This window comes from Nycticebus coucang, chromosome 1, assembly GCF_027406575.1.
Source record: "Nycticebus coucang isolate mNycCou1 chromosome 1, mNycCou1.pri, whole genome shotgun sequence".
Taxonomy (NCBI): Eukaryota; Metazoa; Chordata; class Mammalia; order Primates; family Lorisidae; genus Nycticebus; species Nycticebus coucang.
Window position 1 is genome coordinate 20,338,243 of NC_069780.1, and position 576,716 is coordinate 20,914,958.

General features: G+C 35.3%; 1 protein-coding gene, 1 non-coding gene and 1 pseudogene across 2 annotated transcripts; all 3 read left to right on the plus strand.

The window, feature by feature from the left end:
- Positions 1 to 856: 856 nt before the first annotated feature.
- LOC128597582 (serine-rich coiled-coil domain-containing protein 1-like) lies at positions 857 to 239,885 on the plus strand. Its single transcript, XM_053608094.1, has 2 exons — positions 857 to 898; positions 239,331 to 239,885. The coding sequence occupies exons 1-2, from the start codon at positions 863 to 865 to the stop codon at positions 239,814 to 239,816; spliced, it is 522 nt and encodes a 173-aa protein (XP_053464069.1). The 5' UTR covers positions 857 to 862; the 3' UTR covers positions 239,817 to 239,885.
- On the plus strand, positions 68,726 to 68,831 carry LOC128592393 (U6 spliceosomal RNA). The gene has a single exon (XR_008381857.1). It is a non-coding gene; the product is annotated as a U6 spliceosomal RNA (small nuclear RNA).
- Positions 104,859 to 105,013, plus strand: LOC128591726 (uncharacterized; annotated as a pseudogene).
- Positions 239,886 to 576,716: the final 336,831 nt, after the last annotated feature.

Below are 576,716 nucleotides of genomic sequence, written 5' to 3' on the forward strand. Positions count from 1 at the left end.
TGAGTTAATTTGTTATGTGCTATGTAAGTATAGGAACTTCACGGAGTAAATAAGTGCTCAGTAAATATTTATCATTTTTACATGTTCTTGTCTTTCATAAGTTATTATATTTAAAATTAAGTATTGATTTTCACAGAGATTTTTATTTACTCAGTGTTTTCAAACATCTACTTTGAGTGTGTTATAAAATAATTTGGGGACAAAGGTCATTGCTGGTAATAAAAATAGATATTTAAATTGTACTTTCTATTTATACAGAGTTTTGCTAACTGGGGGGATATAGCAAGCGCTCAGAATCTAAGCATTCAAACTTTGGTGTCTTATACAATTCATATTTTCATTCAACAACTTTTTCCCTTTTCAAGTTATGCTGCTTTTCAGGGATCAACTTTTGTTGATTACACAGGTAGAGAATGAAAAGAGCAACTAGTAGTTCACTGCTCAGTTTAAAATATTTTGAAAAAACGTTTGCATCAGCTAAGGAATTGGTGCAAGGGAACCTACTTTTTAAGGAGGCCACTTCATAAATATCATGTGTGTTCTACTTTTCACAGAACTTCCATTCTGTCAAGTATAAATGTTCCAATCTTTTGCTGTAATTTTTATTTTACTTTCTTGTTTTGGTTTACTTTACATGTATATATATTTTTAACTTAATTTCCTAAAATTTATTTTAACATATATTTGTCTGCCAAATTTAGTAACTCAAAGACCTTGTTTGATAAAAGAAGCTTCATAAACCACATTTATTTTGTATCTCTTCGTTATCTTTATTCATTTGTCCACCATATCTAGTGTTACTAAACTGACATCATTTGCTCAAAAAAAAAAAAAAATGTGTTTTATTTACAGGGCACAGCTTATGGAAGTGCTCCTGTACCTTCTCGCAGGCAATTATGTGAGTCTCTGAAATTCAGCTCTGTGTTGTCAACATGACTATGTGTTACTGTGCTGTAGCATGGCATGCTGATTGAGACCAAATGCCCAAGGGTCAATATGCAATGCAATCCCCAGTGTTGTATATTACCTCCAGTGTGTGTAGTAAATGGTTCCCTTTGCCTCTTCCTTATCTGTTTGTCATTATTCAGTCCATTTAAGAAAACTGCATTGCAGTGTGGCCAAGTGTGTTGAGACCGCAGTGATAGCTCAAAGTCTGGGGCAAAGAAAGAAGTGGCTCTTATTAAAGTTTATTTTCATTTAGCAACAATGATAATACTTTCTCTGTGAACTCAATCAGTAAGCTTTGTTAAATCCTAACTTCTTTTTACTTACTTGTTCAAAGACTTTGTATATCATGTACAGTTGTGCTTTTGCCACAGCTAAGGAGGCCTTTCCTAAGAACAGAAATCCAGTACAAGAAATCCTTCCAGTGAATTTAAAGCAACCTTGACTTTCTAACCACTTTAGTTTGTTTCTAAGTCATATTTAGAAAATTCAAAATAGTCTATGATTTTTTTATAGAAATCTCAGATGTACAACCTTGCTTGGCTATATATAAATATATGCACATAATCTAGCACAGGATTAGATTTGAACAAGAATAAATAAATGTATCAATCCATAAATATATGCACCCAGGCAGAGTCAGTTACCTGTATTTCAGTTCAGGAGATTGCGATTTCTGTGACAGCTTTTCTGCTGTGACATGAACTTTTTTCAATAAGAGATGTATATGTGAATTTAACATGTAGAATCTCCAAAGTGCCATCAGACTTTGAGAAAGAGCTAATTTCATTGTCCATTTCATTCATGTCTTTTCTCTTCTCCCCCCACCAGCATACATCAGCTAATCGTGGTTGTTTACCTCCATTACAGACTGCTATAGCAGTACACTCATGTGATTCTAACTGTTGCACCTAGCAGTAAATGCCAAACAGATTAATCTCAATATGATGTTAAAGGTGATTTAAAGGTAAAGTCCTATTTTCATAATGATTTTATTCAGTATTGACAGAAGAGACATAATTTGATGACATTCACCGAGAAGGACCTGGGAATCAATTAAAAAATGCAGTGCTTATAAAGCTGCCCAAACTATGAACTATCTAGTTCTATCTAGTGCACTTGACTAGTGAAAGAATTCTGAAGGTTTAGAAACTTATGAATAAAGTTGCAGTAGAAAAAACTGCTAATGTGAATGGAAGATGGGATTTGGATATATTAAATATCTGCTTAAAGTTTAAAACCTCCACAGATCTCAAATTGTCCTTTGCTATCATTTCTTTTTATTGATCTCTCTGTCATCCATATTTCTAACATATGCTAAAGGTGTGATTTCTTTTATTTAGGTATTAATGCAGCATTAATTGATACAAATTGACTATAGAAAAATATTTAATAAGATGAGAAATATTTTGTTTAAGATTTTCTTCTTTTCACAAGGGAAAATCATTTTTGTGGAATGTGTATTTATTGCTTTGAAGATAGAGTAATGTTATTATGGAGATGGAGAGCATATTGTTACTAGGAATTTTGAGGAATGTGAATTTATTGTATGTGCTATGAAATCATAAGTGGAACCATAATGATATGAAAGTATTATCCTAATTTTGAAATAATCATTTCTCACTCTCACAAAATCAGAGTTTATAATATAAAAAATACTGGATATTTGAGATTTCACATCATTAGTTTTGGTTACATGAGTTAATCTTAAAAGTCGAAGGAAAAATAAAAGGATGTATTATTTATGTCTGAGGATCTTAAATTGAAAATTATCAATCTGTGTCACCATACGATGAATGTTACCCTCTTAACATGTGGACTTGGAAATAGTAATCATAGTAAGAGTCTTGGATTTGGAAAGTTAATTATTGTATTTCTTTTTGGTCAAGTGAAAGTCTTGGAATCCATACATTAAACATAAATGGTTTCCTTAAGTATTTTTACTTGTGGTATTAATCAAAGATATAAAAAGAATAAATGGTTTATTTTTCACATGAACATCAAAATACTGATTTTGATCAACATCTACCTTTCTACTGTATTTCTAACATTAATTCCGACTACACGTCTTGCCATTGGTTCTTTATTCTAGATTTCTATGTTTCTTTTTTCTTTTTTATTTTTAACTGTCTCAGAAACTGTGACTAATATTTACTTCAAACTACAAGTAACTAACTTTTTATTATTTTTTTGTATTCACTATTAAGTTATTCCTTTTTTTGTGGCAGTAATTTTAACAATTTCAAATCATATCTGGTTAAACCATTTTCTTTAACAGTAAATCAAAACATAATCTAACAACATAGAGGGATTGCTCAGATAATGAGGTAGCTAGAAAGGCCTTGAATTTACAATGAGGGATTCAGCTTGGGAAGTCTGTGTGGCCTTGGGAAGTTCAGCGGCCCACCTAACTATCCTTTATTTTTTCTAGTACTTGGGCAAAGTTAAATTGGAAATAATATAGTTTTTGCTAATACTTTTCACTTTCAGAAAAAATCTTGAAGAACTAACATGAAGAGTAGAGAACCTTGGAAACTTATATGAATGCTAATCATAATTTTTTTAAATGTTAAAAGGATATATCGTCTATTCAAATAATAATGACCTCTTAATTTCCTATTGGTTTTTATTTTTACAATTGTAATCAACTTCATTGAGTGAAGCTCTATCATGCCTTGATATGACTAATTAAATTTGACCTGAATTAATATCTATACATTTAAACAATTTTGCAAAGACTCCATACAATTCAGTCTCAGTGATTCACAATACAAGTATTAATTTCAAATTGATTAGTTTTTACATTTTGGTGACTATAATTACTACTTTAAGAGTTCCAAATTACAGAAATATGTTTACAACACAAGTCTTCTCTTTTTTGAAAGTATATTCTAAAATGGAATAGACTAATTATAAAATTTAAACTAATTCTAACATTCTAATGAAGAGATGTGTCAGTTAGAAAGGGAATAACAGAGAAAAACTAAATGGCTGATGAAATCATCAGTAAATATATTTTCTCTAAAAAAGTACAAGCACCAAGTTTTACAATGAGTGTTATAATTTGGTTAAAATAATTAAATGTAGGTGCTTTGCTTTAATATATCATAAGATTGCTTCATTATTTCCCAATCTGTGAATGAAAGGAGCATCCCGTGTTTATAAATAGTCTATTCAAAGGTTATCGTCTAATTCAGCTGAGTCCTACCTCAGATAGTTGTATAACAAGCTAGCTGTACTGACTATGCATGATAATAATACTCCAATTCAGAGGCAGATAATAGCTATCTTTACAGCCGATATGGGATTGCAATTATATAAAGTCAGGGATACACATGGAAACAGAGCTTTGTTATTGATCATTAAATGGTTGAGAAATTATCCTAAAAATAAATGAAAATAATTTTTGCTACACATTATTGAAAGATAAAATATTTCCATAGGATTTCGTATATTTACTTCAATATATCCTTGAAAACATAAAAACGTTCCATGAAATAGCATTCATTTTTGGTAAATTCAGACTTTCTAAATAATTTGTGCCATTAATTTTCTGTAGTATATTTCCCTCTCAATTTGCTTTAACTTACCTTCCCTAATTTTCGTTCAAGATTTTTTTTAAGCTAACTAGCATTTTTAATTAAAAATTGATGACCAAAACCAAACATTTGATAATAAAGGTAGGATAGCAAAGTATCTATTTGAAGTAATATTTCTCATAGTCAGCAAAGATGATTCTAAAATGCCAGTGTCTGTAAAAAAATTTCAAACAAATATTCCCACCATGCCTTCTGATGGCGTTCATTCTCTTCTTGATTAGTTTTTTGCTGTCATTTCTTCTTTTTCTTTCTCTATTGTCCCACACAATACCTTTGCATTATTTATCATTCTATTTTAGAGGTATCTTTGATTTTACTTATTTTCTTCACTCTTTACCATGCTTAGTAACAGCATAAAAGTAAGTTGCAACAATAATTCAGGACTAATGGCTCTTTTTCTATAAATACCTTTGAAATACACCTTCAAAGAACCTGTGTGGTGAGTTTGCTTCAAACTTTCTATGAGTAAACCTTTTCCTATCAGAGTGCTTTTAGGAAACAAAGACAAGTGCATTCTGTCTACAAATTCACATGTAAGTACATGTATGTATCTGGATCATCTTTAGAAGAGATGTTTCAGTTAGAAAGTGAATAACAAAGAAAAACCAAGAGAAACTAAAATGATACAGCAGATAGTTAGAAAGAAGAAAAGATGCACACAAGGTAACCTGTGCTATAATCCAGTGGAAAGCAATTTCCAAATATTGAGATCAAAGTAATGATTTTACACGTAATTGAGCTTACAATTTGGAGCTAGTAAGAAGGAAAAGCTATGTGCAGTTCTGGCAAAAAGAAAAAAAAGGCATTTCATTTGCTATATTGACAACAAATAGGCTTCAATTTTCTTTAACAAATGGAATTTCTCTAAAAAAAAAAAAAAAAAAGATACACTGCTAGTCTATAGTCCCAGCTATAGACTGAACTCAGCCAAGAATTCTGAACATAAAGACAGGTCAACAGAAAAGACCTAAACTAAATGACCCAAACTTGACAATAGTAATTATTATTCTAGGCCATTGTGTTTATTTGGGAGATATAGGGATGTGTGGGAGAGTATTTTTTTTGGGGGGGGTAATTATTTTTATTTTGAGATACACAAAAATCAGGAAACATAAAACCTGCAGGGATAGAAACAAAAGAAGCCCTCCCAGGTATCCTGATAAGCTGCACAAGTTAAAACCTACATGGTGAATCAGAAAGGACATTGTCAACTGTGGTACTTGGAAATGGAATGGAACATAGCACAGTCTGTCCCAAAATTTCCATAGTCACACACACACACATATATATGTACATTCTGGTTTCTGTGTTGGGTGTGGAAAGCTGGAGGGATCATTGATCCCACGCTAACAGTAACAACATGAAATCTGGAGAAAATTTAAACATGTAAGCTTTCTTGAATCATCAGAGAGCTAAAGTTACACGGCAACCACATAACTTGTATGTAAGTAAAGATACGTACCTGCCAACAGAAACCAGATATGGCGGACAGAGCCAGATAATAGTAACAATTCTGCAACTATGGTTAACGAATTGATAAGGGTCAAGTGTGGTCTGGCAAGGGAATATAAATATGATGAGAATTGGTGCCAACTTCCAGGCTTTTCTCTACAGATCTCACTGGACACTGACATAAAAATATTATCAAGATTCCTATGAAGGTGTCCCCTGTGCCAGAGGCCCGAAAAAGGGATCAGCTGCTCTAGGAAAGGTGCAAAACACAAACGTGATTATTCCCTTTATTATCTGTATGGAACAAAAGCCTAAAAATTCCATGTGAAAACTCATTGCAGCTAGGAGAAGGGAAGAGAAAATGATCTTTCATTCTTGGGAAAGAGACTGTGACAGGAACACACGGTAGGCCCACAATTACAACTGGGGGAGAAGCTAAATCCCCGAGAAGCCCATATCTGTGAAAGCTGGGGACACGGTGGGCTTAGTCAGAAGGAACAGAGAATGTGAATCCTTTCCTCTCAGTCTTGTAGACTAACGAACACTAGTGTTATTGATAAGAGTGGACTATGGCTGGGAACGTTACAAGCAGGTGAACAGAAACTTTCTCTGAGACACAGCACAAGGGAGAGATCTAAAGCTGATGAAGAGGCATACACTAAAAACAAACAAACACATGAACAAAAACCTATAGCAGACCAATCTCTACTCTAAATGCAAAGTGTAGTTACAGAAAATTGAAGCCTGGAGATAACCATAGCAACAATCACCAACCCAGCTCAAGACCTGCATAGATTGACACCCCCCCCCCCCACACACACACACACTGAGTGCCTCTGAGCAGGAAAAGCAAGCTCATTTCTAGGCATGACATTTATTTGCTGATGTCTCAATGGTCCCACACAAGATTGTTGGGGCATACGTAAAAAGCAGGAAAAACAGTACCCTGCCAGTGGGGACAAGAATCACCAGAATCAGATTCAGATGGTATGTAGATGTGGAAACAATAAGGGGGACTAAAATAATCATATTAATGTCTTAGATACTGAAAACATCTGACACCATGCATGAAGGGAGTTCTGACTTCAGCAGAGAGATAAGCTGTATGAATGAACAGATGGAAAGGCTAGATCTTCAAAGCTCCATAACAGAGATGAAGAATGCCTGTGATGGTCCCAGCTATAGACTCAACTCAGCCAAAGGAAGAATTACGAACTTAAAGACCGGTCACTAGAAATGACCCAATCTAAAACACAAAAGGAAAAGAAAAAGAGGTGGGGTTGCAGCATGGGGGAAGGAAGAACACAGATTAAAGATCCGTGGAAAAATATCATCAAATGGTCTAACTGAAGTGTAATTGGAATCCTGGTGGGAGAATAGGACAGAAGAAATATTTGAGAAATAATGGCTACAAATTTACTAAAATAATGGCATGCACTAAATTACAGATCTAAGAGGTTTAAAGACCAATAAACAGATAATGAAGGTGAAGAATAACAAAAACACACTTAGGCATATTGTATGCAAACTGCTGAAATGGAAGACAGGGCGAAAGTCTGCAGGGGATTTGCAGCTGGAGGGGGCAAGAATGTGCACCATACCAAGGGGAACGGAGCTAAGAACTACAATAGACTTCTCGTCAAGTACCTTGTAAACCAACAGACCGTGATGTGACATCTTTCAAGTTTTGAAAAGAAAAATTAAACAAGCTAGCTCCACAACATTTTATAGTCACGGAATATATCTTCCAACAATGAAGGACAAATAATGACATTTTTCTCAGACAAATGAATACCTGAGTAAAACACGACAAAAAATGTTAAAGGGAGAAATGAAGATCATTTGGAACAGAATAAATTAAAATAAAAATAAAATTTATCTTAAAAATGCCATATATGGAAATAAGTATATTCATACGTGATTTTGGATTTATGTTGTGATTTAATTTGTGACTTTTAAATTATAATTAAGTTATATTTACTGCTAATATGTTCTAAGTGTTTTTGTAGTTTATGCTACCTACCTCTATAATAGCTTTTGTAGATGTCTTTTTGGGTGTGTGTGTCTACATGCGTTTATATGTTGATACAGTTTTACAATATGTATTAAAACTTAATGATATAGTAGGGCCTGGTGGCTCTCCCCTGTAATCCTAGCACTCTGGAAGGCCAAGGTGGGTGAATTGCTTGTGATCAGGTGTTCAAAACCTCCGTATCTAAAAAAAATTGCCAGGCATTGTGGCAGGAGCCTATGTAGTCCTAGCTACTTGGGAGGCTGAGGCCAGAGGATCACGTTAGCCAAAAAGCTTGAGGTTACTGTGAGCTATGACAGTACTACACTCTACCGAGAGTGACAAAGTGAGACTCTGTCCCCCTACTCCCCCATAAAAGTTAATGTTAAAGTCAGCACTGTACTTAATATGTTACAGAGGAGACTTGTACAGGAACTTGCCCTAGTTCAGGAACTTGTACTGTACTATTAAAACGTGAATGGTCTAGTATTGCTATTCCATACTTCTATACATCAACAATTATAGTGATAGTTACACTATTGGCAGGTTGTTTAATATTCACATGTTGTTACAGTCTGATTTTACACCAAATTAGTATATTCTTATTCTAATTAAAACAAATGTTTAAACTGTTTGAAATTCAATATTAATTTTACACTGTCATATGCATTAACTAAATTTTTCAATAAGCATGGGACATTTGCCTAAAAGTAGCTTAAAACAAAATGACAGCATTTAAGGGTTATAAATTGAAGTTCATCATTGATTTTGAGCGTGAGTTTAATCTGTTATAACTTTTCTAGAAGGTACAAAATGATTCAATGTCTGCAGATAAGGAAAAATATATAATAAGAAATTGCCAGGGGCTGACAATATGTATTGTAAATAGTCCCAGAGATTATCTATTCTAATCCATCCATATCACATATAAATTCTTGAGAGATTAAGTTGTTAATCTAAAGTCCAAGAGTTAGTGACAAAGTTAGGCTTTTCACTCCCGTGTCCTAATTTTTTCTTCCGAAGTTCCTTTTAATATTTCTGTCAAAGCATCATGTCTTTCCCCCTCCAATATATTTTGTAGAAAGTTTTCATTTTTCCTCCCAAACTAGTATGTTACTCTTGAAGGGTGCATCGAAGTTAGTCAGTTGAAGACATAAACAAGAGCAAGTCTGAGATAGTGGGGCAGCTCATGGAAGGCCTGGCAGTGCCCAGGGCACAGCTGTTGGGAGAGGCCGCCCTGCTCCGAGAGCCAGAGGATAGGCACTTGTGCAACTCAAGGGTTTCCTTTGCTATGTAGAAGTCTGTTTCTCAGTTATAAGCCAAGTGGAATTCATAAGTACTGCTACAATTTTTCTTGTTTTAATGTTTCATATTATTTTAAGGTCCCTACCACTCATTTTTTAGTGAAAATTCAGGGTTCTGCTTCATTTTTTTAATTTGTACAGAATTATATTCAAATAAGCATTGTTGGATCACGCAGACAACCTGAAAATAAACTATTTTAAGTCAATTCCTCATTTATTTGTGGAATGAGGCATATATTATTCATGATCTAATCTTTATGTCAATGAATTAGAGATGATTAGATATAAATATATATATCACAGTGGGTTTTTTGTTTGTTTGTTTGTTTTGCTTCTTAAAAAGCAAACAGGCCAGGGAATTCAAATCACCGGGAAAGTCTGATGTGAATGGCAGGTCCTTAAAATATAGCTGTATTAGACCTCGATGCATTGCAGTATCTCAGGAAGGAAGACACCAGCCAGAGTAAAAGGATTAGCCATTGTTAAAACAGACCCCAGGAAGAGAATAGAGAGTCAAGAGGCCAATTATTCAAGTAGCCCCCATGCTCCATCCAGAAGACCCTTGCAGCGTTAACCCCTGTGGCAGGGATGGTGTATTTTATTATAGAAATGTGCACACTGGTAACTTGGCTTAGTGGTTGAGCATTCCCTTGTCTGCATCAGTCTGTGTTCCACGTGTAATCTCTGTATCATCTGTGGTCTGTTTTTCCGTATGAATCTACAGGGAAAACAGAAGGCTGGAACCCAGAGCCCTCAAGTATTTGGTTCCCTCAACAGTGACAATTCAAATTGGAAATCAATAAATACACTTTTCACATGAAACTTGTTCAGATGAGTCTGTCCACTGCAAAAAAGTCATTCTTGGTCTGTTTTTAAACCTGAAAAGACAAATAGTAAAATTTTGAACATAAACAATGCACTGAAATAAGATTTCCTGTAAGACTCCCCACCCCCAAGAGGAATATTCTTGAATGGATCTTTTCTATACAGCACCACCCCCACAGCCTTGCTCTACTGGCATTTAAAAGAATATGAACATCTATAAATAGAGCTTTTATTTTCTTAACATTCATTTTTGGGTCTTGATAGTATTCAGAAAATCAGTAGAAAAAAGTAGATGTACAGTAATGACTTAATTGTGAGATTTATCAAACCCTACTCAAAATTTAACTTGAATGGGTTGAAGAGATTAAAGTAAATTCCAGTATCACATCAAGTCTTCATCTATGAAATGTTAATCAGTACCCCAAATTAATAAGATATCACGTTAACTTATTTGTTAACATCTGCGTTTATTCAATTTACATAGGAAATGAAAAAAAATAAATACTCATTGAACACTGACACTCTTCTATAAAATCTTGCTGATCAGAATTCATTAAATGCATGTCTTAGAGTAGTCTTATGTAGAGTAGTCTGTCTTTTTAGAATTTTGTTTTCTAGAAGAGGTTATGTAAGTTACAAACTGTTGTATACAGACAGGCTTTATTTGCTGTTAATCAGAGAGTGTGTTTCTTTACTCCCAAGTGCACAAATAGACAAAGGAAGAAAACTGTAAAAGTACAGCAAAAATAATATGGGCTTGGGCTATCAAGATTAAAAGGTTTTAAAACATATATAATATTTTTTGCAATTAATATTTTTTTAGATCACATGGTGACAAAGGAATCATTGATTTTCAAATTGTAAACTCTGAGAGGTTTTCTTTTCCCCTCCAGCCCTTCAGGATCTCAGAGTCTAGTGTCTTCCTGTCCTCTGTCTTTTTATTCTTTAATTCTGCACATCACGTGGAGCTGTGCTGGAAGGGTCAAGAATTCAGACATTTGAGGAGGGAGACGAAAGTTGCTTGACTTCTTGATATTACAAGAGATTTAATAGGCTGCATAATTTCTTAATAATGAATGCTCACTGCCTTTCATTTAATTTCTCATCATACTGGTTTCTAAATCATCAGCAATACAGGAAATGTACATGAAAATTGCCTTTTAATGGACTATAGTTTGTGTAAACTTGTAAAATTGTATTTATGCTCCTTGCTAAGAGAAGCATATTTTAGAGCTGATTGGGAACTCCTAGGGAAAACTTAATAATAAGTTATTTAATCTTCTTAACAGATCTGAAAAGGGGACTTTAGCCCCATTTCCAAATGAGAAATCTAACTCTCTTAGTGACTATAGACTTGAGTTAGTTTCCTGGGTCTGCCATAACAAACTACCACAAATGTCATGTTTAAAACAACAGAATTTCCCCTCACAGTTCTAGGGGCCGGCAGCAGGATTGGTTTCTTCTGGAGGGTTAGAGGAGAATTCTCATCATCCTATCTGCTGGCTCTGGTGGTCGCTGACAATTTTTGGTGTTTCTTGGCTTGTGGACTCTACTCCCAAGGCCTTTTCATGTGGCCCTTTTTCTTGTGTCCTTTGCCATTTTTTTCTTTTAGGTCTCTTATAAATACTTTGGATGTATGGTGCACCCTTAATTCAAGCTAATCTTGTTTAATCTCAAGATCCTTAATTTAATTACATTATGGAGATGCTATTTCCAAATGATATATGGCAGCCTCTTTAATTTCCAAAAATGAACAATGTCATTTCAGTGTAATGACTGACTGAAAATAAAATTTTTCTCTCTAATCAAATATTAACTATTTTACTAATGCTATCGCTTTGATTAGGAATGTTTTCTTTATTGGGAAAACATCCTGCTTATCACTTATAAATCAGGAAAAAATAATTCAAGTAGATATAGTGGATTTTTGTCATTATACGAATTATATAGACTTTAATATGTTTGTACAAGATAGACAAAAATATACAGAAAATTAATTTTTAAAGAAATATAGCATTAAGTTTTTATAAAATATTTATTATTAAATTGACTCCAAAAATATCATAAAAGTTTTGAATAAAAAACTTAGTAGAGACTGGGATTCTTGTTCTATGATATAAATGGTTATTTGGTGTTTGTTTATGAAGAAATGAATGTTAATATTTAATTACTGAAATCTGGGAAATTAAACATTTAAAAATATTTAAATACCAATTATATTATTTTATGAAGGTTTTGAATGGCGATTTAGAAAAAATAGAAATACAACAGCGATAAAAATGTTTTATATTCATGCTTATATAAATATTGCATAATGCATATTTTAGGTTTGTTTCTTCTTGTGGCGACTCTTTAAACATTATTATTATTATAGAGAAGTTAATAGTGGTAGAGCATCACAGCTGTCCTATCTATGCTTTGGTGTCATGCCATCAATCAGCTTCCCTGTGTTTTCACGTGCCTCTTGATAACTGGCCATTTTTAAAGCCATCTGAGTAGATTTCATATTGGATATTTTACAGAAAAGTGCAACCTAAAATCAAAAAACTTTAACCTAAGGACTCTAGAGTAACTAAATAAAGATTTATGTCTATAAGGATAACACTCTGTCAAAGTACAGTAGACCCTCTGTATGTTGGCCACCCAAGAGACTGTAACCAACTGGTCAACACAGGCAGCAGTGACTGTAAGGAGCTAGGCCGACTGCACTGCTGTGTACACATGGTGCGTGGCCTGTCCGTGGAAGTTAAGTCAACTTAAGGAGGTGCTCAACGTAGGGAGGCGGTTGGCTATGCAGGTTCTACTGAAATGTGAACGATGATGTGACTTTTTGAAATAAAATATTGAAATAACTGTTCAAAATATTTATGTGGAATCAGGTTTGAACTTAGAAAAAATTTCAATAAAGTTCCAAGATGATATAGAGACTAATGCTGAGCCACAGATTCCACATAGATTCTGGAAGAGGCGGGATAGACGTAGGAAAGGGGAATGAGGCGGACAGGAGAAGGGAGAAAGCAGAAGCAGAAAAAACATGAGTCAGTGTTCAACTTCGTTGTACTTAACTCTCAAGTCAACTGATCAGGTTTTTCCTCATTTCGGTCGAGCTCCCTTCCTTCATTTTGCTTTTCTTTTACTTCCCTCTGTCCCTCATGCCCCATACATTCTTTCTCCATATGGCACAGTGACTCTGAAGTTTAGATTTGAAGGCTAGTGTGTCTTAAATCAGAGATACTCTTCCATAAACAAATCCTAGGATTGTCCTATAGTCCCTTTCTTTGGTTGATTAAAAACCCATCAGTCTAGCCAAGTGCCTAATGGGTCATTTGCAGGATGAATAGGTAAAAGAATACAAAATTAATCACTGAATTTTTGAAAATCTTTATCTGATGGGGAAACAGAAATAGATGCTTTCTTCCTACTGTATGTTGGGTTTTATTTTTCACTAATTAGTATCTGTATTGATCAAATTTACGTCATTATCTCATTTATTCAGTTGTGAGATATTTGTCCCTGCACCTGGAAAAGTCACCTGGCCTCATGGAAGTGAGAGATAAGGAAATCAGTAATTATAGTCCCGAATATGAAGTTACAAAATAGAAACAAGTGAGCTGAGATTGCAGCCAACTGGAGGGTCAGGTCATGTGTCTGGGGCATATGAGTGTCCTTGAAATGAAAGTGATAATTGAGGTGCTTGAAGAATGGTGGAAAAGACTCTCTTATCTTTCATACATTGTTAATTATTTTTCACAATACATATTGTAAATGAGAATGTAGATTTCTCTCTCGATTGATACTTTGGATTCACTTATCAAGCAGGATTTTATGTGTAACTCAGAATATAATTGGCACTTTAAAATAAGATACTAAAATTTTGATTTTTAGTTGGTAAGTCCAAGAATGTAACAAAACAATTTTGAAGACAATATTTCAAAGTAATAGAAAAACAGGCAGTGAATTCACATGTTTATTTCTGCTTTAATAATATGGACAAGGTAAATCCAATACATGCCACACTGCTGAAATATAAACTTACTTTGTCTGGACATTAACATAATATGAGGTACATGTTTGGTCTATAAAAATTAGGTCAACTTAAGAAGGTGGTCAGTGTAGGCAGGTGGGCAACTATGGAGGCTCTTCTGTACTTTATCTTCTGTTACCAGCCACGTGGTTAGATGGTTAGCACTCTATTTATTTACTGTAATTATCTACATTCTTAATTTCTAAACAAGGAAAGTAACTAAAGATATTATTATTTCATGTTTTGATTCAAGGCATGTTACTTGTATGTTAAACTATCTTTAAATAGTTCAAAAGAAAATTAAGGTATGGAATTGATGAATTTGAATTTGGATAAAACCAACAGGGATACTAAGTAATAAGAAGTTATTTATAAACTGTGATTATGAGGCATGGAAAACAGGGATCCAGAGTAGAAACAAGTCCTGTTTTCCTAGAGGGTACTTTAGTTAGACTTCAGAGCAAGTATCAGAAACCACCTAAAACACGAAGTTACTACGTTGTTGGAAGGCCGGTGGATTAGGAAGCAGGAGTTCCGCGGCGCCTGTGGCTCAGTCGGTAAGGCGCCGGCCCCATATACCGAGGGTGGCGGGTTCAAACCTGGCCCCGGCCAAACTGCAACCAAAAAATAGTCAGGCGTTGTGGCGGGCGCCTGTAGTCCAAGCTGCTCAGGAGGCTGAGGCAAGAGAATCGCTTAAGCCCAGGAGTTGGAGGTTGCTGTGAGCTGTGTGAGGCCACGGCACTCTACCCGAGGGCCATACAGTGAGACTCTGTCTCTACAAAAAAAAAGAAAGCAGGAGTTCCCTGTTATTGTCGGTTCATGCTACCACGTGCCAGAAGTGGAGGTTAGGAAGCTGCAGGAAACCACATCCACACCGTGGCTGTCCAGAGCTCCTGGTGACCACACAGCAGAACATGAGCTTGTGTGTAGGAGCCCACACGTCGGTCACCTCCCCCTCCCGAAAGACAGGGGCCTCTGCCTTCCTGTTACCTTCCACATTGCACCTGTACACAGCTCAGCAGTGGAGCCCAAAACACCTCACCAGCTCTGGTGGCAAAGGAGCATGGAAAATGTAGTTTCCAGAATTCAGGGACCTTAGAAACGGGGCAGAACATGCAAGGGGCCAGAAGGGGGGCTGATAAAGAAGAGAAAAAAAATGTAAGAAAAGGAGAGGCTGAAACATCATAGAACAACCCTGAGTTATAGTTTTCAATAAAACATTAGTGAGGTCTTTTGTCAGCTGTGCATGGGCCGAGGCCGCGTGAAGGTGGAACACAGCCCGATACACAGAAGCAAATGAACAGGGAGATGGCAGACAGACGGCTGCTCTGACATGTCACCTACTCCCCCAACCACGCACCGTCCCAGGGAGTCTCACTGTGATCCGGGCTTAGGACCCTGACTGCAGTGCCAGAGACCCAGAGGGGAGAATCCAGCGTGTGTGTTAGGACAGTGTTTGTACAAGTCTGGTGTCTAGATGAGCACCAGCCCCGGTGCTGGACACTTAGTGAGAAGGGAGTCTCTCGGAATCTCTGCCTGAGCCCTCCACGACAAGAACATGCTGCAGGTGGGGCCCAGCAGCTATATTTTAACAAGCCCCCTGGTAATTCATACATCCTAGATTCTAAGATCTGTGGTTATAGACTTAATTTAAAATGTTTACTCCCTTAAGGGTGAGGTATGCACTAAATTTAGTCAGATGACAGTGAATTAAAGATTTTTCTTAATATACTAAATTTTGCTAAGCATGTACAAACGTCACAACTATGGGTTGTTAGGTTAGACTATGCTTTAATAAGCACAAATAGTATCCCTTGAGAAATCTTTTTTTTTTTTTTTAAGACAAAGTCTTACTTTGTCACCCTCAGTAGAGTGCTATGGTGTCACAGTTCACAGCAACCTCCAGCTCTTGGGCTTAGGCGATTCTCTTGCCTCAGCCTCCTGAGTAGCTGGGATTACAGGTGCACCACAACACCTGGCTATTTTTTTGTTGCCGTTTGGCCGGGGTGGTTTCGAACCCGCCACCCTCAGTATATGGGGCCAGCACCCTACGCACTGAGCCACAGGCACTGCCTGAGAAATCATTTTTGCTATTATTTATTAAAGGTCCAACTATGCTGTTGTGGTTGTGGTAGTACGAATAGCTGACATGCGTACTGACATGCGTACCATGTGTCAGTAACTACAGTGAGCTCCAGGCTTACCCCGACTCCGCTGATGTTCCCCTGGGGGACAGCCAGTGCTGTTCTGGCCTCCTTCTACCCATGGGAAAGTAGAGGCCGTATCAGAGCTGCCATTGAAAAGCTAACTCGTTTCACTCCAGATTCTTTCTTCTGGCACTAACCATCTGTGTGAGAAAGAAAATAGTCCTCCAGGAATATTTTCATACTCTTTGCATCTTTTTAAAAAAGTAAAAGCTGATTTTGTTCTTTTAGGTACGTACTCTAAATTGGGGAAATTCATACATTTTATAAAAATCACAAACCAATTTTGTCATGGATTTTTTTTCCTTATTTTTTTTCAAATATAGATATTAGTCCTCATAATGTTGCTGAAAAGTGTTACTAAGTTAAAACAGGCTTTAAACTCATACTGCATTAAAGGATACTTGCTTTAAATGAACCACTTGCTACATTGGTATCTAATTGCCTGCTGAAGATACAGTGAAAGGAAAGGAAAACACAAAGGGAACCAAACAACTCATTGCCAAGTTAGAAGCTCAGTGTAAAGTAATGCTTTTCCCTGGTCCAGCTTTCAGCTTCTCTTAAAGTAATGGACCATTTTGTTGCCTTGACTTTGGAAAAAAGTTTTAAGACTCAGGAAGTCAATAATCCTTTTGAAAGAGAGAACTAATGAGTCTTTCAGTATAACCAATTTCACTGATATCAGTGGGGCCTATTATAAAATGATTACAAACAATATTTATAGGACCATATATATGAACTGTAACTATTTGCAAGTTTATTTTTGTTATCTGCTATGTGAACAGTTTCCTGATAATGGAATTTCGTAAAAATGGTTTATTAAAATGTCTAGTTTGGGTATCTACTCATTATTTTAGATAAATTACAACTCTGAATAAGAATTGAAGGCACCATTTTTTAGTGCCAAGGAAATAATGTATGTTCATGGCAATGAAAATGAAGCCACTATCAGTTCTGTGAGGGAAATAATATATAAAAGAGTTAATTGCTTTCAGGGACAGAGACATCTGTGCCTCAGGTAGATACTAATTTAATGGTGTTGCTTAAAACACAGCTAATTATTCAAACCCCCCGAATAAATTACTCTAATATTTTTATAATCATGATTTCCCCTAGTCTATGTTTACAGGGGTACTACTTAAAAAATACTTTCAATTTTATTTATCACTGAGAATGGTAATATTTTCAAAGTCTTTCTGAAAGATTTTAACTAAGTACATGTGACATCTGAAAAAGAAAAAATAAAAGTTATTGAAAAAGAAAAATGAGAAAGAGTTATAAACAATGTTAAGATGGAATGGTGATTGCGATAAGAACTGTTTATCACCAAAGAGAATTTTCAAAGTTATACATCATGAATGAGATATATTTGGTAACTAGGTTAGCATTAAGTCTCTTTGATTCAAACCATGCCCAAGTCATTGTTTAGGATATATTCCAGAATTTTATTTTTATCATTGCTTGCATAGGTAGTTTTTAAAGAGTAAGGCTTTAAAGAAGTTTTAAAAAAGAATAAGTTGCAATTCTCTTCTCCCCTAAAACAAAAGCAAGATAGAATTAGATAAGGAGAAATATACTCATATGATATGATTAGCAGTACTTGGGAAAGGTGGTTTTGCATACTGTTTGTATCATGTGTACTTAATGTACACAATATACAGATGGATATTGACAAACATGCTATTAGTTGATAATTAATTTATGCAGAGTATGAACGAATGTCATAATTAACTGATTACCTGAGCACTGCATGGGTTCTATATAGATATTTTCCTTTAACATGGGTAATATATGTGTTTTGATTACAACATTGCCTACTGAAACTAATAATCTCTATTTTCTTTTAATTTATAAATATGGCACAGTTTCTTTGAAAAATTTAAATATTGAAAAGGGAATTGTTACGGGAATTACCTACCCTGTTACATATGCGAGGCATACAAAAACATGTTTAAAGCAATTTGAACCTGAGTTTACAAAAATAATAATTTCTGTTTTCCCTTATAAAACAGATGGTTTTAGTTGGAGTACTTATTTCACTGAATTTACGTATTAGAAAACATTTTTACAGGAAGAACTAAAGGACATATGAACAAAGTACTTTGTGCTTTCCTATGGAAACACTGAAACGTGTTTTCTCTATGCAGACCTGTGCCCATGACGACAGTTGTCTTAACTCCTTTAGTTTTTACTATGTATTTGGAGAAAGAATCGCTTTCACTGATGGGGAGGAATCTGTTCAGGGCAAAGCAGCTAGGCTTAGTTTGTATCATATCCACAACAGCAAAAAAGAATAAAAAGTCAGTGAAGCACCAACAAGGACGAGGTAACAGGACTCTGAACAGTGAAAATCAATGCAGGAAAAACGGACCATTTTCTTCCCATTGATTTTTCTCTTTCTCTTGTTTCTTGAACTGGGTTCAGTTACTCAATTACTCTATGATACTTTTCCCACCCTTCCTTCCTTCTTCCTTCCCTCTCTCCCTTTTTTCTTATCTTCTTTTCTTCCTTTTTATTTCATTCTTAATGGCAATGTGAAACACATTATTTCATAAAACGCAGTTTGTGCAAAGGACAGTATTATCCCTGTGACAATCACATTTGAATCACCAATTCTGACCTCTTCTCAAACTCTGGGCATATGTCGAGCTGCTACTCTGCTGCCCACATTTGAACATGGAAGCAAATGCACTTACGAGAACCCCGGTAAAACCTTCAATACTGACCTTGAACCTGTTTCCTCCCCCATCGTTCACCTCAGTAAATGACAACCAGTTTTCAAGCCAAAAAATTGGCAGAACTCTTGGATTCCTTTTTCATCTTTCAACCTAGCATTTATTTAAGCAGAAAATCCTATTAGCTCTATCTTCAAAAGACATTCTAAGTTCTTCCAGTCGTGTTTATTTCTACTGTGACCTCCTTAATCCAAGCTAATATCCTTTCTTATTTCTATAATCACTTCCTGATTGATCATCTATTTTTCACTCTTGTTTTCCTCCAAATATAATCTCCTTAGGGCGGGGGAATTATATTTTTAAAATATAAATCAGATCAGATAAGCCTTCTACATAAACTCTGTTTATTTGAAATTCTTCTATGGCTTACTTATTATGCTATAAACCCAAACTTCTTCCCATGGCTTAGAAAGCTGTGTTATTCTAGGACGGCCTTTATTACTTCTCTGACTTCAAACTACTTTCTCTTCTCTCTGCTATCCCATTCCTGCCACACCAGACTAATTTCTAAACTTCCTCATTCCTTAAAACTTTGCGTTTGGTATTCTGCCAGTTTAGGATGTTTTCCCCTCCAAATCTTTTATTTCATTTGCATAACAATTCGGATTGTGTACTTTTTTTTTCACAGCACTTATCAATATCTGAAATTTTGTTAAGTAAACTATTTAATTCCTTGTGTATTGGCCTAACTAGGATATAAACTCTATGCAAACAAAGATGTTTTCTGGTCTATTCACCATATACGCAGACGATCCTAATAATCTAATTAAAGAATGATGTCCAATCACCAAATGCACGATACAAATTAAAAATCATATCTTAGAAAATTTCAAAATAGACACAAACAAGCAGTTTTATGAAATTAAATTGAGATGGCCGGTCATTGCTGATGCCTCGGGGGTCCGTGGGTGAGTGTTAAATCAATCTTACATGAAGGAATATTGTAAAAAATCCATGTCATAGACAAGAGGAACCCATGTCGACCTGATAAGTATGGGATACTAGATAGACTATAGGTAAAAACTGAAGAGATCTAAATAAATTGTGGTTGTTAGTTAATGATAATTTTCAATATTAGTTCACTATTTGTAACAATTGTACCATATAAATATACAATGTTACTAGGGGAAACGAGGTTGAAGAGGGGATGGGAAAGGGTGTAGGGACTCTTAGGGACTCTGTATACTATCTACTCAATTTTTCTGTGAATAGTATAGCACAGTTTTAAAAAATAAAGTCTATTAATAAAAAATAAAACTATTTCTTATAAACTTGTTGAGAATAGTCTTAAAGGAAAAAAAAAAAGGCAATGTTCCCTTAAGAATATTATGGTAGCATTTATTCTTAGTTAACTTCATTATTATTAAGTCAACTTTTACTCTTTTAACTGATGCAAAAATTTACCAGTGATTTTGCCCATTGCTTGATATTTGAAATAATAATGTTTCATTGACAGTGGTTCTCTGGACATAGCTCTCTGGCTCTCTTAAATTTCAGTTAAAGTTAGCCATTTATAGCAAAGTTAGTGAACAAACTTTTTTTTTTTTTTTCCTGGACCAAGTCACCATTAGCATAATTACCCCCTATTGCTTTATTTCCCAACATCATAAAAATAAAAAAACTTATTTTTATTCAACAAATAAGTTAAGAAAATGTGAAATAAGAATATAAATAAATATTAAAGTATAAGTATGAAAATGAAAGAAGAATGTATTCTCTTACAATTTTGATTTATGTAGGAGGATTTTATAAAATGATTTTATACAAGTAATGAATATGTAATAAAATGATTTTATACTGGTTAAAGGAAGAATGATTTAAAAGATAAAATAGCTACAAAACTATCACTAATTTAAGCATTATGTTTGCTCACATTTAAAGGAAAGTGTTTGTTTTTTTTAATTTCAGGATATTAGGGGGTGTGCATGTTTTGTTTCTATACTTTATTTTTTTACAGATTGAGTCAGAGTTGTAAATCTTCCCTTCACCCAAATAGTGTGCCCTGTACTCAGTAGATGTGAAGCTGCCCATCCTCTCCTTCCTCTCCTCCATGCTGAGATTCAATGAGATTTGCTTCCTTGTGTGCACTTAAGCTTTGATAAATTAGTTCCAGCTTGGTATTTAGTAAATGTGTTTGTTTCTCGATTCATGTGATGTTTCACTTAGAGGAGTGGTTTCCAGTTCCATCCAGGTTGTCACAAAAGATACTAGATGGCCCCCTTTGTATGGCTGAGTAGTACTCCATGGTGTGCATGTACCACATTTTATTAGTCTATCTGGTACTGGTGGGCACCTGCATGTTTCCATGTTCTTGTGATTGTGAATTGTGCTGCTATAAACATTTGTGTGCAGGTGTCCTTTTGATAAAATGACCTTTTTTCCTTGGGGTATAGACCCAGCTCTGGGATAGCTGGATCCATGGTAGGTCTGCTCTCAGTTCTTTGAGTTACCTGCTTAACAGTTTCCCATAGTGCTTGTAGTTTGCAGTCCCACCAATAGTGCAGAAGACTTCCTTTCTCTCTGCATCCATGCCAGAATCTGTTGTTTTGGGACTTTTTAATCCGAGCCATTCCCATTGGAGTTAGGTGATGCCTCACTGTGGTTTTGATTTGAATTTCCCTAATGATTGGAGACATTGAGCATTTTTTTTTAAGAAGTTTGTTGACCTATTTGTATATCTTCATTCGAAAAGTTTCTATTTCTGTCTTTTGTCCATTTTGGTAAAGGGCTTGTCTGTTTGTTTCTTGGTGATTTGCTTGAGTTCTTTGTAGATTCTGGTTATCAGTCTTTTCCTGGATGTAGATAACATGTGAATATTTTCTCCCATTCTGTGGGTTGTCAATTTGCTGTTATAATTGTGTCCTCGGCTGTACAGAAGCTTTTAAATTTGATTAGATCCTGTTTATTTATTTTGATGTTGCTATGATTGCTTTCAGGGTCTTCTTTATGAATTCTTTGCCTAGGCTGATGTCTGTAAGAGTTTTTCCAACATTTTCTTCTAGAATTCTTATAAAATCCTGCCTTAGGTCTTATCGACAGTGAGTTAATTTTTGTGAGTGGTGGGAGGTGTGGATTCTGCTTTAGTCTTTTACATGCACCTATGTAGTTTTCCCAGCACCATTTGTTAAATAGGGATTCTTTTTCCCAGTGTATGTTATTATCTGTTTTGTCAAAAATAAGATGGTAATATGAATATGATTTCATCTTTGGGTTCTTGGTTCTGATCCATGGTTCTATGAAAAGAAATTTTTAATTGGATTAATATTTTGTTGATTAGGAATGTAAGGCATATGTCTTAATGAATTATCTTTGGATGCATTGAGCAACTTTAGCTTTGTCAGGCCAATTTAAATTATCAAGCATAATATGCATGTCTGTATTCTGTGTAGCATATCTTTTGATTCATCATTTCATATACCCCAGATCATCAAAAATGTCTTACCTTAGCAACCCAATATTGGTTCAAGGATTTAGTAATCTAGTTTAAATTGCAAATTTTCACACATGGCATACTTTCCTTTTTCATAATGGAGGGCAGCCAGAGTTTAATTAGATCACAGAGTTCACACCACAGGATATACTGTCTTTTAATTAGTAGCATATATTGTTTCAGATGTTTACCTAGACACACTGTGAACACTATGAATGAATCACACAGAAGCCCAGAGTGATACAGAAACATATGACTATTTATTGTTTCATTTATAAAATGCCATATGCCTTTAAATTATTGTGGGGATATAAAAAGGATATTATTTAAATTCAATGTCTTTTAGAGCTAATATTACAGCAGAATATATAATTACATAGTCAAACGCATGTTTTCCATGGGACTTATTTCTCAATTGCAGAAAGCGAAGCAGAATTCTGTCATTTCCTTCCTTCCTTCTGAGCTAGATTATTTTCCTTTGTTTCCATGAGGCATCATGGTTGACTTATTTTTAATGCTATTAAAATACCTGAAATTTCAAACATGCAGTAATAATTTGGATCTTTTCACTGTTCCTACAAAAAATTAACAGAAAATTGTGATTTAGGTAAAAATGTGCATGTAAGTATATGTGTAGACCATATTTCCCATGATCTAATAACTATTTTTAAGTTATTAGATTGTTTATAGAACCATTCAGAAGTTTGTTGTTACATATAAAGCAAAGCTGTCACATTTTAACATTCCATTCCTTTTATAAAATGAGACACAAAGTTTGGTAATTAATGCCCCTAACATTTTATGTAACCAAGTTAAAAATGACTGTAACAGGAAATGGAATAATTTGATACACAGAATATTTGTGGAAAAGTTTAAAAGCCATCATCTACAAGCATAAGATGCAGGCAGTTCTTTTGTAAAGTATGTATCTTTGCATATCTCAATTTGGACTTAATTAAAAACATGAAAATACAAATGATTTGAGGCATTATTATACAGAGATGACTATTACAATGTAATCAGTATTTTGGACGCTTTGTAAAATACTTCCTAATCTATAATTCATGGTATATGTTTTTAAATTTATTTCTGGTCTTCTGCTCATAAACTATTTGCAAGTAGACTAGATGGATTATTTTTGTTTTTGTTAGGGTGCGTGTGTGTGTGTGTGTGTGTTTATTAAAAATAAAACAGAGAAAAAGTAACCAAGACAGAAAGTTTTCATTTTACTCCCCTCCCCTTTCCTCTGCTCCCGCTCCCTTCCTTCCTCTTCCATTTCCATTCTTGGTAGAGAAGTATTTGATAACTGTGAGTCAATTCAAGTTAATGGTTCCTTCCACAATAGGTGGGAAAAGATTAGGGATTTTAAATAATCCTCATGTTTTAGTTTCAACTGCTTGGATTATATTTGAAGAGTTAAAATGCTTTATATTTTTGTTTTGTTTTCTAAAACAGAGGGGGTTTATATTATGAAGGAAAATAAAGTGAATCCATGCTACTTATTTTTTAAGCATCTGCTAAAATTAATATAGTTAATTTTTAAGGCATAAGGAAACTAAATAGCAACTAATTTTTTGGTGATTCTTCTAAGCCTCTAATTTGCCAGCTTCCCTTGTACTTGCTTATAAAATCATAAAACTTCCATTTCGAGGGGAAGCTCCCAAATCTAATTACCTAAATATGACCTGGAAACAAAACTAAAATGCTTGTCCAATTCTAAAAACTTGTGTTAATATTTTATTATATTTCAATGTTTTAGAAAACATTTAATGTTCCACTGTTCTCACAATGAAGCATATTTGCTGTTTTCCATGGAGCAGAGGTACAGTACTATTACAGCTATTAAACTGACTCTTGAGTTAATTCTCACAGGACTTTCAGTCTTTTCTTTTTCTCATTTTTCTGCTGTACTCTGAGCAAGACATCGCACTTTATTAAAGGCAAATAATGACTGAGATACCAAGGTCCTCTAAAAGAACATTCAAATAATTTATAATAGTAATTAAAAGAGAACAAAATTATTCTAGGTTGTAATAATTTAGAACTAATTATTTTCCTTTACAATGTTCTGTAAGGCATCAAAATTTTATTCTTAAATAAGCATCTCAATAATTATATTTTTTCAAATGATTGTGATATCGGAAAGTCAAGGATTTATGAAAGCATTCACTGTTTATCCATCATGTATCCGCTCTTAATAAAACATTTCTGCATTTGCTTAGGGTATTTTACCATGTAGAATAATTTCTCTGTGTAGTTATTCTTCATGAAAAAAATTCAGGAATAATTGCGTCCTTACGAAGGGAATCTGCAATCTACGCGTATAGGTAAATAATTGTAACCCTCCAGTCTTATTTCTTCTGGCTATTTCTTTCAAATGCTTTTTCACAAATGCCCTTTTGTTGCTCAATCCCTAAAAGAGTATTATTTTTTAACCCTGATGCCATAGATCAAATTAGTTTTTTTGAACCCATTACTGCTTTGTTAGTACATTGTAGACAAACTGTTAAATTCCGTTTTGCTACAGCTTGGTATGCATATACATATACTATGACTGCCGTTTCCTACATGAAACATTGTGCTGATGGGATACTGTCGGTAGCCAATCAGAACGTCTATTGTTAAATCTCTATATTTGTAGATGTTAGCTCCCTTCACTTTTAAGGTCTGGGATAATAATCCTTCCTTCCCTAATCTGAGTTCAGTAGGTGTGGGCACAGAGGTTTCACACCCCTGCACTACGAGGGGCCTGTGTGGTTTGCTGTCTTTTGAGCAGTGACCTCTCCATTTATACTCTGGTGGATGCTTCATCTCCTAGATGGAAAAAATAGGTGCGAGTGACCCTGCCTTAAAGATGTAAAGGGAGAAAGTGTCATCTGGATACTAAAAGTTTTAAGTTATTTGGAGATATTTAAAGAAAACGTTCCAGACAATAGAAGGTAAAGATCCACAAACATTTAGGAATCAGTGGAAGTCTTTGGCACTATAAAAGATCCCCTAAGCAGAGCCCTAGACAGGAGACGTACGCAAACATTTTCAAAGACAGTGTCAGCAAGCACCATTTTCTGGGCCTATAGTGACCTCAGAGGATTGTCAGAAAGTGGAAGAGTATTTGCTAAAGTATTATGTCTGATGTGGTGCACATCTGTAGAGGCTATGTTTACCTTATCTGTTCAGTACATTCTCAGTTCTGAAAAAAATATATCCTTGCTGCTGCAGAAGCAGGCACGTATTTGAAATTGTACATGAACAGGGAGTGTGATAATCACTGGCCTAGGACATTCCTGTTGCCATTAGCATGTTTTGCAAGGAATGATAATCAAACATTGAGTGGAGGGGAGTAAAGATAATTAGCCAATAGTAACGCATAACTAGGTTTATGGCATTAAAAATATAAGAAGAATATTTTAGCAGCCCAAGAATTTTTTAACATAGAATCAGACAAATAGATGTATAAAACATAATTTACCAAAATATGTTTTCTTGTGTCTAGGGATGAATTATTTAAGTTTATTATTAACAAAATGGAAATTTATTGATGTCATTTGTACGGAATCAAAGAATGACAATTTCTCGGGCTACCAGTCCAAACCCTATGGGAAGGTAAGGAAACCCAGATTTTTTAGGACACTTTATTTAGTTGTTCTCATTTTCATGCTGAGTTCTTCCCTTTTCACATATTACTGTATAACATTTTCTCCTTCTTTTTAAAAATAGCAACATATTTCTCCAATATGAAAAGTGAATATTTAAAAGTCATCCATCCTTTTTAGCTGGCTGCTCTATTCTAATTCTACAATTACCTGTCCAGACATTAGAGTGCATGTAAGTGTCTGGCTGGTTGAGTATTCTTTTTTCTTAGAGCAAAACTGGTATCTGTTAACACATCAATGTAAAATGAAACCTACAACAAAAATCTTTGAAGAGGCCGCTGATGAGTCTATCACAAACTTTATGTGTGTGTGTTTGTGTATGAGAGAGAAAGAGAGCGCACTCACGTGTATGCTCAAGTGAATGAAATCCTAGACAGATTTCATTAAAGAAAGAAAAAAAAATGCAACACATAACTGTTTGCTAGTACATTGATGTTCCCAGAAAATCTTCATCAAAATTTAATGACCCTAAAGGTGCACATCGATTTTTCTCTCTCCTCAGACAATATTTCATTTGTGGTATTGACTTGCCACAAATGAATGTTTGCTTAAGACACAGTGTTACATGTTACAGAGCAACACTACGCAAAAGGCTTGCAGCTCTTGTACTCTGCAAGGAGCAGCAGAGGGTCTCATAGCTAGCAATGGAATGTAAACCAAAGGGACCTCAGCAGGTATTTTACTCTTTCCTTTATATAAATGTATAAAAGAAATCATAAAGGAATCAAGTAATTAATTATTGAATTTATTGTATGTGAGTTAGAGCTCCTTAATTTCTTTCCAGTGTCTATCTGGGTTGGGAAGAACAGGTTATGCCTTAGTACTTTGCTAGGGCTGCCGTAACAGAGGGTTGCAAACTAGGTGGCTTAACTAAGAGAAACTTCCTGTCTCCCTGTCTGGAGGCTCAAGTTTCTAGACTAAGGTATTGGCAGGGACATTCTTCTTCTGAGGATATATTCCAAGTCTTTAGGTCTATCTCTTAGCATGTCAAAGTTCTTTGGCAGCAATTCCAGTCCTTACCTGATATTCTCCCTATGTGAGTGTCTCCCAGCTCCTGTTTCCCTGTTACAGTCTCAGAGTTGAAGTTGTGCCATTTTTAGCTCGTCTTACACTACATCTTGTCTTCTATGCTCCACTGATCTGCCCTGAGTCCTGTTAGCTGCCACATCGGCCTGCTCTTCTGCCATTTATTACCATCTCTTAACCAAGGCACTTACCTGCTCGCCTGTGCTTGCTGGATCACTCAGCAATGTGGGAGCCATCACTTTACAAATATGGCTATCTTGGTGGCCATGACCATCCTAGATTCTCTCATTTCTAGCTCTCGTCTACCTCACTTTCCCCTGAACTCCAACCTCTAATTCTGGCAAGGGAGTTATAGAGTATTACTTTTTTGTTCTCTAACAAAATGGAGTTAACTTGGCTAAGTGTACATATTCTTTTGACTCAAGAGACCCAGGTATTCTTTTTCCCTCTGGTAGCTTTCAGAAGGTGATAGTATTATCTTGAAATAAAATGATAATCCAGTGTTATCTAAAAGAAATAACTTTTGAAATACATTTGCTAAATGAAGACACTTTAACATGGATTTTTTCCCCTAACAGTAGATTATATTGGCACAATATTTTCCACAATAACACCACAACGATGTTAGTTTACTTATTTTATTCTTTCATTGAACATGGTTATTAAACTTGTGCAATTATCAAAATTCCCTGGTGGAAGCAAATGTAATCTTCAATGTACTTAAATTCAAGTTTATTTCTTTATTCAAAACAGCTGTCTGAATTTCTGGTAAATAAAAATTAAATCTATAATATCATAAACTCATCTCCAAACAGTTATACTGACTGGTCTATGTGTCTTAAAGCCAGTGTCACACTTCCATGTGGTAAATGTAGCATAAATATAGAAGACCTTATAAATAGAAATGGTTACTGTCTGATTGCAATCAGTGAAGAAGTACAGATGCTCATCCTTCTAATAAATCTGCCTTTTAGCAATAATGCAGAGAACGCGTGTATTTTCTGAAACCATGGGCTGTCACTGAAAAGTGCTGCTCACTTTCTCTTCTCATCGTCGACTGTTATAATCTGGATCAGTGTCCTGGTGTAAGGAGACTGATGCTCAAATTTGTAGGAATGAAAGTAATGAGAAAATAATTTTGATTTTTCAAACGTTAAAAAAAGCCAAGAAGTCAAATATATGAAACTTCCATGACTGAAACAAGTTTGGGTTAGGTCATAGAATGCGGTTTATAACCAATAGAGAAATGCATATTATGGAACATTTTCTTGGTGCACAGTAAGTCACCTTTAAAAATGATACCAGTAATGAATAGCTGATCATTTAGTATTAGTAAAAGGATGACTGTAGAGTTATAACATATAAGATAATACTAATTGCCACAAACAGTATTACTTTCTGTAGTAGGACTTATAGGTAAAAAAAAAAAAAAAAAAAAAAAAAAAGATATTAAGGAGAAAGGGTGGGGCAGGATGTAGTGGCTCATAACTGTAATCCTAGCATTCTGGGAGGTATAGGCAGGAGGATTCCTCAAACTTAGGAGTTCAAGACCAGCCTAAGGAAGTACAAAACCCCAACTCTACTAAAAATAGAAAAACTATAGCTGGGTGTTATTAGAGGTACCTGTAGTTCCAGCTACTTGGGAGGCTGAGGCAAGAGAATCACTTAAGCCCAAGAGTTGGAGGTTGCTGTGACCTGTGACACCATAGCACTCTACTGAGGGCGATATAGTGAGACTCTGTCTCAAAATATAAAATAAAATAAAATACTATCCAGGCATTGTGGTGGGCCCTGGTAATCCCAGCTACTCGGGAGGCCAAATCTAGCTGGGGCAACATAGTGAGACTGTCTACAAAAAAAAAGGATAAAGAGGAGATTTGAATGTAGTATTGAGAGGGATGAAAGTTGTACCTATTAATTTTGTGTATAGGTAAAGCTGAGTGAATAATTTAAATTGGAGATATATACAAAACATTTATTATAGGCTAGACACTGCAGAAACTCCTAGGACTATACTCGTGAACAAAACTCAGCCACATCTCTGCCTTCATGATATATACAAACCCCTGAGGAAAGTCAATGTCACTCAGATAATGTGAAAATGAACTCATGAGTACAAACTAAAATAAGCACTCTTAAAAAAAAAGAAAAAAAAAGACGTAAAATATACAATACAAACCAGTGGGTGTTAAACTTGGATTCCATATCCCCTACAGGAATTTTGAGAAATTATGTACCTCTTCACACATGTTTAACTTGACATCCAAATTTTTCATTATAAATTTCATACAGTTATAAAGACTGCTGGTTCCAGCATGTGGGAGATCTTGATTAATAAAAAAATATGTTATATCACTTTGAAAATCATAATTATTTGATACCCTTTTCCAACATTAAAAAATACAAGCCTGCTCTTCTTTAACATTTGAAAAATATACCTTTTCTTTTTACTCTTTGAACTGATATTTCCGTTCCATGACATTTAAAGATTTTTATCCAAGCATAGCACATTTTTATACTTATCATACTTACCTATCAGTACATATGTATAAAAATTTTTAAGCCTTTTACCACATTCCTCAGTCCTAAGTACTTTAACACATTTTTCTATGCTGACTTATCAATTCAATGAATATTTGTATGCAAAGAGTTGTAACATGATATATTATGATTAATTTGATTTTGATCTTATTACTAGTTCTGTCTGAAATTTTTGATGCAAAAACATTCCTTTCTCCTTGAAAGACATTTCACCCTGGCTTCCTTGGCCCTTCTCTCTCTGGGTGTGCATTCTTTCTGTCAGGGTTTTTCTGAATCTCTCAGTTAGCTTCTAATCTTCTCTTTAATTAGCTTCAGCTCCTTCCTAAAAGGGTGATATTCCCAAGGTTTCAAAATGCTTTATAATAACAGCATTTGATGAATGATTCTTTTCTCTGTTCATGCTCTTTTGCTATTTAATGGTGTTGCTCAATCACTCCCTTGAATCTTTTCTGGCCTTGTGACTTGGTAAGACCATTATAAAGTGGCAGATACGGCATTGCCCATGTCTAGAGTCTTGATCTTAAGAGACATGGTACCTTCCACTTTGGACTCTTGGGATTCTAACTTGAGGTCACTGGATGAGGAAGCTGCTCTGGAGGATGCAAGGCCACATGAAAGACAGAAAGCAGATGAGGGCCAAGACCCACGACTGAGACTATGTCCTACTTTCCAATTCAGCCAGTCTTCATGCAGCTACAGGGTGAGTCCAGAGGAGACAAGTGAAAGAGCACAGTCTGCACAGTTGTTGAGAAAAAAGAAATCATTGTGTTAAGCCACCAAGTTTGGAGTGGTTTTATAGCAACAGGTGATTGATGTATACCTATATTAGGAAAACCCCCAGTCTGCATCTCTTTTCCCTATTTGAAGTTATTTACTGTACATTTCCCAGATGCCCAAAAGATCATTCAATATCAACATCTTCAAAACTAGGTTCATTATGTTGTAGCTTCTCCTTTCTATTCCATAAATCAATGCCTATTTACTCTGCAATTTCTGTTTATAAATGACACACCCATATGCCCAGTTATCCCAGCAAGCAATAGAGAGGTTATCCATATTGTTTTCTCCTCCCGAACTCTGCCTTCTCATCAGACGACCCTGGGCATAGCCTCTATCTTCCTGACATCACCCTAATCACAGCTCTCTTTCCATTTCCACTATGGCTAAGTTCCTGTTTTCCTCATGTTTTCCTTAAACTTTACACTTTTCTTCTGATGGCCTTTCTTGCTGTATTTATGGAACCATTTAATTTCTCTTTTGTATTTCTAGAGCATTAACTTCTCTAAAATGCACAACAATACTTATCATCATTTTACCTAATTGATTAAATCCTCAATTAAGTTGGCCTTGATAACTCACCATTGCCTACAAAAAATGAAGTCTAGCTTCTTCATTGAGGCAAGGAAGACTCTCAGATTTATCCCAAACTCCTCTCCAGCTTCTCCACCCACTGCTTACTCTGTTGGATCCAGGCTGAGTCTCCATTGTACTAACCCAGACTTTCTCATTCTGTATCTATTCACTCAAGCTCCCTACTTTTCCTACACTGTTCCAATACTCTGTCCATTGCCGTCTGAGATTCTCAGGAGGCTAGACGTTGTTTTTAGTCTCTTCTGTGCCACATGTGTATGTCTATCGTCATATCTAGGGCTGATTTTTAATTTATGTACATTGGGTTATAGTTAAGACTCCCTATTGGGTTATAGTTAAGACTCCCTAAACCCCTATTTCCTGGGTTATAGTTAAGACTCCCTCAGAAGCAGGGATCCCTGATGACATTGATTTGATTGCAAGTAGTACAATAGTGAAAAAGAACCAATAAAGTTGATCATCAAGGCAAAACTTGATTGTTTGGGCATCGAGGCAACTGGAGTTTAATTGTGCAGAAAAACTAAAAATTGGTAGAATGCAAGCCTCAGAATAATCTCTCCCCAAGGGTGAGAAAACTGTGGTCTTTTCAGACCAACTTCAGTGATTAAATGAGTGCTACTCTTAGATGGGAATCTCTGGGAGTACGTGTGTCTGCATATGTATATGAAAGACTCTTTGAAACTATTCTCTGGCGTGTCTTGAGATGGGAGCAGAGTTATCTTTGGCCCTTGGGGAAAATGATATAGATTAAAGTCAACAACATACATTGATGTGATATAACCCCAGAAATAAAGGCCTGACATTAATAGAAAATTCTCACCCTGTAATATGTTATAAACTCTTTTAGGGCAGCGATGGTACTATATTTGCCATTATATTTCAAGTGAAAAACCCAGTTTATATTATTATATTATATTATATCATATTATATTATTATATTTCACTTGAAATATAATGGCAATTTATTGGTACCACAAACATAATTGTTGAATGTATAAGTGAAAAATTATTGCTATTACAGTGGCTTAAAAGTAGCATTCACTGAGTATTTTCTATAGCCCTGGTATTGCTCTATGTGTTTTATTGGCATTAATTCTTTGAACCGAAGTTAATCCTGAATAAATAATTTTAATTCTTTATGCTGGTAAAATTTGGAGGGGGGAAAAAAAAAACATTAGTGAGACAATCAACTTGATCAGTAATAATTTTCAAAGAGTAAGGATCAATAAACAATTCACTGAGCAATACTATGCTTAGGTGTTTTCAATTCTTTACAGTTAATTGTGTAGCATAACAGTTAAGAGAGCACCAAAAGGTCTCGGTTGAGTTGCTGGTTCCATCACTAGTAACCCAAGTGGCTAGCCCTGGGAAAATTATCTGAATCCACTGTTTTGTGAAAGAAACAGATCATAGTTTTTATGTCATAAGTTTTCAAGGGTCTTATAAATTAATAAATCCAAAGAACATGAAGCTATGCCTAGTACATTGCAAACACTCAATAAATGTGATTAAAATCAGTGTTTCTTAGAAGAGAATGAATTTTTTTTTCTAAGACTCCAAAAGCTATAGATTTGTTATATCCAATGAGAAGGAACTGTATTTGAAATTTGCTTTATCTGTAAAATTCCTCGTGTTTCTTCATTACTTATAATGGACTGAAATTGATTAAAGTAAGATCTAATCTTACTTTGTTCTATGACACCAAATCATTACGGACATCTTAAAGTTATTCTTGACTCCTCCAGTTCTCTACCATCCAATCTAATAGTAAATCCCTTGCTTCTAACCCCATTGCTACTACCTGGGAAGAAGCTGCCATCCTCTCTTCAATTAGTGAAATATTCTCCCACCCTTGTCCTCCTATCATCTGCCTTCAACAGAGTAGCCAGAGAAATCCCTTTAAAATGTAGGTCACATCATAGCACTGCTCTGCTCATAAACTTTCAAAGGCTTCTCTTCTTCCTCAGTATAAAATATTTTAAAAAGCTGAACTGGTAAGACCTGAGAGTGGAATGATGATGACCAGAGGCTGGGGCTGGGGATGCAGGTGGGTGGGGAAAAAGATGTTAGTCAAAGGATTCAAAGTTTGATTAGACTGGAGGAATAAATTCTAGGGAATCTATTACCCAGCATGTTGATTTGGTTAATAATAATGTATAGAGAATTCCAAAAGTGCTAAAAGAGTATTTTTTTTTTTTATTGTTGGGGATTCATTGAGGGTACAATAAGCCAGGTTACACTGATTGCAATTGTTAGGTAAAGTCCCTCTTGCAATCGTGTCTTGTCCCCAGAAGGTGTGGCACACACCAAGGCCCCACCTCCCTCCCTCCGTCCATCTTTCTGCTTTTCCTCCCACCCCATAACCTTGTCATTAATTGTCTTCATATCAAAATTGAATACATAGGATTCATGCTTCTCCATTCTTGTGATGCTTTACTAAGAATAATGTCTTCCACTTCTATCCAGGTTAATACGAAGGATGTAAAGTCTCCATTTTTTTTAATAGCTGAATAGTATTCCATGGTATACATATACCACAGCTTGTTAATCCATACCTGGGTTGGTGGGAATTCCTTAGGCTGTTTCCACATTTTGGTGATTGTAAATTGAGCTGCAATAAACAGTCTAGTACAAGTGTCTTTATGATAAAAGGATTTTTTTCCTTCTGGGTAGATGCCCAGTAATGGGATTGCAGGATCAAATGGGATGTCTAGCTCGAGTGCTTTGAGATTTCTCCATACTTCCTTCCAGAAGGATTGTACTAGTTTGCAGTCCCACCAGCAGTCTAAAAGTGTTCCCTTCTCTCCACATCCACGCTAGCATCTGCAGTTTTGAGATTTTGTGACCTGGGACATTCTCACTGGGGTTAGATGGTATCTCAGGGTTGTTTTGATTTGCATTTCTCTAATATATAGGGATGATGAGCATTTTTTCATATGGTTGTTAGCCATTCGTCTGTCTTCTTTAGAGAAGGTTCTATTCATGTCTCCTGCCCATTGATATATGGGATTGTTGGCTTTTTTCATGTGGATTAATTTGAGTTCTCTATAGATCCTAGTTATCAAGCTTTTGTCTGATTCAAATATGCAAATATCCTTTCCCATTGTGTAGGTTGTTTGCTTTGGTTGTTGTCTCTTTAGCTGTACAGAAGCTTTTCAGTTTAATGAAGTCCCATTTGTTTATTTTTGTTGTTGTTGCAATTACCATGGCAGTCTTCTTCATGAAGTCTTTCCCCAGGCCAATATCTTCCAGTGTTTTTCCTATGCTTTCTTTGAGGATTTTTATTGTTTCATGCCTTAAATTTAAGTCCTTTATCCATCTTGAATCGATTTTTGTGAGTGGGGAAAGGTGTGGGTCCAGTTTCAGTCTTTTACATGTAGAAATCCAGTTCTCCCAATACCATTTATTGAATAGGGAGTCTTTTCCCCTATTCAATGCCATTTCTATCAAAATACCAATATCGTACTTTCAAGATTTGGAAAAAATGATTCTGCGTCTTGTATGGAACCAGAAAAAACCCCATATAGCTAAGGCAGTTCTTAGTAATAAAAATAAAGCTGGGGGCATCAGCATACCAGATTTTAGTCTGTACTACAAAGGCATAGTGGTGAAGACAGCATGGTACTGGCACAAAAATAGACATAGACACTTGGAATCGAATAGAAAACCAAGAAATGAAACTAACACTTAATCTTCGATAAACCAAATAAAAGAGTAGATTTTAAATGTTCTCAGCATAAAGAAAGGATAAGTATGTGGTATTATGATAATTAACTTGATTTAACCATTTCACGATGTATATATAAATCACATCACATTATGCCTCATAAACGTACACAATTATTATTTATCAGGAACAAATTAAATTTACAAAAAGATTAAACCTCTGTGTCACCCAGTCGGAGTCATCTCTCTAAAATCTTTTCTTAGCATAGTCTCTCAACAATGCTGTAGCCAGACTGGCCTATCAGTCCCCCCACACACTCCTGCCGTCCTGGCCGTTGTTCTCTCCCCCCACTTCCTCATCTCTTTGATATCTTTGTTCAAATGTCACCTTCTCAATAAAGGTGACTACCCTATTTAAAATTCTAAGCCACACGCTCCCTATTCTTTTTTACCTTGTCCCACTTTTTCTCTGTCATATCTATTATTTATTTTCAACTCTTTTTTCCTACTAATAAGCACTTTGGGAGAGGAGGGCTTTCAGCTTTTCATTTTCAGTTTCACTGTAGTTTCTTAGGTTTTGCCTAGAAAAGTGCCTGAAATAGTTTCCAAGACTCAATAACATTGACATCTAAGTATATGAGAGGGTGTGTGTGTGCATATGTGTGTGCATCTGTGTGTGCGCATGTGCATGTGTGTGTGTGGGTGTGTGCGTGTGTTCTTGTGTGTGCTTGCGCGTTTGCGCATGTGCGCGCGTGTGTATGTATGTGCGTGTATGGACGTGTGTGCGTGTGTTCATGTGTGGGTGCGTGTATGTGCATGTGCACGTGTGTGCGTGTGTGTGCATGTGTGTATGTACACATGTGCGTGTGTGCATGCGTGTGTTCATGTGTGCGTGTGTGCACGTGTGTGTGCATGTGTACACACACAAGCATGCAAAATCTGAGCTCTGACTTGAGCTCATTTAACAGAAGCGAATCTTATGATGAAAAGAAACTTGGGAGAGACTTTTAAAAAAATGTTGGCCTTGTTATGGAGCCACGCTTTCAACTGCTTACTTGACAAGAAGCTTTCCCAGAGCAGCATAAGTTAATAATAAGCGTGTAAAGGAGGCTTCATTCAGACAAGTGAAAGGACTGGAGGTTTACCACAGATTATAATACATACCAGGGCGGAGTGACAGCTGCTAATGAAACCCTGTGTGAGAGCAACCAGCACACCTACATAGTCTGTTCCCTTGGATTGGGGATGAGTGCTGTAAACTTAATGAAATGGTTCTCATTCCATAGGAGGAGGGTTGGCTGGAGTTCTGAAGAGGCAGAACTTTTGTTCACAGAAAGTAAAACATATAGGCCAGGCGCAGTGGCTCATACTATAACTGTAGCACTCTGAGAAGCCCAGGTGGGTGGATCACTGGAGCTCAGTAGGTCAAGACCAGCCTGAGCATGAGCGAGACCCCGTATCTACTAAAAATAAAAAGCTAGCCAGGCATGGTGGCAGGAGGCTGTAGTCTCAGCTACTTGTGAAGCGGATGCAAGAGGATCATGTGGACCCAAGAATTTGAGGTTGCTGTGAGCTATAATGCCACATCCCTCTACTGAGGATGACAGAGTGAGACTCTGTGTCTAAATAAATGAATAAGGAATTGAAACCTACAGTTGTCCTCCGGGTGTCTTTGGAACCCATCACTGCTAGCATTCTATTCTATGTGGCCGACGCCCTGGGGAGATTTGTGCGGCCCCTATAGGACGGGTCTAGGAGGGCAGGGGCACAGCCTCAGCTGCAGTACATTTAGGAGACAAAGGACTCTGGGACTTCAATAGGGAATTGTTTCAGCCTCCATCGGGCTGAGAATTATAAGCGGTCACTAATATGTCCATTGTATATTCTACTCTCAGAATAAAAGCAAATAATTTGTGTATAAAGGTTCATCATTTTCTAATAGTTTTTTTCCATTAAAAAATTTTAGAACATCGTAATGACTTAAGTTTGCTCATTTCCCTACTGGGTCTGAACAGATAATGAGGTATTGGAAAGAACTTGCGTTTGAGTGTAATTCCTAGATTGAAATTGTGATTCCATCAGTTTTAAATTGTGATTCCACCAGTTACCAATAGTATAAAAATGGGAGAGAGATTTTTTTCATCAATTCAATGATCTCATGAGTAAAATGGGGGTAATAATAACCAAATAAGATTGTCATAAGGTGCAAAGGAGAACTTACGTGGAGACTCCAGGTCAGTAACTAGTTTTCCTTCTTAGAATTGTGTATGTAATTACTTCAGAGGAGAAATAGAAGTGAGATTGAGTATCTTCTTGTTCTCTATGCTGTAACTTTCAAAATGCTGTTTCTGACTACATGTTCAAACATATTCAATATTCAAGTTTTCTTCTATCATTTACTAAGTTCTTGAGTCCTTACTGTCTTTTAGGCTTTGCTCTAGATTTGGAATCTATAGCTGGCTTCTCAATTGTCAGAATTTGTACATTGCCTCTCAGGTATAAAAAGTTTCCGAGAGAGAGAGAGAGGAGAGAGAGAAAGAGAGAGAGAGACACACACACACACACACACACACACACACACACGAGGTGCTGCTGTGCGCTGTGTTGACCAGAGGGGATGTAGCACACGGGCAGCAGATGCTTTTCAGAAACTTCATAACTATCAGGGAGACGGCTTTGGGATTCCTCTAGTGTCTCACTGTTAATCACTTCCTAAACTTGTTTTTGCTAGAACAGAAGAATTTATCCAGATTGCCTTCTGGATACATTTTTCTAAAGTGGAAAAATAAAATCAGATGATGTCTAAGTTTACACAAAGCATGCCGCAGACACTAGACTATCATCTTGGAAGCAGAATAAGTTCAACAACAAAATAAAACCTGCTTTTTAAAATTATTCTCAAGCGTTAGCATTATTCTCAAATAAGATGTGATTGATTGTGTTCTCAGAATAAACTGCCTGTCATCTAATAGCAGAATGAACTAGGGAGTTCAAGCATTTGTAGATAAATTTGTGACAGGAAATCTGTGTTCCAGAGTCGATTACCAACCCACATGTGCTATTGTTTCCAAATGAAAGAAGGTGATATTTATTACATGTGAAGGTCTAGCTAGACCTTTAGGATTTGACAAAGTGATTTTGACATTCCCTTGTGGAACATTTTTATGGGTAAGAAATTGGTTAAAATGTATATGTCATTATAGGAGAAGATGTAAAGAAGAGATGTCTTAAAGGAACAAAAGGAAGCACAGATCTATAAAACTCAGGCCACATTTCTCCCTCTCCCGGATTCAGTTTTCTGGTCTTCCCATGTGTACATCAGGTTTCTCTAATGCTGACCGGCAGAGCACTATTTGTTTACCTGCCTGTCAGCTGCTTCCCTGATGCTCTCGTGTCCTAATCTCTACCATAAGGACCAGGACTGGAAGGGGAGAAAGTACACAAGTCCCCCTTCTGCAGTTTCAGTTACCCATCACCAACTATGGTCCAAAATATAGTGTTACATGGAAAATTACAGAAATAAACAAGTCCAAGTTTTAAATCGTGCCCTGTTCAAAGTGCCATGATGAATCCCTAGCTGCCCTGCTTTGTCAATCCCAGGACCTGAGTAATCCCTTTGTCTGAAATATCCACACTGAGCTATCTCCCGAGTCACTTCACAGCTATCTCCATTATCCAATCAACTGTCATTGGTGTCATAGCGTTTGTGATTAAATCAACCTTTTTTTTACTTAATTATGTCCCCAAACTTAAGCATAGTGATGCTGGCAATTCAGATATACCAAGAAGTCACAAAGTACCCTCTTTAAGTGAAAAGGTGAAAGTTCTTGACTTAATAAGGAAAGGGAAGTTATCCTATGCTAAGTTTGCTAAGATCTGCAGTAAGAATGAATGTTTTGTCTGTGAAGTTTGGAAAAAGGAAAAAGAAATTTGTTCTAGCATAGTCACATCTCCAACTGCCTCCTAGGTAAAAGGGGTCTATTGTATATGGCTCAGGGCCACCAATTTAATTATACATCTTTGTGCATAATTATATCAGACAAATATAAGGCAGATAAAGGTATTTTTCCTTATATGAAGACTGCCTTTTGATGTGTAACTATTTATAGGAAACACCACAGCAATTACCTTGCCTTTCTCATTATTTATGATAGCTTGTGCTTTTGGCTCTCCAGCTTGAGTAAGAAGAAAAGTACTGTCATTTACTTCAAAACAGCTTGTTAAGAAGACTGTTCTTTGTCTCTGGCTCACTAGAGTGCAGTATTTAATATTTAAATGCACTGTAAATGAACACTTTCTGTACACCAGCTGACAGGCGATGACATAAAAACGGAAGGATTTTCACATTTGCAAATGAATCACCTGATCTAGTAAAATCAAGAAACACAGTTTCCATTCTTATTTCTAGCCCATCTTTTCAGTTCAATTGGTTTTTACTGCTTAGTAAATTTGCCTTCTTGAAAGATAATAGTCAAGTTCAGTTTACACTTAAATCAAGGTCAATTTTCCACTATTAATAAGCAGGAAAATGAAAGGTGAATTATTGTGCAGTCCTGGTTTTTAGACTCTTGATAGACTAAAAGAAAAATAGACATGAATTCAGTCTGAAAATGTAATAGTCTTTGGAACTGTGATTTTTTTTGTTGTTGTTTGTTTTACTTTTTCTAATACTTCAGAATTAGCTTCAGTCCAAATCTCTTCATTTGTTATTTTATAGGTCAGCTCCAGGGAAGTTAATTAATTTGATCAGGCACCCTGAATTAGTTAGTAGGGGAGGGTGGATTTGATTCTTGTTCCATACATGTTCCTACATTAAAGAAACTTGTTCAGTATACTCCCAAATAGGAATGCGATGATAATAACAACTAAACACTTCTTCTTAGTCATTTTACTCCCATTTATTTTTTGGTGAATTATGCCATTGTTGATGTTAATCATGAATGAGAGATGGTCGACAATTTGAAATCCTTTAAGAACTTACAGCTTGAGTGGCCAAAATGTATTCTATGGCCTGCATCTAATAGAAGAAACATTTATTTAAAGGCTCAATGCCCATTCTATTTGAAAAGTGGAAATTACAAGAAAAGTGCTGATTACAGCTTGACCTAAGCAATCATGGATTTCTTAAAAAGAAGGTGTATTCATTAGCAACAGTTTTGCCTTATTACTTGTAGCTGTGCTATTTAAAATCAACCAGTAACTTATTTTCTTTATTCTTCATGAAATACCCTCCTTTTTCTTAAAATTTCATTTTTATTGGGAACTATTTTCTATTTAGCTTTCAACTGAAGCTTGATTTTTTCTTTTTTAAATTTTGTCGTTTTTTAGTTTAGATTAATATATGGGTACAATTAGGTGGCATCGTTTGCATTTGTTAGGTAAAAGTCCAAGTTGTAGTTGAGCCCTTCACCTAGGATGTGTGCCACAGACGTTGTTATGAAAGTTTTGAGATACACAAAAATACAATAATATAAAATCCAAACAAATGAAAACAAATGAAGCCCTCCATGCAACACCAAGAAACTGGGCAAGTTGAAACTTGCATGGATGAACCAGAAAGGATGGTATCAACTGTGCTTCTTCAAAGCGAAATAATGGATTATGACATAGTTTTTCTCCAAACTTTTGCAGTGACCAATATACCCTTGCATTGCACCTGGTAGGTGAGAACTTACCAACCCCCCACTTGAATTTGTGTGTTTTTTTAAATGGAATCGTGAAATCAGGTGATTCACTTGAAAGATTCTATCTTCCTGCTCAGGAAAGACAGAATCTTTGAATGAATGTCCTTCCAGGCTTTCCTCACAGTCCCTAGTGGTAAATGTGGTTATCACTTACTGAAAAAACCTTCTAGTATGTCCCTGACCTGTCTGATTCCTATTTTGTTCTCTTAGTGCATCAACTATTTCCATAGTAAAAGTTTTTATTTAGTAAGTACATTTGTGATATTGTTTGATTAACATCATTTTCCCTGATGTTAAAAAAAAATAGAATTTTTCTAAGGATGGGAAATATTGATTTTTTACTCATTATTTTATCCTTAGATTGTGGAACAAATCAGGGAGGATTCAAAATAGGCACTGAATAAATATTGGATGAATGAATGAATTATTTAAAATGCCACTGAGTACAGAATCATTTATAGGAAAAACAATGCTTTCCCAAAGTTATTTTGCCTTTAGCAAGGTTAAAAATCTATTGAACTGTATTGAGATAAGCAAAGAAAAATGTACCTTATTCTTTTTATTTTTCTAACCAATATTCCCAATGTTCTTTGAGACTCTATCCCCTTACTGATTTGCCCCTCGGTGGAGGTGAGTGTCTGACTTTAATTCTTTCTTATTTTCATTCGATTATAGTAATTTAATCAATTTATATATTTTAATCTCTATAGATTTCAGCCCTTTCCCATTTCCTACATAAGTTGATTCCCAAGTGTTTGTTACAAGTTAATATGATTTTGAAAAAATATGAAAATTTGAGAAAATTTATTAATATTGATAGAATTGGTACTTCTGAAAACAATTTCTATATAAGTTATTCTGTAAATTAGGGGTCCATATCTTGTTTTGTTTATTATTACTTTTTTGTATGATCCAACACAACAACTAGAACATAGTAGTTGCTCAGTAAAGATGTGTAACTAAGTGAATTAAAAACAAATTATATTAATTGAATAAAACAAAAATACAAACATTTACAAATTTCTGCAGAGAATTATGTTTAGCCATAGTTGAGAGTATGTTTTTCAGTGTCTATTTTAGCTTTGAATTAAAAAAAAAATAGGTCTGAAAACCTTTCTAATATTTTTAGTACATATGGGCCCAGAAAATATGTCAAATGACTAAAAGGAAAAAAGAGGTAATATAAAAGATCACAAGTCTCAGTGTATTATGTCAGAAAACAAACTTTTTGATTAACTAAACTGTAAGGATAGAGGTAGAGATGGGGATAGATGAGAGACTGGAATCCAGAACACTCTTACAGCGTATCAGAAAATAAAGATCAATAAAATAAGGTTCTGTTTTCCCTTTTAAGATTGAGAAATATCTGCAGTGGGAGTAAAGCTCAGAATTTAGATGGAGAACTTGGTTTGAGTACCAATAGTTAATAGGCAAACCTGTACAGGAGGACTATCCAGTAGGCTTGAGGAGGCATTTGGCAACTAGACTAACCCGTAGCCAAAAGGCAAAACTCCAGTGAGGCTGGATGGGGAAGGTACTTGGCAATTGTGAGGACAGGTGTTTGGTGACGATCCAGGTTGCCGTTTCAATGCCAATAAACATATGGTGTCTATTACGAACAGAAGCGCTATCTTTCGCAAACTTTAATGTGTATCCGCAGAAATGCAGAGTGATAGCACCCGTTCCTAGAATTTCTGAGTCTGCAAGTTTACATTATATCCAGGACTCTATTTTAACTAGCACCCAAGGAAATTCTGATGCCCCAAACACTTTTTTTTTTTTTTTTGTAGAGACAGAGTCTCACTGTACCGCCCTCGGTAGAGTGCCGTGGCGTCACATGGCTCACAGCAACCTCCAACTCCTGGGCTTAAGCGATTCTCTTGCCTCAGCCTCCCGAGCAGCTGGGACTACAGGCGCCCGCCACAACGCCCGGCTATTTTTTGGTTGCAGTTTGGCCGGGGCTGGGTTTGAACCCGCCACCCTCGGCATATGGGGCCGGCGCCCTACTCACTGAGCTACTGGCGCCGCCCGCAAACACTTTTTAAAACACCAAAGACATAAGGAACACTAATCTTTGTTCAAGTAAATTGAACTTCTATGGATTACCTAACATCCCTATACACATGGTGATATAAATAGAACTTGTCTGAATTAAGGAAATTTTATATCCTTCTATGTTTAGGATATATTTAGTATATATACATTAGGATATTTAACTGACTTTAAAAAACACAAACTTTTCCTTATATTTCCTTACTTTAAACATCATCCTTCATTTAAACTTCCAACACTCTAAAAAGTCTATTTTGTTTTCTGGAACTTATTATGGTTAGGTCGACATGAATTTTCATGCCATACCAAGCAAGAGATTGCTAGTGCAATGGCTTGTGGGTTTGCAGCCCCATGGGGTTGTCCTGCACGGGATTCACTTTTCCTGAGAAGGGACCCCTTGCCTCACCATCTTCCTGCCTTAGAGGTGGGAGCACTAGCTTTCTGTTTCTACTTCTCTGAGATATTCCACTAGCTGACCTGCTTCATGCACTATTTTGACTTTCGCATGCTCTGTCATTACCCTGGACATTCAGTAAATAGATTCTGAATAAATGAATAGATTTTTATATACAGCAACTACAAGATTTCACTTAGGATGATTTTAGCTTCTTAAAGATTGTCATTGAGACTAGAAACAATCATAAAATAATTTGACCAAATGCCCTCAGTTTACAATGGAATCAACCGAGGTAGAGGACATGCCTGAGGTAACTGTCTAAATCAGGACTTCTGAATTTGTCCATATGCTGCTTTATTCTGCATTTAATGTTTTTATGTCCACAATTAGATTATTTTATTCTGAATTGATTTAGTTTCTTCATAGTTTGGAGATTATCAGTCCAGGGGGTCTGTTTCATATCAGGTTACTATTTATGAGTTTGTCAATGTGACTCATTTATTATGCTCAGCAAAGGGCTCAGAAAGGAATTCACAAATATTGCCTGCACCCAATATATTTGTTCAAATGAGCAAAATGTTGGTGACTCGTTTTGAAATGTCTTATCTTGTAAATTTAATTTTTTAGAAAATTAAAAAAATTAAGTTTAAAGAAAATATTACATAGAATAATATTCTTTATTTAGGAACACAATTGTTAGCAATGTTCCTCTCTTTCTTTCACATGTTTCACAAGCATAGTAGGTGTTTCTTGTCATTCTGGTCATACAATGAGGCTATGGCACATCCAAGTCTTTACTATGGGTTCTAGGTAGGAAGAAGAAAGGGAGTTCCAAGGTTTTTTGTTTGTTTTTTTAAGAGAATGTTTATGATGTAGAAAATGAAGCCATTTGACAAGGACTATTGCCAATATATTATTGTGCAGAAAAGTGCCATGTGCCAATGTAGATGCAAGAAAGCTAAAGGGAGCAGGTATTTTTATCTGGTACTTTATAGACCTTAAAAAAATATACAGATTCTCTCCGTTAACAGGAAAGGAGAACAGGTATCAGTCTGCTAGAGTAGCTCCCACCAAGAATAACTGAATGATGATGAAGGAAGTAAAGGTCCATGTAAACATGAACTGTGGGTCAAGGTTAATAGCACTATCAATTTTCAGTTTAAACATCAAATCTGAGCAGCAAAGTTCATGTGAAATAAAAGTCTCTCTCTTCAGCCATTACTACTCCCAAGACTTTGATTGGGCTGCCCTCTGTGAGCCTAAAATGTGAACCAATCACTCTTCACTTTGGTTTCACAATCACTGTATTTGACAGCAGCACACTCCATCTTCACAACAGAGAAAAAGAGTTTGAAGAGTAAACTTAAATAGTTATAGCCTACAGGGGTATTTCCTTGGCATGAAATATGTATTAGTTTTAGTTCAAGAAGTGAAAAAGTTTATTTATTGATTAGAAGTTTGTGAGTCAAAGCTAGAAAGGAATGTCTATTTTCAAAATTTCAGATTTTCCTTTGAGTGAGTTTGGTTTTATTTTAAAATTGTTAAATTTTCTTTTCTGAGTTTTGAATTCTAGAATTCCTAGATTGAGTATATATAATAAATATGTACATCTCATATTTAATAATTACAAGGCCAAGGTTTATTCATTAGCATATAGAGAGAAAAATAGAATTCTGTGGTTACAACCAAAGAAATAGTTTCTGAACCACTTGGACTTTAGATATAGTGAAGATTTCCTGAGTTATTTGTATAGATTATTAAAAGTGAGAGTTTAGTGAAATATACTTGTGGTAGAGGACCTTTCAAATAAAATAAAACACTTTGACCACTGGGTATATAGTCATAATCCATATTAATTTTACTTTGTATTTTACTATTAAAGAGTATATACTTAAACTCTAATTTATATTTCACACAGAGAATGGTAATTAAACACCTATAAAAATGAATCAATTGAAATATAAAGGTAAAATATTTTGGACATATTGATCTCGTATCCAGCGATACAGCTAATCAATTTCAATAATTTCTTAAAAGTCATATTATCTGCAAACAATGACAATTCTAATCTTCTGATTCTCTTTATTATTTTCTCGTACTATTTATTTAATATAATTCACAACACAGTGCTAATAGAGCTATTGAGTATGATGTTTGCTGTTTTACTTAGTTTGGGGCTGGTATAACTGGGTTGCTTTAAACAGAAGAGATTTATTTCTCACAGTTGTAGAGGATGGGAAGTCCAAGATGCAGGGAGGGGCAGATTCAGTGTTTGGTGAGGACTCTCTTCCTATTTGGCAGATAGCTGCCTTCTTGCTGTGTCCTTCCTTACCTGGCAATGTCAGAGAGAGAAAGGGTATTTCTCTTAGGTTGTTTCTTATAAGAACACTAATTCCATCCCTGAAAGCACCTCCTGACCTAATTGCCTCCCAAAGGCCCCCTCTTTAAATATTTTTGTTATAAAATTTCTTTCTTTCTTTTTTTTTTTTTCTTTCACTCCTTGCTACATTTATAGCCCTGGCCTCCTTTCAATTCCTAATGTTGTTTTTATTTGGCTTCTCTCTTTTGTTCTTAATTTGTTTTTCCCAGAGGGTTGTTAATTTTATTATTTATTTTGTTTTATTGCCCTTCCTTTGTTTTTCCTTTCATTAATTTTTCTTCTTAAACATTTTATTTTCTTTCTGCTGTGCTTTTTGAGTTTATTCATGCATTTTTTCCTAACTTCCTATTTGGGTTTTTTTTTGTTGTTGTTTTTTGTACATTTGCTTGTTTGTTTGAGATACAGCCTCAAGCTATAGCCCTGGGTAGAGTGCTGTGGTGTGACAGCTCACAGCATCCTCCAACTCCTGGGCTTAAGCAATTGTTTTGCCTCAGCTTCCCAAGTAGCTGGGACTACAGGCACCCATCAGAATGCCTGGCTATTTTTTGGCTATAGTTGTCATTGTTTGGCAGGCCCAGGCTAGATTCAAACCCGCCAGCTCTGGTGTATGCGGCTGGTGCCCTAGCCACTTGAGCTACAGGTGCCACCCCCTATTGGGGGGTTTAAATTTATTAATTTTTAGCTATTTTTTCTTTTTTTCTAACTTAATTCTTTCAGTCTATTTCCCTCTAAGTCCCACTTTTACTGCATCTATAGGTTGATAAGCAGTATTTTCATTATCATCCAGAGCTAAGAATTTTATAGCTTGCGGAACTGTTATTTAGAAGTACATTTAATTTTTTTCTGTTATTTGTGGGAGATTTTTGTTTATTAATGATTAGGAGGTATTAGAAAATGTGTGAAATTCCAATTATTAATGTGGAACAGAATATTAATTTCTTGAGTCCTTTGGGTGTCATTTTCATCAAATATAAAGTAAGGAAGTTAGAATGGATGGTTTATAAGACTCTTTCATTTCTAGCATTCTGTGAATCATATACAGTCGTCCTCCTTATATGCAAAGATATGTTCCAAGGCCCTGGTGGATGCCTGATAATAATACTCAGAAAGCTGACACAGTCATGGAGTGGGTACACTGATCTTTATGGCAAGTGCAGAGTGAGGAAAGAGCCAAGTAAGACTCTTAAAGAGTCTTGTAAAGTTTATTATTCATCTCTATTTTTTTCCAATTTGCAGAAATTACTTTTATTACTCCCTTAAATCATTAAAATAACTCTGTAGCTAGGCTAAGAGAGAACTCTTTTGTCTTCTAACTTCTTTTCTGGAAGTAGAAATTTAAAACTTTTGCCCAGGCATGGTGGTAGGCCAGGCTAACCTGGCATTTCTCTGTTCTCCAAAATTGTTGGCTTTTCTAGAACTAAAAATAAAATGGTTAATCTCCATTAACCGTTTGGAGAAGTTAATCTCCAATCACTTCTCCATTGATTGGCTTAAGTGAAGGGCAGACAGACTCCTTGGTCCTGCAGCATTTCATGCTTGGTTCTTGGTGTGCTCTTGGCTGAAGAGTGACAAGATCCACCAAAGCAAGACAAGCATGAAAAAAGTTTATCGGGGCTAAGTTTATCTTGTTCAGTAGGTTTACTGAACAAGAGACATTTACCATAAATAGACAGGGTCCTCTTTGGCTCCAGGAAGGTAAAGGTCAGGGTTTTATACTGTCTGGAATGGCCTCTCCTCAGAGTTCAGACATTACCATGAAACCACTCGGATGGACAGTTACCAATGTTATAATTAGCTCTATGTCATTTTCCGAATCTTACTGTGCTTGCGATACCTGGTACCCCACTTCTCCTTCCCTCAGGTGTGCCAGTTAGTTGCTCAGGATAGGACTAAGGTGGGGCAGTAACAAGAGGGCTCTGCCCTATTCTTTCTTCTCATGTGGGGCTATTGCTCCGGGCAGCCCCAAGGCACAGCTCCCATTTTGTCCTTTTTCCCTAGAAAACCCAGAATTCTTTCTACAAAATAGTATAAGTCTGTATCTTCAATAGAAATTCTTTGCAATGTTTTTCTAACATAAAGTTGTTCTCATCTCTATCAAAATTAGGCAAAATATATTTTAATGAATTTTGAACAACCTGAAGTCAATAAAAATGAATGATAATAAGACATTAAATTCTCATTAACTTATTGAAAGCTTGCTAACTTCTAAAAATGCACTATATTGGCTTATTTGACATGGTTTCTTTGTGTTGAAATCAGTTAGAGTCCTCATTAAAAACTAATTTCAAATTATAATTAATCTTATTTTATGAACCAGTGTTATTATTTTAGAAATAATGTAATTATTTATAGCACGATTGAAAAATTCTTAACACAAAATCATGTTTTCCTTGGTAATCAAAATACAATTTTCTTCTTTTACTCTGGAAAGCATTGCTTATGTTGATAATGTTATCACTCTTATTATCAGCATTATTGAGTGCTTGCAAGCCCCATGAGGAAATGTATTGAAGCGGAAAAATTTAGGATGTAAATAATAAGTTGAAGTAAACCATTTAGGACCAGGCTAGATATAAGAATAAATGCCTACAGCAATGGAAAATCACCCTCATAGTCTAACAGGTCTGTATTTATCTAGGTTCCAGAGTTTTGAGTTCATTTTTAATTTATAATTTATAATAGATACACGTAACAGATTCCATATTCACTGAAAATAAAAAACCTAGTGACAGCGTATTTCAGTGATAAAGATGTAGTATAATGCTCTAGAAGAGATAAGCAGTAAGAGGTTAGAGGACTAGTTGATGTAACACCCATCAGGGTCAAAAGTAGCTGTAATAGGCCAACTTCAAGTTTGTGGGACGTCAGTAGCTCCTTATACTGCCAATTAAATTTGCCGTTTATATCATCTACTATCTTACTGCTGAATATCCAAGTGGAATGTGAACCTACTTTTTATGTAATAAAGCCTTGATATTTTCCCTGTAAAGTCTTAAAGTTTTATTTCTTGGGGGAGGCATTCTGCTCTATTAAAAATGGCAATATAATTAGCATTACTTCTTATTAATGCATATAAGTTGATTAAATTCAATGCCCCAAATTAAAACTTCATCTTCGAAACTACTTGAGAAAAACAAACTTAACTCTCATGAGAGAATATTTCTACTTGTTCTTGTGTTAGATTTTTATGCCTGTGAACATCTAAACATCCATTCTTGTCACAAAGGCAATCTTCACTGAACATCTGCAGAAACATTTGGAATACTATTGTTATGAGAGGAATTGTCCAAGTGTGCATGTTTTTATAACATACCATTATCGTTGGATTGATAGTCCTGAAAGAAAGAATCCTGAATACAGTATAATGCATGGTCTTAATCATCTGCCACTGTATATCAGATAAAATGACTTGTTTATCAGAGAATTTTTCAAAATTGAAATGTGGTTGTCCTCCAGAGTTGCAAATGTTATGTCACCTGAAAAATTATTCCTTTGCAATCAACTTATTTGCTGAAAAAAGCATTATAAACTCTGGCAAGGACTCTAGCTATCTGTGAAGTACATCTTTTCTTTGTTTAATGGAAATCACTCTCATGTGTATTTTTAAGGCAAGAATCATGTTGCCCATGATGTTTATTTGCTATCACTTCCTCTCTCCATCACATAGGGCTGATGTGTAATGTTGGATTTTCATTTTTAAACAAATCTGCACATCATGTTGTGCCTTCTACTCCCTGGATCACAGCTTTGAGTTCTGGAAGTAGAATAAAGTAGAACACTTCTTGTGGATGTAATATATAATCACATGCAACCTATTACATAAATAATGGTGAGACCATCTAAATCACTATGTCATATACATTGTTTATATGTAAAAATAAGCCTATAAATGTATAATTCTGTTAAAGCAGTTTATACTTTTAAAAACTGATTAAAATAATTAAAAAATTTATAGTCTTATAACCTGATTTCTAAAAATTTATTCAAACACTGACCACTATTAGTGAGGAGCTGAGCTCTGATTTTATGGAGGAGAGGGGTGTTTAAATAATGAAGTGTGAGGCAGAATTACTTTCTCTGATTGGATTAGGCTTAAACGGTTGCTTTAAAACTGGATACAATATTAGCTCCATCATATTAGCTTTTAAAACAAATTAAATGGCAATATTTGTGTTTTTCAAATACATTTTCCTTACAATAGAAGCAAAACAATTACTGGGAAATTATTAATATGTTTTGGAAAATGGACATGATGTAAGCATTTAACTACATAAGGAGCTAAAATGTTAAAAAAAAATCAGGAACTTAAAGTAGTTATGTCAAAAAAAATTCAGTGTTATCTTCCAACGTTCAAATATTTACATAAATTGAGCAGTGGTGTTTACTCATTCCATGACATTCTTGAGAACTTTAATTCTATAATAATTAATATTAAAATCATGGGTTTGCTTTGACAGCCAGTCTGTTTCACCTCCCTCTTTAATTTCATTCTAGCCAAATCTCCCTTGCGCCTACGCCTGAAACCCAGAAATTCCTTCAGCATCACACAGTCTGTCAATTTCACATGTTTCTTGGGAGTACTTGTGTCTGGATCTTATATCCATAACATTTTATCCAGATAAGTTCCTTCGTTCATTAAAATATTCAATAAATGTCTACGGTGTGTTTATCATGTGTAAATATATTGCCCAATTTGCAGAGACGGGCAGAGACCAATGAGGAAGGCATTTGCTGTTGTCCTAATAAGACAGATGAGAGAAGAAAACACACACAGGCACACACATGTGCACACCTCTGCTCACGCGCGCACACACACATGACAGAAAATCTACAAATGGTAATGGTAAAGAACACTGTCTGCTGATCAGAGAATGTATGTATCTATGAATTGGTTAGGACCAGTTTGCAATGTACTGTACTTGTACAACAGTCTCTACCTTTCTGTGGGTAAGTGTCATGTACAAGTGTGGTTGAGCAGGACAGTTTCTGTAGGTCTACCTACGTTGGCCTCTGGGTACTGAAACCATATCTGCTATGTACTTCCTGCATGTGTGACGCTTGCCTGATGGAGAAGATACTTGATACGGGCAGATAAAAGCTAGCAAAAGCTGAAATTTAGGAAGTCAATTTTTGTTAATGGTGAAAGGTACGGCTCCAGTTTCAGTCTTCTATAAGTCACTAGCCAGTTCTCCCAGCACCATTTGTTAAATAGAGAATCTTTCCCCCAATTTATATTTTTGATGGGCTTATCAAAGATCAAATGACAAGTGTCTGGGTTCATCTCTTGGTTCTTAATTCTGCTCCATACATCTACCTCTCTATTTTTGTGCCAATACCATGCTGTTTTGATCACTATAGATTAATAGTCTGGTAGCACAATTCCTCCTGATTTGTTTTTATTTCCGAGTAATGTCTTGGCTATTTGAGTTTTTTCCTGGTTTCATATAAAACAAAGTACTATTTTTTCCAGATATTTAAAGTATGATGGTTGTGCTTCGATAGGGATTGCATTAAATCTCTAGATTGCTTTGGGGGTATGGACATTTTAACAATGTTGATTCTTCCCAGCCATGAACATGGGTATGTTTTTCCATTTGTTAACATCTTCAGCTATTTCTTCTCTCAGAGTTACATAGTTCTCTTTATAAAGATCTTTCATGTCCTTTGTTAGGTAAATTCCCAAATATTTCATCTTCTTTGGCCCAAATGTAAAGGGAATATAGTCCTTGACTGTTTTTTTTGGCTTGACTATCATTGGTATATGTAAAAGCTACTGTTTTGTGAGTATTAATTTTGTATACTGAGACACTACTGTATTCCTTTAACATGTATAAGGGTTTTGTAGTTGAGTCCCTGGGGTTTTCCAGGTATAAAATCATATCATCTAGGAAGAGTGAAAGTTTGATCTCCTCTGACCCTATTTGTATACCCATGATCACCTTCTCTCGCCTGATTGCAATGGCTAAGACTGATACCAGAATTTCAGGTTCTTGGTCTCGGTGATTTGAAGAATGAATCTGCAGACCACAGATCGGTGGTAAGATAGAATTGATTTATAAAAAATAATATGAAAACACTAAAGCTCCCAGAGAGAAAACCCAAGTTGGGGAGAAAAGTTCTCTCTGTCTCTCTTTTCCGTCTCTCTCCCTCTCAAATATATATAGGTGCATGGATGAGGCCAGGAAATGAATGGAAACAGTCTCTTCCACTGGGGCAAGGTGAATGAATGTATTCATGAATGGACACAGTCCATTCACAGAATTGAGGTCTAGGAAACTTACATAAAATTGACCTAGGCATAGGAAATGGGGGTTCTGTATTCAGTCCTAAGTGCAGGGGTAAGGAGACACCAAGGCATTGGTGTCTCCAGCAGTTGTTCAGCCCCTTTGGTTATTGGAGCCTCTGGTGGGGTGGGAGGCCCCCAAGGCCCCCGCTCTTTGCCTACCCTTTAGCCCGCTGGTTTCCCTGCCAGCTGCTGCTGCACCAACACAGCCAAGGCTGAAGTGGCAGGTCCTTCAGCTCAGCTCATCAGAGCTGGCTAGGGCACCACTGCACCACCTATCCTGTATCAAGACTTCCATTACAATGTTAAAAAGCAGTAGAGACAATGGGCAACCTTGCCTGGTTCCTGATCTGAGTGGAAATGCTTTCAATTTACTCCATTCAATGTGATATTGGCTGTGGGTTTTCTGTAGATGGCCTCTATCAGTTTAAGATGGATATTATCAAAAGCTTTTTCTGCATTAATTGAGAGAATCATAGGGTCTTTTGTTTTTTTATTTTGTTTATGTGATGAATTATATTTATAGGTTTATTTATATTGAACCAACCTTAAGACCCTGGGATTAAGCCCACTTGATCATGGTGTATAATTTGTTTGATGTGTTGCTGGATTTTGTTTGCTAGGATCTTATTTAATATTTTTGCATCTATGTTCATTAGAGATATTGGTCTATAATTTTCTTTTCTTGTTGGGTCTTTTCCTGGTTTGGGGATTAAGGTGATGTTTGCTTCCTAGATTGTGTTGGGTAGTATTCCCTCTTTTTCTATATTTTTGAAAAGGTTAAGTAATGTAGGTACTAGTTCCTCTTTAAAGGTTTGGTAGAATTCTGATGTGAAGCCATCTGGTCCTGGACTCTTCTTTTTTGGGAGATTTTATATAATTGATTCTATTTCAGTATTTGATATAAGTCTGTTCAGCATTTCCAATTCTTTTTGATGAAGTCTAGGAAGTTGGCATGCTTCCAAATATTGATCAATTTCTTTCAGATCTTCAGATTTCTGAGAATAAAGTTTCTTGTAGTATTCATTAAGGATTCTTTGAATTCCTGAGGTGTCTGTTGTTATTTTGCCCCTTTCATTTCTAATTGATGTTATTAGGGACTTTAATTTTTTATTTTTGGTTAGGTTTGCCAAAGGTTTATCAATTTTCTTTAATTTAAAAAAAAACTTTTTGATTCATTGATCTTTGGAATATTCTTTTGTTTTTGATTTCATTTAATTCTGCTCTAATTTTAGTTATTTATTTTCTTCTGCTGGGTTTGAGGTTGGAATGTTCTTCCTTTTCCAATTGCTTAAGATGTCCCATTAAGTTCTTGACTTCCTCTCTTTCCATTCTCTTGAGGAAGACTTGTAATGCTATAAATTTCCCTCGTAGGACTGCCTTTGCTCTATCCCACAGTTTCTGATAATTCGTGTCTTCATTATTGTTTTGTTCCAAAAATTTGTCAATTGCCTTCTTTTTTTTTTTTTTTTTTTTTTTTTTGTAGAGACAGAGTCTCACTTTATGGCCCTCAGTAGAGTGTCGTGGCCTCACACAGCTCACAGCAACCTCCAACTCCTGGCCTTAAGCGATTCTCTTGCCTCAGCCTCCCGAGTGTCAATTACCTTCTTAATCCATCTATGGCCCAGCTATCATTCAGCATAAGGTTATTTATTTACCATGTCTTTGTGTGAGTATGCAGATACCTGTTAATGGTGAGTTCAACGTTTATTGTGTGATGATCTGAGAAAATACAAGGAATAATTTCTATACTTTGAAATTTGCTGAGGTTAGACTTGTGACCTAAGATGTGATCAATTTTGGAGGATGTTCCATTGGCTGATGAGAATATGTATTCAATTTTGTTAAGATGAAATGTTATGTATATGTCTGTTAAATTCAATGTCGCATGGTGAGGTTTCAGTCCAAAATTTTTTTGTTTAGTTTCTTATTAGAGGATCTATCCAAAACTGCCAAAGGTGTGTTAAAATCTCAACTATGATGATGCTGGAAGTTATTAAATTGCTGATGTCTGTTAGGGTCTCTCTTATAAATTGAGGAGCATTCTGGTTGGGTGCATAAATGTTAATAATTGACATCTCATCATGTTGAGTGTTTCCCTTAACAAATATGAGGTGACCATCCTTGTCTTTCCTTACTTTTGTTGGTTTAAAGACTAATGTATCTGCAAATAAAATTGCTACCCCCACTTTTTTCTGATTTCCATTTGCCTGGATTACAGATGTCCATCCCTTTACCCTGAGTCTATATTTATCTCTAAAGGTAAGATGAGATTCTTGTATGCAGCAGATATCTGGCCTGAGTTTTTGTATCCAGTCAGTCAACCAGTGCCTCTTAAGAGGAAATTTTAAGTCATTCACATTAATTGAGGGTTTCATAAGCCTGGTAGTATTTTGGCTTTCGAGTTTTTCAAAAGTCCAGTGGACATTTTAAATCTTTTCACTACTGTGGAAATTGGGTTTTGATCAAGAATTTTAGAGTGAGTTTACTTTGGTGGTAGAGCATTGTGCTGGTCATTATGGAGGATGGGTCTGAGATTATCGTGAAGAGCTGGTTTGGTTATAGCAAATGTTTTCTTTTTTTTTTTAATTTTTTTTTTTTTTTTGTAGAGACAGAGTCTTACTTTATGGCCCTCAGTAGAGTGCCATGGCCTCACACAGCTCACAGCAACCTCCAACTCCTGGGCTTAAGCGATTCTCTTGCCTCAGCCTCCCGAGTAGCTGGGACTACAGGTGCCTGCCACAATGCCCGGCTATTTTTGGTTGCAGTTTGGCCGGGGCCAGGTTTGAACCCGCCACCCTTGGTATATGGGGCCGGCGCCTTACCGACTGAGCCACAGGCACTGCCCAGTTATGGCAAATTTTTTCAATGTGGGTATGCCGTTAAAGTATTTAACATTTCTGTCATAAATGAAACTCAGTTTAGCTAGATATAGGATCCTGGGCTGAAAGTTGTTTTGTTTTAGCAGATTGAAGGTTGATGACCATCTTCTTCTGGCTTGAAAAGTTTCAGCAGAGAGCTTTGCAGTCATTCTAATATTCTTCCCCCTTGTAGGTTTTGATTTTCTTACGTCTGACTGCTCACAGGATTTTCTCCTTCATATTAACTTTGGTGTCTAGAAGATTAACAAGTTGTCTAGAAGATGCTTTATTTGGGTTGAGTCGTGCTGGGGTTCTGAAACTCTCTGATATCTGAATTTCAGTATCTCTTTCCACGCTTGGGAAGTTTTCCTCAATTATCTCTTGGAGTAGAGTATCTGTGCCTTTTGGACCATCCGTTTCTCCTTCAGGAATTCCTATAAGGTGAATGTTTGCTGTATTGGAATGGTCCCAAAATTCTTTCAGAAAATGATCCATTTTTGCTCTCCACTTCTCTTCCTCTTTGAGCATTTGTGAGCATTCGAAAGCTTTGACTTCAATGTCAGAGATCCTTTCTTCTGCCTGTCCCATTGTCTTACCGAGGGATTTTACTGCATTTCTTAGATCTTTGAGGGCTGCAAGTTCTTTCCTCAATGTGTCAAAATCTTTGGTGATTTTGTCTTTGAATTCATTGAATTCTTGAGCCAACTTTTGAATTGCTCCTTGATTTTCTAATTCCAACTGTACCTCCATTAATCTCATTTGCAATCCAAATTTGAATTCAATTTCAGATATCTCACCCATTTGTTTATGAATGGGATCTTCTTTTGTGCTCCTTTGTCATTCCTTGAGGAAGTTGGTCTACTCTGATTATTCATGTTGCCAGAGATTTTCTGCTGATTCCACACCATGATTATTTTTCACCATTTGGGTAGAGAAACTCGTAAGGTGAAATTGAATTGAGGGCTCCTGGAGTTGTAATTAACCAGCCCTTTACCAAAGAACTGGGACTGGTGTTTATGGCTTTCCCCCTAGGGCTTTATAAAGTTCCCATTCAGTACTACAACATGAAACTCTGGGGACATGCTTGGTGTGATGGGGCTAGATGGCTCTGACCTATATTCAGCTAGTCTCTGTCCAATCCTAATGAATCAGTGACTTTGGTCTGAAATCTCAGCTGTGGAGATATATAAGTAACTAAGACACCCTTCCCCCCCATAGTCATCAACTAGAAGAGAAGAATCCCACACTCCCACAACAATACAACCAGGGTGCAAGCTTGATGGGTCTTTGGGTGATCGGCCCAGGTCAAGAGTTCTAAGACAATTGTCCCAGTCAACACAAACACAGATCTGGTGGGAGAGTTCAAAAGGTCTCCAGCATCTAGGTAGCAGGGATATACTGGCAGCTGAAGTATAACTCACTCCAGTGCTCTGGGGAGTCAGAAAGGCCTACCCAGCAAAATTGTCCAGGGGAGGCTTGTGCCTCCTTCCCCATCTTACACCTCCATCACACCCAGGTACTGGTAGCCCAATGGGGTGCTGGCCTAGGTCCCTCCAGTGAGCGAATGCACCAAGTATTTGGGCCTGCCAGAGTCAGAGGGAAGTCAATGCCTCATCAACCAGGCAACCACACTCTGCTACAGCCAGCTGGGGGAGTTGTATTCTGACTACCTCAGGTGCTCCAAGTTTGGAAACTTGGCGGTGTTCCACCTGAGCTTGTTCCAAACCAGGGGATAACAAAGCAACAAATGTTTTTTGTCCTCAGAAACCATGCCTCTGCGCCAGACAGTCTGCTCCTCTGGTATCCCTGCAATGTAAGGTCTAGCTCCCTTTGGCAGTCCACAGAATTGTGGGGGTGTCTCTCCAAAATTTGACCCAAGCAGGATCGCTCTATTAATGCTGAAATATACTTTCTGGACACCAGGTGGCGCAGGAGTGTTCCCAGGCTAATACCTGTTTCTTGGCTTAAATTGTTCTTGGTGTTTGCCTGATTACCCACTTGGCGCTTAGACCCTGCTGAACTGTTGATTCCACCGGCCTCAAAAAATCTTCACAGGCAGGTTTCACAAATTCCCCCTGCAACAGTTCCCGTGAAGTGCCGGATATCCTGGGCCAGTTCTGAGAGTAGGATGACTGTCTGCAGGTAAGACTTAAATCGCTGTGCCTGGCCCACACAGAAAGGTGCCTTGGGGTGACCGCCATCTCCCAAATTTTAAAACAATGGCCTCTTCCTATCTGGGATCTTTTCCATTTGAGTGTCTTTCCGCCTCCTGTGGTGCCACACCAGACAGTACCCAACTCTGGCCATCTAATTCCGCTTGGGAGTCCACACTTCACCAATCTTTCCACACAATACATAGTTTTCCCACGAACTGGGAATTGCAAATCTCCTTGGTGAGGCTAGTTGCTGTCGCCTGCTGCAACTGCAACCACAGTCCTGGCAGTCTCCACAGCTCCAGATTACACTCCAAGTCCAGTAATCCACCAAGCACACCCCAAACTGGTGCACATTCCACAACAATATTCCACGCCAGAATGACCTGGCACACTCACTCTCACCTGTTGTTCCAGGAGAGCTGAGCTAAATGTCTTTCCCATCTGCCATCATGGTCACCTCCCATTCTTCAGATTCGTAAGGCATGTCATCAAAGTACTGTTCCTGGACATGTGACTTTGGAAGTTAATGAAACCACTCTCTAATTTCTGATTAATCAAGGGAACTGTGGGATATATTTTAGACAGTACATGAGGGCAATGTAAATACTGTCACAAATGGGTTACACAGACAAGTTTACCTGAAAATACTATAATACTATAATGCAAAGGTACAATTAAGAAGAAAGCACAAATTCTTATATTTTAAAAAATATCTTAAAGAAAGACATAAAATATAATTGCAGTTAATGAACTAAAAAACACTTAAAATGTAAATTTACACAATGTTGTTTGCATGTTAAAAATTAGGAAAAAACATTCCAGGTATTGAGTATTTTGAAAGATTTTACGTAGATGTGCAACCTACTTACATGGTTTTCCAGTATCTTTCTGGTTAAATGTTAATAGCATATTTCCAAAAGTGAAGGCTAGAAAATGGGAATCCATAAAAGTTCCTTGTGATACCCACATGGTGATATATTTTTTCCCTATAATTATACATTTTTATCTGTCCTAAACAAAACACGACCATATAAATGCCACTTAGCAGTCTCTTGAAAAGCAGGCAGTTTGCCAAAAACACTGCATTTATTTGAAGACTACTTCTCCTTTATTACTCAGTGTTTCTCATGCCTTCCCTCATCATATCACATAATGAGTTCAAAAACTATCTTTTTTATTTTTCTGATTTTGAACTCTTCTAGTGCTTCACAACTCAGGTAATATAATACATGTCTTGTAGACTGTACTTAGCAAGATCACATTGTGAAGAGGCTTAATTAAAACAATCATTTATGTTTATTCCTTTTCTGTATAGTTGCATTTTCTCAATTTATGAATAGTTCTGATTTGTTATTTTATGGATAGTGCTCTAAATTTTTAACTCTCTAAATCTTTGAAGAAAAAGTGGAGTACATATGCATGTTTAAAATGCTGGAAAAATGACTGAATCCAGGAGAAAAATTAAACATTGTTATTTTACATTTAAGTATCTATTTTCTTTTTTTCTCCAAGATTCCAAATGGATTTATTTTATTCTTATACTACCTTAGTTTGGAAATAAGTTTGAAGTAGTAATTATTGAATGTTATGTACAGGTCATGTACTACAAGCTTTATATTCCTTATAATTTGCTACTTCACAAAGTCCACATGATGAATTTTTATTTTGCTTTATAAATGAGGGACCTGGATTGGTAAAAGGGTAAGGAATTTGACAAAGTCAACAACTTATAATGCTTAGGGTTAGAAATCAAATCCAGGTACTACTCCAGAACTCATGCTTTATCTACCAGACTTTTCTTCTTATACCTTCAGGTTAAGGAGTTTATCTAAGGTTAAGGTCAGTCATTTACAAAAGGATTGCATTAACTTATTATTAAGATTATAATGTAAGTATTTTTATAGGTTTTTATGTAATGAGATACTTTGGACAGGTGACATTTCATGTGATTTTGGCCCATCAAACAGGGCCAGATTGGTTGCAGCAGCATTTATCTACTTGACTCCTATCAATAGTCTGGAATACAGAAGTCTATCTCAAAGCTAAAATAATTTGGCTACAGGAAGTTTCAAATTATTTCAAGTAAGTATATCTTTGTTTAATAAAAGTCTTGATGTACTAGAGAGGGAACATTTAAATGAAAGAAAATAATTAAGAATTTTGGGAGGCCAAGTTGGGGTATCAATTGAGGCTAGGAGTTCAAGACATAGGAGACTCCATATCTGCAAAAAAAAAAAAAACAGATATGTTTGTGCACACCTGTAGTCCCAGCTACTTGGGAGGCTAAGGCAGGAGGATTGCTTGAACCCAGTAGTTTGAGGTTGTAGTGGGCTATGACAACATCTCTAGTCTAGCCTGGGCAACAGAGTGAGACCTTGTCTCAAAAAAAAAACCTCATCAAGAATAGATTCCATTTTTTTTAAACATGGAAATTTCACCAAAAGATCTGCTCTTCTGATAGCTCCTGCAAAGAACAAAATACTTTTGCAAGGATATCATCAAAGTTAATTTTAAACAAATTAAGCAATTTACATGTTATAAAAGGATAGACTCTAAGTCTTCTTTTAGCCCTTTCCATATTGACAGACACTTTATGGATATGCAATAAAATTATATTAAATTAATGAATACATTAATTAAAAGATTCTTATGTATATATTTTATTTTTGGTTATTTATGAATCTTTGGTTTTGAATCACTCTTATTTTGTAAGTGAATAAAATCTAATCCGATATTGCTTAATCAGAGTTAATTTTTGGAGCAGACCTGACCCCAGGCAGTTTGATTTAAAAATAAACTGAACACTCAATTTTTGACATCTCTTCATAGCCTAGTGCCACTCTCTGCTTTATTTGACTTCGTCTCGAGCTTTGCATGGTTAACAATGACAGCCACAGTTGCAGCCGGTACCTCCTCTCACATTTCAATCAAAAGGTCAATACCAGTTTCTTCTTTCCCAAAATATTTCACTGAAGACTCCTGGTGTACTTTTCTTTTTGGCGGGGAAAATATAGTAGTTTCCCCTTCTCTGCAGGAGATGGATTTTGAAAGAGAGAGAGAAAGAGAGTGACAGAGAAAGCACATATAGGACCCAACTCTCTTCATACTATAGTTTTCACTATACACTCATACCTATATAAAGTTTAGTTTATAGATTAGGTGCAGTAAGAGATTAATCGTAACTAACGATAGAATTGAACAATTATGAGAATATTCTGTAGTAAATGTTATATGGTATATGCTTTCTCTGTCACTCTCTTTCTCTCTTTCTTTCAAAATATCTTAGTGTACTGCACTGTGAGTACCTGAAATAGTGTTCACAGATAAACTGCAGATAAAGAAAACTGATGCATACATCAATGAATCAATCACTGTGGCCAAGAAAATAGTCCTCAATTAGGTGTCAATGAATTCCATTAATTGCATTAAATTGAATGTGAAGAACAATGTTTTCCCCAAGAAAGAACCTCAAATGGTTTCATGAAGAGAATTAGAGGCTAGTTGACAAAAACCAGTTTTGTAGCCTTCAAGAAGAATATGTATGAGTATATTACTTTGGCTGGTGTATTTTTTTAAGTGATAAATACTTATTAGTATCTGATACATATGTATTCATATGAAAGAGAAAAATTCTATCTTAAATTATTTTTATTTATTTTTTATTTCAAATTAATATGAGGGTACAAATTTTTAGATACATTGCTCTCACTTCCAAGGTACAATTCCAGTTGTAAAAGAGCCCCCCCCCCCGGGGGCGTGGTATCCATCATGCATTGGCATTGTGTACAGTAGGTGAGATCCAGACAAATGCCCTTTGCCTTCTGCCATTCATCCCCCCGTCCCCCTGCACCCATACTAGACTGTATTTGTGTTTTATTATTCATGTGAGGAATTGTTTATATATTGGTTTGTATTAGTATTGAGTAGATTGGATATTTATTTTTCTATTCTTGAGATACTTTACTAAGAAGAATGTGTTTCAACTCCACCTAGGTAAACATAAAAGATGTAAACTCTCCATCTTTTTATCATATACCACAATTTGTGGATCCTCATGGGTTGGTGGTTGTGTGGATTGCTCCTGCAACTTGGCAATTATGAAGTGAGCAGCAATAAACATTCTGGTGCAAATGTCTCTGTGGCAAAATGATTTTTGTTCTTCCTGGTAGATACTTAGTAATGAAATTGCAGGATCAAAGGGAAGAACAAATTTTAAATCTTTGAGGATTCTCCATACTTCTTTCCATAAAGGTTGCATTAGTTTTCAATCCCACCATTCTATTCTTTCCATATCTACACCAGGGGCTGCAGTTTTGGGACTCTGTGATGTGGGCTAATATTACTAGAGTTAGGTGATATCTTAAAGTGGTTTTGATTTACATTTCTCTGATGATTAAAGATGATGAGCATTTTTTCATATGTTTGTTGACCATTCATCTGTCCTCTTCAGAGAAGTTTGTTCAAGTTTGCTCACAAAGAAATGGGGTTGTTTGCTTTTTTCTTATTGTTTAAATTGAATTCTCTGTAGAGTCTACTTATCAGACCGCAAACAAAGCAAACAGCCTTCGGAATGGGAGAAAATTTTTTCATGTTATGAATCTGAAAAAAACCCTCATAATTAAAATACTTTAATTTGGTAAATTGTGAATTTACACATGCTGTGTTCTAGGATATTTTAATAATGGATTATTAATAATTATAACTTATTTTGGTGTCCTAATTTAATGAAGGATGTGCAGTGTATATATGTGTTTCATTGTTGATTTGTATCTCTTTTTGTGATTCTAAGTTATTTTTCCATTATCTGCACAGGATTTTCTGTGTCAATTCACAGTAGATACAAAAATATGACATTGGAGGAACTTATTGAAATAGAGCCTTATCTGTATAAATTTTCTTAAGTACTTCTGCCTGGGTTTCATACTATAAAATTAATATTTTTGAAAAAGCCATTTAGCTTTTATCAGTTACTCAGGATCTATTGGCCTAGTTTCAAAAGTTGGTCTCCTGAGCATAATGGACATAATTGAAACCCATGTTAAGTCTTTCCATTTAAATGATAACATTAAACGACTGGTGGTGTAGCATGGTGAATTTGCTGCCCAGCTCTCAGAGGGCTAAGCCATGATTTCAGTTGCTGTCTTCTGCTATTTTACACTCAACCTTTAGAAAGCTTATTAAAATGATTTCAGTCCTTTGACTTTGTTTTCAGATCATTGCTTTCTGTGGTGAGTTGGGTATTTCTTTTATTTTCATAATTTTCTCTTTATAATTGAAAGATATAAAAGGGCACCACAGAGAATGGAAAACAAAAATGCACTGATTCATTTAGTGATTTTGCTCTTCTGAACTATGGATTGAATAAAACAATATGGGGTGATATGCTTGGAACTATAGAAAGCTTTGATTTTCAAAAAGTTCTAATTATTAGTTTCAGATTATAACTAACTGAAATTAATGTTAAAAGTAATTTTAATGGGTTTTTAGAGGACAAAAGGAGTGAATACAATCAAATATACACTCAAATGTTTAGGATGTGCATCTAGAAAAAAATGATGCTATAGCTGGCAAGTACATTTCCTTTACTTAGATATTATAGACTTTTACATTGTGTGTCTTAATCAAATTATTTTTAATAATTTTGTATTCTACATTAATCACCATCATTCATATCAGTAGGAAATGGCAGAGAATTATAGGAAAGGATGCAATTAAACATGATATACCCGGTAACCCTGTTTTACTACATGAAAATTAGTTTGCAGAAAATCCAAACTCTAAGAAATTTCCTAGGTTAATTTATCTAAAGATACGTAAGATGGATTTCCAGGAAAATAAAATATCATAAGTTTTATTAATATATCCATTTTTGTTATTCTCATTAATAAATTATCCAGTATTTATTGAACTATAGAAATCTAATAGACACTATCCCGAGTTCCCTATACAATGTCTTATTTGGTGCTCACTATACCTTTTCAGGGTCTGTAAGGGTGTCCCAATTTATAGATGAGTAATTAGATCATAGAGTAAGTAGCTTGCGTAAGGTCACATAAGAATCAGAATCAGGCCCACCTATAATCCTGGCACTCTGGGAGGCCAAAGCAGGTGGATCCCTTGAGCTCAAGAGTTCACAGACCAGCTTGAGTAAGAGAGAGAAAATAGAATCACATTTGCCAGGCGTTGTGGCAGAAGGCTGAAACAGGAGGAAGACCTGAAACCAGGAATTTGAGGTTGCTGTGAGCAAGGCTGACACCGTCAGGGCGCTCTAGCTCAGGCAAAACAGTGGGAACAATAAATAAATAAATAAATCAAAATAAAAACAACACCACAAAAAGGAAACAGAGTCAAATTGTAATGAACACTAAAACTTTAAAAGTGGCTCTTAAGTCTATATTGATTCACATTATATACAGAGGTCTCTAAAATCTAAATCTCTATGTAAGTAATTTCTTTTGTGAAAGAGAAACATTAAGTAAAATTTTAAACTTCATATTTTTAGGTATTGCAGATATTTATAAGGAGAAGTATTACAATTTAAAATGGAGGAAAAGACTAGCAAGATCTTAAGCTGTAAAAGAAGGAAAAATAGGCAAATGGTATTTTCATTTTAAAAATAATGATACATGGTATTAAACTTAAGCCACTGTGGGGAAATTAAATGTAAAATATATATTAAATATGAAGATTTAAAAATGTTTAATATGAAAAGATTATTACTGCAGTCAGAGAAAAATAATAACATAGAAAAATGTAGCAGACGTAACTAAAACTTATGAGGCTGACCCCGAGTCAAGTACCACCCTAATACTTCATGGGTATTGACGTTTTTAATTTTCACAGCAACATTGTAAGATATTTAATATTATCTTACTCATTTCTAGGTGAGGAAATTAAAACCCAGAGAGTTTTACTAAGTTGAAGAGGTCCTCCCGTTAGGTCAGTGGCAGAGCTGGAATTTAAACCCAAATTACCTGACTTACAGCTAGAGACACTATTACTTACACTCTATAAAGTGTGTGGAGTATGTTGAAAAGGCACCAACATGTAAGGATTGAGGTACTATGTTTTCTAAAGTGTTGAACTTGTTTAAGTTTTTATTTTTATTTTATTTTTTATTTTTTGGCAGTTTTTGGCCGGGGCTGGATTTGAACCTGCCACCTCTGGTATATGGGGCCGGCGCCCTACCCCTTTGAGCCTCAGGCGCCGCCCTAAACATGTTGAAGTTTTTCAGATTATCCCCCCCCATATAATCAAATAGATACTAAGTTTTGTTTCTTTTACTTGTGGCATATCAAGTTACCCATATTTTCACCCCTAAAGATAAAATGAAACAAAAGGTAAGTTATTTCAGGGTCTCAGTTTGCACCGGTATCTCAGGTCTATACTTCCTAACATCCAAGCAAGAAATTCCAAGGAATCTATTGTCACATGTGGAGTGTTATACAAATAACATTAGGGCGGCGCCTGTGGCTTAGTCAGTAAGGCACCGGCCCCATATACCCAGGGTGGCGGGTTCAAACCTGGCCCAGGCTGAACTGCAACCAAAAAATAGCTGGGCGTTGTGGCGGGCGCCTGTAGTCCCAGCTACTCGGGAGGCTGAGGCAAGAGAATCGCTTAAGCCCAGGAGTTGGAGGTTGCTGTGAGCTGTGTGATGCCACGGCACTCTACCGAGGGCCATAAAGTGAGACTCTGTCTCCACAAATAAAAACAAAAAAAACCCCAAATAACATTAAAAATGATTTCATACTGTCTTCCAAAATGTTTCAGTTACATTTAGGCTGGATGCCTATTACCAGGTATAGTTATGTAGACTTTCCCTGGACTAGTGGTTCTCAACCTTCCTAATGCCACGGACCTTTAAAAAAGTTTGTATGGGTCGTGACCCATAGGTTGAGAACCGCTGCCCTAGACACTTTTTTCCCTACTGAAAAATACATCTGTCTTTTCACTTGTTTTATTTTATTTACGTGCAGAGAATTACAGGATTCCTCCTTTTCCTTAGAAATATTTATGTTGTCATTTTAAACATCATGGTTAATTCACTACTTCTTTATCTAAGCAAAAAATTTAAAATTTACTATATTTTTATATGCAAGCAAGTAATGACATTCGAGTCATAGGAAGCCAGCAAAATTCAGTAAAAATACTAACTAATAACTAACTTATGAGTTAGCTAAAATTGGTGTGATATTCAATTTATACACATTTTATACATTTACATTAGTAAAATATTTACTATTGCTTACTTGCTGGTAACAACACAAATAATGAATAGATTAACACTTTTTTTCTCTTTTGCCTAACATCTAATGAAAAGTTCTTTATCCTCTATTTCAGTACCCAGAACAACCCTTGAAACATACTATGTGCTCAATATTTTTTTAAAACTTAAATTGTATTTAATTCTATGATAGAAAACTTGTCTCATGAACCTGAAATAAAATTTCCCTTTTTCTGCTTTAGCTAAATATATTCCCTTTGCTCAGAAAACTAATACAAATCAGAAAAACCTCAGAGCAAGACAGCAAAAATAAACCAGATAGACAATGATTACCATTTTCTAGTATGTGCTTTTTGGAGGTCAAACTAAATAATTGATATGCAATGATGTCCCAAGTGTGTTATCGTTAATGTGGATTAGGCCAAAGATTATTGCAGGTGCTCTAAATTTAAAGAAATTCAAATGTATAGGAGAACGTAAATTCCTGTAACAGTACCCATCATTTCTTCTGATTGATCTTTTGGTCCATTATTTCTTCTGATAAAGTTTTGGTATGGTGATGATAGGTCTTTACCACCTTAACACATTGAATTTCCTACTCTAACAAAGAGATAGACACACTAGACTAAGCTTTCTATCAGGCAGTACTATCCATCTAAGATTTAATAATATTGGTATGTTTTTAGGAGATTTCCAACTTGGGTCTTTCTCTTTGCCAGAAGCTCCGGTGCTTTTTACTCATTCTGTATTCCTTTCTGTCTAATAAATCCTGCCTTACCACTGGGAAAAAAAAAACTGGTAGGTTTTTGTGGTATTTACTTTTTATAATTATAGCGTATTCATAGAAATTGATCCAGATTTTGCATTTATGGTAGTAAAATTAAATTTCCTCTTCAAATACATGTAAATTAAAGTTTGAGTTTAAGACAGGTAAAAGTAAACAGCAGGTAGTACAATGATATGCATTTGAAGGTGATAGATGTAAGACTAAAGTTTGGGAAACTGCCACGTAGAATTAGAATAATCAGCTACAATGGTCTGAATGTTTGTGTTTCCAAAAAAAATTCATATGTTGAAACCTAATCTCTAATGTAATAATACTAAGAGGTGGGGCTTTTAGGAGGTAAACTGGTCTTGAAGTCTCCACTCTCAAAATTGGATTAGTGATCTTATAAAAGAGTCCTGAGAAAGGTTAGTTGCTCCTTCCTCCATAGAAGGACACAGACAAGATACGATCTGCAAAGAACAGAGCCCTTACTGACACCACATGTGGCAGTGTCTTGATTTAGATTTCCCAGGGTCCAGAACTGTGAGAAAGTTATTACCTATTTAAGTTACCTTGTCTTCCATTAGTTTGCTATAGCAGCCCTAATAGACTGAGAAAACAGGGCAATAATAACGACAAACAAGTATCTACACTCCGTATACTAGAAAAAATAACGCTTTCCTTCAAAAAGGATAGAAAAAGTAACGATGATGGCGTACCAAATATGTAGGCGTAGACATGGCTTGTAAGTCAGGAAGTTCTTCTAACGGAGACAGGAATGGGGAGAAGAGTCAATGAACGTGGAGAGCCCGTGGAACCGTATTCCAGGCAGGACAGTGAACGTGAAGGAAGTACTCAATGTCTAATGTGAAAATAGTGGCTGAAACTTTATGGTGGCAAGGCTGCTACTTATTGAAATTGTATGAACATATGTTTCAGAATAGTTTTCTTTGGGTTCTTTATTTTAAAGATAAATTCAAAGTATCTTGTGAGACATTGCTTCTTATTAATAATAGACAACAAAATCGAAAGCAGTCAGTATCCCAGGTCTCATAATTTGTTTGAGGAAGGTGTAAAGAGAGATCAGTATATTGATAAAGGTTGAGCGATCTTGCTTTAATAGACTGAAACACAGGCCAAAATAATTTGATTTTGCATGAGGAAATCATGGAATGCTGATTACTGGTATGTACCTATGTCAGGCAATAATCATTCACAAAAGTAGTACTCATAATAGTATTAACCGTGGTGGTGAAACTTTAGTGCTGGCAGAAATCCTTGCAGGAACACCGTCGATGTGACAGTAATGGTCAAGTATGACTTGGCTCATTTCTTTTACTTCTCCAAACATTAAGGTGGGTGCCCATTTGATGCTTGTTGTACAGATAAAGATATTAAAATTAAAATAGTTAAGTAACTCCCCTAAGGTTACAACATTAGAAAGTTCCAGGACTGAGACTCAAACTCATGCATCTCCTCAATCCATGTTTTTTCTAAGGAAAAATAACATTCATTATAATTAATCATATAACGGCACCATAGTGCTGGAGATCTGAAATTGAAAGAGTATTTAGAAATCCTGAGTTTTGCAATTGACTATGCTATGCAGTCAGTGAGTGACAAACACAATCTGTACCCTGAATCTGCAAAAATGAGCCTACTGCCATTTTGTCCTTCTGTATTTGTTCTGACAAATAGTTGAACAAATGTGTACAAAATAATGTGAAGAATGATCTGCTTAAAATTATTTAGACTAAATAGAGTTTAAGATAGCTTTGATTAAGTGTTACTCACTACTTTATGTAGTGGGGATACTAATGAAATGGTGCAGAGATAAAACTTTAAGTAGAAAAAATAGGATATACACCTTTGCAAGAAAAAAATGGGTATGTCAGACATCTATTCAGGTTTAGTAAATGAATAGACATCTGAAATTTTTATATATGAAGTCACCTTCCTAGCAAGACACCCATCTCTTCCCCTGTCTTTCCATCCATTTCTAGGAATAGGCACGATAACGCAGGCTCAGCTCATGAGAGAGTCATGACCACAATAACTGATTCAGAAACTAGCCTTCTTCTAATTCAGTTACTAGAAAGGGAGAAAAGGAAAGAAGGCAGGGAGGAAGGGAGGGTGAAAGAGAATGTTAATATTTAAGGCTTTATAAGAGGGAACCCTCCCTTGGGTCCCCTTCTGTGACTATGCAGAAGCTTGCTCGCACTCTCTCTTGTCTCTCTCTCTGAAATAAATGGGCTCTGCAACACACACACAGTAAATAAATAAAATAACATCTTATAAAAAAGGTTATATAAGAGCTGGGTATTTTAAATATGCCAGGAAGACTGATTAAAATAGTGTGGCTATGTGAATTAATTTAAGATAAAAAGTTAAGCTTGGAGTTGATGAAATGCTTTTGCTTTCATCAACAAAAGTGGCTGGTGCTTAAAGTCTTGAAGAGCAAAGGCTGGACAGATAAGACCAAATCTCACAGAGAAGGGAGTGTATGGCCTTTACTGATAGTCTAGCAATACCAGAAGGGAAACACATATCCGATATGTACATTTAATGAGCTTAAGTAGGACATTTCTTATATTGTTCTCGGTCTTTAACTTCACAGAGACATATATTAAGACATTCATTAAATTTCAAAAGTTTAAGGAAGTTTGATCTCTTTTATGATCTAAAGGTAAAATGGGGTGAATTTTTCTTTGGGAAGGAAATATCAGGAGCAAGACAAAAAGATGGATTGGAAGCATGAGAGATTAGAGAAGATAACATCAGCTAGAAATGTCTTAATTCAATTAAATTAATTGTTTTAGACAGACAAAGTCTATTGCTGAGGGGAGAGATGATTAGAATCTTAACCGACATAATAGCAATTAAAAGGAATGAGCGTGAGGGAGATCAAAACATATTGTGGAGACTGAATCGACAAGAATTGAGACATGAAAAGGTGTAGAGTGTGCTGGAGATGAAGTAGTCAACATGTTTCCATTGAATGTGAGAGACTGAAGGACTTATTAGAGGAGAAGAATAATTTTAAAATGTTAGAGGGATTTTTTATGAGAACACTAGTTTAATTATGAGATATGCATGGGATAGCAGGAGTGTTTTTTCTATGACGATCACCAGTTGTGTGCTTGCTTCGGCAGCACATGTACTAAAATTGGAACAATACAGAGAAGATTAGCATGGCCCCAGCGCAAGGATGATGCACAAATTTTGAAGCATTCCATATTTTGATAAATAAAAGCTTGAGAAGATCACTGGTTGCTCATGCATTATTTAAAAAAATATACATTTAACCCCTAATTATGAGCCAAGTACCACGCTAGACTAAGTTCCTTCATCTGCGGACCTTATAGTGTAGTCATGAGATGTAGAGAACAATGACATGAATGTATACACTGTGGAAGTTGGTTAGAAAATATGCAAAGTAAAATAAAGCAGGGGATTTAGGGCTATTTTACAATCCCGATTAGGGAAAATCTCTCTGAGCAGATATCTCAAGAAATTGAGAGCGTCGTAAGGATACCTGGGGAAAGGGAATTTCAGGCAAGGAAAGAAAACAATGAAGGCCGTGAGGTGGGAGGGACATATTTGAGAAACAGCAGGGGCCAGAAGTGGCTGCAATGAAATAATCTAGATAAGGTCAGAGAGGTTGAATGGCTTAAAAATTCTAGACTGGAGGTTCAGAAAAAGATCTTGGGAATTACAGGAGACTGTACTTATTTTCCAGAAATGACTCTTCGTTTTTCTGTAACAGTAGATATTGTAGCTGTACCTAAAACCCTCAGCATGATGATGACCTTGAGGCCAAGTATGGCCATGTGAGTGGAGGGTTGGGGTGAAAGCTCACATAAGTTATTCATGGTCTGGGTCATTTGCCTTTTACTTTTTGTTCTTTTCTCCATAATATTAGGCAAGTGCAAACAAGTGTGGCGAGTATTGTCTTAAACAATAAGACAAGGAATGCACTTTTACAAAGCAAAATGGAAAAAAGAAATGAAACAGTATGTTTGAGACCAGGTGCTTGAAGACTTACTAGTTTATATATATACGAGAGAAAAACGTGTATTACTTAAAGCCCTCATTATCTTGCGCTTTCTTACTGCAGGAATCCTGGTTGTAAGAGTTATTGGAGCCAAGGCTATCTGAGTTTGTGTGATTGCCCACAGAGAGCTTGTAGAGGGAGATAGGGTCTAGAATAGAAATTCCAGACTGGCACAAAGAGCCAAGAATACATTTTCCTCCTCCTCCTCTTTTTTTCTTTTTATAGGTAAAATCTGCCAGATTCTCCACAACTCAGCTGAAATGTAACTGTCTTTGTGAAAATGCCAGTAATAAAAACTCATCCCATTTCCCTTTGACAATCCGAATTCATTGCTTTGCCGTGTTCTTCCTCTGCTATAACTCGTATTTAATTTTGCCTTATGTTGTCTTTAGTTATGTACATACACCACTCTGTGAATACAGTGTGTACTCCTGAAAGAGCTTGCTATCCTCATCATTAAAAAAAAAAAATCCAAATTTTGTTTCAGACTTTTAATCATATCCATCGTGGATTTTTGCCTTAGATTCCCAAGAGATTTTCATTAGCTTCATATACTGTATTTTGCTGCATATAATGGGCACTTTTTTGCCCACATTTTTGAGGGGGGAAAAAAGGTGTACCTTTACATAGGTAGCATGGCTCGGGAATGGGGGAGCCTGGTGGGCCTCCTGCCTGGGCCTGCCAAGAACACAGGGGTCCAGTCCCAGAGAATCTGGTATCTGGTGGGAGCAGACCAGAGCAGCTTCTGCTGAGTACTATGAGCAAAGGAGGCTGTGCAAGGGCCGAGGGCTGAGGTCTGGCTGTGCAGAGGAGACTGGGATCACCGTGGAGGCCCTGGGGACCCCGCTGGCTGACCATGGCTGAGCAGCCTCAGAAGCCCCAGCCCCACCAGTCACTGGCATGGCCGTGTTGGCCTGATGTGGTGGCAAGGGAGGGCTCCTGGGAGAGAAGGAAGGAGCAGCCTTCCCAGAGCGGGTGGCTGTTGGAGGGCAGTGTAATCTGCAGATTTACCCCTTCACCAGATGGATCTCTCCCAGCCAACAGACAGCCACTTTGTCCAGAGGCATTTTCCTGAAAGTTTGGGCCAAAACATGAGGGTGCATTTTACACAAAATAAAATAACACACTTTTTCTTTTGTTATTTTGCACAAGATATGCTTCTACATTTCCTACAATTTTATGTGTGGGTCATTTCCTCTAAGAAGCCAAAGTTAAGTAAAATATTCTCTGCTAGACCCCTGTATTTCTAGCATAATTCTACTGAGTTCAGAGTTTATAAAATCACTGAAGATTGGACCTGTATTTTACCCCTAGCAGGGTGACTTACTCCCAATCTATTTTTTATCTAATTGAATTAGAAACAGAAGTAATCTAGATTGTTTGAAGCATACGATATAGATGTGTGTGTGTGTGTGACTGTGTGTGCAAGAGAATGACAAAACATCTGAGGCAGAGAAGTCATAAAATATGAAAATGCCAAAAATAACTAAGGAAACAAACTGGTGAAACAGCTGATTCAGTAACTACAGTGATTTGTCAAGGTACGAATCAAGCAGGAAGAGGCAGCTGCTTGGGGAAAGTGTCCTCTCTTTCCCCCCATTCCTTTCTATCCATCCTTCATTAAGTAAAACTATATAAAAATAGCACATAGCTGTGTCTGACAGATAGTTAGGGCTCAAAAAATATCCCCAATTAGAATGAGATTGTGGAGGACAATTCTTAAAATATATTTGCATCATTCATTTAGATTAAAGGAGTTCATGATCCTATTAAATAGATTCATTTAGATATATGCACATCAGTATTCCCGGATCAAACTCTTACTGCTACATTCCTTTATATGGCAGGAGCACTTTGTTTTTAGGTAAGAAACAATTCTTTTTCCCCTTTAATTTAGGGATAACTGGATTTTTTAGTTTGGCCTTTATATCAATTTAGATGAAGATCGAGTGTCACAAAGAGGTTCTAACTGTAGCCCTTAGTTTGGGCTCCTTAGTCTATCGTATTGATTATACTTTACAGTCTCCTTCATGTCTAAGTGCATTTTGGTAGAATATTGACAAAATTTAATTCCCTGGATTCCAGGATACAACATGACCTTTTTGGTAATTATATATTATTATAAGAACTTAAAAGAACTGAATAATATTACAGACAGGTTGAATACTACTCAGTTCACTGCAAAACAGTCTTTCTTTCTTTCTTTCTTCTTTTTTGTAGAGACAGAGTCTCACTTTATCGCCCTCGGTAGAGTGTCATGGCATCACACAGCTCACAGCAACCTCCAACTCCTGGGCTTAAGCGATTCTCTTGCCTCAGCCTCCCAAGCAGCTGGGACTACAGGCGCCCGCCACAATGCCTAGCTATTTTTTGGTTGCAGTTCAGCCGGGGGCCAGGTTTGAACCCGCCACCCTTGGTATATGGGGCCGGCGCCTTACCAACTGAGCCACAGGCGCAGCCCTGCAAAATAGTCTTTCAATAATTATACTTAGGTTTATGTTACTAACCTCACTTGAGATAATATACATGAGCACATTTTCTTTGATTTTGAATTCAAGGTTGGCATCAATTTATTTGAGGTATAAAACAATAAATATTTTAACTTAAGTTTATAAAACCTTTTTATGGGAAATACATACCATATTTTTAAGCTTTAATAATTTAAGTAACCCAAAACGTTGCCCCCAAAGAAGAGAGCATGAATGATTTCATCTAACATACTCGTAACTGTGTAATATTCTATGAAGAGTTCATTATCATCTTTAGTCTAGAAAGATTTTTAACAGAAGTTGCTGAGTTAATACCTTTCAATATTTTATTAGATCTTTCTTTTTCTAGTACAGAAGATCCATAATTTAGGTTATTAATCTGTGGTTACCTGTCCTATGTCAAAGGATTAATTATTTTCTATTATTCATTGCATTTCCCCAAAATTTTGAAGATATTTATCATAAAGTTGTGAACCTGGGCTAAGTTTAAAGGCACCAAATTATGAAGTTTAATTTTCTCAACTGTTACCATTAACTCTGAGTTTTTCCTCTGATGTGCATTCTTCGATCTTTTTTAAGAATAGAGATTGTACAAAGACATAGAAATGGCCATTAGTATTGCTCTTAATGTCACAAAAGTAGCCTTCTAGCTTACAAAGTTAACTCAGGATCCACAATATAGGTGACAAATGACAAATAATATCTATAGGACATACATTAGTGTACTCTACTTCCACCAGCTCATGTCCATAGTTCAGTGTTAGAGGCAAGTGTAGATAACTTTGCATTTCTGATAAACAGACTTTCAAATATATTAGTATTTTAGTTGTTTGAGAGTGGCTTTCAATGTTTTTTCCCACATATGTATTCATTCTATTACTGTAGCATATAAATAGATTGGAGATAAGCAGTAAATACTTTGAAACTTGCTCAAGTTCAAACTTTCTAATTCAGCAGACTAATAGGTAAGTTGAAAGGATTATGCTTTCTGAATATTTCACTAAAACAGTGAAGAACTAATGGGATGCCCAATATATACCTATCAAACCATTAATAAATAGGACAGGCAGGGTAAGAGGTTGGCTAGATACCAGGCTAGATATTATTGGATAGCTATCGACTGATCTTTGACAGTGTGGGTTCATTGCATGCATGTGGTTTTATTTACTATCATAAATCTCATGACAGTGTGTACCTTTCTATCAAATATACCGTGGACATTTTTAATTATCTGTTTAGAATTCAAACTTGAGGTATTAATTTTAATAACATATTGCATTGTTTATCTTTCATGGCATACTATACAAAGTAGGTGACTGTTTAAATGCAAGGAGAAAAAAAGCTTAAAGAATGTTTTGACAACCCAATGAGGTAATCCTAGTGTTTGGTTCACTAGGATATAGTAACTGGACTCATAATGCATGCATTTATTAAACAAATTGCCAAGTTAGTAATTTATAAAGAAGTGATTTCATAAGATATCTATTTTAACTGATTAAATTACTCTTCCTTATTAATTCAAGTACAGAATACTTAGAATGTACGCTGAGTGTCAGCCACTTTGGATAGGGCCATGGGCAAAGTGGAGAGCAGAACCAACTTAGGGAGTTAATACTTGCAGTGGGTAAGTCTAGGTTTTGGATATGAGTGGATTATCTAGTTTGTAAAACAATACCTAGATCATGGGAAAATCACAGCAAGTATGCAACTAGAATAAATGACTTATGTAAAATTAGGGTCAATAAATATATACATCATATATATATATAATCACTTGATATCAATAGTTACCAATTCATGGCCAATAATTTTCTTCTAAACTTCCATCTGTTCTTCCTGCCATGACTTTTGGAAAAAATCCCAATATGTTATCATTTATCTGTAAATATTTTAGTGTGCATCCTTAAACAAAAATCACAATACTATTGTCACAAAAAAAGGATTCATAATGATTTTAGTACCATCAAATGTTCAGTCAGGCTCCACATTTCTCAGATAGTCTTATTCTTTTCAGAGTAATTGTGATTCACATTCCAAATCAAACTCTTAGAAATTGTTTGATATGCCTCTTAAATCCCTTTTCATAGATTCTTCTCTGCCTGATGACTCTAATCCTTTTACATAACAGAGCTAACATATGAGTGTGTGTGCGTGTGCACATGTATGCTGCCCCACACGTTCATATCAATACTTTCAGGTCAAATTTGGAATTACAGGGCTTTAATGTAATCTTACAGAATGCGCATCCCCATCTCCTTTATCTAATTCTGGAAATTCTTGTTCTTAATAATAGTGCATCATTACTTTATCCCATGCTATAAAAAAGTAGTTTCAATAAACAATATGATAACCAACTATAGTTTATAAATCTTGTTTGCTTTTGCAGTTATTTTGAAACTTAAATAAGATATTAACTCAACAGGTTAATATACAGTAATCATAATATAAAACTCAAAATATGAAGTATACACATGAATTGGAATCTTTAGGCTGTAAGAATGAAATTCATGGAAATTTCCTGGAAAAAGTTTTTTTTTTTTTTTTTGTAAGGTACAAGCATTAGCCTGGTCTCTTTCTCTCACACTATTTCTAGCCCTTTTGTACAATCTCTGCAATTCTCTTTTCATATTTGTTCTCTGGGCTTGCTTATCGTAGTTTCTGCTCTTATAATTTTATCTATTATAGAGGACATCATGGCCAGTTTCACATGTTATTATAGCACGGATTTTCATCTTTACCTTACACTATCAGTGACTTCCCTCTCCCAGTACTTTCTGGTTTTTGTGTTTTGTTTCCTGGCTGCCTCCTATATTCAATATACTTTGATGACATGCCGACCGTCCATCTCATCCATTCATCTGTGGGGCATCACCTACTCTATAAGTAGCTGTTGTGATTATTTTATGCAGAGTTCTCCATATGGCAGACACTGTAAAGAAAGATCTGTCAAGTTTAGCACACTTTCAGGAAATGTTCAAAAACAAACATATCTTACTTTTCTGAGTGGACTTAGATGGCATTGATGCTTAGCCTCTGTTATTATATAAAATATACAGGAATAAATGCAGTATGTTCAATTTCCTTATGTGGCTATTTGGTAAAAAATAATGATAGTATTTTTCCAAGGATGGATGATTTTAAGGAAATAATTTCATAAATTGCATGAAGTATTTTTTTTTATTGCTGCTATTCCCTTCTATTTTCTCCCTAGGATGTCAGATGAGATAACTAAAACTTTTATGCCAAGCGTGTGGTTAGATCCATAACTTACATTGAGTTCTGTTCTTGTTCAAGGCAACAAATATTAAATTCAATGTTCTCAAATATTTACTCACAGTAATATGCTTCATTTGGTCTCTGCTGTAATTTTTGGCTCCTACTTAATAATAGTCATGTGCCCTTTAGCAAATACAACAGTAGGAAGACCATAATGTTCAAAACAACAGACTTGTTAAATGTGTAGTGAATTTTTTCTCTCCTATTTGCCTTTACCAGTTCAATATTGCTTCTGGAATTCCTGGCACATTTACACATTTTGTCTACCGCTTACAAGCATACACTTCAATTGTTTCTTTTCCTTCAAAAATACATAAGCTATATGTTTTATTATTAAATTTTTATCATGATTTATTAATTCATTTGAACTTAATTGACCTCTGCTGTTTCCTGAATCATATCTGACATACATTTTTACTGCTCAACCATTTATGATCAAAATGTTTTAGTTTGGTTGTGATTTTATTTACTTTCATTTGTCATATACTGAAGAGATCAGTAAGAATGACTGTAGAGTTCACAACATTTTCCCTGTACAATCAGTTCTTATTTTTTCAAAATCATGATTTCATTCTGTTGAGAGTATAAATTGTCAACATAACCTGAATATGGAATCAATTAATTCTTGAAGTTGAAAAGAAACAAGAAAAGACACTATTGATAAGGAAATTATTCCTCAATCCTGCCATGTTAGGAAAATACACAATACTTTTATGGCAGGTTGCTTAACTTGTTCCCAACACTTTTCTTGTTTTCTTTTAAGAAGTCTTTCATCATCATGTGACTGTAGGCAGAGATTTTATCCCTGGCCTTTTACTTTTAACCTGTAACCCAGTTTGGCAATGATGTTATTGGATGTGATTTGTATCACATCTCAGCAGGAGAGTTAATGGGCATTACTAGGTGCTTCCAGATCTTTTGGTTCTTTTCCTTCTGCTTTGAGTATGGAAATTATCAAATAGAATTTCTCTTTCAGACTGAGAGATGAAACAAAGCAACATGTGGATCACATGTAGATCAGAAATATATACAACTTCAGTATGTAATATCTAGAGAAATATTTGCTATTGTAAGTTATACATATTGCAATTATGTAAGTTACTGAGATTTGGGGATGGTTTATACTTGAGCAAAGCTTAGTCCCATGTGTACAGTACCTCATTTTTTTTTTTATTTGTCGGAATTTTTGAGCAATTTATTTTTTCTTATCTTTGTCCCCAGGATTATAGTTCCAGGTTTTAAGTTCCTATAAGTTCTTTATTTTCTCTATTGTCTATTTCCCATAAAGGAATTCATTAATAAATGTTTTAGGAGTTAATGAGATAATGACTACATCAAAGACTGGCTGTCAATCAGACAAACTTTTAAAATTAAGCAATATATTTTCAGATCAAATTATCTCATATTTGTCAATTAATTTGCACAACATTTGAAAGAATCATAATCCACAAAAAAAGACATTCTGAATGCATAAATTTCCAATATGCAAGGAATTAGCATGAAGTAAACCCATGCCTTACTGGATCAGTGTTGTAAGTAAACCAGAAAATGTAATTGAGAAATCTAGGAAAGCTCAAATATAACAAAATCTGCAAGTGTTATTTTTTGTTGTCTTGTAATAGAGTTAATCATTTTTATTCTCGACACTCTCTAGTTCCATGTAATTTTCAATGAACATTCTAGTGCAAATGTCCCTGTGGTAAAATGAGTTTTTTTTCTTCTGGTAAATACCTAGCAATGGGATTGGAGATCTAATTGTAGGTCTGATTTAGTTCTTTATGGAATCCCTGTACTTCTTTGCATAAAGGCAATAATACTATAAAAGGGATGAGGACAAATAGTTTAATCTTATCCTTTAAGACAAATTATACCTACTTTTGCGTTTAACTTCAAGGTTGAGTAGTCACAACAGAAACAATAAGACTTGTAAAACCTAAAATATTTGTGTTTTTCTGTGCAGAAAAAGTTTTCTAATCCTCATTAAGCTTCATTTGTTCCTATTTGAAGATGAGAGGGATAAAATTAAAATACACACAAGGTAGACATAGGAATATAGCCTGAATATTTATGAATTATTATTATAGGGAATCATTGCCATCTTGAGAGATAACTATTAGGCAACAAGCAAAGTAACTTTCACGTGTATATATCATAAAGAGTATGGATGTCTTAAATGGATCTCAGTATATTAGACTCAATTTTAAAATGCCGCTGTAAGATTGTTGCAGATGGGTGAATAAACCTGCAGTTTTTGTTAAAGAACTAGCTTTGTCTCCTAGTGGGTAATCTATTCTTGGTCTAGTTGCTACAGCTAAAGTATATTTTTTTTGTTTAAATCTCCAACTGTTACATAATGGGTGTTTGTCCTAAATATTGCTGATTAATTTAGTCTTTTGTTGTAGGAGAGGATTCCAATGTGTCACTGTAAATAAAAAATATTAAATTAGATCTTTACTAGAGGACAGGAAGCGTGAAACCTTGGTCTATGAAATCTGTATGTAATGGCTGAGGGAAGTGATGGTTGGTATAAATATATTATAGATAAATAAATTGGTATTTTGGGAAACTATCATAGTAACTGGAGAAAGAATTAGAATATTTAAAGAAACACAATGATAAATAAGTGTTTTCATTCTTTCATGGGACTAAAATGCAGTATGATATTAAGTTAGATTTTTCAAAAGGATTTCTGAAATGATATGAAATAATCAAAAATCCTCTTAAAAATAAATGCAGTCAGAATAACAGGTTGCCATTTAGAATAGATAAAATTAGATATATTACTCACACCATGCACAAGAATACACTAAAAATGGTTCAGAGAGTTAAATGTAAACAATAAAACTTTTAAATTATAGAAGAAAATAAGATTATATTCTTATATGATCTGAGAGTAGTGAAATGTTTTCTAAATTGACTCAATATTCACATGCAAAAATTGAAGATTATTAAATTCCAGTAGATGGACATAAACACTTTTTCATTACAAAGCACACCTTAACAAAAGTCGAAAGACAAATAAAAAAGGGGATAAAATATTGACAAAAAGATATAAAACACAATTATCAAAAAAAAGGATATCAAAAAGGCTTCTCAATAAGCAAAAGAGATTAAGCTTTAATAATGAGAGAAATGAAAAAGTAAAACTGCACTGAAATACTATGATACTGGAAAAATTTCAAGACACGCTCTGTTGGCAAGGCTGTGGGAACAGTCACGCTCATGCAAGGCACATGGGAATGAAAAGTCATAAAATAATCAAGAAAGGACTTTGCTGTATCTAAAGAAAACTGTATATTCATTTTTCTTTCAACCCCAGGAATCCCACATTCAGGAATCTTCCATCTGATGATACAGGTTCAATAATACAAAAATATTTACACATAAAGTTAGAATTTTAAGAATTATTTATAGTCACACTGTATTGAAAATTACTAATATATCTGGATTTCAGGAATAAGCTATGGCAAATACACACAAGAGAGCGTTATATATATGTAAAAAGAATGAGGATGATACCGAAGAACCAGGATAGAGTGACTTTACAAAGCTAATGAGAAGAACTAATGAGAATATCTAGTATGTTAGTTTTTGAGTAATAAAAAAGAGGATATAAAATATATGCATGTACCTGCTTATCTGAATAAGAAGAAATACAGAAATGGTAAGTTGATACATGTGGCTGGAATATGGAGTGGGTGGAGCTAATGACACTTCATTGAGTAACTTTTCTGAATTGTTTTGACTTTTAGATGGAGTTTTATTTCTGTGTATTTTCAAAAAAATGAAAGATAGGAAGTAAAAAAAACCTAAAATTTAAAGCAAATATAAACAAATGAACAGAATTTTATTCAAATGAAGAACATATGCAAACTGAAAGGGAAATAGAAAAATTAAAAAAAATAATTCAGATAACTTTATCACTTTATATTCAGGTACTGAGGGCACAGTGGGAAAAAATCTCACTCCTCACCATATTTTGGTAGTATCGCTGAAGGAATTCTGAGATTCCGAATGAATTTTGGGAAGAAGGAAGATACAAAAACAAAATAGAGAAAGGCAAAGAAAGACCCCCTGAGATAGCTTAGAATTAAAGTTATCAATATGAACTGATGCATGATTTCTGTTACTTACATGTATGTTTGTGTTTATGTGTGGATAAATATATATGTTTATGCATATATATTCACGTACACACACATATATGCTTCTAAGCCTCTTTAATGAACAGATGTTCAAGCTCCAACAATCATCAGTAATGAACATATTTAGTGCCCTGATCTTGTGTTATAAGTACCAGTGTAAGTTCCCAGGGCTTCTCCCAAAACAGCAGATTACGGGGCTAAGCAACATGAGTCCAAGTAAGCATAGAGAATATTTTTATGTCAGAAAATAAAGTGTTGTAAAAATGTGATTTTTTTTTTCCCAAAGGCCTCAGGAGACATTCGCAGGATGATCCCGCTGGTATAGACTGAGATAATTAAATTTTTAAATGATTAAAAATAGTATGAAAAATTATTAAACAACAAAATTCAGGAGTATTGGTATCAAAACTATTGCAGGTAGATGGATAGAGAATTTAATATATACATAAATGTGGAAGCAGACAGGTCTTTTCCTTACAGTATGATGTCAATTGATAAATTTGTCAGTGGTACTAGAGCTGGAAAATCATCACTTTGTAATCACCGTAATAACAATTAGTCAGGAGCAAGGATCATAAACTGATGCTAAGTGTGGGGTAAATTTTGATGAAAAATATGATATTAAAGTGTCTTCCTACACATTTCTAATAACTGGGGAAGACAGACAGCACCTTAACCAGATGATCATTAACGAGGGCGATGGAACTTTGTTTGCTTCTGTATATGACATTCTGAAAAGCACGCAGCTTCATTTTTGTATACATAACCTGCATTTAATCAAGAGGAAACATCTGATAAAATCAAAATGTGGTGATTTTATTAAGGAAGCAAAACAAAATGTATAAACTCCTATAGTCTTCAGAAACGTCAATATCATAAAGAAAAAAGAAAGGTTAAAGAAATATTCCAGATTTGTTTTATTTTCTTTTATTTAGAATTTATTTTTTTTCCTTTTATTTAGTCATCTACACATAGATTGTAAATACATTTATGCATATGTGGGGTACAATGTGTTGATTTTTTAAATACAATTTGGAGTGCTTATATCAAACTAATTAAGATAGCTTTTGCCTCATTTACTTGATTATTGTGTTAAGACCTTTATGTTCTATACTTATTAGACTTGACTTGTACCCTTGCAATATGCTCCTTAGGTGTTCTCCCACCATTTATCCTCCCTCTATCAAACCTCCCACTCCCCTTCCTTCCCACTCCATTTCTCTCCTTCATCTTGGGCTATCGTTGTGATCTATCTTACATAAGAAAGTGTGAGTAAATATAAATTGGTATCATTAAAGTACATTGGATACTTTTTCTTCCATTCTTGAGATACTTTACTTAGGAGAATATGTTCCAGCTCCATCCATGTAAACATAAAAGAGGTGAAGTCTCCATCTTTTTTAAGGCTGCATAGTATTCCATGGTATACATATACCACAATTTATTAATCCACCAGATTTAAAGGAGACTACAGGGATGTGCCATCCAAATGAAACACAGATGAGTGGCTAACAAGCACATGAAAAAATGCTCATAGTCCCCGATCATCAGAGAAATGCAAATCAAAATTACCCTGAGATATCACTTAACCTAGTGAAAATAGCTCATATCACAAAATCCTAAAGCTGCAGGTGCTGGCATGGATGTGAAGAGATGAAAACACTTTTGCACTGCTAGTGGGATTGCAAACTAATACAGCCTCTATGGGAAGAAGTATGAAGAATTCTTAAAGTACTAAAAGTAGACCTTCCATTTTATCCCATAATCCCATTACTAGGCATCCACCCAGAAGAAGAAAAAATCATTTTACAAAAAGGACATTTGCACTAGAATGTTTATTGCAGCTCAGTTTATCATTGCCAAGACATGGAAACAACCCAAGTGCTCACCAACACATGCATGGGTTAACAGACTGTGGTATATGTACACCATGGAATACTATTCATCCATAAAAATGGGTGGAGTCTTTACATCTTTTGTATTTACCTGGATGGAGTTGAAAAACTATCTTCTAAGTAAAGTATCACAAGAATGGAAAAGCAAGTATTCAATGCACTTAATACTGATATGAAACCAACATATAGACAACCACATGCCCACATGAAAGAAAAACACAAGTATATTCTTGAGGGTGGAAAAGGAGAAAGGAAGGTGACTGGCAAGTTTTCACCTAATATGAATAATGTTATGGTATACAGCACACCCCTGCGAGAGCATTCAGCTACAACTTGGACTTTACCTCGGAAGTGAAAAAAATGTAGCTTAAACATTTGTACCCTTGTATCAATATGAAATTTAAAAAAATAGTGAGTATATGTACACCATAGAATATTATGCAGCCTTAAAGAAAGATGGGACTTTACCCCTTTCATGTTTACATGGATGGAACTGGAACATATTCTTCTTAGCAAAGTATCTCAAGAATGGAACAAAAAGTGTCCAATGTACTCATTCCTACTATAAAACTAATTTATAGTTTTTATATGAAAGCTGTAACACAATTATAGCCCAAGAATATGGGGAAAGGGGAAAGGCAGGGGAGGGGGGAGGATAGGTGGAGGGAGGATAGTTGGTGGGACCACGCCTACGGTGCATCTTACAAGGGTACATGTGAAACTTACTAAATGTAGACTAGAAATATACAATAACTAAGAAAATGCCAGGAAGGCTATGTTAACTAGTTTGATGAAAATATGTCAAATGGTATATAAAACCAGCACATGGTGCCCCATGATCGCATTAATGTACACAGCTATGATTTAATAAAAACATAGTAAATAGAGTATACCCTTTTTTATGCCACATTTTCTACCTAAATTACTTACATTATTTATCAAAATAGCATGTAGAAGAAACTTTGTAAACATTTCTCATGAATGAGTGAGAAGATTGAGTTTAATTGGCTGTCTGAAAAAGATTAGAATTCATTTTCTTTCGCACATGTATGCCTTTTGTAGCATGTATGATTCTATTTTGATATTGGGATTTGTAATGTCTTCACTCTTAGGCTATGAGTTAAAAGAATTGTTACATATGGAGAAAATAAATAGAATAAGCTGAAGTAAATATTGGACTCCGAGTGGCTCTTCTTTTCTTTACTAATTTTCTGTTAGTAAATTTTTTCTCAAGAATATGTCTCAAGTTTCTCATCTATGAGATGGGGCTACTAAGTCTCCTCTGGCTTTCAGGATAGAGGCAGTGTAGTATCTTATAGGTTTATGAAAAGTAGGGGGAACATGGAGGTAACCAAAGGATAGAAAATAGGTAAGATGAGTAAGCGAGGTTAGAAAGTACTTTGAATGTTCAGAGGTAGAAATGATCGCATCTGGATGGGAGAACTGTTAAAGTTTATTAAAGGAGCATTTCAGTTAGGCTTAAAAGGCAGGTCGTTCTTTAAAAACCGTCCTAACATTTGCCCATTTTTCTTTAGAATATTTAGTTTCCTATTCATGAAATTCAGAAAAAATATTAGTTGCAATAGTGAAAGCAATTCTAATAAAGTTAGAATTTATTATTTTAATATAACAATTACCTCACCATATCAAAATAAAGTTTTCTTAACTAGAGGGGAACATTATTATTGATCAATCCATAACAGAAGGACATCATATTTAATATGTTAATATTCATCTTGTTATAAATATAGGTAAAGATAATCTGAGAGGTCTTCATTTACATTATTCCTTTTATTTTACTAGGTATTTCTTTTTCAAATAAAAAAAATACACTTGACCCTTGGGCAATGCAGGGCTGGGGGGCACCAACCCCTGCAGAGTTGGAATCTGTGTATAAGTTTTGACTCTCCCCAAACTTAACTACTAATAGCCCACTCTTGACCAGAACTGGAATATACCAATAATAGAAATAGACAATTAACACATATTATTTATATTATTTGTATTTGTATTTATACTATATTATTATAATAAAGTAAGCTAGAGAAAAAATGTTCTTAAAAATCATGAGGATCATGAGGAAGAGAAAATATACTCGCTGCTTATTAGGTCATAAAGGTCTTCATCCCCATCATCTTCACATTGAGGAAGCTGAACAGGGGAAGGAAGAAGGTGGGTTGAGATGGGGGTCTCAGGGATGGTAAAGTGGAAGAAAATCCATGTACCGCATATCAGTGAACTCATGAAGTTCAAAGATGTTTTGTTCTAGAATCAGTTGTGTATATATATATAAAAAAGAGATACTTATTTTCTAATAATTCAAATAGAACAAAGCTATAGAAAGTGGAAATTAAAAATTTCATTTTCCTCCTAGAAGCTCATTACTTACTCCCATGGATAACCAGACTATCCTATAATTATTGGGAACAAAAGAAATAGCAGAAGATCTGTACTTTTCCCCTCCTTTTGATGAAACACACTCAGAAGAAAAAAAAATTAACCCATATTCTTTGTAAGTATTAATGGGAGACATCCTGACAAACACAGGAAGTGTCTGTCTTAGCTAAAGAATCCCTACCTATGGTACATATCGCAGGTTGTGTAGATGTATTGGGGATTATTTATGGTAAATAAATATGAACACTATACATGATGATTCACACAAAATATTATTTAGCCTATATGATTATAAAGTACGATATACACATATTTCATTAACAAAATAGCTCTCTTACATGTAAGTGTCAAAATATGATAAGGAAGGACCAAGAAGTTCTGAACTTTGCTGTGCCTGTGTCTTGCAAGTATCTGTGTCCTTGAAACTATTAGGACAGCCTTATACTGTGTAAAATTCTGATTCTTGGGAATCTGATTCTTAATAACCAGAGTTATTCTAAATTCTGTATTATTGCAGATGCTGGCCCTTTCATGTTTTAAAATGTTTCTGTTAATTTATTTATATTTTTAAAATAAAAACAAACTCATGCCAGATATATTGCTTTTAAAACGTTTTTTTTCAATCAGCAAATTAGCTCTGTTACACATAATGTTCTAAATGTTTTACAAGTATTGATTTATTTGTTCTTCACACCACATTATGAATATATATTATTCTTCTCAATTTGTGGATTAAGAAATTGACACATAGATTGAAGTGACTTGCACAAGTTTATACAGCTAGCAAGTAGAAAACCCTTATTTCAACCTGTGAAGCCTGACTCCAAAATCTGTCCAAAATCATTCCTTCATATTACCTTAAGAGAGTAATGTAAATCTTTCTTTTATGCAACTTCATAATAGTTCATATCATTATTGTATCATGGTTTTTTTTAGCCATTCGAGCTATTAAATAAGTTCTATTCCTCAAGTAATACTCCTAGGAGACAGAAAAAATTGGGGACATTTTCCTATACCATCTTTCAAAACAAACTATTGGTGTTATGCTAAGAATTGTATTAAGCACATTTATTCATATTAAGACAATATTTATATAATTATAAATTCAATTTACAGAGCATAATCACAAAGAGTAAGATTTAAAGTATAACATTCAATTAATGATATTTATAACATCACTGTATCCACTACTCAGTTGTGGACAATTTCCAACACCCCATAGACCTCTACTGCGTCCCTTCACATAGTACCCTCTCCCCAGTGGTAGGCACTATTACGTCCTCTGTCACCACAATTGTATAAATGATGTTTGTACAATTCATCCATGTTCTAGCAAGTAAGAATGGTTTTATATTTTTCACTGATGTTCAATGTCCTGTGTTTGATATAATTCAATTGCCTTCCCATTCTGTTCTTGGTTTGTTTGGTTTGTTTCTGTTATTTTGTTATTTTGTAAAAAGGAGTAATATATTTGAAATATTTTCTTCTGTTTTAGGGACATAGTATTTCCTTCAATTTATTCACTTTAAAATTGTACTGCATGTTCCATTATGAAAATTGATTTAGGAAAAAAAATAAATGCACCAAGGAAAGTTAGCATGACCTCTGATAAGAGACCTCCTTTGTTAAAATTTTTATTGTCCTGGCAGCACCAGTGGCTCAGTGAGTAGGGCGTCGGCCCCATATACCGAGGGTGGTGGGTTTGAACCCAGCCCCAGCGAAACTGCAACAAAGAAATAGATGGGCATTGTGGCAGGCACCTGTAGTCCCAGCTACTCGGGAGGCTGAGGCAAGAGAATCGTCTAAGCCCAAGAGCTGGAGGTTTCTGTCAGCTGTGACACCACAGCACTCTACGGAAGGCAACAAAATGAAACTCTGTCTCTAAAAAAAAAAAATTACTGTCCTAATCTTGTGGGTGTTTAAATAGGTATATAAATACATTCATATACACACAAGATTAGAATCTTCAATTGTGACTGCATACTATGTTTTTTTTTTTTTTATTGTTGGGGATTCATTGAGGGTACAATAAGCCAGGTTACACTGATTGCAATTGTTAGGTAAAGTCCCTCTTGCAATCATGTCTTGCCCCCATAAAGTGTGACACACACCAAGGCCCCACCCCCCCATCCCTCTTCCTGCTTTTCCTCCCACCCCATAACCTTAATTGTCATTAATTGTCCTCATATCAAAATTGAGTACATAGGATTCATCCTTCTCCATTCTTGTGATGCTTTACTAAGAATAATGTCTTCCACTTCCATCCAGGTTAATATGAAGGATGTAAAGTCTCCATTTTTTTTAATGGCTGAATAGTATTCCATGGTATACATATACCACAGCTTGTTAATCCATTCCTGGGTTGGTGGGCCATTTTGGCAATTGTAAATTGAGCTGCAATAAACAGTCTAGTACAAGTGTCCTTATGATAAAAGGATTTTTTTCCTTCTGGGTAGATGCCCAGTAATGGGATTGCAGGATCAAATGGGAGGTCTAGCTTGAGTGCTTTGAGGTTTCTCCATACTTCCTTCCAGAAAGGTTGTACTAGTTTGCAGTCCCACCAGCAGTGTAAAAGTGTTCCCTTCTCTCCACATCCACACCAGCATCTGCAGTTTTGAGATTTTGTGATGTGGGCCATTCTCACTGGGGTTAAATGATATCTCAGGGTGGTTTCGATTTGCATTTCTCTAATATATAGAGATGATGAACATTTTTTCATGTGTTTGTTAGCCATTCGTCTGTCATCTTTAGAGAAAGTTCTATTCATGTCTCTTGCCCATTGATATAAGGGATTGTTGGCTTTTTTCATGTGGATTAATTTGAGTTCTCTATAGATCCTAGTTATCAAGCTTTTGTCTGATTCAAAATATGCAAATATCCTTTCCCATTGTGTAGGTTGTCTCTTTGCTTTGGTTATTGTCTCCTTAGCTGTACAGAAGCTTTCCAGTTTAATGAAGTCGCATTTGTTTATTTTTGTTGTTGTTGCAATTGCCATGGCAGTCTTCTTCATGAAGTCTTTCCCCAGGCCAATATCTTCCAGTGTTTTTCCTATGCTTTCTTTGAGGATTTTTATTGTTTCATGCCTTAAATTTAAGTCCTTTATCCATCTTGAATCAATTTTTGTGAATGGGGAAAGGTGTGGGTCCAGTTTCAGTCTTTTACATGTAGACATCCAGTTCTCCCAACACCATTTATTGAATAGAGAGTCTTTCCCCCAAGGTATGTTCTAGAGACAGAGTCTCACTTTATGGCTTTCGTTAGGGTGCTGTGGCATCACAGCTCACAGCAACCTCCAACTGCTGGACTTAGGCGATTCTCTTGCCTCAGCCTCCCAAGTAGCTGGGACTACAGGCGCCCGCCACAACGCCCAGCTATTTTTTTGTTGCAGTTCACCAGGGCCAGGTTTGAACCTGCTACCCTTGGTATATGGGGCCAGCATCCTACTCACTGAGCCACAGGTGCCGCCCAACTATGTTTTAATAATTATGTCATTGTTAGAGTGAACAAAAGTTTTCAAATCATTTGCGTAAATAACAAAGACCCTCATTGCTAGAACATACAGAAAGTGCATGTTTAGTTTGTGGGAAACAGACAGAGGTGTTTATACTGTCTTTGCAGTCCTACCAGCAATGAATGTGAGTTTTCTTTCTCCACATTCCTTTTTTTTTATTAAGTCATAACTATGTACATCGATACATTTATAGGTTTCTGTATACTGATTTGTTATGCAATGTGGAATGCTTACATTGAACTAAGTAACACATCCATCACAATTATACTCTTTCTTAATAGTTTTGAAATGTACCATTGCATCATGCACATTAGGTGAGGTCTCCCATGTAGCCTGTCTCCTCTCCCTTCCCTCCCTTATCAGAATTTGGCATTCCCAGTGATTTGGCCATTCTAATAGGTGTGTAGTGGTGGTAACTTGTTCTTAAATTAATTTTTTCCTGCAGAGGTGGAACATCTTTTAATATGCTTATTTTGTATAAGTGTATCTTCTTTGGTTGTGTGTTCAGGTTTTATGTTCCATTTTTTGATAGGGTTGTTTATTTTCTCATTGTTAAAAATTTTATAATAATTGTGTATTTTGGCTAACACATTTTTATCAGATGTGTGTTTTTGAATTACTTTCTTACAGTCTGTGGATTGTTTTCCCATTCTTTTGACAATATTTTGCTAGACAGAAGTTGTCAATTTTAATGAAGTCTAGATTTTCTATTAATTTTTCCATGAATTTTGCCTTTGGTGGTATAGCTAAAAATTCATCAATATTTTCAATGTCATCTAGGTTTTCTCCTATGTTATTACCTAAGACACTTATAGTTTACATTTTACACTTAGGTCTATGATTTATTTTATTTTTTCTGAAGAGTAAAAGAGCACTGTCTATATATATATATATATATTTTTTTTTTTTTGCATATGGTTATCCAGTTGTTCAAGCACCGTTTGCTGAAAAACTGTCTTTGCTCCATTATAGTGCTTCTATTTCTTGTCAAAAATCAGTAGACAATATGTATGTGAGTCTATTTCTGCCTTTCCTTTCTGCTCCACTTACATGCTTATTCATAGGCAATACCGATCATTGTCTCTAATGACTGTAGCTTTATGGCAAGTGTCAAAGTTGGGCAGTATCAGGCCTCCAACTTCGTTTTTCTCCTTCAATATTGTATAGACTATTCAGGATCATTTGCCTCCCCATATAATCTTTAGAATCAGTTTGTTGATATCCACAAAATAACTTCCCAGAATTTTTACTGGGGTTGTATTGAATCTATAGATCAAGTTGGTAACAATTCACATCTTGACAACGTTATGTCTTTCTATCCAAAAATATGGACTATCTCTTCACTTATTTGGTTCTTCATTGATATCTTAAAGCTTTATAGGTTTCCTAATGTAAATCTTGTACTTATTTCAGGTTTTTACCTATTTCATTATTTCATTTATTGGGTTCTATTGTAAATGGTCATGTGTTTTTAATTTCAAATTCAGTTTTTTAATTGCAATTGACTTTTTATTTTTATATATAGCCATTTATTCCTTTGCAATAATAGATTTAAAATGCATAAAAAAACCACAATCCAGAAGCAATTACTTTGCTACTTACAGGCTTCTATATTTTTTTTTTCAAAAAGACAGTAACCAAGATTGTTCTCACTAGAGAATTATTGGGTTATTTTGTGTCCATTTTTCTATTGTTATGATGAACAGGAATCTTTTTGCAATGGACCGCAATTGACTTTTTGTATTAACTTTTTATCTTGTACATCACTAATGACTAGTTACAGACATGTTTGTAGATTCTTTTAGATTTTATACATATAATCATGTCATCTGTGAAAAACAATCTTATATTTTCCTTATCTATACACCTTTTATTTATTTATCTTGGCCTTACTGAATTAGTAGGCCTTGTAGCCTAAGGTTGGAAAGCAGTGATAGAAGAGACAGCCTTGTCCTGCTCCTGCTGTTAGGGAGAAAACTGAGCTTCTCACCAATAAATAATACAGTGGAAGTTGTAGGATTTTTGTGAATTTTTAAAATTAACTTGAAAAAGTTTATTCCTAGTTTGCTGAGATTTTTATTATGATTAAATATTGGATGTTGTCAAATGCCTTTTTTGCATCTATATTGATATAATCGTGTAATTTTTCTTTATCCTGTTGGTGTGAAGGACTGTATTAATAGATTTTCAAGGGTCAAACAGGCTTGCATTCCCAGGATAAACTCACTTGGTCATGCATAATTCTTTCCATACATTGTTGTATTTGATTTGATAAGGGATTTTTTTTTTTTAAAGGAGTTTTGCATCCATGTTCATGAAAGATATTGGTCTATAGTTTTCCTTTATTTAATGTATTTGTCAGTTTTGATATTAGGGTAATAATGGCCTCATGGAATGTGTTAAAAGTATTTCTTCTAATTTTATCCTCTGAGAGAAAGTGCAGAAAATTGGTATAATTTCCTCTTTAAATGTTTGGTAGGATTCACCAGTGAATCCACTCTGTTTTGGAAGGTCATTAAATACCTATTTAATTAATTTAATAGATAAAGCCTTATTCAGATTTGGTTTATTTATTCCTGTCTGAGTTTTGGCAGAATGTGTTTGTTTAAGGAATTGGTCAATTTCATTTAGATTATCAAATGAAAGGAGGGTCTGAGCAGTTCATGGTATTTCTTTATTGTTATACCTTTTAATTTCCATGGGGTCCGTAGTTACATTTCCTCTTTCACTTCCGATTTTAGTAGTTATATGTCTTCCTTCTTTTATTCTTACTTAGCCTGGCTAAAGACTTAATTGATATTAATGATTGTTTTAAGAATTGGCTATCAGCTTTGCTAACTTTCACTCGATTTATTATTTTGAATCTTTTTTTCTGCTTTGAATTTTACTATTTTTTTTTTCAATTTGCTTAGGATTTGATTTGTTCTGCTCTTTCTAGTTTCTTAAGGTGGAAGCTTAGATGATTGACTTTAGGTCTTTCCTCTTTTCTAACATATGAAGACGATGATATAAATTTTTCTCTAAGCACTGATTCACTGAATCCACTCATTTTAATAAGTTGTATTTTCATTTTCATCAAGTTAAAATACTTTAAAATGTCTCTTGAGATTTCCTCTTTCACCCATGTGTTATTTAGAAGTATGTAATTTAATTTCCAGCATTTTGGGATTTTTCAGCCATCTGTCTGTTACTCATTTCTAGTTGAATTCCATTGAGACTGAATGTAAACACTGCATAACCTATACTTTTAAATCTGTGAAGGTGTATTTTATGGTCCAGAATTTGGTCTATCTTTGAAATATTCTATGTGAGATGGAGAAGAATATGTAATTTGCAGTTATTGGCTGTGATTATTTTCCTTGAATTTTTCCCAATTTAATGTTTTACTTTTTGATATTTCTAAGATTAAAATATAGACACACACACACTCACATATATATATATATGAATATTCACTCATATGTGCCTCTCAAAGCAGCATTTTACTCTATGTTTGTTGTGTCTGGAAAAGATAATGTCACATCATCAGTTTTAGTTTATCAAATAAGCCAATGTTTCAAAATAGTAAATATTATTTTGCATCTCAGGATAAGCATTTTAAAAATTGATATTAAAGATTTTTAGTGTTTCACGCAATACTACGGTCTGGGACTTGATCAAACTAAAAAGCTTCTGCACAGCTAAGAACACAGTAAGCAGAGCAAGCAGACAGCCCTCAGAATGGGAGAAGATATTTGCAGGGTATAACTCTGACAAAGGTTTAATAACCAGAATCCACAGAGAACTCAAACGCATCAGCAAGAAAAAAACAAGGGATCCCATCGCAGGCTGGGCAAGGGATTTGAAGAGAAACTTCTCTGAAGAAGACAGGCGCAAGGCCTTCAGACATATGAAAAAATGCTCATCATCTTTAATCATCAGAGAAATGCAAATCAAAACTACTTTGAGATATCATCTAACTCCAATGAGACTAGCCTATATCACAAAATCTCAAGACCAGAGATGCTGGCGTGGATGCGGAGAAAAGGGAACACTTCTGCACTGCTGGTGGGAATGCAAATTAATACATTCCTTTTGGAAAGATATATGGAGAACACTCAGAGATCTAAAAATACATCTGCCATTCAATCCTGTAATTCCTCTGCTGGGCATATACCCAGAAGACCAAAAATCACAACATAACAAAGATATTTGTACCAGAATGTTTATTGCAGCCCAATTCATAATAGCTAAGTCATGGAAAAAGCCCAAGTGTCCATCGATCCACGAATGGATTAATAAATTGTGGTATATGTATACCATGGAATACTATGCAGCCTTAAAGAAAGATGGAGACTTTACCTCTTTCATGTTTACATGGATGGAGCTGGAACATATTCTTCTTAGTAAAGTATCCCAAGAATGGAAGAAAAAATACCCAATGTACACAGCCCTACTATGAAACTAATTTGGGACTCTCACATGAAAGCTATAACCCAGCTACAACTTAACAATAGGGGGAAGTGGGAAAGAGGGGGGTGGGTAGAGGGAGGGGAATCGGTGAGATCACACCTGTGGTACATATTACAGGGGTATTTGCGAAACTTGGTAAATGTAGAATGTAAATATTTTGGCACAGTAACTGAGATAACGCCGGAAAGGCTATGTTAACCACTGTGATAAAAATGTGTCAAATGGTTTATGAAGTGAGTGTATGATGCCCCATAATCATATCATTGTATACAGTTATGATTTAATAAAAAAAATTAAAAAAAAAAAAGATTTTTAGTGTTTTAGAATTGGAAATAACAGGATATTTCTTTATTGCATTTTGCCCCTGAGATTAATAAAATGTAATAGCCAAATATTAATACTCTTATTCTTCCACAGTGTAGAGATACCAAAACAAACAGCAGTATGAAAACACACATGTGCACCGACACAGACACTATACAAATAAATGTATGTTCTCTTTTGTTTCTCTGTGATGTTTATTTTTCTATTTGAACTAGGACATAAGAAAAATAACTTCAAATTGAATTAAATCTCAGAATTAATTTCATCAAATATGAAACTATTAAGGATAATATGACCAATTCATATATTTCTATTTAAGAGTGATATTTCAAATAATAATTGTCTCCCTGTCATTGGGTTTTTCATTTAGAGTCATAGTAAGCCAACTGCATCATTGCACAGTTCGTACATAGGAAGGGATCAAGTTTTCTGATTACTTGTTCAAATTTGGAAAATTAGAAGTGATATATTTATACTTATTCATGTGTAAGGGGGTAAAAATGGTAATCTGATAATTTCTGATTTTTTCCAGAAGTGACCATAGTATAAATGGAGGTTTGCCATATTATTGCAATATATTATGAAGCAGAAATAGAATATACCAGTGAATTTCAAGTTTAAGAGCATATTAGAATCACCTTCAGGAGTTGTTTAAAGTGATAAAGAGATTGCTAGTACCCACCCATAGAGTTTATAGTAAATATGTCTGAAATATAGCTGAGGATGTATATTTTTGACAAGTTCTCAAGTGTAGCTGATGCCAGTATTTTGAGATGATCACATTTGGAAAGCAATGGAGTAATAGATAATGTGCAATTTTCTAATGAAAGGGACACAAACATCTGCCCAGAAAATCTGAATCACAAATACAGCTGATAGCCTTGCATATTCACATTAAAAGAAATTAACTACTATATCTAGGTACTTACATTATTGATATTATATAATACATGATAGAAACTTATCTATTCTAGTAGGTCTTTGCAATATCTTAAGTCTTGATTTTAAATAATTTATAAAAATTAAGTATCTCAAATAATTAGGTTCTTTTCCTGAACAAAAGGACTATTTTTTGCACAATGCATGAAATTCAAAAATGCAAGTAAAAATTAAAATCTATACTGAGTGCCTCTACTTAACTAAAACAGGTATTTTAAAATGTGTAAGTGCCCGCGATGGGATATTTAAATAGAAATCTGTATTTATTTTCACTACATTATATTTTGCAAAGAAAGCCGCCTGAATTCAGTAAACTCTTTATCTCACAATAACTTTAACACAAATGGATATTCACTGTCAATCTTAAGATGTATAAGAGAAAGTTAAATTGTGTTGGTAAAATTTAAGGGAGTGTGCTCTTGTAAACACCTGAGTGCTATTCAGCTTAATTGGGTTACAGCTCATGCTGATTGTGTTTTTCCCCTGCTGTATCTAATTTCTTTTTTCCCCCAATATTTTATTGTTTGGTTTTGGTTTTGAAGGTGTATGGAAATTAAAGAACTCTAATTTTTTAAGAGCCCTAAAGGGAAGTATGCTTTTGTGTTAGTCATTCCTGTGAACACCTGTGCACTGTTGAATTTAATTGGGTTACAGCTGGTGCTGTGAAAAAGTCAACTAAATGAGGGTTTGCAGACTGACTAGAAACTTGACATTGCATGTCATTCCTTTTTTTCCATTGGTTTTTCTCTATATACATTTGCAAGATGCTTACCTCTGAATGATTTCGAAGGCAAATTGAATTCACTTCTTATGATCTGTGATATTCCATGATGATGATTTCAGAAAAGCATACTTCTTTTGTTAAGTTCTTAAAGTCTCTCATAAGGTGAGCCTAACCTCAGAAGCCATCTGGTCTACTACTTGCCAGTAATTCAAGAACTTTTAATATAATACTGTGGTGAGATTTTAAGAGATATGATATGAGAGTTTTCAGAGGAAAAAAACAAAGCATTGACATTGAAAGAGTAGTAAGTCACTAAATATTATATATACTACCAGCAAAGTAAATGAGGATAAAATGTACAGCCTGAAAGGTAATTATTTCTAAATACCTCAATAAAGTCATTAAAGTAAGTTCTTTATACAGTTTGTTGAAAAGATCAACTTGCCAAAGTCTTTAGAAAGATTTAAGATGGCTCTGTATTTTTCCTTTGAGCCAATATCATAGACAGTTAACTATAAATTGGTTCACAAGTTAAATATTGAATATGTAATAACCATTTTAGAACTAGGAGTAGGTGGCAATAGAGTTGCAATGGAGTGTGATAGCAACAAATATTAGAACCATTAATTAGATCACATTTATAGAAAACTATATTCATTTTTATTTCAGAGAAATTTGAAAATATAACATGATTGAATGTTTTAAAAATATCTTGCATGGTAGAATAGAAAATAAAAATAAACACTATAGCTAAAATTAATGAAGTGTAAAAGGGTGGCTGAAATATTCAGTTAGTAATGTCATTTCTAACACATCAACTAAAAACCATATAGATTTACTATTGTGCTACTTTAAATATATAATGCAGAAAAAAGAAAGATTTTATTATTTCACTGCTTTTTTACCTTGCAAATAAAACTTTGATGAGTGACCTATATTTTTTCACATCCTCTGTGATGAATTAAGCAAGTGATACTATTAAGAGAGAAATAATATGTCTTTAAATTGAATAGACCTTTTAAAAATAGACATTTTAAAAGAATAAATTAAAGTGTGGTAGCAATATCTTTTCCCTAACATTCTTGATTTGTCATTAAACCAGTATTTTACCATTTTGTAAGAGAAAACTTACAAAATTATATTGGCAGTGAATATAGGTCAAATTATACAACCTGGTTTTCTTTGTTTTTTTTTTGTAGAGACAGAGTCTCACTGTACCGCCCTCGGGTAGAGTGCTGTGGCGTCACACGGCTCACAGCAACCTCTAACTCTTGGGCTTACGCGATTCTCTTGCCTCAACCTCCCGAGCAGCTGGGACTACAGGCGCCTGCCACAACGCCCGGCTATTTTTTTTTTGTTGTTGTTGCAGTTTGGCCGGGGCTGGGTTTGAACCCGCCACCCTCAGCATATGGGGCCGGTGCCCTACTCACTGAGCCACAGGTGCCACCCTACAACCTGGTTTTCTTTGAGCACTTGTCTGGTCAGCAGAGATCTAAGGAAGACTTCTTGCTCTCAGGCACTCTCAGGAAGGCTGAGCATCTGTTTTGGTCAGTTACATCAAATGCATCACCAAACCTATGTAGGCATAATGACAATGTTGTGCTGGTGGTCTCACTGTGTATTACACATCTACCCATCCCACAATAGAGAGCTCAAGGATGTGAAAAAGTTATCTGAGGAACTTTGAAATACAGTAGAATCTCTCAGTAATGGAGCTGAGCAGGCAGAATAAAACACCTCAGAAATCACAGACAAGGCTTTTGAATGATCTCAAGCATTCAAAGAAGCAGAGAACTGGAAAACAAGTATAGAACATTCCCTGAAAGAGTTGGGGTATCATTCCAAAAGATCAAACATTCCACTTACAGGAATCTCTAAAGGAGAAAAAGATGGTCCTAAAGACACAGATGCTCTACTCAAAGATATTATGGAGGAGAATTTCCCAAGCATTGTAAAAGATACAGAAATTCAGATAGTAGAGAGTTTGAGTACTCCAGCAAAACTCAATCTGAATAAAGCATCTCCTAGAAAATTGTAATTAACTTTGCCAAAGTTAATATGAAGGAGAAAATCCTGCAAGCAGCCAGGCATAAGAAAAGCATTACCTACAAAGGGAGAAATGTTAGAATGCAGATCTTTCAGCCAAAACTTTTCAAGCCAGAACAGGATGGTCATCAACTTCAATCTTCTAAAACAAAACACCTTTCAGCCCAGTATCCTATATCCAGCTAAACTGAATTTCATTTGTGTTGTAGAAATCAAATACTTTACTGAATATGCACATGTTGAGGAAATTTGCCAAAACGTAACCAGGTCTCCAGACCCATTTTTCCATAATACCAAACACAATGGCCTAGCACCAAAGTAATCTCACCCAGAATATATTAAACAGATCTTAACTTTCACAATGGTGAAGGGATTAAAAATATTCGCTGGCCCTTTGAAAAACATGATGGCCCAAACGCTACCATATCTATCAATTCTTTCAAATTCACCTCTAAAGAGGCACACGTTGGCTGACTGGATACAAAAACTCAGGCTAGGTATCTGTTGCCTACAAGAGACTCATTTACCTCCAAGGATTAAAAAAAAAGATTCAGAATGAGGGAATGGACATCTATAATATAAGTAAATGGAAATCAGAAAAAAAAGCAGGGTTGTGATTTTATTTACAGATACAATAGGATTTAAATCAACAAAGATAAAGGACAAGGATTAACACTACATATTTGTTAAGAGAAACACCCATCATGAAGCGATTTCAATAATTAACATTTATGTGCCCTACCTGAATGCTCCTCAATTTATAAAGCAAACTCTAATGGACATGAGCAATTTATATCTTCCTGCACTATATTTGTCAAGGGAAACACTCACTATGAAGATATTTCAATAACTAACATTTATGCACGCTACCTGAATGCTCCTCAATTTATAAAGCAAACACTAAGGGATATGAACAATTTGATATCTTCCTGCATTATAAGAGTTGGAAATTTTAACACCCCATTGTCAGTTCTGGATAATACTCCAAGAAGAAACTAAACAAAGTAATAATGGACTTAAACTTGGCCCTACAAGAAATGGACATCAACAGAATATTTCATCCTAATAAATCTAAATACATATTCTTCTAATCAGCCCATAGATCATCCTTCAAAATTGATCATATCTTAGAACATAAGTCTAAACTCAGAAAAGTAAAAAATATAGAAATTATTCCTTGTAACTTCTCAGACCATCACAGAATAAAAGTTGAGCTCAACAGCAACAGAAATATTCATACCCAAATAATGCCATGGAAACTAAATAACTTTAGGCAGAATGATAGCTGGGTCAAAGATGAGATTAAGAAGGAAATCATCACATTTTTGGAACAAAATAATAATGAAGACATAAATTATCAAAATCTGTAGGATATTGCAAAGGTAGTCCTTAGAGAAATTTATAGCATTAGAAGCCTTTATCAAAAAAACAGAAATAGAAAAAGTCAACAATCCAATGGATCATCTTAATTGTGGAAAAGTAACTGGAAAAGGAAGAATAATCCAACTGCAAAGCAAGCAGAAGAAAAGAAATAACCAAAATTAGAGCAGAATGAAATGAAATTGAAAACAAAAGAATCATTCAGAAATCAACGAAACAAAAAGTTGGTTCTTCAAAAAGATTAATAAAATTGATAAACCTTTGGCTAGCCTAACTAGAAACAGAAAAGTAATGTCACTAATAACATCAATCAGAAATCATAAAGGAGAAATAACAGCAGATACCACAGAGATTAAAAAAATCCTCAATGATTACTATAAAAAACTCTGTTCTCAGAAATTTGAAAATATGGAGGAAATGGACCAATACATGGAAGCAAGCCACCTTCCTAAACTCAACCAGAAAGTATTAGAAATTTTGAGTAGAACTATATCAAGCATTGAAATAGCATCAAGTATACAACCCCACCCCCACCCCACCCCATCCCCCAAAAGTCTGGGACCAGACGGCTTCACATCAAAATTCTATAAACCTTCAAAGAGGAACTAGTACCTATATTACATAATCTTTCCAAAACATAGAAAAAGAAGGAATCCTCTCCAGCACATTCTATGAAGCAAATATCACCTTAATCCCTAAGGCAGGAAAGGATCCAAAAAAGAAAGAAAGCCATAGGCCAATATCATTAATGAATATTGATGCAAAAATATTCGATAAGGTCCTAAAAACCAGAATTCAATGACAAATCAAAAAAATTATGTACCACAATCAAGTTGGTTTTATTCCAGGGTTACAAGGTTGGTTCAACATACATAAATCTAATATACCATATAAATAAAATAAAAACCAAAGACCATATGATTCTATCAATTGATGCAGAAAAAGATTTTGATAATATCCAGCATCCTTTCATGATTATAACACTTAAGAAAATAGGCTTAGATGGGGTATTTCTTAAACTGAAAGAGGCCATCTACAACAAACACACAGCCAATATCATAGTTAATGGAGGAAAAATGAAAGCATTTCCCTCAGATCTGGAAGAAGACAGGGATGCCTGTTGTCACCACTGCTATTCAACATAGTAATGGAAGTCCTAGCCATTGCAATCAGGCAAGGGAAGGTAATCAAGGGTATTCAATTCATAGATGAAATGACCGTATACCTGAAAAACCCCAGGGACTCAACTACAAAACTCTTATAAGTGATCAAGGAATACAACTATGTCTCAGGGTACAAAATCAATACTAACAAATCTGTAGCTTTTATATATACCAAAAATAGTCAAGCTGAAAATATAGTCAAGGACTCTATTCCTTTGACAGTAGTAGTACCAAAGCAGATGAAACACCTGGGAACTTATCTAAAAAAGGACATGAAAATTTTTATAATGAGAATTATGAAACCATAAGAAAAGAAATAGCTGAAGATGTTAACAAATGTGAAAACATACCATGCTCGTGGCTGGGAAGAATCAACATTGTTAAAATGTCCATACTGCTCAAAAATCTACAGATTTAATGCAATCCCCATTTAAGCACCAATGTCATACTTCAAAAAAATTGCAAAAATGGTACTTGATTTTATATGGAATCAGAAAAAAATCTTGAGTAGCCAACACAGTACTTACAAATAAAGACAAATCAGTTGGCATCACTTACCAGACTTCAGGTTATACTACAAATCTGTAGTGATGATAACAGCATGGTACTGGCACAAATTTAGAGATGTAGATATATGCAACAGAATATAGAATCTGGAGATGAATCTAGCCATCATTTGATCTTTTAGATATAAACCTAACAAAAATATACATTAGGTTAAAGATTCCCTATTTAACAAAAGGTGCAGGGAGAACTGGTTATTGACCTGTAGAAAACTGAAACTGAACCCACACCTTTCACCACTAACAAAAATTGATTCTCACTGTATAAAAGATTTAAATTTAAGACATGATACTATAAAAATACTAGAAGAGATTGTAGGGAAAATGCTTGAAGATATTGACCTGGGAAAATATTTTATGAGGAAGAACCCCCTGTCAATTGAAGCAACACCAAAAATATATTAATAGGATCTGATCAAGCTAAAAAGCTTCTGCACAGGTAAGGGCACTACAAGTAAAGCAAACAGACAGCTTTCAGAATGGGAGAAGATTTTTGCATGTTTTGATTCTGACAAAGATCTGATAACTAGAATCTACAGAGAATCAATACGAAAAGAACAAACAACCCTGTTTTTTTTGTGGGCAAGAGACTTGAACAGAAACTTCTCTGATGATGATAGGCAAATGGCCAACAAACACATGAAAAAATGCTCATCAGCTTTAATCATCTCATCAGAGAAATACAAATCAAAACCACTCTGAGATATTCCCTAACTCCTGTAAGATTAACCCACATCACAAAATCTCAAAACTGCAGATGCTGGCATGGATGTGGAGCAAAGGGAACACTTCTACACTGCTGGTGGGATTGCAAACTAATTAATATAGCCTTTTTGGAACGAAGTATGGAGAATTATCAGGGAACTAAAATGTCACCTACTGTTTGATCCTGCAATTCCATTGCTAGGTATCTACCCAGATGAACAAAAAACATTTTACAAAAAAGACATTTGCACCAGAATGTTTATTGTGGCCCAATTCATAATTGTCAAGTCATGGAAGCAGCCCAAGTTCCCATCAACCCATGAATGATCAAATTGTGATGTATATATACAATGGAATACTATGCAGCTATGAAAAGATGGGGACTTCATATCTTATATGTTTGCCTGGATGGAGCTAGAATGTATTCTTCTTAGTAAAGTATCTCGAGAATGGATAAAAAGTATCCAATGTATTCAATACTGTTATGAAACCAATAAATAATCATTTACACATCCATACAAATGATAAACCCAAATATAGTCCAGAAAGAAGAAGGAGAGATGAGAAAGAGGGGATGGGAGGGCGAGAGGAGGGATGTTATTTGGTGAGATCTCACCTAATGTGCACAATGCAAGGCTACATTTTGAAATAACTAAGAGTATATTATAAATGTCATACCACAAAAAATAAGTAAGTGAGGTGATGGTTATGTTAATCAGTTGATTTAAGTATTCCACATTGTATATCAAATCATCACATTGTAATCCATAAATGTATACAGTTATGATTTAATAAAATTAAATTTTAAAAAGTATCATTCCCAGTTTCAGGAAAAAAAAAATTGTTGAGATTTATTTTGTGTCCTAAAATGTGTGCTATCTCAGAGAATGTTTCATGTCCTTATGAAAAGTGTTTATTTCTCTGTAGTTTTGGGGTAGATTAGTCTGTAAATATCTATTAAGTGTATTTGGTCTAAAGTCATATTTAAATTCAATATTTATTTGTTGACATTTTTGTCTTGATCATTAGTGTTGTGAGTGGGGCCTAAAATTCTCCCCCTATTCTTGTTTGCTGTCTATTTATTTCTTTAGATCTAGCAATATTTGTTTTGTAAATCTGGGGTCTACCATGTGTGTGCATATATATTTAGAATATATTATTAGTAAATAGATTCTTTTTTCCCTCTTCAAGCACATTGATAATATGTTAGGTTGCTTTATATATTCCTAGACATATATAAAGCTTATTTATAAACATTGCTTATTTTTGTATTTTCTTATTTTTGTCTGATGGGATTATTTTAGAAGACTTGCCTTCAAGTTCTGAGGTCATTTCATCTTCTTGGCCTAGTCTGTTTTTAAATATTCAAATGTTTTTATATTTGCTTCAATTAACTTTTTAGCTCCAGAATTTCTTTTAGGTTTTTCTTTAACATATTTATCTCTTTGATAAATTTTCATTTATGTCCTGAATTGATTTTCTGACTTCTGTGTAGCAGTTTATATCTCATTTAGTTTCTTTAGATTAACTATTAGGAATTATTTACCTGGTTATATGAAGAATTCTTTTCAATTGGTAAATGTTGCTGAATAACTGTTGAGGTCCTTTGGTCCTTCCAATTTTTAAAAATTGCTTTCATAGGGGAGAATTTGTTTTTTTTTCTGAATATGTACATAGGTTGTTCATCGAGTAGGACATTATAGCTTTGATTTAGTTGCCTATAGTAGTGTGATCTTTGTGTGGTAACTTAGATAGTACACAATGTCACCATTATTTGTGATTTTCCTGGTACTTTAGGGAGAACTTCTTAGTTGAGGTTGTAAAGTTTTGCTGGGGACTTGAATATCAGCCAAGTCAGTCTTTGGACACCAATGGTGGGAGTAGTAGCTCAATATGTCCAATGTTAGGCCCTAGGGCAGCTTACAATGGCTGCAGTATTAGTGTATAATGGGAGACCAATTCTTTGGCTTTTGCTTGACTTGCTCTGAAACTTGTAGTTGAAGTAGAGGTCCAGTTATGCAGGTAGGTTCCCAGGTTCTTTGTTGTGTGAGGTGGCATTAGCAGTGGTCGAACCATCACTAAGACCCAAGTGGTCTGTGTTGATACTACTGGTAGCTGCAATGGATTGGGCAGGCTAATCCCCAGACCCATAGCTATCTGTACCTGGATGGTGGATATTGTTATAACGATGCTTAGGAGAGCTTGTTCTCCTCTGTCCCTTCTGGCAGTGTGGTGGCTATAGTTGTGTGACCTTGAATTCAACCTGAGGGCAAGGAAAGACCCATTTTTAAAATATGAATATGGCTTCAGCTGTTACCTTTCAGTCAAAGAGTGCAGATATCCTTTTAGGAAGGCAGCATGGAAAAGAAACCGTGGGGTATACAGTCTGCTCATGTTTCCGTCTTACAAGAGCCCAGGGTAGAGCAGTGGGAAGTGTGTACAAGAGCTTAGGATCCTTGTCCCACCTTAGCTTGGCAGCACCTGCCATTGTATCATCCTGAACTTGCACTGAGGTCAGGGTGCTGCCCAGGTTTAAACTCCCAATATGGTGCCTTGGGTCTGTTCCCAGAGAAGGTAGGCTCTTCTCCATCAGGCTGCTTTGGCAGGAGTCTGTGGAGAGTACAGTTTTGCTTGTGTTGTTTCCATAGCAGCCGGCTGCAGCATGATGGGCACCCTTCCAGACATATTACTGGAAAGCTTGATTTCTCTACCCTGTCTTGCTTGACAGGGCCTGCAGATGCATCAGCCCAAACTCCACCCAGGGGTAGGAGGAAGCCCAGTGTCAAACTCCCAAAATAGCACCTTGGAACTGTAACTAGAAAGGCCGGAGCTCCACTGAGGTAGGCAGACTGGGTGAGAAACGAGGGAAAGGCTGTCTGCTCATTTTTCAGTCTCAACAACAGCCTACAGCATGGTGGTTGGACCCTTCCTAGGGGCTGGTAGGAGCACCTGGGTTCTATCTCTTCTGAAAGGCACACAGTGGTTGAACAGTAGGAGGCTCTCAAAATGGTGCCCAGCTCAAGCTGCTCTCAGCTTGAATGCCTGTGGTGCTCCATATGGGTTCCCTTTCTGAGGCTATGTCTCTGTGTGATCTCCAAGCAGCTCCCTACGTTAGACCTGAGAAATGCATGGGACAGAAGGTATTCTTTATAGCCAATGTTGTAAAAACTTATCTTAGAGAGGGAAACCTGGGGCTTTTCTTGTTCTATTTCCATGCGTCCAGGAGTTTTTCCTGGCAATTGGATATATTTCCCTGGATCCTCTCCCTACTCACCTTTGGAGCTTCCCATGCTGTCCCTGGTGAGTCCTAGTATTCCACGCTAGACAGTCTATTTGAAATATGAGAATATGCTTACTATTTTAGTTCTTCTCTATCAAGGAGGCACATACTACCTGTCTAGTTGGCAGTCTTGATCTGAGGTGACTTTATTCGACAAGTGCAGCCATTGTGAGAGGATGAACTTATAGGACCTATTATTTCTTAGTACAGAAAGAGTATTAAGTTTAACTACTTTCCAAATGCAACCCAATGGAGTGTGCAGAGCTGCTATCCAGAGGCGTCATGAAAATAAGATGGATTTGTGAATTGAGGTGGGTCTAAGGAGTTCTATAATCAGAGTAGGGACAATTAAAAGATTTGGAAAGTCCCCCGGAAGAATTATATACAACAAGGTGGACCATTTAATTTGTCCATGTCATTGAGTTTAGCAAGTTTATCTAGGCTTTTAGGAGGGAATGTTAAAATAAAATGCTTTGTGTATCCCAGGAATCTTATTCATTTTATGTTCATGAATAGATGCTGGAGAATTTAAGGAATGATAAATAAGTAATAGGTGAATGAGAGAGAAAGAAAAATTCTGTTTTACTGGTTGTCTTTTCTACAAAAAGGAGGTAATTTAGTTTCACGGAGGTTAAATCTCAACTTTCTACTTTGGTAAAATGAAACTCCTTTTAGTACAGTTTCACAGATCTCAAGCTTTTCCAAATGTCATCTATTGAATGTAGCTAGTTATTTTTGCACAAGATAGCATAAAAATAATCAATGTTTGCTACTTTCCTGCCATGATCCTGCCTCTGCTCCCCCTTGCTCCCTATGTCAATGTAAGTTTCTAGAGTAATTCAGCCCAAGGAATTACTAGAATAGACTGAGACTTACCACTTGAAATAAACATGAATTATTTCGAAAACCCATTGTATTTTAACACATTTTCAAGGCAACTAACTGGATGTGTGAACTTTATCCAGGTGTCATTGACCTGCTTTCTATTACTCCATGTAAGTTTGTGATTATTGTATTAAGGTAACTATTATGTGACCATTTGTGGTTCTTAAAAATATTTATGAAATAAAGAAAATGTTGTTCAGATAAAGTGTCATAAATATATTTTAGCTATGGGTAAAATTCTGAAATTATCTTGGCAGGAAATTTTAAGCCTAATAACAATGTCTGAAATGTTAAACTTTATACTCTAGAACTTGATAAGCTATCAGTTGTGTATTTAAGATCTGCTCTAATAGTAACATTTTTAATGTAACTTATACTAGAATGTACCTACAATCTCAGCAAGCTGGTCAAATTAGCAGAGCATTTGGCTTAGTGATATATTATTCATCTCTAAACAATAATGATACAGAAAATTGTACTGTGTTGTCATAATTGAACTTAGCCATATGTTACATGCCCTGAGGGAAACCAGTCACGTAATATTTTTAAACTATACTTACGGATTCTGATATTTTGCTAGAAGAGAGAGATTTGTTTCAAGTGCTTTAAGGGAAATAAAAATATTAAAGAGGTTTCCTTTGTCATCTAATTATTTGATTAAATAGTTTACAAATCAAGATTTTTTAAGCTAATTTTAAGTCGAAGACTACGGTCAATGAGCAGCTGTGGAGACAAGGCAAAGCCTAATGAGATAGACTCATGTTTACAAACACACTGAGGAATGGTAAAGAACTGCTGACACTCAAAAACCGAAAACCTCACAGGAACCTCAAACTCGAAAACCCAAGTTCCTCTTCATAAATGCATTTCCTCTTAGCCCATCTGAGGGATTGTCTGCTGCGCTATTGCTTACCCTCCCTGTTAAAATCTATCTACCACCCATTATCATTTTAAATTCCTAAATATTTCATATACTTGCCCTCATTTTACATTCTAGTGATTTCTTCTTAGGCCTTTATTAAATTATGTATTTCCACATTAATCGCTTCTTGGCCTTTTGGCTAAGATCAAGTGTAATTCTACTTTAACTAATCTACTCTGTATAATACTGTGCATCAATTCTGTGCCAGTTGCATGATGAAAAGAGAGACTGTGGTCTTGGGCACTTCATTTCCCACCTGCATCCACAGCCATACCCTCTAATATATAAACAGGTATTAAAAGCAGATAATTATATCCTGGGATAATACACTTCTTACGTACTCCATGTCAAGTGGACTGGCCTCTTCGTCCTCTCTTCTCGCATATCTTATGCCTGGCTCAAATGTGACTCTCTGAGCACCTCCATTATTTCGTGTGTCTAGGCAACCAACCCCTTCTGCATGTTCTTTTTCATTTTATACTTTATGTTTCATTACAAGTTTATACAGCAGCCCTGGATTAGTTATATTAGCTATTTGTCTAGTTATTGCCTTATTCTCTGTCAAACTATGAGCTCCTTAAACACGAGTACCTTGCCTGGGTTATTTTTTGAATCCTAAGGTGCAAAGAAAATATTGTTAGGATAAGTCAACACGACCCTCCTGGGGATTAGATGGAAGGCATCATTGAGGATGTGAATTTCTCAATAGAAATTAAATGAGAAACACATTTAAATGGAAATGAAATTTTTAATAGAATTAGGAATGTTTTAGATATAAAGAAAGACAGAGTAGCAAAATGAAAGAACTGAATGTGAATGTGTGAAACAAAGGAATAATATGAAATGGTTCAAGAGCTGTTAGCAGTTTGCAGTGGTTGAGGCATAGTGTTTCGGGAAGGGGATAAGAGAGATCAGGACTGGCCGATGTACAGATACTAGAAAAGGATGTTCCTTATATGTTTTGCAAATAAACATAAACTTAATCTTGCTGATATTTTCAGAATTATACCGAGTTTACATTTCACTTATTACCTAGGTAACACTGAGTAATTTATGTACTTAAACTTTTTTAGACCTCATATCCTTCATCTGTAAAATTGTCATAATAGTAGTTATTTTGAGTGTCTATAAGCACTTATAGACAACAACTATAGCTTGTTGTCGGTAAGTGCTTAGAAAAATGTGGAGTCCATAGTAAGCATTCAATAAAGGCTGGCTAGTTTTACTATCATTATGCTTTTGTTCTTGCTTATATTAAATATTTGAGAGCCATGAGAGAGAGTGTTAAGTGAGTAAATTTTAGAAACATAACTATATCACAAAGGGAAAGGAAGGACTGGAAATAAAACTGGATGAAAAAAGACATTTTAAGAAGTTTATTTTGACAAGATGTTACTTAAATTTATGTGGTTTTAATATTATATTTAAAATAATTTGAAGTTAGAAATTAAATAGTTTAATTTAAAGCTATGAAAAGTATCCAAGGGAAATGGTAATGGTTAATTGTTTATAAGATAATTAAAAATCAAATAGATGAGACAAAACTATGGGAGATTTGGTAATGATATGAAAAGAGAGGAAGAAATTCTACCACTAAGTTTTTGTGGTTATGGTTATTAAAAGTGAATTCATTAAAGTATAGGCAACATTTATTCTTATGAAGTTAACTATTTATTAATAAGAATGCATATTGTAGGGGTTACAGAATATTTTCATTTTTAAATGCATTTAGAGGTATCTGGTAGACAAGTACACTGTATGACACCATTGCTAACAAAATTTCTGGTCCCTAAGGAGAGGAGTCTGCAACATGAGCACACGGCATCTTTCATCAAGCATATTTTACTACCCCAAACCTATGTCAACTCATCTAAGCCACCCTTGGATGCTTTGTGACAAAAGAGTTTTTATGCATTTGGACACAAGTTCCTTAGCTCATAGTGGATCAGAATTATTCTTTGACCAGTAGTTAGTCTACAAACCATTTCTTTTAGAAATGCTAGTCCAGAACACAAGACAGAATTCTAAATTTGGAATATCGTTTAAAGACTATACATCATATCATTAATAAACAAAATGCTAACAAACTATTTAACACTAAGAGAAATTGTAAAATGTGGGACTAAAGACTTTAAACCACTTAATTTTAAGGGGGTGTAGGAGGATACCAAAAGGATCGGTCATAGAATGGAGGGTGTGCAAGGAGGGTGTGGTGCAGTGATGAAAGATAGCAGAGAATTCTCAGAGGGAGGGAGTGTAGGCTCAGCGAGTGAGTAAGCATGCGTAGCAATAATTAATTTACTTTTTAAGAAAATGCTGGATTTTGATCAGTCCAGTCTAGTCTTGGCTGTTCCATATCAGATAGTTAAATACTAGCTCTCCACTTCAAGGATGGCTGTATGACTCTAGGTTGATATGGAGGTAGATTTATGTGTTTCATGTGCCAAGTTATCTTAAGGAAAGGAAAAATATTATAGGAAGTGGGAGGAGTTTTCACTCCTATTTTTTCTACCTGTCTCTACAGAGGTTCTTAATGCCTTTAACCACGGAGCTTTTGCAAAGGTTCCAAAGAGGGGTTCATGGAGGTATTGTTTCTCATTAGCTTCCTGCTCCCTAGGTTTAGGTTTTAACTGTCTTTGAACTGACTAGTTAAGACTTACTAATCAGCTTTCAAATCTTTTTTTTTTTTCATTTTTTTCTTTTGGAGACACAGTCTCTCTCTGTTGCCCTGTGTTGAATCCCATGGGGCTAGAACTCACAGCAACCTCAAACTCTTGTGCTCAAGTGATCCTCTTTGTATTTTTTTTTTTTTTTTTTTTTGTAGAGACAGAGTCTCACCTTATCGCCCTCGGTAGAGTGCCGTGGCGTCACACAGCTCACAGCAACCTCTAACTCTTGGGCTTCCGCGATTCTCTTGCCTCAGCCTCCCGAGTAGCTGGGACTACAGGCGCCAGCCACAACTTTTGATTAGAGACTGGGTCTCACTTTTGCTCATGCTGGTCTCAAACTCCTAAACTCAGACAATCCACCTGCCTTGGCCTTCCAGAATACTAGGATTAGAGATGCTATATACAGGTGTAAGCCCCTGAACCCGGCCTATATTTTAAAATTTCTTATTTGTTGTATTTATTTTCCAATTTTTTTTTTCTTTGTAGCCTTAGTTTTATTTCTGTTATCAGTCAGTATGATTTCGGGAAGTTGTAGCTAAAAACTGTATAGATACTACGTATAAACTTTTGCTAAATTACCCACTTGCCTGCAAGTCCAAAGCTGTAAAGTGTGAAGTATATAATCATGTTGAAATAACAATCCTACTTTTTTTACTGATTCTGTTTTCTTTCCTCTTTATATCTTTTTCAATTCTATAACATGTTTTCATCATTTTTCTGTTTCAATGAAGTTATAGGTAGAACTCATGTAGGGTAGTTCTAAAGTCTATAACATTTCCATGCTTCCCTCTATCTGATTCTGTTTCATATGATTTAAGCAAGATAAATTATTGTTTTGAGCAAAACACTGAAATAAGCCACTTCCTCTTTCTCACATCATGGTAGAATTCCAACTTCTGTCAGTAAGGCTCAAGTGCACAATTGCTATTACTTATTGCCTCTGCTATTTATTTCACCCTTTAAAAACTAGATTTTGACATATGAAGATGACTTTATTATCTTTTTTTCAGAGTAACTTCATCCTTCAGCTTTGTCTTAAACATTTTTCTTATCCCATAAATCATTTTATCGAACTCACCAATTTCTTAAGCTCTATATGAAAATATCGATCAGTGAAATTAAGTGGTAGAAAGAAGGGCTCAGACTCAAAGTCACATTTCTTCCAATAAACATCTTTCAAAAAGTAAAATGAGGCTCAGCTCCCATAGCTCAGTGGGTATGGCACCAGCCACATACACCGAGGCTGGCGGGTTCGAACCCGGCCTGGGCCAGCTAGACAACAATGACCAAAAATAGCCGGGCATTGTGGTGGGTGCCTGTAGTCCCAGTTACTTGGGACGCTGAGGCAAGAGAATTACTTTAGCCCAAGCGTTTGAGTTTTCTGTGAGCTGTGACACCACAGCTTTCTACTGAGGCCAATGTAGTGAGGCTTTATCTCCAAAAAAAGAAAAAAAAAAGTAAAATGAAAGTACACAATATACATTTAAGAAATGCGTGCTTTCATATCCCTTCTTTGACATGACCTAACATGTCTGCATTTTGTAGGTAAGTTATCATCTAGATAGTTACCATCTAGGCTGGATCACTTTGAGTAATTATTTGTCCTTAAAAAATCACAAGCTGGGCGGCACCCGTGGCTCAAAGGAGTAGGGCGCCGGCCCCATATGCTGGAGGTGGTGGGTTCAAAACCAGCCCTAACCAAAAACTGCAAAAAAAAAAAAAAAAAAAAAAAAAAATCAGAAGATATTCATTTATATGTTATGTTATATACGAAGCAAATGAATATACTCATTAACAGTACCTAAAAGTATTTATAATTTTACTACCATTTGAACACCATTCATAGCATCTTTGGTGTTTCCCTACTCAAAGCATAACTACAAAGCATCTGCTTTAGAGAATTTTCATAATCATCTATATAGCATCTCTAAATATTTAGAAAAAAAACAAAATATCAACTGCTTATAAAGTGTATGTTTTGAATATATTTCAACAATTCAATTACATAGTGTTTAATTTTCGCAGTGAAGGACCATATTTTTCCATCTGCTTGAGTTGATCTTTTGCCTTCTTGATGGCTAATGAGAAAATGGGGAAGTGGCACATGACAAAGTATTGAGATTGTTGCTGTTCATACCACTAAAATATCATATCGTTCAGCTGGATATAACTGTGGAATGAAAACAGTTCAAAGTCAGGTGGCACCTGTGGCTCAAGGAGTAGGGCGCCGGTCCCATATGCCGGAGGTGGTGGGTTCAAACCCAGCCCTGGCCAAAAAACCACCAAAAAAAAAAAAAAAGAAAACAGTTCGAAGTCAAGGACTGTTTACATTTACTTATAGTTATAGTTCATAGTTACAATTGTTTATTCTACATTGATAGAAACAATGGAAAAGTGAAAAACAGGAGAGAGAAGAGCTGGATGGAATGATTACTATGATTCAGATATCATACTGGCTACTTTGTGTTTTCTCTTTTAATACACACTTGCCCTGTCTGAGAGCATACCCATGTCTTTGTTTTCACTTGGATTTTAAAAACAGTAAATTTTTTAGTATGAATAACAAGAAAATAAAATAACTAATAGTAATTAAACACCTAATACAGTTTAATATTATAAATTATATATTTATGTGCTCTGAGATAGATGTACACATATTCTTATCAACACAACAATCCTTGGGAGGTAGGTGAAATTATTAACACAGGTAATAATGAGAGAATTCCAAATAAGAGAATTATAGAAACTTGTCCAAGTTAAGAGGTAGTAAGTCAAATTACTGGGCCTTTCGTACTCCAAAGGCACACACTGCTTCTACTAGGCCATATTGTTTTCTCATATTCTGGTTAATTTATCTTTAATTTGTTTCTTAAAATGAAATGTGGTATCTTTATTACTAATAACCATCTTTTAAATTGTGTCAATATTTTGCCTGTTTTTTTTTTTTTTTATTGTTGGGGATTCATTGAGGGTACAATAAGCCAGGTTACACTGATTGCAATTGTTAGGTAAAGTCCCTCTTGCAATCATGTCTTGCCCCCATAAAGTGCGAGCTTTTTGACATTGCTTACTGTGTATTCATCACCAATGGACTCATCTTTATGTAAATAAGGAATTCCATAAATATACTCTCATAAACTCGGGAGTCAATAGTAACAGTAGTAGTTATAATGTTTTATGTAAGAATGTATCATTTATACTATTTAAATACAGCTTATGGTGTATTTATAACTTTTTACTGGTACATGGCTCAGTGAGTAGGGCGCCGGCCCCATATGCCGAGGGTGGCGGGTTCAAACCCAGCCCCGGCCAAATTGCAATAACAAAAAAACAGCCGGGCGTTGTGGCAGGCGCCTGTAGTCCCAGCTGCTCGGAAGGCTGAGGCAAGAGTATCGCGTAAGCCCAAGAGTTAGAGGTTGCTGTGAGCTGTGTGATGCCACGGCACTCTACCTGAGGGTGGTATGTGAGACTCTGTCTCTACAAAAAAAAAAAAATAAATAAACAACTTTAAATTTATACTTATAATGATAAAATCTTCATCATTGTATAATTCTGTGTAAATAAAATATTCTGCTTTTATTATGTTGTTATCCATGTTTAACCGATTTTACCAAGTAGATAAAATTTGAAGCACTACACGAGAATAAGCTTCCTCGTTCTCAAATATTTTATTCATATTATCGTTATCCACAGAAATATTAATGAGAAAACAACCTTTGTTTATTTGAATATTCTCACAACATGGTGCTTTGAAGATGTCTTTTATTTTATACTCACATTTCATACCTAATGTTGCACAGCAGACATTCTGCACTGTAAGTGTTATTTATTGATGCTTAAAGCATCGATGAATTATTCAGCCCCTTTACCCTTCTTGCTTTGCTGCACACCTATTGAGTTTTTAGAGCAGTTTCATATCAATAAATTTGTTCTTGCTTTGCAGCTCCAATTTCATGCTTGGCCTTTTCTAAGTGACATACAAGAAAAATAAATAACCAGAAGGAATAAAATAAGTATACAAATTAACTCAATATCCAAATCATTAAATCTCTCCAAGGTTTTCAAAATTAAGATATGTAACAAATCTGCAGAAACAGACTACATGCAAATGTAATTTGCAAAAACAAAAAACTTGTTAACACGCAATCTATGGATTATAGGCGTGTTATATCAGAGTTGAAATGAACTCTTGACAAATCCCTAAGAGTTTGAGAACTCACTGCCACCTGGTATCTCATGTTTTCACATGCTCATGGAGAGGTGGGCTGTAAAGGAGTGAGTGGCTGTCCTAGTCCATTTGTGTTGCGATAAAGGAATACCCTAGGCTGGGAAATTTTTAAGGAAAAGGGGTCTGTTTGGCTCCCATTATTGCAGGCTGTACAAGCATCATGGCACCAGCATATCCTTCTGTTGAAGACTTCAGGATGCTTCCATTCACAGCGGAAGGTTAACAAGAGCTTGTGCATATGTAGAGATTACACAAGCAGAAAGGAGGCAAGAAAGAGCGGGAACATGCCAGGCTATTTTTAACAACCAGCTTTCCAGGGAGGGAACTCTCTTTGGAACTAACAAAGTAAGAACTGACTCATTACTGTGATAATAGCACTATGTCCTTCACGAGAGATCCACCCCCATGACCCAAACACTTCCCACCTGTAACACTGGAAAACAATTTTCTTTTTTTTTTTTTTTGTAGAGACAGAGTCTCACTTTATGGCCCTCAGTAGAGTGCCGTGGCCTCACACAGCTCACAGCAACCTCCAACTCCTGGGCTTAAGCGATTCTCTTGCCTCAGCCTCCCGAGTAGCTGGGACTACAGGCGCCCGCCACAACGCCCGGCTATTTTTTGGTTGCAGTTTGGCCGGGGCCGGGTTTGAACCCGCCACCCTCGGTATATGGGGCCGGCGCCTTACCGACTGAGCCACAGGCGCCGCCCTGGAAAACAATTTTCAACATGAGGTTTGGAGAGTCAAATGCTCAAACTATAACAATGGCTAATCTTGCCTGACTGAATGGATAATTCTGATAAAATGGCAGTGTGAAGTAAAAACCTAGGAGCCTCAATCTTTCTAGTTCTTGTGAAAAGAAAAACCACTTAGCTTTTAAAATCAACTTCAAATAATTTCTTATCTTATTTTCCAATTCTGGAAAATCTATTTTCATTAAATAGCATTTTTATCATGATATATAAAGGTATTTTACTATGAAGGAAACCATTCATGCCTTCTGACAATTATGTATTTTAAACTCTAGGAGTAAAATTTTGCTCTATTGCCAGGTGACTCCATCTGGAAATCAGTGAGAAAATATATTCTTTCCTAATGTTTTAGATTTCTTGATGATAATATTTCTCTTCTTTTAAAAATATTATGCCAAGCATAAATAAAGCTTTCCCAGGAATCCATATACCCAAGCTTTTGATTTTCACCGAGTACATATTATTGTTCATATCTCAGATATATAAAAAAAGAAAAAATTCCTTCATAAAATTCTCATAATTTAGTAAGAGTACACAGATACTTAATAAATACTATTGAATGATAAAGCACTATAAGTATCTGTATATAGTTCATTAACATTTTTTCTTAAAAAGGGAACAGTCAACATTTTCAACCACAATCTGTTTGTTTCAAAGTATGTTAGGTCACATGTTATTTTTTAACTGACATTTTTTATTTTCAAAATCTGGACTAAATCCACCTTTCTGTTACAATAGTAAGATTTCTGCGTATGAAGGTAGGCAATCTTCAGTTTTTAGGAGTTTCCTAATGTACATATCATCTAATGCAGCCTGACTACAAATTACTACCAAATTCTTAGAGCGGCATCTGAAAATACAGAGCAAAATGAGTTTTAATAAGTTCCATGGGGTATGTCTTTTCCATTATGTTATTTCAGTTAGTACTGACAATATATTCTTGAAATCAATATTAGCATCTCCATTTCACAGTGAAGAAGAATGTTCTGGTTTGTGGTTCCCCAGAAGTTGACCCTAAGATAGATTTGAGGTCAAGTACTTTATTGGGAGGTTGTTATAGGAAATGGTGGTAGGAAGTGAATGAAGGGAGGAAAGAAAGTTGTGATGAGTGAGTTATCAAGCTACTTACCACTGTAGGTAATTGGAATTATAGCCTACTGTGGAACTGTGGCAATGGTTTATGGAGATGCTTCAGATGATCGCATCTGAGGGGCTGGAGGGTTGGAAAACTTACCCACTCATTTCATTTGTCCCTGGTCCATTTCTGTTTGAGTGAAGACTGTGGATGCTCCAGCACTCCCAGCTTGCCCATCAGAGAGCTGATGGAGTTCCAGGCCAGGAGAAAATCCCTTATGGCAAAAATGCAGTAAGAATCCTTCAGCAGATTCAGCAGACAGGTGAATGGGCAGAGTACCACAGGCTTAGTTTGCATTAAGGTAAAGAAAGATGTTAATGTTTTTTAAAATTAGGGGATGACATTCGCAACAGAATATCAAACTTTACATGGGAAACAAACAAAAGGTAAATCATGTCTTTTTACTTTTTCATTCTTCTGACAAGTTTTCCAAACCATTCACCTTTTACGGGGACAGATTTTCAAATATGTTTTTGTTTATGAAAATAGTAAAATATAATTTAAAGTCTTTTTCTTGTAACAGTGCGATTTAGCCAGTTCCATTATTGTCAATTTTACCAGAATGCTACATCTTATGAAAAAAGATTAAATTGTGTATCTAGTACTGAGCCACTTGGCCATGTCACCCAGCTTGTTGCCATTTTGTGGTGATTTATTTGCCTACATCATCATATATGCAACCTTTCAAAATATTTTTATGATTTTTTCTTTTTGGCATTGAATCCTTAGGCTTGACACTTCAATGGCTCTTGTTTTAGATTTTAAATTTCTCCTCAAACTTTATTTGCCTTAAATCTAAAGCAGATATTCATATCCATATAAATATTTCCTCTCATTGTTAGTTTTTCTCTCAAGTCATTTAACAATTTTCATGGCTTTTCTCTAGGTGATTTGTAATTTCCATATGCCTCTATTTATGAATACTACCTGATATAGCATTCACCGAGAAACAAAGAAAAATATTATCTATTAGAATGGTAAGAAGATACAACTGTAAGAGTGCCAGATATATAATTTATTTTATGTTTTTGATGTTACTGCTTTCTGATTAGACATGAGTTTCAGAGGCGTAAACCACTCATGGTATACTCATATATTACACCTAGGACAGTAGTGATAACAGGTGCTATCAGATCAGAGTTGGGTAGTCACGGCTCACAGCCTCTGGGTCTTTTCCTGGCACTTTATTTTCTGTGGAGCAGAGCAGTTTCTGTCTGTGCCTCGTACTTCATTCTGGGAAAGCAGTCATCTGAACTTAGACAAATGCTATTCTTACAGCCCCTTTCTAGATTTTGTAAAAACATCCTAATACATTGGCAAAACCAAAAAAATCATATCATCTACCACAGTGAATCTGAGGAAACCTTTAGTTCCTCATCAATAAAGATTAAACCGTTTTCCTAAAGAACTCTTCCTGGGAAAAAATAAGTGGTTCATCTTTGATACAGACATCTATTTGAACAATTGTAATTACCATTTAACATGACCTCATCTTGTCTAATTTATTCATCTTAGTCTCTTACAACCTTGAGTTACATAATTTTTTTGCTGTTCTATTTATATGTACCTCCTCCATTCATTATAGGTTGTTAATGACATTTAATTTACAGTAACATTTCTACTGAAACCTACCTTTGTATTCTTTTTTTTTTTGCGTCAGAGTCTCACTATGTCACCCCGGGTAGAGTGCTGTGATGTTACAGTTCACAGCAACCTGGGATCAAACCCACCAGCTCCGTTGTATGTGACCAGTGCCTTGGCCACTGAGCCCTTTTGTATTATTTTCCTAGATTGAAATGTTTCTGTAGTTTTCCAAATTTCCTTTTTAAAACAATAAAGTTCCCTTTACATCACTATAGTTTCTCTAAAAAGACTTTCTTAATATATATATTAAGAATTATATATATTATTATATGTATAATATATATAAAGTCTCTAAAAAGACTTTCTTAATATATATATATATATATTTATTAAGTCATTTGTACCTAGATCATAAATACATTTATGCTATTATGGGATTTGATGTGTTGATTTTTTGTACAAATTAGAGTGCTTACATCCTACTAATCAACATAGCTTTTACCTCATTTACCCAATTACAACAATAAGATATTTGTGTTCTATACCTGATAGGTACAACTTGTACTTGCAATATGCTCCATAGGTGTGGTCCCACTACTAACCCTCCCTGTAGCCACCCTCCCTCTTCAAAAATGATTTCAAAAACCTTCATACTGCTTACCAATATTTATTCTTCTCATATAATACTATTTATACTTTCATTATTTTATAACAACCTGAAATATGGTATGATCAGTGAATATTACTTTTAAAGTAAAACAGTAATTATTTTTTTAAATGTTCATGTAAATATAACTGTAAGCACTTTGGTATGCATTCTCTAGATGTCTGTAGTATTAACACTAACATTTTACTAACAGTAAAATCCTTTTCTTTGAAGAATTTCCATAGCCTTATTAGAAAGGAGAAAATACAGCAAATGTCTCACTATTTTTGCTTGGTAGTAATTTTGTTCACTCATTGGAATTTGTCAATATCTCTTCTATTCCCCCAAAAGTTAACTAGTCAAAACCATAGTACAAAAATATCACTGTCATTTCTACTGAATAATTGGATTAAATTCTGGAGGAGGAATACATTTAGAGTTTCATTTCTTATATTCAAACCTAATTTTTTTCCCCACTTAAAATATTAAATATTTCCTTTCTACTATTTTTACCATGCATGTAGAAACTTGAAGGGCAATATGAGCTGACAAGGGAATACAGAACAAAATTTATGCTATGAAGAATTTTTAAAAGGCTCTTTCATGTTTGCTGCCTTGAAACACTTGAATGAACTTCATGAAAGATGTACTGGGCATGTATGCTTTTATGTTTTGCTCGCATGAATCTTTTCAAAGCTGGAGAGCCTCTATTTACAAAAGGAATTTCTCAGGTATCAAGTACCCAACCATGTCAGTGATAATAACTAGAATTCCCTTAGAAAACGTAAATATTCTCTGCCTATTTTATTATGGCAAGACTTTTTTTATGGCTGATGAAGTAAAGGGATGCCTTAGAAGGAATAAAGGCAAGAGATACCCAGTTTTATTGCTACTTTCTTCTACTTTATCTCACTTCTTCTCCTGGGCCATAATTCAATAAAATATAAATGTATTCTTTATTTTGGTATTATTAAATACAGTTTATTTCTATATCTTTCACAGGCAATAGGAACAAAACTAACAAACGTGATTTAAGATAATGTTTAATCAGTAAATAAAATCAATAGCACTTAATTCACTTGGAAAATAATGTGCATCCAGAAGTTAGAGTTTCATTGATTTATGCAGTACATGCAAAATACTATAATGTTTGGTGTGTGAGGTCACATCATCAAAAAATTTTTGAGTCAGATTCCCACTTTGTCACCCCTGGTAAAGTACTGTGGTGTCATAGCTCACAGCAACCTCAAACACTTGGGCTCAAGGGATCCCCTTGCCTCAGCCTCCCAAGTAGCTTGGACTAAAGGCACCTGCCACAACACTCGGCTATTTTTAGAGACAGCATCTTGCTCTGGCTCAGGCTGGTCTGGAACCAGTGAGCCTGGGCAATCCGCCTGCCTTGGCTTCCCAGAGTGCTTGAATGACAGGCGTAAGCCACCACGCCTGTCTTTACTTGCATTTTTAAACATACGTTTGCCTATTAAAAATATTTGTCATCTCTTTCAAAGAAGTTCTATGAAAACAAAATAAAACACATGCAAATCAACAAAGTAGTATTCACTGAGTGCTTATTTTGAACACTGTTCATGCTAGATTTAGAGGAGGAATGAATAGTTAGATATGGTTTGATTACCAGAAAGTGTGAAATACAGCCGAAGGTTCAAGCAACCTGTGAAAGAAAATACTGAATGGCAGCGTATACACACTATACCTGTAAGCACTAAGTATTGTGATGCCTTGTAAACTATGTGCTCATCAAGACAGAATTGTTTTTCTTCTTCAAATTCCTCTTTTAGGCGCTTAATTTGTTCAAAGAATTAATAAATAAGAACATAATGCATTTAAGGGTGGGCTTTAATGCAGAGAAGGGCTTCAGGAACTTAGCAGATCTGAGAAGTCGTGATTGGTGTGCAGAATACAGGTCAGTTTCTGGAATGATCTGTCCTTGCCCGTTCTATTCAAACTTTCTATATCTAGGTCAATAGGCATTTGACTGTATGGACTAATTTTGTTATGTTCCCACACAGAATTATCCACACCCTCCTCACAGTTTTACAACCACTCTAGCAATTTCCCATTTATCAGCATGTCTAGCTGTATGCACTTAAGCACTCTGTGCCTCAATGTTCTCATTAGTGACATAATAGTTTCTATCTCACAGGATTACTGTATTATGAATTTCTGTAACTAAAAGTATTTAGAGCAGTGTTTGGCACCTAGTAACTGCTGGAGAACTGCTAGGCTTTAGTACAGTCATGTTTTATTTTTGAGGAGCTGATATTATGAAAGGCTCATTCATTGCACAATATGTCTTATTTCCATAGAAGTAAATTTAACCTCTTTTCAGAGTATTGGTGATTAATTCCTAATGAGGAATTGATGTGACTAAAGAAAATATTTCAGAAGAATAAACAGAATAAATGCCAGAGAGTTGATAAATCACTTTCTAAGGTTATATTTATGTGTATGTGATTAGGATGAAACTTTCGTACTTTAGTTCTTGTTTATCAGAATAAGATTTTAATAAAATTCTTATCAGTTACATTATCTTTAAATGAATTGGACTAGAATTAGACATGTCTGACTTAAAACATACCTATTTCTATAAAACTATCCTAAATATATAACAAGTATATTTAAGTAATAGATTATGGATTTAAGAAATCAATTTGTTTCATATCACTATATTTTAAATTGAAAACACTAGAAAAAAAATTGTGAATTTAATTACCCTGGCTTAAAAGATAAAAGATAGTTGACATGTTTGGATGAACTTATTTTACCACATGCTTTTATTTCTTCCAACTTTAGAGCAAATGGAGACATAATATACTTTTAACTTGGAAAAAAATTATAGCAAATAGTTCTAAAATCAAGCCTCTTAATAATCATGCTAACCATCTTCAGTCAGATAGAAAATAAAGGCCGGGCACAGTGGCTCACAGCTGTAATCCTAGTACTCTAAAAGACAGAGGTGGGAAGATCGCTTGAGCTCAGGAGTTCGAGACCACCCTGAGCAAGAGCAAGACCCCATCTCTAATAAAAAAATAGAAAAAATTAGCCAAGCACTGTGGTGGGTACCTGTAGTGCCAGCTACTTGGGAGGCTGAGGCAGGAGGATTGCTTGAGTACAGGAGTTTAAGAGTCTGCTGTGAGTATGCAAAAAGAGAGAATTGGATATAATTTTCATTTACTTCCTACTACAAAGTTCCGGCTGAGCCACAGGTGATTCACATCTTGGAAGGGTAAAAGGTGGTTCTACACTTATTTTCAATCCAACTTGAATTTCTGTTATATTCTTTTCTAATGAAATTGGATTTAGTGATACTTAACACCTAATAAGATTTTGTTTATCTTGCTATAAAAATAGGCCAATAAAGTAGCTTTCCACAGAGATTATTATAGTCTTGGCTTTAGTACTTTAGAGCACATAAAAATCCACATCCATCCACTTACTCTAATCTATCTTTATGACTTTTTCATAAGCAATATTGCCTTCAGCTTGAGAACCCCAAATAGAACTTTATGCATGGTCTTTTTCTATAATGAAATAGAGTTAAACACAATGGTTTAGATTCCTTTGTTATTTTTTGTGGATAATTTTATTCTACAAATGCAAAAATGGGCAAGTGAACATATGTGAATCCTTTTCATATGGCTAATCCAAATGCCTTGCTTTTGGAAAATTAAACACCCTAAAATCAGTGTACTTTACTGATGATAATTACAGAGTTTGAAATAGGATGGCAATCCTTCCTAAAAGATTATGGGACTACTCAGATTGTACGACATTACTGCTAATGGTGTGCTCCAAACTTGGTTTCTTTTCAACTTGCTTTTTCCGATTTCTCATCAAGCTCTGCTAGTTGTATATGCCAAACCCCCACTTCATGCTGTGTGTTTAACTATGAATAATATTCGGTTTTTACTTTTATTTGTTTATTTGTTTGTTTGAGACAGAGTCTCACTTCGTCGCTCTTGGTAGAGTGCCCTGGCGTCACAGCTCACAGCTCACAGCTCGCCTTGGGCTTAGGCGATTCTCTTTCCTCAGCCTCCCGAGTAGTTGGGACTACAGGCGCCTGCCACAGCGCCCAGCTGTTTTTTGTTACAGTTCGGCTGGGGCTGGGTTTGAACCCGCCACCCTCGGTATATGAGGCCGGTGCCCTACTCACTGAGCCACAGGCGCCACCCCTGTTTTTACTTTTAATGAGTACAGTTTTTATTCCTTACTTCCTTTCCCTAAGTTTTTAAATTTATAAGTATTAATAGTATATACATCTGTCCTTTTGATTCATTATTATATTTAACTATTGTTTGGAATTCCATCCTATGAAGTACATTTTATTAATCATCATCCTGTTGTCCATTTATTATTTTTTAAAAACTTTTATAAATGTAAAAATTTTGCAATCAACGTCTTCTTATTTATCTCTATTTGTAGGGTCTGGGTTATCCGCTGGTTTATTAAGTTCTTTTATGCTTATAAATTATAAAAAGATGAAGGGAATGGATAATTCTAAGGAAAGTTATTACCTCACCAAGGCATGAATACATAAACCTTTATTGATCTTATTTTCAATTAAAGAATTATTGATAATATTTATGCTACTATTATTGTAAGAATTTTTCTTATGACACTATTATTACATTTTTCTATACCTTCACAGAAGAAAATGCTCATATTACTTAAATTCTACTTTATTCCCCCTTTAAAATTTTAGATTTTATTGTGGTCTGTTGGAGTCTAAATTTCAGACATTCTTCTGGTAGTTTGTAATATCTCTATCTATAACTGCTTTTTAGTCTTACTATGTTTAAAGTGGATATTGAAGAATTAAAAATTTATTATGGAAGAGTTACACTTTGAATTTACAAAAGATAATAAAAAGTATTTAATAATATTTAGCTATTAACCTCACTTGTTTTAAAAAATATATAAAAATGTCACTTGACACCAAAAAGAACATTTTAAATGTTAAATTATGTGTCACTATTTATATGATCTAGTCACCTAAATGTGCTAGTTAACTGGATCATATAGTATGACACTATAGATTAAGAAAATGAGATGAGGAAGTAAAAATTTGGTAACAGTTTTGAAAAATATATGAGAGCAAATTCCTAATTGCCAGGTCTTTGTTGATTTATGATAATAAGGCTACAGACGTTACTAACATTTATGCACCTGATAAATATACTGAAATCAATGTGTTCTATTTATGTTATGAATATAACAAGCATAAGAAAATTGTATTTCTAACTAGAAATGTATTAATTACCATTGAATTTAATTTTATTGTTTATGGTCTCAGTTATATTTATTTTTTCCTTTAGAATGCTTTGGGAAAAAAAGAATTAAGGTAGATATGTTCTATACTAGAAAATTTTTACCACTTAAAAAATTCCATAATAGCTGAAAATATAGATATATTTGAGGTAAACAAACTATACATCATATTTGTATTTTCACTTCACTATCAATTTATTTATAATATTCTGCAACACTTTAAAAAAATTTAGATAATATGTTTAAATTTCTTGTGATTTGTATATATGTTTTATGTTTGAAAATAATTGAGACTAGAAAGATATCATTTATTGCTAAAATCCTCCTGAAATGTTTTTTTTTAGTTTTATTTTATTTATTTATTTATTTATTTATTTTTTTTGGTGACCTTCACTTCATGTTGAAGTGGCTTAATAAGGTGAACAACTTGAAGACAGGACTGGAAACACTGAACGTTGACCAAGGCTTTACCACCAAAACTCATTCATTTTGGGGTGGTAAGAGAATAGACCTTGGAATCGGGGGTTTGTTTTGGTTGGTGCACTCAGTAATAGTATTTTCAGAACACAGGCATTGTTTTACAAGTTTTTATTCAATAAGCATTCAAAAGTTCAAGAAAAATAGCTATTTCAATAATATTGTTAATAATATAGCCAGACATGCAGTGGCTTGTGCCTGTAATCCTAGCTCTCTGGGAGGCCAAGGAAGGTGAGTTGTTTGAGTTCAGGAGTTCCAGACCAGCCTGAGCCAGAGCGAGACCTCAGTCTCTAAATATAATTGGGTTAAGGTGGGCACCTGTAAGCCCCAGCTTCTCAGGAGGCTGAGACGTGAGGATCGCTTGAGCCCAGGTGTTTGAGGTTGCTGTGGGCTATGAGGCCATACACTCTACCCAGGGTGACCAAGTGAGACTCTGTCTCAAAAAAAACATTATAATAATAATGCACATGATATATCAGGTGTTGCTTTTACATTTATGTTCATATGTAGATACTATGAATATTCTTTTTCTAAAGATATTATGAAACAGTTATTGTATAGAGTATGTGAATTATTTGAAATTTATTGTATTTTAGTGTATATGATATACAAATATTGACTTCAAACTATTTTTTGCCGATTCAATAACATTGAGTATTTTGCCTCAGAATACATGACCACATTTATGCACATACACGAGACTATTCATACTTTGTTAACATTTTCTTTCTTACACAGTATTTAGGGGGATGATTAAACCTCCAGTTAATGACTGAAAGAATATGAAAGTAAATATGCTCCTTATCTCTCAATTGACTTACCTTTGAAACATGATTATTTGGTAAGGAAGTATGAAATTGGATACACTACAAAATATAAAGATTCATCCAGCTACATTGAAACTCAAAGATGCCTGTGATATGCCTGTGAAACGTATGCCCTACGTATCTGTTTTCCTACTTCTCAGCTTCTCAGACGAAAGCAAACTGTTGCTGTTTTGTGCACCTCCTGCGTGAATGAGCTTTTGTTTATCAACATCTCAGGACTCTTTCTATTAATGATAGAAAACCTCTCGTTTTTAATTGGTCCCTTAATTCATTCCAACAGTCTGTTTTCAGTATGTAAACTTAATTTAAAAAATTGGCCAGCTAATACATCCCCATAGCTCGTTTTGAAAATACAAGTGTAAAAACAAGTGTAAAATGTTTTTCCTTCACCATTTATTTCCAAACATTCAGTTCTTTCTATTTTGGAAATCTGTGCTGTAGCTTTCTAAGGGTACTGTAGGAATATTATTTCTTCCTTTTTTACCTAAATAGAAGCATTCTATTCATACTGCCTACCACCTTGCCATTTTAATTAAAAATAGATGTATGAGATTTTTTCCAAATGAGTACCTTAAATAATTCTTTATTGTTAGCTCACTTATGCGTGCTTCTCCACTGTATGTAACACAATTGGGTTAAATGCCTATCCATGAACGTTTGTGAATAGTATTATAGTACAAATAATGCTGAAATGATAATACAGTCATGAAGAATTGTATACATATATGTTCATATTTCTATAGAACAAATTCCATAAACTATAACTACATATTGAATATATATATAAATTTTATTTCAATCAACAAAGTCAAATATTCCTGTATAAGATATAGCAGTTTATACTTTAGTAGGAATTTATGAGACTGTCTCATAAATCAGAACATTTATCTGTACTCTTTATCAACAAGTACATAATTTCAAAGAGTACTGATCAAACAGAGAACTTATCAAACTTTTAGCCTTTTATAAGCTGATAGGTAAAAAAGTTATGTCTATGTACATTTCTTTGCACTACCCAAATAATAAATGAAGTTGTGCTTATTTTGTAATCTTAAAAGCACCTCGCATTTGCCTTTCTTTTTTTTGAACCATCCTTTTCTTTCTTCTTTTTTCACCACTGAATGTTTTTAATTGGCTTGTCAAAGATCAAATAATGGTAAGTAGCTGGGTTAATCTCTTGGTTCTCTATTCTGTTCCATACACCTACATCTCTGTTTTTGTGCCAGTTATCATGCTGTTTTGATCACCACCGATTTATAGTATAGTCTGAGGTCCAGTAGCGTGATTCCTCCTGGTTTATTATTATTTCTGAGTAATGTCTTGGCTATCTGAGGTTTTTTTCTGATTCCATATAAAATGAAGTGTATTTTTTCAAGATCTTTAAAGTATGACAGTGGAGCTTTAATAGGGATTGCATTAAAATTGTATATTGCTTTGGGGAGTATGGACATTTTAACAATGTTTATTCTTCCCAGCCATGAGCATGGTATGTTTTTCCATTTGTTAACATTTTCAGCTATTTCTTTTCTTAGAGTTTCATAGTTCTCTTTTGAGAGATCTTTCATGTCCTTTGTTAGATAAACTCCCAAATATTTCATCTTCTTTGGCACTACTGGGATTGGAATAGAGTCCTTGACTGTTTTTTCAGCTTGACTGTTCTTGATATATATAAAGGCTACCGATTTATGAATGTTGATTTTGTAACTTGAGACGCTGCTGTATTCCTTGATCAAATCTAAGAATTTTGTGGTAGAATCTCTGGTGTTTTCCAGATATGCAATCATATCATCTGCGAAGAGCAAAAGTTTAATCTCTTCTGACCCTATATGGTACCCTTGATCGCCTTTTCTTCCCTAATCGCGATGGCTAAAACTTCCATACAATGTTAAAGAGCAGTGAAGACAATGGGCAGCCTTGCCTGGTTCCTGATCTGAGTGGAAATGATTTTAATTTAACTCTATTCAGTACGATATTGGCTGTGGGTTTGCTGTAGATGGCCTCTATTAGTTTAAGAAATGTCCCTTCTATATCAATTTTCCTTTTTTTTTTTTTTTTTTGTAGCGACAGAGTCTCACTGTACCGCCCTCGGGTAGAGTGCGGTGGCGTCACACGGCTCACAGCAACCTCTAACTCTTGGGCTTAAGCGATTCTCCTGCCTCAGCCTCCCGAGCAGCTGGGACTACAGGCGCCTGCCACAACGCCCGGCTATTTTTTTGTTGCAGTTTGGCCGGGGCTGGGTTTGAACCCGCCACCCTCGGCATATGGGGCCGGTGCCCTACTCACTGAGCCACAGGCGCCGCCCTATATCAATTTTCTTAAGTGTTCTGATCATGAAGGGATGCTGGATATTATCATAATCTTTTTCTACATCAATTGAGAGAATCATATGGTCTTTGTTTTTTAATTTGTTTATGTGCTGAATTATATTTATAGATTTACATATATTGAACCAGCCTTGAGCCCCTGGGATAAAACCAACTTGGTCATGATGTATAATTTGTTTGATGTGTTGCTGGATTCTGTTTGATAGGATCTTGTTGAATATTTTTTGCATCTATATTCATTAGTGATATTGGTCTATAATTTTCTTTTCTTGTTGGTTCTTTTCCTGGTTTGGGAATCAGGGTGATGTTTGCTTCATACAATGTGTTGGGTAGTATTCCTTCTTTTTCTATATTTTGGAACAGATTGAGTAATATAGGTACTAGTTCCTCTTTAAAGGTTTGTTAGAATTCTGACATGAAGGCATCAGGTCCCGGGCTTTTCTTTTTAGGGAGATTTTGTATGGTTGATGCTATTTCAGAACTTGATATTGGCCTGTTCGACATTTCCACTTGATTCTGACTATGTCTTGAAAGGTGACATGCTTCCAAGTATTGATCAATTTCCTTCAGATTTTCATATTTCTGAGAATAAAGTTTCTTGTAATATTCATTAAGGATTTTTTGAATTTCTGAGGAGTCTGTTGTTATTTCACTTTGTCATTTCTGATTGATATAATTAGATATTTTACTCTTTTTTTCCTGGTTAGGTTAGCCAAAGGTTTATCTATTTTATTGACGTTTTCAAAAAACCAACTTTTTGATTTATTGATTTCTTGTATAATCCTTTTGTTTTCAATTTCATTTAATTATGCTCTAATTTTGATTATTTGTTTTCTTCTACTGGGTTTGGGGTTGGAATGTTCTTCCTTTTCCAGTTGCTTGAGATGTCCCATTAAGTTGTTAACTTCCTCTCTTCCTGTTCTCTTGAAGAAGGCTTGCAGTGCTATAAATTTCCTTCTTAGGACTGCCTTTGTGGTATTCTGATAATTTGTGTCTTCATTGTTGTTCTGTTCCAAAATTTGGCATTTTCCTTCTTAATCTATGACCCAGCTATCATTCAGGATAAGGTTATTTAACTTCCAGGTTTTGTATAAGTATGCAGATTCCTGTTCAACTTTTGTTCCATGGTGGTCTGAGAAGATGCAAGGAATAATTTCTATTCCTTAAATTTACTGAGGTTAAACTTGTGACCTAAAATGTGATCAATTTTGGAGTATGTTTCGTGGGCTGATGAGAAGTATGTGTATTCAGTTTTATAGGGATGAAATGTTCTGTAGATGTCTGCTAAATCCAAATGTTGGATGGTTAAATTTAAATCTAAAATTTCTTTGCTCAGCTTCTTATTGGAGGATCTATCCAATACTGCCAAAGGAGTGTTAAAATCTCCGACTATTATGGAGCTGGAGGTAATCAAGTTGCTCATGTCTATTAGAGTTTCTCTCATAAATTGAGGCACAGTTTAGTTGGGTACATAAATATTAATAATTGAAATCTCAACATATTGAGTATTAGCCTTAACAAATATGAAGTGACCATTCCTATCCTTCCTTACTTTTGTTGGTTTAAAGCCTATTGTATCTGCAAATAGAATTGCAACACCTGCTTTTTTCTGATTTCAATTTGCCTTAAATATGGACGACCATCCTTTAACCCTGAGTCTGTATTTATCTTTTAAGGTAAGATGAGACTCTTGTATGCAGCAGATATCTGGCCTGAATTTTTGTATCAAGTCATCCAACTTGTGCTTCTTTAGAGGACAGTTTAAGCAATTCACATTAATGAAGAATATTGATAAGCCTGGTAAAATTTTGAGTATCGAGTTTTTCAAAAGTCCAGTGGACATTTTTAATCCTTTCATCACTGTGGAAGTTGGAGTTTGATCCAAAGTTTCTGAGTGAGTTTACTTTTGTGGTAGAGGATTGTGCTGGTCATTATGGAGGATAGGTCTGAGAATATTCTGAAGAGCTGATTTAGTTATCACAATTTAATTTCTCCATCATAAATGAAACTCAGTTTAGCTGGATACAGGTCCTGAGTTGAAAGTTATTTTGTTTTAGGAGATTAAAAGTCAATAACCACACTCTTCTGGCTTGAAAGATTTCGGCAGAGAGATCTGCATCATTCTAATATTCTTCCCTTTTTAGTTTATGGTTTTCTTATGTCTGACTGCTTTCTGAATTTTCTCCTTCATATTAATTCCATTAAAGTTAATTATAGTGTGCCTAGGGGATGTCTTATTCAGGTTGAGTAGTGCTGGGATTCTGAAACTGTCTGCTATGTGAATTTCAGAATCTCTTGGCATGTCTGGAAAATTCTCTTTCATAATTTCATGTAGAAGAGCCTCTGTGCCTTGTGAAGCCACTTCATCGCTTCCCAGGATTCCAGTGAGGTGAATATTAGCCTTCTTTGAATTATCCCAGAGCTATCTGAGAGAATGGTCCATTTTTGCTCTCCATTTCTCTTCCTCTTTGAGAGTTTTGGAGCATTCAACAGCTTTGTCTTCGATGTCAGAAATCCTTTATTCTACTTGTTCCACTCTGTTACTGAGGGATTCTACTGTATTTTTCAGATCTTTGAGGGCTGCAAATTCGTGCTTCAGTGTGTCAAAATCTTTGATGGTTTTGTCTTTTTTTTTTTTTTTTGTAGAGACAGAGTCTCACTTTACTGCCCTCTATAGAGTGCTGTGGCATCACATGGCTCACAGCAACCTCCAGCTCTTGGGCTTACATGATTCTCTTGCCTCAGACTCCCGAGCAGCTGGGACTACAGGTGCCCACCACAACACCTGGCTATTTTTTTGTTGCAGTTTGGCTGGGGCTGAGTTTGAACCCGCCACCCTTGACATATGGGGCAGGCACCCTACTCACTGAGCCACAGGTGCCGCCCAATGGTTTTGTCTTTAAATTTGTTGAATTCTTGAGACAACGTTTGAATTGCTCCTTGAATTTCTAATTCCAACTTTTCTTCCATTCTATTAATCTTATTTTCAATCCAAATTCTGAATTTGATTTCTGACATCTTGGCCATCTGTTTATGAATGGGATCTTCAGTTACATCTGCCATATCTTTCCTTGGGGGTGGGTGGGGTTGATCTACTCTGGTTATTCATGTTACCAGAGTTTTTCTGCTGATTCCACCCCCTGATTATTTTACACTGTTTGACTAGATGAGTGGATAAAGAAAAGTTTGGTTCAGAGCTCCAGGAGTAGTGAATAACCAGTCCTTTGCCCAAAAGCTGGGACTGGTGTCTGTACTTTTTTCCCTAGAGCTTTGCCGGGAACCCATACAGTGGTACAACCTGAGAAACTGGTGACCTGCTTGGTGTGGTGGGGCAAAGTGTATCTGTCTTGTTTTCAGCTGGTCTCTGTCTGACCCTAGTGAATCAGTTACTCTGGGTTGACATCTCCGCTATGAAGGAACACCAGCAATTAAGTCATCCCGCCCCCCACAGGCAACATTGGAAAAGGAAAATCAAACCTTCCTACAACCACACACTCAGGGTACCATTTGGATAGTCCTCAGTGATTGGCTTAGTTCAAGAGGTCCAAATGAATTGTCTCAGTCAGTACCTGTCTTAGGTGGGAGAGTCTAAAAGGTCTCTGGCAACTAGAGTGCAGGGGTCTGCTGACAACTCAAATATGACTTGCTCCAGTGCTCCCTGAGGTCAGAAGGACTCACCCAGCAAATAGATTAGTCTGGGAAGGTTGATGTCTCCTTCCCCACTTTGCACCTGTCACATCCAGTCACTGATAACCCCACAGGGCTGTGACTTAGTTGCCTCCAATGAGCAGATACTCTAGAGGTTTGCACCTGCCTGAATCATAGGGAGTTCTATGTCTCCTCAGCCAGGCCTCTGCTCTCTGCCACTATCAGGTGGGGGGTGGTGAGGTCTGACAACCTCGGTTGCTTAATGGAGGCTGAGGCTGTTACTCAGTTCCAGCCCTGCCCCTATTGATATTACTGACAGAACAGAACAACTTTGCAGAATTTGTTTCTGTCCTGGCTATCTTCCTTTGCAGAAGAGAAGCTGTTATAATTCACAGAACCTGCACCTCAGGGCCTGTCTATGCTGCTGCCCAGTCTCAGTGTTGTTTATATTCAAGTGGCACACAGTTAGCTGTCAGTTCCAGCCTGTGGCTGCCCTCCTTTGTCTGGGCTAAAGATCCCCAGAGGGCCAAGTGCATCTTAGGCTCTGTAAAGTGGTCCTCTAGGTCAGTCCTGCCCTGGGAATTTGCCGGCTCTGTATGTGCATTTTCTAGTCCCTGCGCTCTACCCAGGCCAGTACTGCCTCAGGCAAACCCTTTACTCATGACGCCTGCCTTTCCGTCTCAGATCTGTTCTGCCAGTGGCTGCCACTGGAGAAGATGCCCGGCCCTCCACTGGTTGCCAAGGGAGACAGGGGATGTGACTGGAGTATCCAGAGGTGAGCTCTATTGTTGCCAAAACGACTGCTGCTCTATGCTTCGGGGCACCACAGATCCTATGTGGTTCCCTCCTAGCTGACCATCCTTTCCTCACTCCTGTGGTACAGAATCAGCACTGACCAGCAGCAGTCTATGCTCTGTCCACACCTCTCGAGAAAATACCCAAGAATCTGGACTCCTGGGGGACAGGCTTCCAGACCTCAGAGTGAGAGTGGAAAGGGAGTGCTGGGAGGTCAGAATTGTGGGTAGAGAATATATACAGTTTTATACAGTTTTATGCCTGGCAGAGAGCTCCATAGCACCCTAGATGGGAAGCAGGTCCAGTTTTTAGAGGATCTCTCCTATGGGGTATAATGGGAGGACTTTTGAACTCTGCTTGTTTGTTAGTGGGTACTCCGAGCCGTTCTCATGGGGGAGGGGGCTCCCATCCACTTGGTGATGTATTTTGTACCTTTTGTTTGTATCCTTGGGGTCACAGCTCACCTCAGCAGGGTTGATGTGCATTCTTCAACCTTCTCTCTTGGCGTAGCTCTAATCCGCCAAGTTACTTGCTAAATTTATGTCCTTTAACTCTCCTTCTGGACGGGAGCCTCTGTGGAAAGCTGGCTTCAGTCAGCCATCTTGCCTCTGCCCCAATGTTTCTTTTCTACTCTTGAATATAATTATGGATGAGAACTTCTATAGCTTTCCATAATTGGCATGGAAATTGATGAAAGGAAATCTTTTATCTATTTTATTCATGTTTTAAGTATTATTTCTCAATAGCAAATATTTTCTTTCTATAGAATGTATTTATTTATTTTTAGAACATGAAAGTATAAGCTTCTTTTATATTAGAGAAACAGAAGAGAGTGGGGGGAAGAGATGGGCAAGTGAGAGGGGAGAGCAAAGAGGAGGGAGTGAGAGAAGTGCCAATGGATGTGGGGAACGAGGGAGAAGAGGAGCGAGAGAATGGGTTGCATCCCAAAGAAAGGAAAGAAGAATGCCAGCCCTTTATACAGAACGTAACAGAGACTGAGGTCAGTTGCCACAGAATGTTCTTATAATACAAATGACCCAAGGAGTTTCTTTACATTCTGTCATCTTAGGTCAAGTGGCATTTCAAGATTCTCTTTGCTATTCGATTCTAGTAAAAGCCATAACCCAATGATGATAACACCAGATAGTATTATGAGAGTTTATGTTCTTTATGGTTTAATTTGAAATTTATTTAGAACATTTTCCAGAACAGAGAGGTTCTTCCCACTGTGGCAATGAAGACATTCTTGTATATGTTCCGTAGTGTTCAATGAATTTACTGGCTTGCCTGCCGATGGGCAGTCCTGGGGTTTGTTGGCAGAGCTAAGCATTTTGTTGACAATACCCATCTAACACTTCATGTTATTTCACATATCACAAATATGTCTACATATCTAGGAAATCCATACTTTCTTTAAATACTCAGAAGAAAATTGCTTTCTTATTTTTTATTTTCTGAGACTTAGAAGAATTATGTGGGAAAATATTTCAGTACTATCTTATGCTACTTAATGCATTTATAAGTATTAAAATACATGAATTTATGTATGATTTATTCAATATACTTTAAAAAATACATATGATGAGCCACTGGGCAGTTTTTATGGCAATAATTTTAATTAGGTACAGAAAGGAAATATTTATACAATTTTAAACCTATTTGAGATAACTCCGCTAATTATTTTGGTGTGTTTTCATATAATAATATTCAACTGTCATTTGGAGTTCATAATTTCTCCCCCAGCATATAATAATTTGATTTTGTCCTACTTTCATTTGAATCAACCCACCACATTGTATAAAACTGTGTTTATGTTATTATAAATGCAACACAGTTTCATAAATGAGTGAGATAAGCTTATGCCAGGCCAGGAAGAGAAAGATCCCTGGGTCTGCTGTACATGAGCAGTTGTCTTTTTTTATGGTCTCTCCACATCCAGGCATGGGCCCTATAATCAGTTTGAATCACTGGAAATAGAATAATTATGATATCACTCGATTCAAATAATATTAAGACTTCCTATTGCTCCTATGACAAAGATGAAAATCATTGACATTATCTGAGATCCAGCATGTTCTGTGAAGTAGCTCCCTGGTCTTACTTTCTGTGTTCTAGAAACACTGGATTTATTTTGGTTTCTTAGAATGTCATTCTTGTTAGGTAGGACTTAATTTAATATATGTAAAGCATTTAACAGGAGCATATGGCACATAGGAAGTGCTCAATAAATATAATGTTATTTAGACTGTCTTTCTAAAAACTTATGAAGAAAGGAAATGCGAATAAATTAACATCCAAGGTAAAGTACAATTTTTCCTGAAATATTCTCCAACCATAGTTATCCTTAATAAAAGTTAATTTTTTAGAGGTCATAAGGAATATAGGAAAGTCGATGATGACTTGAAATTTGAATTGCTTGAGCTTCTGCTTTCAAACAGGAATGGAGATGTATTTGGGCAAGTACAGAACTACACCAAATATATATTGATGTCAATGCTAATCATAGATGAGCACGTGGCCACAGGTGAACCCCAATGAGAAAAGGAAGACAAAGTTGTAGAGAAATCCTTGTCAGTGACAGCAACCAGACATCTAGAAAAAAAATGCAATGTCTTGGTCATCCAGAAAAGAATTTCCAAAAATGTGTACGTGAAAATCACAAAATGTTATTAAAATAAATTGATAATTTATCATAAGTCTTTAAGGTAACGATGTACGAAAACATCTTTGATGTCTTTTGACTCCCTACTTTCCCACCTACCTTCCTGGCAGCAGACAAAGTGTGAGTGAAGGCCTGTTGACCTCTGTCAGCCTGCTCAGTCAGGTGGTTACACTGGAATTATCGCAGCCCTGGATATGATCTCCTTTCTCTGTTATCTGTGTACTATTAATATGTGATAGCGACTAAGGAAACTAGTCGCTAGTTTCCTTAGCGACTAGTTAAGGAAATGATGCCAGTAAATCATTTCCTTTACATCAGATTCAGACTTTTGGAGACAAAAGAATATATGAAAAATAAATGTCTGATTGTATTTACTGGGCCAAGAATAAAACTTATGTTTTTGGTTTATTTCTAAAGATTTTGGTATACTGGGCCATTGAGTAGTTATTAAGTATATCCCACACTCTGGAAGAGGTATGCCTGTTGAGGATGCAATTTATTAGGCCCCCCAAAATAATTTAAACTGTTATGGGATGAAAACATGTAAAAATAAATAGTATAGAGTAGAGACGATATGATAAAAATAAAAAGAAATATCGAGGGTGTATCCTATAATACATCTTGCTTAATTACAAGTTAAACAGCTGTAATAATAAAGACCCCCAGGCCTTCACAATTTCAGAATAGATGTTTAAAATAATTAATGTTATCAATCAAGAAAATATTTTGAGAAGTGTAGGTATGCATAATTTATTTCAGATGAGAATAATCATGAAATATTTAGTTATACTTTAGTAGACCCTTTAGGGGTCTATACTATCAATATATTCTATACTCCATACTCTTTAGTTATACTTTATCAATACTTTATGACTTATTTCCCCAAATACCTGATGAAACACACATGTAGAATAAAATTCTTCTAGAATTACTACCAATACATTTAATAATATCCTCACTTAATCTTAGCACATCTACTCACTGAAATTATGAACCCTGACTTTGGAAGTGTTTCTAAGGAAGAAGGGAATGGGAAAGAATTTCATGTGATATGTTGTCCCTCATTCATTTTTTTTCATTACTTGTTTTCCTTTAATGTATACATTTAAAGCACAAAAGCATTATGTATTGTGAGGTTTATGATGGGATCTGATCACTTACATTCAAATTTTTTCTCGGTTTTCACAGAGTGGCATCTGTTTGTAACAGTTGAAAATGAGAACCAGAGAACATGAGAATCTGGAGTCTGCAAAAGCTTAGTAGCCACTTAAAACAAAGAGCATTAGCTAAATTGTTTCATTAGAACAAATTCTTCAACATAAACCCATCGCTGCATATTTTCTATGAGTGTTCCAAAGTGTATAAAATGTCTAATGATGCAAGCAGCAGTAGCAGTTAAGGAAAGCAATGCAAGATTTACGGGCAAACTGAGAGCAAATCTTTTCAGTGTGGATTCATTCTCTCTCTCTCTCTCTCTCCTTAGCTAATGTGCCATTGTTCATGAAATGGCAAATGATGGAGAAATTTCTGCAGTCTGGTGTCCTTGTGTGTTCTCATCAGGAGTTCTCCATCAATCTACAAAGCCAGTTATTAAAATCCAGCTGCCTTCTTCCCCGTTTCAACCCAAGTGGTTCCCTTATGCTGAACTTTCTATCCATCCAACTCTATTCCGTATGTTGTGCTCTATCGAATATGTTCTTTGGTATAAATATCAGCATTAGAGGAAATAAAATGTAAAGCTATTTCTAAAAAATATAAGTAGAAATTATTCTGAAAAGTGTTTTTCCCTTAGACACTTCCTATTTTCTGCTTCTGAAGTCACTTCTAGAAGATGGTGACAATCTTCCCTCTGCTTCAAGACCAAATGATTTCACTGGGGCTTTTCTTGCCTTTTCCCCAGCAGTGCTCTTTCAATATTTTTATATAGAGGTAAAATATTTAAGAGATGTTTTTGAATAAAATACTTAGAGTTTTATTATATGGTGGTATTGCTATGTGTTTCACTGACATACTGCAATAGTTTTTATATTGAGAATCAAAAGAAAAGTGAGATTTTTGTTCCATTTGGTAGGAAATAGTTTTCCTTTTTTCCTCCAGTATGGTTCTCCTTGAATCCCACCAACTAGCAAAAGTACTTTCTCCCAAGCAGTCAGGCAGGACCAGCTGGAAATTATGAAGAATGAAATAAAGAATAGAGATTAGAGAACAGAGATTACCTATTTTGGATTTTATGAAAATATTAAGGTCAAATACTGATGTACTTATAATTAATTTCTCCTTTTACCTCTCTTTCTCTCTAAATCGCTTCTATCTCCCTATCTACCTGTCAGCTATCATGAGTTTCTCTCCATCACATACCTTTCAATCTAGCGATCTGCCTTTCTTTTAACACACATTACCCTAAAGTTTACAAAAGCATCTTCTATTAACAAAGGACTAACCTAAGTTGCAGAAAAGTAAAGCGCAGTGGTATCATAATAACATCATACTGTCTTTGATTGGATGCCTCTTCAAAAATAGTGTTTTTTTGCTTGTCTTGCTCCATCTTTAATATGTATAGCTTATTTATTTACCACTCTGCATTCTGGCAAAATATTTAGAATAGAATTGATTCTTTTTTTTTTTTTTTTTTTGGTTTTTGGCCAGGGGCTGGGTTTGAACCCACCACCTCTGGCATATGGGACTGGCACCCTACTCCTTGAGCCACAGGGGCCACCCTAGGATTGATTCTTAACAGTGATAATGATACCTGTCATTATTATTATTCCTTTTGAAAAGGACAGAATGTATACTGTAAATAAGAAAAATAATACATGCATAGTTCATGCACAGTTTTAGTAAAATGAAGCACTTCGTTTTGACTTCGTTATTCTTTTGTATTTTTTAATTTTTTTTTAATTCTTGGTGAGCAGAGCATTAAGGTTGTGCTTTGTGCTTTGTCTACTTGTTTTACTTTGTTTTTGAGGAGAAGGAACATGAAGGAATATGACTTTAGTTTGCTTATTTCTTTTTCTTTCTTTCTTTTTTTTTTTTTTTGCTGGAGGGTAAAGACAGGATTTTAGCAGATTAAGTCACATTAGCAGTGTTCAAAGCAAATCTTGTTGCTGAGGAAACATTGATTGTAATTAATCAAAAGCCCATCTTTTCAGACATTTTGAACTACCAAGTCTTCCAGACAGTGAGAATTAACCATTTATATGTCAGAGATTTACCTATTGTGAGAGTATGTTTTAGAAATAATGCATTGTTTTCATATTACAAAATTTATGCATATTAATTATAGAAAATTTAAAAAATTCAGACAATTATAAAAATAGATTTTTAAGTCTGTAAACCCCAGTGAATACATGGAAACTAATGAGATTCTGCTTTTCTTTTCACTTCTTTGTGTAGAAGGTGTGTATGTGCATGAGTGTGTGTTTGTGTGTAATAATAAATGTGCAACATATATGTAATGAATATATTATATAAATACATATATTAATTACATAGTCCTATATCCTTTTCACATTATGATATTATATTTTAAGTATCTTTTGTATTCTGAAAAACATTTGACAATATAATTTTACTTTATGAAGAATAGTTGCATAAAATTTTTTTATTTTGAATATATTTCTAATTGGGGTAATGATGTCTATAGCAGGTTTTCATTGTAAAATATATTTGGAAATATGTAGAGTTTCTTCCTTAACTCAGGTTTACTTTCTTATTCATTGAGTTTAATTAAAACTATACGTGGAAGTGGAGTATGGTATGAAGATGGATATGAAGTCCCTTTTCCCTAAATTGAGCATAGCTGGACAACGTTGGTTGGCCTTTAGCCCAAGTCCACAAGCTTTCAACAATGTTTGACATGGAGCACTGGGGGATGTTCTCACCTCTTCCTATCTTCCATTCATTCTCCTGATGTCAAATGTCTTAAGCTTGTTAGGAAAATCTCTGCCGATGACAAGACAGTTTACAAGTGTTAAGAAGTCCGATGACTTCATGCATAAAATACAGTGGGCTTTTTCTTATTTCACTTCTTATAGTTGATTCTCTACTTTTCCTCTGTCAGTGACTACTGTTCCTGTCTTCTGTTCCTTGCCCTGTCACCCTTTTTAGTGTTGGCTTTTTCACTTATGACGTTAGCCCTCCACACCTGCTTTCTCTCCTTTATTGCTCATCTTTACTGCTGGTTCAAATGTCTCACTCCGGTGAAGCTGCTCCGAGAACAGAACAAATCACTTTGTCTTCCATGCCCCTGCTACACTTCTACTATAGCAACGTTGCTGAAAACAATGATGGGCAGGTCTGTGCTGAAATTTTAAGTTTTTGAAAAATAAGGATAGAGAAATGAGTTTTCCATTAAGCACAAAAATATACTTCATAAATAGAACAATTGATTTTATGGCTTAACATATTTTATAAAACAACAGTCCTCTTCATGCGGGCTCTACCCTCATGACAAAATTACTTTTCAAAAGCTCCCACCTCCGAATGCCATTGCTTTGGGGGTTGTTATTATTTCAATAAAAGAATGTGTAGGGGCCACAAACTTTCAGACTACAGCATGGAGCTGGAAGACTTGTATTAAAGCCCACTGTAGACTCCTTTAACAAAGTTTAAAAGATACTTTTAGAAGTAACATACTGTTCCCAAGTAGCTTAGTTGCAAACCACAATTCATATGAAAAACACTTAAAGGATTACTCCTTCAAAAAACCATGATTCATCAACAATTTAATTAAAAATTACAAGGCACTCAAAGAGGCAAGAAACCAGAACCTGCAATAAAAAGAAAAATTAATCAATAGAAACATCAAGGAATGACACTTAGAATAGAACACACAGGCAGTGGCAGGAAGAGAGCTACTGCATTCTCTATATTCAAGGAGCTGGAGGAAGCAGGAGCGTGTGCAGTGATACGGGACATAAAAAACACACCCCAAACTGAAATTCTAAGCCTAAGCAATACAATATGAAACGGAAAACGCACTGAACAAAGTTAAGAACAGATTAGACCCTGCAGAAAAAAGATCATAGAATTTAAAAATAAAACTTATGTAGTATTTGAAATACAAAATCGAAGTTACAGTTTAGTATAAAGTATTAGCAACAAGTATTAATACTAGTAAGAAATGCACATTTCTGATTAACCTGAGTGGAGCTGGACCAATGTGATGTAAAAGAGATACTCTGAACTAGACCAGCCTGTTTTCAGTTGTGTTCAAGGCTGCTCCTCACTTTATTAATAAGGATTAACACTAGAGTGCTCTCTATCTGCTATGATGTATACGTAGTAAGCATTTGTATCTCATTATGGAGTATGGGATTCGACGATCTCGACAAATTCTAGAAAATGACTTTGATGGCAGGAGTCCCCAGAATGGTCATCCACAGTAATAGGGCAAAAGTGACACATAGATGTCCTCTCTTTTGGCAGCACAGATAAAATAAAGTTGAATTCAAATGGCTTCAAGTAGGGCAAGTCTTCATCCTGTCACAGATTCCACAATACCCAGCCTCTATAATAATTTGAATTTACAACTCCAACCTTTTGAGAATATTTAAAAAATTTTTCTGAACTGCATGAATTCCTCTTGACTGTAGAAATCAAAGGAAAAAGCAGATAAGCATTGTCATTTATACCTGTAGAGTATCAGAAATCCTAATAAAAAATTCTCTTATAGATGTTTACCAACAAAGCATACATGTCAAGCAAATCAAACTGTATATATTTGTCACTTTTTTTTGAGACTACTTCCAGAAATTATGAAGCCATAGTGATCACAGAAAAAAGGTAAATAATTGAAGACTGTCTTCCAAATGTACTGAGATTCTAGAAAAGATAAATTTAGAAAATGAAATTCATATTTCTTAAAACAACTGAATGAATTCTTTCATTTTTAAGTCACAGCAGGTTCACGATTAGACCTGGTGAAACTAATAAAGACTGGAGACCTCACTTTATTCTTGACAAGCACTGTTGAGCTTTTGGTTTCAGTTCAAGCTGAAATGTATTCCTAATAAGATTTTTTCTAGCTCATTTTCTTGCGAATGAAATCGCTGCTTTGCCTTGTCCTTAGTTGTGAAAAATAAATTCACTATCCCCAGGTAACTTATTGAATGCAGTAAAGATTGAACTGTTCACATCATCCTCAAGCTTTCTCACATTGAATGTTCTTCATACTGTGAATTTTGGCAACATTTGGATTATTCTCTTTTACTGAAGTTCCCTCACTTCCTTACGTGTTACTTCACTGGGTTTCATATTTCACAATGTATTTAGCTAATGAAAATTTGCTTAAGAGTAAAGGATTTGAATCCACTATTGGTTGTAGTTTCTACATGGGTGTCACAGTTAGAGTTGTATGTGATAATATTTCATGTTGATTATGCAAATTTTATAAATTACCCTTAGACTTCTTGGCACTTGGATTTTTTTTCTTTTTATCTGGTGAAATTAGTGCTCTGCAAATTAGAAGAGAAAGCAACAAGCCCTCAATCAACCTTATAACATTGTCTACTTGAGAAAGTCATTGCGTTCATTTTCAGGTGACTTGTTTTGCTCCATCGTATTCTGGATTCTACTTTCAACCAGGTCATTTGCATGTCAGGCTGCGGAAAGTCTTAAGACCGGTCCCTGTGAAATTGAGCAGCCCATTTAAATTTCTCTATTACAAGTGTTTAATTTTGCCAGAGCATTTCTTTTCTCCTAAATAAAATTGTACATCCACTTGCCACCTGTCCTTTGCTGAGACTTCCTGGTGTTTGAGCCTAAGCCTCTGTTGCACATAATCAATGCTATGTATGAAGTTTTCCATCTATTCTGGATAAGTTGCATCCCCTACTCAACTTTACCGACCTGCTTGGTACCATCTTCCAAAGAACCCACCAGTATCTGGCAGGTGTTACATATCTTAGCTGTGTCTACGCTGATTTAACACAGTGAAGCGAGTGCATGCAAGGCTTAGAAAAAACTGAAAAAAAAAGTCATCAGAGGAAAGCACATGTTGTTTATCATGATATGTTTTAGTCTGATGGTGGATCCACTGAAGAAACTAATAACTGAAAAAAAAAAAAAGAAACTAATAACTCATAAGATTCGACGGAAGGAGGGTAAACGGTGGGACCATTCCTATGGTTCATATTGCAAGGATACATGTCAAATCTATTAATTATAGAGTATAAATGTCTTAACACAATAATTAAGTAAATGAGGTGAAGACTATATTAACTAGTTTGATGTAAGCATTTGTAATTGTGTATGAAATCAGCACATTGTACTCCATAAAGGCATCGATGTATACATGATCTATGTGTTTATGACTTACTTAAAAGAAAAAAAGCTAATAACTCCTGTGGTGTATACAAATGGATATGCGAATAGAATTTAAGAATCACGTAGTTAATGAGACATACTCTGCGTATGGTATTGTAACTAGGCTGTTTACAGTCATCCGCAGATGTAGACAGGAATATGCATTCTGTACTGTTGCTTACCTTGATGTTTGTGGGCTCCAGAACTTTAATGTCCGTGGCTTAATATTCAGAGGTAATCACCAGAATGTGGAACTATTTTTAATAGTGTTTTTATTGGTGGCCTATGACTGCTGTAACAAATTGCCACAAAATTAGTGGCTTAAAACAATACATATCGATACGTATTTATTCTCCGATAGTCCTGGATCTGAGAAGCCCAAAATCAGTATTGCTGGCCAGAATCAAGATATCAAGATGTTTTCAGGGCTGTGCTCCCTCCAGAGGCTTTTAGGGGACAATCAGTTCCTTTACCTGTGTTCCTTCTTCTTCTTTTTTTTTTTTTTTTGAGACAGAGTCTCACTATGCTGTCCTTAGTAGAGTGCTGTGGCGTCACAACACACAGCAACCTCAAACTTTTGGGCTTAAGTGATTCTCTTGCCTCAGCCTCCCAAGTAACTGGGACTACAGGCGCCTGCCACAATGCCCAGCTATTTTTTGTTTACAGTTGTTGTTGTCGTTTGGCAGGCCCAGGCTGGGTTCAAACCCGCCAGCTCTGGTGCATGTGGCTGGTTCCCTGAGCTACAGGCACCAAGCCATCTTTATATTCCGTTTGTTTCAACAGTCATTTCTGCTTCTGTACTCAAATTCTCTGTGCCTTTCTCTTACAAGAACACTTACATTTAGAGTCCCACTGGATAATCCAGGACAATCTCCCATCTCAAGATCTTCAGATTAATCACGTCTTCAAAGTCTCTTTGGCCACAAAAGGAACATTCGCAAGTTCTAAGGGTTAGGGTCTAGGTGTATTTGGGAGCCATGATTCAGTCCACCACAATGTCTGAAGCAGCTCTTTACTTCAGGATCTTATTTAATATTTTTAAATCAAGCGATTAATAATGAATGATTAATTTTACACTGTGAAATAAAGACTAAACAGTTGAATGAGATTTAATTTAAATACATTTATACATGCATCAACTATCAACATAAAATTAAGGTGTTCTGGTGTTAATTTAAAAACCAACTCACTGAGAACCTGATGAAAACTTAGCCGTGGTAGGCATAGCAAATCCCTTCTCAGAAATCTCTTGGCATCTTGATTGTGATATATTCACAAGTCTATTTGTCACCCACCAACGACAGTTTCAATTGGAATAGTCATTTTCAAAATTCCTTTATTAAGGAATTAACTTAATTTAAGTCTTAACTTTCAGGAGAATATTTATCAGTGACTTCTACTTTTTTCAACTATTTACTTTTTAAATGTAATTGCATGATTGTGTTCCATATGTAAAAAGAAGCTAAAATGCTAAAATGTCAGGTTACTCACACACACATATACAAACTGAGCATGATATTAGCGGAGATGAAGTGGGAAGATTTTCCAAGTGCAAATACCATTGGGAGAGGTGAATGTTTGTGTGTTACCTACCAAGGGATCTAACTTCTAGAAAACTAAATTAGAAGTCCCTTGCTTCTGTCATAGTACTTGTTATTCTGGAGTCATTTGTTTGTCTCCCTGCTATGATCTGAATGTTGTTTTCTTCCTAAAGTTTGTGTGTTGGATCCTAATATCCAATGTGATAGCATTAAAAGGTGAGACCTTTAGGGAGGTGATCAAGATATGAGGGCTTGACCCTCGTGAATGGGACTGGTGCCCTTATAAGAGATACTGAAGGGAGTAAGTACCCTTAACTCTTATGCCAAGTGACGATGCAGCAACAGGTGCCATCTGGGAAGCAAAAAGCAAACCTTTATTAGATGCCAAATCTGCTGCAACCTTGATCTTGGCCTTTTCAACCTCCAGAATTGTGAGAACATTTCTATTGTTTATGAACTACCCAGTCTAAAGTATTTTGTTATAGCAGCAGGAACAAACTAAGACACACCACACCAAACTAAAGGCATAATTATGTCTTTTCTTTGGAATTCTCACTGTCAGCACTTGTCTGGAATTTGATTGCATCACAAATATTTGAAGCCATTTAAGGGTAATTGGATTGGATTGAGTATTAGCATGAATGAATTTGATCAGAGTGGAAATGCATGTAAGCAGAGGAAAGGGAAGAAAGGCTAATAAAAATAGGAATGGCCCACATTCCTGAGATTTTGTTTTTAAGTCAAGAGGGAACATTTCCTATGCAAACCTTATTAAGAATTAACAGCAGAAGAGAATTTAGAGTCAGAGAGATTAACTAGAAAAGTTATTTCTATAATTCTGATTTAAGATAATGAAAATCTAAATCATGGTTGTCTTCATTTGGGCTGCTGTAACAGAGCTCAACACTAGAATAGGTGGCTTTTAAATAGCAGAAATTTATTTCTTACACTTCCATTGGCCAGAAGTCGGAATGCCAGCCTGGTCAGGTTCTGGTGTGGGCTTTCTTGCCTGGTGCAGATTACTGGCTTCTTGTTAGGTCCTCATATGGCAGAAAGAGAACTAGCTCTCTGACCTCATGTGTAAGGGCAGTAATCTCACTGAGAGATCCATCCTCATGACCTAATTCCCTCTCAAAGGCCTTACTTCTAAATACTATCACATTGAGACTGGCGTTTCAACATGTGAATTTTGGAGGGTCAAAAACATTCAGTGCAATCATGAAATCAGCAAATTTACAGGAAAAAAAAGAAAGAAAGAGGTAGGTGGGAGAGAGACAAAATGGAAATTTTAAAAGAGAAGCTGCTAGGATAATATTATCAACTCTATCTTTTATGTCCTTGCTTAAAAGTTTGTTATGTGCTTTCTAACTGTATTTCTTATTCAGCTTGAAAGCAACATTTATAATTTTGTCCTTTGTTTTGAAGCTTTTCCGTGTCTTGAAATAGTCATTCTGAAATCTGAGTTTTGTAAATTATATTTCACCAGTTCAAGCAGTATTTCTATTATTGTATTTATTCCAAATAAAACAATTCCAAGTTAGCCCGTGTAAGTCACCATTTAGCCACACTTTCTATATTCATAAATTTTCCCTCTAATATCATTTCCTTTGTTGTTTCAGGAATATATTTAGTTTTGTTAGGAACCAGTTCCACTCAAATACTAATACTAATATTTTTTGCATCCAAGAAATGTTAGCTACTTTGCTGATCTGGATAAGTTAAAATATCCATTGCTACCACTTTCTCTTTGTGAAATGCCACCTACTAATTTAGTCCTTCCTTATCCTTCTTGTCAATCATCTGTACCATCCCTCTGCTAAACTTAGAAGGTAAACAATTTATTGATTTCAAGCAGCATTTGTTGAACACCTCCTATGTGTATAGCATTGAAAAGAATACGTAATCCATTGGTTTTAATATTTTTATTTTCTTCTGATTTTTGAAGTCTCCCAAATCCACCTTTTCCCAAAGAATGGCTTTGTCTCCTATTCCTTCTGACACACCTACATATCAACTGACTATTCCTACAGATTATTTCTCTAGCATAATTTAAAGAAATTGCATGACTGAATTGTACAAAAGTATTTAGTCAGTCCCTTAGTTTATTGTGGTTGAAATTACATGTTTAAACTTTGTACATATTTTCAAACTTGTTTATCCTAGTCTAGGAATGTCTTCACCAGCTTTTTTTGTTTTATTTCAACCCACAAGATATTTACTTTGAAAATTAATTGTTGGATTTAAGGAATATTTTTGTATTATAATTTCTATACCAGTTTACTTTTAGTTATTGATTATTTTTTTACCACCCTTTCAACCAAAGAGTGTAGTTTTTCTGTAAGCAACATTTATCATCCATTAGACACTGATATTAAAGAGTGATAATAAATTAATTGATTAAGTTATGTGGCATGTATTAAGAAAAACTAATAATAATAATAATAATCTATATGATGAGTGAATTCTGAGACTGAAGATACAATTCATTTATGAAGTCAGGGCTTTCACTATTTGCCTGTGCTTTGCTTTGCTGTTTAACTCCCTCCCTGTCCCTAAGCCTACATCTTCAGGATATCTAACTAATGGGAGGAATTGACAATTGAGTGAGAAAAATTGGTGATTTACTTCTGAAATTATTTTGTAATATTAAGAAATATCAAATTTAATTTTTGCTTGTGAGAATTTTAAACGTCTCTTCATTATTTAAAAATGTGATAGAAAAGTGACGCTTCAGAATATATACACCTTAGGAGGCTGTTGTAAAAATTAAATAAGATAAATATGTAAGGGAATAAAGTGCCAGCTTCATTGTGTACACTCTGTTAGTGGCCTATTGCTTCTCCCTCTTAAAAAGGGAACTGGATTATCTGAGAGCTCTCTGAGTGAGTGATCCGTTTTTGCTCTCCATTTCTCTTCCTCTTTGAGAGATTGGGAGCGTTCGAAGACTTTATCTGCCATTCAATCCTGTAATTCCTCTGCTGGGCATATACCCAGAAGACCAAAAATCACAACATAACAAAGATATTTGTACCAGAATGTTTATTGCAGCCCAATTCATAATAGCTAAGTCATGGAAAAAGCCCAAGTGCCCATCGATCCACGAATGGATTAATAAATTGTGGTATATGTATACCATGGAATACTATGCAGCCTTAAAGAAAGATGGAGACTTTACCTCTTTCATGTTTACATGGATGGAGCTGGAACATATTCTTCTTAGTAAAGTATCCCAAGAATGGAAGAAAAAATACCCAATGTACACAGCCCTACTATGAAACTAATTTGGGACTCTCACATGAAAGCTATAACCCAGCTACAACTTAACAATAGGGGGAAGTGGGAAAGGGGGGGGTGGGTAGAGGGAGGGGGATCGGTGGGATCACACCTGTGGTGCATATTACAGGGGTATTTGCGAAACTTGGTAAATGTAGAATGTAAATGTTTTGGCACAGTAACTGAGATAACGCCGGAAAGGCTATGTTAACCACTGTGATAAAAATGTGTCAAATGGTATATGAAGTGAGTGTATGATGCCCCATAATCATATCATTGTATACAGTTATGATTTAATAAAAAAATTAAGAAAAAAAAAAAAAAGGGAACTGGAAAGCCCAAAGTGTGAGCAATCCGGCAGGGCACTTGAACTAATGTCCCATTGGGCTGAGCATTCCAAAAATGGATTAGAATGTTTAAAGTATGATAGTGAATATCCATATGCAAGAGATGAACAATAGAACAGGAAGGAGCTGTGGCAATTGCAAACTGTCTTTTATAAATTGCACAATTTGCATCCACATGTTTCTGTTCCCTTCTCTTGCCTCTTCACACATGCATTACCTGCAAATGCTCTTTATCATTCAGTTTCCGTGTAGCCTTCTGGCTGATTATTTGAGTTTCTTCTAAAGGAGATGATACAAGATATCCCACTGCGCCTTTTGTTAGTGGAATTTCCTTGCTGGGTCCTCCGTCTCCTGAATCAAAGAATGAATTCGCAGACCAAGAGTAAGCACAAGGATATACATTATCATAAATAAAAGAAAAAGTGCAGCCTCCAGCTCAGTGGAGGGGTCCACAGTGGACTGCCGCTTTTCACTCTCTGTCTAGGGAGTATATATACCGTTTCTAATCATATATCCTTCTCTGCAGATGTGGGGGTTTGGGGAACTGGAATATATGTAAAAATATTTCTCGCAGCCATTGGCACCAAACACCTGCGGGCAGAAGTTAATGTTTAAAACTGCCATTGTGTAGGGATGTGTTCCACTCTCCTGGGGAGTATTGGCTTAGATGGAATATTGATCAAACTTGTTTATGAGCGTGCTTAAGAAAATGCCAGGAAGGCTATGTTAACCAGGGTGATGAAAATGTGTCAAACGGTCTATAAAACCAGTGTATGGTGCCCCGTGATCACATTAAGGTACACAGCTATGATTTAAAAAAAAAAAAAAGATTCTTGCCACCATCCCTCATTTGGATTAGCTGCACTTCTATGGATTTCTATGGAATTCTTTCCTTCTACAAATGCTATTTATCATCAGACAATGTAAACACATTTATTGAAAATTAGAAAAGAATTAGCATTAAGTCAAATAATTATGAAGTGTTTATTTATTGTCCCCTAAAGCACATCCCAATAATGTTCAAAAGAGAAATTCTTTATACCTATTTCTGTAGCAATGATTGAGAATATACTTCAGCACAGGTATAGCAGATCTCTAATGAGTAATAGGAATCGATCCCTCTGTCTTTCTGGGGACTGCAGCCCAGTTTTTTTGTGGAATAAACCAATGGAGAAGTAATTGCTAAGAATACATTAATTATGGGAAAATTAAGAACTCTTTTATTATCTGTTTAATAGGCTTCTACATACATTATAATCCTAGGAATCTGTATTGATGGTAACTGAAACAAAAGTACACTTCTCCAAGGGATACAACTATATTGGGGAAAGTAGACAGTACATAAGAGTGAAATGATTTTTCAAAGTAACCTAAACTTAAACTTTTATTAATTATTCAAATTGCCATCAATTCCGCAGTAAAAATACTGAATAAATGAGATTTTTATACTATGAGATTGACCTACTTTTCTTGGCATCAGTTTATATACTCCTTTATTCATAATTTTTTATTCAAATACAGTTAGTATATTTTCTATCAGATTTTGAAACTGTTTTCTGAAACCTTTTTATATTTAACATCTCTATAAAATAAAGGAAAATAAAGAGGTAATAAAATGCTTGTGACCACCGGAATACTTTATTGGATGAAAATGAAGCAATCATGTTGGCAAAGGGTGTTAATAATTTCACAAACGAGGAATTTTAAAAAAAAATTAATTATACATACATTCCCACAATGTTTAAAGTTTCTATATAAAGCTTTCAATAATCACAAAATTACTAATATTTACTAATACAACTTATTGATGTGATCCTTGAGCGAGGTACAAAATGCTATCGGTACTAGAAATACGAGGAAAACAAAAGCTTGAAGTATTCATACATCTCGAAATTTAAGAGATTAACTCTTATCTCAGTGGTAATGTTAAGGCTATTATAAACACAGGAGAACATCCATAATTGACCATTTCCTTCCATTGACCACCTCCTTCGGTTGACCTAATTGTCATAGACCAGACAGGCACCGCACACACACATCCCTACAGTAGGCCCAGTCCCTTATGTTCACCACCTCCATATGTGGATCAGTTTGGTCCAGTTCCAGTGGTCGACTTGCAGAGGTTATCCTGTATTTCCATAAAAATTAAAAGCGTATCATCAAGGATCAAAAGTCAATCTCTTATTTAAATAAGTTATTTAATGTCTGAAATTTTGCTTTACAAACCTTAAAGTTCACCATTCGAAATAGTTTATCATTTTATTAGAAAGGTCAAAAGGTAAAAGAAGTAATATAAAACTAATTTATAATTTGAAAGATTCAATAACGATTTATCTGATTAATATATTACAAATTTTAAATTTTGAAAAGGCACCCATGTCCTTGGTAAGATAAATTTTATATCATGGGAAAACTAATTATAAATCTGACATTTCAGCTGAAAAATTCCACTGGCTCACTATAAAATAAGGTAACAATAAGACATGAAGTACTTTAAAAATCACTTAAATAGAATATTGCTTTTAAAAGCGTTCTGAGTCTAGGAAAAGATGCACTACATACACTATTTTTGCCCAATAATGTTTTTAAGGGAGATCTGTGTTTCAGCTTAAGTACTGTTTTGGAATCCTGTCAACCAGTGTGTGTGTTCATTCTGTTTCTTGTCTTCAGTATTTTTCTGTTTGTTGTCCTTTACATTAACAGGAATGTGTCAGTTTATGTGAAATATTAGGACCAAGGCTAAAGCTTAGGGAACTTTTCTAGAATGACCTAGATGAAATACTCAGCCTTCTGTGTACAGATGCTTAGTCCCGCAGAATGTCCTTACAGGGGCTGGCTGAAGCATAATTCTGCTTGTTGTTAAAACACTGAATCTGTGATACTCATCAAGTGTGAACATCTAAAAGTCATACTACACAGAGAAACAAGGTTAATTTTTCATGTTTGGGAAGAAAATAAACAGTGACTTTTAGGTGCCTTTTACTGAGTGGTGCAATCTGGAAAGGAGTTTAGTGAGACTATGTTTTAAATTGAATGTTAAATTTAAAGTGAAGTCACGGGCACATGTCCTAAGGTATTGCATAGATTGTAGACATTCAGCATTTTCTTTCACATTTAAGGTTTCTAAAGATGTTTTCAGAGCTAGTGGGTATCTAAATCTCTTGTCTTGCGAATACTGTCAATCTCTCTTTTCCCTTTAAATATTTTCTCTTCAAATGCAACTAGTCTGTAACCTGACACTTTCTCTTTATATATAATAGACTGGGGATGGCAGATAGATTTTCTCTCTCATACTTATTCCAATAGAATAGTAATTGTTACCCAGGGGTCTGTGTAAAGAGATATCTTAGGTTAAATCTGATCTCACAAGAGAGAATAATTAATAAGCTCTATCTGCTATGGTTTCTTGGTATTTACCATCTGCCAGTAAATCCTTGAGTTTTACAAGGGATATTCATAACATCTTAGCAAATTTCCATATTCAAATAAGAACATATAATTCCCTCTTTCCCCCAAAAGTATGTGTGCACAGATAAATAGAGAACAAGTCGTATTGACATATGAGCACTGGTCCAATTGCTTTGCTCATTCACAGGCTAACAAACTCACTCCTGAGTATTCTAATGTATGTGATTCAAATTTGGGCCTCAGAAAAATGACAAATTACCTTCATGGGCTCTCAAGTTGCAAGTCCAATGGTTAAGTGTGTGGTTGCAAAGAGACTACTTACATAACCAGCATTCAAGTGACTTCTATAATGCCATGGGATAAAGTTATTTTCATTTTATTATTTTATCCAAGTCAACAATATTTGCTTAAGAGATAAGTCAAGGGACTAATTGGACCAAAATTAAACAGAGGAAAAATAAACTCCTTCCTCTTACCAATAATCCAGTACACTGCTGCTGGGGTACCACCTTATAAGCACAGTGACCAGTGGCGTGACATGCTAGGAGTGAGTGTAAAATATAACGCATCAGAAGAAAACTTTTTGTAGCCTCTTCATCGAATTTGAAGGATATTAACACCATGCGGAGAAATGACTATATTATGGAAGACCTATCCAATAATTTTACCACCAGTAAAATCTCCCCAATTGAGTTGTGGACTCAGAATGTGTGCAGACAGCTCAAACAGCCAGATTTACAGTTGGAGAGGAGACTTTCAGGTTTGCTGGGACCTGGCTGTTCTGGATGGATCTGGATGTACCGCACTCACAGTTGAGGTGAGGTGATTGGATAGGAGATTAAGAGCGCTGATGATGCTCCCCTGAGCCTTGGTGTGCTTGTTTTGTTGTGTGAAATAAACAGCCCTCTCACTAGAACTTGCAGCACTTGGTATTGGTAGTGATATTTTTTCCTTTCAAACGGATTGCAAGCACCTGCAGCAGTAAGAAGCTTTTGCATATAGTATCTTATCAATTTTGTGTGTGTAGTACAAAGAAATATTTTTTCATGTTGCCGTAAAAACGTCTAAAGACATTATTTAACAAAATTCCGAGTAACTAATCACTGGGTTTCATTTTAGAATTCTGGTGGCACATGTGAAAGCACTGACCTGTTTTTCATTGTTTTTTTAAAATGACATGGAGCTTTTGTTTACCCAGTGAATTTCCAATGTCTTGTACTTTATCAATCTGAGTCTTTGCCACCTGGTCTGTGTTCATGTTAGGGCCCCCTTGAAGCTTTCTTGAGACTGACTGTTAACATAGCATCTCAGCTTCCAAGGCAATCGTAAAACAATTGAAAGTGCCACTAAAATATCTTGGCTGCGATTGGTATTAACAAGAACAAAGGGAATTCAGGAATCTAAAGTGATCTTATTTGAGTCTATAGTGTCACTTTGTAAGGATTTTAGATTTTTTTTTCCACCCAAATCAGTCACTAGCCCTCTTATCCTTTTTTGTGGATGACGCAAAGTACTCAGGCCTTTGATTTACATGATATTTTGATACCAAGCTATAGTCTTTTCTGCAAATGGTTTTGATACCAAACCTAGCTTTTAGATGTAAATAAAATCTGAATTTTTTTAGCTCAGCACCCACAGATCAGTGATTAGGGCACCAGCCACATGAATTGGGGCTGGTGGGTTAGAGCAGGCCTGGGCCTGCCAAACCACAATGACAACTACAAAAAAAAAAAAAATAGCTGGGGGTTGTGGCAGGCGCTTGTTGTCCAAGCTACTTGGGAGGCTGAGGCAAGAGAATTGCTTAAGCCCAAGAGTTTGAGGTTGCTGTGAGCTGTGACACTACAGTACTCTAGTGAGGGCAACATAGACTCTATCTAAAAAAAAAAAAAATCTGAATTTTTTAAATTAAAAAAAAAAAAGGTTGCTCGTATAAGAAAAGGGAAAATTTTGTGTTTTGAGGAAAGGCTGTAATAACCGCTGCCATGTTGGCATTGTCTTTTGTGACAGATACCAAGATACTCTCCTAGATAGAGTCTGAGCAGACGGTACTGGCCCTGCTGTAGGTATTGGGGTACTGGAGTACCAGAAAGGCAGATATGGGTCTCGTGGACAAAAGCTTAAGACATTTTATTGATTTTTATTGATGGCATCTTATTTATTTATTTATTTAGTCATTCATTCATTCATTTTTTAGCATTATCACAGACTCAGGTCATACCCCATGACGAGCCTTAACAGGAGTGGGAAACTTTCACAAAAATACTAGATGGTTTCTGTGCCAGTACATACTCTTTCCTCTTTATCCATCATCGTAACAGTTTATATAACATAACGGGTTTTGTTTGCTGTATACAACATGTGGCATGAATAATAGGCCCCAATATTTTTGGCCCCCAGATGTTCAGAAAAAATTGTTTTTCATTTTAATTTGTTAATTCAAATTTTTATTTGTTTATATTTAGGTACTTGATTTTTCAATTATTAAAGAGTTTTAGCATTTATTTTTTACGATATTATGGCACACAGTACAAGACCTTTTATGTAACAGATAATTACAAAACACAAGAACAGGTACAAGGTATAAGAACTATTATATACTAGTAACAAATTTGTGACTTTAGACAGCATAGAAGGCCAAGAGCTCTTTGTCACCTTCAGTATCAGAAGTATCTTCTTCTTCAGTTTCTACTTAGTAGTGTCTTCTGAAGAGTCACCTTCCTCAGCCCAGTAAATTTCATCATCCTCAGTTCCATCTTGTTGATGCCACATCTTAAAAATAACCTTGCAACCTCTCCCTTTTTACCCCATTCCATGATGTAAAACCTGGGTGATGAATGCTTTCTTGCTTCTGCTTGTAGGTGTTAAATAATTGTCTTTGCTGCTTTGACAGGGTCAGATGGCAGAACAAATGTGAGTAGGACCTCATCTATGCTGGCCATTTGGGGCAGCTCACAGTTGGAAATCTTTTTTTTTTTTTTTTTGTAGAGACAGAGTCTCACTGTACCGCCCTCGGTAGAGTGCCGTGGCGTCACAGCTCACAGCAACCTCTACTCTTGGGCTTACGCGATTCTCTTGCCTCAGCCTCCCGAGTAGCTGGGACTACAGGCACCCAGCAGTTTGTTGCAGTTTGGCCGGGGCTGTGTTTGAACCCACCACCCTTGGCATATGGGGCCAGCGCCCTACTCACTGAGCCACAGGCGCCGCCCCACAGTTGGAAATCTTTTAAACATTGATAACCTAAAAATACGATTCCAAAACTTGATTTTCATAAGCTTCTGAAAGTTGTGGGGCAAATTTTGTTCATGTCCTCATGCTCGAGCCTTCTCTTTGCATAAACTTAAAGCACCATTTAAGTGTCCTAAGATATTATCAATGTCTTTTTACCCACTTCTTGTAAATCTTGGTCAAAACAGAGACCCTGTTCGACAATGCTCCGGATTCCAGATGGTCACCTCCTGCGCTCCCTCTGGCCACTTTAGAGTTTTCTGTGCATTGCCTTTTTCTGTCCTGGCTTCTGAAGCCTTCCTGTTGCCTCCATGATCTGATGACTGTGGCAGGAGTCCAAAGGGTCTCTGGGCCGCTCTGTTGCCATGCTCTTTAGCATATTTAATAACTATTTGCTTTAGAGCTTGCACTTCATGAAAATTGTTTCAGCATTTTCCAAGGGATTTTCTAATACTTTTGTAAAAATGTCAGCTAGATTGCTAGCTTCTGACAGAAGTTATACAAAGAGAAATGTATTGCTCTCTATTGGCTGAAAATGCTTTCATTGCAAGTTCATTGTAAGTTCAATAACAGTAATTACTGTATTCCAGGATATTATTTTGTATATAGATACTGTTATTGCTTTCTAGAGTTATACTTTTAACACATAAGCATAAATAAAGTAATTAAAAACATTTATAGGGACATGGAATTATTACAATCCATGTATAATGCACATTCTCATTTTCTCTCAAAATTTTGGGCACCGAAGTGCAAATAATATACAGCAAAGTGTGGTAATAGTCAGCTTGAACCATCAATGAATGGATAGGTAGATTACTGACAAATTATTTTTCTGAAATTGTATTTCCTTTTATGATCATCTGTGATCTATGATATGTTATCCAGAGTTAAGTTGTGGTTACTACCAACTCCAAATTCCTCATACTATTTTATAATCTTCTGTGTTCTGCCAGTGCCTGGTGTTTTATGGTATTAGGGGAAACATAATTCTTTGCTTCAATCAGCTCCGGACACAATCTGCAGAGCTTCTCTTGAGATGAGCCAAAATTAAATGTGGGGAAAGTAATTATCCATCAAAAACATTTTTAACTAGTGGAAAAAGTAACTCTAAACAACCATACACTTTGGAAAAGCCTTATTATTGAAGCTTCAGAGTAGGGCATACAAAGAAAAAATGAAACAAAACTTGGGTATTTCCTTAAAGCTCGGTAACTTGCCAACTCTTTGATATTGGATGGCTTAGTTAACATTTTAATTTTCAGTTTCCTTATTTATAAAATTGAAATCACAAAGCACACTCATTAGGCTCATTGTAAGGATAAATTAAAAGGGTTTTTAAAGAGCCCAATCCAATGCCTGCCACATAGCCAGAACTCCTAAAATCATGGCTATTATTTTTAGTATTCTCTTGAGACTCAGAAACTACGGACCTCTTAGCTCATTTGCTCACCTTTATTTCATACTCCATCTTTAGGATTACAGGCATGAGCCACCTCACCTGGCCTATGTATCAAATTTTTTTATTTGCTTTTTTCTTTATTAAATCATAATGACTTTTAACATACCATGAGCATGGTATGGTTTTTCCATTTATTAACATCTTTAGCTATTTCTTTTCTTGGAGTTTCTTAATTCTCTTTATAGAGATCTTTCATGTCCTTTGTTAGGTAAATTCCCAGATGTTTCATCTTGTTTGGCACTATTGTAAAAGGAATAGAGTCCTTGACTATATTTTCAGCTTGACTATCATTGGCATATATCAAAGCTACTGATTTGTAAGTATTGATTTTGTATCCTGAGATACTGTTGTATTCTTTGATCACTTCTAAGATTTTATAGTTGAGACCCTGGGATTTTCCAGGTATAGGATCATATCATCTGTGAAGAGTGAGAGTTTGATCTCTTCTGACCCTATTTGGATACACTTGTTCACTTTCTCTTGCCGATTGCAATGGCTAAGACTTCCATTACTATGTTGAATAGCAGTGGAGACAGTGGGCAACCTTGCCTAGTTCCTGATCTGAGTGGAAATGTAAATTTTACTCCATTTAATATGATATCAGCTGTGGGTCTGCTGTAGATGGCCTCTATCAATTTAAGAAATGACTCATCTAAGCCTACTTTCTTAAGTGTTCTGATCATGAAAGGATGCTGGATATCATCAAAAGCTTTTTCTGCATCATTTGAGAAAATCATATGGTCTTTGTTTTTTATTTATGTGGTATATTATATTTATAGATTTACATATGTTGAACCAACCTTGTAACACTAGAATAAACCAATTTGATCATGTTGTATTTTTTTTAATGTGTTGTTGAATTCTGTTTGCTAAGTTCTTATTGAATGTTTTTGCATCAATATTCATTAATGATATTGGTCTATAATTTTTTTTTCTTTTTCTTTTTCTTTTTTTTTTCGCAGTTTTTGGCTGGGGCTGGGTTTGAACCCACCACCTCTGGCATATGGGTCAGCGCCCTACTCCTTTGAGCCACAGGCACCACCCTATAATTTTTTTCTTGTTGGATCCTTTCCTGGTTTGGGATCAGGGTGATATTTGCTTCATAGAATATCTGGAGAAGTATTTCTTCTTTCTCTATATTTTAGAATATTTTCCTATAGTTGATGCTATTTCGGTGATTGATATAGTTCTATTCAAAATTTCTAATTCATTCTTGTTGAGTCTAGAAAGGTGGCGTGCTTCCAGGTATTGGTCCATTTCCTTTGTATTTTCATATTTATTTTTATTTTGGATTATATAATGGTACATATAGATTATAGGTTACATCTGTAAGGTACCCTTATAGGTTTTACAAGGGTATATTCAAGTTTTATAGGTTACATTGTTTGAATTTATTAAGTAATATCTGACTTATAGTTGAGCCCTTCACACAGGAGGTGTGTCCATATCCCTACATTTTACCTGTTAGGTGGGAGATTAGTAAGCCTCCACCCCTCTTCCCCCCACCTCTTGAATTGAATTGTGTTTTCCCTTTGTGTGGGCCTGTATTTGTTTACCTACTAATTTTAAATTAGTAGTGAGTACTATTTCTTTATTCAAACATCTGTTGATAGACACTTGGGTTTATTCTATATCTTGGCTATTGTGAATAGTAGTACAATGAACATTTGAATGCAAATATCATTTCAATATACTTATTTCCTTTCCTATGTGTGTATGTATATGTATGTATTCAGGAGTAAGATTGCTAGATTATATGGTTGTTCTATTTATAGTTTTTTGAGAAAAAATCACAATGTTTTCCACAGTTACTGTGCTAATTTATGTTCCCACAAATGGGTGCATTCCCCCTACTCTGTCAGTGGTTCTCAACCTTCCTAATGCCGCCACCCTTTAATTCAGTTCCTGTGGGTCACGCCATCCTTGCCAGTATTCATTCTTTCCTTTTTTGATGATTGACATTTTAACTTGGATAAGACCATATTTCGTTTTGATTTTGATTTGCATTTTCCTGATGATTAGTGATGCTGAACAATTTTCATATTCCTGTTGGATATTTGTATATCTTGTTAAAATGTCCACAGCTCCCAACGTGATCTACAGATTCAATGCAATCCCTATAATAATGCCAACAAAATTCTTCACAGAAATTGAAAAATAGTCCAAAAATTTGGATGGAGCCACAGAAGACATGGAGTAAGAAAGCAATACTGAACAAAAAGAACAAGGCTAGAGATATCACACCACCTGATTTCAAAATATGCAACAGTGCTGTGGTGACCAAACAGCATGATGTTGGAAAAGAATACAGACACACATACCAAGGAACAGAATAGATAACCCAGAAGTAAATTCGGGCATTTATAACTAACTCATTTTCAAAAAGTATGTCAAGAACGTACATTGGGGAAAGGATAATCTCTTCAAATAAATGGTGCTGGAAAAATTGAATATCTATATGCGAAAGAATGAAACTAGACCTCTCTCTCCTACATTCACAAAATCACATCACAATGGATTAAAGACTTAAAAATGTTAAGACCTGAAATTATGAAACTGTTAGAAAAAAACAAAACAAAACAACATTGGATAAATACTCCTGGACATTGTTCTGGGCAAAGATTTATTTATTTATTCATTCATTTATGTGCTTATTTATTTACTTGGTTATTTATTTATTTATTTGTAAAACTTCAAAATCACAGGCCACCAAAACAAAAATTGAAAAATGGAATTTTATAACATTAAAAGGTTTCTTAGGTACTATCAACATTAGGAGACAACCCATAGACTGAGAAAAAATATTTGCAAATAGTCTATCTGATTGCTAATCAAAATATGTAAGGAAGGAGTTCAAACAAATCAATAGCAAGCAAATGAATAATATGATTTAAAAATTGGCAAAATATCTGGATAGAAATTTCTCAAAAGAACGCATATCACCTACTTTTAGGACGATTCTTATCATTGTTTTCCTTCTGAAAATGGTATAGTGTGTTTGGTGGCATGAAGATTGGACCTTGGTTATAGTCCATGGATTACAAATAAACTGTGGTACATGTTCAACTGTGATACAAAGTTCACCTATGAAATGTAGTGCTTGGATTCAATGCCTTATAAAATTATTTATTGCTCCAATTATTTTGCGAATAATATTCCTTCTACTTACTTTCTGAAAAAAAGATTAAATATAAACTCTCATGGATAGCCAATATGTTTAAAAATACCATAGCCTATGATTAAATTGTTAAAAGTATTTCCATTTCCATTTCCACATGTATTTTAAGCTATGCTCATGATGCTAAATAAATGATCAAAAATTTGAAGAAAATGGAAGCAATTAAAACAGAATTTATTATAATAATGTTTAAAGTTATTGAAAACTGAAAAGTTTCTATCCTTTGTGACTTTCCAAAAATGAAAGAGAAGATGATAATATTTTTACATATCAATACATTTTTAAAAAGCACTTATACCGAGTTGGTAGTAACTTGAGTAATACGCATGCATCACCATTTTCATGCTGATAACAATAGAGATTCTTTGAAATGCAGGACTTAAGGGTGCTAATCCTTTACACACAGAGGAAAAATCAAAATCTCAGTCAAATGACTGCTTCAAAGTCCCATAGTGAAAAATTACAACTATATTTTAGTTTTCTTGACCACCAGACAATGATCTTAATTCATGAGACCTGGCAGATATTCAAATCATATTTACTAGTTTATGTTTGTAACTATTACTTACTTATGAACATTCAAGGAAATCTAGAAGGCCTACGATGCTTCCTGAAAAGTATTTCACCAGAAAACTTACTGACCCCAAGCTTTTTTCTAAACTAAAACCTGATGGGCTGACCTCAATTATTTCTACAAAGTGTAATAACTAATTATCCCTGCAGACTGTAAATTCAGAACTATTCAACTATAGTTGTTAGCTGTTAGGCAATTACATTATTTTTGTCATTATTTTCTTGTCAAGAATCAGTTTTTATTAATCCTAACTGTAATCTAGTTATGCTTATTACAGAAAACAAGTCATTTAATTCAATATTAAAAATTTATTTAAAATATAAATTTTTTGTAAAAGCCAAGATGAATACTTTGGATAGTCTTAGTAAAGATCAGTCACTGAAAGAGATGAAATTTAAAAAGTCATAACAAATCTGAAAGAGTCTGAATTCATACTGATAAGGGGGGGTAGGACGCCAGCTCCATAAGCTGGAGGTGCCGGGTTCAAACCCAGCCCTGGCCAAAAACTGCAAAAATAAAAAAAGAAATTGTTTTCAATTCTAGCTCCCCTTGGAAAATGTCAAAGTAGATAACATAACAGTGAATTTCAGGTATACAGTGTGATATATGTAAAAAGTATACTTAAATATGGTTTTTAAAATCAAAGCCAGAAATGTTATAACTATGGGCAGATATTGAAGATATTTATATGGTTGTGTTAACCATATAGGTCACATTACTTATGTTTCTATACCTAATTTATATACGCTGCAAAGTGCCTGTTTATTCGGTCAAATTCTAGAGATTTTGTTTAATATAAAATTTAGAAAAAATATAAAAAGACATATTAAAATAAATACTCTGGGCAGTGCCTGTGGCTCAAAGGAGTAGGGTACCAGCCCCATATGCCAGAGGTGGTGGGTTCAAACACAGCCCTGGCCAAAAACTGCAAAAAAAAAAAAAAATAATAATAATAATAAATAAATAAATACTCTATTTAGCTTTGCATATTTCTATTTATACTTTATAAAATAATCTGTTATGTAAACTGATTAGTTAGTATTAACTCAAACACACATTGGCAATATATACTTGTGGCATTTTATTTTATGATTAAGCAAATATGGGTAAGTTCAATATAGTAGCACATCTGCAAATAGAAGGCTCACCAGTTACTAGAGGGATAACTTATCATGTGCAAATATGATTCAAATATGATTAAAATAATACAGCAACATAGTATATATTGCAAAATGATAAAATTGACATCAGCAAAATAAAAACATTTTGTTGAATGTCTTCTAACCCTGCTTCCTCACTATAACAAACCTGAATGTCATTGGGATTGACACCGATCTGTTTTTTTTTTTACCTCTTCCTGTTTTCTACCGTGACAGAAATGTTTCATGTTTATGCACTTTGCTTCGCAAGAGCACTTCACAAATCCATGCCCAGTTCCAAGGGATTACTGAGTAGTAGAAGACTAAAGTGATATTTCTTTATCTTCTTAAATGTTGCATAAAGTCAGGAGACGTTTTGGCCATGTTATAATCTGCAGTCCAGAGCACAGCTGTTTTAAAATGCCATTCCTAAGGCTAAATGATATAATCTGACACTTCTTATTACTAAGGACACTGCTATCTAAGAATGTGTTACAAAGTGTCTTCTCAATCATTGAGTTCAAAAACAAGCATCAATCTGTAGAGCGTTGTTCTACTGTGAATACATTTTTTTGTCAGGTGATATTTTTCTCTTAGGTTTGGTGAGAGAGAGACCAAGACTGAGACTTAGCCATCATCTCTGACTTCATTTCTGATTTTACCACAAAAAAGAAATTGCATTAATTAGCAATTCACTCTTTTCCTTTTCTTTCCTTCCTCTGCTTTCCGCATGAATCCTATGTACTCAATTTTGATATGAGGACAATTAATGACAATTAAGATCATGGGGGAGGAAGGAAAAGCAAAGAGAGGGAAGGAGGGAGGGGGGTGGGGCCTTGGTATGTGCCACACCTTCTGGAGGCAAGACATGATTGCAAGAGGGTCTTTACCTAACAAATGCAATCAGCGTAACCTGGCTTATTGTACCCTCAATGAATCCCCAACAATAAAAAAAAAAAAAAGAGTCATCTCATGATCCAAATATTATTCATTGTGACATGTAGTGTTTGAATGATTTCATAGTCACAAATGATGGGGCCTGTTAGTTTGCCAGGGCTTCCCTAGCAAAGTACCCCAAATTGAGAGCCTAAACAACGCAAGTTTATGTTCTTATGGTTCTTAAGCTTAGAAGTCCAAGGCCAGGGTGTCAAGCAGGCTGGTCTCTCCTCAGGCTCCTCTCCTTGGCTGGCAGATGGCTACTAATGTGACTTTTCCTCTATGCCGCATATTTGGTGTGTGTTTTTATATCCAAATTTTCTCTTGTAGGAGAACAAATCAGATTGGTTCAGGGCCCACCTTAAAAACCTTGTTTTTATTTAATCACTTCTTTAAATGCCCTGTCTATAATTAATGTCACATTTTGAGATGGTAGAGGTTAGGGCTTCAAAATAAGAATTTTGGGGAGACACAAATCAGGGCATAAAATGATGATTATAAACTATTCCACAAAATAGAATTAGACAACACTCTGAAAATAAAACTATTTTTTAAAAATATATAAAATTGCTAAAGATTATTTAAAAATTAAAATGTTATAATTGGGGAGTTTAGTTATTGCTACAAGCAGCCACATAAGAAACCTTAAATATGTGGGAAGCTAAAGAATTTGAGGGTTCCTCTGTTTTGTTTTGTTTTTTTGAGGGTTCCTCTTAAGTGACCTGAGTTGAGTCTTAGGAGATTGTTGAGTATATATACACAGTGGCAAATCTAAATCTATAGCCTAGTAAACTGTGTAATACTCCATCTGGTTAAAAATAAAAGAATGTTTTGGCAGAGTGTACTAATGGTTTATACAGAGATTAGAGAAAAGCAGCCATGTCCAAGGCTGAGGTCAGTGTGGAGAGATTATTATATTAAACTCTCTAGTTACTAGAAAAATGCTCTATTTCTTATGGGTCTGATTTAGTTAAGTAAGCCTCCCTAAAGTTAGTTGGGTTGCAGTACCATCGTCCCCTTTTGTTACACTTTGATTCCCCTTTAATTGAGAGCCTGAAATTTATTCTGAAATTCTACTTCTACTACATCTACTTCTCCTAATTCTCCTACAGGAGAACTTTGTAAAGAATAAACACACATATTCCAGTTCTAGGGAAGACAGTGCAAAGTTATAAATGAAAAGATGGGCTTTTTTATTTGTTAACAGTATAACATGAGCTCCCACATAGTCTTGCCTCAGCAGTCAGCCAATCTTTTTGGAACCTTCCCTAAGCCCATTAATTTAATAAATACCGAATCAGAAACTCTGGGAATGGGGTCCACTTGTTTGTGTTTTAACAGACTTTTCTGAGCTGACTCTTTTGTGAAGCACGGGTTTACGAAAAGTCAAAATCAATACATACGGCTATTAGAATTAAAATAGTAGCATTGCCATTTGTATATTCTATTAGGGTTTCTTTAGTGATTGTGAAGCCTATTGATATAATTGTAGAAAATCAATCTTCTCTCACGTCTGATCTATAATTCCATGCATAATCTTGACGTTTCAGACTGATCCAACAGCCCTGTATCTAATTTCTCAGCTAAAAGTCAATGTAGACTGGATTCATTTCCTACTACATGGACAAAAAAGCTATTTCCCATTACATTTCTTTGATATGGGACAGGAAAAAAAATGAATAGGAAATGACGATAACCCAGTACCAATTCATCAACCTTGCTGTCATTTCTTAAATATCATTTTCACAAATATGGCATTACAGGGCTCTGGTAGAGGACAAAGCCATGATTTCACAAGTTCCAAAACGACACTCAAATGTCGGGGAAAATATTTTGTTCCAGAATTATGACAGATTTATGCTATGAATAAATGTTTGAAATTTGGATAATTTATGTCACCCTTCTTTTGTGGCACCAAGATAATAGAAGTGTAGTAAAGGCACTTCATTGTTTTTACACTATGACAAAAATATGCACCTGTATTGAAAAGGGAAAGAAAATGTAAGTGTATCATTGAAGAAGCAGACGCTAGTGATTGAATACCCTCCTGCCTGTTATCTCTACCTGTAGTGAACTTACTTACAGTCTTCATGCCCTACAAACGGAACACAGTCTGCAATGCAATTATTAACTCACCTTTGCAAGCTGCAAAAGGTTTGTCAAAACGTTTCTATTCAGTAACTAAAAGAAGATAGTTACATATCTGTCTAGCTCAGGCAGGAATTCGGGCCTCTTAAAACAGTGAATTAGTTTCACTTCTTTGTGTATGTTGACTGTATCTATTTTTTAATGAAAATGGTGAAGCAAGAAATCAAAATAACAATGATTAAAATTGTTTGGGGCAGTGCCTATGGCTCAAGGAGTAGGGCGCCGGTCCCATATGCCGGCGGTGGCGGGTTCAAACCCAGCCCCGGCCAAAAACCACAAAAAAAAAAAAATTGTTTGGGAATAAATATCAAGGGCCATGGCATATAAATATCCCCAAAAGACTAACAGGAATATCGTTTTGAATATGAATATAGACATATGCATAGTCACACACACATATACACATAAATATATTTTTAAAATGATGAAATTAAGGTTCTCAGTATATAGGAAAACATAATTTATGAAAAAATTGGAATTTAAAGCAAGGGTTTTTCAATTTAGAATATAAGCTCATCTTTTGAGACCACATTGTGTACATCCCAATTCATTTAACTATAATTATTGAGAATTGTATTTTCCACTGGATTGTCCTAGAAATTTTTATTATAATAATGTTTGTTGAAAGTGTGTTTACTTTGAAGAAAATAAATTTTATAATTTTTTGATATTTTATATTTTTGAACATCAATTCTATCAAAAATTATTTCTCATAAATTACTTTTAAATTGTGAGGCTTATACCCAGAATGAGAACTTGATTGAATTCTTCACCTAAGCAAACAACTTACGTGTTGTCCTGTTGATAAAAGCATAAATTTAATGCTGCTTAAAATAATGTCTTTGTAGTAGAAATGTTTTTGAAATATTATAATGACCTTTAAAATTTTGACCCTCAAAGAATGAGCTATTAAAGATATTAGTTCATATAATAATTTATTAATAGACAGTTTTAATTGCTCGAATTTTAAAAATCTATAAAGTAAAAATAAGAATACTTTTAAAGCATTAGTGGTATAGTTAGCCCTTCATATATGGGTTTTGCAACTGTGGATTCAACCACTCATGAATTAAAAAAATATTTTGAAAAGAAAATAACAATACAACAAATAAATTATCCAAATTAAAAATACAGGATAACTTAGAATGTCAAAGCCGTCTTGAAAATAAGCAACCAGATGGGAAAACTCACACTTACTTCAAAATTTTCAAAATATTACAAGGATACACATATTTGGGTTATATGAATTGCTTTTCCATTTAAATTTTAGAAACAATTCATCAATTTTACAAAAAAGATCCTGTTGATATGTGAATTAGAACAGTCTCGGAGCTATAGAAATCTATAGTTCAATCTGGCACGAACTCACATTTTAATAATACTGAATTTCCAAAATGTACATGTGGTTTATCCATTCATTTATTTAGATTTTTAATTTTCCTAAGCAACGTGTTAGGGAAACTTTGCTACACACAGGTCTGGCAGTTAAAATTATTTCTAAGTATTTTATGGGTTTGATGCTGTTATAAATGTAATTGTATTAAAATTTCATTTCCAGTTATTTACTCATAGAATAAAAAAATACAATTGTTTTCATAAAAAACAATACAGGATAACAACTATTTGCAAGCATTTACATTTTGTTAGGTATTACAAATAATCTAAAGTTGATTTAAAATATACAGGCGGATGTCCATAGGTTACATGCAAATATCATGCCATATGGGACCTGAATATATATTCTCAACTTGGATTCAGTTGCCCTGGGATGTTGAAGAATGATTGTATTTTGTGATAATAATAGATATTTTCAGGATATACTTCTGTTTTTCCCCCCATAGGAATTGATTATATTTGTTTAATATTACTGTTAAAATTTTAATCACTTTGCAGTAACTGCTAAAATACATGTAACTAAAATATAAATTGTGAAAGTCTGAGGTGCATAAATAATATATACATTCACTTGAAGAGGTTATTCACATTTTTTAAATATTTTCAAAGCATGCATCTTGTGAAGATTTCTATCTAAAATATCTAAAGAATTAGTAGTAAGGATTCTTTTACACATTGTGTATAGTTTTCTCTTTTGTCAAACATCAGGCAGCAATATGAAGATGGTTTTATATTTGGGTTTTTTATTCTGATCCATTTGTCTATATCTCTTTTTTGTGCCAGTACCATTCTGTTTTGATTACTATAGACTTGTAGTATAGCTTTGAAGTCTGGGAAAGTGATGCTTCCAAATTTGTTATTTTATTTTGTTTTTATTATTTGAGATTCATTGAGGATAGGAAGATTTAGGTTATACTGATTGCAGTTTTTAGGTAAAGTCCCTCTAGTAATTGTTTCCCACCCCCAAGAGGTGTGCCACACACTATGACCTCCCATTCTCCTCCCTCCTCCCCTTTCCCCTATCCCTCATTTGGTTGTTTGTGTATTTTTCTGGTTCTATATGAAACATAATATTATTTTTTCTACATCTGCCAAAAAATGATGTTGGAATTTAAATGGGGAAGTGCTGAATCTGTAAATCAGTTAGGGTAATAAAGCCATTTTAACAAGGTTGAATCTGCTGATCCATGAGCATGATATGTTTTTCAATTTGTTTACATCCTCTCCGATTTCCTTCCTCCATGATTTGTAGTTCTTCTTGTAGAGATCTTTCACTTCCTTAGTTAAATATATTCCTATGTATTGTATTTTCTTTTTTGCTGTTGTGAAAAGTACTGAGTCTTTGATTTGATCCTCAGCCTGACAGTTGTTCGTGTTTAGAAATGCTACTGATTTATGTACATTGATTTTTTTTTTTTTTTGGCCAGGGCTGGGTTTGAACTCTCCACCTCCCGCATATGGGACCGGCGCCCTACTCCTTGAGCCACAGGTGCCGCCCTATGTACATTGATTTTATAGCCTGAAACTTTGCTGAATTTACTTAACAATTTCAGGAGTCTCTTGGAAGAATCTTTGGAGTTTCCAAGATATAAAGTCATTTAGTTAGCAAAGAGCAATAGTTAGAGTTCTTCTTCTTCTACTTGGATACCTTTGATTTTCTTCTGTGCTTGATTGCTCTGACTAGAACCTCAAGCACTGTGTCAAAAAGAAGTGGTAACAGCAGGCAAACATTTCCAGTTCCAAGTAGAAATGCTTTCATTTTTTTCCCCATTTTTGTTTCTAATTGAACTTTTGAGGGTGTTTTCTTCTCTTATTTTTTTAATCTAGCAAGAAGTCTGTTGATTTTTTTATTAGCTTGTCAAAGCAACATGCTTTTTATTTCATTAATCTTTTGTATAATTCTTTCGTTATCTATTCATTTAGTTCTGGTCTGACCTTTTTATTTGCAGTTATAACTTTAAGAAGTTCTTGATAAAGTTGTAAGAGTTTTTCATCTTGGCCATCTTTGGAGCTAAATAATATTTTTTCCTTATTGTTAAAAATAAGAGTTTTACATTTTTTCTTGGCTATCAGACAAGATGGACCAAAATGGAAATGTTTATAATGACAATGATGAGTGATAAAAATATTACAATTATTTATAATCATTTTTGTTATTCAAATTTACTCATCAGAAAAACTCGGCTGACTGTGGTTCTTAATAAGTAGAGTAGAATATGTTGTTGCTTTAATTTACATTTCTCTAATAATTAGGGAAAATGAGCATTTTTTCATATGTTTGTTACCCATTCATCTGTATTCTTTAGAGAAGGTTATATTCATCTCTCTTGCCCACTGATATATGGGATTATTGGCTTTTTTCATGTGGATTAATTTAAGTTCTCTATAGATCCTAGTTATCAAGCTTTTGTCTCATTCAAAATAGGCAAATATCCTTTCCCATTGTGTAGGTTGTCTATTTGCTTTGGTTGTTGTCTCCTTAGCTGTACAGAAGCTTTTCAGTTTACTTATGTCCCATTTGTTTATTTTTGTTGTTATCGCAGTTGCCATGGAAGACATCTTCATAAAGTCTTTCCCAAGGCCAATATCTTCAAGTGTTTTTCCTATGTTTTCTTTGAGGATTTTTATCCTTTCATGCCTTAAATTTAGGGCTTTTATCCATCTTGACTCAATTTTTTTGAGTGGAGAAAGGTACGAGTCCAGTTTCGGTCTTTTATGTGTGGATATCCAGTTCTCCCAGCACCATTTATTGAATAGGGAGTCATTCCCCCAGTGTATGTTCATGTTTGGTTTATTGAAGATTCGGTGGCTGTAAGATGTTAGTTTCATTTCCAGGTGAAACAGCCTAAATGCCCACCAACCCAGGAATGGATTAACCACCTGTGGTATATGTATACCATGGAATACTATTCAGCCATTAATAAAGATGGAGACTTTACATCCTTTGTGTTAACATGGATGGAAATGGAACACATTGTTCTTAGTAAAGCATCACAAGATGGAGAAGCATGAATCCTATGTACTTGATTTTGATATGAGAACAATTAATGACCTAGTACATGGTGGGGTGTGAAAGGGAAAGCAAAGAGAGGGAAGGAAGGAGGAGAGTGGGAGAAGGAAGAGCAGAGAGAGGGAAGCATGGAGGATGCTTGGTGTGTGACACAACTTTTGGAGGTAAGACATAACTATAGGAGGGACTTTACCTAACAAATGCAATCAGTGTAACCTGGTTTCTTATACTCTCAATGAATCCCCAACACTAATAAAAAATTATTTTTTAAAGAATATGTTGTTAATAATAGTTTTTATTTGCAGTGTAGTTATATCTAATGATAGCAGATTCTGTTAGTAAAAATAAAGTGATATTTCTTAGCCTTGTAAATAATGTTCTTTGACAATTCTTTTAACATATTTCTAATGTGTGCTATTATTTACCTAGCATCTTGCATTCCTCCTTCTAGGCCTGCTCTTGGCTTATCTTCTAGAGAAAGTGGGATAACTTTTATTTTAGTAATATATTATAATGGCTGAATTTTTATAACACCTTGTCAATACCTCCCCAATTCTACTGTCCATAGCAATTTAAATCCCATGTAACTGGCAACACAGAATAGGCAGAAACATAATCTCTAAGTTGCTACTGCCATAGATCTATGAAAAGCTTAATAGAAAGCTGCTCATTTTTTTCTCAAATAGTCTTACGAAGAGCAAACTTACAAAAAAAAAAGTATACTATTTTGGAACTCTGAATAAATTAACATGGCTCTCTATTTCCAGGGGGTGTTCAGGAAAGCCTAATTATCCATGAAGGTCCCACCTCTCAATATTAGCACATTGGGGGGGAAACTAAAATAATTAAGTAAAAATTATCCAAATATATAAAATGTATGTGTTTTCTGTATATTGTTGAGGCATATAAATAATTAAGACTAAGAAACTGGTGAAAATCATTATTCTAAAAGAATCATCTCTGCTTTGGTCCACATATTACTTCAGTGGTGTTTGTGGTTCTAATTGCCTTATTTTATACCCCATACATTCCTTGCCCTACACACTTAAAGCCTGAAGATTTATTTTACCTTGTCAGAACCATATGACCCATAAAACTTATTATACAGTTTATTTCTTGCTCAAAATTTCGACTAAAGGAAAACCAGGCTCGTTATTTACTGTCCCACCATAATTTTGCTTGCTATCATGTTCTCTGCAATTTTTTTTGCCACTGAATCCTTAACATCTGCTATCCATCTTGTTTCTGTGTTTTTTAGGCTCATACAGTTTTTCTTTCTCTGATCTGAGTTCTGTTGTGATATTCTTCTCTGTGTTATACTCTGTATCTGTATTATTTGTCACAATATTGAAAAGCAATAAATTGCATTCTCTTTTTGTTGAGCGAATAATTTCCTTAGTCAGTGTTATGCATGGATGTAAGATGCATTCTCAGGAATCAATAAAATATCTGTTGGAGTGTTTATTTCATCTCAGACCAATCCTCTTCTCCTGACTCCATCGCGTCCCAACCACCCCACCCCCTCGAAAAAAAGAAAAGAAAAAAAATACAAAACACATTCAAAAGAAACAGAAAAAGAGGACAAACAGAAAGTTGCAATTCACTCCAAATATAGGTTTTGGAAGTTCTGAAAGTGTCAACCACTACCTAATATCTTCAGCGGATCACTGCATGTCTTGAATTCTAAATGGTGTATCTGTGTGACACAGCCTTGTTCAATAGATTTCTTTCCCAAATTCTTCTCTTCTTTTTGGTACATAGGCATTTGCTGTATCATAGTTAACTGTTAGTAGACCTTCATTTCATTGATGGCAGTCAGATTACTTTTGACAAGGAACATTGTTGTCGCTTATATTAATTTTTGCTGTGAAAATTAGCTGTCTTTATATATAACAGATACATATGTTCTATCCACATAAAAGTAATATATATTAGATAAAATATAGGTGTACATGTTAAATATATATTCATACATAATATAATACACATGACATAATATATATAACAATGGTATCTTTCAGGATGCTTTAAAATGCCTAAGAAGCCATGTATTTTATAACCGTATGTTGTTATAGCCATTTAAGCTATATAATTGGAGATAAAACATTTTATCATTTTAAAAAATTTTCATTTCAAAATAAGTCATTTAGCTAAATTCTTAGAGAATGAATTTCTACATTTATATTAAAGCATAGTGTTCAAATTCAATGTTCAAATTTTTGAATTTGTGAATTATTTCTTTCAGAAAAACATCATTAAATACATGTTGATTTATCATTAAAATATGTGTAAGAATTATAATCAAATAAGAAATAACAGTTGCTTTATGAATTTATTAGGTAAGAGAATAACTTTTTAAATACACCACAAATAGCACCTCACTACATAAATCTCATTTCCTCTTTCTCTCTCTGTCTCTATTATATATTTTTCCTATGAAAGTGAATATTTAAAGTTTTTCATCTTATGAACACTACACTTTAATGGGGAAATATAATCGTTAAACTGTTTTGACCATAGTCTGCCAAGTCTGGTCAGTAAATTTTCACAGCGGAGATAAGTCTTGAGCAACATTCTGATGCAACTACATGGTATATTCAGGGAATTAGGAATTAGGAATATAACCCAATGGAAGCAGCTATAAAGGGACAAGAGTTAAATTATGAAATATCTTATATGTTATACTACTGAGTTGGGCTTTTCCTTTCAGATGATGGCGAATTATAAAAAAAACATATTTAAGCAGGACAGGGTGATTCTAAAAATTTTAGTAAAAAAGAGCCCTGTTTATATAATATCAAATGTGACTAAGATCAGGTGAAGAGCAATCAGATGAGATAGGAATTATAGAATATCTTTCATTTTAAAAGAATTAGGAACTGAGGAGAGATGGGAGAGAATTACATTTAGCTGAAATTGGTAAACGACTTCCACAACTTTTCATTTTCTATAAGTAGTAACAGAGATTAATGTCATAAATAAATAATTAAAATTTATTTTTAAGAAGTATAATGAAGTCCTTTGAATCAGGAAGATCTTTGTTAATATAACAGATACAATTTTATTTTATATAAAGCAATATGATATCAGTAAAATATCTGGAAGATTTATTTAAATTTGTCTTTTCTGGCCCATTAATTTCGATTTGGTAAGTCTTCCATCAGTTATCATTCAGATAGTGATTGCATTATTTTTCAGAAACAGTTATCATGTCATTATGTGTCAGGATTAGGTTGAATGAGTAAAAATTATAAATGTTAACATAAAATATTAATTTTATCAATATTGCCTTATTCTCATTCCCTATTTTTTTTCACAAACTGGTAACATTTTAACATAAATATAAATTTATATAGAGCTTTGCTTTTGTTTTTAATATCATTCCAATTAGTACTGAGTAAAATATATTCAAAATCCTATAGGTTTATAAAGATTTTATATAAGCATGAGAATAAATCATGTAACAGCTTAGCACAGATGATAGTAAATAAGTAACTTTGCTATAAATCTTCTATTATTTCAAAAAAGTGCATTAAGTTATGCTTTACACTATGATACTTAGAAACTGTAAGAATCATTGACTACTAGTCAGTCTAATCCCCCATCCTTAGACAAAGACCAGAATGGAGAGTTCCTGAGAAAGTCCAAGTGTGATAACAAATGATAATTTTATTTTTCTTTGGAAACCACTCTAAATGCAATGATCCAGACTTTTTATTCATGGCTCAGACCAAGGAGTGAAGGAAGAACTAACATAACATAAAGTAAAAACAGAATCATTAAAGTTGTAGAAATATGGGGCTTTGCTTGGGCATTGAGGAAAGGGCTTGGTTTATTGTGTTGGTGTCACCACGACAGCAGGTTGGAATTAAGAAGGTTAAAACAACACATTCTGCAGTTCAAGAACCTTGTGGTAGGAGATGTTCTATTATAACAGTTACCAAAATATCTCATATGCTTTTTTATGTTGTGCACCAAAATTAAGATTTAATTATGTTTCTCTATGAAATGATATATTTTTTTAAATTCCTGTGATGTACGAGATGTGTCTGTCTTGTGCAAAAGCTCTCGATAACAAACTTGTGAACATGGGGTTATAGTTGGCATAAACACTTGTAAATACACACACACACACACACGCACATTAAATTCATATGTATATCCCAAACTCGATTTGTATGGAAAGCTCATTTGAAGTATGCACTTTGGGGAGGAAGGTAGAAAACAGTAAGTTGCATAGACTTGTCTATGTCCTTTCCCATCCTGATCATACTGATGTCTATTTTTCTTTTTCTGTACTTAAATCAAACTTGATCTCCACAGATGGTCTTAGCAACAGCATATTATACTAATTAAAAACACATGCTCTGCAGTTAAGTTGCCTGGGCTTTAATCCAAGATTTCCATTTACTCACTATTTTGTGTTTGATCAAATTTCTTACACTCTTTGAAGCTTTAGGTTACTTCTATAAATTACGGTTGAAATAAGAATACTTACCCCAGACAGTGGTTTTGAAAATTCAGTGAAATTTTAAAAAAGTTTTTAGAACAGCATCTTAATAAGATGCTTAGTCTGGATCTATATGATATTCACAAGCCTTTGTACACTTCTTTTTTTTTTTTTTTTGTAGAGACAGAGTCTCACCCTATGGCCCTCGGTAGAGTGCCGTGGCCTCACACAGCTCACAGCAACTTCCAACTCTTGGGCTTAGGCGATTCTCTTGCCTCAGCCTCCCGAGTAGCTGGGACTGAGGCGCCCACCACAATGCCCGGCTATGCCTTTGTACACTTCTGATAGTACCAGTTTACTTTAAAAAGAATCCTGTTAGAGCTAAGATGTCTACAAATTTATTTTTAGGTAGGAGAAATAAATGTCCATTCCTGGCAAAGATTTAAAATAGACAAATTAAATTTTAAGAAAATAAAAATTCCTTCAAGACCAGCCTGAGCAAGAATGAGACCGAATCTCTTCTGAAAATAGAAAATTAAAATCCTATGTTATAAGCAGATTAGTTTCTCTATAATGTTTTCTACTTCAGATAAAATAGCTAAATTTGATTCTTCTGATTATGAAATGATTGTCAATGATGGCTTTACGACAGTTTTTGGAGGATGGTATAATGAAACAAATTGTTTTTAAAGGAGCTGTGTTCAGTAATGTATGTTATGTTAATTATTAAGACATTTTTAAGGCGGGAAATAAAGAACATGCACATTAAAACTGACATTAGGATAAGATAGATTTTTTTTCAATTTAGCTTTGTTTTTAAGCAAAACAAGATAGATACGCAGGATTCATCATTATATCAACATTTAAAAATTCTTAATGAGAGGAACAGTGAGACTAAATGAACTGACATTTAATATTTGTGGGAAACCTGTGTGAGTTTTCCTTTCACCTCTAGAAGTGTCTTTCCCTCACAAGCCTCCCTCCTGCAATATCTGTAAAAGGTAACTTAAGTATCGAGTATTACTACATATACTTTAATTGCATGTATTTGTGCAATTAACTGTGCCTCTCCCAGCAACATATAGCCATTAACGCAAAACCTCTGTGCGCAGAGGATACATTAGGAAACACAGCTCTGCTCTGTGCATGCAGACTTCGAAACTGAGAAATACGGCACTCGAGATGGAATATGCAAATGAATAATCAGCCCAAGGTCAGAGTGAGAAAGACAAAAGGATAATTCTCTGCTGGTTTCAAAATGAGAAATCCATTTCTACTGCATTATAAAGTTAAAATAAAAGTTAAAGAAAATCAGTAAAGGAAAAATTTAGATACTTTACTTCTTGCTTCTTTAGCTAGAACATAATTCAGTGATTCTTGCTACTACAGAGAAAAAGAGGAATTAGTTACTCAGTATATTATCCCTTTGGGATAACTTACATTTTATTTCCTAACAGTTCCCCCCTTATATACTCTAATGAGAGAAAATGGTAAGTAGTTGATTGAACATTACTCTAGAAGTTATCTGTGGTCTTTGTTCTATTTATGCTTTTACGAGTGTATGGGTGACCTTGAGAAAATAGGTTTTTCTGAACTTCACTGTCTCTATCATAAATAAGCATAACAATAATTGATAAACTTCAGATGTACTTAATTTTCCTGGAGGAATAACAAGATACTTTTTTATTTCAAAACCAGTGTCTCTTATCTACCTGTATTATCCTTTTCAGTAATTATGTAGAAAATAGACCATTATGGATATAAATTATATATAGAACATGAATAAACATGAATGTATTGTAAAACTCTTCAACAATCCAAAAAATTATAGTGACAAGGCATGTTCATCTGAGTGCCGAACTGGGTAAATAAATTATTAGTATGCCCATATGATTTTTTACATTTATCTTCTTCATTTACTTAAGATCTTCTTAAATCTATTTATTTTTTTCCTTAGTAAAAAGAATCAAATGCTTTTTCTTTTTATTTAAATGGAAATTAAAATGGGCTCATGGCCTTTTTATAACATTTTTAAAATATCCATCATTGAGATGTAATTCACATACCATAAACAAAATGTACAATTTCGTTGTGTTCAGTAAATGCAGAGTTGAGCGACCACACTCATTGTCTAACTCAGAACATTTTCAACACCCATTGCTGATCTCACTAGCAGTTACTCTCCATTCTCTACTTTCCATCCACTAAAGTACTTTCTGTCTCAGTGAATTTTCCGAGTGTGGACATTCATGTAAATGGAGACGTGCACTCTGAAGTCTGTTGTGACTAACTTCTTTCCTGTGGCTTAACATTTTCAAGGTTCATTCATGGTGCAGCATGTAACAATGCTTCAGTTATTGCTAATAAAATTAACTTGCACAAGATGTAATGTGTTTTATGCACCATTCCTTGATTGATTAACATTTGGAATATTTCCACTTTTCAATCTATTGAAACATATTTTTGAGTACACTTATTTAGAAACTTTTATGTTGATATTGGTTTCATGTATCTTACTGAAGTGGTAACAGTGGATACTTAGAATCATATAGTAACCTTATGCTAACATCTTGAGAACTGTCAAACTGTTTTCCAAGGTGACAGCCTCATTTTAAAATCCCAACAGTCTTATAGGAGAGTTTTCATTTTTCACCTACTCCCTAACATTTTTTTTTTCCTGGCTTTTTTATTTTAGCCAGTCTAGTGGATGTGAGGTGGTAGCTCAGGATTTTGATTTTTTTTTTTCCAGTGATTCATGATGTTGAGCATTTTTCATATGCCTAGTGGCTATTTGCATATCATTTTTAAAGAAACTATTTGAATCTTTCATCTCAATTTTTAGTGTGTTGTCTTTTTATTGCTGACTGGAGTATGTTCTTGTGTATTCTGGATACAAAACCTTTACATATATGGCACTTCCAAAGATTTTCTCTATTCTGCAAGAGGTCATTTCACTTTTTGATGGTGTCTTTTGAAACATGGAAGTTTTTAATTTTGGTGAAATACAGTATCTGTTTCCTTTCTATTCTTGCTAAAGCTTTGATATCTCGTTGAGGAAACCATTGTATAATACATGAAGGTTTACTCTGAGTTTCCTGATTTCATTTTTAGATTGTTCATTTTAGTGTATAGAAATGCAATTGATTTTTGCATTGATCTTGTATCCTGCAATAGATCTGAATGGGTTTGTATGTTCTAATTGATTTCTGGCCAATTTCATAGGATTTTCTATATGTAAAATCATGTCATCTGTAAATAGATAGTTTTACTTTTCCCTTTGATCTGAATGACCTCATTTATTATTTCTTTCTTCCTTAATTATTCTGTCTGGATACTCCAGTATAATATTGAATAGAGTTATCAGGAGCAGACATCTTTGCCTTTTTTTTTCTCTCTAATTTGGAGAAATCAGCCTTTCACCATTAAGTATATTGTTAACTGTGAGTTTTTCACATTTGTTTTGTGTATATGAAATTGAGGAAGTTCCCCATCTATTCCTACTATCATAAATATTTCTATCATAAAAAGATGATGGAATTTACTGAACACTTTTTCCTCATCTATTGAGATAATTATATGCTTTTCCATCTTTATTTTATAAAATATTATATTATATGAGTTGGATTTTGGAACTCTTACATTCGAAGGATAAATCCTATTTGGCATGATGTATAAATGTTTTTGTATGTTGCTGGGTTTCATTTGGTAATACTTTGAGGAATATTTTTGCATCTGTCTACTTAAAAACTATAGGTCTATAGTACTGGTTCTTTGTGAATACTTTGGTTTTAAATATCAGTGAAATACTGGCCTTACAGAACAATTTCAGAAGTAATCATTCTTATTTTACTTTTGAAACACATTTTTTAAAAATTGGTGTTCATTATTTTTAGATTATATCACAGAATTCACTAGTGAAACTGCCTTGGTCTGGGCTTTTTATGAGAGCTTTTAAAATTTTTATTATTTAAAAAATTCGGTTACTTTACATTTATATGCCTATTTGGACCTTCCAGTTATTCATTTGGTTTTGGTAGTTTATGTTGCATTCAGGGAATTTGTTCATTTCATCTAGATCATATGCCAAAAATATATAATCTAGATTAAATGAACAAATTCCTTGAAAGAAATAAAAATTATCCCTCACTAATAATTTTTATTTCTGTAAGATTGTCATGCCCTCACTTTTATTTATGATTTTAGCATAATAATTTGATAATTCTCTCCCTTTATGATCACTTTACCTAAAAATTAGTTGATTTTGTTGATCTTTTAAAGGAAGGGATTATCAGATTAATTAATTTTATTATCGCTTTTCTATTTCATTTCTTTCTACCCATTTTATTATTTGCTTTCTTTTGCTTGTTTTGGGTTTAGTTTTATGTTCTTTTCCTAGTTTCTTAATGTGAATAGTTATGTATTGATCTGAGTGTTATTTTATTCTTTGATTCTGGAATTTACAGATAGAGATTTCCCTGTAAGCACATAAATGTTAATATAGGTTTTTTCATTTATATTAATATCAAGTTGTTTACCATGTGATCTCTTTCTTAATCCATTGCTTATTTAGGAGTGTATTATTTAATTTCCACTCATTTTAAATTTCCCAAATTTCCTATTATTATTGATTTATAATTCTAACTTTATTCTGGCTGAAGAAGATATTTTGTATGAATGAATGTAATCATTTTAACTTTATTTGGGATCATTTTATGGCCTAGGATACGCTCTTACTCTCTATCCCAGAGAATTCTTGTGCATTTGAGAGAATGTATATGCTGTTATTCTTATATGTAGTGTGCCATATGTCTAATTCATATAAGTTTAAGTCTTGTTGTTGTTTAAGTCTTCCATTATTTTGTTCACCTTCTAGCTTGCTTTTTTTTTCTATCTGCTATAGAAAGTTAAATGTGTAGCTACTTCTAATAAGCTCTTATTTTATCTTTTCATTTCCTGGCAGTTTTTGTTTAATACTAGTATGGTAATTCTAGCTTTCTTTTGATTGTTGTCTGTATAATGTATTATTTAGGATTGTCCAGAAAAAGCATAATCGATCTATATCTATACATCTATATCTAATTTATATCTATCTACCTATCTATCTATTGAAAGAGATTTATAAGGCTTTGCTTACATGATTGTGGAGGCTGTTAAGTTCCAAGAACTGCGTAGTCAGCAAACTGGAGACCCATGAGAGCCAGTGGTTCAGTTCTTCTAATAGGTATTTGAAAACCTGCAACCAGGGAAGTTGATAGTGTAATTCCAATCCAAAGTTCATCAGGCTCAAACCCAGAGAAACAAGTATCCCTTTTAAAAGGCAATCAGGTAGAAGGAAATCACTCTTACTCAGACGAGGGTCATTCTTTTTATTCTACTAATATTTAGACCTTCAATTGAATAATTAGATGGGTCTCATACACAGTAGGGGGGCACAATCTACTTGACTCAGTGTACTGATTTAAACATTCATATCATCCAAAAACATATTAATAGAACACCCAGAATGATGTTTAACCAAATATCTGGGTACCCTGTTGCCCAGTCTAGTTGACATGTAAAGTTAACTATTAACATTAGCTAACTACTATTTTTTTCATACTTTTACTTTCAAACTACAGTTGACCCTCTATAGCTGACCACCTCCCTACATTCAGTACTTCATTAGGTTGACCTAATTTTCATAGACTAGACGAGCACCACACGCATGGATCAGTACGGTAGACCCTAGTTTCTTCTGCTGGCCACCTCCAAATGTTGACCATTTTGTTACACTCCCTTGGGTAATCAACATACAGAGGTTTTACTGTATTTGTATCTTTTTAATCTAACGTGGGTCTCTTGTAGATAGCATATAGTTGGATCATGGTTGGTATTTTTAGAAATCATTCCATCAGTATCTACCTCTTGATATAATTTATGCTGAACATATTTACTGATAACATGGGACTTATTTCTGCCATTTCCTGTTTTATGTATATCTTAAATCTTTTTTTTTTTTTTCTGTTAATGCATTACTGGCTTCTTTTGTCATAAATAGGAACTTTCTAGTGTACAAATTTGTTTCCCTTATGTCTTTCATTATATATGTTTTTTGAGATGTTTTCTAAGTGGTTATCCTAGTAATTACATTTACCATCTTCACTTAAAACAATCTTTTTCAGATTAATTCACATTAAGTTAAATACTATACAAAACTTTGTTTCAATATGGTTCCTTTTTCCCCTCCTTAGTGTTTTTTTTTGGTCATACAAATTTGTCATACAAATTACATCTTTGTATATCATAACCTGTAAATTTGTTTTTATGATAATTGCTTTTTGCAATTATCTTTTAAGTTAGGTATGAAAAGAAATACTTAAAGCAAACTCAGTTTTACTGTGTTTCTTATTTACCTACATAGTTACCTTTACTAGTGCTTTTTATTTCTTCATGTGAAATCAAGTTACTATCTTCTATTTATTTTAGCCTAATGAACTCCCTTGATTTTTTATGAGACAGGTCTACTAGAAACTAATTTCTCAGTTTTTTCTTCAAATCTAAAGTGCCTTAATTTCATGTTTTTTTGCTCTCTTTTTATTTATAGGAGTTCCGTATAACAATTTTATAGAATTAGGCAGCTAAGAGTTATTAGTTAAAAAAATAATGTGCTAGACCTTTTTAAAATGTTAAATAGTTATAGGTTAGATGACAAAAATCGCCTAAAGTCAGTGACCATAGGGAACGAAAACAAAGTTAGCACTAAAATAGCTTCTATGCTTTAAAATCTGCCTTTACATTACTTGATTTCATCTTCGAGAACTCCTCTATAAAGAAATAAGATGTGTGTCAGTGGTAGATCAGTGCTGAAAGTTAAATAAGTTTCCCTGTCATCGATTTGGTAATTTGTTTAAATTGAGTTTCACCTCAAGGCCATATGAATCTTAAATCGTGAAATGCTTCCATTTCACTGAAGGATGTAATTTTAGGAAATTTAAGTATTTCTAAGAGGGCCCTTCACTTGTGACATTGTTAATGACAGTGGTTATGACGTCTCCTTTTATTTTTAAGGAATATTTTCAATTATTGTACTCATCTTGCTTTTATAATTGCCTTAAATAAATTGTAATAAAGATAAATAAGGAAATTTTGTTTTTCCAGAAATAAATAAAACAGATTTTCTTGATTTGAAAAGGTAAATATACAGGTCTGATAAATGAGATATAGTTACAAGATGGTAATTACTGAACATCAGTAAAGTACTTGAAGAGAGATTTTTTCTCCCAGGTTTTAGTAAGTAAAAATCTGGTAATTACCTCAATTTTATATTAATTGGTGGTAATTTGCTGGTAATAATCTAGCGATTGTGCCTAGTGGAGAAAGATATCAAAAGAGAATGAGAGGAAGGAACCATGTAATCCCAGCGCTTAGATTCTGTGACTGAACCAATCCCAAGAGGAAGTAAATTGTTTGCTACAACAATTAGCCAAGAATGATCACGCTACAGGAAACAAGTATCCCACTTGGCTTGTATCATTAACTAAATGGCATTGAAAAAAACAAAAAAACTTCTTAAATGAAGGATATGGTTATGTTGCCTTCCTCCTAAAAATAAGGAAATGCTCTGTTCATATCACAGACAGACAATCACAGGGCCTCCAGTGATGCTCTACTCCTGTTTATCAGGGAACATAAATAATTTCTTGACGAGAATACATGAATTATTTTCATCGCGAACTCAGGCAGTTTAAGATTCCAGTAAAGTAGAAAAAATAAGTATGCAACGTGGAGAGGGGATCACATGAGCAAAGAAGGAATGGAGGAGAAAAATGCTCTACACTAGGGAGTGTGGAGAAGAACGTGACTATTCACATTCAGGGAAATTCTGGGGCTGGTGGAGAAACTCCAGATGTGAGGGAGGTGAGGTTAACTGAAATGCGAAACATACAGAAGAATCTCCCAATGTGATAAGGAAATAAAAGGAGGAGAGGTGGTATATTTTTGGAGATACAAGAAAAAGGCTCTCATACCAAGGGACAAGTCAGTTAATACAGGTTGGAATTGATGGAAAGAAGATCTTTAGGATTTATAGTATAACTGCCCATCATACAAGGACGATGGTTTATAGAGCAGACATAGACATTAAGGGTGTCTGTAATTTCCTGAGATTATTTTCTAGGTTATTAAACACTTTCTATACCTGCTGACTGATATCTACGGTGACCTTTAATTCACTCTGATCACAAACTATGTATGGAAATTGTTTTATAATGGAAATATTGTATGTTATATCTAATTTTTAGTGGTTTATTTTTTCTCTGGCTCTATAAGCTAGTCATTTTATTTACATATGGTGAACCTCATGGCCCCCCAGATATTTTCTCCCTCAGATCATATTTATCTCAGTCAGACCTCTTGGTCTCTAACCCTGAATAAAATCTACCCTCTTACCCTAGTGCTTTCCCATTTGTAAATATGCAGCCTCAATTGATATTATGTACCATTCTCTTCAGATCACATATTCTCTTGAAAGGGATATATCCTATTCTCATTTCAACTAAGGGAAAACCTAACCCTCACAGATGGCCATTAAGCCAACTCTAAGTGTACCCAGCCCCAATCCTAGTCTTGTCAAAAGAAGTAATTAAGATAACAGAGTTTAAAATGGTATAATAAAAGCACAGCAGAAGGAAGCAATAGATTAATATTGGGAAGATCAGTGGTAATGCATGAGCTGATCTTTACAGAATGAATAAGACATTGAGAGGTGTATAAAGAAAAATGGTATTTTAGGAATATTCACTTACTTGAATAAAATTTTCTAGGTCTTGAAAGTGCATAGCATTTTAGGAACAATGAGTCATCTATTGAAGGGAAGTACAGTGTACATGTGCCAAAAACTTGCTCTGAGTTTAAACTGAAAATAAAGATTTATGTCAGAATTTGAAATATTTTGAATTCTATGCTTAAAAAAATTTAATTTTGCTATTAGCAATAGAATCCTTTAAAAGTGAAAAAGGATGACTGATATGATCAGATTTGTATTTGGGCAAAACACTCTGAGTACCAATGAGATTGTGGTGATTGAAGAAGGAAATAGTAGGGATTATTGGGATAAACAAGGAAGAGATGAAAGAATCTTGGGCAGTGATAGGACAATAGAAAAAGAAAGGAGAAAAAAATGGGAATATTTTTGAAATTGTTATCAGTAAGATGTGCTTTCAGATTATGGAGAAAAAGAAATATAGCAGTGAAATAGGTTATAGATGGGTCGTATTTATATAAATACTTAATAAGTGGGTCATATCTTTTCTTCTGATAAAATATTAAAGAACAAGAAATATGATTAAAGTTACAGGAATATGATTAAAATTCATTTGGATAAGTTTAAATTTTGTATTTAGTATGAGGATTAGCATGCATAAAAGTCTAAAGGAAAATAGAAATTCAAGTCCGAAGGTAATACAGGAAAGAGATCATCTGGAGCTATTGATCTAGATATGTCAATCCAGGGAGGAACATTGTTTCCATAGGACAGAATCAGCTTGTTATTCAAGTGCTAGTCTATCTGTTGTAATTTTTATAATGTATTTTCCCATGATGATTGCCTCTTTGTTACCTAAATTATCAATGAATAATATTAATAATTGGGATAGTGATGGAATGCCGTGAGAGATGTTAATATTTTTGATAGATGGATGAAATAAAAAATCAGCTTCACTGGAAGTACCATTGAAAAGAAAAGAAAAGACGTCTTTACTTTTAACTTTTTGCCAGGTACAATTGTGTAGGAATAGGCATGAGCCATCTTTAGTAAACATTATGGTGGAAAAACGTACTTCAACATTGCTATTTTTACCTAATATATCTCTTTTTGGAAAAAGGAATGTGCAAAATCATTGAACTTTTTAAGTAATGCACTATTTATTTGTGTGTGTGACAAGATTCTTAGTTGTATGTTGATAACTTATGTGCTTATGTTTACGCTTTTAGTTAAGGTGTTACTATTCTTCTATCTTGCCAAATTCATCATTTTGTGTTCAATTAAAACACTAAATCCTGGACCTTTCAGGTGCAAAACCGAGTTTAGAAGACATTCTATGTATTTCCACATTTATTTTGGAATATTTTCACTGCTTTATTCTGAATTACATTTCTTCTTTTAAAGCAGTTCTTTATATTAGGATCTCTATAACTAACACAGTAATCAGCATGTCTTAGATTAACATTGTGTTGAGTGAAAAAAGGAAAATAATAAACATTAGCTGTAAAAGATTAGTTCTTTGATGCGTATAAATGAACTCCTTGCCTTGTGAATACTCCCTCAATCTGTATAGGGTTTTATTTTTCTTCTTTGTTGTCTGGTATGCTCAGGATTTGGATTGTGACTGTAAAAAATAATATAGCACTAATAAATGCATCATTCATAGAAAGTTGTGCAGACTGGAAAGAGCATCTGTGTATAAAACACTACTTATCTGTCCAGGACATTTGGAACTGAAGGCTGTAATTAATAGACCTAACTAGTACGGGCAATTCAAAGTGAAAAAAGTTTAGATGCTGAAATAGAAATATGATTACTGGTCAAAATGTGATCAGTCTTACTTCTCAAAACTCTAGTAACAACACAAAATTTTCTCAAATTATTCCCTTGAATTACTCCCTGACAGTGAGTTCTAATTAATGACATTGGCAAGCCTATACATTAAATTAGTTTCAGGTATATGAAGGAAAATTCTGTATAGATCCTTAAAATAGCAGTAAAATTAAAGTAGGTTTCCTCTTTTTTTTTCTTTGGTAGAGATGTAGAAGGGCATTTATTGATATGCATCTTTAAAAAAAAACATTTTTATATGCCCTCCTATCTTCTGTAGCCATAAGAGTAATTTTAGTTCCAACAAAACCCATGTGGAGTAAGAAGAAATTCCAAATAAAATGTTGATTCTAAGTCACCAGTTGTTTTCTGTATCATATTATGATGCATTAATTTAAGTAGAAATTGATTTAATATGTGTGCTTTCACATATTTATTTTATTGTATTTATTACTTATCCATTTTTCTTATATTGTCTTCACCTTCTTTGTTTTAATAGCTTGGGAACTATGTAGAAGCCATTTTAAAACATGGCCACTGCTATAAAAAATCAAACTGCTGGGCGGTGCCTGTGGCTCAAGGAGTAGGGCGCCGGTCCCATATGCCAGAGGTGGTGAGTTCAAACCCAGCCCCGGCCAAAAAACCAAAAAAAAAAAAAAAAAAAAAATCAAACTGCTGTTTCTTTCTTAAAAATTTTTATTTATTTATTTACATTTATCTGAGACTACCTTTTATGCTAAGCTAAATAGCTCATTGGGTTAAGGATTTGCCAGACAGATCTAAGCTATGTTCTCTCCCCTTTTTGGAAAGTCTTTCTTTGATTTCTTTTGACCAGCTGAGGAAAGGTAATAGATTTTTGTCTATGTTTGTTCTCTCCTTTATCACATCTCTGATAAATGCTCTGATCGTTAGTATTGACCGAACAGGTTGTAGATATTAACTAGAATCCACATCAGAGGACAAGCACAGGGAATTTATTTACTTTCTAGAAGTATATTACATCTTTTCCCTGAGCAATGTCCTATCCCAGAATGATACTATTTCTCCTCACTGAAACTGAACAATGTCCTATCCCAGAATGATACTATTTCTCCTCACTGAAACTGAACAATGTCCTATCCCAGAATGATACTATTTATCCTCACTGAACACTGAAAGTCACACATATGGAAATAGTCAGAAATGAAAAGCATCTGAAGAGACAAATGCTTTATTCTTAAATGATGGACGTACAATATTTGAATATTATTCTTAATCATAATGAATCACTGAATTAATTTATCTTATGATGGAATGAAGAAAAAAGTGATCAATGAAAGTGCCTTGAGTCTCAGAAAAGGTATGTGCCTTTATTAAAAACATATATTTGCTAACACAAAAATAATATATCAGTATGACTATTAGTCAATAAGTATGTTTTAACTCATAATATTTAGATTACATTCATATAATATGTGATTGTAATGATTAATTAAATAATGTATGTGTTATTGGTACATAGGACAATTTTAAATTTAGTCTAAGAATTAATGCATAATTTAAGATTTTATAGTTTAAAGCCAGTCCCAATCTGTTATTTCATTATGAACAACCAATAGTAACAAGAATAAACAAACCAATTATCAATTCTTATAAATTATGTGATGACAATTGTATTTTTGTTTTTTATCATGTATTCTCACTTCTTCTATACTTTTCATAATTATGCTGTAATATTTAATTGGGCTTTATTTTAACACAAAGATTGTTCATATTATCATATTTTGGAAGAATAGTTACTGATTTTCTAATATTTACAGGAAAACTTAACCAATTTACTAAAAGATAATGCTATAAAACAGCAGTTGTCAACCTGTGGATCGCGACCCCTTTATAACAATGAAAATATGTCCTGCATATCAGATATTTACATTAAGATTCATAACAGTAGGGTGGCACTAGGCTCAAAGGAGTAGAGCACCGGCCCCATATGCTGGAGGTGGTGGGTTCAAGCCCAGCCCCGGCCAAAAAATGCCACAAAAAAAAAAAAAAAAGAAAGAAAGAAAAGATTTGTAACAGTAGCAAAATTACAGTTATGAAGTAGCAACAAAAATAATTTTATTGTTCAGGGTTACCATAACATGAGGAACTGTATTATAGGGTCATGGCATTAGGAAGGTTGAGAACCACTGCTATAAAATTAATTGAATCGATTTATTTTTTATTTATTTTTTAACATTTTATTTTTTTATTGTTAAATCATAGCTGTGTACATTAGTACAATCAAGGGGTATAATGTGCAGGTTTCATATACAATCTGAAATAATTCTCATCAAACTGTTCACCGTAGCCTTCATGGCATTCTCTTAGTTACTGTATGTAGGCATCTGTATTCTGCATTTAGTAAGTTTCGCCTGTACCCATTCTGCACCATACATGTGGCCCCACCCATTACCCTCCCTCCACCAAAACCTCCTGCCTCCCTTCCCCTTCCTTGGCCCTTTCCCCATAGTCTTGTGCTATAGTTGGGTTATAGCCTTCATGTGAAAGCTATAATTTAGCTTCATAGCAGAGCTGAGTACATAGGATACTTTTGGTTCCATTCTTGAGATACTTTGCTAAGAAGAATATGTTCCAGCTCCATCCACGTAAACATGAAAGAGGTAAAGTCTCCATCTTTCTTTAAGGCTGCATAATATTCCATGGTATACATGTACCACAATTTGCTAGTCCATTCGTGGGTCGATGGACACTTGGGCTTCTTCCATGACTTAGCGATTATGAATTGGGCTGCAATAAACATTCTGGTACAGATGTCTTTGTTATATTGTGACTTTTGGTCTTTGGGGTATAAACCTAGTAAAGGAATTATAGGATCGAATGGCAGGTCTATTTTTAGGTCTCTAAGTATTCTCCAAACATCCTTCCAGAAGGAACGTATTAGTGTGCATTCCCACCAGCAGTGTAGAAGTGTGCCCTTTCCCCCACATCCACGCCAACATCTCTGGTTTTGGGATTTTGTTATGTGGGCTACTCTTACTGGTGTTAGGTGGTATCTCAAAGTAGTTTTGATTTGCATTTCTCTGATGATTAAGGATGATGAGCTTTTTTCATGTGTTTGTAGATTGTGCGTCTGTCTTCTTTAGAGAAGTTTCTCTTCAAGTCCCTTTCCCACCCTGAGATGGGATCACGTGTTCTTTTCTTGCTAATACGTTTGAGTTCTCTGTAGATTCTGGTTATTAGACCTTTATTGGAGGTATAACCTGCAAATATTTTCTCCCATTCTGAGGGCTGTCTGCTTGCTTTACTCACTATGTTCTTGGCTGTGCAGAAGCTTTTTAGTTTGATCAGGTCCCAGTAGTGTATTTTTGACACTGCTTCAATTGCCTGGGGAGTCCTCCTCATAAAGTATTCACCCAGGCGGATTCCTTCAAGAGTTTTCCCTGCACTTTCTTCAAGTATTTTTAGTCTCATGTCTTAAGTTTAACTCTTTTATCCAGTGAGAGTCTATCTTATTTAAGATAATATACAATTCAAAAATAACCGCTATTTTCATGCTGACCAACTTCCCACTTATTCTTCAATAAAAATCAAATCAAATCAGCTTAAAAATTATTCCATATCCTTCACTTACCTCTCCTATTTAATTTGTTTTGTATGCTTCATATAGACAAGTTGTAATACTGTGACATTACTAAAAAAAAAAGAATTGTGAAAAAGTATATTACTTATTTTCTAGGCAAGCTTATTGTTAAATATTGAACCATTACTTTTTATTCGAGACTGTTGACCTGTACAAATATTTGCCTATGCAGTAAAAAAAAAAGTCAGTCTTCTATAAAGAACTTGTATTGTTGCTAAAAATCCTTCATTAATTCCATTTAAAAATTTATATTTATCTATTGTAAAGGTAGTGGGTATAAAAATATTATAAAAGTGACTAAGACATTTTGTATTTAATGTATACAGGTAGTAATTAGGCTAAGAATTTGTCAAAAATAATTTAAATGTAGTAAAGATAAATACAAAATTCAAAGAAATTGTTTAATCTAAATGATGGGGTATATTTAATTATAGAAATACTTAAAAGTTAATTAGAGAATTTCTTAATTCAGAATATCTATCTGATAATAACCACATTAAAATTTTGATTTTATTTGATACCTAAAACATGCCAAGCACATTATAGGAATATACCAGTTGTAGTTTTTAAAAGCCAGCTGGAAATGTCTGGTCTTCAGTTCCAGGGTGGTGAGTTTCTAATTTTATTAGCTTTGGGAGTTCAAAATTAAGGAGAAAAGAATAATGTAAGAAAATGCCACTAATATAACACAAACATACTAAAGCTTTGAAAAGTAAGTATTCAATGCAAGGTAAAGGGATTTGCTAATTTACAGATTCCAAGTGCAACATTAAATGGTAGTACATGTCTTGGTTCATTCCTGTTACTGTAGTGTGACACCTTAGACTTGGTAAACTGATCAAGAGACAGTAATAGAGACAGTTCTGGAGGCTGACAAGTCCGAGATTAAGGCATTAGCAGATTGGTGGTAAAGGCCACATGCTCCTTCCAACATGACACCGTCTTGCTGGGTCCTCATGTTGCGTAAGAGGGGAATGAGTTTTCCCCTGCAGCCTCTTTTTCATAAGGGCACTAAACCCATTAAAAAGGATCTCTGTCCTCATGACCTAATCATCTCCAAAGGCCCCACCTCTTAATGCAATTGCATGGGATGTGGGCATCAACATATTAATCTGGGGGACACACAAATATTCAGACTATAACACTTCATGTCAAAATCGTCTAATAATCAAGTGTTCTCATACAGTTTACAATACAGCAGGAAGAAAATAAGTTAAAATCACCAATGGAAAAAGAGTTCACTGCAGCACCAAAGGTGTTACACTGATGAACACGATTACATATGAATGACACAAATAAAAAGTAGGAGTTGAGAAAATTTGGCAATGTTGATGTTAATAACATTAATAACAGTGAAATGACAACTCCAGGAATTAACTGAAAATGTCATTAAGTTTCACATTGAAAGGGGATTTTGGATTTCACCTGCTATGACAAATTATAAAGGGAAGGCTTTAATTATTATTTTCTGACTGTCTTTAACAATAAAATTCTAAGTGCAGTTCTAACTAGAAGCAGTAGGATTATAAATTATACTATTTAAATGGATAAGTCTGTGATTCTCTAATGGTTTGGAATTATTCATCTAGTTAAAAATATAGTTTGAGTAGTTACTATATACAGAACACACTTCGTTGATTATTATTTCATCTGCACTATCATTAGGCAATTATGATATATTCTTAAGTAGATTTATTTCTATATCGAGAATAAGTAAATAATGTTAAAAAAGACAAAGTAATTCACAAAGCAATAATGTGTATCATCAGTGGACATATTTATTGTTAACATATTTTCCACTAAATGTTACTCTTTTCAAGAGGATTAATCATATGAAATTTCTACCTCCTTTTGTAAAAATATCCCATATAGGGATTACTTAAAAAATATTGAAGTGTTGGTGACTAATAAAAAGAAGCATGCAGGGTGGCGCCTGTGGCTCAAAGGAATAGGACGCTGGCCCCATATGCCGGTGGTGGCGGGTTCAAACCCAGCCCCGGCCAAAAACTGCAAAAATAAGAAAAGAAGTATGCATTAAAATTAACTTTGTAAACCACTACACTGAAATTCAGAGCATATAATCTATCTCGATTTCTTCATTTTCAATTAATCATTACAGTGTTGATTTTCTCATCATTCATTCCTTCACTCAAAAAAAAATTATCATCAACCTTAGTATACCAAGATTAATGCAGTTGAATATGTTCAGGTTAATGGTAGGGCAATAAATAATTATTTAGATAATTTAATCACTGTTTGCCAGAAATATGGACAGTTAATTCTACCTCACAAATTTTTTCTGTGGTAATTACTTTAAACTATTTAGTATCGCATTATTTCCGCTTCCCACCCAATTTTAGAGACAGAAAGTTGGAAATACATGTATGAATATTTTAATGGGTATGAATTAGATTTCTTCTCATTTTACACTTATTAGAGTTTCAGTATCAACAGTGTAAAGTAAGCTGTAAGTTTTCATATGAATATAGAATCTCATACGCACTTTGGAAAAAGCTTTGGAGTGTATTTTATCCTACCTTGTGAAATATGTTGGAATTTCTTTATTTCTGCACATGGGGATAGGAATGGAGTGGGGATGTTGATTTAAGTAGTTGAAATATGGATGAAAGAAGGGCAAGAAAAGTGAATGAAGATAGGTTTAAAAGACAAGTAGCTCTTCCTCTCAATTTTGTGGAAGACTGGCTATGACTATTGGCATAAGCCAGGATAAGTCAAATAATCAAACATAAAAATTGCAGTGACTTTAGAATAAATTGCTGGGCACTTGAATTTGAAAGGCTTTCTATTTGATTTAAGACAGTTGAGTTCTGGGTGGCGCCTGTGGCTCAAGGAGTAGGGCGCCAGTCCCATATGCCAGAGGTGGTGGGTTCAGCCCCAGCCAAAAACCATAAAAAAAAAAAAAAAAGACAGTTGAGTTCTGTCTATATATCAAGAAAGATGAAGAAAACATCACAATGTTTTTGTAAGTTCATTATCTCTACATTTTCCAATTAGTAATTTTTAGGTTTCTAAAAAAATATGAGTTAAAAATGATTATTTATTTGGTATCCAGATATACAATGATTGTTTTATTGTAGAACTGAAATTTTAGAAGGGTCCTCAGTAAGATATATAATTTATTTCTCTGCTTGTTGCCTAAACCAAACAGAAAAAAAAAATTGCAAATAGATGCATGAATCATTTTTCCCTAGAAACTGTGTTTTGTAGGAAGAGTGTCTCCCTTTAAACTAATTTCTTACTCAATATTCTCTGGTAACTATAGGTTATCTTTAGGGTTCAACCCAAATTTATTGGGTTAATATTCTATACAAGGCAACCACAGTCTATACTCAGCCACTTTTCTAGAACTTATTTAAATTTGAAATAAATTCTCATTAGCCACTACTGTCGGCCTATTTTCAGTTTTTCCAAATTACCAGGTATACTATGTAATCAGTTGTAGTCTCTTAAATATGCTACATGCATTTCTGTCTCTTTTATTTTGTTCATGTTGATTTCGCTACTTGAATTCCTTCTGTTCTCTTTCTTTCCTGTTTAAATTATGGCAGTTTTCAAGGTCGGTCTATATTTTACCTTCTTGGACTCTTCCAGCCAGAGTGTTGCACAGTGCTTAAAAGTCAGGTTATATACATGAGAAACCCCACTGTGACATTCACTAGTTTTTTTTTTTTTGTGTGTGTGTGTGTGTGTTCATGGGCAGTGAGCACAATTTATGACAATTCTTTATGTTGTATATTTAGTCATCAAAATTGAAAATAGTAGCAGTAATATTATAAAGGCTTGTTGTATAGATTGTAGGAGCTAAGAGCTGGAAAACACAAACATGTTACAAGTTTTGCTGCTTTTAACTGATATTATCATTGTTGTTCTTAGGCTATACACCAACTTGTATTATTTCTTAGCTATAGTACTTTAGGGTCTTAACATGTGAATAAAATTATCTCTTTAAATTTTACTCTCTTTGAGGCTAAATAAAATATGTGGGATAATTCCTTGATAGTCTAAATTACTTTGAATACTGTGTAGTAGAATTTGTTTGTTTGTTTATTTATTTATTTTTGAGACAGAGTCACACTATGTTGCTCTCCGTAGAGTGCTGTGGCATCAAAGCTCACAGAAATGTCAAACTGTTGGGCTTAAGTGATTCTCTTGCCTCAGCCTCCCTAGTAGATCTTTTGAAACCTTTCTTAAAGTATTCTAATTTGAGTGTTCCTTCTGTTTTCTTCTGGAATCTTAAATGCAATAAATGGATAGATGGTTCTTCATCATTGGAATCCATGGTGTTGGTGGGATTTTATTTTTAATTCTTAATTATATCTAAACTTGGTAAATTTGTTGCTTTTATAAACATTTATCTTTCATTTGATTACTGTATAGGTTAATTATAGCTAAGAAGAACGATTAATAGTTATTGTGTGTTTACTATAATAGCTGTTAGGGATCACGGTAATGTGCTAGAGCACACTGGCTTACAGCAACCTATGAACTAGGTTCTATAATTATCCTCCTTTAAGATGAAGGAATCGCGACAAAGGTCAAGCGACTGTCCCAACATCATACAGCTGGGTAAGAAGTGGTACAGTAGGTGAGATTTAACCCAAATCACTGGAATTCCATGCTTTTCACCCCTATGTAGTGTTACATAATATTCACGTACTTCACTGGAAAATTTGGCAGGAGACAGAATAAAATTAACGAGAAAAAAAGGAAATGTATTTAGTGTTGTAGTTGTCTACTGAAGATGCCATTTAAATGTTAAAATTTTTAGGTAATTTGGATACAGCAATAGTTAAAAATTGTGATTCAAACAATTTTTTTAAAGTAGCGTGAGCAGTACATTACTAGCATACATAAATGGTCTGAAACCTTTAAAACCTAAAGGACTATATGTGACACTTTAAAAATCTCCTATATGTATTTTTAGAAACTATTAAACTAGTATGTATTTATGGCCCATAGCAAAACTAAGTGACACTTATCTGAATTTTGTACAGAATTTTTTGACTACTTGATCATCTTCTATCATATAATGTGTGACTAGTAATTTGTCCTAAAATACCCACTTTAAAAATGAACCATAAAATGATAGGCCTAAAGCAAAAAACAATAAACTTTTATGAGAGTATAGAATACATATTTTCTGCATAAATCTTCATGATCTTTTTTTCTTTATAACATCCTATCAAATTAAAAAATTCATAGACAAAATTTTGGTGAGTTGAGTTGATGAGCAGGATGTCCCCCGTTCTACAGTCTTTACTTTTACTTTTTGAGTATAGCCAAGACAGGAGGCATTAATTCACATTACTGTGATGTGTGACTGAATTGGTTATCTTAAGAGAGACATGGATTAACTTTAAAAATAACTGTTCTTAAAGGGGTTGCATAATATTTTCACGAAGTTCATTAATTGGTTCAGCCACTATTCAGTCATAAGGGAAGCATAATAGTGCTAAGTAAATGTTTAAATTATTTGTTTACTCTAATGAGGGAAATTCCTCCCTCGTGGACGGCATTTGTGTGTTTGAGGAATGAACTAGAAGATGAACTTCATAAATGGTCAGAATTAAACAATTTTGATTTTGATTTTAACCTTGATATAAAGAGGGAAAGTAAATGTTCTCAACTTTCCACATAATTGAGGAAAAAGCTTTGAATCCTCCCTCCCTCCATTTTTTCTCCCTTCCCCTTCCCCTTCCCATTCCTGTCCTTTCCTTTCATCTCATTCTAATATCCAGGCAGGATCATAGCTCACTGCAGCCTTCCGCTCCTGAGCTCAAGTTATCTCCTGCCTCAGACTCCCATGTAGCTGGGACTACAGGTGCACACTATTTTTTTATTATTATTTTTGGTAGAGGCAGAGTTTTGCTGTGTTGCCCAGACTTGTCTCAAACTCCTGGCCTGAAGCAATCTTCCCAGTTTGACCTTCTGAATCAAAGGAATTACAGGCATAAGCCATGATGCCCAGGCTAAGTTGCTTCTTAATTAGACTCATGAATCAATGTTTCACACATGTAAGCATCAATTGTGAATCAGTTTGTTCTGAATAAGTTAAAAATCAAATAATTTCTTCAAGAAAAAAATAAAGAATTATCAACTCCAATAATAATAAAGCTCATCAGTTCTAGTAGAAGTTGGGGAGGGCTTCCTGTTGCTCAGGCTTAGGAAAAACAAGGAGGCCATCAAAACTTCACGACCACATGGAGGGGTTATACCTGCATCAAACAGCAGTACAGGTGATGTCTCCATTCTCCACTCTTCCCTTCCCTATACCCCACACACCTCCTTAAATAAACTTAACAGTATATATGTGAGCATATATGTCATATACAGACTAATGTATGTATTATGATACATAGTATTATAATATATGTGTGTATGTATGTGTGTCTATACATAAGTATGGACATAGTATCTGTTATCTGAACTGTGGACTCCATTGTTCCCACTCTGCAGCTGTTGAGGAGACAAATTAAAGAGTTAACTACATTGTTCCTAATCTAAGCAACAGCAACTTCAAGCAGGGAAGGCTGATAAGCATTTGTCCTTTCTTAAACCCTCTAGACATAGTCTCCAAATTCTTAGTATAGTCTATTCTAACGTTAAACATCTACTCTCCTGACTTTTTGGTTCCTAACTCTCTATGGTGAAGCTTCAGACCATTTTCCCCCGTCTGGTAGAAAGTTGATCACTATTATCTTTCTAAAAGTCCTTTTCATTTAGTTTGTACTTGTAGAACTGCATTTTTTTTTTTACTTTCACCTTCTCTAAATTAAATAATATAATTGTTTGTGTGATTTTTCTTCCAGATTTTCATTAGCTGTCAGTCTCTGTCTTATTTCTTATTTGCTTGTATGACATCAAGACTCTGCATTCCTGTACTGTGCTTTTCTTATACCTCCAGTATATGCTTTGAATTGTGTTCCGTTAGTAACATGTGTTTCCATTTAGTTTCCTGTGAAAACCAAGATCTTTTTGAAACATTTTCATACTAAACTTCATCCATCATGTAGCTTCCACCCCCCAAGTATGTTTTACTTGGGCCCTTTACGTGTTTAATTATCATTTTTTTCCAAAGCTAATACCTTATAGTATTCTTTCTAATGTTTTCTCATAGTCCTTTTCTTAAAAAAAGTTTCTAAAATGATGATTTTAACCACATTTGCAATAAAATCTATCCCAAACATCCTACATATAGTAGGGCTGAACTTGGTCCTCCATGATGTTAATGATTTTCTGGATAACCCTGGGAGAAATACAAATGTATTAGAGTCATCAGGAAATTGTGGTAGATTTGAATAGTGTCTGTGTTCTGCCTTCTTTTTCAGACAAATAGTTATTGAATTACATGAATCAGTGATAGCTGAGCTTCATTCTGTCAGTAATCAGCCTATCATCTGTCTTTGTTCCATCTTCTTGGGGTTCTATACACACTTTGAGGAGTATCAGCTGCTTCTTGGAAATCTCCTAGGGTCTACATTAACTATGTTCTCAAAAAAACTTCCTTGTTAGTATAGTGATAAGTAAAAATAAATAAATAAATAAAACAACCCATCTGCAAGAGCTAGATAACAATTCACCTGCAAGGTCTTAATCAGTCTCATTCCCATAATAACTCAGGTAAGCCTGACCCAACACAATCCAAAATATACTAACCATATTTATCATCCACTTTGCTCATATCTATCTAACTACTTAACAAGTTTGCAAACTTAATTGTCAGATCTCGTGCGGCACGCGCATGTGTGTATGTGTAATAATTCAAAGTATTTAATTTTTGAAGTTGCTAATATAAAGGTCAATCTGTTATTTTCAGATTCCACTTGTTCATTGATGGTATTCAGGAAAATTGTTGACTTTTATATAACAACCTTCTATCCTACAACCTTGCAATAATGACTTTAGTTCTAGGAGTTTATTTGTTGATTTTGCAGATTTCTCTCCAAGGACAGTCACCTTGAATAAAAGTGGATTAATCTTTTCCTCACCAATATGTAAACCTTTTCTTGTCTTGTCTTACTGTATTATCCAAGAATTCCAGTACAATGGTCAAAATCAGTGGTAAGAGAGAATATCATTAGTTTGTTCCTGATCTTGCCATGAAAAGTTAATGTTTCTCAACATTAAGAATATTTTTAGTAGTAGGTTATGAATGTTCTTTATCAAGTTTCAAAAGTTTTCCTATGCCTAATTTGTTGAGAGTTTGTATTTGGATTGTGTGTTGAATATTCTCCAGTTTTTCTTCTGCATATATTGATATGATAATGTAATTTTTCTTCCTTGCCTACTGGTATGATTAATTGATTATGAAAACTTAACCCAGTCTTGCATACTTGGAATAAATCCTATTTGATGTTTTATATAATTATTTCTATACATCGTTGAGTTTGATTGGCTAATATTTTGAGAAAGATATTTACCTTTATGTTTCTGAATGATATTAGTAGTTTACTTTTCCTGCTATTTCTTTATCTAGTTTTGATATTGCTGACCTTTTAGAATGAGCTAGGATGTATTCTTTCTGTTTCTTCTGGAAGAGATTAACTATAATTTGTATACGTTCTTTCTTAAAATTTAGGTAGAATTCACTAGTGAAGCCATCTGTCCATGGTGCTCTATTTTTTGGAAGGTTATTATTTATTAAATTTCTTTAATAGATAAAGGCATATTCAGATGGTTTAGTTTTTCTTGTGCAAGTTTTGACAGATTGTATCTTTCAAGGAATTGATCCGTTTCATCCAGGTTGTCACATATGTAAGCATACAGATTTTTCGTAATATTCCTTTATTTTCAATTTAGTGTTCACAGGACCTGTACTATGCCTCCTTTCCTATTTCTGATATTAGCAATTTGTGGCTGTTCTCTTGTTCTCTGTTTTCTTACCTGGTTAGGGGCTTATTAATTTTATTTTTTTTTTGAATAATCAGTTTTTGTTTAATTTATCTCTATTGTTTCCATATTTTCAAATTCATTAATTTGTGCTGCATTTACATTTTTCTGTTACTTTGGATTTAATTTGCTCTTATTTTTGCAAAGTGGAAGCTTACATGATTGATTTTAGATTTTTCTACCTTCTAGTACATGCATTCAGTGCTATAAAAGTCTGGCTACACTGTTTTCTATGCATGCCACAATTTTTGATAAGATGTATTTTCATTTTGTTCAAAATGATTTTTAAATTTATCTTGAGTTTTTTTATTTACATGCTATTTATAATCTCCAGGTATTTTGAGATTTTACAACTATTCTGTTACTGATTTCTAGTTCAATTCTTCTGTGGTTTGAGAGTACCATTGTATGATTTTGTTATGTTGAGTTCTTAAAATATGTTTTATGGCCCGAATATTGTTCATCTCCGTAAGTGTACTTTGAGAGCTTGAGGAGAATGTATAAGTTGCTATTGTTAGATAAGTAGTTTATAGATGTCAATTATATCCAGTTGATTGATGCTGCTGCCAAGTTCAACTGTGTCCTTACTGATTTTCTGCCCATTTCGGATAGAGGGGTGTTAAAATCCCCAATTATAATAGTGGATTAATCTATTTTTCCTTGCAGGTCTATCAATTCTTGCTTACATATTTTGGCATTGTATCGTTTGGTATATACATGTTTGGAATTGTCATGGTTTCTTGGAAAACTGGCTCCTTTATCATTATGTAATGTCCCTTTTTAACCATGATAAATTTCCTTGCTCTGAAGTCTGCCCTGTCTGAAATGAATATGTCTACTCTTAACTTTCTTTGTTAGCATGATATATTATTCTCCTTCTGTTTACCTTTAATCCAGGTTGCTTTTATATTTAAAATGAGTTTCCTATAGGCAACAAGTCAGGTCTTAGTTTTTGATTCAACTAATAATCTGTCTTTGAATGTTGTATTTAGACAATTGACATTTAAAGTAGTTGGGAACATAGTTGTACTAATGTCTATTATATTATTTCTATTTTTTATTTCTTATTCTTGCTCTGATTTTTCCTCCATACTTTTCTACCTTTTATAGCTTTAATTGAGCATAGTTTATTATATGATTTTCTCTTCCTTAATATATCAATTATATATATGTATATATTTAATTTTTTTAGCTGTTTCTCTAATGTTTGCAATGTACATTTACAACTAATCCAAATCCACTTTCAAAAAAACCTCCAAAACCCAAAATTCATTTTCAAATACAGAGGCAAAACCACTGGAAACAATTAAATAGAGACCTACAAAGATAGTGATCTGAGCAAGAAATTTGTCAAAGCCAATTCATGACACAAGCCAAACAAACTAGGTTCATAATATTCTTCAGAATACTGTTTCTTTTGAGTTAGTCCTGAAGCAGAAGGACAAAAACCAAAATTGTGGGTCAAAGCTGAAGCACTCGAGGTGGAGTACTTCATAATGTTAACACATTACCAGGCAATTATTCTTTTAGATGTTTATAATTCCAAAGAAGATATTATTTATACAAACTGGTCTCTTTTTTTCATGTTAATGAAAGGTGTTATTACAGAAAATGAGCATGTTTCCTTTCAGTGTATTGACAAATAGCATGGTTTTCAAGCATCCACATTTAGATTTATATCTTGAATTAAAAAATACAGCCAAAAGAAATCAGTTTATATTTGAAAAGTAAATTTGAATATATGACTTTTACTGTATGACAAAAATCTCTAGTTCAAGAGTTTGCTCAGATGGCTAAATTGCTCCAAAATTTTTGAAGACAAGAAAGCATTTAGCATATTATAGCCAAGTAACATTTTATTCAGTGGTGCCAAGTAAGTATCTAAGGTCCATAAACTGATAAATGTAACAAATAAGTAGATACCCTCAAATAATTTATAGAAACTTTGTATATCTTTGGTATCAGTTGTAATGTATCTTCTTTTATTTATAAATTTATTTATTAAAGCCTGCACTCTATTTTTAGGGCAGCTAATGGTTTATCAATTTTGTTTACCTTTTAAAAAAAAAAAAACTCATATTAGTTGATCTTTTTTGTTGTATTTCTAGTCTATATATATTTTTTTATTTCTGCTGTCAACCCATAAAGATTTACCTAAATTTGATTTAAAACTTAAACGTAATCTGAAACTCCAAAGCTACTAGAAGAAAACAGAACAAAAATGTCTTGCCACTGGTCTGGACATGGACAATATTTATTTGTGTATAACCAAAAGCAAAAATAAATTGGATTGCATCAACCTAGAAACCTTTTATTCATAGCAAAGAAAGCAGTCATCAAAATGAAGAAATAACTTCCCAAATGGGAGAAAATATGTACAAGCAGCATATCTGATTAGAATTAATATCTAATACGTACAAGGAACTCAAACAATTTAATATGAAGAGACAAATAATCTTTTAAAAAATGGGTAAAGGACCTGAATAAACTCAAGAGACCAGATAAAAATGTTAAGAGGTATAGGGAAATATGGTTAACACACTTATTGTCAGGGAAATGCAAATCAAAATCACATGAGCTTTCACTTAATACCTCCTAGAATGACTATTCCCATGCTTAGATGTATGGCAGAACAAATGTTAGGATGTAAAGGAAAGGGAACACTCATACTCTGTTTGTGAGAACGTGAATTGGTACAATCACTGTGGAAACCATTACAGAATTCATCAAAGATTGAACAAAACTAGTCTGTGTTCCATACCATTTCTGGATATGTACTCAGAGCAATTTAAATTAATATCTAGAGGAAATATCTCCACTCCAGTGCTCATTGTGGCATTATTCACAATAGCCAGATATGGAAACAACATAAGCATCTATACACAAATTAATGGATAAAAAATGTGGCATGCCACACACTCAAACATTATCATCCTTCATAAAGAAAACATCCTATTATTTGTGACAACAGTGGTGAACCTGGAAGCTATTTTCCTAAGGTAACAAACTAGGTATAGGAAAACAAATACTGCATGATCTCACTTAGATGTAGAATTTTAAAAACTAAGAGTAGAGAAGCCGACAGTGGAATGGTAGTGGTCAGGGGCTGGAGAGAGAGAGGGAAATGGGGAGACAATCAAGAACTCAGTTTCAATTATAAAGGATGAGTAAATTTTGGATATGTGATATATGGTGTGGTGACTATAGTTAATAATCCTGTATTGTGTACTTCAATTATGCTAAGAGAATAGGTAAAAAATGTTGTTACTGTGCAAACACACGAAATGTTAATTAGCTTGATAGACAAAATCATTTATCAATGTATATGTGCATTAAAACAGCACATTTTATAGCTTAAATGTATATAAGTTTTATTTATAATTCTACCTCAATAAAGCTGGGAGTGGAGGGGAAAGATAATGTGACTGGACTGGACTGCATAAATGTTTATGCTTTCTCATCTGTAAAAGAAATACCAAATCTCTCTTCTGCTTTAGAATTTTCCCAGTTTTTCACAAGGCTTAATCAGCTCTAGAAGCTTTTAGAAAATGTTCTACATAATTGGGCGGCGCCTGTGGCTCAGTCGGTAAGGCGCCCGCCCCGGCCAAACTGCAACCAAAAAATAGCCGGGCATTGTGGCAGGCGCCTGTAGTCCCAGCTGCTCGGGAGGCTGAGGCAGGAGAATCGCTTAAGCCCAGGAGTTGGAGGTTGCTGTGAGCTGTGTGAGGCCACGGCACTCTACCGAGGGCCATAAAGTGAGACTCTGTCTCTACAAAAAAAAAGAAAAGAAAATGTTCTACAAACCTGTACTAAATACTTGTGCTCATGTGTCCTTACAACATAATACTATAAACATCATGTAATTTATTCTTTAAATAAATAAGTAAATACTAAATTAATTATAAATTGAAAAGAATTGGAATATAGTTCTAAAAAGTCTACATATCTTAAATTTTAGTATAGAATAATATATAAATAATATCAAATGCTAACATTAATTCTTCACCATAGATCAGTGATTATGCTTAGAATTTTTGATACATTAACGCATTTTTCATGTCTACTTTACTGATAAAAATTATTAAATTTATAATAGTAAGAAATTATATAATTTCTTATTGAAATTAGGAAAGATTGCGTAATTTAAAAATTGAATTCTTATACCAGGCATTTTGTTTTTAGTCTTAACTTTTAACTACAATGTGATAGTCCCTTCAACATGATAAAACATAGTAATATAAATCAAAGTAGGACTAATGATCACATTGCCAGAATTTCTAACATCATAATTTGATTTGTCATTCTTTTATTTTGTGACATCAAATCTAATACAGTATCATGATTAATATTTTATTATTTTTGTTAGTATTACTGTATAAATGTATTTTTTGATATATGTCACTGTGATTAATTCTTTGTAATTTTATTATTAATAGGAACCAATATGAAATTTTTCTAAGTTCTTATTTTATAGATTTTCTACCAGAAGTAAATAGAAAAACCTCTATTTGAAATGCATTTGTAGCTAGCCTTTCTAATACCTATCCTGATAAGTTTCTGATTCTCAAACTGAAATACTCTTGCTTCCAGGATATTTACTATATTCCTCAGGATGCCTCTGAAGTTTCAGAATATATGTAGTGAGTTATCCTGGAGTATCATACCTCTTTTTCAAAATTTAGGAGAAATATATTTTATAATTAATTATACATCATATGTTAGTAAATAGAATCCAAATTTTATCAGTGCATTTTTTTTTTTTTTTTGAGACAGCGTTTCACTATGTTGCCCATAGATATGAGGTCTTGGTCTCACTCTTGCTCAGGCTGGTCTCAAATTTCTGAGCTTAAGCCATCCACCTGCCTCAGCTTCCCAGAGTACTGGGATTAGAGGCACCAACTACTGCCCCTGGCCTATCTGTGCTTTTTAAAATCAGAGTTATAAAATACAGATACATTTCTGTGATAGGCCATTTCTAGTTGTTCCCCATCCCTTAGTACCAGAAAGTTTTACTCTTCCATCATTAAGGTTCTTTAGGTAGAAAAATTGAGAGCTACTGAATTTAGGTATTTCTTTAATCTATAGTTTATAATATTGATGTTTTCAAAATTATTAAAAAATGAGACAAGATAATGACTTAACATCTATCTTTAGCCCATAAGCTTAAAGTTATGAAAACTGGACTTCAGAAGTACACTCAGATATGATCAGACCCATATCACAGTCATTATCATGCACTGGAGTAGTACATCAACTAGGTCACTAATTTACCAATTTACACAGTAGAGAGAGCTGCCCCTTACCAATATCCAAATCCTTACACCTATACTTAGTATACTTTCTTTCCTATCAGTAATGCATTGAGATTCCTTGGAAGATAAATAATTAAAAATGTATTTGTTTAGAGAACATGGGACTGGAGCAGAGGATGTGAATGTCCATGACAATTGGCTGGTTGGCCTCAAATATATCATGTTCTCTTTGTGAATTGTTCTAGACTCACACTGCTAAATCTGGCTTCTCCAAATCACCTTATTTCTGTGCTGGGTCATCCATTTCTGTTTGCTGTTGTTGTTCAAACATATTAATGTTACTGATAAATCACACTATGTTACTGGTATAGTCTATCTTCTCTCATATAAAGGGAATGACTTGAACTCAACAATCTGTGACCAGTATAAAGCTCAATAACCAATCAAAAAGCAGTAGTTCAGATTAGTCATATTAATTGAAATCTTACGTACTGTCTAAAGAGAAATACAGTGAGGATATATAATTTTTCTGTGAAACAATATTAATGGCATAATTTTTAAAGAAATGACCTAAATGGGTGGTGCCTGTCGTTCAAGGAGTAGGATGCCGGCCCCACATGCTGGAGGTGGTGGTTTCCAACCCAGCCTCAGCCAAAAACTAAAAAAAAAAAAAAAAAAAAAAAAAAAAAGAAATGACCTAAATTCACACCTGGTTACAGAAACAAAGCTAACAAAAGAAGAGATATTTGGCACAAGAACATCTTTATAAGCTAGGAAAAAACCTTACTTGAGATAAAAATTTCTATTTTAAAGTGTTTGTATTATCAATCCGCCTCAATTTTGTCTCCTATATTTTTATGTTTTTTAAGTTTTTACAAAATATCTTATTTGGAAGACAGGAAAATAGCATCTTGTACTTACAAAGCATGTTTTATCATAAGGTCAAAGTATTTTTCAAACTCAATCTTTACATTATTACCAGGGGTGCATGGTCTGTTATACAGGTAAGGTAATTTAAAGCTGGTATGTATAAACAAGTTTTATCCTATCACACTGACACTGGAATTACAAACCTTGAATTAACCCATGGTAGGTGCAGGATAGAGGTTCCAGTAGCGTGAATATGATTTGGGGGTTGAAAGAGGATTTTAAATAAAGATCTTCAACGAAAACAATGCTGGTGAAAGAAAAAGGTAAACACATTAAATAATGAAATGTGCTTCTGCACATAGCATACATATGCTTTATTAAGGAAAATGTGGTATTTGCAGTCATTTTGTCATAATATTTTGAAGAGAAATAAATGCCAAGACCAAGAAACCAAGAAATACTAATGGTGACTTTGCTTTGAATTGGGATGGGCTCATTGAGAGTTAAACATTTTGATTCTAAGGTTATGATTATTTTTAATTTAAATTATACAAATTATTTTTAAACTTTTGATTAAAGAATCTGTTCAATCCAGAACTAATGGATCTTGCCTTCCATTTGAAATAGGTGGGTTAAGAGCAAATTCAGTGTAGTGGAAATCCTGGTTGAAGCATTCAGAGGCTATTAGAGCTATACTAGAAAAAAATTTTTATTAAAGGCAAAAGAAGCAAGTGTTCAAAAATACTCAAAGAGATTACTCATTAATAATTACTTGATGAAATATGCTACATCAAAAGCAATGCTGCTGACTTCATGATCTCAGAGGAGTTAAAGGATAACAACCAGGTTTCCTACTTTTAATTTGAGAATACTTTCCAATATTGCACCAACTTTCATTTATTTTTAACAGAGACAAGTCACAGATAGTAGGCATAAATGATTCAAATAATTGTTATAAATGCATTACATTAAAATGTATTTTAAGCAAGATACAATATGTTTTTGGATGTAGGAATTATATTAAGTGATTACAATTTTATTTTTCTTATGAAAAATGTCAAAACAGGGCGGCGCCTGTGGCTCAGTGAGTAGGGCGCCGGCCCCATATTCCGAGGGTGGCGGGTTCAAACCCAGCCCCAGCCAAACTGCAACAAAAAAATAGCCGGGCGTTGTGGTGGGCACCTGTAGTCCCAGCTGCTCCGGAGGCTGAGGCAAGAGAATCGCGTAAGCCCAAGAGTTAGAGGTTGCTGTGAGCCGTGTGACGCCACGGCACTCTACAGAGGGCGGTACAGTGAGACTCTGTCTCTACAAAAAAAAAAAAAAAAAAAAAATGTCAAAACATAAAAGTCACAACTGTTTGTTAGAGAGGGTTACATGAATCTTAACACTAATTTATAGTGAGTCTTATAAATATTTTCAACATTTGTATAAATACTAGATTTATTAAATGGCAAGAAAATAATATTTTTATGTGAAATTTTGCCTAAAATTTTAAGACTGATATAGGGAGAATATATGACCCTCAAGAATCCTTCTTGTCTCAGAATATACGACAGAAATTATAGAGTGTGAAAAACTTAGAATATTTTTCAGAGCTGCATCAGAGTTCTTGGGTGTTCATGTATATTCTGAGGAACTCTGTTTCTCAACAACAGCCCAATTAGTTGTTCCTGTAAAATTGTACGAATTTATTATTTTCCTTAATAGCTCCCTGGATTGAAAACCTTGATTAATTCACATTATATGCCTGTGTTAAAATATTGTATATACACTATAATGATATACAACCATTGTGTACCCATAATAATTAAAAATTAATTAAAAACTTGGATGGAGGGAGGGAGAAATGAAAAAACAATAGAAAACCTTGTGCCTGTTTACAGGTATACAACATAGTTCACCATGGGTCTTACCAAAACATTTCTTGACAACTTTGTATTTATTGTTACATTTATTTTTTAATTATTTATTAAAAATTTAAAAAATTACTAAATATCTTCGATGTAGCAAGCACCATACTAAACATCAGAAGCTAAGACCAAGTAGACACTTACTTATTTTCAAATAACTCATTGCCTGATGAAGGAAGGAAATATGTAAAGAATGACTGCAGTATTTATTAATGTAGTAAATATTATGATAGCACTTTGAACAAACTAATATTGGAATGTAGATGAGAAATGGGATTAATTTTTCTCGGGGACACTGGAGAACTTCACTGAAGAGGATGGATAAATTCCAAATGTAGCAAAGGAAGATATGGCATTTGATAAAGAAGGGAAGGTTCTGAGGGAAGCCCAGAGTGAAAGTAAGTAATGTGTTCAGGGAGTTGTTAGTAACATATAGTAGGGGGAAATTGTTTTGTGAGGATCAAATAAGATTGGGACCAATGATTCTCATTTTTGTATTAATAATTTCCAATTGGGAATTAGTCTTTATAGTATTTGCATTGCCTTTAATACATACGTCTTGCAAATAAAAGCATTTATATATTTATTTATATAAAATCATGACTTGATCTATAGAACCATATAATAAATACACAACATAGAAATTAACAAAATAAAATTTAAATATAATCAATAAGGCTTTAAATATTTAAAAATTGTATTTATTAATGTTATACATATATTAATAATCATGAGAATTATCAACCATATTTTATTAGTTTTGATAAGTTTGTTACTATATTTAGCTTTTTCTTGCCTTTGGTTTTAAATGTTATCTTACACAAAGCACATTGAAAAACAAAACAATATATTATTTGTTTCCATGTTATTTCCAGTAATTATTCCAGCCATTTTAAAGAGCAGTTGGATGTGGAATTATTTCCTCAACAAGGGTAACTTGTTGCCTTTTAATAACTAATAAGAACCGTTAAGTGAGTTTGGAATTTGTTACCACTGTATTTAAACATTTCTGGAAAACTGCTTCCTTTGTTTTCAGTGTATTGAGATGTGTTTGCTTTATACATATTTACTCAACTATATGTACAGAGGGTGCCAAAAAGGTATATACATTTTAAAGTGAAAAAAAGTATTAAAATTGTTATGTTCAAAATAGACCAATACAAAAGACAAATACAAGTCACACTTGAGCACTTCCTGTAGTTGAAGTCAAACATAAAAGTATTAACAATTCTAATAACGTTTTTTCCCTTCTTAAAATGTGTGTGCATTTTTTAGCACCCTGTGTATATACGGTTAAGTTAGTGTCATGTTATTTCATATTAATTACTTAACAAAATTTGGACATGGACCCCTCTTTGTCAATCATTCTATGCTGGAACTCTCATTCTTTTGCTTGAGAATCCTTGAGCACCCTGACAGGACTTATCACAAAGAAAGAAATTCAGATGTTAGATGCCAAACTGAAAGGTTAATTTTCTATTACTATTTCAGTGTTACTAATTATCAGCCCATTCAGGATTTCTGTGTCTTCTTTATTCATATTTAAGAGGTCATGCATTTAAAGAAAGTTTCCATCTCCTATAAATGTTCTAGTTTGTATGCATAGATGATTTCATTGTAGCGTTGCATGATATTTTGTATTTTTGTGTTATAAGTTGTAATGTAATCTTGTTCATTTCTAATTGAGCTTATGTATATCCTTTCTCTTCTATTCCTGGTTAATCTAGCTAATAATCTGTTAATTTTATTTAACTTGCCTAAGAATCAACTTTTCATCTTGTTGATCCTTTATATTTTTTTGTTTGTTTTTATTTCATGTGTCTCTGTTCTAATCTTTATTAATTCTTTTCTTCTGCTACCTTTGGATTTGGTTTGTTTATTTTCCCTAGTTCCTTTGGGGTGGGGCATTAAGTTGTTAATATGTGATCTTTCTGTCTTTTTTTTTTTTTTAATGTGGGCATTTAAGGCTGTGAACTCCGCATTTGTTATATCCCAGAGTTGTTATTGTTCATGTTAGTTCTGTCATTCAGTTCAATATATTTTTAAAATTTCCATCTTGATTTCATCATTGATTAAATAATTTTCAGCATCAGGTTGTTTAATGTCCATTTGTTTGTGTATTTTTGAGAATTCCTCTTGGAATTGATTTCTAGTGTCATTCCACAGTGGTGTCAGAATGATTTTAGTTTTTTCAATTTTTTTTTTATGGTCTCAGATATAATCTATTTTGGAAATACTAATGCAAGAAATACATACTCCATAGTTTGTGGGTAAAATGTTCCCCAAATGTCTTTAGGTTTGAGTGGAGCCTGTGGCTCAAGTGAGTAGGGCGCCAGCCCTATTTTGCAAGGGACGCGGGTTCGAACTCGGCCCCGACCAAACTGGAACCAAAAATAGCTGAGTGTTGTGGTGGGTGCCTGTAGTCCCAGCTACTCGGGAGGCTGAGGCAAGAGAATCACCTAAGCCCAACAGCTGGAGGTTGCTGTGAGCTGTGACACCACAGCACTCTACCGAGGGTGACAAAGTGAGACTCTGTCTCAAAAAAAAAAAAGTCTTTAGGTTCATTTGTTTGAGAGTTCCATATAAGGCCAGCATTTCAATGGTTCAACAAATGAAAATCTATAAATGTGAGTCATCATATAAACAGAGTTAAACAAAAAACTATATGAAATTAGTTCAAGTATTTAATGAAATTCAGTTCAGATTTATCATAAAAATCTTCAACAAACTAAGCAAGAAGGAATATACCTCTAAATAATAAAAACCATATATGATGGACCCAGAGCCAACAGCAGATGGAATGTGAAAAAGTTGAAACCATTCACTGGAATGGTTTCAAAAATACCAGAACAAGATAAAGATGCCCCCTAGCACCACATCTACTCAACATAGTAGTGGAAATCCTAGTAAATCAATCAGGCAATTGAGAGAAATAAAGGATTTCCAAATCCATAAAGAGGAGGCAAAACTAGTCCTGTTTGCTGATGATATGATCTTACGTCATAAAAACTTCTCTAAAAGATTCCCAGAATATAGTAAGCTCTCAGATTACAAAATGAGTGTATACAAATTAGTTGCATTTCTATACACTAGTAACAGTCAAGCTTCTCAAGGTCTCAATACCATTTAAAATAGCTAAAAAGAAAATAAAATACCTAGGAATATACTTAACTGAGGAGATGAAATATCTCTGCCAAGAGAACTACAGAACAATGATGAAGAAAATCATTGATGATGGAAACAAATGGAAAGTCATTCTATGCTCATGGAAAAATTAATATTATTAAAATGTCCATACTGCTCAAAGGGATTTGTGGATTTAATACAACTCTGATAAAAATACCAATGAAATTTTTCACAGGAGTAGAGAATGGAATCCTAAATTTTATACGGAACCAAAAGAGAACCTGAGTAACTAAAGTTCTTAGCGAAAAGAACAAATCTGGAGGTATCACATTACCTGACTTCAAATTATACTACAAGGCTATCATAACAAAAAATCATGGTACTGGAATGGAAGTGGAGACATAGACAACTGTAACCGAATTAAAAAAAAAAATACAGCCAATTGATTTTTCACAACACAGACAAAAGTATGCACTGGGTAAAGAATGCCTAATTCAATAAATGATCCTAATAAAATTGGATCGCTACATTTAGAAGAATGAATCTGGATCTATATTCCTCACTATATACAAAAATTAACTCAAGATGGATTAAAGATTTAAATCCATACGTTTGGACTTGAAATCATACACACTCTAAAAGAAAACAGGAAAAACCCTTCTAAATAGTGAGCTATGCAAATAATTTGGGACTAAGACCCTTAAAGCAGTTAACTACACCAGTGAAAACAAATAAATGGGATTTAATTAAATTAAAAAGTTTCTGCACAGTAAAAGAAATAATCAATATATAACCTATAGAATGATACAAAGTATTCTCAAACCATCCATGTGACAAAGGACTAATATCCAGAATCCACAAAGAACTCAAACAAATCAGCAATAAAATAATCTACTCCATTGAAAAGGGGGCTGAAGACATTAAAAGTTGTTTATCAAGAGAAGATATACAAATGGCCAAACAGTATGTGGCAAATGCTCAATATTACTAACACCAGTTAGTAACATTAAGTAATGTTAGTAGTCAATAGTAATTAATAGCATTACTAAATACAGATTAAAGCTATGAGGTAGCACCTTCTCTTGTCAGAATGGTCATTATTAAAAAGTAAAAAATACAACAGATGTTATGGATGCACTGAAGAGAGAGTCCTCATACAATGTTAGTGGGAATGTAAATTAGTTCAACCTCTATGGAAACAGTATAAAGATTCTTCAAAGACTAAAGTTGACTTGTAATTCAATCCAGCAAGCCTACTGCTGGTTCTCTATACAAAGGAAAAGTCATCATTAAGCCAAAAAGACACCTGAATCTGAATGTTTATCACAACACAATTTGTAATTACAAAGATGTGGAATCAACCTAACTACCTATCAACTGACGAGTGGATAAAGATAATATTTTATATACATGTATACATGAACATACACACACACACACGCACATGCACACACACAGACGGGTGTACTACTGAGCCATAAGAAGGAATGAAATAATGTCTTTTGCAGCAATTGGGATGGAACTGGAGACCATTATCCTCAGTGGTGTATCTCAGGAATGGAAAAACAAATGCCGCATGTTCTCACTTATAAGTGGGAGTTAAACAGTGGATATATATGGTCCCAACGTGATGTAATGAACTTTGGAAACTAAAAAAGGGGTCTTAGAAGGGAATGATGTATAAAAGTCACCTGTCATAATGTACAATATTCTAGCGATGGGTACCCAAATGCCCTAACTTTAGCATTGTTTGATTCATACCAAAAAACTCCCCATTTCATAAATAGTACCAAGGCAAAATCAGTTACATAATCTAGAAGTTGGATTGATGTTACTATCATGTAATCTCTAGTTCTTTCTCAGTTACCTAAATAGAAAAAAAGATAGTTCTTTATATATTTCTGTGGAGGCAGTTAAACAAAAAAAGTTCTTAGCAATATAATCAAATATATACATTCCTTTTGAAGCCTGATTATCTGGCATTGATATTTAGTTTGAAATATATGGATGATTAAGAATTAAATATAAAATGAATGGATTATCCCCTTGTTATGTGAATGTACCTTAATATCACTGTTCTTTAAAATACAAAACCTAAAACATTTCTCCAAACTAATGAACATTTGTTCATTGATATGTGGCTGGCTAGATCAAAACTTCATGAGGTCAAGTTGCAGGCTATTTTTGTTTCTTGCTGTATGTTTAAGTGGTTTAATGCCCAACAGTGCCTGGTAAGGAAGGGCCATCAGAATATATTGATTTGTGAGCAAGTGCTTAGCCTTAAATAGTAGGTGATTTTTTTCAAGGCAAATTATTCACCCACTCAGATCTAGCCTACTCTTCTGGTAGACTGATCACATTTGCAAGCTTCTTAATTCTTTTTATTCATTAATTCATTATGCTCAGATTACTTCACATGACACCGTATGGAGGCAGCAACATAGTGATCTTTAGAATTAAAGAAAAAGAGTCAAGAATTATTCTATGCAGTCGACATAGTAGGCCTCTTGCTACTGCTTATGAATTTTCAAAGGACTACATACATATTTAATGTCTGAAAACAAACTTTGACCTCAAAACATGAAAATAAAACTATTAATAAAAAGCAACATTATACTCAAATACATGTGTTTGGAAGCTCCAGGATTCCAAGCTGTTTTTCTACTGGCCTGCAGCAATAGCCTTCTAATATCTTAGGCTCCTTTCTGATATATCCTACTGCAGTTAAGTCATTTTTTTCAAAGTGTTATGTCTTGTCCATCATCTTTTGTTTAAAATTATCCTGTATCTTAATCTAATTAAAATTGAAAACAATCATTCCCATGAGGCTATACCCTATGGCTCCTGGCTTCTTTTTCTGACCTTGTTTCCTGAAGCCTTCCCTCATTCTGTCCTCTGCAAACTCACTGGGCTCCACGTCATGCCCCTGAGGTCTACTGACAGACACTGTTAGTTTTTCTGAGTTTCTCTATCTGAATATCTTTGTCTACATTTAATCATGATTTAAGTTTCAAGTTAAAATGTATTTCCTCTCAGAGAATTTATTTTTATTATTATTATTATTATTTTATTTTTTATTTTTGCAGTTTTGTCCAGCGCTGGGTTTAACCCACCACCTCGGGCATATGAGTCCGGTGCCCTACTCCTTTGAGCCACAGGTGCCGCCCTCAGAGAATTTCATTTACTGTTCATCTAGATCATCTCTCAACCCCTCCTCAAGCCATTCTTTACCTCCTATGTTCATTAATTTTTCATGGCCTTCAGCAATACAGTAATCTTTGTACTTACGGATGAGTTTCCTGTCAAGACAAAGCTTGGTCTTTCTCACTGTTGCGTCATGAATGACTGGAATTGTGCCTGGAATTTAAGCAGAAGATCAATAAACAATTTTTTCTCTAAAAAATAATAAATAAAAAATAGGCTTTAAATTCAGGCCAGAGATTAAAAGTTATTTCTGTTGCTAAGGCTTTTTTATCAACATAGCTCTCACTTACCCACTTCTAAATTCTCAAAAGGAGCATTGGCTGCTGAACATATGGTCATTAGAGAGGTTCCTTCTGTGGGTGTATTATGGGTATAATTTAATAGTATATTTGGTAAAATTGTTATAGGGTCCCATTTATTTACATCTATATCTCATTTAATCTGACCTCATTAATGCAATTTCACAGTTTATTTAGGACTTAGCCAAACTAGATCTCATCTGTACATGTATAAGGGAACTAGAAAATTCAGTGACAATTATATGGTATTGATATTTGAGACTTGTAGAAAATACAGGTAATGTAACTTCAGTCTCATTTTATCATAATTCTTTGCTTCTTTCGGGCACTGATGTTCGAAAGCTTGAGTTCAACTCTTGTTAATGAAAAATTTATAAGATATTGGAAAGTTAAAATAGCATTTTTCTGGGTGATTTTTCTAAAGGGTATAATACTTTTGAATATATTTTTTCTAAAGTATAAGATAGTTTTGTTTTTTTTTAAATTATGAACTCTTTCCTGTTTAAAATTGGATTATTGTAATGCTGCCCTTAAAACTTCCCAAAGTACATCTTATATAACTTTTTTTGTAGTCTGTATTTATTTTTTGTAATCTGTATTAAATACCATTGTTTTTGGAGTATTCTGTTCCAAGCTGTTGTTTGTGCCCCATATAGAATAAGGGTTTATCTTCTTTCCGTGCTCCACCTCTTGCAAAGAGCACAGCTGTTGTCTTGTGAAATGAGTGCCGAATTTAAATGCTAAGCACTTGGAGGCAGGACAGGCCCCACAAAAGGCCCTCATTTTCTAGAATTCTATGCCTCCATGGGGCTAGAAAAGAACTAGCTAATGTTAAGGATGCCATGAGTCTTGCATCAAATTGATCTTCCTTGCATGGGATATTAACTATTTTCCCCAAAGCCCAATATAGTAACTAAAGCTCCGTTAACTGCACTGCATTTTGTCCATATCGAGTCACGCAAAAAGGTTTGCTTTAGAAGTTCTGGAGAGATTACACATCTCTCTTCTGAATAAGTTTGGGGCATATAACTCTATGTACACAGCATGTACACAGTTCTGATGCCTCAATGCGCTTCACTCCACACAAAAATGTATAGTTACTTCCAATACTAAGGATTTACTTGTAAATATACATACTTATCACTGATGCCCACAGGTGTGTCTCTTTTGCATGATTTTGTTTTGCTATTCAGTGACGTTTCAAAAATTTGATTATGATACAGCTTTATCAGTAACAACACTAAGGTCATAGTTTCCCTTATGTATAAAGCTAATCCCTGTAGTAAACGCCCTGCTAATAAGAACTTTGCATGGGTCACTTCATCTCTAGAATGTTTGGGGAAATATGAATTGGCTACAATTAATAAGTAAGAAACAGAATCTCAGACACTTTACATAATTTAGCCAAAGTTACATAATAGAAGTATATTACAGCCAAAATTTTAATCCAGAACTATCTAATTTCAAGTGTCAGCTGTTTCTACTATGTTAATTGCCTGCCATTAAATGATAGTGAATTCAATGTGCACTAGTAGACATAATCCTCCTATTAGAACCCCAAATCCATCAATATTTATTACAGGTTTCAATAAACCCTACAATCCTTTTTAAAGTAATGAGGGTTAAATTTTCTACTGTTTATGAATATGGTCTTAATTAATTAACTACCAAGAAACAGTGTTAATACATTGTATGCATGAACATTAAATACCTACAAAATATAGTCTACATAATAGCAGGTCCACAATATGTCATAATATATAACAAAGTAAACCTAAAAAATGTTCTGAAAGAAAAATTAGGACCTGAACCCTTAAAGGGAAAAGTAAATTAAAGTTGTAACTATTAAGAGTTGTCAGAGGAAACTGTGATTTACGAAATGAACTTACAATAAAAGAGCTCTGTGATGGCTACAGAATTTAGCAGCTATCTGTACTGTGTTCATGGGCTTTATTAAAAATCCAATTTAGAGACTTCAAAATGAGGACTCTTTGTTATATATAAAAATGTGCTAACCTAGAGCATATTTTCTATTAAATATCTTTTATTATGAAACGCATACAGGATTGAGGATTGAAAACTTACTATGTATTTAATCCAATCCATATGTCATTACTGTACGTCTAAAGATTCTTTATATTCAAATACAGAACACGTGAAATATGCCTGCTAAGAAATGAATACGAAAGAGGAAGTAATTTTGCTTCCACATAAAGATCATTTCGAACTTATTTCCTGTTATCCATATGCCTACTTTAAAGAAAGAAAAACTGACAATTATATGCCTGCCTTTTACTCAAATGCTGCAGTGCACATGTTTTCAATTACACTTTGCAATGTAATCAGTTTATATGCTGTGTCCTTTATGTCCTTTATTTTCTCTTCAGCTGCTTTGCAAAAGAAAAAATCTGGAAACTACTTAATCTAAGAAAATGAATTGAATATTATTTTATCATGAAATTACTCAGATTACAAATATATCTTAGTATGACAAAGATACTCTGTATAATTTCATTGAGATTTTGAAGTGATGAGTAGTCAGTGAAAATGAAAACGTTGAAAAATTACGAATATTTTCTCCCCTCTTCTCACTTTGTACATGTAGGTAAAGAACAATGGCTAATTCTTCTCTGCACAGATGGCATAAATGTAAACACCAGAAATGATTTATTAAAGATATTTTAGCAGTTACACTCTCAAATATATTTCCCAAATAAAAAGTGAAATCTCTTGTTCCTGAAATCTACATATCTCACAATCAAAAATTTACTTCAGCAAAAGCTGCATCCACATTAGCATTTCAATGGGGCATATTTTCATTGTACTATTCAGACCACTTAAATCTCCCTCTTCATTTCAGGAGGGAGAACATCAGATTATGTAGGGCTGAAACTTTCTTCAAAATTCATACAGCTTAAAGAAAATATCAAAGATATGTCTTTGTAAACAGTTTATTACATTTTTCTTTCTATCCTAAAGAAAGACTGTACAGGTTAGAAACCTTAAGTGGATTCCTGTTACTTACTGACCAAAGTCCTTATTAATAATCACACTTGTGTGATTACAGTCTTCATCAACATCTTTCCTTTACATAACACCATCTTTCTAATTCAATATATGCCATACCTCTATGGATACTTAATGTTTCTTAAACAGGTCTTGCATTGTCTCATTTTATTTTGAGCTTTTGATTACAATGTTACTAGTTCCCAACAAAAAATCCCTCTCTATTCTCCATTATTCTGATTTTAGCCATTACCAACACGTCATATGATAAATTCCATAGGCTTTTACACAGCGTACTTTCTGAACCTATTGGAAGCAATATTACCCACGTCTCTATCTTTAGGACACATTATTATTATTATCATTACTATAGCTATTGCTAATCTTCTTTATCCTTTCTCTAATGGTTACTTGACTTTTCCTTAAATTGTAGGCCACTGTAGGCTTTGCCTCAGTCATCTTTTTATTCTTTCAGCCCTTACAATGTTATAGAATGTTGTAGCTTCTAAAAGATTACTTGATTTAAATTTTAAATAATTTTCTTGAAAGAGTCAAGATTAAGCTACCTTTCTTATTCTAAATAATTCTAACAGTATAAACAAAATAAAATACTGTTCTTCTAATAAGTGTACAGATGTTTGAGTATTGCATTATTTACTGTAGTTATTTTTATAGTAGGATGTCTTATGCAAACTATTTTAGTTTATGCTTATAATGATAGCTAATGGTAAAATTACTATGCAGTGGAAAATATTTGTACACTTAAAATCACATTATCACAGTTTTAATTTAAATATTTTAAAAAGGAAATATTTGACATAAAGACTTTCCAGAAAATGAAATAATGTTATTAACTTATTAGGTATGAGACTACTACACGAAGATGTTTCGGGGTTGAGCAAGTTGTAGAACATGAATGAGTTTTCAAATAAGTTTGCTGAATTGGCAATGTTCATGTCTAACTCAATATACAAGAAAAGTAATAAATTTTAAATAATTTTAAATAACAAGTAAGAAAATTGAATCAGCAATCAAAAATTTCCCATAAAATTTGCCCAGAAGCTGATGGTTTCACTGGTATGTTCTATGAAACATGCAAAGTGGAGTGAATACTAATCCTTCTCAAACTCTTCCAAAAAATTGAAGAAGAAATCCTCCTGATTTGTCAAGATTATGAGGCCAGCAGAATCCTGATGCCAAAGCCAGACAAGTACAGGAAAAGAAAATAGATGCAAAAATTCTCAACAAAATATAAGTAAACTACATTCAACAGCACATTAAAATGAATCCATGAAATGGAAGAATAAATCAACATACACAAATTAATAAATGTGATGTACCACATTAACATAATGAAATATAATAATTATATGATCATCTCAGTAGACACTGAAAAAACATTTGATTTTATTGACATTAATTCATATTAAGAATTCTCAGCATATTTGGTAGAGTGTTGTATAGATATTATGTTGTGTTTTATATTGTGATATATGGCAATCCTGCAGCTTCCCCATATTTAATTGTGAAAAACTGAAAGCACTCCTTTTGCAATCAGATAAACAACACAAGGATGCCCATTCTAGTCACTTCTATTCAACCTAGTCCTTCTGTACATCCTAACAAAAGCAGTTACATATGAAAAATAAATAGAAGACATCCAAATCAAAAGGAAGAAGAAAATTGTGTCTCTGAACAAATGTCATAATCTTCTACATAAATAACTATAAAGGTCCCGTACAAAATGTTAGAGTTTATAAACATATTCAATAGAGATGCAAAAATCAGTTGTGCTTTTTACAATACCAATCCAACTGTATTGAAAAGAATAAAATACTTTAGCACAAATTTAATGAATAAAATGTATCTGACCACTGATAACAATAAAATATTAAAGATATTAAAGGAGACATAAATAAATGGAACAATATCCCATGTTCATTGATTGGAAGAATTAATATTGCCAAAATTATATACTTTAGTATAGGCATCTTCTCTTCTTGTAGCTATAAAATTTCAAGGCCCTAAAAGTCTTTAGCCCATTATCAGCTGTTTTATAAGTAGTGCCATATAAGGATGCCTAGGCAAGAAAAATGCAAAAGATATGTGGAATCACATAATGCTAAAAAAGTTTGTGCCCAGTACAGGAAACAATCAACAGAGTGAAGAAGCAAATCCATGGATTGGGCGACAATATTTACAAGCCATATATCTGATAAGGGGTCAACATACAAATTATGCAAGGAAATCCAACAATTCAATGGCAAGAAAACAACCCAATTGAAAAATGGGCAAACAGCCTGAATAGACATTTATCAAGAGAATACATACACATGGCCAAGAGACATATAAAAAAATGTTCAACATCACTCATAATTTAGAAAATGCAAATTAAAACCACAATTTGATATCACCTCACATTTGTCAGAATGGCTATCATCAAACAGATAAAGGATATCAAGTGTTGGTGAGGAAGTAGAGATAAAGGAACTCTTGTGCATTGTTGGTGAGAATGTAAATTAATGTAACCATTATGACAAATTATAAAATCTCCCCAAACGACTTAAAAATAGAACTACCAGTATAGTCTAGCAGTTCAACTCCTAGGTAGACATTCAGAGAAAGTGAAATCAGTGTATGGCAGACACATTTACACTCGCGAGTTTACTGCAGCATCATTTATAATAACCAAAATATGGAATCTGTCCAAGTGCCAGTCCATGAGTGGATAAAGAAAATGTGGAATACTCTGAAGACTAAAACAAGAAGAAAAGTATGTCATTTACAACAACATGTATGGAACTGAAGGACATTATGCTAAGCAAAATAAGCCCAGCATAGCAAGAGAGACCACATATTCTGACTCATAGGTGAAACATAATCATTTGTACCCATAGAAGCAGCGAGCAGAATAGTGGTTACCAGAGGTTGGAGGGGAAGAAATGGTCAAAGGCCACAGTGGTTCCATTTAGAAGAAGTACATGGTACCTATTTGTGTTGAAAAATTTAAAATAAAATTGGATGTGCTGGAAATGTACCATATCTTGATTTGGGTTATGGTTACAATGTTTGCTTATATTAGCCAAAGCTCACCATATGTACACTTAAAATGGGTTAATTTCACTGCATATAAATTATACCTCAATAAGGTTTATTTTTGTCAAAAAGTTACCTACCAAATGTCTATCAAAATTCCAATGACAGTTTTCACAATAGAAAAAATATGCAAAAATTTGTGGAATCACAAAAGATGCTCAATAGCTAAGGAAATCCTTAGAAAGAAAAATAAAGCTGGAAGCATCACATTCTTAATTTCAAATTATATTACGGTAGTTAGTAAATATGACTGTATGGTACTGGCATAAAAGTGGATGGACATAGACCAATGGAACAGAATAGAAAGCCCATAAACAAACACATTCATATGGGCTCAGCTAATCTTCAACAAATACACTAAGAACACACAAGGGGAAAGGACAGTCTCTTCAATAAACAGTGCTGGGGAAACTGGAATCCATGAACTAAAAGTTAAATAGGACCCATATCTACACCAGAGGAAAAAATCAATTTCATATGGACCCAATGACTTTAACATATGATCTAGCACTCTTATACATATAATCCTCCTAAGAGAAAGACACATTGATACTAATCTTGGCAATGATTTTGGGATATGACACCAAAGCACAGGCAAGGAAAGTAAAAATTAACAAATGATACTACATCAAACTAAAATTTTCTTTATAGGCTGGGGATGGTGGCTCCGCCCCATAATCCTAGCACTCTGGGAGACCAAGGCAGGTGGATCACTTGAGCTCAGGAGTTCGAGACCAGCCTGTGAAAGAGTGAGACTCCATCTCTACTAAAAGAATACTCAGGTGTTATGGTGGCACATGTTGTCCCAGCTGCTTGGGAGGTTGAAGCAAGAGAATTGCTTGACCCCAAGAGTTTGAGGTTGCTATGGGCTATGATGCCCCAGCATTCTACCCCGGGTAACAGAGTAAGACTCTGTCTTAAAATAAAATAAAATGTTCTTTACAGGAAAGGAAACAATTGACAAAATAAAAGCATAACCTATAAGATTGGAGAAAATCTTTGCAAACTCTAAGTCCAATAAGGGATTACAAGGAAGTCAATTTAATGGCAAGAACACAAATAACCTGATTAAAAATAGGTAAAAGACCTGTATAGTCATTTCTCAAAATTAGACCTACAGGATGGCCAACAGGTGTATAAATAAAGAAAGCTCAGCTTTACTAGTCATTTGGGAAGTGCAAATCAAAACCATAATGAGATAATATCTCATAATTAGTAGAATGGCTATATCCTTTGTCAAAAAGACAAAAGGGTATGAAGAGAAGGGTACCCTTATATATTGTTGGTAAAAATATAAATTGGTGTAGCCATTATAGAAAACTGTATAAATATTCTTCAAAAAAACTAAAGATAGAATACCATATGATCCATAAACCCACTTGTGTATACATGTCCAAAGGAAAGGACATCAGTACACCAAGGAGCTATCTGCCCTCCTATGTTAAATCGCAAATCAAAATATACGAACAACCTAAGTGTCTATCAATGTATAGATAAAGAAATGTGATATCTATTTATCCATCTATCTATATCCATCATCTATCTGTTTATGTACATATAATGGAATATTATTCAGCCTTAACACAGAGGTATATTCTATCATTTGTAAAAATATAAATGAAGGTAGAGGGAATATACTAAGTGAAATAAGACAGATATAGAAAGAAAAATCTGCATGATCTCATTTATATGTGGAATCTAAAAAATTGGTCTCATGAAAACAGAGTATAATTATGGTTGCTGAAGAGGGTGGATGAAATGGGGAGATTTTGATCACAAAGTACAAACTTTCTGTTATAATGCAAATAAATTCTAGAGACCTAATTTGCAGCATGGCGACTATGATTAATAATAATATAGCATGCATGATATTTGTTAAGATAGTAGACCTTAGGTGGTCTACGCCTTCTCTAAAAGGCGGAATACGCCTTTAGAGAAGGTGGAATACGCCTTCTCTAAAATATGTGAAACCAAAAGAGTTTCAGATTTTGGATGTTTTCGTATTTCTGAATATTTGCATCTACCTACAACAGTATCTTGGGAGATGGGATCCAAGTCTACACATGGAATTCATTCATGTCTCATATGCACCTTACACATACAATTTTGTTCATATGTCACATGAAGTCAAGGTTGGAATGTTGCACTTGTGGTACTGTACAAGCACTGAAAAGTTTCATATTTTGTACATTTTAGATTATGGATTTGGGGGTTAGGGCTGCTCAGCCTATCTTTTCATCACTCATGAAAGACGGTAACTATGTGAGATGATGGATTTATTTATTACCTTCACTGTGATAATCATTTCACAATGTACATGTGTATCAAAATATCATGTTATCACCTTATATACATCAAATATGCTCATTTTTTTGTTTTCAATCATACCTCATAAAGCTGCACAAAAAAAGTCATAATTTTGTTGCTTGGAGTAGAGCCTTACAGATAACTTTACCGGATAGCTTACTTAACTTACTTTCGGAGACTTAAAAAATCATATTAAATGATCTAAAGAAATCTGACATTTACTGCAGATCTTTATATCTTTTTTAAAAATTTGATTATCCTCTAAGATTATCTGCTTATCTCAAAGTTAGGACAGTTTATGAGTGTCTCACATGTGAGGCTTTAGATATTGTGACTGCTAGCCACAAGTTAGACCTTGGGAGAGTGGGGCACAAAGGTATTTGATATTTGAAAGTACTCAGAAGAAGAGGAAGAAAGATCAGTGTTTCCAGAGATACTGGGATATCTGCCAAAAGTCTAAATCACGCTAAAATTAGTTTTCAAAGTGATCTTTCAGATTCAATAACTTTTCCAACAAGGCAGAGGAAAAAAATCCCAAGTCATAATTCACTCTCGCACATATTTTATGACCAGGAGCAATAAAATTAATTCTAATGAATAGTATTGAATCAATAAGATTATCAAATTGAATTAAACATCAAAAAAAGATCATACATCTAACCATATATGAGGACCTTTTCAGGGTCCTGTAAAAACACTGTGAATGTTTTATGACCCAACATTTTTTAAAGTGATCCTTCAGAGAGTATTTGAATATTGCATTTCACTCAAAATGCTAAATCCCTAAGCAATTTAGCTAGAAGATTTTGCTACCTTTTACTTCAGAAACATATTTCCTTCAACTACTGTGTCACAAAACCAAAATTTCACCTGCAATCCCATTACTAGTTATCTACTCAAAAGAAAAAATATCATTTTACCATAGGGACATTTACACTTGAATGTTTATTGCAGCTCAATTCACAATTGCTAAGATGTCATAACAATTCAAGTGCCCATTAACTCAAAATGGATAAATACACGTATGGTATGTGTATACCATGGAATACTATTCGGCCTTAAAGAAAGATGGAGACACCTTTTGTATTTACCTGGTTGGATTTAGAGAACATCCTCCCAAGTTAGGTATTGCAAGAATGGAATGGAAGTATCCAATGTACTCTACACTAATGTGAAACTAGTAGATGAAAAACTACATTCCCACACAAGAGAAAAAAAAAACACAATAAAATTCAACTAGCAGAGAGAGGAAGAAGCGAAGGCGAAGGGGGGAGAAAAGAGAAGGAGGTGTGTGGTAAGCTCTCACTCATGGGCCCAACATGGGGTATACAGCACACCTCCTAGATGAAGGGCTCAACTACAACTTCGATTTTACCTAATAAATGCAAATAATGTAACCTAATACTTTGTACCTTTATATGAACTGAAATTAAAAGAACAAAACAAAACAAACACTAAAACTTCAAATGAGTTAGGCATAGGTAATAGCATTTTATCTTTTACAGATATTATATGTAAAATAAGATATGTATGCATTTTCCCTTTTGGTCATTGCATTCACTTGTCTTAGACAAAATTATCTGTTGGAAATCGTGCGTGTGGTTTTTCTGATTGAAAGATAACAAAATAAACTAAAGCTCTTAGAAAGTCTATGCTAACACTTAATGTTCACTTACACTAAAAACTGCAAGTCGAGCCAGTTTGTTAGAAGCATCCTTAAAGGTTGTGCTTCCCAGGTTTGCTGTGGATCTGCTGTGTGACACCACAGGGAACTAATGCACACACAGGCTTACAATGCTTGCTTTGCCAGGGGCAATGAAGTGTCCAGGTCCCAAGCCCAGAAGCTCATGTCTAATGTCAACAGTCAAGACACTAGTTGGCGTACAGCCAACTAGAGAGCTTGTAGGCAACTTAAAATCTCAAACCCTTTGAAACTACTGATACCAGATACCAGGAAATTGAAATCTAACCTGGTTTGTGGGTTATCACATGAATTTTATTTATTTTAAATCAACCGAGTCATAGAATACCTTTACTTTTATAAGAAACATTGCATTCTAATGGTTCAAATGTGGCTAATATATTCTGGAACAATATTTATCACTATTAGTGGATATTTTTTTATTTCCTCATATTTTCTGAGTAATTTTTCTTCACCATCGTGTTACCCAAATCGATTATTATGCAACTGGCAATAATTATATGAGTTAATAGAAGCCTAAAGTGTGTTTATTTTGTTATATATTTGATATGCAAATGAGTTGTATAGAGAGAAGTATCCACTGGTGGTGATCATGTGTGTACATATCTGTATGCGTGTACTCCTATCTCTTCACCTATCTATATCCATATGTATCTATAATGTTTGAATAATATACATCAGAAAATTACTAAATGCTTCGTAGTTAAAATGGAAGGTATGAAGATGTGTCTAAAATATTTCCTGCATCCTGGCTAATCACCTTCATACACACTTTTCTTCCTTGCCTCGTCCTATTCTTTTGTGATCTTTTCTTGTGAGGCCATAAGGGTGTGCAGCTCTCTGCTGGCATTTTGGGATACATATTTAGAAAGAATTATGATACTTCCCCTCAGAGAACTCATGATATAAAATGGTAACTATGGCATAAACACATAACCACCAGGCAGAATTGCACTGAAACATGAATAAATGCTAACCGTAAAGAGAGGGCACATTTCCATGAAATAGGATTTCCCAGAGAATGTGTTAGAATGTATAAAGTGGGTTTCAGAAGGAAGGAATTAGGAAACTAAGTTGTGATATAGGGCTAGTCAATATACCAAGAACAGTTAAGTAAGTTTTATTTTCCTAATCCCTAAATACACTTACTAAATGAAAGAAAAACTGGAATACCTTTTCTGCAATGGCTAATACCATGCACCACAGGTACGGCAGTGAAAGACTGTTGCAGGGGTCCTCAAACTCCACAGGAGGCGGTGTGATTGTATTTGTTCCCGTTTTGCTTTTTTACTTCAAAATAAGATATGTGCAGTGTGCATAGGAATTTGTTCATTTGTTTTTTTAAACTGTAGTCCGGCCCTCCAATAGTCTGAGGGACAGTGAACTGGCCCCCTGTTTAAAAAGTTTGAGGACCTCTGTGTGGTATGTATAGACTTAACCATGATAAGTGCTCATGAAAAGCTAAATTTTAAAACTGTTTTTGCTTTTCCTTTGCATAAAAGGTTGCTTATATAGGTCTGTATGGATGCTTCCTGGTCCCCAGAACCCCAGTGCCAAGAATGAATACAGGTACAAAGTTGAGCAAAGATGAAGTGACTACAAACACAAGCAAACAGTTTATAAGAGAAAGAAGGAAAGTAAAGAAAGAAGTTGCAAAAAGTGAAAATATGTTCCAGAGAGAGGGAAAAAGAAAGAGGAATGGGTCAGTCTCCAGGAGTGGAGAGAGACCCGGAGGCTGAGCACACACTGCCTGTTAGAAGCTCCCTCATTTATCTGGCCTTTCCCCTGCGGGGTTGGTTGTCAGTCTTGCTTTGGAGTGATTGCAGATGGGGGTTATAGAATAGATAACATGACAGGTTTGATAACAGGTTGGTTATGTAACAGTTTCTCCTCCTTTTCATGTGTCTTCGCCAGAATTATTCACGAAACTCCACCTGTGGCATGCTAATCAGATGGTAATGAGCTCTAGGTCAATTAAAAGTCACTAGGAACGTTTTACTGTGTCTATTCCCAGCAGGAAACAGTTTCCAACCACAATTTGGTTCCTAGCTACAATTCAGTTCCCACTGTCCACCCAAAGCCACTTCCTTGCCACCTATTTACTATCATCCACACTTACCAATAATGCAAAATAAATGGCAAGAAAAATATCTGTGTTGCTGAAAATTCTTCATTTTGATGGAGAAATGACCCTTTAGCTCCAAACTAGTATAATAGAATCCCAGCATCGTTTTGACTCAGTGATGAGAGATAGAATTCATAACTTTAGCCAAATTTTCTGGATATATTTGCTCATTGGGAATAATGGGAAAAGCTTCTTATTACAGGAAGACAGTTATCAGGTTGAAGATAGCTATGATTTACTGCAAGTTACTGCGGAGAAAGATGAAGAAAAATTCAATGATTTCCTTTGTAATGCTGCATATTTAATCTTCCATAATTTTGACATGAAGTTTTGCTTTGTAAGTGAGAACACTTAACAAATGTAGGAAAATTTTATTGCATGGAAATGTTAGCTATCCTTTTGTTGTAGAAATCATTTCCTTCTCACTATGTTGACCTTCTATATACAGTAGTCACCAAACTTTTATTTACTATGTGCCAAGCATTGTACAAAACACTTTGCCTATAGTATCTCATTTGATTATTTAATCTTTTTTTAACAGTAGGGTTTTTTGTCATACCTCTTGATATGTAGATATGGGGATGGGCCTCAGGAAAGCCTAATGTCTGAGTATAAGGAAACACACTGTGGCTGGGAAATTGACCTGTGATTTTACCCAGTCTTGCTGTAGAACAAATGATAATCTGGAGTATATTACATCAAGTGTTTGCACCTGGTGAACAGACAGGCACATGTCCTAAACCTTCAAAATGGTTAATTAAGGAATTATTTCAAAACTCATGTGATAATAGCAAAGCTGAGATTCTAGCGCCTAATTCAAGGGACTTGGAGACTGAAAAGTCTGCCCCTCTCTGGTAGTAAACACTGCGGTTTCTCACTTTGAACAATTGCTCCCACGATGACTGGGTTTCACATCCTTGCCGTTACAGATGGTTGGTTTTTATTTCTTCATGTCTTTTCTTAAATTGCATAATCCTCCTTTTGTGACAACTATGTATATCCTCATTTTGAAAATGGGAAAAACCAAGCTCAGAGATAGTATGGACCCAATATTGCACAGCACTCAGGTGAATAATGTAAGATAAAAACCAATAACTATGTCTCAGAGCACAGATTCTTAACTAGTTACACCACCACCTAAATGACTTGCTAGCTAGAGGGAAACCTACTGAAGTTAACCAGTAAGTAGAGAAAACAGAACGGCAAATCATTCTAATTTATTCCTTTCCAGTCGGTTTTGTCACTAGTTGTATTAGATAAGCATCAGTCTATGGCTCTTTCCTATAGTAATGTTTTTCTTGATATACATTCTTTTCTTGCTTTGTGTTTTTGGTACAGCACATTTTGCCATAAGGGTAAGCACTAGTTGATCGATAGGAAAAGATTCAGGTTGTTGGAAAAAAATTGTAGTCATGCTTCAGGTGCAGGTCAAAATCAATAAGAAAGAGTGCTGCTTACCAGAGTGAAATGAAGAGCAATTACTTACTGCAGCTAAATGACGCCCTGTGTGGGCTCGTTGTCTGTGCTGGAGCTGATAGGCACCAAACGGAGGGGCCGCCGTATGAGCAGTTGACATGATAACAAACAAAGTATGCTAACCAGATAACTTAACCTGAATTGGTAAATTAGGTTGATAAATGAAGTATGCTAACCTGAATTGGTAAATTAGGTTGACATACATGGTTACATATATAGTCAGAGTCAGGAACAGGTTTCATTCTTGAGTTCAGGAGTAAATTCAAAAACATTATTAGCAGGAATCATAGTTTTAATTGTGGCAAGATTTCTCACCCTCAGCAATATTGACGTACCATACGCGAGAATTGTCAGTTGGGGAGGTCCGCCAGATGCGGGGGTGCATGTCCGACTTTGACTCCCCAAATACTAATAGTGACCCCACATTGCAAATATAAAAACAGTTTCCTAAGAGGCCACATTTCCCCAGTTGAGAACCAACGACTTAACACATCAGTTTTTTTAATAGACTCAAACATGTTCATACATTATTTGTTTCCTGGTATGATTTTTGGAGAGAGGAATAAAAGTTTAGGTGCTTGTACCCGAATGAGTAAAAGTAAGTTTTGCCATGAATAGCAGCTAATTTGAGAGTAAACTTCAATCTATTTAGGATTCTCTACTTGGGTTGTTGTGTTATAAGTAGATGTGTTAGTTTCATTTGAATACTGTACAGCAGTAATTGGTAGTTTTGTTCTATTTGAAAACTGTTTGATGCAGTAGGCAAAAATATGTTTATGCAGAAACTGCTCTCCATAAGGGACAAGCAGAAGATAACTATGTCTCTGGTCTATCATTCTGAGCAGTCCAATGTTGATGGCACTGTTATTAATAGTTTAGATTCTCTGAGTCCAAGCCTCTACATAAAACAATTTTGATGAGATTGTTGTAATGCAGGATTTATACATAACTAAAATGATTTTTTGCCTGCGTGATATCACACTTCAAGAGTTTTCTGCAGGTAGGCATTTATCTCTATAGCTCCCCAAATTTAGAATTTACCACTGCACTAATTTGTATCATATAAAACTCAAGGAGAAATTCCCTTTGATTGATATGTACCATGTAGTCTGATCATAGAAGCGTTTTAACTGCAGTGCAATTTCTTTGGGGTAGGAGTCAGAGATTTAACTATAATTGGCTAGAGGTCATCTAGTCTATTGATCTGTCAATCAATATATCTATTCCTGAAGAGATTATTTACCTTATGGAAATATTTCATTCAAAGTAAGCTACTTGTCTTTGAGTCAGAGACTGTGGATGTTATAATTCAAGAATTCTATGTCCAACTAGAAATACTGTATTTATTTCAACTGGTCATAATTTTTATGCACAACAAAATTTGAGAATGAATTTTGAAGATTTTAAAAAGACAGCAAAAGGAATGCTTGAGAATGAACACTCCCATATTATCTAACACAGCGGTTCGCAACTTGTGACCCACCCACAGGAACTGTACTAAAGGGCCACAGCATTAGGAAGGTTGAGAACCACTGATCTAACACTATATATATAAGCTTAAATTACATACAGAGGTCATCACTATTATACAGATGGAATGAATGTCTTGTTGTGTGAAAGTCTCCCAATTAGTTGGTGACACAGAGAAACAAGTCCTGCAATGAAATAGTCAGAGTAATGAGGAGGACCACTTACACTCTCACGGCAAGTGGCAACCTTGCTTTATTCTCCACCACCTTTTATACCCACTACTGCACCTAGACACCATCAACCAATAATCAATGACTTTATCCTATAAAATTGGTCTCACGACCAGGTTCAACCATGCCCGGCACCTAATCAATCTACAAATTAACTGATACATATTCCATGACCTCACTACAGGATTACTTTTTTAACCTTTTAATTAAAACCATGCCTTAAAATACTTCCCTTAAAAAAAGATAAGAACTTCAAGGGAGGTGGTTGCTTAAATACCACACCTTTCACATGACCATCAGGAAGCAGCAATCCATCTCTAAAAACAAACAGGAGATCACTGAGATATGCAGCTGTTTTGCTCCCAAGCAGGTGGCCCGTGAGGCCTTTGTCTTTCAGCATTTACAGCCTCAGAGGCCATTTATGGGGTTCTGTCCAGGTCTCTCTCTCACTGACCGTCATTAGAAAGATTTCCTGCTTGCCTTTCCAATATGGCTCAAGTAAAGGCATATATAGGCTTTCTGCCTATGTCTGATACATTTCTTACTTGTATTAAGGAATTTGTATTTAGAGTCAAAGATGGCTGATAGAATAAACTTTTACACTGGTATTGCTTTTCTTTATGCATTATTTGGGTTCACAGATCTTTTTTGTTAATGTGCTCCTCCCTTTTATAATCCAATATCTGATCTCTTTCTTTTTACATCCTTAGCATACATTTTTTCTACTCAAATATATTTAAGGCACCTATTTTATATAATAACTTTAAATCAATTTAATACAAACAAAATTTGTTTCCTTTTAATATGCTGCACAAAAATAATTATTGGTCTTAAATACATATTATCTATAAGTGGTTTCACCCCCCTTAGAGTCTTTTTGTCCACCTATGAAAAAGCTGTATTTACCTTCCTGTGGTTTTGCATGAATTCCATCTGAGCCATCTAAATGTAAGTTCTGTTTCTAATGATTTATTTTTAAGCATCTTGTTTGAATAAAGCAATGGTGTTTTGCTTTTATAACATCTTGCCTTCTTCTAGTGGGTTACACTAAGTAGTATAAACTTGTGCTGGTTTTATGTAAGAACTGTACAGCTGTACACAGCTGAAAGCATTCATTATTGAGATAGACCACAGCTACTGCCTGTGAGATAGACAAAGGAGAGTTACGGAAATACCGCATGCAAGCTGCGGGAAAGGACCACTGCCACTTTATGTGGATCCTCAGGTATCAGGGACGAACATGAAAAGGACACGGCCTGGCCCATGTGAGGTGAGGACTAAAGAATAATGTACGATATGATCTTTTTCAAGCATTCAGAATACTAGAATGTTGTACGATTGTGTTTATTTTCTTACAGAACGTCTGCAGCATGGTTTGTTAGCAATACCACATTCTCTTAAAATTGAGTAAAATGTGTAGTAAAATGAAATCATGCAAAACTTTCCCAGTGGGTACTGGGAAACCTGGTGATCTCTTTATTCATACTTCATTCAACATACAAAAATCCAACAAATACATGGTAAATGTCAGAATCAGCGCTCCCATGGTCCCCTGTCTCCTATGGAGTTCTGTTTGAGAAGCTGGAGGCATAATTCTCCACCACTTGTCCCAATGCCCATTCAGATTCTCAGTGTTCAGAGAAAAAATAAATTTTAAGAAAAAATATTCAGGCTCCTTGGGCTAGATGTATTAGGTTGTCTATGAAGAGGCAAGGTTTTTCACACCCATTTGGGGTGTGAAATCACTCTCACTTAGGCAGCAAAACTTTTTTTGGAGGAGTTTATTTCATATTGGCAAAGCTCTGAAAAATATGACCCAGTCAAAATCACCCTGATGCTGGGAAGTAGTAGATTGTTTTTCTTTCAATAGAAAAGTCTACATAAAAATATGCAAGAGAAAATGTAGACACAGTATTTGCTTCAAAATGTTTCATCATTTGTTCATATTACTGGGAAATACCAGTTCAAATTTTGTTTTAACACAAATCTTGAAAAATAATATTACTTTTTATCCTGAAATATGTAATTATAAATAATGTATGTTGATATCAATTTTTTTACTATGTAGAAATAAAATAAATGAATTTTAAAGTCAACTATTTATGTCTTATCTGTATTTTAACTATAAATACAAACACTAAATTACTAAAAATTATCATTCCAGGTTTTGCATTTTTTAGAGCTTTAAAAATGTTCTTCTTTTCTATTACCTAAGATCGAAATGTTAATAATGTAGAATTTTAAATGTAACCACTGTTCTTTTATCCTTAATGAGTGAGCATGTTCTGAATCACCTTATTTTAAACATTTTTTTACCTTGGAATGAATAATTTTCAATTACTGAATTAACCTTCCTAAAATACTGCTTTATCATGTTATTAACCTCACCATAAACTTTTTACTACATTTCCATTTGATTTAAAATTCTAAACTTTCAAAATCAGCAGCCCAAAATGTACACAACGTAGGCAACTTATATCCATGATGCTGTCTTGCTCCTTTTCTGTGTGAATATCCTGCTCCACCTTAGGAAGATGGTGTAATACCAGCAGTTCCCGAAATAAATCTTGCACATATATAGCTACTCCATATCCCTTATGCCACAGATGTCTTCCTGACTTTTCAGTAATCCGAATTATCCTCATTCCGGAGGATTTCATTGAGGTCATAACTCCATATCTGATCATTTTCTCTTATTCCTATTCCACAATCCCTTCCTTTTGTCACTCATATTCTACAAGTGTTTATTCAAACACTTCATGTTAGGACTAGGCTAGGTGCTGAGACAATTTGACAATAATTCTTGCTTTCACAGAACTTACAGTCTGAGTGACATTAAATAAATCAACGTACAATGTATGTATGTATACATACATTAGGACAATTCCTATAAAGAGAAAATTATAGGCTGTGTTTGTGTTAGAGAGGATAAAAATATTACAACATGGGGCAGCACCTGTGGCTCAAAGGAGTAGGGCGCTGACCCCATATGCTGGAGGTTGCGGGTTAAAACCCAGCCCCTGCCAAAAACTGCAAAAAAAAAAAATATATATATATATATATATATATAACTTGGTTTTACTTAAGGGGCATGAAGTGGCTTAAAAATATTCTGGGGAGCAAGTCATAGCTGCCCAGGCTAAAATGAAAGGAAGAATATTTGAGGCAGAGGCTAAAAAATAAATGACCTAAAGGACCCAAGGAAGGACATTTCTCTCCATGTTTAAGAAACTCATAGGTGACTAGTATTGCTTACAAATTCAATAATTGAGAAGGAAATATTCTAGGTCAAAATTAAAGAGGAAGGTGGGACTAGATAATTTAGAATCACATAGACCATTGCAGAAATTTGAATCTTCTTAAAATTCAGCAGAAAGGTATTGAAGGAAAATAAGGCGGTCAGTAGTATGATTATATTTGCATTTAAAAAGACTTCTCTAGTTCTTTTATGGTGTGTGTGAAGGTGAAAAGGAGTGGATGTAGTAACTCTGGTGTAAGATGATGGTGTATTGAATCAGAGGAATGGAGGGGAAGAGGGGGCAGAATAAAGGTAGAATCAATGTGAAATAGTGATGGACTGTGTTCGAGGTGAGAGTTTACCTCTGAGCCATTCAGTGGACCTGGTTCAGTTTACCCAGTAGAACTACAAGTTCAACTGAGTCAAAGGGAGACCAAAAAACTGGGAGAGTGAAAAATTACGCACCTAGGACTCCAACATAGCAGACAGAAGCAAAGTTTTATGCAAAGTGAAGGAAAGAGTATTTCATATTTAAAGAAGAGATAAACATAGACTTTTCCAAGACAGTAGCAAAGGGTCCCCCTCAAGAGGGAGAGGAGACACTAGACAAAAGCTATACACCAATATAAGTCCTTTCACCCCAATTACTCCTACATTCATCTATCAGAATTTCCGTTGATTCCCTTTAGGCCTTTAGGCGGGCTGTACTGGTTTCCTTGGTTATGGATTATATGAGTTGTCACAAAAATCCAGTTTTCTTTACCATGTATTAAAAATTGTTACTTTACTAGGGATAATATGGCGTCTGTTAGTCTCAAGATGTTTGTGGCAACTGTGGCGTGTGCATTGTTCTGGGACAGGGATCCTTATCTTTATTTTATGGGGGGGAGTCATTCACGGGGTCATGGAGGTCATGGGTCACACTAGCAGTTATATTTTTCAGGAACAGCACATACAGTGTTTAACTAGTTCATACCCACCCCAAATTTCTTGTTTTGGTTCAGGGCCCGTTCCAACTTTCTTGTCTAGAAGGCCATAATTTACTCCTACACCCCTGTATCCCTTTAACCTCCTTCCATCTCTAAACGGATTGAATGGTAGAAAATGACAAAAATCTCAAGGAAAATTCCAGGTTTTTTCTGAGGTCTCCATTCATTCATTTGTTCAAAAGAATTTACTGAAATTGTTAAGAAGGAAACTAGAAATGATGCAATTATTATGAAATCAATTCAGAAAAAATAATATCAAGAGACTTGTAATATACATATAGTCATGGATGTGGATATAGGAATAAGACTCTGCAAAGAAGTTTAAATTACAGCATAAATTTGAGGGTTGTTCACAGAAAGGTGATATGTACAGTCGTGGAAATGGGTGAGATCTGCTGTGAGAGTGAAGTGAATCTGGACCATGACATGAAGACCTAAATATTTAGTTGGAAAAGTGCTCAGAAAAGAAGTTGAATAGTTGTGACCAGAGAAACAGGAGAACAACAACAAATACTGAAAGTGATGGAATTCAAAGTCAGTGTGATTAACTCCATATAAATGCTTCCTAATGGAAAAGAATGTGGGAAATATCCATTTTACTTAACACCTTAGACATCTTCAGGTGTAATGAAAGCCCAACTTTCATTGGGTGGGATAATGAATATGGGTGAGTAAGAAATCAAAGTACCCAGAGAAGGCAATTCTATTAACTCTGTTTTGTGCTTCAACATTATGTCACGGTACCAGATATTTTGTACTAAATCTGATCCTCACTTGAGGAACTTTCAAGTTATTGTTTTAATGTCATACTTAATCTTACTTTTACTTTTAATTTTTATTTACACTAATTGAATTCTTTGAGTAAAAGCCAGTTTCTGACTGCAAGATTATATACAGAGGGTGCCAAAGGCATGAATACACATTGTAAGAAAGGAGAAAAGAGTATTGTAAATTGTAATACTCATTATATATCAATAACAAAAGATAAATACAAGTCACATTTGACTTCTGCTCAAAGTGTTACCATCAGTGTCCAGACACTTCTGATTATGGCTGACTATTGTTTGAGCAACGTTGACAAAGGTCTTGCACTCCTAGAACTACAATCGAGCTTCCACCGTTCTCTTGGACTGTCCTGCCTGTGGCATGATGATGCTAGCTGTGATTCCATGAATGTCGTCTTTAGAGCAAACCTCACATACTCACTGCTGCTGTAATTCAATTCAGCTGTGAAAAGGAATATGTAGATAACATCTCTTAAGTTGTGTATACTTTTTTGGCACCCCTGGTCTCCGGTTTCTTTGAAATATTTATTATATTAAGTGTGGGGTCTCCATAATAATGAATGGTTGAGTGAATGAAGAAAATAATAAATGATGACAGGAGACAGAATTGCGAAGAATGAGAAATATTAACAAGGCTAGTGTGGGAAATGCACTATGTCTTTTATTAGGACAAGTTTTAGATTTTAATACTCCTCAGACACTTCTCCCCAGACGGTGATCTGCAGGAAATTGCCCAGAATATTTAGCAGAGCACACACTATTCAGTTGATTTCCTGAAGAATTCATTTGATACCTACACTTGGAGCTGCCAAACTGTCTTGATGTTGGAGTGATAAAAACTACCTCTATAGCCAGGATAGGGACTCAACCTTAACCTTAAAAATTAAAACATCTGGACCTTCAAACATAGCTTCTGTTGAAATTCAGGAGACATTAGCTACCTCTATAGCCAGGGAAGAGTTACACCTTGTGTGTCTAGATGATGACATCTCAGGAATTTAGCTAGATCTGTCCTAAGTCTTGTGACCATGTCTTCCCTTTAAACCACACCGATTACAGCACAACACAGCTAACAAAGGTCATTACGTACACATGTAGACTTCATGTATCACACTTACTCCTCTACATCATTTCTCACAACCCAGCACAAAATATCTTCCAGGTGCTACTCTAAGAATTTTTCTGCCTATCCATTCTTCCCCAAAAATTAACAGACTAAACTCTATCTGTATATCCACAGTTCATAAGTGCTATTGAAATATAGCATAATGGCTGGCATGTATAATTAAATATTCTAGTACAACTCTTCAGAAGTTCTTTCTTACATCAAATGCTTATCTTTGCAAATGCATATCTTTCCAGGAAAAAAAATGCACGTCATGTATCTTTGCATTAAAATGTAAGTTGATGGGTTCTATATGGAAACATTAAACAATGCTTTAAGAAATCGTCAATGAATTGTTGTCTCTGCTATTAAAAATCTTTATATTCTAGTGCAAGTCATTTATTCACTCTACCAACAATTTCCTTATAAAATTAAGGAATAAAAATATAGAAACTTTACAGACTATAGCATCTTGAGTTTTTTAATATTAATTCAAATAAGGAAAATATTTGTGTTTTCAGTGAGCAAGAAGAATTTTTGTAATTAATAAAATAATAATTGATACCTATAAAATAAAAATGATTGATAGCTTTTAGATCTTAGCAATATCTAAGTTTCATCTGGCTCTCATTATATTTTGTGCTTTGTTGATTTTTTCTGCTTAAAAATCAATGTTAGGTCTTTTTAAAGATGACTGACTTTGAAGCTGGTGGCCCATCTGTTTTCTCTTTGTTAGCAGACTTTTTGAGGCTACTCTGAGTTTATAAGGAAAATGATTTGCTTTGATAAAGAAGCTTGTCGAAAGAAAAAAATAGCATTAGAATTTCTTTTCACCCTCTGTAGTAAGCGTTTCTAACACCCATTAACCCATCCTAAGTAGGAAATAATGGTTGGTTATTTGAAAAATTGCTATTATTAAATAAACTTCTTATCTCCAAGGCTCAACTGTTTATACAGCAAAAGAATGTATTTTTGGAATTCTATGCATCTGTAAAAATTGCTTCTAACTTGCAGGTAATGATGTCCTGACCATAACTTTTCATACCATAATTAATTTGGGGGTGTGTCTTATTCCTTATTTTTATTATATAAAAGCATTTTCAAGGCCAGGTGGGGTGGCTCACGCTTGTAATCCCAGCACTCTGGGAGGCTACAGTGGGAGGATTGCCTGAACTCATGAGTTCGAGACCTCGCCTCTAAAAATAGATGGGCTTTGTGGCGGGCGCCTGTAGTCCCAGCTACTTGGGAGGCTAAGACAAGAGAATCGCTTGAACCCTGGAGTCTGAGGTTGCTGTGAGCTATGACACTACAGCACTCTACTGAAGGCTACAAAGTAAGACTCTGTCTCAAAAACAGAAAAAAGAAAAGAAAATTAGGTGAATATTATATCATCACACTTCCCAACCATTTTGTATGCTTTGTATTTCTGTGCACATTTATAAACTCATTGAAGGGCTTTTAATAGTATTATGTCACCAAACCATCATGCAGAAAATATAACTTCTTGTTCTTGTTACATCATGACCTTGTACTGTCTTTTGAGTTGCCTTAAATGGCACTTAGATCTACCCTAAATTGCATATTTTACTTAAGGGAAATATAACTGAAGGTTATACAAAATGGCTGGCAACCCGAAAATCACATTTGACATATATCTTGAGTTGTTTTTTATAAGTATAACTGAGCCCTTAAAAAATTAAATTCAAATGAGGAAATAAAATTGTGAGAAAAAACAGTCATTGAATCCAGGCAGAACCTGAAATTATCTAATATCCTTGAGCTGATAGTTTTTTGTGTGTGACTACCTTTTCTGTTACTCCGGGAGAGAGAAGAAATAAGACATGCCATTGACATACCATTTGTCTACCTACTTCATCTTTTTTTCAACATCATTCTTCTCTGCTTAAAAATTACTTATGCTTTTGAATATTTTCCGCTTCATATGATTCCTTTCAAAGTTCTGTGTCTGTGAATAATCTGATTCATAAAAAGTTTAAATGACTAATAACTTTTAATGTTATACTGAGTATAACCAGTAGTAAGTTCGAAAAGATGCCAAAGTATATTTTGCCTAATAAACTAAATCCAGACCAGTAAGCCAAGAATATTTAATAAACCTAAAGGAATTGATAATAAAAATAAAATTTTAGTTTCAATAAAACAATTGTGCATGGTATTTATTTGATTTTTTGACAGAGAAACAGATTTTTGCATAGGATTTGAAAAATCACAAAACCTTATCTTTGCTACCTGAGTGATACTAAGTCAATAATAATCCAGAGTCTCAGATTTCCACCTATGAACTGAAGTGAGGCATTCAAATCCATCTTATTGGACATTTAAAAGAATAAATTGGGATAGTTTGTATGGAAGCAATTTGTATAATTTTAAAAATACTACAGATGAGATTCTATCATTATTATTTGTAGCATCCTCCTCCAAGTTATATGATGCCTTTAAAAATGTATTGTCTTTATTCAGTGAGGCAAGCTTATTTCTGAAGTGGTTTGCATTACATTATACTGATATGAAAAAAGAATGAACAGTGTGAAATTACTATATTTTAATTTCACTTCTTTTCTTATGCTATCCATCAAAGTAAATACTGTTTTACTTTTAGAAGTTTCCAAGAACAGTATATAGGGTAAAATTATTCATGAGATAGAATTATTTAAGGAATTTAAGGCTCATGTTATTTAACCATGGTAATAAGGTCTAGAACACAAGAGGAATAAATAAGCTTGATTCTTAATTTTATCCTATATAATATCTACATTTATTCATTTATTGGAGCCAAGAAATGTTTTAGCACACAAAGCCATAGCAATTGGCTATAAAATCTATTAATTATTCCTATAAGAGAATTTACATGAATTTAAGGGTTTTTTTCTGTGATTATGTTTGAATAATTCTTTCATTCAAGAAACATTTTACTATCTAACATGTGCTACATTGGGCACCCAGGTGTCTACATAGAAAACTAATTTTTTCAAGCTGTTGCTATAGTAAGTTACTAGAATTATTCGTTATGGTGATTACTATGCAAAAACATAAGCATGATTTTCTGCTCATTTCCTTATGCATATAAATTTAGTTTAAACCCTCAGTCATCATTTCATTTAGAAATCACGCCTTTCTGGCGTATCAGTTGTACAGAAATTTACTTTCTTAGGTCTTTCAGAGTATAATGAGATTTCACCCTGGGCTATGATAGGCAAGATTTGTGTAAAATTTTCACTGAAGTCACTTTTTAATTGTCACCACACACGACATAACATATTATTGTTCACCAGATTTAGTTCTGCCTGGAATTGATCTACTCTAATTATAAACAGAACAGTGAAGCACATGCCTAGTGGCTTATCACGTTTTTTCACTTTTCTCAGCCAGAGAGAAAAATGCTGTGCCATTTCTCCCTGAGGATCTCTGCCCTTGGTGGACCTTATTAGCATTCACCTTGTTTTCATGTGTATGTAACCCTGGTTGAGTCCTAAATGATGACAAGGAGAATTTAGTGTCCCCTAAAGAATTCAGGAATGAAGTTGATCCAGAAGAAGTAATTTAACTCCAGACGTTTTAGCCATACTACACCTCTTGCTAATGTGTTCAATCTAGAAAAAACATGTCTTGTCTGCCAGAGCATTGAATGTTTTTTGTTTGTTTGGTTGTTCTTTGGTTATTACTTCTGCATACAAATCTCTATTGTAGAGGGTTTCCTAGATCTTTAGCGAACTATCACTGAGAACAGACTCTGCATCTAAGAAAACAAACAGACACAGCAAAGGCACCAAAACTTCCTGCGTTAGAAATTCTATTTCTCAATGATGACAGGAAAAATGTACTCTGTTATTTATAAAAGTGGTTTGAGTCTCCCCTGACACATCCATGGATGAAGTTAAGAAAGAGACAATCCGTTACATGGTGGAACATCAAAGGGAGCCTTTGTTTTTTCAATATTTTATTAATACTTCTAATATTTACTGGTATGTTAAATTGGTTTAGTAAAGGGGACACTGTTTTACAAAATTAATAATGATAAGGGTCCAGAAGAATGCCATACATATATATGTACACACACATATATGTACAAATATATGTATATCATTTTATGTATTTGTAAAATAACTCAAAAATTATGATTTATAAAAATTATAAATGATGACTTTTGTTCCCGTAATGGAAGTAAATGATAAGAGACATTTAAACATAATGACTTTTCTTTTTCTAGATGTGCTGTGTTGGTTACTTTTATCTATCCAATTTAGAGAAATATTATAGTTTAGGACAGTGGTTCTCAAATGGAAGCAATTTTGCCATTATCTCCCCACCCCAGGAACTCGTGGCAATATCTGGAGGTAGTTTTGGTTGTCACACTTGGTGTAGATGCAGCCCGCATCTGTAAGCCCAGGTCACACATACAGCTAAACATCCTGCAATATATAATCTAGCCCTCTAAAACAAGGCAATGATTAATCAACATTTATACATACAGTCCAGAAAATGAAAATACTTATTCACGTGGAATACTTATTTATAAATTTCAGTATTTTATTCAGTGAATCATATTTTCACATGCTTTTATTCAAAGCACTTTTTATATAGGTAATCATATCTAATGGTAGATATGACATTACAATATTTCAAGTTTCTATTATTTAGCTTTTAGGTTTTTATATTGATGTATTTGTGAGAAATTAAAGCAATATATGTATCATAGAGTTTGTTCTGTCATTCATTTATTGAACTGCCTCCACAAGCCTCTCTCATTTATCTTCTGAACTAAAGAAGTGACCTACTCAATCCATCTCCATGCTGCTAGAGCAGTGTCAAATGGGTCGCCGTCAATTGTTGAAATTTTATTCTAAATTATATCTTGCTGCTATTACTACTAAAGAACATAAAATTATGCTTTTCATAAATTATAGACTATTATGTACACTCTAGTTTTCAGTTCAGATTCCAAAGTGTATATATAAATGGAACATAAAGAGTTTGCATTAAAGGTATTTCATTGGGAATATTTTTATAGCCCTGGTTTTTGGCCAAAGATGAGCGTATCTATCTTTCATGTTTATACAGTGAGAAAAAAGAGATTAATAACCGCAACTCTACAATATCAATCGTTCAATTAATTCTCTACAATATTTACAAAATGTACTTAAAGGGATTTGTTTTCACTTACTTGGATATTTTTTGCTATAGATATTGCTTTGGTGGTTCTGAAAGGCTTATTATTTCTTTTGGGTATTTGATGTATATCTTGTTTTTCTTATTGGGAAAGCTAGAACTAATGGGAGTAGGGGCTACTGAATGTCTCTGAAAGATTGGCATACCCCTTGAAAAAAGGCATCCTCAACTGCTTTAAAAAATGAGGCAAATATATATATATATATTTATATATTTATCTACAGTGCAAGGTAATTTAAGACCCAGGTTACATATCAATCTATATAGGTAAATGTAACCAATCCATCAATGAGAGAAAATTATCAGTGGAAAGAACATTCCATCCTATATAAGCCATTTCAGTATGAAAAAAACAAAAATCATGGTAGTTTTTTTCTGGACTGTGTAAATATTGATGGAGTTCTTAGTAAATGCCAGGCTCTGATAGGAGTTATGGACTCAGCATTGAATAAGACAGATAAAGTCCCTGCCCTTATGAAATTTATATTCTAGTTGGCCTTGATGTAGTAATGAGTAGGGATAAAAGTATCTGTTCTTGAATTAAAATGTGCAATATTTGGCATTACTTAGTTTACTTAGTAGAGAGGTCATTAACAGGAAATCGTGAATTTATTTAGAAAGCACTTTACATGGTGTGACTTATCCATCCAAATTTTACTACTACCTGTTTGCTACATTAACTCTGACCAATGTTAATACTGGTGTACTTTAACAATATTTAATACTTATCTCTTCTTTCATTTGATTGAACTTATGTTGTATTTCATTAATTTTTTTAAAAGCTATATTTTATTTAACAGACATTTTCTAAGAATAATATAAATTTTAGCTATCTGTTGGACATTGTTTCAAGTTTCTTTATTCTTTTAAAAGTAATTCTTTTTAAAAATAATAAGTTTTTCGTTAAATAATGAACATTTGCAAATAATAATTTTTAAAATCGTAATTATATACTGAGTTCTAATCTATGCAAGGAATTAGCATAGAAAATTATTGCCTGATAATTTTTTCTTTATTAAATTATAACTGTGTACATTAATGCATTTATAGAGTACAATGTGCTGATTTGATATGCAATATGGAATGCCTTGTTAATCTAACTGATTAACATAACCATCTCTTTGCTTATTTATTTGTTGTGGTAAGACAATGATACTCTATTCTTTTTTTTTTTTTTTTTGAGACATATTCTCACTATGTCACCCTGGATAGAGTGCTGTGGCATCACAGCTCATGGCACCCTCAAGCTCTTGGGCTCAAGCAACTCTCTTGCCTCAGCTTCCCAAGTAGCTAGGATTACAGGCACCCACCACAATGCCCAGCTATTTTTTTGTTGCAGTTGTCATCGTTGTTTTAGCTGGCCCAGGCCAGGTTTAAACCCTCCAGCCTCAGTGTATGTGGCCAGCGCCCTACCCACTGAGCTACAGGCACAGCCCTGATACTCTATTCTTAATAGTTTTGAAATGTACATTTTTTTTGACAGTTATCATTTTTTACAACAAAAGAAAAGTTTTAGAAAAATAAACATTATTAAACACTCACTAATGAATCAGTGCTTGACATAGCACTCCTTTCCCCATGAATTTTATAAACATGTCATCTAGACCTAATGAAAATTGGGCTATGTATATTGACATGGTATTATCTTTCTATTTTTGATCAATTATGAGACAATTTTTAGCTTAATATAATCCTTAAAATCCAGTATTCATTTTATTCTCTACTAGGAACTTTATGGATAGAGAATAAACTAGCTGCTTGATGACTAAATGGTCCAAAGACTAACACTGTTTATGAGTTTGGAGAAACTATGCTGATTTTGAGAAAGTTGTGGCTAAGCATGTGCACCGAAAATTCCCTCCAGGGGTGTGAATCCCAGAATCTTCAGAAGTAAACAGCAGCAATTACATCATTATGAGGAAATTAGTTCATTATTTTTACTCTAGTCCAAGACAACCAAATCCACACACACACACATACACACACACGTATGTATATATATTACATATATTACAGGGTGGACTAAAAGTTTGTGCACAATTTACTATGTTAAACTATTTCAAATTTCACACCGTGTGTGTGTGTGTGTGTGTGTGTATTATGATGATAAAATAAAATATATTTTGGCATATTTTAAGATTTTGAATCAAGGGGACATTCCCTATGTTTTTGAAACATGTTCCATGGCACATGACCATGTAGGAAAAAATGAATGTTCTAAGCTTAGAATTTTAGGACTGGAAAAAGAATGATTTTTATGGTTTCTTTAAGATCTAATTTTTATCTTTTTTCTATTTTAGTCATCTCAATCAATGGGCTCAGAAACTGAAGCCTGGAAAAATAAATTTATCTGTGCAACATTACGCATTTTAACAGTAGTGCAGCCAAGATTAGAATCCTTTGGCTCAAGTTTCAGTATTCATTCCATCAGGCCAAGGTGTCCCATAATATATTAAACACAGTAATTGGATATTAACATAGCAGATGCTATGATGCGCCTCCTTCTCCCTCCCTGCACCTCAAACACATGTACTTAGAGGACCGAAGACATCATTTTCCCAGTGGCTGGACGTACTGGCAACCAATAGTTCTCAAGTAAATTCCTCCTAAGGATTTCCCTTGGGGCAGGGGGAGAATAGCCTATTTACTCAAGGTGACAGTTCTTTCCATTGTCTGCCAATATCCAATAACGAGATGATGCATTGGTGTTAAGACTTCCAGCCATCTGAATTGGAGGCACTTATGATGGATGACTCATACCAAATTCAGACTCCCTCTGTGCTAAAGTCAGTTGAATTTCACCAACTTTAATTTCTCCCTCTGCCTGTCTCTTCTCTCTTCATTCCTATAGGTATTGGCCTGAGAACATTCCCCAAAACACTTACACATATCTCTCTCAGAGTGTTTTCTGAGGAACCAAACTCTAACAAGGAAGATAAAGTTCCTTGAAATTTCTGTAGAAAATGACTTCCCTTTTTAAAGTATAGATAGTTTCTTTTAATCACAGCTGTAGTCCTAGCACTTTGGGAGGCTGAAGCAGGTGCATTGCTTGAGCTCAGGAGTTCCAGACCAGCCCAAACAACAGAGAGACCCACCTCTACTAAAAACAGGAAAACTAGATGGGTGTTTTGGCAGGTGTATATAGTCCCAGCCACTTGGGAGGTTGAGACAAGGAGATCCCGTTAGCCCAAGAGTTTGAGGTTGCTGTGAGCTATGATGGTACCAGGGCATTCTACCCAGGGCAATGGAGGGAGACTTTGTCATATACACACAAAAATGGTTCTGCAGTAATTGGCACATAATAAAATACTAAGAATAGGAAGGTTGCATGAACTATTGGGTTTTAAAGAAGCTGTCTGCTTCCTAAAATATCAGGGTTTCAAGCAGCTATGTCTTCGGGTTTGGGGGTGCTCTTGACCAGAACATGAACAGACATGATGAAGTAAGGCAAGCAGGAAACAAAGTTTGTTGAGAAAGAGCAATATAGGCTTACAGAGCAAGATATAGGTTTAAAGAGCAAGACAAGTTCACCATAGATAGCCATCCCATGGCAAGTACGCAAGGAGGCTTGGGTTACGGCCAGTGCTTCTATTTTTTACTGTCTGGGTGAGGTCACCTTGGATCCAGAGCCTTGCTGCGCACATGGACCTCCTATAAGCCTCTCAGAGAGCCCCTGGGGAGGTGTGGACTGCAATGTAGGTTTAAACTAATAGCATGATAATTAGCCTTCCATCTATTCCAAGTCACCTTCAAGACTCCATTGGCTCCATGTTGCTTGGCTAGTGTGCTGGGAAGTTTTCTACATCCTTTTGCAGTTGGCACACTAAGTTCTGATTAGTGGATTGGTAGGATGGTCCCTCTCCTCCCCAGGTGGGAGCAATTATCCCAGACAGAATTCAGGTGGCCAGCATGAAGATGGGGTGTGCCCTGAAGTGTGCTCTGCCTTCACACTTCGCCCCCAGGCAGAGCCAGATTTCTAGCTATCTACCTAACAAAACATTAAGACACTTAAAAAGAAAAGGCCTGAGCAGAGTATTCCAATCTGAAATTACTGAATGTAAGAATACCATTCCAAAGGGAAAAAATTATTCAGCAAGCATTTATTAAAAGGTTAATATGTTCCAGACAGCTGGGTCAGGAGAATAGATACCAAAAGAAGTAGATGAATTGAGGTTGCATTTCTGCAGTACAACAAACAGCAAGGACTCAATCTGAAGGTGTAAGGGGAAGAGAGAGGTGTTGGTCTGACAGTGGTGACATTTACAAGGAGAACACTTGGCAAGAATGGGTTTCAAAGCTGAAAATCAAGTTTTGCTTTGTTTTGATTTTATGTCAAATTTGTGATATCAAAAAAACAACAAAGTGATGGAAGCTGAAAATCAAATTGGGGGCTATAGGTAGAAATTATGCTTGGAGATGGGGTTTTCCAGGAATCAGTGAAGAGATGGGGATTTAAACTATACACCATTCAGATTTCAGGGAACCAGCCATCTCCACTGGCCCCTTCTGCACTTGTTGTAGCCGTGCTCTGCTGTCTAAATAGTCCGTCGTCTTCTCCCTTATCCGTTTTCTTCACTGTTATGCTTCTTTGTAACAACAGTAAATCATTCACCTTTTCCAACTAGAATGCTAAGCTGGTCAGTTTCTACCGCAATGCCTTTTCCCAGACCAACACAGTGCTCTCTTCAGGAGAAATGTTAGTGCCAACTTGGAATCTTCTCTTCCTGACAGCATGATTCAATGGGCCCTGTCTGTTTTTGTCCCTGGAGTATAAAATTCTTTTGAGTAAGAAGGTCACGTGCACTTGCAGATCTGATTTTGATGAATAAATTGCATCTAAAACTCAAAAAACAAACCAGGTACTGAAATTTGTTCTGAGCGCTCTGTTGTTTTCTTTAGGTCACTGACGGCACTTGGATGTTTATAATTCTTTAAATTTCTCACTTAGTGAAACACATCACAATACTGATAATTCTACCAACTTTCTGGTCATATAATTAAAGTAAGCCAATATAGTTGGCATTTAAAACAACAAAAATAATGGCTTCGTATCTCGATACTCATTCTTTATGAAAATAATCTGTATTTTCAATAAAACTCTAGAATTAAAATTTAGGAAATTATATAAACAAATACCAAAAAAGCTTTTGAGAGTAAATTAACCATTTACTACTCTGAGTAGTGACATTGTTAGTCGGTGAGATGAGGAATATGGGTAGGCTACTTTGGGTTGGAGAGGGTTTGGCTGACCTGACTATTGTGGGAATGAGGCTGATTCAGACCTTGCAGATGGGTTGTTGACAAGCCCTTGCAGGTGGGTTGTTTTGAGAACACAGTTAATTGAGACCTTGGGAGACTTCCAAGAAGCAGCTGATACTCCTCAGAGCTGTGGATAAAACTCAAAGCCGCACTTTACATGGAGACTGAAGTCACTAGGACACAGCTCATCTTGCCGTGCACATCATTAATAAACTTTCTTTTTCTTATTAAAAGTTTACTTGCTCTTTTCTGTTATTTTTATGATTACTACTGATCTAGTAGTACTGATCCGGAAAGTTTGATCTCATGGAGACTTCTTTAAACTTTTTGGAAAATTTAGGGGGTTGCATACAAATATATGCAAACAACTCTATTCTATGTATGTGAAGAATGTGTTTTTGAAGGACATCTTTTTGTGTGTTTTCCCATAGGCTACATACCGAAATCGAATTGTGAGCCAAAATCTCAGCACAAGGGACCGAAGAGCAATGCATACTCCCACCGAGGACCGTTTTAGATACTCGGCAGCCGACCAGACAAGCCCCCACAAAAACAAGACGTGTCAACTATCAAGTCTATGTTTAAGTAATTTCTTGAAGGACAAGGAGCTAGCGGAAGTTATCAAACATTCAAGAGGAACTTATGAGACCCTGACTTCAGAGGTTACACAGAATTTACGGGCCTCTGTCGGGCAGAGCTCTCTGAAGCCTACAGGGAAGACAGAAGGGCTGTCCACATTCTTGGAGAAACCAAAGGACCAAGCTGCTGGGGCCCGGCAGCATTCCACCTTCACAGGCAGGTTTGGACAGCCACCCAGAGGGCCGATCTCTTTACACATGTACAGCAGGAAGAATGTTTTTCTCCATCATAGTTTACACACCACTGAGCTGCAGACTCTAGGCCAGCAGGATGGGTAATTAAATCAGCCTATTCCTGTCTCGCGGTAGGATAAAAGATGGTTAGTGTTTCTTGTGCGTAGTTCAAATGAAAATTGTCATGTACTTTTTATTACCTTTTATTTTTAGTCATAAACAAATATTTGTGGACCTTTTTTCTTGACAGTGAGGGTTTGAGCATGTTAATTGAATTAGGTTGACTTGCCTTGAAGACTTTATAGATGTGTGTAATAAATGGGACCATCTTGCTGGTTTATATAGTCCATAATTTATTTTTTATCTCTATCACTTACTGATAGGCATTGAGGTTTCAGAAGGTAATATCAAATAGCAATCTGTTCACTCTGTTCATGGTGTTACTGTAAAGTAGGTCTGAGGAATAAATAGATAAAGGAAGTGTAAAGAATTTGAAATTATATAGCTAATAGAAGGAGAAAGAAGAGGAATTTGAAGTCTTCTATTTGGTGGTATACTTATTTGAAGAATGAAGCTTTCTAGAGATGTGTACGTCTCTGTTACATACATTCAAGCTTATCCTGTGATCCTTAACTATTAAGAGGGGAAAGGCTGTTTCTTTTATCCTTAAAATGTTTAGTTCACACCAATTCACAAAGGATTTCAGACAGAGTAATTGCTAGGCAAATAGGGAATGACAGCTCTGATCTTTGAAAAATTTTGCTTTTACTTTTTTCATTGATATTGAAGTAGGAAGGCATAACATAGTAAGGAGGTAAAGTTGGCTGAATTTTGTCAAATGATGAGTAAAAAGTGACATGTTGTGTTCTATGAGTCATTGTCAGGGCAACATTAGCATAGTTTTCAAAATTTAAAGGATGGAGCATTCTAACAAACATACTATTTGACTTAACTCTCCTTAAATTTTTAAATGTTCATTTATTTATTAATATATATCCAATTTCAGTTTATATACATCAATCGATGTTGAACACTTCATAAATTGAAGAACAGAAGGTCAATTTTTTTGTGGTAGCCAGAATTTCGTATTCTGACTATGCAGTCACAACCTGGATTTAGAATAGAATGTAAAATTTTGTGATCTTTGGAAATTTCATTTTAGAAATAAACCTCTAATAGGAATATTTAAAATTCATTTCACAGCAATTATTTCTCTTTGATAAATAAGGCCTAATAATGTTGTATACCTAAATGCACATGAAATAAATCAATAAATTCATTTGTTGATAATTTCTTAATGTTTAATTAGTAACAGAGCAGTATTAAACCATATAAATTTATAAATAAATAAATAATCTCAAAAGGACTAGTAGGAATCAAGGCTACAGTTTTCTTAAACAAATATCAGAGCTGGTAACTTTATCCATATTAAGCATAGTCAATGCAAATTGAGAGTGTCATACCTACCGCATGATCTGTTTTTCTTGCATTCTCTAAAAGACAGAATCCATCAGTGAGTACAAATGAGGTGAATAAAGGGAAATTGAGATAGCAGTTTTAGCATGGCATTCACATAATCTTAAATTAAAGCTATGTGCAAAATGCATCTCCTATTATAAAAATGTATTTGAGCTCAATGCTTTGGGGAAAAGCCATTTGATTTATTCCCTCATGTCCCAGCTTTAACTACTATTGAGCTTTTATAAATTTTCAGACTTTGATTAGAATTGGTGAACTAAGAAGTCTAGTGGATATGCAGTCCTTGTAATTTTAGTTTTCCAAAGGAACTCGCATGTGCATCAAGACAAATGTTTGCCAAATGTTTTCTCTCTTTGTGTGTTTGTAATTGTGCCGGCAGAACAATGCACACTGAAAATTGCTTACCTTAATGAGACTGCTATCTAAACTTCCCATCATTCTTCAGAAGCTATAATATTAATGCAGATATAAATTTGGGGTTAGGTGATATTTAAAAACGATAGAAAAATAGGAAAATATTAATTGTGGGATTTAGCTTGATTTGTCCTGAACTTTGGTGTATATTGCTAGAGTATTTTAAATCTGTAAATAATAAGCATGGTAAAATAATCAAGGATTTTTTCCCAGGATATGGATGGACTATGTATCACAAATAATGTTTCTGATTTGGACTTTTGGAGTTTATAGTTTTGTTTTCCTGAAAGATAGACTTTTGAATTATACTTTATAAAAAAATAATCTATTTAAGAAAACCTGTCATTTAATAGACATTTTAAGAGATGTTTTAAACACTAGTATTTTCTTGAGAAATCTTTTTTAAAGCCGAATCATTCAAAAAGAAAACCTGGATTAAACTGTTCGATTTTAAAAGGAGGAGTATTTTTTGGAAATATCATCTTAAAGCTGTTTTGTATCAGTATTTTCAGCATTGTTATAATATTATTTGTAATACTAAGTGTAACTCAGGCCTGGAGAAGTTGTAAGCCCACTATGCTAATGTACATCAGTAACTGTAAAACAGGGGTCCTTTGTAAGTTCCTCATGTGTATATATAGTAACTCATAACAATGGCATGTGGGCAGTCTTTCAGTGAATTGATTTCTTTGTACTAAAATCTCTAGTTTTCTAAGACAGTTCCATGTATAAAAATGATTTGTACATTTCTCCAAGGCGGTACATATCCAAAGACATGACACCAGGGGGAAAAAGTGCTTGTTTTCCTGATGGAAGCATTAGTCTTTGATTTTCCTTCCTCGGTCTTCTGTGCATGTATATGTGTAGCTAAACCTAAGTGACCCTGTAAAATTTCTGCTGCAAATGGTCTCTTCTGAATTTAAAATGTGCTTTTAAGGACACTTATGAAGAGATATTCTTTGAAGAAAAGCTGTTTCCACCTGAAATAAACTGTTCCCATTTTTACAACTATCGGAACATGAAACTATATTTCTTGAAGTCAGTGATTTTTTTTTTTCCAAATAATTTTATAGGCTAATAGAGGCACCATGAAACTATGGATTATCTCTCAAATTAATTCTACTTCTTTGGAGGATCATAGTCCTTGTCCACATGACACTATGAAACAAGTTGCTACAATACAAAAGGTTTGGATCTACCAGTATCAACATGCTCAGAGTCAGAACCTGGAATCACATGCTATTCAAGTTATTTTAGTTTCCTACTGTTTGAGATATAAATATTATAGTAATCCAGTAGCCAATATTAAATATTTGTAGGTATACTTACACAACTTAAAATGTTTGCAAAGATCTTCATGACCTGTGTTTTATTCCTTATATTGTCCAAGGTTTAATCCTAGCCCATTGTCATTATTTTCTGAGTATTTAGCTCTTTCTGAATTCAAAGGAAATGTCACATTTTGTTTTGTCTTCTTCAGCTCCTGTATTTGATAGAAATAATATGCATCACCCCCCAATAAAATGATTCATTTTTTTCATATTGTATGTTTAAGAACCATGTCCCCAAGATCAGAAATATATCATTAGACCTCCCAGAAATTTTCTTAGTAATTTAGTTGTCATAAACTAGTTGATTAACTTAGTAGCAACTTAGAATCATTGCTGCTTGACAACTTAGCAGTTTATTTAATAATGAGTACTAATTCTCTGCAACATTGATCATTATGACCTCGTTATCAAAAATAATAATCCATAACAATACATAGTAATCCAAAAATTAGAATACTGGGCATAATCTTAAAATTATAACTTCATATTTATAATCCTAATTTTGTCTCAATTTCTTACTTTCATAACTTTAGTTTCTGAACAGCCAAGAAGAAAAAGTACTCAAAAATCTCCTAAGACTTCATTGAACCAAAATGAGTAAAAGTAGAAAAGAAAGGGGGTGTCTCTGTTGTCATATGACTGAATCATGTGTCCCCTGTCCAAAAGCTTTTCCCTCCCTGATACACATTAATTTCAGCAGTGAGTCATTTATACCAAGATTTGATTGGATTCAAAGACTTGATTCTATTTAAGCATTATTATGTCCTTTTATATGTGTTTATATATATTGTATGTGTAGCTATATAAAGTAACCCTGTAAAATTTCTGCTGCAAATTGTCTTATAAAGGACACATAAAAAAAATCTTATATATATACACATATATACACATATATATAGATATGTATATATATGTATATACATAGATATACATAAAAGGCTTCTTGTATGTATGTATATACATTTATAAGTTTAATTGAAATTATTATGTATTAATATATTAATTGAATATACATACAAGAAGAATTTCAATTATACTTAATATTCTTTGGAAATTTACTCCTCCAGTTTAAACATTTAAAAATTTATTGTTTTTTTCCATGTGCTAACTCTTTCATGCCAACTCAGAACTATTATCTAATCATGAGGCAGGAATGATAGAAAATATAAACTAATTTTGGTTCTTTTAAAAATCTGATATCTACCTGGTCATAAAAGAAAACATGAATTGAACAAAAGGATTGAATGAAAAAAAAAAAAAATTCCATAGTCTACTAAGAGAAACAAGACCTAGGAAATAAACACCAAGGTAAAACAACAACAAAAAACCTCAGTTGATTAACTAATTAAAAGCTGACTTGTACTGTAGTGGATAAGCAAACAGCCAACTAAGTAACCAACCAACGAAGCCCACTTGGCTAACAATATACATACAACATCATTGCCAAATTTTTATTTTTCAGATCTTATTGTGTGCCGCCCATTTCACCAAAGGTCAGAACTACAAATATATCACATATCCCTGGACTATTTTTACAATATTTCTGATGTTGATAAGAACACAGTTCTGTTTTCAAAGAATGCAACTCAAAATCCTGGATATTTGCTATGGAGAAAAATGAAAGCAGTCCACATTGTTCAAAGCCTCGAAAATTTCCACAAAAATTATGGCATGGACACAAAAAAAATCCTTAATTAATACAGAAAGGATTTCTTACATTTGACTAAGTAAATCTAGAATATGGGATAACACAGATTTTTCTAGAACATTTTCATTACAGCATCATCAATTTCTCCAATTTAATATAACCCATATGTTTATTCTTCTACTCTTTCCAAACATTAGCTCATTGCTTTAGTAAGCTTAGGTTGCTATAACAAAATACCATAGACTGAGTGGCTTGAACAATTGACATTGTTTCCCATAGTTCTGGAGGCTGGTAAGTCCAAGATCAAGGTGCTAACTGAAACAGTTCCTTCTGAGAGCCTCCATCCTAGCTTGCATAGGAAGAAAGAGCTGTTTTTTACTTCTTAAAAGAACACTTAATCCCATCATGGAGGTTCTGCCTTTATGACTTCATCAAAACCTGATTGCCTCACCGAGGTCCCATCTTTAAATATCATCACATTTGGGGTTCAACATATGAATGGGGGGGGCATAAAAATACAGTTCAGCACTCATTTTCAGCTCACTACCTAGTTAGGTAGCTATTGTTTTACTTTTTCATGAATTAGTCCTGAGAGGCTAGGTAATTTGCCAAAAACACACAACATAAACTCATTCCATAACCACTCATTATCCTTCCATTTGTGCTTAGATAAGATATTATGCTTATCTCCAAAATGGGCTTGCTCCTTAAAAAAAATAGTGATTCAAACAAACATGTGCTTTCTCAATCTCCTTTACTCTTAAAATTTCATTGATACTTCTTGGGAAGAAAATCTAAGCAATGGTCTATATTGTGAAATTAGAATACTTTCATTCAAAGGTATTTTTAGAACAATTATGGATGTTTAGGTCAATAATTAATAGAATTCAGAGAGGAAAGCTCTTCTATTTTTACATTACCACCTACAAAAACTGGCATACTAAGTTTCTTTTCTTGAAAGCTGTTGGGAAAAATACTAAGAAATAATTTCAAGTTGTATTTGCTAAAGCAGAGGACTAGTTAAGTGTCTAATGAAAAGAAAATGTAGAAGATAAAAAATAATCCAGATCACAGATTATTTTATTCTTTCTTTGTTTCTTTCTGAGGACATTGAATCAAATAGATAGGTTTGTATTGCCTTATACACATTTAAAAAATAAGAACTTTACAAAAATATTTTAGATATTCCTATCTAGGAATAAAAATTATGGCTTATTTAAAATTTGCCTAAATATTCAGAAGGAGTTGAAATTAAATGAGAAGTACAAATTTACATGTTCTAAAGTTTTAAATAAAATACAGTACAACCTCCATTGTTGAACACCTCCACACATTGCCACCCCCTTATATTGACCTAATTTGCATAGGCGAGACATGCAGCACATATACTCAATGGAAGTTCCTTATGTTGACTACTCCATATGTTGACCAGTTTCTTATGGTCCTGTGGGTGGTCAGCTTAGTAGAGGTTTTGCTGTATATCTTATTTCATAGTCATATATGCCAAAATAGTTTCTGCATAAGATACAATTATACCATGAAGTCTCTCTTCCAAAATCTCAATTTCAGGAATGCAAGAGAAGCTGAAGATTAATTTAACTCCTATTTTTAGGGAAAAATATCACCCTATATGATGTATTCTTTAGATATACAGATCTAAGATTATTAATATTTATAACAATCCTTTCTATTATTTATCTCTAAAACCCTAAAATTTTAATGATAAAGATACTCTTGAAAATTGCCCTTGAAGTTGCAAATTCTAGTAATATTTAATGCAACAGTATAATTTCTGTTGTGGCTTTTGATTTCCCAATAAGCACAGTGATTTTTTTTTTAATGTAAAGTTCTGAAGTCAATTAATATTCTAAGAAAAGATTGCTAAATTTAAGCATTGTGATTAAAAACATGTTTAAAACAAAAAATAAGTTGTATGGTACCTGACTGCTTGCAATACAATGGTAATTTATCTTGAAATTGTCATGTTGATGGATTGACTCACTCACTCAGCATAAAGCATTGTGATTTACTTCTAGGTTCTTGAGAGTCGTGACAATTGGGAAAAAACAAATCAACTTATTTCATCAGCCAATGGATATGATTTATGTTTCTACTTTCTTTGCTACCAGGCTTTTCTTAATTTCCAAAATACAGTAATAACATGCGATACCCCAAGGACTACTACAGGAATATGTATATACTGCTATATTTAATTTCAATGGATGTCTGGAATCTCTTCCTTCTAAGTTATACTCTTTTTATCACCAATGTTTACAAGTGGTCACAATTAAAAATATGTATCACTATATTTTGACTTTATATTTTAGGAAATTCTGTTTATTTATCCTATGTGTTTTGTAATGACACACAAAAAGCAAAATCTTTCTAAATTCTCTCTCTCTCTCTTTTCTCTCTCTCTTCTGACACACATACACACACACACACACACACACACACATAAAATGGAGTTTTTAAAATGGTGGAAGACAGATATTACTCAAACATTAGAAACAATATATATCTATGTATTCATCTTGGCATCCATACCAACCAATAGAGAAGAACATTTAAAATGCTTCCTGCAATGCCTTGAAACTATACTCCAGAATTTTATATTTAAACTGGTCAAGTGTTTGTATACCTTCACAACATTAGAATAAATGGTGTTCTTTTGCTATGTAGTTTTATGTAATGCAATTCCAAAAAGCTGAAATAAAACAATATGATGTATTCTATAATTTATATGTAATGTGACCTTATGGTTTAAGACTCAATCCATTTTCCTGACCACAGGAAGAGTTTCTGTTTGACTCTGAACTCCATTTTCTATAAAGAATGTCTAGAAGCTCTATATTGATTTTTTAATTATATTACTGAACATATTAAAATTTAAGAATTATTTTGAAGACTTTATAGAAAATGCATATACACATATACTGTATTTCTAGATTCTCTTGGTAATTTTTTAAAAATTCTTTGGTTATGATTACAATCAATCCGCACTTTTTTGTGGAGGAATTATGTGGATATTTCTTCCTGAAATTTCAGTTATAAAATAATCATTTTTCCAAAAGTATTTTAAATGGAATAATGATGCATACTTATAATTATTTATGTAATTCTTTCAAATATCCTGATTTTTAATTTCATTATAAATAACTTTTATATGTCTCATGGAACACTTTCTTACCTCTCTAATATAGAAAATGCTTTCATATATGTACAGACATTGTTAGAGAACATGATTAAATCGATATAAGTGATACAAGTGACTATTGTGGTTTAAGGGATATTTAAAAATGTAAATTCTTCTCAGAAAGATATCTGTGAAAACTGGGAACCAACTTTTATACATGAAGTTAATTTATTAGTTTAATAAGTGTAATGCTTGATTTAACTTCATTTGTAGGCCCAGAATTTCACAAACACGCAATAAAAGAGTATTGCTTTATGTAAAAACACTAATTAGCTTTAAAAACTTAGCCATGGTTGGGGTGGGGGACTTAGCCATGAGTTTTAACTGAGGCGTGGATATTGCTAATTGAAAAGCACTAATAGAATACACTCGTAGTCAAATGACTAATATAAGAAAATAACAATCATAAGGAAGTAATGTTAAGAGGTGCTTTTCCCTTCTTTGATTCATTGCTCAAAAATGATATTTGAGTTTTGTTTTTACTTTTGGTTTTTATATATGAAAAATGAAATATTTTAAGTAAAGGTTAACTTTTAACTACAAAATGTGTCTTGCACCATTATTTGAGCCCAACATTATATATTTTCTATTAAAGAAGAGCTGGAAAGAAGGAGGAAAATGCATATCAATCCACTTTTGAATTCTTCTAGTATATAGTAAAAATGGCCATATCCTGAAAATTCAAGCTGTTACCATGTTTTAATTAAATTCTGATTTTAAAGAGTCTCTACTGGATAGATTAGGTCAGATGCTGGTAAGAGATCTATCTTCCCACAAAAAGAACAGATAGCTTATGTGTATTCATTGACAGTTTTTAAACCCAAACCAGTTCTTCAAAGACAAGTATATTTGATAAATATCAACCATAATCACTGCTTTGTATTTATGTTCTACCTTGAAAATATTTATCATTAAAGAAACTTTGACTTGTTTGCAGAGGCTTTCCTGTCACTAAACACTGCAAATTTAAGAGGTACATATACTTTCAAACCATAGAATATGTGAAAATTTTATAATGTTTTATATATATATATATATATATATATATATATATATATATATATATATAGTAAAAAAGGACAGTAAAATGATGATTATCTGAGGATAGAAACCATACTTTAGATTCAGGAAGCCCAGAGAAAACCAAGTAGGAAAAATATATTAAAATAATATCTATAGCTAGGCATACTGTATTATTTTTGGGGAGGGGGGACAGGACCAGGTTTGAACCCACCACCTCTGGTATATGGGGCCAGCGCCCAGTCCTTTGAGCCACAGAGGCTGCCCCAATCTATTTAAGAGTTAACTTCATTAAAAATTGCAATAGTGACATTGTAACATGTAACACTTTACATGACATTTATTGTTGAAATATCTTCACTCATTACAAATAATAATAAATAACTTGTTATTTTTCAGCTTACTATCTAAGTTTTCTTCAGCATCACATAAGTCATCAATGTCTTGACCTATAACATTATTTGAGTAACAACTTTTGTAATTGTCATTTAGCATTTTACTGACTATAATTTTCTATAGTTGGATTATTAGTTTCTCACCAAAGGTTTGGTTTTTTACTTTCTAGGAAAGTAATATCTACTACAAAATGTCTTATATTATTTGCCTTTGTACTCAATTTGACTTTTAAACTAACATCTTACTGTTCTTGTGTAAGTGTTATACAGACCTATAAGAAAACATAAACAGACCAATAATGAATAATGGCATCAAAACATAACAAAATATCTCCCAGGTTGTTATGGCTTTATTCTGTCAAACATAAAAAGAATAATTAATACCAATTGTACACAAATTATTTCTAATAATCGAATAGGAAAGAATATTATTTCAAACTCATTGTAAGAAGTTAGCATTTCCTTGATATCAAAATCAGATAATCCCACAATGAGGAAAAAATAGCTACAGGCCAATATGCCTCATGAAAACAGATGCAAATGCTGGGAGACCAAACTTGTCCCTTGGGAAATGATCATCATGCTGACCCTATGGATTCAAGCACACAACACCATATTCTTCAAGATGATTTTGTATTCAGAACTACAAGCTTGCACGGTCTCCCCTTCTTTTTGTTTTTATGTCGGCTGAGAACTCCGTGTGAGAGGAGTTTCAGTGAATCAAGTAGCAAAGGACTGGGAGTGGGAGAGCTAATCAAGGTTTTAAAATAAAGGATGCCAGGGACACCTGCATAAGCATCTGATTTAGCCCTGCAACATCTTAAAGGACTACAAGGGAAAGGAATGTTGATGGAGTACATAATTTAACTATGTCTAATAATGAAATGGCTGATAGGAAGCCAGCTTGAGCCAAGGGGAAGGCAGAAGACAGATATGAATGTGTACCCAGGCTTTCCTGGTGGTTTATGGCATTCTCCAAACTCCTCTTCAAGGGCTATTCCTAACCAAGAAGACTTCAGGAGCCCATCCCTGAAATCAAGTCTGAATGAAGGTATGGTTGTATGGGCAAAGACAAGATGGCTGACTGAAGCCAGCTTTCCACAGAGGCTCCCATCCATAAGGAGAGTTAAAGGACAGAAATTTAGCAAGTAACTTGGTGGATGACAGCTGCACCAAGAGAGAAGGTTGAAGAACGCACATCAACCCTGCTGAGACAAGCTGCGACCCCAAGGAAACAAACAAAAGGTACAAAATCCATCACCAAGCAGATGGGAGTCCCTCCCCTATGAGAATGGCTCCGAGTGCCCCACAAACAAATGAGTAGAGTTCAAAGGTCCTCCCACTACACTCCATGGGAAAGACCCTCTAAAAACTAGACCTACCTTCCCTACTAGGGTGCCACGGCGTTCTCCTGCCAGGCATGAAACTGTATAAAACTGTATATATTCTCTACCTGCAATTCTGAGCTCCCAGCACTCCCCTCAACTCTCACTCTGAGGTCTGGAGGCCTGTCCCCCAGGAGTCCAGATTCTTGGGTGATTTTTCAAGGGGTGTGGACAGGGCCTGGACTGCAGCTGGTCTAGTGCTAATTCTGTGGCACGGGAGTGATGGGAGAACGGTCAGCTGAGAGGGAATGACGTCAGAGCAGTAGTGCCCCAAGGTGCAGAGAAGCAGCCATTTTTGGCAACAATAGGGCTCATCCCCAGATATTCCGAAGCCACACCCCCGTCTCTCTGGGCAACCAGAGGAGGCCGGGCATCTTCTCAGGTGGCAACCACTGGCAGAACAGATCTAGGACAGAAATGCAGGCCCCGTGAGTAGAGAGTTTTCCTGAGGTGGTACCGACCTAGGTGGAACGTGAGGGACTAGAAAATGCATGTGCAGGGCCAGCTGACTCCCAGGGTGGGGCTGACCCAGAGGACTGCTTTACTTAGCCAAAGACGCACCCGGCCCTCAGGGGATCATCAGTCTAGACAAAGGATTGCAGGAGTCTAGAACTAAGAGCTAACAGAGCTGGGAATACAAACCTTTGCAGCAGCAAAGACAGGGCCTGAGGCGCAGGTTCTGTGAACTCAAAACAGCTTCTCTTCTCCAGGGGAATTTAGCTGGGACAGAAACAAATTCTGCAAAGTTGTTCTGTTTGGTCAGTAACATCAATCAGAGGTGGGGCTGGAACTGAGTGAACATCCCTCAGTCTCCATCAAGCGCCTGAGGTTGTCAGCCCTCACCTCCCACTGCAGGATAAGGCAGACAGCAGTGGCCTGGCTAAGGAGATATAGATTTCCTAGTGATTCAGGCAGGTGCAAATGCCTAGAGTATCTGCTCATTGGAGGCAACTGGGTCACAGCCCTGTGGGGCTATCAGTGGCTTGGTGTGACAGAGATGCAAGGTGGAGAAGGAGGCATCAACTTTCCCAGACTAATCTATTTTCTGGGTGGGTCCTCCTGAATTCACGGAACACCGGAGCAAGTCATACTTGAGTTGTCAGCAGACCCCTGCGATCTAGTTGCCAGAGACCTTTTAAACTCTCCCACCTAAGACAGGTGCTGACTGAGACAATTGATTTGGACCTTTTGAACAGAGCCAATCGCCCGAGGACTATGCAAGTGGTGCCCTGGGTGTGTAGTTGTAGGAAGGTTTGATTTTCATTTTCCAAATGTTACCTGTGGGGGCGGGGTGACTTAATTGCTGGTATTTCTCCATGGCTGAGACTTCAACCCAGAGTAATTGTTTCACTAGGGTCGGATAGAGACCAGCAGAAAACAAGACAGAACCACTTAGCCCTGCCACACCAAACAGGTCCCCAGTTTCTCAGGTTGTAGCACTGTACGGGTCCTCAACAAAGCTCCAGGGGAAATGTCAAGTGGTGTAAAATAATCATGGGGTGGAATCAGTGGAAAAACTCTGGTAACAAGAATAACCAGAATAGATCTATCTCCCCAAGGAAAGATATGGCAGATGTAACTGAAGATCCCATTCATGAACAGCTGGCCAAGAAGTCAGAAATCGAATTCAGAATTTGGATTGCAAAAATCATTAATAGAATGGATGAAAATTTGGAATTAGAAATTCAAGCAGCAATTCAAAAGTCAGAATTAGACATTCAAGGAGAAATTCAAAAGTTGTCTCAAGAATTTAATGAATTTAAAGACAAAACCACCAAAAATTTTAAGACACTGAAGCAAGAATTTTCAGCCCTCGGAGATGAAAAATACAGTAGAATCCCTCAGTAACAAGTGGAGCAAGCAGAAGAAAGGATTTCTGACATTGAGACAAAGCTTTTGAATGCTCCCAAACTCTCAAAGAGGAAGAGAAATGGAGAGCAAAAACGGATCATTCTCTCAGAGAACTCTGGGATAATTCGAAGATGGCTAATATCCACCTCATTGGAATCCCTGAAAGTGATAAAGCAGCCTCGCAAGGCACAGAGGCCCTCCTCCATGAAATTATGAAAGTTAATTTTCCAGACATGCCAAGAGATTCTGAAATTCAGATAGCAGACAGTATCATAACCCCAAAATGACTCAATCCCAATAAGAAATCCCCCAGGCATATCATAATTAACTTCACTAAAGTTAATATTAAGGAGAAAATTCTGAAAGCAGCCAGACGTAAGAAATCCATTACCTACAAAGGGAAGAATGTTAGAATGACTGAAGATCTCTCTGCTGAAAACTTTCAATCCAGAAGAGGGTGGTCATTGAATCTTAAACTCCTAAAGCAAAATAAATTTCAATCTTGGATCCTTTATCCAACTAAACTGAGTTTCATTTATGATGGAGAAATTAAATACTTTGATGACATTCATATTTACCATAACCAAACCAGCTCTTCAGGATATTTTCAGACCTATCCTCCATAATGACCAACCCAATCCTATACCACAAAAGTAAACTCACTCAGAAACTTTGGATCAAACTCCAATTTCCACACTGGCGAAAGGATTAAAAATGTCCACTGGACTTCTGAAAAACTTGATACCCAAAATTTCACCAGACTTATCCATATTCTCCACTAATGTGAACAGCTTAAACTGTCCTCTAAAGAGGCATAGGTTAGCTGACTGGATACAAAAACTCAGGCCAGATATTTGTTGCATACAAGAGTCACATCTTAACTTAAAAGACAAATACAGACTCAGGGTGAAAGGATGGTCTTCCATATTTCAGGCAAATGATAATCAGAAAAAAGCAGGTGTTGCAATTTTATTTGCAGATACAGTAGGCTTTAAACCAACAAAAGTAAGGAAGGACAAGAATGGTCACTTCATATTTGTTAAGGGTAATACTCAATATGATGAGATTTCAATTATTAATGTCTATGCACCCAACCAGAATGTGCCTCAATTTATAAGAGAAACTCTAACAGACATGAGCAACTTGATTTCCTCCAGCTCCATAAGTCAGAGATTTCAACACTCCTTTGGCAGTGTTGGACCGAACTTCCAAGAAGAAGCTGAGCAAGAAATTTTAGATCTAAACCTAACCATCCAACATTTGGATTTAGCAGACATCTACAGAACATTTCATCCCAACAAAACTGAATACACATACTTCTCATCAGCCCACAGAACATATTCCAAAATCGATCACATCTTAGGTCACAAGTCTAACCTCAGTAAATTTAAAGGAATAGAAATTATTCCTTGCATCTTCTTGGACCACCATGAAATGAAAGTTAAACTCGGTAACAACAGAAATCTGCATACACATACAAAAACATGGAAGTTAAATAACCTTATGCTGAATGATAGCTAGGTCATAGATGAGATTAAGAAGGAAATTGCCAAATTTATGGAACAAAACGACAATGAAGACACAAATTATCAGAACCTCTGAGATGCCACAAAGGCAGTCCTAAGAGGGAAATTTATAGCACTGCAAGCCTTCCTCAAAAGAACGGAAAGAGAGGAAGTTAACAACTTAATGGGACATCTTGAGCAACTGGAAAAGGAAGAACATTCCAACCCAAAATCCAGTAGAAGAAAAGAAATAACCAAAATTAGAGCAGAATTAAATGAAACTGAAAACAAAGAATTATACAACAGATTAATAAATCAAAATGTTGTTTTTTTGATAAGGTCAATAAAATAGATAAACCTTTGGCTAACCTAACAAGGAAAAAAGAGTAAAATCTCTAATTTCATCAATTAGAAATGACAAAGATGAAATAACAACAGACTCCTCAGAAATTCAAAATATCCTCAATGAGTATTACAAGAAACTTTATTCTCAGAAATATGAAAATCTGAAGGAGATTGACCAATAATTGGAAGCACGTCACCTTCCAAGACTTAGCCAGAATCAAGTGGAAATGTTGAACAGGCCAATATCAAGTTCTGAAATAGCATCAACCATACAAAATCTCCCTAAAAAGAAAATCCCGGGACCAGATGGCTTCACGTCAGAATTCTATCAAACCTTTAAAGAGGAACTAGTTCCTATATTACTCAACCTGTTCCAAAATATAGAAAAAGAAGGAAGACTATCCAACACATTCTATGAAGCAAACATCACCATGATCCCAAAGCCAGGAAAAGACCCAACAAGAAAAGAAAATTATAGACCAATATCACTAATGAATATTGATGCAAAAATATTCAACAAAATACTAACAAACAGAATCTAGCAACACATCAAACAAATTATACATTATGACAAGTCAGCTTTATCCCAGGGTCTCAAGGCTGGTTCAACATATGTAAATCTATAAGTATAATTTAGCACATAAACAAATTAAAAAACAGACCATATGATTCTCTCAATTGATGCAGAAAAAGCTTTTGATAATATCCAGCACCCCTTCATGATCAGAACACTTAGAAAATTGGTATAGAAGGGACATTTCTTAAACTGATAGAGGCCATCTACAGCAAACCCACAGCCAATATCGTATTGAATGGAGTTAAATTCAAATCATTTCCACTCAGATCAGGAACCAGACAAGGCTGCCCATTGTCTCCACTGCTCTTTACCATTGTAATGGAATTTTTAGCCATCGCAATTAGGGAAGAAAAGGCGATCAAGGGTATCCATATAGGGTCAGTAGAGATCAAACTTTCTCTCTTCACAGATGATATAATTGTATATCTAGAAAACACCAGGGATTCTACTACAAAACTCTTAGAAGTGATCAAGGAATACAGCAGCGTCTCAGGTTACAAAATCAACATTCCTAAATCGGTAGCCTTTATATATACCAAGAATCGTCAAGCTGAGAAAACATTTAAGGACTCTATTCCATTCACAGTAGTGCCAAAGAAGATGAAATATTTGGGAGTTTATCTAACAAAGGACATGAAAGATCTCTATAAAGAGAACTATGAAATCTAGGAAAAGAAATAGCTGAAAATGTTTTCAAATGGAAAAACATACCATTCTCATGGCTGGGAAGAAACAACATTGTAAAATATCCATACTACCCAAAGCAATATACAATTTTAATGCAATCCCTATTAAAGCTCCACTGTCATACTTTAAAGATCTTGAAAAAATAATAATTCATTTTATATGGTGCCACGGACCACCCTGTCGGTGGGCTCCAGTCCGAGGGAAAGCAGGGAGAAGGAACGAGGAAAGTTGAGAGGTCGGCGCAGGAATGACAGTCTGGCACACTATGGGTTAAAGTATGCAGCTGCAAATTTTACTGAGAGTATATGTTGGTATTTATACATTTTCTTTTTAAGGTTTAAACAATGCAATCTTCATTCTGTTTATGCTTGTAAATTATCTTTGTGTCTGCATATGCGGTTTATCATGTATTACATGTTTTTAAGGTTTTGCTCTCCGGAGGGAGGTGGTTTATCAGTAACACCTGCTTATTCCCTCTTTAGGAATGTCAAGGCTTACAACTCTTCTCAGTCCTGTAACTTTTTTCAGTTTCTTATGATCTTATTTTTAAAACAGCTGGACATATTCTTTTATGTATAATGTTTGACTACTTTTATATATATTTTTTATATATTTTTACTCTTATTAGTAACTATACTTTGATTCATAATTGATTGTTTGTTAAACATTAAACTACTTTATTGATTTGTATTACATATGAAAATTAGTGAAGCAAGATGTTTGAACAAATCCTTATTGTGGGAGGTCATGTCTTGTAAAAGTTCTGCTTATGCATTCATTCTGTTTTTTCTGTCCTCACTGATATTTATGGTGGGAAAAACCTCTTTGTGTGTTCATTAGTAGTGCCACTGAGTCTAGCAAGCTCATGAGGTGGTGTTATATTTGGATCAACAGTGTATTGTGTTCATTCTTAAGAAAGTACATATTGATAGTTTATCAGAACAAACAGACTTCTGGTACAGAATGACAAACACATGAATAGATGCCACAATCTTTAAACTTAAGCAGGTAACTGAGCATGCTAGGCAACATTTCTGATGCTGTGCATACTGGGGGCGCTGGGGGCTAAGCTCCGTGGAGCACAATCCACCTTCCCGTCATTCTAGAACGCGGACAGCGCTGCCTCACTACGGCTATGGTGCCGTGGGTGCGGCAATATGGAATCAGAAAAAACCTCGAATAGCCAAGACATTACTGAGAAATAAAAACAAAGCAGGAGTAATCACACTACCGGACCCCAGACAATACTATAAATCGATAGTGATCAAAACAGCATAGTACTGGCACAAAAAAAGAGAGGTAGATGTATGGAACAGAATAGAGAAACAAGAGATGAACCCAGCTACTTACTGTTATTTGATCTTTGACAAGCCAATTAAAAACATTCAGTGGGGAAATAATTCCCTATTTAACAAATGGTGCTGGGCGAACTGGCTGGCAACCTGTAGAACACTGAAACTGACCACACCTTTTACCATTAGCTATGATAGACTCTCACTGGATTAAAGATTTAAACTTAAGACATGAAACTATAAAAATACTAGAAGGGAGTGCAGGGAACAGCCTTGAAGAAATCGGTCTAGGCGAGTATTTTATGAGGAGGACCCCCTGGGCAATTGAAGCACTTCAAAAATACACTACTGTGACCTGATAAAACTAAAAAGCTTCTGCACAGCCAAGAACACAGTAAGTAAAGCAAGCAAACAGCCCTCAGAATGGGAGAAGATATTTGCAGGTTATGTCTCCGACAAAGGTTTAATAACCAGAATCCACAGAGAACTCAAACATATAAGGAAGAAAACAAGTGATCCCATCGCAGGCTGGGCAAGGGACTTGAAGAGAAACTTCCCTGAAGAAGACAAGCACATGGCCTACGGACATATGAAAAAAGCTCATCCTATTTAATCATCAGAGAAATGAAAATCAAAACTACTTTGAGATATCATCTAACTCCAGTAAGATTAGCCCATATCACAAAATCCCAAGACCAGAGATGTTGGCGTGGATGTGGAAAAAGGGAACACTTCTACACTGCTGGTGGAAATGCAAATTAATACATTCCTTTTGGAAACATGTTTGGAGAACACTTAGAGATCTAAAAATAGATCTGTCATTCAATCCTATAATTCCTCTACTAGGCATATACCCAGAAGACCAAAAATCACATCATAACAAAGATATTTGTACCAGAATCTTTATTGCAGCCCAATTCATAATTGCTAAGTCATGGAAAAAGCCCAAGTGCTCATTGATTCACGAATGGATTAATAAATTGTGGTATATGTACACCATGGAATATTATGCAACCTTAAAGAAAGATGGAGACTTTGCCTCTTTCATGTTTACATGGATGGAGCTGGAACATACTCTTCTTAGTAAAGTATCTCAAGAATGGAAGAAAAAGTATCCAATGTACTTAGCCCTACTATGAAACTAATTTATGGCTTTCATATGAAAACTATAACCCAGTTATAACCTAAGAATATAGGGAATGGGAGAGGGAGGGGAGGGAGGTGGGAGGATAGGCAGAGGAAGGGTGGTTGGTGGGATTACACCTGCGGTGCATCTTACAAGTGTACATGTGAAATTTAGTAAATGTAGAATATAAATGTCTTAACACAATAACTAAGAAAATGCCAAATGCCAAGGCTATGTTAACCAGTGTGATGAAATGTGTCAAACTATTTATAAAACCAGTGTATGGTGCCCCATGATCGCATTCATGTACAGCTATGATTTAATAATAATAAAAAAAAACAGATGCAAAATCCTCAACAAAATGCTTGCAAACTAAACAGAATGGCATATGAAATCATATAATTATTTTGATACCCACTGAAAAAGCATTTGATAAAATTTTACACCCCTTTCTGATAAAAACTCCTAACAAACCAAGTATAGAGGGAAAATAACACAGAATGATAAAGGCCATAAATGTCAAACATATAGCTACCATCAAACAAAACTAAGAAAAAAATGAAAACTTTTCTCTAAGATTTGGAACAAGATAAGGATGCCCACTTTTACTCAACATAATGCTGGAAGTTATAGCCTGAGCACTAGGGTAAGAGAAATAAATGAAAGCCGTCCAGATTAAACAGGAAGAAACAAGATTACCCTTGCTTATAGACAACATAACCTCATATTTTAAAAATCCTAATGACTCCACTAAGAAAACAGTTATAACTGATAAACAAATTCAGTAAAGTTTCCAAATTCAAAATCAACTTACAAAAATTAGCACCAGTTTATACATGACAATAGCTAACCATCCAAAAAAGTGATCCCATTTACAATAGCTACAAAAATAAAAAAAAAAAATCTAGGAATAAACCCAACCAAATAATTGAAAGGTTTCTATTAAGAAAACTGATGAAAAAAAATTTAAAAGAACACACAAAAGAATAAAAGGATATTCTATGCTCATGGATTGGAAGAGTTTATAGTATTAAAATGTCAATACTATTTAAAATGATTTACAAATCCAGTGTAGAGTCTGTCAAAATACCAATAATATTCCTCACAAAAAATGGAAAAACAATTTTAAAATTTGTATACTCCCATGAAAATCCTGAACTGTGAAAGCAATTCTGAGCAAAAACAAAGATGAAGACAGCAAACTATCTGACTTTACAATATACTACAAAGCAATAGTAACCAAAATAGCATGGTTACTGAAATAAAAACAAATAGATATACCAAAGGAACACAATAGAAAACTGAGAAATAAATTTATGCATTTTCACCCAACTTACTTTTGACAAAAGCATTGTGTACATGCACTGGAGGAAAAGACAGTCTTTTCAATAAATGGCTTTGAGAAAACTGGATATCCTTATGCAGAAGTAAGGAATCTAGATTCCTCTCTCTCACCATATAAAAATATCAACTTAAAATGGATTAAACTCTTGAATTCAAGACCTGACACTCTGAAACTATCCAAAGAAACTAAGGGAAAACACTTCAGGATATTGGTCTTGGAAAACATTTTTGAATAAGACCTCAAGAATGTAGGCAACTAAAGAAAAAAAATAACAAATGGTATCACATCAACATAAAAAGCTTCTGCACAGCAAAGAAAATAATAAAATGAAAAGATAGTTGACAACTGACAGAATGGGGAAAATATTTAAAACTATCCATCAGATAAGAGTTTAACAACTAGAATGTTTAAGGAACTCAACTGAAAAGCAAAAGATAAGATAATATAATGTAATTTTAAAAAATGCAAATGATCTGAATAGACATTTCTCAAAGAAAGAAATACGAGCAGCCTTGAAATATACAAAAAATGTTTAATCTTTTGGTGTAGTTCCATAACTCTGTTAAAAATATATTAAAAATTATTAACATAAGTAATTATCAGTGAAATGCAAATCAAAACCCAAATGAAATGTTATCTCACCCCAGTTAAAAGGGCTAATATTCAAAAATTATTTCTAAAAGACAAAAATTACAAGTGCTGGAGAGGATTCAAAGAGAGAAACATTTTTGTATATTGTTGGTGAAAATGTACATTCGTAACAGCCACTGTGGAAAACAGTATGGAGGTTTCTCAATAAACTAAAAGTAGAAACTACTATATGATTCATTAATCCCATTAACTGGTGTGTGTGTGTATATATATATATATATATGAAAGGATATCATTATATTTATCCTTATATACATATATATGTGTGTATATATATATATATATATGAAAGGATATCATTATATTTAAGAGATATCTGAACTCCTGTGTTTAAAGTAGTATTATTCACATTAACCACAATGTAAAATCAATCTAAGTGTCCATCAATGGATGAATGGGGGGGAAAAAAACACAGAAACAAAAATGTGGTACACACATAAAACGCAAAATTATTCATCCATAAAGGATAAAATCTTTGTCATTTGCACCAAAAGTATGGAACTGGAGGTCATTAGGTTAAATGAAATAAACCAGGTACAGAAAGACAGATACTACACATTCTCATTCATACCTGGAAGCTGAAAAGTGGATCTCATGGAGATAAGAGTTAATTGGTGGTTACAAAAGGCTGAAAAGGTAGGGAGAAGAGGAAGACAAAGAGAGGTTGACTAATGAGTACAAAAATACATTTAAAAGAAATAAGATATAATGTTTCATAATATAATAGGGCAAGTATAGTTAATAATTTGTTGGAAGAAGGTCTGACAATTTAGTTCACAAACTTGCTACTGTGTGTTTGGCACTACTGTACAAACAACTTGGTAAGGTTTCATAACCTCAATTTATCAGTGTATCACAACTGTGTTTGTCTCAATGTGTGATGATTTCTTGTTGAGTGGTGTTCATTATTGTTGTGTGTTTTGAATTAGAACAATGAACAAATGCTAAATTTCTCGTTCAACTTGGCAAGAGTGGAAGTGAAATCAGGGAAGAGACACATCAGTCCAGGTTTATGGAGATAATGCCATGAAGAAAATAACAGTGTAAAAATGGATTACACAGATTCCAGTGTGGAAGAGCGAATGTCACTGATGAAGAGAAGTCAGGGCAACCAGTAATGCAACAGCTCACATGACACTTATCATGAGGGAAGTTTTAGCCATTAAACAAATAACTATATTGGACACCCTCCATACTCACTAGACATGGTCTCCGATGACTTTTTTCTTTACCCAAAGCTAAAGGAAATATCAAAAGGAAGACATTTAGATGACATTCAGCACAAGTGTAATGCAAGGATAGCTTTAATGGCCATTTCAGAAAAAGAGTTCCGAAATTGCTTTGAAGGGTGGACCAAACATTGGTATCTGCGCATAGCTTCTCCAGGGGAGTACTTCAAAGGGGACGGTGGTGATTTTCAGCAATGAAGTCTGTAGCACCTTTTTTATTTATGACTTCACAAATATAATTGTCAGACCCCATATAGTCAAAATTGCTAAAGAAGAGGGTTTGGAATGTTCCCAAGATAAAGATGCAGTGAATGTTTGATGTGATAGATGTACTGATTGCCTTGGTTTGATCATTACACAGTTTATATTTGCATCAAAATGCCAAAATATCCGAAATGTATTTTTGGAATACATGTACTCCAAAAATACGACTATTGTATTTAAAATTTTTAGAAAAGGATTAAACACCTAAAATAGTCAAATGCCTGCAACTTGTAGTTAAATGTTTCAATATTTTAGGGGTTATGTTGAAGTTTCACGTTATTTCCCACATATAGAACATAAGACCATTTGGATGAGCACCCTGACCCATGCAACACCCGTTTATAAGTGGTTTGCATTGTAACCACATCATTTCTTTATGTACATGTTCCCTGTAGCACTACTCAGATGATTGCAATTCTTCCATCATTCATTTTTTTAAATGTGAACTTTATTGAGATGCAACTTACATGCAGTAAAATCCACCCCTTACAGTGTCCAATTCAGTGATTTTTAGTATATTCAAGTGGTTGTGCGATTATTGATCATTGAATTTATCATATTTGTCCTTAGCCCAAGAAAAGAATACCCCCTTTTCCATAGCACAGACACACACATCTTCAAAAATTACCTCCTTGGACCATTAGGCATATTTAAAGATTCCAATACAAATAAATTATAGACAGAATAGTATAATAAATAACAAAAATAGAAATAACAACAAACATAAAATCTTCACATAATGACTCATTCAGATATTCACAGCTTACAGTTTGTACTATTTACAGCATTAAAGTATAAGGTGGCAGAAGGATAGCAACATACAATTTCTCTCTTTAGAATGAATGTTTCTGTCTGACTTTTCACTTACAGTAAAAGAATCTCTTTGCCTGCATAAGGAGAAATTAGGAAGGTAATTTATGAAAGAGAAGTTAATGCCAACCAGCCTACCACATTCCCCTTAGTGCAATACAGTAATTATTTCTGTAATATACCTATAGTTACATGTATATTACATCAAAATCTGAGAATAAACTCAGCCAGTTGACCTTTCTTTTGCTTCCTATTGTCCTACAGGACTAAAAACTCCTCTAAAATATTGCTGATTGTGTTTCTTAGTCACCCATCATCAGTGTGAATGCTAGTACCACATAATATGTGCAGTTTGAAGAAAAATTATATTTTGTATAAATCACGACCTCTTGAAGAATAATTATTGACATCTCACAGAATTCCAGGGTTCTATGGAATCTCTATTGAGTGTCAAACCCTGGAGTATAGCAGTAGATTTGGTGCCCTTTGCCCAGAGCACGTTACATGTGCAAAGGATTTTCTTTTCATTCCTCTTTTCCTGATTGATTTCCTGTGTTCACTCTTTTTTTCCTCTGTCACTGTCAACTCCCTGGATTATTGGCTCCTACATCCTTCAGTCTTATTAAAAATGTCTATAATGATTCCTTAAACAGTTGAGATGAGAAACAGATGCTGGACTTGGCATAACCCGTAGATATTCTTGATGATTAGTTACATTAACAATATTGCAAATGTAAGGATGTTCACTGCAAATGGGAGAATTTGTTAGGCACTTACGATGACAGCTTTGAAACCAAATGTCATATTAGGATGTGTTTATACTAAGTGAAAGGACATTATAATGATTAGATTGAAAGACTTTAGATATTAGCGATTCTCATGTTCGCTTAATGGGTTTTTATAGAATGTCTACTTAGTGGCAGACACTACTTTAAGCCCTGGAATGTATAGTAATGAATGAATGGGAGACTACTGTCAATTTGCCTCTTCTCAAGGAGCTTTCACTCCAGAAATGCAGGAAAATCTACATAGTACTTTCTTTTGTTAAGAAGTGTCCTTTCTCCATTCTCAACATGATCTTCGCATTTTCCTTTCTTTCTTATAAGGGACCAAGGGAATTATCCTATTTTCCTTCCTCTCATTTGGTATGTCAAAAATTCTAGCTTTTTCCATTCAATTTACTTGCCAAAAGGAATGTAATCTCTCTTCAATGCCCATTTTCTGCTGCCCTTAATTTAAATATTTATTCATTAAGTTGGGGATTTTGATGGTATTCCATAGGAGGAAGAAACAGTAAGAATAATTTATTAGTAAGATCAAATGAGCTATTTTAATAAATAAATCCCAAGATTTCAGTAGCATATTTCTGCTTGTGTAAAGAACAGAATAGTAGGCTCCAAAAATGGATGCCTTTATTCCAAGAGGTGATTCAGAAACGCAGGCCTTGCCTACTGTAATGGTTAATTGTATCTATCATCCTTGAGTGGGCCATGATGCACAGTTTAAAGACTATTTCTGTGTTTTTCTGTGGCGATGTTTCCAGATGAGATTAAGATGTGAATCCATAGATTCAGTTGATTACTCTACCCACTGTAGGTGAGCATCATCCAATCCACTAAAGACCAAATAAACAAAAGGTGAAGGAAGGAGGAATTTGCACCTTTCTCCTGCGTCATTACTTGTGCTGGGAAATGCCACCTTATTTTCCCCCTGCCCTCAGACTAGGATTTACATTACCAGGCAGCAGACTGGGACGAAATTACACCACCAGCTTTATTGGGTCTCCAGCTTGCTGTCAGTAGAGGCTAGAATTTTTCAGCTTCCATAATCATGTGGGCAAATTCTTCACAATCAATTTGTTTTCATTTATATACATCCTATTAATTCTGTTTCTCTGGGGGAACTCTAACTAATATACCTATCTGCAAGAGAGGCTAAAAAATAAAGTTCAGGTTTGTGCCCAGGGAAAAAAAGGAAAACAGGTTAAAGAGGTATCTATTCCATCATTCCATAAACAATGATGTTTACAAAATCCCAGAACATTTTTAAGACTATTTATAGAAATTTACTGATGCTTAATATGTATAAATCTCTATAACTATGAATCTACTTAAATAATGTCCATTATAACTGTAATTTTGTCTTTTTATTCCATCCAGTACATAAAAATACTGCTCTTGACCAATTGTTCCCCTTTTGCTTTGTCTGACCCACTTCACCTATTGGTAGCCATTGCATTGGTTGTGTGTTTTCTTCAGAATCATACTTATAAAGCGATTTTTCATCTGTTCTTACAAGTCTTCAAAGAAATGTTTCAGAATATTGATCCTACTTATTTAAAATTTCCATGAAATCTCTGCTCTTATCTGCAGCTGATCTGGGAAAAACAGTTTTGATACCCTTTGAGTGAAAAATTTGTTCAACTTTAATTTTTCAGTTAGAATTGTGTACTTTGAACCAATTGGGGGTCTGTGGTGTTGGCTGTTTTTATTTTTGTTGTTAATCATCAGTACTCCTAAATTAGGTATGGAACAAGATTAATATTTTTGTCACAATTTTTTTTTATTTGTTGGGGATTCATTGAGGATACAAAGAACCAGGTTACACTGATTACACTTGTTAGTGTAAATTATAAAGTCCCTCTTATAATTGTGTCCCACCTCCAAAAGGGTGTCACACACCTTAACCCCCACCCTCCTCCCTCTTTCCCTCTCTCCTTCCCCCACCCCCCACCATGTACGAGGTCACTAATTGCCCTCATATCAGAATTGAGTACATAGATCACAGATCAAAGGTAGGTAATTTGCTGTTGTGGGCTTCACCTTCAACATCATTTCATCTCTTCTGAAAATGAGTTATCCATTTGTAAACTATGAATTTCTTTAGGGAATTGTCCTCATAAACTTTTTAAAGTATAAATGATTCCACCATTTTCTATCAAAACTTTATCATCAATTTGAGGCTTATTCTTGAATTTCAGGTGAAATTCATATTACTCATAAAGGGGGCCCTTCTCAAACTGATAATCTTATCCTTCTTAGTACTTCAAACTAGCTCCTGATGAGACATATTATAACAGATTAGTATGAGTTTATTTTGGTACAGAAAGTTTTGAAATCCATGCATTGTTTTTCATAAAATGCCTTTTCCAGGAAAGTTTTGAAGACCCCTGTACTACTCAAAGCACTCTACTGATTCAATTTAATTCCTATCAAAATATCAATGACATTCTTCATATAAATAGAAAAAATAATTCTGGAATTTGTATAAAGCCACAAAAGTTCTCAAATAAGCACTCAAATCTAGAGCAAAAAGAACAAATCTGGAGACAGCACACTACCAAACTTCAAAATATACTACAATACAAAACACATGATACTAGCATAAAAACAGACACATAGACCAACGGAACAGAATAGAAACCCCAGAAATTAACACACGTGTTTACAGCCAAGTGATTTACAACAAAGGATCCACGAACACATTGAGGAAAGGACATTCTCTTTTATAGACAGTAATAGGAAAACTGGATAATTATATGCAGAAGAATAGAGCTAGACCCTTATATCTCACCATATACAAAAATCAACTCAAAGTGGATTGAAGACTTAAATGTAAGACTCTAAAAAATTATTTGAAGAAAACATAGCAGAAATTCTTCAAGATCTTGGTCTAGGACAAAGATCTCATGGGTAAAATTACAAAAGCATAGGAAAATAAAACAAAAATACACTAACGGGACTATATCAAATAAAAACTCTTCTGTGTATAAAAGGAAACAACCAACAGAGTGAGGAGAAAACCTGTAGAATGAGAAAAAGTATTTACAAACTATTCATATTACAAGGGACTAACATCTAGATTACATAAGAAATACAAAAACTCAACAGCAAAACAGCAAATAATTCCACTAAAATAATGAGCAAAGGAGAGAAATTTCTCAAAATAAGACATAAAAATGGCCAAGTATATTTAAAATGTTCAACATTATTATCAGAAAAATGCAAATCAAAACCACAAAATACATCATCTCACCCTAGTTAAAATGGCTCTTATCAAACAAAAAAGAAATAAATTCTGGAGAGAATATGGAGAAAAGTGAACTCTTATGCACTGTGGATGATTATGAATTATACAGACACTTTTAAAAACACTGTAAAGATTTATCAAAAAAGTAAAAATATTAATTACCTTTTAAATAATACAGAATGCAATCACCTCTAAAGAATTACCTGAATGAGTCCCTATTTGGGACAAAAAAAATTATAAAGCAAAAATACTAAAAGCAAAGAGAAATCTAGCAAACACTATCTATATCAACAGTTCAAAATTAACATAATGCATAATAAGTTATTTTAAAAATCATTTCCTCACTGATCTGACTCAGCGAAGGGCACATGCCATCAGCAGTATTCTTTTTTTTTTTTTTGTAGAGACAGAGTCTCACTTTATGGCCCTCGGTAGAGTGCCGTGGGCTCACACAGCTCACAGCAACCTCCAACTCCTGGGCTTAGGCGATTCTCTTGCCTCAGCCTCCCTAGTAGCTGGGACTACAGGCACCCGCTACAACACCCGGCTATTTTTTTGGTTGCAGTTTGGCCGGGGCCGGGTTTGAACCCACCACCCTCGGTATATGGGGCCGGCGCCTTACCGACTGAGCCACAGGCGCCGCCCAGCCATCAGCAGTATTCTTTCCTGAAACTTTCACTCAATTGAAAACATCATACAAGCCCCAGTTAAGGGGCTTTCTGGAAAGTGACAACTCTTCAAAAGTGTCAAGGTCTTAACAGATAAAGAAAAATCAAGAAGTTATTGCAGATTTAAGTAGAGTAAGTAAATATGAAGACTAAGTATAATATGGTGTCATGGATTGGATTAGCTAACAGAAAAGAGACATTAGTGAAAAGAGTGGGGAAATGCAAAACAGAGTTGTAGTTTCAGAAATGGTATGCTGCCAATGCTAATGTGAGTTTTGATAAATAAGTGGTAGTTATGAAAAATGTTAAAATTAGAAGAAGCTGGGTAAAAAGTATATGGAAATAATATTATCTTTCATCTGGTTTATAAATCTAAAATTATTTCAAAATATCCCATTTAAAAATATCTTCCTTTGGGAGGCGGAGCAAGATGGCAGCCGAGTAACAGCTTCCTTGCATCTGGGCACCGTGAGTCTGGGGAGATAGGACTCCAGGCATCTCTGGCTGGTGAGATCTGCCTATCATCACCCCTGAGAGGATACAGGGAGTCAGCGAGAGACTTCTGGACCCCAAGAGGAGGACTAAAACAGTGGAAAACCGGCAAATGGTCGCGTGTGTTCAATCCGTCTAAACCCGCCCGCAACTGTAAGTTCAGTAGCAGCGAGACTGCAAACCAGAAAGGCCTTACCTGTGAACTGTTTTGGTGTCTTTGGACTTGGCACTCAGCTGAACTGCCTTGGGGAGAGCCTGAGTGGGAGCGCGGAGAACTTTGGCCTTTGTCTAGGGCCCCAGTCTGAGCCTCTGAGCCAGACGGAGCTAATAGTGTTTGGCTCTGCGTCACAGGCAGCCATTGTGAGCATCTGCCCCTGCAAGCTCCGCCCTCAGGGTCGCAGAGCTGGAATTGGGTGGGAGCTGGTAACCCAGCGACCAAGTAGCCTAAGGGCGGGGTCTGAGCCGCCTTGCAGCCCTAACCCTCAGGGGCAGAGGGAGACCAGTTTTGACACACAGGGTAAGTGGATAGCCACTTCAGCAGTGATTCCAGTGACAAGCACTTCCCTGAGAAAGCTTCTGCTCAGTAAGTGAACAAGTTCAAAGTGCCTTTTAAGTGGGCTGAAGAGAGATTTAGGGTGTCTACCTGCTGAGGTTTGAGAAACTAGCAGCCTCCAGTCGTATCAGAACTCTGATTAACATCTCATACCCCAGAAGACCACGTGTTGCCCAGACAATATTCAATGACATATACATACTGCTTTTTGTTTTTTTTTTTGTTTGTTTGGTTGTTTTTTTTGTTTATTTTGATGTAGTGGATTGTTGTTTTGTTTTTTAAGTTCAACCTTTTCCATACAGATCCTTTTTCTTTCTCTATTTTTCTAGTTCAATTATAATTTCCCATTGCTGCCTATTTCAATAATTAGAACTTCATTTTTGTTAGTGTTTCTATCGCTATTATTTGTTTTTTCCAGCCAATTTTATCCCGTAAAGTTTTCTGTTTCCTTGTTTTGGTTTGATTTATAGCACTTTTGTCTTTCCTCTCTACTTGGTGGAGGTGGGGTACTGTGTCTGATCAGGTTAAAAAAGAGCTGCTGACCTCAAGGGAACCACCAAACTGGGCACCCCCAGAAGGTGTTTTTTTTTTTTAAGGTTGTATCAAAGTACCCTACTGTACACTTATATTGCTCTGTCTCCCTCTTTCTGTGCCTCTCTTCTTTTTGTCAATATTCCTTTTACCCACCCCCTCTCCTTTCTCTATTTTTCTTTTTTTTCCTTATCACTCGGTCCTCCTTTCTTTCATCCCTTTTTTGCTCTTAAACCTTCTCACCCTTCTGGTCCTGTAACCCTTATTCCACAGGCATGAGAACTAAAGAGCAAGAGGAAGTGAAAGGAAAATTAGGGCAAGGAAACAGATAAAAGAAATCACCCATGAGGAAGAATCAGCAGAAAACTCCAGGCAACATGAAGAACCAGTCCAGAACAACCCCGCCAAGGGACCATGAGGTAGCTACTGCAGAGGATTCCACCTATACAGAAATGTTAGGAAAGACAGAAAGGGAATTTAGAATACACATGTTGAAAACAATGAAAGAAATGATGGAAACAATGAAGGAAACTGCTAATAAAGTGGAAAATAACCAAAAGGAAATCCAAAAACAGAATCAAATCAGAGATGAACGATATGAAGAATATAAAAAGGATATAGCAGAGCTGAAGGAAATGAAACAGTCAATCAGGGAACTTAAAGATGTAATGGAAAGTATCAGCAACAGGTTAGACCATGCAGAAGAAAGAATTTCAGAGGTAGAAGACAAAGTTTTTGAGATAACTCAGATAGTAAAAGAGGCAGAAAAGAAGAGAGAGAAAGCAGAACGTTCACTGTCAGAATTATGGGACTTTATGAAGTGTTCCAACATACGAGTTATAGGAATTCCAGAAGGGGAAGAAGAATGCCCTAGAGGAATGGAAGCCATACTAGGGAATACTATAAAAGAAAATTTCCCAAATATCACCAAAGATTCTGACACACTGCATTCAGAGGGATATCGGAACCCAGGTCGCCTCAACTCTAACCGAGCTTCTCCAAGACACATTGTGATGAACCTGTCCAAAGTCAAGACAAAAGAAAAGATTCTGCAAGCTGCCAGGAGTAAGCGCCAGTTGACCTACAGGGGCAAATCCAACAGAGTGACTGCAGATTTCTCTAATGAAACTTTCCAAGCAAGAAGACAATGGTCATCTACCTTTAATCTACTTAAACAGAACAATTTCCACCCCAGAATTCTGTACCCTGCTAAGCTAAGCTTCAAAATTGACGGAGAAATCAAATCATTTATGGATATACAAACATTGAGGAAATTTGCCACAACAAGACCAGCTCTACAGGAAATACTTCAACCTGTTCTGCACACTGACCACCACAATGGATCAGCAGCAAAGTAAGGACTCAGAAATTAAAGGACAGAACCAAACCTCCACACTGATGCAAAAGATAAAACTAAGCAATGGACTCTCACCAAATAAGACGAATAGAATACTACCACACTTATCAATTATCTCAATTAATGTTAAAGGCTTGAATTCCCCACTGAAGAGACATAGATTGGTTGACTGGATTAAAAAACACAAGCCATCCATTTGCTGTCTGCAAGAAACACACCTGGCTTCAAAAGACAAATTAAAGCTCCGAGTCAAGGGTTGGAAGACAATTTTTCAGACAAATGGAATTCAGAAGAAAAGAGGAGTTGCAATCTTATTTTCAGATACATGTGGATTTAAAGCAACTAAAGTCAAAAAAGACAAAGATGGTCACTTTATATTGGTCAAGGGAAAACTACAACAAGAAGACATTTCAATTCTAAATATCTATGCACCCAATTTAAATGCTCCCAGATTTTTGAAACAGACCTTACTCAGTCTGAGCAATATGATATCTGATAATACCATAATAACAGGGGACTTTAACACTCCTCTTACAGAGCTGGACAGATCCTCTAAACAGAAATTAAACAAGGATATAAGAGATTTAAATGAGACCCTAGAACAACTGTGCTTGATAGACGCATATAGAACACTCCACCCCAAAGATAAAGAATATACATTCTTCTCATCACCCCATGAACATTCTCCAAAATTGATCATATCCTGGGACACAAAACAAATATCACCCCATGAACATTCTCCAAAATTGATCATATCCTGGGACACAAAACAAATATCAACAGAATCAAAAGAATTGAAATTTTACCTTGTATCTTCTCAGACCATAAGGCACTAAAGGTGGAACTCAACTCTAACAAAAATGCTCGACCCCACACAAAGGCATGGAAATTAAACAATCTTCTGTTGAATAACAGATGGGTGAAGGAAGAAATAAAACAGGAAACAATTAACTTCCTTGAGCATAACAACAATGAAGACACAAGCTACCAAAACCTGCGGGATACTGCAAAAGCTGTTTTAAGAGGAAAATTCATCGCTTTAGATGCCTACATTCGAAAAACAGAAAGAGAGCACATCAACAATCTCACAAGAGATCTTATGGAATTGGAAAAAGAAGAACAATCTAAGCCCAACCTCAGTAGAAGAAAAGAAATATCCAAAATCAAATCAGAGATCAATGAAATTGAAAACAAAAGAATCATTCAGAAAATTAATGAAACAAGGAGTTGGTTTTTTGAAAAAATAAATAAAATAGATAAACCATTGGCCAGACTAACGAGGAATAGAAAAGTAAAATCTCTAGTAACCTCAATCAGAAACGATAAAGGGGAAATAACAACTGATCCCACAGAGATACAAGAGATCATCTCTGAATACTACCAGAAACTCTATGCCCAGAAATTTGACAGTGTGAAAGAAATGGATCAATATTTGGAATCACATCCTCTCCCGAGACTCAGCCAGGAAGAAATAGAGCTCCTGAACAGACCAATTTCAAGCACTGAGATCAAAGAAACAATAAAAAAGCTTCCAACCAAAAAATGCCCTGGTCCAGATGGCTTCACTCCAGAATTCTATCAAACCTTCAAGGAAGAGCTTATTCCTGTACTGCAGAAATTATTCCAAAAAATTGAGGAAGAAGGAATCTTCCCCAACACATTCTATGAAGCAAACATCACCCTGATACCAAAACCAGGAAAAGACCCAAACAAAAAGGAGAATTTCAGACCAATCTCACTCATGAACATAGACGCAAAAATTCTCAACAAAATCCTAGCCAATAGATTACAGCTTATCATCAAAAAACTCATTCATCGTGATCAAGTAGGCTTCATCCCAGGGATGCAAGGCTGGTTTAACATACGCAAGTCCATAAACATTATCCACCATATTAACAGAGGCAAAAATAAAGATCACATGATCCTCTCAATAGATGCAGAAAAAGCATTTGATAAAATCCAGCATCCTTTTCTAATTAGAACACTGAAGAGTATAGGCATAGGTGGCACATTTCTAAAACTGATTGAAGCTATCTATGACAAACCCACAGCCAATATTTTACTGAATGGAGTAAAACTCAAAGCTTTTCCTCTTAGAACTGGAACCAGACAAGGTTGTCCTCTGTCACCTTTACTATTCAACATAGTGCTGGAAGTTCTAGCCAATACAATTAGGCAAGACAAGGAAATCAAGGGAATCCAAATGGGAGCAGAGGAGGCCAAACTCTCCCTCTTTGCTGACGACATGATCTTATACTTAGAGAACCCCAAAGACTCAACCACAAGACTCCTAGAAGTCATCAAAAAATACAGTAATGTTTCAGGATATAAAATCAATGTCCACAAGTCAGTAGCCTTTGTGTACACCAATAACAGTCAAGATGAGAAGCTAATTAAGGACACAACTCCCTTCACCATAGTTTCAGAGAAAATGAAATACCTAGGAATATACCTAATGAAGGAGGTGAAGGACCTCTATAAAGAAAACTATGAACTCCTCAGAAAGGAAATAGCAGAGGATATTAACAAATGGAAGAACATACCATGCTCATGGATGGGAAGAATCAACATTGTTAAAATGTCTATACTTCCCAAAGCAATCTACCTATTCAATGCCATTCCTATCAAAATACCAACATTGTACTTTCAAGATTTGGAAAAAAGGATTCTGCGTTTTGTATGGAACCGGAAAAAACCCCATATAGCTAAGGCAGTTCTTAGTAACAAAAATAAAGCTGGGGGCATCAGCATACCAGATTTTAGTCTGTACTACAAAGCCATAGTGGTCAAGACAGCACGGTACTGGCACAAAAACAGAGACATAGACACTTGGAATTGAATGATAAACCAAACAAGAACTTACCTTGGGGGAAAGACTCCCTATTCAATAAATGGTGTTGGGAGAACTGGATGTCTACATGTAAAAGACTGAAACTGGACTCACACCTTTCCCCACTCACAAAAATTGATTCAAGATGGATAAAGGACTTAAACTTAAGGCATGAAACAATAAAAATCCTCCAAGAAAGCATAGGAAAAACACTGGAAGATATTGGCCTGGGGAAAGACTTCATGAAGAAGACTGCCATGGCAACTGCAACAACAACAAAAATAAACAAATGGCACTTCATTAAACTGAAAAGCTTCTGTACAGCTAAGGAGACAATAACCAAAGCAAAGAGACAACCTGCACAATAGGAAAGGATATTTGCATATTTTCAATCAGACAAAAGCTTGATAACTAGGATCTATAGAGAACTCAAATTAATCCACATGAAAAAAGCCAACAATCCCTTATATCAATGGGCAAGAGACATGAATAGAACTTTCTCTAAAGACGACAGACGAATGGCTAACAAAGACATAAAAAAAATGTTCATCATCTCTATATATTAGAGAAATGCAAATCAAAACAACCCTGAGATATCATCTAACCCCAGTGAGAATGGCCCACATCACAAAATCTCAAAACTGCAGATGCTGGCGTGGATGTGGAGAGAAGGGAACACTTTTACACTGCTGGTGGGACTGCAAACTAGTACAACCTTTCTGGAAGGAAGTATGGAGAAACCTCAAAGCACTCAAGCTAGACCTCCCATTCGATCCTGCAATCCCATTACTGGGCATCTACCCAGAAGGAAAGAAATCCTTTTATCATAAGGACACTTGTACTAGACTGTTTATTGCAGCTCAATTTACAATCGCCAAAATGTGGAAACAGCCTAAATGCCCACCAACCCAGGAATGGATTAACAAGCTGTGGTATATGTATACCATGGAATACTATTCAGCCATTAAAAAAAATGGAGACTTTACATCCTTCGTATTAACCTGGATGGACGTGGAAGACATTATTCTTAGTAAAGCATCACAAGAATGGAGAAGCATGAATCCTATGTACTCAATTTTGATATGAGGACAATTCATGACAATTATGGTTATGGGGGGGAACAGAAAGAGGGAAGGAGGGAGGTGGGTGGGGCCTTGGTGTGTGTCACAATTTATGGGCGCAAGACATGATTGCAAGAGGGACTTTACCTAACAATTGCAATGAGTGTAACCTTGCTTATTGTACCCTCAATGAATCCCCAACAATAAAAAAAAATATATATATATATATAAAAAAATAAAAATAAATAAAAAATTAAAAAAAAAGTATCTTCCTTTTCTTTCTTTCTTTTTTTTTTTTTTTGTTAGGTATTCATTGAGGGTACAAGAAACCAGGTTACACTGATTGCATTTGTTAGGTAAAGTCTCTCTTACAATTGTGCTATCTTTATTTTCAGAACACAAATCAATAACAAGGAGTAAAACCAAATCATTGCATTGTGAATGTCCTCTAATTTTTCTCTAACCTGAGTAATAAATATATATTATCCAGGTTCTATACATATAGTCCTGTTCTAGATACTCTTACTTTACAATAAAGCCTACATTAAATCTTAATAATGCTGTTATGATAGTACTATTATGATTCTTATTTTAAAGTTAATAAAATAAAAATTCTAAGGCTCATAAACCTTATAAAAAGTCAAAACAAACTTACCTCTAATGGTGTGAATTATTTTGGGGTCATGTCAACTTCCCCTGAGTAAAAATGTCAAGTAACCTGTGTTAAAGTAGCCTTATCTAGCCATTTTCTGTCTCCAGAAAACATGGGAATTGTTTTTTAAAGAAAATGTTTCTTAACTAAAGTACAGAAATTTAATAGATTGCCTATTCAGACAGATATTTTAAAGGTAAACTAAGACAAATAAGGAACTGAAAATACATATTACGTTTTCCAATAATTAGAACTTCCTTGGGAGATAATGATTCCCAAGAATAAAGTTAACTACATGTAAGCTTATAAGATGCTGTAGAAAAGAATTCCAGTAGCATATGAATTGTTGATCATTGGCAACTTCCTCTAAACTCAATACTTAATAGTTAAAATAAATATCTCCTCAAACTAAAATTTATAGCAAGCATTTCCTGAGATTCTGTATTGAGTAAGGCTTAGTCCTTTGTCGACTACAGATTTTGTGATAAATTTCAAGACACATCTTGAAGAAATTCTACCACCTATGGTTCATTTAACATTTGTTAAAAATATCTATATTTATAGTGCACCCACTATGTGCCAAGCACTGATTACCAAACTGTTAATATTTTGTGGGTTCAGAATGATAAAAATTCCCCACAGAAAACATATTTTATTGAAAGAACAACTAATAAACATAAAATGTCAGGTTACAATCAAGTCTATGAAGAATAATCATGGTGAGGGTATAAAATAATGGAAGATAACGACGACTTTTGATAGAATGAAAGAATTCTTTCAGGAAGAAGACAGTTGAACAATGATCTGAATGAAGCAATGGAGAGCCAACCTTGAGAACACGTGGAGGAAGAGTGTTCCATGAAGACGGAAGCGACAGTACAGAAAAGCTGCAGATGCAAACAACTTGATATGTCTGAGAAGAGACATATCCAGTCTGGGAGGAGCAGGATAATTTAGGGAGTATGACAGGAGAAAAAATTCAAAGAGTGAGTTAAGGCAAGATTATGCACAGCCTTCAAGCCCATGGTAAGGAGTTTGGATTTTGTTATAATTGTGTAGGGGTCTCAGAAGTGATAAAGAAACAATAGATGCTGCTGAGGCCTGGCCAAGGCTGACTACAGTAGATAAGAAGGCCTTCTAAAAAGCCCTGATTTAGCTCCAGTTCTGCACCAAATTGCTCAACTGCCCTTGCCACAAGAGTTTTTTAAAGTATCCAGTAGAAAGTCACCCTTCAAAATTAGAACAACTCTTTCCAGGTAAAACCCCGTTCCTCCACATGGAATTGCTATTACCCTGTTTCCCCGAAAATACGACATTCTCCGAAAATAAGACCTACTTACAGGAAAGATAAGACGTCCCCTGAAAATAAGACCTAGTGCATCTTTGGGAGCACACCTTAAGATAAGACACTGTCTTATTTTGGGGAAAACAGGGTAGTACACAGCCTGAGACAGAGCACTGCCCCCTGCTGCTCTCTGTAAACAATAAAAAGCTCTTATACTTTTACTGTGGTTGTGTCATTAAAGCCATGCCACAATCCCATTGCTTATGGCAAAAGTACCCTGAATAATCTCAGGCAAGGTGGCCACACTCCTCGGTTTGGGTCTCTGGTGGCTGCTAGGGATAGTAGCTACCAGCTAAGTTAACAGAGAAATTAAGAGTTTCATTAAAGACAATTGACATAGCCATCAGGATTGAGGTTGCTGCTTGAACACAATCCCAATGTCTGTCCACCGTGAGTGGGCTACTACCTTTCTGTGTCACGTGGCCCAGTTGGTCTGGGATGCCACCACTGCTTGTGAGAGTTAAATCAGCTGGCTGACACTGCTGCCTACTGCCACTGTCCAGGGTTGACTTGGGATTCTTCTGAAATTGCAGGTGCTGCAGATGGTGCTTAGAGCCATTGGACTCCCCTGCAGCCACTGGAGAGCATGTCCCAGTGTAAGGAGGGTGTATTTCCCCGTGTGGCATCTATCACCTTTGCTGGGATCTGGTCACTACTGGAGAATGTGTTGCCCCTTGGCCCAATTGTACTGTTCCCTTGACCTGGGGTATTGGTAATGATCAGGATATGTGTTAAACATTGCAAAGTCCTGGTGTTGAGCCAGAGTGAGCCAGCCAGGTGGAGACCTATCTTCATCTCAGTGGTGATACAGGCTACCAGGGTCCAGAGAAGCATCAGTTTCCCCCACTAAGAGTCAGAACATGTTAGGACACTGGGTTCTTTCTGTTCATGAAGTGGAACAGGGTGAAAGGACCAAATTACCTAATCCTAAACCATTACAAGGGTAACTTCATCTGAGTTCCCATGGCACTACATAAAATTAAATTTTGCCAGAGTTGACTCCTCTTCAACTCCTACTAATAAAACTTTTTAAAAAAAGGTTAAACTCTGCCAAGGCAAACACGGCCTTCTTTGTTGCTATTGCTCTTTTTCCTTTGATCCTCATGTCTGTGGGGATGGGTGTGCTCCATAGTCACAAAATGACTGTTGCTAACATTTGGTGCCAACTCCTCTTACGTCTCCAGAGGAGTCAAACCTTTTCTGTGCTTGTGAGAACATACTCAAATGTCCTGGGTACTTCTAAGTGCTGCAGCCTAACAACACTACATCTCTCCTCTTGTGATCTCAAAGCTCGGGTGCCAAAACCATGACCCTTGCCCTTCTCACTATGGTGGACACTGACCTAGAGGTTGACTGGACCACTCTTGAACAAGAAGTGATGAACTTCTTAAACAAGAAGTGATGGCCTATGACAGGGACATAAGTTTCCTCCTTCCCTGATGCTCCTGGTTACACTTCACTCACCAAAATTATAGGAGAAGCCTGGAAGGACAGCAAGATGAAGACATACAACTGTACATTCATGAAAATACAAAATTTTCTAAAAGAATATGTTCATAGAAAGAGAGAAAAGGGGACAGATTAGCTGCTAAAGGTTTTTGGTATGAGGTCCAAAAATCTGCTCATGACAGAGGAAACATACCAATGGAGTTAGCCAAAGATCCCAGAATATATAATTTGCTCAAAAACTCTAAATAGGGCAGTTTTTGTTCATAAAACTAGAGAAGGGCCTTTCTTCCCACAATAGGATACTCTTGTGACTTTGGGAGTCATAGTGTCCAGGATACACTGTCTAGGGCAGAGTGATAAGGAGGAACTGACCACCGAAGAGGAGGAGGCTTTGCTCCCACTCATAAGGATCTATATGGCTTTATAGAAGGTTCACACCTTCATGGCCATAATTATTGCTAAGGCACAAGGAGCATGGAAAACTTAAGATGCTAGACTTCACCTCTGCAAGATTGGGATGGTGCCATGGGTCTATCATTTCACTAAATACCATTCCCACACAGACCTCACAACTATCTCTAAAAAGGAAAGAAGAATTTCCTTTAGGACTGAAAGCCAAGAAATTCGTTCTTCACAGAGCCTCCCAGCCTACCAGACAATATTGTTCCAGTTCACAGAAAATGGTGACACAGTCCAACATGCTCTAGAGTACATTGATGCCATGGCCCCACACAAAAAAGAAGGATCTAGAGAAGCTCAGATATTGACTCTACATGAGTTCCAAGTTGGGGCAGGAGTGCCCACAACTCATAGTCTGGCCTTTTCCGAAAGGATGAAGGGGAATTCGACGCCCCTTATCATTCACTACCATGTGGAGTCACCCTGAATGTGGAAGGCCACCCCTTCCTCTCCTCTCAGGAGAAAGGAAGGATTAGAACACGATACCCTCTACAGGCAACTCTGCTGTCACTTAGAAGGGCTGAATCATCTCATCAAAGGTCAGCACACTGAGAAATTAGGTATACTGGCCAAAGTACTCCAAGTGTCTCAACTGTCACTGGGCAAAGAGTGACAATGTCTCTAGGACTGCTGCCTTTGATCACTTTTCTAAACTTGTAGCAACAGCAGGCTCCCGAATCCTACCTCAGGAACTCAGTGGTTTTCTGGCTTTTGTACCTCTGATAGGGGAAAATTTCCTCTGCAAATCACTGGTCATTTATTGAGCAAAATATAACCAACAATAATTTAATCCTTCATAGTGGAACGCAACTCAGTCATTCCTGAGAACCCACTCCTCTTACCACGAGTCATGTTACCATGAATGCCACAGTAAGCACCATTTTTTTAACCAGCTACTTGTATTGTAATGACTCCCCTCTCCTTCTTATATCCCATTGGGGGGACATCTTAATTTGCCAATCTTCCACATGGAACAAATTCCTGGCTATCTTGGTGGGACAAATGAAATGGGAACCAGTATTTTCCTCCTGAGTGGTGAAGATGATCAATATACCATGATATCTCCTGTGCCAGGGAAAGGGGGACTCTGACCCATGATAAAAAACTGTCTGGACATGGGGATTATTAAACAAACAATATCTCTTTTCAGTTCTTCCTTTCAGCTTGTACTTAAACCAGCTGTAAACAAGTTATATCTAACTATTGATGATAGAAACTTTAACTCACATGTACCTCCCATTATGGCTCTAATCTTGAAAAGGGTCCAGTTAATAAAGTACATTCACAAGACAGCAGGACAATATTGTGCAGTAACAGACTTTGTCAATGTTTTTTATTCAATTTCCATGAGGGAGATGGTTCAGTACCAGTTTGTTTTCTGTTTTGAAGGGACCTTGTATACATTAGTACACACAAGGCTATAGTTGGGCCCATTTACAAAAAAATGTGCCACAGTAACTTGGTGTGACTCTCTCTGGACCCCTGGACCCTGTGGCATTACATCATGGTGACATTTTGCTAGAAGCCCTTTGGAAGAAGAAGTCAAAATTATGTTAGTTGCTTTGGTGACTTTTTTCTAAGACTCTATAGCCTCACAGTAAATCAATGACCAGCCACCACTGTAAATTTTCTGGGTCTCACCTCATTCTCAGAAAGATGCCAAAGTCTTCTGCAGTTAAAAACCAAACCAAACCCTAATCCTTAACTTCTAGCCACTTTGAGGCAGATCCAAATATAAAAACCAAACCAAACCCTACTCCTTAAGCTTCTAGCCACTTTGAAGCACATGCAAATATAATGAGGTAATATACCTCATTTTTTCCTTTTGGAGACACCATTTAACCCACCTTTCCACTCTGCTAAGACCCATGTATAACGTAAGAGAAAGTCTTCCACATTGGATTAGCACTCAAAACAACAAATAAAACTATAGTCACCCCAGCAGGAGTCTCCCAGACCATGCCCCTGGTCCCACTGGGTTCTGGGTTTTGTATCCAGGGCCTCACTACGATTGGTGACACCTCCTGGGACCTATGGACCAAACATGGTCCATCCTGGCTACCTAGACTTCCAGAGGCCATGCCTCATTATACTGTTAAAAAGCAGTATTTGCTGCATATAAGGCTCTTCTTGAGACTGAGGCACTTATGGCTCATGCTTTGGTGCACACAGATTCCAGTCATGCCTCAGGACTATTCCCAGCAGAGTCTCTGAAAGATCACTAGTGCCTCCCTAGGAAAATGAAAATGGTATCTGCAAGAATAGGCCAAACCTAACAAATAGGTCCCTTTCAAATTATAGGCGAATGTGGTTTCTCTGTCACTCAGTTCCCTGTCCACAAACCTAGAGGAAGTGATGGCAGGACCCCAGCTGCCCAAACTCTGGAGGCCCCTGAGAAAAGCTGAGTGAACAAAAAAGGAGTTTATATGCAGCACCACCACTGCATGCAATGAAGCCTGCCGACAAGTGGGTACCTCCCACCCTTGTAGTGGCATGACCTTACCACAAGAGGGCAAAATGGTCTCAGCCCAGTTTACGAGGTTTTTAATCTGTCCTTCTGGCTGTAGAGGATGGGACTGCCCATAACTTCCCTCAGATTCACATTTTAACAGAGTCCTGGGCGATGGCCAACCAGCTGGGCTGGCAATATGGTCAGGCCAATGGCTACATGACTCTTAAATTTCTCAAACAGCTGCTGTGGGGCATACTTGTTTGGGTCAAATTAGTGGAGGTCCCAGTCACCCTCCAGGTGACCCATTCATGAGACAGTACACTGGAGATTGTTTTTAACTGTGTGCAGATGAGGCAGCCTGATCCAGGCTGCTCTCTCCTTCTAGCATTCGAGGCTCACACAGCCCCTATTCCTCAGGCTTTGGCAGAGTGCTGCCATTAAGACTTAAGCCATGGGGGGACTATGGCCACCGTAGAATATGCCAGGTGCCCCTAGGTGCCTCTTACTTTAGCCCTGACCAAGCAAGTGTTACTTAATTGAAAATGCAGCATCATTACTAAAGGCTGACACGTGGCCCAGCATTCCCTTACTCCCCAGGGTAAGAACCCTTTCAGCCCACCCACGGTGGGTATGTTTCACTAAGTAATAATGTGCCTGGGCGCTTCCCCTGGCCCTCTGTTGGCTTCTCTGAAGAACCCAGCAGAATAAGTTCTGACTTTGTTTGACCTTGCTTACTTTGATCTTTGGACCACCTGATGTCATTGACTCAGATCAAGGCTCCAACCCATGGCCGTGGTGACCCAGGAAGGGGCATTACAACACAGGGTATTGTGGAACTTTCATTCCTCCTATTACTCTTAACCTGCTGGTCTTGTAGAATGGCACAGTGGCCTCCTAAAGTCATTGTTACTAACATTGCACTGTGGCTCCTGGACACCCAGGTGGATCAAGCTCTTCCTACAGCACTTACCCCTTTTAACTCTTCACTCTACAGCCACCATTCCTGTCATCATAATTGGGCCAAACCCACCATACTTCCCATCCTGCTGATTATGTAAGAGTCAGTGCCTAAAGGATGACATCACTTACACTTTAATAATGACGACTTTCCATGTAGTTACAAGATGTACATTGTCTTGCCATCAAATATTAACATGTACTGGTGACCTGAATGGAAATGGTCAGAAAGTTATGATTTGTTGGTAATTGACAGTTTAGGCCTTGTGGCAACAAGCATGCCCACAATGCTTTTGTCAAACCATACTTACCTGCTTGACATAAAGCTTCAAGTGGAAGCTCTAGTTTTTATAGATTTTAGTGGTTGGCTGATATATCTCACTCACTTCTCTATGCAGGAAGTAGATGTTATTACTCCAGACCCAAGGAGAGCACAGTCTGGGTCTCTAGATAAGAAGGACTCAAACTCGCGGATGTTGACAATATCAGGTGCTAACCACATGGAAGTACAAATATCCACTTTGTTCCATGCCATGGGACGAGGAAGCAACGGACAAAATGTTGGTTTGAGCTGTTTGTATAATCAGTGTCAATATGGGGGTGTCAATAAAAATTCCAAGTTGTAAGATATCTGTGTTCTTTATGGTTGGCGTTTCTTTGCATCTCATGTGTGAGGGGGGTTAGGGAACTGTCATGGGAACCTGGACCAGCAACCTAGAGCGATGCTGGAAAAGAACTGCCATGGTCAGAAATTGTACCCCAGGCTAGAAAACTCGAACATAATGAAAAGCCATGTTAGAAGCTCTGCACCCCAAAAGCCACAGGACTGGGATCTAAACCAGGAAATTCAAACTTTGCATGTTAAACAGGTCCAGAGGCACCAATGCTTAACCACCACCAGGCCCTCTGCAGACACAGATCAAATTTAATGATGAACAGATGGCTCTCTGGATGCCTAGGCTTTAATCTGAATCAGTTAATGATGCTCTGCAGCAGAAAAATAGAATGGATCCTAAAGTGTGCAAGTCTAACTTGCACAGAGAGCATTCAAAATGTGCAACAGGCTCAAGAAGAACAGATATGTACCCCAATGTGTACTATTTGTGGATGGTAACATCCTACTCCACCTGGGAAAGCACCACTCAAGTTATTACTAAACGCTCCCCTGAGTTCCCACAGGGTTAATAGGCTTGTGCAACATTAGTAGTAAAGCGAAGCATAGTAGAGAAACCGTGAAAGGGCCTCACAGGTTTACAGTAGTCAACATGATGGCCAGATTCCTTATTTCCCTTCCTGGTCAACAACCTGGAATGGCTACCCCCATCAGAATGGCTTCTCCCTTGAAGGATAGCACTCAAGCCCAAGATGTCATTGAAGAACAATGGTCTCACAGTAACTGGAAACATCAACAAATCTCAGCATGATCACAAGGTCACCATCGATCCACCTTTCTTTACTGTTACAGAGGACGTGGACCTAGACACTCCAAGGATATGGCGCTTGCTTACAGCTGGTACTCGGACCCATTTAATGCTGTGTCCCTTAGCTCATGCTTTGATAAGTACTCCACAATACCCTATAGAATGCTGTTGTGTGGAGATCACTATTTGCCTTTTGTGTAAACCCAGCAGCTGTACCTCATAATACAATAAACCACAAGACCTAAGTCAGAATGTGAGGCTGCCCTAAAAATTATAGAAAGAAAATGGACTAGAGAGTCCTGTGTATGATGCATAACATCCAAATCTAATCAGGTCTCTCAGTAACATCACTCTCCCCTCCTAACTATCTATTGGCCAAGCGAACAGGTGTTTGTTTCCTCTAGGCAGCCACATGCTGCAGGTCCATCAGTTACTCGGGAGAAGCCAACAAGACCTCCATCACTTAGCAACATGAGCGGAGGTGGTGACCATCTCTCCAACACCCCTACTTTGCTTAAGAGCTTTGATTTGTTTTTATGGTCTTGGGAGTCTGGTTGATAACCAGATTCTAAATTTTCCTTTCTGTAATCCTAAACACTTTGACCCTCATCACCATCATAAAGTGAATAGTATGATATGTAAGCCAGACTTTCCTAGTGGCTTTCATGTTTCTTCAGTCCAGGTGATTTAGACTTAGCCAACAGCTGAGGCATCACGGGATCAATTGCCTTAGGAGTAAGGGAGAAGCCATAAGAATTGCTACTTAGGCCTGGCCAAGTCTGAACAAGCCCTTATGCAGAACCTTGTTTTATTTATTTTTTATTTTCTATTTATTTATTTATTTATTTTATTTTATATTTATGTATTTATTTATTTATTTACTGTTTTGGTTCATTGAGGATACAAAGTTAGGTTAACTGATTGCATTTGTTAGGTATATTAATTCCTATAATTGTGTCCTGCCCCGAAGAGGTGTGCCATTCGTTGTGACCCCCCTACCCCTCTCTCTATCCCCTCTCCCTGCTCCCTCATTATCCTACCCCCCACCATGGATTAGGTCATCTACTGCATATTAGAATTGAGTATGTTGGATTCTTGCTTCTCCATTCTTGTGATGCTTTATTAAGAAGACTGTGTTCAAACTCAATCCAGTTTAATACAAAAGATGTAAAGTCTCCATCTCTTTTCATGGCTGAGTAGTATTCCATGGTGTACATATACCACAGCTTTTTAATCTATTACTGAATTGGTGGGCATTTAGGTTGTGTCCACATTTTGACAACTGTAAATTGCGCTGCAATAAAAACTCTAGTACAAATGTCTTTACAATAAAATTCTCCATACTTTCTTTGAGGAGTCTGCATACTTCCTTCCAAAATGGGTTTATTAGTTTGCCGTCCCACAAGCAGTGAAAAAGTGTTCCCTTCTCTCCACATCCACACCAGCAGCTGCAGATTTGGGACTGTGAAGTGGTCATTCTCACTAGGGTGAGGTCAGGGTGTTTTTGATTTGCATTTCTATGGAACTTTGTTTTAAACTCAGCTTTGCATCAACTCAGCATGACTGCCTTTGCCACCAGTTATTTGAATTCCCCTGCAAAATTTGGACACCCCAATCTAGATGACCCTTAAATAGGGGAAGCTATTTCCTACATGTGCAGTTGCTGTTGTTATACAAAACCCAGGACAGAAGACTATTTTCTCCATCTTGTCACCCAGACTAGCTTGAAGATCTTTGAGTAATGAAGAATTTTTGAATGAACAGCTAAGCCACCCAGAAAGGACTCAGTTGGTGATCCCCCTGCTGGTGCTTTTATGTTTGGGGCTCCTGTAGCACCTGAGGACAGTAGCCACCAGCTAAGTTAATAGAGAAACTTAAGAGAGTTTCATTCAAAACAGTAGAGAAGTCTTGGAGCTTTTGAATAGGACAATGATATAATGTATATTTTTAAAATGATATGTGCATATTTAAAAAATACTCTGGCTAGTACATGAAGAATAGGCTATAAGGACATTGAGTGCTAATGGGGAGAGAGAAGACTTCAGTGTTCCACACAAGATGATTTAGGGTGGTAGCAGTGTTTAGTGTTTGGTTTAGTATTTTGAGCGCAGCTCATCAGAAGTTTTTCTGGATAGGATATAAAGCTATAAGAGGAAGAGGAATCAAAAACAAATTCTGGCTTTTTGGTCTGAAAAATATTGTAAAATGGTGTCAACATCAACTTTACTGTAAGACCACATGAAGAAAGTTTTTTGTTTTCCCTTTTTATCTGGCATATACAGTGCAATTAAGACTCTTTTGGATTTATGACTTTGAAGAATATTTTTAGACATTAAATGGAAATGACAAAGAGGTAATTGGTTCTATTACTCTGTACTTCAGGGGAAAAGTAAAGGCTATAACTGTAGAGCTAATATTAATGTGGCTTTCCTTTACTCTATGTGACAGGATGAGATTATCTAGAGTGGTAATTTTGGGAAAAGGTAGAGAATTAAAGTCTGAATTCTATGGGAAGATGTATTAACAACAAATACTAAGAAAAATGGCCAATGAAGGAAAAGAAAAATGAGAAGACTGTGGCATCCTGAAAGCCAGTTGAAGAAATGAAAGAATACATCACGTAAAACTATGAGAAATAGCAAGAAATATAATTAACCTTTTTAGGTAGAGGTCTCCCAACATGCTGACCAGAAAACATCTATATAAAATTCAGTATGTTCATATTAAGCAGGGAAAGGACTCTGTCTATTGTCACTACAATCTGTGAAATGTATCATGCCCATATCCTCAAAGCTCTGGGTATTACTCGGAAATTTCATCATTCAAACTTTCTGATTTTGTCCATTTCCTAGATCCAAAGTTCTTAACATTCATATATTTTATTATAAGCCCCTGTGAAACTCATAACCTAGTTGGCCCTTCCTAAAGCCCTTTTGATTATATTTTTAAAAAATCCCAAATAGTCAGGCATTGTGGCGGGCTCCTGTATTCCCAGCTACTTGGGAGGCTGAGGCAAGAGGATCGCTTAAGCCCAAGACTTTGAGGTTGCTATGAGCTGTGATGCTGTGCCTACCAAGGGTGACATAGTGAGAATCTGTCTCTAAATAAATAAATAAATAATCCCAAGATATATTCAAAGGAAAAGAGAGAACCTGAATCCTACCAGATGTGCATATACAATGAAATGTTTGAAAATGAATTTGGAACAGGACCTGCAATTAAGGACCTTGAATTTCAGGATGAGTTTTTGGAAATGTTTGTTTTCAGGAATTCCAAGCTTCAGAGATGCTATTATGACAGTAGAGTAGTAGCAAATTATAGAAAGGAGGCATTAGAAACCAGGAAGCTGGCAATTTGATTATTCTACACTTAAAAACTGAAAATCTGATTTGAACTTGGAGAGTAGGAATGAAATACGGGGGAAGATACACAGCTAGGAGCTGAAGTTGCAGAACAGAGGTTGGAGTTTCCCAGGCAGAGAAGGATTGGTTGAAATACTGAAGATAGTAAAGAAAAGAGAAACAAAAGACTGTCACACTAGGTAATGTCTATATATAGGGATTAGAGAAGGAAGTGGAGTTATTTAAAATACTGAGTAAAATGGAAGCAGGAATCATGACAGGGAAAAGGTATGATTGTTAAAGAAAACTATCTTCACACTTGACTGTTGTAGGGGCAAAAGAAGCCATAAGTGTTATCTGTAGTCTACAATAGAATGGACCTATTGACTTATTGCCCAAATTGGTACTTTTCAAGAGTGAAAGGAGATTCAAAGTAACATTCTGGTTGATCTACAACAGCTATAAAGTAGTATTGTCCTTGCAATGAGGGCGTGTAGTCACTCGGGGTAAGAGGATTTAACTGGGTAGGAGGTGAGATTACAGGTTGTGTATTTGCTAACAGAAGAATAAGCACTTGGTGTAGTTGCTAACAGAAGAATAAGCACTCTTCAGATGAGGGAGGAGAAAATGGAATCAAGCAGAGCAGTTAGCTTTGATAAGAAGGAAGGAGTGGTCTTCCTAAACATCAATAGCAAAGTTAGAGTAGCAACATGATGGCCTAGAGGCATTTTTAAACAGAAAGAGGGCAGTGGAGAACTTCTCTTTAGGGAGTCTCAGTCCTTTAGTATAGTAGGCAGGAAGGTCACCTAATAAAAGTGAAAGGTGGAGTTGGGCATTTGAAGATTACAAAAAGCTTTTCAAAGGACCACCCTTGGAAATGGTGCAGGAAGTCAATATATATTCAATGCAAAGATGATCAAGCAGGATCAAGGTTCCATGCAGGCGTCTGACTCTCCAGAAGGATACATGAATCTCCTAGTTACAGCTCCCCTCTAGAGAACATTAACTATATGATCTACATGAAGTACTTTATATGAATAACTTTGTTTTTACCTCAAAACAATCCTATAAGGTAGATGTTATTATTTCTATTTTATAAATGAAGATACTGAGGCACAGAGTGTTTAAGAGATAAATCATCAAAGATCACACAGCTAAGATTTAGAGAATCAGGATTTAAATTAGCTACTCTGGCTTCAGCGACCAAGGTCTTGACCACTGAGCACATTGTCTCTAAGGTTAATGTTAACTGTGTTTCGAGGTCATAAAACAGATGTCAGAGTGGTGTTCGTTGTTGGAAGCAAGCAAAAGGGCTTTATAAGATTATACATGCCTCCAGGGGAATCCAAATGGAAAGTAGTGCTCAGGTAAGTATGCCTCAGTGACTTCATTGTTGAGCCTCCACCACGATCTAAAATGATGCTGTCATTTGATGCCAAGTGGGATGTAGTCAGTCTGTCCTGGGAAGGTTTATACTATGACGGCCTATAGTTCCAAAGATGAAAAGATGATTTGAGCCTGTAGGGTATCATTTGCTAGCATGGTATTTTCAGCATTTCAAAGAATATCAATCAGGAGTCCTTGAAAGCTGAAATGTGTTTTCCTGAAGTGAGCAACCCGGTATAATAATTCTTAAATCCTTTGTTGTTGTGGAGGAAATTTCTATGGGTTTCATCATAAAAAATATTTTATACTATAGCTACCAAAAAAAACCTCTATCAATCTAAGATCTAGCATTAGTTTTTTATAGTTTGGTTGCTAGGTAATAAACGCACACTGAAAAATGCAGTTTGAGGGGGAAAATGCCTCAGTAAAGAAAATTCCCATAAGATTTGGGATGACAATCTCACTAATATTTTACATGATAAAATCAAACACAGGTATTTCTAAGAAAATTACAAAATTCACTACAGCTTTCTAGGAAAAGTAATTTTTATATTTTTAAGATTTCTTTATTCTAGTGCCTTGCACAGTGCTTGGCCTATAATATGTGTTCAATAAATAATTACCAAATGAATCAATCTGTAGTTAAATAAATAAATTCTGTCTATTTCTATTCTGTAAATTCTAAACCATACGTGGAATACATATGGACTACTGAATAAGCATGTTTTTTGTAATGGTGGCATTTCATTTTGATAAATCTTTATTCCCAATAAAATTAATATTTTTATGAATGGCTGATGACATTTTGTGTATTTATTTGATATATATATGAAACCAGTCTATCTTCATATATAAATACTGCTATTCAGTTATCAAATGGTCAGCATACCTTGAAATATATTAATTACTTTTCAGAAAAATAATACCTCAGGCCAAATTTTAAATTAAAAATACTATGTAATTGATAGAATTTAATAGGCCATAATAAAATGCAGTATAAATATCAGGTTGCAAAATCAAATATCTGTTAAGTGTCTGGAAATAATACAATGAGTGAACAGATTGGGTGATGGATGGTTTGGAAATGGAATTTCCAGGGGAAGCTCAGGTAAGGGTATGGAGCAACAGGGACTCTTATCCCTTGGTAGTGTGAATGCAAAATGGTTTAGCCCTTTCAGAAGACAATTTGCAAGAAGCTTCTTATAAAACTAAACATTCACATCATACAACTGAGCTCTTGGGTGTTTACCCAGATGAGTTGGAAACTTACATTCACAAAAAAACTCTGGCATGAATTTTATAGCAGTGTTATTTACCATTGTCAAAACTTTGAAGCAAACCAGATGTCTTTGAATTGATGAATGGGTAAACAAAATATGGTACATCTGTACACTGGAATAGTATTCAGTCATGAAAAGAAATGAGCTACCAAGTCACAAAAGGACATGGAGGGAACTTAAACATATATTGCTCACTGAGGAAAGCAGCCAAGCTGAAAGACCGATTCACTGCATCATTACAACTACATGATATTTTGAAAAAGACAGAACTATGGAGACAATGAAAAAGATGAGGAGTTTGTTAGGGGTGGAAGACAAAATAAGTAGAACACAGGTCATTCTATTTTTTTTTAATCTCATTTTATTACCTTTGGTTGAGTGCAATGGCATCACAGCTCACAGCAACCTGAAATTCTTGGGCTTAAGTGATTCTCTTTATGGGTTTTATTTATTAGGTTTTCCAGATTGTAAAGGGGTGCTCATCTCATGCAGTGTGGCGTTGAGTGAAGAAAGTAGCATTTGAAAACCTTCACGTGCTGAAGATTACAAATATATTTGTAGAGAGCTTTGAATTCTCTATGACTTTTAACAAACAAACCATCTCTACCAATGTGTATCTGTCATACACATTGTTAGGAGAATAATTTGTACATATCTAATTCCAAAGGTTATAATTTGATAGTTATTTTTCTTTTTCAGAGATACCAACATTATTCCCTTAGCTTAATTAAAGAAGATAAATAAGATTTGATTAGACTTTGAAATACTTACTTTTTCTTTGAATTAAGCAAGAAGGAGAAAAGAATGGTTTTAATAAAAATTAGTGTGCCTCTTATCAATCAGTCATCCTCTAGAAAGTATATATCCACTCATAAGGTGGGATTCAGTTAGAGCTGGGTACATCTTAACATAACAGAAATTCAAGATTAGATTAGTTTCTCTCCCCAGTGATTGCTCAAGTAGGGTACCATGCAGATTTGCCTGGCATCCATGTGCATTATGGGGAGTAGTCATCTGTTTCACAGCTGCATAAAACAGTGCATGGATTTCACAATGCAGAAAAGCAGTAGTGTATTCCTCATTTTCCATTATGTAAATTTTTACTGAATGGACTTGCATGAAAAGTTACCTTCCCTTTAAAACACAAATGAAAAATGCCATCATTATTCACTTTTCCTCTTTTAAGCCTTTGCTTCTAAGAAGCTAACACTTAAAGAAGGAGAAAAGACAGAAGAACATTTTTCTTTTTATTAAATCATAGCTGTATACATTAATGCAATTAAGGGGTGCAATATGCTGGTTTTATATACAATTTGAAATACTTTCATCAAACTGGTTAAAAGAGCCTTCACCTCATTTTCTTAGTTATTGTCTTAAGACATTTATATTCTACACTTAGTAGATTTAACATGTACCTTGTAAAACACACCATAGGTGTGGTCCCACCAATTACCCTACATCCACCCATCCTCTCTCCTACCCTCCCCTGCCCCTCCTCTTTCCCCTTCATCTGTGGATGAAGTTGGATTATAGCTTTCATATGGAAGTGTGAGTGTTTATAAATTAGTTTCATATTAGGGCTGAGTACATTGGATACTTTTTCTTCCATTGTACAGATTCTTTGCTAAGAAGAATATGTTCCAGCTGCATCCATGTAAACATAAAAGAGGTAAAGTTTCCATCCTTTTTTAAGTCTGTATAATATTCCATGATGTACATATACCACAATTTATTAATCTATTCATGGGTCAATGGGCAATTGGGCTTCTTTCATGACTTAGCAATTTATGAATTGGGCTGCAATAAATATTCCAGTGCAATTATCCCTTTATTATAAAGTGATTTTTGGTTTTCAGGATATATGTAGCCACTATACAGCAAATTTTAAATGCTGCAAGAGTAAGATTCAGAAAGTAAACCCACCCAGAAAATTTTGATCAAATTCCAACTTCCACAGTCACAAAAGGATTAAAATTGTCCACTGGACTCTCAAAAGGCTTATCAATGTTCTCAATTAATGTGAATGATTTAAATTGTCCTCTAAAGAGGCACAGGTTGGCTGAAAGATACAAAAACGCAAGCCAGATATCTGCGGCATACAAGAATCTCATCTTATGTTAAAAGACAAATATAGACTCAAAGTGAAGGGATGGTCATCTATACACCAGGCAAATGGAAAGCAGAAAAAAGCAGGTGTTGCAATCCTATTTGCAGATGCAATAGGCTTTAAACCAACCAAAATAAGAAAGGATAAGAATGGACACTTCATATTGGTTAAAGGTAATACTCAATATGATGAGATTTCAATTAATAATACTTATGCACCCAACCACAACACAGCTCAATTTATAAGAGAAACTCTAAAAGACATGAGTAACTTGATTTCCTCCAGTTCCATAGTAGTTGGACATTAAAACACCCCTTTAGCAGTGCTGGATAGATCCTCCAAAAAGAAGCTAAGCAAAGAAATATTAGATTTAAACTTAACCATTCAATATCGAGACTTAACAGACATCCACAGAACATTTCATCCCAACAAAACTGAATACACATTCTTCTCTTCAGCCCATGGAACATACTCCAAAACCGACCACATCCTAGGCCACAAATCTAACTTCAGCAAATTTAAAAGAACGGAAATGACTTGTTACATCATCTCAGACCATCATGGAATAAAAGTTGAACTCAATAACAAAAGGAACCTGCATACCCATAGAAAAACATGGAAGCTAAAAAACCTTATGCTGAAGGATAGATGGGTTATAGTTAAGATTAAGAAGGAAATCACCAAATTTTTGGAACAAAACAACAATCAAGACACAAATTATCAGAACCTCTGGGATATTGCAAAGGCAGTCCTAAGAGGGAAATCTGTAGCACTGCAAGCCTTCCTCAAGAAAATGGAAAGAGAGTAAGTTAATAACTTAATGGGACATCTCAAGCAACTGGAGAAGGAAGAACATGCCAACCCCAAACCCAGCAGAAGAAAAGAAATAACCAAAATCAGAGCAGAATTAAATGAAATTGAAAACAAAAGAATTATACAACAGATCAATAAATCCAAAAGTTAGTTTTTTGAAAAGATCAAATAATAGATAAACCTTTGACCAACCTAACCAGGAAAAAAAAGAGTAAAATCTCTATTTTCATCAATCAGAAATGGTAACGATGAAATAACAACAGATCCCTCAGAAATTCAAAAAATCCTTAACAAATATTACAATAAATTCTACTCTCACAAATATGAAAATCTGAAAGAAATCTACTTGGAAGTATACCAACTACCAAGACTTAGCCAGAATGAAGTGGAAATGTTGAACATGCCTATATGAAGTTCTGAAATAGCATCAACTATACAAAATCTCCCTAAAAGGAAAAGCCCAGTACCAGATGGCTTTACATCAGAATTCTACCAAATCTTTAAAGAAGAACTAGTACCTATATTACTAAACCTCTTCCAAAATATAGAAAAAGAAGGAATATTACCCAACACATTCTACGAAGGAAACATCACCTTGATCCCCAAACCAGGGAAAGACCCAACAAGAAAAGAAAATTATAGACCAATATCACTAATGAATATTGATGCAAAAATAATCAATAAGATCCTAACAAACAGAATCCAACAACACATCAAAAAAATTATACACCATGATCAAGTGGGATTTATCTCAGGCTCTCAAGGCTGGTTCAATATATGTAAATCTATAAATGTAATTCAGCACATAAAAAAACTCAAAAATAAAGACCATATGATTCCCCCAATTGATGCAGAAAAAACTTTTGATAATATCCAGCATTCCCTTCATGATCGGAACACTTATGAAAATTGGTATAGAAGGGACATTTCTTAAACTAATAGAGGCCATCTACAGCAAAACCCACAGCCAATATTGCATTGAATGGAGTTAAATTGAAATCATTTCCACTTAGATCAGGAACCAGGCAAGGTTGTCCATTGTCTTCATTGCTCTTTAACATTGTAATGGAAGTTTTAGCCATTGCAATTAGGGAAGAAAAGGCGATCAAGGGTATCCACATAAGGTCAGAAGAGATCAAACTTTCACTCTTCGCAGATGACATGATCGTATATCTGGAAAACACTAGGGATTCTACTACACAACTTTAGAACTAATCAAGGAATACAGCAATGTCTCAGGCTACAAAATCAACACCCATAAATCTGTAGCCTTTATATATACCAACAATAACCAAGCTGAAAAAACAGTCAAGGACTCTATTCCTTTCATAGTAGTGCAAAAGCGGATGAAATATTTGGGAGTGTACCTAACAAAGGACGTGAAAGATCTCTACAAAGAGAACTATGAAACTTTAAGAAAAGAAATAGCTGAAGATGTTAACAAATGGAAAAACATACCATCCTCATGGCTGGGAAGAATCAACATTGTTAAAATGTCTATACTACCCAAAGCCATATATAATTTTAATGTAATTCTTATTAAAGCTCCATTGTCATATTTTAAAGATCTTGAAAAAATAATACTTCATTTTATATGGAATCAGAAAAAAGCATGAATAGCCAAAACATTACTAAGCAATAAAAATAAAGCAGGAGGAATCATCCTATCAGACCTCAAACTATACTATAAATCAATAGTGATCAAAACGGCATGCTACTGGCACGAAAACAGAGAAGTAGATGTCTGGAACAGATAGAGAACCAAGAGATGAATCCAGCTACTTACCATTATTGGATCTTTGACAAGACAATCAAAAACATTCAGTAGGGAAGAAATTCGCTATTTAACAAATGGTGCTGGGTGAACTGGCTGGCAACCTGTAGAAGATTGAAACTGGACCCACACCTTTCACCATTAACTAAGACAGACTCTCGCTGGACAAAAGATTTAAACTTAAGACATGAAACTATAAAAATACTTGAAGAAAGTGCAGGGAAAACTCTTGAAGGAATCGGCCTGGGTGAATACTTTATGAGGAGGACTCCCCAGGCAATTGAATCAATATCAAAAATACATTACTGGGACCTGATCAAACGAAAAAGCTTCTTCACAGCCAAGAACATAGTAAGTAAAGCAAGCAGACAGCTCTCAGAATGGGAGAAAATATTTGCAGGTTATACCTCTGATAAAGGTATAATAACCAGAATCCACAGAGAACTCAAACGTATTAGCAAAAAAAGAACAAGTGATCCCATCTCAGGGTGGACAAGGGACTTGAAGAGAAACTTCTCTAAAGAAGACAGATGCATGATCTACAGACACATGAAAAAAAGCTCATCATTCTTAATCATCAGAGAAATGCAAATCAAAACTACTTTGAGATATCACCTAATCCCAGTAAGAGTAGCCTACATAATAAAATCCCAAAACCAGAGATGTTGGTGTGGATGTGGAGGAAAGGGCACACTTCTACACTGCTGGTGGGAATGTGCACTAATACGTTCCTTCTGGAAGGATGTTTGGAGAATACTTAGAGACCTAAAAATAGACCTGCCATTCAATCCCCTAATTCCTTTACTAGGTTTATACCCAGAAGACCTAAAATCACAATATAACAATGACATCTGTCCAGAATGTTTATTGCAGCCCAATTCATAATTGCTAAGTCATGGAAGAAGCCCAAGTGCCCATCGACCCACGAATGGAGTAGCAAATTGTGGTACATGTATACCATGGAATATTATGCAGCCTTAAAGAAAGATGGAGACTTTACCTCTTTCATGTTTACGTGGATGGAGCTGGAACATATTCTTCTTAGCAAAGTATCTCAGGAATGGAAGAAAAAGTATCGAATGTACTCAGCCCTACTATGAAGCTAAATTATAGCTTTCACATGAAGGCTATAACCCAACTATAGCACAAGAATATGGGGAAAGGGCCAAGGGAGGGGAAGGGAGGGGGGAAGTTGGGGTGTAGGGAGGGTAATGGGTGGGACCACACCTAAGGTGCATCTTAGGTACAGGGGAAACTTACTAAAGGCAGAATACAAATTTCTACATGCAATAACTAAGAAAAGGCCATGAAGGCTACGTTGAACAGTTTGATGAGAATATTTCAGGTTGTATACGAAACCAGCACATTGTACCCCTTGATTGCACTAATGTACACAGCTATGATTTAACAATAAAAGAAAAGATACAGTATAAAAAAAAAAGAATTTACTTTCTTTTCTGCCTTTTCAGAGGATAAGATCCTCTCCCCTTTCTTTCTCTCTCTCTTTATCACTATCTTTCTCTCTGTATCTATCTTTAACTCTATCATCTCTCTTTGTACTTTCCACTTGGTATTGAAATATCTTCATATTTTCTGATTCTTAAAAGAAACCAACCCCCCCAAACAAAGAGTAAGATTCATAGCAAAAAAATAGACAAAGTGGTTATAATTTAAAAATAGATTCTTTATTCAAAAAGGAAAAGAGAAAAAGTAATCCTCCACCCTGTAAACTAAGAATTATGTATAAACAGTGGTATTATTAAAGTATTGTTAGCCCATAAATAAAGTTCATACTTTCAAATCAAAGTAAAACTTCACCAAAGAATTAGAAAATGCTTTCTCTATAAGCAATAAAGAGAAATAATCTGCATTATACCAGATACAAAAGAAAAGCCAATTGTCAAATATGTTTACTAAAATGCCCCTTTTCATTAATTACATTGACAATTTTATTATCAACTCTAATTTTTGTTTCACATTAATTCACACCCATCATTAGAGTCATTAATAATAGTGTGTAAATGAATCCGATTTCAGAATTATGTTACAATTTCACACTTACATTTCATAGCAGGATGAAATACAATGTCTACAACCAAAGTAAAGTACTTCTAAAAATCTGTGACTTTGATTAGAGTGTTTCAAATGTATGTGGAAGATAGATATTACACACAAAGTTTGACATTTACATATCAACATACTATGTGATTTACGCCAAATAGATGCAACAAAAAAATGTGCGTTTATGGGATATAGAAAATAGAATGCTCTCAATAGGCTTGTGTTTTCAAAGAGGACTTCATTAAGAACTTATGCCGAACGTTGAAAAACAGACATGACAAAAATTAGAAACGATGATAAAGAAAAGAGCATGCTGGGATTTAATACATTGAAGTGTTTCTCAAACTTAGCTCAATGTTATTATTATAATATATAATATAATATAATTATTATTATTATTAACTATTAAAAAATAACTTTTGGTTGTGGGTGGCTGTCCTGTGAATTGTAGGGACTTCGCTGCAGTCTTGTATTATACCTGCTATGTGCCATTAGCACACCTCATTCCCTATAGTCATGACAAAAAATGATCTCAACATGTTGCCAGTGTCCCTGTGGAGAGGAGCCTGGAAAATCAGCCCTGGTTCAGAACCTCTGAGTAAGAGGCCTACAGAGTGACATAATGGAATAAAGCATAAGGGAAGAAATATCGGTGCACTAATGTGAAAAGAGAGTTATGGAGGGGCTAGACCAGGCTAAAGAATTTGCAAATTCTATAAACAGGCACTGAGGGAATGCTGAAAGTTTCTAAGTAATGGATAACACAGTGAGTGTTAAGCTTTATGAACAAAAAATGTGTACTTGTTTGCCGAAAGGCATACTGAAGGGATAATAGAATGGACAGAGAGATCAATGAGATCTTTGTACCTCCCAGAAGTCTATTTAATCAGATTCCAAATCACGGCAATTGAGTGTGTGTGTAAGTTTGAAGAAAGTAAAAACAATGTAGAGAGAATGGGAAAGTGTTAGCCTATGATGACTATGACAAGTTGTTTAAATTTTGGAGGAATTTATGTTCAGAACCAGTACACATCCGAATTTGCATGTCGTAGTATAGCATATGACTTCTTCATTAAAATAGAGATGAAACATCTACCTCAAAAGACTGTAGCGAGAAGGAAATGGAGATCATACATTAAAAGTGAACAAACGAACAGTGGAACGCAGGTGCTGACTGACAAGGTAGATGGGCACTGACTGCTTGAGCAAGCACACTGGTATGAGTCATTTTCATTTGTGAATAACTTTATGGTAGACATTCAGGATCATTTATATTATAGTTTAAACCACACATGGCAAACATACATATATGCAAGTTCTGCTGAATATTCACTACAGTGAAACCTTTTAACAGGTCTGAATGAGCCCATTTACTGATAGAATACTTAAAACAATATTAGCTGTGGTTAATAAGTACCTGTGAAGGGGAAAATTATTCCCAAGGCTACATCTGTTCTCGAGTCCCCTGGGTGTCCCATATGCATCATAAACTGCATCATCACCTGGGAATAGTTTCCCCCACTTGATTCTCATTCCTTGTCCTATATTCTGGTTTATCAGTAAAAGAAGAGCTAAAATATACAGAGAAAGAATCAGGCAGTTAAATTAGTTGTATTAATTCTGATTTGGGATCTGACAAATGGAATTGGTATATTCAATATATTTTTTATGTTTTGGTTCACCTTACTTTTTTTTTCAAAGGAGGACGTATGAATCAAGTACCAAATGTAAAGTTTTGTCAAGATAAATCAATATTTCATTACACTGCTCTTATAGTTCATTAAATACTAAGAAAACAATTTGCCACTTGTCATTGTATGATTTTATGTGTATGAGAAATCAAATGTTGCTCTTCATATAGACTAGACTAGAATATCCAATATAGAAACAATTTTAAAATGACTAATGGTCTATTATCCTATTCTAAAGGCAAGTTCGGCATGCCACTTGATTTTCTTTGTACCCCATAATATGAAGAAAAATGCAGTTTAAATAAGGCATGTACTATTTTAACTTTTAAAAATGTGTGTTACTTCAACCCATCTTTGACATTTTTGTGCTTTATCAAAGAACTAGGGTGAAATGTTGTCTAGCAGTGCAGACATAAATATGCAGTATAAATATGGGGCAAATTTGCATTTTTGGATTTAAGTAAAATTTTTCAGAGACACTGTTTTCTGGCCTTCGCTGCTAACAATATTTAATTCATATATTGAGAACACTTTTCTCTTCTTTGTAACTCCTTATAGAATAAAACTAGCAGTTTATACATTTTTCTAAATTCATATTATCTTTTTTTAAAGTGCATATTTCAAAAATAGCTTGAATCTATTCATATTTGAGGGTACTCAGCACTTAGAACTTTCTCTTAAGTTTATCCTGCTCTCTTCCTACACCCATCCATCCACCCATCCATCCACATCCATCCATACAGCACTTCCTGAGCGTCTACTGAGCATGAGGCACTGTTCCACGGTTCAAGGTGCGTGGAATTTATGAGAGAACAACACAAAGATCTTGGTCCCAGGAAGCTTATATTATAGCAAAGGGAAACAGACCAAAAAAATGTAATAAACAACAAAATTATAAACTGTGTAGAAGATGATAAGTTCTACAGAAAAATAAATATGTTAGTTGAACAGGGCAAGTGTGTTTACAAGTTCTGACTATAGCGTGGCCAGGACAGATGCAGTATAAGGCTAGCATTCTGAGAAGTAAAATTTGAACAAAGATTCGAAGGATATGCAGAACTTGTCCAGCTATTTGGAGCAAGCACATTCCAGGCACATTGTGGGGCTAGAGCCTGTTCTGAAGACAGGAGTTTACCTGGTGTGTTCCAGGAGGCACTTCAAGGCCAGTGTGGTTACAGTGTAGGGAGCAAAGAAGAAAAAAGTAGAAATCAGAGAAGTCATGGGAGCACAGGTCACCTAAGGATTTAGAGGACATTTTGGGAACTCAGGATGCTGCTGTGAGGAAACAGCTACTCCTTGTGGTTTTTAGCCAAGCAGTTACATGAGCTTACTTACAATTTTGAGAGGATGAATTTGTTCTCTGTTAAGAATAGATTGTAGGAGTGGCAAGGATAGACTTACAAAAGCATATAAGAAGCCTAGTACATATTTTTAAGTATGAGATTAGGTTGGTTCCACCAAGATAACAAGAATAGAAGGTACACACATTGGTCAAACTCTGGATGCATTACACTGTTGAAACAAATAGGATTTCTTGACAATCCCTCCTAGAAGGATGATTCCAAAGTCATCAGTCTGAAAAACTGAAAGGTTAGAGTTATAAGATGGGGGAAGCTGCAGGGAAGACAGATTGTTCAGGAGGGAGGTGGAAGAGGAAAAGCTATAGCTGGCTTGTGAAACTGAGGTTCCAGTAAATCACTGACATCAACAAGTGGACGGTTATAGATAAAAATTGTAAAAGATGATGGATTAACATTTGACACAAGCAAAGAAATCACCAAAGCAGGTGGAGAAGGAGCAACAGGTGAAGTAGGAGAAAAAATAATGAAAATAAGACATCTGAAGCTACCAGTGGAGTTTGTCAGTATGGAGGAAATGATTATGTGTTTCAAATGCTACTTCTAGCTCAGACGTGATGAAGAATGGAAACTGAACATTGGATTTAGCACTCTGTTTATAGAGGACTTCGACGACAGTGCCTCTATCAATGAACTCTAAGACCATGTTCTTGTTCCTTCTACTTTCTGCTGATGCATTCCCTACATTTTTCAGTTATAAACACAAGTCTTTAATTTTTCCTCAGGTTTTAAATTGCAGAGTATGTGTTTCTCATTGAATTAAATACAAAAAAAAAAGAGAAGATATAAATAAAATGATAATCTCAGCCCTTATTCCCACACAAGCATCCCATAACTTTGAGGAATCCTATGTTAAAATCATGGAGAGTGATCTTTCATTTCATTCTTTATGCTATGTCAAGTAGAAAAACATAAAATTGTGTTAATTTAAGAATAAGGTTTTTTGTTTTCGTTGGTAACAATTGATCCTAATGACCTCTATAGAAAGATAAATATATATTTAGTTCATTATTTTTACTAGTTGCATCTACACTGTTTAATGTTTTGAATCACAATTGAATAAATCTTTTCTGACCTAATAGACATTTAGTTATGTCCAGTTTTTGTCTCTATAAATAAAACTACAACAATAAAATTATTGTTCAATTATCCTGATACATTAGTACATTACTTTCTCTTGGGTAGTTTCTCAAAAATGAGATTCAAACAAAAACTTGTGTGTATTTCAAAATTTAATGAATATTGTTGCATTCCTCCTTGCAATTAATGTGTTTATTTGCCTTATCTTTATTACCATTGGATGGTATTGGTTTAGTTTAGTTTAGTATTGTTTTGGTGTGTTCTAATTTGCATTTCCTTGAATAGCAATCGGGGTAAGCATCATATTATAAGTTAGTAACAATCTGGTTTTGCTCTTCTCCAAATTACCCTTTCTTTCTCTCTGCCCATTTAATTATTTTTGTATTATCATGGGAAGTATTTTTTTCATATAATGTTCTTCTACAATTCTTTTTGTCTCTTCCACGTGTGTAGTTATATCTTCTCAGTCAATCCTAGAACTATATGCTTTTGTTTCTTTTATTCTTCTTGATCAGGCTTTCTCAGGATTGATTTATTGTTAGTTGCTTCTAAGAAAGGGCTTTCTCTTTAATTTAGCATTTGATTGTCCCAACAGGATGGGACTATGGTTGGTGGTAAAACAGACATAGTTAAGAAATAAGGGTTTCCTTAATGGGGAAAGGAGTAGAAACTTAGAAAGATAATTACTTAGATAGGAGACAACACTTGCATGCTCACACATAGAGTTATAAGTTTACCAGTTTTTTCTTAAAGCTTCTCCCATGAACCATAGAACTACTCGGAAAGGAGAAAATATTCAAAAAGAGAGACTCCATTTGTTACACTGAAGGAAGTGTGTATATTTCCTGGCTCCATGATCTTCACTATGGCATAACAAACACTTCTGGGTAATGGAGACTGCCTACCTGCCCTCCTGGTGATCAGGATCAACACAGGTGTCAACACATCCCTGAATCTTGATTCTCATTGACATAACTGTACCAAGAATTTCTGTTTTCCTAGGTTTTATTTTGATTTATTTTATTTTATATATATTTTTCTATTTTTAATCCCAATTTATACTTCTATTTCCATTCCCTGTTTAGGTATCCACTATAAAGTATTGTGTTTCTAATACTGCAAAATAACTATCCCCCATTTTTGCTTGCGCATGTTATTTTTATTAACTATGAACTGGGCCACTTGCTGAAGCAGCAAGTAAATTCAAATAGTGTCAGATGGCTGGGGTGGAACTATGGGGAGGGTGGTTCTCCCATCAACTTGGGGGCAGTAGGGGCCAACATTCTGGAAAGGCTGCATGTGTGGGAGGAACAGTCCATGAAATCCGAGTGCACTGCAGACTCTGGTGCACCTGCTGAGCTCAAGCAGTGATTTTTTGGATAATCTGAACGGCCCATGCACCCTCTGGGAGTACCACTTTGTTGTCAGAAGGCACTATTGATGAGCCTCCTGGGAAGTCTGGTGAGAGCTTTGGGACTCCAGTCCTATGAGGACCAAATGCTGACAAAATAAAAAGGCCTGGATTGGAGGCAAAGAAGTCAGAAAGACAAGACCTGGTCTCCTTTGCAACTAGAGACTGGCTTCCAATCCCCATTATATACAGTGAATCAAACGTGTGTTCTTCATTTCCTAAAACCACAGCTCCATCTGGTGTCCAGGCTATATATATATATATATATATATATATATATAATGCCCATACATACTACATATACAGTGTATATATATATTTTTTTACATTTTTTGCATCTTTTGTCAATTTTTACTCAGTTTTTTTCATTTCTTTTTTCCTTTCTGTTGTTGTTTGTTTAGGTTTTTGTTTGTTTGGTTGGTTGGTTGTATTTTTTTTTTTTTTTAGGTTATAATGCTTGCTTTTATTAGGTAAGGTCCCTGTTATAGTTGTGCCCTTCACCCAGAAGGAGAGCCACATACATGTACATTGTGCCCATCAGATGAGAACACACTAGTATTTTAAATATTTAATCTCTTGAATTTCAGTTTTTAAGGAATTTGATCTTTTAATGTGAAAAATCCAGTGCAGCAGAATCCCCAGGATTTAGCATTGCATTTTTTTTAGTTAAATCATAGCTGTGTACATTAATGCAATCACGCAGTACCATGAACTGGTTTTATGTACAATTAGAAATATTTTCATCACACTGGTTAACATAGCCTTTCTGGCTTTTTCTTAGTTATTGTTTGGTTGTATTTTTACTTTTTTTAATAGCAAGGGCTCCTCCATTTCAGTTATAGTTTTCAGTCCCTTTTGTTCTTTCTTTTTTATTTCTCTCCTTTTTATCTCTTTTGGTAAATATTTTTCTACTTTTCCCATGTTTCTCACATAAATTTCTCATACAAAAGTTAAAATATCCCTTTTTCTCTTTTTTCCATTAACTTATATAATTATATTTTTAACTTTCTTTATCTATCTCTATTAATTTTTATCCTTTCTTTTTCTCTTCTCTGAGGGATGGGGAGTCATGAATTAGTCTGGCTGTTTTTGTTGTTGTTTGTTTGTCTGTTGTTTTTTTTTTAACAGTAAAAGAATTTACAACATTTTAATGCCATATCTCCTGGTTCTGAGCTCAGATGTGGTGTCTTGGGTAACCATTGGGCTGGGGTCTGGCGCTCTTGGCTCTGGACTGGTCTGGTTCAAGGAGGCCATGAGTTTATAGTGTAAAGTGTCCCTCTAGCTTTGGCCTTTGAAAAGAAAGTATGACCTCACTGTGACATACTGCTGATTCATTTCATTTCTATATTTGTCAGAATTCAGGTCTTGCTTTTTCCCAGGCTGGTAAGGAGTTCTTTACTTTGTGGGACCAAAAGTTCTAGAGGTGTGGGTATGTTCACCCTGCCAAACACCACCATTTTTCCTGTCACTCTCTTTCCTCTCTGTCTGTCCTTTTTCTCTTTTATTCTTCAATTCTTTTCTTCCGCCCCCTCTTTTATTTTTCTTCCTCCTTAATTTTGTCTTTTCTTTCTCTCTTCTTATGCTTTATCTTATATGCTTTAACATCTAAGCTCTGAAATGAATAATTTAAAGCAAAGGGGGGAGTAAGAAGGAAAAAGTCAGGGAAGGATGTGAACAAGAAAATTCAGATGAGGAAGAACCAATAGAATTATTCTGGCAACATGAAAAATCAGAACAGAGCAACTCTATCTTCCCCAAGGGATCATGAGGCAGCACCAGCAGATGATTCCACCTATAAAAGAATTAATCAAAATGACATAAAGGAAATTTAAAATGTGGATAGTAAAGACAATAAAGGGATTTGATGAAAAAGTGAGAAAACAGAACCAAGAAATGGACAAAAGGTATGAAGAATATAATAAGACTATGGTGAAGCTTGCAGACTTAATGGAAGAAATCAGGGAACTAAAAGATGCATTAGAAGTTATCAAGGACAAATTAGGTCAAAACCTAGCTTCCACAATGGTGCGAAGGATACAACTAAACAGATGTAACACAAAAATAAGATGAAATGAACTACAGCACACTGTCAATTCTCTCAATCAATTTTAATGGCTTGAATTCCCCTCTTAAGATGCAAAGGCTGGCTGATCGAGTAAAAAGGCACAATCTATCCATATGCTGCCACCAGGAACACACTTAACCATAAAAGACAAAACTGGATTCTGCATGAAGGGTTGGAAAACAATATTTCAGGCAAATGGAAATCTGGAGAAAGGAGGGATTGCAATCTTATTTTCAGATACCAGTGGATTTCAAACAACTAAAGATAAGAAAATACTTGTGTCTTATCTTTCATATGAAAGTGTGGGTGATTATATGTTGGTTTCATAATAGTATTGAGTACATTGGATACTTTTTCTTCCATTCTTGAGATAATTTACTTAGAAGAATATGTTCCAGCTCCATCCGTGTAAACATAAAAGAAGTAAAATCTCCAACTCTTTTTGAGGCTGCATAATATTCCATGGTATACATATACCACAATTTATTAATCCCATTAATGGGTTAATGGGCACTTGAGCTTCTTCTATGACTTGGCAATTAACAACTGTAGCCCAGGATGAAGGAAGAAAGAGGAAGGGAAGATGAGTGGAAAAGGGAGGTTGGATGGAGGAAAGATGATCAGTGGGATCACACCTATGGTGCATATTACAAGGGTACTTGTCAAGTCTATTAAGTATAGAGTATAAATGTCTTAACAAAATAAGTAAGTGTGGTGAAAGCTATGTTAACCAGTTTGATGTAAGCATTCCAAATTGTATATAAAAACAGCACATTGTACCCCATAAATGCATTAATGTATACAGTTATGATTTAATAAAAAAATAAGAAAGATAAAGATGGTCAATGCATACTGGTCATGGAAACACTACAACAAGAGAATGTTTCAATTCTAAATATTTATGGAGACAACCTACATGTTCCCAGATTTATGAAACAAACCTTGATTGGTCTGAGCAATATAATATCCTATAACACCATAACAGTAGGGGACTTTACTCAGGCAGAACTGGACAGATCATCTAAACAGAAACTAAACAAAGATACAAAGGTATTAAATGAGACCCTAGAACAAATGAGTTTAATAGACATATACAGAAAATACCATCCCAAAGCTAAGAATTGTATGTTCATCTCATAAGCCCAAGAAGCATTCTCCAAAATAGAGCATATCCTAAGTTGCAAATCAAACTTCAACAAAATTAAAAGAACTGAAATTATATCATGTATCTTCTCAGATCACAAGGCAATAAATGTGGAATTCAACTCCAATAAAAATTTTCATCCCCACAAAAGGCATGAAAATTAACGAACCTTATGCTGAATGATAGTTGGGTTGAAGAAGAGACAAAGGAGTAAATTATTAGATTTCTCAAACATAACATCCATGAAGCTGTAAGTTACCAAAACCTGGTAGATACTAAAAAAGCCATCATGAGAGGAAAATTTATCATATTAGACAGACATCTATGTCCAAAAGAAACAGAGAGTACAGCAAAAACCTAATGAATCATAGTAAATATTTAATCATCCCATTAAAACATCAACATCATTGATGTTGGTGTTTAAGGAAATGGAAAAAGAAAAGCAATACAATTCCAAACTCAGCTGAAGAAAAGACATAAACAAAGTTAAGTCAGAATTAAATGAAATTGAAAATAAAAGAATCTGAGAATATTAATGAAATAAAAAGTTAGTTCTCTGAAAAGATAAATACAATCAATAAACTATTGCCCAGATTAACTAGAAAAAGAAAAGTAGAATCTCTAATAATCTCAATTAGAAATGAAAAGGGGGGAAAACAACAGATACCTAGAGATATAAGAGATTATCTCTGACTACTATAAAACATTTTATGCCCAGGATTTTGACAATGTGGAAGAAAAAGACCAATACCTGGAATCATACCTTCTCCCTAGACCCCACTAGGAAGAAACAGAACTCTTAACAGACCAATATCAAGCACTGATATTGAAGAAACAATAAAAATTTTTCCAATAATAATTTAAAAAAGCCCTGGACCAGATCGCTTCCTACCTGAATTTCATCAAACTTTCAAAGATGAGCTTGTATGTATATTGCAGAACCTATTCTAAAACATTGAGAAGGAAGGAACATTCCCCATTATTGTATAAAGCAAACATCATCTTGATTCCAGAACCAGGAAAAGACCCAACTAAAAAGGAGAACTATAGACCAATTTCACTAATTATATTGATGCCAAAATACTCAATAAAATCTTAGCCAGTAGATTATAACTACACTTTAAAAAATTATGCATCACAATTAAGTAAGCTTCATCCCAAGATGCAAAGATGATTTAACATACACAAATCCATAAATGTAATTCCCCATATAAATAGAAGTAAGCAAAGATTATATGATCTTCTCAATAGATGCAGAAGAAGCATTTGACAAAATTTCAGCATCCTTTTCTAACAAGAACATTTAAGAATATAGTCATAGGTGGAACATTTCTTAAACTAATTGAAACCATCTGTGACAAACCCATAGCTAACATCATATTGAATAAAATAAAAATGAAACCTTTTCCACTGAAAATAGGAACCACACAACGATGTCCTCTATCATCACTACTGTTCAACATAGTGCTGAAAATTCTAGTCAATGCCATCAGGCAAGAGAAGGATATAAAAAGCATCTGAATGGGGGTCAAACTCTTGCTCTTTGCTGATGATATGATCTTATACTTAGAAAAACCCAGAGACTCAACCCAGGACTCCTGAAAGTGATGAAGAAATACAGAAATGTCTCAGTGTATAAAAGCAATATCTATGAATCATTACCTTTGTATATGATATACAACATATAACAACCAAGAGAAAAAACTAACTGAGGACACAATTTACTTCACAGTAGTTTCAAAGAAAACAAAATACCTATAAATATACATAACAAAAGAGGTGAAGGACCTTTATCAAGAAAGTTATGAAATCCTAAGAAAAGAAATAGCAGAAGATATTAGCAAATGAAAAAACATACCATGCTCCTGGCTGAAAGACTCAACATTGTTAAAATGTCCATACTATCGAAATCAATCTACAGATTCCATGCAATCCCCATTAAGATACCAGCATCATACTTTGAAGAACTGGAAAAAAAATAGTTTTTTTGCTTGGAATGAAACCAGAAAAAAATCCATATAGCCAAGGCAATTCTTAGTATAAAAACAAAGCCAGGGACATCACTGCACTAGACTTTAGGTTATATTACAAGTCCACAGTGATCAAAACAGCATGATATTTGCACAAAAATAGAGACACAGGTATTCAGAACAAAATAGAAAACCAAGAGATGAAATCAGTCTCTTACAGCCATCTGATTTTTAATAAACCAAACAAAAGAATATACTGGGGGGAAAGAATCCCTATTCAATAAAAGATGCTGGTTCGAGAACTGGATAATCACAGTACAAGACTGAAATTGGAAGTACCTTTCACTACTTACAAAAATTGACTCAAGATGGATAAAAGATTTAAATCCATGACATAAAATAATAAAAATCCTAGAAGAAAGTGTGGCTGTAGAGGATATTGGCCTGGGGAAAAATTTTATGAAGAACACTTCAGCAGCATTCACAACAACAAAAATAAACAAATGGGACTTAATTAAACTGAAAAGCTTCTGCACAGCAAAGGACACAACAATTAAAACAAATAGACAACCTTCCAAATGGGAAAAGATATTTGCATGTTACAAGTCTGACAAAGGCTTGATGACTAGGATTTATAAAGAATTCAAACTAATCAACAAAAAAGCACAAACAATTGTTGTATTATTGGGCAAGAGTCATGAACCAAACCTTCTCTGAGGCAGACAGAAGAGTGGCTAACAAACATATGAAAAAATGCTCACTGTCCCTCATCATCAGAGAAATGCAAATCAAAACCACCCTGACATATCACCTAACTCCAGTGAGAATAGCCACATCACACCGTCCCAAAGCTGCAGATGCTAGTGCAGATGTGGAGAGAGGGGAATACTTTTATATGGTTGTTGGGACTGCAAACTAATACAGCTTCTTTGGAGGCTGCAATAATTTCTATTATTACTTTTTAAGATATTTCACTTTTGCTTCAACACTTCTAGTGTATAAACTGTCTTCTGAGAATCTCAAGTTTTATTTAATGGTTGTTTTCTATATCTTTTGCTTTAACGTTATGTCTGTATGTCTATATGGATATTTGGATTTTAGGTTAGATAGTCAGATGGAGGTATGGAGAACCCTCAAAGAACTCAAATTAGGTATCCCATTTAACCCCACAATCCCACTATGAGGCATCTACCCAGAAGACAAAAAATCATTTTGTCATAAAAACATTTGCACTAGATTGTTTATTGCAGCTCAATTTACAACTGCAAAGATGTGGAATCAATCTTAATGCCCATCAATTTAGGAATTAATTAATAAACTATGGTAATTGTATATCATGGAATACTATTCAGTTGTAAGAAAAGATGGTGACTTTACATCTTTTGTATTAACTTGGATGGAGTTGAAACACATTCTTCTCAGTAAATCATCACAAGAATGGAAAAGTAAATATCCAATGTACTTAATTTTATTACGCAGCCAGTAGATGATCTGACACACTCCCATACAAGAGAAAAACTTAATTCTATTCAAGTTGGGGGGATGGGGAAGGAGGAAGGGAACAGAGAAGAGGGGAATTGGTGTGCTCCCACCTAAAGGCCAAAGGTGGGGGTGCATGGCACACTTTTTGGGTGTGGGACACAACTACAAGAGGGACTGTACCTAACAAATTCAAATATTGCAACCTGGTTGTTTGTACCCTCACGTTAACCTGAAGTAAAAATAAAATGGAATAAGAGTCATTAAAAAAAGATGTCTTCTGCTTTGTAATATATGAAGCAGCAAATGGCTACTGAGATTGATTAAATTCTCCAGCTTCCCTCTGACACTTACGCACTCCCCAAAGCTACTGGCACATCTTATGATAGAGGTTCATAGCACATGAGTGTATAAACTCACAAGAAAAGGCCCTCCTTGGGAGCTCCTGATGTAGGTCAACCTGGGATTGACAATGACGCCCACCTAGGAGCACAGATGCATCAACAGAGGAGCAAGGAAGAAAGCAAGACAGACTGGCAGCGAGGGGCTTTACTCAGACAAAATACAACCTCAGCAAGGGCTTGCAGTAAAAGGAGATTTGATCGAGTAAACACACAGCTCCCCACCAGAGCCACCTGCATTGGGCCCAAGCTGTTGTTATAAAGAAAAATAAAAACTAAAAAGCACACACACCAAAAAATATTTGTGCCTCGGTTTCCTTTCTTAATAAATGAAGATAAATGGTACTTACTTCCAAAAATTTTTGGAAAGATTAAGTAAAAAAGCATAATGTGAAGTGGTCAAAATTGTGCCTGGCACATGGTAAATGCTCATATTATAACTGCTAGAATCTTTATTATTAATTGTTAAGATATTTTGCTTTTGCTTCAACACTTCTAGTGGATAAATTGTCTTCTGAGAATTTCAAGTTTTGATTAAATAGTTGCTTTCTACAACTTTTTCTTTAACATTAAGTCTGTCTATCTATATGGATATTAGGTTTTAGGATAGATAGATAGATTAAAAAAAATGTGTACAAACCAGTTCTCATTTATCCAAATTGCTTGAATAATTATAAATACTCATTTTCCTCTCAAATAATACTGGCTCATGCAATCTGCATGGTTTCAATTGTAGATTTTATTTTCTGACAGATAACTTACGAATTTATCTGTTAATTGTATATTAACAAAAAATGCTTGTGGCTATCCGAAAATCTTTTTTTTTTTTTTTTTTTTGCCAGTTATGTAGTAATCACTCAGTTTACTTAAATGTCATATAAACAAATAGGGGTGAATACTACAATAATTTTTTTTCTGGAAATCTAAGTTGAATATTTTGGAAAGACTTCAGGCAAGCTCATTACTAAAAGAACATAGACAAATTAACTATATAAAAGATGATATGGATCATCATAAAATTATGAAAGGAATAAAAACTCAAAATATATTTGGACTTTCCAGACATTTCTCTACTGTTTTAAAAAAGAAAAGTGGAAATCATAGTTATATCATTACATAGTTTTTGATCTTAGAAAAGATATGCATTTTGTTCTTTCCTTTTTTTTTTTTTCATTTTTTGGAGGTCAATACCCATCAAATAGTGAAATTCAGAAACTGGAATTAGGAAAGGAACAATGACTTCATGATTTGGGTATAACTAAGGAATATTTTGCTAAATTTTCAGGGCATACATTGCTCAGTTTGAAAAGGATTAATGGCGGCACCTGTAGCTCAAAGGAGTAGGGAGCTGGCCCCATATGCCGGAGGTGGCGGGTTCAATTCCAACCCTGGCCAAAAACTGCAAAAAATAAAAAAGAAAAAAAGAAAAGGATTAAAAGAATGAGTAGGAAAAAGAAAAGAAAGTCCAAATTTCAGTTTTTATCTTTGTTTTTAAATCGAAAATTATCGTATTAGAAGTATTAAAGTATATAAATAAAAAATTATATGCAGTATAAATGTGGGTTGATATTTAAATATTCATATGTGTTGGTAAAATTCATTCACTAATGTGTAATAGACACTCTTCAGAATAACAAATTAACTGAACACACTTAAAGCCCTAAAGATATTTAGGCAAAGAAAAACATAGTGCAGCAACCCTCTAAGGACTGGAAAAAGAGTAAAATAGAAACATATCTATCTATCTACTCTATTCTAAATACTCATATCAAGTATCTAGAATTTCTTTCTTTTTTTTTTTATTTTTTTATTTTTTTAGAGACAGAGTCTCACTTTGTTGCCCTCTGTTGCTATGGCATCACAACTCACAGCAACCTCCAACTCCTGGGCTTAAGTGATTCTCTTGCCTCAGCCTCCCGAGTAGCTAGGACTACAGGCGCCTGCCACAAGGCCTGGCTATTTTTTTGTTGCAGTTTGGCCGGGGCTGGGTTTGAACCCACCACTCTCAGTATATGGGGCCAGTGCCTTACCCACTGAGCCACAGGTGCTGCCCTGTATCTAGAATTTAAATAAATTTTTTAACTTAGAATTATTTTATATGTGCAAAAAAAATGGAAAAAATACTACACAGTTTTCATGTATATCACAGATTGTTATTAATTTCTAAATTAGTACATTTCTCACAATTAGTGAATCTATTTATTCATTATTATTAAATAAACCCCTTACTTAAATCAGATTTCCTTAGTTTTGCTTAACATCTTTTTCTGTTCTAGGATGTAATCCAGGATAACTATATTGTTATGTCTCCTTAAGTCATGACAAATTTCTCAGACGGTCCTTGTGTTTGTTACCTTTGAGGGTTTTGAGGAATATCATTTGGGTGTGATTTTCTGATATTTTTCTCATGATTAGCCTGTAGTTATCAGTTTTTGGTAAGGACCACAGAGGAAAAGTACCAGTCTCCTCACCATCAGTATGCACTACCAGTGATTTAGAACTTACAGTGTTTGCTGGATTTCTCCACTATAAAGTGACACTCTCTTCACTTTACATGGTGTACCCTTGGAGGGAAGTAGCTGTGTGTAACTCAGCTTAAAATGGGCAGTTATCCTTCACTTCCTTCAAAGCAGAGTACCCTCCTAAAGTACCTGAGATTCTTCTGCATAGGATATTGTTTCTTCTCTCAGTTATGTACTTAATCCTTTATTTATCTCAGTAAGGGTATTTATAGTATTTTAGACATTGGGCAAATAAATAGAATGAATTCACTGAAAGGGACATAAGAAAAATGTGCTGAACTTGAAGATGAATGGACAGTAGAAGACTAAAGACAAAAGTAGTATTGAATTATTGAATTTTTTCTATTTATTTGTCTTACAGTTAAATCCTTTTTTACTGTCAGCATTTAATTTAATTTAATTTAAGTCCCTGTCCACCTCTGGTACAGGCAGGTGGTGCCTCAGCCAGTGCAGCCTGAGGTGAGGGGGGACCTGCTGTCCGTCTCTGCCTGGGGGTGTTGGTAACACAGTCAGCAGAGGAACCAGCGGGTTGGAGGGTGGCTATGGGGGCACAGGAGGTTCCAGTGGCTGGAGGGGCTGGATGACTGCTGGGGGGGACACCTCCAGGTTGCTGAGCCACAGGCGCCTTGCACTTGCAGTTAAACGGGGAGCCTCCCTCCCCATTTCCTAGGCCTGGGAATGGAAGGGATTGTATCCACTCATTTGTTGGGCTGTATTTTTATACACCCTTGGACAAAGGACCCAGAGGGGAGATTTTTTTCTGACCTGAGTTTTTCCCTCTGCCAGAAGCCTTGGTGCTTTCTCTGTAGTCTTTTCTGTAAAATAAATCCTGTCTTACCACAGACCACAGGTCAGTGGATTCTTTCTTCGAATTCCTGAGACAAAGGACCTACTAAAGAAGAAATTCCAGTATCACTTAAATGATTTTTAAAATTTGTATACATTAAAATTTGCTCTGAGTGCTATGAAATATACGGCTCTTGACAAATGTATAGTATCGTGTATCCGCTGTTCTTATGTCATACAAAATAACTTTATTGCTTTAAAAATTGCTCAATTTTCATTTATTATTCTAAAAAACCCTCCTAGTAACCACTGATATACCTATACTTACCATGTGCATAATTTTGCCTTTCTAAAATGTCCTATAATCATACAGTGTATCGTTTGTTCAGAATGGCTTCTTGCACTTTGCAACATACATTTCAGAGACATCCATGTCTTTGTGTGGGTAGTATATACAAATTTTTACATAATGAGGACAGTAAGTATCTACTGACAGTTTGTTTGTAAAAATCTATATCAGGGGAATAAAGCTATTCTGTGTCTTTTCTACAGAGAATATTTCACTTTTTCAACTTCTGTATAGGATTTTCAGGGGAGTGAATAATCCACTGGATTTCTGCTCCAGCTGCCTCCCCTGAGCAAGGTTCCCCCAGCATAGGGAACCACATGCTCCAATCCAGCAGGAACTCTGCTTAAGTAAAAGCTGTCCATGACCTCTCCCTAAAATAAGTATGGTGGAAAGGGAAGGGAAGTAGAAGATATTTGGAAAAAGAAAAGAAAAGGAAGAAAGGCAAGCATATAAAAATTCAGAGATATTTCTTCTGAGACCCCCACAACTCCTTCAAGTCTCCTCAAAAGGCAGTGGCACTTTCCTGAGGAGGACTCGTTTCCGTGCTATGCAATGCTGAAGATTAATTGCAGCACTCCTCCCCTTTCAATCCCTGAGAACTCCTTTTTTCCTATGGTCTTTTATGTTCTTCACAGTGGAGTGATATAGGGCATCCTGTTTTCATGAAGATTAATAATTTAAAGATTAATAATAACTTTTGCTATTAATTCCTTTGTTAAAAGGTGAGAATTGTGGTATTTCCATGCACTTATTTCATTTAGTTTATTAGTTTTCCAACTATGCCACACGCCATTCCTAATCCTATTCCTGTCTTCTCCCCTTCCAACTCCATAACTTTATTTATACACTACATATACTTGAAAAACGTATACTGCTGTTTTTAGATCTTATTGACTGTCTTGTATTCAATATGTTACAGAGTTCAATTAATTTGACTATCTGTAAATCTAGCTCATTACTTTAAACTGATGCAGAAACAAATATGTATATATAATAACAAAATTTATACATGTATATTAAGACTTTTACTTATCTGTTCTTCCATATTGGATTTCCTGTGTGTTTCTGCCCTAAGGAGTATACTAATTCCTGGTAGAATTCACCTCCTTATAGTATTCCTCTCCTGGGATGCCCTTTCTTAGCATAGTTTTCTTATTCTAGAGATATCACTTCCCAAACTGAGAAATCATATCTATATAGGGATCCCTGGGGATGCATGAGAAAAAGAGAGAACACTCTCTCCCCAATAAACCATTCCTACAGGAGAGCCCTGCCCTGGGGAGCCATTTTTGAATCCACATTTAAAATTATCATAACTAGAAATGAATCTTCCATAGAAACTCTGAAATCAATTCACCCTAGAATGATTCATTTCTAATACTTTTGATCAAACTGCCAGAATAACCCTTATGCCAGGGAATCAGCTCCATTTTATCATACAGTGTTCTTCCTTAAGGGACTGTTACCCTTTTGTTTTGTAACCATTTCTCTTCCTGATATTTCACTGCTGTACTATAGCAGATTGCCACTGCAAATAATTAGTAATACTGATTTTTCCTACTTTTGTTGGTGACAATCATCAGCCAGAAAAATCAATTATTTTCCTTTAATGTATTGTTCTCAGGCAGTGGGAGTCATTATTAGCGGCCGTCCCACATCCACCCACTCTGGGCATCCAGCTTTGAAGGCAGGTATAGTGCAAATGTATTACTTCCACAGCTGGCAAATGGGGCAGTATTAAGCACTAAGCTCTAATCTGTGCCTCCACCAAATCTGATAATTGTGTGATGACCATGAATTCAGGGACTGAGGTTACTGGCAAGAATGTGTTATAAAATAAAATGAATTTTTAAAGTAGAAAAAAAACCTATACTTTTAATTTTAGAATTGATAAGGAAATAGTCTCCTTTAAAGGGAGATAAAGATGTAAAATCTTACCTGCTCAGCTTCTGTTCTAAGCATCAGAATAGAAGGACAGAGATAAGGCATATAGAATATCAACAAGTAATTTAGCTCCTCCACCAGTTTCCCTAGCAACCCTACTATATAAAACTGAAAAGAAAATGCATTCAAAAAATTCAGGCTTTGCCTTGGCCTTGATCATTGACACTTTCAATATTACTTTCTTCAATGCAATATGTAAAGCAACCAAATGCATATACTAGATATAATTTTGACATTAAACACAGAGAATTTTATGAATTTAATGCATGATCATCAGTATACAGTGGGAGGGAAAAACTCAGATTTTTTTTTTAAGTTAACTCCAAAAATTATATCTTGCCTATTTTGTTTGTTCCATCTGTTCTTACACAAAATGTCGTCCATGCTATTTCCCTGAAATTCCTTTCCTGACCCTGAGTCACTGAAGATGAATGATGTGTTCAGGTTGTCCCCACAGGGTCAATAGCAGCCTTAAAATCTTTCAGAATGGATCCTCTGGGACTGTGAGTCTTGAAAATCAAGATGCACTTTGAGTTGTGGAGTCCTTGTGGCTCTGGAAAAGAAAAGATAATTCTGTGACACTTGGCACCCATCCTCAGGCTGCAGAGCACTAATGTACAGGCATCAGGTTCCTCTGTCACACGAAAAATCGATAGTCCTACAGCACGAGGCTGTCTGGACTTAGTTTCTTCAAATAAGATTTTCTTGCCTTATGTATTTTAGAAAATAATATTCTTAGCTAGTTTCTAGCCTCTCATTCCAGACCTATGATAACATTTGAAATGTTTGAATGGGCATTTTCTTCAGGGAGTCTTAGAATTTAATTTTCCAAATATTTTTCCCCCTTCCTACATATTATTATTAATTTATTATTAGATTTGATTTATCCCTCCATTTGAGTTTATTCTTGGCACATTCTTTAGAAAATGTGCTCGAACATACATTTATTGCCAGGCCCGAGAGCAGTGGTTCTCAACCTTCCCAATGCCACAACCTGTGGGTCGTGACCCACAGGTTGAGAACCGCTGCCCTAAAGGGAGTTGTGGATAAGATAGAGAGCTTGATGCTAATTGATTTATATTCAGGGTTCTGAATTTACACCAGGGAAGCCAGGACAGGATTCTGAAACTGTTATTTTGGATCTAAATTTTTCTTGAGGAGGAGAAATTATCTAAAGAATTGAGAAGAAAATATTTTTGGCAAAAGAAATCTCAGGTATAATAAAAAAGTTGTCTTAAAGATTCACAGACACTGATAACTGAAAAGATCATCAGTTAAATACAGTATGGACGTGAGAGTAGAGGGACACAAATCTGAAAAATATGGTAGGTAAGGAAAAGCATGAGTCACTACTGTGAAATTTTATGCAAATATTTATGATTTTTTTGTATGTGATAATTTGTAATAGAGGTTAGAAAAGAGCATGGTAAGAGACATTTGGGAAGCTATTGTAGTCGATTTTAATCATTGTACAAAAATTTATAAAGATTTTAATACATCTAATAGGAGTATGAATGAAAACAGAATAGGATAACTTTATGATGTATTATGTAGGTTATTTCTGTAGGATTTCTGTAAACATTTTTGTTCCTTTTTTGTTTGTTTGTTTGTTTTTGTAGAGACAGAGTCTCACTTTATTGCCCTCGGTAGAGTGCTGCAGCGTCACAGCTCACAGCAACCTCCAGGTCTTGGGCTTAGGCGATTCTCTTGCCTCAGCCTCCCAAGTAGCTGGGACTAGAGGCGCCTGCCACAACGCCTGGCTATTAGGATTTCTGTAGTGTTTTATTCTGAAATAATTTTGGACTCATAGCAGTTTCAAAGGTAGTACAGAGAATTTCTGAATACCATTCACCCAATTTCCTTCAAATTTTAACATTTTATGTAATGGATTTTACATAATCAATTACTTAAAAATCATCAAGACTAAGAAATTAATATTGGTATTTTCATAGTAGTATCATCATCTTAAGTAAAATGCTATGTTTATTCAGATTTCTTCAGTTTTCTATTCATTTCCATTTTGTTTTCCTGGGTCCAATCCACCACACTCATTCAATGTAATTGTCATCTTTTCTTAGTCACATCCAATCTTGACAGCTCCACGGTCTTTCTTTGTCTGGTCTGTGACACATTAGATGATTACTGGTAGGGTATTTTGTGGAATATTGCTCAGTATGAGTTAGTCAGATGTTTTCTCAATAATAGATTGAAGCTGCAGGTTTGGAGGGTGAACAGTGCAGAGGTGAACTGTCCTCATAGCATATGAGGGAGCACAAAATGCCAATGTCAATATTGGTGACACTAATCTTAATCACTTGACTAAGGCACTGTCTTCAAGGTCTCTTCATTGGAAAGTTATTTTTTATTTTTATTTTAAAATTATTTGTTAGAAGTGTATTGCTAAGTCTGCCCCTGGTTGGAGAGGAAAATAGTTAAACTTCCCCTTCTAGAATTTGTGGACAGTATTGAAACCACCAGAGTTAAGGATTTAAAGGGTGATATTTGAGAGTTTGCAAGTGTCTCCCATTAATTTTAATTTTCTTCAGTCTCTCTGTTCCCTGGCAGTAATTATTGTCATGTTATATAAGTGATATTTTTACTTTACTTATTTCTTCTATATTTATTAATTGAACTCACATTTCAAGGAAATATAACTCCTTTTTTCATGTATGTATTTATTTAATTATATAATTATTTACATAATTTTTATGTAAATTAAATGTTTATATTTCTCTTTAGGCTATAATTATATTCTATGTCACTTGTCACTTAAATTGCTCTAGTTTTTTTGGCCATGGGGAACTTTCCAGGTAGCCGCTGTGTCTTTTCAGCATGTCTCCATCATTTTTTGTTTGCACTTTACTTTTGGCACTAAAAGGCTCATCTTTCATTTTTCTTGCCCCATCCTAGAATCATCCAAGGAGCCTTCATTCCTTTTATTAGAAAAGGATGTTTAGAAAACAAAATCTGGGTTCTAGATGTTCTTGCTGCTTTGTGTTTTCCCTTCTCCAAGGCTCTCTCAGTGAACAGAGATATGACGTGTATGTTCCTCTTCCTACACACACACAGGGGGCCAAAAAATGGACACACATTGAAAAGGTGTTATCTATTTTTTACTTTTCAAAGTTGAATTGAAGGCACTGTTACTGATCAAGTGTACTTAGACATGCTACAAACATCCATTTTGCCAGTAGTTCATATACTTTTGGGGAATGATGAATTTTACTTCCAATAAGATCTCTTAAAATGTGTTAACATTTTTGGGCACCTGTGTTATTCCCCAAAACGCGCATATATATATATACACACACACACCTTTATGAATATTTATGTATATATGTAGTTTATATGTGTGTATACTATATGTATGATCAATGGAAATCTCACACTCCATTTTGGTACCAATAGCTCATTCTAGCATTCCACTTTTATTTATAACTTCTTTCTTTGAAAGTGAAAAACTTGACCCTCATTATCTACAATGTAGTTATTTAAGTATCTAAATATAGTGCACATATAAAGTAGTTTCGCAATTCCTAACATGTACTTCTGAGGGGGAAAATTTGCCATCTAGAGTGCAAGGTTCACATTCAATACAAAAGCAATTTGTTGGTTTCTGATGTGAGCAGCTGAGTACATGGTGATATCGTTGACAAAATTGCAAAAAAAAAATAAAACAACAACAACCCAAATTACATAAATAAGATAAAATTAATTTTAGAAATATTTAGTTTGAAATGGGGACATTTCATCCAATCAGTAAAATTCCAAAGGGTTTAAAGTATAGGTCCCAGGTCCAAAAGAACAGTTTCAACTGGAAATAAATATCTGAGTCCTGGATGTGCCTAATATTTACTTAGATAGAATATGAAATCAAAAGATAAAAATGTTGATAGTAGCATCCTACAAAAAAATATATATGCATTGTGAAGAAAATTCACTTTCGAGTGGCACCTATGGCTCAACTGAGTGGGGTGCCAGCTCCATATGCCAGAGGTGGTGGGTTCAAACCCAGCCCCGGCCAAAAACTGCAAAAGAGAAAAAAAAAAAAAAAGAAAAGTAAAGAAAATTCACAAATTCACTTTCAAACTTCTAACTCCCTTTATAAGGCCCCTGGTGATTACATTGACCTAATAATTGCATCTCTTGAAATATAAAATTAAAGTTTATGGCATAATTTATACAAAGACTACGTTTTAGGCAAACAAGTGTGTGCCTTCTAATACAGGCAGATACTGTATATAATAAGCTACATTTGGATTCATTATTTATGAATATGGGTTTATATATGTATAAGCATATATATGTTTTTAGTTTTTATTGATATTCTACAAATTCCTATAAACTTGGTGACTTAAAAGAATAAAAATGATTCCCTAATAGATCTGGAGGTCTTAAGTCTGAAATGGGTTGTCCTGAGTCCATTGTTTCTAGAGGATCTAAGAGAGATTCCAAGTCCTGGTCTTATAACACTATGGGCTGCCCATATTTCTGGGCTTGTGCTCCTCATTCCTCCAGCCTTTCCTTCCACCTTCGCTTCTGCTATGGTATCCCTTCTTCCTCTGATAAGGCCCCTTGTGACTACACTGAGCACCTTGTGTAATCTTGTATCATTTCCTCATTTTAAGACCTTAACTCATTCACACTTGCAAAATTCCATTTGCCATATATAATCACACACTCAAGGTTTCAGGATTTGAACAACTTTGGCTGGTGGGTATATAGGAGCATTATTTTCCCTATCACAGGATAATTGGCATATGTAATACTGTTATTAACGTTAGATTCTGTAATAACAAACTCCAAACTCTCAATGGCTTCAAACAACAGAAATTGATTTTTTTCCTTAAATGAAATATGAAATAGATGTTTCCAATTGGCAATAAATTCTTCAGTGAGCAGTGATTTAGGGATTCAGGTTCCTTCTACATCATATTCTTCCAAAGGACATTCCCAAGTTCATCAGAACAGGAGTACCACATAGGAAGCATCACATCCAGGAAAGCATTTGGGGGCAGGCATTGAAGTACCACCCATTACTTCTCACATTTTAAAGGCCAGAACTCAGTCCTATTTACACTTACCTATAAGGGTAGAGTAAAATAGGTATGCATCAATCAGCAAGGAATAATGACTTTGGTAAACAGATACTTATTCTCTGTCAGTAGTGTCACCAATAAAAGAAAAGAACATTTCAGCCACTTTTGAATGAATATGAGATTTATTACCTAATAAAACATCAATGGAAAATAAGATGGACTAATTCTAAGTTTCAAGGTTAAGAGATAAAATGGTGAGCTTGAGGATAAAAAAGGGTAAAATAAACATCTTTAATCTCACAGTTCCCTTTTGGTGTCAACCTACTCAAGAATCCAGACAGACTCTGATAAAAACAAGATTTGATTTTTCTTTTTTCTTTTGAATTATAATGGGCACATAATAGCTGTGTACTTCATAGGGTACATGTGATATTACACGTATAGGCATTCAATGAAGATTAATCAAATCGGGTAATGGAGATATCCATCATCTCATTTCTTTGCATTAGGACAAGTTTGCAGAACTTCTGAAGGGTAAAAAAATAATACTTTTCAAAAATTTTCTATGACTATGTGGGATGATAAAGAACTGGCTTAGCTGATATAGGGGACATGCTACCTATTTAACTCAACTACACAATTGATAAGGAAATTTTCTGCATATAATTATTCTTCATTTTTCTCAGGAGGAATCATTTGTTTCCATTATTACATACCAAATGGGCTACAAGTAACATTCATTTACAATTTAAAGTGGGATATTTTCCTGTCACCCTGAAATCAGTGATGATTAGGACTCCTAACTCACAATTTACTCATCTAAGATTCCCTCTTCGTTTACATCATTTCTGCACCAGCAGTGGATCCAGGAGACATCATGACTCACGGAAAACTGATCATCCTATGTCTTATGATATATGGGGTCCTTTGTAAACTATTTCCAGGAGTGCCAGCACAGGACTTCTTTTAACAGTGGTGTTTCTACTGTTCAGGACAATAATATGGATCCTGAATAAATGTGTTATTGGAACATTCAAGACTTACACAGCTTTATAGTCAAGAGAATAGCAATTTGTAATCAAGCAGAATTAGGGTGCTCAGGCATATGTTTTAAAATGTATGTAACAATTGTCTGTGACAATATTCCTTCCCTTGCTAATCTAGCAACAGACAATCATTAAAAAGAAGAACAGGAGACTAACCCCAGTACTAGGGACTGGGACTGGATTAACTTGATATTTAAATGCATTGTGGAATTGTACTGATTAAATTCTATGGAATAGAGTTTAACAGAGAAAAATGACTTCTAGGATTGCCACAGTGTGGCAATGAATGAAGTGGCAGTGAAGATGAATGAAATTGGCATTAATTCTTGAAAGAATATTTCTCTTTGCAATGAATAGTCAAACCAAGGAAAAACTTATACATTCAATGATTTTGTGAAATCATGAGGCTTCTACTTTCCTCTGGTCTTTGTAAAAGAAACCTGAAGAACTGTTGTGGATGTATGATAATCTAGTAATTTTTTATTTCAAGCATTACTTTCTGATTTTCTTCCTCCTATATTTACTTCTTCTCATATATCATTTATATACATAATTCTCCTGATATAGCATTCATTGTTTTCACTATACATGGTGCTGTGATAGTAAGTATTTTATCTTCCACTGTGTCACTTTGTGTTATTTTAAAATCACTATAGTCAGAAAAAGATGAAATCTACTGGTTATTGTCTTTTTTCCTACAATTGTGAAATGCTCCATGATATGTGTCAAATTTATATTTTAATAGGAAAAAAATAAAAGAAAATGGGACGAAAAAGGCAATTCTGACACTGTATGTAGCAACTGAATGTAGATCCTTCCGTCAACAGTGAAAAACATGCTGCCAGTATTTTGAGCTTTCATACTTACAATGAGGGAAGGGATATAGAGGGAACATCCCTTTCAAATTACTGGTACAATTTTTAAAAGTCATTATAAAGCTTACATAATGCAGATGGAAAGAATAACATAGATTGTTTTACACAACTATTTATTTTCAATACATTTCCAAGCAACATTTAAGTAATGCAACAAAGTTTTCATTAACAAAGTTGTACTCTCCATAAATTCAGAGTTTCGTACTCTATGCTGTGGAAATGAGGGACTCAATATAGACAAATTTCTGCAAATGGTCAAAATCTATTTTCTGATTATTTTTACTGTTCCCAAATTACTTTGTATTAGCAACATTCCATGAAAGAAAATTTTTATGTGAGAGTCAAGTCATTGACAGTAAATGGAAAGAGATCTTCTGAGCTCTGAAGACGTTCCCTTGGTAGATGCCTTTGATGTGATGTAATGTGTGATGTCCTCCAGAAAAAACAGGTAATAGTCATGAAGCTCTGTGAAAGAATCTGGCTGATACACCTGCTCTGGCCTTAGCAGGTGAATTGTATTCGCCAAATACACACACACAGTTAAGCAGACTCTCTTTAATAATATAAGGATTGAGTTCACCTGGATGGAAAAAAATATTTCCACCCCTTCCAGTGTGGCCTTATTCAGATTTCTTAACCTGACGGAATTATCCCCACTCTGGGAATCAGGTCTGTAACTTTGAAGAGTTCAGAATCGAGGGAAAGAAAAGTGGACCCTTTCTACTTCTACACCTTGATTTCTAGATCCCTAGATCCCACTGGGAGTATGTCATGCAAGCTCTTTGATTTGAAGTCAATAATGCCTGTGGAGGATGACACTCCACCTTGATGAAATATTATTTCTGAATAGACAAGTCAGTTGGGCCTTCATCAGGTAATTCTTATTATACTGTATTAGGCCATGATATGGTCCTACCCATATTTGTCGAAATGGTCTGATATCATATTACACAATATTCCATGCCAGCATGATAAAAAAATCTGTAAGTCCTCAGATAGTGGTTTTGACTGAGACCTTGAAGGCAAACAAACAAACAACAAAAAAGCCCCCCAAAACCTTATAACCAGAATATGTGACTATCCTTATCAGAATGAATCACTGATCTTCTCATGTTAGAAGATGTCAATATTATTTACTTGCTACCAAGGGACTGGTTTGTTTCCTTAAAAATGGTGCAATACTGGAAACTCCTCAGTGGCATATATTATCGACAAGTTGGACATTCAGTGCTAGTAATAGATAGATCAGCTCTGCCCATGCACGACCACTATGCCTTGTTCCACAGCCATTGATTTCATATACTCATCGTGTCAATATTGGGTGGCTGGTGACAAAGACAGGCTGAGATCAACTGACCAAGTTATGCTCTCCATTGTTGAATGCTTCTTCTGTGGGGGGTGTTCTTTTTGGGACCCTATCATGTGCTATGAAAATTGCATATCCGCAAATTTTTGTGCCCACTCCCAAATATACTTCCACATATTTCTGTCCCAGACCTACTGAGAGATCATCTCAGCATTTCTCCTTTCAGGCTCTGACCACCAGTGATTTATCCCTTGCCCATGTATCTATCTATATGCTAACCTAAAGCCAGTGCTCACAAGAATGAGCAGGTGCAATGCAGTAAGCTCCACTTAATGGGAAGAATTTCCTTTTCTCATTGTCATTTAAGACCAAACCTAACTTGAGCTAGAGTATAGCTGTCATCATCATCTGTTTGAACATACATACATGGACATAGATCGTGGAAGAGGTAGCAGCTAAGAGAGAGACATTGGTGCAACAGTTGTAGATGACTTGGCAATTGGAGCTACCTGCTCAGGTAGATTCTTCTCTTAGCTTGTCCATGCTCAATACTGGATAGACAATTTCCATTTTACCATGGCCTGTTTCTGGAGACACCTATCCTTTTCAGCAGGTAGATATGAAAGAACCTGTTTTATGATGGGCAGTTGTGGTAGGATGGTCTCTTAGCCTAGAAGTATATCACGATGGCATGAATTTTCTTCAAAATTTGAGAATTCTGGGGTATAATTTCACCAATGGATCTTGCCAAAATCCCACAGAGTATCTTTTCATACTACCGATAGGCTGTATCTAGCACAGAGTTTCTTTTTGATTCTGAGCTCAGTGCTGGAAGCCTTTTGTGTCATGCATTATATGATTTGGAACGATCATCTTGATTGCAGAATATGCTTCCTCAAAAACCCAAAGAAGATTTCCAGGTATTGTGCTTCCTTCTTTGTGGTGGGAGGTGCAAGAAAAATGTATTCTTTACTTCAGATGAAATGCTCTGACAAGCCACATCTGTATCTGTAAATACTTCATAGATGTGGTAAGACCTGAAAACTTCTACCAGTGTTAGGAACACATGGATGTTACCAAGATCTCCAATGTATTAGCCCCTTCTTGCTCTTATGGACAAATTGACTTGATGTCACATGATAAATGAGCTACAGGATGCCAGGAAGGTCAGATCTATTTAAACTATATTACACCACAGAGTGGGAGAGTGAAGATAGTTGGGGGAAGAATTACACATTTATCTGTAGTCAGTTTCATGTCATACATCACTCAAACCCTGCCTCAGCTTCTCATCACATCCCATTCTGTGTCCTCTGCTGTCTTCTCTTCCAACTTGTGTATATTTGAAAATATTTGTGGGTGAGAGATGTCAACAAGCTTTGGGAAGCATAAAATAATCCAAGTACAAGTAACTAAGGATAAAAGAAAATAACTCTCATGTACTAACAGAAGCAGTAATGATAAGTAGAGCATATTCACCCCGTAGAGTACTAGGAAAAAAGGCAAAGGACATGAAGTGTTAGGTACCAGAGGGGATTTATTAAAATGGCCAACTGCTTTAATCCCAGATAAGACCATCTCAAGATCATCAATGTCATTGTAACTCAAAGACATTTCCCAAATGGGTCACAGTGGCATGATCCACATTTAACCCACTATCGTGTTTAAATCTTATTGTTCCACCCTTATCTCTGTAGAGTTTTCTGTCTTGAGGGACACTGCTACCAAGCTAATTGAGTTTCCTTATATCTATTTATTATTTAAGAATTGCAGTTAGTAAATCTCCTGCCCCCGCCAAATATAAGACCTAATGTTATATTTGAGGACAGGCAAACCTAGAGTCTGTATAATGTTACTTCAGTGTTCAAAGCAGGGTAACTGATTTTATGGTCAATGGGATAGTCTTTCATTTGAATTAAAGAGATAATTAAGAAAAAATGTGTTATTTATAGATCCCTGCTTCCTTCTAAGGTGGGTATGGACTAGAAATTGATAGGGTTCACTGAAGAAAAGGGTAACGTTTCTCACCATGTGCACTTGGGAGAAACAGGGCTGTTCCTTAAACTTTAGTTAGTTTGCTTAAAAGAGAAAGAGGCACAGCAGAGGAACAAAGAAAATAAGCAGAAAGGAAGGGCCAAAAATCAGTACTGCATGTACAAGGGTGCAGGAGGAGACTGCCACATTTGTAGCCACTTAGATGTTTTGGGTGGAATTGTCAAGAATATTAAGGAAATTTTTTTTTTAGAGACAGAGTCTCACTTTGTCGCCCTCAGTAGAGTGTGGTGGCATCACAGTTCACAGCAACCTCCAGCTCTTGGACTTAGGTGATTCTCTTGCCTCAGCCTCCCAAGTAGCTGGGACTACAGGCGCCTGCCACAACGCTCGGCTATTTTTTGTTGCTGTTTGGCCGGGGCCGGGTTTGAACCCACCACCCTCGGGATATGGGCCCAGCACCCTACTCACTGAGCCACAGCCACCGCCCAATATTAAGGAGATTTTATGTCAATGGAGGAAGTAGTGTAAGTTTCCAGACTTTCAAATTTGTAGTTCAATCTGTATTTTTCTCTATTGCTTTGTAGGAGGCATTATTTTAAAGGACTTATGTAAAGGGATGAATTCTTCTTCAGTGTTGGATTGTAAGACAAATAGAGGCTGTTCATAGGGTGCATAGATTATCTTTAATATTACAGTTTATATTTTCTATAAACCAGTAGATAAGTGCAATTACTTCTTGTATACTTAGGATCATATTCTGTAGCAGTTGGTGAATGGTATTCAATGCTCTCAACAGGGATAAACTAGAGCAAGGGAAGAGTAATAAATAATGAAATATCTATGGCATAATTGGATATTTTGTTCAGAAAATATTCATTATTAAGAATATGAAACCAACATATTGCATATTGCAACATTTCCCTTTCTAGTCAAATTTCTTTCAACCATGAGTACTAGTGAATGTTCAGTGATTCAAAAAGAGACATAATAAGGGTAACTTCTACCTCTACCACTTCAAACTGCAGTCTGATGTGTCAGTCCTCTTGAAGGACTAAAACTATGTCTTTTGATTAAAATAAACCATAAGGGAAATCTGCATGTTGGAGATATTTTAAGGCTCTTGAAAAGTCTGAGTCCTTGATTTAACAAAGCATTTTTATTGTTTCCTCCAACTCTAAACTAATATTAAGAAAATAATTATAGGGCCAAGCGCAATGGCTCACCCCTATAATCCCAGCACTCTGTAGGCCGAGGAGGGTGGATTGCCTGAACTCAGGAATTTGAGACCAGACTGAAGAAGAGAAAGACCCATCTATAAAAAAATAGCTGGGCATTGTAGTGGCTGTCTGTAGTCTTAAATAAATAGTCCTAAAGTCCTGTTTATTCAAAGTAGCCAACCATGATTATGTTAAGGATGACTTACTTACAGCTGGGCGTGGTGGCACATGCCTGTAATAGGAGCATTCTGGAAGGCCCAGGCAGGTGGATTGCCTGAGCTCAAGAGTTCCAGACCAGCTGAGCCAGAGCAAGAAAACTTCTCTTAAAAAAAAAAAAAAAAAGGCAGCATCTGTGGCTCAAAGGAGTAGGGTGCTGGCCCCACATGCCAGAGGTGGCGGGTTCATACCAGCCCCAGTCAAAAACCACAAAAAAAAAAAAAAAAAAAAGGCGGTGCCTGTGGCTCAGTGAGTAGGGCACCAGCCCCATATACCTGAGGTGGCAGGTTTAAACCTGCCCAGGGTAAAAAAAAAAAAAAAAAAAAATAGCTGGGCGTTGTGGTGGGTGTCTATAGTTCCAGCTACTCAAGAGGCTAAGGCAAGAGAATCGCTTCAGCTAAAGAGTTTGAGGTTTCTGTGAGCTGTGATGCCACAGCACTTTACCAAGGGTGAGCAAGTGAGACTCTGTCTCAAAAAAAAAAAGATGACTCTCTTGTGATTACTTACAATGATTAACCATCATTTACTTGAATTTGATCTTGACCCTTCCACTCCTTCCACTTACTGAATTGTATGATCTTGCCAGTATATATATATATACACTTCTGCATCTCAACATGCTTATGTACATATGGGAGCAGTAATCACATAAGATTTTGTAAAGAATTGATTAGAGCTCAGGTAAGGAACTTTTTTTTTTTTTTTTTTGCATGAGCTGAGAACACGCACCTTACTCTGATGTAGAATGTACAAGATCAAACCCTGCAAAGGGAAGTCTCTCCTAGTTTCAGGAACTTCCTTTAAAAAAGAGAAATCTCAGAAGCCTTATGAAAATAATAATTAAATGGATAACAGAAAACTGAGTAACTAGCTGAAGGGGGAAGGAAAAGGAGTTCCTCCTATAGGGTGACCAGACATGGGGTAATTCTGAGACAAAAAAAAGAGCAATATATTGATTGTGATAACAATTCCTTATATTTCTCCTGGGGGTTCATACACTACGATTTGTCTATTCACATCTGCTTTCCCTGGTAAGTTTCATAAGAAAACGAATCCATTTTTTCCTGTCCTTCACACAAAATATGGCACCCAATAAATTTTTATGGACAAATATTATTTTCATTGTTGTCAAATACCTCACTCTGTGAAATACATTTTGGCAAAAATGTATCTTATTTCTTTGGACTGTCTTTCGGTCACATAGGAGTTAGACTACTGGTGTGGTTTAAAACGAAGTTGGTGCTTCATTTTTCAGCCTTTATATATCCTCCAGTGACTCCTCCTGTTTTTTTTTTTTTTTTTGAGAAGAGAAGTGATGCAATTAAACTCACATTCTGGAAAGAGTTTGTTAAATTTATTCCCATTAAGGAATACATGATCATTAGCTGCTAAGAAACATTTTTTCAAGGGGTATTATTTAATTAAAAACAAAATGCCATATGTTATTAAATTCTACAACATTAAATATAAACAGATTTCTTGATAAGGCAAGAAAATCAGACTCCTTGATTATTGTTGTAATTATTTCCCTTTGATTTTTTTCTCCTTCATCATAGGTGTCACTGTTGTTAAGATATGGGAGAAATTATACAAAGAAAGCATCATACATTGTGTGATCTTTGCAAATAATGTATAATCAAACTGAGGTCGTGTGTTTTTTTGTCAACAAGTCATTGCAGGAAACTTTCTTATAATCTTGTATTACAGGGACTCCTATAATATTTTTTTATTTAAGAGGAGAATATGAATTTCCATTCAAGCATAACTTTTTAAGAAACAGGGAGTTCATATTTTCCTTAAAAAAGTAGCTCAAATAAGAACAAATCTAAGATGCGAATTAGAACTTTCTATTTACAAATAGTGTTAATTCTTCATAATCAGTTTTCATATAAACTGTCCAAGCTTATTGTTTTAAGTCGTGGGTATATTTTTCGACTACATTTTTTAACAAGTAAATGATGACCGAATGCCTCACAGTGTTAAGGAACTTTAGGTGTCAGGCGCCTAAAGATTGTCACTCCTCCCTGCTGGCCTGAGTTCCCCTGTAAGACCTCACAGTTATTGTCTAAGTGTGTGTGCACATGTGCGTGAAAGAGAGAGAAATATAGTAAATGATTTCCTTAAAAACCTACAGATGGTAATAATATGTTCAGAGTAACATTTTAGGAATAAATTTATAAATTTAAATAAAATATAAATTTCTTTAAACAGACTATCCCAAAACTGACGTAAGAAGAAATAAAAAATTAATATTTCTGCCTATTGAAAACAATTAACGTTATTAAAAAGTTTTTTTTTTTTTTGGCCGGGGCTAGGTTTGAACCCACCACCTCCGGCATATGGGACCGGCACCCTACTCCTTGAGCCACAGGGGCCACCCTATTAAAAAGTTTTTTAAAAAGAAAAATTTGAATCTAGATGGTTTCTTCTTTGGTGAGTTTTATAAGAATTAAAAGTTGAAATAATAAATCTTATAAAATTTTCAGAAAATGAAGAAAATAGTTTTTTACTTGTTATATGAAGAATAAATGATCCTGACATCAAAACTTGACAGTTACATTACAAGAAAATAAAATTATAAACAAATATCACTCTAAAATATAAACTTCTTTTGCAAAATATCAGAACATCAAATGCAATAATGTATAAAAATCATAATTCATTATGACCAAGCAGTAATACAAGATTTTACATTTTTACTTTTAATTTTTGGTAACATTGTAAAATCAATGTTTCTTACCATATTAATACGTTAAAGCAGAAAAACTACCAGTTCATCAACACGTGTAAATAAATTCAATTTAATTTATGTTAAAAAGTATAATTCCATTCATATGAGGTTCAAGAACATGTCAAATAATGGTATTACAGCTTAGAACAAGATTGCCTTAGAGAAATGAGAGTTCACTGAAAGAGACATAATGAACCTTTTGGTTCTGATGGAAATATTATGTATCTTAATGCAATGTTTTATTAAACTCAATCAAATGGTACACTTCGGAGGTGCATTTCACATTATACAAATTGCACTTTACTTTAAAAATATTAAATGGATGAATAAAAGCATTATTACAAATATCTCTACAGTTTGGTTTCCTTACCTTTTAAATGATGATTTCCTAAACTATAATAAAAATGTGACGATGTTTGTAAAAGTCCTTTGTACATTATAATTTATTCAAACTTGTTCATCATTTGATTTTATTGCAAAGTTTCACCAAGGTAATTATATTTCATGGAGCATTTCAGCATACTCAAATACTTGTAATCCTGGTACATTTGGCAAATAATTTTCAACTTCTCTCCTATCTATAATTGTTTGTATCATCATAACTTTTCATGTTTTTCAGGCGTACAATTGCTTTGAGAGTTGTAACTTCCAAAGTTTTATATCCGGATTTGTAAAAATCACATAAATCTTTAATTCTTTCTTAGACAAAAGTCAGCATTTATTTTAAAGTGATGTTTTAAAAATCCATCAATATACTGCTGGTCTAAACATTGAAGATTTTGTTACTTTGAATGTAGAGTTATGTGAGCATTATAATAAAAATGTTTTTAGGAATTTTCTAATGTAGACTTTTTAGTAATAATAACTAGTGGTTACTCAGAGATAATGGGTTATATATACTTTGGTATCAATTTCTAACAAAATTTAAGGGAACCAGATATGTAAAATTGAATGTCTAGCTTATTTTGAAGTAAGTAATTTGAAACATTTATCTTTTGAGAAAACATCCCCCCAATTTGTTTCCTTATTCCACTCTATGTTATAACCCACCTAAGCAATTCTACTGAAGTTACTTAAGGACATAATAAAAACGAGAAGTGTCTATTTCAGATAGAGTATAAACCATGTATTCTACTTCTATGGCAAGTGATTCGTAGTAAAATATATCATATGTTATATATAATTCAATGAACACACAAAACTTTTAAAATTGACTTGTGCAAACATGATTTTCCACTATATTTTTAATGTTTTACCTACGAAATTTTAAAATTTGTTGAATTAGCAGTACCATAAAACATTTGTTATAACAGTTAAATGTATTTTCTTTCAATATCTTCTGATCACAGCAAAGAATGGTTATCAAAATGAATTTACCAAACAGAAGCTCGGATCTGTTTTCCTAAATTGTACATGTATATATGTATTTTATAAACCCATACAGTTGCCTATGTTCTTCTTATAAATACAGATTAAGATTGAGCTGTACTTCAAACCATATACCCACCTTACATTTAACAATAGAAGTTATTAGTTATAATTAGTATACTAGGAATTATTAATAAAACTAATTATAACTTAGAACTTATACTGGCAACTTAGTATAACTAAATTATATATCGATAGAATGGATAATTTATCAGGAAGACATAATAAATATATGTCTCAGCATATAGAACCCAAAATATATGAAGCAAACATTGAATTTAAGAGAAAAAAAGGGTAATTCTGCAATGATAGCTAGATACTTCACTACTCCCCTTTAAATATTGTATCGAACATGTAGGCAGAATTTCAGTAAAGAAAACATAGTGTTGAACAATCCCATAAACCAATGAGACCCAACAGACATTACAAGATACACCAGTCAGAGTACACATAGTTTTCAAGGGTCCCTCACATATTCTCAAGGTTAAAATGTATGTTAGCCCACAAAACAAGTCTTACTAAATATTAAAATTATACAGAGTAACTTCTCCAACTACAATACAATAAAGCAAGAAGCCAATAATCGAAAAAAAGTGAAATTTCACCAACATGTCGAAATTAAACAACATCTTAAGCAAGGATTCAAAAAAAAAAAAAAAACCTGGGAAAGCAATTAAAGTAAAAATAAACAATACAATATCAAAAATGTATGGGATGTGGTGAAGGCAGTATTCAGAGGGACTTTTATAACTTCAAATACCTCCATAGAAGTAGAAGAAAGATCTCCAACCAATGGCTTAACTCCACACTTTGAGGAACTGGAAGAGGAAGGGGCAACTAAACACAAAGCTTGCAGAGGAATGGAAATAATAAAGATTAGATCATTGATCAATGAAATAGAAAACAGTAAAACAGTAGAGACATACAAAATAGTAAAACAATAGAGACTAAGAAATAGAAAGTTGTGATACAGGTCCAGCCAGCACAGTAGAGCTGAGGGGAGGACATGCCGTCTCTGTCCTGGGGGTGTTGGTGCAACCAACAGGCAACAGAGGAGCCAATGGATGGGGGAGGGCCACAGAACACTACTGGGGGGACACCTTCAGGTTGTCAGCTCAGGGAGTGCAGTGGTCTCTCTGCCCAGGCCCTTGAGGCTGAGCAGGGAGCCCCCTTTTCCTGGGACTAGTCAATTTCATGTAGTTTTCCTAAGCCTGGACAATTTCATGTGTGGACCCTATCCCTTCATTAATGCGTTCTTTCTCCTTGCCCCTGGTAGAAGGGACTGTATCCATTCACTGATCCACTCATTCACCTTACCCCAGCAGAAGGGACTATATCAGTTCACTTGTTACCAAGTCCTGGCCAAATGTAACTACAAAGGATCCAGGTGGCTATATAGACCCCTAGGCAAAGAACCCAGGCAGAGGAGACATCTTTTCTGACTTTAGTTTTTCCCCGTGCCAAAAGCTCTGGTGCTCTCTCTGTATTCTTTTCTTTTAAATAAATCCTGTCTTACTACTGATCTGTGGTCCGGGGATTCATTCATGGAATCCCCAAGACCAAAGACCTACTGAAGAAGAAATTCTGGTATCTGTTGAGTCTTTGAAAAGATTAACAAACATAAAGAAAATGAAGTATGTACTTACAATGCCATATTATTCAGCTACAAAAGGAAATAAAATCCTGGTATATAGTACAACTGATACACTTTGAAAATATGCTAAATGAAATAAGGCAGACATAAAAAAACAAATCATAAGACCACACTTACATAAATTATGGAGAACAGGTTAAGTTTAGAGATACAGAATATAAATTAAATGATGTTAGAAGAGGGTGGAATGGTGACTTTTCACTTAATACAGCGTTTCTATTTGGAGGCATGAAATATTTTTGGAAATGGTGATGATAGTTGCATAACATTGTGAATATAATTAATGCCACAGATTTTACATTTAAAACCAAAAAAAATGGAAATTTTTATGTAAAATAAATAATAAAATGAGACAAATAAAATATATCCAAATGTACCCTTCCTAAAGATATCTTGTAGGCTGAGCACGGTGGCTCACACCTGTAGTCCTAGCACTCTCAGAGGCCAAGGCAGGTGGATTGCCTGCGCTCACAGGTTTGAGACCAGCCTGAGCCACAGTGAGATCTCATTTCTAAAAATAGCCAGGCATTGTGGCAGGCACCTGTAGTCCCAGCTATTTCAGAGGCAGAGGCAAGGGGATCACTCCAGCCCAAGAGTTTGAGGTTGTTGTGAGCCACACACTCCACCAAAGGCCACAAAGTGAGACTGTCTCATAAAATAAACAAATAAATAAAGATGTCTTGTAATGAAGTTCTATATTTAATAGAATTTTGATAACTTCTAATGAAAACAAGCTACTAATTAAACTTTGGAATCTACTGGCATCAAGAAAAAACTGAAGAGTTCTCTATACAAATGGTGTCCTATCATTGTTTCCAAAGGAAGATTTTAAATTAAAGAGCATACAGGTATTAAGCAATCTTCTTTAGTTTTAGGTAAAAACTGCACTAAGAAACGCCTCATATACTGTATTTTCAGTCACATTATTCCAAATTAAGTTTTTCTAAAGGATACTTGGCACTAATGTTATAGACAAAATTTAGGACTTTATATTCCATTTCTATAACTTTGCTCCTAACATGCCAAAACTGGAACATAGCCAACAACTTTACAGTAAGTGTTAAAATATTTTCTAAAAATTTTAAGAAAATAGTTTTGGGTCATCATAAGAACTCTCATATTTTCTAAACTGTCTTGATCTGGGGATGAAATATATAGATATAGTTGTTTTCTTTAAGGTTTCTAGCACAATGATAAGAAGCTCCTAACCAGAGTTAGTGTATTCCTTATGGCAACCTTAGTCTATTCTGGCAGCCACATGGTCCATCAAACCTTGATTTCAATAGGTATTTAATGCCACGTAACAGCAATTGTTAATGTAAGTAATTGATTCCTTGGTTTGTGGCATGATGCCATGAAATTGTGTCCCATCTGCTAATGGTAGCTTAATTTTCATTATTACTAGACCAATCAGATGGAGAAGCAGCCATAGAGTCTCCTCTCTTTGAAGCTGAGTAACTACAAACATTTCTCATTCTGCTGTGTTGTTGATTATGCGGAAAGATTTAATCAATCAGTACACAAGAAACCATTAAAGGAGCTAGAGGAAAAAGTTCTAGGTTCTACTCACTGAAGCTAAGCCAAGACTATTTTTTTCTGCTCCTGCCACACATAAGAAAGCAGCTCCGGCTGCCTCGGAAGTTGCCTCCCTATGATGCTGCTATCATCATTTCAATGAGGGATGTGATCCAGAAAAATGTTACCAGTGCTATAGAAAGCCGTAAAATCAGGAAGCTTCTGGCTTCAGAACTTTTCCCTCACAGTTGTAACCAAATCTAGTATATTAAATATCCCGTACCCTTTCTCTAGTGTCACATAAATTAAGTCTTAATTTTAAGGACTAGATTCAGAACTCGATCTTTAAGGAAATTGCAATTGCTATGTTGCAAAATGTGTACCCAAAATGTTATGTGCTGGAAAATTAATCCCCAAATTCACATGTCGATATGACAGTGGAGGTGGAGACTTTGTGAGGTAATTAAAATTAGATGAGGTCATCAGGCTGGGGTCCTGATGATAGGCCTTTTGACTTTATATTAATAAGTAAAAGACAGAAGTAGGTTAGCGCATTTTTCTATGTTATGCTTTCCGCCATGTTATGATACAGCAAGAATACCCGCGCCAGATGCTGGCGTCATACTCTTGGACTTCTGGACTTCCAAAACTATAAGGGATATATTTTGTTTTTAATAGATTACCCAGTCTAAGGTGTCTTTTTTTTTTTTTTTTAACAGCAACAGAAAATGAGCTAAGATAATAATTATATTTACCACAGAAGAAAAATGCAACTTTTGCATTTGTTTGCCATTACTTTAACAAGATTTAGGACTGATTGATTTTGTTTTTTCTTTTCTTTTCTTTCTTTCTTTTTTTTTTTTATTTTTTATTTTCCTGGCTCCTAGACAACTAAGGGAAGATTGATTGATCTTGATAAAAGAAATTCTGTAAGTCAAAGATCAAGACTGAATTTCATGACTGATCAGTCTGAATTTGAAATTGAAGTTCTAATGGAATAAAGAATATTATACATATTGAAGATCAGTTTTAACAGACGAAAGATGCAAAATTTCTTTCTTTAGTGGGTAAAACAAAAGAGTTTGGGGGGTTCGTTTGTTTGTTTAACATGGCCATAGACATTTCAATATATTATATCCTATCTTATGAATACAACTCAACATAAAAAACTAGAATAGTATTCTATAATTAGATTTCTAAGCCATGATTATCTTTGGAGCACTGTCTATACTTTAGATGTATCCTTTATAAATTCCTACTGCCATTCAGAGAAAAAGATTTATGAAAGTCTAAATCAAAATGCATTATCCTTCTTTCTTATTAAGCTGCCTTTCTACACATAACTCCCTAAAATTCTGATCTGCAAAATGCATTAGTCCCGGAATTTTATCACATGGCTGCTTCTATCATACAGTCTAAATCATTCATAGTCACTTTGATTATTATTGGCTTAAGATGGAGCTGAGAAATTTGAAGATCTGTAATATTTTCTTTCACAGATAATAGGAACCACTGAAACTCTCTGAAATGGTGTCAGGAAAAATATCTTAAGCTTCATTAGCAAATTCAGTTACATCATTATCTTCATTGATGTATATTAAATGTGTTTTGAAGGAATAATGTTCTGATATATCGTTGGTGAGTGTGAGTGTCTTTGTGTGTGTGTTATAATGAATACTATTCTGCATTTCAATAGTGACGATCTAAGGGTCAGTAAGGTACATTTTCAGGACACTTAAGGTCTTTTGTCCTATTTTTCATTCTACTTAAGGCTTAGAAACCTTGATGAATTATTACCTTCACTAAACTGCGTGGCCTCACAAATGGAATCTTTAGTATTAGTGTGTTAGCCATTGACCCTTCTATCATGCTGTATTTGCATTTTCAAGAATATTTCAGCATTTAAGCTTTAAGCCAGGAATGATAAAACTATGCAGAAAAAAATTTTCTTTGGTCTTCATGCCACTGAAATTTCAATTACAACCTAGACTTGGTATTTATTTTAAAATATTTTCTTGTAAGATGGCTCAGAGGACTATCATGATAGTATTATTTCTTACTAATAAAAAATTCTGTATTTCTTACCATGAACCTTAGATTTTAAAAATTTACATTAAATTCAGAGATAGCAAGAGAAGAAAAGAGATGAGGATTGAGATAAAATATTAAAAATATATCAAATCAAAAATTTTTACAGGTTACATTAATATGCAAAATGAAAATGACAATAATGTTTTTAAAAATTGCATTGTCTTGTGATAAGAACATGTAAAACTACTTATGATTCTTTTATTTCTACAAATATTTAAGAAAAATCTCGTAGAAGATTATACAAAAATTATCTTTTATCACTGAATACTTTCTGTGCTTTAAAGTGTCTCATTTATTTATTCAATCTTCATCTAAGGCAAATTCTAAGTGTAATATTATAGAACTTATAACAAAAATTTTAAATGTGAAAGTATTTTTGGCCATCACGATAAAATAAAAATATAAAATTTCAGAAGATTATTACTACTATTAGAGCTATAAAGTTTTAACATAAGAGATAATTGGCATAGAAGTCATGAAATTCAAGCTGTGTTTGAAATCTTTTAAGTTGGAAAACTCCTAGTTGTGTTAGATATGAAAGTCTATCCTTAGTTTTTAAACATTCCATTATAAATCATGATAACACAAAAGGAGTTGGAACTACAGGGAAGGAAAGGCAAAGTAGGACAGTTTTTAGAATGAGGTTTTTGTTTGTAGTATTTTGTTTTGTTTGATTTTTAGTGCAGCTCTACCTTATTCACGATTAGATGCCCCATGCACATTCTGAAGCAAGCGGGAAAGTTTAAAAACACACACACACACACTACTTTATCCACATGCAGATACTTTTTCTCAGATTGTATTTATGCATGAGAAGACAAGATTGTGGACAATTGTTGATTCATTAGACAGCTCACATCAAAAGCACTTGAAGGGAAGGGAATTGTTTCAGGTTTCAGAAGGACAATCTGTATACTCATGACTAGCAATAGGAGTTGATCATTAAACTTAGGATCAAACAGATTGGGTTCAGAATTTTTTAGTTTGGGGTAAGAAAGAATAAGATAAAAAATGGACTTCTGATAGATTAAAGAGAAAAAGAAAGTTAAAACTGCTACTTTAGCAGGAGAAACTTTCCAGAGTATCTTTAGGACCTACAGTGGCAAATGACTTCAAATATTCAATTCCAGAAATAAACTATAAGGCAAAATAAACAAAAATTTAATTATATCAAAATTAAGGATTTTATGTTCAACACAGCATATCACTGACACATTTATTTGGCAGCTCATCAACTGGGTTATGATATTTACAATGTCTTAAACTGAGAGAATTTGTGTTCTTCTACAAATCAACTGGAAAAAGTCAGCTCTGTCAGAAAAATTGGCAAAGACTACAAACAGTTAATTTAGAGAAATGGAAATCCCAGAGGCGAACATGCATATAAAGATAAGCTCAGATTCATTGTCAATTAAATCTACAATGAGATTTTATTTTACGTATGTTAGATAGAAAGGAATTAGCGAGCTGGATATAGCCAAATACTGGTCAATGAATGGGAATGTAGGATGTCTTTGTGCTCTTGGTAAGATTGGTGCAGCCATTCTGGAGACCTAAAAAATATGAGTCACATATGAAATATATGCATGTTCCTATGACATATAATTTTACTCTTAGACATATATCCCACAGAGCCATAAAGGGCACATACCAGGATGCTTATCTTACCATTGTGGTAGAAATATAATCAATCAACATGCGTGTCCATGTGAAGAAGGTGGGATATAATGTGGACAATGGAAAAATCTGAAGTTTTAGACAGATGTACTCATGAGCTTAATTGTGAGCCTTAAAAGCATTTTGTTTAGTGAAAGAGGCATAACATAATAAGGTACATAACCAGTTCCATATAATTAAAAGTACATTTGCACTAAACAACAATATGGTTTATATGGACTTATCTCACAAATATCATGTGGTAACACATTAGATTGGTTGAGATTGAGAATATCTATTGGGATGAGTCCTTAAACATATTTCTGTAAGTTGAATTACTGTTCATATCATCTCATCCGACATAAAGTTTCTATGTATTTGATAATCAATAAATACAGAGGGTGCCAAAAGTGTATACATGTCTTAAGAAAGAAACAAAATTGTATTCAAATTTGTGATACTCAATATATATTAATAACAAAAGATGAATACAAGTTTATGTTGAGCACCTCTTGTGATTGCAGAAGTCAAACGTGTCTTCAGTATCACAATTTTAATACCTTTTTTCTTTCTTAAAATGTGATCTGTTTCTATTAGCAATGTATGTTCTTTATTAAGGGTCCCATTTGAATAGTTTCTTACATAATTAATACTTTTAATTTTATTCTAGATATTTCAGAAGATATGTTTTAAAGACTAGATTTTTTTAAATACTCCTGAATAGTATTATTTTTTTCTTAAGCTATGTCGCATGAAGTGTCCAGCAACTGAAATCTACACTGAATTCTCTAAGCTACTCAGCTAAAGTTAATAACAGGCTTCTGATAAAAAGTTTTATTCTATAGAATGTCAAATTTATAAGTTAGGTAAGTATTTGGATGAAATTTATATCCATATCCTTGGGATCATCCTATTTGCAGCTCTGCCTTTTCTAGTATATTTTTGTTCATGTTTCACCTACCCAGGCAACACTATCCTCCATCCACTGTGTCCGTGATTTGGTGCTTCCAGATGTCCCTCCTTTTGGGGCCAAACTAAGGTATATTTTCCTCATATTGATTAATGACCTGTCCTGTGATTCCTGTCTCCCTAAATGTATAAAACCAAACTGTAACCTCACCAGTGCAGCGAGTTCACTGGCTCAACGCTTCTCTGGTGTGGCTCCAGGTCATGGTCTTCAAATCTGGTTCAGAATAAACCTCCTTAAATTACAAAAACAAAAAACAAAAACAAAAAAACTCCTTGGGTTTTTCTTGGGTTCCAGATATCCTGAGCCATGAGGAGGAAGGACGCGCCAGACAAAAAAAATCCATAAATACAATTTCACTTGATTCAAATATCCTGTTCTAAAAAGTTTGGTCCATCTTCAGTTCTGCCTATTCACCCTTCAATGCCTTCAAATATTTTTAAAAATGTATTTTCCATATTTTATGATTTTCTCTTTATGGAAAAGTTACTTCAATACCAGTGATTCTTGGTGCACAGTAAATAAATTGGTTAGCAGAGATGTGAGAAACTTTTAAAAATATTTTTTCTGCTTAAGGCTCTATTTATTATAATTCCCAAAGACTGCCTACATCATGAACAATTTAATTTTGGTAATTTTTAACACTGTGTTAAGAATTCAGTAAGATAAACTATAAAGTTAAATTGTTAAATGATGTGGGTAAAATCTGAAATCTAAACTTTTTAACATGGCAAGATAATTTTAATACAGCTAATCTCCTTTTATAACTTTAAATCCAGCCTGATACTCTAAATTGCAACTAGTTGGATCAAAGGGCTTTTGTATTCCCCAAAGGCACCAAGTTTCCAGTTCCTCAAATGTACCAGCATTTCCCTAACTTATTGTATTTACATCCATATATATATATATATATATATATATATATATAGAGAGAGAGAGAGAGAGAGAGAGAGACATACATATGGAGTTTGCTCTCTTGTTCTCCAGGAAACACCAAAAACAAACAAACAAACAAAAAACTGTAATTACTGTTTACTTCCTTCATCAAACTTACATTATTCCTCAATGTTGTCCTTAGATTTCACAACCTGTGGAAGCCCATGCCCATGCCCATGTTTTAAGACAATATTCATCTTTCCATGTTGCCCTGTTTTCATCTGTCAAGTTAGCACACATGACATGTTACCATCATCATCATTAATTTCAAAATGGAGTGGAAATGCAGCAAATATTTCTTATCCACCGATTTAGCGGCAGCATCCAAAATGATAGCTATTGATTGCGAGGTGAATGAATGAATAAATGACTAACATTTTACATCTTTCAAAAAGAAACTCCTCTAGAAAGAGGAATTGTGGGGAGATAGTGGAGGGAGTGGAAATTTAGGGATGGTAAAAACATTCCTCAAAATATACTGTCTAGGTAGTTAGGCACTCCTTCACCTTTTGTATGAATCTTACCCTTATTTGAAAGTTTGAAATAGAGATAAGGAGGCAACTACTTACATATTAATTATAAGATGTAAAGAACCAATTTTTGATTTGGTGATTAAAACCCTTTTAAGCAATACTAATCCAATGGGATAAAATGTCTCCACTGGTCTCTTCTGGACCTAGAAATCTATAATAATGATTAAAAAGGTGATATGTATCTGACTAAGCTTTCTGAGCCACTATTTCATTAATTCTCTCTTTATTAAAGCAATTGGAATCTCTAGCTTTGAAGAAAAAATGTGGGATAGAAATATATTAACACTCATCGAAAGAAATAGATGATTTCTTTCAAAGTGAAAATCTTTCCACTTCACTTAATTTATAATTTGAATTGATTTTCAGAAGAGTTTTATGCAAGCATAGAAGTAATATTAGAATTAAGTTACTACGTAATAAACAGTGCTGCCTGATGTGCATGCCTCTGAAATTGATATATTCAAGAAAAAATATAGTAAATATATAATACATCATAGGGGTTGTTTATATAAAATTATATTTTACACTAAAATTTTAAAAATGAACAATGATTTAATTTTATAAGAACCATTCTATATACTTCCTCTGAACTTATAGATAAGGTGGAGGCCAGGATTGACCAAAACTAAAAATCAAAACTTTCAAATAAAAAGTATTCATTTAAATTTTTATTAAAAGTTAAAGACTGCTAGGTGTGGTGGCTCATACCTACAATCTCAACACTTGGGGAGGCTGAGGCAGGAGGATCACTTGAGGTCAGGAAAGTGTGTCTAATTCAGAATATCTCTAAACCAAACTCTCTGCAGCATTACTTCTAAGAGAAACTAGTACTTTTTCAGAATCCAGATGGGCAAGGGAGGCAAGGCTTTGAAATACTCTAATTTAGCCCTGCCTGATTCATGTTACATAGGCAGAGAATGGGAGAAAATCCTGATTGCATTTCACAGAGTTTAATAATATGCAAAGCACTTAGTAGACATGATTATTATTAGGTGTTGACCGACTGAGAACCAGGCAGTCTTTTCAACTATAGATGAAGGCAATATCTAATTATCATATTCAATAAAAATTGAAATCACTGGAGAGAGATCTACTTAAGTATCATTAAGAATAAAACTATTTGTAAAGGATGAAAGAGAGATACAAAACATATTTACCTAAAGATATTAGTTAAAAAAATTCAGAGTCTCCTATCTGACTAGAATGGGAAGAAACAAATAAGAAAGATGAATGTAAATTGTTTAGCTTTGTTGAGTTGTAAGAGTAGAGAAAATGGATATTGCTTTGTATTATTATGCACAAATTTTTGTAAAGCTTAGGATGTTTAAAACTCAAAAAGTGTCATGAATAGTTGAATGTTCAGAGTATTTTGATTTCTCTTATCTTAACTTTGTTGGCCTGTGTCATTACTTATGTGTTTAATATTAACTGTGATATAGGCACTTTACTGAAATACATTGACATTTGTCTGTAAAGGTTCACCCAATAACACAGCTAAAAGTGGCAATAAAGCACATATTTCTTCCTACTGCTATTTCTGGGATATTGAAAATATGTGTGAATTTTGGCCAGCTATGATGCATTAAAGACCCTAAAGACGTTAAAAGAATTATAAATGGTAGACTATAAATGGTATCTTAGTTTTCATTTATTGGGTCCCCTGATCCATAAGTGATTTGAGTGGCTTCATCACATTGATGCCATGGGGCTTTAGTGTGTGTCACACTTTATGGGGGCAAGACATGATTGCAAGAGGGACTTTACCTAACAATTGCAATCAGTGTAACTGGCTTATTGTACCCTCAATGAATCCCCAACAATAAAAAAAAAAAAAAAGGAAAAAAAACAAAAACAAAAAAACATTTGTTTTTACTAGAACACAGAGAAATACTTCCATCTCTAACTTTTCTTTGTAAGTTAAGGTTTTATGTATATACTAATAGCCCTTAGGTTCTCTAACTTATATTTGACTTAAAGTAAAATATTTTGATTATTGAAAATCATTTTCACTTCCATACATGCACATAGGTGCTCATCAATTATTAGTTCCAACCTGGTATTGAGTATATGTGTTTTTCTTCTCAATTCTTGTGATGTTTCATTTAGAACAGTGGTTCTCAACCTTCCTAATGCCGCGACCCTTTAATACTGTTCCTCATGTTGTGGTGACCCCCAACCATAAAATTATTTTTGTTTCTACCTCATAACTATAATTTTGCTACTGTTATGAATCTTAATGTAAATATCTGATATGCAGGATGGTTTTAGGCGACTCCTGTGAAAGGGTCGTTCAACCCCCAAAGGAGTCGCGACCCACAGCTTGAGAACCCCTGATTTAGAATAATGGTTTCCGGTTCAGTGAAAATGAACTTGGAGTAGAGGGGCGAGGGAATGAGTATATTCACACATATTCAGTATAGCACAAAATAGGGTTAGTCATAACTTGAGTCAAGTTATGACTCAATCTGCACAAAAAACAAAGTATGTAAATAAAATCTGTGTATCCCTAATATATGTACTATAATTTTTCAAAATTAAAAATTTTAAAAATAGAATTAAAGATTTTTAAAAAATAAAAATATTAAAAAATTTTTCAGCTATTAAAAATTTTTGTCCATGTCAATAAATGGAGTCTGGTATACTAGTGAAAATTGAGAAGAATTGGAAATTGAAAAGAATCTGGATAAAATGTGAAAAACTCATTGCTTACTAAAGCTAGCAACACGTGAGGGTAGAAAGGTAATAGGTCAGACTAACAAGTCAGATGTCCAGGCTCTGAGTATAGCTGCTGAAGAGGAACTAATTCAATTATTCAATTTGGGTAATATTTGGTAATGTATTGGCTGTATATTTATTAATATGTTTATTCAAAAATGCAAAGCCATATTGTAGGCAATGATGTTGCAGGGGTAATAAAAAAGATATTTTTACATTCTGAATAACAATTGGAAAATTGGCAATTAAAAAGGGAATGAAATGGTGTTTTCTTTTTTTTTTTTTTGGTTTTTGGCTGGGGCTGGGTTTGAACCCGCCACCTCTGGCATATGGGAACAGCGCCCTACTCCTTGAGCCACAGGTGCTGCCCGAAATGGTGTTTTCTATAGTAGAGAATTAGAAGAGTTTGGGAGATTTTGTGTCAAAAAGAAATGCATCAGTAGAAAGAGGTGGGTTGTCTCTCCAGCAAGGCAGATTTATTTAGAAAAATCGTATCTGAGATCATAGTTTTAGTTGAAATTTGAAGTCAGAAAGCTCAGTCATAACAAGAATAGAGAAATATGCTCTTTCAAAGAGAACAGGGCATGTGTGAAGAGTTTAAGGCTTTAAAGAAATGAAATGAAAACAAGTGGGTATGGAACTTCATAACAAATGAGGCTACAAGTCAAATATGATGTAGGGCCTTGGAGGCCGTAGTTTGGACGTTAATCTAAATGCAATCAGAAGCCACTGACAATTATTACCTATGTATTTCCATTGGAAATGATGACTGTGGTTCCTGAGTAAAGCCTGAATTAGGTGGAAGTCAATTTGATAAACAGGAGACAAGAGGCTGTTCCATAGGATAAGCAAAGAACAGTGATGGCATTAAATTGGGTTGACAAGGTGAAAAATGGCAAAACTGGACAGGATTGTTGTGTAATTTGAAGGCTGAATCAAACGCTTTAATTGGAAGTGGAGGATGAGGGGAAAGCAGAAAACAAAAATGTCTCACAACTCACCTCAAGCTATTGCATGTGTAAAGAGGAATTTAGTAAGCCTGGGGAAAATGCTATTAGTTTCTGTAATAACCGAAGTTAATACACTGACGCTATTTGACCATTACAAATCATAGGAATAAATTCTCGTAAAGAAAGGAAAATTTTTCTTTTGTTGTGAGCATTTCATTATGTTAATTGTCATAAGTAATCAAAGGTACATTGTTTGCCACATGTATTTATTTATCATTTTCCAGCCTATTATAAACTATTTTTTTAATTTCAGAAATGAGGTATTTTTATTTTCCCAAGATGAAAGTGCGGTGGCTATTTGCAGGTGAAATTACAGTACCCTGAAGCCTTAACCCCCTAGACTCAAGTGACGCTTCTACCTCAGGCTCCCATGTAGCTGAGGCTCTCGGCACATTCCAGTACTCCTGGTCAAACTAAATAATTTTTTAAAATATGAGAAAAAGAAATAAATGTGTGATTTTTGAGTGTCAAAGACAAATTCATGTTTGCCTCACAGCTATTTCTCATTTACTCTACTTTTCTTGAAAGTATGAACGAAACTTTTGTTGATATTCATTGTGTTGGGGTTAGAATAAGATTATTGAGACTGCTCCCAAGAATTGGCATTAGCAAGAACTGCAGTGTTGAAAGTACTGCTAAATATGTTATATTGATAAGATATTTAAAGCAAAAACATAAGTAAGACAGTAACTGGCTTCAAATTTAATTCAACAATTTATTTAACAATTCTCAATCTATTTGATCTATCCTCCAAAATGGCACAGTAATCCTAACCTTCCTGTATTCATACCTTCGGACAGTCTGTCCCCTCCACATTGTATCAGGACTGGTCTCTATGACCATTATAATGTGCAGAAGAAGGATATGCTGTTTTTGAGGGTTGTTTATTAAAGATATTGTGGCTTTCCCCTTTCTGTTACAATAGAAGCTCTGGGGAAAGCTAGAGGTCATGTAGCAAGAAATTCACATTGTGAGGGACTGAGGTTTCTGCAGAATGTCCAGTGAGATGGGAAGCCATCCCACTGAGAGCCATGGGTGACTAAGATCAGCTGCTTTTGGAACAAGTGTCTGCTAACACCAGTTCTGTGACTAGTTCTGTGAAATGCTCTGTGGAGGACAAAAATTAAAAGGAAAAATCACAATGAACATTTGTACAGAAAAAAGAAAGAAAGTAATTATGTGCCTTACTTTAACTGCCGGCCTTAGTCAGCTACAGCTGCCAGAATCCAATACACCAGTTGGGTAACTTAAAAACCAAATTTACTTTCCCGCAGCTCTGGTGGCGATAACCCAACATACAGGTTATCAGCGGGTCGTCTTTCTCTCGAAGCCTTTCTTCTTGGTTTGCAGATGACTATCTTCTCAGTCCTCACCAAGCCTTTCCTTACTCTTGGATCTCCCTGGTTTCTCTCTCATCTGTTCTTACAAGGACACTAGTGAGGTTGAATTCGTGTTTAGCCATAACACTTCGGTAACCTTCATTTTTTAAAGGTCTTATCTCGAAATAATGTCACCTTCTGAGGTTCTGGTGATTAGGGCTTTAATATATGGATTTTAAGGAGATACAACGTAGACCATAGTACCCACCTTTCCCAAAATGATATGACTACAATAATCTTTACTCAGATTAAAGGGCATCTCTAGTAGCTAAGAATTCATCATATTAGTTCCCCAAATCTGGTTGCTTTAGAACCAAAAGGAATCTTCATACTAAAATTAATTGATCACTTAAACATCAGTCTGCACTGCTTACCATGAGAGTTTATCCCTGCCCATCATGATCAACTGTTTGGTCCCTCTTTCAGGGGGGGCATAGTCCAGAAAACAGAAATCACTCTGCTCATTTCACCCAGGTGGAATTTAATGCAAAGAAATGTTTCAGGCAAGGTTGAAAAGACTACAAGAACAAAGGCAAAATAAGGTTACTGGAGAAGCAAAAAATAAAAATAAATAAAAGGCAATATTGAGAAACTCCTGCCACTCCTAATCTAGAACCCACAAGCCTGCACCGCATAACAGCTGCTGTATTGGGAAACATTGTCAAGTTGGGGTTTTGGCGCATCGCCCCAAAGCTACAGCAATGACCAGGGTTGGAAGTGTGGAAAAGTATCCTGCCTCTGCTCAGAAGGCAGGGATCCACATCTCCCTTACTGCTGTTGCCGCAAAGTAACCTTCAGCAACTTATACTTGCAGAGATGTTAGACAGGAATTGTTCTTTCGGCTTTTTCCTACTGGCAGTTTCCAGAGGATTCCTTCTAGCTGGAGCCTGGAAAACAGCTTAAGTTTCCTAGCCCACCAGTTCGAAGTTAAGAGACAGCAAATAAATAACTAGCAAGGTATAGTTAAAGCAAGTACGTCACAATCACTGCAAACAAAATGAAAAGGTTACAAATGAGGCAATTTCCAAAAGATTAAGAATTCATTAAAAATTGATTTTGCTTTCAGATATTTTTGCAAAATGATCTTTATAATCTTTTTTACAAAAGTCAAATGTGAAGTTCAAGATGTGATGAGTATGATAATATTTCATGGTATTGATAGAAAACCACACAAAAATTAAAATGTTACTTTTGCTAAAATTAGCACGTTTATATACTAACTTAAACTTTGTTACATAGATGATGTTCTCTATTGATTTTCATTATTTTTCATCTTATTGTAATTTACGGTGTAATCGGTTCTTTTTCTAAATAGATTTACTTAAATAATTCAGTTACTGACTTTATTCCAGTAATGGAAAACTTTCTAATTCCTATCTAAATACTACAAAATCATTTTTCTTCAAAACATATTTTGGGGAACATTGGTGTGAGAATAAAAGTCAGAGTTTCCAAAATGACTGTTTTTATATATGCTAGGGAAAATTAGTTTACTTTATAATCGATGTGAATTTTCAGGATAGTGATTTAGAAGTGAGTGATTGGGTACAGTAGTTTTGTAGGACTAAAATATAAACTATACAACTTGTGTATTCCTTTTCTAGCCAAAGATTCTGATATATACGCTATGGGCTTTAGTTCAATATTAGTCTATGTGGTTCTTATGAGTTGCTGCAGCTTTGTACTTCAATGATTTAGAGTAAAGTTAGCCTAGAGTATATTTTTGAAGCAATAAAATAATGTTTTATTGAGGGTCTGTTCTTATCTTGTGTATTTCACTGATATGCACATGGTTTCTTTTACTTTTTTTCTATATTGCTAAGGGAGATAGGCAGATGGTTAAATAAATGCTTCCAGCATGTTAAAATTAAACCTGACATTTCTGATTACCTTGGCAGAAACTGTCATCGATTTGCCACAATGTATTTTTATGAGACATGATTTTAAGTGTTTTTAGTTTTATATCAAACTTGGTGTTAAAAACAAAAGTTATTACATGAAAAAAATATTTACATTATGACATAGCTGGTAGCTATATATATGTTTCATAAAGGTCATTCTATTTATAATTATGAAACTATTCAATGAGTTCAGGGTCTTAAGGCAAATTAATAATTTCATAAACTTACTCATGTTATTAATTTTGTAAAATTATTAGTGAAAAATTCATGTGGAGCCCAATTTCTGAGGGGTGACCTTTTTAATGTTCAAGTATAAAAACGGACTCTTTGGGATTCATTTCTGAAACTGACTAAGCTGTGTTGGGTTGTGCCAAGTGACTGATTATTCATGGAAAGGATATTCAGGATGCATGTGGTGATCCATCTGGGCAAATGACCTAGAGAATAAAGAAATTTTCTCATCTCTACAGCATCCACTCGGGAAGTACAGTGCTGTATCTCTGCCTTTACAAACTCACTGTTTCCTGGGAGGCCCAAATGGACGGCTTTAATTTTAGGCTAACTAGAAGAGTACCATAGCCATTCTGAAACTTTACTGTGACATAGAAATAATTAAACATAACACCATGATTTAAGATATACCTTATTTGAAAGAAATAAAGTGGCTCACCTTGGGATGACTAGTACAACTGGACCAACATTTTTTTTTTTTTTTTTTTTTTTGAGATAGAGTCTCACTTTGTCACCCTCAATAGAGTGCCATGGCATCATAGGTCACAGCAACATCAAAGTCTTTGGGCTCAAACAATCCACTTGCCTCAACCTCCCAAGTAGCTAGGACTACAGGTGCTTGCCACAACACCAGCTAGTTTTTTGTAGGGAAGTTAGGATTATAAGAATAGATTTAGATTGATATGATAATAAAATGATTGCATAAAAAGTTTTGCGATCAAGGTCAGGTATGTAGGATGATGAGAGAGAACATGAGCCTCTACAAAGAACATAACATATTGGGGGGTTTATGAGACAGTTTGGCACAAACATTAAAGGACTTTAGGAAAAAAGCCTAATAAATTGGCTGAAGTCAGGGAGGGCATTAGAAAAAAGGTCCATAAGGGCCTGGTTGAAGTTAGAAAGGATCCTACGAAAAAGGTCTGTAAGGGCCTGGTTGGGGCCTAAACGGGCTTGGGAAGTTATTTTACGATTAACTAAGACAGACTATATTACTGACTTTTAAATAAGGAAGACTAGTTTTTGTGGGTGTGAGAAAAGATTTAACTATTTTTCTGTCTCTTGAGATGAGTAGGACACTAATTAAACTGTCTCTTAGCAACATAGAAGATTAAGTAGATCACATTTAGTTTTAAAGTCTATGTTTTTTTCCTTTGTTTTCTATAACCCTGTGAGTGATTGATAAGTATTTCCCCTGGTCACTCTATAAATCTATTCTATTTCTCTTGGCTTTCTTTTCTTCCGTCCCTCGTCACCACCTAGCACTGGGGACATTCCCAGGTCGTGTGAAGGCTGGCTCTGTACATCTGTGCTTCACAAGACAGCTTGGCACAAACTTTAAATGACTTCAGGAGAAAGGCCTACAAAGGCCAGGGAGGGCTTCAGAAAAACGGTCCATAAGGGCCTGGCTGAAGCCAGAAATAACCCCAGAAAAAGGTCCATAAGCGCCTGGCTGGGACCTAAAAGTGCTTAGGAAGCCATTTTAAGATTAACTAAGACAGCATGTGCCCCTGGCTCATTAAACAAGGAAGACTACTTCTCGAGGATGTGAGATAAGTAAATTCAAAAACTTTCTCCCCAGTTTCTGTAATCCTATTAGTGAATGATAAGTATTTTTAAAAATAAGAATAATGAAAATAGCTAGAGGGTAACCAGATGGGTAATGGAAAATTACAACATGAAAAACCACAAGGAAGGGTGGCACCTATGGCTCAAAGGAGTAGGGCGCCGGCCCCATATGCCGGAGGTGGCAGGTTCAAACCCAGCCCCGGCAAAAAAAAAAAAAAACGCAAAAAAACCATAAGGATGGCATATGTTATTGATGTTATAAACATCTATTTGTTGATCAAGAGAAATAATAAAATCAAAGTACATTGTTCGTTGCTGTCTCTCACATAAAGGGCCCGACTCCCTGGGCCCACTCTATAAATATTTCTGTTGTCTTTATTTTCTTCATTCTCTTGTTACTGCCGAGCATTAGGGACACTTACGGTTGTGTGTGGGCTGGCTCCCTACAGGTTTTCAACTTTTTTAGTAGAGATAAGGGTCTTGCTCTTGCTCAGGCTAATCTCAAATTTCTGAGCTCAAGCAATCCACCAGTCATCAGCCATCCAGAGTGCTAGGATTACAGGTACAAGCTACCCCACCTGGCAACTGGACCAACTCTTATAAGGGAAAATCCCTATACTTGCTCACTAACTAGCAAGTGACTTTCTAATGCCCTAAATATCCCTAGAATTTTGAGATAAGATGTTAGCATTAATATATTCTAAAACTTAACAATATGCTTCAAACATATTGAGAAGCAATATGTGGAAAATAAGATGAACACTTCCACAAACATATTTAAAGAAATCCTAGACTTTAACTGAGCACTGAAGTCAGTAGGTGCTGAAAGGCCAGTATAAGATACAGGGTTCAAAATCTAGTATTGTTATGTCTAAGTGAATAGTAGGATCAAATAAATAACATCAATATCATGAAAAGACTCTGAACTCCCTGTCTGAGACATAAAGTGTGGATATGATGCTTCTTAATCATAAGCAGGAAAAAAATGTCTCCACCCATTCACCTAGGATTTACAGAAAATTTATGGATGCCGACATCCAAGGAAAGAACAACATGTACACAAGAAAGATTAGAGAAAGAGCAAGTATCTGGTCTCTGTTAATAAAATAGGTATTTTAGAGACATGAACTTCAAAGACCTTGGGATGAAATAACCAGCAAAAACATTTGAAAAGAGAATAGAAAACTCTTCATACAACCTTGCATCTCAAACAGAAATTACAACATGCAAGAAGAAACTCTATGCATGAAATAAAAATTTAAGATCATAAAATAGGAGAGCACACATATAAGAAAATAAATATAGAAATTACTAGATATTATATTGTGATTTAAATTTTGAATTATACATTGAAATAACATCTATTAAAGGTTTTGAGTTAACCAGGAGTTAAGTCGTAAAAAGAAGAGTTATCTATGGATAATGAATATGTAGTAGCTGGAATGATGGAATAAATGATCTTAACAAACTGAAAAGAAAATACCGACAAGAGACAGAAATTTTGTTTTCATCTGCATGCAAAGTGGAGAAGTGAAGAAAAGGAAAATATGTGGAAAAAATTAAGATAGGGACAATAATCCACGTATCTCCAATCAAGGACTATAACGATTTTACAAAGGAAATTATAGAGGGAATGGAAGAGGAAAAATAGTTTATAAAATGACTGAAAATTTTCTGGAACTAAATAAAGGAAATGATTCTCAAAAATTTTTTTAAAAAAATAAGTGTGTCCAGTATAATTAAAAAATAACTTAAAAGATTAACAGCAAGATGACGATATTACACTTACCAAATCCATGCTTCTCTCTTACAGAAACAGGGAGAACAGGTAGAGCTCATAGACAACTTCTGCAACAAAACCAAATGATGACAACGTCATAATGAACACCAAAGAAGGCGTGGGTAGTGTGAAACCACGTGTATTAGCAAAATCTTGACGGTGGCAGCAATTGTGTAGAAAGAAATGGAGAGAAATAGAAGGCACTTCTGATATCACTGTCAAACCCTGTTCTGGGCTGAAATGTATTCCCTCAAATATCTTCTTCCATTCTGAAGGTTATCACTTTGCATTGTTAGTTATGTCCTTAGCTGTGCAGAAACTTGACTCCATCAGGTCCCATTTATTTATTTTAGTTGCTGCACTTGCCAGTGGGATCCTCCTCATGAATTCTTTCCCTAAGCCGATAAGATTAAGAGTTTTTCTCACACTTTCTTCTAGTATTTTTATAATTTCATGTCTTAGGTTTAAATCTGATTCTGGATGCTTGAACAGTCTTCTGAGTCCTATTAGCAGGTGGGTTTTTAACAAAATTATTAGTGTTTTGAATTATTGATGAGGGAGCTCTGAGTCAGGCATTAGTGTTACCTTATGTTGGAACCAATAAGATAGATTCCAATATGGTACCTAGCATTGCTCCTCTCAATCTATTTCTTTTTCATATATATATATATATACAATATATATATAATTTACAACACACATGCACACACATGCATATATATACATACACACATATATTTCTTTTCATATTTGGTAGGAAGCATTAAGTGTGAAGTATGACTTGTACATATTTATACAGACCTCTGCGAAATTGATCAATACAATGAAGTTTCTGGATGTAAATACTATTTTTGTTATTGTATCCTAAAAGTATTTCAAGTTGGTTACACAATTTATACACGTGTCATTTCCTCTTTGTTCAGATAGATGTATTTGGTTTATAGTCCTATATCTTCCCCCCAAATCACTACTTTATATTACAAATCTTCTTGAAGTATATGAGAGAAAACATTTCTTAAAATTTGCTCATGTAGATTTCTCTTATTAAAAAGAGAGTTAGGAGGCTGGAGATCCTTACTAACATGAGCTGAGCCTCCTGATCTCATGTATTTGAAGTGGCCCTAGATCCTGTGGTTATATTTTATATTGGTGAGTTCTATCTATGTTAAAACCTTAATTAACATATTTATGAGAATGAGAGAGTGATTTTTCTTTAAACTATCTTGAGAACAGAATATCTTCCAGAATTATTTGGGCTAATTTATAGTGTCAGAAATATCTGCAGCGATGCAATTTGCCCATATCCTTTTATATTAAAATATGCAAAATTTCTGAAGAACTCATAAAGTATAAAACCAGCTACTCACATCTCTTACTTCATTTCCAGACATGAAAACTATGTTTTCCCTCAATGTCTGTAAAGTTTATATTCACAAGGTGAATTGATGTTTGTTATGAATGTTACCTTACATGAAAAAGAGAGTACTCTCATGCTCCCCCACCTCATCCTCCACATGAAATTATACTTGTTTTTCTCCTAAATTTTATTTGAATGGACTACCATTCAGTTCAAGGCAAAGCTCGCCTAGCAATACAAAAAAGAAGCATAAACCATTTATTTTGTAATTCATTTTATTGTTATATAGTTTTTCATTTTGTAATTAATAATAAAGTCATTGTAGTACATTGCTATTTACTGTAAACTGTCATAAGAGCAATTCTGTTAATGTTTTATGAATTGTTTGGGCTGATCAATAGGATTATTTTCCACATGTTATGTGAAGGGTTTCGTATGTAATACTCATGAATAGGGAAATGAGTTTCATGACTAATTCCCTTCTCTGGTACCGGTCTGGCAAATTTCACTTAAGTTTTATTTGCGCTCTTCAGTTTGTGACAACCCTCTGCTTAGCCTTCATACCACTTTTTGTTTCACTCAGATAAAGTTAAAATTGATAAAATTAAAATTTACCTACTATAAAAAAGCAGCATTAGTAACTGGGGAGAGGAATGTAGTGTGCAACATTGTTCTATGACCTTCATTCTGACAGTGATCTCAATTCAAATAATCTAAGAGTTGGTGAGAAGAATTAGTGCATAAAGAGAGTGTTCTTATTTATTTATTTATCTATCTATCTATTTATTTATTTTTGAGACGGAGTCTCACACTGGGTAGAGTGCCTGGTGTCATAGCTCATAGCAACTTCAAACTCTTGGGCTCAAAGGATCCTCTGTCCTCAGCCTCCTGAGTAGCTGGGACTATAGGTGCCCCCCAGCATGCCCAGCTACTTTTTTAATTTTTAGTAGAGATGGGATCTCACTCTTGCTCAGGCTGGTCTCCAATTGCTAAGCTCAAGCAATCCACCTACCTTGGCCCCCCTGAGTGCTAGGATTGTAAGTCTGAGCCACTTCTGGGCCCAACCTAAGAAGAGTTTTTAAATATAACAAAATAATGTTGAAGATATAACAATATTTTATTAAATAAAAATTTTTGTGATTAAAAGCTTTGTAATAAATAATATTCCTTTTTAAATGAGAAAAACAAAGTTAACTTTCATATATTTCCTCCCTTGTACAGACATAAGACTATGAAGAAATACTATTATTTAATACTAAGCATTAAGCTACACAAATTATTATTTTTTATTTCAAAGATTCTAATGATGTTGATAGATTATAGTTCTAGTTCATGGTCAAAAAGAAAAATGTGAATTTACCATTTTTTAAAATATGATAAGAGAAAAAATAGAAAGAAAATGATGACCTGTGAAGAACTAATAACACGTTATATCAAATTATTTGAATATGGAAGGAAACAATTCTATGACAACTGGAAGATGTTTAAGTAAAATTAAAATTGATTGTGTCAATTTCTAGGATAAAATTTATTTCTGCACTTCCCAGTCACCTGGATTTAAGCATCATTAGTAAAAGCTAGAATCAAGCAAAATTAGTTCTTCCTCTGGAGCCATTCTCTAAGGAGGTTTTCTTGATTATACTCACTTGAGAATGGTCATTTCAGTGCAACTGTCACTTATTTTCATACATATTATCTAATTCTTTCAACCACCATCAAGTAGGAAATTATCATTCATATTTTATTTGGTATTGTTGTTCTAAAAATATGTAAGAACCACCCCTCATAATAATTGAGAAGGATTTGAAATGAAACATTAACACTCCCTTTTCCCCTTCCCCCTATTCTTAGGTTGTAACTGGGTTATAGCTTTCATGTGAAAGCCATAAATTAGTTTCATAGTAAGGAGGGAGGGGGGAGAGGGGCGGAGGGAGGGGGATTGGTGGGATTACACCTGTGGTGCATCTTACAAGGGTATATGTGAAACTTAGTAAATGTGGAATGTAAATGTCTTAGCACGATAGCTAAGAAAATGCCAGGAAGGCTATGTTAACCAGAGTGACGAAAATGTGTCAAACGGTCTATGAAACTAGTGTATGGTGCCCCCTGATCGCATTAATGTACACAGCTATGATTTAGTAAAAAAAAGAAAAAAGAAAAAAGAAAAAGAAACATTAACACTATGGATTTTAAATACAAGGAGATAAACATTTAATTTGTGTTGAATACAGGGAAAATGATAACTGTTTTGTGGTCAAAACAACAGCCAAAAATTAATTACATCATAGTGCTTAACTGGCATTTTAGTTTTTGTAAGAATATATGTATATGAATATAGTTCATGCATATGAGCTTTTATTTTTCTACAAATCAGTAATTTCTCTCACCAAAATTCTAAATAAAGACCCCCAAATACTTCCAGTATTATACATATAACAACTTAAGAGTAAAATAGAAACATTTTTATTTAGATCTTGAGATTTCTGTAAAATCAAGAATATGAACGGGGCACAGTGGCTTATACTTGTAATCCTAGCACTTTGGGAGGCCATAGGTGGAGGATGAGTTGAAACCAGAAATGCAAGACTAGCCTGAGCAACATAGTAAGATCCCCCTTCTACAACAAATAGACAAGTCAACTGGCCATGGTGGCTTATGCGTATAGTCCTAGCTTCTCAGAAGGCTGAGGCAGAAGGTTTGGTTGAGCTTATGACTTGGAGGTTGCAATGAGCTATAATGATGCCAAACAGCTGTAAAATGCACATCCCAAACTAAATATTTTCTATGGTTTCTTTCGGATCAGAAAGAAATATATGGCTGTTTTCATTTGTTTCTGGATATCATATAGAATGCAGTCTCTTCATATAGCACAAGTATTTGAATAAGAGGCTGGGTTGTCACTAAGCAGAAGGAAAGGCTCTATGAAATGTCTCAAGAAAGATATTTGATCCTTCTAATAAACGGAGTCTGCAGATTTTTTATTAATAATTTCTAAGGTCATTTTAATACATATCTAGAAAAGGTAACAATAAAATCTTTGACCTTTTTTCTTAATGTTAACTTTTATAAATTCAAATCAAGCCAGAAAATGTCATCTTTTTCTCTATGATTCATATATTAACCAGAACAACTAGCATCACTATGAGAAATAATAAGTATCCCAGAAATTCTTTCTAGGTAGTACAATTTTAATGAATAAATATATCAAATCTATTTCCTTCTCTTGCTGACAAGAGTTATCAGAATTTTCAGTGAATGAAAATTATGGCCATACTATCTGGAATAGGCATAATTTCTAGGAAGCTCCAAAAATTCTGGGCAGCATGTAAGTTTAAAGTAAATTGCTTGTTCCTGATACTAAAAATCTCTTCTCTTTTTCTATAATAGCCAATTTATAAATCACCACATTCAAATGATTAGAGGAAAGAAAATTTTATGTTTCCGTTAGTACTTCTGTTATGATGAAGATTTCTTCTCTACTACCATTTAGTCATATCCCACATGGGGAAGATTTCTATAACCTCTGCGAATTATAAATAAGTATAAATTCCTAATTTAAGCTATCATTACCATTTAAGAATAGAATGATTCTAAGGCAGAATATGCACTCAGTAATCATTTCTTCATCTTAGATTTAGACTAAATTTTTTGACCCAATATTTCTTCAGATTTAAATTGTATATTTAGTTAAATATATTTGTCTATGTATACACACACATATATATATCCCTGAACATTGTAATTATAAGTTAAACATTTGTAGCTCATACACTTCAAAATTTTCTTTCTTTTATAGCATTGTCCATCAAAAGTGAATGAGAATAAGAAGCTTTTGTTTGTGTTTGTGAGTCTATATGTGGATTCATGAGTAAAAGGCAATGAGTGAAAAATTGGAAACCACATTATGACATGGCAGTTGTATGTTTCTCCATGACATGGTACTCATAAAATATTTTTCTTTTCTATTTTCAACAGGGACATTTACTATTATATGTGTCGTTTGTGTACATACAATAGAGATTTACATTTTAAAAGTTTGGTACTGACTTATTTAGTTTAATAATAAGGTGATACCCCACCCAATGAATGCCTCCCTTTCTCTCCTATTGGACCAATGCATTATATGTAAGAGTCGGGGATATCATGAGTCATTTTCAAGGTATCACAATCAGTACCATGTTCCTGATCACCTAGGTGAAGGTTCTGTGATTAAGGCTTTTAGTGCTATGTTGAGCCACACGGAGTTCAGTGAAATTTCAAAGGTGTGGAAGTTTAAAGATTTGAATGTAAGGTGAAAAGCGGATATCATTGTTCATCATAGAAATGTACAAAATTCTGGGACTTAGATTGTAATGTTGCAAAATGAGTTAGCCCGTGTTTGATTTATAAAAGCTAAATAATTATGAAACCAAATGCTGTGAATACCTATGTTAAATGCAGATCATCAAAATGGTCATAGTGAAACTAAAAATTATTTACGAATAAAAAGTAAAAGAAAATCATAATCAATCCACCACTATGTGAACCATCACGGAAATGATAAATTGAATCAATATTGATCTTGGTCTGTGTCCTTGTTAATACAAAGACAGCTAATACAGCATACTATCTTTTGGCCTATGGATTCCACCTTGGATTTTATATTCTATTAGCAATAGGAGTGATGACATGACTGTGATAATTAAGGCAGTGATACAGTTCTGAATGAATTAGGCATCTCATTAATTAAATTAGGACAAGGTCTATTTTTAATGTCAAGCTACATATTAATATCCAAAAACAGATAATTACTTCTTTTGGTCATGACGGGCCAACATAAAAAAGATTTACCTTGATATCTCAAAAAGGTAGAAAATTGTATAAGACATATAAAACAATAGTTTTCATTTGGGGCAACAGAACACTAATCTTTGAGATAATAGACAGAAACAACCTTTAGCTTGCTACTTAGAAGAGTATTCCAAGTCAGTCAGTAATGCAGAGAGTGGGGAGCCAGACACAGAAGGTTTCTATTTGGAGAGTTAAGAGAGGTGAAGAAAAAGAGTTCAGAGTTAGAGTGGCCAAGGCACGTGACATTTGCAGGGCAGAGTACTAAAGAGGAGAAAGCTCTTTAGAGAGATGGAGAGACAGAGAGGGGGAGACAGAGATCTAAGAACCTCAGAGAATTTTCCTCAATTCTTCAGTTGATTGCTAATCAGAATGTTCATCTGGAAGAACTGCCAAGTATAAATGTTATAAACAAAAACCAAATCTTCTAAATTAAGAAATTAGAAAAAGAAAAGCACATTAAAACCGAAGTAAGCAGAAGAAATTATTAATAAAAATAAAATCTGAAATTGTTTAAAGACACAATGAAAAATTAATTTTAAAATGTAAGCAAAGTTAATTTTAAAATGCTTAGAATGATAGCTCTGTAGCAACACTGATCAAGAATAAAAGAAAAACAAAATTACCAATAACAGAAATGAATGAGGGGACATCCTCAAGCACTCTACATTTTATAGATTTTAAGCCTTTAATAGAAAATTCTATCAACAATAACAATTTTATGGCAAACAAATTCAAAAATATAGATGGAATGGATACAATAATTACCAAATTGTGTATGAAAAGCAATATATGAGTTCTGACAATTAAATTTGTGAACTTGCCATTGTGCACTATGTTGGCAGTGCTGTACAAACTCAGTAGGTTTTCATAACATTGGCATATTAGTGTCTCAGAGTTGTGTTCATGTCTGCATTTGGCAGTCTCTTTCTGAGTGACATTTATTATTGTTATTGCATGGTTTTGTGCCAATACGAGAATATTAGAGTTTAAATCAAAGCAATGAGCAAATATTCATACTTTTTTTGTTAAACTTGGTAAGAATGGAAGTGAAAACAGGTACATGTTATTCCAAGTTCATGGGGATAAGGATATTAATAAAATGGCAATGTACAGATGGATTAGACACTTTTCTGAGGGGAGAGAGAGCATCACTGCTGGTCAGGGCAGTTGGTAACAAGCAGAACTGAAAAAAACATTGCAAAAAATCATCAGTGTGTATTAAAATCATCAGCTGACTGTGAGGAGCATAGAAGACCAGTACAATTGATAGAGAATCATGAAGATCTTGATTGAAAATCTTGGCCAACAATTCATGGCTTTTGGATCATGACAATATATCAGTTTAGACAGTGTGTGTTGACAGAGTTTTTAGTAAACAAATAACTATTCTTGAGCACTGTATCTGGTCCCCAATTTTTTTTTACCCAAGGATATTAATATTGATTAATTTTAATTAAATTAATTAATTATTAATAGTAAATTAAATAAATGTTAATTAATAATAATTAATTATTAATTCTTTTAATATTGCCCAGGGGAATATTAAAAGAAAAACATTTTGATGACATTCAGGACATCAAGGGAAATATATAACATCTCTCATCTATTTCTTCTTGGGAGGTTGTGTGATTTTAGGTATTGGTCCATTTCTTCCACTTTGTCAAGTTTCTGGGCATGGAGCTCTTTGTACTAATGAGACATGATCTCTTGTATCTATATGTTACCTGTTGCTTTTTCCCCTTTTTTGTTTCTGATTGAGGTTATCAGAGATTTACTTTTCTCTTTCTAGTTAATCTGGCCAAAGGTTTTATCAATTTTATTTATCTTCATGAAGAACCAACATTTTGTTTCATTAATTTTCTGAATGATTCTTTTATTTTGGATTTCATATATTTCTGATTTAATTTTGGTTACTTATTTTCTTCTGTTAAGTTTGGGATTGAATTGCTTTTCCTTTCAAGTTCCTTGAGGTGATTCAGTGGGTTGTTTCTTTAAGCTCTTTCTGTTTTTTGGATATGAGTATCTAATGCAATAAATATCCCTTTTAGAAGTATTTTGCAATATCCCACAAGTTTTGGTAGTTTGTGGCTTCATTGTCATTATGTTTGAGGAATCTAATGATTTTATTCTTTGCTCCCTCCTTGACCCAGCTGTCATTCAACATAAGGTTCTTTAGTTTCCATGCCTTTGTGTGGGGATTAAGGTTTTTGTTGGCATTGAATTCCATCTTTGTTCCCTTATGGCTTGAAAAGATACAAGGTATAAATTCAATTCTTTTAATTTTGTTGAGGTTTGATTTGTGTCCTGGGATTATGACAATTTTGAAGTATGATCCATGAACCTAGGAGAAGAATGTGTATTCATTAGGTTTGGGGTGGTATGTTCTGTATATGTCTGTTAAACCAAATTGATGTAGTGTTACGTTTAAGTCCCTTGTTTAGTTTCTGTTTAGAAGATCTGTCCAGTTCTGTCAAAGGGGTGTTAAAGTTCCCAGTATTTTGCTTAATGACCACACAGAAAGGAAACTATATGCTCTTTCTCCACAACTCCCACAATGAAGTATCATAAAATGTTTAAGGTTTAACACCTGCTTACTATCAAGTAACCCATCTTATCTCATTCTGGAACACTGAGTTACTTGGGGCTTGCCTCCAATTTACAAGATATCTCTAGGCTTGCCAGGTGACAGTCTTGCTCTCAGCGTTTCTTCTGATGTGTTAAGAACCAGTGACTGTCCTAGGAGCATGATGTTCATTCCTCCACTGACTGGTATGTAGGAACCAGGTTTTGTCATTCTGTACTTTTGTTGCTTTAAATCCACTTGTATCTGAAAATATAATTGCAACCCGACCTTTCTTCTGGTTTCCATTTGCCTGAAATATTCTCTTCCAACCCTTTACCCTGAGCCTTGTTTTACCTTTAGAGATTAGATGTGTTTTCTGAAAACCACATATAGATGGCATGTGTTTTTTTAACCAGTCAGCCAGCCTGTGCTTCTTCAGTGGAGAATTCAAGTCATTTGCATTTAATGAGAAAATTAATAAGTATGGTGGAGTTCTGGTCATTTCTAGCTGTTTGTGTTATCTGTGATTTCTTTTATTATTGTTTCATAGCTCTCTTTGTAGAGATCTTTCACCTCTGTGGTCAAGCATATTCCTAAATATTTTATTTTCTTTCTAGCTATTATGAATATTATTCACTCCAAGACATTGGTGTCTGCTGTTACCACTTCTATTCAACATAGGTATTCCAGTAACCTAGACAGAGCAATTAGGCAAGAGAAAGAAATAAAGAGTATAAAAATCAATAAAGAGGGTGTTAAATTATCATTTTTCATGGATTCTATGATCTAGTACCTAGAAAATCCCAAAGACTCCACCAAAAGACTCCTAGAATTGATAAATTCAGCAGTCTCATGTTATAGTATCAAAGTACACAAATAGTAGCTTTTTTATAAACTAGTAAGAGTGAAACTGAGAGTCAAATCAAGGACTACTTATTTGTTCCACCCAAACAGATATAGAGAAAAATATGGAAAAATTAGTAACATTTAAAAATAAATTTTAAAAAAACAGCAAAAATTGATAGCAGACCTAAATTGAAATCCATGAATTCTGCTAAATCTTAATGTCTGAAATGGAGAATTATATTTTCCTGTATGAATACATGACAGATATTTATCAGTAGATTTCACACATTTTTTTCTATTGAAAACAATAACCATATAAACATTCTCATAACAGTTCTCATTCTGGCAGAGCTTTTTAAACAGGGGGCCAATTCACTGTCCCTCAGACTGTTGGAGGGCAGGACTATAGTTTTCAAAAAAACTATGAACAAATTCCTATGCACACTGCATATATCTTATTTTGAAGTAAAAAAACAAAACGGGAACAAATACAATCACACCACTTCATGTGGCCCATGGGCCATAGTTTGAGGACCCCTATGAGCATATATTAAGACTCATAGATGTATTAACTTTTGCTTCCACCAAAACCAAATAAAATTCCCCATCTCCTAAATTCTTTTAACCTATTGTTTTTTAGTCTTCAACATGTGGCATCTAATTTTCCCAGCACCATTTATTAAATAGGGATTGTTTTTCCTGGTATATATTAATGTCTGCATTGGTAAAGATCAAATGGCAACATGAGTGTGGATTTATATCTGTGTTTTCTATTCTGATCTGTTGTTCTATATCTCCTTTCTTGTGCCATTATCATGCTGTTTTTGTCTCTATAGCCTACAATATAGTTAGAAGTCTGATAAAGTGATGTCACCTGATTTTTCCTTTTGGCTTAAGGTTACTTTGATTATTTGGGGTCTTTTCTGGTTACATATGAAACATAGAATTATTTTTTCTATATCTAAAAAAATGACATTGGCATATTAATGGGGATTGCACTGAATCTGTAAATCACTTTGTGTAGTCTAGGCATTTTAACAATGTTGATTCTGCTGGTCTGTAAGCATGACATATTTTTCCATTTCCTTATATCCTCTGAGGTTTCCTTTTTCAGGGACTTGTAGTTTTTCCCTGTAGAGTTCTTTCATTTCCTTGGTTAAATACCATGCTAGAGATTTTATTTCCTTTGTTGCTATTATGAAAAGTATTGGGTCTTTGATTTGATTCTCAGCATGATTGTTGTTGGTGTATAGGGATGCTATTGATTTATATACATTTTTTTGCATCCTGAGACTCCGTTGAATTTATTTATTAATTCAGGGGTCTCTTGACAGAATCTTTTGGGTTTTCTAGGTATGAGATCACACTGTCAGCAAAGACTGATAGTTTGACCTCGTCTGTTCTTGTTTGGGTACCCTTGATTTCTTCTTTTGGTTAAGACTTCCAGCATTTTTTTGAATAGAATTGTGACAGTTGGCAACCTTGTGTAGTCTAGATCTAAGAGGGAATGCTTTCGATTTTTCCCCACTCAGTGTGATATTAGCTGTAGGTTTGTCATATCTGGCTTTTATAATTTTGAGGTATGTTCTATTTATACCATTTTCTTAGAGTTCTTATCATTTAAAAGGTGCTGGATTTTGTCAAATGCTTTATGTCATTTGAGATAATCATATGGTTTTTGTTTTTGTTTCTGTTTATGTGTGCTCACTAATTAGTTCTAAATTATTAGAGAGTACTTTTGGCATTTGCTTTTCCATCCTTGAGATATCTTACTTTAGATAACAATCTCTAGTTCCACCCAAATTACTGCAAAAGACATTTATTTTAGAAAATAAATTTCCATTTCCTTATATCCAGTGGACAGCTGAATGGCTAGTTGTTGGAGAAATTGCAGAGGTAGTCTTACAAAAATTTTCTTAATAAAATATGATATGGTTTCTAATTTACAAGGACTAATAGGCTTTAAATAAAAGGAAAATATTAGATTTTATAAAGAGCACTAAGTGGAAAATTAGAGAAGGATGCGAAAATGGATATGGATTAATGTCTTATAAGTGTTGTTTAAATTACGCTTAAGAAAAACATATTATTACTAAAGATAAAACAGCTGAAAAATTATCTATCCCTTAATATCTGAAGAAAGGAACAGAATGACAGATTAAAAACCTCAAATTTTATAATTTTGAGACAAAGTTTTGGATTACTTTCTTAAATAAAATTATTTATTTTTGTAAATAACTATAATTGTTATATGTAAATATGTCAAAAGAAAAAGTTTATCATAGACAATCATAGTCAAAATATAAATGTGGAGTTTCTAATGCTCATAGAAGAACTAAAAGTGATGAAGATCAGAAAAACAAAGTCAATTAGTTTATAACTTACTCATAATGACTCAAATTCAGAGAATGTGATAGTCAAATTATTTTGTTTTTTTAAGAGAGAATCTCAACTTTGTCACCCTGGGTAGAGTGCCATGGCATCACCATAGCTCACAACAAACTCAGAGTCATGGACCCAAGTGATCCTTCTGCCTTAGTTTTTGTGTTTTTGGTAGAGACGAGGTCTCAATCTTACTCAGGCTAGTCTTAAACTCCTGAGCTCAAGCGATCCACCTACCTCAGCCTCCCTGAGCACTAGGATTATACACATGAGCCATGGTGGCCAGCTGATTCTTTAGGACATTTAGCATTGTTGATAGATCAAGATAAAGGATCCTTTAAATATATTTATTGGCTGACAAGTATATTATTTGTGGTAGTACCTACTCAGTTTGATTACCATAAAAAATCCTTTATTGACATAAAAATTATTCACCTTTCAGTTATCACTGATTGATCCTAAATTACTTTATTAAAAAAACTTAATACCTGGGCGGCGCCTGTGGCTCAGTTGGTAAGGCGCCAGCCCCATATACCGAGGGTGGCGGGTTCAAACCCGGCCCCGGCTGAACTGCAACAAAAAAATAGCCGGGCGTTGTGGCGGGCACCTGTAGTCCCAACTACTCGGGAGGCTGAGGCAAGAGAATCGCTTAAGCCCAGGAGTTGGAGGTTGCTGTGAGCTGTGTGATGCCACAGGATGCCACGGCACTCTACCGAGGGCCATAAAGTGAGACTCTGTCTCTACAAAAAAAAAAAAAACTTAATACCTTAATATACATTTTATACAGTATGATCTTTAGCAGATCCATTTGAGAATTGAATTTTACCTAAGGAGTATTTTACACTTATTTTATATGTATGTATCTTGTTCTTTTTGTTTGTTTGTTTGTTTGGCCCTGGCCAAACTGCAACAAAAAAATAGCCGAGCGTTGTGGCCGGCGCCTGTAGTCCCAGCTACTCAGGAGGCTAAGGCAAGAGAATCCGTAAGCCCAAGAGTTAGAGGTTGCTGTGAGCCGTGTAATGCCATGGCACTCTACCAAGGGCAGTACAGTGAGACTCTGTCTCTACGAAAAAAAAAAAAAAGTACTAGAGGAGAGTGCAGGGAAAACCCTTGAAGAAATCGGTCTGGGAGAGTATTTTATGAGGAGGACCCCCCGGACAATTGAAGCAGCTTCAAAAATACACTACTGGGACTTGATCAAACTAAAAAGCTTCTGCACAGACAAGAACACAGTAAGTAAAGCAAGAAAACAGCCCTCAGAATGGGAGAAGATATTTGCAGGTTATGTCTCTGACAAAGGTTTAATAACCAGAATCCACAGAGAACTCAAACGCATTAGCAAGAATAGAACAAGGAATCCCATCACAGGCTGGGCAAGGATTTGAAGAGAAACTTCTCTGAAGAAGACAGGCACAAGGCCTTCAGACATATGAAAAAATGCTCATGATCTTTAATCATCAGAGAAATGCAAATCAAAACTACTTTGAGATACCATCTAACTCCAGTGAGACTAGCCTATATCACAAAATCCCAAGACTAGAGATGTTGGCGCGGATGTAGAGAAAAGGGAACACTTCTACACTGTTGTGGGAATGCAAATTAGTACATTCCTTTTGGAAAGAGATATGGAGAACACTTAGAGATCTAAAAATAGATCTGCCATTCAATCCTGTAATCCCTCTACTGGGCATATACCCAGAAGACCAAAAATCACATCATAACAAAGATATTTGTACCAGAATGTTTATTGCAGCTCACTTCATAATTGCTAAGTCATGGAAGAAGCCCAAGTGCCCATCGATCCACGAATGGATTAATAAATTGTGGTATATGTACACCATGGAATATTATGCAGCCTTAAAGAAAGATGGAGACTTTACCTCTTTCATGTTTACATGGATGGAGCTGGAACATATTCTTCTTACTGAAGTATCTCAAGAATGGAAGAAAAAGTACCCCATGTACTCAGCCCTACTATGAAACTAATTTAGGGTTTTCACATAAAGGCTATAACCCAGTTATAACCGAAGAATAGGGGGAAGAGGGAAAGGGAGGGGAGGGAGGGGAGAGGTGGGTGGAGGGAAGGGGATTGGTGGGATTACACCAGCGGTGCATCTTACAAGGGTATATGTGAAACTTGGTAAACAGTCTGTGAAGCTAGTGAATGATGCCCCATGATTATATCAATGTACACAGCTATGATTTAAAAAAAAAAGAGAGATGGTCTCAAACCTGTGAGTTTAAGTAATCTACCTGCCTCAGCCTCCCAGAGATTACAGGTATGAGCCACCGCCCTGGCATTAAGACATAATTTTCCTAAGAAAAGAATAAGAAATGTGAATTCAGTTAAGAAATAATAAAAGTCAATTTATCTAGTAGTCTAGATAATATCTTAATTAGAGTAAATTTGTTGTACAAATAATGAGAATGGCATGTGGCAAAACCATGCTTTGTTCTTAATCACTTGGTTTCCTTCTTAATTGAGTTTTGAAATTGTTTAATAATACAAGCAAGAATTTTTATATACTGAACATGTGAGACCAGATCCAGATTGCATTTTATATAATCATTGAACATGATTAGGATTTCAGTTTGTCCAAATAGAAATCAAGTTCATCTTGATTTAAAGTGAATCATCTCTTAAACGTAGGCTGGGCTATTGCAAGAGTTGCAAGAGGTAAACTGAAAAATTTTTTGATGTTGTGTCTGGCACATAGTAAGAGCTTAGTAAAGAAAAATGTATTACTGCAATCATAAATTTAATCATTCATAAAATTTTATTTCAAGATACAGTATCATGTCCTAGAGAAAAACATATAATTCAAGGTTTTCTCATCTTAATCTTGGTAATGTTTTTAGGATGTCTCTGAAAATCAAGTACACAAATTTTTACTCTATCCTTCTACCTAAACACTCGTATCTCCACAGTTATGCCCACCATGTCAGGACAAACTATTTTCCCTTTTTCTCTCCTACTTAGTTCTGTATGCATTCTGCTTTATTACTGGAAATTTAGTTTAAATTCCTGCTCTGTTTTTTTTTAAATTATTTTTTATTGTTAAATCATAGCTGTGTACATTTGTGCAATCAAGGGGTACAATGTGCTGGTTTCATATACAATCTGAAATATTCTCATCAAACTGTTCAACGTAGCCTTCATGGCATTTTCTTAGTTATGTATGTAGACATTTGTATTCTGCCTTTAGTCAGTTTCCCCTGTACCCATTCTAAGATGCACCATAGGTGTGGCCCCACCCATTATCCTCCCTCCACCCTAAAACCCCCCCCTTCCCCTTCCTTAGCCCTTTCCTCATAGTCTTGTGCTATAGTTGGGTTATAGCCTTCATGTGAAAGCTATAATTTACCTTTGTAGTAGGGCTGAGTACATTGAATACTTTTTCTTCCATTTCTGAGATACTTTGCTAAGAAGAATATGTTCCAGCTCCATCCATGTAAACATGAAAGAGGTAAAGTCTCCATCTTTCTTTAAGGCTGCATAATATTCCATGGTATACATGTACCACAATTTGCTAGTCCATTCTTGGGTCGATGGGCACTTGGGCTTCTTCTATGACTTAGCAGTTATGAATTGGGCTGCAATAAACATTCTGGTACAGATGTCTTTGTTATATTGTGATTTTTGGTCTTCTGGGTATAAACCTAGTAAAGGAATTGTAGGATAGAATGGCAGGTCTATTTTTTTTATTTCAATGTTTTGTCCTAACTAAATATAGCTCTCTCAAAATTATATCACAGTCAATTATTTCATAACCTTTTCTTTCTATTTCTATTATTTCATGTTCTGAGAAGCCACCTTAATATCTGATTTGCCTACTTATTCTAACACTTTCAGTCAAATTTAATTTATTTACAGAAGTATTTTATTTTATTGTACTTTGCAGATTTTGAATTCTTTGCAAATTGAAGATTTGTGGCAACCTGCATTGAGGAAGTCTACTGCAAACATATTTCCAACAGCAGGTGTTCACTGCATGTCTCTGTGTAATATTATGGTAATTATCACAATATGTCAAACTTCATTGTTATTATATTTGTTGTGGTGGCTGGTGATCAGATGTTAATATTCTAATTGTTTTGGAGCTTCACAGAGCACACCCATATAAGACAACAAGCTTAATAAAAAAAAGTATGTGATCTGACTGCTCCACTGACAAGCTATTCTTTTAACTCTCGCTCTCTCACATACACACACACAAACACACACTCTCTCTCTCACACACACTCCCCTTTTATCAGTCATTATTATTCTATAAGACATAAAAATATTGAAACTAGGCCAAATAATAAACCTACAATTGCCAGTAAGCGTTCAAGTGAAAAGAAGATGAAAGTATCTTTCTCTTTAAATCAAAATGTAAAAACGTGATTAAGCCTAGTGATTAAGGGATGTCAAAAGCCAAAATGCTCCAAAAGCTTGACCTTTTATAGTCTCATAGTTAGCTAAGTTGGGCATGGAAATAAAATGCTCTTGTAGGAAATTTAAAATGTCATCATGAATGACATGAATGACAAGAGAGCCAGTTTTATTGTTCATAATGGAAAATGTTTTAGTGGTCTGGATAGATCAAAATAGTCACCACATTTCCTAAAGCCAAAGACTAATCTAAAGCAAAGCCTTAAATCTCTTCCATTTTATGAAGGCTGAGAGAGGTTTAGAAGCTACAGATGAAAAGTTTGACGCAAGGAGAGATTCCTGGAAAGAAGCCATTTCCACAACAAAGTGCAACGTAAGAAGCGTGTGTTGATGTAGAAGCTATAGAAAGTTATCCAAAAGCTATAGTTAAGACAATTGATGAATATGGCAAAACTAAACAAAAGATTTTCAGTGTAGGTCAAGCAGCATTATTATGGAAGAAGATGCTATTACTATCTATTTTGTTGGTAGCAAGGAAAAGTCAACATCTAGCTTCAAACGTCAAAGAACAGGTTGACTTTCTTGTAAGGGGTTTATGCAATTGATTACTTAAAAGTGAAGCCCAAGTTCATTTAAAAATCTAGATTTTATAATCATTCTAAATATCCTTGATAACTTAAGATTTATGCTAAGTCTACTCTGCCTGTTCTTAATAGGCGGAACAACAAAGCCTGAATGAGAAGACATCTGTTTACTGCATAGTTTACTGAATTTTTTAAGCCAAATCTTAAGGCCTGGTGGTCATAAAACAAGATTCCTTTCCAAATATTATTGCTTATTGACAATGGACCTGATCACTCTAGAGCTCTGGAGGCATATAAGGAGATTAATACTGTTTTCACATCCTCTAACACAACATCTATTCTGTAGCCCATAGATCACAGAAAATTATAATTTTCAAGTCTTCTTATTTAAGAAATAGATTTTATTAAGCTGCTATAGATAGTGATTCCTCTGATGGATTTCACTAAAGTACACCAAAACCCTCTGAACAGGATTCACCATTCTATGTTCCTATGAACATTTGTGATCCATGGGAGGAGGTTACAATATCAACAGTAATAGGAGCTAGGAGGACATTGATTCCTGTTCTCATGGATAATATGAGAAACCCAAAAGCAGTGGAGAAAATACCACCTGCAGATGTGTTGAAAATAATGAGAGAAAGAACAAGGAGTGGAGCCAGATGATGTGTCTGGATTTGCTATGATCTCATGATAAAACTTATGAATGAGTGGTTGCTTCTTATAAATTAACAGGGAGGTGGTTTCTTAAGAAAGAATGTACATCTGTTGAAGATTCTGTGAACATTATTTAAATAAAAACAAAGAATTTAGAATATTACATAAACTTAGTTGATAAAGCAGTTGCAGATTTCAGGTGATTGACTCTAATTTTGAAAGTACTAAATGAATAAAACAGAATGACATGCTATGAATAAATCTGTGAAACCTAATTCCTTTTTTGTAAGAAATGTCCAAAGCCATCCCAACTTTCAGCAACCACCACTCATATTGTCAACAGTCATCTACATTGAAGCAAAGCACTCCACCAGCAAAAATATTATGACTTGCTTAAGGTTCGAATGATCATTAGTATTTTTTATTAGCATAGTTGTTAAAATTAAAGTATGTATATTTTATATACAATTCTATTATGCACTTCATGGTTTATGGTATAGTATAATTATGACTTTTAAATGTACAGATAAACCAAGAGATTTGTGGGACTTGCTTTACTGCTATATTCATTTTATTGCAGTAGTCTGGAACCAAACCCACAATATCCCTAAGGTATGCCTGTATTCAATTGATGAATAGATATTTATTAAGTGCCTTCTATGGGCCCAGCTACTAGTCTAATATCTTGAGATGCAGTGAATGAACAAAATAGACACTTAATTTTTGTGCTGGAATAACTTCTAGTGTAGTGTGGGAGATGGACCACGAAAAATTAATATAAAATAAATAAACTATAATGAGTGTTAAAATTATAATGCTATAAAAAAGTAGAAGAGAGGGAGTAGGAGCTAGTCACTGGGAAGGTAAATTTAAATACGAATGAAATGGTCAGATTAGGACTTACTGAGCAAAGGGTAATAGGGCAAATATAGAAGTACATGTATTAGCTATTAGATATTTTAGGGAAGAACATTACATGTAAAATAATTAAGCTAAAGGTTAAAGGGTTTGAGAAACAGCAAGAAAACTAGTTTATCTAAAATGGTGCTAGATGTCCTAAATATGTTGAGCAATAAGACAAGAGAATGAAATTAAAGGGGTGGGGGGAAGGATGTTTAACTATTACTTTTTTTTTGATAATATGATCTTATATCTAGAAACCCAAAAAAACTCCACCAAGAGATTCCTGAACTTCATAAATAAATTCAACAAAATCTCAGCTTTAAAAAATCAATGCACACAAGTCATTAGGATTCCTATATGCCAGTAACAGTCAAGCTGGGAGTCAAATCAAAGACTCAATAGCTTATTCATGATAGCTACAAAAGAAAAAAAAATGCCTAGGAATATACTTAACCAAAGAAGTGAAAGGTCTCTATAAACAGAACTACAAAACACTGAGGAAGAAAACTGCAGACAACACAAACAAATGTAAAAGCAATTTCAAAGATCAGTAAAATCAACATTATTAAAATATCTACACTACCCAAAGTGATTTATAGATTCAATGCAATCCCAATCAAAATACCAAAGTAATAGTGGACAGATATAGTATTCTTCATTTGGAACCAGAAAGGAATCCAAATAGCCAACACAATCTTAGGTAAAAAAGCAATTTGGAGGCATTGCAGTCCAGACGTCAAAGTACAAGTCTACAGTTTCCACAGCAGTATGGCACTGACACAAAAATTGTGATGAAAACTAATGGAATAAAACAGGGAACCTACGTATAAAACCATCCACATATAGCCACAGATATTTGACAAAACATACAACCATACACACTGGGGAAAAGAAACCCTATCCAATAAATGGTGCTAGGATGATTGGATAGCCACACACAGAATAAAAAAGACTCTCTTTCACCACTCACAGAAATTAATTCAAGATGGGTAGAATACTTGAATGTAACACATGAAATCATAGGAATTCTAAAAATTCTATAAGAAAATGTTGGAAAACTCTTCTAAAATGTATAAGAAAGACCCCAATAGCAATCATAACACCAACAAATATAAATGAATGGGACTTGATTAAATCAAAAAGCTTCTGCACAACTAGGGAAATAATCAGCAGAGTGAATATACAACCTACAGATGAAGAAAACATTTATAAACTACACATCTGATAAAGGGCTAATATTCACAACCTATAAAGGACTCAAACAAATTGACAAGAAAAAAACAAACATTAAAAGTGGGTAAAATTTGTGGGCTCCCATAGCTCACTGGGTAGGACATGGGCCACATACACTGAGGCTGGCTGGTTCGAACCAGCCCAGGGCAAATAGGGCAACAATGACAAGTTCAACAACAACAAAAAAAAAATAGCTGGGCGTTGTGGCAGGCTTATATAGTCCAAGCTACTTCGGAGGCTGAGGCAAGAGAATCAATTAAGCCCAAGAGTTTGTGGTTTCTGTGAGCTGTGACACCACAGCACTTTAGCCAGGGTGACAAAGTGAGAATCTGTCTCAAAAAAATAAATAAAATAAAATGGGTAAAATACATTTCAAAAGAATCCAGGGGTCCTCAAACTTTTTTTTTTTGGGCAGTATTTTATTCTATATTATTTATTTATTTATTTATTATTGTTGGGGATTCATTGAGGGTACAATAAGCCAGTTACACTGATTGCAATTGTTAGGTAAAGTCCCTCTTGCAATCATGTCTTGCCCCCATAAAGTGTGACACACACTAAGGCCCCACCCCCCTCCCTCCATCCCTCTTTCTGCTTCCCCCCCATAACCTTAATTGTCATTAATTGTCTTCATATCAAGATCGAGTACATAGGATTCATGCTTCTCCATTCTTGTGATGCTTTACTAAGAATAATGTCTTCCACTTCCATCCAGGTTAATACAAAGGATGTAAAGTCTCCACTTTTTTTAATGGCTGAATAGTATTCCATGGTATACGTATACCACAGCTTGTTGATCCATTCCTGGGTTGGTGGGCATTTAGGCTGTTTCCACATTTTGGTGATTGTAAATTGAGCTGCAATAAACAGTCTAGTACAAGTGTCCTTATGATAAAAGGATTTTTTTCCTTCTGGGTAGATGCCCAGTAATGGGATTGCAGGATCAAATGGGAGGTCTAGCTTGAGTGCTTTGAGGTTTCTCCATACTTCCTTCCAGAAAGGTTGTACTAGTTTGCAGTCCCACTAGCAGTGTAAAAGTGCTCCCTTCTCTCCACATCCATGCCAGAATCTGCAGTTTTGAGATTTTGTGATGTGGGCCATTCTCACTGGGGTTAGATGATATCTCAGGGTTGTTTTGATTTGCATTTCTCTAACATATAGAAGTGATGAACATTTTTTCATGTGTTTGTTAGCCATTCGTCTGTCATCTTTAGAGAAAGTTCTATTCATGTCTCTTGCCCATTGATATATGGGATTGTTGGCTTTTTTCATGTGGATTAATTTGAGTTCTCTATAGATCCTAGTTATCAAGCTTTTGTCTGATTGAAAATATGCAAATATCCTTTCCCATTGTGTAGGTTGTCTCTTTGCTTTGGTTATTGTCTCCTTAGCTGTACAGAAGCTTTTCAGTTTAATGAAGTCCCATTTGTTTATTTTTGTTGTTGTTGCAATTGCCATGGCAGTCTTCTTCATGAAGTCTTTCCCCAGGCCAATATCTTCCAGTGTTTTTCCTATGCTTTCTTTGAGGATTTTTATTGTTTCATGCCTTAAATTTAAGTCCTTTATCCATCTTGAATCAATTTTTGTGAGTGGGGAAAGATGTGGGTCCAGTTTCAGTCTTTTACATGTAGACATCCAGTTCTCCCAACACCATTTATTGAATAGGGAGTCTTTCCCCCAAGGTAAGTTCTTGTTTGGTTTATCAAAGATTAGGTGATTGTAAGATGTTAGTTTCATTTCTTGGTTTTCAATTCGATTCCAAGTGTCTATGTCTCTGTTTTTGTGCCAGTACCATGCTGTCTTGACCACTATGGCTTTGTAGTACAGACTAAAATCTGGTATGCTGATGCCCCCAGCTTTATTTTTATTACTAAGAACTGCCTTAGCTATACGGGGTTTTTTCCGGTTCCATACAAAACGCAGAATCATTTTTTCCAAATCTTGAAAGTACTATGTAGGTACTTTGATAGGAATGGCATTGAATAGGTAGATTGCTTTGGGAAATATAGACATTTTAACAATGTTGATTCGTCCCAAACATGAGCATGGTATGTTCTTCCATTTGTTAATATCCTCTGTTATTTCCTTTCTGAGGATTTATAGTTTTCTTTATAGAGGTCCTTCACCTCCTTCATTAGGCATATTCCTAGGTATTTCATTTTCTTTGAAACTATGGTGAAGGGAGTTGTGTCCTTAATTAGCTTCTCATCTTGACTGTTATTGGTGTATACAAAGGCTACTGACTTGTGGACATTGATTTTATATCCTGAAACATTACTGTATTTTTTGATAACTTCTAGGAGTCTTGTGGTTGAGTCTTTGGGGTTCTCTAAGTATAAGATCATGTCGTCAGCAAAGAGGGAGAGTTTGACCTCCTCTGCTCCCATTTGGATTCCCTTTATTTCCTTGTCTTGCCAAATTGTATTGGCTAGAACTTCCAGCACTATGTTGAATAGTAAAGGTGACAGAGGACAACATTGTCTGGATCCAGTTCTAAGAGGAAAAGCTTTCAGTTTTACTCCATTCAGTAAAATATTGGCTGTGGGTTTGTCATAGATAGCTTCAATCAGTTTTAGAAATGTGCCACCTATGCCTATACTCTTCAGTGTTCTAATTAGAAAAGGATGCTGGATTTTATCAAATGCTTTTTCTGCATCTATTGAGAGGATCATGGATCTTTATTATTGCCTCTGTTAATATGGTGGATAATGTTTATGGACTTGCGTATGTTAAACCAACCTTGCATCCCTGGGATGAAGCCTACTTGATCATGATGAATGACTTTTTTGATGATAAGCTGTAATCTATTGGCTAGGATTTTGTTGAGAATTTTTGCATCTATGTTCATGAGTGAGATTGATCTGAAATTCTCCTTTTTGTTTGGGTCTTTGCCTGGTTTTGGTATCAGGGTGATGTTTGCTTCATAGAATGTGCTGGGGAAGATTCCTTCTTCCTCAATTTTTTGGAATAATTTCTGCAGTACAGGAATAAGCTCTTCCTTGAAGGTTTGATAGAATTCTGGAGTGAAGCCATCTGGACCAGGGCATTTTTTGTTGGAAGCTTTTTTATTGTTTCTTTGATCTCAGTGCTTGAAATTGGTCTGTTCAGGAGGTCTACTTCTTCCTGGCTAAGTCTAGGGAGAGGGTGTGATTCAAAATATTGATCCATTTCCTTCACATTGTCAAATTTCTGGGCATAGAGTTTCTGGTAGTATTCAGAGATGATCTCTTGTATCTCTGTGGGATCAGTTGTTATTTCCCCTTTATCGTTTCTGATTGAGGTTACTAGAGATTTTACTTTTCTATTTCTAGTTAGTCTGGCCAATGATTTATCTATTTTATTTGTTTTTTCAAAAAACCAACTCTTTGTTTCATTAATTTTCTGAATGATTCTTTTGTTTTCAATTTCATTGATCTCTGATTTGATTTTGGATATTTCTTTTCTTCTACTGAGTTTAGGCTTAGATTGTTCTTCTTTTTCCAATTCCATAAGATCTCTTGTGAGATTGTTGATGTGCTCTCTTTCTGTTTTTCGAATGTAGGCATCTAAAGCGATGAATTTTCCTCTCAAAACTGCTTTTGCAGTATCCCACAGGTTTTGGTAGCTTGTGTCTTCATTGTTGTTATGCTCAAGGAAGTTAATGATTTCCTGTTTTATTTCTTCCTTCACCCATCTGTTATTCAACAGAAGATTGTTTAATTTCCATGCCTTTTTGTGGGGTTGAGCATCTTTGTTAGAGTTGAGTTCCACCTTTAGTGCCTTAAGGTCTGAGAAGATACAAGGTAAAATTTCAATTCTTTTGATTCTGTTGATATTTGTTTTGTGTCCCAGGATATGATCAATTTTGGAGAATGTTCCATGGGGTGATGAGAAGAATGTATATTCTTTATCTTTGGGGTGAAGTGTTCTATATGCGTCTATCAAGCACAGTTGTTCTAGGGTCTCATTTAAGTCTCTTATATCCTTGTTTAATTTCTGTTTAGAGGATCTGTCCAGCTCTGTAAGAGGAGTGTTAAAGTCCCCTGTTATGATGGTATTATCAGGTGTCATATTGCTCAGACTGAGTAAGGTCTGCTTCAAGAATCTGGGAGCATTTAAATTGGGTGCATAAATATTTAGAATTGAAATGTCTTCTTGTTGTAGTTTTCCCTTGACCAATATAAAGTGACCATCTTTGTCTTTTTTGACTTTAGTTGCTTTAAATCCACATGTATCTGAAAATAAGATTGCAACTCCTCTTTTCTTCTGAATTCCATTTGTCTGAAAAATTGTCTTCCAACCCTTGACTCGCAGCTTTAATTTGTCTTTTGAAGCCAGGTGTGTTTCTTGCAGACAGCAAATGGATGGCTTGTGTTTTTTAATCCAGTCAGCCAATCTATGTCTCTTCAGTGGGGAATTCAAGCCATTAACATTTATTGAGATAATTGATAATTGTGGTAGTATTCTATTCGTCTTATTTGGTGAGAGTCCATTGCTTAGTTTTATCTTTTGCGTCAGTGTGGAGGTTAGGTTCTGTCCTTTGATTTCTGAGTTCTTACTTTGCTGCTGATCCATTGTGTTGGTCAGTGTGCAGAACAGGTTGAAGTATTTCCTGTAGAGCTGGTCTTGTTGTGGCGAATTTCCTCAATGTTTGTATATCCGTAAATGATTTGATTTCTCCATCAATTTTGAAGCTTAGCTTAGCAGGGTACAGAATTCTGGGCTGAAAATTGTTCCGTTTAAGTAGATTAAAGGTAGATGACCATTGTCTTCTTGCTTGGAAAGTTTCATTAGAGAAGTCTGCGGTCACTCTGATGGATTTGCCCCTGTAGGTCAACTGGCGCTTACTCCTGGCAGCTTGCAGAATCTTTTCTTTTGTCTTGACTTTGGACAGGTTCGTCACAATGTGTCTTGGAGAAGCTCGGTTAGAGTTGAGGTGACCTGGGGTCCGATATCCCTCTGAAAGCAGTGTGTCAGACTCTTTGGTGATGTTTGGGAAATTTTCTTTTATAATATTGTCTAGTATGGCTTCCATTCCTCTGGGGCATTCTTCTTCCCCTTCTGGAATTCCTATAACTCGTATATTGGAACGCTTCATAAAATCCCGTAATTCTGACAGTGAATGTTCTGCTTTCTCTCTCTTCTTTTCTGCCTCTTTTACAGTCTGAGTTATCTCAAGAACTTTGTCTTCTACCTCTGAAATTCTTTCTTCTGCATGGTATAACCTGTTGCTGATACTTTCCATTGCATCTTTAAGTTCCCTAATTGACTGTTTCAGTTCCTTCAGGTCTGCTATATCCTTTTTATATTCTTCATATCGTTCATCTCTTATTTGATTCTGTTTTTTGGATTTCCTTTTTGTTATTTTCCACTTTATTAGCAATTTCCTTCATTGTTTCCATCATTTTTATCATTGTTTTCAACATGTGTATTCTAAATTCCTTTTCTGTCATTCCTAACATTTCTTTACAGGTGGAATCATCTGCAGTAGCTACCTCATGGTCCCTTAGTGGGGTTGTTCTGGACTGGTTCTCCATGTTGCCTGGAGTTTTCTGCTGATTCTTCCTCATGAATGATTTGTTTTATGTGTTTCCTTGCCCTAATTTTCCTTTCACTTCCTCTTGCTCTTTAAGTTCTTGTGCCTGTGGACTAAGGGTTACAGGACCAGAAGGGTAAGAAGGTTGAAGAGCAAAAAAAGGAATGAAAGAAAGGAGGACCGAGTGATAAGAAAAAAAAGAAAGATAGAGAAAGGAGAGGGGGTGGGTATAAGGAATATTGACAAAAAGAAGAGAGGCACAGAAAGAGGGAGACAGGGCAATATAGGTGTACAGTAGGGTACTTTGACACAACCTTAAAAAAAAACCCACCTTCTGGGGGTGCCCAGTTGGGTGGTTCCCTTGAGGTCAGCAGCTCTTTGTTAACCTGATCAGACACAGTACCCCACCTCCACCAAGTAGAGAGGAAAGACAAAAATGCTATAAATCAAACCAAAACAAGCAAACAGAAAGCTTTGTGGTGATAATATTGGGTGAAAAACCAAATGATAGCAGTAGAAACACTAGCAAAAATGAAGTTCTAGTTATTAAAAAAGGCAGCAATGGGAAATTATAATTAAATTAGAAAAATTTAGAAAGAAAAAGGATCTGTATGGAAAAGATTGAAATTAAAAAACAAAAGAAAATCAACAACGTCAAAATAAACAAAAAAAAAACAACCAAACAAAAAAAACAACCAAACAAAAAAAGAGAAAAATACACAACCAAAAACAAAACAGTTTGTATATGTTATTGAATGTTCTCTGGGCAACACGTGGTCTTCTGGGGTATGAGGTGTTAATCACAGTTCTGATACGACTGGAGGCTGCTGATTTCTCAAACCCCAGCAGGTAGACACCCTAAATCTCTCTTCAGCCCACTTAAAAGGCACTTTGAACTTGTAAACTTGCTGAGCCGAAGCTTTCCCAGCTTTCTCGCTGGAATCACTGCTGAAGTGGCTATCCACTTACCCAGTGTGCCAAAACCGGTCTCACTCTGCCCCTGAGGGTTAGGGCTGCAAGGCGGCTCAGACCCCACCCTTAGGCTACTTGGTTGCTGGGTTACCAGCTCCCACCCGTTTCTAGCTCTGCGACCCTGAGGGTGGAGCTTGCCGGGGCAAATCACTGACAATGGTTCCGTGTGACCCACTGCCAAACACTAATAGCTCCGTCTGGCTCAGTGGCTCAGACTGGGGCCCTAGACAACGGCCAAAGTTCTCCGCACTCCCGCTCAGGCCCTCCCCAAGGCAGTTCAACTCAGTGTCAAGTCCAAGGACACCAAAACAGTTCACATGTAAGGCCTTTCTGGTTTGCAGTCTCGCTGCTACTGAACTTACAGTTGCGGGCGGGTTTAGACGGATTGAACACACGCGACCACTTGCCGGTTTTCCACTGTTTTAGTCCTCCTCTTGGGGTCCGGAAGTCTCTCGCTGACTCCCTGTATCCTCATAGGAGTGATGATAGGCAGATCCCACCAGCCAGAGATGCCTGGAGTCCTATCTCCCCAGACTCACGGTGCCCAGATGTAAGGAAGCTGTTACTCGGCCGCCATCTTGCCTCAAACTTTTTTAACAGGGGGCCAGTTCACTGTCCCTCAGACCATTGGAGGGCCAGACTATAGTTTAAAAAAAAACAAACAACTATGAACAAATTCCTATGCACACTGCACACATCTTATTTTGAAGTAAAAAAACAAAACGGGAACAAATACAATCACATCACCTCATGTGGCTTGCAGGCCGTAGTTTGAGGACCCCGGAGTCATTGTAGACAATTAGCCAATAAATGTGACAAAATGCTCAACATCACTAATCATCAGGGAAATGCAAATTAAAATCACAATGAGTATTCAACTTACCCCAGTTAGAATGGCTTTCATTAATAAGTCCAAACGTAATAGATGTTGACATGGCTATAAAGAGAAGGGAGTTATCATACGCTGGCAGGGCTGCAAATTAGTATAGCCTCTTCAGAAAACAGTACGAAGATATTTCAAAAAACTAAAAGTGACCTACCATTTGATTTAGCAATCCCACTACTGGGTATTTACACAAAAGAAAAGAAGTCATTTTATCAAAAAGATACCTACATATGAATGTTTATTCAACATCATTCACAATTGCAAAGGTGTTATTCAACCCAAGTGCCCATCAATTCATGGGTGGATCAACAAAATGTGGTATGTCTACACTATAGAATACTACTCAGTCATGAAAAAGGATAAATTAAAGCTTTTAACAACAATTTGGATGGAGCTAAGTGATATGTCTATAGAATGGGGAAAAACAAACAATACATGTACTGCCTATTAAATTGGAACTAACTAATGAGCATACATTTGCAAAGAGAAATGTAAAACTTACGGGACTCAAAGAAGAGGAGGGGAAAAGAGGGATTGAGTGAAAAATTTACTTAACAGGTCCAGTGAATACTGGGTGATGAACACAATTATAACCCTGACTTAAGCATAACAAAATGAATATATGTGACAAAAAATGTTTGTACCTCCGTAATATTTTGTAATAAATAACAGTATAAGATAGAGTGAGACAAAGACAGAGTAGTTGGAGGGAAGTCAGAGACATAACATTGGCCAGGTCTTTCACATACAGGCCACATTACATATTACTTTTCCATGGAGCAATTAAGAATTACCAGAACATTTTGAGCAGAGCTGTCTTAGGATCGAGTTTCATTTGTGTTTGATATGTTTAGAATAGAAAACACTGGGAGTTGAGTGAGAGGATAAGGAAAAATATAAAGGAAAAAGGACCAAACTTTCTCTTTTACTTCTTTTAATTTTATGTCATATAATAGTGTCATAATACATTAACTCTGCATGCTTTATAATTTATACAATGTGTATTAAAACTCAAGTTACATTTTTGATGCTGTTGCCTGCTTCCAGCATTTCTAATTCCAACATCCATTTTGGTAATCCACCCACATCACAAAATCTCAAAACTGCAGATGCTGGCGTGGATGTAGAGAGAAGGGAACACTTTTACACTGCTGGTGGGACTGCAAACTAGTACAACCTTTCTGGAAGGAAGTATGGAGAAACCTCAAAGCACTCAAGCTAGACCTCCCATTTGATCCTGCAATCCCATTACTGGGCATCTACCCAGAAGGAAAAAAATCCTTTTATCATAAGGACACTTGTACTAGACTGTTTATTGCAGCTCAATTTACAATTGCCAAAATGTGGAAACAGCCTAAATGCCCACCAACCCAGGAATGGATTAACAAGCTGTGGTATACGTATACCATGGAATACTATTCAGCCATTAAAAAAAATGGAGACTTTACATCCTTCTTATTAACCTGGATGGAAGTGGAAGATATTATTCTTAGTAAGCATCACAAGAATGGAGAAGCACGAATCCAATGTACTCAATTTTGATATGAGGACAATTAATGACAATTAAGATTATGGGGGGGGAAGCAGAAAGAGGGACGGAGGGAGGGGGGTGGGGCCTTGGTGTGTGTCACACTTTATGGGGGCAAGACATGATTGCAAGAGGGACTTTACCTAACAATTGCAATCAGTGTAACCTGGCTTATTGTACCCTCAATGAATCCCCAACAATAAAAAAAAAAAAAGAATACTTATTCTTTTTTACACCATTGGTATTTATCATATTCCACTCTGGCCATTTCCTAAATATAACACAGAACATTTCCCACCTCTGAGATACTCAATTTGGTTCAACACTTCTCTTAAAATTTCTTATCTCATAGTCCAAAATTAATATGGTTTGAGATTAATTTATTAGACATGACCTTAACTAATTTTATCATGACTATTAATTTATTCTAGAATTATAAAATTATAGCTTAGCTAATTGCCAGGTTTAGATATAAGAAACACATTCTTAATACCATCTTTGTCAATTTATTAATATATTTCCTAATTTGAAATCCTTTCCCTTCTGCTCAACTTATCAATTCCTCAAAGCCTATGGCATGTTTTACCTGCTCCATGAGGTTTCTTTTAACCCTTCCTCTCAACATAGATATCCTTTCTTCTTCATCAAGAAAACTACTTAACCTATATATAATTAGTAACAACTAGGATTCTGGCATTTTACCAAATTTGGGGGATAAGTTAGCTTGAAACAGTCATTACAAACTAAGGGCTCAGAAGGAAACAATAGATAAAATAAGATAGCACAAGGCCCAGCTACCTGATCTAGCCTAAAAAGCTGACAACTAACCAGAAATAGACCAGTGAATTAGAGTTAATAACACAAATGAAACTGGAGATGAACAGGGCTTACTTATCTGATCTTATGAACGTGTATCAATTTCATGAACCAGCACGAAGAGTAAATGAACCAGAGGGGGAATGATGGGGAACTGAGAAAATAAATCACCCAAGAGACATAGATTGCATGAAAGATAAAGAGATGGGACCAGCTGATGACTGCAGCCAGCATCAAACCATATGAACAGTTTTATTTATGTAGTACCTAAACAAGGTTGCTTATACTAACAATGTTGTAAATCAGCAAGGAAAGGAAACGGGAATATTTTCATCTTACAAGGTGAGGGGAAGTAACTGGAGAAGTATATGAAATGAATCTTAGTACATGGAGTAAAGATTAACTTTAAGGAGAGAAGGCTATGTGCTTTTAAGCAAAAGATAGGAAAAGTATCAAGAAGTTACATGACTTCTGGCAGAGAGAGACGGAGAAAGGACTATTGTTGCTTTAGGAAAGGAGGAGAAGCAGTTGGGGTTCATTCCTTGAACGCACTTCCTAGGGTGTGGGGGTTCTGCCGCCTTACACTCTGCACTCCACATATCAGGCTTTTGCTTAGATTCAATTCAATTATCTCATTTTTTATTGCTTTTGTGTTCCTCTGTCACATGCCTGTTTTTTGTTTTTTTCATCCTCAACAATCTCTTTGGTGGTATGGAATATGTCTCACATATTACTAAAACATAGGAATGTATTTTTAAAATTTTATAATGGACACATAATGTTTGTACATAATTATAGGGCACACTGATATTTTGTTACCTCTATACAATATGTAATGATCCAATCATGGTAATTAACATATCCATCACCTCAAATATTTCTTTTCATTGGAAACATTAAAAATCTTTTCTTCTAGCTACTTGAAAATATAAAAAATTACTGTTAATGACGTCACCCTATAATAACATAGAACACTAGAACTCATTCCTCCTCTTCCTGTCGTTTTTAATCTCATAATCAATCCCTTTCTACCCCCGATCCTTCCCGTCCTCTAGTTACCACTTTTCTACTCACTATGTCTCTCATTTAGCTTCCACATATGAGCACAAAAATGTGGTATTTTTTAATCTGTTCCTGGATTATTTTACTTAAATAATGTCCCCCAGAATCACCTATGTTGCTGCAAATGATAGGATTTCATTCTTCTTGGGGTTGAATAGTACTTTATCCATTCATCTATTGATGGGCACTTAGGTTCGTACCCATTCATCTATTGATGGGTACTGTGAGTTGTGTCACAATCAACATGGGGATAGAGTAGATGTATCTTGATATTCTGATTTCCTTTTCCTTGGATACATATACCATGGGTGGGGTTGCTGAATCATGTGGTAACTGTGTCTTTAGCTTATTGAGCAACCTCCATACTGTTTTCCATACTCCATATTGTTTTCCATAATAACTATACTAATTCATATTCCCTTGACAGTGCGTGAAATTTCCCTTTTCTGTGTATTCTGGCTAACATGAATTAATAAAATTAATAGTTATAAAATACGGTGCATCAAAGTGCACAGTTAATCTTTACCCCATGTACTAAGATTCACTTCATGTACTTCATGTATTTGTAAACTTCAAAATGATTCAGATCAAGAAATATAAAAACTCAACATTCTATTTTTTCAATATTTGTTAACATTTAAAAAGTATGTGTACATATGGATGTGTCTAAAACGGAAATGAAATCTAGAAACAGAATAATGATTTGTTAAAGTAATGAGTTTATTACTAACCCTCTTCTATAGTTTTTTTTTTAATGATATGTGGGTAATAGTATTAATAACAATAGATAAATGTCTTAAATTTACACAGATATATGATATTGGTTAATCAAGTGATGAATATGCATACTTGAATATACAGAATGGTTTAAATCCAAACATGCCTTTCCCTGTCCATAATTTTTTTTTTATTTTTTACTCTAATATGTAGCATAAGTCCTAATCCCATTGTCTTACATTTTATTCCATTACTTCTGTCATGAAGGATGCTTTTATCTGCAGATCATCCATTGTATTTCAACCACTCATAACATTCTGAGTAGCTGTGAGGTCTTTTCCATGTCATATGCAGGTACACACATAGTCACTGTACTCTTTTTGACACTTCTAACCAGATGTGGAAAAATGTCTAACATTATCTTGCCTTTAACAGATTAAAATTGCTATGCAATTATTTTGATAATTTTGTATACTTTTAGAATCAGCAATGCTAAGTTCTGTTTACAGACTATTTATGAAGAATAGTGTAAATCCTCCATACTAGCTGCAATATGTTGTTAAGCTCTTCAAAGAACATTTCCTATTATTTTTTCTCTGTATAACTTTCTTTTTTTTTCTCCCGTGGTTTTATATCAGGCTACATTTGTCTTCTGAAGGGAAAATTATGATCATATCTGTTGTAATTCTGAAGTTTCTTTAAATGAAAAGGGATTTATAGCTCTTACATTATCTTTAATTTTATCTATATTTGGAAAAAATATTCTTACATTAGCATCAAAAAATAATTTTAAAAAGCATGGTTTTATTGTCTAGGAATACTTTTTTCTATATAAAACTATACTTCCTTATATAATTTTACAGCAAGTACCTAATACTTATGAAATTTAACTTGAATATATTTATACTTTTTCTTATCCTTAGTATTTCTTCTCTATTAAAGGATTTCGAATGTAATCCTTTCTTCACCTCTACCTTTATTTGAAATATGCAAATTACTTCAAAGGTTATGTTGGTATTGGTATAAAGCCATAACACAACATAATAAAGCAAACTAAGTTTTATGAGATGTTAGTTTTCATTTTCATAATCAAGATATCAACTCATGTATAAATTGTAACTTCTACTTAGTGGTATCAATGTATAATATTTTATCCAATCATTTACATTGGGTTATTGGATTTCGTTAAGTTTGTAATCCAACCAGGGGTATATAATATCTGTGTTTGAAGGGAGGGGAAGATGCTGCTTTGTAATGTCTTCCATTTCTTGAAACTTCCCCTAGAACATTTTGCCCCATAGCTTCCTGTGCTTCTAGTCATTTCTTAATGGATTGGTAACCATGCTGCCTGACACATGACTTTGCTACCAGGATCACAGGCAATTGGATCGAAGGAGACCACCAGTCTCAAGGAATAATCACCAGAATGTTGGTCAAAGGACTTTATTAAATTTATTAAAGGATTGTTTTCAAAATTGCTAACAGAGTGGATTTGGATTTTAAATATTCTCTCCACAATAAATATAAGTAGATGAGATGATGGATACATTAGGTAGCTTGATTTAAACTACCAACAATGCATATGCATCAAAAAATCATATTGTGCCCTATAAGTTTATACAATTATTTGTCAATTAAAATAAATTTGAAGCCCTCTTAGTAATGAATGGTTTAGCTGACATGGAAGAGATGACAAAATAAACTGCAAGATTATTTCAGTGGAGAATTTGAAAGAATTGTGTTCTATAGAGCCAGCCTTCACTAGCAGCTGCCTAAGCTGAAAGACACAGGGGGAAAAACAACAGAAACGACATGAAGGAGAAACAAACAAACAAAATTAATAATACTAACACTACCATCATTACTGCCACTAATCTACTGTCTACAAATACCTGGTGATTAGCAACACATGGGTAGAGGGAGCAGGTAAATCATGTAAATGATGCAGCTCTAAAATGGAGAAGGCTGCATAATATTCCATGGTGTACATATACCACAATTTATTAATCCATTCGTGGATTGATGGGCACTTGGGCTTTTTCCATGACTTAGCAATTATGAATAGGGCTGCAATAAATATTCTGATACAAATATCTTTGTTATGATGTGACTTTTGGTCTTCTGGGTATATGCCCAGTAGAGGGATTACAGGATTGAATGGCAGATCTATTTTTAGATCTCTAAGTGTTCTCCATATCTCTTTCCAAAAGGAATGTATTAATTTGCATTCCCACCAGCAGTGCAAAAGTGTTCCCTTTTCTCCACATCCAAGCCTTACCTCTTTCATGTTTACATGGATGGAGCTGGAACATATTCTTCTTAGTAAAGTGTCTCAAGAATGGAAGAAAAAGTACCCAATGTACTCACCCTTATTATGAAACTAATGTAGGACCTCCACATGAAAGCTATAACCCAGTTGCAACCTAAGAAGGGGTAAAGGGAGGGGAGGGAGGGGGGAGGTGAGTGGAGGGAGGGGGATTAATGGGATTACACCTGCGGTGCATCTTACAAGGGAATATGTGAATCCTAGTAAATGTGGAATGTAAAGGTCTTAGCAAAATAACTAAGAAAATGCCACGAAAGCTATGTTAACTAGTGTGATGAAAATGTGTCAAACAGTCTATGAACCAAGTGTATGGTGCCCCATAATCATACTAATGTACACAGCTATGATTTAATAAAAAATAAATAAATAAATAAAATGGAGGAGGGATGCTTACTCCTGATTCCTTATCAAGATCAATTATCACAGGGCAGTAGGGTTCCTAAAGCAATCTTAGACCCAGATGACTTCCTGGCCGCCCTCATTCTAGTTTATGAGATATACGACTTATTGTGGTTTGAGTTGTATTTAGGTGGCCTGGATTCCCAGGAAGCCTGTTAATAACAAGATTCACTTTTTTATTTCAATGTGTAGTTTTCAAATAACTCCCTTTGTCTCATCTTAATAAATTGATCACTAAAAGTAGAATATAGAGCTCAGTTAATCTAAGAAGGAGATGTAACATGTTTTTAAATGTCTTTTTTATCTTTGATTAAAAGTAACATGAATATAGGCAGGTGGTTCATTCATGTCATTGATAAACAGGATTGATTTGCTTGGACAGACCACTATTTAGTTATGCATATTCAGGCTAATGAATCAACGCCTCTCTTTTGTTTAAAATACTGCTACTATGAACATGAACACTTAGGTGTATGCCCTATGGGGAAGAATTTCTCAAGGATGTGTGAAATGCTGAAGTTGAGGATCTTTGTATTTATTATTCATATATATTTCTTCATTTGTGAGTTGACTTTTTTATTTAGTTGCCTTTGCTTATTTGTTAAAATACATGTTCCGGTTGAGGCATGATTTAATTTAATTTATAAATTTGGGGATTGTGTCTCATACCACACAATTAGTAAATTTAAATCTCATAACTGTATACATTCAGACTTGTGCTTTATAAATTTTTAGGAAGGAATCTTTTTCTCCCACTCATAGCCTAGTCCAAGACAGGTAAAGTGTAATCTGTTTGCTGGTGGGTTGACTTGTCTTGGTTCATCTTACTAAACTTTGAAGGTCCTACCTTTCACAAGGCATCAAAGTTACAACCACCCAACTTGTTTGACTCAGGGATTTATCTCCTTTCTCTCACATGTATGTTAAAGCACTAACCTTTGAGTCACAGAATTTGACAAATGCCTGAATTCTCCTTTAACTTTAGTAGCAGCTTTTTATTACTATATGCTTAATGTCTGTGAATTTAAGAAACATACTCTGCAAAAAATAAAGAAAAAAGGAAAAGGAAAAAAAAATCTTTTAAACATGAATGGGGAGCTATGGATCTGTGGGTAATACCTGATCTAAAAAACAGTTGCAGAAAAACTGTAAATACTAGAATGAGAAAGATTTTGGTCTTCTATTTTAGCACTCACAGCACCTTCCAGAAATTTTTTTCTAGTGAACATTAATGAAATCCTTCCTAATTTTGATTGGGATGTGAAAACTGACTTCTGAGTATTCTGTACATGCCATGACAATGGATTACCTACAACCGCAAGTGAAGATCTGTAATTAAGTCTCTGTTGCCAGTATGTGATTTTATGTAGCATGTCGTACCTAAATCTTTACAAACACAAGAGTCTAGGATTCTGCATAGAATGCTGTGTCCTCACTGCCTACTGCCCCGTCATGTGTACTCACAGCTGCTATGTTATCTGCTTTTCTTTAATAGTTACTATTGCCCTAATCTCTATAGATTTTCTGAAATTTCTCATTCTCTTCATGTTTGTGGGCTTTCAGATTTTTCTAAACTCTAAGTTCAGTGGCAGTTTCTGAGAAGAGAAAAATAGATAAACTAGTGTCCTATGTTTAGCATCTTCTAAAATAAAAGGTCTGCTAACTAGTTGTTTACCAGTCTTAATATGTTCTTAGAGCTAGAAGGCAGTATTAAGAAATTAGTCTTCCAGGTGTGCACTCTGTCAACTCAAATAGTTAATTCCTCCTCTGGATGGATAGCCACTTTCTGAGATTCATGAAGGAATGCAGGCCTGGTGCTACCAGAAATGTATTAGTCATCAGAAATTTCCATCAGATCTCTTACTTTGCTAGTGTTGGCATATTACTCTACTCCATTTTTGCTATGCTTATGTGGGCTGCACAAAGCATGCCTACAGTAAGTCTCCAGAGTGCGGGATACCAGTCTATGATCTCTCTCTTAAATAAATATTTCACTTAATTATTAACAAATCTTGAGAACTCATTATTTTTCTCTACATTTATAGATGAGTGAATTTGAGAGGTTTAATAAGGTTAATTGGCTGCCAGAAGCTATAGAAAGAACTCAAATCTTCTTTTAAGTCCACATTGTCTGACACAGAAGCCCCACAGTCTGAAGAACAGAACATATTGCTGCTAACTAGGAGATAAATAAAAGAAGCCATATACTTATCTCACTAAATGGAAATGTCATCCTGTAGTTCCTGTTAAAATTCTATGTTTTCAAGACTTATGTTTATTTGGGGGAGTTTGAAGATTATCTCCCTTTCTTTATCTTCAAATAACTTGGAAGAGGAGTCAATGAAAACTGCCTTCAGCTTTAACCTCCTGCTAATTTCTCAGGGTCCTATAATTTGATTTCAGCTCTACCAACCTTAATAAAAATAAGAGCAAGAGTAATATTCACACAGAAATTTTATTTTTATATGTAGCATATGGAAAATATTTCTCATTAGACATTTCATAAAAGTAGTTAATAATAAATGGCAGTGTTTATCCAAGTCTAATTGTGTTATAGTGTGTGTAGTCTATTACTATATCTGAAGCTTAAATGAGTCATATCTAAAAAAAATCAAAATCAAGAACAATTTTAATAATTTAGTTGCAGATATTCCTTATCCCTGCTCAGAGATATGAACTATTAGCAGAATTTTTGCTACCGAGCTTCTATGATATTAAATACTGTTTATGATTTTTTATGTGTAAAATCCACTTATCTCTTTTTCTTTAAAAATATTTAAATTCTGAATGAATAAATAGTGTATTACAACCCACTTATTTCATACGTTCCGATCAATTGAAATGATTATTGGACAAAAAATTAGAAATTAGTTTTTATTTAATATTAAATATGTCTACATATGATGTCTGACAACTAAGTTTGCAAACTTGCCACCACATGCTTATGTGGGCAGCACTGTGCAAACAGCTAGGTAAGGTTTAGTAACCTCAGTATATCAGTGTCTCGCAGTTGTGTTCATGTCAACTTGTGGCAGTGTCTTGCTGAGTGATATTCATTATTGTTACGTGTTTTTGTGTGCTATCCCAAGAATGTTAAATTTAAATTAGAGCAATAAACAAGTATTTATAAATTTGTTGTTTGACTTGGCAAGAGTGGAAGTGAAATCAGGGATATACTAATCCAAGTTTATCGGGATAACACTAAGAAGCAAACAGCAGTGTATAAGAGGATTCAATGTTTTTCTGAAGGGAGCGAATATGTCACTGATGAAGAGGAGTCAGGGCAGCCAGTAATGAGCAGAACTGATGAAAACAGTGCAAAAAAATCATTAAATCATTAAATTCTGTGTTGAAATCATCAGTGGACTGTGAAAGCATAGCAGACCAAGAAAACATCAATAGAAAAACAGGGAAATCTTAACTGAAAATCTTGGAATGAGAAAGGTGCGTGCAAAAATGGTGCTAAATGAGCAAACCAATGAAGAAAAGCAGAGGAGAATTTAAGTTTTCCAAGATCATAGGAGAGGCAATATAATATTTTTGGCTGTATATAACTGGTGATGAAACACAGGTGTACCACCATGACCCTAAAAAAAAACATCAAAGTGCACAGTGCAAGTCAGCCAATTCTCCACAACCAAAACAGTCCCATCAGTCCAAACCAAGAGTCAAACTACAAGTCTAAAATTTTTTGATATGAGATGTATTGTTCACCATGAATTTGTGCCAACTGGACAGTTAACCATCTTACTAGTGGGAAGTGTCAAAAAGGCTGCATGAAAAAGTTACACAAAAACGATCTGAAGTTTTGTCACCAACTCATAACCCTTGTATCATGACAATGCACCAGTTCACACAGCACTGTCTGTGAGGGAGTTTTTAGCCAGTAAAGAAATAATTGTATTGAAAGACCCTCCCTACTCACATGATTTGACCTCCCGTAAGAATTTTTTCTTTACGTGAATATAAAGGAAATATTGAGAGTAAGACATTCTGATGGCATCCAGGATATCAAGGGTAATTTGACAATAGCTCTGATGGCCAGTTCAGAAAAAGAATTCCAAAATTTCTTTGAAGGGTTAGTTAGGTGCTAGCATCAGTCCAGTGGAACACTTCCCAAGTGGACTACTTCAAAGGTGACTACAGTGATAGTCAGCAGTGAAGTATGTAGCACTTTTTCTAGGATGAATTTGTGAACTTAATTGTCAGACCTCATATGTTTGTATTATATATATATGCACATACATGCATGGCTATGTATGTATATAATATAAAATATATCTACTTTTCTTAATAAATATTTTATAGAAAATAAATCTACAAAAGTTATTTATCTAATAAAGATCCATCGCTTTTTCCTTAGAATTACTTCCCAGATGCCCTAATATCTCTAGTTCAGTATTACCTTCTTTCCCACTTAAAGTTATTTTTCTTATAGCAGAGTTTTTGAAAGTATAGCTCATATCTTGCCACTCCTCTGCTTATCACCTTTGAATAGCTTTCCATCAACCTAAACATAAAAAACAAAGCCTGCACTGGCCCACCTGAGATAAATTTTGTCTTACCTTTTTCTCTAACTCATCTTTTCATAATTTCCCTTTCCTCATGCCATTCAAACCACAGTGAGAGTATTTCCATCCATCCAAAAACTACCCTAGGTAACTGGCACTTGCTTTTCTCTCTAACTAAAATGATTGGGACCAGATCTTTGCCACGAGTCTTGGGTACCTTCCTACACAAAGCACCCTATTTATTTTTGCCTTAATACATTCCTTATTTTTCTGTTTCTAACATATTATGTAATTATATCTCGATGATATTTCTTTTTATGGAAAGCATACAAATCACAATGCAGAGCTTAATCAGTTTATAAAGTGAACACATCCATCTAACCACTGTCTCGATCAAGATAGTGAATGTTATCACTCCTGCAGATATCCAGTCCATTCTTTCTCCCTGTGTGCTTTTCCGAAAGACAAGATCATCTGCTTTTTACCTCCACAGATTAGACTTCCTTATTTTACCTTTGAGTTAATGAATTATATGTTATATTATATTTTGTGCCTGTCTTTAAAAAATATTGTGGTAAAAAAATATATAACATATAATCTACCTTACTCACAGATATTTACATGTACAGCACAGTGTTATTGAATATATGGATACTGTATGGCAGATTTCTAGAGCAGTGATTTTCAATAGGTGTGCCATGGTGCCTTGAGAGGATCTTAAGGGTGCCATGAAAATGTTTAAAGATCATTAATGAAATTATTTTGAAAGAAGTTGAAAGTGAAGTAAGTAAATCCCTCTTTTCTTTATTAACATAATTTAAGTGTGTGCAGAAGTTTAACTGTAGGTTCAGGCATGCTGTGAGAGAGAAAGGTGAAAAAATTGCTCTAGATTATTTTTGTCTTGCATGACTAAAGCTCTACACTGTTACAATTCCCCTTTTCCTCTTCCTCCAAACCTAGCAACCACCATTTTACTTTTGGAATCTAGGACTTTTAGTTATTTTGTAAAATTGGAATCATGTGGTATCTGCCCTTCCATGACTGGCCTATTTCACTCAGCATCTTGTCCTCAGTGTATGTTTCTATTGCTTCATGTGGTAGGATTTCCTTCATCTTTAAGACTAATACTACAATATATAAATATTACGAATCTTATTTATCTTTTCATCCAGAATGGATATTTAGATGGTTTTCACCTTTTGCTTATTGTGACTTTCCACAACGCTTGTAGAAATGTCAATATCTCTCCAGAAACCTGTTTTGAGTTCTTTTGAATAAATACCTAGGAATGGGATTTCAGGACCATATGGTAGTTCTATTTTTTTTTTTACTTTTTGAGGATCCTCCATACTGTTTTCATAATGGTGGACCATTTTAGATTCCCAACAACAGTGCACAGAGGTTCAAATTTCTCCATATTCTCACTAATACTTATTTTCTATTTTTTTTTTTTTTTGTGTGTGTGTGTGTGTGTGATCATCCTAACAGGAACCTGGTGATTTTTCAATGTGGTTGTACCCTTTCTGATCCTATGTTGGACCTCATGTGGCACAACTGATTTTCCTATCCCACTCACATGTCAGAAGATGTCCAACATGTTTTGTTGTTGCTGCTGCTGCTGCATTCTACATAAGCCCTCAACTTGCTCTGGAATTGCATAAAATGAAAACATGTATACCAGGAATGGTTATGGCTTTTAGGAAGGATTTTCCAAGTGATCTAAAAAGAATAAACTTCAGAAGTATGAATTATGTACCTATCAAAGTAATATGAAAGTGTTGTACCTCTCATTCCTTGAGCAAAGGTTAGTGACAAAGCTGAGTACATTCTTTGGCTCTCAAGCACAGTTGATCACTGTTTATAAGAAGGAACAGCCTATTCAATTTGAAAAACTGACAGTTATTTTAGAATACACACACTTTATAAAAAGAATGGATAGAGCTGATCAGTTCTGTGGATGTTATAGATTTACAAGGAGGTCCTGTAAATAGTGGGAAAAGATTATTCTTCTGGCTGATGCAAGATGCAGTGGTGAACAGTTATATCCTCTACTCATTAGATAAGAGAGTGGAGAAAAAGTGCAGACCTATCTCACACTTTTCTTACAGGAGAAATTTCATCCCTCAGCTTCTGAACAATGTGAGAAATGGAAATTCAGGAAAGAGTGGAAAATCATCATTATTGAACCTTGAGGAAAGTATTAATTGGAAAATGCATTTTATAATTCAAAATGAAAAAAGCAATAGCAAAACATTGCGTGTTTGCATCAGAAGAAATAAGTGAGGTGAAAAGGGAGAAACCATTTTCTTCTGTGAGATATGCAAGAGGAAGCCTGGACTTTATCCTAGAGATTATTTCAAGAAGTATCACACTCAAAAATATTATAAGCAAAAACATGCTAATTATTTTCTGCTTTGGGATTCAAAAACAGGCAGTCTATATCTAGAAGCTACATGATACTGCCTCTTGATACAATTGTCTCACTGTAGTCCTTACCATGTAATGCTATCATAAATGCTTATCTCCCACACTAAACTTCATTATGGGCACACTCATCAGGTGAGTTCATATATCTTTTTTTAATTTGAATAACACTATATTCAAATGTTCCTCAGATGAGAGTATTAGGGAAATGCATAATGCTTCCTGCACAAATGCATCTATGAAACCAGGCTGTATTTATTCAAAAACTATAAAAGGTTACAATATAAATCTATCAAACAAAATCATTTTTAAAAAGTTATCATCAAGTTTCGCAAATACCCCTATAATTTGCGAAACTTGGTAAATGTAGAATGTAAATGTTTTGGCACAGTAACTGAGATAACGCCGGAAAGGCTATGTTAACCACTGTGATAAAAATGTGTCAAATGGTTTATGAAGTGAGTGTATGATGCCCCATAATCATATCATTGTATACAGTTATGATTTAATAAAAAAAATTAAAAAAAAAAAAGTTATCATCAAGTGACTCATGTGTATTCAAATTCTGACCAAATCAAGACAATTCAATGTACATGTTATTATGTGGTTCAAGGAAGAAAAAGCAATAAACAGAAAAGTCTTTTTAGTATAGACTCTATATAAATACATAAATCTAATGTTTTAATGTAACATAAAAATCATAAGTACATGTGTTATCTGTCTTTTTTCAATATTACAGTAGTAAATGTTTGATAATTTAGTAAAAACATACAGAATGTATAAAACCTTCAGTCACATGTAGTGGACACTAAGTGTAAATCAAGTAGACTGTGGGGTTTTCATATGTAAAGATGGACATTTCAGAAAGAACTCAAATTCAAGTAAATCCATTAACGTGCATATTGCAAAGATCACCCACAAAAACGTTTATCATTTGCACCTGTATACAGAGAAAAAAACTGCCCAGAAATTAATATTAGAATCTTACTGAGGGGTGTTATAGTGACCAACCTTAAAGGAAAAAATCACTTATTGGGGGTTTAACATGGCAGAGAACAGTGTAAATTAAATAACATATGAGTGAAAAAAATATAAAATCTACAACAGCCAGAGGTAAGAAAACTGAATACTGTGAAAAAGATTTATTAGTCCACATAAGTTGGTTTGATAAACTACTGTTTACCTGTTACAGCAAATTACCAAGATTTTCATTGTGACAGCATCTTCCCACACACATAAGAATCTGGAAACAATGTCTTTCTCAAATTGTCATTTAGTGTTTTTCTTTTCCCACCCCTTAAAACATAGAGATAGGTTTTTCAATATCAACTAGCCATTATGGAAGTCATAAGATACAGATATTCATAAACATCACACAAGCTACAGTTGAGGAACCTCGACAAACACTACGCACATTGATGAAAAAAGGAGTTGGTTTTAAAAGTGGTAAGTAGCATAGGAGTCACAATAAACACTCTATCCTTGTCCTTCTGAAATAACAATGGGTTAAACCTTACTGCCATTCTGCCAAACACCACAAAACTAAAAAAGCTGTGCAAAGGGTCAGGAATCCAATGTATATATCACAGGATTAAAACTCCACTTAAGCAACCTAGCTTATTGAAGTCAATCAAAAATTAATACCAAACTTGTTTAATATATCAATGTTATTTCAGAAGTAACATCAGAATAAAGACTTTATTTTAAATTGGCCTGCACTACATTCTGTAATGGGTAATTTAGTACTAAAAAGGAATCTCAAACACCCTAGAATGGCTGTGGAATCATGCTCCTTGTTGCTCCTGAAAGGAAATTTGCCAGGTTTTATGACACCTGTCTACTTCCCTGGGGTTCTGGGAGTTCTATGCATACCAAGTGATTCAGTAACTGATAGGAGAATTTAAGCAAAATGACCAAAAGTGGACTTTGTGTCAACATGTACCAGATAGTTGATGGACATTTTAGTTACATGATAAATGTAAATCATAAAATTAAGGGTACTTAAAAGGTACACCTATTTTATGTTTCATAAAAAAATTGCGGACTGCGGGCTGTGCATGCGTTCTCTCACATTTTACCAAGGAAAGCCGATGAGTAGGATTTCTTGCAAATATTTACTTCCATGATACAAAACAATTATGTGCAAACTGCAAGGTCGCTAAAATAGCAGTTAAGGAGTTTATATACAGAAAGATAACACTATCTGATCAAATATGTAAGAGAAGGATGGAATTTCCCAGAGTTTATAACACAGAACAATAACCACCACAGGCCCCGCCTCCACTGCCTTCTTCACTGATAATTCCAAGTAATCCCCCAACCTCTTTACTTCCCCAAATAAATAAGAGCTAGATAGTATGAGGGTGACAGAACAATTGGATTGAAAAGGGTACAAGAATAAATTCTATTTCTACTAACTATAAACAATTTAAAAATTGAAATTAGAGACAACACTTTTTGAAAGAGTTTATAAAATTTGAAATAATTAGGGATAAATATGACTAAGGTTCTAAAGACATGCGTGAAAATAACAAATCATTACTTATGAAATTTAAAAAAGATTCAAACATACGGAGGGATAGGAAAATGCATGCATCAGAAAACTCAATATAGTAAAAGGGTTATTGTCCCAATATTGATTTATTAATTCAATTTAATCCCAATCAGAATTTCTGTAGTCCTTGTATAGATGCTGACCAGCAGGCTTATTACAAAGCAACAGTAATCAAGATAGTAGATATTATTGGGGAAATAGACAAATAGATCAAGGAAACAAAATAGTGAGTTGGGAAATAGATCTACACATAATGTATTTATTTTTGACAAAATATAAAGGCAATTCTTGGAAGAAAAATGGCCTGTTCAGTAAATGTTGTTGGAAGAATTAAAAATCACACGCAATAAACAAATAAACTTTGATTTATACTTCTTAGAATGTACAGAAATTTACTCAAAATGGATTATAGATTGATATATCAAACCTAAAACATAAAATTTCTAGAAAATACATTGGATAAAATACATCTGAGAAAATCTTAAGTTAAATACATTTTTAGATACCAAAATTATGATCCATGAAATTAAAAAATAGAAAATAGACCTTTATCAATATGAAGAAGTTTTGCTCTTGGAAATACACTAAAAAAATCAAAAAATAACTGCAAGCCATATATAGCACAACTCGTGTCATTAAACATGTACCAAGTATTTGAATATATACTTCCTAAAAGGACATATATGAATTGCAAACAAATACATAAAAGATATTCAACACTATTAGTCATTAAGAAAATGCTATTTCAAATCAGTGAGATACCACTACACACGCAGTAAAATGTTGTTAGGTGAGCCTGTTCTACTGCTGATCAGAATGTAAAATGTTATTATTTTTACAGTTTGGCAGCTTCTTAAAACATTAAATAGAGACCCTAGTCATTCCTGTCCAAGTAAAAGCATATATCTATATAAAGAAGATTTATTAACACATATTTATAGAAGTCTTGTTAGTAATACCCCCAACTGCCAGCACAGCCACAATATCCATGAGCAAGTCAATCTATACCTTCCAGCAGGAAAACAGAATGGACTAGGATGACATCCTCAAGAGCATGGATGAGTCTCTAGATAATTATTTTGAGTGAAAGTAATCAGACAAGAGTGTACACTTTTCATTTCATTTGTGTAAAATTTCAAAATATTTGAACTAATTTTTTTAATGAGAGAAAATAGATCAGTTGTTGTCTGGCAATGGGCGTGGGTTCAAAAGGTTAACGGAATGAAATCACAAAAGAGCCCTTTAGGGGGTGATGGATACAATCATTATCTTGACTGTGGCAATGGGTTTCATGGCACACAGATGTATCAAAACTTGACAAATTCTGCAATTTAAATAATTAGAGTGACGTTTATATCAATTATACCTCATATTTTACGTTAGTTTTATATAATTTATGAATGAAGTGCTGTTTACATTACTTGTATAGCATAGTTTTTTAAGTGTAATGTTTATATTGAATTTTATAGGATACAGAAGTTAAGCTGTACAAATAAAGCATGAGCCGTTAATGAACTCTGTTGAATAGCATAATGGAGCAGTAGGAAAAAAATTAGTCAATTTTGATTGGTGGGATTTATAGTAATTAAGAAATAGCAATCCACTTCAGTACTAAGATATATAACCATGTGCTGCTTGATAAATGAAGCATTTAGCGTATTTTAATGATGTGCCTATTATTGGAGGTCACCAACTAAGTTTATCAATATGCCTCATTAGAAACCAATATGCAACACAGTTATACGACATTCTGAGAATATATTAAATAACTCCAAAAATGCCTGGCACATGGAAGACATTCAGTAAACATTTATTGAATAAATATGGATGGAAGCCTCTGAAATCACTTTGAAACATACTTAATTCTTAAAACATGGCACTTTAATCATAATTAGAATTAACGTCTTTCTTTTTGTGCATAGGCTAACTATTCAAAAGCTGCATATTGAATTATCTCTAATAGATTACTTCCTTCTTGCCTAAAAATAAGATTTCTTGTTCTCCCATCCAGAGCCTGTCTCTCTAATTTTCCCTTGAGTCTGAATAATGTTTAGTGATGGTATCTTGACTACCTCCCTGGATACCCCATTTGATTGCCTCATTGACCTCATGACTAAGAACTTCTTCATCTTAACTAGCTTAAGCATTCTCTCTCCATGTTTCAGACCATTACTTCTTGTCTTACCATCTTTAACTATCTTGAGTAATTCATCCCCTCAGGAATTTTAGCTACCCATAAATAGACAGAGAAAAAGGCATATCTCATTGCCTGACAGTTTCTGAAAATTGAGACAACTATATTCTGGAGATAGCAATACTCTAGGGCATGCAGAGAGAGCGATGGTGAAGGAAAAAATTCCCGCATTTACGGAGTCAGGAAAGGTCACTACACTTTTATGCAAATGGATCCCTGAAGCCATTGCTCATTTACGGAACAGATAATTTTTTGATTTGTGATCTTGCTCTTATTTCATCTGTCTGTCCATATGTATTTGTACTTCTCTTTAAAGGTAACAAAGCAAGGGAAAGAGGATGAGGGGTATCAGATGGAATTTCTTATAAAAATACATATTGGTCATTTTGTAACTACTTGTCTATGTTCCTATTTCCTGTATTTCAAAGAATATTTTTGTGGATCTTTGTAAATTCAAGGGATTATACGATTCAAAACATGTGACCCACTGGAAAATATTTTAGCTTGGGAAGTTTTGGAATTCCCTCCATAGAGTTAGAGTGGGTGCCATGCACTTTGGAGAAGTTTCAAAATGTGAAAGCTTAAGAATATAACCCATTCACTGACACCAAGATAAGTGTATTTCTTGCTATAAAATACTTGCTCCTGGAATTGGTACTTTAAACCATCTAAACCCCCTTTCCCATCAGGTTTCACTTCAAGGAACCAACCACCTATTACAAATCAACCCTTATCTACAGTGTCAGAAATTCTGTTCAATTTCCAACAGTTCTCTGACTCCTAAGACTTACTTTCAAAATTATCCAGCCCAGGTCCTAAAACTCCTTAAAAATGATTCTCCTAAAGTGGCAAATAAGCATATGAACAGGTGCTGAACATCATATATTACTAAACAATTGCAAATTAAACAATAAGAAAACACTAGAAATCTTTTAGAATGGCATAATTTAAAAACATCTCTAAAACTGTAAATACAAAGTATTTGTGAGAATGTGAAACCACAGAGAATTCTGATTTGTTGCTAGTGAGAATGCCAAATGGGTAAGCCGTATTAGAAAATGGTTCAGCTGTTCATTAAAAAGGTAGGCATGGTCCAGCTGTACAACACGGACAATTTGCTCCTAGGCATTTACCACAAAAAATTGAAAACTTATGTCCACACACACAAAACTGCACAGGGATGCTAAAGGCAGCTTTATTCCTAGTAAAGGAATAAACTGAAACAACAAGATTCCCTTCAAAGGTTAGTGGAGACACAAACTGTGGTCCACCAATGTTATGAAATATTACTTAGCAATAAAAAACACTCACCTCCAGCCACGAAAAGACATCTTAAATGAAAATCGCTAAGTGAAGAAGGCAGTTTGAAAAGACTACGTTCCGTATGATCCCATCTACACGAAATTTTGGAAAAGGCAGGTCTTCAGAGAGAATAAAAAGACCAGTGTTTGCCGGGGCAGCAGGGCCTGGGATTGGTGGACAGAGCTGTCTTGGGTTGGGCACCAGAGCCCTGCCAGGCTCCCTCCGACCAGCCCTCAGTGCAGCAGGGGCTCCTCCGCTCCGCCAGCGATGCCACCACCATGGCGGGGCCTGGCCCTCCGGCCATCCAGGGCTGCTGAGCTCCAGGGGTGGAGACCTGCAGTCTGACCAACAGCTCCTCTCTGTCCATCTCTGAGAAGGGAAATGTGTCCTCTCAGCCCCCAGAGTCTCTCTGTGCCAGATGAGGAGGGTGGTGCGAGGAGGAGGTTGAGTTGCCCCAGCCCCCAGCTAATCTCCTCAAAAGGATGAAAAGTTAAGGGGTATGGCTGAGGGTAGAGAGAGGAAACCAAGTGACCATTAGGGAAATCCTCCAGTCGGAACACGTAACCCCCCCCCCCTTACCTTACCCTGACCTTGGCACATTGGGCCTTTAATCACATAATTAAAATTGCAAACTTCAGCCCCTGTGGGTTCTTTTTTTGGAAAGTTCAAGGGAAGACGAACGTGGATTTAGAAGTTTTGCTGTGTAACCCTAACAGTGGGGCAGCAACCACACGTTCTGCTGGGGGCAAGTGGAACCAGGCGGCTTAGTTAGCTTACACAGACGGGCTGTGTTTAGACTTGGGGGTCTCACTCCACTCACGGGGAGGGACCCCTCTTACTCTTGCAGAGAGATTTTCCTTATAGTTTGTGGGCTTGTGTTCTGCTATAAATGTACGTTGATTGTAATTGCCTCCTATTTGTGACCACTCCGTCATTAGCTAGTCCCCCGTGCTCATTCTTGGCACAGGGAGCCAAGAACAAGGAGACACCCCCATCCATAGGGACCTAGAGAGCCAAGAACCAGGGGATGCCCCCCTCCAGAGGGACCTAGGGAACCAAGAACCAGGAGACGCCCCCATCCATAGGGACCTAGAGAGCCAAGAACCAGGGGATGCCCCCCTCCAGAGGGACCTAGGGAACCAAGAACCAGGAGACGCCCCCCTCCAGAGGGACCTAGGGAACCAAGAACCAGGAGACGCCCCCCTCCAGAGGGACCTAGCAGGGTGAAGAAGTGGAGAAAGGGATTTTTAGAACATTAAAAATAGCCGGGCATTGTGGCGGGCGCCTGTAGTCCCAGCTGCTCGGGAGGCTGAGGCAGGAGAATCGCCTAAGCCCAGGAGTTGGAGGTTACTGTGAGCCGTGTGACGCCACGGCACTCTACCGGGGGCCATAAAGTGAGACTCTGTCTCTACAAAAAAAAAAATAATAATAAATAAATAAATAAAATATTCTGGGTGATATCGTAACCGTGGATACATGATGAAACTGTCAAAACCAATAGAACATTACAATGCAAACAGTAAAACAATTAAAATTATGAACTTTATTTAAAAATAAGGGCTCAATATTGTTTTGTTAACTGTAGCAAAGAATGATACCAAAGCAAGATTAATAACAGGGGAACGTTTGTACCTGAGAGGGGGCAATACGGGAACAAACTATACCACCTACTCGAGTTTTCTGAAAATCTAAGTGTTCTAAGGAAACAACTTTGAATAACTTTACACATCTCCAGAGGATCACACGGAATAACAGAATTTAAGTCACTCAATTTATTTTCTTTGTCTTTATAATCATTGTTTTTTTTAAAAGGCTGACTTGAAAGAAAACATACACGTTCAAGCGTGGGTCCGGGAATAGGAGTCAAGGAGGATTAGTTAACTAAATCGTCTAAGTGATGCTTCATGTGGAATGTAATATTTATTAAAGGTAAGTATAAATTCTGTGCTAATTCGAAATGTATATACAGACATATCCAACTATGTAATATTGTACTTACTATTGGTATTAATTAATGATATCAATATCATAAAATGACATAGAATATAGAAATGACACAATCAACCAAGCAAAGAGACAACCTTCAGAATGGGAGACAATATTTGCATGCTATGCATCTAATGAAGGGCTAATAAGCAGAATCTATAAAGAATTAAGGCAAATGAATAAAAGAAAAAAAGAAGAGCAAACAAGAAACAAGAAACGTGAACAAAATCTTCTGAGGACAGACACATGGACAACAAAGTCATGAAAAAATGCTCATCATCTCTAATTATAGAGAAATGCAAACAAAAAAGCACTTTGAGATATGACCTAACCCAGTAAGAACGGCCCACATCACAAGGTCTCAGAGCAACAAATGCAGGTGTGGGTGTGGAGAGGAGGGAACACTCCTGCAGTGTTGGTGGGACTGCACTCTAGTACAACCTTTAGGGGAAAAAGTATGGAGAGTCCTCAAAGGACTAAAAACAGGTGTTCCATTTGATCTTGCAAAGTCATTACTAAGCATTTAACCAAAAGAATAAAAGAGTCCTTTTACCATAAGGACATGATATTTACAATTGCAAAGATGTGGAAATAACCCAAGTGGCAGTCAGCACTACGTGAACAGATAAGATAAATAAATTGTAGTGTATGTATACCATGGAATATCATTCATCAAAGAAGGAGGAGGAGGAGGAGAGAAGGAGAAGAAGAAGAAGAAGAAAAAGAAAAAAGAAAGAAAAGGGCGGCACCTGTGGCTCAAAGGAGTAGGGCAGCAGCCCCCTATGCTGGAATTAGTGGGTTCAATCCCAGCCCTGGCCAAAAAAAAAAAAAAAGAAGGAAGGATGGAAGGAAGGAAAGAAGGAAGAAAGGAAGGAAGGAAGAATGTCTTTTGTCACACCTGGAAGGATTTGGAGCATTCTCTCCTAAGCATCACAAGCATGGAAAAACAAGCATCACATGTACTGAATTCGAAACTTGTAGATTGATAATGTGTTCACCTGAGAGAAAAATTCATTTAAATCCAAGAATGAGGCAGGGAAAGGTGTGGAGGGGGCAGTCAGTGGATCCGTCCCAGCAGGAACCATGTGTGAGTGTGTGGCATGCTTCAGAGGTGAAGGATACAGCCAAAACTTAGACTTTACCTTACAAGTGCAAATAGTGTAACCTAATTGTATGTACCCTCATATTAATTGGAAATAATAAAATAGAAATAAAGTACAATGTTAAATATGTAATATAAATACCTATACATACATGAAAATAAAAATACTTTCAAATGTGAAGCTCAGTAATACATACAGCAATTGTTTTAATTAGAACTTGGATCCAATGATTTTTGTCTGGGGGAATTAGTGTTTTATCGCTAAAAATGTTTGGAATCACTGATCATAATTAAGAAAACAGATAAACTTTTAGCAGGGCTTTTATTGGTTTTAAATTCTCCAGATAATACACTGTCTTCCTTTTAGTATACAACTCTTTTAGTTGAATTTGTGTAATAACTGCAAATTTTCTGAGAGTAACCAATAATAATAATAATAGTAATACATGAAGGATTAGTTAATTTCAGTTCTTTTTAAAAAAAATCTAGTATGGTAGTCAAAAGATTTTTAACTAAGATTTTTCTCTCTGGCGTAGCTCTTTAGTTGTATTGACTGATTGGCTAGTAGCTAGCACTAATTGATAGACTTAGCAATGTAAACTTCACCACTTGAAACAGCTCTTAGAGAATACATGACAGGGTAAATAAAGGATTTGATTAAGTTGCAGAGCTCCAGGGAACAGCCTGGACTCTGGTTGTGTAAATACAACAGATGGCTAAGCAAATGCTGTCTTATACTAAGACTAGGTTTACTGTAGTAATCTATGTTTGTATAGAACATTTAAGAGACAGGCTATCCCACTTTTCAAAATGAAATCAGGTATTGACAATATCATTCTGTCATAGAAAAAAATTTTTAACGGACTAGATTTTTTTCAAGTTAACATCTTTGTGGATAACTGCAGTGTTTACCTGTTCACAATGTTTCTATTTTTAAAAAATGATATTCTCTGAAGAAAGCTGTGAAAAAGTAGCTCAGATCCAGTCTTTTTAAAGGGGGTTATGCCTCTTCATAGACAATAGAATCGGTAAATAATTCTTTTTGCAAAACAGCTTGTGAATGAATATTCTTTGAAATTTAAATACTATGTATGTTCTTATATAATCTTCATCTCAATATCTTAAATAGATGTGGTACTTCTCACTTAAACTGAGGAAAAGTAAAATTAAAATGGAACAAATCATGTGAAGAAAAAAACTTCAACACAACACTGGTACTCTAAAGATACATGTACATTGTTAGAGTTATGCGAAAGACTAGAGCTTGTTGCCCACGCGAATGCCCTCACAGAACCTACGTCCCATCCAATAGGCAGAATAAAATTCTTAAACACTATCTTCAAACTCAAGCTTGCACCTACTGCAGGTTATAGTTGCCTATCACTGTGTAAACAGGTAATCTATTTATTAGATGCAGTGATAGGCTGGGGCTGGGAAAAACAATAATGTGTCTTAATGTCATTCATTCTAGCATTTATTAAGCATTTACTTTGGGTAGACAAGGGTCTCTGGCCACTTGAAGTTTATAGTCTAAGACAATATCCTACAAATTTACCTAATAAGAAGGTATGTCAAGTTAAAACAGATTGTTAAATTTTCTCCTGGAGAGTACAATTTAAGTGTTGACATGGTACAGGAAGCCATATTTTTAATAAGCACTTCATTGGACTATTATTGGGTATGTGTGGAAATCTTGGCCTAGTAGACTTTAAAATGACTTATAGTTAAGACCCAAAGTATAAGTACTTAAATTAAAGCAATTGTATTTTAATAAAACTATTAAAAAGAAAGCAAATTAGAAGGATGCCATTCTTCCTTTTTGAAGTTTTCTCTTATTTTGGCATCTATGGACAATTATGTCATTCACTTGTAATTATCAATTTATTTTGAGATTTTTGCAAACTACATGCTGCTCTAATCCAATAAAGAAATTCCTACTGAAACTATTGCCATCGGGTGCTAACTTTTAAGAATATAACCAAGGGCCCAGAATGCTACCCAAGACTATGACAACAAGGGTGTAGGACCTACAGTCTCTTCCTAAAAAGTTTCTGCTCCCACCAAGTTATACTATTTATCCTCTTGGATACATAAGATAATATGCTGAGAAAGGTGAGACAGCTTTGCTTTGCAGCAGTGATATTGGTAGCACAACTGAGGAACATGCCCAGAGAGGTGTGTGTATACTTAAATCTATGCACATGTACAGATCTATTTGGGGTAATTTGTTTTCAATTGTCGCTTCCTGGTCAACCAAAGAGTAATCATTTCTCATCACAAAATTGATATATAATCATTATTATAACACAGAGATAACTTGAGTTTGCTGAATTTTCTCTTTCATATAGGAAAAAAAAGGAAATAAAAACCTAGTGATATCTTTACCTGTTGTCTAGTTGCCACACAGATCTATAATTGACATTTAACACATTACAAGAAAAAAAATCACCTAAGGTAATAGATCACAGCTAATTTCATACTACATGATCAGCAATCAATTTAGCTATCTAAAAACAATTATTTTAAAGGATGAGAGATGCTGCCTCGTGTATAGTTTTGTTAGCTAAACTCATAAAAATTAACTCTAATCCCCCACTGTGAAGTTTAACATTAGAGTTTTATTCATTAAACATATCATAAGCAAGCTCTTTATTTAATCTACTCCATCAAAATATTTTCCAGCATTTTTGTCTAATAGAAAACAAAGGAATATATTATTTTTGGTAAAATAATGCATCAGCAAATTTTTTTTTTAATTTTTTTATTAAATCATAACTGTATACAATGATATGATTATGGGGCATCATACACTCACTTCATAAACCATTTGACACATTTTTATCACAGTGGTTAACATAGCCTTTCCGGCGTTATCTCAGTTACTGTGCCAAAACATTTACATTCTACATTTACCAAGTTTCGCAAATACCCCTGCAATATGCACCACAGGTGTGATCCCACCGATTCCCCTCCCTCTACCCACCCCCCCCCTTTCCCACTTCCCCCTATTGTTAAGTTGTAGCTGGGTTATAGCTTTCATGTGAGAGTCCCAAATTAGTTTCATAGTAGGGCTGTGTACATTGGGTATTTTTTCTTCCATTCTTGGGATACTTTACTAAGAAGAATATGTTCCAGCTCCATCCATGTAAACATGAAAGAGGTAAAGTCTCCATCTTTCTTTAAGGCTGCATAGTATTCCATGGTATACATATACCACAATTTATTAATCCATTCGTGGATCGATGGGCACTTGGGCTTTTTCCATGACTTAGCTATTATGAATTGGGCTGCAATAAACATTCTGGTACAAATATCTTTGTTATGTTGTGATTTTTGGTCTTCTGGGTATATGCCCAGCAGAGGAATTACAGGATTGAATGGCAGATCTATTTTTAGATCTCTGAGTGTTCTCCATATATCTTTCCAAAAGGAATGTATTAATTTGCATTCCCACCAGCAGTGCAGAAGTGTTCCCTTTTCTCCACATCCACGCCAACATCTCTGGTCTTGAGATTTTGTGATATAGGCTAGTCTCATTGGAGTTAGATGATATCTCAAAGTAGTTTTGATTTGCATGTCTCTGATGATTAAAGATGATGAGCATTTTTTCATATGTCTGAAGGCCGTGCGCCTGTCTTCTTCAGAGAAGTTTCTCTTCAAATCCCTTGCCCAGCCTGCGATGGGATCCAGCAAAATTTTAAGCTTTATATATTTGTTTATCAGTGAAGGTGCCTCAAAATTCTTTATTGATACAGTTATAGAGGACAGTAAAGTGTTTTTTGAAAACAATATCAAAATGTTTTACTATTATGTAAAGTAACAATATAAAGATATCGAATTTCCTATTTCTAACAAAGAAAACAAGTAAGTAAAATTTGCCAGATAGGAAACTACAATCTAAATGAAAGAAAAAATTAAACTAAAATTTTTGTGCCTAGAAAAATTTGCAGCTAAATTTATAAATTGCAATTCACCTAGGTTTCAATAAAATGGTGGTAAGACTCAATACATGCTTTTGAAAATGAGCTATGTATGTAAACTGAACTTTTTTATTGTTTGTTTTGTGATTTTTGTTTTTTGAGATGGATTCTCACTTTCTAGCCCCGATAGAGTGTTGCAGTGTCATAGCTCACAGCAACCTCAAACTCTTGGGCTCAAAGGAGCCTCCTGCTTCAGCCTCCTGAGTAGCTGAGACTACAGTCACCCATCCCAACACCCGGCTATCTTTAGAGATTGGGGGTCTCATTTTGCTCAGGCTGGTCTCAAACTCCTGAGCTCAAGCAATCTCATCTGCCTCAGTTTCCCAGATTTCTGGGATTACAGGCCACGCTGTCCAGCCTTTTTTTTTTTTTTTGAGACAGAGTCTCACTCTGGGCTAGAGTGCCATGGTGTCAGTCTAGTTCACTGCAACCTGAAACTCCTGGGCTCAAGCAATCCTCTTGCCTCCAACCCTGAGTAGCTAAGAGTATAGGCACTCACCACAACCTCTGACTAATTTTTCTATTTTTAGTAGAGATGAGGTCTCATTCTTGCTCAGGCTGGTCTCAAACTCCTGAGTTCATGATGCCTCCTGCCCTAGCCTCCCACAGTGTGAAGATTACAGGTGTGAACCACCTGGTCAGGCCTTATCAAAATTTCTTAATTATTGGCTTGGTTAAGAAAAATACTTTCAGCCATTAAAATAGTGAAGTCACAAAGATAATAAGCAAATCAGTTTTATGGGAAAAAAATGAATCACGATGTAATCCCATGGATATAACTGAGATCACTGAAGAAGTTTAAGGCAAACAATGAAAATGAGATCAGAGGCAAAGGACTAACTACAGAATTGGTGACAGAAAAAATTTTTGAGCATCGGTGTCTACTGACTGGCTCTAACTTTAGTCCCTTCTTTCTCCTTCTAAAAGCAGTTGAAGCATATTAGTTTGAGTTTCCACCTAACTTTTCTTATAGTCAGGAAGTATGCTTCTTTGATTACAAGGTAAAATTATAGAAGAGAATATTAGCTTTGCTGAAATGCCATTGTGAGTTTCTAGAGAAGACAGATTTTTCCCCCTGCTTTTCTGTGCCATGAAATAGGTTTTTTACTGAAGGAATCATTGCAGAAATTTTGGAAGTACAAGAACCCTTAAATGCTGAAAGATTGCAGCATCAATCATATAAGAGTTTGGAAAACAAAATTTCCCAAGATTGTAGATATTTTTTGAAGTGTAACCTTAAATCCAGTTAAACTGGCTTAAGAGACTGCAAAAGGAATAGATAGATCATAAGCATATTTAATGTTGCTATTAAAGTTTAAAAAAAAAAGCCTAAATGGATTCCATAAAACTTTAGAAAAATGGAAAATTCAGAGTGACTATTTATTCACTTGTGTCAAGCATCAGCCATATTCAACAGCGTCATCTGTAGTAAGGAATATTGGCATGGTCATAACCCCTGGGAGCTGCAGCTTCTCAATTACTGAGACTTACAAGGATTCCCATCTGTATCAGATTGAGTTGGAAGACTTGTGAAGTGGATGCATTCAAATAGTTCAAGTTCTTGAAAAAATATGGAGGCCATAGTATGGAGGCCTATCAAGTATGAGATGAATACTCTTAACTGCTATAGTAAAAGAAAAATATAGGCTCAGATGAGGCAAATATCAAGTCTGGGTATATATAGTAGGAAAACCAGAAGGCCTCCATGACAGTAATTGAAAAGAATCTTCAGTGAGAGGGTAGATGGTATTGAAAAGCATACCTAAAATCTCTTTGTAATAGTGGTCTAATTTTAAAAGAAACTACATTCATAGCTCCAGCAAGTCCACCATGCCAAAGCCCAAGCCCTGTAGGGAAGGAATAGTATTCTGAGACCAGAATGGACATTAGAGTACAAATAATTAATAGTCTTGAACATCCAGGGCCCTCTGTAAAGTATCTTATCCATGAAAAATGATTCCCTTGCTCTTGCAAGAGAGCAGTTCACTTTCATTTACTGAAAACTGTGAAATGTGATGATGGGAGGTGATTTTCTCTCATAGTGATGCTTGTGGTCTTCAAGATGTGCCAGCCTGTCCACTTACTGCTTTTAGATCAATAGCTAAGATCAGTTATCAACATGGTCCTTCTAGGAGGAGAAATAGATTACAAAAGAGAGCTAGAACCTCATTAATATACAAGAGGGTGCACAGGGCAGTGAATATTGAGGAGGCAGGAGCAGAGAACAGAATATCTTCCTGCATTGGGAGAATTTTAATAGCATCACCATACTGTTTTGTGACTCAAACTACAATATTTATGACAGGGATTTCTGGACCTGCCTTAATACACTAGAAGAATTGTCAACTAAAACTGGAAACATTGATGTACAGTAGTAAATTAAGCAAGACAGTGTGTCTTGGTGGCATACTGAGGAAAAGGTCGAATAGTTCCCAGGGTAGGGCATGCTCAAATGCATCTGTTAAGCAAGACCAAAGAAGGCTCTAGCTAGCTATGATCTCTTGGAAGATCTAAGAGAAACTCTTTTCACTGAAGTGATAAGGAATGTTGTAATGTGAGGTTTTAGCATCATTGAGACATTCTGAAGTGAATGTCTGTGTGAGAGCAAGGTTGATGTTAAAAGGTGCTGCTACCATAATGGGTTCTGTGGTTTCTATTGTGGATGACACATTCAGAAATAACAAGAGGCCAAGGGGCATTTAGCCATCAGAAGCAAGGTCTATCCAGTTGCTCCGTGGGAAGCAATGATGGAATGTCAAACAGGTGGCCTTGATCCTTAAGGATTTTAGGTAATGGTTAATGCACTCTGGTATTCCTAGGAATAAGTTATATGAATAGTCAATGAGGGTATTGTTTGACTTATATAATTTAAAATAATCAAAACTAGTGAGCACAAGGCTAATGGTGATCAGAAAAGTCACTGTTCCTAAGAGTGTTTTTAGACCCATGGTTCCAGACCTGTAGCCCACAATAGAAGATGAGGTAAGAGTGGTACGTATATGTGGTACTAACAGTTCTTCAATCAGGGAAAGAAGAATCCTCAGATCAGTGAAAAGCCATATGATACGGGTTGAACCCAGAAAACACAAGGTCTGAACAAGGCCTCAGATAAGAGGTAAGGCAATAAAAGAAGTTCTGGTAAAAATCCATTTCACCATGCGTCCAATTTTTCCATGGAACAAGTCTGCAGCCACTTTCCAGTTCCTGGAGTACATAATCATGATATACATACTTAATAGCTGTCATTATCACATCAGTTCCCTGACCTATACATTAATAAGCATTGTAACCAGAAAGACCAAGCAGAGGCACATGAAGCTGCCTACCTATGCAATCCCAGCCAAGATTATAAATAACAAGCAATATAGCATCATGGGTACCACTCTCAAAAATGAAAATAATGCAAAGTTACTTGTCTTCTTTATATTTCCATTTAATTAAGTAGCCTAAGCAAAAGTCATATGCACCATTTAAACATATGGTGGCATTCTATAAATGTAATCAAGTGGTACTCTGAATTACAGCTGCTGCACTGGATTCTTTATTTAGAATAATGATTGCAGGTTCTAGTTATTAATATGAATCTACTTAAAAATGCTTTTTTATTTTTTAATACCCATCAGAAAAAGTATCAAAAACTATATGAAACTTTCTAAGAACAACAGCAGTATGCAATGATTGTGTTAATAAATACAGGGGTCTGTAAAATAGAAGTGGTATTTTTTACCTTCATCACTGGTGCAGCAATTTATAAATATGTTTTTAATCTCTACAACATTAGGTTTTTAATGATTAGAATTACTGGTTTGCACTGATGGGTCCACTGTTTCCAACAGAGGACATAATAAGGGCTGTAATAAACCTATATCTATAATACATGCCTGATGAATCTTATGTCTTCATGATGGTAGATTGGCAAGCAAAAGAGGGTATGCTGTGCTGGCATGATTAATTCACCCTGACTGTCATGAGAAGACAGAGGGGCTGCTACATACAGAAACAGGAAGGAATCTGATATAACCTCAGGAAATTCACTTGGGGTCCATTTTATACTTTCATGCTTATGTGATGGGAACACAAATGGGTAATTGCAGCAATCACAGGCAGAGTTGATCACAGTATCAGGAGGGTTCAGACCCCTCAAGTATGGGATAGTTCATTGGGAAATCAACCTAATTGGTCACAAGTGCTGACCAAAGATGAGTGGAGTCCAGGATGGATGATGGAAGACAGAGAGTGCACCTAACACAGCCTCATAGTCCAGTGCAATAATAAGGAATGCAGCTTGTTCCACTCCCTATAGTATTATGAATCTTTTGATTTAAACAATTTTGACTGACCACAATTGTAAAGCATCAGTGCAAGAAAAGAAGTAGTTTAATGTAAGATATGTGTTTTGGAGAGGTGCAGGTAGCGAACTACATCAGATGTTACTAGTATCTGACTTATATACTCCCCACATTCACTGCTCACTGCTTCTGGGAAGTTGATGGCTTTTCACTGCACAGCCTTGTAACTTTCTGCCTCAGGGATTTCTCTAGACATATGAAGAGGATTTGCTGCAAGTTATGCAACCATATTTTACAGGAGTAAATTATTTCAATTGCTACACTTTACTGATGACAAGCAAGTATACACAGCCTGATTTTGGACAACTGAGATAATTTTCTTCTTCTTCTTCCTTCTTCTTCCTTCAATTGCTTACAATATTTATACAATTGCTTTTTCACTAAATATCATTAAAATATAATTCTGTTACTCTGTGTGATTCATGTTAATTTAATTGCATGGTTGTATAATGTTCTACTATTTGAATATATCTCTTTCCCCTTAGAACAGCTTTTGCTGTATCCCACAGATTTTGGAAGCTTGTGTCATCTTTGTCATTTGGTGTGAAAAATCTTTTTAACACTATCTGAATTCCATCATTGACCCAAGGATTGTTCAGCATTTGCTGGTTTAATTTCCATGTGTTTTTGTAGTTTTGAGAGTTTCTCTTAGAATTGATTTGTAGCTTTATTTCACTGTTGTCTGAGAAAATACATGGTACAATTTCAATTTTTCTAAATTTGCTGAGAATTATTTGTGGTATAACATATGAGCTATTTTGGAAAGTGTTCCATGTGCCAATGTGAAGAATGAAAATTCCTCAGTTTGGGAGCAAAATGTTCCTTAGCTACATGTTATGTCCACTTGTATTAGAATCCCAAGTAAGTCCAGATTCTTTGTTGATTTTCTGTCTTAATGATCTGTCTAGTTCTGTCAGTGAAGTGTTGGATCCCTTGACTATTATCATTTTGTTATATAGAAATGTTTTTATGACTCTTGGAGCTCCTATGTGGGGTGAATGTTAGATTATTATATCTTCTTCTTGAATGATTCCCTTTATCAATATATAATGATCATTATTTTTCTTTTTTAACAATTATTTATTGAAAATATATTTTATCTGATATAAAAATAGCTACTTCTCCCTTGTGGTTTCCATTTGCATTGAATATTTTTTCTACTTCTTTACCATGAGTCTATGAGAATCTTTGTTGAATAACAGGTTTCTTAAAGTCAGCATACATTTGGATTGTGATTTTATTCCTTCTGCCAGTCTTTACCTTTTAAGTGGGGAATTTAGACTATTTACATTTAATGTTAGTCTTGACATTTAACATAATCTAGTTTTCACATTGATTGCTTTATTTTATACCTTGTGTTACAATTTGGTAAGACTCATGAGTTTTAAATTTCAGATGTTTTTACAGTGGTGAATATCAATTGTTCTGTTCTACATATAAAGCACTTTTAGGCATTTCTTATAATACAGGTCTAGTGGTGACAAATTCTCCTATGTTTACTAGTCTGGGAAAGACTTTTTATTTCTTTTATGAAACACTTTTGCAGTATAGAAAATTCCTTCCTTAAAGTTATTATATTTATGAAAACTAGAAATGAGACTCCCTCAGTCCCTTGTGGCTTATAAGGTTTCTGTTGAGAAGACTGATGTTAGTCTGGTGGTTTTTCCTTGTAAATTACTTGCTACTTTGTCTCCCAGCCTGTAAGATTTTCTCTTTCACTTTGGCTTTTCCCAAACTGATGACTATGTGCCTTGGTAATGTCCTATTTTCCATAATTCTTCCAAGAGTTTGATGACCTTCTTGTTTAGGGAAGTCTAAATCTCTAGAAATTACCTCCATTATCCTCTCAAATAGAACCACCAAGGTTTTAGCTTTTCCTTCTTCCTCAAGGTTAGCTAAGATTCTCATGTGTTATCTTCACATAATCCTGTATCTTTCAGAGAGACTGTTAATTCTTCATGATTCTTTTTTTCTTTATTTTTTTGACAGAATTGGTTAATTGGAAAGCTTTGTCTTCAAGATCTGCAATTCTTTTCTCTAGTTTTTCTTTCTGGTCTAGTCTGTTGTTAAAACTTTCATGGTATTTTACATTTCCTAAATGGCTCTTTCATTTCCAGAAGTTTCATTATATTTTTCTTAGATTATCTATCTCTTTTATGAATTTTTTTCTTCACTAAATTTTCTCAATTTTTTTTGTTTTGTCTTTGTCTTTGTTTTACACTTTTTCATCAGTCCAATGATCTTATTTGTTATACATATTCTGAATTCTGTATTTGAAATTTCAGTAATTTTCTTTTGGATGGAGTCCATGGCTAGAGAGCTTGTGTGATCCTTTGTGTGTTTTGTGTCACCAGAGTTCTTACTCTAGTTCTTTCTATATTTTTCTCTCAGCTCCAAACAGATAGCTGTGTTATACCTGTTCTTTGCTCAGAACTCTGTTGCTTAGTAAAGAAAGGGAGAGATCCCTGTAAGTCATACTTCAGTCTTGCTCTGGAAGACTTATCAGGCAGTAGAGCAGCTAATGGACTGTGAGCATGTAACACTGTTTATCTCTTCTTCTCTCCCCCTGTGGTTGCCACAGTCTAAGCATGTGCTGGAGGATACTTGCATGGAGTGGCAGGCTATTCCCTAGGCTGCTAAAAGCTTGGCTTGAGACAGATAGAAGCAGGTGGCTATGGACCTTGCTTTGCCCAGGTCCTCCAGCAGGCAGGGGCAGCAGTATGGGCTGGGCAAGGCATACTATGTAGGGGAAGTGGGTGCCCTAGTGGTGTGCATTTATTTTATATTATGAACCCTGTGTGTTTGCTTCTCCAGGATCCAGTGGCAACAGCATGGCATGGCCATTAGCCCTGGTACCATATCATCTCGGACACATATTGTAATTGCAGAGTCCTTTTCTGGACTACTAATTTTATTTTATTTTATTATTATTATTATTATTTTTGCAGCAATTGCATATCTCTTTATCAGTGCCATGCTGTTCTAATTACTATACGTTTACAGTGAATCTTGATATCTGGCAGAGATCTTTAACCTTCTACTTCTTATTCTGAAGAGTATTTATGGCTATGTTCTTTGACCTAAGACTAACCATCAGCTTGCCAATTTTAAGAAACAATGGCTTATTTGTTGAAATTTAAATCACTTGTAAGTAAATTATGAATAGGAGCAGAAAATGAAATGTAAATAAACACAGGACTAAAAGATTACAAGTTCTGATAATTAAGTTTGCAAACTTATTCCAGAGAAAGTGCTATATATCTCATTGCTAAACATCACTATCAGCCCCTGGAAAGTATTCCATAGGAAGCTATGCAGTGAAGTCAGCACCCAGTCCACTCTTCAAAGCAGTTTTGGAGATCTTTCTCTGGAATGGCCATTAGACCATTATCATCTTACCCTTGATATCCTAAATGTCACAAAAATGTCCCCCATTCAATACTTCCTTTAACTTTGGGTAAAGATAACTCAGTAGGGACCAGGAGCAGAGAAAGTGTTCCAATACAGGCATTTCTTTACTGCCTAAAATTCCTTCACAGACAATGCTGTGTGAGCTGATGCATTGTCATGATGCAAGAGCCGTGAGCTGTTAGCCAACAGTTCAGGTCATTTTTATCTAACTTTTTCATGTAGTTTTTTTAGCACTTCCAAAGGTAAACTTGACTGTTTTTCCAGTTTGTACAAATTCATAGCAAAAAATTCCTCTTATGTAAAAAGCAATTAGCAACACCTTTTGGACTCTTTGCTTGGACTGATGGAACACTTCGGTGATGGAGAACTGGTTGATTTCCATGGGGGTTCCCCCTGAGGGTTTTATTGGTATGCCCATATTTCATCACTTGGGTAAACCTAAGTTGGTAATGTTATACTTTGCAATTCATTGTAGTGCAATGTCTCTCCAAAAGGTTTTGGCAATCTTTGTCTCTCTTTTGCTTTTGATCATTAGTGAGTTCCTTTAGGATCTTTTTTTTGCATGCAACTTCATCAGACTAAGATTTCCAGTTAAAATTTTCCTGTTTCTTTATCAATGTTTACTTTGTCTGGAATACTTCTCACAGTCAGCCAATGATTTTGATACACAATTCTATGATTTTTTTTGCAATGTTTTCAAAGGTTCTGCTTGTTACTGGTCACCCTGACCTCTCTTCATCAGTCTTGCTTTCTCTCCCCTCAGGAAAAAACAAAAACAAAAAGACATTGAATACACTTGCATATTGCCATTTTCTTCCTAGAATTATCCCCATAAAGTTGCACTAGCATATCCCTGGTTTCACTTACACTCCTGCTAAAGTTAGTAAGAAATTTAGTGTTTGCTTTTTGTTCCAATTCAAACTCAAACATTCTTGTAACAGCACACAAAACACACAAGAACAATGAGTACTACTCAGCAAGATACCTCCAAATGTTGCCATGAATACAGCTGTGAAACACTGATATTCTAAGGTTCCTGAGTTGTTTGTATAGTGCTGCCAACGTAAGAGCATGGTGGCAAGTTCATGAACTTGTCAGGCCACACATACAAACACAATACATCAGATTTCATGGGAAGCAACAAAAGCTCACATATTTTTATTCAAAAAGAGAATCTGAAACATTAAAGAAAACAGTTGCTAATATAAGATGTGAGTTGAAGAATAGTTAGTGGAAAGACAAAATAATAAAAATAAATGTTAAAAATCATAAAAATTCTTCTAAATAAAATCAAAAGTATGCTTTTGGAAGATGTTAATAAAACAGATGATACCTTTGAATATTTGTCAAAAATAAAAAGTAAATAAAGAGAAAGATCATGATCACATTTGACAACATAGTAATATAATACAGAAATTGAAGTCAAAAGCAAAAATAATCACTTTTATGACAAGACAACAAACCAATCTTCTTGCTTAACATATCAGAAAATTTTACTATAGTAAAAAAGAGAAATAGAGGTGGCACCTGTGACTCAACGGAGTAGAGTGCTGGTCCCATATGCCAAAGGGGGCAGGTTTAAACCCAGCCCCAGCCAAAAACTGCAAAAAAAAGAAAAAAAAAAAGAGAGAGAGAGAAATAGAGACCAATTAATCATAAATAGAAATGGATAATAAAGATTTTTAGTATGTTCTTTCAAATTTAAATTTGGTTTATGAACATTGATAGAGATGATCATGAGACTTTTTCTTGTATCTATCAATATGATAAACTTCCTAACAACTTTTTTTAAAAATGGAACCATCTTTGTATTCTCAGAGTAAAGTCAAGTTGGTAATGTCATGTTTTGTAATTCCTTGTTTAGTTTGGAATTTTTTAATTTAACTTATGTATCAACATTAATAAGCTACATCCGTTTGTAATGTGCGTCAGTGAAAATATATACTTTATGAAAATTAAAAGAAGAAATTTAGAAGTTTTCTTTATTGCCTCACTTTAGGAATACTTTTAGTAACATTGGGGTCATTCGAATTATAGATTTGGAAGAATTGCTCAAAGAAACTTTCTGAAACTTCCCTATCATCTTTATTTAGCGGCGAATAAACTTTTTTTCAGAAGTCCCTTGAAATCTCTCCTCGTGTTCCCCGTTAGTCCTCACAAAATAATAATGATAAGGAGTAGTAAGTATGGTATGACTGATAAACATTTACAGAAGCTTTGAAGAAAGCATGAAGACTCTTAAAGTACAATAAAAAAAAAAAAATAGGATTATCTCACCGAGGAAGAGTGGAGGGTCAATTTTGAACAGCTACCAACAAGATCTATTGCAAAATGACCGAATATTTTTTCTCCCTAAATTCAATTTCTTTATTTCAGAACAGTTTTTCTAGAAATTATACTTTATTTGGCTGAAGCCTACTTGAATTGCTCATTCAAACTTTCTGTAATCTTTTACAAGTGAGGCTTTTCAAAATTACAGAAGCATGACTAAGCTGTGAGTATAATCTGAATTGCTCTGAATGCCCAGTTATGAGGAGATAAGATGATTAATTCATAGTATATACTATGCTCTATGAGAAAGTTATGCTATTATAAAAGGCTGCTAGTGAAGCAGATATAAAATGTGTGGTGAAAATGGGACACAGAGTAAGAAAAGGAACTCAAGGTGACGGAGATGCAAATGAGGAGAACAATGGGCACAGTGGGAAGGCACCTTTTTCAGGTAGGAGTGATTTTCTATCTGATTGATTTCACCGTTTCTTTTCCAAAAACGGGTACTGGAAGATGCTACAACAGACCTTATTTGAAACCTGTGGGGCTAGATGTGCTCCGGATTTAAAAACGTTCAGATGTTTAAAGGAACACACATAGTATAATTCATAACACCTCCAGTGGAGTCCAGCAGCACCTCCCAGTGAAAGGCAGTGATAGAACTCCCGAAAACATAAACACATCCACACTTGCTAGGACAGACAAGGGACTAAAATGGAGTTAGTTCACTATTTGGTTTTACTTTCATGCAGGTTCAGGTCAACTCAAATCAGGTTTAGCTGCCAAATTCATTTTCAAAATTGCAATTGCTAGAAATTTTGTATTTTGGTATAATAAATTAGGACTGTAGTTTTGTGCTGTTGTTATAACAGCTATCAATAGTAACACATTTGTGAGATAGTATGGAATTTGGCTATAAATAATAACAGTAAAGCCTTGTAGTTAACCAAATGCAGTTCATCTGAGACCTGAAAAATATTTTAAAATAGGTTTTTTACTTTCTATGTAGAATCATATTAGTTGTAGGATTTTTCACAGAACTTTAAATCAAGAAAGTATGTGATAATTAAATTGAGGGTTATTTAAAAGTAACTTTTATTGATAGATACAAAATGTAGTTATTTATTTATTTAATTATTTATTTATTGAGACAGAGTCTCACTTTGTCACCCTTGGTAGAGTGCTATGGCGTGGTAGTTCACAGCAACCTCAAACTCCTGCGCATAGGTGATTCTCTTGCCTCAGATTCCCAAGTAACCTGCCACAGCCCCTGGCTACTTTAGAGATGAGGTCCTGCTCTGGCTCACGCTGGTCTCGAACCTATGAACTCGGGCAATCCACCCCTCTTGGCCTCCCAAGTGCTGAGATTATAGGCATAAGCCACTGCACCTGACACAATACATATAAAATTTATTCGTTATATCATAAATATATTTTCACTTTTGTTAGAATTTTATCAATAAAATTTTAGCTCTGTTTAAGCAATACAGATGCATTTTACATTATGTTAATTTTGAATTAAATATAAAACAAGTGATTTCTTTAAAAATCCCATTTTGATAACCGGTTTACACGTATAATGCTGAGCTTGAATTTTTTGTGCAATAATTACATAGGTTTAAGATATACTAAGTTGGAAAACGGAACATAATTAATTGCTCGATCTAGAGACTTGCTTAGAATGATGTTTCTTAAGATTATTCCAGTTTTCCCAAAATTCAAAATGATTCAGACTGTGTAAAATATATTTAAATTAAAATGCACAGCAAAGAAAACATGTGGAAGACAATAACATTGGACTGTATATTTTAATTTTACAATTTAATTAAAAATAATATGAAATGAAATTATAGGCATTAACATAATTATTCCTTTGTCAGAGCTAGCTTTATTGTCATTGTTGTTTAACTCTAATACATGTACCACTACTATCAAAAGGTTTACTCTCATGGTCAAATTCAGAATTAATGTTTTGGAGAGGATAAATAGATTAGATGGATAGGAGATAACTACAACAGTTTTTGAGCAATTGAAGCATCAACTGGTCTACATATTAGATCAGTTTCTCAAATTCATATGAATTTATTTGTATTCATGCAAGAATGTAATTATTTAAGGCAATAACTCACCATTCTTAAAAGTCAGCACATTCCTCACAAAACTAAAAATAGAGCTACCACATTATCTTGCAATCCCACTTCTAGGTATTTATCCCAAAGAATTAAAAGCAGCATGTTGGGTGGTGCCTGTGGCTCAAAGGAGTAGGGCGCCAGCTCCATATGCTGGAGGTGGAAGGTTCAAACCCAGCCCTGCCTGAAACTGCAAAAAAAAAAAAAAAAAAAATTAGCACATTGAGGAGAAACTAGAACTCCTGTGTTCATCACAGCACTATTCGCAGTAGTCAAGAAGTGGAAACAGACAAAATGTCCAAGAAAGGATGAACGGATTTATAAATAGGATCTATGCATACAATGGAACATTATTCAGCCTTTTAAAAGAAGAAATCCCTTCAATATATAACAAGATGAATGAATTTTTATGCTAAGTGAAATAATCCAGTTACAAACAAATGATTCCACTTCTATGAAATATGTAGATAGTTCAGTGAAATGGAAGAGTTGCTAATCAGTGGGTTAAAATCTTAGTTTTGCAAGATGACTAAGTTTTAGAGATCTGCTGTATAATATTGTATCTGAATCTGCTGTATAATATCTGCCTGTAGATAACAGTGCTGTATTACAAAATCTGTTTAATGCTAGATCTCATGTCAAGTGTTTTTATCACAAAAGTTCTATAAAAAATGAGAGGACAGTGCAATTATTCTTTTAACATTCCTTGATTATTCACACACATTATGGTGATAAGTAAAATTGAAAACAAATAGGTCGGGCATGGTGGCTGACGCCTGTAATCCCAGCACTCTTGGAGGCCAAGACGGTGGGTGAATTGCTTGAGCTCAGGAGTTTGAGACCAGCCTGAGCAAGAGCGAGACCCCATTTCTACTAAACATAGAAAAAAATGAGGCAAGAGGATCGATCATTCAAGCCCAAGAACTTGAGGTTGTTATGAGCTATGATGCCACCACACTCTACTCAGGGCATCAGAGGGAGACTCTGTCTGAAAAAAAAAAAAAAAAGAAAGAAAGAAAATAAATAATGGAAAAAAGAAATGAGTGAAATAATTGAACGTGTTATGCCTCAGTGTGCTGATTAAACAGAGCAGCTACAACTTTACACACAGTCCCAGGCAGAGATGCCAAAAGCCTAGGCTGCCCATGGCAGCTGCTACTACCGCAACATCTTCACTAGAAACACCAACATGCTGTTTCCACAACATATTACATAGAAACATACACATTCATGAAAAGTTTGAAAATAGGTTGTTCTGCAAGCATTATGTTGACCTTGTATACCTTGTTTATGATTTTCAGTGCAAAGGGTGATTTTTTTTTGTTGGTTTGATTGCTTTACAAATAATTATATTTGAATTCACATGTAAAGTAATATAAAGATTTATTTTATTTATTGTGGAAAATAGATTTTATGAGACCATAAAATATCAGTAACCATTGAGTTGAAAATTATGGCTATTGGGTCATTTCATATAATATACACTTAATGTGTATAAAATAGTGTGATCTTTGAATATTTTAAGACTCAAAGAGGACTAAAGGAAGACGTTGGAATAAATTCTGAAAATAAATAAGAGAATGGGAGATAATTGAACGTAAGCAAAGTTTAAGTGAATTTAATGTGACTTTAGAGATATTTTTGCATAAATGTTAAAACTTTAGTCAATTAATGTGTTAAAGGCATTTTGTACTATAATTTCAACAAACGCATGCAATTAAAGTTCAACTAAATTGCATTAAAGACAGTACAATTACTTAGTTTAAAAATATTAATGACTTTTTAATGGATTTATACTTAAATTCAACATGACATATAAGTAGACTTTTGTTAATTGTACCATGGCTGATAATTTGCAGTTGTCCTTGTTATTAGATCTCAATTAAATCTATATCTCACATAAATGCACATTATAATTATAATAAAAACTAACATCGCACTCTGTTACTAATTGCTGTATTTATGTCCTCAGCTTTACGTTTTGTCTGAAGACATTTTAAATAGTTTCCAAAGAAAAACAGGAATATAAGTAGGAGATTATATAAAGGTAGAAGATAAATAATGGTGGCCTACAATAGTTTGTATTTTTTAAATTCTTTTTTTTTTTTTTTTTCCAGTTTTTGGCCGGGGCTGGGTTTGAAACCACCACCTCCAGTACATGGGGCTTGTGCCCTACTCCTTTGAGCTACAGGCACCACCCCTTTTTAAATTCTTTATCATATTATTTTTAATCTTTTTTAGTCCACTTGAAACGATTCAAACTAGGACACGACAATGAAAAACAATCACCCCCGCTTCTAAAAGGTGAGTCACCAAATCAGTTCCCCCAGGAGCATAATTTGTGACAACTCCTCTTTGTGGTTACTAAGGGAACTTTTTAAAAATATAAGCTTCTTGATACTATAATGAAAATGTAACTGTTGCTATAGTTTTTGCTACAATTTCCCGTATTCATCTGCAGGAATATTTTTAGTGTCACAGATACCCGGCTGTTAGTATCAGCCATTGCCCCTTTACCTCTGAGAGTTGTCATCTGCTTCCAGCGTAACTCTTTTCTGAGCTAGTTGTATAGTTAAAGTTTTTATATATGAATATATTGTTAATATTTCTTGCACTAGTATTCTAAATTTAGAAAACAATCCTAAAACATTGCCATCAGTAAAGGGACTCTGTGACAAGAGCCCAACATTTAGCACATTTTTTTCACCTCACTTTTGAGAAAGTGGCATTTTTTATGTGCAGGTGCCAAAGGTGAATTGAGGTGGAGAAATGAGAATATTTTGAATTTATAGTTACTATAGAGATTGTAAAAATTATGATCTGATGGGAAAACAATTTTGTATTACCTCCCAAAGAATCAGGGTCTGTCAGGAATTTTGGCTCTGTTACTTACTGCAATTAAAATTATTTAATGTCTCTAAGCTTTATTTTCCTCACTTACAGTATGGAATATTATTAAATCTAACACAACTTATATATAATTATTAACATTGTGAATTAAGAAAATGCTTGCTAAATGCTTAATATAGATCTTGCCATATAATACTCACTCAAAAAATGTGAATTATATATGTAAAATATATATTACGATATATATCATATACATCTAATAAAAATATTGGTTCCTAACCTTACCATCCCTATCTATTGTCTTCTTTTAAGGCATAGGCCATAGTCTTGGGTCTTTGACTTTGAATAGTTTCCTCGCCAGCTGGCATAGTCTTTCTTAGTAACTTTCCGAGAGGTGTTTTCTGAAAGTGTTTCTCCAATTCAGCAGGGAATCACAAATAAAAGTATTCTCCCATAGAAATGATATATTTTACAACTAACAAAAGGGGATGAGTCCTTTCTGAAACACACCCTCTGGTAGGCAAGGGATCCCATAGGAAAAAAAGAAAAAAAGCAATCTAAGGAAAATGAATCTCCCATCTCTTATAATTGTTCTCTCTTTTTTTTTTCCACTTCAGATCAATAGAAATAAGATTGAAGGAAAGGTGTTGACAACTGAAAGGTAACCTGAATTATTTGTGTTGAGTGCTTCACTTCCACTCTGTAAATTTGTGATTGATATCATAAAAAGACAAAAACATGAGAAGAACAAAAGCTTTATTAGAAATACGTTAGGACAAAATAATACAAAGTGTCCCAAAAGTGTTCCATAAAGTTGCCACTCACAGGGGAAATGGGAAATTGTGGCCAGATGTACCTTTATTTTAAAATATTCGTTATGAAATTTTACGAAGATGTGGCCAACGTGTACAGAATATTTTGTAAATATTTAGCAAAATTTTATAGTTACAATTTTCCATTTTCTCTATGTATGGCAACTTTATGGGTGACTTTTGGAATGCTCCTGCATTCTATTGTGTACCATTTTGAAACCTGTGTACTGTTATAATTTTATTCAGAGACTACCACACATACCAGGTAATCTGTTCTGAGAAAACAATGGTGTAAAAATATTGCCGTTGCCATAGTTCATTCTACTTGAAGTGTACTAATGATCAGATTCTCATCCACAATATTGTAGCTCTCCAAAAACATGACACTCACAGCCGTGAACTTTAGTATGGGTTATAAAGGAATACTACATAAACTTCTCACTCAGAAATTGTTTCTCAACAATGTATTTCTCTGGTGTAAGCACTTAAACAACATTCTCCCATGTCAGTTGTAACCTTTTCTTCCGAGTTCTGGGTCAAATACTGAAATCTATGGTGATAAAAGCTTAATTCTTATTACTTGGTGAAAGGCTGCCATTACTTACACTGTAAAATTGTTTTCACCCTAAATGAACTGAATCGTGCACCCAGAAAGAAATATAGTTCAGTGCCAAATTTATTTGTTTCCTAACTCAAACTCACAAGAACAATTTTAGCTTTGGCTTTATCAGATCAAGGAAAACACTATCATTAATAGGTTATAAAATTATTTTATTAAGATCAAACAGGACCACAAAATTTTATATAAATTATATTTGGAAATGAAACAATTCAGAGTCACTATCCTTTAGTGCTCTGAAAATCTGAATTTTTTTTTGAAGTAGAGTCTCACTTGGTTACCCTTAGTAGAGTGCTAGGATGTCATAGCTCACAGCAACCTTAAAGTCCTGAGTTTGAGAAATCCTCTTGCCTCAGCCTCCCAAGTAGCTGGGACTGCAGGCACCCGCCACTACACCCAGCTATATATATATATATATATATATATATATATATATATATATATATATATATATATTTTTTATAGCGGGAGTCTTGCTCTTGCTCAGGCTGGTCTCAAACTCCTGAGTTCAGGCAATCTACCTGTCTCAGCCTCCCAGAGTTCTGGGATTACAGGTCTGAGCCACAGCTCCCTGCACTAATTTTTCTCATAGCTATTGGTAGGATACCTTATTTTATTGTTTTGTTTATAAGATCCCAATTCTGGTACAGATTTCTATATTCTTGAGGGTCGTATACTCACACAGACAGCATATGCTCTTGAATGCACTGACATCTTAGAGAAGCCCTCTGCCCACCCATTAACCTTACTTCAGAGACTTTAAGCCTGAGCATTGTACCATGATACTTTCTCTTGCAGTTTAGGAGTTGATGATAACCAAGTATCTGAGAATTTTCAACAGAATTTTGGGGCCAGGTTTTAAAGGTAGTTGCCAATATCAACTAGTTATGGCAAATCCCTTCGCTTTCTTTCTGATTCTTTTGTCATCAACATTATTATTTTATTTCTAAAAACAAGTTATTTCTTATTAATCTGTCAAAATCCTTTCACAAGGAAATTGTGTATATGCCCTCATTATAATTTCCATTAACTATTCTACATAACACTATTTCTCCATTAGGCCATTGTTTTTTTGTTTGTTTGTTTGTGTTTTATTAATATTAAATCATAGCTGTGTACATTAATGCAATCATGGGGCACAATACACTGGTTTTATAAACAGTTTGACACATTTTCATCACATTGGTTAACATAGCCTTCCTGGCATTTTCTTAGTTATTGTATTAAGACAATTACATTCTACATTTACTAAGTTTTACATGTACCCTTGTAAGAGAGAAAAAGTATCCAATATACTCAGCCCTACTATGAAACTAATTTATGGCTTTCATATGAAAGCTGTAACCCAGTTATAACCTAAGAATATGGGGAAGGGGGAGAGAGCGCCGAGGGAGGGGGGAGGATGGGCAGAGGGAAGGTGATTTTAACATGTCCCCATCTTCCTGTAATGACTGCTGGTTTCCTCGGCCACATTTCTGTTTTCCTAAGAGAGTTGCAATGAGTAAAGAGGACTTTTTGGTTTGTTATGTTTAAATATAGATTCACTATAGACCATCTTTAGTTTCATACATAATCAAATTTTACTTCTACTGCTAATTCAAATAAAATATAGACTAAAAATCCAAATATTGTGTCCCTATTGTTTTTTTAATTTGGTTGCTGCTATTTACTAATTTTTTTTTAAGTTTCGAGGTAATGTAAAGGTAGATAGAATTATGTTTCATTGTTTGTATCTGTTAGGTAAAGTCCACGTTGTACTTGAGTCCTTTAATTAACTCTTGTCCTGATACCACTATTGCTCAAAAGCCTGTTTCTTAATTCTCTTTCTGTCCAGCGAACACATCAGCCTGGGCAGCAAGTCATCAATATGACTCACACCTCTATTGCAAAATGGCAAAAAAATAAAAAGTGTAATATTAAAAATGGCACATGCACAGATATGCTCAAAAGGCATCACACTTACGAATGTTAATATTTTATATCATAAATTACTAATGAGTCACAAATTTTGTTAAATATAAATTTTACACCATCCCCCATCTCACTAAACTTACAGAAACAGAGGATATGTATTAAATATAAGTATTTCAGTTGACTTCCGTAATATTTCATCCCGTACAGAATTTTCAAAGAGAAGTGCGTTTTCTCACTTATCAATTTATTAATACTGCTCTCTGGATTTCTGGTAGTTGGCCAGTTTTTGAAGACACTTTAACTAATCTATCAAGGGAATACTAGTACCCAAATTTAAAATTTATTATTCATTGCTAGAGAGCTTTCATCTATCTGGAAATGAGCCCACAGGAACACCCCTTAAAAGAAGAAGGATAATAAATAAGCACAGACTTTTTTTGTAATTTTTGGCATGTCATCTGAAAGACGGATTCTAGGAAAGTTTCATGATGCCAAGATACAATAGTAAAGTTAATGAAGCACGGCTGAGTACCATAACTTAGGCAATAATTCTCAATGAGTCATCACGGTTTTTGGTTTTGTTTATCTGATTGTTTTGATACAGTGATTATGCATACTGATAAACTGATATCTATGCACTAGGACAATGAGCTACTTATAGTTCTAGGTGAAAAGAATTGATTTATTATCAAGGCAGCACTCCAAGAAGAATGACTACACGGAGCATCCAGGGTAATAGTTTTATATAAATGGGTGAAAAGGATACTTAGAGTAGACAAACAGAAGGTGATAGCTGATATGCAGATCCTTTTATATATAACAGCATAATATTAACACTGACTTGTTGAGTTATTGGCAAATTTTCCATGTTTTATTTATTTTATTAGTTAAGTCACACCATTTCTAAGTGTATTATTAAAATGTGGTAATTGAAAGAATAACAAAAACACACGATAAAGCTGAAAATCATTATCTTAAAGCTACAAATAAGAACCAAATTTCACACGAGTTTATTCACTGCTCTAAAACCTTTGAAATAAAATCATAGATATGTATTTCTGAGTCTGATTTGGGCATTGCATGGGGTGATACTTTAGCATAAGAACTACAGACAGTTTTCGGGTTGTTTAGTTTTACTTGCTTATTTCTATGCTATGAAATAAAACAAAATAGATTTTAAAAATAGATGCCTAGGTTTTTTATGTTATTTATATCTTTACTAACAGCCAGACTTTCAAACAATGTATGTTTTAATTACTATTGGATGCTACATATTACTGACATCATTGTAATTTAATACACCCCATGCCAGTTACAATCAGATTGATTTGAAGGGAAAAATAATTATTCTTCAATTGAATATTGTTATACCTTTATCTGTATTTCACATGTTCTTAAATATGTATCATATTAGTAAGTGAAGAATGTCACAAAGTGATGGGGTAAAGAGAAATTGATCATGAAATTTTCTTTTTGGGACATAAAATTGTAATATGGAAAAAACTAAGATTGGTTGGTTTCTGTTGTTGGTTAATAATATTAGTTAATCCTCAAATTTCATAAAATATAAATGACTTTAAAAATGAACAGTTTCACCCAGCCTGAGAAATTACATCTGGCTTTGTAAAGGGGACCCTTTGTGGTACCAAAGCCTTGTCAGGCCTACTTCAGTTACCGTGGGAGATGTCCCTCCTGGATTTCTGTAAGCAACACTGCTATAAGACCACAGCTGAAAGATTGGTAGTGACTAATGTGTTAATTGATTTGATTGTGGTAATTATATATGAAATCCTACACCTTGAAAATAGTCGATCATCATTGTTCAATTTTTTTTAAGTTTAATATCTTTATTTTTTTCATGTATACATTAATGCATTTATGGGGTACAATGTGCTGATTTCATATAGAATTAGGAACACTTACATCACAATGATTAATATATACATCATCTCATTTACTTAATTATTGTGTTAAGACATTTATACTCTATACTAATAGATCCAACATGTACCATAGGTGTGATTCCACCATTCACCCTCCCTCAATATGACTTCCCACCTCCCTTTACACACCCCCTCCTCTTTCCTTCATCTTGGGCCATAGTTGTGATCTATTCTCCATATGAAAGTGTGAGTGATTGTAAATTGATTTCATAATAGTACTGAATACATTGGATATTTTTCTTCCATTCTTGGGATACTTTACTACATAGGATATGTTCCAGCTCCATCCATGTAAACGTAAAAGAGGTAAAGTCTCCATCTTTTCTAAGACTGCATAATATTCCATGGTATACATATACCACAATTTATTAATCCATTCATGCATTGATGGGCACTTGGGCTTCTTCCATGACTTGGCTATTATGAATTGAGCGGCAGTGAACAATCTGGTGCAAAAATCTTTGTTATGAAGTGATTTTTAGTCTTTTGGATATACACCTAATAGAGGAATTGCAGGATCAAATGGCAGGTCTACTTTTAGATCCCCGAGTATTCTCCATACTTCTTTCCAAAAGGGACATATTAGCTTGCACTCCAACTAGCAATGCGGAAGTGTTCCCTTTTCTCCACATCGACACCAACATCTGTAGTTTTGGGATTTTGTTATGAGCCACTCTTATGGGAGTTAGACAATATCTCAAAGTAGTTTTGATTTGCATTTCTCTGATGATTAAAGATGATGAGCATTTTTTCATGTGTCTGTAGGCCATGTGCCTATCTTCTTCAGAAAAGCTTCTGTTCAAGTCCCTTGTTTACAATGAAATCGAATTACTTGTTCTTTTCTTATAAGTTTGAGTTCTCTATGGATTCTGGTTATCAAACCTTTGTCAGAAGTATAACCTGAAAATGTCCTCTCCCATTTTGAGGGCTGTCTATTTGCTTTACTTACTGTATTCTTGGCTTTCCAGAAGCTTTTGAGATTGATCATATCCCAGTAACATATTTTTGCTTCCATTGCCCGGGGGGTCCTCCTCATAAAGCATTCTCCAAGGCCAATTCCTACAAGTGTTTCTCCTGAACTCTCTCTAATAATTTTTATAGTTTCATATCATAAGTTTAAATCTTTTGTCCAGTCAGAGTCAATTTTTGTTAATGGTGAAAAGTGTGGGTCCAGTTTAGTCTTCTACAAGTCACCAGCCAGTTCTCCCAGCACCATTTGTTAAATAGGGAATCTTTCCACAAATTTATATTTTTGATATAAATATAAAGACCAAATGATAACAGATGTCTGGGTTCATCTCTTGGTTCTCAATTCTGTTCTAAACATCTACCTCTCTATTTTTGTCCCAATACCATGCTGTTTTGATCACTATAGATATATAGTATAGTTTGAAGTCTGGTAGCATGATACCTCCTGATTTGTTTTTATTTCTGAGCAATGTCTTAACTATTCAAGGTTTTTTCTGGTTCCATATGAAAATGGAAAAAAAAAAATGAAGTACTATTTTTTTCCAGATCTTTAAAGTATCACGGTGGTGCTTTGATAGGGATTGCATTAAATTTGTAAATTATTTTAGATAATATGGACATTTTAAAAATGTAGATTCTTCCTAGCCATGAGCATGGTATGTTTTTCCATGTGTTAACATCTTCAGCTATTTCTTTTCTCAGGTTTCATAATTCTCTTTTTAGAGATTTTTCACATCCTTTGTTAGGTAAATTCCCAAATATTTCATCTGCTTTGGCACAACTGTAAAGGGAATAGAGTCCTTGACTGCTTTTTCGGGTTGACTATTATTGGTATATATAAAAGCTACTGATTGGTGAGTATTGATTTTGTATCCTGAGACACTACTGTATTCCTTGATCACTTCTAAGAGTTCTGTGGTTGAAACCGTGGGGTTTTCCTGGTATAAAATCATATCATCCGTGAAGAGTGAAATTTTGGTCTCCACTGACCCTATTTGTGTACCCTTGATCGCCTTCTCTTGCCTGATTGTGATGGCTAAGACTTCCATTACAATGCTAGAAAACAGTGGAGACAATGGGCAACCTTCCCTGGTTTCTGATCTGAGTGGTAATGTTTTCAATTTTACTCCATTCAGTATGGTATTGGCTGTAGGTTTGCTGTAGATGGCCTCTATCAGTTTAACAAGAGTCCCTTCTACACCTATTTTCTTAAGTGTTCTGATCATAAAGGGATGCTGGATATTAAAAGCTCTTTCTGCATCTATTGAGAGAATCATATGGTTTGCTTTTTATTTTGTTTATGTGATGTATTATATTTATAGATTTTCATACATTCATCTTGAGACCCTGGGATAAAACCTACTTGGTCATGGTGTATAATTTGTTTGATATGTTGCTAGATTCTGTTTGCTAGGATCTTATAGAATATTTTTGCATCTATGTTCATTAAAGATATTGGTCTATAGTTTTCTTTTCCTGTTGGGTCTTTTCCTGATTTGGGGATCAGGATGATATTTGCTTCGTAGAATGTGTTGGGAAGTATTACTTCTTTTTCTATATTTTGGAAAAGGTTAAGTAATATAAGTAACTAGTTCTTCTTTAAAGGTTTGGTAGAATTCTGATGTGAAGCCATCTGGTCCCGGACTCTTCTTTTTTGGGAGATTTCGTATAGTTGATTCTATTTCAGTACTTGATATAGGTCTGTTCGACATTTCCAATTCTTTCTGATTAAGTCTAGGAAGTTGTCATGCCTCTAGATATTGATCAATTTCTTTCGGATTTTCATATTTCTGAGAATAAAGTTTTTTTCAGTATTTATTAAGAATTTTTTTAATTTCTAAGATGTCTGTTGTTATTTTGCCTTTGTAATTTCTGAATGATGATACTATGGGCTTTAGTTTTCTATTTTTGGTTAGGTTGGCCAAAGGTTTATCAATTTTGTTGAATTTTTTTAAAAAACAACTTATGATTCATTGATTTTTGAATAATTCTTTTGTTTTTGATTTCATTTAATTCTGCTCTAATTTTAGTTATTTATTTTCTTCTGCTGGGTTTGGGGTTGAAATGTTCTTCCTTTTCTAGTTGCTTAAGATGTCCCATTAAGCTATTGATTTCCTCTCTTTCCATTCTCTTGAGGAAAGCTTGCAATGCTATAAATTTCCCTCTTAGGACTGTCTTTGCAGTCTCCCACAGGTTCTGATAATTCTTCATTATTGTTTTGTTCCAAAATTTTTTCGCTTTCCTTCTTAATCTGATCTATGACCCAGCTATCATTCAGCATAAGGTTATTTAGTTTCTATGTCTTTGTATGAGTATGAAGATACCTGTTATTGATGAGTTCAACTTTTATTGCATGATTATCTCAGAAAATATAAGGAATAATTTCTATACTTATAAATTTGCTGAGGCTAGGCTTGTGACCCAAAATGTGATCAATTTTTGAGGATGTTCCATGGGCTGATGAGCAGAATGTGTATTCAGTTTTGTTAGGATGAAGTGTTCTGTAGATGTCTGTTAAATTCAATTGTTGTATGATAAAGTTTAAGTTCAAAATTTCTTTGCTTAATTCCTTATTGGAGGATCTATCCAACATTGCCAAAGGGGTGTTAAATCTCCAACTATTATGGTGCTAGATGATATTAAATTGCTCATGTTTGTTAGGGTCTCCCTTATAAATTGAGGAGCATTCTGGTTGGGCACTTAAATGTTAATAATTGACATCTCATCATGCTGAGTGTTTCCCTTAACAAATATGAAGTTACCATCCTTGTCTTTCCTTACTTTTGTTGGTTTAAAACCTAGCATATCTGCAAATAAAATTGCCACCTCTGCTTTTTTCTGATTTCCATTTGCCTGGATTACAGATGCCTGAGTCTATATTTATCTTTTAAGGTAAGATGAGATTCTTGTATGTAGCAGATATCTGGCCTGAATTTTTGTATCCAGTCAGTCAACCTGTGCCTCTTAAGAGGACAGTTTAAGCCATTCACATTAATTGAGAGTATTGATAAGCCTTGTAGTATTTTGGGTGTCAAGTTTTTAAAAGTCCAGTGGACATTTTGAATCTTTTCACCACTGTGAAAACTGGGTTTTGGTCAAGAATTTCAGAGTGGGTTTACTTTGGTGGTAGAGCATTGTGCTGGTCATTATGGAAGATGGGTCTGAGATTATCATGAAGAGCTGGTTTGGTTATGGCAAATTTCTTCAACATGTTTATGTAACTAAAGTATTTAACTTTTCTATCATAAATGAAGCTCAATTTAGCTGGATCCTTTTAGCTGGATACAGGATCCTGAGCTGAAAGTTTTTTTTTTTTTTTTTTGGAGATTGAAGGTTGATGGTCATCCTCTTTTGGATTGAAAAGTTTCAGCAGAGAGATTTTCAGTCAAATATTCTTCCCCTTGTAGGTTATGATTTTCTTATGTCTGGCTGCTTGCAGGTTTTCCTCCTTCATATTAACTTTGCCAAAGTTAATTACGATGTGTCTAGAAAATGCTTTATTTGGGTTGAGTTGTGTTGGGCTTCTGAAAGTGTCTATTATGTGAATTTCAGTATCTTTTGCCATGTTTGGGAAGTTCTCCTCAATTATCTCTTGGAGTAGAGTATCTATGCCTTGTGGACTATCATCTTCTCCTTCAGGGATTCCTATGAGGCGAATGTTTGCTCTTTTGGAGTGGTCCCACACTTCTCTCAGTGAATGATCCAGCTTTGCTCTCCACTCTTTTCCTCTTTGAGCGTTTGGGAGCATTCAAAAGCTTTGTCTTCAATGTCAGAGATCCTTTCTTCTGCCTGCTCCATTCTGTTACTGATGGATTCTACTGTATTTCTCAGATCTTTGAGGGCTGCAAGTTCTTGCCTCATTGTGTCAAAATCTTTGGTGATTTTTGTCTTTGAATTCATTGACTTCTTGAGACAACTTTTGAATTGCACCTTGAATTTCTAATTCCAACTTTAACTCCATTCTGTTAATCTTATTTGCAATCCAAATTCTGAATTCAATTTCTGACATCTCAGCCATTTGTTTATGAATGGTATCTTCTGTTGTGTCTCCTTTGTCATTCCTTGTGGGGGTGTTATCTGCTCTGATTATTCATGTTGCCGCAGTTTTTTTGCTTATTCCGCCCCATGATTATTTTTCACCATTTGGCTAGAGAAGCTGGCAAGGTAAAATTGAATTGAGGGCTCCAGGAGTTGTAATTAACCAGACCTTTACCAAAGAACTGGGGCTGGTAATTGCGGCTTTACCCTTAGAGCTTTACAAAGGTCCCATTCAGAACTATAGCCTGAAACTCTAGGGACCTGCTTGGTGTGGTGGGGCTAGATGGCGCTGACTGGTATTCAGCTAGAATGCTGACTGTATTCTTTGTCTATTCCTAGTCAATCAATGGTTTGGGGCTGAAATCTCCACAGATATATAAGCAACTAATTCACCCTGCCTCCCCACAGGCAAGAACTGGAAGGGGAGAATCCCATACTCCCACAACAATAACACTACCAGGGTACAACCTTGGTGGGTCCCTGGATGATCGGCCCAGGTCAAGAGTTCCAAAACAATTGTCCCGGTGGAAAAAACACTGATCATGTGGGAGAGTTCAAAAGGTCTTCAGCATCTAGGCAGCAGAGGTCCACTGGCAGCTCAATTTGACACCAGTGGGAGGGACCATAAAGATGCCACCACTGTCAGGGGTGGCGCTGCCACTGTCAGGGGTGGTGCCACCAGTTTGGGGTACTGCTGTGTGCAGGTCACAAGAGCCAGCAGGGAACTGGAGGACATTGCCACCAGCCGCAAGGGTCACAGAACCAGGTGGGGGACTGGATGGCAGAGCTGCTGACCCCCAGCTTGGCTACAGGAGGCAGATGGGAAGCTGGAGGGCTGAGGCGCCATCCTTGGGGGCCTCAGGGTTCTCAGGTGCTGGGCAGGAGTTTCTGGCCTCAGACTGTGGGTCTCAGGAGCCAGGTGGGAAGCCGAAAGGTGGAGTCGCTGGCAGTGGGATGCAAGGGCCGGGCAGGTGTCTCCAGCTGTGGGTTGCATGTTCATAGGAGCTGGAGGGCAGAGTCACCACCGTCCATGAGATGCAGGGGTCACAGGAGCCGGGCAAGAGTTGCTAGCTATAGGCCACAGGTCACAGAAGCCGAGTGGAAGTCTCCGCCACAGCCACCAGTCGCAGGAGCCCAGCGAAGAGCTCAGTTGCACACTGAGGGCTGCTGAGCCAGGGAGCCAGTGGGCCATCGTCCCCCATGGTCAGTAGCACAGGTCCCCAGCTATGCTCTTTCCAACATGGGGCAAGTCTCTCTTCTCTTGTGACTCCCTGCCTCTATTAAAGTTATAGTTTCAGTGCAACTGCCCCACAGCTCATGAGATGCCCCAGCAAAAATCTGCCAAACACTCTGGATGTTGCAGGGGGTAGTCTTCCAGACCACCAGGAGAGGGGGGAGGGGTGGATTGGGAATCCAGGAAGGTAGGGAGAACAGTAGATCAACTTTTGACCCAGGCAGGAGACTGCCTGGGTTTGCAGAGGTATGTCTCTGGGAGGGAGTCCCTGGCCCTCAGTTGTTTTTCCCTCCCCTTTTGTGAAACAAAAGGTCCTCTGTTCTCTACTGACCTCAAGCCACTCTCCTTGGAGGAGAGGGGAAGGATTCCCCTCTTTGGAATGGGTTTTTGTACCTGAAATTTGTTTCCTTGGAGTCCCAGCTTGTCACAGCAGGGGTGATGTGAACCTATCCATCCTCTCTCTCAGCTCAGCTCCCAATCTTCCACTTTATTGGGTTATTTCTGGCCATTATTTCTCCCTCTGGATGGAGCCTCTGCTGAAAGCTGGCTTCAGTCAGCCATCTTGCTTCCCTCCCAATTAAATAATTTTAAAATTTAAAAATCAAAAGTAGAGCACTTATCTACACATTTCGTCTATGTATTCTCTTATTGTAAACAGTTCAGCACATATCTGCATGAAATGTGTTACTTTATCTTTTTTACTAGCAATTCTGTTATTCTTATTATTATAATAGAAATTATTGTTCCTAGTGGTACCTTTCAATATGCACATTTCCTCTTAGAAATTCAAAGCTGATTAAATATTTCAAAATGGTTTAAATTTGCTTATGTGCTGGCCATTGATAAATCACCAAGTTATTTTAAACTGAGCATACTTACAAAGCAAATGCTAAATTCCAATCACAGACTTAACTAGGCTATGTTGTTTAGTATTGTTATTTCATTTATAAATATCTTAAGTTAAATGGCATGAACCATTAAGATAGAAAGTCGTTTTCTAAAATTGAAATTTACTGTTTATTTTATTAAATCTATGAGTAGAATGTTCATTGTGAAACTCTATGAATATACTTAAAGAGTGACATAATATTTGCATAGCCTCTCTAAGTGTTTCACAACACCTATATTCCTATTTTCTTCTGGATAGTTTCATAAATGTTCAAAAATCTGGACATAGTTTTTATCTCTTTATTTCCAGGAATATATTAAAATAATAAAAGTGCAAACTAAAGCAGAGGAACATTGGTAACGTTAATGGCTGTGGCAGCCACAGGAAGGACTTGCTGTGAGGAGTGGAGCAGGCTGACAACCTCCCCCTGCTCTACCTTCTGATTTGGTGCAGGGCTCATACCAGAGCCATGTTTTGCCTCCCTGGACTGCTCCCAGCTAATGAATGAACATGGTGGGCTCCTAGAGCTGAACCATCTCTGGCCAGTAGGAGACACTATTGTAACAGCGCATCTTTGTCTGAAGTGTGCAGGGTCTTCCTACTCAATGTCTCCACTTTGTCTTTTTTGACAAAAGTCAGATCAGCATTGCAGTTTGTGGCTCCCTTTGCCTAGAACTATTCTCCTTTTTCTTAGTCCTACACAGAATGTTCCTGAAAAATCTGCAAGTCCAATCTTGTGCTGGTGTCTGCTACATGGATGTCCTGAGATGATGCAGAGGCTTAATTATTTTCATGGACATTAGAAATAAGCTCACACTGGAAGAATTGGTGGTAATTAAGAAATGTGATCTGGATAAAATATTAAATGCTTTTCCTAATGTGCGAACAGAGTGTAAGAGTTTCTGCTGCTAGGAATAGTAAGGAAATATTGCAGCCCAATCTAATTAGAGGGAACAGCTAGAAAAATTAGACAAAATTGGAAGAGCAGATCTGAAGAAATCAAAAGATATTTAAAAAGATATTTAAAAATCAATGGATCTTAAGACCAGGTACAGAGAACAAAAGAACAGAGGTAAGCTCAACATTCTGAGTATTTTTCTAATAGAAGCTTTTCAGTTTTGTAGATAATGGACAATGAACTGAAGGTTGGGATATAATCTCACAACCTACTTACTCAATTTTCAAGCTAAATATGTTTTTTTATTAACAGTTCAAAGTTTGCCTTTTTTAAAATTTCAACGTGTGATAATTCTGTGAGTTTTGGAAAGCCTTTAATTTGTGACTAAATTTTCTCACTGTAAAATGAGCATAGCGCTAACACACCACCTCACAAACATACTGTGAGAATGCATTCAGCTTGTATTTATAATACTCTGAGAAAAATAACCAGTACATAATAAATAGTAAGAGTTTATTAAATATATAAAATAAGAAGGGAAATGCACACACATATACAACATTTCCTAGAAGACACTATTTTATATAAAGTCTATAATTATTTTTGAAAAATAAAAAATGCTTCCTTAAGTGACTTATGAGGCTCACCCACAAAACTTCAATAATACACAGTCTTCAGGGGAAATACAAAATATAGGTATTCTGATAGTAATCTGTGACATATATTTGGAAACAATTATTTCTGAATCTGTGACTTGATTTGTTCTCTGAAATAATGAATCAGAAATTTTACTTAGTGGTATGTAACACAAACAAACATTTCAAGTGGCTGCTTATTAATTTATATATTTGAACATATACTTTTCATAATAGAAATTTAGCTATAACATGATCAAGCAATTATGGAATGTGACTTGCTTATATTAAACAGTTTTGTTTTCACTCAGTTTGGAGCTAGAATCTTTGTGGAAATCCAATTCTAGTTTGGACAAAAATTCCTTACCATGCAACCCATAAAAGGCACATTGCATAGAGTGGTTTTGTATATTCATTACTAAAGCATTAGTTGAAAAACAACTCTATAATGCCCACATGTCTTTTTTCTACTGAAACGATTATAATATTTCTTTGATATTGAATAGTTGCTTAAGACTGAACCAGTCTAATTGCAGTGGAACAGAAGGTAGGTGGCATGTTTCTGTTTTAAAGTGTCATAAAATATTTGTAATGTATTTCTTGTAATTAGTCTATCAAGTCAGTATTAATATCTTCATTATAAAAATGATGCATAAAGAAATTAAATGATTTAAGTATATTGAAAAAAGCCTAAATCACCAAATAGGAAGAAGTGATTGTGGGGTCTCGTCTATGGTCTACAACTCTAACCCTCATGACTGAGCAGCAGTGTTGAACTGGGGTAATCCTTTTCCTAAGATAAAACATAATTATTTATGACATTATTAATTATCTAAATGTCATCTAGGCAGATGCTCCATTTCGTACTGAAACTAACTGTCAAACTTTTTGCAGGATTCTTAGAAATCATGGTTTAGTTCTATCTCCATACACTCTCGGGTCAGCTGCCTATGATTTCCTTGCCTGTTGGCACTGATAATTTGGAACGGATTGTGTTTCAAATCACTCAGGCAGTTAATAGCTAATAAATGTTTACACTGGAACCAAAGTGGAGATGAAGGCAATTTTTGAAGGAAGACATCAGTTCGTAAACCAGCCCTGGATATTACCCAGGAATGTTGGCTTCCTTTTTTATTATTAGTTTTCATTCTCTTTGTAGCTGAAACTTAGTCCACAGTTTAGATTTATACTAGTTTTTTATACTGGTCTTGTCATTTGCAAAAAAAAAAAAAAGAAAGTTTGATAACATAGTTTTGATAAATCATAACTATTTAAAAGAATAGCATTTATTTTATACTTGCACAATATAGTGACATCTCCCCGTCTCTATTCCCTCAGAGAGTTGCCTCCCACTGATTCTGGGCACAGCTATGTGGTTTGCTTTGGTTAATAGGCAAGTAGACGATGTGATAAAAGCACGGGCTAGAAATGTGCATCAGCTCTGAGTTTTACCCCTTGGTGCTGTTCTTCCCCAGGGTAGCCCACTGCCTGATGAAACGCAATGATCATGTCACTCCATATAGTTCCAAGCGCCAGCCTTAGAATGAGGCCACGCTAGACCCATCAACTCTAGATTCCCTGGCTGCTGACCTCAGATGCTTTGGCAAACCTTGTTGCGATCAGTAGAGCATGGCCCGCATCAGCAGAAGAGTCCAGGCAACACAGATACATGGAGAACGATAAATAGTGTTTGCATAAAGAAACTAGATTTTAAAGGGTGTTATTAAATGCAACTAAAACTAATTGATAAACATAGCTCATATGGCTAGTAAAACATTTTTATGTTTACTCATTGGTCCTAAAGCACATATTCACTAATGAATGTTTTGAATAATGACAGCCAGGGAATCGGTTGTTTGTTTTTTATTTTGTTGGTTTAGAAAGGAAATAGATCAGATCTCCAGGTAGAATCCTTTGCCCACAATTATGAAAGCCAGGAGGAAATTTTGAAATCTTGCTTTTAACGGTCATCAACAGTGCATATAACAAAATACACACAATGCACTCATGATGATTAATATTCAAATCAAAGATGTTTACATGCACTTCTGTATGTCTTTACCTAACAAGTGTGTTACTTTTGCTGAAATTTTTAAATAATTTAAAAGTATACTTCTATTTCTACATCTGACCATGTTATTTCACGTTCAAAGGGATAGGGAAATAGAATTTGGTAAAGGGAAAAGAATAGATTTCACTTTTATTAGGTAGGTCACTGTTTGTAAATCTTCCATCCATCAGAATTTTCACTTATTTTTCCTGGATCTGGGAGGAGGGGTGAGATATTCATAGAAAAATTTGAAAGTAGTTTACTGACAGAGATTCGCTTCTCTGTTTAAATTATTTTGTGTAATAAATGCATTAGGTTTTTGTTATAATGGCAAAGAAAGCAACAAAGCCATATTTAATGATGAGCACACAATTAAATATGGAGATTGAATGAACATTTGTAGGTTTAATTATTTTATAAAAATATAGGTATTATACCAAAATAGCAAATAGCAAAAGAATGTAATCCTTTATTGGTATACAACAAATATTATTATTTGTGAATACCTAAATTTCACTAACTTTAAAAAACACAAAGAGTGCTGATAGAAGATAAGACATCAAACAAGGTAAGGTACTGTATATAAACTAGTCTAAGTAGATGTCTAGCCCAAGGATAAATTCTGAGACTACATATGAAATATAAGCCTAAAATCTTCAAGTCATTTTTCTAAGGCCCTCAAAGGTTAATGGTTTTCAATATAATGTTTATAATGTCTTTATTTTCAAATTATTACTTATCTGTCACTCTTTAGCAAAGTAGGAGATAAGTCTAGGAACTCAGGCCATGAGGCTAAAAGAAAAAAAGGGGGATAAACTGATCTGACTAAAAGAATTTTAAGTCTGTGAAATTTAAAAGGTACACTGAAATCCTAGAGTATTGTGAAAACCATAAAAAGACATCTATTATTCTCCACTTTCCAAAATTTGCAGACTCATTTATATATGTTATTATTCAACAGAAAAATTCTATAGACAAAATTGCACATTTCCCCATCTTTCTTTCATCTGCAGAGGGTGCCCAAAAAATGTATATACATCTTAAGAAAGGAGAACGCTCTAATAAAATTGTAATAATATATACTGATAACAAAAGATGGCTACAAGTCACTTTTGAGCACCTTGTTGCAAAGTCAAACATCCATGGATTCATAATATTTTAATGCAATATTTTCCTTTTTTTAAAAACGTGTGAGCATTTTTTTGGCACCTTTTGTGTCTTTGAAACTGAACACTGAAAACACAATTGCCTTCTATAGCCACTCAGGTGACTATAGGGGAAAATACATTAATGAATTAGTGAACTTAGACATCAAGTCTTTCAAAATCATGTGTATTTCCCCAAACAATTGATTATGTTTGCCTTTGGATGGCAAATTATTTTCAACATTTCAATTTGTCATGGATAGTATATACATAAATACGTGTGGGCAAAACATATGATGTGTATGGAAAAAAATTATTTAGACACTGTTATAATTCAGGTAATCAAGTATTTTAATGCTTGTCTTGTGGCTCATTTCCTCCTTTGTCTTCTCAGAGTTTCTCACAGCCACATCTATGGTACTTTAAACATTACACTGAAATAATTTCATCTGGCATTTATGTCCTCTATCTGTGATCTCCTTGAGGTTCTGAGTATGCAAATTTTCTGATATTAGAATTATTTGGCTAGAAGGAAAATTAATTTGCATTTAGTAGAAAATAAGAAGTTGGAAAATTAATTTTTGGATGATGAGTTGTGTCTCAAACCTTTAGGATAATGCTTCTCCATTCAGAATAGATTGAGTGAAAAGACTTCTTACTGCCACAAACATTCCTGCAAGTGTAAAGAAGGAAAGAACAGTGTCCCGCGATGTCGACTCCAGTCAAAATGTCCTGAACCATCAGTGCAGGGCAATGTAGGTTAGAAGCAAAAGCCACCATATGTTATGAATTTTGACATGTGGACTATAATGTACACATCCTATACATGTCTTTTCAGCCAGAAACAATTGTTCTCCTGCCAAATGCTTCAAAAAGATTCATTGTTTACTTTCCAGAGAAGACTGAAGCTGGATCTTGGGCTATCAGTTCCTGGACGGTTCTGCTACAAGGCTCACAATATAACTGTCTCTGTAACATCCAAGTCCCAAGTTTATTTAATTTGAAAATTAAAAAAAAAATTAATTCCATCAACATTGAAGGCATAAGAAACCATAACCAAGTTCTTATTTTGTAAAATATCTTTGCTCATTACAAAAACCCAAACAGAAAATTCACATCTCATTAAAAGGAAAACGTGGAAGGGTAAAAAGAGATCGGTAGCATTAATGAGTTGGCATGCCAGGGACAGACTGTGTTTCTCCTTCTACTTAAAGATACGATGGGGAGTTACTTCACCAATCATTTCATACAGTTCAGAGATTCCATGCACATAATTTTGTGAATCTCCAAGGGAGAACAATTTATGGAATGAAATATGTTTTTTTAAATGTGCAACTGGATGTTCAATTATATTTTCGAAAGTTCTTTGCATCAGAAATACATATTTTAATTTAGTATTGATTTTTCTTAACAAAATCAACCATATGTCCCCACTAAAAATTTTTAAAAGTAGAAAAGAGTAATCTTAAGAGAGAAGACCAAAAAAAGTGAACATCTTTTTCTTTCTTTTTATGTATTTGTAGCCTTCCAAATATTTATTTATTCCTTTTTATAGATTAATAAAATTCATTTTTAAGAAAAAAATGATTTTATAAATTCTATCATTTGCCAAATACATATCTAGAATGAAGTTTAAAAGGTTTTCCATAAAATAAGTCATAAATAGGGAAGGATGTGAGCAGGGAATCTTCCTAGCCTGTGAGAAAAAGACCCCTTCGAGTCCTGTACAATTGATCAGAGAGACAGCTCAAGAAGTGAGAAATAGAAAAAATAGGGAAAAGGCAGATGAGATTTAGATAACTTGAAATTTATCATAGCTGAGGCAAACTTTAGGAAACAGGAATTGTAGAGTCATCCCATTATATTTGAGGAATCCTGACTTCTAAGGCTTAGAAGAAGAAATTGTGTATTCATAGAGCGCTAACATAGCGTTTGGAAACTATTGCAGCAATGCCTGGTGGACAGCCAGAGACGCTGCTAACTTTATAGGAAATGCTGGTCTATAAAAGCCTTGGGCAAATGGAAAGAGAGGGTAAAGATTCTAGAGACTTAGACGGAGCCCATGAACCTCAGAAAGAGGTGCAACTATTTTATCCTAAAATAACTGGTAATTCCTGGATATCATGCACAATTATCAGACCAGTTGGAGCCTAGGCGTCGCACTCCAACAAAAACGGGGGATTTGAGGACAGGCCATGGATCTTTCTATAAACATTCCCTGTGCCTTGCCCACATTCCCTTCTCATGTCCCACTACACCCACCCCACAAAAATGGGAAGCTTTTTATACATAGACAAAGGCGTAAAGGAGGAAGGAGAAGTCAGACCATTATAGGTGGGGGAAGAAAAACCCTACGTGTGGATGGTCTTTCAGATTTAATTAGTATTTACCTGAACATAAGTTAGAAGCAACTAAAATCTATTCACAAGTCTACGTTATGTCTGTCTCACTTCTTTAGCCTGTGCAAGTCTAGATTGAAAGACAGGATCAAAATGAAGATTCTGGGAGTGAAATGAAAGTAAAATACTGAAAATAAAGTTACTTATTTTTTTACACATCCAAATTTAGTGCAAATTTCAAAACGATGGCAGGTTCGAAAGTAACATGCATGAATGTTTATATTTTTTAAAAGACAAACAATGCTTGGCTAGCATTTTAGAAAACGTACGTTGTAACTAACACACAGGTGCTGGCAGTCTCAGCCTCTGCTTTCTCCCTGCTCTGTCCAGTGAGCTGATGGGCACGAACGTGCCTCTGTTCTTGGGATTCCCCTGGCCTCAGACAGTGCAGGACAACAGCAGGATGCAGGGGTACAGCTCCAGGCGCCCGCTCGGTCCTGGGGCTGGCTGTGTCTCTCCGGTGCAGTGCCCGCTCCATCCAGCACCTTCCACATATCTCTTTCTGTGCCATGGTTCCCTTTCTTCAGCTGATTTCCTCCCAGAGATGGTACCACATCCTTTCCAGAAATACTGTGAATCTGCATAAATGTGTATGGGTAATATTTTTTTGGTAATTAATTGATTTGCACGTGCTTTTGAAAACTGGAGTTAAAGGATTACATTTTAACATATATTCATTTTATATTCTGTATAGAGTTTTCAGCACCATAGTTGATTACTTAAGCAGTTTGTCTTATAAATTATTTCCTATTAATGCATGACAGAACTACCTCATCCTCCTTTGGGGCTGCAATTTCACATGGTTTGAATGTTCTGTAATTCATTTAAATATCCTTTATCATACATTTTTTTCTTAGTATTCCAAACCTTTTTTAATACAAAGGATGATCTCATTAACATTTTGCACGTACGTTATTCCTCTTCTCTGCCTGTAAATACATAGGGGAAATTATCCTAAATGGAATTTTTTAATAAATAAAATCAAATTCTCTTCACCAGGATTATGACTCTTTACACCCTTTCCAACAATATATGATAACATCTATTTTTCATTTCTCCTCTGATACAATATTACTATATTTTTGATACTACTAAATTATAAAGTGGGTTTTGGGGTGTTAAATGAGGTTGATGTCTTTTTATACATGAAAGAATAATTTGCATTTGTTGTTCATATTCTTCCTATGTCCTATGCCAAATTTGTGTTGGTCTTTATTTATTTGAAGGAGCTCTTTACATAAGGTGGAAATCATCCTTTTATGTATTAAGCGTAGCATATATTTTGTCCTCAGTTTGTCATTTGTATTTTGACTCCACCATCCATCATCTTGCCACCCAGAATGATTTTTTATTTTATTGAATGTACTGATATTTTATTTTTTAGTACAGAGTGTTATTTTCAAAAAAAATAATAATAATTGGAGCAATCTCCTGTGTTTTCCCCAGAAATGTACCACCATTTGTGTGGTGGAGCCCAAACATGAACTCCGCTGATCAATTTGTCTATTTCTTTAGGTATCTTTTTAAAATTTTTTTGCTGTACAAATTCAGTTTATCAGTGTCCACAATCAATACCTTTTGTTCTCCTCCAAAATAATTTAGAATGTCACTTCTTCGGAGCTCTCTCTTCTGTTATGGGTAGTCATTTTTAATAAGAGAGATATTACAATTATTGTTGCTGTTCTCTTTCTTTCTTTAGTTTTATCCCCAGATTTGTATCTTTCTCTGTTTATTTTTCTTTCTTTCTCCTTAGAGTCACTTAATATCTGCCTAAATTCTTTTCTTTTTAAAAATCATTTTATTAACTGAGGATTTATGTGTAGTAAACTCACCATTTTTATTCTCTCACAAAGTTTGTATTTTTTCCTCCATATCTTTTGATAAACACTGCTCTCTTTCCTAATATTCTAATTCTGTCATTTCAAGAATGTTATAGAAATAGATTCATAGCATGTGTAAACTTTTGGTATTGTTTTCTTTTTGTTGGTGGTGGTGGTGGTGATGTTGCCGAAGATGTTTCTTTCTGATGTTGGGTAGAATCCCATGGCGTGGACGTGCCATGTGTTGTTTACTTTTTCACCATTTGAAGGATGTCTGTCTTGTTTCCAGTTTTTGCTAATGTGAATAATTTAGAAGACTCAAAATAAGCAAGAGAGTCTATTGCATATACACGTATTTTTAAATTAGTAAACTTTCATTATAGAGAGTTTTATAGAAAAATTGAACAGGTATACAGAGGGTTCCCAAAGAACCCCTTTCACTGCCATCCCAAAGAAGATTTCTACTATTCTTTAAAATGTTAAATAAACAGTCATTTATTAGAACTGATGAGCCAATATTGATAGATTATTATTAACTAGAGTCTGCAGTTTATGTTAGGGTTTGTTTTTACAGTGTACATTCCATAGGTGCTGACAATGTGTAATGGCATAGGTGTACTACCCTTACAGTAACGTACATAACAGTTCCTCTGCCCTTAAAATCTCCTGTGCTCAAACCTGTTCATTCCTTCTTTTCATTCTCCTCACAAATCTCCAGCAACCATTGATCTTTATCCCATCTCCATACTTTTCCCTTTTGTTAGGTGTCAAGTACTTGGAATCCTACAATATGGAGCCTTTTTGAAGTGGCTTCCTGCAGTTAGCAGAATGTGTTTATTGTTCCTTTGAGACAGCTTAATAGTCATTTCTTTCCATCATTTAATAATATTCAACTTTATGTATAACCACAGTTTATTGATTCATTCATGTATTAAAGAACACCTTAGTCGTTTCCAAATTCTGACAGTTTTAAATAGAGCTGCTGTCAACATTAACATGCAGGGTTTTGAGAGGACATACTTTCAACTCGTTTCTGTAAATACCATGGTGTGAAATTTCTGAATCTTATGGTGCGTCCATGGTTAGCTATGCAAGACACTGCCAAATTAGCTTCCAAAGGGGTCGCACCATTTTACATTCCCACCATCGATATTGGGAAAGTTCTGTTTTTCCACATTCTCCTCAATATTTAGTGTGGTTAGCATTTGAGATTCTAGCCATTCTAATAGGTACATAGTAGATTTATTAATATTTTTGCTTATTGTATAATTTCTGCCCACTTTTTTTTTTACTGTTTAGAGCAGTGTTTGTCAACATTTTTTGTCTCACGGCACACTTCAGCCTATAGTAAAAATTCTGTGGCACATACTTACCATGTTTTGAACTTCTTTCAAAAATAATTTAATTAATGATCTTTAAAATTTTTCATGGCACCCCAGTGTGCCATGGCACATTAGGGGAAAATCACTGGGTTAGAGAATTTCTTTTAGCCCTTCATTTAAGGTAACTCCACAGGGGAAAAGTTTTCTGAGCTTTTCTTCTGTTGAGAATATCTTGATTTCACCTTCACTTCTCAAGTCTATTGTCCTTAGACACAGGATTCTGCATAAACAGCTTTTAACAGTTAAGGGGGTTAACAGCTAAGGGGCTTTTAAAAAATGTGTGCCCCTTACTTTAGGCCTCTGCAGTCCTAAGGAGAAATCTATTGTGATTTTCTCCTATAAATTAAAAAAGAAACTGTTTCTTGGGTGTAGTTTAGCTCTGATGTGTCTTGGTATCGATTTACTTGGGTTTATCCTCCTTGGCGCTTGCTCAACTTCTTGAGTCTTAAGAGGCTTCTTTTTTTTTTCTTTTTTGCCAAATTTGTGACGTTTTCAAATATTATTTCTGCAAGTACTTTTTCTAGCCCATTCTTTTTCTCCTCTCCTACAGGGATATGATGACATGAATATTTGATCTTTTCTTATAGGCCCAAGGTTCTTTTAAAATTCAGTCTATTTTCTCTCTGCTTCTAAGACTGGACAGTTTTAATAGTTGTATCTTCCAGTTGGTTAATTCTTTTCTCTGAGTTGCTGAAAACATCTAGAAAGCTTTATTTTTCAGTTCTAAACTGTACATTTGGTTCATATTTTATTACTTTGCTAAGATTTTGTATTTTAGGACTTTTAAATTTTGTTTCAAGCATTTTTGTAATTGCTCGTAGAATCACTTTTAAGATGGCTGCTTTAAAATCTTGGTTAGATAATTCTAACATCTCTGTCATCTCAATGTTGGCATCTGGTGACCATCTATTTTCATTCAATTTGAGGTTTTCCTCCGTCTTGGTATAACAAGTTTCTTCCTTTCTTCCTTCCTTCTTTCTTCCTTTCTTTCTTCCTTTTTCTTGACAAGACGATTTGGGGCATCATGTTGTATGACTGTGGATCTCATTTACACTTCCGGCTCCCTCTGAGGTCACTGTGGCCTGGTGTGGGGGCTGCATGGTTACTTCCAAGTTAGATGAGAGGAGCCAAAATTCTCCACTTAGCCTCTGTGGACGTCTAAGTGAGAAGGTTTTTATTATTCCCAGAAAGGAGTGAGAATCCCTGCACCCCTCTAGGCCTAAACTGAAATGTCACTTTATGGCAGGGACAGGAAGACTTTGTCACTGCTCCCCTCTGTGTACACTGAGGACATGAGAAGAGAGGAGGCGATGCCCTCATTTCCACTGGCTAATGGTAAAATTCCTGACTCTTTTTTAGGACTCTTCTTTCTGACACCCCAGCAAGGAGGCGAAGGAGAAATGATGCCTTATTATATTACTACTGAATGGAAGCCCGGAAGCCCAGGCTTTTGAGGAATCCATTTTTCCCACAGCCAGGGCCTCAGTAAGAAAGTCCTGGCTCCCTGCTTGTCCTATTGACCCCACTGCCCATGGAGTGGTCACAGCTGAGCATAGTAGAATTCTAGACTCCTATCTTAGGCTTTGCTGGAGTGGGTACGAGTGGGGCCACAATATTTGCTGTGGTTTAGATTCCAAAGTTTCGTGTTGCTAGCCTTCCCCTTTCTGGGTCCTTTGTTGGGAGAACAGACTTTTGTTAGAGCTCTTTAAAAATTTGCTTCTGTTGAAGATTCTACTTTTCCAGCCTATCATTAGTCAATGATGGAGCAAACATGAAAAAAAAAAATAAATAAAAAACAGCCCCAGAAATTTGTAACTATATCATTCCCTGGAGCCTAAGGTTTTTAGCTAGTCTGCCTCCTCTCTACCTTTCAGAGTTCTCCTGATTTGCTTTTTGGAGTGTTGGGAATTTCTAGTTGTGCTTAATGGAAGGAAAGGTAAAGATACTTTTACTTGATAGTCCCAGAAATAGTTTTCTTCATCTGTTTCACTATCACTCAGCCTCTTGTCCTATTTCCTGGTGTAATATAAGAACAATAATATAAAAGTCTGCACTTTGTTGAGCACACACATTGTAATATCTTCTACCCTGAGTTGAGAGTAGCCCAGTAGCTACTTAGCACTTGCTGCACAGTTGAGCCTTTGGTGATGATTTTTTTTTTTTTTTTTGTAAGCAGACGTTTAAGATAATGTGAACAGTACTTAAGCAAAGGCATAATGAAACAGTCCTCAACTGTGTTTGGTATTTTGCTATATGTAATGAGTTTTCATAGAATTATCTTTCAAGGTCATGTATTATGTGTTAACTCCTATTTCTTACAGTAAGTTGTAACCAATGTGTAAAGGAGAAAAGATTGAACCTTTTTTTTTTTTTTTTGTGAGACAGAGTGTCTCACTCTGTCACCCTGGGTTGAGTGCCCTGTGCCTCATCATAGCTCACAGCTACCTCAAACTTTAGGGTTCAAGTGATACTCTTGCCTCAGCCTCCTGCGTAGCTGGGACTACAAGCACCTGCCACAATACTTGGCTAGTGGGGTTTTGTTGTTGTTGTTGTTTGTTTTGTTTTTCTATTTTTAGTAGAGACCGGGTCTCACTTTTGCTCAAACTGGTCTCAAACTCCTGAGCTCGAGCAATCAGCCCATCTCAGCCTCTCAGAATGCTAGGAATACAGGTATGAATCACTGCGCCTGGCCTAAAACTGTTTTTATTCAGAAAATATTAATTTAATATTTTAAAATTTTTAAATAAGAATATTTATAACCTTACTTCCTGATGTGATAATTTCTTAGGACCAAATGGAGTAAAACAAAATATGTAAGGTAAGATGAATTTAGGATACAAACATAGTAACTTCACTGTACTGTTGAAAGACAAAGTTGCAACAAATCTGGTTTTGAAGATCTTGAAAGATCAAGTGGCTTTAATTGCAGTTCTAGAATTGGGCAGCAGTCTGGACTAAAAATGGTTCAAAATATTCTCCTCCACCACATGGAAAGTCATGAGCATAGATGGAGAAAATGTAGCGACATGAGGAAACAAACAGATTGGTTGAGTCAGGGTCGGCTTATGTGTCATGTTTTGACAGCTTTCAACTCCTGATTGGCAGAAGCTCAGCTGCTGTGATTGGCTGAGATTTGACTAATTAATTTGCGCACCTTCATAGTTGAGCACCTGTTTACTGAATGAATTAACATAGGTTCACATAGCTCACAAGAGTAAATTTCACCTTTGCTTACAGTCTGGTTACACAGACGATCTGGTTACAGTTTACTATAAATGCATAATTCTTTAGGCCAGATTTAAAATATGTATAGAGGTAACATTAGGCCAAAGATAATTCAATTTAACAATACCAAAGTATAAAGAGTTTATTATTCCCAGGTGGACTGAAGTTTAGTTTTACCACTTGTGATCTCAGTTAAGTTGGTGTACTTAGCCTGTGTGAACAGTTTTCTCTATAAAGTGGGAGTCATAGTAGCTTCCTAAAAATATTGCTATCTAGATTCCAAATAATATTTTAGCAGAGTGTGGTTTAGTAACACTTCTTTTGGATCTCTTAGTTCTGGAAGCAAATCACCCTGTCTTTAAATTCATTTGTATTCATGTCTTTCCCATAGCCTCAGGAGTAAAATATGATTTTTATCTGCTTATTCCCAATAATCATCCCTCTAATTAGTGGATTGAATAAATCAATGTTATAGGTCTCAAGTAATTATTCAATATTCCTCTGGATTGCTGGAATCATGTGAAAAAGAAAATACTTTTTGTAATATTTTTAAGAAGACATATCCTCATCTTCACTGTCAATCATAACTTCACATTGTTTTCATATTAATCTTTATGATATCAAAATGTAATAGATATCTCCAAAATGGAATATGCTTCTGTATTAGTGATATTTTCTTTCTGATCTCCCTTAATAATAAACATTATACAAAAATTACTGTTTTCTTTTGTGTGTGCAGTGGACAAAATAAACCAATCCAATATTTCAGATTCTTATTTACTTTCTATTTTGAAAATAAGCTTTTATTATGTCTCCTCAATAGGAGTGATAAAAGATGTACATTGTGCAGCTATGTTCTGGATCCATACAATTTGCACCTCAAATTTTGACTCAATTTTTGCTTTAGATGTTTTCCTTAAAAGTAATTGAGTTTTGATATTTTAGTTATTCTAGAGATTTTGCCAATTGAAAGAACATACTTAGAAAAAGTAAAGAAAGAAATTTAAAAAAGAAAAAATACAGAAGTTTTCTACAGTATTGGTAGTTATCCCTTACAAGAAAGCAGACTCCTGTGATTAAAAGTACATTAAAATATATCTTTAAAATTGATTTTAGTACTTCAAAGAAAACCTTGATTGGAAATTTTTTAAATTTTAATATAATGGACCACCTAAGCTGAAAGCTACTTAAATCTATAAACTTATTAATTATTTTTAATGGAGAGATAATAATGCTGTTTCCTTAATTTTTACAAAGTAATTTTAATACTATACTTTAAACATATATAAGCATTATTATCTTCTATTACTAATGAAATGATCCAATTTAAAACTACAAATTAGGTTGAAAAGATAAGGAATGAATAGGAAAACTTCTGTTTAGTATTAGTTATGCTTTTATTTTTGTTACCTTGCTCTAGTCTTTTTAATCACCATCTATAAATTAAAGCTCTTTTGTTTACTCAAGAAATATTCACTGAGCACAAATTTTCAATATACTTTTTAACTTGAAATTGTAACCTTCTTTGAAGAATTAAATCACACTCTTTGATATGAGCCCTAACAGATGCGCTTTAAATCAGCCTACATAATATAAATTTCTACAAGCATTTATTTATGATAATTTCTTTGTCCAGAACACACTCTTACTGTGCAAAGATAGAAGTAAGGTAGGTATAAATATTTTTAAGAAGAAATTAATACGATACTCAAATTATTTGAAAATTATGATAAAACATTTTGAGAGAAGTGTACATGGAGGTGCTAAGTGATTAAGTCCTACTCAGGTATGTTTCGTTCATGTGATGCCCTCGTCACTGACTGTATTATCAGAACATCACACATCAACAGTAACACACGTGCACCACTATGAAGAAATACCTACTGTGACTGGTAGTGTCCAACAATATTGGAGACAGAAATGATTTTTTAAATTGCACATTTATTTGGCCTACCAAAGATATATATTTAAGAAAATTACCACAACAAAGGTATGTATTTTTTTCTTTTGTGTTTTTAGTTAATAAAAACACTTTGGTGATTATCTTAAGTACTTTGCAGTGTGCTGCCTTGTTAAACATTTTAAATTAATTGCCTAAAAACCTGGATGGAATAAATATATTAATAATTCATCATAAGAAATTAATATACTCAGTTCCTCTGTAATACCATCTATACCTTAACAAGGGCTCCTTGGCAATGTATTAAAAATTAAGTTTTCCATTGCCAAAGGAATGGAAAAACTCAACTAGAACACTAATTGTAGTTGTGATGTTTTGCATAAATATATTGAACATATAATCGGATAAGGAGAATACCTTACAAATGTGATTATTGATTAATTATTTTTAACATTCATATATGAAATATCAAATATCACACTACTAGTTATTGGGTGTCAAATATGTTTCTGAGTACCGGAAGTCAAGTATTTTTAATACACTTTTCAGATTATATTGTTAACACATTCAGAAATTCTATTAACATCACTGTGATTGTTTAAAAGATTGAATTAGGGAGATATTTTTAGTGACCTATATGTAATTCCTTCCTTTTCTGAACTTACTCTTGTAGACTCACAGTTATCGCATGGTTTTTGGCCTTCCTTGGTGTCAGCCAAAATACACGCACCTGCACCACATTGTCATGGTTTTCTGAAAGACAGATATTGCACTTAGGGCAAATATAATAGTTTAGTTAATGCATTGTTCTAACTTAAAGCATAGGTGAAATTTAAACATAAGTCTTTTTTAAAATAGCCTTTGCAGACTAACACTAAAATTGTTGATTAAAACCATTGGTGGGTCTATGGGAGAGATGTTCTGAACTATTCTGTCCATCAATGCCACACAATGATTTAATCTAATCATATGTGATAAGCACTAATGCATGTCACTAAGTGCTTCACGAGAACAAAGTAACTCCTATGGGACTTGTCCTACCATACCTTTTATTACACCTGAGCAGGGACAAAAGAACATAATTACTAGGCACAAATATTCAGCCTCAGAGTTGTTAAGTAAGTAATTCAAGGTCATGTGTCTATTAAGTGGTAGATTTGGAATTTGAACTCATTTAGTAAAAGCACAAAGATAAAGTACTTGGGTAGCTGGTGCAGGCAGTGATCATTGGTCCTGGTGTTTTCAGGGGATAAAATAAAATACTTAACCACATGCTCAGTTCCTCAAGTAAAACTAGGTTGAAAACCACCTCCTATGCTTAAGTAAGTATGAGAACAACCCTCAGTCCCGACAGTTACTACACTGATCACTGTTACACTAATAACTACAACAGTCACTAGGAATATGGACAATTTTCCACATTTTATCTTTATAGGTGTTCCTTTCTTTCCGATGTTTGTCTACACTAAGTTGAGGAATAGTTTTTAAATTTAAACCGAGAGTAGTCAATAGGAAGGCTTGGGGCTGGAAATGTTTTCCAAGTTTGTAGGACAATGTACTTTAGTAACAGTAGACAGACACACAGAGAGATCAGCCAGGGCACTTGTTCTTATATTCACCAACTGATTAAAAGCCAGAGGTTGTTTTGACATTATGTAAATCTGTCATTAAACACACGTCTACTGCATAGCTTTTGCCTACTTCAAAGGAATGTCTGTATATATTTGTTACCAGGAGTTCACCGTTCTTATTGCCTCAAAAAACTTTCACATTGTATGCGTGCCATGTTTTTGTTGCTATTTTTATTCTTAAGAAGGAAGAAAATACATTTTAAAATTTAAAAAGAAACTACATGAATTTGAGAGTAAGTTTTAGATTTATTTCTATTTATATTTCTATATAATATTAAAGATTTCCACATAACTAGCACTCTGCTACCTATAAAAATAATGTAGGGAACATATGCAATTAATGTGAAAATGTGTAAGGACCAACAGATAAATGCTGTGTTTAGTATTTGTCAGTATTGAGCTGTAGAAAACAAAATTCCATTGCTGCTATCTTAAGAAAGGGGAATCTCAAAAAAAAAAAAAAAAAAAAAAGAAGAAGAAAGAAAGAAAGGGGGAAGCTCTTTCAGAATACCATAAGTTATTAATAGAATATCTTTTTTTTATAATAGATACATGGATGTTCATGTATTGAAAAATATTAAAATGCTCAAGAAATCATTGGGAAACAGATAACGGGGTACTCGGTGGAGTTTCAGGAATAACCAACCAAAGCTTACCAAGACACCAGTATACCAAGGACAGTGCCTTTAAGATCATAAACTTGCAGGCTCTAGAATGACACCTTTTCACAATCAGCTATGGACAATTAGGAGATAACCATGATGAAAAGAAAATGCAATTTCTGCTCATCTCCAGAAGCTCACGATTCCAACCTATTCCAACTGGCACCAGCAAAACTGGTGCTTTTCCCCAGTCAGTGCAGTCATGCTATCAGTTACTGAACTATGGGACAGCTGATGGTGTCGCAGCATAAAATAGCCAAAGTCTTAATACCCACTATTGCCAAGTGACTAGCAAAAGATGCTACCAGATGGCTTCCATCTCACTTGACATCTTCCTGTGTTTTGCAAGCACACATTATGATCAGTCAAATCTACGTCACATCTAGACTCCTGAATCTAAACGGGCTTAAAATGTTCAGTTGTTAGCTTTCCAGCCTCAGGAAGGCAAATTTGGAAAGGGAAGAATAGATGTTGAATGTTTAACATAAAACATATATTTTATGTTATTACATAATGAATTATTTGAAATACCTTCATCATTTAGGTCCAGATAGCTTTCAAAATATTACAGCATGTTTTGTTTTTCTGTTTCCTGCCTTTGTCTCTGTATCACTTGGAATGTGTCCAGCTACAAAGGAACAAAATAGTGTACCAGAGGTAACTTCATAACGTAGATAACCATGACATCACGGAAAAAGCAGCTCAGATCTAGAGCAGCTTCAGTGTTGTTGAAGTAGTTCAAACACATTGTCCAAAGCTCTTCCTTCTTTATGTCCCATTGTCTCAGAGAATTTTGATTCCCAGGCTCGTCCTTCATAACCTGAAGATAGGAGATGCACGTTGACACGGAGCTTTTGCAAAGGCAGGAAACTGAATGCAGCTTCTCACAGGACCCTGTAATGGACGGGCAGCTTCTGGTGAAACTCAGGGCAGCTTCTGGTGAAACTCACAGCAGCTTCCCTTTGCTAGGATGAAGGGCGATGTCAGGACACTCCTATGAAGCCCTTGAAAAGCTACTGTATTTCACCAGGAAAGACTTTGCTAGCAAGTAAAAGAGAAGAAGGCCACAAACATATCTCAAAATCCACCTGCCAGATTAGAATTATTTGTCTTCCTTCCCCACCAGCCCTGTTCCTTTCCTTTAGCACCTGTTTCTGTGAATGGTGCCCTCATCCATTCCATCTCCTAAGCCATTTCTTTCTCTCTGCTACTACTCAAATTCGATTGGTCACAAAATCATATTTGTTTCTCTTCTTAATACATTTCAAATCCATTCCCTTCTTAATATTTTCAGTGGCTTGATGGTGGATTAGTGTCTCATTGCTACACTATTACAAAAGCATCCTGTTCGATTCTCACACTGAGCACTGCTCCCATTGAGTTTATAGTATCTTATGAGAAAAAATCAAACTATTTCTAAATAACTTAACTGCATTTCAAGAAAAAAGGCTCTAGAATAGTCAGTAGAATACAAATAAATCCTATCTCTAACAAGGTCAAATTCAGACTATCTGGAATCCAACAGCAATATCACTCATGCAAAAATACAGGAAAATAAAATATTTAATGAGGAGAAAATCAGTCAATTACAAACAACCCAGAAGTGTAAAAAATAAATTGATCACCACAAATGATGACAGCATGAGTAATATGTAAGATTTTTTCTTACTATTTTGTCTTCTTAAAAGGTTATTAACTATTTAAAAAAAAATAATAGCAATGTAGCCTGAGATCCATAACTTCCATGTAACTAATAATAACTCAAAAGTTGGGAGAAGAGAAATATAAATACGCAGTTTTATATTCTTACAGTATGCAGGCTAAGTCTTATATGTTAATTAGTAGTTACTAGTAGTTAAAGGTATATGTTATAAACATTTAAACAACCATTCTAATAAGAAAAGGTAGAGTTAAAGTGACCAAAATACTCCAAAGCAAGGGAGAAAAAAGAGGAGAAAGTTAAAAAAAAAAAAAAAGTCAGATAGGTCAAGTATACCAGTATCTGGATGATTATTTTAATCCAAACCATACTAATCATCATATGAAATAAAAATAGTGCCAGTATCCCCAACAAGGAGTGAGAGATATGTTACATACAAAAGCAATACCCAACTAAATGTTTTGTACTAGAAATGAACTTCAAATTTAACAACAACAACAACAACAAAACAAGCTAGAAATGGATTATAAAAGACACGCTAATACTAATCAAAGGAATGTTGCAGTGACTACCTAAAATGCAAGTCATCCCACATTGATCAACTGATACAATTCCAGTCAACAGCAGCAGGATACGTGGTTTACAAGCAATCCCTGAATATCCACCAACATCTACCATCAACAGCGTGCATAGTATAGTGATCACTAGTGTATGTACACTGATTAACAGAGCCTTAGAATGTAATAAATAAAATACGTTGTAACTACAAATAGAAATAAATGAGTCCACAAATATAGTAATATTTTAATATCTTTTTAAATCAATATTTGATAAGAGTAGACAGAAAGCAGTATGTATATGTAAGATTTCAGCCACACCGTGAACAGCCTGATATCACTGATGTCTGTAGAACATCTCAGTCTACAATACCAGGATATAAGCACTGCTGAAAATTTATCAAGATTCCACAACTTCTGGGTCATAAAATGAGTCTCAATAAATTTGTAAGGAATGAAGTCATACAAACTATGTTTGTTGATCACTGATGAAATAAGTTAGAAATTAACAGCAGAATTTTTCTTAATCTTCAAATGTTTAGAAACAAAATAATACATCCTTAAGTCATAGAAGAAATAAAAAAGTGGAATGCACTTTGAAAGAATTGATAGTAAAAATCATAACCTGGCATAATTTGTGGATTCCTAATAAAAGAGTGGTTGGGAGAAATATAGTTCTATATGTTAAGTAAGAAATTTTTCAAATTAATGATCTAACTAGACTTTGGAGAAAATAAAGAAATCAAAATCAGGTAAGCAGAATAAAAGTAGAATAATAAAGATCAGACCAAATATAAGTAACACAGAGGGAAAAAAGCACAAGGGGGTGGGAGGGGAATCTATGCAACGAAAAACTGATTCTTTGAAATCAGCAACATTGATAAACATCAAGCCAGAATGATCAGGAAGAAAATAAAAGACAACTCTGACCAATATTAAGAGTGAGAGAAGTGATATAACTACTAACTCTATAAATATTAAAAAGCTAATAAAGAAATGTAAAAATTGTATGCTATAAATTTAATGAATGAAAAAGACAAATTATTTAAAAAGCACAAAACCATGTAAAAGAAATAAATGAGTAGACTAAATTAAGGTCATTGAATTTATAGTTAAAAGCTTCCCAACAAAGAAAACTCTTGCCCTGATTGCTTCCCTATTAAATTTTAGCAGATATTTAAGGAAGAAATAATATATTTGTAAAAAATGTCATCTGGGTAATTGAGAAGGTAGGATCATTCCCCAACTCATTTCTTAAAGGCAAAATTATACCAATACTAACACCATAAAAAAAGAAGATACTGCGAGTAAAAGAACTGCATGCCAGTATCACTCCTGAAGATAGATGTAAGAAACAAACAAACAAACAAAAAACTGTAGTTAACAATATATATATATATATATTTTGAGACAGAGCCTTAAGCTGTCCCCTGGGTAGAGTGCCATAGCATCATAGCTCACAGCAACCTCCAACCCCTGGGCTTAAGTGGTTTTCTTGCCTCAGCCTCCCAAGTAGCTGGGACCACAGGTGCCTGTAATAACGCCCAGCTATTTTTTGGTTGCAGTTTTCATTGCTGTTTGTCAGGCCCGGGCTGGATTCAAACTCGCCAGCTCTGGTGTATGTGGCTGGCACCTTAGCCACTTGAGCCACAGGCACCAAGCCAGTTAACAATAATTTATTGTATATTTGAAAATAACTAGAAGGAATATTAGGAATGTTCCTAATACAAAGAAATGATAGGCATTTAAGTGATGGACATCACAATTTCTCTGATTTGATTATTATACAGTGTATGCTTATATCAAATTATCCTATATACCCCATAAATATGTGCAATTGTTACACCCACACATATATACATAAAAAGCAATTTTTTTAATTTTAAAAGAGACTAAATAAATATGTGCAGCTGTTATATATATTAATATATACATAAAAAGTAAAAATGTTTCTTTAAATGTAAAAAAATAAATTCTAATTCAACAAATTAGAATTCAATATATTTGAAATAGATAACACATTGTGACCCAGTGCCAATTATTGTACAGATGTAGGCTTGGTCAATGATTAAAATCATCAATTTGATGAAAATATTTCAAATTGTATATGAAACCAGCACATTGTACTCCATAATTGTATTAATGCACATGGCTATGATTTAATTCAAAAAATATAAAAACACTCTCTCACCTCCAGAAGAGCTGCGCCAGGACCCATGATTGGCAACCTCCCAGACCTCCAGAAGAGCTGCACCGGGACCCGTGATCAGCACCCTCCCAGACCCCGGTAAAAGCTGCACCAGGACCCTCCCTGACCTCTGAAAGAACTGTGCAGGGACTGCTACCCCACCCGCTGGGCCTCCCCATGCCCTGACCAGGAACTCCGGGAGCCGCACAACACAACGTCCTCCCTCCTGTACTCTCCCTGCCTCCACACCCGCCTGCTCATCTGGCCAGGGACTCTGGTAGCTGCATGCCCTCTGGAGCACTCCCTGCCTCTGCACAGAGCCCTTCTCCTCGCCAGAGACTGCTGGAGCCTTGGGCTTTCTGTGCCAAAGTCACTGGGCTTCAGGCACTCCCAGAACCTGTTGCTGGATCGGGGGTGTCACACTCTGGAGCTCCTCCCACAATCAGAACTCCCTGGCTGGGGCAGCCCCAGAAGAGCTACACAGGGTCACTCCCTACTAAGATCCAACAACAATAGAGTGATCCCCCCAGGGTCTAATCTCTGAGAAACACCACCCCAACTCTGAGGACGGCTAGAGGCAACAGTGAAAAACAATTATGAGATGAAATCAAAGGAAAAACACTGGCAATATGAATAATCAGAGTAGATCAACTCCCCCAAGGAACAATGGGGCAGACACAGCACGAGATCCCATGTACAAAAAAATAGCTGATATGTCAGAAACCGATTTCAGAATCTGGATAGCAAATAAGATCAAATTAGAATTTCAAACAGTAACCCAAAAGATGTCTCAAGAATTCAACGAATTCAAAGACCAAATGACTAAAGATTTTGACACATTGAGACAAGATGTTGCAGCCCTCAAAGATCTGAGAAACACAGTAGAATCCCTCAGTAACACAATGGAACACGCAGAAGAAAGGATTTCTGACATTGAAGACAAAGCTTTTCAATGCTCCCAAACTCTCAGAGAGGAAGAGACATGAAGGGAAAAACAGATCACTCTCTCAGAGAGCTCTGGAATAATTCTAAGAAAACCAATATTCGTCTTATAGGGATCCCCGATAGCGACGAAGTGGCTTCACAAGGCACAGAGTCTCTTCTCCATGAAATTATGAAAGATAACTTTCCAGACATGCCAAGAGATTCTGAATTTCAGATAGCTGACAGTTTCAGAACTCCAGCATGACTCAACCCAAATAAGACATCCCCCAGACACATCATAATCAATTTCACTAAAGTTAATATGAAAGAGAAAATTCTGAAAGCAGCCAGACGAAAGAAAACCATTACTTACAAGGGGAAGAATATTAGAATAACTGCACATCTCTCTACTGAAACCTTTCAAGGTAGAAGCGGATGGTCATCGACTTTTAATCTCCTAAAACAAAATAACTTTCAACCCAGAATCCTGTACCCAGCTAAACTGAATTTCATTTATGATGGAGAAATTAATACTTTTATGACATTCACATGTTGAAGAAATTTGCCACAACTAAACCAGCTCTCCAGAATATTCTCAGACTTATTCTCCAGAAAGACCAGCATAATCTTCCACCAAAAAAGTAAACCCACCCAGAAAATTTTGATCAAATTCCAACTTCCACAGTCACAAAAGGATTAAAAATGTCCACCAGACTCTCAAAAGGCTTATCAATATTCTCAATTAATGTGAATGGTTAAAATTGTCCTCTAAAGAGGCACAGGTCGGCTGACTGGATACAAAAATTCAAGCCAGATATCTGCTGCATACAAGAATCTCATCTTACATTAAAAGACAAATATAGACTCAAGGTGAAGGGATGGTCATCTATACTCCAGGCAAATGGAAAGCAGAAAAAAGCAGGCATTGCAATATTTGTAGATGCAATAGGTTTTAAACCAACCGAATTAAGGAAGGATAAGGATGGACACTTCATATTTGTTAAAGGTAATACTCAACATGATGAGATTTCAATTATTAATATTTATGCACCCAACCAGAACGCACCTCAATTTATAAGAGAAATTCAAGCTGACATGAACAACTTGATTTCCTCCAGTTCCATAGTAGTTGGAGATTTTAACACCCCTTTAGCAGTGCTGGATAGATCCTCCAAAAAGAAGCTAAGCAATGAAATTTTAGATTTAAACTTAACCATTCAACATCTGGAGTTAACAGACATCTACAGAACATTTCATCCCATCAAAACTTAATACACACTCTTCTCCTCAGCCCATGGAACATACTCCATAACTGACCACATACTGGGCCACAAATCTAACCTCAGCAAATTTTTAAAAATAGAAATTATTCCTTGCTTCTTCTCAGACCATCATGGAATAAAAGTTGAACTCAATAACAAGAGGAATCTGCATACCCACATAAGAATATGGATGCTAAATAACTTTATGCTGAAGGATAGATGGGTTATAGATGACATTAAGAAGGAAATCCCCAAATTTTTGGAACAAAAAAACAATAAAGACATGAATTATCAGAACCTGTGGGATACTGCAAAGGTCCTAAGAGGGAAATTTATAGCACTGCAAGCGTTCCTCAAGAAAACAGAAAGAGAGGAAGTTAATAACTTCATGGGACATCTCAAGCAACTGGAGAAGGAAGAACATTCGAACCCCAAATCCAGAGAAGAAAAGAAATAACCAAAATCAGAGCAGAATTAAATGAAATTGAAAACAAAAGAATTATACAACAGAACAATAAATCAAAAAGTTGGTTTTTTGAAAAGGTCAATAAAGTAGATAAACTTTTGGCCAACCTAACCAGGAAAAAAAGAGTAAAATCTCTAATTTCATCAATCAGAAATGGTAAAGATGAAATAACAACAGACTAATCAGAAATTCAAAAAATCCTTAACGAATATTACAAGAAACTTTACTCTCAGAAATATGAAAGAAATCGACCAACACTTGGAAATACGCCACCTACCAAGACCTAGCCAGAACAAAGTGGAAATATTGAACAGGCCTATATCAAGTTCTGAAATAACATCAACTATACAAAATCTCCTTAAAAACAAAAGCCCAGGACTAGATGGCTTTATGTCAGAATTCTACTAAATCTTTAAAGAACTAGTACCTATATTACTAAACTTCTTGCAAAATATAGAAAAAGAAGGAATACTACCCAACACATTCTACAAAGCAAACATCACCTTGATCCCTAAACCAGGGAAAGACCCAACAAGAAAAGAAAATTATAGACCAATATCACTAATGAATATTGATGCAAAAAATACTCAGTAAGATCCTAAAAAACAGAATCCAACAACACATCCAAAAAATTATATACCATGACCAAGTGGGTTTTATCCCAGGCTCTCAAGGCTGGTTCAATGTACATAAATCTATGAATGTAATTCAGCACATAAAAAAACTAAAAAATAAAGACCATATTATTCTCTCAATTGATGCAGGAAAAGCTTTTGATAATATACAGCATGCCTTCATGATCAGAACACTTAAGACAATGGTATAGAAGGGAAATTTCTTAAACTAATAGAGACCATCTACAACAAACCCACAGCCAATATCGTAATGAATGGAGTTAAATTGAAATCATTTCCACTTAGATAAGGAACCAGGCAAGCTTGCCCATTGTCTCCATTGCTCTTTAACATTGTAATGGAAGTTTTAGCCATTGCAATTAAGGAAGAAAAGGCAATCAAGGGTATCCACATAGGGTCAGAAGAGATCAAACTTTCATCTTCACAGATGACATGATCGTATATCTGGAAAACACTAGGGATTCTACTACAAAACTTTTAGAAGTGACCAAGGAATACAGCAATGTCTCAGGCTACAAAATCAACACCAGTAAATCTGTAGCCTTTATCTATACCAACAATGGCCAAGCCGAAAAAACAGTCAAGGACTCTATTCTTTTCACAGTAGTGCCAAAGAAGATGTAACATTTGGGAGTTTATCTAACAAAGAATGTGAAAGATCTCTATAAGGAGAACAATGAAACTTTAAGAAAAGAAATAACTGAAGAGGTTAACAAATGGAAAAACATACCATGCTCATGGCTGGGAAGAATCAACATTATTAAAATGTCTATACTACCCAAAGCAATATATAATTTTAATGCAATTCCTATAAAAGTCCATTGTCATATTTTAAAGATCTTGAAAAAATAATACTTCATTTTATGTGGAATCAGAAAAAAACCTCGAATAGCCAAAACATTACTCAGAAATAAAAACAAAGTAGGAGGAATCAGGCTACCAGACCTGACACTGTACTATAAATCGATAGTGATCAAAACAGCATGGTACTGTCACAAAAACAGAGAAGTAGATGTCTGGAACAGAATAGAGAACCAAGAGATGAATCCAGCTACTTACCGTTATTTGATTTTTGACAAGCCAATTAAAAACATTCAGTGGGGAAAAGATTCCCTATTTAACAAATGGTGCTGGGTGAACTGGCTGGCAACCTGTAGAAGACTGAAACTGGACCCACACCTTTCACCATTAACTAAGATAGACTCTCACTAGATAAAAGATTTAAACTTAAGACATGAAACTATAAAAATACTTGAAGGAAGTGCAGGGAAAACTCTTGAAGAAATTGGCCTGGGTGAATATTTTATGAGGAGGACTCCCCAGGTAATTGAAGCAGTATCAAAAATACACTACTGGGACCTGATCAAACTAAAAAGCTTCTGCACAGCCAAGAACATAGTAAGTAAATCAAACAGCCCTCAGAATCAGAGAAAATAATTGCAGGTTATACGTCAGAGAAAGGTTTAATAACCAGAATCCACAGAGAACTCAAACGTATTAGCAAGAAAAGAACAAGTGATCCCATCTCAGGGTGGGCAAAGGACTTAAAGAGAAACTTCTCTAAAGAAGACAGGCGCACGATCTACAGACACATGAAAAAAAACTCATCATCCTTAATCATCAGAGAAATGCAAATCAAAACTACTTTGAGGTATCACCTAACCCCAGTAAGAGTAGCCCACATAACAAAATCCCAAAACCAGAGATGTTGGCGTGGATGCAGAGAAAAGGGCACACGTCTACACTACTGGCGGGAATGCACACTCATACGCTCCTTTTGGAAGGATGTTTGGAGACTACTTAGAGATCTAAAAATAGACCTGCCATTCGATCCTATAATTCCTTTACTAGGTATATACCCAGAAGACCAAAAATCACAATATAACAAAGACATCTGTACCAGAATGTTTATTGCAGCCCAATTCATAATTGCTAAGTCATGGAAGAAGCCCAAATGCCCATCGACCCACAAATGGACTAGCAAATTGTGGTACATGTATACCATGGAATATTATGCAGCCTTAAAGAAAGATGGAGACTTTACTTCTTTTGTGCTTACATGGATGGAGCTGGAACATATTCTTCTTAGCAAAGTATCTCAAGAATGGAAGAAAAAGTATCCAATGTACTCAGCCCTACTATGATGCTAATTTATAGCTTTCATATGAAGGCTATAACCCAGCACAAGAATATGGGGAAAGGGCCAAGGGAGGGGAAGGGAGGGGGGAGGTTATGGTGGTGGGAAGGTAATGTGTGGGGCCACACCTACGGTGCATCTTAGAATGGGTACAGGTGAAACTTACTAAAGGCAGAATACAAATGTCTACATACAGTAACTAAGAAAATGCCATGAACGCTATGTTGAACAGTTTGATGTGAAAATTTCACATTGTATATGAAACCAGCACATTGTACCCCTTGATTGCACAAATGTACACAGCTATGATTTAACAATAAAAAATAAGGAAAAAAATATATAAAAACATAAATAAAAATAGGAAAACTAAAAAAATAAATAAATAAAATTATCAATCTAATATAATTCACCATAATAACAGACTAAAAGAAGTATTATGTGAAAATTAAATTAGAAGGATCGCAGTAAAATTTTCCTTATTTATATACTACACAATTATGTAGAAATTTTTGCTTATATCTATACAATATCTAGTAGAATCAACATGTTGAACAAGGTGGCACGATGCAGGATACAAAAATCAATTTCATTGTTATATAATAGCAAAGAGGAATTTAAAATTGTATTTCAATATCATCAATATAACGGAACACTTAAATTGTTATAAAATGTTTTGATATGGGTACTGAAAACTACAAAATATTACTGAGGATATTTCTAAATAATCGAAATAAGAGTCGTATGTCAGAATAGCCAATATTTCAAAATGTTAAGCCTGAGTAGACCCACTACCCTAAAACAAAACCATTTAGACAAAATTCTAGGTAATACAAATGAATGTGTTATGAAACTAGATGGGTGGTTAGTCGGTAGGTGGAGGAAGGGGAAGGACAAAGGAGCCAAGGAAGGATGACACCAGGACAGGAGGGAACTGCGGGTGCTAGGGATGTGCATCCTCTTTATGGTGGTGGAGGATCCGTGCGTGCAAACTTATATAAAACTTAGCAAATCATACTGTTTAAAAGTGCACAGCTTGTTTTATGTCAATTAAAGCCTAATTGAGGTGTTGAAAAGAAATACAATACAATCTGAAAAGACACACTTTTAATTCGGTATTCTTTAAAAGCTTATGCAATTTGTGGTGGGCACCTGTAGTCCCAGCTGCTCTGGAGGCTGAGGCAAGAGAATCGCTTAAGCCCAGGAGTTGGAGGTTGCTGTGAGCTGTGTGAGGCCACGGCACTCTACCGAGGGCCATAAAGTGAGACTCTGTCTCTACAAAAAAAAAAAAAAAAGAAATAAAAGCTTATGCAATTGATGAGACATTATTGCTTTCGTATTCACCTAGTATTTAAGGCTACTTATATATAGTGAGAAATCAAATAATTGTGCTACTTGTTATGACAAAATCTGCTTATTAATAATAATTTTAAAAACTGAGATGGGGCCCTTGGAAATAAAGCTGTGTAAAGTCTTCCCCCCAAAATTGTACTTTTGAGTCCATGAATGCACAATCCATACTCCCTGGTCATTAAATAGCTGTTTAAAAATCAAAGGCTGTGTTTTTTGGTTTATTTTTTTGTTTATTTTTTTGGTTACTCTCACCTTGCATAAACTCATTCAGTCACTTTCATGCAAAAATAAAGCAGCAAAGTGGTGTGGGCAGCTCGCCAGGGCTTTCTGTGCCACTCACGGAGTTGTGTCCTCAGGACATAGTGAGGAGTCAGTCAGGGTTTCTTGTGAGGTTCATTTCTATCATGCACACTTACAAAGACCTATTTCCATTGTGTTGACCGTGTGCTGAATGATACTTATGACTTTGTTTTCCTGGCTGGTCTTCCTTTCTGATACTTTTTCTATGTCTTTGCCATCCAGTTCTTCTAAAGCCGTTCCTGTCACCTTGAGAAGTTTATCTTTTACCGTCAGTAGCTGCTTCTTTATCATTAACTGGTAAATCTGGAATTCTCAATATTCAGTTGCCAATGGCACTTTTCCTGAGGTATCTCCACTTCACTGGCCCTGTATAGGCCCCTTTATTAAAATGTTGCCCCAAATTTGGCTTTTCTTTCTTTCTTTTTTTTTGGCCAGGGCAGGGTTTGAACCCGCCACCTCCGGCATATGGGACCGGCGCCCTACTGCTTGAGCCACAGGCGCCGCCCAAATTTGGCTTTTCTATTGGAACTCATTTCCTGAGTCACCCTCCCTTTTAAAGCTGGCTTCCTGGACCATCATTTGAGCTGCTCTACTTAACTGACGTCACGGTTTCATCCACTAGTAGAGTCATCTCCTTCCAGAAGGCTACATGTCTTTCTGTCTCTCACAGTGTGACTTTAGCTCAACACCCTCATGAATAGCTCTGAGCACCATGTCTTTGAATTTATTTAGTGCCCTCCTTCCTGGATACATCGCCTCATGGGGCAGTTTGAATATCTACATCATGGCCTTGTTAATCCATCTGGGGTTCAGCTTAACTTCTGCTTTCCTTCATAATAATGAAAGTCCAGAAAAGTGAAATAATCACTGTCTCCAGCTCTCCTCCTACTCTAGGTTAAGAACAAACTAAAATATTTCCATTTTTCCTCCTCAGTATTTCTGATTTTAGTCCCTAAAGCAAACTCAGTATTTCTGATTTTAGTCCCTAAAGCAAATTCTTCTGACTTGACACCTTTACCATTAGCCGCATTCTCTTTCTTCAGAGCTATCTCATATGATCCCTAGTCAAAAAAAAAAGAAAAGAAAGAAAAAAAACCTTATTAACATGATAAAACATCAAAGCTGTCAGAAAAGCTCCCAATAAAGAACACACACATTGTTCTCTGACTTTGATTACATAACAACTAAATTGGTCAGTGTAATTATCAGGATCCTTCACAAGCTTGTATCATGTTACTTAAATAATTTTATTCTACTTTGAATGCCAATTGCCTGATTCCAGTAAGTCTAGGTCATCACTGTCCTCTTCACACCATGCATTGTTACAAATGTGCTTTCACAGACAGTCTAGACATGTTTATTTGGGTTGCATGTTTTTATTCTCTGCCTAACTGAGAGGCATGTACACTTTACAGCTTACATAATACTCAACCTCCTATTTCAAGTATTCCTGTGAATAAATCTAGCATCTGATGTTGCTTGGTCATAGTGGAAGTTATTCAATCGATGATTAATTGCTCCTGGACAAATTATGTTTTTTCTCTGACAAGGGCTTTACATGCTTTATTTTTTACCTGTAGCATGCTAATATTTGCTGTTTTATTCTCTAATCATACTTACACATTATTTAGCACTTTCTATTTCAGTATAAAAATGATATGTAAATGTGTATTAGTTGCTAATCGGAATATTTCCCTGTATCTTATGTCTATGTGTTTTGATATGCATGAGAATGAATTATCACTTTTAAAAATGTTTGTTTTGTAAATTTATAAGTATTTCATATAGTTTTGTTCTCTCTGGAATGGGTTAACTTTAGCCTCTATTCACTCCTTTTTTATTTTTATTTTTATTAAATCATAACTGTGTACACTGATACATTTATGGGGTTCAGTGTACTGATTTGATAAACAATGTGAAATGCTTACATTGCACCGATTAACACATCCATCACAATTATACTCTTTTCTTAAAAGTTTTGAAATGTACCATTGCATCATGCACATTAGGTTCCCTAAAATACCCACCCTTCCCTTACCCCTCCCCTCTCTCTCCTCTTCCCTCTGCTTTCTGGACTTTTTCTTATGTTTTACCATTCATATGGATGTGTAGGTGATTCTATATTGATTTCATACTAGTACTGAGTATATTGGATACTTTTTATTCTATTCTTGAGACACTTTACTAAGAAGAGTATGTTCCTGCTCCATCCAGGTAAACATAAAATATTTGAAATCTCCATCTTTTTCAAGGCTGCTTTTTCATGGTCTACATATACCACAATTTGTTAATGGGTGATATCTGGATGAACTTGACCAGATCTTGGAAACATGGGGAGATACTTTGCTAGCAGAGAATATGGAGGTTCCTACCTAAAAATGCTCTTTTAGCAGGATTTACCTTAGTGGTTCTCCTAAACTAAGGTAAACCACTAAGGTAAAAGTGGTTTACCTTCCTAAAGCCACGGCCCTTTAATACAGTTCCTGTGGGTTGCAACCCACAGGTTGAGAACCGCTTACTTACCTGGTCTTTGTAGATCACTTATTATATGCATACAAACCTTCATTTATTGAGTTACAGTGAATGGAGGGCTGGAAAATTAGATACATCCTTCTATATGCGTAACTAAGGAATTATGAACAGGTGAGACCCTAAAACAAAATCGCTTCCTTTATAAACAATGTAACAATGTTTCGTGAACACTGTTTAGAACTTGCCTATCTTAATACAAAACAATCTGTAACAGGAAATATAACATTTGGGAGAAAGCGCTATTTGATGGATTGGGACACTTTAGAAAAAATGGTACAACTATACTTGATTCTATTTTGTATCTTTGAACTCATTAGTAAAGTAGGATTAGTAAAGCTGGTTAACATGAATTATTTTAGTAAATCATTGTGACAACTCAATCTTTTGTATTAACACAGACTTACTATGCTGTCATAGTGTGGGTACACAAAATAAATTCAGAAATACTTTGGGCTTATAATCAGAGATCAAAAGATTGCAACTACTTTTTTTCAATATTATAGGCAATAGACATCATTATATGTAACACAATTTAACCTATAGTAAGAAAGTGTATAATACAATATGAAATGTTTCTAGTATTTTACATGTAATTAACAGCATAGTTCTCAAACTGGGTGATGTTTTATAACCTATATGTCACATATGATGTAAACATTTACTATGATTAACAATTTATAAATAAAAGCATTCTAACCTCAAAATTAGTTCTAAAATAAGTAATTTATATTTAGTACACCACTAACCTAAGTTCACTATCTTTCTGTTGTACTTCTTTTAGTGTCTGAGGAATTTTTTGTTTTCTTTTTTACTCATGCTATTTTTAATAGAAAGTTCCAATACCTGGGATTCTAGGAATTTTGTGTCATTTTGGTTCAATGCTATTCCAGATTCTAATATAATGGTGTGAAGTTTGATGCTGTTTGAAGGAGCTGGGGTTCATCTTGTGTGATGCTTTGAAAAAGAGAAGAAAGGCCTTTCCTAAATTTAGAAATGTCCTGGCAATGAGCAAAGGGTAAAGAAAATCACTGCAGATTTCTGTTTGTTCATTTCAAAAGGCAGTCTCCTATTTTATGGGCCATTTTTATTCTTTGACTGGCTTCCCTGGAGAGATTCAAATAAAGAGGTTTGAAATATACCAGGTTGAAAGGCTGAATATGTCAAGAGTATGGATCACTGAAGCAAGATCTTCATCTTGCAGCTTAATTTTCTGGCTGGAGCACTTTACAAATGAACGAAGACATTCATGGTTACTGCTGATGCCTCAGACGCCAGGAACATCAATGAGTCTCCAAGGGGTTCAAAATATTTCACCAGGCTAAACATCAATGGAGAAGCCTCTGTATAGCAAAGCAGATGCTGCAACCCTTACCAACATTTACAATTCCTCCTTTCAATAATATACATTTTCTAACACTCTATCGCATGAACCAAGGCAAGTTGTAAACATATATTCTTAAATATTTTATGCAGCAGAGAAATCAGCAGTTGTATTGCACAATATACACTTGAAATAGGCAATATTGAGCTTTGTATCCTTTGAATATTTCTACTTCTGTTTTCTTCTAGTGTCATTAATTCTCCTGTGGTCTCCTGAGCCGAAAGCACAAGTGCTCAACTCTGTAATTCAGCAAGTATAAACTACAGCTATTTGTAAAGATACAAAATAACTTTTTTTTTAATTGGGGATTCATTGAGGGTACAATAAGCCAGGTTACACTGATTGCATTTGTTAGGTAAAGTCCCTTTTGTAATCATGTCTTGCCCCCAGAAGGTGTGGCACACACCATGGCCCCGCCCCTCTCCCTCCTTCCCTCTCTCTGCTTTTCCTTCACCCCCACCATGAACTTAATTGTCCTCATATCAAAATTGAGTACATTGGATTCGTGCTTCTCCATTCTTGTGATGCTTTACTAAGAATAATGTCTTCCACTTCCATCCAGGTTAATATGAAGGATGTAAAGTCTCCATTTTTTTTTAATAGCTGAATAGTATTCCATGGTATACATATACCACAGCTTGTTAATCCATTCCTGGGTTGGTGGGCATTTAGGCTGTTTCCACATTTTGGCGATTGTAAATTGAGTTGCAATAAGCAGTCTAGTATGAGTGTCTTTATGATAAAAGGATTTTTTTCCTTCTGGGTAGATGCCCAGTAATGGGATTGCAGGATCAAATGGGAGGTCTAGCTTGAGTGCTTTGAGGTTTCTCCATACTTCCTTCCAGAAAGGACACAACTCCCTTCACCATAGTTTCAAAGAAAATGAAATACCTAGGAATGTACCTAACAAAGGAGGTGAAGGACCTCTAAAAAGAAAATTATGAAATCCTTAGAAAGGAAATAGCAGAGGATTTTAACAAATGGAAGAACATACCTTCATGGATGGGCAGAATCAACATTGTTAAAATGTCTATACTTCCCAAAGCAATTTACCTATTCAATGCCATTCCTATCAAAATACCAACATCGTACTTTCAAGATTTGGAAAAAATGATTTTGCATTTTGTATGGAACCAGAAAAAAACCTGTATAGCTAAGGCAGTTCTTCGTAATAAAAATAAAGCTGGGGGCATCAGCATACAGATTTTAGTCTGTACTACAAAGCCATAGTGATCAAGACAGCATGGTACTGGCACAAAAATAGAGACATAGACACTTGGAATCGAATAGAAAACCAAGAAATGAAACTAACATCTTATAACCACCTAATCTTCAATAAACCAAACAAGAACATACCTTGGGGTATGTTACTCCCTATTCAATAAATGGTGTTGGGAGAACTGGATATCCATATGTAAAAGACTGAAACTGGACCCACACCTTTCCCCACTCACAAAATAACCTTTTTAGGCAAAATTTATTGATTAACAATAAATGTATTTTCCAACACTCCCAGCGTGATTCTGGAGTGGAATAGTAAATTTGAAGTACAATGTAGGAAATTTAAAGGACTTAGATTCTGAGGTATGTTTTCATTTCTCCTCCCACTAAAAAAAAAAATAATAATAACTCTGGAAAAGATGTGGGGCATGAGTAGTTTGCTGCAATGGTGGGTGCAGAGACTAATCCTCCCAACCAGAATGATGTTTTAAGCGCAAAGAAAGGAATAATTAGTCTTTGTCAGGCAAGTTTCTTTGCATTTCAGAAATTAGATTTAAATAAATCTATTAAAAATTAATATAACCCCATGGACATATTTTAGAATGGATGATGACCCACTAGACTTGGGGAACTTCATACAAATAAAATGTTGATGGAATTATCAGAAAATACCTGGTGAGAGTCAAAGAGTGGGTCATCTAAAGGAATGAACGTGGCTACACAGCAAGCTGGCTGCAGAATTCACTTGAAAATGGCATGGGAAAAATAGAGGAGGAAGGACAGGAAGCAACAGAAGAAAATAATTTTTGAACATTAAACAACTAATAAAGATTTCAGGAAGCCTGAAGGTGAAACAAGAGGTAGAGACAGAAAAACTGATAGTTAGTAGAGGCCTTTGATATTTTTACATTTTATGTATTATGATTTCAACTTATGTATTTTATACATAAATTCATATATTTTACTTTTATTGAACATACACACACATCTATACATATACGTATATATATTTGGTATCTCAAAAGTCACCATACTTAGGGAAAAATGGGGAATTACGGATAAATGTACCTTTATTTATAGAATATTCATTAGAAAATTTTACAAAGAGGTGGCCAAATATTTTGTAAATATTTTTCAAAATTTTGTAATCAATAGTTTGTAAGTAAAGGGACATTAACTGTAATTTCCCATTTTCCCTATGCACCGGGACTTTATAGGTAATGTTTGGAACACTGTGTACTATATTATTGAAAAAATACACGGTTCTATCTGGGAAAGATACTGCTAACTCAAACTGGAAAAAAAATAGAATAAACATAAATGATATAATTAAAATTTAACATTGATGACTAGTCACAGAGTACATAATAACCTCTTAAAATTATCATTCATTATTTTTAGCCATATCTATATATATTACCATTTGCCCTAAACTGTCCCAGGAGCTTAACTGTGTTACGTTTAATCTTCATTCCAAATTGTTATCCAAAGTTTGCAATGAGGAAAGTTGAGGTACAAAGAGGTAAATTGAATTTCTATAATTTATATATATATTTTTTGGAGTGAGAGTGTAGCCACCTTTTTATTTTCTGGGTCTTCACAAATCCAATCTGTTGTCTTTTTTTTTTTAGGGTTGCCCGCCATCATAAAACATCAAGGTCCTCTTGGCAGCTAGAATGCAGACTGATCAGGCATGACCAGCTCAATTTTCCCACAGGGACAAGCCACTGCGTCTTCAGAAGACATGAAAAGTCGCAGGTTTTGAAAATAAAGGCCAAACCTCAGGAGGACTTCCTTGATCTCTACCTTCTGTTCCGCACTTTTCCCTGTGCTGTTACACCATTTTATTTTTAATCATTTTTACTGAAATTTATTAAAAAAAAAAACAACAACATATTTGTCTGAGTGTTGTCACTCTATGTAACTCTGTGTAGAATGGGCAGTGTAGAATGCTTACCCAGTTCTAAGAATTGTGCCTGTCTTCTGGTGGCACTCAATACATATGTAGTGAACTTGTTCATGAATTATTGAAGAAAGTTTAAATAAAGGTATTTAGAACTCCCTATTTGTATAAAAAAATAGGCAATTAAAACACCACCCCAGTTGTGGGGATCTTGAAAGATGACCATCACCATAAAAGTATTGAAAGATGTATAAATGGTCTCTGTGACTGCAAAATATATTTTTCTCTGGGATGGCTGATGAAATAAAGGAAAGGATTTTTTTTTTTAACTTTGATGTTGGGAAACAACTTTTGGATTACTATAGGCCCCCGTGTAGAATGGGCCCCAAATGACCACGTAGCATAAGCTGCCTCACTTGAGTGAGATGTAATGAGACATCTAGTCATAAGATTGGGCTTAGCCAGCTGGCCTTCTTCATTAAGTAAGGACAAGAACGGGTTCAAGAGGAAACGTAGAAATAAATGAAGACGCAACTTCATTCACACTTCATATACGTCTGTATCATACTGCCACTTGGCAACTTCCCTTTCAGGTTATAAAATGACCTCCTGGATAGTTCCTGTAACCATCCCAAAGAGGAGGAAGTAACTCAGGCCTGGCTGACCAATGGTTCCACGTGACACGCTTCACCAGTCGCGACTGGACTGCAACAGGCCCTTTCACTCACGGCGGTCTCTTGAAGACAGTGGAGAGAATCAGTCTTCACATGGCCACTTTATCCACTTAACATGGATGGATGGCTTAACATGAGAATATATCATGGTTTATGCTAGATGTCTGGAGTTTTCCCCCAATGACCCAAGTATCAGGGACATGAAAGAACAGCACTGGACATTTGGTGACAAGGAAGTTTTAGGAGTAAGTATGAGATGGGATTCTCTAAATGTCTTGCCCTGAGCCTTTATGCCTATGCTGGCATCACCATCTTCAGGCACACTGATTGCCATTATGCCACACATTCTCTAATAAAAACTTCTATTTTTCTAGGAAAAAAAAAAATAAAACAAGCAAATCAGTGGTCTAATGGCCTAAGAGTTTGGGGTCTTCTAATACCGATTGTATCACCCAGACAGCCAATGTTATAGACTACTGTGATGACTTATTTCTTGTTTAAAAATACATTGTATATTACTTAGAAAAATCTCTCTACTCAGAGGTTTGTTTGTTTGTTTTGAAACAGGCTTTCACTAAGTTCCCCAGGCTGGGGTCCAATTCTTGAGCTAAAAAATTCCTGCCTCCCAAATAACGGGGCTCCAGGCATGTGCTAGCACACCTTCCACACATGAAAAAATAGTGATTTAGATGGCCAATTATGCAATTCTTCTTTAGTAAACACATGCTTAGATGCACTGGGGAGACAACATTTTATATTATGGTATAGTTTTACTGAAAGTCCACTGTGAACTTTTGTAGGCAACAATGGACTACGTAATTAAGGTTTAGCTTGTCTTGCCAGAGACAGAATCCTGACCAACAACATGCCACTAACCAGTAAGGTGTAATGTAATGAGAGTGAAGAAAGAATAGAGAGAGAGAGAGAGACGAGGAAGAGAGAGGGGAGAGATTTATTGTGAGGAATTGGCTTATGAGATTACGGAAGGTGACAAGTCCCCTGATCTCTGCTCTGTAAGCTGAAGGCCGGGAAAATCAGTAGTATTATTCAGTCTAAGGTCCCAGGCCTGAGTCCTAGGAGAGCTGATGGTGTAAATCCCAGTCCAAGGGCCAAAGTGGAAGAGAGAGGCTCCAGATCGAGCAGCAAGCAGGAAAAAAAAGGGGAGGTAAATTTCTCCTTCCCCTGACGGTTCTACTCTCTGGAATCTGTATACCCTAATTTTCACTCATTACCAACTTTTTACTTAATAAGCTCTTTAAGCCTAGATTCTAATCCTTTCAATTGTTTCAAGTTACACAATCAGGAACTCTGAATGATATGCACATATTTGGAAAATAATGGAAATACATATACAACTTAACTTCCCTAAGTAAGAAGATCACGGGGTGTTAACAGCTTGCATGCGGCAAGATTCTATGCTGTTAGTTGATCAACAAATTAATACAAAGAAAAAATATAATGTATTTTACAGAAAGTCTAGTGAAAATATAGTATATGTTAAAAAAAAGTTGATATCCAAGAAATATGTAATAGTACTGCTAGAAATTCAGAATAGTACGGCTTACTTCACATAAGGACACCACATTTTAAAAAGTGCATCCTGGTGTAAAATTGGATGTGCTGTGTGTAGTTGTAAGATTAAAAAGCAAAAAAAAAAAAAAAAAAAACATAATCAGACATTAGAAATTATAGGCCAGAAGATTTTGGTGAAATGCCACACCAGATACATAATTTTTTTTCAGAGATGGAATTATCTCATTTGGGAGACTATAAATTAAATGAGAATTTATCCTAGATTTTATTCCCGTGTCTGACACTTATTGCCTAAGTGATTTTCAGCAAATAACTCCTGTAAGACACAGTGCGTTCATGTGTATAATAAAATAAAACCTGTAAGACAAGAACGAGTCTCTCTGTGTTGCTCGTTTCTCCATTTATGAATTAAGTAAATATGTAACCCATTCTCACTCTTTTTATTTGTAGAAGAGTTTTTAATTTTCCTTAAATTTTTCTTTGTTCAGGCACAGTGACTCACACCTGTAATTCCAGCACTTTGAGAGGCCAAGGTGAGAGGATTTCTTCAGAGCAGTAGATTGAGGCCAGCCTAGGCAACATGGAAAATTCTGTTTTCTACAAAAAATACAATAAATCGCCAGCCACTGTGGTGCACATCTGTAGTTATAGCTACTTGGAAGGCTGAGGCAGTTGGATCACTGAGCCCAGGAGTTCAGGACTGCAGTGAGCTATGATCATGCCACTGCTCTCCAGCCTGGGCACCAGAGTGAGGACTAGTCTATAAATAAATAAATTAATTAATAATCCCTTGACAGTCAGATGTACGACTGGACTCATCTATAGCCATTTCAACTGTATAGGTAACACAGTGTGCCTCATGGGCTGGTGGCATCCAGACATGAATTTTCTTGGTTCCTAGAGTAAATTATAAACAGCAAAGTAATTTTACTGTTGTGACCTCTCTGTTTCTCTATTGTTATTTATTTCTTATTCTGTGTTTTTGTTTGTATTTCTTGTCTGGGGCCAAGTTACTTTTATTCCAGCCTCAATGTGGCTCACTCATTGATTGCAGTAGTATTTGGGGATTAGGTTTTATTTTCTGTTCATTCTGTTGTGTCTGTTGACTGAAAGCAGGGATCTATGTTTGTCAAATGAGAGACGACTGACAATTTGGTTTGTTAATCTTACTGTCGTCTACCACTATGTGTACTAGATCGTTTGCAAACATGCTCGCCAACAATTCCCCTATTCCTATACCTCCATGCTATTTCTTTCTTCAAGAAAGCAGAGCCCTTGTACATTTTTTTTTTTTTTAATCTAAGCTGGTCTCATGATTTTTTGCTTTACCCAATAGTGTGTGGCAGAGTGACAGTGCATCAATTCCAGGCCACGTCTGTGCGATATTTGATGGCTTCCACATTTGTTACATTGGAGCTACAATCCAACATTTAAGAGTCCACTCACACTGCCATAGAGAGAGATACCAGGCCACGTTTGTTCCAGTCATCCCACATTAGGCTCCAGACACGTGAGTGAAGGCTTCCTGAATTATACACTCAAGCCCTGGGCAAGACCCTGCTAAAGGCAGTCTTATAAACGACCCCAGACAACAGAGTGACTTTGAAAAGAATGATGAGGGCAACCACGGCTGACATTCATATCATGACGGATATGTGGAAATGTTATCATTATTAACATATTCTTTTCTTTTGTTTTTCCAATAACCTGTTAACTTCATATTCAAAATGATTTCATTAAATCTTTTCCATTTGCATTTAAACAGCTGAATTAAATTCAGCATACGTTTTTAGTATAAAATTAGATATTATACCTCTCTTCCAATTTATATTCTTTTTTAAAATTTCAAGTGAGAATTTTTTGTTCTTTTTTTAAAAATAGGAAAGTTATGTTTCTATAGCTTTGTTTGGGGGCATTAAAATTAGTTTCATGAATTCACACATGGAAAAAATAGTCTTAAAACAATTGTGCCAATTTACAAATGTTCCATTTGAAACCTTAGTACACTGTAGACATTACCTTTAGTACACTGTAGACATTAGAGATATCCTATGTCTAATGGACAGAGTTTTTGCATAATAAGATTATCAACACAATAATGCATGATTCTGGTGTCCTAATAGTGCATATTTTTATATAGCTGTCAATTTCTAATAAACACTGCCTTTCTCCTGGGTTGTGATAAGCATATTCAATAATACAGTTGAGGAAGTCACTTACTTCCCACCCATTTTGGATTTCTTTCCTTTCAATAATATATCAGAATTTCCTTATAATTCACATTTCAGTCCACATGATGTATATTTCTCTGTTTGTTCAGATATCAGTTATGAACACTCCCTTTGATTACAGAAACCGACAAGCCTTTTGCTTATGTGGAATGCACTGGTATTTCCACAGGGAGGTATCAGTCTTCTGATCTGTTTGTTTGATTGCTTTAGCCTTTAACCAGAAAACATCTGCAAAGTGCATCATTGTTACAGCACTCAGAGTTGAAATTCATGGAGTTTTTGGTTTTCCTTTTCTGCTTTTTTTTAAAGATTCTTCTCATTCTGATTTTGAAAAGAGTTACTTCCTCTGGCTAGGAAAGGGAAAAGCATGACTACACGTTGTGAATTTTTTAAATATTAACCACAAATGTCAACATGAATGTAGATTCCTACCCTATTAGAATAGTTTTATTTGATTTCGCTTTAAATACCTTCACCCTCCCCACTTTAATTCTTGGTTATGCAACCAGAAAGAAAGGCTGAAACTTTCATTTAGACATTTTTTTTTTTCTTTTTTTGTAGAGACAGAGTCTCACTGTACCGCCCTCTGGTAGAGTGCCGTGGCGTCACACGGCTCACAGCAACCTCTAACTCTTGGGCTTACACGATTCTCCTGCCTCAGCCTCCCAAGCAGCTGGGACTACAGGCGCCCGCCACAACGCCCGGCTATTTTTTTGTTGCGGTTTGGCCGGGGCTGGGTTTGAACCCGCCACCCTCGGCATATGGGGCCGGCGTCCTACTCACTGAGCCTAATCTACATTAAAAACCAGCAGAAGATTGAATACTGTTCTGCTAAAAGAGAAAATGCATATTTGTACATTTAAATTAGTAGTTTTTGTTCATTTATGTTACATTTGTGAGAAAACATTTGATTTTAAATGTATTGATCTTTACCTACTATCTTTATATATCTATTTACCTATTTACACCCCTGGTGCAGACACGTGTACACTCCAACATTCCTTATTATGTATATATAAAATTACTAAATATAAGAAGGCACCCGATTATACTATAAAACCAGGCCATAGATGTCATTACTCTACATTATTTAGCAGTCTTTTTTAATATATGCATATATATATTTTGCAATCCTGTTTATACACAAAAGCATATGTGTGTGTATATCTATACTATGCACATAGGCATTCTTGACACAAACAACTTTCTTACTATCATACTTGTAGCCAAAACATCGCTTTTCTGATTTTGGTATAACATTCCCCAATGACTCTATTATTAGTTCCATTGGGACCAATTTAAAACTATCCACCCATATTCCCATGGATTGAATAAGGCTGTGTATCACTGTTTCAATGCACTACTCAAAAAATTTAGAACCCAAAGGAAAAACATAAAATTTGGTAAACAAAACATCCACTTCCCCCACTAATACTCTTTTTACAAAGTTGTAGAAACAATTTCATACTTCTAATTTATTTATGATAGTTGAGGTATTAAGAAGCAGGAGTCAGAAATTTAATTTATATTCTTTGCATCTTTCTCTTGGGAAATACTCAATATCGGTACCATGTGAGATGTTATACTATAGTAAGCCCAAAGGAAAGGAAAGAGAGGTGATATTTACTATGCAGGTCCTATCATATTCGCAATATCATGTTAATGTCTTTATATACCCCAAACCCTTTTCTTATAACAATATATGAATTATTCCTAGCATTATAGAAAGAGCTGAAATTCCCATGTTATTCAAATTACTTCCTATCTGACTCTCCAAATTGCAATATCCTCATAAACATAACTTGCTCATTCCTGCCTATTCATATCTTTATACATTGTTGCCTTATTCAGTTTATGTGCACATACTCCTTTATATATTTTAGCAATTATTTAATGGGTATATATTCTATACTAAAATGTATTCCATTCGCAACTTCATGCAGCTGCCAAGTCTGTGTAGTGTTTGCATAAATACTACTCTAATTTCATTCTCGGTGCCATTTAATTTTGTCCGTACTACGTACTACTTTCTGGAGTTATCTTATGGCGGCTATATATTCTTTGCATTTTATGCTTTTGTTGTGTATCCTCGACACTGGACGGTAAGCAACCCAACAACAGGGACTATGTGTAATTCACTGACGTCTATCAAGTGACTAAAACTGTGCTTTGAAAATTGAATGTTTAATGAAATACTTGTGACTGACAGGATGAATAAAAGAGTGTGTAAATGAGTCCCAGGAACTGTGATAAATGAAGTTAGATCGTCTTTAACTCTGTAATGGTGTCTTGCTACCAGCTGGTAGACAGCAATTCTCAGGAGCTCAAATTGCATAAACCCAGAAAGTTTTAAATTAAAGGTCACCATCTGATATGAGATCCACACATGCTTAGTTCAAAAAAAACATTGGTTTAGAGGAATTATAACTTCCCAGAGCCCTTCACTAATGCGTGTAATTGTTTATTTTATTTACTAAAAATTAGAGGTTGTCATTGGAGACTTGTCGTAAAAGGTCATTAGTCTCATCTTATCTTAATTCAGGACTGTGCCAAATCAAAATCGTGCTCTGACTAGAAATATCAAAATTGTGTGTAAAGTATAATCACACTAATTTTTAAAAATCAGAGTGAAATAAAGAAAACTTTTTATTTAGTAGTATTGTTAAACACATATAATGAACATACAAATAAGCAAGGTAAATTATTTAATGAAATAAAAACCTACAAGGCCTGCGTTACCTAATAATGAAGGATGTGCCCCAAAATTTATTGTTATGTCTAATTGTATCATATATACTTTATATCATATCACAGTTATGTACCATTTTTAAATTCACATAATAGTATATATTGACTCAGTTAATTCTCATATGAACACTTCAAACTAGCCATGGAAGACGTTTTATTGTGCTTATTTTTTGTGTCTATTTATTGTCCCTATTTTTGTGATAGAGAAATCAGTTTCAGAAATATAAAGTTATTTTTCTGGTTCATTCTTTGACAAATGTTAACTGAATGTTTACCAGGTTCCAAGCAGTGAACAAAACAGACGTATTTGCTCTTACCATAGAATGTTTAAGCTATGATAAAAACACATTTAATCAATGACCCAAACAAAGCCATTTTAAACAAACAATATGGCAAAAACATAGTACCAAGTTTCATGTAATTTGGGGAAACTTATTTCATCTGAGAGTTCAGGGAAGCCTTTCTGGAGAATGTAATATTTGAGGTTACAAATATTACAAGCCAGACTTACCTGGGAAGAAAGGTATTTAATGATTATGTGATTATTCTCTCATTCCTGAGGAGTTATCAGCAGTTTCCAATATGCTAACACGGAAGGGAGATGAAACCAAAATCTAAATCATTTTAATTACAATTCAATATTGTTACAATACAACAAAGGGAGTGGTTGAAATTCATTTTCCGAGAAAATAAACAAAAATCATCAATTAAGCAGATTAATGTTCCACATTAATTAAAATACAGGTCTGGCTATTGTAACAAAGAAGAAATAACGCTGGAAGAAAGCAGAGCATTTCACAGGTCATGCAATGGGACCCTTCCAGGCCACCGAAAGCTGAAACCAGCAGGTCTATTTATCTCTTTACACAGCATTCTATACAAACAACAATTTATAAGTGTGCCATAATGTAAAAATAGTGTGAGGCACTGGCTACACAAGATAGAGATTTATTTAGCTCTTACATGACAATCTAAGCATGATTAGTTCAGGCCTGTTACCACAGCATCAGCATCCTGGAGTCAGGGACCCAGGACCATTTGTTGTTTTCACGCTGACATCTTTACAGGCTGCCCCATAGGGATGGTTCAAGATGGTACAAGACAAGATCTGACCTCTAAATTGAAGGATCACCCTTTCCCAGTGAAGGCATGGCTCATTTAACTTCAAAAAAGTATGTAAAGTGTAGTCTTTCTTTTGAGTGTATCTTTTTCCAGGTAAATCAAATGGCTTATATATTTTTTTAAATTTATTTATGTATTTTTTATTTTTATTAAGTCATAGACACATAGATCACGAATAAATTTATGAATATGTGGGGTATAATGTGTTGATTTTTTTATACAATTTGACATGCTTACATCAAACCAATTAACTGTTAATGGCGTGTTCATTCAAGAGGAATTACTGACTGATAGTTCTAAGTGTCAGCATCTTTCTAAATATAAATACACCAGAGAAATACATCAGTGAGCAAAATTAAAATACCTCTACATTTTAGACATTTTTTCTGTTTATATTCTAATAGAGAAGACAAACAATAAATAATAAATAGAAAAGGCATATTAAGGAATATTTTATAAGATCATAAATGCCATTAAAAAGGTAGCAGGAACCAGAAAACATTTTAAAACCAGTGTTGAAAAAATTCCTGATTTATAATGTTTTCCAATTTCCACAGAGTAAATACTTCCAATTTGGCCAATTTCAAGCTTCCCATAAGATGTCAACCAACTTCGGAAATTTCTAAAATATTTACAATCAACTCTCATGAGCCTGCACAAGTTGGTTCCAGCGTATCACTGGAATGCTGGGAAGACATGATTTGCAATTCCAATGTGATGATCCAGAAAAGACATAACACAACGACCCCGCTATCTGGATATATGGAACAGCCATTGCTAAGAACTAAGGATCTGGCATTTCTGAGGAATAATAAAAAGGCCAAAAGAACTAATGCCAAGTAAATGAAGAGGAATCACTCTAGAAATAAATTCAAAGAAGAATCTGAGGCCAGACCATGTAGAGCCTTGGGAACAGTTGGTAGAATTTTGGCTTTTATTGGGATTGAGGCCGAGCGTAGTGCCTCACGCCTGTAATCCCTGGCAGGGGAGAGGGGTGGATTGCTTGAACTCAGGAGTTTGAGACCAGCCTGAGCAACAATGAGAATACAACACTACATTCTATTTGTTTGTGTATAATTTCAAGTGATTCAAAAGTGTCAAACTAAAAGTGACTTTAAATAGTCATACGTTTTTATTTCTCACACAGCAATACAAAACACTCTAGAGATAGGGCGGATGTGTTCCATCTTGTTTTGTTATTCCTAGGGTGTTGCCATAACTTACATATCCAGGAAGATTCCTTAGTAAAATTTTTCATCATCCAGAAGTAGGAAAATGAAAGTAAAGGTCCATCCATTTTCTTTAGGACTATAGTGTGAAAGTTGGACTCACAATCCATTGTCCTAAATTCAATCACCTGGCTGCTCAAAGCCATCAACTGTGGCTGAAAAGTATAGTCTTTATTTTTTTAACCTATATGGTACAAAATATAGTCTTTATTTTTGATGTATAATTGCAGCTCAATTTTAAGATTGCATTACTAAAATTAAAAAAAAAAAAAACAAACATTGGGGGTGGCGCCTGTGGCTCAAAGGAGTAGGGCGCTGGCCCATATGCCGGGGGTGGTGGGTTCAAACCCAGCCCTGGCCAAAAACTGCACAAAAAAATATTGGATTATATCAGAGAAACTATGTTCAAGTTCATACATTTTTTTACAAGCTGGGTAAGCGGATAAGCATTTTAAAGTAGCATAAGCAAATAATCATATAAAATCATGTAACTTTAAGTTTAAGACATTATTCCAAAGTGGTAAATTTTTTTGGTTCTACAATGCATTTTCAACCCTTATGTACTGTACAACATTTGAAATTATATGATCATTCTCTGCTTCATTTTCTTTATTTGGAAAATGAGAGTGTTAGCCACTTTCCTTGGTTTGTGAGAAGATAAAGATAAAAATTTAATATATATTGAGCATGGGTACTTATGTGCCGTGTCTTAAGTAAATTCCATGTATTCATCATTTAATCCTGTAAAAAGTTCTATGAATTAGATGTTGTTGTTACCCTTATTTTACAAACAAACCAAGTTATAAATCCCAGCTTCACTAGAGGTTTCCTGTTATCTGTTATCACTAGATAACAGCTGGAGTAAATACCTTAACTTCCATAAATTCTGGCTTCAGAGCTCTCTTACTCAATGTACTATATAGAGGATTTAGCACAGTTTCTAAATATAATACATACCCACTCAATTGGTTTTGCTGTTTGTGGATGGTTAATAATCCCTCCCTTATCACCAAGATGTCTACAGTCCTGACCCCTAGAAACTGTGACTATGTCAGGTTACTTGGCAAGAGGGAGTAAAGGTTTCAGAAGAAATTTAGGTGGCTAATCAAATGGTCTTAACATACCAAGTTATCTTTCATTATGGAAGGATGGGTAATGCAATGTCGAGGGTCCGTTAAATGTCATGGGAGCAGGCAGAAGAGTCATGGTCAGATTCATGCAATCTGAGACTTGACCAGTCATTTTTGCCTTTGAAGACAGAAGGGAACCATGAGGCAAGGAATGTTAAGTACCCTCTGGGAGCTGGGAAGGACTCTCCTTCAGAGCCTCCAGAGACCATGGTCTGCCCAACAAATGTGTGGTAACTGGTTACAGAAGACACAGGAACTAAAACAGCATCTGTATTCACACACAAAGTTATCTTACACTCTTTATGTTGTTTTATTTTGATCAGAAAGAGTCATAAAATATCTCATTTTACGTATTGACCCATAGTATTTTAAATAGAATAGTCATTATGGGCTACTAAAATTATGTGGAATTAATACGTGAAAATGTTCTGACATTTTCTGAGATGATGATCTTTTCCTATCTTTATAAGTTCTTACTTATTTGTTGTAGGTTGATACAAATTTTCTACATCTTGCCAATACTTCCTCACAACTTTTTTTTAAGAGATGGGGTCCAAGTTGGACTTAAACTCCTAGGCTCAAGCAATCTTTTTGCCTCAATCTCCCAAGTAGCTGGAACTACATGGTAATTGTCTTAAAACTTTTAGAATCTTCTTATATTGTTTCAATCTTCTTCTTGTCTATAATTGTTATAGCCCAGCCCTGTCCCTTATCCATGACCCAAGGAAGTCCAACATACTGAGACAGGAGGGGTTGTAGTGGAGAAAATGTTTATCACTCTGGGTACCAGGTCAAGAGATGGGATGAAGAAATTACCTTCTCAGCTGGGAGGTTTCCTGAGGGGACATGGGGAGTGTCACCACTGTTGAGTCCATTCCCATGCCTGTCCATGGGTCTGATTGGTGTCACCAGGTCTCTGGGATGCATTCAGAAAAACACATGAAAGACCAGTCTTAAAATTTACAGCAGTAAAGTTACCTATGCACCCACATCAATGTTGGCTCTGTAAGCACAAGTCCTTGGGATTTATGACAACTAAGGTATCTCCAGAATCTCAAATCTTGGGATTTGCAACTATATGTATTATAGATAACATATCTATAATATTCTCTATATATGTAGCAGGGAGGCGTTACACATGTAATCTTGCATCTGTCCCAGAGGATAGTAACATCAAGCACTAACTAATTACAGCAGCAATGAAGTTAGGAAACAAGAGCTGGTTAACTTCTGGCTGTATAGAACTTTCTCTAAAGATGAGAGACGAATGGCTAACAAACACATGAAAAAATGTTCATCATCTCTATATATTAGAGAAATGCAAATCAAAACAACCCTGAGATATCATCTAACCCCAGTGAGAATGGCTCACATCACAAAATCTCAAAACTGCAGATGCTGGCGTGGATGTGGAGAGAAGGGAACACTTTTACACTGCTGGTGGGACTGCAAACTAGTACAACCTTTCTGGAAGGAAGTATGGAGAAACCTCAAAGCACTCAAGCTAGACCTCCCATTTGATCCTGCAATCCCATTACTGGGCATCTACCCAGAAGGAAAAAAATCCTTTTATCATAAGGACACTTGTACTAGACTGTTTATTGCAGCTCAATTTACAATCACCAAAATGTGGAAACAGCCTAAATGCCCACCAACCCAGGAATGGATTAACAAGCTGTGGTATATGTATACCATGGAATACTATTCAGCCATTAAAAAAAATGGAGACTTTACATCCTTTGTATTAACCTGGATGGAAGTGGAAGACATTATTCTTAGTAAAGCATCACAAGAATGGAGAAGCATGAATCCTATGTACTCAATTTTGATATGAGGACAATTAATGACAATTAAGGTTATGGGAGGGAAGCAGAAAGAAGGACGGAGGGAGGTGGTGGGGCCTTGGTGTGTGTCACACTTTATGGGGGCAAGACATGATTGCAAGAGGGACTTTACCTAACAATTGCAATCAGTGTAACCTGGCTTATTGTACCCTCAATGAATCTCCAACAATAAAAAAAAAAAAGAAAAGAAGAAAAAAGAAAAGAAATTCAGACTTTGATTACTATTTATACTTTGTGACTCTACATTATTTTAATTAAATTATTTCATAATCATTTGAATTGTGTTTATTTTTCCATGGGAAGAATTTTCAATGTTTTCTTTTTGTTATGTCATGAGTTCAAAGAAACAACTTTTGGTGTTATGGAACCAGTCTATTTTTCTTGGTTTCATTGTCAATTAATTTGAGCTTTTATCTTCATTAATTTTTTCTTCTACCATACTAGTTTACTAAGTTGTTTTATTAGCTTTCTAATTAAACGTTGAGGTCATCTATGTTCAATATTGCCAATTTTAATATAAAGTTAAAGCTATAGATTTTCTTCCATTTATTTTGGTTGTCTCCACAGGTGTAGAGTTGCTTTCATTTTTTAAAACAAAGTTTCTTTTAGAATAATTTTAGATTTGCAGGAAATTTCTGCAGATATCACAAAGTTCCACATGTACTGCCTTCTATTTTTCCTATTAGTAACATATATGGTATATTTGTTACAATTAATAGAATATATTGATAAATTAAAGTCCATACTTTATTCATTTGTTCTGAGATTACTTAATATCCCTTCCGTGTTGTTCAGAATCACATCTAGACTGCCTGGTAACATTGAGTAGTTATAGCTCCTTAGGCTTCTTTTGACTATTTCAGTTTCCATACCAGATTTATCTTGGTATGGATGGGTTGACAATTTAATGATTATTAATCAGGTGTTTTGCAAAAGATCCCTCACTGGGATTTTGCTGATGTCTTATTCATGAGTAGATTGGAATTGTGTGTTCTTATTAGGACAACCTCAGAAGTAAAGTGCTATTTCTACCGTGGTAAGTTGCGGTAAATCAACAGCATGGCATTTTATATTTGACATAAACTTGTATCACCTGACTGATATAGGGCATAAGTTTCCCCACTATAAAATTAATGACTTTTTCCTTTTCCATATTTTGCTCTTTGGAAGTAAAGACATTGTGTATAGTCTGTATTTGACAAATGGGGAAGTACCTACAATCTCCCTGAGAGCAGATTCAGCAACAAGTATTATGTAGAATTCTTCTGTGTGAGGAAATGGGTGGGGAAGAAATGGGTCAATGAACCCAGGTACTGTTAGACAGGAGGCGCCCTTACTCTTTCCAGACTCCACCCATCTCCAAAATTACCTAGCTCAGCACCATTTTTTCCCCCATACCCTTTTTAGAGAGGTTGTTTTTCATATTTGTAATACAGTTAAATTATTTTTTCATATTTTTCATCTATTCTGCCATTCCTCAATCCCCTAAACATTTTTCTCAAAATTTACATACATGAGGTTCACTTTATTCTCTGATGTTATCTGGACTTTGATAAACACATGTCATGTGTTCACCATCACAATATCACACAGAATAGCTCACCCATGACGTTTCTCCCGTGCTTCACTACTCTCCCCAAAGTTCAATATTTACAGAATCTTTATACTTTGTCTTTATCAGAATGTCATATAATTGAAAATACACAGTGTGTAGCCTTTCAGATTGGTTTCTTTCACTCACCAATATACATTTGTGATTCATCCAAGTATTTCTGTAGCTCAGTAACTTATGTTTTCTCAGTTAAGAATAATATTTCATTGTATGGATAAACCACCATTTGCTATGATCAGCATCTATGAACATTGGTGTGCAGGTCTTTATTTTTTGCGGGGAGGGTGTCTGTGTACCTAAGTTCTTATATCAGTGGGCAGAGTGATTGCTGGATCATGTTGTAAGATTGTGTTAAGCTTTGTAAGAAACATCCCAACCATCTTTGTTAAGTGGCTAGACATGTTTAAAATCCCTTAACAATGAATGAAAATTCCTGGTGCTCTATATCTTCGGAGGCATTTGGTGTTATCAAATGATGATATGCATTGTAGCATCCCATGCTGTTTTTATTTAAAATGTCCTTATGAAATGAGATGTTAAACATATTTTCATATGGTAATTCACTGTGTTATCATCTCTGCTAAGGTATGTGTTCTTTTGCCTGTTTTTTGGCATGTTTGGTTCTTGTAGTTGTGTTTTAAGAGTTCTTTACACTTAACTTTTTTGGAAAAATATTTCATAATTTTCTGAAATGGTTCCCTCTCAGTCTGTAGCTTTTCATTTGCCTAGCAGTGCCTTTTTCATAGTGACATTTTTAATTTTAATGAAGTCAACTTATCAACTGTATTATTTATTGTACTTTCAGAGTTTTAACTGAAACTCATCACCAAACCCCCAAATTACATGGATTTTCTCCTATGTTTTTTTCTAGATGCTTTTCATAGTTTGAATTTTTCATGGACCTCTATTATCCCTGTGGTTCATTACTGGTCCACGGCCTGTTAGAATCTGTGCCACAGAGCAGGTGAGCAGCAGGCAAACCAGCAAAGCTTCATCTGTCACCGGGTCCCTTCAGTTCCAGATGGGACTGCATATTTGGAGGAAAGCAAGCTGAGGGTCCCACTGCTTCTTTAAGGTGAGTTGTACAATATTTTGTTATGTATTACAACATAATAATAACAGAAATACAGTGCATAATCAAGGTCATGACTGAAGCATTCCCAAACCATCCCTCCTGCCTGTTCTGTGGAAAAATGTCTTCCGTGAAACTGGTCCTTGGTGCCAAAAAGGTGGGAAACCAATGTGTTATCCAAAAGTTGTAAGTGCTATGTCTTTTTTTCCCCTTTGTTACATGGATTTCTAATTATTTGATGAAAAATCTATTCATTCTCCTTTAGTGACCTATAATCCTATTGTTTATGTCACCTGTAATTTCATCCATTAGTGTTTCTTGGTTTTTCTTTTAAGATCTTTCACCTCCATGGTTAAATACATTCTTAATTACTTTTTTTATTTGTAGATACTGTAAACGGGATTGAATTCTTGGTTTTGTCTCACCTTGCTTGCTGTTGATATATGGATAGGCTACTGACTTTGATATATTGATTTTGTAAGCAGAGAATTTGCTGAATTCATTTATTATGTTTAAAAATCTACTGATAGATTTTTAGGGGAGTCTTTAGAATTTTCTACATATAAGTCCATTTTATCAGTAAACGGATAATTTGGCTTCCTCTTTTCTAGTTTTGGATGTCCTTTATTTTTCCTCATCTTATTGTTCTGGCTAGAACTTCCAGTCCTGTGTTGAATAGATGGAGTGAAAGTAGGCATGCTTGTCTTGCTTCAAATTCAGGGAGAATCTTTTCACCATTTTCAAGTTCAGCATGACATTGGCTGTGAGTTTTTCATGTATGGCTTTTATTATTTTATGGTATGTTCCTTCTATGCCTAGTTTGTTGAAGGGTTTGTATCATGAAGTGGTGCTGAATTTTATCAAATGTTTTTCTTGCATCTTATAAGATGATCATATAGCTATTGTTTTTAATCTTGTTCATGTGGTGAATTCCAGGTTGATTCCATTAATCCATCATGGGCTTACAGTGTGCTTTGCATGATTCTTATTTTTGTGGCAAGGTCTCACTCTGTCAACAGTGCTATGCAAAACACGGATCACTTTAGTCCCAAATTGCTGGGCTCAAGAGATTCTCTCAACTTTGCTTCCTAAGTAGCTTGGATTACAAATGCACAACACCACCTGAGTAGCTGGCCATTTTATTTTCACTTTTTATAGAAACAAGGCTTCACTATATTGCCCAGACTGATGTTAAACTACTGGCATCAAACTAACCCAATACTTCAGCGTAATAAAGTGCTGGGATACAGGCAGAAAACACCATACTCATCCTTCTGAGTGATTTTTTTTTTTTTTTTGCGACAGTAGTCTCACTATCTCACTGTAGATACAGTAAAGTGGTGTCATCAGAGCGCAGAGCAACTGCAGTCTCTTGGGCTCATGTGATCTTCTTGTCTCAAATTTATTAAGATATATTTTGCAGTGCAGATACTGGTCTATCATGGTGAATGTCCCTTGAAATCATTAAATAAGTGGAATGTTTTCAATCAGTCATAGATATGAATTAAAATTAAATATACTTTTTCATGTAATAAAAATAAGAAGGTTGAGCTTATTAAATTTTAAAGGGTCACATGTAGAGTAGTTCACTTATATGAGTAAACAGAGTCATGTATTACCAATCTCAAGACACCACTTACTGTGAGGAAAACCCAGCCCAGAGTATCAGAAGTGCGGGGGTCCTGCCCAGAGGGCAGGGCCCATTAAGACCTGTAGATCAGCAGCAACCAAATGAAGAAATACAAGTTAGAAAGGATAAGAGATAAAGAGACAAAACACACAGCATAGAATTTTCAAAGGTAGGAGCACAGGGTACCACTACCCATTTGGAGGATTCTCACAGTGGCCCCGAGTATCAGTTCCACTCATTTTTTATTGAAGGCTATTTGTTCATTAGCCCAAAGGCTAATATGAGGAAGAGAACAAAGACACCAGCAGTTTCTCTGAGAAAGCTTCTACTGTTTCTATAATGATTAATTTTAAGGTTTGACTTGTCTTGAGAAATCTGGAACAGCCTTGTGTGGGGGCAGTGTCCTGTCTATGGTCACACACACAGATTCCTAGTGGGATGGTAATACCTGCTACTTCACTGTGGAGTAAAACACCACTGGTGGTAATCCCTCTGAAGAATCAGTGGGAAAGAGGACTTTTCCTCTCATCGTCACCCATGAGGGTCTTCCTCTGTGATAAGGGTTAAAAGCCCTCCTATCCATATTTCAGGGCTTGAGCTGTTCCCTTGATCTCTGCCCCAGCCATAATATAAATCATCACAATGGGTATTAGCTTTGGCTGTTGACAGGGCAAGAGGTGGCCTAGTTAATGTTTCTTGCTAGGCCTTGCACACAGCATCCTCTGAGCCCATTTTTCCTTCACAGTGTTTACAGAATCAGAAGGGGTATTAGTTAGCTGTATCCACTATAGGCCAGGCTTCTAGGAAAAGCAGGACACTTGCTCAGATAAGAAATTTAGCAATGCCTTGTTTAAAGGTAAACTAGCTGACTTTCCACTGTTCTGCCTTGCTTAGCTTACTTTTTTATTTTCCTCTTTTTCTGGGGGATGTTTTCCCTTGGCAAGAATGAGGTCTTTGGTCCCCATTATGCCAGTAAGAAGTGATTTCAAATGCAATGTTTACACTTTGATGTAGTCTCATGATCATATCCTAACTCAAGTGGACAGCATCACACTATATGGGGCATTCAAGAGGAATGAATGCCCTTTTTTGGATTTAAAGTCTTATAAATTTCAATATAAAAATATAATTTCTTAATTAAATATATCTAAAAGTTTTACTTACTACTTATAACTCCATCTTGAATACTTAAATGCATAATAATATATTAACAACTATAAAAGGTCATATTGCAAAACCAACTGTTTAGCTTTATTTTACCAGCACTGCCCAAATCTACTTGACCAGTAACCTTTTAGTGATATATTTCAGTTATTTACTGTGCACAATACCATTTGGAAAATAGTGTCCCCAAATTATTTTTATTATTTATACAAGCACACTGAATATTATAACATTCATTATAGGCCTAAACTTAGAACATTGTTTTATATTCAACTATCCTCTATTTGATTAAATGAACCATTACAATGAATTTGTATAATTTTTTTTTGGTATAACTATTCTGAATTTAGAAACTCAATCTGTCTTTTGAGTATTCTATTTTACTCAGACATTCCTATAATAAATTGATCACAATTCCCCATACAGCAATTGTAGAAATTTTGCATTACACAGCTGTTGTAAGAAATTAATTTTCTACAAACTGAAGAGGGGGTAAGCTTTTTTTTTTTTTGAACATACTTGTATGACTTATAAAGATCCAGATTCAGCAATAGGCATAGCAACTATTTTGGCAGTACAAACTGTATGTCAAACACGGTATTAGCATATTCTTCCATACCTCTAATTATTAGAAATTATTATAATACAAAAGTAGCCAGCAACATTATTACAAAAACAAATCCTGACCCATAATTGAATCTGACTTCTCAATTTATTAGAGTATCCCAATAGAAAGAAAAGTGTTCACTGCTTGCATTTAATTTTAATAATGTCATCTGAAGTGCCATATACATCTGTGATGTTATCTCCCTCTCTAGGAAAATTCCATCCTTTCAATTATGTGCCCTTTCTTATTTTATATAAGTGAGCAGATCTCAGTATATGCAAGTATATTAAAGGATTTATACAGCAGCTTTCATAATGCAGGATCCATTTTTGAAAACAATTTAAAACAAAAATAAGAATAATAAAGTGGATTTATCAAAATGGTCTTGCTAAATATTTCTCCATAAAACATGACTCCTCATAGAACAGAATCCCTAGAGAACAAAAAACAAGCGTGCACATCACAAACATACTTTTTTTTTTTTTTCTCAAGAGGGGATAAACAATAAAAATAGGCTGGATACAGTGGCTCACGCCTGTAATCCCAGCAATCTGGGAGGCCAAGGCAGGTGGACTGCTTAAGTTCTGGAGTTCAAGACCAGCCTGAACGAGAGCAAGGCCCTTTCTCTGAAAACAGCCGGGTGTTGTGGTGGGCACTTCTAGTCCCAGCTATTCAGGGGGCTGAGGCAAGAAGATCACTTGTGCCCAAGAGTTTGAGTTCATACTGTGAGCTATGATGCCACAGCACTCTACCCAGGGTGACAATGTGAGAGTCTGTCTCAAAAATAATTAAATAAGTATATAAATAAGATAAGAATAATAAAAATCTGATTCCCTATAACTATTGCTCAGATATTTTCACATTAGCTGACAAAATGATAGGCCCATCGACTTTTTCAGATTTTTTTCCTATCAAAACTATATTAAGGATACTAAAAGAACAACTAGTGATAACAAAGTGTTCCAAGCAATGTGGTATAATTCATATTAAAATCAGTTTTCATTTAGTATTTGTGTAAGACAATATAGCAAGTTTCTGTAATAAATTTGAAGTCCTCATTTTAAATTATAAGTTTGATCAGATCCCAGTAATGTATTTTTGGTGTTGCTTCAAATGCCCAGGGGGTCCTCCTCATAAAATGTTCTCCCAGGCTGATTTCTTCAAGTGTTTTCCATGTACTTTCTTCTAATATTTTTATAGTTTCATGTCTTAAGTTTAAATCTTTAATCCAGCGAGAGTCTATCTTAATTAATGGTGAAAGGTGTGGGTGCAGTTTCAGTCAACTACAGGTTGCCAGCCAGTTCACCCAGCACAATTTGTTAAATAGGGAATCTCTTTCCCCACTGAATGTTTTTAATTGGCTTATCAAAGATCAAATGACGGTAAGTAGCTGGGTTCCTCTCTTGGTTCTCTATTCTGTTCCATCCATTTACCTCTCTGTTTTTGTGCCAGTACCATGCTGTTTTGATCGCTATCGTTTTATAGTATAATCTGAGGTCTGATAGAGTGGTTCCTACTGATTTGTTTTTATTTCTGAGTAATGGCTTGGCTATTTGAGGTTTTTTTTTTCATATAAAATGAAGAATTATTTTTTCGAGGTCTTTAAAGTATGACAGTGGTGCTATAAGAATGAAAAACAACAAAGATTGTTGTTGTAACTTTCAAATGAGGAGAAATGCTTACCTTTGTTTATCTATTAGTGAAATAGAGCTTGTGAGTTTCTTAAGGGTTTTGACCTTTGGGAAAGTATAGAAATTTTGTTAAGAGAGGGTACATTTTTTTGTTCTTCAGGAGAAAACTTTTTTCAAGTTAACATCTGATGTTTGGAGAACCTTACTATACACTGGCAAACAAGGCAACAAGAATAGTAAAAAACAAAAACAGTTGAAGGTCTACAGAAAATAAAACACACTGTACAATTTAGTTTTCATGCTGTGACTGATACAACACACATACTTCACAGGGAGGAGAAAACAAACCCAAATAATACTTGTTCTTTTTTAGAGTTGATTTTATTCCTGCTAAGCCTAAATAATGAGGCATTTATATTTTCCTTTTCCTCCCTGTTTTAATTCACAGCAGAGAAAACAGCCAATAATGTTTCTACTACACGTGTATGGATGAGGAACTATGCCTAATATATTGGCTATATATATATATATGAGGAACTATGCCTAATATATTTAATATATATATTAAAGTATTTTGTAAATTCCTTTATGTTGCAATATTTATGAATTATGTCAAATTATTTATACATTTAAAACACTATGTTGAAAATAAGTGAGATCTATTTAGGACATACCTGTGGATTTTCTTACATCACCAAGTGGAAACTAGATTTTGATTATTGTTGAAATACTTAATACCTGTCTAAAGACTCAGGGGTATTAAAAATATTCCTATAGTTTAGAAATCAACTTATTTGTTGGAAAGGCTCTCTTTTCAGATTACTTTCACTGATTCTCTCTCTTGCTTGGGCTCTGGTACACTAAAGATTGAGTCTATGGCGTGTAAAGAGAAAAACCATAAGGTCTATCCTACAAAACAATATTAATAACAAAAATACTTCAGTTGGTATGTTAGCAATTTGGATAAATATTGATTTGCCAAAGTGACTTACGGTTTTAGCTCTTTCTTCTTTTTGTATGAAACCTGGAAGAACTTTACCAAATGGAATAGATAACATGGAAGTTCCCAAGCTACTTTACAGCTACACTGTTTCAATTTCACAGAGCAAAACTTCCAGCCTATTTGCTTCTGATTTCTCTTAAGCACAGGTAACAAAGGAGTAAGTCACGTCATGTGTACAATCACATGAGAGATGAGAAGATTATTCATTCAACGAACATGTGCCAAATGTCTATTTTGTATTTCCAGACACTTGGTACGTAAGAGCGAAACAGTGAAGTCCCTGGCCTTAATCATCTCAAATTTTCGATTAGGAGCAAAGGGACAGTGATAAACAAAATCTAAACCTAAATATAAAACTTAATTATGAGGCAGTGATAAATATTATCAAAAATATAAAGCTAAGAAGAAGAGTATTGAAGGATATTGATATTTTAGTTGTGATGTTTAGGGAATAACTGACACAGCTCTCAGAGACTGTTTGACATATTCTATTAACAGCACTGCCAATGAAGTTGAAACTCAGCGAGCAAATGAGAAGCATCATGAACATGAGAAATGAAGCCTGAGTTACAACCAGATGCTTAGTGTCTTTCTTCTTCCAGTAGATGATGGAAATTCAAATTTATTTGGATTTTATATCTTTTCTTACCCTACCAAGTGTGCTGACGCTAATAATGTTTTAAAAGTTGTGTTCTATGTTCTGTGTAGTGAATAGAATTATGGGAACTTAAGAACTGGAGTAGGAATATCATTAATTAGAAAATGATTGCAGTAGCCCGTGGAGTCCAATAGCAGCAAGACCTTGCTGAGCTCCCTTCTCAGGAAATGTTACAGCTCCCTGACGTGCTTTACTGGAAAGGGAGATACAGAAAAGAAACGGAGTCATCCAAGGGTGTCTGTGTGTGTTGGTGAATTTCACTACACACGTGTGAGTTTGCGTTTCTCGGAACTTACGGTAGGTTCTTTCCCAAAGTTATCATTATTTTATTACATCTTAAGACTCACTCCCAATTCTTATTTGCCTCCTCCTTGTTTTGTAAGAGCCTAGTGCCTGGTGATTACACTAACTGAATTCCAAGTTTCTGCTTCATCACTTTAACCGAAAATGAAGAAGATTTACACACCTACCCAAGATTAACAAAACAGTTAATAGGTGCTTCCCTTGCCCCATTCTGCATTAAATTTCCTCCTTTCCCTACTATCCCTTGTATCAAACAAAAATTTCTGTGTTAGAGTTAGCACTCTGAAATATTTTCTGACAACTATTCAGATAGTAATGTTCTATGAAATAAAATTAAAGAGAAAAACTCCTTCGGCTCCCTTCTTTTTATTATCATATTTTATTCAAACTATGCTCACATAACATTAAAAGTAAAACTGTACTAACAGAGGGTAATAAAAAAAATTCATCTTTTTTGCTCACCAAGGAAAATCACCTGTACTTGCAAGTTATTGCCTATAATATCTGCCTTTATATTTTAGACCCTTTATACCACTTTTTCATTTATCAACTTCAGGCGACTTCTCAGCCGTGAGGAAGAGGATGTAACTCTTTCATTACATGCCCACTTAATCTTTTCTACTCCTGAATAAATAGGAGTTATATACAAAGTTTATTAGTTATTGCTTATATTATAATTATTTAATATATATAAATTAGAAAACTGCTTATGAAAAAATCTTTTTTATAGAATTATTTTTCTGTTTCCCTGCTTTTCTGTGTCCTGCTTCTTGTTTTAAGTGTCTCTGTACCTCTCTCCTTCAAATCATATTATGTCCTTAAGCCTGATCAGATCCATTCCATTTACTTTTTCTCAGAAACTGAAATTCACATGCCCTTCTTCTCACTTAAGATTATTTTCAATTTCTGCTACGCAGATACTATTCGGATATTTCCCTTGTTTATCTCTTGAGGTGAACCCAATTTCTTAAATTCCGCATGCACGTCTTACTTGGTTTACTCTCTTCTTTTGCCAAATCACTTAAGAAATGTTCCATAAGAACTAAATATTTTCAGAAGCATAAATGTCCACAATGATCTCTTTCAGTCTGATAGCTTGTTTAGTGCCAAAGATTTAACCTTTTTTACCAGAGGATTTTAAAGCCTTTGTGCTACAATTTTCTATCTTACAGTGCTGCTGTAAACTCTTGATACTTTGTATGTGATTTTTATTCTTTTAAAAAATGTTTAGAATGTGATTTTTATATTTTGATAATCTTAAATCTATAACCCTATGGCTTGCTGGTCCTTTCTCACTAACTGAGCTAGAGACAGAGCACTTTCAATCTTCAGTAACATTCTCCTAAATTCTTCTTTTTTTCTAGCACTCCTTGCAGTCACGCACTGTGCAAAGACACACCTGCCAAGGAGAGACTGAAATACAAGGGTAGTCCCATAAGATTAACGTACTTGGTCTCGTGTGTGTGTGTGTGTGTGTGTGTGTGTGTATTTTAAAACAGAGTCTCACCTATCGCCATGGGTTAGTGACATGACCTCATCCTAGCTCTCCACAACCTCAAACACTTGGGCTCAAGTGATCCTTTTGCCTTAGCCTCCCAAGCAGCTAGGACTATAGGCAGCAGCCACACCACCTGACTAGTTTTTTCTATTTTTAGTAGATAGGGTGTCTTGCTCTTGTTCAGGCTGGTGTCGAACTCCTGAGCTCAAGTGATCCACCTCCTGTGGTCTCCCAGAGTGCTGGTGTATGTTGCAATATATTTAGGTATACACAAATGCCTCTGTGTTATAATTCCCTACTGTATTAGGTACAGTAAGATGCCGTATAGTCTCATAGCCCAGGTGCAACTGGCTGTATAATCTAAGCAGGCTATAATCTAAGTTTGTGAAAGTATACTCTGTGTTTGCTTAATCACCTCATTTTGCATTCCTCAGCATACCTGTCATTAAGTGATACATAATTGTATTTGATCATTTTTAACCTGACAGATTTTTCTAATTTATTTCCGGTAACCCTCGTATCTGGAGTTGGTTCCTATCCTGATACTCTGACTTTCTTAACATTTACCGTCTATTTTCCATAACGTTTAATTTTGTTATACTACAATGAAATTCTACGACATTTATCATTAAAGTGTTCTGTTGATTTTGTTTGCTATTATGTGTTCAATTCCCAAGAACTTTTTCTTATTATTTGATTGATCTTACTGTATATTAAGGTCATTTCAAAAACTTTTAAAATTAAAGTTGCCATCCATAAAAAATGCATGAATTAATAGTATACCATTCAAAACATACTACAAGTTGAGCACATCTGTGTGATCACCACACACATAAAAAAGGAGCTTGTGGGGACCTCTGTCCTCTCATCAGTCACCCACTCACCCACTCTCTCCTGCCTCAACGAAACCTTCCATCTTGACTTCTAAGAATACAGAGCAGCTTTCACTCATCTTAAACTTTATTTAAGTGGAATCACATTTATGTACCTTTTTGCATTTGTCTTATTTTAAAATAAATATTTGTGCGAAGCTACAATTCAATCATTCTTCTTACTGTTACCTACTACTTGAATACACCACATTTACTCGTGTATTTTAATATTGATGTCTCTTTGTTTCCTTCCTGGTTTACCTGTTACAGAGAATGTTTCATAGAATAGTGTTGGACGTGTCCTGTTATGAATATATGTTCAAATTTCCTGTAATTAAATAAAGAGTGGAATCACTGGATTATGAAATAAACCATAACAGATTCTGCCTAGGGGTTTAACAAAACATTTATTCTACCTTTCACATCCACCAGGTATATGTAGGGTTCCAGTTTCCCCACATTTTTGTCATTACGTAGTGTGGTCAGAAGTTTATGTTTAACTATGTTGAGAATGGTTATGCATTATTTAATTTATTCTCTGGAAAAGTTTGCAAAAGATTATTAATATTCAGCATTTGACAAGTGAAAATTATTCTTCTGCCTATACGTCATTTATTGTGTACAGATGAATTCTAACTCTTTTTCTCTTCAATGTATTTTTTTAATTATGTTGTGAAGTTAATTTGCTGGGTGTAGAAATTTAGAAAGGCAGTTCTGTTCCTCCATTGTTTCTGTCAAGCAAACTGATGTCTTGTTGCTGCTTCTTTGTTAGTAGCTTTTAAGTTTTGTCTTTTACACAAACAATTATTACCATGATGCTCCAGATTTTGTATGTATTTTGTTTCTAGTTGGGATTCTTAGTGTTCATGAAATTTGTGGCCCAAAAGTATGCTATACATTAGTATTGGGAAATTATCAGTAATAACATCGTCAACAATTGTTTTCTTTATTGAATATTAACATTCAAAGGACTATATACATTTACATATGCAATTCAATATATAAAATCTATAATCTATATATGTAAATATTTGGAAGCAATCCACATAATCAAGATAAATATCATATTTGTAAATATTATTTTTACTACTCCCAAAAGTTTTCTCATGCTTACTTGTTAACCTCTCCTTCCCACTTCCCTCACACCCATCTGCAGAAGACAATTCACCTACTTTTTGTTCTGATGGATGATTTTACATTTTATAAATTCTATGAATTGGAATCACATAGCATGTAAATTTATGGTCTGGCATTTTCCTCAGCATAATTATTTTAATATTTCTCTATGCCTTTATGTGTATTAGTCCCTTTCTTCCCTTCTTTGAACTCCTGAGAAGTATTCATTGGAAGCTACATCATAATTTGTCTACTTACCACCTGATGGTCAGTGGAGTTGATTTCAGATTAATTATTACAAAAAAGGAGTTTCTGTGAGCATTGTGTACATGTTTGAATAGACATATGTAGTTTTATTTCTCCTTAGTTAAATATCTTGGAGGGTAGAGGCTTGATCATATAGCAGTTATTTGTTAAACTTTTTAAGAAACTGCCAAACAATGCATGAGAATTCCAGTTCATATTCTCCATCTAATAGATTTACAGTTGTATCAAATTGTGGTTTTAATTTGCCTTTTCCCATTGGCTAATGTTATTGAGCATCTTTTCACCTGTGTATTTTCCATTTGTCATCTTCTTTTGTGAAATATATGCTCAAATATATTGCTGGAATTGAGGGTTTTTTTTTTTTTTTTAACTATTGAGTCCTTAGTGCTCTTGACACATTCTGTATATTCTTCTCTCTTGCAGCAACCTTTTAAATATCTTTTAACAGGTATAAGATTTGCAAATACGGGCGGCGCCTATGGCTCAGTCAGTAGGGCGCCAGCCCCATATACCGAGGGTGGTGGGTTCAAACCCAGCCCCAGCCAAAACTGCAGCCGAAAAATAGCCGGGCGTTGTGGCGGGCGCCTGTAGTCCCAGGTACTCGGGAGGCTGAGGCAGGAGAATCGCTTGAGCCCAGGAGTTGGAGGTTGCTGTGAGCTGTGTGAGGCCACGGCACTCTACCCGAGGGCCATAAAAAGTGAAACTCTGTCTCTACAAAAAAAAAAAAAAAAAAAGATTTGCAAATACATGCTGTTACTATGGACTTGTTTTTTTCACTTATTTAAGATGTCTTCAAAGAGCAGGTGTTATACTTCATTAATATTCCACTCCATGCCACAGAAAGAATATTATAATACCCTAAAAGTAGTAGAGACCAAGAAAGAAAAGAACAACCAGTGTTCACTGCATACAATTAGGGATAACCTTGCTGTTTTGCAAGACTTTTGTTTTAAACATAAAAAGACATGAACTCCTAAAAATATCCATTTGTGTTCTGCTCATGGTGTAATTAGTAACTTACTACAATTCTCAGTTACACACACATACACACACACTCAATATTGAAAGCTGCAGTGGTAAAGAAATTTTATGTGAATAAAGCTCTGTTTACAATACTATCAATATTTCACCAACAAAAATCACAAATTATTGGTATGCACAGAATGATGGTTTCTATAAAACCCTATTGCTTATTATGGATTATTCAATTTCATATTTACAGTACCCAGTATTTAGATTTTGAGTAGGCTAGAACACAGAAACAGTGTGCTTTTTAATACATTAGCTGATTTTATCCATTATGACACAGAAAACCTGCGTGTGGCATTAGAATTGCTATATTTTTATCTTATTTAGTTTTTATAAATATTTCTAAATGTTAGGGCCAACTGTTATTGTATCTCAAATTCAAGATGCCACTTTCAGCCCTCCTGCAACAAAGGATCATATTCCTAAGGATATGGCCTAGAAATGAGTCTTATAAGTCTGAAGCTCTACTTATTCCCTTCCATGTATTTGTTTAGGAATGCATATATTTTCCCTACATTTTCTTTTGGAACATACCCAAGGACTCTTTATGTTCAGCTGTTAAACAAAATACTATTGATAAAAATGAGAATGACTTTATCCATAGTCTGTGCCTCATGTTATTTATTTCTGGGTCTATGGGAGATAAGACTGGCATACGGAATTTGGGTATGGGAGTCAAAATGATACATTTTCTATTAAAATATCTTATACAGGTATATAAAATAAGAATTCAGAATATGAAGGAAGAATGTAGAGATTCTGGAAAGGAATAGAGAACAAGACAACCAGTCTATTATGAAGGAAAGGCCATGTTACTAAATCATGGAGGGAAAAAAAAAGATCCAAGGTATAAGGACAGATGCAGGAATATTGTCGAGTTCCTACTTTGTGATCAGCCTCAGAAAAATATATATAATATGAAGATGTGGCCACAGAAATAATACTCAAATAGCTAGGTGAAAATAACCTTTCTGATCTTAAAAGCTACTTAGATAATTTTCATTCATCAATTTAAATATGGTAAGATATTTAAATTGATATTTTCTCCTTACCTCCTTTTTATAAAATTTCCAGGTAGAATCACTGTTATTGAGATAAAACTCTAATAATTCTTGACTATTTATTGCTTATTACTTAATTATTTGTGTATTTTTTCCTTTATATGTGTTCTTCTCTCTTGCAGCAACCTTTTAAAGTGTATGTTCTTTTGGTCGGTTATTCAATTTTTGTTCCTATTTTACTAAATAGTCAGTGTTATGTTGACCTTCTAATACCCAACACACAAAAGACCAAGATGTAACAGGGCAGCTTTAAATTCAGTGAAAAATATGGCAAATATATAAGCCTTACTATATTTTTGAAAAACAAATATATGTCTCACTCATTCACTCCCTGCCACTTTAAATGAGCGCTCTGACAACCGTATGTTGTTTTGATGTTTTACATGCTGAGTATTACTGGACACTGAACAAGTCTTTTGCAATTTTACAGCCTATAAATTGGCTGTATGTTACAGAGAAATACTTTAAAATGTCTCCTGTGTGTACCTGTTCATCGATCCAATACCTTGCCTTATGCTCATGCCCACATTCAACAATCATCATTATGGAAATAACAGTGCTGGCCTGTTCCAACCAGTAGGAGCAGCAGATGCTAAGGGTACTGGAAATCATACAGCCTTTCATGCGTATTTCTCTTAGAATGACTGACTGCTTTCGACTGGGGAATATATTTATGAGTGTATTTTCATTCTTTTCCCCACCTGTTTCAAGTCTTCAAAGAGCTGAAACTCCTCTTCCACAATTTTAGTGCTCCAATATGCTTCCTTGAAGTCCTTTCTTTTTATCTACCACTCAGAAGAACTTGCCAAAACCTTTAGCAGAGGTATCAGAGTCATAAAAGCTCTGAATTACTCTGGAATGACACCATCTATGCACCACAGAGTTTGAAAAAAAATCGATCAAAAGCATTTCCAGACAACTTAGACTTCAGGGTTTGGGGTTTGGTAATATTGGTTAAATACATTTTCAAGTTGTAATTGTATCCACAATTATTCAGATGTGGATACTTAAAGACTACCAACTTTAGAGCAAATATTATATATCACCCTTTTTATTTTCTATTTAATAAAAGATTTAGCTTGCATTTTATAGCATTTATGTCAATGGAATCATACTTATGTATTTTGGAATGGGGGCTGGCTCTGTCCCATAGCATAATTATATTGAGGTAATGCATCCATTTTGTTTATATAGCAGTAAATTAATTGTTTGTATTGCTGATTAGAAATAAAATGCATGAATATTTTAAAATGTGTGTGTCCATTCACCTGTTGAGAAGGCTTTTTCAGTTTTGAGTTACATCTTTGTACAGACACAGGTCTTTACATCTCTTGGGTCAACACCTAGAAGGGGAAAATCTGAGTAATATGGTGGGTGTAGGATTAATATGAATAGAAACTCTTAAAGTATTTTCCAAAGTGGTTATACCAATTTACCTTTCCATATGCAGGGTATGAAATTACTAAACGTTCCACAGTCTCACCAAGACTTGACGTAGTTTTCTTAAATTTTCACCATTTCAGTAGATCTGTAGTTGTATATCAGTATGATAAAAATATGCATGCTTATAATGACTAAATATCACTTTATTTACTTCTTGGTTACAGTGTTCGAATCATTCGCCCATTTTTAAAAAATGTAGCACCTTTTTTTCTTATTACATTTCAATAATTCTTTATACAGGGTGGCTCTGAAGTTCATGTGCCATGCTGTATGTCCAATACTTGTCCAAGTATGTGGCTCATTTCATTCCTTTCTAAGGTCTTTCAATGAACAGAGGTTTTTAATTTTGATAAAATCAAATTTAACATTTTTTTCCCTTGGATCATATTTTTGGCAGCATACCTAAGAAATTCTTGTCTGAACCAAGGTCACAATTATTTTTCCTGTGTTTACTTCAGAAGTTTTGTGGGTTTTGATTTGATATTTGACAAGTGATATGTATTAGTTAATTTTTGTATAAAAAAATTTTTAGTTAATTTTGTATACAAAAATTTTTATGCGGGGGATGGGATTGTACACACAATTGTTCCAGCACTACTTTTGAAAATCTGTTCTGATGTCTATATAGGTAGAAACACTATTTTGTTCTATTGATATGTTTGTATATGTTTTGGGCAATAATATAGTTTTATAATAAAATTAAGCATTTCAGCAAATGGTGAAATCAAGTAGTTTTAATCCCAAATGTAGTTCTTCAATTCCAAAATGGCTTCATCTATTTTCATATATATTTTAGAATTGTACAGATGTTCCTAAACTTGCAATGAGGTTATGTACTGATATCATTTTCAAATGATTTTAATATACCTAACCTTCCAAATATCATAGCTAGCTTAGCTTACCTTAAACATGGTCAGAACATTTATATTAGTATACATTTTGGCAAAGCCATATAACAACACAAAGCCTATTTTATAATAAAAATTTTGAATCAAATATCAAAATTTGAAGTATGGAGTCACTTTCACATCATCATAAAGTAAAAAATTATAAATCAAGGTATCCTAAGCTGGCGACTGTCTAGATTATCATTAAAACATTTTTTAAAAAGACTTATGCCAGTTTTTATTTTTACATAGTGTACTTTTTCCATTAAAAAAGTGTTGCTTTGGATTTTTTTTCATATTATGAATCAAAGCTGAGTGGTTATTTGTAGCCTGTGATGGTAAATTTAAAATAAAACCGATATGGGTGTTTTCATTCATTTTAGTAGGCTGTTATAAAAGTGAACACTACATGAATACATGTGTCTCCAAAGAAGACATACGAACAGCCCCGAAACTCATGAATAGTGTTCAACATCATCGTTCATTAAAGAAATGCTAATAAAAACTACAATGAGATCACTCCATCTTCAGAGAGACAGCTATCATCAAAATGTCAGACCATCGCAAGTATCAGCAAGCATTTCAAAAAGTCGGAGCCTTTGTACACTTCAAATGAGAATTCAAATGGTTCCATCCTTTGGACAATAGTCTGACAACTGTTTAATATGTTATACATAGAGTTAATTGTTGACCCAACAATTCTACTGTCAGGTATACAACCAAGAGAAATTAAAACATACGCCTACACAAAAACTTGCACACGTATATTCACAGAAGCATTTTTTATAATACCCAATAGGTATAAGTAAGCCATTCTGATGAATGAATAAACAAAATATGGTTACATTCTTATAAACATATCCGATAAGAGACTTCCATTTAAAATACATAAGGAAATCATATAATTCAAAAACAAAACAAAAAAGGCAAGTAATCCAATTAAAAATGCTCAGATGATTGGAATACATACATCTTAAAGAAGACATACCAGTACTGAATAAACACAAGACATGATTTCCACATCGCCAGCCATAGGGGACATGAAAATCAAAACCGGAATGACACTACTTCATAACCACTATAATGGCTAAACAAATTAACAACAACAACAAAAGGGTTGGGAGATTTAGACAATTTGGAAAACAGTTTGATAGTTCTTCAAATTGTTTAACATCAATTTAAGATACACTCTAAAATTCCACTCCTAGATGAATATCTGAGAGAAATAAAATTTATGTTAACACAAAAAATTGCATGTGATGTTCACAGCAGCATTATTCATAATGGTTACAATTAGGATACAAGCAAATATTCATTAATTGAACACTGGATTAACAGTGTAGTATCTCTAAAAAAAAGAATATCATTAAGCATAAGAATTGGACTGAAAAATTGTATGCAGATTATAACATGCTGTGACATGGTTGAAACTTAAAATTATTCTAAGGGAAAGAAATCAGTCACAAAAGACCACATATTATATAATTTTGTTTATATAAATTTTGAAGAATAGGCAAATGTATACTTTGCCTAGAGAGAGTGAAAATTAGGATTTGGAGGTAATAACTGAAGAGTAGAGAAATCTGATGTGGAGTAATAGGAATGTTTTAAAATTGATTGAGGCAATGATTTATCTAAAACAAGGGCTATGTACACTTTGGGTGGAATTATAAAGTATGTGAGTTAAATTTCAATAAAGCTCTTCCAAAATTATATTTTTTAAAGTGAGTACCATAAAAGAAACAGATTTCATTATGGAGGAAGTGCACAGTAATAAATAGACACTTGATTACCAGTAGGTTTCCTGGAGAAAATAACAACTAAATGGGAACATAAATGTCGGTTTGGGGACCCAATGTACTCACTGTGAGATGGATTTAAGATAAAATTTTATTGATCCACTGGACTCCTTAGCCCTTATTCACATGAACCACAGTGACATTTTAGGTCTCTTGGAATCAATGACAGTTCAGAGCTAAGGTTCAGGAGTTCCTGGAAGTTCTGATTATTTTCTTTTCCCCATTGACTTGTTACATGGTAAAAGACCATAGGTCCAGTTGGGTGAGGATTAAGGTTAACATCTCTTAGATTTTATCGAGGATTTAATTTATCAATATAACTGTTCATATGTAAGCTAGTTTTAAAATAATATTTACATATAGCCTTCGAAGAGGAAAACTTGTATAGGAAAATTTGCAATTTTATTCTCAAACATTTATTTTGTTCTTGACATACCAAAATGGGGAAATATTATTCTTTTAATCTGGTAGTATACCAGGGTTCTTTTTCAAGGGAACCTGTCATTCAAGGGATCCAGGCCTATAAACTGGCTCGAGAGTGAGAGGTGACCTGAGGGGGCATCTCTCTTTGTTTTTATGATTCAGGTTGGACTTTTATTCACTTTAACTGGAGCTTACCTGTTTTTATAGATCAAGTAAGAATTTAGTAGGCTTATTTCTAAGATATTTGGTGTTAGAAAGTGGGAAATAAATCAGACAATGACTAAGGACCTACACCCACAGTGAAATTTCCTAGGAATCCTATGGTGTGGGCATATACACCTTCTAAGGTGAGGGATGAACAGCTGCATTTGGACCCTCCTACAATCAAAAAGGTGGCACAATGCTAAGGGGCCCTTACTAGATTTGCGAAGCAATGTATATCTCATTTGGGTATGTTAATCCACTCACTGCATTACCAGATAAATAAGTGGGTTGACCCATTGACCAAGTGACTGAAAAGCTTCTGGTTTTGCATTGTGCTGAGAATGAGAAAAGGAGGTACCACAGGTCCAGGCTGCCGTGTGAGCAGGTCTACCACTTGTGACACATGATCCAGCAGATTGATGACGTTTGAAGTGGCAGTGAATAACAGGGATAGGTTCTGGAGACTTTGGCAGCCCTTATACGTAAATCACATTGCAGGCCCTTTGACTTACAGAGTAAAGAAAGTCCTGTCATCCTCCAAAGACAACTGTTCTCTTTTTGAGAAACAATTCTTGACCTGGTGTTGGACATTAGTAGAGACTGAAGACTTAAACGTAGGCCTTCAAATGACCATATGACCTGAGCTACCCATGTTGACCTGGGCATCATCTAACACCCCCAGCACATAAAGTTCTGGGCACAGAGAGCAATAGTCTATCATCCACTGTTCCTACTCTGCCTTCTCTCTCCCAGCCTGGACCCACAGCTTTACTGGGGAGCTTTCTAGGATCAGTTGACAAAGGAAGAGAAGACTCAGACAATTCTGCCTGGCATGCAGGTACCACTGGAATATGCATGCTCATGGCACCAGCCACTCTTCCTGGGATGCTTTGATGGTAGCCATCGGTAAGTATGATACAAGTGGGGCAGGGTAATATTTTCAGGTTTCAATTTTGCTTTTACCCTCCCCTCATTCTTTCTGAGTGTTTGTTTATTTATTTATTCACAGAAAAAAGCAAGACAAATTTTTTTCATGTCAAAAGCCAAAATGTTGTAGCTTCAAAAGCCTAAATCCTGAATCACTTAGAAGTTAAAATTGTTATTTGTGATTCAGAAGACTAAACAGGCAGTCAGAAATAATTTGTATGGTGCTTCTTGTTACCTCTTTTCTACCATCACCTCTAAGAGTAGGTAAATTAACCCAGAAAAGTGAACAATAAAGAAATAAAACAAGAGTTTTAGATGCTAGTAATTAATAGAAGGGACTTTTTCCTCCCATATACAAATTCTAGGGTGAGGATGGGAGCAATAGATAAACTTTAATTTGGAAAATTCAAAAAGTGATTCAGTTAAGGCTCATAAGCTAATAAGAATTCTCCCCTTTCTAGACTAGTGTGCAAGTATAAGAAATTTCTGCGTGAGCACTGTAGGCCATCAGCTCCGCAGCAACTGGATAGAAGCCATGGTTGCACCAGTCATGAATCATGCAGCCCAGAGAGGTTTTCCTCAGCAGCTGAAAGCAGTGTAAATAGGGCCCTGGAATCTGGCAGATGTGGAGGGGCCTCATGGCAAGATGAAGCAATGTGTTGCTTCAACTTCTGTGGACCCATCACCAATGAGCAGTGGTGAAGGAGGACTTCATGGTAGAAACCATTATAAACACATGATCATGACCTGGGTTAGATACACATCCATATCTCCCCTCCCAAGTATTGGCCTTAGTCTTGCCCTTAATTAAGTCCCTAAAAGAGACAACTTTATGAACTAAGATGAACAACTTACTAAAATTTAATTTTTGGCATTTGATAGAGCAGAGGCTCAAAATTAAGTTTAATCATAAAAAGTCATACTCCTCATCTACAGGTGTTATAACCCAGGGTTTTGGTCTTTATACTGATAAAAGTCACTGCTAGTTACTGAGTGTTTACCAGGTGTCAAGCCTTTCACTAACTACCATATAAAGATCATCTCAGTTTTGCTAACAGTAAGGCATATTCTAAAAATGTTCTCCCTAGAGCCATTATTTTTACCAACCAACCCTGTCCACGGTGATGATAAAAGTTGGTATACTCTCCTATAGTTGTTTAACACCATACAACTTAGATCAGCACTGAATTAATTGTTCTCATACCTAGCAGTTTTAGATCCGGGAATTCAAAGTCTGTTAAACCCTAATTAACATGACATGAATGCCCCTATCCTTTAAAGCCATTTCCCATTAGCAAGACATTTATGATTTCTCAGCATAGCTGGCAACAATTTTGTATCTATCAAGCAAAAGATTATACTATGTTGGAGATATTCAATATAAAGTAAATAATAATATTAAAGGCTTTATCTCGTCTTAGGTTACCCTCTGGCTTCAAAAAATTAATTGGCCCCACAGGCTTAGGTGCATTTTAAATTTCTAAACAGGGCATTGGACAGAGAGGATAGATGTGAAATGATCACTTCTTTCCCTAAGGTATCCCTGAAAAGGCTGCTCAAAATGGAAAATGTGCACTGGAGGCCTGGCCTAGTAAGAACTAACAGGAACCACCCCACATTCAGCCCTGACCTTTAGAGCATTTTTTTAAAAACCAAATTCAGCCTTCAGCCTTGCCAAAAGGTATAAATAAGCTTTACAGTTTCGACCTTAGCTAGCGGAGGAGCAACAGATAAGCTGGCATCAAAGAAAATTTGCTTGTATTTTAGAAACATTTCCTTCCTGCTTATACTATGTAAAATCTAAAGGTAGGCTGAGGGAGGGAGGGATGGGACAGCCCCAAGATGAACTCTGCAGGTCAAGCAGTTTCTCAGTAAACTGGTAAACTGCTGAGGAGAAATCAGATGTTGGAACAGGAGAAAAAAATGTTTTTATGAATCTCATCACTTGTGTATATTTTTCTGAGAGAGAGAGAATGTGTGTGCATGTGTGTTTGGGTGTGTGTCTGGATGTTTAAATCACTGCATTTAGGCTAATTTTTTTTTTTTTTTTTTTAAGAAATGTTAAGCCTCTCAGATATAAAAATGGTCCCTAGGTATTTTTCTTGACCCTGCAAAAGTAGAAAAGCATGAAATAGTTTTGCCAAGAGGAACAGATGTTTTTGTTGTATATTTCTTACTCCCTGGGCATGTTTGAGAATGCTAAATATAAACGTTCAAACAGACAGGGTGCAAACATGCAGGAAGTTTGGGGGAGTGTGAGGATTCATTTAGGCAATTTAATCTGATTCACAACTTTGCACATGAATCAAAAATCAGGCAAATTGGAAAAAAGGAAGGTTTAAGCATATTAACATGAGTATGGCATACATCTTAAAAAGAAAGCAAAGCCAGACAGCTGGCCAATTCCATTACTAACTTAGACTACATAAAGAATAAATAGGCACAAGTTTCAAAGACTTACACATAGTAACTTAATTTTCTGTGATCATTTCAATGCCTTTAAAAGACAGCTTTAATGGGGTCGCATTCGTAACTATTTTTACTCATATTTACTATAGTCTTATGTATTAGAAAATAAAACTCTCTCACAGCCAAAGTTGTAGGGGGATCAGAATAAGTATTCTGACTAACATGACGTGGTACGGAGTTGTCTAATACTCCACATAGTCTAATACGTAGTCTGTTAATCTAAACCTTCTGATTAGTATGCTACAGGACCCAAATTAAATTCTGAGCTTTTCATAGTAGTAAATAGTAGTAATTACAACTTTCATTCCCATTTTTAGTCGATCTCTCTGATTCATAAAATAAACAGTCTTCTTTACAACTGCAATATATCAAAAGTCTTTATCATTAAAAAAAAGCTTTTAAAAAGTACACAGAAGAAAAAAATTCCTCAGCTTTAGTTCTTACCCTTTGCTTCACAACCAAAAGGATTTGTAGGGCAAACAACTATGTCACATTCGATAATTGTATATTTGATAAGATTTTGCAGCAAAACAAATATTTTGGGATCTGTCTTGTGCCTCTATTTCTGGTAGATTCATCATAGACTAGAACATTTTGTGTTGTACTGTGTGGAATTTTAAAGCCTTAATAACTCATGTCTTTACTTTTTAGGTTAACTCTAGAGTTGGTTTTAAATTTTATATATATATAACTATATCTCATACTCATATATATCTTGGACTCTCAGCATTTTTTAGCCTATATAGAAGATGTTACTGATACCCAGATACTACCCATTCTACAACTTCTGTTCAGTGATGGTTGAAAATGTGTCACAGCTTCCTTTTTCTCTGCAGAATTTTACAACACATAGCTGAAAAGAAGTCACCTTTTTAAAAGAATTTATATTCTTCCCTAGCTACCCATTCAGCAAGGACAGGCCACTGTCAATGACAGCCTGAACCAAGGACACAAAGGGTTGGCATGAGTCTCTGTAGGAAGAGGGGGATCAGGTAGTAAGAGTTGCTGCCTGTGGTTGATCCCTCATGGTCTAGAATCTTGTTCAGTGATCATGTCCCTGGTTACTGAATATAACATTAAAATGGATATATTTGGCAGTTGGCAGAATCTTCACTTTGGTTCCTTAGCTGATAGAGCAAAGAGCCATTGGGAAAGGAAGGGCAAAGTGGAAACCCTTGAAATCTCTCCATCTTTTCAGAAGAAATACTACATTTTATAGGAAAAGGTAGAGATTAGTACCACCCTCAAAGACTTAAAGGGTGGAATGCTTTACCTGGGATGCTTCCTGTTTAATTTGGAAGTCTAGCCCCTATAAAGGACAGATGGGCTGTCGTGGATGGTAACAGACTACTGACAAACAACCGAGCAGTAGAATTGTAATTGCTGTGCCAGACGTGGCATCTTATCTTCCAGATGCAGTGTCCTATCTAAAATGGATAATCAAGCTTCTGGTATGTGCAACAATTGATTTGAACAATTTTTTGTTTGTTTTTTTTTTTAAATTCTCCCTATAGGTTTGAGAAAGGATAAGCAGAAGCAGGTGATAGTCACAAGGGTTAGACAAGACTGTGCATTTACTGTCTTGGTCTAAGGCTATGTTCCCTCTCCTGCTCCTGTTGTGTCCTCTTGATGGTCTACAGACTATGACATTACTCCCCAATGTTGAGGACATCATGTTAATTGGACCAAAAATGGGAGAAATAAAAAACAGCAAATGCTGTGGATTACTTGTTAAGGCCATATGAGCCCTGGGGATGGGAAATAAACTCTACAGAAAGCCAAAAGTATATCAAATAAAGGAACTATTTATGGCAACTAGTGCACTAGGTCTTGTCAGGTCATCCTGTTTAATAAAAAGTAAGTCTTGTACCCCCTTACCAATAAAAAGAAGCAGAATACTTAGGAGTTATCTTGAGATCTTGGCATTAGCATATCCCACCCTTTGAAATACTGCTACAGCCTATTTATCAGATAGTTCTAATCCACTTGTTAAAGTGGGCTACAAGGGATAGGGTAAGCATTAGATATTGAGTTTAAGTCCAAGCTGTGAATAAACAGCATTGAAACTAGGGAAACAGGACAAGTCAGAACACACATAGTATTAGATGTGTGTTTGGTAGGAAAAAAGCCACAATGGCAGGTAGAACCTCTGAAAAATTCAGTGTGAAAGTTCTAAGTTAGAACACAGATCTGTGTGGTTCTGAAGAAAGGACTTCCTCTCTTCAGGCTGGAGCTTTGCCCCTTTAAGAAGCAATCTTTGGAGAAAGCTAGAAAGATTTATGTTGTAATGCATTAGTGTATGGGACGTTAGAATAAACATAACCTTAGATTAATGTAGACAGATACACATAGGGAAATATTTGTAGATATGTATGCAGACCCTCACTAGGAAACACACACAGGTCCCCTTGCTCTGTCAGACACAAGGGCCCAGACGCAATGACACTACACTAGACATTGGCATACCCAAAGCACAAATATTGGTTCCTCATACCATTATCTAATAAGAGGAAATAGGAATTTTTGGAGATATAATTGGTTCTAGGACTGTGGCAAGAGACATGCAATACGATCTTAGAGCATCTTGTGGCTCAAAGAAATGCTCAAATAAAACAGACCCCATAATGATGGGGATATGCCAAAGGAATACACGTGCCCACTCAAAGAGCCACCAATGGCTAAAGCTAGAACTATTTTATCAATAAAATAAAATAAATATAATATAAAGTAGAAAATAGACAAAGCCATAGAGCTATAAATAAGGAAAAAGAAGAGAATTTCCCATAAAGAAAAATTCAAATAACATATGTAGATATTACACCCTCCAGGAGATGGGGTATGTTCCCATCCTTAAACATGGAATGTGTATTCCTTCCAAATAGTAAAGTATGAAAAGAAAGATAATAAGTGAGTTGAGATTGGAAAGATCTTAAAAACACTACCTCGACCAAGTGACCAAGGCTTAATTTAATATCCACAGTGATAAGTCATCTTGGAAATATACGCCTTGATATGATATGATGAAAATAGCCCTTTACCTCTTTGGTATTACTTAAAAAAAAATAAATTCATTCTATTCACAGAAAAAAAAAAATCAAACAAATCCCAGCTGAGAGACATTTCACAAAATAACCAGCACTCCTCAAACTGCCAAAGCCGGCAAGAAAAAAACAATATTTGAGAAACTGTCACAGCCAATATGAGCCTGGGGAAACGTGACAACTAAATGTAACATAGTATCCTAGACGGATCCTGGAAAAGAAAAGAGTATTCGGTTAAGACTAAGGAAACTTGAAGAAATTGGTAACTCTATATAATAAAAATGTGTCAATATTGGTTTATTCATTATAATAAATCTGCCATACTAATGTAAGATGTCAATAACAGGAAACTGGGTCTGGAGTCTGAGAAATTCTTGTGCTCTCTTTGCAGTTTATCTGTAAATCTAAAGCTTTTATTTTTATTTTTAAGCAGATTCTGACAGGTTACTGATGTCAAGATTGAGCATTAGACTAGTACATATCAAATGAATAGCAGACAGACCTGTTCATTGGAATCTAGGTACTGTTCATTCCAACGACTGTTAAGAGCAGGTGGTCCCAGCAGCAAACTGTATGTTGGAAGCAATGTACTTTCAAATGACCCATCTCCCAGAAGGAATGTGTAAGCTCCCCAAGCAGGTAGTCCCAAACCTCGTCTCATCCACACTATTCCTCATATGGCTTGCCTAGATCCTTTATTTATTGATTTATTTTTATTTTTAATTTATTTAATTTTATCTTCCTTTTTTTTTTTTTTTGTTAGCAGAGTCTCTTTCTGTGGCCTGGATAGAGTGCTGTGGCCTCATAGATCACAACAACCTCAAACTTTCAGGCTCAAATGATCTCCTTGACTCAGCCTACTGAGGAGCTGGGACTGCAGATGCCCACCACAACACCCAGCTAGTTTTTCTATTTTTTTAATAGGAAGACGGTCTCACTCTTTCACTCTTACTCTGGCTGGTCTCAAACTCTTGGGCTTAAGCAATCTATCTTGGCCTCCCAGAGTGTGAGTATTACAGGTGTGAGCCATCATGCCTGGCCCTTAGGACCTGTTTACAAAGTGCCAACTGCCAACTGGATTTAAGAAGGCAGCTTCTCTGAAAGTTACCTTGGTGGTAGCTATGAAAGAGGATGGTAAAAAGAAACCTACCCACTGGGACAGAGCTTAGGGCCAGGTGCGCTGTGATGCAGAGAGAGAGAGGAGGTGTGAGTTAAGCACATACAGAAACTCACAGTGTGACTTAGTTCCCTGGTCATTTGGCACAAAATAGGAAGATATTTGTATTTCACATTACTATGCATCTGAGAGCACTTTCTGCAAAAGAAATGCTAAAAAAAATAGGGGCACAAATATACGGTCAGTAGACGTAATGCAGCCCTGTCCTCAGCTAACCCAGTGATTGTAAAATAGAAATCAAACAGTGGGTGGGTGGGGAGGAGGATGAGGGGGAAACCTACTTAACTGGTAAAGTGACCACTATCTGAGTGACAGGCACACTTCTAACCTTGACTTAAGCAATACTAAAGGAGTTCCATGTAACTAAACATATTTATACCTCTGAACTGAGAAGCCTTGTTTGCGAGATGGAAACTGGGCTCATCTTAATAGCTAATGTTTGTCGGAGACACCTGAAGAGAAACACCTTAGTAATGAGGGAATGGGGATGGCCTTGGTCTCTCTTAAAAAGCACGCGAGCAAGCGCATGATGCTCGGCAGGCTCCACACCTGTGGGGTAAATAGCCACGGGAGACCCTAGTCCGGACTCTGGCTCCTGCTGGGCTTCTCCTCCTCCTAAGACCGCTGCACCTGTGAGGTGCTCCGGCACCTCTGACCTGACGTGGACAGCGGGCGCCCGGCCCCCATGGGGAGCCTGACCTGGAGCCAGAGCGCAAAGCCGTCCGTGTCCCAGCAGTTTCTTGCGCCAGGTGGTGACCCAGCCTCCCGCCTCTGACAAATGTTGATGATGAATTTCTAATTCAAAAACAACAGAGACTGACACTGAGTCTTATTACAGAAGCTTCCTCAAAAAGACCACCCCCTATTCTACAGCAAAGTGATTTCCTTGGATTTGTTAGACCATGGACAGGCACATCATTTGTCCTGACTAGGACTTGTTCACTCACAGTGATGGATTTACCTTCCTTGGGCACAGCACCTCATCCACGCTGTTATCAGGGGTCTCAAGAAATGTCTGATCTGCTGCCATGGAACATTGCCTCAGGCCAAGAGACTCATGTAATTGCAAAGAAGCTTCCTCAATAGGTATGTGACCATGAAATTCATTGGCCCTTCCTCGCACTACCTGCTTCCTGAGCTACCAGCCTGATACACCAGAAAAACAGTCTTTCAGAGGTAAGGCATTGCCTGGGAAATAACACCTGGTGACCCCATGGTATATCCTTTAGGACACATGTACACTTTAGTAACTATTTTATGGTGTTTTGTCTTCAATAAGTAAAAGGTACGAGTTAAGTAATGTAGAGTAAAAGTAGAGATGGTCCTTTTCACTGTCATTCATAGTGGCCCAGTGAGGAAATAGCTGCTTCTTCCCCGCCAGGAGTTGAGCTTCTGAGAGTTTAAGTGCCTTTGTTTCCTGAGAAAGTAATGTGTCCACAGAGGGTCCAGTTAGCCAGCATCTAAACTTAGGCTACTGCTACAGACCAAACAGTGTAGGCTCCTCCTGCCAGTTGACCAGCAGACAGAAAAAAGTGACCTTGTTGGCAGGGATAATCGATCATTATAAGGAAATCGGGCTGTTCTGTTACATAATGGGGACAAGGAGCACTATATTTGGCACTTGAATTATATACTAGGGTGTTTCACGTTTTTTTTCCATCCCAATTTTAAATATAAAATGGCAAGGACAGGAAGTGCAACCTTTTAAGGGATAGTTAAGTAGGACCTCAGATTCTTTGCAGAGGAGGCTCTGAACCACACACTAAGCAAGTCATCTGAACAAGAAGTGTTAGACACGTTGGGAGAGAAGTTCAAAAGAGACAATGGAGGTGAAAGGTAATGAATATTGTGATAGCCACAGTAACAACTGTAGTTGATTGACCTCTAACTTGCTCAAGTTAAAAAGACGACATCTTTATATTTCAAACAGTACCTCTCTCTGGAGCAAAGGATTGTCATGCTTAGCATCGATTCTAAATATTTGTCTTCCCTAAGCTCAGAGCTTCTCTCCTGAAAAACAACCCACTGTTTGCATAGTTAGTGCCTTCATGACATTCTGGAAATTGTAGTGAAAGGAATGGGAGTACAGGTTGAGACCATGACCACTGCTATCATTATGAATAATAAACAGTCTTCTTTTCTGTACCCAGGAATCAGTGTTTTCTGTGGGTGTCAACGAAGCTTTGAGTTAACTCGTTAGGTTGCAAGTTGGGTAACATCTGAGATCTTTCAGTTTTTAACAATCCAAAAAGCTGTTTCTTTAGAACTCCTATGTACCAAACCAAATAATCAAGTAAAAAAGAAAAAGCACACAGTATGAATATCATATATAAATGGGCAATCACATCAGATCTTACATATATTAAAAAGAAGATAGAAATTTTGTGCTAAAATGTAGGTGAAAATTAATTCTTCAAAGGAATGACTAATACAAGCTTACTTAAGAAAATGTATATTGAGCGTTATGAAGTTTATCCATCTAACAAACACTTGTATCCCCTTAATATTTCAAAAGTTAAAAAAAAAAAAGAACTCGAGTATCTGATTTACAAGTCCCAGAAGTCTTTCCCTATAAATATTTGCTTGCAAATGTTTAGGGATAAATAACACACACCCAATACAAAGTCTCCCAGAGAACAAATACAAAAGGAAATGCTTCCCATTCATTTTCTGGGGCATCAAAGATCCCTGAACTAATAAGACATGACAAAAATATTGTAAAACAAGAAAATTAAAGATATCTCATAAATTCCCTCAAAATCAGAGCCTCAGATGAGAAATTGAGAGCTTGTAATTTATTTCGTTGTTTATCCCAAGACACACCCTGAGGGACTCAAAAGGATAGGGAAGGAGAAACGTAAAAGTGAAAAAATGCATTCTTGAGGTTATTTTGTAACAATCCAGTCCAGTTGCTTCAGATTTCTGAGATGTTTGCAAAATATAGGTCAAGAATATGTCTTCAAGATGGAAGGCCGTAACTGCCATTGATCAGCTCTGGAAACCCATTTGGGGAGGGATGCTTCTGGTACCTTCTCTAGCTTTGGGACTGTGCCTGTGAGGAGGTGGAGTTCTCACAGCACGAGGTAACGTCTTGGAGGACATGCAAGAACACATTATAACAATATGAATGAAAAGGAAAAATGATATCATCCCTGGGCAAAAAAATTATGTGCACCTGAAGGTGATTAAACTAAATTATTTCACAGGTAGCCACAGTCCAAGTAATAAAAGCTGTGTTGCTCAATTCCAGCAAAGATAACACATTCAGAAACACAGCTGACATTGGAGCTACCGCTTAATAGTCCATCATTTGTCATTATGTGTTTCCTGGATGCCCCAGGGAATATACAGGTGCATTAAACTGGGATAATGATGGGAATCCCCGCATCTGCAACCTCTGAGTTTGCAGGGGGAGATTATTCAAGGTAAATTATCCAAGGATTAGGCAGTGTTCTCATTAATCACCTAGTCTGAATTAGAAGTGATTTCTGGGGCTTTTGTTTGATCCTTCCTGACATAGGTAGGGTCTTACTTCATAGTAGGTTATTTTCCATCTTCTTAGCACATAGTTCCCAAATAGAAATCCTTGAAAACAAACAACAAAAAAATGAATGGAGTTTCTGTGAGATAATTGGCCCACTTAATAAGAATGATAAGAATGATTTGGGTCTGGATTCCTGTGGTTCCTTTAGTTCTCATTATTACCAGGGGACCATGATAAAATTTCTGCTCTTCTGATATCATAATTGGATAAGGCTTAGCCCCCATCTTATGGTACATTAAATCATTTTGTATGCTCATTTTCCTAAGTGTATAGTTGTACTGAATGGCGGCAGATTTTTTTGAAGGGTGTTTACAGTAAGTAGTGTTACAAGATTCTGTGACAAAGGGATCTGTCTTCCATTCAAGGTTCAAACCGGAACCATATTAACAAGGTTTAAGATATACCTTAGATCTCAAAATTGGGTGAGTAATAACAATTTTCTATTTCGAGCAGTAACAGCAGCCTTATGCTTGTCACCACTCAATTGTCTTAAAGTTTATATGTGTCAACACCCTGTTGATTAGCCCAACTGTCTAAAAACAGCACGGTATTCTAACCTTTACCACAGACAAGAACTCTGGATGTCACTCACACAGTTCTGTCTGTTAGGATAATTATATTTTTAAAAAATGTAATTTCCAAGAAAAATTCTGGGAAATAATGTAAAGATGTGCCTCTCTCACTAAGAACAGGAGAGATGGGTTTTTAATTCTGACACTATTAATCATGGCATAGGTATTCCTTCAAGGAAGGTTAATTATTCTGAGAGCCTAAACTATTGCTGATGGAAAATATTCTCAACATTTTCAAGAAACAAACAAAAAAAAAAATTGTGTAGGCACAGAGACACAAGTACTATTAGTTAAAAATGGTCTGGAGTTTACTGAAGGGATATAGATGGGACACCACTATTTCCCACGTTGCAGCCCTTATACTCCCCAGACTGCCTTACCGTCCTGATGTGTGGACATGATCCCTTGGGGTGTAGTCTGAAGACACAAGTCTTATCTTCCTTTGGAACCATTTACCGGGTCTAAGAATTAAGTTTGTGAAATCTCCACAGGGCACTTACATTGGCGGGACTGTACAAATAGCTTGGTAAGGTTTCACAATCTTGCTATGTTAGTGTCTCCGGCTGTGTTCCAGCCGACGTGTGGCAGGCAATGTCATGCTAGGTAGTGTTCATTGTTGCCATTGTTGTATGTTTTGTGTGCTGTCACAAGAATGTCAGAGCTTGAGTTGGTACAATGAACAAACATTAAATTTCTTGTTAAACTTTGTAATAAGAAGTGAAATCAGGGACATGTTAAGTGAAGTTTATGAGGATAATGCCATGAAGAAAACAGCAGTGTACAAATGGCTTGAATGTTTTTCTGAGAAGAGAGAAAGCATCCCCAACGAAGAGAGGTCAGGGCAGCTGGGAATGGGAAGGACACACTGCAAATTTCATCAAATTGTTCGTCAAAATCATCGCTAACTGTGAGAAGCCTAGCAGACCAAATAGACATCGATAGAGAAGCAGGGAAATCTTCACTGAAACTTTTTTGCCAACAACTCTTGCATCACAACAATGAAAATATTTGAAAGAAAGACATTTTGATGACGTTCAGGTGATCAAGGGTAATCTGAGAAGGTCTGGTGGCCACTCCAGAAGAAGAGTTCCAAGGTTGCTTTGAATTGTGGACTAAGTGCTGGTGTCAGCTTGTTTAGGGGAGTATTTCCAGCGTGACCCTAGTCATATTTAGCAAAGAGGTTTGTAGCACTTTTTCTAGGATGAGTTCCTGAACTTACTTTTTAGATCTTGTAGTCTCTATTTGGTGAGGCAATTTTTCTAAATTTTCCTTTAACTCTTTAGACATGGTATCCTTTAGCTCTTCAAACATATTTATAGCAAATTATATAAATTCTTGTTACTTTAATAGCTGCACTTTCTCAAGAGTTTTCAGTGATTACCGTTTCCTCTTGTACATGATTCATGCTTTCTTGGGGTTTTTTTCATTTGTTTTTTGTTTTGCTTTGGTGTGTGTTTGTGTGTGTGTACATGTGGTTATGTATTCGTGTGTGATAATGTTTAATTGAAAAGTTGACACGGTAAGTAATACTACATATAGTGTGGCAACTGTGCAACAAAGATACCCCTCTTCCCTAGTATTTCATATAATTGCTGATAGTTGTGTTTGTTATTGTTGTTGCTTTTTCTTGTGATTTTTCGTACTAATTCTATACAGTCTGCATTCTTTGTCTTATGATGACAGTGAGGTCTCTTGACACAGTGAGGTCAGTGTTCGTTATTGTGTCATATTGTTTGAAAAGAGATTGTCTCCAATGCCTGTTACCAGTGACCCAGTCTTAGCAGATGGGTTCTGTGCGTGTACTTGTCTTGGTTTTTAATGCTCAGATGGGTACTTAACAACTCTGACTTAGCTCTCACTTCCTTCTTGTCAAAGTCTCATGGTCAAAATTGGGAGATTAGACCTTTTTGGTCTTTGACATACACACATTCTGTACATGGGCATTATTTTATTTGTTTGCAAAAACATATTAGAGCTTTCAAAGGCCTGTATTAATTCCTTTACTTTTACATTTTTGGTTTACTCTTAGTCCCACCTATTATTAAAATCTTAGGCAGGTAGGTGAGATTTAAACAATTGCTCATGGTTGTTTCAGAAAAAGTTTGGTAAGTGATATTTTCCCAGAACAGACTGAGTCCAGTGAAATAAAGACAAATTTTGAGAATTGAGCTATTCCAGGAACAGTACAGAAAGCTGAATAATGACAATTCCTTCATGTTGAGATTAATGGGGAGGTAAATTCATTCTCCTCTTTCTAGTGCAGTGGTTCTCAACCTGTGGGTTGCGACCCACAGGAACTATATTAAAGACCGTGGCATTAGGAAGGTTGAGAACCACTGCTCTAGTGGCTACTAGGCTATTGTAGCTTTTACTAGAGAGGCTATTGCTTCTTATGGATACTATGCAGTTGAAGGTAAGGGATGGGCATAGGGCCTCTTTGTTAAATTACTCTTCTTACTGTGATTCTTTTTTATTTTTTTTATTCTTGCAGATTGTCTACTTAGGTTGCTCTATGCCTTTGGTTAATTTCCAGAGTAGAGAAACATGTGATTTTGAGAATCATTGCCAATGTTCCTGTTGCTTTTATGGCAGAGCAGCTTTTTAGAGATCTTGCTTTTACATTCATAAAGAGCTTTTTCTCTAAATTTCTCATATTTTTTCATTCTGCATTTAAGATGTTTGCCTGAACATTCTTAGTCTTTAAGTTCTTAAGCAAATAAATACCTAATAATTGAAAAAATCCACATCCAACATGCCACACTGCCCTGGCATAACAAAATTGAAGGGTGAATTTACTGTGGATATGAATTTAACACAAGGCTTTTATTATTTTTTTTTCATTCTGGAACAAAATGGGTGTAACATTTTGTAAAAACAAAATGAACAGCATGTTTTTAATGTGAATTGTACCTTATATTTCTTTCTGGATCTGGAACTTGTTCAGAACATTTCTTCACAGTTTGATTTCAACTTTTCTCAGTGAAAGAATAATGTTTCCTCTATCATGAGCAAATGTTGCAGCTCAATTTTTATATGTAAACTGATCCTCAACATTGCGGGTTATATATTTTCTTTACATAACTACGACATTACAGAACTTCCAGATGCTCTGGTTCATAAACATGTCTCTACCTAAACATTATCTGCTTGACTTCTATCTGGCAAAAGAGCTTATGGGTTCTTCATAAAAGCAAACTGTTATAATGCTTGCTATCAAAGATGAACTGCTATCTATCTCTTTGTCATCCTGTTTTACTGTGTTCATGTAAACAATTAGAGAGAGAAGCCCTCCATGATTTATGATGGAAGATACAAAAATGTGCTTTTCTGAACTTACGTAATCCTAGTTATAAGGTGGCAAATAATGCAATGAAGATGTAATTTTCACTATTTTTATTCACAAAGCAGCTACTAAGTAATTTCCAGGAAATGAATGGCTGATTTACTCATTCCCTATGATCCTGTCTTTCACTTTTATTCTTTTATTTATCCTCCCTCAAGCCTGTATCAGCCACTTGTATTCTGTATACATTTATCAAATCACAACTTCATTCATTTATTTCATACTTACCAGGTATCAACTGTAAGCTTTCAAGGGAAAATATTAATTTTTGTTTGTCTAGTTTCTGTCACTCTTGCCATGTGGAAAATGCAGATATAAAGAAGAAAAATAAAGTACAATGTAATTTTATAGTTTTTTTTTTTTTTTTAATTTAATTCTTTGGCAATTTTTTTTTTTTTTTTTATTGTTGGGGATTCATTGAGGGTACAATAAGCCAGGTTACACTGATTACATTTGTTAGGTAAAGTCCCTCTTGCAATCATGTCTTGCCCCCATAAAGTGTGACACACACCACTGCCCCACCCTCCTCCTCCGTCCCTCTTTCTGCTTCCCCCCCCCATAACCTTAATTCTCATTAATTGTCCTCATATCAAAATTGGGTACATAGGATTCATGCTTCTCCATTCTTGTGATGCTTTACTAAGAATAATGTCTTCCACTTCCATCCAGGTTAATACGAAGGATGTAAAGTCTCCATTTTTTTAATGGCTGAATAGTATTCCATGGTATACATATACCACAGCTTGTTAATCCATTCCTGGGTTGGTGGGCATTTAGGCTGTTTCCACATTTTGGCGATTGTAAATTGAGCTGCAATAAACAGTCTAGTACAAGTGTCCTTATGATAAAAGGATTTTTTTCTTTCTGGGTAGATGCCCAGTAATGGGATTGCAGGATCAAATGGGAGGTCTAGCTTGAGTGCTTTGAGGTTTCTCCATACTTCCTTCCAGAAAGGTTGTACTAGTTTGCAGTCCCACCAGCAGTGTAAAAGTGTTCCCTTCTCTCCACATCCACGCCAGCATCTGCAGTTTTGAGATTTTGTGATGTGGGCCATTCTCACTGGGGTTAGATGATATCTCAGGGTTGTTTTGATTTGCATTTCTCTAATAAAAAGAGATGATGAACATATTTTCATGTGTTTGTCAGCCATTTGTCTGTCATCTTTAGAGAAGGTTCTATTCATGTCTCTTGCCCATTGATATATGGGATTGTTGGCTTTTTTCATGTGGATTAATTTGAGTTCTCTATAGATCCTACTTATCAAGCTTTTGTCTAATTGAAAATATGCAAATATCCTTTCCCATTGTGTAGGTTGTCTCTTTGCTTTGGTTATTGTCTCCTTAGCTGTACAGAAGCTTTTCAGTTTAATGAAGTGCCATTTGTTTATTTTTGTTGTTGCAATTGCCATGGCAGTCTTCTTCATGAAGTCTTTCCCCAGACCAATATCTTCCAGTGTTTTTCCTATGCTTTCTTGGAGGATTTTTATTGTTTCATGCCTTAAATTTAAGTCCTTTATCCATTTTGAATCAATTTTTGTGAGTGGGGAAAGGTGTGGGTCCAGTTTCAGTCTTTTACATGTAGACATCCAGTTCTCCCAACACCATTTATTGAATAGGGAGTCTTTCCCCCAAGGTATGTTCTTGTTTGGTTTATCGAAGATTAGGTGGTTGTAAGATGTTAGTTTCATTTCTTGGTTTTCAATTCGATTCCAAGTGTCTATGTCTCTATTTTTGTGCCAGTACCATGCTGTCTTGACCACTATGGCTTTGTAGTACAGACTAAAATCTGGTATGCTGATGCCCCCAGCTTTATTTTTATTACTAAGAACTGCCTTAGCTATACGGGGTTTTTTCCGGTTCCATACAAAACGCAGAATCATTTTTTCCAAATCTTAAAAGTATGATGTTGGTATTTTGATAGGAATGGCATTGAATAGGTAGATTGCTTTGGGAAGTATAGACATTTTAACAATGTTGATTCTTCCAATCCATGAGCATGGTATGTTCTTCCATTTGTTAATATCCTCTGCTATTTCCTTTCTGAGGATTTCATAATTTTCTTTATAGAGGTCCTTCACTTCCTTCTTTAAGTATATTCCTAGGTATTTCATTTTCTTTGAAACTATGGTGAAGGGAGTTGTGTCCTTAATTAGCTTCTCATCTTGACTGTTATTGGTGTATACAGAGGCTAAACTCTCCCTCTTTGCTGACGACATGATCTTATACTTAGAGAACCCCAAAGACTCAACCACAAGACTCCCAGAAGTCATCAAAAAATACAGTAATGTTTCAGGATATAAAATCAATGTCCACAAGTCAGTAGCCTCTGTATACACCAATTTTATAGTTTTAAACACATATCTTTTATATTATAAATGATTTTCCTATGTACAGTTTTTAACATTGAATCATTTTAATTTTTCAGAATTGTAATATCATGTGGTTCAGCTTAATATGCTTCTGTCTGGGATGGGTAAAATATCAGACACCAATCCACAGGAAGATAAGATTGGTGTGTTCAGATTATGACTCAAGAGATATCTCCATGTACAAACTTAGTTGTAATATTAATCAAGGTATATAAACTGGGTGGTGCCTGTGGCTCAATGGAGTAGGGCACCAGCCTCATATGCTGGAGGTGGTGGGTTCAAACCTAGCCCTGGCCAAAAAAAAAAAAAAATATATATATATATATATACACACACACACACACACTCTATTTATAAAAAGCAACAGAAGAAATTCTGCAGTTGAAAATTAGAACAATTCAGATTAAACTTCATTAGAGAGAATAAATAGTAGATATGAATTTATAGAAAAAATCAGTAAACTAAATTATAAGTCAATTGCTACTTTTCAGTCTGAAGCACACACAAAAAAAAATGAAGAAAAAATGAGAAAAATGACAATAGCCTTAGAATCCTGTGAGATATTATCAGCATAATTGAATATGCATAACAGAAGTGTTAGGAGGAATAATTAAAAAGGGGCAAAAACTATTTTCCTAATTTGGAGAAAACATTAATTTTCTCATCCAATAATTCAAATATTTCCAGGAAGATAAGCCTGTGTGATCTACATGCAGACAAATCATAATGATATCTCATTGTATTTATATGCCAGATTGTCTTCATTCATTCATCTACTTTTGTTTATTCCATATTTTGGCTATTGTTAATAGTGCTACAATAAGCATAGTAGTCTATACATCTGTTCCACACACTGATTTTATTTCCTTTGGATAGATACCCAGTAGTGAGATTGCTGGATACTATGGTAGTTCTATTTTTAATCGTAATGGATCTTCCACATAGGTCTTTATAATGGCCTTACTAAATTACATTTTCATCAATAGGGTACAAGAGTTCTCATTTCTCTCTATCATTGTCAACATCTATTTTAATTTGTCATTTAGATAAAAGTCATTTTAACTGGGTGAGATTATATCTCATGTAGCTTTGGTGTGCATTTCCCTGGTGATTAGTGATGTCAAGACTTTTTTTCATATAACAGGCAGAAATGCCCAATAAAATACTAACAAACCAAATGCAACAGTGCATGAGAAGATCATTCATCTTCTCATGTGGGCCATTTTTATATCTTCTGGTGGTAACTATCTAGTCAGATCTTTTCCACAATTTTAATTTATTTCTATCAAGTTGCTTGATCTCCTTAAATATTCTGGTTATTAATTCTTTGTCAGATGAGTAGTTTACAAAAATTCTCTCCCATTTGGGTCATCTCTTTGCTGTGTTGTTCCAGTACTTTTTAGCTCGATATGGTTCTATTAGTCTATTTTTTGCCTTGGTGGCCTGTGCTAGTATGATCTTACTTAAAAGAAATTTTATCCAGACAAATGTTCTAAAGTATTTCCCTGTGTTTTCTTCTAATAGTTTTATAGTTTCAGATCTTAGGTCTAAGGCTTTAATCCACTTTTGATTTGACTTTTTTTAATATGGTGAGAAATACGGCTCTAGTTACATTGTTATGCATGTGGATATCTAATTTTCCTAACACCTTTAATTGAAGAGACTGTCCTTTTCTCAATGTATATTTTTGGCATTTTTGTTAAAAATGAGTTCACTGTAAATACATAGGTCTATGTCTGGGTTTTCCATTCTGTTCCTTTGGTTTAGGTGACTGTTTTTGTGCTTTTGAGTACTATACCTTTGCAGTATAATTTGAGTCATGTAATTTGATAACTCTAGTTTTGTTCTTTTTGCTCAGTATAGCTTTGGCTATTCTGGGTTTTTGTAGTTTTAAATAAATTGTAGCACTGTTTTGTTTTGTTTTTCTACATCTGTGAAGAATGTCTTTGGAAAGAAGAAAAGAAAATAGTGACTAATTCTCACATAAATTGGATTTAATTTTGACCAAAGTACATTATTTGAACAATAATTTTTAATTCAACTTATTAATATGTTGTTTAGGATATTGCATCCTCATTTATAAGTGAAATATGTTTGTAAATCCATTTCTAATGATATTTTTTTTCTAATTTTAGTATCAGGTATATCCAGATGAAGTAGAATTAATTTAAAGTATTTCTTCTTTTTCCATTGTCTATAAGATTTGGCATGATCTGGTTTTTGAAATTATCTTCTATTTTTATTTATAAATATTTTTTGAGACTTGGGAAAAAATGTCTTTGGTATATTCATGGAAATATACTTTGAATATTCATGGAAATGCTTTGATTTTGAACATTGCTTTGGCTATGCTTTTTATCAATGCTGATTCTTTCCATGAACATGAAATACCTTTCCATTTTTTGTGTCCTCTTCCACTTTTTTCATAAGGCTTTATTCCTCGGTATGTTATTTTCTTTGTAGCTATTGTAAATTGATTACCTTCTTGCTTTCTTTTTTCAGACTGTTCATTGCAGCAAATAGAAATTACACTGATTTTTGTGTGTGGATTTTGTATTCTGCAACTTCACTGAGTGGGTTTATCACTTTTAGTAGTTTTTTTTGTGTGTGTGTGGAGTTTCTAGGCTTTACTAAATGTAAGATCATATCATCTGCAAACAGGATAATTTGGCATATTCCTTTACAAGTTAGATGCTCTTTATTTTGTCTAATTTCTCTGGCTAAAATTTTCAGTACTGTTTTAAATAACAGTGGTGGAAGTGGGGTCATCTCCTCTTAGTCCAGATCATAGAAGAAATGTGTTCAGTTTTTCTCCATCCACTAGTCCATTAGCTTTTGGGGGGGGGGTATATGGCTTTTATCTTATTGAGGTATGTCCCTCATTTTTAATGTTTTTTTAGTTTTAATAAGAAAAGACTTTGGATTTTATGGAATCTTTTCTTGGCATAAATCTAAATGATCATATAAATTTTATCCTTCATCCTGTTGATATGATATATTATATGTATTGATTTGTGTATACCGAAACATCTTTGAGTCCCTGAGATGACTCTCACTTGATCATGATGAATGATCTTCTCACACGCTGTTGCATTTGGTTTGTTAGTATTCTATTGGGTATTTCTGTCTGTCTGTTCATCGGAGAGATTGGTCTTTGTTTTCCTTTTTTTGTTGTGTCTCTGTCTGGTTTTGGTGTCAAGGTACCACTAACTAAATAGAATGAGTTTGGAAGTATTTCTTTCTCCTTAAGTTTTTAGAATAGTTTTCATAGGATTGGTATTTCTTCCTTAAATGTTTGGTAGAATTCAGCAGTGAAGCTATCAAGTTCAGGGGCTATTCTTTGATGAGAGAATTTATTACAACTTTCATCTAGTTACTTGTTATTGATTTATTCAGGTTTTTGATTTCTTCATCATTCACTCATAGTAGGTTGTACATGTCTAGAAATTTATCCATTACTTCTAAGTTTTCCAATTTATTGGCATACTATGTATAGTTGTTTATATAGTCCCTAATGATACACTTTTTGTAAAATAGGCCTGGTGGTAGTGAATTCTTCCAGCTTTTGTTTGCCCAGGGGGCAAAAACTTATCTCTCCTTTATAGTTGAAAGATAACTTTGCTGGATACAATATTCTCAGATGGCAGGGTTTCCTTTTTTTCTTTCATTACTTTGAGAATGTTGTTTCTCTCCTTGCTAACCTATTCATGAAGACATCTGTTGCCAGATGAATCTAATTTATATGTTATTTGATGCTTTTCCCTTACCGCATGTAGAATTTTCTTTGTCTTTGACCTTTGAGAGGTTAATTACTATTTGACTTGGGATAGTCTTACTCTGTCTGAGGTGATGAAAATATTCTGAAATTAGATCATGGTGATGTTTGTATAATTCTGTGAATATTCTAAAAATAACACTGAATTGTCTACATTAAAAGGAAAAGTTTTATGTTTAATTAATTATATTTTAATACTTCTGTTATTAAAAAATAAAATACGTTTGGGAACATGAACGATATACAATGCATTTATAAATATAAATACGTGGCTACTCTTCTAAATCACCAACTCTGTTTTATAACTTGGATGATATGTGATGTTATACAGTTATATTATGAGACAAAATGATAGTTAATATTATATTTTGACAACACTGTTTACTAGTCCTTGAAAATATTATAATATTAAACTTTGTGAAGTATAATGTCAGACTTGTCTTATAATTAATATTGTCCAAACAATAACAAATGGACTCTAGACTTCAAGACAGAGTGAAAAATAATGTATATGAATAGGGCGGTACCTGTGGCGCAAGGAGAAGGGCACCAGCCCCATATACAAGAGGTGGTGGGTTCAAACCCAGCCCCAGCCAAAAACTGCAAAAAAAAAAAAAAAAAAAAAAAGTTGAGTGTAAACTCATACAGAGCTGCAGGGTGAAGGATGTAACAAGGGGGAATCAGAGGTATCTGCTATGGTCTGTCATAGGAATAAATATTATTACTCTAGTCTAATATCATATATTCCTATAAGATCTTCCACAGAAAAATCATTTCTAAAATACCTGGCTACTATTCTAAATCACCAACTGTATTTTATAACTGGGATGATATGTGATGTTATATGGTTGTATTATGAGACAAAATGATAGCTGATGTTATGTTTTGACAACATTGTTTATCTACTAGTCCTTGAAAATTGCATAGAATGTAATTTTTTTCTTTTATCTAACAACATGAATCAATGCAACAAAAGAGAAGGCTGGAATAGTGCTGATGTCGGAAGATAAGATAACACCTACCCCGCAGGCTCTTTTCATGTTATATTAAGAGAGAAGCACAATGTACACAGTGGACACGGTTTGACCCAAGGAATAATCGAATCTGTGAAATAGTAAAGTGCTTTGTAATAGAGTTTTACCGTAATTGCTTTGTCAGGTTATCAGTCTTGGAACTCTACCTTAAATAGAAAGAGTTTGTCCTGCTGCTTGCAGGTATAGTGAATTTTGGAAGAATGAGTATATGTCGGCTAAGGTGGCATTGACCCAAAAGAATGTGAAATATGGAGCAGATCAAGTCAGAATGCTTCTGATTACGGGCTACGACAAGTAGCAGCAGAAATTATCAGGCGAATCACCATCAGGCGTTAATGGAGCAGGGAATGGGGGTTAAAATAGAAAAAAAACATATAACTCCATAAGAAGTTCATCCTGCCCTGGAAGTTTGGGAATGAGGAGAAATAAACTAAAAATGCTCTTGTTAAATTCTCCACCAGTTGCTAATGAGGCATGAGAAGCCTCTAAGTAAAAAGGAGATAACCCCCAGAAAGTATTTATAGATTTAGAAAAGAGAATAAGATTAAGTTTCCTTGGATACATAGTTTTTTCAGGCCAGATTTAACTTTATCCGAAGTACCTTGAATATTAAGAGAATTTAACTGAATGTTGTGTGCTCTTTCTTAAATCAACCAAAAATATCAGAGGTTCATAAGTTTTAGAAGAGAAAAGAACCTTTTCGAGTAATCTCTGCACCCACGTTTTAGATATTTATTCACTGCTGCATGTATTTTGTGAAGTTAATTGTATGATGAATATAATTGACATTATAAGTAAGACAAATAGTTCAAGTAGTTAAAATGTAATTTAACTCACCACAGACGATTTTTTTCCCAGTTGTGTAGCTATTCCCATTTAGAATTAAAATACCTATGAAGGAGATCTTTAATTCATTTTTTACTACAGACACTAAAAACAAATCACAACTTGTAAGAATAAACTGGAAAATTGGCTCCTATAAAATTATAATCTTTCACTTCATGCCAAAATCTTTATCTTTTGTATTTTTGAAACGTGTTTTTAGGTTCTCTATTATTTCCTCTAAAGAGTTGTAGCAATTTCACTAAATTTGATAAATAACCTTGAAGATTCAATTACATGTTTATATTTATGTGTAGGTACATTTATGATTTAGTCTTTTGCTTCCAGATTTCATCCCGTATTTATTTTTTCATGCAGAAACTTCAAGAACTTGATTATCCAAAGAGGATTTAGGAATAAAACAGTACAGATTTTTGACCCCTAGCTAGAGATTCGTTAGAGTTAGTGGCGATATACCAGGAATCTGCATTCCAATAATCACCCCAGTCTCTTAACCCCAGAGAAGGGAAGAATCATGCCGTATATTACCATGGTTTAGGCAATGTAGATAATATGTACTGTGCTCAGGAATGGATTGGTCTCCCTTAGTTGTTTCCTGTATTTCTGTGGCTAGAATTCTAGAAATCAAATTTTTCAGACTCACTTCCTAAGTTCTAATTTAGATTTACCCGAAGACAAGTATTTTCACAAGATTTTGGAGATAGAAAAGACATGGAATTTATTTTTATTCCACTAACAGCAGTGGACAGACACATTGACTTTTGGTAAAAGCAAAGTGATGCTCTTACAGATACTCTTGTATAAATGTAATCATTAAATGATCATATCAATGTATACAGTTATGATTGAATAAAAAAAAAATAGTTCTGCTTCATCGTATTCCTTGACTCCTGAATTTTGTGCGGTTGTTGTATTATCCTTCTCTTGTTCTCCTTTGCTTCACATATTACTGTTTCCCCGAAAATAAGATCAGTTAAAATGATGAAAAAAATAAAATAAAATAAATGCTGCAGGTAGCTGAAATTGGCAGTGCTGGTTTCCTCCAATTTCTGAAAATTGAAAATTTTTTGTTACCATTATAAGGAGGGAGGAAGGGAAAAGAAAAATCTACGAAGTCATTTCCAAATAACTAACATTCAACTTACTGGCATTTACTAAAGTATACAGTCCTGAAACATCCTTCAATTCAGAAGCAGAAGATTTTTGCCTCTAAATTTAACCCGTGATTATTAAACATATTTGTGCCGTGGATCACCTTGGTAGTTTAGCTCCTTGAGAAATAAATCTCTGTACTATTTTCCATAGTGATCGTGCTAATATGCCTTCCTAAAAAAGAGGGTATAAGTATCCCCTTTTCCCCGCATCATCATCAGCAACCGTATTTTGCCATGTACACATATAATACATGCCCAGGAATAATGTGTACCCACATGTTTGGCTCAAAGATGTGCAGAAAAAAAGATCTTTCATTTCAATATTTTAATTCAAATTTTTATTTCTTTATAGTTAGGTATCTGCTTTTTGCATTATAAAGGAACATTGGCCTTTTTTTAACACATTGTGTTATAAGAAATCTTATGCGACAAATAATTACAAAATGCAAGAACAGATACAAGGCATTTGACCTATTGGCACAAAGAATACTACCCCGTACAACGTGCATGGATATTTTCACTCAAAAATGTGGGCAAAAAGTATGCATTACACATGGAAAATGCAATATTATTATTTTATAATTTTTTTATTAAATCATAACCATATATTAATGCATTTATGGGGTACAATGTGCTGATTTTATATACAATTTGGAATGCTTACATCAAACTGGTTCACATAGCCTTCACCTCACTTAATTATTGTGTTAAGACGTTCCCTTGCAATATGAACCGTAGGCGTGGTCCCACCGATTACCCTCCCTCCTTCTAACCTCTACCCAACCCTCCCCTCCACTCCTCAATTATGGCCATTCTGAATGGGCTACGGTAGGATCTCCTTGTAGTTTTAATTTGCATTTCCCCAATGGTTAGGGAGGTTTAGTGTGTTCACTTAGTTTTCCTGACCATTTGTATATCTTCTTCGGAAAAATGTCCATTCGTGTCTTTTGGCCCCTTTGTAATGAGGTTATTTTGTTTTCCTGCTGATTTATCTAAGTTCCTTATAGATTGTGGATATTGGTCCTTTGTAAGATGTATAGGTTGTATATATTTTTTCCCAATCTTTAGATTGTCTATTTACTCTATTAATTATTTGTGTAGAAACGTTTTAGTTTAATTAAGTCCTGTTTTTGTTTTTGTTACAGTTGCTTTTGGAGGTCCCAGTTAAAAATTCATGCCTGGGCCAATGTCCAGAATAGTTTTTCCTAAATTTTCTTCTAGGGTGTTTTATGATGTCAGGTCTTAAGTCTTTAATCCATGTTGGGTTAATGTTCGTGTGTGGTAAGAAACGGGGATCCAGTTTCATTCTTTTGCATGTGGCTCTCCATTTTCCCAGAACAATTTACTGAATAGGCGTCCTTTTCCTAGACTATATTTTTGTCTTCTTTGTCAAAGATAATTTGCAGTTTTATTTCTGAGCCCCCTATTACTCAGACCCATGTAATCCAATTTTCTATAAGTACCATGTTGTTTTGGTTACTATAGCTGTGTAGTATAATTTGAAGTCAACTAATGTGATGCCTCCAGATTAGTTCTTTTTGCTTGGGAATGCTTTGTCTATTTGGGCTCTTTTTTTATTCCATATGAACTTTTCGTTGTTTTTTTTTTAATTCTGTGAAAACCAATGTTGGTGTTTTGATGGGAATCACACTGAATCTACAAATCACCTTGGGCATTTTAACAATCTTGGTTCTCCTGATCCAAGGTGGATGGCACCCTGGCTCAGCCATGCCAGCCTGCTTTGCCTTCTGCCTTGTGGCCCCTGGGGGTGTTGGTGCAGCACAGGCGGGGAGGTAAGGACTGGAGAACCAAGTGTGGCAGAGAGGGGCCAGCGTGACAGAAGCCCCAGGGTCCCTAGGAAGTTGAAGGAAACCAGGGCACCAGGCCACCTGCTCAAGCCACCTCTTCTTTCCCCTTATTTCAAAGTACAGTGCCACAGGTGTGAAGCGTCCTGGGCACACACACAACTTCTGAAGCTGAGAATGATCATGATACAGGGTTCCCCAATTCAGGATTGAGCAAGGATTCTCCATTCAGGGCTGAACCGGGACACTGCATTTCCTAGGACTGGACAACTTCATGAAGGGAATGGCTCATGAAGGGAATGGCTCATGAAGGACTGGGGAATGGACTGTATCCATTCATTAATGTACTCAATCACCTTGTCCCAGAGGAAGGGACTGTATCCATTCATTTGTTACCAAGTCCTGGCCAAGACCCAGGGGGAGATTTTCCAACTTGGATCTTTCTGTCTGCCTGGAGCTCTGGTGCTTTTTCTGTATTCTTTTCTGGCTAATAAATCCTATCTTACCACTGGTCTACCGTCCATGGGCTCATTCTTCAAATCCTGAAACCAAGGACCTACTGAAGAAAGAAATTCCGGTAACACTCCCAGTCCATGTGCAGGGGCTATTTTTCCATATATCTTTTAAGGAATACGGTGACTCAGGCAAAAGACTTGGGTGGGGCAGGTATGAGTTGTAATCTGTTTTGTATTTCAAGTTACCTTCCAGGCACAGAATCAGGGATTTTGTGAAGTGTTGCCAGCCAGCTGCAAGGAGCAAACATGGGCTCCTCCCTTGCTACTTCATCTTGCCTGCCTGAAGGAGATGCTTGGTCCATTCTGTGGACCGCTGACAGTCATTTGAGCATTATCTAGTATTACTGTGAGAATTAATATCCCAATGCTCCCGTAAGCTACTTCTTCTGTATAAATATTAATAGTAAGGCTGTGCTCTATTTATGGTATCTTCAGAAAACATCTAGGAAGCAAGGTTGTCACTGCTGGGTTCCCACTGTCAGCTGTCACTTTATTTGGAATATGACCTAATATACAATACATTATTTCATGTGCTCAAGGCTTACAGTTAATAGGAATAATGTGTTTGTTCATTTTTATTCCCTCCCTCACAAGCCACATATATAGAATTTGATTGGCATCATGTTATTAATAACAAGAGGGAAACTATTCATTCTTATGGCCTACGGCTTACGCCTATTATGTAAAAGCATTACTATAATTGACACTCTGGTAATTTGCTCCTCTCTCTGCATCCTAAATGTGTCTTTGTAGAAAAATATTTAAATGTGTAGGGTAAAGATATCATAAAATGTAGTCCCTCTCACTGCTGGTAGACAACTGCCAGGAATATAATGGTGATAAAAATCAGCATACGTGAGTACACCCACTGGGTAGTCCTGTTATTCATGTAGCTACTTCATTTTGCAAAGTGCTAAATAGATACTTGTTAATGGAAAATATCAGTAAGGAGCAGTTAGATAGCATTTTATTAGAGGAGTCTAGCTGTATCAGAAACAAAATGTGTTCAGACATGAAAGGCATTAGTGCTTAATCTTTAAGGGAGATTTCAGTCCTACACGAGATGATCAGCGCATGATCTCTTGATTATAACAACATAGAAGAAGGCGTTGATGACATTGCTAAGTGAGATTCCCATAACCAAATTGCCTTTGGTTTCTATATTTTACTTAATCACGATTCCTCATGGAGGAACGCGGAGGAGTGCATGCAAGATGTACTGGCCATTCATCCTCCTCTTGATCCTTCCCCACTTTCTTTGAGGTGACAGCAGCAAATACCATGTACTTTTCTAGGCTGTTTTACATGTCATTGCATTATAAGTGAAATTAATACATGTCACTAGTCTTAACATTAAATAGTTTTATAATCTTAAAAAAAAACAAAACTGAGCATAGTTTATGCCCCATTCTTCTCTCCCTTTTCCTAGTTACAAACTCAGGAATCAATTTATAACTGCTTACGCTGTTTTTCCTTCACATTTGTAGCTGATATACATTTGCTGCCATTTCCTGATATCTGAGCATTAATGTAACATTTATTTTTTAATTTGTGGTTAAATACAATTAGGCCACGCTGTTTGTAAGGAAGTCCGAGTTGTAGTTGAGTCCTTCACATAATATTATCTCTCACATGATCTCCACCGATGCTTATGCTTCCTTTCTTTATTCCTTCCCAATGTAGAAGCAGCTACATTGCAAGAATTGGTCTCAGGTACAGAGTATTGTAAATTGCCACAAATGATTTATTGTTCAATTAATAAATTGTAAAGGCTATAGAACTTTCTATTTTACTGAAACAATTTATGGGGGGTAGGTGAGAACTTCTTTTTTCATTTTTTTAAATCCTTGTCAAAAAACACAAAACACATAAAACCGTACTTAATCTCAAAATGTATATGTTTGTGTCTGTGAATCTATACATATGAATGATTATTTTTTTCCTGCGATAACACCTCCCAAATTATTTTATTCTTTGAGTCTAGTGTTAAAATGTGGCTGGTTAGCTAGGTGGGCTTCTTAGTTTCATTCTGGGATTATTTTTCACATTTATCCAGATTTTTTACCTTCCCCTGTAAGATGCTCTTTGTTTTCTGTTTTTGGAATTCACTAATAGCTTACTTCATTGTTTAGTCATCATTTCATGGATGTTATCCGCCAGTAGCTTCTGGAGAAACAGTGAATTGAGATGAATTTTAAATATAATTCTTGTCTGAAAAGATCATTATTCCCCTTGTATTCATCCTTGGAGAACATAATTCTATACAGGGTTTGAAATTTGGAGCAGAAACCAAAGACAAGACATTGGTGTCTGGTGCTATGTTGAAATAATTCCAACCCTTTCTGTAACATGCCTTTCATTCACAACAATTTTAAGATTACTTTTTATCCCCACTCCTATGAAATTTCATGATGAACTTAACTTTATATGTATTTTTCATTAATTGCACTAATTATTTCATGAGGCCTTTAATTCTTGAAATTTGTTTTCCGTGTGATTTTTAGATGTTTTCCAGCTCTTCTATCAACTTTTTTCCTGTTTTAATACCTTCCTAGACAAATTCTCCAATTTTATATCTGTTTGTCTTTTGTTCTACTTTTCAAGATATTTCTCAAAAGTTTTCTTGTGATTGACAATTTTAATTAATTTCATGTTTAACTGGAATTTCATAGAAAACTTTTTACTTGGCTATTAACTTTTTATTTTAAATTATCCAGGAATTCATGCCCTTTTCTTCATGTTTACCAATTTAATTAGAGTCTAGATAATTTTTAGGTAGTCTTACCACCATGCATATTTTGCACATAAATAACATGAAAAAAATGGATTCTTCTCATTAATAAATACGAAAACATAACACGGAAGAGTCACTTTTGCTAAAATGAACCATCTATCACTTGGTTTGTAGTTGCCATCTTTTACCATTTTATAAATAGGGTCTGGAGGCCCTAAATTACCCAAATCCACATAATCGTTGTAAGCATTTATGTATATACTTATTATTGTTCTCCTAATTTCTCACCCAGTGAACTCTTACAACACAGAGACATACGTCCCCCAATTATACATAAGCAAATACACATGTGAGTGAGTATGCATTTAGCATTTTTTTCTGGGTAAATACAAATACGTCTCTCTTTTTTTTTTTACTTTAAAAGTTAATATCAGGGGAAGACCCATTTCTAGAATAGTAGAGTGTATGTCCAGCCAGATGTGGAATATTATTTAAAATAGGATGAAGTGTTGATAAACAAAGTAACATAAATGATCCTTGAGTACATTATTCTAAATGGAAAACAAACATTACAAAATATCACATACAAATTGGTGCCTTTCATTTGAAATGTGAAGACTAGGCTGACCACAGAGGAAGACAGCCACTGGTGGTTGACTGCAGCTGTGTGGTAGAGACGGGACAGAGACTAACTGCTAATGGATACAGGGTTTGTTTGGATGTTACAAAAATATTCCAAAATTGGATTATAAAATCAGTGTCCCAATTCTGAACATACAAAAATATTTGAAATTTAGGCCTTACATAGATAAAAATTGTGACATATGCATTAATTTTCAATAGATATTTTGAAGAAAATATTTAGTATAAGAAAATGAAAAACATATAGGGTAGAAGAGACCGTATAGTCCCTTACACAATACGGCACTATTAGTTTAAATAAATAAACATCTTTTACTTTTTTTGATATGTTTGTTATTACTTGGTCACTATTTTTTCTTATTTGTTTTAATTTCATAGTATTGCAAGATAAAAACTGTTTTGATTACATTAAAGTCTTTTGTATAGTTCAAGTCAATGTTATTAGTGTGCCAATGACCGATAATATGCACTATACTGTTCAGTGTGAATTTACTCATCCCCTCCTCCCCCATCTCACCTGCTTGATTTCCATTGGGTTTTGCTTCCATATGTGCACGAGTTCTGATTGATTAGTTCCAGTTGAATAGTGAGGACATGAGGAGTTTTTCCATTCTTGCAACCCTTCACTTAGATATCTTTCTTTTTACTCATTTTTTATCATGATAATTTTGTATTTTAATTTACATTACTTAATATACCTGAGGAATGTGTGTTAACGTCTTAGTTTCCTATTCCACATATTAAATACTTAAAATCACTTAAGTAATTTGCTTAAACAATTCATTAATGTTGGGCGTTTACAGTGGGGCTTTTCATGCTGATTATATTATAGAAGCCAACTTAGAACTTTAGGTTTCTAAGAGATTCATGGTTAGAATTTTTTGAAAATTCATTCTGTGAATCCGAGAGTTATCTGACACTGAAGTTAACTTTGAATGACATAGATTCTGCTGTTTTTTCTTGGCCAATTTTTCCATTGTTAGAGAGTACTCTTTTTACAGTTATTTCTAGAGGACAGTTTGTCCTCATTCCACACTTCACAAATTTCAGTCAAGTTTACACAAACTTATTCTGTCACACACATGTTATTATGAGTTCTCTGGGCTAGCTTTCTTTTTATTTATAAAAAAAGGTATTTCAGTCTAGCCAACCAAAAACAAGTCAGTCAAGACTTCCTTAGTAATGACAAAAGTGTATGGGGAAGTCCAGTATCAGTTTGGAGACAGATCGTGGGGCCACTGCTACTCCTGCATTTTACGTGGCTCATTACAATTTCTTCAATTTCTGTTTCCTGGAAGATTTTTATGAAGGGAGGATAATACCCACACATACATTTTTATGATTAAAAATTAGGTTGCTATTTTAGATTACATAAGTATGACCACAAGTGATGGGTCTATTACATTTTACAACTGCTATTTACTAAGGTAGGCATTTTTGAAACTTTGTGCAATAACTTTGATTTGCTCTCATGCCTACTGCCAGTGTAATTGTACGATGATTACATTATCTTTTGCTTGACAAAACCGCCTCACTCATCTCCCTAGCAGATAGTTTATTGCTACATGATGCATTTTACAAGTGGCAGGAAGAGCTACTTTAAATGCATAAGTCACCTTCCTTCTTCAAGAATTCACCTATAGGTATGCATGGCCCTAAGACTAACATCTCAGTTCATTTACACGTCTGCACAGGTTCTGACCATGTCTGTATTTCTTACCCATCTCCCTTATTCTTTTCAGTGTGCTCTAACTAAAGCTATGCTCAACACATTCTAATGATCAAATGCATTGCCTGGTTTTCCTCAAATCTGTAAATTTTCACTGTCTAGACTAGTGGTTCTCAACCTTCCTAATGCCGCGACCCTTTAATACAGTTCCTCATGTTGTGGTGCCCACCCCACCCCCCAGCACCACATAAAATTATATTCATTGCTACTTTGTCACCACACGTCACACGGCGTTATGAAGATTGAGAACCACTGGTCTAGAACAATAATTTACTATCCATGCCCATTTTTTGGTTCATAGCTCATTATTCAATCTTATGGTACCCAATACTTCCAACTTTCAACAGACAAACCACACATACTTTTAATCATTTATTTGTTTCTGTCTTCACTATTCTGAAAATATGTAATATGTCAGCTTGACAAGAGTTTCAAAAATATTTAGTTAACTTAAACTTGTACTAATACTAAACAAAGTTAACTAATATGTATTCATTAGACATCTACATTATTTCTAGGTATAAAAATACTGAAACAGTATTACAAATGCCTCCTTGTGACTTCTGGGTTTATTTCTTGAGATCAGTTTGTATTTCTTACTTACTTTTAAAGAATCCCTTCCCCATTCCCTTATTACCAAAGTATTTCTCACAGGTGTCTCCTATAGAGGAATATTCCATGTCCATGACTCAGAAGACTCAATAATGTTAAGATGTCAGTTCTTCCCAACTTCACCTACAGGTTCAATGCAATTCAGATCAAAATCCCAAAAAGTTGCTTATAATATAGAAATATATTAATCGTAAAATGACCCAGGATACCCAGAACAATCTTGAAGAAGAAAAATCAAATATGATGACTGACATTTCCTGACTTCAAATCCTACAGCAAACAAGGTGAGTCTGTCAATGAAATAGGTAAGTGGAACAGAGTCAAGAACCTAGAAATAGACCCAAACAATTAGACTCAACTACTATTTGACAAAAGAGAAAAATATCAAAAAGAGAAAGGATAGTCTTTTTAACAAATGGTATTGAGACAATCAGGCAACTAATTTCAAAATAATAAATCTAGACACTGATCTCAGAGTTTCACAGAAATTAAGTTGAAATAAAAAAAAGAAATTAAGTTGAAATAAAATATAAAAATTAACTGAAAAGTTAATCCAAGTATAAAGTGCAAAGCTATAGAACTTCTAAACATTAACACAGGAGAAATCTCGGTGAACCCCATGTGGAAATGAGGTTGCAGATGTAACATCAAAAGCACGATCCATGAACAAAGATAATACGATGGACTGTGTTAAAATTAAGACTTCTGCTCTGTGAAATACAGTGTCAAGAGGATAAAAGGACCAATAACAAACTTGGAAAAAATACTTGCAGAACACATATCTGATAAAAGACTTACATCCCGAATATGCAAAGAACTTTTAAAACACAGCCGTAAAAACACAAATAACCCACTGATAAACTCAGCAGATGATCTGAACAGGAGCCTTAACAAAAAAGATGTACAGATGGGAAATAAGCTTATAAAGAATTCTCAACATTATAATTCATTATAATGGAAACTTGGGAAAATCCAAACCGCAAATGACTAAATGTTGAGGAGGATGTTGAACAGCAGGAAATCTCACCAATGCTGAAGAGAATGAAAAGGGTGAAGCCACTGGGAAAGTGATTTGTAAACATCTATAAAACCCAGAGTACTCTCATATCTTAGTCTTGCCATATGATCCAGCTAGCACATTCCTTAGTTGAAATTTTAGGTCCACACAAAAGCCTACACATGGATAATTACCGTAGCTTTATGTCATAATAGTCAAAAATTGGAGGCAACCAAGCTGTCCTTAAGTATTAATAGGTGAATAGATTTTTTTAAAAGCCCTCTGATACATTTGCCTGATGGAATGTTATTCATGAATAAAAAGAAATGAGCTACCCAGGCACTGAAATGAATGGAGGAAACGTAAAATGCATGTTGTTAAGTGGAAGAAGCTGATCTAAAAGACAACATACCACAAGATTCCAACTATGGGACCTTCTGGAAAGGCAAAGTATAGAGGCAACAAAACATGAGTGGTTTCCAGGGGTTCAGTGATGATGATGAGGAGTGCATTGGTGGTGCACGGGGGATTTTTAAGAAGTAAAACTATTCCATACAATGCTGTGATGGTGTGTATATGACATTACGCATTTGGCGAAACTCATAGAATTGTATGGCAAGAAGGCATGAACTCTTCTTATAAAACTATGGATATTAGTCAATAATAATATATCAATATGCATTCGTCAATTTTGACAAACATGTAGCACAAATTTGTGTGTTAATAACAGGGCAATCTGAGGCATATGGAGAAGAATATAAACTGCAATTTCTGTTCAATTTTTCTGTAACCAAAAATGGCACTAAAATGTCTACTAATTTAAAAAAATGAATCATAAATGATATCTTTTGAATTTAAAATTGTTTTTGTGATTTCCCAGAGGGCTCCTGAAGAATCACAAAAGGATTTATTTTTTTACGTTTTAAAAAGAGAAGTGGCAGAAATTATTAGGCTTATTTAATATATTACTATTGATAAAATGCATGGGACAATTTGGTAAATAAGGACAGATTTTTAGACTTTGTTGGGTTAAATTTGTATTACCAAAACGTATTAAATATGTGAATTAAGGAAATGTAAGGAAAATAGTGACCCCTCATTGTTCTCATAGTCTATAACATATTGCCCTTTATCAGAATTCTGTGGCTACTTGGCCCGATATTCGAAAACAGCATCTATTTTCAATCATAATTTCATTTATTTTTAAGATGTTTAACTTGATTGTCATTCTATTTAATTTAATTACAGCGTCTCTCCTAGGCCATCCTAGGTTTTCAACTGGAAATTTATGTCAATTAACTACAGACTTTTATTAGTGTACAGATAGATGTTTGGAACCTTCTTCAGACTTACAGAAAATCTTTACTTTATATTCTTGATATTTTCTTGGAATATTCTGACCATACACTTGGTATGTTCATTCATAGCATATTATATAAGGATCTTATATATCTAAAATTTTTTCTGTAAATATTGAATTTATTCATTTTTATATATTAAATATAATAGCTATAGCTACTATTACAAATAGTTTTAATTATTATGTTCATAAATATTTAGTCTAAAATATTTTGGATTGACTTTTATCTTCTTTTGCATACTACAGGGGGGAAAAACACATTCCTTTTGTCACTTTCAATATTCTTACAATAAACACTCATCAGATATTTCAGTTTAAAAAAATTATTCTTAGTAAGATACCCACAGCTTTTTTAAGTCTTTTGCATCTACAGATTATTTTTGGTTTGTTCTGATGCCACCCTGAAAGTACATTCAATCAGTTCTAAACCATAATGCTTCATCTTAAATAAAGAAAAACTGTATTAAAGATTCATGGAAAAGTACCTCTTCTAGCAGCAGAGACTACTAGTAGCTCAGACTTCTGGTAAAGCATTTAAAGAGCTTTGGGACTATTTGACTAAATTTCTACAACTCTGAGTAAGAAGTAGACAGTTGTATGAAATGCAAACCCAAGATAAACTGAAAAAAGAATTGGATAAGACTTCATTGATGATGAATTATTATAGATTTTGTTTCAGGTTTTTTTCTTTTTTTTTTTTTTAATTTTGATGGCTCTAGTTTTCTGGACATGTAAGGAATCTCCTTACCTATACCAATTTAGTAACCTATACTTTTGTAAACTAAAATTAATCCTTCGAAATGGTATACTTTCCTTCTAATCTGACCACTCCAGAATTCAAAAAATTCTATTGGCTTGACATCTGTACCACAGTGGTTATGGTGCCAGCCACATACAGCAAGGCTGGTGGGTTTGAACCCAGCCTGGGTCAGCTAAATAGCAATAACAATTGTAACAGAAAATAGCTGGGTGTTGTGGCAGACATCTATAGTCCCAGTTACACAGGAGGCTGAGGCAAGAGAATCACTTAAGCCCAAGAGCTGGAAGTTGCTGTGAGCCACAGCACTCTACAGAGAGCAACATAGTGAGAATCTGTCGCGCAAAAAAAAAAAAAAAAAAAAAAATTGAGCACTCTTATTTTTATGGAAATAGAATTATTTTGACATTTGAAATGTATGCAAACAGCCTTGCCTGAGATGTCATATTTGAGGATGATGCTCATTTAATCAGCTATGACCAGACATTTTTAAGACACTAAGATTGACTTTATGGAGCCAATGTTCACAAAGCCCTCTTTGGATAACTGCCTTCCTACCTGCTTGCAGGGTTTCCAACCTTACAAATGAGTAAGGAAGGTCACTCCCTGTCAAGACCAGGAATATTCGGGGACTTTTAGAGAGAAAGATTACTCAGGTTTCTAGATGTTTTGGGTGATGAACAATTTGTTCCTGTTCTATTGCTATTGTAGCAAATTACCACAAAGTTAAAAAAACACAATTTTACCTCCTTACACCAGTGAGTTTTAAGCAGTGTGGTGTACCGTGAGAGGATCTGAGACGTGCACAAAATTTTTAATGCTCTTTAAGTAAATTATTTTTGAAAGAAGTTCAAAGTTCAATTAGTATATTCTTTCTATTACTCTTTTTTTTTTTTCAACATAATTTAAGTGTGCTGTGGACATTTAAGTACAGGTTCAAGTATGCCATGAGATAAAAAAAAGGTTAAAAAACACCGTGGTTTTTTTTTAATTTAATTTTTTTTTTTAAATCATAGCTGTGTACATTAATGGAATCATGGGGTACAATGTGCTGGTTTTATATACAATTTGAAATGTTTTCATAAAACTGGTTAACATAGCCTTCACCGCATTTTCTTAGTTATTGTGTTAAGACATTTATATTCTACACCTAGTAAATTTCACATGTACCCCTGTAAGATGCATCATAGGTGTGGTCCCACCAATTACTCTCCCTCCATCCGTCCTTCTCCCCTTCCCCCCCCTTCCCTTTCCCCATATCTTTGGGCTATAATTGGGTTATAGCTTTGATAAGAAAACTATAAATTAGTTTCACAGTAGGGATGAGTACATTGGATACTTTTTCTTCCATTCTTGAGATACTTCGCTAAGAAGAATATGTTCCAGAAAAAAACAAACAAACAAAAACACAAACACACTGTCTTATACTTTCATAGTTTGCGAGTCCAAAATGAGTCTTACCTCACAAAAATCAAGGTATCTGCATGTCTACACCCTTTTCTAAAGGTTCTGTGGCAGAATTCACATTCCTACCCTGTGCAGTTTTTAGAAGCCAATCGTATCCATTCTTGGCTTCACCTTCAAAGGCAGCAAGTAGGTTGATTTCTATACATCATAGGATTTGAACGCTGTTATTCTGCCTCCTTCTTCCCCATTTAAGAATGAACCAAGTGTATGGTGCCCCATGATCATACTAATGTACTCAGCTATGATTTAATAAAAAAAAAAAAAGTTTGTGTTAAATTCATCCTACGTGTATAATCCAAAATAATCTATTTAATGATCAGCAGATTGGCAACCTAATTCTGTATTAAATAATAATTCCTACTTCTTCCATTTCAAAATATTAAGGGGGGAAATGCTATTGTTGCATGCATACCTTTTTAGTGCTAAAGTCAGGGGTTTTAGTGTGCCTGTAACCTGAACACTGTTTCTTGTACTCAATAGGTAACATTTTACCACTCATTCCCCTCACACCCTGTCCCCTTCTTGGTTTCCAGTGGATTTTACATCTCTCTGTGCCTGTGCCTGCCCATTTTAGGTCCCAATTATACTGAGCACATGTATGAGTTGTTTTTGTTGTTGTTATTGTTGTTTTCTCATTCTGGAGCAACTTCTCCAGTTCCATTCAAATTGCTACAAAAGACATGATTTCATTTCTTTTTATGGCTTAGTAGTATGACATGGTACATAAGAGGTCTGATAATTAAGTTCGCGAAGTTGTAAACATGCCCTGACATTGACAGCTCTATATATACAATTCAGTAAGCTTTAATGACCGTGGTATATCAATGTCTCACAGCCGTGTTCCTATCAGTGTGTGGCAGTATCTTGTTGATTGGCATTCGTGGCTTTTTGTGTGTTTATGTATGGCATTGAGAGAACGTCAGAGCTGTAAATAGAGCAGCAAACATCTATAAAATTCTTGTTAAACTTGCTAAGAGTAGAAGTGAAATTGAGAACATGTTAGTACAAGTTTATGGGGACGATGCCATAAAGAAAATAGCCGTGTGAAAATGGATTTCGTTTTTCTGAGAGGAGAGAAAATGTCACGGATTAAGAGATGTTAGCATGCCCAGTAACAAGTAAAACTGACAAAAACATTTTAAAAATTTCTTTTGTTTGCCAAAATCATCAGCTGACTGTGAGAAGCATAGCAGACCACATAAACATCAATAGGGAAACAGGAAAATCGTAACTGAGAATCTTGGCCAACCCCTCATGGCTCTTGCATCACGGCAATCCACCAGCTTACATGACACTGACTGTGAGAGAGTATTTAGCCAGTAAGCAAATAATTGTATTGAAACACCCTCCCGACTCACCTGGTCTGGCTCCCAATGCCTTTTTTCTTTACCCCAAGATAAAGGAAATATTGAAAGGAAGATAACAATGACACTCAGTACATCAAAGATAATATAACAATAGCTCCGATGGCCATTCCAAAGAAAAGAGTTCCAAAATAGCCCGAATGGGTGGGTGAGGCACAGGGATCAGTGCACGGCTTCCCAACAGGAGGACTTCGAAGGTGACAATAGCAATATTCAGCAATGAGGTGGGCAGCACTTTTTCTAGACTAAGTTCGTTAACTCAATTGTCAGACCTTTTAGATAGCAATGATTTAATCTTCATTACAAATCTAGGAAGTAGGCTGTACATAATGTTCATATCTCCAACAATGAGAAAATTTCAAGAGCAAGATGTTAACCACTAGGCTGAGGTTTCAGAGCTTGTAATCTGTACCACTGAGTTTCAAAACCAGGATGTCCTGTTGATCTTAACACACATGCTAACCAATTTACTATTAAGCATCTAAAAATAACTTTTTCTTCATTTACAAGACCCCTCCAATAAGGTCTTGGCTTCGGATTCCTGTTGCGATCACCTTTATTCAGGTGGCGCAGTATAAGTCTTCTTAGTATTCTGCCCGCTGTGACTGTTTGTAAGGTACCAAATTGTAATGTGCTTTTTCCTCCAAACAAAAGCCTTCATGATAGTACCTATTTTTTTCTTAACTTTTACTTTTATGGTGTGTTTTTATTGCCATTGTATTTATATTTGAAAAATACATTTAAGTGTAATTTTTATAAACATTGTCTTTAGAGCCTGACTGCCTGGGTTTGAATACCTGCTTCAACACGTCAGCTCTGTATCACTTTGCACATATTAAGTCCTGCCTGGATCCATTCTCCATCAATTGGAAATGATAATGGGAACCAACTCTAAGGGTAGATGTGATATTGAGTGAGATAATGAATGTGAAACACTTAGGCAAGTACTTGGAACATGAAAAACATTTGATCACTACCTTTTTAAGTCTACAGTTCACTGTAAACACTTTGAGTTTACGATGTATTTATATTCTTCATTTTATCCCATTTAAAAAAAACACAGAGCCTTACACTATATTCTGCTGTTTATTATTCAATGAATTCCACATAAGACCCCTTTTTTCTTATGAACTTGGTTTCGATGTGTACACCCTTTTATAGATTAACTACATACATAGCTGCATATTTTATATGCACACACAGAGCAAATCAATCTTAATCTGGGCATGCTGATTCCTGCTCGCTGCTTTCCATATGCTTATTATCAGCCTTACCAGTAAACCCCAACAACAGACTTAGTTTTTTGTTCAAATACAACTCCTAAACCATTTGTTCTACTACTCCAGTCTAGTCTAAACTAGTTGTTTTCTAGGGCTTTGTAATTATACTGAAAATTTCCTTCATCTTGTGCCTGCATTAGATACACTATTTCCTGAACTGTATGTTTTTATTTTGCCTTATTTTAATTCCTCATTTTCACATTCTAGAAATTTCCAGAATATAGGTTTGCATTTGAAGGTTTTTAGAGATTTGAACAGCTGAATATGCCTTTATTTTATCAACATACTTGATTGCTAGTATAAGCTGATATAGCAATATGGGTCCAATTAGGAGGTAGAAGCTTTAGACAGGGAAAGCTCAATCTATATAATTCCTAATTATGACAAAAGAGTAACTCTAAGATGCAAGAGCTTTTTAGCCTGCCCTAGGAATGAGAGAGAGTACTAGGAAAGACAAATTTGAAAGGGTTTTGGCTTCTTTGGGGGAAAAATATACTTCAGTGGATAGCAGAGAAGTTTGTGGGTTTGCCAGGCTAGTCCTGCCTGCAGTCACTGAACAAGCAGCTCCCAATTTGCCAGAGTTCAGAAAGGAGCAGGTGATCAGGAATAAGCTCTCTGTGTGGGAACAAGGCCAGGCACAGACAAGGTCAGCACACTTCGGGCTGCAGGCGGCTTGCGAAAGGAGTCACGGCATCACTGTAACGACAGTGAACGGTTATAGAGGTACTGCCTTCTGTGAGGAGCTCTACCAAATGGATACACACACACACACCCCTCTTGCCACAGCTGGAAATAACAAGAAAATTTCTTCTTGCAAAATCCCTCCATTTCAGCTGGGATACACACTGCATTTTCTTTTCAATTCCACCCACATGGGCTTTCTCATCTCCCAAGATTAGTTTACATGTCTCTACTCCATGCCCTGAACCATGATGTTAAAATCCTTGGGGTACAGGATTTGGCCTGCAGACCTGTCCTTGAGTCCCCAGAGATTGATCTGTGACCTTGCCTGGGAGAAGTGTTCTAGTCCCCAGTTGCCTATTAGATGCTCAAGCAAGATTGATGTTCCTCTGCTTCAAGCTGTGCCCCTGGAGCTCACAGGCCAAGCATCCCTTAGTCCTCTGTAAGTCTGTATGAGAATAGCTTTAACCCTCCCACTCTGTGGAAGACTGAGAGTGATGGATACACCAACAGGGGGAGGCAGCCAATCCTAAGAACCTCAGCTCAATCATCTCTCTCAACAGCCACAGGCAGGGGAGGAGAAGCGGAAGGGAAGTGTTTGAATGGAGAAAGTTAGGACTCTAGTCTTCTGTCTCTGCGGAGGAAGCCTGACCAGAATGTCATGCAGGTCCCCCAGGGCCCATTAACCACTGGGGCTCCTGCTTTGGGGGCCAGAGTTGGAAAATGTTTGCATGAAAGCAAGTGAGATAAAAAGTGAGGTGCTTAAGCACCCAGGGGAGAAAAAGAGGTGTATAGTGGCTGGAAAAGCAATATGGTGCCTACTGTCTGAGCTGGGGTCAGTAGTGACTGGAAGCAATTCCAAGGGGGCTGGCAGTCTGGTTCTTTGACCTCAAGGAGCTCCCGGTTCACTGATGGCAGCAGCATTTGGCTTATGAGGGTACAGAGGCTCTCCAGTGGCTGAGGAGTGTGCTGACTGCCAGTGATGTAAGGGAGGGGGGAGAAAGCAGTGCCCACACCTTATTGCCAGATGCCAAGCCTCTCAAGGGTTGATCTCTGCTGGTATCTTGCACAACTTCTTGTGGAATCTCTGGAAGGTTCTGGCACTTTTCCCTCAGAATTACAACTGATCTATGTTGTTTGTTTGTTCTTTGCTTTTCTTTTTCTTCTAAAACTTTTCCTTTTTACTTTGAGGATCTTGCAGCTGATGTCTCTGGTCAGTAATCCTTGTTTTAACCACACCCTATTTTTTGATACATCACAATTTCTAAGAACAGTCTATGCCACAATAGAAGGTCCATAAGTGTTTGATGAATAATTGTTGAATGAATATTATATCTTATATTTTTTGTCTTTCCATTTTCCATTCCCTATATTTCTTTTTTACTCTTTGAATTTCCTTCCTTGTTATAATATTCTGTCCATGTTACTTGGACACTTTTTTTTTAATTTCTTTGGGATTATTAGTCATATATTTTAAGTTCTCTGCAGCCCTCTGCATTGAATGTGTTCTCCAAAAATACCTTCCTTACATATATAAAAAGATATATATACATATTATATTTTGTATTATATTATATATTATAATATTTTATATATATTTTGTATATAATATATAATTAATGTAATACATATAACAATTATATGATAATTATATATGCAATACATTGTGGATAATATATAATATATAGCATATATTATATATAATTATATATTATATGATATATATTATATACATAATACGTAATATATAATATACATATAATACATAATATATGTAAATATATAAATATATACATATATTATAAATTATATCTTATGTATTATATTAAATATGTACATATTTATATATATTTATATATACGTATATACATGTACATATTCTATATGTTCATATATACATATACACATGTTATATATTATATGTTATAATGCATAATACATATGTAACATATATATTACATATTTTATAAAATTTATATACATTATATATTTTTATATCATTTATTTATATATGTGCATATTATACATCTACGTATTTTATACAAAATATATATGTATCTATAAATATATATTGTATAATATATGTAAAATATAATATATATTTTTTAATTTTTAATTATTTAATTCAGTTTAATTATATGTTTAATTTATAGTTTTTTAATTATTTAATTTAATACATATAAAGAAAAAAATATATATAGTCTTTTACACATCACACTTGACCTTTTTCAAAGGGCTGGCTATGTGTGGCTGGCCATGATAGCTTATTAGAAACCTTACTGGATAAGGGTTGGCTTGTGGGCATGTAAATTTCACTCTAAGTTAATCAGTTAAGGAGCCTGAGGGAAAAAGACAACTGTAGAAAAAGGCTATAGAAAAAGGCAGAGACCAGGTCTGCTGTGTAAGCCACCTTCATATGACCAGGCTTAGTCTTATTAATAATATGGCCTTTAATTAAAATTTTGATTGTGCTTTTGGGTATGTCATGTCCTTGGCAGGGAAATTAGTAAGAATAATTTCTAGGAATATTCTCTAACCCTGTTATCTAAAAATTAGTAAAATATTTTCTAATAACAGCAAGTAAAACTCAGTACAATTTAGAAGATAGTTTGCAATTTGATTGCAACAGATGAGGGGTCAGGCAATCGAAGGTACTACTTAGAAGATAGATGAAATGTGTCCAAAGCTCAGATATAAACTCTGTTTCAGGGTACTGATTTTGAAGCCATAGATGGTATATCATTCTATTATCGAGTATGATTCCTAGACTTAGTTTCTGGGGAAATGGGTGAACAGGAATACCTTTAAAAAAACAATAGAGATTATAGTCGGAGACACTAGGCTCTTTTGCAGGGTATAAGTTCAGTTTTGTGCAAGATAAATTTGAGGCCCTTTTGGAACATCCAAGTTTATAAGGCTAAAAATTAAATAAAAATAGGAGGAAAATGTGAAATATAGACGCTCTGGGAAATTCATTAGCATACAGCCAAAGACATCACATACTTCAGGAAATCATGAACCTCTTTAAGCAAACATAAAGTCTTTCATTTTCTCTTCTCCCTTTAAACTTATTTACCTATCTACCAATGAAAACATTACATGATACAATTATTTGTTTACACATTCTTAAATTTAGAAATTCTAATGAAAATGCAGTTTTTCTACGTTTGTCACTTATGTTTCTGGAAAATATGTTTCAGTTGTCTCACATGGTACTGTGATTTAAAATGTCTGATTTTCTATAGGTTCACATGTAATTTATTTGAGTAGCATAATAATGTCTCCTCGTGAAATTTCGGGGGCCTTTTCTTATTTCAATGATCAACACCTATAACTTGCCATCTTTAATGTAAAACTGCTATTTCCACTATTATGAAAACATGGTAATTTTTAAATTACTATTAAATATTGGTGTCGTTTTAATATCCAAAGTAAAGAGCAGCATTGTTTTGCTCGATTCAGGGCATTAAACAGTAAGAATTATAATAAACACATATGACTGATGTCACAGATAATTTGGTTCAGGAAGTCAGATAGCTGAAAAGGAATTTTACGTAACTAAAATCAAAAAGTCGAAAAGGATGCTTTTGTTTGGAGGGTCCAGGGAAGAATTTGCTACTTTGCCTTCTCCAGCTTTTAGAATGTCTTGGCTTCTCGTATCTTCTGTGTCACTCCAAACCCTGCTTTCCTCGTCCTCTTTTTTTCAGCCTGTCTACCCTTCCTGTCTCCTTCTTCCAATGGCCTTTGTAATCACATTGGGCCCACTGAGATAATTTAGAATAATATTCCACCCCCAGCTCTGTAAATTAATCGTATCTACAAAGTTGATTTTGCCACTTAAATAAATATATTCACAGGCTAGTATTAAAATGTGAAAGTCTTCAGGCTGCTAATACTCAGCTTATGAAAATTTTTAAACTGCATTTAAATCAGATAATTTAGGCAAAATTCTAATTATTCTAAATTATCTGGATACACTAGGGTCTTCTGCTATTTGTGGTTGTCAGAAGCTGACACCCTGGGGACCCAGAACAGATACTAAGGAAAGGTCCAATGATAGGATATTTTTCTTTATGTTACAATGTTATTCAATTATCTATTCCTTAAAACTAGACACTTAAGCAGTTGTTTTCAGACTCAGTTTGAGGTGCTGAGGATGCAAATTTAAAAGCTATATAACTACATTCAAGACACTCTTCCATCTCATGATGAAAGAAGAATGAAGTTCTATAAAAAGTTTGTTGTACTGTAATCAATACTGTAATTATAAACAAGATCAGTTACTAACCAATTCGTTTCGTTTTGTCTTCCCTTTTATTATTGAATTTTTTTAGTAAACAGAATTTTCTTCTAAGGCAGTAAAATTTAGTCAAATGTTTTACATAGAGGATTTATCAACCTTATATAAAAATGATATGCTCTAAATAATAGGATTTATTTACCCTAGAATAAGACTTATTGCTGTCTCTCATTTAAATATTCCCAAACTCTACGTTTTAGTTATTGCAACTAAGTTCCACCCTGTTTCGTCAGCACTACCCTTGAGATAACAGTGGCTCATAGAGTCAAATATCTAGGACATACTAAGAAAGTAGGAGCACTCCCACAGGGAAAGTTAACAGCTTCCACGGACCTAACTCTCACAATCAACTCAGATGATTGTGGTGTTCCAACCAACTGTACATTTGGCTGAACTGCTGAACACCTGTCCCAGTTTCAGTCACCCCTGCTGAGTATGTCCGTGCTTGAATCACTCCACAGATTAATTATTGCCACTATTTAATGTCCGGTTTCCAAAAGCAAGCTCTCCAGATTATGTAAATACATGCAGACTCAAATAGATAGCAAAATAACTGGAATATATAAAACAAATTTATTTTAAAACTAAACTTACATTTATAACCAAAGAAGCCAGAAACCAGTGTCTTCTGTAACAATCAGTTAGAATTATTTGATTACAAACAGCAGAAACTCATTCGACCCAGTCGAAGCAAAATGGATACTATGGGAAGGACATTTGAAACACAGAGTCCACCAGATCTTAGAAAATAAAACCTAAAATTATGGAAACTAAGATGTCTCTAAGAAAAATAGAAACAAAATAACACTGTCCTAGTAGGATGATTCTGGTCAGAGTAATACCCTCGGGATGACTGAAAATCAAACGATTTCAGTTCCATTGTGATTTTGTTCACCATCCAATTTTCAGAAGTAACAACATATTGTCTAGCCTAGAAAGCATGCCGCTGGTTAGTGGCAATGGGGAAAGAGAAAGTTTTTCTAAATAAACTTGGGTGTAGAAAGCAAATAAGGCTCAGAAATTGAAAGAACGCAAAATATTCATTTCAAACAATGTGTACTTCTGTTTTCAGTGTTGCATTCTGCTTAGACAAAGAGATGTTTGATTTGTCTGTAAGCGTAGGCAAGGTTTAATCACTTACATGGTATTTATAAAGTTTTAAAATATTCTTTTTTTTTTTTTTTTTTGGCTGGGGCTGGGTTTGAACCTACCACCTTTGGCATTTGGGGCTGGTGCCCTACTCCTTTGAGCCACAGGCACCGCCCAAGTTTTAAAATATTCTAACGTGACTTCCAGTTTAACTGTAGAAACATAATGGGCTAAAAAAGAAAAATGTCCATCCACAAAAGCGAGAGAGAGAGAGAGAGAAAAAGAAGAAGCTGGAAATACATCAAGTTAATGACTTTTAATAAAACTATCAGATGATAGATGTCGTCAGACAAATGGCCATCCTGAAGAAAAACAGACCCCCTAAAGGGACAGGCAGGAGCCCAGCATTCGTTTACCTGAGCAAGAAACCACATAATCTAAAAGTAACATTAGACTAGACTGAAATTCTTCATGGACGATGAGCATAGGCTGGTGCAAGAGTTAAGACTCTGTTGGAGGATGTGATCACTGGGGGCTGCCCACTCTTATAACTGAGGCTTTTCCTCTGGAAACCAGGGTTTCTCAGGGAGGATGAGTGAAAGTGTAGAGAAATCTCACCTGCAAGGGAGCAAAGCAGTCCAAAAATACTTCCAGAATTCCACCTCGGTTAGAAAAAGGGAACCCGGCCAACCCCAGTCTCCATGTATATACTGGTTATCTTGAGCTGCCATAACAAAATACCACGTAGGAGGTGTGTAAAGCAACATCAATGTATTTTCCCACGGTTCTGGGGGCTAGAAGTCAAAGATCGAAACGTCTGCAGGTTTGGTTTCCTCTGAGGCTTCTCCCTGAGCTTATACGTGGCCGTCTCCTCCCCATGTCCTCACGGGGGCTGTTACTGTGCACATCCTTGAGGTCTCTGTCCTAGTTTCCTCGTACTAGAGCCGACGGTAACAGCCTCATTTAATGTAATCACCTCTTTAAAGGCTTTATTCCAAAGCAGGCCACAGTGCCTGGCTAGAGACACTGGCCACCATTTTGTCTCAGAAAGAAGCAAACTTTTCAGTTAGTAAAAACAAAAAAAATCATTCCAGTATAATTCTGTGGGAAAATGCTAGAACGTATCAGCAATTTCATGGGAGAAAGTTGCAAAGCAGAATGAAATTTTGGCAGAAGGCGATCATTCAGGAACTTGAAGTTTCACGGAAAGGCTCTGGAGGTGCTTTCTTTCTCCTTTCTTCACAGCATTGCTAGACACAGACTCCCAAACAGCTGGAAAGCTTCCCTATCCTATGTGCTCCCAAACGGCTGCACCAATGAACTGGGAGCTCCTTGACAAAAACACAAGACGGCCACCCCTGCAGTCATTCCTATAAACGCAGACCCAGGCCCACGTGGCAGGTGACATAAAGTCCCCCACTCACTGGGTGCCTGTGTCTCCCCAGGGACCTTCAGTACTTCAGTTTTCATACCATTGGTCCCCAACACCTTCCCAAATGCTCTGGCCTCAGAGGCTGGTGGGTCCTGGGAGAGCTCTGTGATCCCAGAGCTTACACCTTCTGGGTGAGCTGCCTTCCAAGGAGAAGGGAAAGAAAGCCAGAGTGCCAGTTCTCATCCATTCAGATAGTTCCCTCTGCATTGAGTGGCACAGATGCCCCAAGGGTGGTGGGGCCGGGGCTGTCAGCAGCAGCGCTTCCTCTCTGTTGGCACATCCACTGTGCCAAGGCTTCCAGAGACAGGGGCTCACACTTTCTCTCTTAAAGACCTGCATTGGTCCCAGGAGCACTGAGTCTGGGAAGCAGAGGTCACTAACCCTGCCTGAGCGCTCCAGGGGCAACCTGGTGTGGTTAGGGGTTGAAATGAAGGAGCCAGAGGACAAGCCTGAAGTTGGATCTCATACCCTCAGCGCTGGATCATGTGGCTGCAGGGCTTGGGAGGGAATTTGTTTGCTAATCTTGGGGAACAAAGAGAAGATGAAGGAGAGTGCAGTGTGGGTCCACACTGTGGCACCCAGTAAAGCCTCACTTTCAGTCTGAGGCAGGTCTAGGCCAGGGAAGCTCCAGATGCCGGCGCCATTGCTGGTAGTTTGAGCTGTTGCTTGTGGCCAGATGCCATGAGGAGAACTGCAGGGCAGTGAAGGAGAAGAAGAATGACTACTCCTGCAGCCAGTCTGAGTCCCAGATGGCCCCTCCCCACCAGCGGACTTTCTGGGGAGAGCTGCTTCAGTCTCTCCCTGGTGGCCTTTCCACTGCACTGTCCTGGGAGCTGACTCTCAAGCCCTGCTGAGACAGCGCTTTGCTCACTTTGTGGAGCCTCAAGGCAAACTTGTCCAAGCTAACCTCCCTCAGTCTCGCTCCTTCACACACCTCTGCTGCGGTGGGGAATAAGAAGACCCCTGGGAACTGCAGGGCACTGCCCCTCACCCGGGCAGTGCAGTAGAGTGCTTCTGATGATGAACTAGAGCCAGCCACAGGTCCCAAAGAACAACACTGCTGCTGGCTCTTTCTGCAAGTGCTGCCTACTGGCAGGAGGACAACTTACAAAGCCAATTATAGCATTTACTGACCCAATCATAGGGGGAGTGGTGGATTCTTACAATCACTGCCTACCATCTCAGAGATTAACCAAGTTGCAAATCTGGGACTCAATGCCATTTGAGATCACTACTAAGAGAATAAAATGCCTAAGAATATTTATTTATACATTTATTTACTTATTTTGAGATAGAATCTTGCTCTGTTTCCCATGGGAGAGTAGGGCAGTGGTGTTATCATAGCTCAAAGCGAGCTCAAACTCCTCAAATGATCCTCCTGCCTCAGCCTCTCAAGTAGTTGGGACCACACGCACACGCCATGATGCCTGGCTAATTTCTCTAATTTTCTATTTTTAGTAGATTACAGGTCTCACTCTTGTTTCAGCTGGTCTGGAAGTCCTGAGCTCAAGCAATCCTGGCACGTAGGCCTTTTAGAGTGCTAGAACTACAGGTGTAAGCCACCAAGACCAACTTATAATCTGTATTTGTCAATCGTACTTAAATAAGGATGGAATAAGAAAAGTTATCAAGGAAAAAGTAGTACTATAAGGTCAGAAACTTATGGTATGCAAAGATATTAACATCATCAAATATTGATGAAGCGAATATAATACATAATACTTATCTGTTATTTTAATTGTTCTAAACGTTATCTGACTGTTTAAGGAAACTGAAGTAGCGATACATGTATGTATGTTGCTCTTTACAGCAGTGTAAAAGTGTCACTGAGAAAATTCTCAATTACTGTTCAGATTCCGATGCTACGATATCCCTAAGATGCCAACAATGGAAACGTATCTTCTTTAATTTATTAGTTAATTTAAGTTTATAATTTGCCTTGAATTGATTTTGAAAACTTTATCCCATTAAGTGCTTACTGCAACACATTCTCATTCTAATTACATCTTTCTCAATGTGCTTGTACAAGTGTGACTAGCGGGAATGTGAAACGGCACACGGGGAACATTTTTCAACATGCCACAATCAACAAAGGGTTTCCACAGAATCAGCTCCTTTAATTTCCACATCGTGGCTAGTAAGAACGGTTCAGCCATCTCTTTGAATCAAACAAATAGAGCACTTTATTCATAAAATGTAAAAAAGCTTTGTTTAAGAAGTATTAAGGCATAGTATAGTACAGACTCTAAACATAGTTTAATTATGATATTGATATTTTAAAACTGGTGGCAATCCTTATTTTCCATCCTGTGAGCACACATCTTGATTAATTTGTTCTTTATTGAGAACATAATTATAAAGTAATTATGAAAACTTAAAATGTCATTAACTTTGTCCTCCATGGATTTAGCAGCCTAATAAAACTCATCTAAATTCTTAAACTTTCCTTTAAAATCAGTCAACACATTAAAAAAAAAAAAGCTTTTACATACAATCAGTGGCTTTTATTCTTCAAACTGTTTCCTAAAAATTATTCTGTTTACAAGTTTGTCATTTTTTTATGTGTCTGTAATCTCTAGTTTCAGACACATAAAAGGACACTTTTACAAGTTTGTCATTTTTTATGTGTCTGTAATCTCTAGTTTCAGACACTAGACATAAGGAAACCTGAATTTTTTTAACATTCGATGTTTATTATGTATACATAATAAATAACATCTTTATTTCTATATACCTGTATTTATAATACACACACATAAACACACACCCCACTGCTATGGAAGTGCTGAAGGGATTATAATATCAGAAATAGGAAAATTGGAACATTGATAGAAAAATGTTTGGAATATACAAGTTATTCATATTTCATATTATTGAATCTAATCCCAAGCTTTGAGCCCTCTCTTTTTTCTCCTCTTAATTTTTTTTATTTAAACAGATTTACCAGGTACAAGTGGTATTTTATTGTATGGATGAACTTCCTAGTGGAGCAATCTGAATCAGGTACATTGTACCCAAGGATAATATTTTATCCTACACCCTCTGAATCTCCAGTGTCCACACGACCCTCTGTATGACCATGTGTTCATTGCTTAGCACCCACATATGAGTGATAATGTGGGATATTTGGTGTTTTGTTTCTGGATTACTTCACTTAGAATAATGGCCTCCGCTTTCATCGAAGTTAGTTCAAAAGACATTAATTTATTCATTTTGAAGGTGAAGTAGTATTCTATGGTATATTTATATATATATATGTATAACATACCATGAAAAATATATATATATTTTTTTCTTTAATCACTCATCTGTGAGTGGGCACTTAGGTTGATTCCGTACCTCTGCAATTATGAATTGCTCTTCAATGAACATATGGGTGTAGGTGTCTTTTTTTTTAATAAAATGCCTTTTATCCCTTTGGGTAGATTTCCAGTAGCAAGGTTGCTAGATGAAATGATAGATAGATCCACTCTTAATTCTTTGAGAATTCTCCCTATAGTTTTCCCTAGAGAGTTTGCTAATTTATATACACCACAACAGTGTATAAGCATTCCCTTTTCACCTCATTCAGGCCAAAATCTCTGTTTGTTTTGCTTTGTTTTGTCTTGTTTTTGTTTTTTTGAGACAGAGTCTCACTGTGTCATTCTGGGTAGAGTTCTGTGGCATCAAGCTCATAGCACCCTCAAACTCCTAGGTTTAAGCAATCCTCTTCCCTCAGCCTCCTGAGTAGCTAGGACTACAAATACCCACCACAATGCCTGGCTAGGGTTGTTTGTTGGTTGGTTGGTTTAGTAGAGATTGGCGTCTGGCTCTTGCTCAAGGTCGTCTCCTTCTCATGAGCTCAAGCAATCCACCCATGTCAGCCTCCCAGTTCTCCTTTGTAGGTCTGATAGAATTGACTTATGAATCCATCTGGTCCTGGTATGCTTTTGTGGGAAGGGATATTTTGTTTTGCTGATTTGATCTTGCTACAACATGTTGGTTTTCAGTATATTTCTTTCTGGTTCAAGCTTTTGAGGTTGTTTCTAAAAATGTAACCATTTCTTCTAGATTTTTCAAGTTTGTGTTCATAGTAATCTTAGATGATCTTTTCCAATTCTGTGGTATTAGTTGTAATATCTCCTTTTCATTTCTAATTGAGCTCATTTGAATCCTCTTCCTGGTTAAACTGCCTACTGGTATGTCACTTTTGTGTACGTTTTCATAGTGCCAAATTTGGGTTTCATTGATCCTTTGTAATTTTTTTGTAGTTTCCATTTTCATTTAGTTCTCTTATTTTTGTTATGTCTTATCTTCTACTATTTTTGTATTTACTCTGTTTTTGTTCTAATTTTTTTTTTCTTTTACAGCTTAAGTAATAGTTTCAATAACAAATAAAGATGTCACATGTCATGGTAAAATGGTTACTAACCATTTTATAATGCCTACTTTATTCCAGTAATCTTCAAATATCTTAAACTTTTAATTCTTATCAACATTATAATGTATATATTTTTAGATCCAGTTATAGCGAGAAGTAAGAAAGCAAATATTCAAGGCAGCAATAACTTATTCAAAGTTAATAATTCGAGGATCCTGGTTTTATATTCATTTAAATATTAGGCTCTTTTTCATTACCTTTATCTGCTTGACCCAGGTCATCCAAGAAGACTGAGAGCATGTTCAGTACTTCTTCTTTTTAAGGCATAGAGGTATTTAATTCACTTAAGAATGATAGCCATTAAAAATAGTTAAAACAGAAAATTATTGAGCTACTGAATGGGGTAAATTTCAATTATCTTAATGATTCATTTAGCTGAAAAAGTTCTTCCTCTGATAATACGAGAAAATAATTGTCTCTACATGTTACTGTCTATTGTGCTTCTGTACATGTTTTTGATCTCCCACTGACGTTCCACTGATTGATTCATTTTCATTTACTAATCAAGATTTCAGTCCACGTAAGAACTTCAAGTGTTTAAGAACTCTTTGTAAGTTTGCTTCACACCAGCATATCCCAAACTATTCATTTCAAAGTGGCATCATTGCATTTGCTACAGTATAGTCTGTGCTTGGACTGGTATTAGTTTTGGCACAGCTCCAAAAATGTTTCATTTGTAATTGATGTTGAGAGGTATGTTGGTTTTGGCTTTATGGAACATCATCTGGCATAACTTTTAATTTTCGAATAATATTCATCTTAGCCAGGCCTTCAAGCTACTTAAGCCACTCTGGGCAGTGTTTGCATTAACACACAATTTAACTACATTTTATTTTTTACAACTAAGATAAGAGATGCTTTATAGGATCACATAAAAGGACTTTTCCTTTGAAGCCCCCTTTTCAGACAATATTTAAAATGGTTAATTTTTACCACAGGAATCAAACAATATATAATGACCTCATCTGTGGATTTTATTACTTTCTTTCTCTTAATTTTCCTTTCTCCATTTTCTTTATACTTTAGCATTACAACAATTGTATCCTGTTTTATAGTATACCAAAGATGATTATAGTTTGGCAAAGTAACTTCTGAAGTTAAAGAATTAACAATCAGTTTACATGGATGGAGCTGGAACATATTCTTCTTAGTAAACTATCTCAAGAATGGAAGAACAAGTATTTTATGTCCTCAGCCCTACTATGAAACTAATTTATAGCTTTCATATGAAAGCTATAACACAGTTATAACCTAAGAATATGGGGAAAGGGAGAAGAGGGGAGGGGAGAGGATGGGCAGAGGGAGGGTAATTAGTGGGACCACACCTACGGTGCATCTTACAAGGGTACATGTGAAACTTAGTAAATGTAGAATATAAATGTCTTAAGACAGTAACTAAGAAAATGCCAGGAAGGCTATTTTAACCAGGGTGATGAAAATATGTCAAATGGTCTATAAAACCAGTGTATGGTGCCCCATGATCGCATTAATGTACGCAGCTATGATTTAATAATAAATAAATTTTAAAAAAAGGGGAAAAGGGAAAAAATAATTAACAGTCAGAAGTGCCAGGTATGTAGAAAACAGGCATTTAAGCTAAATTGATAGGTCTGTAGTGTCACTTCTACACTTTTTTCAACATTTTCCTGGGTGAATATCATTGTAATTTCATATTAATACCTAAGAATTTTTTCAGTGAAAACAGTAACAATAACAATGTGTAGCAGACACTTTGAACAAATTTTATCTACTAAGGGCACGACCAAGATTCTAACTGGCAATAATTGAGGAACATACTAATTTTCAGGATTATTTCCCAGAACAATTACTCATATTCTCAAGCTAAGCCTTATTCTAAAAGTAAGTGCCTACTGATAAGTTGGGCCATGTGAGGCATCTGGAAATAGTGACATGTTTGTAAACTTTGATGCCATATATCTGCTTTCAAATTATGCCTATCCATTTATTTTCTCTTGACTTCACTCTATAAACCCTATGACCTTCAGCTTTTTCCCCTGTAAAATAAAATGATAACATCTATTTTGAAGAATTACTTTAAAAAATGAATGAACTTTTAAAAAAGCACTTAGTGGAATAACTAGTCAAATTAGGCACATAACAAATTCAAGCTGCCACTCGTACAAGTTGCTTAATTAACACTATTGGCATTTGTATTAAAGTTAAGGAAGAGAAAGGAAAGGAAGGAAAAAGAAGAGAAGGGAAGAGATTTCCAAAATGCAGTGACTGGTAAATAAATTTTAAAATCATCCAAGTTTTATAATAACTATTCTTTGAAAGTAAAGTTAGAAAATAATTATTAGAAAACATTCTAAATATAGTTTCACAGTAAACATGTCATTTCTGGAGAGTAAGAAAGTTTAAAAAGAAGTTAAATGTCTATCCACTGATACAAGAATGTCTATAAATCCAAAAAAGAGTACAGTTTTCAGTTGGTACTACATAGAACTCTGATATGTACACATAATTATAGGAATATGTTTTGATTTTGATATATATTTCACCATAAAATGTCTGGCAGAATATATACCCTCATCCAACAAATATTTCTTGAGGGTCTACGACGTTCAGGCATTCTGCTGCTTGGAGTGATATGACAGTGTACGAGAGCCACGTTCTACCCTGCAGAGTGGTAGCAGGCTGTGCTGCATCGAGGAAGGTAGCAGACGTCTGCGTCAGCACACGTGAGTCCTGGCATGATGTCAACCAGTGCTACAGAAATCTTCCCCCACCTTCACAACACTGCTCGAAGAATATTAAAAAAAAAAAAAAAAAAACAGTCAAGGCAAAACAGCATGGAGAACTGTAGGAGAACTTGTTTTGAATTTTTAATGCCTTAAACTATAGTGTCAAGAATATAGCACTGAAATGTCTCCACAGACAAATTTAAAGTTAAGAACTTTCATAAATATTCACAGGGATCCAGAGCAAAACCCTGTGCTACTTTGTAAACAGGTGGCAGAAGTTCTGATAGGACATCTTGGCTGTGTTCCTTTTACTGAATGTGCGTGCATTTGTTCTTTTTATGGTTAATGTTAATATGTTTTTTAAATATTAAATATGTAAGAATTGAATTAAATGCCAAGTAACGGAAATATTGAAAGTGTCTTATAGGATGATATATAGATTGTGATGAGAAGGAGAAATTACTATAAGAGCTCCATGACTATCACTCATTGAATTCTCAGAGCAATTTCCAACTGGTTCTGTCTAGTCCATCTTCTATCCAGAGGCGAGCTTTTCCTCATTGGCCCAAAGCACCCAAGATGCCCAACTTGCTGGTTACTGTTGGATGGTAGGTTACCCACACGGGATGGGCTTTAAAGGCAAGGCTGTGCCCAAGGCCACCCTCACATTGCCCTCAGCTTGACTAAATTTTAGACAGATTTCTTCCTGACTGTAGGCACCTGATTTTTTTTTTTTCCCTTAGAAAACTGGCAACCACAAGTACCTTCTCTGTTCCTTTGAGGTATAAATCTCTCAGCCTCTTTTCAGTTTTACAACACAGGAATGTCTTTCTCAAGAACCTGGAAGCCATAATTCAAGTGGACAAGCCATACCTAATTTGAGTGGAATCATTAGGAAAGCACCCCTATGTCCAGGTCCTGTGAGAGGCAGCAAGCTCTAATTAGCAAGCACAGAGGCCCAGTGACACTGACCAAGCCCCACTCCCACTGCAAACTCCCCAGGACCTTCCCAGGGGCTCCTCCAGGGCTTAAAGCTCCCTCTCCTTTTGCTCTGGCAGAGTTGAGCTGAATCTCTCTCTCCACTTGGAATAGCCTTGACACTTCTCTCCGACAGGTTAAGCACGCTCTAGGGCACTAAAGGTCCACACTTCAAACTCAGTCTTTTGCACATGTGGTAGTTGATAGCTGATGGTCTTTGCTCCACTATAACCAGATGCAGAAGTTAAAACTGAGGAATTCTCCATATAGCTAAAAGTCCTTTGTTCAAACCTTTTCTGTTCTGTGTGGTCATTAATCCTTTTTCTCTAAACGATATCAGAACATTAAACATAATTATTTTATTTATGTGTCACAATTTTTTTTTTTTTCTGGTTTCGGTGAGTAACTTCATTTGAGCTGCTGCTCTCCCAGAAATTGGGTTTCCTCCATACTGGAGTTAAAGTGGAGACACAGCACTACACTAGGGTGCCTGCGGAGAGCCGTGGGAGTGGGAAACAGACAAAATGCTTTGAGATACACCTCTCCACAAAGGGGGTAAATAAACTCCTGGAGGTAGGAAAATGTGTAATGTCCATACAAGAGAAATAATTTTAAAAGACAAAGTTAATCTGGTAAAATGACATTCTTAGAAATTAATAATTATCAAGAGATGAGGAAATAATTTCCAGTTCACTTCATTCAGAACCCGAACTCCACCATGACCCACGGCCAGGAATAGCAATTCCTTGACCCTCCTCTTTGGCTCTTGTTCTCATCACCTACCTTAAATCTCTGAACATCATAATCATCCCCTTCTTGAAATACTATACGCTTTCTTACTTATCACTGTGTCCTCTCCTGATACAATTCAATTCTGGTTAGCAACTTTCTGGGTTTTTTTTCCTACTTGAAACTATATATTGGAATTTTTTGGATTAAAAACTCATAACCAGGTTAACTGATGTCATCTTAAATTCATGATCATCAGTCTGCAGTGAGCCTTTCATGCTCATCAGCCATCCTATCATGTTTTCCTAAATTTTTTTATATTTACCAGTTTATTCCAAATGAATTTTTTCTTTTTTTTTTTTTACTATTAAGTCATATACAGATAGATCATGAATACATTTATGCATATGTGGGATACAATGTGTTGATTTTTTTGTAAAATTTGATGTGCTTACATCAAACTAATTAATATAGCTTTTGCCTCATTTACTTGATCATTGTGTTAAGACATTTATGTTCTACACTTGATAGATTTAACTTGTACCCTTGCAATATGCTCCATAGGTGTGGGCCCGCCCTTTACCCTCCCTCTATCAAACCTCCTCTCTCCCCCCCTTCCCACTCCATTTCTCTCCTTCATCCTGGGCTATAGTTGTGTTACATCTTTCTTAAGAAAGTGTGAGTAAATAAAGTAGGTTTCATAGAAGTACTGAGTACATTAGATACCTTTTCTTCCATTCTTGAGATACTTTACTCAGGAGAATATGTTCCAGGTCCCTCCATGTAAATATAAAAGAGGCAAAGTCTCCATCTTTTTAAGGCTGCATAGTATTCCATGGTATACATATGGAATACTTTATTAATCCATTCATGGGTTGATGGGCACTTGAAACTTCTCCACTGCTGGTAGGAATGCAAGCTAATACATTCCTTTTGGAAAGACGTTTGACAGCACAGTAGCACCTACACTGAGACCTGGTACACTTTACTGTCTTAGTGTATTTTTACAATGAATGGATACTTGAGTCTGCAGAGAAAAGGCAAATACCCGAGCTGCGGTGGGTCCATAGGAAGTCATAAAAAGGCTAAAAGGGAATTTCTATTTATTTCGACTCCTTTTTTTAATCACTGAATTGAACTGCTATAGGCAAAGGAATAAGAGCAATCAGGGCATTTCCCTTCACCCATTCTAATCATAATCATAGCTTTACTACTACAGGCAACTTATTTGTCTTTTGCAAAACATACACACAGCCTCTTCTTTCTACCCTATTCCCGGCTCATACACATAGTCATAGAAAGATAGAGTCCTTAATATTTTTGGTGGATACCTACAATGAATTATCAGATAGAGAAAAGAATAATTCAGAGAAAACAAATACTAATTACTGAGGATTTCTTTTTTTTTCTTTTTTTTTTTTTTTGGTTTTTGGCCAGGGCTTGGTTTGAACCCGCCACCTCCGGCATATGGGACCGGCACCCTACTCCTTGAGCCACAGGCGCCACCCTGATTTCTTTCTTTTTCTTTGTGTCTCTTTCATTTGCTAACTTTTTTTTCTCAGTTTTTGACAGGGGCTGGATTTGAATCCACCACCTCCATCATATGGGGCTGGTGCCCTACTCCTTTGAGCCACAGACACAAAAGTTAGCCCTGCTAACTTTTTTTTTTTTTTTTGAGACAGAGTCTCAAGCTGTTGCCCTAGGTAGAGTGCCTTGGTGTCACAGCTCACAGCAACCTCTAACTCTTGGGCTTAAGCGATTCTCTATCCTCAGCCTCCCAAGTAGCTGGGACTACAGGCACCTGCCACAATGCCTGGCTTTTTTTTTTTTTTTTTAGTTGTTGTTGTTGCAGTTGTCATTGTTGTTTAACAGGGCCAGGCTGGGCTTGAACCCGCCAGCTTCAATGTTTGTGGCAGGCACTCTACTCACTGAGCTATGGGCACCAAGCCTCATTTGCTAACTTCTAACATGTTAATTCTAAAGAACATCACGTTCTGTCCCCTTTAATATTGTCCTAAAGACACTTTCTTTGATTATGCATTGGAAAACGTTCCTGGATCACAAAAATTTTGAAAGATACTTTAGTACAGACTGGCCATTTTCTTTGGTACTTTCCTCCTGTCCTGGAGGAATGAAGTGGCTGCTATTTCTGCTGTGCTGGAGTTAAATTACAAAACATTCCTGTTGCTGGCATGTTTGTCTGGCCATGCAGCTAGAGGGGACGTGGTTCTTCCACTGATGGAGAAAAGGTAGAACCGTGGAGAAATATTGGGATTTATGTTCAGGCCAAGAGTCCGTATGGTCCACCAGCCAGATTTAAACATGTTTAAACAGAAGTGTGAGTGATCATAACACACACTATGGGTACGTGATAACTTACAGAGTGATTTGCTCCACTTGGCAAACAGTTCTTCCCAGGGAACATACCAGTAATTGGCTGTACTGGTGGTGGAGTTTCCAACTATGAAGACAGAAACAGCACAGGTATTACTGGCTCTGGCTCCTTTGGTGCTCTGGGGATTGGGTTTGGGAAAGAGGGGCAAAGGTAGTTCACTTTCTTCCCAAGGTCATAATTTGTTTTAGTGCCTGACAGCCTATTCCACTTTCTAAGGGGAGGAAAATCGAGCTCATTGATATTCCTGTCCATGGTACCTTCTGTGATGCCCATGTGGTCAGCTGGCATCAACTCGTCTCCTAGAGAAAACAAAAGAATAAAGCGGTGTTCTGTTAAAACAACCTGTTTTCTTTTGCGCTTCAGTTATCCTCTTAGGCTTTTTATTTCTTGCACATGTAGACATATTTCAATTTATTTAAGAGAGATTTCAAGATCATTAAAATTTATCTTTCAAAGGTCACAAATCTATATTGTCAAATCTGTAGTTATGGAGGAGTCTGCCTTTAACCTTCCTAATAGACAGTCTGGACAATCCATAACAGACATAGGAGGTAGAAAATGCTTTATTCAGCCAGATATTTGAAAAGCAGTAATCACTGCTAGCACCATTACTAGTCCATTAAGAGAGAGATTTTTCCAAGAGTGACTAATTCTTTCTACCTAGAAATTTAAATAAGGCTCATGTTCAAAATGACTGATAAAGATTTAGTAAATGCTGGAAAATATTTTTTAAACTATTATGTTTTGTTTTTTATCAACAATCACACAGTTTAAATGTGCATTCACTACCAAAGGGGGCAGATGAAGCATATAGTCCTTCCCAGTTGTATATCCTGTAAATTTCACAAGCACATTAACACAGAAATAAACATATGTATATGTTAAAAACAAATGCAACGGAACATCATTCTGGCAATAAAATAGCTACATGCCTGTACTGTTGAAATTTAAAAATATACATATATATTATAACCTGTAATATATTTTTAACCAAAGCCAACACCTAAGAAACCAGCTGGGCTTATTACAGGTCCAAAACCTTCCAAAATAAACAATGTGTGCTAAAAAAAGAATCTAATCATGCAGACAGGTTTGTCTCTGTAATCTTATTCAGTAATATTTAATTTCCAACAAATATAGATTGCCAGCTGTTGACATCCTTTTTTGCGAGATGAGGCTAAGAAATTTAGTGCTGGTGGTTTTGCGTTTATGACTGTCACCCATAAATCACACATTGGTTACAGTGGAATATTTGTTAGCATTTTTCTTCTCCCAAATTTATTTCGAATATGACAAACTGCCTAATTCCCCTAAAAAAACCATCATCGGTTGTTATTTTGAGAAACTACTTAGTTTGTTCAAATATTCTCCAGACTCTGTATAAACAACTTAGCAAAACTTGAATTGTGACACCAAGAATGTGCAGCTCTTCAAATGAACCACTTTATTCCGCTCTGATCAAACTTAAAACATGAAATTTTGAGATGGAAAGGAAAATCTGTTTTTGGATTAATTATCGGAGTATAATATGTTATATACAACTTAGATAAATAAAAATTAATGCTAGCTAGAAGAAAAAATAAATGATGTGATGGGTATTTTTTATTACCCTGATTTGATCATTATACATTGTATGCATGTATCAAAATACTACACATATGCCAAAAATACGTAAATTTTTATGGATATTTATTTCAACTATCATGCATCATTAAAAAAGTATATATCCATAAAAAAGTAAAGGCATATTTAAAAGTAATGTTATCATTAATACACATTAGATAGCAGTTTAAAACAAGAAGTGACCTGGGGGAACAAAAGAAATGACTAGTCACTTTAAAGTAAATCAAACTTTTATAAATTACTAGCCTGTTCACCCACACATTCAAAGGAATGGAAAAACATAACTATATTCCAGAAAGGAGGAGAGAAGAGGAAAGGGATGGGAGGGGAGGGGGGGAGGCCAGGAGGAGGGAGGGTATTTGGGGGGATCCAAGCTAATGTGCATAATGCAATGATACATTTCTAAACTATTAAGAATAGAGTATGAATGTTTTTACCACAACAAATAAGTAAGCAAGGTCATGGTTATGTTAAGCAGTTAGACGTCAGCATTCCATATTGTATATCAAATCAGCACATTGTACCCCAGAAATGCATTAATGTATACAGTAATGATTTTATAAAGAATTAAAAAAAATTTAGCCTATAAATATCTTGGATGGCAGAACTTATATGTCGTGTAGTATTTCCTAGTGAAAATTGTTAATTAGGGTTTTATACATTACTACACATCATTCTAATGTATATAAACCATTGAACAAATAGCCACAAGTTCATACTTCTCTGAATCTACCTTAAAAAAGGGAAAAAGGTTGACGTAAGACACTTCTAATATCTCATTTAATTTTGAGAAATACAGAACAATGGTGAACTGAGTTTTGTCTGAAAAAGGAGGTAGAGAATTAGGTAGTAAAGACGCTAGTGAGTTCTTAGCTGCACGACCATCAAAACCCATTTTCCTTTTTTTAAAAATAGGATCTAAAAGTCTTAATCAAAAAGTATCTTAATAAAGAAAATTTAGCAATATAGTGTAAAATGAAGCATGGCAGTTTAAGGGAGTAGATTCTAGTATACTCCAGAATTAGAACTATAGCAAAGAATTTGTGGAAAACAGTCAGCATTCATTCAGAGCCACTAAAAAAGACGCAGAACAAAGATAGATAAAGCAACGAACACCAGCGGATGGCAGCAGCTGCTGAAACTGTCCTAGTTTGCTAGTTCTTCCTCGTCCGGTCCTGACTGAAGTCACTGGACGGACTGTCAGAGGCAAAATGGGGGACAGTGGTGACAACTGGCTGGACTCCATGGTGGTCTCTAGTGTTTCTCCTGCCCACTCACAGTAAGATTTGGAGACATTAAGAAAGAAATCCCAAGACAGCTGGCCATGGGAGGCAGCTCTCCTGATCAACAAGGTGAGCCCAGGTCCACAAAGACATAGGTGAACTCCTCCAACCCACCAAGGGTCAGCATGGCCCCTGCCTCATTCCCCCCTTCCTAGTATAGCACACATTTGTCTCGTGGCCAATGTTAACGTGGAACATTCTAGGAAATATAGTTCAGTTTATGCAAATTGACGCTTTGAGAAGCCATCACACAGTCAAATAACAATCTCAAAACCGGGTGCAGCTCTCTAGATAAACTTCCACTTTAAAGTCCCTGAGTCAACTGTGTCAAGGGGGGGCTAGATTGCCAACAAAAGACATCATTTGTTGGACCCCCCCCAGATAGAAGATAAAATTTCAGACAGGGCAGAGGGAGAAGAGACGCAGAGTGTAGTTCACAGAGTGAGGTGACAGAGCCTGCCAAACGTCACAGAGCAAAAGTGCAACGCGGAGAAGGGACCCAGAAAGGGAACAGGGTACTGGCAAGGACCAGACCAGAGAGGCTCTGGGCAGTGGGAGTGAAGTGGGGATCCCTCTCCCTTCCAGGAGGCTTCAGAGGCCGGCAGGCTATCAAGTTTCCCGGAGGCTTTGCCACCCCGGGAACTCGGGAATGGTAGTAAACAGGGAATAAAGAAGGCGACCGGCATGATTCAGAGTGTGGACGCTCCGTGCGAGGCCGCCCTCCAGGGGGAGGTCAGGAGAGGCTGAAGAGCCAGGCTTTTCCTCTCAGATGCTCCCCTCACCACCCCACCCCACCCCACCCACTACAACTAAAAGAGCTGAGTGGGAGTTTGGGGGTGGCCGCCGCCTCCCAGCAGGAGCATGCTCTGGAGGAGGCTCCCGTGGAGAGTGGGTCCCATGCCTTTCCCCTTGGTGGGCTGGCAGTGGACCTGTGGTTTCTGCTCTGGGAGTTTCCTGCCGTCCTGGCATTTCACAGAGTTGCACCATAGAAGGCCAGACAGGTGGGGCAGTGTCCCTTCCAGACCCGAGTGGGTTGCTGAGGGACACAGAGGGGAGGGTTGGGAGCTGGACCCAGGTGGTGAGGGAGCCCACTAACCACCCTGTTGAATTAAGGTGGATACTTCAGTGAGGAAGAGCCCACCCTGGGAACCACAGCAAAAAGGTGCAGCACAGTCGGGCACAGGGGCTAGCTGGGAGTTAGGACGCCTTTCCCACCCATTCAAACTGGGAGACCAGTATGTGTCCAGAAGTTGGTGAGAGGCCACCCATCTCCAGCTGACGTGTGAAAAGGTGGACTAAGCGCTGGCGTGGGTGTGTTACTTCCCAAGGGGAGGAATTCAAAGGTCATCACAGTCATATGCAGCAATGAGGTATGTAGCACCTTTTCTAGAACAGTTCAAGAACTTAACTATCCAAGCCTATATGCATACCATGAAATAGTACTCAGCCATGGAGAGGATGACTAGTGTCTTTGGCAACAATTTGGATGGAATTGGAGACCTTTATCCTAGTGAAGGATCTAAAGAATGAAAAAACAAACATTACACATACTCACTCACAAATTGAAACTAACCCATGAGCACTCACTTCCATAAAGGAAAGTAAAACTCAATGGAAATCAAGCAGGGGTGAAGGGCTGGGAGGGATGGGCAAAAACCAAACTAGCTGTACAATGAACACCATCTGGGGTGATGGAGACACTTATAACCATGACTCAATTATTATTAAAGAGATCCGTGTAACTAAAAATGTTAATCAATCAATTGTACCAAAAGTAACCATAAATAGAAGCTGGTGCCACAAGAAGATGAACTTGTATTTCAGTCCACAGTTTCTAATTAGCACACGGCTTGGCATGTGTTTTCTTCATGGGCTGTGTTGCAGGTGTTTTCTTTGAGTTAGGAGTGTACAGTTTAGCTTTGCTTATGGTCACTGGGTGTCATTTTCAAATTTTTTGAGTACAGTAGTTTGTCGTTCTTGTTTCTACATTACATTTTTTAATGGAATGACATTTCCATCCTGAAACCATACAAATATGTTCTTTTATTTTTTGCTAACACTTATTTTATACTCTGTAATTTTTACTTTTAGATGTTTCATTCCTCTGGGTTTTATTTCTACATATTTGTTATTTATTTTCCAAAGTTCAATCAATTCTCACAAATATCATTAATTTAATAGTTTGTTCTTTCTCCTAAGTCTGGGGGAAAAAAAAAAACAACTTTATTGTGCATAAAACATAAAGTCCTTTTGTCCTATTCAGATTCTTTTTTTACAGAATCACAACAACCTATTATTAGGTACAGATCATGAGTTTCAGCTCAGATAGCCCTATGGTGGCTAATACCTTTAATTACAAACAAGTTAAAAGGTTTTTATTGACTCTAAGGGTTTCAGAATCACCAGCTGAAAAGACTCAGTATTTCTTTCCTTACCGGCAGCAGTCTCTCCTAACAAGTTTTCTTTTTCCTGTTTCTTTTCTCAGAGAATCAAGATTCAAATATGTGATTTTGCTTCTATTTTTATAAGAAAATTTTAATAAATGGAGAAGTCAATTTATTCGGTAGAATATATATTCCCCTCACTTAGCCTTTGCTTGTCATTTGCTATTATCCAATGGCTTCTTTTCTTGTTTTCATGTTAGCACCTAATTTTTATTTCCTTCCACCAAGAAAAAAAAATAAGAAAATTATAAGAAAAACTACAGAGTCTTTCTACCATACTGTCTATGTTGATCGGGTCTAATGGTATCATGCTTTTTTTCTCATAAAGATCCAAACTTATCTCCCTTCTTAAGGGGATCAACAACTTTTAGCAAATGTATTTCCATCCCTTCCCAATTTTCAGTAAGCATTTCACTGCAGGTCTGCTGTTTTAGCAGAACTCCAGTTCAGATTGCTTCACAGATTGAACTTACTCCTTTAACCTATATTGACTTCTAAACAAATGCAATGAAGACAGATTTGCCTCAGAGGGAATCAGCACAGGGAGAGAATGGTTTCCACTTTCCTTCTCTGCTTTTAGGAGCCAACGCTCAGGGCTATAAACCATGATGGTTCATCTGAGCAGCATGTCCCCCAAAACGGCAGGTCTGTGGCAAATGAGAGGGAGGAGCCAATCCCCTGCTTCCTTTAGAGCCAAATGGCTTTCTCCCCAGACGTTATTATGGGTGAGCCAAGATCCTTTTGAAAGTCACTTCATGCTACTGACACACTTGGAAAAGGAATTTGAAATACTTACATTCATTCAATCACATTTCCTTTATAAGAAGACAAAGCAGAGGTGAATTCACATCAAGGTTACTAACTGAACTTATAATAAGGCATGAAAATCTCACTCAATTCTCTAATAAGAAATGTATTCCCAAAGAATTCTGCAATGAGTAGTATGTGAAAAAATATTATAGATCCTAGAAGACTTTCCAAGGGGTTAACCTATAGCCCTTGCCTCCAGAAATCTGTGTAAACATTATCCTAGTTATCCACAAATGCACAGACATTGGCTGCCTCAGGTCAAAAGGGCAGGAGATGTTTCATACATGTTTTGTTTTGAATAAGTAGAAACATCTGTGCTAGTGTATAATTCAGAAATTTCTTTCCAGTATTAATAATTGATTCAATAAACTCACACAGAGTTATATGTTAACTCTTTGAAATATAGAATTCGATAGCAACTCTAAAAAGATATATTCCCAAGCATGATTGATGTTTATGTCACCTTTTCCTGTGCTTTGAAAAACAAGTCATTGTTCTGGCATCCTACCTATTTTTCTTTATCTTCCATTGAACATTTTACTTATTCTCAATATTTTCTTCTTTTATCCATGCCTTTTCTCTCTTTTATGTATCAGTATTTCTTTGGTGCACTTTCATATCACTGTGCCTGAATTTTAACTCTAGAATATATATTTTTCTTTTATTCCTTCTTTTCTTTTTTTTTTTTTTTTTTGGCAAATACAGACAGTATCCTCCACTTTAGCACACTTCAAGGTCTGCTATTATGTGACAGTTTCCTTTTCCCTCCTGTTCCCTCTTTTCAACATGTAGAACAGCCATTCTGGCACGGATATAAAATTAGTTTTGCTCAATGGATTTCTTGTCATGCATGTGCACAAAGCTTCATTTACCTTCAATTTAGGTTTTTGTTTTCCTCTAGTGACTCATTTTGCTGCATCTGTGTTTATTCTGTAACCTGTGGATAAGGCATGTTTCTCTGGCAGGGAGCTGGCTGAGCATTTGCTGCGGGCTGCCATGTGTTAGCAATCTGTGAACGCAGTCCAGGGGTGCTTTCTCCTCTGCAGCAGATATGACTACTCTTTTCCTAATACCTGTATGGTAGCCAGCTTAGACTCTGTTTATCTCAGGGTTTGTTGTTCTTGCTAATTCACTTAATATATCACAGAACCTTTTTCTTATTTTTGCAGTGGTAAATAAATACAAATATTACCAATATATGACAAGTAGTGATGGCTAATGCTTTGCCCCCTTTCCAGTGATAAATGTGGTCACATGCTTTGCTCTGTTTTCCCAAGTCTGTTCTAAAATTGACTCTGTATATTTGAGTCTTTCTCACATAAAGTGCAAACCCATTGCAGCCTCAAGCTTCTTCATAAACAGTGTTGTATTAAAACATGTTTATCATTCATTCTACTCAAATGCATTTGAGATTTTTTTTCCTTTTGAATAAATGCCTTGTATAACCTGGTTTATATACAAGTGGGATTTTTTTTTTTTTTAATACTTCTGGAAACATGAGTGTCACTTCTAGAGTTTATATGCTCAGTATGTAAGGTTACTATCAGGAGGGGAAGCAGCTTATGCAATGAAAGTACGAAGGGAAAAGTCATTAGCCAATTTTGGAGGCTGTTTAGATCTTATGTTTCTGACGTTTGGAAGATCAAAGAAATTTTAAGATAATTGGATTTAACTTTCGTGTTTAAGCATAGTTGGTTATTAAACAAGATTTCTTACATACAGAAAGGGAGAACTGCTATCCAGTCATGCAGATTGTTTAATAACTCCCTTTCTTGGCAAGGCTTTTTGATTCAGAGAGAAAACAGCTAATCACAAATTATTCATTGCTTGGAAACATCTCAAAATAACTATAGGGATGTAGAATGGCTTCTACTGTGTAGCGGGGGAATTGATAGTGTCTCACTGTGACCTCTGCTCCAATTTCAAGACTTTCATTCTATCATGTGAATAATAATTTTTGTTTTAAATCCTCCTGTGTTGGAACCATGACCCTCCCTTCTGTATCAGATGATGATAAGTTTTACATGAATAAACCCAAAAGTCCACAATGACTTAAAAATTGTATCAGTAGGGCTGCTGTTACAGAGCACCATAAAGTAAGTGGCTTAAAATAAAAGAAAGATATTTTCTTGGGGCGGCGCCTATGTCTCAGTGGGTAGGGCACTGGCCCCATATACTAAGGGTGGCAGGTTCAAACCCAGCACCGGCCAAACTACAAGAAAAAAACAAAATAGCTGAGCATTGTTGTGGGTGCCTGTAGTCCCAGCTACTTGGGAGGCTGAGGCAAGAGAATCACCTAAGCCCAGGAGTTGGAGGTTGCTGTGAGCTGTGACGCTATGCACTCTACTGAGGGAGATAAAGTGAGACTCTGTCTCTTAAAAAAAAGAAAGAAAGAAAGAAATGTACTTTCTCACAGTCCTGGGGCAAAAGGTTTGAAATCAATATGTTGCAGGACCATGCTCACTCCTACATTTCTAGAAATGAATCCTTTTTTTCCTCATCCAGCTTTTGGTAGCCAGGTATTCTTTGGTTTGTGGCAGCATTAACTCCAGTCTGCTTCCCTGTTAATAATGGTGATTCTCCTCTGTGCCCTTATGACTCTCTGTGTGTCTGTTCCATGCCCAGATTCCCTCCCTACTCCTGTAAGAACACCAGCTATACAGGAGTAATGGCCCATCGTACTCCAATGTAACCCATCTTAACTAATTATGCCTGTAACAGTCTGATTTCCACACAGGCCTCATTCTGAATTACTGGGGATTTGGATTTCAGCATGTCATTTTGGGGGCACACAATTCAACCCATAACAACATTAAGAAGCTATTCTTCTTGCTAAGACAACATGCTGATTGTTGAACAGGTTGACAGAGTCTCTCTCCACAGTCTTCTAAGACCACATGGACAGAATCTTTGCTATCGTAACAACATGGTTTCCCAGTTTATCTTAACATTTACGGTCATGCCAGACCTCCAGATTTTTACAAGCCAGATGTTGAAATGACACCTAAAACTCATGCTTGTAATATATCGGCTGGAATAATGAGAAGGCCTGGAAACATGGTCTACCTGTGCGTCCAAAATGAAGAGAAGAATATCAGACTTTCTGAGCATAAAAGAATACCCTCCCCCCCATCCTCTAGACAAGTGCACTGCAGGGCATTTTATGAGAGAAGGTGAACAGTTGACGTCCTATGTCATTCAAGTAACCATAACCCCTGGTTTCCCCAGCATTACCTTGATTTCTACTTACTGCCTCTGAAAAATTACCAGTAGCACTTTCCCTTCCTCTCAAAAATGACCTGATTTGTCGATTAGGGTGATTGCTTACATGATAATCCTACTGGTGAGTACATATTCCCAAAGATAAGAAGGCAAGAGGGAGAAGTCTCCTTTTTTATAAAAGAAAGTATCAAATGTGCCTATTAAAAATAAGAATTCAATTTGATGTTCTCTAAGGAAAGACATTTTATTTAATATGTTTCCAATTCGATGAGAATGAGATTTGGCAAGATTCTGGACCATATGTCTTTAGCATTCTCTACACCAGAATGATTGAAAAGGTGTTTAAGACATTTTAATAAAGTATAAATGTGTACCTGCCTAGAAAACATATCCTTTACTTTCTAAATAATCTGAGAATCATAGGTTTTATGGGACCTCCATTATAGCCTTATCGGTACTCAAAACAAATATATTTTGTTAACAGAAGTTTTGAATGGACCATCATTGTATTAAATAGTAAAGTAGAAAAGGATGCCTGACAGAAATTTGGTGCCAGGCTCCTGAATTACAATTCTGTTTACCTGAGTCGAATTTGGCTTAACTTTGCTTATAGAAGCCCTTGTTGAAATGTTCTTTAGATTGTCTATCTTAGTATATTTGAGCAGCTATAACAAAATGCCATAGATGAGGTAAAATATAAAATAAACAATAGAAATTTAATTTCTCACACATCTAGACACTGGCAGGAATAAGATCAAGGCGCCAACTCAGTTGTCTAGTGAAGTCCAGCTTCCTGTTGCTGTCATCTCATATTGCAGAAGGGGTGAATTATCTAGGGCACCTAATCACCTCCCAAATTTCCCACCTCCTAATAAGATCACACAGAGTATTAGAATTTCAACATATGAATTTGACACAAGTTCAGATCATAGTATTGTCCTTGGAATGTCCCCACTGCTCCTGGGTATCTTCTTCATCATGAAATGTTTCATTCACTCTATACATTAGATTTAAGAAACAAAATACAACCCTCTTTTTTTCTTTCTTTATTTTTTATTAATTTTTTTATTTATTTTTGAGACAGAGTCTCACTCTGTCACCCTCTGTAGAGTGTTGCAGTGTCACAGCTCACGGCAACCTCAAACTCCCTGGCTCAAGGGATTCTCTTGCCTCAGCCTCCTAGTAGTTGGGACCACAGGTACCCGCCACAAAGCCCGGCTACCTTTTTTTTTTTTATTGAAGTTGTCGTTGTTTAGCAGGCCCAGGCCAGGTCTGAACCTGCCAGCTCCTGTGTATGTGGCTGGCACCCTAGCCGCTGAGCTACGGGCACCAAGCCTCAACCCTCTTTTTAAAATAAGTACAAATATAGGCTCAGCGCCCATAGCACAGTGGTTACGGCACCAGCAACATACACCAAGTCTGGCGGGTTCAAGCCCTGCCTGGGCCAACTAAACAACAATGACAACTGCAACAAACAATACCCTGGCGTTGTGGTGGGCGCCTGTAGTCCCAGCTACTTGGGAGGCTGAGGCAAGAGAATCGCTTAAGCCCAAGTGTTTGAGGTTGCTATGAGCTGTGACAACATGGCACTCTACTGAGGGCGACATAGTAAGACTCTGTCTCAAAAGAAAAAAAAAGTAGAAATATGAAAGAACTGGAAGTAACTCAAATGATCTCATTCATGTTTTGTTATACCTCTGTGCAGTGTTTCCATACTCCTTTCGCCAGTGTCTTGATATAAAAACATCTCAAAAACTCTGGAATTTGAGCTTTTATTTTCCTATAGATAATGAGTGGAACTTGCTAAAATCTTTACCATGGGCAGTGACCTTTAAGTTCATTTACATATAAGAGTTGATTAAAGTAAACAAGTCCCTATATATACAATTGCCTTTATATGAGTAATATGTCATATTGACACGCATAATATGTCAAGTGTATTTGGAAAAGTCAAGCTTGTGAATATGCTTCCCATTAAACATTTTCCTGAGGTTGACGCGTTGTTTCATTGTGACATTCTTTCTTGGGGGCTTCAGGGAAATGTTTAGAGTTATTGTCCATTCTTGCTTATATCTCTCAACTTACAATGAAACACAACTGAAAATCTTTCGATTATTCACTGGCCACAGACAGAAATTTTCTAAATGTTCTCCTGAGTCTCGTACCAGTAAAAGAATTAGAGCAATATTTTTCTCCTGAGTCTCTGGTATTATGCTTGGAAAAAATATTGCTCTAGTTCTTCTACTATTTCTTGAAAATGCAAAATAGTTTGTCCTCAACAGCTAGCCAGCTAGCCAAGAAAATAGACAGTGTATTATGCAGTAACAATAATGCAACCAGTGTTTTACATGTAATAGATTAGAAAGAACTGTCTTGTTACAATCATAGCTATATCATTTACTTAACATCCTAGAAATTTTGATCATATACACAGGCCTAAATATTTTCTTTAAGAATCATTTAGACAGAAGCTTTTCAGTTTAATGAAGTCCCATTTGTTTATTTTTGTTGTTGTTGCAATTGCCATGGCAGTCTTCTTCATGAAGTCTTTCCCCAGGTCAGTATCTTCCAGTGTTTTTCCTATGCTTTCTTGGACCAACCCAGGAATGGATTAACAAGCTGTGGTATATGTATACCATGAACACTATTCAGCCATTAAAAAAAATGGAGACTTTACATCCTTCCTATTAACCTGGATGGAAGTGGAAGACATTATTCTTAGTAAAGCATCACAAGAATGGAGAAGGATGAATCCTATGTACTCAATTTTGATATGAGGACAATTAATGACAATTAAGATTATGGGGGGGGAAGCAGAAAGAGGGACGGAGGGAGGGGGGTGGGGCCTTGGTGTGTGTCACACTTTATGGGGGCAAGACATGATTGCAAGAGGGACTTTACCTAACAATTGCAATCAGTGTAACCTGGCTTATTGTACCCTCAATGAATCCCCAACAATAAAAAACAAAAAAAGAATCATTTAGACAAACTTCTAATTATAAATAGAAGAGAAGGAAGGAATGAAGGAAGGAAAGAAAGGAGGGAGGGAGGAGGGAGAAAGGGATGGAGAGAGAGAAAAAAGTCAAATAATTGATTACAACATAAGGTTTTATGTTTTCGCTGTTAGCACTATGAAAAATGCTAGAATCTTGCACCAGTAAAGAGTGAACTTGTATCGACATTTGGTTGACATATGTTCACTATCTGCTCTAACAGAAATTAACATTTCTTTCAATTACATAACTTTCAAGATATTTTGAATGATTTAGGTGGATAATTAGCACTTTTTATTAATAGGTATATTTGTAATTCAGGTATTAATAATTGCAACAGTCACTTATTTAATAATCATTTCACTCTACATAAGTCTCCAGATTTTCTGAGCACATAGGAAGAGCACTTTAGAAAATAAATTTATTGCTTTTAGTAGCCTAAGTGACTCTCACAGAATTCTAATTTTTTAAATGTGTAAATAGAGTCAGTTAAAATGTATGTAATGAGTAATACGTATGACTTGAGTTTCAATGAAGCACGAAAATGAAGCAATGATGGACGTTTGTTTGAAAATTTTTTACAAATGGATTTTAGATGACTTAAATTATTAAAAAAACATATTATTAAGTCAAGTGAAAAATGTATTTTACAAGCTTAAAAAAAGGAAACTGTTGCCTTCAAAACCTCAGATTCAAATTCTCTAAATCTCTCTAATTTTGGACTACAAGCCCTTATGAGCAAAACCATTTATAAATGTTATCTTTTTTGTTTTGTTTTTAGAAAATATTTTTGAATGCTTCCCAAGCTATTCCTATCTAAATCTACCATGCCTCTACACATAGTATCCCTTACAAAAACCAAATCAGCACAATTCACAATTTCTAAGATGTGGAAACAATACAAGTGACCATCAATATATAAGTGGATTAATAAAATGTGGTATATGTATACCGTGGTACCATTCAGGCATGAAGAAGTGGTGATCTAGTATCTTTTTCAACAACATGGATGGACCTGGAGACCATCCTTTATTTCAAGAATGGAAAAATAAACACCACATGTACTCAATATCAAATAGGAACTAGTCCACCAACACATTTGCACATGGGGGAGTAAGACTCAACAAGAATCACGTAGGGGAGAGGGAGAAGTAGGGGTTGGGTTAATTCACTCCTAACTGGTACAATGCACACATTCTGGGGGCAGGGAATGCTATAGCTTGGAATTAAAATGTACAAAAGCAAATATCTGAACCAAAATCTGTTTACCCCATAATATTCTGAAACTAAAAAAGAATATACTTATTGAAATGGCATGTTTGCTATAGCATCTACCCCATCAATAAGAAATTGTTATTTAAATTATAGTATACTTATGTAATGTTATCTACCTGTTAAAAAAAGAATACTTTCACATACTAATTTGGATTAACTATAATGTTATTAAAAAACAAACAAAATGTGAATTATAAGTGTGTATGACAAATAATGGCATCCATTATTTTAATTTCAGGTTAATATAAAGGTGCAAATTTTTAGGTTACACTGTTTTCATTGCTAAAATAAAGTTCAAATTGTAATTGAGCCCTTCACCCAGGGAGTGTGCTGTGTACCTGTACATTGTGCATCTTAGGTGAGAACCTGCCAATCACCCTCCCTTTGGGATTTTCTCATGTGGGCCATTCTCAGTGGGGTTCGGTTATGTCTCAGGGTAGTTTTGATCGGCGTTTCTGTAACGATTAGGTTCCTTGAGCATTTTTCATGTGTTTGTTGGCCATTTGTTTGTTCAAGTCTCTTGCCCACTTATAAATAGGATTGTTTTCTCTTTTCTTGTTGATTAATTTGAATTCCCTGTAGATTCTAGTTATCAGCCCTTTGTGAGATCTACAGCATGTAATATCTTCTCCAATTCTGAAGGCTGTCTGTTTGCTTTAATTCTACCCTTAGCTTTTTAGCTTTACCATGTCCCATTTATTTATTTTATTGCTGTAATTGCCAAGGGGGTCTTTTTCGTAAAATCTTTTCCCAGGCAGATTTTGTCAAGAGTTTCCCCCACACATTTTTCCTAGGATTTTTATTGGTTCAAGTCTTAAATTTAAATCTTTTATACAGCAAGTGGTGATTTATGTCCGTGGTGAGAGGTGCGGGGCAATTGCAATCTTCTACATGCAGCTAACCAGTTCTCCCAGCACCATTTATTGAACAGAGATTCTTTTCTCCACTGTATGCTTTTGTTTGGTTTATCAAAGATCAGATGGCGATGTGTGGCTGGGTTCATCTCTAGATTCTTTTGTATTCCATAGACCTATATCTCTATTTTTGTGGCAGTACTGTGGTCACCGGAGATCTGTAGTGTCCTGACGTCTGGTAACGTGTCATGACATCCATTTTTAACTCAGCCCTACTCAGTACTAAAATTATATCATCATCCATAAAAGGACACCTGTATCTTAGTGTTTTGGGGGCAGTGATGCTGCTACTATTTATTGCTCTGCACTGGGTAGACAGGTGTGTGATAGAACAATCTGAGGCTTTTTAGTCACACAGACTTGGTTTCCAAAGTCAACTCCTCTGTTTACTAGTTGTGAACGCTAAGTCTTTGAAATTTCACTGGGAGTTTTCCACCCTCAGTTCCCTCATTTTTAACAAATTTCAAATTTCATACAGATAGGAGTTTCTGATGAATAAATGAAATGAAATACAATGTTTTGCATTAAATAAACACTCAAATATAAGTTCTAGTCCATTCTTGTTTTCTACTCTTTCCCCTTTCATCTATTTCTTTCTTTCATTCTTTTTTTTTGTGTGTGTGTGATTACATTGCAAAGGTTTATAGATTTTCTCACTTTCAACTTATGTTTTATATGAATTCAAGAAGAACCAAGGATCTTCTTTGTATTTCAAGGACTTTACTGTCAAAAGAATCACTACATTTTTTCCTGAAATGCCACTACAATGGTTCTGTGGTTTACATTCAGTGTATTTTCTTTTTTTAAATCTTTCCTTAATCATCAGAGAAATGTGAATCAAAATTACTTTGAGATATTATCTAACTCCAGTAAGATTAGCCCACATCACAAAATCCCAAAACCAAAGATGTTGGCGTGGATGTGGAGAAAAGGGAATACTTCTACATTGCTGGTGGGAATGCAAACTAATACCTTCCTTTTGGAAAGATGTTTGGAGAACACTTAGAGATCTAAAAATAGGCCTGCCTTTCGATCTTGCAATTCCTCTACTAGGTATATACCCAAAAGACCAAAAATCACATTATAACAAAGATATTTGTACTAGAATGTTTATTGCAGCCCAATTCATAATTGCTAACTGATGGAAGAAGCCCAAGTGCCCATTGACCCATGAATGGATCAATAAATTGTGGTATATGTACATCATGGAATATTATGCAGCCTTAAAGAAAGGTAGAGACTTTACCTCTTACATGTTTACATGGATGGAGCTGGAACATATTCTTCTTAGCAAAGTATCTCAAGAATGGAATAAAAAGTATCCAATGTACTCCATCTTACTATGAAACCAATTTATAGCTTTCTTACAAAAGCTATAACCCAATTTTAGCCCAAGAAGAAGGGGAAAGGGTAGAGGAAGGGGAGAAGAGGGTGGAGAATGGGTGGAGGGAGAGTAATTGGTGGGACCACACCTGTGGTGCATCTTATAAGGGTACATGTGAAATTTACTAGGTGTAGAATATAAATGTCTTAACACAATAACTAAGAAAATGCCGTGAAGGCTATGTTAACTAGTTTGGTGAAAACATTTCAAATTGTATATAAAACCAGTACATTGTACCCCATGATTGCATTAATGTACGCAGCTATGATTTAATAAAAATAAAAAATACACATATTTTCCACATTCCATCTGGTGCTTTATATTGTGAAGTTTTACTCATATTCTATTTCTGTCTGGGCTCTGGATTACTTCTGAGTGGAACACTTTTTAGGTGTTCAAACCCAGTATGTTTTAGGCCATCTGATTTTTTAATAGGCAATCCCATGGCTTCCTTGTCAATGAATTGATGGTCCATTCTTTTTTCTAGCATTGCTTTCTTGTTGTAGTGAAAGTCTCTTAGTCTTTTCTATGGGATTTAAGTTGCAGTTACTTTTGAGAACAATTTTTTCCCCATATGACAACAAATAATCATTTTTAAGAGTTGTAAAATATTCTTTAACATTCTTATTGGCTATGAACATGAGTTCCATAAGTAAGACCATCATGATATATATGAGTTCCATAATTAAGACTATCATGACATATATGATTTTCTCTTATTTCCTATTACAAACAACACTGAAATTAAAGTATACTAGGCTAAATCTTTATACGTATTTAAGAATGTTGTCAATTGAGAAATCTCTCCTTTATTAAGGATACATATTTCATACATTTTGAAATGTATTTTTCAAGATTGTCCTTTGTCCCCTTGGTTGATTTTGTTTCTAGTTTTTGTTTGGTTGTTTGTTTTTGTTTTTGTTTTTGTTTTTTGGGGGGTGCAGTTTTTGGCTGGGGCTGGGTTTGAACCCACCACCTCCAACATACGGGGCCGGTGCCCTACTCCTTTGAGCCACGGGTGCCGCCCATGTTTCTGGGTATTTTTGTGTGCACGATTTGTTTTATTTAATGTATTGAAGTTGAAAATACTTTCTATTCTTTTTTTTTTTGTAGAGACAGTCTCACTTTATGGCCCTCGGTAGAGTGCCGTGGCCTCACACAGCTCACAGCAACCTCCAACTCCTGGGCTTAAGCAATTCTCTTGCCTCAGCCTCCCGAGAAGCTGGGACTACAGGTGCCCACCACAACGCCCGGCTATTTTTTGGTTGCAGTTTGGCCGGGGCCGGGTTTGAACCCGCCACACTCAGTATATGGGGCCGGCGCCTTACCAACTGAGCCACAGGCGCCGCCCATACTTTCTATTCTTATCTCTCAATATTTTCTGTAACATTTTAAATTTAGAATTTTGGAAATATTTTCCTCATTTATGATCATTCCAAGAGTATCTAGCCTTTTTCTTTTCTGCTGGCACGTCAGAAGAATTAAGAGTTGTGTTGGGTCACACAATAAATATACTAATCCTAACGGAAAGCTGATTAGCAAAAAAAAAAAGGTCTGTGCATACTTTTCATGATGTCCAACACCACAGATAAGCAAAATAAAGTTCTCACAAAATCAGCAAGCACCCTGTGAGCGCATGTTGGATACACACACACACACATATGTATAGTTCATATATATTATGGTCCCATTTTTTAATAATTTAAATATTTTATCAATCCAAAGTTAATTTTGTAGTAGAGTGTTAAACAGAGTCCCAAGTGTTCGTGTATCGACAAAAGCATTTGCTATTTTTAAGCACTACACTGATTTTCAATGCAGCTTTGAACAAGTGTGCATGTATGATTGGCTGGCGTGTTTTTATGTTCACATAAATACATGCCTGCCTTCAGAATTTCTGTGTTCCTTACATCAATCACTTTTTGTGCCAATTTTATACCACTTAATTGTTATACTTTCTTATAATTATTTATATATATAAAAACTTAACCTCATTACTATCCATTTTCAAGTTTGCCTTCAATATAACCTTGTGTTTACTCGAGATGAACATTCATACTAAAAAATAGAAAAGATTTTAATTTAACTATTATATTTGAGAAAATTGATATTTTTACAGTGTGCAATTATGCCGTACCTTCCCATTTCTTTACGTCGTCAGTATTTTTACGTTTTATTCCTTTAGAGCTTTATTAAGTTAATTTTCTTTTTTCTTCAAATTCAGTTTCCTAGTGTTTTCCTGGATAAACAATTAGGACTTGTGACTCTGAACCCAGAGTCAGACTCGGAACAGCATTGACAAATATGCTATTCTGCCTTTCTTCTCTGTTAGGGAGTGCTGCAGACCAGCTTCCTCGAAAAAGGAAAAGCTTAGCCAGACACAAATTATATGTTTCACTAGAATTTCAAGTCTAAAACAAAACCCCCAAGCAAAAAACTTTTGTTAACCCTCTGATTTGGAGCAAGTTACTTGGCTTTTTCAAGCTTCAGTTCAGATTCTTCATCTTTATAAAAGTGATTAATTTTTTTTTTTTTTTGTGGTTTTTGGCCAGGGCTGGGTTTGAACCCGCCACTTCTGGCATATGGGGCTAGTGCCCTACTCCTTTGACCCACAGGCTCTGCCTGTGATTAATGTTTTTTTTAAGAGTCTCACTCTTTTGCCTAGGCTAGAATGCCATGGTGTCAAGCTAGTTCGTGGCAATCTCAAATTGCTGTGCTCAAGCAATCCTCCTGCCTGAGCCTTCGGAGCAATTTAGGATTACAGGCATCCAATCCA

Coding starts and splice junctions, on each gene's coding strand:
- LOC128597582 (XM_053608094.1), top strand. CDS start 863: ATGGAAGTGCTCCTGTACCTTCTCGCAGGCAATTAT. Junction 899..239,330: donor ACCTTCTCGCAGGCAATTAT/GTGAGTCTCTGA, acceptor GTTTTCCCATAG/GCTACATACCGAAATCGAAT.